This window comes from Pinus tabuliformis, chromosome 9, assembly GCF_031772625.1.
Source record: "Pinus tabuliformis cultivar Carrire ecotype Pingquan chromosome 9, CPIR1, whole genome shotgun sequence".
Classification (NCBI taxonomy): domain Eukaryota; kingdom Viridiplantae; phylum Streptophyta; class Pinopsida; order Pinales; family Pinaceae; genus Pinus; species Pinus tabuliformis.
The window spans coordinates 967,508,500-968,085,215 of NC_142307.1; the positions used below are offsets into that span (position 1 = coordinate 967,508,500).

A 576,716-nucleotide genomic window follows, 5' to 3' on the forward strand; every position below is an offset into this window, starting at 1 on the left:
AAACAAAGGATCATCTCAAGGAGCCGTAGGTCCATAAGTAGAAGGTTTGTTCTACTGTCCATAAACGCGGGGATTCTGTGCGAGGCTAGGGCATCACTATATGTGCTCTCATCATCAAAGAAAGAGTTCAATTTTGGGCTTTTTTAGAGGACATATTTGCTTAGAAAATAGAGACATCAAGAACGAAGTGTTTGGAGGGATAGAAGAGCCATAACCCTATCACACGTGCAAAGGGATAGATCACGGTTATGGTTGTGTTATAGTCCTATGTTATATTAATGATAGAGATTAATTCTAGGCCTAAAGAGTTCATATATTTGACTAGAAGTAAGCTCCAATCATAGCGAGGCAAGAGGAATGCTGCAAGAGAAAATAGCTCACTCCTACGTGATAAGACAATGACATTTTCAGGATTGCGGCTAGGGTTTCTGAGCAGTCCAACATATCACATTGTTTCAAGGAAAGTATTGAGGAGATCCACTAGGCTAGTGGACCATCTTGAGCAAGGGAAGCTTGGAGGAGGAAGAGGGAGGAAGGAGGAAGCCAGATCATCCATTCTTGGTAGCAGATCTAATCCATGTTGCAGCAAATCATAGGACAATAGTAAGAGAGGATTCTAGCCTTGATATTGGAGTCACTTAGTCAAAGGGTCTTTGTATTGGTCTTGGAAATTTTGTCAAAGAGAAGAAACTATAAGACTAATTACCGTGAGTTTTCCTCTCGGGCTTGGAGAGGTTTTTCCCTGGTTGTTGCCTATATCTTGTGTTATTGTTCCTTTGTGTATTATGCATGGTAGATGGTTGATGAAGTTAATGATCACTAACATATAAAAGATCTTGTTTGAATTGTCTAAAGAATGAAATTACTTCACAAGCAGTTATCAAGATAGAGAAATCATTAATATCTCAAGCCTCAAATATTTCTCAACATGTCGCTCCCTTGAATTTACTATGCATGTGTCTGGGACAACCTGGTCACTCTCAAGACAATTCTGTGTGAGGGACCAGGGACCGATACTTTCAAATCTATCTCTGAATCCCAAGTTGCTCCATAAGCCTATATGCCAATGTCTCTAGCTCTTTGGTCACTCTCATAGGCTTGTGTGCTAGCATCCAAGGACTAAAATTTCCAGTTATGTGCCAGTGTCCGAGATCCAGAAAACCCTAACCCAAAGCAAGCCTTTCGCCTGTGATTTTGGACCCTTGTGCAAATTCCTTTCATCGAACCTGTGCAAACCAAGACAAAAGAGAAGAGAAAATGTATCCAAATGATCTTGAGGTCTCTTCTATTTATAGGCTTTCCTGAGGGTCCACTTGGGTTTAAGGGTGACCCAAGCAGTTACTGATGTGGTTAGGGCCAACCCATTCCAAAATACATATATGAATAAAATAATTCATAACTCAACTTTCGCTTGACCAAATTGGGTGATCTTTAGGTCGATTTTGGTCCTCGCGAAAATAGGAATATAATGCAATGATTATCTTGGTCATTTGAGTTGTCCAAGGTGGAATTTGACTGCAGTTGCAAAAACTAACATAAGAGTCCAAAATCTCTTTTATTTTATTTTTGTCTTTATAGGGTGGTAGGGTGGGCCTAGCTAGGTGAATGAAGTCATCTTTAGGTTGGGGCCTGTAAACACTTCAGGGTGGTGTTCGGGCATCCTTTCAACTAACTATTGATAAAACCAAGGCGATGATGTTATGCTCTTGACCTGCGAGAAGATCCCAGAATACCAAGTATGCAAAAAAATATACCCAGAACACAGAACAATAAGAAATAACAACATGTATTTTATTATTCAAAAATGAAAGCAATGTTCACTTGCCTCTTTGAGGGGACAACCTCCAATACAGTTGGGCTCAATTAAAAAATAAGACACGATGCTCCTCAAGGGGAGTCTCTATCCTTTATATAGGATTCATACATGCAATACCATGGGTCAGTACCATGGTTCTTATTAATACCATCTATCTAATACCATGGCCCATTTGCAACTAACTGTGGTCCCTTATTTAAATGCGGGTCAACCACTTACAATTATTAATATGGGCTTTATTGACTCTTTAACTAACTATAACTATGACTCGACCCTATTACATAAATAAGGGGGTTAAGGTTGGGCCCTAACATGCCCTTCCCCATAAAAATATCCTTGTCCTCAAGGCTGAAGCTACGGAAATTGCTGAAGAACAATGGCTAGTTCCCAGGTCGCATCTTCTAGAGAGGTGTCTTTCCACTTGACAAGGACTTCCTTGATTGTGCGGCTGCGCAGGTTCCGTTCTCGCGTGTCAAGAACCTGTTCAGGTTGGAGCCAGATTGAACCTTCTTCATCCAATTCTGGTAGACTGGTTTGAATTCTGCAATGGTTCCCAACCACTTTCTTGAGGCATGAGACATGGAAGATGGGATGGATTTTTGCAGTGGGTGGCAAGGCTAGCTTGTAGGCTACTTCTTTGATGCGCTGAAGTATTTGATGCGCTCTGAACGATGTTGGTCTTCCTGTTGCTTCATGTGATTTTGAGCTTGATGGAGATTCTCTTTGAGGTGGGCCAGCATGGTTGCATGGTTCTGTAGGATTTGATCCACTGCTTGTACCTTCGAGCATCCCTAGATATAAGAAGTAGGTGAAGGAGGGAGTTGACCATAAACTGCTTCATATGGAGTCATTTTGGTGGTGGCATGATAGTTAGTATTATACCACCATTCAGCTAGAGGCAACCATTGTACCCATAGATGTTGCTTTCCTGAAGTGAAACACCTGAGGTAGGTCTCCAAACATTTGTTGACTGGTTCAGTTTGACCATCAGTTTAGGGATGATAGGAAGTACTGAGCTGTAGTTGGGTACCTTGTAGCATGAAGAGTTCCTGCCAAAAGTTACCGGTGAAGATCAAGTCATGATCAGACACAATGGAAGTGGGCATGCCATGCAATTTAAAGATCTGGTCCATGAAAGATTCAGCCACCAAAGCTAGTGTAAAAGGGTGGGGTAGGGCGCAAAAATGAGCATACTTAGAAAGTTTGTCCACAACCACTATGATGACTGACTTGTTGCCTAACTTCGAAAGAACCGTAATGAAATCCATAGAAACCTCCATCCAGATTGAGGTAGGGATGGGCAATGGTTGTAATGTGCCTGGGGATTTGACTGTTTCTCTATGTTGCACGGTTTCCCGAACCCAGGGGTGGGGTTCTCGAACCCGTCCCGGGTTCCTGTCCCCACGTTCTAGTTGTTGGAACGTGTACCTCTGAAAAGAACCCTGAAGAACCCGGTTCTTCTTGAAAGAACCCGAGACTTTGAAATCATAAACCGGGTTCTTTTGATACATCGGAAAGGATTGCAAAGTGTCGATGTAGATGTAATATTCCCAACTCAAATATACTCAATTTTCTCTTAAAATTTCTGAGTTTTTAATTGAGTTTCAATGAGTCTTAATTGAGGTATTTTATCAAATAGTTGAAGGACAACTGCTGTAGATGTTGGTTTTATATTTTCTCTCAAGTGACATGGACAGTGGTCATTGTAGCAATGGGAAAATGCTTCAAATAACTAGACAACTTATTTATAAACTCAGAATTAGACTTTCATTGTTGTTACAACTTAAAATGATGAAAATTTCTGAGCATAAACAACCATGCAATTAACTAGACACCAATAGATGTAGTGAAGGTCAAAACGGTGGAACTTGGTAGCATTACAACAATGTATAAATGGAATATCAGCCTTTAAATAATAGATCTTCAGCCATTAAAATCAGTCTTCTACAACAGAGATGGATCAGCAATAAACATAGCTTGTTCTTTGAAAAATCATTGTTTAACAAGGCAAAGTCTGATATTGTTTAAGATCAAATTTCCCAAATTTTACAATGCCATTGCGAAGGACACACCTGGAACATGCTCGATTTGATAAGAACTTAAACTTGCTGATTGTCAGAGCCTCTACAATTAACTTGATTTTTTGAGTAGACAAGTTGCTACAGGATTTGGCAAAAATCTTGAAATCTGGAGAGTAAATAAGGATACATAAATCGGGCTCTATTATCTCTTGATAGAGGATATTTGATAAGCCTTTAACCTCTGAAATCAATACGGCTAAATCATAAATATTTTAGTTTTCTTGTTTAAAGTTGAAAAATATACAAATTCATATATATTATAATTTATAAAATATAATATTTATATATTATATATATAAATTATAATATAACCCCGACGAACCCTCGTACCCTGTTTCAAAAAATGACATCCCCGTCCCCGTACCTGTCCCCGAACCCACGTTTCCTGGCAACATATCTGTTTCTCCTTTGTGGCATTGATACACATCACACTCAGCTACAAAAGTAAGAATGTCCTTTTTCATGCCTATCCAAAAGAATGAACGTTGAGTGTGAGCATAAGTCTTCTGAAAGCCTGAATGGCCTGTAGTGGGAGATGAGTGCAACTCTGCCAAAATGCGACTTTTAAGGGTGGATGTTGGTGATATCACTATTTTTTCCTTGTAGCGAAGAATCTCATCCTGCTAAGAGTAGCCCGCTGTGTAATTTGGATCCGCCTGCAATTTATTAATGAGTTGGGAGATAAAAGGATGTGAAAACCATTCCTTGCAAGCCTCTTCAATCCATTCTGGAATGGGAAGAGAGATTGCTAGCAAGGTGCTTTCCTCCTCAAATTGGTGTGATAAAGCATCCGCTACGACATTTTCTCGCCCTTTCTTGTAAATTATCTCATAATCATATCCCAACATTTTGGCTAGCCATTTATTTTGTTGTGGCGAGGATAGGCGTTGCTCCAAAAAATATTTAAGGCTTTGATGGTCTGTGTGGATTTGGAAACGCTGCCCCAATAAGTATGGTCGCCAGGTATCCACTGCATGTAAGATGGCCATCATCTCCTTCTCATAGGTAGATTGTCCCAGATTTGTCCCACTTAGTTGTTGGCTAGTGAAGGCCAAGGGTCGACCTTCCTGCATTAAGACAACCCCAATACCTGTACCTAAAGCATCACATTCAATCACAAAAGATTTGGTGAAGTCGGGTAGTGCCAATATGGGAGTGGAACACATGGCATGTTTGAGAGCTATAAATGCCTGTTGCACTTCATCATTCCAGAGGAATGAATTTTTCTTGAGAAGGTGAGTGAGGGGTCTAGCAATGTGACCATAATTGCGGAAAATTTTGCGATAATAGCCCGTGAGACCCAAAAATCCTCTCAAGCTCTTTAAGGTCTTTGGTTGAGGCCAATCCTGCATTGCCTGGATCTTTTTGGGATCCACCCTGACACCTTCATGCCCCACAATGTGGCCCAAATACTCAACTTCTTCCATGCCAAAAGAGCACTTGGACAATTTGACAAATAATTTATGCTTCCGGAGCAGTTGCAAGAGTAGATCTACATGCTGAAGATGTTTTTCCCAGGTGAGGCTGTAGATGAGGATGTCATCAAAGAAAACAAGGACAAATTTTTTGAGATATGGTTTGAGTAGGTGATTCATGAGGCTCTGAAAAGTGGATGGGGCATTACAGAGACCAAATGGCATGACCAGGAATTCATAATGGCCTTCATGAGTTCGGAAAGCAGTCTTTGGAATGTCTACTTCTTTGATGAAAATTTGGTGATAACCCGAGCGAAGGTCAAGCTTAAAGAATTGAGCCCCATTTAGTTCATCCAACAAATCATCAACAACCGGGATGCGAAATTTATCTTTGACCGTCAGCTTGTTGAGGGCCCTGAATTATGGACACATACACCATTCCCCATCTTTCTTGAGCACCATGACCACATGTGATGAATAAGGACTAATGTTAGGGCGAATGACACCCGCTTCTAGGAGTTCCTTGATGATTTTTTCAATTTCATTCTTTTGGGCAAAAGGATATCTATATGGGCACACATTTGGTGGTTGTGCCCCTGGGACCAAAGTAATGTTATGATCATGTTCCCCTCTCGAGGGTGGAAGCTCATGAGGCTTGTCAAAGACCTGCAGATGGTTGTTTAAGACCTGTTGCATCTCAGGATGAATATGAAGAGAAGTGGGTTCGAAGGCCTGGATGGCATTAAATTGGGCTATAACTCCATGGTGGCCCTTTTTTAACAATTTTTCCATCCTATGCGAGCTGATGATAGAAGGAGCACCTGCCTGGAGTCCGCGGAGGGTATGTGTGTGGTTATTCTGCTTGAAGCTCATATATAACTCCTGGAAATCCATTGTGATTGGGCCGAGTGTGCGGAGCCATTCAGCACCCAAGACAATGTCACACCCACCCATGTTGATGGCAAACATGTGGGTCTTTAGGTGATAATCCCCCATTTGAAGTTTGACATTTTCACAGTGGCCTTCACATTTCATTGTCCCCCCATCAGCAATCTGGACCTGGAAATTAGAGACTGCTCTAACAAAACAATGCACTGCTTCAGTGACTCTTTGATGGATAAAGTTATGCGTACTACCACTATCAATCAAGTCTACTACAAGGCTATGGTTAATAAAACCTCTGATTTTGAGAGTTTGGGGAGAAGAAATTCCTGCCAAAGCATGAAGCGAGATAACTGGTTCTTCAAGTGTAGTTGGGAGCTCATTGTCCGGTTGGTTGTCCTCGTCTTCCTCCTCTGGTCCCTCAAATGGTGGGGCTTCCTCAGATGAACTGTGATCAGTAGCATCAATTTGAAAGAATTTGGGTTCCTTGCATTTATGCCTCAGGGAGTATTTCACACCACAGTAGTAACACAATCTTTGCTTTCTTCTTTCCGCCATTTCCGCTCATGACACCTTTTGAACCTTAAGTGTTTGGGTAGTGCTCGGAGCCTGGGTGGGGCGTCCCTTGGCTATGAAATTTGGATGAGTCGACCGGGCCGCTAATGTGCATTCTACTTCACAAGCTATCTTGCAAGCTGCCACCCATGAGACTGGGTGTTGTAGTCGGACGTGGGCTTGTATGGTGTCTTTGAGACCTGATAAAACATTCCAAGTAGAATTCATCTGTTAGACCTCCTGTGCGGAAGGCTAATGCTTCAAAGGCTTTAATATATTCTTACACTGTGCCTGTTTGTCGGAGCTTAGTAAGACGACCCAAAAAGTTAGATTCATGGTCAAAGAGATTAGAAAGGGCTTTTGAGAATATCTGTCAAGTCAGTGGCATTGCATAGCAGCGTTGATGCCACTGCCACCATTGCCATCTTTCTTGGTCCAAGTAAAGGCTTCCCACACTTAGCTTAGTCGCATCATCTCTGATGTGATTCAATGTGAAATATTGCTCCATTTGTGCTAGCCATATGGCTGGATGAGAGCCATCAAATTTATACATGTCCAGCTTGGGTGGTCGAAGTTGGGACTGTTGGTGGTTTCCATAGAAATGAAGAGAATGGCTAGACTCACCCTCAAGGTTTTCATTAAAAGTATATTCCTCCGATTGTTCCCCCGACTTTCCCTTTGTGAGAGTGTCAGTTAAAGTCTGGATCTGCTTTGTTAATTCCTCCAACTTTTGTTCAAGGGTGTCGATCTTCTCATTGGCCATAGCTTGAGCTCTAGTTTGTACCATGCACTGATCCGGTGCACTTGTCGTTACTGTGAAAAAAAAATTGGGACCACCCGAAATTTTGGCACTGATAAGTGAATGGTACCACCTTGCTCAGCTCGTCGACCTTCGAAAGGAGTTTTACTCCTCGCTTAGGAATACTATAGTATCTGATTCCCAAAGAAGTTAATTCTACCCAATTTCCTGCAAGAATCACACCCAGGTATAGGAGCCACACAAATAGTCAGATCTGTCGGCAAAATCCTCAACTGTATAGTATGAGTTGGAATGTGGCAGTGATCGAACCCCTGCTGCTAGATCTAAATGGTGGATCTAATTGTTACGACTACTACAAAACCCAAACTGCTAGATCTGAATGGCAAATTTGATAAATCTTATTGGAGGATCTGATAGATCTGAATGGCATATCTGAGAGATCTGAATGGCAGAACTGATTGTTGCAGCTGCGACAGAACCCAACCTGCTAGATCTGATCTGGCAAAGATGATGCGTGATCTAGAGAGAGACAAGGGAACTATGGTCTCAAGGAGTGTCAGGTGCTACAGTTCGAAATATACGTAAAGTTCCGACAGTAGTACTCGGCCCAATCTTTCAGGGCACTAACCAAGGAGGATCAACCGTACCCTTAGCCGTACAACCTGACTACCCTATCGTATGCACGAGTAATCTCCCCGAGTGCTGTTCTCAGTGTACTGTAGTAGCAAGATGGCTGAAAGTTTATCTATGGCGAGGTTTCAAGAGAGCCTAGGGGGTTTCCGATATACCCAGTGGATACTTGGGAGACAGTCCATACGCAGTTCTGTCTAATGTGCTACTACTCGAAGGGGTACCCACGGGGGTTACAAGGGAGTCCAACAAGCGTTACCACCTCTTGTATTTCCCACGTGCATGCCTCCCCAAATCCATAGGTTTATGCGCTCAATGACAGATCCCGTGGTTTAAAGATGTCGGAACACATCTCTAGCCAAAAAAAAATTCTGCTAAAAATGGAGATCCCACCGGCCCTGGAAAGTGCTTTGATACCACTTGTTATGCTCTTGACCTGTGAGAAGATACCAAAATACCAAGTATGCAAAGAAATATACCCAGAACACAGAACAATAAGAAATAACAGCATGTATTTTATTATTCAGAAAGGAAAGCAATGTTCACTTGCCTCTTTGAGGGGGCAACCTCCAATAGAGCTAGGCTCAATTACAAAATAATACACGACACTCCTCAAGGGGAGTCTCTATCCTTTATATAGGATTCATACATGCAATACCATGGGTCAATACCATGGTTCTTATTAATACCATCTATCTAATACCATGGCCCATTTGCAACTAACGGTGGTCCCTTCTTTAAATGCAGGTCAACCACTTACAATTACTAATATGGGCTTTATTGACTCTCTAACTAACTATAACTATGACTCGACCCTATTACATAAATAAGGGGGTTAGGGTTGGACCCTAACAGTTGGGGTGTCCTTCCAATGGGAGATGGAGAATAATGTTTTTCTAGAATTCGAGGAAGTTGTAGCTTTCTTTTCAGTTGGGGTTGAAGATTAAAGAATTTATTAGAAAAGAATTCAGTGGTTTTTGACCCGGAGGGGGTTCTCCACCTACAAATATTGTGCTTTTGTCTCTATCTTTCTGCATTGTTGTTTACTGATATGCTGAATAATTATAATATTGTTGAATATTAACTAATGCCTTGAAAAGATTAATTAAGTGCTAATTGCTAAGAAATAATTATTCACCTGCCCCTCTCAATATTTCCAACAATCGGTATCAAAGTAGGTTCCTTCACTAGTAGTTTAACAACTAGAAGGAGATCATGTAGTACACCAAGGATATAGTTCCTTTGTTTAATAGAGATCACTATGCACTATGGAGAGGAATGATGCAGGTTCATTTGCTTGCACAAGGATATGAAGTTTGGTAAATAGTTAAACAGGGCTATACTCCAATACTAGATGAAGAAGGTAGGAAAAATGTCATATATGATACCAAAGCCAAGGACCTTATTATAAGTGGACTCCCTCAATTTGTCTACATTAATGTATTAGGTTGTAAAACTACTCAGGAATTATGGGACAAGCTTGAAAACATATATGAAGGAGACTCAAAGGTCAAGGAAGAAATACTTCAAATTTGCAGAGCTCAATTTGAACAACTATGGATGAAAGAAAGCGAGAACATTGCAGCTTACTTTCAAAGTGTAGATGAAGTAAAAAATGCCTTGGAAGGATTAGGAGAACCTGTAGATAAAAAATTCATAGTTCGAAAGGTCCTCAAAACTCTTCCTGCGAGATTTAATCCTAAGGTTTTTGTCTTAGAAGATAGATTAGATTTAATCAACTTGAATATGAACGAATTACACGGGATACTTACAGCTTGTGAAATGAGGATTGAAGAGTAAGATGGTTCATCTAATATAGAGACAACATTCATGACATCCAAGAAGATCAAGAAGGGAAAACAGGTATGTAAACCAAAATCTAGTAATTTCAAAGAAGAAGAAGAAGAATTTTCAGATAAAGAAAACAATGAAAGAGTATTAATTATGGCTAAGCATAACAAGAAGGAAGCACCTGATGAAGAAGAAGGTGAAGAAGAATAAATTATTGAAATTGAATTTTAAAATGAGTTTGTTAGAGTTTTAAAAGAACTCAAAGCAGAAAGGAAAAATGTCAATGCTCTGGAATTCAAATTGAGGGAATGAAAGAGCATGCCAAGAAACTCAACAAAAGGAATGAAGAAGAAATTATCAGTCTCAGAGTATAGTTAGAAGAAGTCAAAATAATTGAAGAATCACTCGGGAATGAGTTAAAAGAAAGCAATGAGGTAAGGGAAGAACTAGAAGCTGAAATAGTCTCCCTGTGAAAGGAAGCAAAAAGGGGAAATGTTCTGCAAAACTTTGCAAATAGCTCTAGAACCTTGGATGAGCCCATTAGCAATCAAAGGCCATATAGTGATAAGACTGGTCTAAAACCTACGCAAAAATTGTTAAAGGATCTATAAAGAAAAGACGCTTCCTAGCATAACCAAAAATTCAATATATGTAGGAAGGCTCTTGGAGAACAGTTTCATGAAGAAGATTTCTTCCCAAGTATCAGCCTGTCTTTCATGGATTTTGTTATTCTTGTGTAAATTTTGGACATAAAGCTATAAATTGTTATACTTGTGGTTGGAATGGAAACAACTTCAGAAGACCCTTTGGAAATGGTTATCTCAGAAGTTCGCAAGAAAATTTCGGGCAAAGTTACAATAGGTTTGATTACTTAAGAGATGAAGTAGAATGTTATAAATGCAATAATTTTGGACATTCAGCTAATTGCACAATTACTTCTCCCCCAAGAGAATCACAACTGAATCAAAAGAACCAAGTCTAGAAGAAGAAAATTGAAAGATGTACTCTTGCCCTAAAAGCTCAAAGTAAAAGGAATAATTGGTACGTCGACAATGGTTGATAAATACATATGACAGGAGATAGGAATAAATTTATATATTTTTAAGAAGGAAAAGATGGAACAAGATCTTTTGGTAATGAAAGATCTGCAAATGTTATAGGAACATGCACTGTCAAGCTTGGAAGCAAGGAGGTTATGGAAAAGGATGTGCTTCTTGTTGAAACTATTAACCACGGTCTGTTGAACATAGGTCAAATGTGTGATCAAGGACATATGGTGTTGTTCAACTCCAGGAAATGTGAAATAAAAAGAAAAAAATTCGGCCAATTGGTGGCTACTGCAACTATAACTCCAAATGACCTATACACTTTGGATGAGGTTGTTAAAGGTTGTTTCTTGGCAAAAGAAGATGAGAGTTGGCTCTGGCATAGAAAAATGGGGCATATAAAATTTGCCAACCTTGTTAGAATCAGAAAAATAAAAAATAAAATAAATAAATAAATAAATAAAATAAAATAAAAAATGAATCTATAAGAGAAATTCCACCTATTTCAAAACCAACCAGCACTATATGTGAACACTACAAGCATGGAAAACAAAGAAAAGTTGAATTCAAGATGAAAGAACACTCCACATCAAAACCATTGGAATTAATACATACTGATCTATGTGGACTAATGAAGGCTAAAGGACTGAATGGTGAATTATATTTTATGTTAATGATTGTTGATCATACCGGGATGACAGTAGTTAGCTTTTTAAAGAAAAAGTCAAAGCATTAGAATGTTTCAAGATCTACAAGGAAGTGGTTGAGAATGAAAATGATTTGAAAATTAAATGCTTAAGATCCGATAATGGTGGAGAATTTACTTCCAAAGAGTTTTAGTGTTTCTATGAAGAACATGGAATAAAAAGGAAATTCTCAATAACCAGGACACTGCAATAAAATGGAGTTGTCAAAAGGAAGAATATAATTGTACAAGAAATGGTCAGAACAATGTTGAATAATTCAAATTTGAATGACAAATTTTGGGTTCAAGAAGTTGACATAATAGTATATAATTTGAAAAGAGGTTTTCTTAGTAGTAGTTGTGATATGACCCCATACAAACTATGGAGAGGAAAGCCAACAAATGTCAAACATTTTAGGATATTTGGAAGCAAATGCTACATTAAAAGGGAAGATCATAAAATAAGAAAATTTGATTCTCAGGTTGATGATGGCATTTTTGTTGGATTTTCTTCCCAAAGAAATTCTTAAAGATGTTAAAATCAAAGGCTTAAGAGAATAGTTGAAAGCATCAATGTAACATTTAATGAATATTTTGGCTCAAAGTTGAGCAAGAAATCTCTTCTTCAAGAAAAACATATATACAAGAGATAGAACTAGAAAGGGTCAAAGAAGTCCTAGAGCAATCACAATCAAATAAGGAAACAACTACTAACCAAGAAGAGACAAGAGATGAACAAAAAGTTAAACAACAAGCACCCTCGAAGACCCCTAAAAAATGGTATCAAAAGAATCATCCTTCAAATCAGATCATTGGGGATCTCAATGAAGGTATAGGAACCAAAAGAAATCGATAAATTCATGTACCACAACAAGCCCATCTTGCTCTCCTAGCCACATTTGAGCCAAACAAATTTGAAGAAGCAAGTCAAGATGAATATTGGGTAGTTGTTGTGAATGAAGAATTGGATCAAATTGAGAAGAATGACACTTGGGAATTGGTCCAACGACCAAAAGATAAAAATGCCATTGGCACAAAATGGGTTTTCAATAACAAGATGAATGAGGATGGATAGGTTACCAGAAACAAAGCAAGGTTGGTTTGCAAAGGATATGCACAGGTTGAAGGAATTGATTTCAAAGATGCATTTTCTCCTATTGCCAAAATGGAAGCAATCAAGATGTACTTAGCTTATGCATGTTCAAGAAAGCTGAAAGTTTACCAATTGGACGTGAAATCAACATTTCTAAATGGAGAATTAGAAGAAGAGCTATACATAGAACAACCTGAGGGATTTTTTCTCACTAACAAGAAATATTATGTTTTCCGGTTAAAGAAGGCATTGTATGGTCTCAAACAGGCACCTAGAGCTTGGTACACTAACTTGACAGGTATTTGCAAAAACAAGGATTCAAGAAAGGAAGTATCAATAGCAACCTTTATGTAAGGGTTGAACACGATAGTATGACGATTATTGAGTATATGTGGATGATATAATGTTTGGAAGTGATGATGATAAGTTAAGTAAGAAGTTCGCAGTAGATATGCAAAGTGAGTTCAAAATGTCAATACTTGGTGAGTTGACATACTTTTTGGGACTTCAGATATCTCAGCAAAATAGGGGGATATTTATCTGCCTAACCAAATATATTAAGGAAATGATGAAAAGATTTAAGATGGAAGATTGCAAGCCAATTCACACTCCAATAGTGACAGGCCACAAGTTGAGCATCGATGATTCATCCAAAGATGCGGATCAAAGAACGTATAGATCTATGATTGATAGTATTCTATATGTAACAACTTCCAGGCCAGACGTGATTCAGGAAGTTGGAAAAGTAGCACCAAAAGAATCTCATGTCATTGTAGTGAAAATAATCTTTCGATATCTCAAGGGAACAACAGAATATGGTGTTGAAATATGTAACTAGGTTCGGTCGTCATTAAATATGAAATGTACTCTTGATTCTTGCATATGGTAAAAAGAAAGAAAATGATCATTATTATTTTTGTAGCATAGGTTTTAGGCTTAAGGTCATTTATTTATAGGTCAAGAACCCATTGAGTGCTTCAAGGGTTTGTCATTAAGTCAAGAAGCCAATTGAGTCATTGTCATATATGAAAGACCCCATTAGGCATGTTGTATTATGTAAAATAAATTTCTTTGAGTCATAAAATGTGTCGAAGTCCCTCCAAGGAAAGTCAACTTAAGCTAAGGACAAGTCGGCCTATAGGACAAGGATAAGTTGGCCTACAAGGTGACATGTTGACCTCATGAAAAGACTGTTCGACCTATATATAAGAGTACCATCCACTGCATTTGGTACACACACCTACACATAAGTTCAATCACAAGAAGACAAGAAAAAGAAGCTGAATTTACAACGAAGAGAAGGAGATTTAAAGGAAAAAAAATCCAAGATTTTTAAGGACTGTTTTGGGCTATATCTGTCCACATGTGCGAGATATAGGGCATCACCATTACTGTAGCAAGACTTAATTACATACCTGTCACAATGGAGCTGAAGTTTGGGAGCCAAAGGATCGAGGAAGCAAGCCGAGTTGCTATGGAAGTGGAATCACCCCAAGTGAAGGAGAAAAAGACTTAATTTCTTCCCTAATACAATCACACGTGCGAAATTGGAAAAGGTACAGGCAGGCCGAAAAGTGTAGTTTTGAAGTCGTGACTGAAATCTAAAGCAGAGGCTGAAAATCTAAAGTATGAAGCTAGTTTGACTTGGGTTGACTTGTGGAAGAGAAGCTCATCAAGGAAAGGTTGACTTGGTCTTGGAGGGGTCTTTGTTAAGGGTCATAGGTCTTGGAATTCGTCATTTGAAGTGGGTTTTCCTCTCAAGAGAAGATTCTTTGGCCCTGGCTAGCAACCTACATTTTGTGTCCTCTTGTCTCATTGATCTTCATTATTTGGTAGTTGTTTGATGATAAAAAAACATAATAATAATCAAGTGAAAGAAGAAGTTAAGAACAAGTACATCAAGTTAAGTAAAAATAACATCACAAGTAGTTACCAAAGTATGAGAAATCCCCTAATCTAGCTGTCCTAGATTTCTCAACATATGGATTATTGTATACCTAAAAGAAATGAGTCGACCATTGCCGCTTATACAGATACTGATTGGGTAGGAAGTGTTGATGATCGCAGAAGCACTAGTGGAGAAACCTTCTATCTAGGTGGTCGTCTCGTTTCATGGTTAAGTAAGAAGCAATCTTCTATCTCCTTATCCACAACGGAAGCAGAATAAATAACCACAACAACTTGTTGTACATAGGTCCCGTTACCCACCACCTGTGGCTAGTATCAATAGGAGAATTTTTTTTCCTAGATGGTCCTCAGCGGGCAGCCAACAACCCCTTGCAACCACCAGATAGCTCGATGTGTCACTATCTCCACCACTAGAGCTAGCCATATGTTCCCTCACCTATCTAATATGATTGTATGTTTAAAGGTGACCTTCCAACCCCGAAGGTATGGATTTTCATTTTGCAGTTGAGTATTATTGTTTATTTATCATGGACATCGTTGACCACTATGTGTCAACGATCCATAGCAATACACCCCTTTTTTTCGCAAAAGGGATTGCGCCTGATCGATGTGTCTGTGTCGTCCAGTTTTCATTATCAACCTGATTGTCATGTTATAATGTAAACCAATTTCGCATGTATATGATGTAAATAATCTCAACATATTTGTGTCATGTTGTTATGAAACCAGCTCACAAAAAGATAGAAAAGAGAGATCCACGACTTAGAATTCAACCTCTTCGAGGGGGCAACCTCCTTTACATTACATAAATGAACAATTCTTGGATGATACAAATGAAAATACCTCCTTTCTATATATAGGAGTCTAAGTGGTCCCAATACAATCAAAGCCTACATAACAATAATATTGTAGGGCACAACAATAACAATAGTGGGCTTCTATGTGGCACAATAGTAACAATATGGGCACTACATGGGTACATCAATATAAATAAGGGGTATAACTACAATAGTAATGGGGTAATCACTAGTATTATAGGGACCCAACATGCCCCTCTCCTTCAAAAAAGTGTTGTCCTCAACGCTTGAGTAGTTCAGGATACTTCTGCATAAAATTCTCATCCTCCCATGTGGAATCTTCAGTGGATAAGTTCTTCCACTTGATAAGGTACTCTGAAATTGATCGATTTCGTAGCTGTCGAGTTCTTGTTTCTATAACTGCTTCCGGTTCCAATATAATTTTTCCTTCTTCGTCAAGTTCTGGCAATATTGTTTGAACTGGGAGCTTGTCGCCTATAACCTTCTTTAAGCATGAAACATGGAAAACTGGGTGCAATCGAGAAGCTGCAGGAAGCTCCAATTTGTATGCCATAGTACCAATCTTTTGCAACACCTTGTACGGACCATAATACTTTGGTGATAATTTATTATCCTTCTTAGCTTGCTTGAGGGACATTTGCTTATATGGTTGTAGCCGTAGGAATACCCAATCACCTACATCAAAACTTCTTTCACTGCGATGTTGATCTGCCTGTTGTTTCATTCTATTCTGTGCCAACACAAGGTTATCCTTTAAGAGTTGGAGGACTTGTTGTTGATGTTCGATGTGATGTTCCACTGCCTGAACCTTAGAATTTTCTCTTAAATATGATGTGATGGATGGTGGTTGATACCCATAAAGTGCCATAAATGGGGTCATTTTTGTTGCTGTATGAAAGGAAGTGTTATACCACCATTCAGCCAGAGGCAACCATTTGACCCATTGTGTCTGTTTATCAGATACAAAGCAACGAAGGTATCCTTCCAAACATTTGTTTACTATCTCAGTTTGCCCATCAGATTGAGGATGATAAGATGAGCTATGAGCTAACTGAGTACCAAGACAAGAAAATAATTCTGTCCAAAAATTTCCAGTGAAAATGGGATCTCTGTCACTTACAATAATCTTTGGGTTTCCATGTAGCTTTTGAATTGTTTCCATAAATGCAGTAGAAACTGTACTGGCTTTAAATGGATGTGATAATGCACAAAAGTGTGCATACTTGGTAAGTCTGTCAACTACCACCATGATGACACTCTTTCCCTCAGACTTGGGTAAACCTGTGATAAAATCCATTGATACCTCCTCCCAACGTTGGCTTGGAATGGGTAAAGGTTGTAATAGACCCGGTGTCTTAATTGTTTCAACTTTATTTTGCTGGCAAACCAAACATTCTGCCACAAACTTTTGAATATCTGATTTAAGGCCATCCCAAAAAAATTCCTTCTTCACCCTGTGGTAAGTTTTTAAAAATCCTGAGTGCCCTCCTAAGGGAGAAGTGTGCAATTCCATAAGAATCTTTTGTTTTAGCTGGGAATTCTTACAGAGGTATAAGCGATCTTTGTACCATAACGAATCATTTTTCCAGCTAAATGTATCAGACGTACTGGAATCTGGTTGTAGCTTTCGAATAAGTGCCCATACTTCTTCGTCATTCTTCCATTCCTTCCTTGCTTCATTTATCCAATCTGGTTGGATGATAGAAATAGCGCACAACAATGCTTCCACATCCTCATCCTTCCTTGAGAGTGCATCTGCCACCACATTTTGCTTCCCCTTTTTGTAGATGATTTCAAAGTCATAACCCAACATCTTTGTGACCCACTTTTGTTGCTCTTCAGAGGATAATCTTTGTTCTAAAAAATATTTAAGGCTATCATGATCTGTTTTTACCTTGAAGTGTCTTCCCATTAGGTAGGGTCGCCATTTCTTAAGTGCATGGAGTATTGCCAACATTTCCTTCTCATAAATAGCTTTTCTTAAAAACTTTCCCTTGATTGGACGACTTTCAAAAGCAATGGGTCTTTCATCTTGCATTAGAACAGCACCAATTCCATTTCCTGAAGCATCACATTCCACAATAAAGGTTTTTGTGAAGTCCGGTGTAGCTAAGACCGGTGCTTGGCACATTGCCTCTTTAAGATGTTCAAAGGCCTTTGTTGCTTCCGGAGTCCATGAAAATGCATCTTTCTTCAATAATGTTGTTAGAGGTGCTGCTATTCTCCCATAATTCTTAACAAACTTGCGATAATACCCTGTCAACCCAAGAAATCCGCGCAGATGCTTTATGGATGTGGGGATTTTCCATTCCTTAATGGCTTTAATTTTGGTAGGGTCTACCTTAACTCCTTCATGAGATACAATATGACCCAAATATTCCACCTCCTGGACTCCAAAGAAACATTTGGATCTTTTGGCATATAATTGTTTCTCTTCCAATAGTTGTAGCACCCTGTCAACATGTTCAACATGATCCTTCCAAGACTTGCTGTAGATAAGTATATCATCAAAAAATACTAACACAAATTTTCTAAGGAATGGTTTGAAAATTGAATTCATCAAACCTTGAAATGTTGAAGGTGCATTGGTAAGGCCAAAAGGCATGACCAAAAATTCATAATGACCCTCATGAGTTCTAAATGCTGTTTTCGGAATGTCTTCAATCTTCATTCTGATTTGATGATATCCTGAACGAAGATCCAACTTGGTGAAGTAAATTGATCCATGCAATTCATCCAGTAATTCATCAATGACAGGAATGGGGAACTTATCTTTAATAGTGAGCTTGTTGAGCTCCCTATAATCCGGACACATGCGCCATGATCCATCCTTCTTGTGCACCAATACTACTGGAGCAGAGAAAGAACTTTGACTCGGTTGAATTATACCAGCCTCTAGCATTTCTGCAACCATACGTTCAATTTCACTTTTTTGGACATAGGGATATCTGTACGGCCTGATGTTTGGAGGAACACTTCCTGGAATCAGATGAATAGCATGATCATGATCACGCATAGGTGGGAGACCTTTGGGAGTCTCAAATACCTTGGAATGATTGTCCAGGACTTTTTGGAGATCTGGAGAAATAGATGATTCTAATGTGGAAACATCTAGCGAACATAATTGTGCAATTACACCCTTTGCTCCTTTTTTAGAAGCTTTGTCATACCATTAGAGCTGATTATCTTTCCTGGTTTCCCTGCAATACCCCTTAATTCAACTTCCTTTCCTTCCACAGAAAATTTCATGAAAAGTTCTTGAAAATTAAAAGCTATTGTACCCAAGGATTGTAGCCATTGGACTCCTAGTACAACATCAGCACCTCCCATTGGAATGGAAAGCATTGGGCTAGTCAATACATAATCTCCCATGGATAGCTTGATATTATGGCACTTTCCAGAGCAATTTATTGTTCCTCCATTTGCAATCATCACTTGACACTCTGGTGCTGGATATAGGAAGCAATTCAATTCTTTTGCTACCCTACAATGAATAAAATTGTGGGTGCTTCCTGAATCAATCAACACTATCACCTTTTTCTTCTTGATTTGTCCTTCTATCTTGATGGTTTGAGGAGTGGTAATTCCTGCCAATGCATTACAAGATATGGTCGGATTTATTTGTTCTTCATCTAGGCTTTGTTCCTGGAATATATCCTCTTCTTTTGACCTTTCTTGCTCCTTTTCTTCTTCCTCTTCACAATCTATGTAGAATAATTTCTTCTCAGCACACTTATGACCTTTTGTGTATTTGCTATCACAATTGTAACAAAGCCCTTTTGCTCTTTTTTCTTCCAATTGTTGTGGTGTCAACCTTGTAGGTTGTGGAAGACTATGGGCAACAACACTTCCATCTTTATAGTTGTGAATGGTATGCTTCCTAGTTGCCATAATTTTGCTTTCCATTTTTCTTGCTAACCTGAATGCCTTCTCTAATGAATCAGGTTCCCAAAGGCGCACATCATGTTGGATATTATCCTTTAAAGACCCTATGAACACATCAATCCTATGCTCCTCTGGAATATCTTTTATCCTTATGTTCAATTTTTGGAACTCCTCAATGTGCTCCATTATTGAACCCTTTTGTTTGAGATTATCAATTGGCTAAAAAAAGTGTTGCTTTTTGTATCCTCATAATGTGCTATCAATTCTTCCGTAAAAATTGCCCAAGTGATAAATTGTTTACGAGAACAAAGCCATTGATACCATACAAACTGATTTGGTTCCAAATATAAAGTTGCCATACGTACCTTTTGTGTGTTTTGCACATTATTGAGATCGAAGAATTGCTCCATCTGTAATATCCATGTGGCGGGATCCTTGCCATCAAACTTCCTCACATCGATTTTTGGAACATGGTGAGTCTTCGATCCAACATTAGAGTCTATGGAATCATGATTAACATTTCTTTTATTATCATCATGAGTTTCCTTTACTACCTTTTCACCATTAGTGACCCTTTCTTGTAGCAACTTCTTCAATTCATCCATCTTATCATCTATGCCATCAATTTTAGCGTCAATCTTAGCTTCCATGCCATCAATTTTAGCGTCAATCTTAGCTTCCATGCCATCCATCTTAGCTTCCATTCCCTTTATCTTAGATTCCACGCCATTTACCTTAGATTCCACGCCACTTATCTTAGCTTCTGTTAGCTTTTGTGAGCGTGACATTTGTTGCACTTGTTCTTGTAATTTTGATATATCATGTAGCATTTCTTCCTCTTCTTCATGAGTCATGCTAGAGCTTTCAGGTTCCTTACTAGGTGTTTGCATTTTCTTTCCTCGGGGCATCAGTTACCGATAATAATGCTTTACTATGCCCTTTGAATTCCGTTAAACCAAGCTTACACAAAAATTTAAAAAAAAAAACTACACACCTTTTTTCACTTTATAGAAGCCTGATATTGAATCTGATGTATCTCTGTGATTTCGGATCATCCAGTTCTGAAATTGCTATCTGAAGTAGCCTTCTGCGTCCTCTTTCCAATGCCACAAGTCTGAGCCAAATTGGATTCTCCAAGGAAGAGTTATGTGAAATCTCTCACAGTGACTTGCTTTTAGACTGGTTCAGTAGAGCGAACTTGTACGACGTGCCACGAGTCATTGTTTCAACATTTGAATCTGAAACTCACCCACAAGAAACTACAGTCCGTCTTCTTTGTGTACCTTTTTACGAAATTTCAATCCAATCCTCAGAGAGAGAGTTATGACGATTTTCCCCAGGTCACCTGTTTTGAATGTAATTCAGGAGTCTGCAAAAAGACCAACTTCCTCAGATAATATCTCCGAAAATATCGCGCGAAAAGTTCTGAAATTAGGACCCAAGGTTCAGCGCCAATTCTTCTCAAATGGGTTTTTTTTGCGACTTCTGAAACGTCACAGAAAAAAAGTTATAGCGAAAATGCCACGATGACCTGTTTGGAGCAGCGAAACCCTAGAATCCAAAGCTCTGATACCAAATGTTATGAAACCAGCTCACAAAAAGATAGAAAAGAGAGATCCACGACTTAGAATTCAGCCTCTTCGAGGGGGAAACCTCCTTTACATTACATAAATGAACAATTCTTGGATGATACAAATGAAAATACCTCCTTTCTATATATAGGAGTCTAAGTGGTCCCAATACAATCGAAGCCTACATAACAATAATATTGTAGGGCACAACAATAACAATAGTGGGCTTCTATGGGCACAATAGTAACAATATGGGCACTACATGGGTACATCAATATAAATAAGGGGTATAACTACAATAGTAATGGGGTAATCACTAGTATTATAGGGACCCAACACATGTATGTAATGGCCTAGGTAACCTACTTTTCTGATGACGATCTACATTCTGGGAGGTTTTTTGTCTCACCGATTCATTCTCGGATGGTCGGTAGAGTTTTCCTTCAGTCTTAACCCAAAGCCGGAATGGATTTTGTCACTGGAATCTTAAGCGAGTCCTACTGTTCTAGATTGAGCCTATGTAAAAGTGATTTGGGAATAATCCTAACTATTTGGTTAGGTTATTTTGTTACCAATTGCTTGGTCTGCTGGATTATATTTGTGTTACAGAAGTGGATAGTCTGTGAGGGTCCTTTTCAAATGGGTTTTTCCCCTTGTGATGTAAAAGATTATGAAAATCATGATGTAAAGTGTCTTGAGGGTTGGAAAAATAATTTATCTCCTCATAGGTTAATTAATTAAATTTTCTAGCCAAAAATTAATTAAAATCCTAAGCCAGAAATTTAATTAATTCTAGGTCTTAGGTAAATTTAAATTCTTCAAAGGCAAAATTTGTCGGTCCTTAAAAATCAAAATTTAAAAGGTCCCAAGACTAAGGTAAATTAATTATTTTGCTAAATTTTAAGCCTTTGATCCTTGGGGGTTAAGTCAAAGTCAAATTTTGAGGAAATTAACTCAAAATTTTTATTTTTGAATTAATTAAAATGCATTTAATTGAAATTTTGAATTTCCTCAAGAATTTAAAATTTCAACGGATGAGATTAAAAGAAATTTTAATCGTCATCAACGTTTGAGATTGCTTTGACGAGGATCACTCGAACTAGCAGTTGGAAGATTTATCTTTAAAAATGAGGTCATTTGTCAGTTGATCCATTCGACCTTTGAGTTGTGTGCGAAGCAAAAAGATCTTGTGTAATATTTTTTGAATAATAAAGAAAGTCTTTGGGATTAATCTTCGTCGATGTTGCTCTTCATGGAAATACTGTAAGATGTGTCTTTTTTCATGGGTAATTTTTTTTTTTAGCCATTGATAATAGTTTCTAAAGAGTGATTTGAGTACAGGTATCTTGCTCAATCGCTGGGGTTTAAGTGATAATCTAAATTTTGAATGTAATAGCAGGTATCTCTATTTATCTAAATTTTATTATCATTTTCTCGCTCTCTTTTGATGGCTGGATTGAGTTTTGCAGGAAAGTTTTGATTTTAAGATCATCAGCCGTTCAGGGAAGTTTTCAGTTGGAGCAGCCAACTCCCGAACTGTGTTTTCTGAAGATCCCAGCTTAATTTGATCCCGAGCTTAACATAAGATTTTTATTGGTTATGCATGAAGGATTTTGAGCTAAGCATCTCCTTTAAAATTTAAAAAAAAAAACAAACAAAAAACAAAAAAAATAAAACATTTTTTTGTGCGAAATTAGTGAATCTAATTGTTGAGAGCCCTAGATTGTCAGATCTGGGACCAGAATTGGACTCACACTCCTCAGATCTGATAGATCTGTTGTTCCTATTCATAGATCTGTAAATTATTTTTGAATTAATCAAAGTATTTCGGTAGAAATCACATAAGAGAATTTTTGGCCAACGCGTTTCGAATCAACGCGTTTCGAAACATGTTGGCCAAAAATTTCTCTTATGTGATTTCTACCGAAAGATTTTGCTTAATTTATTATGGATCACAGAAGCTTGAATACAGAAATTATTTTTGGTTTTCTGACTTGGGTTTTTCTAGGTTTTAGTTTTATCATTGTATATATTGTTTGGGTGTCTTCTTATTGTGGTGCAGTTACAAATCTGAGGAAAAAAATATGTGTAGAGTCCAGATCTAGGCCCTGGAGGGTAAGGTCTGGATCTCTGGGTTTTTATTTGCATAATTTTGTAGGGAGATTATTCAAAATATTTTGCAGTCCAAGGTTTTAATTTTTTTTTTTTAAATCTAGAGAAAAATTTTAAGGGTTTCATTAATAAATTTGAAGCAGAAGATATAACATCTTAATCTGGAAAATTTTGGGTTTTATTGGGCCACCATTTTCCATTTTGTCTGTTGCCTGGGGTTTTTGTTTTGCAATCTTGCTGAAGAAATTTCGAACATTTTTTAGGAGAGGCCCATAGCTGCAACTCTGCGTCTTTCCATTGCTGATCTTTCCTAGATCCGCAGCCCTCCATACCCTTTGAAAATCCCTTTATTTTATGCTCCATCATGTTAGCGCTTGAGATTTCACCCTAGGCTGAGGAAGGTAAACCTTCAAGGCAACATCAAACCATTTCACCTCGTAGCTAGCCCTACGGGGTATGAGAAGGCTCTCTCCGGTCAAACTCGGCAAATTTTCAATGGGGTGAGATGACCAATCAAAAGTAACACTGATATTAGGCTAGTAAACTGATGTAGGAAGGTTGATTTAAAGTTTTTTGAGGTTTTTAATGACGGGGTTTTTTTGGGCTGCATGGGCAAAATCACAGCTTCAAACAGAGAAATATAATGAACAACACAGGTTGACGACTAAGGCAAGGTAGGCAAGGAATTTAGCATCAAATCTAGATTTTTAAATGGGATGGCAAGACTGGTGAGGAGCTAAGGAGGGCAAATAATACTTTGAATCCTCCTTAAACAGAAGAAAACATTGAATATGAGCAAATTTATAGGAGGAGCATACAATACTATGAATTCCTACCTAAACACTTCTTTTGCTCAATTAGATATGATCATGAGGTGAATGAAACATAACAGTTTACATATGAGACAAAGGGAAAACTTATGCCAAATTAACATACCACATGAATCTCAGAAGTTAGAGCTGTGAAATTTTCATTAAAAATCCCTGCAGAAAACTGTACATTGAAAGCTCTGTTCCAGCACTCAGTACCCAGAAAATCTCCCTTCTCTCTACTACTCTAACCTCTTTTACAAATAAATTTTTAATATATGAAACAAAACACAGCTGGGGGGAAAAAACCATCGACCCCAAGACCCGGCCTTTCTTTTTATCATTACTAACAAAATAAACTTAAAAAAAAAACAATCAGCGCTTCCTGAAGAGAGAATAGCGCTCTGTCCACTGAAATCTGTTGATGATTTGGCTAATTTCGAGGCAAATCTGGTGCTAAAAATCTCATAAAATCATGACTGAGGATCGAAATTGGCAAATTCGTTTCTCTTGAATTCCTCTGATGGCCGACACATGGAACGCAGATCCGGTTGAAACATTAATTAAAGTCTGGGAATAGGAATCGAATCCTATTCTGTTGTCCTGGCACCGTTTGAATAGCGTTCATGAGCCAGCTGTCATTGTATTATTTCGGCCAACAAAATTTCCGCATGCCAATGCTGGTTCTAAGTTATCTCTGTGTTGAGACAAGTTCACCCTTTCCCAATCTTTATTAATGGAAACGGAACAGAATTCGGATCATTGGTTTGTATGTCTGTCGTTTTAGAAACACAGCTGGTGGATAAAGGCCACAATCTTAAGGCGATTCATGCTATCTGCATCTGGATAAGCATTTTTCCACATACTTCAGCACTTCCTCGTTTTCTCAGTTATTGTCAAAATCATATTATGATTCTGAATATCTTCTGAGTCGCCATTCTTCCAGAGCCGATCTTAATATGAATGACCTTGATAGAAGAAACTCACTTTAGTTCACTTTAATTATTCAAAATATCTCCCCATTTTTATTTTCTTAATATATTACTTTAGCAGATGAACCTGGGAATGCAGTTAGCATGACTCATTGAGCTCGAGATAATATCAAAAGCATCATCATTCAAACTCACTTCAACGGAACACATCAAAATCACCTTCTGCGCCCTGCTGGCGGCCTTCAATTTTTCCAATCCAATTTGCGACATTCATGTTGACTGGTCTTTCTTCCTTCAACTGAAGATGACTGACTTAAATTACGTCTTATAGAATTTGTTGGAGACCAATATGAACTTTGCACATCTGCCTCAACTTTTAATTTCTTACTCTAAAGATCAGGATCAACATTTTCTTGGTTTTTGTTGACGTCATCACTCCCATTATGTGATACCTCATTGTCTCTGTCGGTGTTCATTCTGTTTCGATCTGCCATGCTTGTAGTGGATAGTCCAACACTGTGGATTCTTTGATTGGAACAGGTCTCTCAGCATCTTACTGCTAGCATCCCAACGCATCATTAGGTCTCCATGCTCAGTGGAAGCTGCACCCCCCATCAGGTTGCAAAAAAGGTTCCCGAGTTGTTCAATAACCTCTTTTTTATTAGCACAACCATAAACAAGACTTAAAACCTTGTTTTGAAGTTCTCTTAGATGAGAGTTCCCCCGCTTATCTATCAAAATGACTTCCAACGAAGAATCACTTGCATTAACAGATTTCAGTGATGGCATTCGACTACATTCCCTTGAGTCACTCTTTGCGCCCCTTGTGTGTTGCATTCCTTGCCATGTATCAGAGTTTGCCCTCTTTTAAATTGACTACTCCAACACCGCCATCATTACGCCAATCACAGGCATCACTTAGCTTCAGAATTGGGACCTCGATTCATATTTTGGATCTTTAGTATTCAAAGCAATTTCAGAATGCAATTTTCAAAGAGGACAACTTTTACACTGATGTTAACTCTGTTCTTGTGATTTCCTTCTCTTTGGAGTTAATTTTTTCATTGCCAAACTCTTTTTCCTCTACATACGTGCTGCCTATCATCGCACCAAGAATTGGAAGCAAGGAATTTTCAAGAGCAATAGCTTGATCCAAATAGGACTTTGAAAACCATCGCTTCAATTGAAGCTGATTGTATATAATGCGGCCATTGTTCCATGCAGCATAGCTAAAGGGTGCTGCTAGGTCCTTGAGAAATGAATGCACTGCCTTTGCAATGGGAAACCCTCTAGCTTCGTTTTTCTGTCCCAATTCACCTTGTACAGTGACTATGCTGACAAGTTGAGGAATATCTTCTCCATCAAGAACCAATCTTCGTATATCAATAAGCCAGATTGAGAGGGATGTCAATGCAGCACCAACAGACATTCTGTGTACATCCAATGACCATACCAACTTAGTTTGTCGAAATGCTTCCAGGAAAACTCCTCGCTTCCTTGCCTCTTCATGTACTTTGGCAGCCCTTGCCTTTTGGCCAAACCACCATAATGTGTCCAAAAGCACATTGTAGAATGTCATTCCTGATGAAGGAGGGTCACACTGCTTATTTTGTAGGCAGGGGCTTACAATATGTCTGAATTATTCTTTTCAAGGTTCCTTTTTATTGTCTCCATAAACTATCCAAGCAAGATTACGAAGACCATAACGCATCATTGTCTCTATTTGCAAGTGTTGCATCTTTATAACCATCCGTGTACCATCTTTCAAAATACCACCATGAACTCGTGCAATTGATACTGCTGCAATTGGTATTTTCTTCACATAACTTTTTGCCTCTGATTGCTAATGATATTCTGAATTGTGCTTGTGCAGATAGGAGCTTTTGAAGTCGCTGCTGCCTTTTGAAGAGCTGAAGAACAAATTACATAATCTAGAACAACATATTAATGATTTCTTCTTCAAAACAGGGTTTTGAAGAAGAATCAATCTTTGACATGAGACGGAGTCTAACACATCACACTGCCCATCCGGATCCCCTTGCATGCATGTTGTTCCCTCATCCGCTGCCTTATTCCTCCACGCAGCCCCTCCAACGCACAGTCTTCCTCCTGCTGCCATTTTCCTTACCTCTGTCGCTCCTCCAAACCTGTGTTTTCTCCCACGTCACTTGAAAAGAGATTTGAGCTTAAACATTAAAAAAAATTAATGTGGCTTGTGGCCCATTAAAAATTCGATTTATTAACTTGTTGATTTGTTTTACTTCTTTATTTTTCACATTAAAGCAATTGCCTAAGGAATAATTGAAACACAAATTTAAATTTCCTTGGTGTTATTTGGTGATTAAATGCAATTTTCATGATTTTTCTATGGTCAAGGCACGATAAATGTGTTAAATCATATTCATTGTTAGAGAAAGTTAATTAATTCTAGATCTCAGTCATTAATGAAAATGATTTTAAATCTAGAATCTCTTACATATTGCAGTTTTGGGTGTTTACATTAATCATTCATGATTGCCACTATTCGTCACATATCGGAAAATTATTCTGGATAGCTTGTTTGATTTAGTCTATGGTTAATGAAAATATTAAAGGCACTAGTCTGTAGTCATTTTTATCTTGTGATTGTGTCTATCTATCTCAATTGACCGAGACTTATTCTAAATTCATCAAGTTGTTCATCTTTAAAATCTCCTAGATCTCATGTTCCACAAGCAACCCTCATCCATTCACCTTAGGGACTACCACCCTTGACTTGTCTAGGAGAGAATCTAAACGGAGTGAGTAAGGATTAAGAGTGGCAACCCTTACTCTGAGCGTTGTCACGCTGCCTCGACACTTTGTGCGACAACATACACTTTTGGGCATGGATTAATAGGGGGATTTGGCAGAAAGAGTGGGCATGGTTTGTATTCTTGTCTCGTCTGTCCAATTTGATGGTTAACCTTGTATCTTAGTCCTATGGGATCTCCTTTATTGGCTACTTCCTTTAGGGGTGGCACTACATGGGAAACTTCGATATTGGTTGCATGGTCCCGCTTCCCAACACCATACACACCACTCCCCTTCCCTCATTATAACCCCATTCACCATATTTTCCATCCGGGCCCACATTTTTCCATTAGATCCACAAGGAGTAAGCCTTCCCCTTCCCCTTCTAGAATTTTGCTATAGTTATTGAAGGACAAATTGGAGATTCTTTAATTCATTTTGATGTTTGGGTTAATGTTATTCTATTTTGGAACTTCTCTCTTGCAAATGTGATGGATGAATATACTTTTTCTATCATGTAAGTTTCTCTTTTAAGCGAAATTTTCATTATATGTCTAATGTATGGAATATTGCATCATGTGTTGCTTGTGCTCTAAATTATGTGAAAATATTGAATCACTTTGATAGTATTGATCTATTGCATGCATTATCCATTGGGAAAGAAAAGTGAATGTTCCTAGGGATTGTCTTTGAAAACCTAACCCTAAAACTCGATTATTTCCAAAGTCGAAGAATAAATCCTTGTTGTAGCTAGGTAGTCACTTCATTAAGGCATGTGAAGTTGCAATTAGGCTCCTTGATAGAACAAAACCCTAAATCAATCACATTCTTGACTCCATTCTCCCAATAGACTAGGAACTGGTCCTAGATCCTTGGTGAGCACATTAACTTAACGAAACATCATTCTTTCACATATTTTATTCTTCTTTTATTCATCCCCCAAGGATAAGGATATTTTCTAGGGCTTGGTGCAAAATATTGAGGAGGAGGAATTTTGGGTTTCTGTCCACACAAGTTTCTTCATTTATGTCTCCTCTAGGCATCCTCTAGTTTTTTAACAAATTCCGACAATGGAATTTGAAACAAATTGATGCCCTAGCTATCACACCAAGAGGGAACCCTTGAAGCTCCTTTGACTTGAGGATTTACTGAAGGTTTACACTTTGTATTTTTGTTGACGGTGCTGGACCTACTAACATTCAGGGGATCTCCCCGATATGAAGTCCCAACTAGACCTCAAATTGTTTGGAGTAGGAGTCTCAGCAGTGGATGGTAGTGTAATGCCTTGATCACGGTAGCCTGCTGAGGTAAGTATGATAACTTTGGGTGATGGAAAATGTGTGACCCTTTAGAGAGTCAAGTACGATGCATGAAGGTTCTAACACACGGAGGAGAAAAGGAAGTTTGCCCCTTAGAAGCCTGTAATAGTATGCAGCTTGAAAGGGACACACGAGTGGAATGACATCACAAACCAAAATGCAGAATAGTCCACAAATTACAGTGATGAGTTAATCCAACAACACGCATTCAACAAGATTCATACAATTGCATACAAAGTAGTTCATAAGCAAATGCATAAGTTAAAAAACATACATTGTTAAAGCATCGAGAATAGTCCAACTACATTAACAACATATACATGAAAGCATGTTGGCTCTGATATTATTATTATAAGTGAAAGTTGCATCCATACATACACCATTGACGACCACTAGCCCCAATAGTGGAACATTACAGTCAATAACACCTACTCCTCCAAAGAAGTATACTCACTCTACATTATGGAGAAGCCAAGGCTCTTCACAATACTCCCAAGCCTTTTCTAAGCCTAAGCCTAGCCAAAATCTTGGCTCCCAAAAGCCCTTTCTATGAATTATGAGGTTCTATTTATAACAAAGTGTGGGGTGACCCTTGGCATTCCCCTTTGTGACTCTTTGACTACCCTCATGGCTCTTCAACTTCTTTACAAGTAACTCATTACATAACATGATGATCTTTCACACTCCTCTAATGACACTTGGAATTTCACTTACAACATATTTACAAATAATATTACAGTTTCCACATGTACCCATGTGAGACAAAATAGAGTAGATACAACCTAATAAGACAAAACACTATGATTCTGAAGTTTGGGGAAAAACAACTCGGCAACCTCCACTCGATGCTTCTCGGTCACATATTGATGCCAAGCTTGGTATTGCATGATGGTGTCCCCAAAATTTTTGATGGCATCTTTCTGAAAGCGAACTCTTGCATCTAATGGCATCCGGGTATATGGTCTTGGAACCTGTATCCAACTCATTCTAAAGCATGTGCAACATGGTGTTGACCTTGATAGGACCACCGATGTACTTCTGCATGTTGTGTGCGTTCAGCTCCAAGCCCTCCCTAGTGGCATCTCGTCTTAGCTTCTCCATGTACTCATCGATCTCTATCCAGACTTGGTTCTTGGGTCTAGCATTAATGAGGGAACCGATTGATGGGATCATGTGCTTTATCACCATGACATCCAAAATATTGTAGAGCTGCACATATGAGGCATGTATGCTGCTGATGAATGGAGCGAGCTGCTTGTAGTTCTTGATCAACATCAAGACCTTTTCTTTCTCCATCTCTGCCTGTGGCTTCATCATCTTAACTAAATCAAGCGGAGCCCCTTTATACCGCATTTTCCACTCTTGTACATGGGCAATGGCAACATGTATGTTCTTGAGAGTTTGAACAAACACTTTGCTCCGCTGGTGTAGGCCATGCACATGGAAAAATTATTTATGCACGGTGACAAATCCGTCATAGAGATTCCACATGGTACCCTCAAGTGTTGATACTTCAGCGAGTATCGCTTTCCTCATCTCCCCCATTGCGGAAACTTCATTCTGCATTAATGCTCAAAGTTTTTCTACCTCTTTCTTGGAAGCCTGTAAGTTCTTTGCTAGTTGTTCATTCTCGGCCATCAAGTACTTAACATTTGAGCTTGTTGCTCCCGCATAGGCCAAGTTGGCTTCGGCAAGGGCAGTCAAATGCTTCCTTGTGTCTAACACTATCACCCTTTCCTTAATGAATGTAGGTGATGTGTGATCATCGAGAAAGCGCTTTCTCCACGTCTATACAATCTTCTTTTACAACTCATCAAATGATAGATTGTACACATCCATGACTGGATCATCATCAAGGAGAATAGTATCTCCTTACTCGCCTGGGATTGGTTCTGACATTGGAGGTGGCAGAGACTAAGATATGACCTCTGGTGCTCTTGGCATAAGGTCAGTGTCTTCATTTTGTGGCTCTTGTTCCATCTCCATGTGTGTCGCTTTGATCAGTTGCTCAATCTACTGAGCAATCTCCCAATCCTACATCTGTTAACCCTCCTCCTCAGCTGCTGGATGTTCCGAATCATCAACTTGTATGGGCACTGTTTGCTTTGTCATCGTGTCTTGCCTTTGTTATTCTTCATGTTTCTACTTCTCTTCTCTTTCCCTCTTCCTCAACTATTGTTCTTCCTTCAACTTCTTCTCTGTCTCATGCAGCTTCAGTTATGCTTCCTGCAACCTCTGTTTTTCTCTCTTCCTTCACTCTTCTCTCTTTATCCTTTGCTCCCTCTTTGCTTCCGCTGCCAAAGCTACCTCCTCCACAATAGGATCTGCCTTCATCTTGCAACTTTTCTTTGCCTCTATGTTCTCAACAATCTTCCTCTTTCCCTTGTCCTGCACTGGATTTCTACTTATTGTTGTTGTCGTTGTTGCTTCCTGAGCTGCTGTTGTCTGTAGAGCAGCCTTACAAGTTGTTTCTATACTAGTCAGCTCATGGAGTTTAGAGGCATTGTAACAGTTCCTCCAAGGGTCCTCCTTTAGCCAATGACATGCCCTATGGATCCATCAAAAATACACCCTTGCATAGTGTTCCTTGCAAATACCGTGGGGATCATACAAATTAAAGTCTTTGGTGCCGAACTCAAACTTCACTATCTCCCTAGCCTCGACATCTGCATCCTTCAAGCTCTTAATCGTGTATAATCCAATCCACAAAGGAAGAGAAGGCCATGGCACTTTCTTCTTCCTATGCAGTCCTATTGACAAACCTGTGGAGAGGTGATATGAGACCCCTTGCATGATCAACTTGTTAGTGGGAAACCTTGGTAGAACATGTGGAGGCTTCTCTCCGCCAAACACTCTAATGAAGGTGCCACCTAGTGAGGCATACCAATCTGCAATTTTTACAATTGTCTCCATTTCTTCTTGGGACATGCAGGGTGGATCTTGCTCAAAGATAAGCTTGTACAACAGGATGATAAAATGGTCAGTTAGCCTTGCCATCACTCCTTGATAGCTGCAGTCAGAAAGTGACTTGCAATAGATGTTGACGATAGTCTCTTTTGGCATCCATGTCCAACTCATGCCGGGGAATTGTTGTTGGGCACAAATTTCATCCAGTAAGTATGTAGACATGTAAAATCTTGCTTGTTCATTCTTGGGCGGATTCCGAGCGTTAGTCACATGGATTTTCAACTAATGAGCCAACAAATATGACCATTTGAATGGCTTCCCATCACTCACCAATTGGTCCAGTACGACTACCCACCCTTCAGAAAAGGTTTATGTGTTCTCTTAACCATATATTCTGTAGGCAAAGATTATCAAGAATTGATAATCCTTCTTGAGGTACTTTGTCATGTAAACATGAGTGGGCATCTGGCTAAACTTTGACGGCTTTCACCCAGTGCTTGACGATATCTCTAGTGTTCACAAAGCTATGGGTGGCATAGAAAAATGAGTCCATGCGCTTCACCAGTTGGGGTAAATGATACATCTACTAAAAGTTCTCTGCCATGAAGGTGGAAATCTCTCTCTTGTTGGCATTGCTCCATGTCATAGTCTGTTCATCTGTGTGTGAGACAATCTAGCTAATAATGTTCGCACATGGGAAGTCGGGGTACCTGCGTGCAACCTTGTATAAGCCTGACCCCTGGATATTAAGATAAAACTGCTGGTCCTCTAAGTCTTGAATTTCTCAGCAAAAGTATATTTGATTTGCTACCATGTCAGTGTTGAACCCTTCTCAATGAACAGTTGAGTATCTCCATAAATTGGTAGATCAACTGATATCTACTCAACTGCTTCTTTGGTACTGCTCTCAGTGGTTTCCTTTGATGCAACTCTCTTGGATGCCATGTTAACTGTAACTGCTAGAGAGATGCTCAACAACTGTTGTACTTATGGGACAGAGAGGACACTCATGGCAAGAAAATGTCAGCTTAAAAACCAAAGCAACTTCAAGACAAGATCAAGCAACAAGTCGGGATCATGATGGGAAGGATTGTACAATTATGGATGACAGAGGTCACTGGCTGACTGTGGGAATTGTGCATTGCGCAGTCCCAACAACTAGTTGAGAAGCTTGATGACTAGAACTGCACAATACACAGTTCAGTCTTGGGCCAAGGCTGGGAGAGACTGTGCATTATGCAGTCTTAGTGGCCATGCTGAGAGGCTAGCACCTCAAACTGCGTAGTGCATAGTTCGAGCCAGGCTAGGAAAGGCTCTGCACAATTCCAGAAGCCAAGGCAGAGGCCTTGAGCTCCCATATTGTGCAGTGCATGCAATGAAGTGTGATATCCGAGCAAGGGGACCCCAATCTGCCAAAGGGGAGTGTGAAAATCAAGAAGATCTGAAGGATGGTGTGATGCGGAGTGAAAATATGAATAAGTGTTAATGCATGCAGGTGAAACAAGTGCATGAATCAATCAAACTGAAGGAAAAGAAAGCATGTGAAGAGAGTCACCGCAACTACGACTGTTGGTGCAAAAACGGGAAACACATGCGACACTTGGGAAAAGCAATCTAAAACTCGAAACAACACTTCTACAAGCTAAATCATGTTAAAACGGCATCAGTCATTCAAAGAAACAAGTGAAGCAACACTCTCACAAGCTAAACAACAAAAAGCGACAAAAAAAGCGGCAAAAGACTAGAAAAGAAAAACTCATGCGGAAAAGTGACAACGATCGCATCGAAGTTTCTTTGATCTCCTCGAGAATGCCAGAGCTCCAAGATCATATGTGCAAATGAGCTCTAGCAGCATCGATTAAACAGATTTGGTCAAGTTAGGGTTTATGACGCACATGCCTAAAATCAAGGAAAAAGTGACACTTGGCGGCAGTTTCTAAAATAACTCGAGTGCCTCCTTTGGGTTGCTAAAAATAGATCCCTATTTTTTAGGGATGATTTTTTGCTTTTTTACTTTTTCAAGAAAAGCTACCATGCATTACTCAGGGAAAATTTGAGCAGTTTTGGAAAGGACCGAGCAACTCTCTAGCTAATGCACTAAGCAGTTTCAGGTTGGTTGTCATCCAGTACTACACATTTAATGAGCTCAAGGCTCACCAGTAGTCAGGATTGCACAATTCCCTAGAGCAAGGCGAGTTTCCCTCAAGAATTATGCAGTTCTCTAAGGCAAGCCCAAAACTATCAAAGGATCAAGTCAAGAGATCAACTTGTGGGTTAAAAAAATAACTAAGTGAGTAAAAACAATTCAAGAAGAAAATAACAAGTCTCAATCGAAGCACAAGTACCTAGATTAGTGCAAGATGAGTTGTTATGGTTTAGAAGGGGAGCTTAAAAAATGAATCATAGGAAAAATTTTGGAGGGTGGTTGTAGCTGCTACAACAAGTTCGTCATTCAAAACCTTTTCTCTTAACTATAGGTGATCATTGGAAGAGCCTTTACCACAGTATATCTCTCAATCCTTAGTCTCTTATAGTATTTATCTAAAGGGTTTTTTCGTGGAAAGTCACCCTAGCTTCTCCCTAAAGCTCACACATTAATTGAATCTTTCCACTGAATGAGTCATCCTTTCCTCACTTTGAACCCTAGTATAAACACATCAATTGCAAGTGAGGGATTTTGGAAGTTCTGATCTTAGGCATTCATCATTTTTGAATATTCTTAAACCCGAGGTCATCCTTCCCTCAAGCCTTTCTTGGAGAGCCCTTCTTTTGCTTCTAAAACAAGCAACCTATCATTTCAGCCTCTCCTTTGAATGGGAATTGGAAATCACATTGTGCATCATTATTGACCTCATCATTCTAGCGATTTCCCTAATACTAGGACTCCTCCCATTGGTGAAAGTCTATATTGAGTAGGGAGCTTTAGCTAAGGTGACAATGGGCTATTTCTCCATTGTTGCCACTTGACCTAGTAGTTTCTCTAGAAGAACCCCAACTAGAAACCCTGCTATTTTGAGTTGTGACATTCTAAAACCATTGTCAGGGACATGATATGCATGTCTTGTTTCCCTTATGACAACATTGATATATCATTCTTGGCAACTCCATTGGAAAAAATAAGCACTAATTCTTCATTGAACTTTAAGGTCAATGCTTATAGGGTGGAGCAAGCATTTCTCTAGGAATCTTTAAATTCACCTTGGCAAATCCTACATAATTTACATATATATCTCAATAGGATGTCTTTCTTTGATGATTTTCATGCTTTAGACATCACTAGCATCCCTAGGCATCCTAATCATGTCACGGGAAGGATGGTACATGGGGTGCTCATGTTTGATGGCGATCCACTCTTTGTAATTGTTCACGTAGAAAGATTTATTTTGCATGCTTGAAAGGAGAAAGTGGTCCACCATGATGTCCTTATACTATTGTCCATGATCTCTCTCCATGGCCATAACTCATGGTTGCAAAATCATGAACCTAGGAGTATCTCATTTATTGAGGAGTTCTTTGATGGATTTCTTAGACATTTTCAAGTATTCCCTGCATTAAACATTCAAGAGGAAGCCTTCATTGAGCATCATCATGACCTTGGGAATCTAGATGATGAGCAAGAAGGAGGGTCCTCCTTGGGTCCACATAACAAAAAAGGATGACGATAATTCTGAAAGCACATGTGATAGGGAGGGTGAGTCTGTAGAGAGTGAAGTTAAGGTTAACCCTACCTCTTCCAAGGATACTATCTCTGATGATCCACCCTTTGAAGACCTTGGAGAAGGTGATCCCATAACCCCTTCAAACATTGATATCAACAATTACTTACATATTAAAGAAGGAAAATGGGAGGTCCATGGGAATCATTTCGACAAGGACCCTATCTATGACATCGATGACGATGATATCGATAGGACCCTTGTCTTTCCTCGTAATCCTAGGGTTCTAATTGAGCTCCATGTGGACCCTTTCCTCAACCCTTCTTACATTATCACTAATAATGAGGGATCCTCCATCTCTCCAAAGTGTGGCCATCGTGGGAAAACTGCTTGTTGTGTTTCTCTATCTCACCAGCCTCCCTTTCCTACTAATCATGACCCTATGGTGGCTATAAAGCATGACATAAATGATAAGGACCGCGATAGAAGCGATATGCTTGACATTCCCATCCATCAAAAGTTTATGAGCTTGATTTTTGACATCTCTATCTTTTGGTTAGAAGAGAGGATCTCGTGGAGTAGATTACATACCATGATCCTCCATGTGTGGGAATTCTATTTTCCCACCTCTCACCCTGGTAACCCTCCATATGATTTTTCCTATCCTTGCTCTTGGATTTTTTGCATTAGTAATCATTGGGAAAAATGTTTTTATATTGATCTAACGATATCCTGGTTGCATTGGCTCTATGATTACACTTAGCATTTGTATATTATATGCATGTTAGGTTAGGAAGCATTGTGTGTTAATTTTCACATTAAAACTAACATCAAATGATATTATCATGCTAGATTAGTTGCATTTAGATTAAAATTATATTCAAAGTCAATTTTATTTCTTGTTGATTTTATGGCCTAATATTAAGCATGGGTGATCATAAGACACCACAAAAACATGTTTCCATGTGTGCTTGGTCTTTGATATGTGCAGATAATAGGTCATCAATCCCAAGAGATTGTTGGTGTCCTCATGACCTCCCAGTTCGAGTACTGTGTTCGTGCACTCCTCTAAGATATCATGTCCCAGTTGAAGCCAGATGTTACCCACCACCCGTGGGTAGTATCCATATGAGACCTTTTTTTTCCTAGATGGTCCTCAAGCGATAGCTAGCAACTCCTTGCAGCCACCATATAGCTCGATGTGCCACTATCTCTGCCACCCGAGCTAGCCATATGTGTTAATTTTTCTTAGGTTTATATTGTTCTTTATTTTGATAATTGCATTTCTTCATTAACACATTAGGTTTACCCCATAACATCATAACATTATTCATATTTACACCATTATTCATCATCATATGCAACTATATAGAAAGAACAATATCATCATCATCAATGCATCAAAACATAAAGGAACAATATAAGAAAAGTATTCACACACAGAGACATCAAGATTGGTCGGAGACCAAGGCAAAACCCACTATGGGAAAAACCCTTGCAAACTCTTCTTCTTAGATTGTCATCAAATGTTTTATCAAAAGAGAGTACAATAATCCATATCCTCTTTTATGCAAATAACCAGCGAAACAACTACAATGTCCATAAAATGAACCCAACAATGTATATGCTCAAACCTCTAATTCTGAAGACTCTAATTGAATGTCACTATCTACAGTCAACTGCCAAATCCTGTGGTCATTGAGTGGAATCTTTGGAAGGCTGAGATTTCATCTTTAAGGTCCCAGTTGCATGAAGGAGGTGACGTGTGAGCAACTATAGTTGTCCCAGTCGCTCCCTTAAGCCTGACATGCAAGCGACTGGGGTCAAATCTAGCTTGCGAAAACCCTAAACCATCAGTCGCATGGATGGAGAGTTGTACGTGTGACTGGAAGGTTCTAGTCGCACGGATGAGCTTCTGTGTGTGCAACTACAGTCGAATCCTTCATGTTTTGTGCCTGTGACTGGGGCCCAAAACCCTGAATCAGAGATGCAAGCTTCAAACCCTGTAATTTCACCTCAAAGCGAACCTAATCCTCTGCGAACGAGCCTCAAAACTGTGTGAACTAAGATAGAAGAGTGTCTCATCATTCTATACAAATGATGTTGAGGTCACTTGTATTTATAGCCTTTAAAGGTTGTCCACTTTGCTTTAAGGCCGACCTTATCAAATGTGCACATGTGGGATTTTCTTCATTAGTACACTTTCCCTTCTCTGATTTGAGTGATCTTTACATCAATTTTGGTCTTCTCGAAAAGAGGAATTCAATACAATCATTATCTCTATCAGGTGAGCTGTCCAAAGTGGAATTTGATTGTAGTTGCATATTTTTAACACTCCCTCTCAACTACGGGGAATACCACCTGCATCATGTCATGTGTATCTTTTCATCAAATCATATCCAATCTCAAGTATCTAATAATCACATATCATCATTGATCATCTCAATTACTCTCTTTCTCATTCTTGCTTATCTCTTGATTTTCCTTGCTTATATGCTGAACATTCTCAAATATAGAAGAATCAATGTGGAAAAAGTCGCAATTTAATCATAAAAACCCAATTTTTTGACCAAAACGATTAAATCGCACGACTTTTTGGTGACTTTTTGGCAAAGGAAAAAGTGGCGATTTTTTTGTTATACTCCCGATTTAATCAGGAGTTGACCAAAAAAGTCGGCCTCCCTTCCCAGGCCGCGGATAAAAAGCCCACAAAGGTGAAAATGGTCATTACTTTCGCCGTTTTCTCTCCCATTCGGCGCTATGGAGATACATAGGGTTTGTCATTGCATTAGAGGAGAATATTTGAGTTTTGAGGTGGAGATTGGATTGTAACAACTAACAACCACCTACAGCCATATACATTGACCAACAATCTGCTGTAGATTTCTCTTTTTATTGCTGGAGCCCGCTCTATTAGTGGTATGTTACTATAATGCAAGAAACCTGTGACACTTTTTTTGTGAATTTCTTGTGAATGATGTGAAGTTACCTATGCAACATTTCTGTGGCTGATGCGAGTTCCCTATGCTATATATTTCGTGATTGATGCAAGTCTTTTGTGGTACATCTTCAGTGGTTTCCCGAGATACATTTCCAATGGTTAATGCAAACTTCAAAGGCATATATTGATGTCATGCTCCCACATCTTATTTTTCTATAGATCATGTCGATATTTAGTGTTGTCATGGTAAATCTGCGGGTATATTTTTCTTAACAGAGCTTTAACATGATGTCTTTTTGTGGATAGAGGCTAAGTGGTAATATTATACAAATTTAGGAGCATCATCATGAATGAATTAGAACTCATGGAATGTTGTGCCTATAATTACTTTGTCTACCCAAGAATTGATGGTCCCATCACTACAATATCCTTTACATATCCCTCTAGGTCCACAGGCTTTGAAAGTAAAAGTGAGGGCCCAATCATTGCCAACAACAGTCCAACTAAGCATGTTAACAATGGGGAATGGAGGTATGAGATGAGATCTACAACTGCTAACTAAATAGTAAATACAATTTTCTACCTGGCGACTGTGAATAGTAGGTGTATAAGGGTGCTACACTTGTAAAATCTGTTGCTGAGTTTACTCATTAAGAGGAACTTTAAACCAGGTCCAAGCACTATTTGAGTTCCATCCACTTCACTTGTTGTAGCCATGCATATCCTTTTTTGCTTCCTCAAGCTGCTCAATATGAAATATGCTGGAACTTGAGTTCGCAATCTTTTCAACTCCAATGCCTGTTGGCACTAGAATTACATTAATGTGCACACTTCCTTTCTCAACTTTAGACTGCTCATCATTTTCAACTGCAAGTTCATCCTTATGAATGTCCAATTCTACTTGAATAAACTTCAAAATAGCTACTATGTATTGTAATTTGTTTCTGAGTGCAATATAAATTATATTTTGCTGAGTTGAAGGCTGAAGCAATTTAATTTGTTTCAATTTTTTTTGTGCCCAGGCTTAAATTCAAGTTCAAAGTTTAAAACAAAATGCCAAGGATTTTGGACGCTATGTGGGAATTTGGTGAACCTGATACTACACACACTGGGGGGATTAATAGAATGTATTTGAATTGCAAGTTGTGTGGCAAGAATATGTCTGGAGGTATCAACAGATTAAAATTCCATTTGGGGAAATTCCGAGGCAAAATGTTGACCTTTGCCCAAATACAACTCCATAAATCATCTAACGGTCCATTAAACCATTGATGGATAAAGAGGACGGAAAAGACACCAGGGCAGCACTAAAAATCCAACTTGTAGGGGCCTCAAGAGTGGGGGGAATTGAGAGTGGCAATGCTTCTTTAGCATCACGTTCCTCACCCATAGGTCCCAACCCCTCATCTATCTCATCTTTTTTTGTTCCTAGAACCATAGCTGGTGCACAACCTGGGATCAAATCAGCAATGAAAAAAAAGGAAAAGGCAAAAGCTGACAAGTTGGTCAGTAAGTGTCTTCTATGGAGTGATGTTCCTTTCAACATTGCCAAGACAAACCCATTCTACCAGCCTATGTTTGATGTTGTTGTTGTCGTTGGCTCGGGGTACAAAGCCCCCACTTTTGCAGAATTGAGAGGGCCTCTTCTTCAAGATGAAAAGACTGATTGCACTGCTAGATTGGCGGAGTTTAGGGCATCATGGGAACAAACTGGATGCACAATCATGTCAGATGGTTGGACTGACCAAAAGGGTAGGACACTTCTTAACTTCTTGGTTAGTTGTCCCAAGGGGACAATGTTTATGAAATCTGTTGATGCATATGCACACATTAAAGATGCACGTACATTATGTGAGTTGTTGGACATCTTCATTCAGGAAGTAGGCCCAAGCAATGTTGTCCAATTCATAATAGACAACGCTGAAAATTATGTTGCAGCTCGCAAGTTGCTTATGGAGAGGTATCCTAACTTGTTTTGGACACCTTGTGCTGCTCATTGCATTGACTTGATGTTGGAGGATATAGATAAGATTCTTATTGTGAGGGATATTGTTGAATCATCCAAGAGCATAACAAAAGTTATATATAATCATGCATCTGTGCTTAGCTTGATGAGAAAATACACCAAAAACAAAGAGTTGGTGTGTCCTGCCATTACACAATTTTCCACCACTTTCATATCTCTTCAATCTCTGTTGAATTCTATGTAGGATGTGAAGAGCATGTTTCTTTCAGCGGATTATTGTTCTTTATCTATTAGCCGCAAACCAGAGGGAGAGGGTATATGCAAACTAGTTTCATATGATCAAAGCTTTTGGGCAGGAGTAGAGGAGGTGTGTGCCATTTCAGAACCTTTGGTAATGGTTCTTCGGTTGGTTGATGGAGACAAGCCCGCAATGGGCTACTTGTATGAGGCCATGGATAGGGCCAAAGAAGCCATTCGTGCTTATTATGAAGATAAGGGAGACGAGGGGTTAGAGAAACAACAGGTCATATGGAGAGTGATTGATGAGCGATGGAACAATACCCTCCATTGCCCCATTCATGTTGCAGGTATCTACCTCAACCCTGCATTTTCTTACGCCTGTGGTTTCAGATTTGATGCCGAGGTGATGGATGGATTCTTCACTTGTGTCGAGAGGATGGTGTCATCTAAGCAAGAACGTGAAGATATTTCTAAAGAAATGGAGGTCTATAGGATGGGAGGTGGCACATTTGGTTTTAACATGGCTATTAAGAATAGGACAACCAAAATGCCAAGTAAGCTTCAGTTTGTTTCAAACTTTCAAGTTTATAATTTCAATGTTTTATTTTATGTTTCTCATTTTTCTTTTAACTTGTAGATGCTTGGTCGACAAGCTATGGTGCCAGAGTACCCCATCTCCAAAAGCTTGCCATTCGAGTGCTCATCCAAACATGCAATTCCTCTGGGTGTGAGCGCAACTGGAGTGTGTTTGACAAAATACACAGCAAAAAGCGCAACAAGTAAAAAGATTTCAAATTAAATTTTTTGAATTCATTTGATTATTTTTAATATTTAAACTTTCTAAGTACTAATTCACAATATATGACCCTAATACAGATTGGAGTCCTAACACCTCAATGACATGGTCTATGTCTACTACAATCTTCGATTATGGGTGAGACAGCTTCAGAAACCTACTGATTTGGAAGCCATCTCATTGGACAATATTGATACCACCTCTTCATGGAGAGTCGAGACTGAGAGTCCGATCATGGACTCAATCCCGAATTGGTTAGGTGTGGATCTAGAGGATGTAGCAATGCGGGGAGGGAGATCCAAAGGTAGAAGAGGAGGAGCAACATCAGGGTCAGGAGGCAGAGCTGGTTGAGGATGATGAGGAGGAGGTGACACCATCTAGGATGGGCAGCAACAACATAGGACATAGGCCACCTCTTCTATCGGCTTCTAGAGGACGATTGAGTCCATTTTTATCCCCAAGGGCAAGGCCTTCTTCCTCTAAAGGAAAAGGCAAAGTCGTTCCCTATTCTTGTAAAACGGGAAGAGGATCTCAGTGACTGATTACTTGATGACTTTTAGATGACTCATGATATACATTTATTATATTTTTTGTTGATATTTTGACTCTTGAGAGTTGAGACTCAGACAGAACTCAAAATTCAGGAGTTGATTCACATTTTTGATATGTGATGTAGCACTAGACTTCATATACATATTATATATTAGCTTTCTTTACATGTTTATGTGGAAATGCATTTATTTGATGTTGTGGATACTCTAGATGTTAAAAAAAAAAAAAAAAAATGAATAATTTTGTGTTTTTTTAATTTTGCCGACTTTTTCAAAAAACTCTTGACTTTGTCAAGTTTTTCAACTTTTCGACCCTTGCCAAATTAATCCTGACTTCGACTTTTTCCACATTAAGAAGAATAATTTGTCATCGGAGGGGAGCCTAAGCTACCACCCTATATTCATTGGGCTACTACCCTGAATCTCAGTCAGCGAGCTACTACCCGTAATCTCTACTAGCGAGCTACTGCCTGGAATCTCTATCAGCAGGCTACTACCTAGGCAATAACGGCAGGGAGTCAGATCTACGACCTGCATCATCATCAGAGAGAATATCATTAGGGAGCATATCTCAACCTGGAACCGCATTGGGGATCTATTACTCAACCCGAAATCTCATGGGGGAGCTACTACTACGACCCCATATCGAGCAATAGGTGATATAGGGGAGCTACTACTCAACCCATCCTATTGCCTACTGATCTTCCCAACAATGACCCTCAATAGTCATGTGGTAGAACACCTGCATCATAATCCAAGCTTGGACGAGATACCCAACTTACCAAGAGGTAAGGATCACACGCCTCCAAGCCTCTTCAACCTATTGGCTAGACGAGGATGGGCAATCCCTAAAAGCCCTGCTTGTGGGTATGATGCCAACTGGGGTATACTCTGCAAAGACAAAGATAGGATGAGTTACTACTCCAACCCTATGGGTAAAAGATAGGGGTGATACCATATTGTCCAGAGTTCCCTCAACCCCAGGAGCCCTCTGTCTCAATTCCACACCCTAGGATATCAAATAGGGGAGGAAGAGTTACCTCAATGTTCTTGATCAATCCTACTCTCTGTAGATCAGAAACATATCATCGTGCTCATATTTGGTAATCATCATGTCTCAATAGCAGTTATCTCCTGTTCATACATGATATCAAATCAAATATCATATTAGAACATAAATAATCATATATATCACAAAAATGATACCATAGTCATCCTCCCTCTCAAGGAGGTACCAACCAAAATCTTGATCTTTTTTGTAGATCAGCACTGACTCAATATATGAAGGTATCTCAGTCCAAACTATATTCGAGATTTTGTGTCAATCAATTCCCACTTTTTGTCATCATAATGTATCCATGTCATATCCAGATCTTGCTCAAACGACTCTCCAAGGAGCTTCTTCATCTTGCCACATGGCTAGTCATGCTAGCAACATTGTACTCAACCTCGGTCGTGCTATGGACCTCTCATCCAAGATATCATGACATATCTCATACTAAGGAAACATCCAAATGTGCTCATCTCATCAATAATGATCCTAATCATCATCAGTACACCCAAGTAGTCACATATCATAGGAGGATCGTCCCATGCAAGTAATTTTAAGGATGCTAGGAAACAACTCAATGTGAATGAAGTGGCTCAATCATGAATTGACTCAAGTTTTATGCACATCATGTATATATACAGATGGATGTTCAAAACAAAACATCAATGCTTCAATCAATTGTCGGTTGCCAAGTCAAGTTCAACAATATCTCTTCACAACTTCTTGAAATTCAATCGGAGTGTCCAAGGATTTTCATTTCCACTTTCCAATACTTCTTCAATAGCTTCGCAATATAGATTTTCTTTTCCCAACTTCAAAAATCAATTCATCATGCCATGATTCAGTATTTCGAGCTTCAGAAGCCATCTCCCTCTTACTTAGATCATCAGAGGCTCATTTCCTGTCAAGAGTAGACCATTAGTATATAAAACCAAATTCAAAATCAAAGTCGTACCTTGGAACACTTCTGAAGTAGAGGTTTGGATCAACACATCATCTTGGCTTCACCAGATAACTGTCAATGCAGACATATCTGGATCAAGGAGCTTGCTTCATATAGTGCTCTCTGCAAACATAATACTTTTCCAAACCAATATGCTCAGACTCACAATATTGTACAATCAAATCAACTAAGTCAACTTATCAAAGTTTAGATGCCAGATCAAAACCAATATCAAGATCATCATAATATCACAGTATCAGATTCTTTAGACCAGGTGACAAGTAGAGCTCTCATCAAGTCATGACTTCATCTATTATCATGCCAACAAGTTGTCATAAGAAATATCAATCCAAATTTCATCAAGTCATCCTCATGATCATAATATAAGTCACTAGATGCAAATGCATACACCAAGGATAAGTCATGCAAGTTCCAACCATTCATGGAGATAGCTTCATATTGAATCACAACTGTCAATACTTCAACCAATGTGCTAAGAATGATGAAGTCAATACAAAACCATTATCGAATACCAATATTAGTCATTGAAAAATTCATATATCATTTTCATCAAGGCAAACCATAAGTCATAAAATCAAATCATTTGTCATCAGGTCAAGTCCAAATTTTTCTATCATAGAGAGATTTATAGTCCAGAACATATCTCAACATCAAGTCAAATTTCTAAGTCATTATCAAGCATCATGTCAAAACTCCAAAAACTTATCATCTATATCAATGAACCAAATCATGTCAAACTCTTGTAGCACAAACTTAAACATAATGACATATTGGTATGCATGTATCGGTCACCTGCGAACACAAGTTCAGTATATATATTCATATTATAGAAAACATTCAAACTTTCTAGCTCACAGATCTTTTTGATGTTTCCTCCAGATCTGTAAGACTGACATCCTTCATGTGAACATCTAATCTCATGCACAAAACTTCATTTTTGTGTCCAACGGGCATAGTCGCACCCATAGGCCTTCTAAGCGAGTGGTTGGGAGGCTCCAGTTGCACCCTTGACCTCACTTACATGTGGATGAGAGGCTACAGTCGCACTTGTGAGCCTTCTTTCATGCGACTGAGGCTTAGAGAAAGGGAAAACTCTCCTTAAATCAGAACTGTGTTGCAGATCAACAATGATAATAGGAGAAGGGTTATTATGGAGAGGTTCTCCCTCTAAGTGGGAATCCACTTCAATCATCTTCATTCATGCTATCAAACTGTCTATAATACTTTCATACATCAATAGATTTGTTAGATCATAAAGTCAGACACATTCATCATGGTCATACATGTTAGCATTAGCTACTTCACCATTACATCATGACATCAATCTTTCATCAAGGGTTAGTGTCAAATAGATAATAAGAGCATATTTCAAGAATCATGATCATAACATTACTTCTTTGTCAAATAACTCAATCCAATAAGTTAGGGCATTCAATTTTACCATATGCCACAGTCACTAAGCACATCAAAACATAACCATGGTCAACAAAAGATCATGAATATCAATCTTATTGTTACACTTCTATCATCATGGCTACTATGTTTTTCACAAACAATATCAATAGTACCAAGTTACCATCTACTAGAATCAAGGCGCTAACCTTCTTTATGGGATCAAGGTATCCAAATTATAGATGTTAGCCAAACATCAAGTATGCCACTATTTCAAAGATCAACATTAAGTAGCTTCATAGAATCAAGAAGTTCATTATGTAAGATATTTGTTCAACATCAATTGCACCATTTCATCATAAGAACCATGAATCCAAATCACTTTCATATGCATGCATGAACCCATTAGGGGACTTTTGAGGTATAAAATGGGCCTCCTAAGGAAATTATAAAATGATAGTGGAAATAATAAAATAAGATTTAATTACATCATCAAATTTTAGAGGGAAAAAATAAAACTACTTTTTTCAACTCATATTTTCAACTTATCTCCCTATGGGTTTACTCAAATTTCGAGCGGAAGCACTCGTTGGATGCAGAATTTGATTCCTCATCCAAAGAGTACCAGTGTTTCATATTTTCGATAGACCTTGCTACACGAAAAATGAGAAATAAATGAAAACATGTGATTGCAATCATGTTTTTCATGTATTTTTCATTTTTTGTGTAGTAGGGTCCATCAAAAGTATGCAATATGGGTACTCTTTGGATAGGGAATTAAATTTTGCATCCAATGAGTACTCCCATTCAAAATTTGAGTAGAACCTTAGGGAGTTAAGTTGAAAATAAGAGTTGAAAAAGTAGTTTTATTATTTTATTATTTTTTAGTCTTTTTACTTTTCTACTCCAAAAATGGTGAATCATCCCCCATGGTTGACATCATCATCTTGAATCCTATTGGTTCTTATAAAGTTTATTTTGGTTGTACATTTTTCCTAGAAGGCCCATTTTAGACCTCAAAATTCCCCTAATACATTTGAGAATGAGACATTTTCATCATACCTTAGGGCTTACCTTGCCATAACATTGAAACAATATAACATGCATACCTTGTAGTATTCAAATACTTGTGCATCCTTTTATTTGACATAGGCAACATGTAGCACTTAGTCATCTTTTCACCAGGTGCCTCCTTACTTTTCCAACTCTAGCTTTTCTTTCTTGCATCTCAAATGATCCTCAAGAAGGATCCTCTTATTACATCTTATCAAGGAGGTTAGAAACATCCAAATCCTCAAACATGCATGCATGAAGTATAAGTAATGATCAAAACAATAATCAGATCTATAATTCTAAACAAGAGTAAAGACATTAAGGAGCATCATAATTCAAGAGTTACTTATCTTCATTGAGAGGTGATCCTCTCCCTCTTGAACCAACCTTCAAGAGCCATCATTGTCCATTGTCCATATAACAATGTTGCCTTCCATTAGGATATTTTTGAGGTCTAAAATGGGCCTCCTAAGGAAATTATAAAATAATAGTGGAGATAATAAAATAAGATTATATTACATCATCAAATTTTAGAGGGAAAAAATACAAAACTATTTTTTCAACTCGTATTTTCAACTTATCTTCATATGGGTTTACTCAAATTTTGAGTGGAAACACTCGTTGGATGCAAAACTTGATTCCTCATCCAAGGAGTACCCATGTTGCATACTTTTGATGGACCCCGCTATACGAAAAATGAGAAATACATGAAAAACGTGATTGCAATCACGTTTTTTCATGTATTTCTCATTTTTCGTGTAGTAGGGTCCATCGAAAGTATGCAACATGGGTACTCCTTGGATGAGGAATTAAATTTTGCATCCAATGAGTACTCCCATTCGAAATTTTAAAAACTTAGGGAGATAAGTTGAAAATACAAGTTGAATCATCCCCCATGGTTGACGTCATCATCTTGAATCCTATTGGTTCTTATAAAGTTTATTTTGGTTGTATATTTTTCTTAGGAGGCCCATTTTAGACCTCAAAAACCCCCTACTGAATATTTCAACCAACTTTATCAACAACCAGGTCTACTAGAGACTATCCCATCTACGGCTTCATCAAATATGTCACAAGTGCTTGAGCATCTTCACATTGACCATGCTAGATTTCATATCTCATATCTTTTCCATAAACCAGGGTTTCTCTCAAACCCTAACCTCATAATATCCATCAAACCCTAATATACAATTGCCTAATGTTATCTTCAAACCCTATAATTTTTTTAGGTCTCTTCCATCTTCTCTTGCTTCCATTAAAGGTATCTCAATGGGGGTGATCTCCATGAACTTTCTTCAGCCCAACTCTGATTCGATGTTAATTTTTCTTAGGGATATATTTTTCTTTGCTTTGATAGTTGCATTTCTTCATTAACACATTAGGTTCACCCCATAACATAGTAAAATTATTCATATTTACATCATTATTCATCTTCATATGCAACTATGTAGAAAGAACGATATCATCATCATCAATGCAACGAAACATAAAGGAATAATAAAAATAAAACATTCACACATAAAGACACCAGGATTGGTCAGAGACCGGGGCAAAACCCATTATGGGGAAAACCCTTGCAAACTCTTCTTCCTAGATTTTCATCAAATGATTCAGAAAAAAAAAAAAGAGTACAATAATCCCTATCTTCATTTATGGCACTAACCAGCAAAACAACTACAATATCCATGAAATGAACCCAACAATGTATATGCTCAAAACTCTGATTCTGAATATTGTAATGAATTGTCACTGTCTATAGTTAACTATCAAATCCTACGGTCGCTGAGCGGAATCTTCGAAAGGCTGATATTTCATCTTTAAGGACCCAATCGCATAGAGGAGGTGACATGTGAACGACCATAGCTTTCCCAGTCGCTCCCTTAAGCTTGGCATGCGAGCGACTGGGTTCAGATCTAGATTGCGGAAACTCTAAACCCTCAATTGCATGGATGGAGAGTTGTTCGTGCGACTGGAATGCGATTGGAGAGTTGTTCGTGCGACTGGAAGGCTCCAGTCGCATGAATGAGCTTCTGTGCATGCGACTACAGTCAAATCCTTCATGTTTTGTGCCTATGACTGGGGCCCAAAACCCTAAATCAGAGATGCGAGCGTCAAATCCTGCAATTTCACCTTAGAGAGAACCTAATGCTCTGCAGACGAGCCTCATACTTGTGCGAGACAAAAACAAGATATAAGAGTGTCTCATCATTGTATACAAATGACGTAGAGGGCACTTGTATATATATCCTTTAAAGGTGGTCCACTTTGCTTTAGACCCGACCTTATCAAATGTGCACATGTGGGCTTTTCCTCATAAGTACACTTTCCCTTCTCCGATTTGAGTGATCTTTAGGTCGATTTTGGTCTTCTCTAAAAGAGGAATTCAATACGATCATTATCTCTATCAGGTGACCTATCCAAAGTGGAATTTGACCGCAGTTGCATATTTTTAACCCTCCATATGATTGTTCCTATCCTTGCTCTTGGAATTGTTGCATAAGTAATCATTGAGCAAAATGTTTTTATATTGATCTAATGATGTCCTGGTTGCATTGGCTCTATTATTACACTTAGCATTTGTATATTATATGCATGTTAAGTTAGGATGCATTGCATGTTGATTTTCACATTATAACTAACATAAAATGATATTATCATACTAGATTAGTTGCATTTAGATTAAAATTGTATTTAGAGTAAATTTTATTTCTTGTTGATTTTATGGTCTAATATTAAGCATGGGTGATCATAAGACACCACAAAAACATGTTGCCCCATGTGCTTGGTCTTTGATATGTGCAGGTAATAGGTTTGCGGTCCCAAGAGATTTTTGGTGTTCTCATGACCTCCCAATTCGAGTATTGCATTCGTGCACTCTTCTAAGAGATCATGTGCTAGTTGGAGCCAGATGTTACCCACCACCCGTGGGTAGTATCCATAGGAGATTTTTTTTTCCTAGATGGTCCTCAGCCAGCAGCTAGCAGCCCCTTGTAGCCACCAGATAGCTCGATGTGCCACTATCTCCACCACCTGAGCTAACCATATGCTCCATCGCCCATCTTATATGATCGTATGTTTGAAGGTGGGCCTTCCAACCCCGAAGGTATGGCTTTCCATTGTGTAGTTGGGTATTCTTGTTTACTTATCATGGACACTTTTGGGCATGGATTAGTGGGGGGATTCGACGGAAATAGTGGGCTTTGTTTGTATTCTTTTCTCCTCCAAACAATTTGATGGTTAATCTTGTATTTTAGTCTTGTGGGATCTTCTTTATTGGCTCCTGCCTTTAGGGGTGGCACTACATGAAAAACCTTGATTTTGCTTGCGTGGTCCCACTTCCCAACACCATACACACCACTCCCCTCCCCTCATTATAACCCCATTCACAATATTTACCATCCAGGTCCACATTTGTCCATTGGGTCCACAAGGATTAAACCTTCCCTTCCCCTTGTCCACACTTTGGGTCGGATTGGAACGATGCCTCAGAGGTTGATGCAGCTAAAAGAAAAGAAAAAACATAATTTGGGCCACTCCCAACAAGAAATGTACCATAAAATGTAAAATATGGTCGGGACATACAAATTTAGCATGTGGACAAAAGCCAAACATGAACTCTACCCCTATCATCATGCCCATCACCCTAGTTCCTAGGGCCCCTTATATGGACCCCTTACACCATTAAGGAACCCATGATTATACCAACCCCTAGTGGGTGATGAATTGCCCCACCTTAAGGGGGTATTCACTGCTATATATTACATGGCATACTCTCATCCCTTAGAGCCTTGAGCAGTTACAAAAGAAAAAAAAAAAAAATCTATAAAAGGCAAAAGACATATAAAGAAGGGTGGAAAAATAATGGTCGGGTAACTCATGTACCATGATTGCTCCCTCCTACATTCATATACCCAAGTGTTGGCTTCCTTATTTGAGCTACCCTTGTACTATGGCATGTGGCTTGGAGCCTTCCCCTAATGCCCCACTCCATACCATCATTATTTCACATACCACTTGCCATTTGATGGATGTACCTTTGACATGTCACCCCCTTAGAGGCCAAAAGCACCTAATAGAATCCTTGGTTAAACTTCTTCTTGAGCTTCGAGACACTAGTATGTTCTGAAGCCCATTATGGAAGCACATGACACTATGAAGTGTCCACTTGGTTCCAAGAGTTGTAATCTCATTTACTCAATTACACTAATGTTTAATTGTACTGGAAGGTGACCATACACATTGGATCTTATACATGATTACATGTGGGTTTGGTCTCCCTATACGGGGACCAAGCCCTCCAGAGGGTCATATTGGCATTTGTAGGGTGAGTGTTGAGAGCCACGGTTCTCCACCATAACAGAGAGTAGATTGCCACTTCATGGGATCCTTTAGTTGCACTTATTGCTTGTTCGTGTTCCACCTATTGGACGATGATGATGCACCTAGACCACCTTGCCCAATCAGATCCACTCTTGCACCATACACTTGGCAATTGATCCAGGGCCCGAATGAGGATATGTCTCACCATAGGAGACAACGGGAGGGCTTTCATTGTTCTTTTAACCCTTACAGATGGGATATAGGTTCTTTGATCCATTTGGAGACCCATGAGGATGTTTGTGCCCCCATAGCCACTTGGGGGCACCACAAGTGATTTGCTTGAGTATCAAGGGGCCAACCCCTTTATCACTATGTTTGGAGCTCCTACATCCAATTTGGCACATGTTGGACTTCTCTAGGCCTTCCAACGACCCTCATAGCTATTGTATTATCATTTCGACCCTCCTGAGAAGCTTATTTTTAATGTTATGTAGCTATTTGGTGGGCTTGTCACTAATTAGGGTGTTATTTTGCATATTAGAGACACTTTTAAGGGTTTGCTAGGCTAATTAGAACCATTGAACTATTAGAGGCTCATATAAATACATGTGAGGCCTCATTTGTAACTCATCATCACTTGGATTCAGATCATTGTTTCTTCTGGAATTTCATTATAGCTATTGAAGGACGAATTGGAGATTCTTTAATGCATTTTGATGTTTGGGTTAATGTTATTCTATTTTGGAGCTTCTCTCTTGCAAATGTGATGGATGGATATACTTTTTCTGCCATGTAAGTTTCTCTTTTATGTGAAATTTTCATTATATGTTTAATGTATGGAATATTGCATCATGATGTTGCTTATGCTCTAAATTATGTGAAAATCTTGAATCACTTTGGTAGTCTCAATCTATTGCATGCATTATCCATTGGGAAAGAAAAAGTGAATGTTCCTAGAGGTTGTCTTTGAAAACCTAACCCTAAAACTCCATTATTTGATAAGTCGAAGTTTAAATCCTTGTTTTAGATGGGTAGTTGCTTCATTAGGGCATGTGAAGCTACAATTAGGCTCCTTGATAGAACAAAGCACTAAATCAATCTCATTCTCGACTCCATTCCCCATTAGACTAGGCACTGGTCCTAGATCCTTGGTGATCACATTAACTTAATGAAATATCATTCTTTCACCTCTTTTCTTCCTCTTGTCTTCATCCCCTAAGGATAAGAAGATTTTCTAGGGCTTTGTGTGAAATTTTAGGGAGGAGGAATTTTAGGATTTCATTCAAACAAGTTTCTTCATTTATGTCTCCTCTAGGCATCCACCAGTTTTGAATGAATTCTGAAAGTGGAATTTCAAATAAATTGATGCGCTAGCTATCACACCAAGAGGGAACCCTTTCAGCTCCTTTGACTTGGGGATTTCTTGAAGGTTTGCACTTTGTAGTTCATCATTCAAAACCTTTTATCTTAACTATAGGTGATCATTGGATGATCCTTTACCATGGTATTTCTCTCAAGGGGTTTTTCATGGAAAGTCACCCTAGCTTCTCCCAAAGCGCACACATTAATTGAATCTTTCCATTGAATGAACTATCCTTACCTCACTTTGAACCCTACTATAAACACATCAATCACAAGTGAGGGATTTTGGAAGTTTTGATCTTAGGCATTCATCATTTTTTAATATTCTTAAACCCAAGGTCATCATTCCCTCAAGCATTTTTTAGAGAACCCTTCTTTTGCTTCTAAAACAAACAACCTATTATTTGAGCCTCTCTTTTGAATGGGCATTGGAAATCACATTGTGCATCGTTATTGACCTCATCATTCTAGTGATTTCCCTAATACTAGGACTCCTCCCATCGGTGAAAGTCTGTATTAAGTAGGGAGCTTTAGTTGAGGTGACAATAGGTTATTGCTCCATTGTTGCCACTTGACCTAGTATTTTCTCTATAGGAACCCCTCTAGGACCCCTTCTAGTTTGAGCAGTAACAAGTCCTTTGGATGAAACAAACCTTGCAAGATCTTCAAGTGAAGTTTGATGAACCCAGTCCAATATTCTACGATAACACCAGTGCCATCAGTATCTCCAAGAATCCAACAATGCATTAAAAAACGAAACACATTTTGATCAAGTACCATTTTGTTAGAGAACAAGTTGTAGAGAAGAATATCAAAGTTGAATACATTGGGACAAAAGAACAAATCATTGACATCTTTACTAAACCTTTGTCACGTGAGACATTTGAGTAACTTCGCCTAAAATTTGGGATTCTCCCAAGTCCTCATTAGATTGTTTTTTATCTCGTCATGTAGATAGGGGGAGTTGAGGTAGGTTACATATACGCAGGAGAGGTAGGTTGTCAAGGGGAGTTACCCTTTTTCATTGATGTCAAAGGGGGAGAGAAAGCGTTAGGAAGGTTAGAAGCATGATGTTAGAGAGAGTTATGATCGGAAGGGGAGTGCTTGTGTTGCCATCAATGCCAAAGGGGGAGATTGTTGATAGGTGGTTGTCATTGATGTCAACCCAAGAAACACCAGGAGTTACCCCGATCTTCGTCGTCAAATTTGGCATGGAAATTTGTGGTTTCTTGTCTCCAAATAACTCTAGTTATATTCTCCTCGAAAAAATATTTCTGATGATATGTGTTACCCCACATAGTTCTTTACAGTTTGAAATATATTTTCATTTTAAGTTGAAGACCCGGTTTTGTCGGCTAAAACCCTGGGGTAGTGACATGACCCCTTGTCATTAATTTAAGGGTATGACCTGCTCATCCTAACAATGATGTCTCTACTTGAAAAATGAAGGTACTAAAGTGAAAATCTTCAAAAAATGCACTAAACCAATCATTGACTTCGCAACCTTACTAGGACCAAATGCACTAAGCTAATCATTGATTTCAAATTCTAGTGGAATTGAAAATATTTCTAAGCAAGATCGTTAACATAAATATTAAATAAAGTTATTAAGGGTAATTAATAAGTTTACTGAATGCATCATCTTAGGAAGCATATTAAGTTAGTTCTACCTCATAAAAAGTATCCCTCCTACCTTAACAACTATTATCTCTTCCCATAAGGTTCACGACCTCCCTTCCTTAGCACACAAGAGAAATAAATTAATGTTTTAATTTGATTAATTCCTATTGGAACCCTCTCTAATATCTAACGGTCACCTATAGAGCCCCTTTCAATCAAAAATTAGTCTATAAAAGAAACATTACATATCATTCTTAGTGATGCACAAAAAAATGAATATCAATTAAAGGACTAGCTCTGAAATATTTTCACTTACCTTGGGCTACTAACACATAATTGTATTGAGGATAAGGTCTAACATTGTGGGTTGTTTGGAGGTTCATTTCATTATAGGTAATTATGTTGTAGGCAGAGAAGGATTAAACGACCTCTTAGGATTGTTTGAGATGATTTCAAGGGTTTCAAAGATGTGGTAGAGGACAACCCTTATCTAGGGCACAACAAGAGGTCATCCTATTGCAGTTTTGAGATTCACTCTTATTGCATAAAGAAGTGAGTTAGTTTTGATTCTTTTTAGAGCTATTTTTGTGGAAGACTACTCTCATTTAAGAGTTGCAAGGTCAACAAATCGATCCTATGTTTTGAGGATTAAATCACATACCTATAAATCGGCATGGCTCCATGGAAGATTATGAAACATTGACACAAACTTCTACAGGTCTTGGATTTTAATGGGCAAATCACATTGATAGTTTGGTTCTTTGATTAGGCTTCAAGGATGAGCTTGTTTTATTAATTGAAGCATCTAATGTGGCTAGAATTTTTAGGTCCTCATTAGGACATATATTCAAGATCTAAAGAAGCAAATAATTAAGGCATATTTCTCGGTCATTTAAGAACCTGGAATTACCGTGAAGGCCAATTACAATACTACAGCGAAAATATCATCATGAAAGTATTACACACATTAAGAAACAATACTACCTGAAAGGATTTCTTCAAGGCATCAAATTGTCATCAAATATTGAGCAGACATAGTAGTATCATCTCTACAGTTGTAAAGGCACTCAGTGGTTACAACATCAAGATAGATACATCAGTTTCATCATCAAACAATGTCTAGGTAAGTCTTATTTTTGCAAATATTTAGAGTCAAGATTAGTGTAGTTTTTTATTATTGTTTGTTTTAGAGGTATCATTGTTTTGTTAGATTTTGGATAGTTAATCATTGTCAAAGTCTGGTTGGTATTATGTTGTAGCCTTTTTTATTCACCTCTAGGGTACATTTGCATATTGACACTCTTGATCTTTACATTGTTTTGAATGACAAGTACTATTGAGAAAAGGTGTCACAAGTTTTTTTCAAACGTTTAGTTTTGCACTAACTTTTTATCATAGAATTCACTTAATATTGTCTTTTGTAGGCTAAGTATTTTGGTGAAGGGGTTTTATGCTTTTATTTTCTCTTGGAAATTAGGATTTCGCTTGGGCTTTTTGACATTTGCAGGTTTCATTTGAGTTCAAGAATCCTCATCTACACTAGTGCAACAACATTGAACAGTGGTAAAATGGCACTAAGTGAACATCAATAGAGTGAAAAGTACAAGCAGCGAAGCAATGAACTCAAAACAAAAGCATTACAACAACAGTATCACACAGTTTTGAAATTGTCCTTTTGTTAATTGAAGTCAAATAGTGCAGATCATTACAATTGTAAAAGGTTTGTTTCATTGCCTAGAGTTGAAGAATGCAAATTTGTTTTGGGATAAGGGCTTGTATTGCAGATGAGTCAATGGTTCTAGGTTTTTTGAGTCAAGGGTAGTTGAGTCTAGAGTTGTTGTTCAGTCAAAACAAAATCATTGTATATCATTTTAAGTGGACCATTGTCCTTGGTACGGGAGTCTGCAATCTCTTTTATTTTATTAGTCTTTATAGGGTTGTAGGGTGGTGCTAGGTAGGTGAATGAAGTCACCTTCAGGTTGGGGCTTGTAAACACTTCAGGGTTGTAGGGTGGTGCTAGGGAAAGTTGTGGCTTGCTAGGGTGTTAGGACATCCTTTCAGTTGATTGTTGATAAAACCAGGGAATTAGGGGTCCTTCTAGTGGAAGTTGGAGAAGAATGTCTTTTTAGAATTCTAGGAAGTTGTACCTTTCTTTTCAGTTGAGGCTGAAGATTAAAAAATTTACTAGAAAAGCGTTCGGTGGTTTTTGACCCGAAGAGGGCTTTCCATCTAAAAATCTTGTGCTAAGAAATATTGATTCACCCCACCCCCTTTCCCCCTCAGTGTTTCCAACACTCTCTTGGCAAGGTTCTTCAAAACATTGTTGCTACCTGCAACTGTTCCTACAACTCCCTCTTAGAGCTATCACATGTGAAAATCTCATATCCAACTACCCTTCTCAAAGACCATTCTCATATACCATGATAGAATTTTGGGCACTAGACTCAATGCGCACACACACCAAATCTGGGAACAATCTCAAATTAAATAATTAACTGAAAGACACAAATGTGCGTAACCAAAAACAAATTGTGCACGACTTATAAAAACAACAATTAGATCATGCGCAGTGAACACAAAAGTTTTGCCCAATCAATAAATCTTAATTAAACCCTTCTCAGAACCTACTCGAGCTCCCTTACTGGGATAATGGAACTTGAGGAAATTACATATACAACAATTACCATGGATCTGATCCAATAGATAAGTCTTAGATCCATCCTCAATCTCGTTGATCTGGATCTCCTTTGTTGCTTCATGCTCTTTCCTCCTACCCAAAACAACTGGGTATATCACTCACAACAAACCTGCAATATTACTCATGCAAATCTCTTTCTTGATATAATTTCACTCTCAATGTCTCTTGCCCCTACATGTCCTTGCGCTTTCTTGCCAACAACAGACCCTCTTAGCCCTCTTTTCCAACAATAGGCCCTCTTGGTTCCCTCTGTTGTCAATAATCCCTCTCGGCTCTCTTTGCCAACAATAGGCCCTCTCTGTTGTCAACAAGTCTGTTAAAATTGGAAACTAGGGCCAAACTCCATGTGGGTCAACTTATTCATGGCTGATAATATTTTTATTAGATTCCTCTCGTCGAGAGGTGTAGGATTGATCTAAAGATCATCTGATTCCGATAAGTATTTATGGAGATATGAATTTATTTTGATTATGGAATAATTATCAAGTCGACCAGCAACTCATGTAGGCTCAAAAGCCCAACAGACGCATCTATTCATCATCAACATTTGTATATAAATACAAGAAGTCTTTTCCTCATTTGGACACTCACACTCATAACATCTCTCTCTCTCTCTCTCTCTCTCTCTCTCTCTCTCTCTCCTGCGCAAAAAAGAGGCTCTTTTCCTACTACACAGAAAGGGACTCTTCTCTCACATGTGTGAAAGGAAGGATGCAGAATTTAGGGCTGCAACTACAGATCGGAAGTTTGACCAGCGTTGACCATCTTTCTCTCTCTCAGAACTGCGTTGTAGGTGGAACTGACTCTCCTCAGAAGGCTGCATTTTTTGGTGAAGGAATCAAGCCGATCCGACAAACAATTTGCAAGATATTGTTTGCCCTAGTTTAGGGTTGATCTAGGGTTTGATGCCGCTAATGTAAATCAGATTTATGTACTATTTCTCTCTGCTGAATTATTGAAAATAAAGGAAGATTTGGTCAAAGGGTTTCCCCATATTGGGGTTTGTCCCTGGCTAGTCGCCACATCTTGTGTCTCTTGTCTTGGCTTGTTTTCTGTCGATCGTTCAATGTTCTATCTGCACTTTACATATTGTACATGTGACTGCTAATCTGTGGATAATAATAAGAAGAAGTAAACTTCTCTAAGCATAGAACATACCATAACTTAACATGGAATCGAAGCTGAGGTGAAGACAAAGCCTGAGAAAGAGCAAGAGCAAGCACCGAAGAGAAGATTGGCAAGGCTATCCTAAAAGAACTATGGGGTCCTCAACACTCTTCCCTACCGAAGACAAGCTCCGTGAGAAAGCTGACTATCACGGATGGAAGATGTCTCTCGATCTAACCTTAGAAGATCAAGGAGTGTTGGACCATGTGAGAGGCAATATTGCTGAGCCTCCGTCAAATGCACCCGCTGCTGCCAGGAACAAATGGAAAACCGGTGAAGTCAAAACAAAGAAGATCATCTGAGACTCTATCAACAAGCGCTTAGTGGCCTACATCTCCGACCTGAACACCTCCAAGGAAATCTACGATAGATTGGTGAGTTTATTTAAAGTTAATGATGCAAATCAAGTCTTGTTTCTTAGAAATACGCTGAAGGAAATTAAGAAGGGCAAAGATGAGAGTATGCAAGCATACTTCTTAAGAATCACCGAGATTAAGAACGATCTCCTATCTATTAGGGAGATTATCACTGATAGGGAAATGACACTCACGACTCTTGGAGGATTACCATCCGAATGGTATGTGTTCAGGACTACTCTTCTCAACATTAACACAATTCCTGGTTTCAAGGAATTAATGGCAAGATGCAATTCAAGAAGAAACAAGGATAGAAGAGCAAGAAATGCCCATGCCTAAAGGTCCTCCCGCTGCCTTTTCTTCTCATGCTAAGAAAAGAAATAATTCCAAGACTAAATCAAAAAGAAAGGCTAGACCTAAGGGTGGAAGAAAATGACGATGTTACATTTGCGATAAAGCAGGTCACTATGCAAGGGAATGCCCTGATAGAAGGAACTCTCACCAAGACGATGATCAAAATCCCTCTCATGGCAATCAAAGGAATGGAAAATCTAATAGTAGAGGTAAAAGGAGTGTTGGAAATCAAGGAAGAGGACAACCATTCAAGAAGGATAGAAATTCTAGGTATGAATCTAACATTGTTAACAATAAACAATATGAATATTATCTACCAGCTGCTCTATCTACCTCTGCTCCTCCGGACTCGCTGGGAAATTGGCTTATTGATAGTGGTGCCTCAAGGCACTTCATTGGTTACAAAGAGGTTCTCCATAATCTGATAGAGAAAGAAACTAACCTGGAAATTGTCCTTGGAGATAATATGAAAAATCACGTGAAAGGTGTAGGCAATGTCTCTCTTAAATTGAATCAAGGTAATATGATCCACTTACAGGATGTATTATATGTACCTGACCTCAAAAAGAACCTAGTGTCCATCTCGGGAATGGAAGACAAAGGCTACAAGGTGACCTTCAACAATGGCAAGGTACGTGTATGGAAAAACAATGTTAAAGATGCCTTCACTCTTGGGTTTTGAGTTGATTCATTATATCAGGTCAGTGGAAGTCCGCTAGGTGTCATGTCTTGTGACACATCTCTTCAGTCCGAACTTTGGCATCGAAGGTTTGCCCACCTTCATTACAAAGCTCTACCCGATGTAAGACAAATGGTGACAGGGATGCCCGAATTCCGAGTAGAGAAAGAAGGTGTATGTCCGGGATGTGCCGAAGGAAAGCTCAAAAGGGGACCATTCCCCTCAAGCCAAAGCAAGACCTCCGATATATTACAGTTGGTTCACTCAGACATATCTGGTATGATGCCTGTGAACTCCTTGGGAGGATATTCATATTATCTTACTTTTACAGATGACTATTCTCGAAAGACTTGGATATACTTCTTGAAAAATAAGGATGAAGTGTTCTCTTGGTTTCGACACTTCAAAGCCTTGATCGAGAATCAAACCGAAAAGAAGATCAAGATCTTAAGGACTGATAATGGGATTGAATATGAATCTAACGAGTTTCATGACTTTTGTAAAGAGGTTGGCATTAAGAGGGAGACTACTACACCATATACTCCTAAACAGAATGGCATGGCGGAAAAGAAGAAGCGTATGATTGTGGAAGCTAACTGTGCCATGCTCCATGATCAAAGACTTCCGAAGTTTCTATGGGTCGAAGCTGCAAACACCGCCGTATATGTACAAAACTGATGCCCTCATCAAGCATTGGGTTCCAAGACTCCTGAAGAAATGTTCACCGGTAAGAAACTTGACGTATCCCTTTTTAGAATTTTTTGAAGCCCTATATATTTTCATGTGCCGAAAGAGAAAAGGAATAAATTGGGTGCATCTGGAAAGAAAGGAATCTTCATGGGCTATGTTGAAAATACTAAGGGCTATAGAATCTATGTATTCGGTCAAAGGGAAGTCGTGATTTGTCATGATGTCACCTTTGACGAAGATATGGCTCTCAGCAAGGTGGACAATCTTCCTACATTGAGGAGCTCTCAAGAAGCTGACACCAGGGAACCGAAAGAAAAAGATAATGTAACGATGCCCAATGTGGATGAACCCATGGATCCTATTGATCCACCTGAGCCTTCCTCTTCTAGGAAGAGGCCCTCTTGGCTTAGGGGGCTACTCGATGATGCTGAAGGACACACTGCACCCCGAGGAACCTTCCGTGAAAGTAAGAAACCTAACAGGTATCAGGGATACCTGACCATCATGAGCACGATCATACAAAATGAGCCTTCATCATTCTCAGATGTCGTCAAGCATCAAGTATGGAAGGATGCTATGACTAAAGAATATGGGTCTATTATGAAGAATGACGTCTGGGAAGTAGTTCCCAGACCCCAAGACAAGACAGTTGTCACTTCTAAATGGCTTTACAAGATAAAGCATGCAACAAACGGAAGTACGGAAAAGTATAAGTCTTGTTTTGTCACATGTGGCTTCTCCCAGAAGGAAGGTATAGACTATGACGACATATTTGCACCTGTTACCAAATATACCACCATCCACTCGATCATAGCCCTTGCGGCTTCACAAGGATGGAACCTACATCAGATGGATGACAAGACCGTTTTCTTGCATGGTTCGATCAAAGAAGAGGTCTACGTGGAGCAAACCGAAGGATTTGAGATGTATGATCGAAAATCTCATGTATGCAGGTTGAAGAAGGCTCTCTATGGGCTGAAGCAAGCACCCCGAGCATGGTATGAGAGGATCGATAGCTACTTGATGAAGCTGGGATTCACCAGGAGTGAAGCCGATCCTAACCTTTATTTTAAGGTTGAAGATGACAAACCTCTCATACTGGTGCTGTATGTGGATGACCTTTTTCTAATAGGTGCAGACCCTCTCATTCACAAATGTAAGAGGGAGTTGGCTTCTGATTTTGAAATGAAGGACCTAGGACTGATGCACTATTTCCTAGGACTTGAACTTTGGCAGAAGCCAAGGGAAATTTTCCTATCTCAAGGAAAATATGTGGTGAAGATATTGGAAAGATTCGGTATGGTGGACTGCAAGCCTGTAACTACCCTGATGGAGCTTGACTATAAGAAGTTAAGCGGTAGTGTTGCTGGACCTGTTTTACGAAATGCCACCGAGTATCGTCAACTCGTCGAAGCATTAATGTTCTTAGTGAACTCCTGTCCAGATATATGCTTCGAAGTCAACACGTTGAGTCAACATATGGTTGAACCTCACCACATACATTGGATTGGTGCCAAGAATCTGTTGAGATATATTCGTGGCACAATTACTTATGGGTTAAGATACACTGCCGGAGATGTGAGACTACTTGGATACACTGATGCTGATTGGGCACGCAGTTTGGTGGATCGTAAGAGCACTTCCGGGTGTTGTTTCTCCTAGCGATCTGCTTCGATATCCTGGATGAGCAGGAAGCAGAAGTCGGTGGCTTTGACCACCACCGAGGCAGAGTATATTGCTGCTAGCATGGCCACTTGTGAGGCAATCTGGTTACGAAAGCTCTTCAGTGAGTTGTTTAGATTTACATTAGATACCACTGTGATCCTTTGTGATAACCAGAGTGGGATTCGTTTATTAGAGAATTCCGTATTTCATGACCGCTCCAAACATATTGATATCAGGTACCACTATATTTGAGATATGGTGCAGCGAGGAGCTATAAGGCTCCAACATATCGGTACAGATGAACTGGTTGCCGACATTTTGACAAAGCCCCTAGGAAAGGTCAATTTTTTTACTTTCCGAGAACGACTTGGTGTCATTCAAAAACCCTCTGATGAGGGTCCTGTATGATGTATTGAGCTCTGGGAGCTCCGGGGGGGCGCGGGGTACTTCTTGGAGTGACATATGATCACAAGGTGACTCACCATCTCCTGTTGGTGCACCTTGTATAGGGTAAAAGGATCAAACTTTCCCTGTGACACCCTGTGGCGACTATGTAGTAGGATGATTAGCTTTCCTGTGAGGTCTGGATGATGTGTTCTCCATGATGATTGTGTAGCAGGATGATTAGTTCTCCTGTGAGGCCTGGATGATGTGTTCTCCATGGTGATTGTGGAAGAGGATGATTCGCTCTCCTATGAGCCAGGATGATTAGTTCTCCGTGGCATCCACTGGACAGGATGATTAGTTCTCCGTGGCATCCACTGGACAGGATGATTCGCTCTCCTGTGAACAAGATGATTCGCTCTCTTGTGGAACAAGATGATTCGCTCTCTTGTGGGACTGGATGATTCACTCTCTTGTGGACGGGATGATTAGTTCTCATGTCGAGGCATACTACCCATGCAGTCTGGGACTCATAGGAAGTACCTCTCATTTGATCAATGAGAAGGGAAATGAGGATAAGGACCATAGTAGTACCGATGGACGCATCATTGTATCTACCGTACTCCCTATGCTAGGATGACCTTCATTGATCTGGGATCAATGATACTGGTCTAGGACCAGTGGTAGGAGTTGTACCCACTATGACATTGACTTCGGGTTGGTTGAGGACTAGTCTGGGACCAGTGGTACACACTCTGAGACTGACTTTGAGTCAATGGAGGATGGTATGTTACATCCTCTATCATTTCTTCTTCTTCATAATTCGGACAAAGCAGAGCAGAGCAAAGCAAAACAGAGCAGATCAGAACAAGGCAGAACAGAACAAAGCAGAGCAGACAGAATAGAGCAAAGCATAGCAGGGGTCAAGTTGTACAGGGTAGCGCATTTGATGGATCAATAGTAGCGACCGACAGACGAATTGCGAATGGAGTTCTCCCTAGTTGAGAGGGAGTGTTAAAATTGGCAACTAGGGCCAAATTCCATGTGGGTCATCTTATTCATGGCTGATAATATTTTTATTAGATTTCTCTCGTCGAGAGGTGTAGGATTGATCTAAAGATCATCCGATTTCGATAAGTATTTATGGAGATATGAATTTATTTTGATTAAGGAATAATTATCAAGCCGACCAGCAACTCATGTAGGCTCAAAAGCCCAACAGACACATCTATTCATCATCTACATTTGTATATAAATACAGGAGGTCTTTTCCTCATTTGGACACTCGCACTCATCACATCTCTCTCTCTCTGTGTCTCCTACGCAGAAAAGAGGCTCTTTTCCTACTACGCAGAAAGGGACTTTTCTCTCACACGTGTGGAAGGAAGGATGCAGAATTTAGGGCTACCACTGTAGATCGGAAGTTTGACCAGCGTTGACCATCTTTCTCTCTCTCGGAACTGTGTTGTAGGTGGAACTGACTCTCCTCAGAAGGCCGCATTATTTGGTGAAGGAATCAAGCCGATCCGACGGTCGATTTGCAAGATATTGTCTGCCCTAGTTGAGGGCTGATCTAGGGTTTGTTGTTGCTGATGTAAATCAGATTTATGTACTATTTCTCTCTGCTGAATTATTGAAGATAAAAGAAGATTTGATCAAAGGGTCTCCCCATATTGGGGTTTGTCCCTGGCTAGTCGCCACATCTTGTGTCTCTTGTCTTGGCTTGTTTTATGTCAATCGTTTAATGTTCTATCTGCACTATACTTACTGTACATGTGATTGCTAATCTATGGATAATAATAATAAAAAGAAGTAAACTACTCTAAGCATAGAACATACCATAATTTAACAAAGTCCTCTCAGCCTACTCAGCCTTCTCCTTCACAAGATGTTATCTTTTCGACCACATGAATGAATCACTCACCCTTGTACTTATATTTTCCAAAGGGTGCAATACCATGGGTCTATACCAATGGTTCATCAAAATACCATGGATCTATGGGTGCAAAGCCTCGTCACTTAGCCCACTTGCCCCACACATTAGAATACTCACGATGGTACCCAAAACATCAACAAGACATGAATTTCTAGTGGTGGCACATGGTTGCATGAAGAATTGTTTGAACACTCTACGAAACAATATATTGAGAGTTGTTTATGGAATGGCTGCTGAAGAATTTTAATATGTTGAAATTAACCCACAATTTGCCATTTTTATGACTTTGATACTAGAAGTAGTAAACACTCCCTATCTATTACTTCACTGACAGATGTATTTTTGCAATTGTATAAAACAATATATTGACTAATAAATGACTGATAAGATGAGTCTAATGACATTGCCTCAGCACATAAAAATGTATTTTTATCCTATTTAGTAATAAAAATGCATATTTTTCTCTGTGAGGGAAAAAAATAGCCTCATTGTTAAAATCTGAAAATTCTATGTAGAAATTTAAAAATTCTTTACAGAAACTTGAAAGTTTTTCGCAGAAAGTTGAATGTACTTTGCAAAAAATGAATGTACTTTGCAGAAAGTTGAATATACTATGCAAAAAATTGAATGGCACTGAATGTACTTTGCAAAAATCTTAATGTACTTTGCAGAAAATTGAATGTACTATGTTGTTACAATTACTTAAAATGCATATTTTTTCTTAAAACTTTTTAGATCAGCAATTGTAGATAAAACATAAACTTAAGGATCATATAAAAACATCCAAGCAAAAATATGAGACTTTGAGATTTTGATCCGACCAAGGCAAAACCCCTCAAGGGGGAAAACCCAAATGATTCTTCTTATATTAGATGTCTTCCATTGTTTAGGAGAGTACACAAAGAGAGAGAGAGAGAATGAGAATGAATAAACTCACCAATCTCTGATCAATTTGTAGCTGAAATGAATTTTCTCTTTTCTTGAAGATCTCCTCTTAATCATATCATGTCCTTCACACTTGCTCCAACTCTTCCCTTGCTCTTGCTCCTCACTAGGTCTCACACTTCTCTTGCACACACTCAACACTTGCTCTCCTTCACAATGAACATGCTACTCACAACTCTCACTTGCTATTTGCTTAAATAGATGAGAAAAGAGAGTTACAAAATTAATTCATGCATTGAGCCAATAATAGGAGAATCGAATTCCATGAGGGAGGAGATACTTAAGGAGAAGTGTAACTCATCCCAAGAATAGACAAAGAGGTAAACTTATTTTGAGGAGTTGCAATTGTAATTAGAGAGAGATAGAGTTACACTTAGAAATGAGAGAATGTTTGGTGAGAGTTACAAATCGAATTGAATGGGGGAGTTACAAGTGCATTTAATGAGGAGTTACATTTTTTCCATACATTGAATCAGTGAGGGAAAATTACATTCTCTTAAGTGTGGAGTTAATATTTTATTCCAAAAGAGAGGTTTGATTTGCCAAGTTAGAGATTCTCAATTTAATTTACTTATTCCATTAGATAATTCGTTTTTATTAATCTATTAAAGGTGAATGATTTTAAACTATTTTATAGATAATAGTATCATAACAATAATAATACTAGTAAGAATAAATATATTAATTCTTGACTTGTATAATCATTATTGATTTGATTTTAAAGTGGATTCCAGATGTCGAGATCATCCTTGATAATTTAGACATGACTTTCTATTTTTGGAAAGTCACTTCCAAATTGAGATGTGACTTACTATTTTTGAAAAGCCATATTAAAATTGTTAGGAATGAAATGTTATTATAGGTGGTTCAAACAGAACTAAAAGATATGATTTCTTCTAGGAGAAATGCATCCCTAAGTTGCCAAATTTTAATACTCCCTCTCGGCTAGGGAGGAATTTCTGTCTACATCAAAGATCTTTTCTTCGTCAAATCTCTTTCATTTATCTCATTTCAACTATGCACTGTAACATCTGTAACAATGAAGTCAATCAAAAGAAGATTCATCCACTTGACACAAATTGGGAAAGGAAATGATCATCACATGGACAAGACTCAAGTGACACACAATAATCAAACACAACAAAGTTTCATTAAATTTCAAGTGGTGCAACTTCTACATCCTAGACAAGTCACACAAACAAGTTTCACTACACCTATGGGCCAAATAGGTGGCTCTTCCCATGCCCCAAACTATGGGTCAGATGCATACTAAGGCCTACTCTTATGGCACACACTACACAAGAGGTCCCTCATCCTCGAGAGCTTTCTGACATCATTTCCTAATCCTATGAGCTCTAATAGCGGGGAAATGAAGCTCAGTATTCTCAATCAACTGTGACCGCTTCCCAGAAGGTCATGTTCATAAGTCCAAGCTTCTCTCTAAAAACCAAGAAATTTCCTTTTGGTAAAGGCTTGGTAAGAATGTCAACTATTTGATCATCAGTGGAAATGTAATGGATCCTCACTGCTCCTCTCTACACCATATCTCGAATATAGTGATACTTGATCTCAATATGGTTGGACTTGTAATGAAACACATGATTTTCTGCAAGATGAACCCCACTCTTATTGTCATAATATAAAACTGTTGTGTCTGGAACTTGCTCAAATAGTTATCCAAAAAGATTCATCAGCCAAACTACCTCACAGCTAGCCATGCTAGCAGCAATGTACTCAACCTCAGTTGTACTCAGTGCAAAAAACTTCTGATTTCTCTCGCAGATTTGCCACATAATTTCTTAAAGTTCATTTCCATAGGAGTATGCATGGACTTACATTCTACCGTAGCAAATCTTTCAAGAATCTTAACAACATATTTTCCTTGAGAAAGATGAATTTCACCAAGTCTTTGCCATACCTCTAGACTCAGAAAGTAATGCATCAAACCAAGGTCTTTCATTTCAAATTCAGAAATTAACTCCCTCTTACACTGGAGGATAAGAGGTTTTCCTCCTATCAAAAATAAATCATCTACATACAATACCAAAATCAAAGGTATACCTTGGACTGTGTCAAAGTATAGGTTTGGGTCTACACTGCTTCTTGTGAAACCAAGCTTTATCAGGTAGTTATCAATGCGAGCATACCAAGCTCTTGGATCTTGCTTCAACCCATATAAGGTTTTCTTCAATCTGCGTACATGAGTTCCGTTGTCATGCTCTTCAAAGCCTTATGGTTGTTCCACAAATTTCTCTTCCTTGAGGAAGCCATGCAAGAAAGCAATTTTCACATCCATTTGGTGAAGAGTCCATCTCTGGCTAGCAGCGAAGGTGGCAATAGATCGAATAGTTGTATATCGAGCTACAAGTGCAAAATTCTCATCATAACTTATTCCCTCTTTCTAAGAGAAACCTCTAGCTAAAAATCTAGCCTTATATTCTTTAATACTACCATCTGCACCATGTTTAAACCAATGTTTTAAAACTCCGACTTGGTCGAGGATCGACTCCCACTTGGTATCGACTCGGCCGGCTCGATTTCAATGACTCGATCATTGTAAAAAATACATTAAATATTTATTTGTTTATAAAAAAACATAATTTTAAAGATTTTCATTCATGTTTCCAAACACACAGCATTAGAATATAGATGGAAGACAGCATATGAATCTTAAAGCGCTGCTATATAGCCTTGTCTCTTCATATCTTAGCTTTTAGCTATGCACTTTTTGTGTATTATTATATTTCACAATTTCAGTCATTGGACCTTTTCCAGTTGAGAACATATTGTGTTACTTGAGGTTTTCTGAAAAAATATTTTTCAAGTTGTATTCACTTGTGTGATGAATTCATTAGGGCTTTGTCCAATTGAAAAAAGATGCAACATTTCATGTTTTCTTGAGGTTTTCCAATGTTGAATAATGATTTGTGGAAATTACAGAATACTTATTATACAAATACAGGCTTGGTTTTTGTGATTGAGTAAGCTCATGTATAATTTGTTGAATGGTTGGGAGAAGAAAAAAATTCCATCTTTAGCAACAGGACATAGTTCAAGTCTCAAGATCATCTTATGCATTACTTCTCCCCGTGTCTTAGTTTACAAACAAGGGGAGGCAGAAGACAAGAAACCTTTGGTCTCCAGCAAGGGAAGGCAAGGTCTGTAATCGTATTGTACATCTTCTACATATGAACCTCAATCTCCATCCCACAAAACAGATGTATGTGCTGAAAAGGATCTTTTCAAAAGGATGAGGTACACACACCTAAAGCATTAGTGACTTTCAAATTCTTGAATGGGAGACCAAAGCAAGGGAACTGTTGATGAAGCTAAGTCATACACCATGCCTGTGAATATTGAATTCATGCCCCAACCTCATTTGGTTTGGATTTGATAATGGACGGTGATGAAAAAGTTTGTCAGAACAAGTAAATACATGTAAATCAATTCTATTTGCAGAATCCATAGAGTTTTTATATTTATTTTCAGTTTTTGAGAGGTAAAATGAAAATCATAAACAGAGGTCACGAGACAGATATTTACATGTTGATACAAAAATGTCGAAAGGGTACATCTTCGCCCCCATTCCACCTGGCTAGTAAATTTCTTCTCTTCCCCTCCTTTCTTTCTACATTTCTACAGTTTTTCTGACCTTGATAAACTTTCCTTTATATAATAACCTTATAAAATTTTCTAACAGATGAAAAAAGACATCCAAGGACTGAGGAAGTTTGTATGTTGTCTAGGATTTCCATTCACGTTCTCTTTTCTGAGCTTCTTCCATATGCATTTCTAACATTTGAAGCTCATTTTTGTCTTGGAAGTGTGATTCTGCACTGAAGTCCCCCACACTCAGCATTTAATAAAAAAAAAATTAAAAATCACAGATTTTTTAGTGCATGGGCCGTTGTATGTAACCCGGTCGGGTTGATACGAACTCGGCCAAGCCAATCGGGTTAATACTGAGTCGGCCGAGTTGTTAGACAACTCGGCCGGCTCGATATTAACCTGGCCGACTGAACCGATTACTTGGCTGAGTTGATTTTTTTCAGCCCTGATTCGAACCAACTCGGCCGAGTTGGTTCCGAGCCAGCCGTTTTTTAAAACACTGGTTTAAACTTGAACAACCATTTGGAAGTGACAACAAACTTACCTTGAGGTTTAGCAGCCACTTCCCAAACATCATTATGGATGATGGACTCATATTCTTCAATCATGGCATCTTTCCAGACTTTTTATGTTGCAACTTCTTCAAAGGTGCATGGTTATGCCTGAATGATGTTGCTCATGGCAACAACATACCCTTGAAACTGACTTGGCTTCTTACTTTCTTTGAATGTTCCTCTTGGGGCAATGTGTTGTTCAACATCTTGCAAGGTAGCTCACAGCCATAGTGGTCTCTTTCTGGTAGAAGGATCATGAGGTAGAGGATCTAGAGGATCCATGGAACCCATTGGATTATTAGCAAGCTCATTCATAGGTTTCGATTCAAACTTAGATGCAAGCCCTTTTTCATTAACAATTTGTCTTTCAACAATGTCAGGAAGAAGAGATTCTATTGCTTTTCTAAGAGTTGCATCTTCATCAAATGTTACATCTCTGCTAAACTCTATAGTTCTTTGACCAAGTACATAAATTCTATAAGCTTTTGAATTATCACAATAACCAACAAACGTATCTTTCTTACCTAAAGCTTCCAGTTTGTTCATTTTTTCTTTTGGCACATGGAAGTACACAGGACAACAAAAGATTCTCAAATGACTCACTTCAATGATTTTACTAGTGAAGACTTCTTTAGGAGTCTTATTGTCTAAAACCTAATGAGGAGTTCTGTTTTGTACATAAACAACAGTATTTGCAGCTTCTCCCCATAGAAATTTTTGTAGATTTTGATCATGCACATCACTATGACTGCGTCCATAATGGTTCCATTCTTCCTTTCAGCCACACCATTTTGTTGTGGATTGTATGGAATAGTGATTTATTTCTTTATTCCAACATATTTGCAAAGATCATCAAAATCATTAGAGGTTAACTCTCCCCAATTAGCAAATCTTAAAGCTTTCATTGGCGTTCCAGTTTGATTTTCAATCAGAACCTTGAAATCTACGAACATGTCAAATGCTTCCCATTTCTTTTTCACAAAGAATATCCATGTCTTGCGAGAAAAATCATCAACAAAAATCATGAAATACAAATAGTCACCAAGAGAAGTAACAGGAATAGGTCCACATAAATCAAAAAGTATGAGTTGAAGTACCTAACTAGTTGTTGTTTTGTTTGAAGGGAATGGTCCATATGTTTTTCGCTTGCACATCTTGGGCAAACTCCTCCATGATCCATTCTAATCTCAAGCATTATAGAAACCATCTTCCTTACATGAGGTAAGGCTTTATAGTGTAGGTGAGCGAATCTTTTGTGCCATAGCTCACGTTGAAGATCCATATCATGGACCAATGCATGAATGGGTTTACCATTGACTTTGTAAATCCTTTCGCATCTTGATCCAAGGGTGAAGGCATCTCTCATACTTGAGTTCAAAGGTCAGATTAGAACTTTTTCATTAATAAAAGCAACTTTATTTCATTTATCTTCCAGAGAAAATATGGATACAAGATTCTTTTTCAATCCAGGTACATACACAACTTTTTGCAGAAAAATAGATTTGTTATCATCTAACTGAAATGAAACTGAACCATAACTTTAACCTAGTGAATAAAATTATCTCTAAAGATAACATTTAAATTAGCCTCACTCTCAACTAGATTTGAGAGTCTTTCTTTGTAACCAATAAAATGTTTGGAAGCATCATTATCAACTAATCAACTATCAAATGAATCTGCAAAAGAAGAACTACAAAGAACAAAAACAAGAAAAAATTTTGATTGAGCTTCTGTTGCGTTATTTCTATACCTTGGATTTCTTGTTTTTTTTTAAGATCACCTTTTATTTTATTTTTAGAAGTGTATTTTCTATAATCAAATTTGTTTTTGAATCTAAATGCTCTTTTTCTTTATTTATAGTCACAAGCATAGTGACCATGTTTTTGAAAGTTAAAACATCTATTTTTTTGACATGTCTAGATTCATTTTATTTCATTTGAAAACATATTTCTTTTTATTACATTTCTTTCTCTTGTCATAGGGTGAAAATGCACTTGGTTATTTTTCTTCATGATGTGAAATTCTCCCTCTAGAGATCATTATGACCTCTTCTTAGATACACTTTCCCATAACTCATCAAATGTAGGAATAGTGTTGATACTGTTGATGGTAGTGATAAAAGTCTCCCAAATAGGAGAAAAATCTCAAGACCATTTCTTTTTCCAACACAACTTCACCAATTGTTGACAGTGGATTCATGATTTTGGTCATTCTCAGGAAGCATGTTTGAATTGTATCTCCTATGTTCATCTTGATGTCCTTCAACTAATTCTTCAAGGCAATAATCTGGTTCAAGTTACTAATTGCAAACATGTCAATTTGTGTTAAAATTTTCAACTAGGGTCAAACTCCGTGTGGGTCATCTTATTTATGGCAGCTCATATTTTTTTTGGATCCCTCTCATCGAGAGGTGTAGGATTGATCTAAAGATCATCCGATTCCGATAAGTATTCATGGAGTTATGAATTTATTTGCGTTATAAAACAATTCGTCAAGGTCGGCCAGCGAACAAAAAAACCCCACATGTGCTCAACGTTTTAGTATAAATAGAGGTGGCCTTGAAGTCATTTCAACATACTTGAGATCTCTTCCTCTCTACTTGTATTTGGGTTTTAGTAGGAGGAAAGATCCTAAGGAATAACATTGCCCTAATCCAGAGGGCAGAAAGCTAGAACTGCCGGAAAAGTAGGAACTGCCAAAAACGTTGGAACTGCCGTAAAAGACGAAAAAGCCGAAACTTTCGGAACGCTGGAAAAGTCGAAACTGCCAGAAAATCTGGAACTGTCAGAAAAGCCAAAAATGCCAGAAAAGTCGGAACTGCCAGAAAAGTCGGAAACGCAGGAACTGCCGGAAAAGTCGGAAAAGCCAGAAAATTTGAAACTACCAGAAAAGACAGAAAAGTCGAAAATGCTGGAAAAGAAGAAAAGACGTAAAAGCCGGAAAAGTCGAAAATGTCGAAACTACCAGAACTACCGGAAAAGCCAGAACTATCGGGACTGCCAGAACTGCCGAGAACAACCAGAACTGTCGAAACTGTCGGGAACTGCCAGAACTTCTGAAACTGTCGGGAACAGTCGGAACAGTCGGGAACAGTCGGAACTGTCGGGAACTGTCAAAACAGCCAGAGCATCTGTCTCCGAAGGAGAGCAGTGTGTAAGGGACAACTAACTAACATTGGGACAGTTGTATGGTACTTAGCAGCAAATACACCAAGCATGCAATGTTACAACTAGCATGCAACAAAAAGCATGCTAAAGACAACAAACATGCTAGGGAAAACAAGCAAGCAAGGGAAAACAAGCGAGCAAAGTGCAGCCAACACATAGGTCAGGATGGCAACATGTTGCAGCAATGGCACACAATGCAGCACAGTGATGGGTAAAGTCATGTTTAATGAAGCGTGATGAGATGTAGCATAGTGATGATGGGTGCAACATGGTGCAACACGGTGAGGTGCAACATGATGACAAAATGCAACACAACGATAGGTGAAGGAGTCACCTTGGAGAATTAGTTGAAGCAACATGTCTTCAACTGATCTCATGTATCATCTTCTTAGAGATGATCTATGCTCTTATCTAGATAAGCCAAAGTGTTGACTTCTGTTGTAAACGTACTATCTCTCTCTCTCTCTCTCTCTGCTGAACTATTGAAGAACATATAAGAAGAATTGATCAAGGGTTTCCCCACATTGGGGTTTGTCCCTAGCTAGCGCCACATCTTGTGTCCTCTTGTTTTGGCTTGTCTTTTGCGATTTATGTTTATGTTATATCTGCACTTTACTTTAATGTTGATGTGATTTCTAATCTGGAAAAAATATGGAGCTAACTGTGAAAATTGAAAGAAATTGCTCTAAGCATAGAACATACCTAAAATTAACATGGTATCAGAGTTGAGGTGAAGACAATGCCCAAGCAAAAGTGAAAGAGCAATCACCGAAGATAGTTGGGAAAGGACAAAAGGATCAGTGGATTCCTCATCCCTCTTCAAATTCACCAAGGGTGAAGTCGAAGCAGAGAATATTATCAGAATGGCGCAGCAGAATATGGCCTACCTAAATATCACTTCATTGGAAGACCGGATCTCAGGGTGGAAGGAAAGGCAGATAACTAGTTCGGCCATTATGCAAAGGAGTGTCTGAATGGCAGGGACACATCACTTGATGATGATAACAATCATTCTAGGGACATCTTCAATGATCAAAGGAATGACAAGTAATGCAGGTCATCAAGGAAATGGACAACTCTTCATAGAAAGCAAGGAACCCCATGCATGAAGAATCAAATGTTGTTTCTGATAAGATAAAGAAGCGTTATCTTGTATTGGCCCTCTCCTTCAGATTCTTTGGGACTTTGGCTTATAGATTGTAATGCTTCAAGGCACTTCATCAGATAGATGGGTGCACTCTCTAATTTGGTAGAGATGGAAACAATCGTGGGATTATACTTGGAGTCGATGCCACCTATCCCGGAAAGGGTGTAGGGAATGTTAACTCTCAATTGAATAAGGGTAACTCGATTCATTTACAGAATCTCTTTTATGTACCTGATCGCAAGAAGAACCTGGTGTCCATCTCAGAAATGGAAGTCAAAGGTTTCAGGGTGGCATTCATCGATGGAAAGGTACGTGTTAAAAAATATAATTTTGAAAGATGCTTTTTCTCATGAGTTCAGGGTTGGCAATTTGTATCAAGTTGCAAGATGGTCCATTGGGGATCATGTCAATTGACATATCACATATATAACATCAGAGGTCTACCTATGGGGCCCTACTTGATGTGAGTCAAATGGTAATAGGGATGTCTGAATTCAAGTAGAGCATGAAGGTACATGTCTGAGATGTATCGAAGGAAAATCTTCTAAGGGGACCATTCCCCTCATGCAGCAGGTCCACATGTTTGGAACAACCCAAGTTTGAGATTCATGATCTAGAATCTCAAGTATACAAGTGGAAGAAAGCCCTCTATGGCTTGAAGCAAAACACCCCGGGTGTAGTATGAGAGGATTGATAGTTCTCTGATGAAGCTGAGATTCACTAGGAGTGAAACCGATCCAAACCATTACCCTAAAGTTGTGGATGATAGACCTCTCATACCGGCACCTTATGAGGACGACCTATTCCTGGTAGGTGCAGACCCTCTCATTTGTAGAAGTAAGAGGGAGTTGGATTCCGGATGTGGAATGATAAACTGCAAGCCTGTGACTACCTCGAGGATCTTAACTTTCAGAAGTTATATGGTAGTGATGTTGAACCAGATTTGGGAACTGCCTCTGAGTTTCATAAACTCATTCACGTTGATGTTCTTGGTGAACTTCCGTCCAGACATATGTTTTGCGGTTAGCATGGTGAGCTCATACTTGGTTGAGCCTCACTGTATTGGTGCCAAGAATCTTCTGAGATATCTTCAGGGCACAATCTCTCATGGATTGAGATACACTGCCGGAAATGTGAAACTGCATGATTATTCGAATGCTGACTGGGCAGGCAGTGTGAAGGATCACTAGAGCACTTCTCAGTGCTGGTTCTCTTTGGATTCTGCTTCGATATCATGGATGAGCAAGAAGCAGAAGTCGGTTGCTAATAAGCACTGCCGAGACCGAATACATAGCTACGAGTATGATCTTGTGTGAAGCTGCATGGTTGCGGAAACTCTTAAGTGAGTTGTTTGTACACATGATGAATACCACTATGATTCTCTGTGACAACCAGAGGGGGGATTCGATTATTGAGGAATCTCGTATTCAATGATTGCTCCAGCAGATAAACATCAGATACTGTCTTATCTGCGATATGGTAAGTCGATGAGTGAGGAGGCTCCATCGCATTGAGATTGATGTACAGGTCACAGATATTTTGTCAAAGCCCCGGGGAAAGGTCAAATATGTGACTTTCCCGAACGACTTGGAGTCGTTGAGAGACCTTCTTATAAGGGTCCTGCATGTTACATGCATTGAGCTCTGGGAGCTCTAGGGGGCTTGGGGTACTTACTGGAGCAACATATGACCACAGGGTGACTCACCCTCCCCTGGTGGTGCACAATGAACATGATGATTAGTTCTTCTATGGGCCGAGATGATTAGTTCCCTCGTGGCAACTGTGGAACAGGATGATTAGTTCTCCTATGGGCCAGGATGATTTGTTCTCTGTGGCGACTATGGAACATGATGATTAGTTCTCTTGTGGGTCAGGATGATTTGTTCTCCGTGGCGACTGTGGAACAGGATGATTAGTTCTCCTGTGGGCTAGGATGATTAGTTCTCCGTGGCATCCACTGACAGGATGATTCGTTCTCCTGTGGACAGGATGATTAGTTCTCATGTCGAGGCATCCTACCCATGCAGTCTAGGACTCATGGGAAGTACCTCTCATCTGATCAATGAGCAGGGAAATGAGGATAGGGACCATAGTAGTATTATCGATGGACGCATCGATGTATCTACCGTACTCCCTATGCTAGGATGACCCCCATTGATCTAGGATCAGTATGAGTGGTTTGAGACACTCTCTTGTGACATTGATCTGGGATCAATGAAACTGATATGAGATCAATATGAGTGGTTTGAGACACTCCTTGTGACATTGATCTGGGATCAATATGAGTGGTTTGAGACACTCTCTTCTGATATTGATTTGGGATCAATAAAACTGACTTTGGGTCAGTGAGAGTGATGTGACACACTCTTCAGATGAAACTAACTTCGGGTCAGTAGAGAATGGTATGAGACATTCTCGAACAATTCTTCTTCTTCATGGTTCAGTAGAGTAGAGCAAAGTAGAGCACAGCACAGCACAGCACAGCAGATCAAAGCAAAGCAGAGCATCGCAGAGCTCAGCAGAGCAATGCAGGGCACTAATGGCAGAGATAGTATAGTCGGACATATGGATCAACAGATGAAGTTCTCCCTAGTTGAGAGGGAGTGTTAAAATTGGCAACTAGAGCCAAACTCCTTGTGGGTCATCTTATTTATGGCAGTTGATATTTTTCTTAGATCCCTCTCATTGATAGGTGTAGGATTGATCTAAAGATCATCCGATTCCGATAAGTATTCATGGAGTTATGAATTTATTTGCGTTATAACACAATTCGTCAAGGTCGGCCAGCAACCAAATAAACCCCACATGTGCTTAACATTTTAGTATAAATAGAGGTGGCCTTCAAGTCATTTCAACACACTTGGGATCTCTTCCTCTCTCTACTTGTCTTTGGGTTTTAGTAGGAGAGATCCTAAGGAATAATGTTGCCCTGATCCAGAGGGCAGAAAGCCGGAACTGCCGAAAAAGCCAGAACTGCCAGAAAAGCTGAAACTTCCGGAACTACTGAAAAAGCCGAAACTGTTAGAACTGTCGGAAAAGCCAGAAATGCCGGAAAAGCTGGAACTACCAGAAAAGCTGGAAAAGCCGGAACTGCCGAAAAGCCGGGAAAAAGCCGGAAAAGTCGAAACTGCTAGAAAAGCCAGAAAAGCCAGAAATATCGGAAAAGCTGGAACTGCCGGAAATGTCGGAACTGCAAGAACTGCCATAAATTCCAGCACTGTAGGAACTACTGGAACTGGCGGAAAAGTCGGGACTGTCGGAACTACCAAGAACAGCCGGAACTATCAGAACTACCGAGAACATCCGGAATTGCCGAAACTGCAGAGAACAGCGAGAACTGCCGAAACAATTGGAGCATCTGTCTCCGAAGGAGAGCAGCATGCAAGGGACAGCTAACTAACATTGGGACAGTTGTATGGTACTTAGCAGCAAATACACCAAGCATGCAATGTTACAGCTAGCATGCAAGGGACAACTAGCATGCAACAACAAGCATGCTAAAGACAAGCGGCATGCTAGGGACAACCAAGAAGGTGCAGCCAACACATAGGTCAGGATGGCAACATGGTGCAGCAATGGCACATAATGCAGTACAGTGATGGGCACAGTCATGATTAATGAAGCATGATGAGATGCAGCATAGTGATGATGGGGGCAACATGATGCAGCGCGGTGAGGTGCAGCATGATGACGAAATGCAACACAATGATAGGTGAAGGAGTCACCTTGGAGAATTAGTTGAAGCAACATGTCTTCAACTAATCTCATGTATCATCTTCTTAGAGATGATCTATGCTCTTCTCTAGATAAGTCAAAGTGTTGACTTCTGTTGTAAATGTATTATATCTCTCTCTTTGTTGAACTATTGAAGAACATATAAAAAGAATTGATCAAGGGTTTCCCCACATTGGGGTTTGTCCCTGGCTAGCGCCACATCTTGTGTCCTCTTGTCTTGGCTTGTCTTCTGCTATTTATGTTTATGTTCTATCTGCAGTTTACCTTAATGCTGATGTGATTGCTAATCTGGAAAAGATATGGAGCTAACTATGAAAATTGAAATAACTTGCTCTAAGCAGAGAACATACCTAAAATTAACAGTTTGTCATAGATTTCTTTATCTTTTTTCAAACCATTAACATAAGTAATGAATTGATCACTAAGAAAATCAAGGATAATTTTTCTAGCTTTGATTTCATCATTTTTATGTTTGGATTTGACAACACTTGAATTCTCTAGTGGATCAACTATTGTGCCTTCAGCATACTCCAAAACTTTGTGTTCTTCAAGAGTGATATATAGTCTTGTTTTCCATGGACCAAAGTTTGAAGCATCATTCAACTTCTCCTCTACTTTGAAGTAGAAAAAGTCATCTTGATCAAAAAAATTGTGGCAACAAGTGGGGTCTCTTTGTCAAAAATTGAAAGTACTTTGAAAAAAAAATGAATGGAACTAAATGGACTTTGCAGAAAACTAAATGGAATTGAATGTACTTTGTAGAAAATGAATGCATTTTGCAGAAAACTGAATGTACTTTGCAGAAAATTGAATGTATTGTGTTGTTACAATTACTTAGAATGAAACTTTTTTCTTAAAACTTTTTAGATCAACAATTGTAGGTAGAACATAAACTTAAAGATCATATGAAAACAACGAAGCAAAAATATGAGACATCGAAATTTTGGTTCAATGACCAATGCAAAACTCCTCAAGGGGAAAAACCCAAATGATTCTTCATCTATTAGATTTCTTCAATTGTTTAACAGAGTATATACACATACGCACACACACACACACACACAGAGTGAATAAAGTCACCAATGTCTGATCAACTTGCAGTTGAAATGCACTTGCTCTTTGCTTGAAGATCTCCTCCTTCTCTTGATCAAATCATGTCATTCACACTTGCTCTTGCTCTTCACCGGGTCTCACACTTCTCTTGCACACACTCAACACTTGCTCTCCTTCACAATAAACATGCTACTAACAACTCTTACTTGTTCTTTTCCTAAATAGATGATAAATGAGAGGAGTTACAAAATGAATTCATACATTGAGCCAATAATAGGAGAATCGAATTCCACGAGGGAGGAGTTACTTGGAGAGATGTATAACTCATCCCAAAAATAGAGAGAGAGGTACACAAGTCATGAGAAATTACAATTCTAATTAGGGAGAGAAAAAGTTACAGTGAGACATGAGAGAATATTTGGTGAAAGTTACGAATCAAATTGAACGAGAGAGTTACATATGCATTTAATGAGGAGTTGCATTTTTGTCATACATTGAATTAGTGAGAGAGGGTTACATTCTCTTAAGTGTGAAATTACTATTTTATTCTAAGAGAGAGATTTGATTTGCCCAGTGAGAGATTCTCAATTTAATTTACTTATTCCATTAAAGAATTTTTTTATTAATCCATTAAAGGTGAATGACTTTAGAGTATTTTATAGATAATAGTATCATAATAATAATATACTAGTAAAGATAAAAATATTAATTCTTGACTTGTATAATTATGATTGATCTGATTTTAAAGTGGATTCCATATGTCAAGATCATCCGTGATAATTTAGACATGACTTTATATGTTTGAAAAGTCGCTTCCAAATTGAGATGTGAGTTACTATTTTTGGAAAGTCATATTAGAATTGTCAATAATGAAATTTTATTGTAGGTGGTTCAAATAGAATTGAAAGATATGATTCCTTCTAGGAGAAATTCATCCCTTAGCTGCCAAATTTTAACAATTTTAACTATTGACTATTCAAAAAACAAATGAGTATGTGCCATTTGATTTTTCATTAGCCATAGTATTATTATTACAGTTCAGCCTACTAACCCAAACAGATTTAAAAAAAAATAACAAAAAAAAAATTGCAGAGGAAAAAAGATTTCCTTTACTCAAGTAAGTGTTTTAATTCATGTGCTTATCTTGACAATGTAATATTATTTTCTTAAAAAAGATACATTTCAGTTCATTTGCCTTACTTTACAAAGCAGTATTATTTTTTTACTGAAGCATTCTAGCTATTGTTTTCTTACTAGTTCAGACGCTTTTCTTTTACATCCACACCACAAATTCCAACTGCTACCTATATAATTTTGACATGGTCATTCCACCCTTCCAACAAACACTTGCTCCTCAAACACTGTTTAAGTAAAAGTTAGATGAGAACAAACAAATAGAATGTCGCTAAATAGGACAAGGCCTCAGATAGGGGAAGAAGTCTAGAAATCTATACAATCTGTTACTGTTCATAACAACACACTTGTACTGTTGTATTTATCTTTTTCCTCCAAAAAGAAAACAGTATTCAAGGCAAAAGATTTCTTATGATTACATTGCAGTTGATTTGCAGTTGATGTAAAGAAATCTAGGTGGAATCTTATTCCATATATACCCTTCTATAAATATTCGAACACAAGTGATGGGCTTTATTACACAATTGAACTTGAGATAACACAAGAATGTCTAAAAATTCCTTACATAGAAAACAAATTTGAGATGCTTTGACCCTATGATGTGGGCCTCCAGTTCTCTCCAGCATACACAGCCTTATCACCAAGATCTTCTTCGATTCTAAGTAGCTGGACAGATACAAAAGAATATTCATTACCATTTAAGGCAATTATCCTAATAACAACCAACAATGATTTGAATGACGCAACTACGAAGAAAAAGCAATCACCATACCACTGCCAAGCACCATGGAAAACATTTATTTCCTAGATTAACATAAGTTGCACATTGAATGGACTAACCTGGTTGTACTTAGCAAGGCGCTCACTCCGACAAGGTGCTCCCGTTTTAATTTGTCCTGTGGCCAGCCCTACAGCTAGGTCTGCGATAAAGCAGTCTTCTGTTTCACCACTTCTATGAGATGCCATAACTCCCCAGTTTGCATCCTTTGCCATTTTAACTGCTTCGATGGCCTCTGTCACTGTCCCAATTTGATTAACCTGAATGCAGGAAATTTTGTCAAACACAATATCAAGTATTCAATGGACAAGAAACATGCAAATACTCCCAGATACCCTTGCAGAAAAATAAAGTGCATGTTTCCAGACTACCTTATAGCCTGAAGATGATATACCATCTATGAATTTTGTTTAGTGCGCCGGAAGTTATTACAAATAAGCTAAATTTTAAAATAAAAGGTTTTCTATATGCTGACCAGATCAATTCAGAAAAAGGATATCTCTAATGCAGTTGTAAACTCAGTCAACTAGGATTACCAAGGTTTGCATGGGTACGACAACAGCATCTTGCCTAGCGAGTTCTCTCCAGCTTGTTGCATTGATGGGGTAGTACCAACTCCCTAGCCCTATTGTTCTCTCAATTCACCTCCACCAGTAAATGGTTTTTCTCTCAGTTGCTTGTTGAGTCTGATCACCACATCTAGCAGATCACCAGGGTATTCCAGCTCTGTTCTCTTTAGAAAGTTGAGAAGGAAGACCACTTCATTATTAGGTGTCCAATATATTGTCTTTGGCATACATGTCACATTCTTCTACATATTTCTAGATATCTTTATTCATCTGTTTCCAATAAAATTATCGTCGAGCATTTGAAAAAGTCTATGTCCAATGATATTCTAGTAAGCTTTGAGAAACTCTACATGTCCAATAACTAGAGAATCATGGGATTCTTTTAAGACCTATAATTTAAACTTTGGAGATAAAATTAGGTAATTCTTTCCTTGTACCAAAGAAAGTCATTTTGCTTTCAAATTTTGGGTTTTGACCAAGTCATTGATTATGAAGTAAGATTCTGGATCCTTGAAATATCTGGCTTACATTTCATCTAACCAGTGAATGACCACAACTGATGCTGTATATGATACTAATTGTTAAACCCCAAATTGCGTACACAACTGAACAATTAAGTTCCAACTTGATTTCATCACACTAGTGTATTTACAGGTACATTTGGGGTTTCACACAGTTTAACACCTACAACGTGAGTTTTATCAGATTCTAAAGACCTGCTATTTTTTAATAGTTCTCTTACCTTCTAGGAGACAGAGTCATAAGGCCTGCATGACAGATTGAGTTACATATTCTTTGTCCTCTTGAGCTCACAACTCTAGTGAGCCTTTTTCCAGCAACATGCAAGGTACTCTATTAAACTGCTATTTTTAGCAGTGAACACTGCGAAGGTTTGCATGTCAAACAAAGCACATATCTGGGTTCCTTAGCTGAAATTTCAATTATAAGGCAATTTAATGCAAAACTGGAATTTCACCTCACAAGAAGGTTTCTCAAATCAGTCACTGTGAACTTCAGCTTTGGGGCTAATCTGAAATCTTAATTTATAGGAGAAAACAGCAACAATATTTCATCTAACTTCAACTCAACACACTAGGCATTGTTACCCACCAAAAGAGGGTAACCCATAGGAGATAAATTTTCTCCTTATTTCACAAACAGCAAGCCAGCAGCCCCATTATGGTCAGTGATCACACTATGCCAGAGTTCTCAACTTCTAACCTCATTGGATTTCATATGGAGAAAGTAAAATTTTAGATCTCACTCAAAATCCACCAAACTTGATAGTTTTCTAGTATTTCAAGATTGGGGGGATTGCAACGCTCCATTGGATTTTTTCATGTACGAGGGTATGGAACTAGTATTTAATCAAGAGCACCAAGCCCTCTATGTACCTTGATGTTAGTGGCATTGGTTATCGAACTCCTCTATCATGAGCCAACTAGAAAAAGTACCCATCACTCGAACAAAATCTTGACTTGACATGCTATAATTTTTCTATCTTACTTTATCGCTTAGAGGGTGATATTGATGACGAAGATCCCAATATCGGCAATGATTTTTATGATATGTAGGTATTTGTTGTAGCATGATTTTTTTTTGGATGCTAGAGGCCATGTGGAGCTTGTTTGTTGATGTATTTTCGGTTTAGAGATGGATTGCACTTGATACTATTTTGGTTCTTACATGCTATATAAATGAGAACTTTTGCTTATTTTTGTATAAATGGTTTCGATTCATATGGATGCACATTGCACATGAATATACATGTTTTCCTTTAAAATTTGAATATTTTATGTGTTTTTGGTTGATCGGTTTTTTGGTCTAGTTTTTTTACCGATTCCTAGTCGGGGGGGTCTACCAATTCGATGAAAGGTCCTGTTTTGACAACATTGTTTTAGACTTGCTACCCACCATCTGTGGGTGACACCCATAAGAGATTGTTTTCAACCGGCAGCGAGTAGCCCCTTGCAGCCCCTAGATAGCTCGATGTGCCACCATCTCCGCCACCTAAGCCAACCATTATGCACCCTCACCCATCTATCATGATTGTATGTTTGAAGGTGGGCCTTCCAACCCCAAAGGTATGGATTTCATTATGTAGTTGGGTATTTTTGCTTACTTATCATGGACACTTTTAGGCATGGATTAGTGGGGGATTTAGCAGAAAGAATGGGCTTGGTTTGTACTCTTGTCCCCTTGTCCAACTTGGTGGTTAACTTTGTATCCTAGTCCCGTGGGATCTCCTTTATTGGCTACTAGCTTTACGAGTGGCACTACATGGGAGGTTGCATGGTCCCATTTCCTGAGACCACATACATCACTCCTCTCTGCTCATTATAACCCATTTTCACATATTTCCCATCTGGGTCCACATTTGTCCATTGAGTCCACAAGGAGTTAGCCTCCCCCTCCCCTTGTCCACACTTTGGGTCGAGCCTGGAACGATGCCCCGGAGGTTGATGCAACTAAAAAGAAAGTAAAAAGCATAATTTGGCCACTCTCAACAAGAAATGTACCATAAAACGCAAAAGATGGCCAAGACATACAAATTTAGCACGTGGGCAAAGCCAGCATGGGCTCTACCCCTATCATAATGGCCATCACCCTGGTTCTTAGGGTCCCTCATATTGGCCCTTTGCATCATTAAGGAACCCATGATTGTCCCAACCCCTGGTAGGCGATGAAATGCTCAACCTTAAGGGGGTAATCACTGCTATATCTTACACATCATACTCTCATTCCCTGGACCCCCGAGCAGTTATAAAAGAAAAATCAATAAAAGGAAAAAGGCATATGAAGAAAGGTGGAAAAATGAAGGCTGGCGTAACTCATGTACCACAATTGCTCCCTCCTGCATCTATACATCCAAGTGTGTACCTCCTTCATCATAGTTACCTTTGTAGCATGATGTGGCTTGGAGACTTCTCCTAATACCCCACTTTGTTCCATCATTATATCACGACACCAACCATATGATGGACGTCCCATGGACTTGTCACTCCCTTAGAGGTTGAAACCACTTAATAGGGTCCTTGATTAACCTCCTTCTTGAACTTGGAAACACCTGTACACTCTAAAACCCATTATGGAAGGGCATGCCACTATGAAGTGCCCACTTGGTTCCATGACTTGTAAGCTCATTTGCTTAATTACACTAATGATTTGTTGTATTGGAAGGTGAAGAGACGCATTGGATCTTATGCAAGATTGCAGGTGGGTCTTCATCTTGGGGTTTGGTCTCCCTATATAGGGTCCAAGCCCTACAGAAGGTCATATTGACATTTATAGGGTGTGCATTGAGAGCCATGGGTCTCTACTATTGCAGAGAGCAGATAGCCATGGCATGGGATCCTTCAGCACCAATCATTGCTCGCCCGTGTTCCATTTATTTGATGATGATGATGTACCTAGACCGCCTTGCCCAGCTGGCTACACACTTGCACCACACACTTGCCAGTTGATCCAGGGCCTGGATGGAGTTTTGTCTCACCGTGAAACAAAGGGAGGGCTTGCATCATTGTTCCAGTCCTTGCAAATGGGATACATGCTTGTTCGATTCAGTTGGTGACCTACGAGGATTATTTTGTTCCCCCACAGCCACTTAGGGGCACCACGGGTTATTTGCTTGGAGATCAAGGGGCCATCCACTTCATCACTATTTTTGGAGCCCTTCTATTTATTTTGGCACATGTTGGACTTCATTTGGCCTTCCAACGGCCCTCTTAGCTACTTATCTATCATTTTGGCCCTCTTGAGAGGCTAATTATTCTTATTGTGGAGCTATTTGGTGGGCTTGTCACCAAAAGTATTCTTATTTTGCACATTATTTTATTTTAGGGGCATTATTAGTCCAAATTAGGCCATTCAAATTCCTTAGAGGATTGTATAAATAGAAGAGAGGCATTCTCTCTCATTCATCATCACTTGGATTTGGGATATATCTTTCTAAAGATTTTGGACCTGCAATTTGTGGAATGATTTGGATGATTAAATGCATTTTGATGTGTGGAATATTTTCGCTATCTCTCTTGGAGCTTCTATTTTGCAAATGTGATGGATGGATATACTCTCTTGTCATGTAAGTGCTCTTTTCATGCAAATTTCTTGATAATTTATGTCTAATGTATGGAACACTATGCTTTGATTTTGCTTGTGCCCTAAAAATTAATGCGAATTTATGAAACACTTGTAATCTTGGCTCGTTGTATATGTTATCCATCTTGGCAAGAAGAACAAATTTTCCTAGGTGTAGGGTACACCTTTTACTTTGAAACTCCATCAAATCTTGCATATCGAAGTATAAAAGTCTAAAGTTGTCATGTAGTTGCATCCATCATCAATGACGCTGCTTCTTTAGGCCTCCTTGAAGAGCAAAGTTCCCAAATCTTGATCGTTTTGACTCCAATCTTCCCAATAGCCAGGCACTAGTCATAGATCCTTGGTGATCACATTAACCTAAAATGAAATATCATTCTTTCACCTATTTTCTTCCTCTTTTCTTTGTCCTCTAAGGATAAGGAGACTTTCTAGGGCTTGGTGCGAAATTTAAGGGAGGAGGAATTTTAGGATTCTGTCCAAACAAGTTTCTTTGTTTATGTCTCCTTTAGGCATCCTCTAGATTTGAATGAATTCCGACGGTGGAATTTCAAATAAATTCATGCCCTAGCTATCACATCAAGAGGAAACCCTAAAGCTGCTTTGACTTGGGGATTTCTTGAAGGTTTGCACTTTGTAGTTCATCATTCAAAACCTTTTCTCTTAACTATAGTTGATCATTGGATGAGCCTTTACCACGGTATATCTCTCAACCCTTGGTCTCTTATAGTATTTCTCTCAAGGGGTTTTTTGTGGAAAGTCGCCCTAGCTTCTCCCAAAGCTCACACTTTAATTGAATCTTTCCATTGAATGAACCATCAATGCCTCACTTTGAACCCTAGCATGAACACATCAATCACAAGTGAGGGATTTTGGAAGTTTTGATCTTAGGCATTCATCACTACTGAATATTCCTAAGCCCGAGGTCATCCTTCATAGGTCTTTCTTGGGGAGCCTTTCAACTTTTCTTTAACCATTTGAACCATAAATTAAGTCTCTCCTTTGAATGGGCATTGGAAATCACAATATACCTTGCCATTAATCCTATCATTCATATCGACGCTCCTCCATACGAAGACTCCTCCCATCGGTGAAAGTCCGTAAAGAGCAAGGGACATCGACTGAGGTAACAGTGGGTCCTTATCCCGTTGGTGCCACTTGGTCTAGTAGTTGCCCCTTTGGAACCCCTCCTAGGACCCCTGCTAGATTGAGCGATTACATTTTTGGCGTTGTTGTTGGGGTCACGAGACGTGTGTCTGGTTCCTATACGACATCATTGACATATCATTCTTGGCGACTCCATTGGAAGAATGAAGGCCTAGTTCTTCATTGAACCTAAAGGTCAACGCTTGTAGGGTGAAGCCAACATCTCTCAAGGCATTTCAAGTTCACCTAGGTGACTCCATATCTAAGATTTTAAGTAAATTTGCATGGCAATAAATGGCTCATTGGAGAGGCATATTTTACATGTTTCAAAATGATGATACTCGATCCAATGATCATGATGTCATTATAAGCCAAGTGTAGCCTGATACATGCTTGTATGATTCAGTTGGTGACCCATGAGGATTATTTTGTTCCCCCATAGCCACTTAGGGGAACCACGAGTCATTTGCTTGGAGATCAAGGGGCCATCCCCTTCATCACTATTTTGGAGCCCTTCTATTCATTTTGGCACATGTTGGACTTCATTTGGCCTTCCAACAACCCTCTTAGCTACTTATCTATCATTTTGGCCCTCTTGAGAAGCAAATTATTCTTATTGTGGAGCTATTTGGTGGGCTTATCACCAAAAGTATTGTTATTTTTCACATTATTTTATTTTAGGGGCATTATTAGTCCAAATTAGGCCATTCAAATTCCTTAGAGGATTGTATAAATAGAAGAGAGGCATTCTCTCTCATTCATCATCACTTGGATTTGGGATATATCTTTCTAAAGATTTTGGACCTGCAATTTTTGGAATGATTTGGATGATTAAATGCATTTTGATGTGTGGAATATTTTCGCTATCTCTCTTGGAGCTTCTATTTTGCAAATGTGATGGATGGATATACTATTTGTCATGTAAGTGCTCTTTTCATGCAAATTTAATGATAATTTATGTCTAATGTATGGAACGCTATGCTTTGATTTTGCTTGTGCCCTAAAAATTAATGCGAATTTATGAAACACTTGTAATCTTGGCTCGTTGTATATGTTATTCATCTTGGCAAGAAGAACGAATTTTCCTAGGTGTAGGTTGTACACCTTTTACTTTGAAGCTCCATCAAATCTTGCATATCGAAGTATAAAAGTCTAAAGTTGTCATGTAGTTGCATCCATCATCAATGAAGTTGCTTCTTTAGGCCTCCTTGAAGAGCAAAGTTCCCAAATCTTGATCGTTTTGACTCCAATCTTCCCAATAGCCAAGCACTAGTCATAGATCCTTGGTGATCACATTAACTTAATGAAATATCATTCTTTCACCTCTTTTCTTCCTCTTTTCTTCGTCCTCTATGGATAAGGAGAATTTTTAGGGCTTGGTGCAAAATTTTAGGGAGGAGGAATTTAGGATTCTGTCCAAACAAGTTTCTTTGTTTATGTCTCCTTTAGGCATCCTCTAGATTTGAATGAATTCTGACGGTGGAATTTCAAATAAATTCATGCTCTAGCTATCACATCAAGAGGAAACCCTTGACGCTTCTTTGACTTGGGGATTTCTTGAAGATTTGCACTTTGTAATTCATCATTCAAAACCTTTTCTCTTAACTATAGTTGATCATTGGATGAGCCTTTACCACGGTATATCTCTCAACCCTTAGTCTCTTATAGTATTTCTCTCAAGGGGTTTTTTGTGGAAAGTCGCCCTAACTTCTCCTAAAGCTCACACTTTAATTGAATCTTTCCATTGAATGAACCATCATTGCCTCACTTTGAACCCTAGTATGAACACATCAATCACAAGTGAGGGATTTTGGAAGTTTTGATCTTAGGCATTCATCATTACTGAAAATTCCTAAGTCCAAGGTCATCCTTCATAGGTCTTTCTTGGGGAGCCGTTCAACTTTTCTTTCAGCATTTGAACCATAAATTGAGTCTCTCCTTTGAATGGGCATTGGAAATCACATTATACCTTGCCATTAATCCTATCATTCATACTGAGGCTCCTCCATACCAAGACTCCTCCCATTGGTGAAAGTCCGTAAAGAGCAAGGGACATCGACTGAGGTAACAGTGGGTCCTTGTCCCGTTGGTGCCACTTGGTCTAGTAGTTGCCCCTTTGGAACCCCTCCTAGGACCCCTACTAGATTGAGCAATAACATTTTTGGTGTTGTTGCTGGGGTCACGAGACGTGTGTCTAGTTCCTATACGACATCATTGATATATCATTCTTGGCAACTCCATTCGAAGAATGAAGGCCTAGTTCTTCATTGAACCTAAAGGTCAATGCTTGTAGGGTGAAGCCAGTGTCTCTCAAGGCATTTCAAATTCACCCAGGTGACTCCATATCTAAGATTTTATGAACATTTGCATGGCAATAAATGGCTCGTTGGAGAGGTGTATTTTACATGTTTCAAAATGATGATACTCAATCCAATGATCATGATGTCATTATAAGCCAAGAGGAGCCTGATGCCCCTCTTTATAAATCTCTTAGGGGCCATGAAATTGAAGAGCTTTCTAAAAGCCCTGAAAAGGGATTGTGGTTCTTCCCAAGAAACGATAATCATAGTTTTGTTCCTCCCTTGATGACCAGGATAATGTAAATATGGATGTTGATGAGGAATCTATCTCATTACGCTTGTTACCACTCAAACTAGCAAGGGACCTAAAATGAAAATGTTAAACCAAGGGCAATAAATGGAGTCTTAGCCCACTGTCACCTCAGCTAAGGCTCCCTACTATTTACAGACTTTCACCGATGGGAGGAGACCCGGTATATTATGGAGTCACCAATGAAGGATAAATCAATGGGTGGATGTGGAGTGACCCAAATGATCCCTTTCCAAAAGAGGTTGAAGGATAGAGCTTGCTTGCTTTCTAAACAAGGTACAATGTCTTCTAGGAGAAGGATGGGAAAATTTGAGGGTTAAGTTTAGGGAATATGACTTGTGAGAGAGTTTCGCAATCCATAAAATCCTTAGTGATATTAGTATCCCGGATGGTTCTTGAAGAATTGTCTTTTCAAGGGAACACGAACACACGAGACCAAGTGGATCCAACGTAGGTTATGAGGTAAGAGTTTAGCAACCAATGATGTTCTTAACCCAAACAAGGAGGGGAAAGGATCAAAGAAAGAATATTCACTTAGAGGTGTTGAATTGATCCTATGAGGCACTAGCCTTGGGGATACTAGGGCAAAGTTTGATCTCGGAATTAGTGGTTGGATTTTCTCACAACTCCACCATCGGAATGGCTTCAAAATTGGAGGAGGCCTTGGGGAGACACCAACGTAGGAGAGGCTAGAAGATCAAACTTTTTGGAGGGCTATCTTGTCGAGAAAACGATGCCCTACGTGACCCAACTTGGCTAGACCTAGGAAAAGGTGAAAAAGAATTTATTTTAGGTGACCATCTCTTGGTAGATCAGTGCCTTAGTCTTGGGAGAATGGAGTCTATGATAAATATGAATGAGGACCTTTGGTTCTTAGTCAAGGAGGCCTCAAGACTACTTCGCTAGCCTTTTAGGTCAAAGAGAAGCAATCTTGCAGCTTTTATACTTTGATGTGCAAAAGGTGATGGCTTATCAAGATAAATTCATTGATAGAATTACCCCTAGGAGATTTCATTCAAATTACATGGCCCATACATTGAGAGATGCTATATAGAGACAAAATTCCACAATTTAAGTAGTAAATGAATGCAACAATTAGCCTTAAAAATAGCAAAAATCTCAATCCAATGTATATGACAAAGTAAAACGAGAATAGCATTAAAAGCATGTACTTACATGTAATAGAACATATCTTACCATCCACAATTTGGCAATAGAGAAGCTCCAAGATAAGATAAACCAAATCCACACATCAAAATTCATCCATAAAGCTCCAATTCATCCTCCAAGAAAAAGTGTGAAATTCTCAAGAGAGAGAAGAGATCCAATCCAAAGTGATGATGAGAAAATGAACTCATCTCACTTGTATTTATACACTAATAAGGAATTCGAATTAGTCTACTTGGCCTACATAAGCCCCAAAAATAAAATAATATGCTAATATTCTAACTTTTGGTGACAAGCCCACCAAACTAGCTTACAAATGAAAGAATATGTCTCGTAAGAGGTCAAATGATGAATAATACATGTCGTAGAGCCCTCTAAGAGACCTGATGAGGTCCATTGGTGCCATAATGAAGAGTAAGACCCTAAAAGTGATGGACAAGGGGTTGGCCTCTTGTTTTCCAAACAATAAACACGTGGTGCTCCCAAGGGGTGTAGGGGCATAATAATAACCTCATGGGCCTCCAAATGGGTCGAAGATGCATGTAGATCATTTGCAAGGGCTCTGATGATGGTGTAGTGGATACCACATCATCCTACAAGTCCTAAGTCAGTTTCCAAGTGCATGGTACATCTGTGGGGCCAATTGGACAAAGGTGAACCAAGTGCATCTTCCTTGTCCAATGGAAGTATCTCGAGCATCTCTGACCATCCTCGAGGATCCATGGAGTGTTTTCTACTGTTGTGGAGGCCCATGGCTCTAAACACACACCCTACATGTGCAATCCTACATAAGATCCAATGCATCCCCTAGCCTTCCAATACATCAAGTCATTAGAGAAATCGAGTAAATGAGCTTACCAATCATGGACCACATGTGGGGACTCCATAATGGTCGGCCCTTCCATAATGGGCTTCAAGATGTGCCAGTGTCTCCTAACTCCAAATGGGGTTAACCAAGTATCCTATTAGGTGGTTTCTACTTCTAAAGGGGATAATATGTTCAAGGTACATCCTTCAAAAGGTGGTGGCATGTGACATATAGGTGATTGAAGTGGGGAATGAGAAGGCGCAGCCGTGGGCCACATGCTGGGGTACAAGGGTAACTCATAAAAGGGAAGCCCACACTTGGGTTTATAGTGTATAGGAGGGAACAATCGTCGTACATGAGGTGCCCCGCCCTTGATTTTTCCACCCTTCTTTATATGTCATTTTCCTTTATATGATTTTCTCTGATTAATTGCTCGGGCTCAAGGGGTAAGAGCATGATGCATAAGATATAGTAGTCAGTACCCCCTTTTAAGGTAGGGCAATTCATTTCCCACCAAGGGTTGGGACAATCAAGGGTTCCTATATGATGAAGGAGGCTCATAGAACCTGTAGGAGCTAGGGCGATGGCCATGATGATAGGGTAGAGCTCATGTATTGGCTTTTTCCTGTTGAAAAGTGTAACTAGGTTCGGTCTTCATAATGACATGTAATTATGATTTTATGTAATGAGATGTAAAGAAGAAAAATAAATTTATTGTATTGCTTGCTTCATGGGTTTCATGAGCAAGAGATTTTGTTTTTGAGTCAAGACTCCCATTGAGAGTCTTTAGGAATTATTTGTCATCTAGTCATAAAATGATAGAGTCATTGTCATGTAATGAAGTCATGTTACACTTTGTAAAAGGTCAATCTTGTCTATGTAAAGTATCCTCCAAGACCTTGTCACTTATCCTCTTCAAGTCGGCCTACAATGATGGAAGAACATGCTAGAAGAAGTCGGCCTAACTACTTGTGATCATGTCAGCTTAAAGGACATGAGATGTAGTGTATATATAGCCACACTCAGTGTCACCTAGAGGCAAGTAACTCAACAAGCATTCAGTGAAGAAGTATGAAAAAAAATGCTACAAAGAGAAGTGCGGAGAAGTGATAAGGAAAGATTCTTTTGGGCAAGCTGTCAGACCAGGAGGTAACTCCTCAAATCAATTCGTTGATATTCATTCAGGTTGGTCTTTATTATATACATGAGGGAGAGATTCTTCATTTCATCTCCCGGTGACTATTCATATTTTCTATTATTTATTTACATCAATTTCAGTTATTTACCCAATCCTGATGATTAGGTGTCAACATTCCCCCCCTTAATCTGAAGGGATGTTGGTGAGTCCAAGCATCATTCTGAATCTTTCAATCTTTTCTCTTCCAAGCGCTTTGGTGAAGATGTCTGCAATTTGCTCATTAGTGGAACAATGGCGGAGATGGATTGTTTTGGCCTCAACATGATGTCGAATCAGATGATATTTAGTGCTGATGTGCTTCGTTCGATCATGGAACTTTGGGTTCTTGGCCAACTTTATTGCCGAGGTATTGTCAATCATGAGCGGAGTCGATTGTACTTGTTTTACCTGCAAATCTTCAAGAATTTTCCTGAGCCACACAATTTCTTTTGTTGCCTCAGCTGCTGCCACATATTCTGCCTCTGTTGTGGAATCTGCTGGAACTGATTGTTTGTGTGATCTCCAAGAGACAGCTCCTGATCCAAGACTCATAGCATAACCTGAAGTAGATACCCCAATTTCTTTGTCTCCATCAAAGTCTGAATCAGAGTATCCAATCAAGCTGAAGTCGTCCACCTGTGTATACTTGATTCCAAAGTCTTGAGTTCCCTTCAAGTACTTTAGAACTCTTTTTGCAGCAGACCAATGTCCCTCACAAGGCTTTTGCATAAACCTGGCGAGGATTCCAACAACAAATGAAATGTCTAGTCTAGTAGTAGTTAGGTAGTTGAGACTTCCTACAAGTTGTCTATATTTTGTTGCATCCTCAAATTCTTTTCCTTCAATGGATGTGAACTTTATGTTTTGTTCCATTGGAGTAGTAAGAGGATTGCATTCGGTCATGCCAAAACTGTTCAACAGATCTCCAATGTACTTCTTTTGAGAAAGGAATATGAATTTCGGATGTTGAGTTACTTCAATACCAAGATAGTAATGAACATAGCCCAAATCAGTCATTTCAAAACCTTTCTTCAATTCCTTCTTTATGGATGCAATGTAGCTTTCATTGTTCCCAATCATCAAAAGATCATCTACATATACCACAAGATATACAACTGTTTTGCCAACTTTCTTGACAAATAAAGTTGCATCATCAAGATCATAATGTTTGAAATTGAGTTTTAGAAGATGCTCAATTAGTTTTTCATACCAAGCTCGCGGTGCTTGTTTGAGGTCATACAAGGATTTCACAAGTTTGCATACTTTATGTTCATGTCCTTTCACAGCAAATCCTTCAAGCTAGGACATAAAAACATTCTCTTTTAGATCTCCATTCAAGAAAGGAGTTTTTACATCCATTTGATGGACTTTCCAACCGTTCTGAGCTGCCAAGGCAAAGAGTGTTCGGATGGTAGCCCATTTTGCTGTGGATGCAAAAGCCTCCTCATAATCGACCCCTTCCTTCTGTGCAAAACCTTTTGCCACAACCCTGGCTTTGTGCTTGTCAAGTGAGCCATCAGCTTTATACTTATTCTTATAGACCCACTTGCAGCCAATTGGTTTGGTTCCTAATGGAGGATCACCCAGCTTCCAAGTGCCATTCTTTATCAGGGCATCATACTCCTTTTGCATCGCTTATTTCCATTCATCATGAGAAGTAGCTTCTTTAAAGGAAGTTGGTTCGAAATTTGTAGACAAATTCAATTCACAATCATAAGAAACATCCATATCAACAGGTGAATCAGAGTCATCTACATCACCTCCATTTTGCCGGTTTGAATTTCTAATTCCTATCTTTCCAACCTCATCAGAATGAACATTTTCAAGTGTCTTTGTCAGCCACTTTGGGGGACCTTTCTCAGATGGTCCAGACTGCTCCGTTGATTGAGTTGGGACTGAATCAAGATTGAGTCTCCCAATTCTATCAATCACATCACTTAAAGTATCATCCGTTGTTGGAAATTCATGCAGGGGAGAGAGTGCTTCAGAAGAAGATTCCATAGGTTGATCTAGTATAGGAATCCCCCCTTCAAGATGTGGAATCTGATTATCAAATTCTTGAAATGATTTTGCATTTGCGAATCTATCCAAGCGATCAAGTTGCCGCTCAACAACATTGTCAGTTTTGGATGTTTCAAGAAATATTACATCTCTAGATACAACAAACTTTTTATTAACATCATCATAGAGACGATATGCTTTGGAGGTGTTTGAATACCCCAGGAAGATACACTTACGACTTCTTGCACCAAGTTTGTTTCTATGTACCTTTGGTATCAAGGCATAATAGGTGGAACCAAAGACCCTGAGATGCTTTACCGAAGGAATGTGCCCATACCACATTTCATAGGGAGCCTTGTTTATGATAGCATTAGATGGACATCTATTCTTTATATATACAGCACATAGAATTGCATCAGCCCAAAACATCAATTTTACATTTTTGAAAAACATCATGGAGCGCACCATATTTAAGATTTTCCTATTCATTCTTTCAGCTACACCATTCTGTTGGGGATTATAAGGCACAGTTGTTTGATGTTTGATCCCATGTTGGCGAAAATAGTTTTCAAATTCATTTGAAGTATATTCTTTTCCATTATCAGTGCGAATAGAGCCAATATGAGATTGTGCATCATTTTCAATCCATGTATGAAAGTTCTTGAATGTTTGAAAAGCATCAGATTTGTTCTTCAATAAATAAACCCAACACATTCTAGTGTAGTCATCAATAAATGTCATCATATATTTATTTCCATTTGCAGAAGGAACAGGCATTGGACCACATAAATCTGAATGAATGAGTTCAAGTTTTCTATGTGCTCTTAAATGTGAATCATGAAAACATTGTTTGCTATGCTTTCCTAGAATGCAAGCATCACATTGCTTAAGTTTCCTAGGAATTGTAGGCAAACCAGTAACACCATTTTTCTTCAACAAGTGAAGGCTGTCATAGTTCAAATGTCCAAATCTAGCATGCCATAATAAACGTGATGGAAGTGTACCTTCTTCATAATGAGAAATGTTGTGCACGAGCAGAGGTACCCTGCAGCTTGAGAAGCCTTTCTTCTTCTATCCCCCTCATGACAAGTGAGTGGTCAGATGCTTTTCTCACCTCAAACTTGCCATCAAACATATGAATGGAGTGACCTTGCTGGCGGATGTGGAGTCTGGACCAAAGACAGCAAGTTTCTCTTCAACTGTGGGAGATATAGAACATGATGTAGAAGTCTGGAAGACCAGGCAACTTAAGCCTAATTGTGCCAAGCCCTGATGGCTTGAGTTTTGATTGGTCTGCAAAGTATACTACTCCATCAACATTGTCAGTAAATTCTTCAAAAAAAATCTTTTCTATGAGTCATGTGGCAAGCTGCTCCTGAATCAAGCAACCAATCATTTTTCCAAGAAGCAAGTGAAGCATTAAATAAGTCTTCATTCACTCCAATATTACATTGTGCCACAACATAATGAGCGGATTCAGGTGCTTTACCTTTGTTTGTGTCATTAGTTTTACCGTTGGGCTGGTTTCCTTGCTGCTCAATTTTGTCCCAAGGTAACTTGCTTGTGGAGGCATCATGTGATCCATTTCTTTTGCAGCGTATGCAGTGCAAATCTGCCTTTTCTCCTTGAGAGTGTTTGCCCCCCCTGCCTCTGAAATATCTTCCTCTTCCTCTTCGACCACCTCTTCCTCTGGAAGAATCTTGGGCAAGATTCTTTTCTTTATGAGCAAGGCACACAGCCTCTTTAGAAGATTCAGGGGTTGTCTTCTTTCCAAAAGCTTTCTCTCTTTCAGCGAATTTTTTCACAAGAGAGTCAAAGGTAATATCTTTGAGATTTCCATTTGCTTGCAATGACTCAAGATAATTGGAGTAAGTAGCATAGAGTGCCTTGAGAAAAGTGATGAGAGGAATATCCAATTCAACCTTAGTGGCTTTGATATCATGCATTATAGATTTTACTTCTGATGCAAGAGCAAGAGGATCATTGTTTTGAAATTCAAGAGTGAAGATTTTAATCATGAGTTGAACAACTTCAAGTGCAGATTGTGAGTCATAGAGCTCTTTCAGCTTTTGTAAGGCTTCGAAAGCAATTGAGAATGGCGAAATATGGCGACTCACCTCTTCACTTACAGATGCTGCAATTAATGCATAGGCTTTGCTGTTCTTATTTTCCCAAATGGCGAACTCCTTGTCTGAGGTAGGCTGTTCTGGCTCTTTGTCTTCGTCTCCAACACACACTCCTTTCCACAACTCATTGAAAATGAGGGTGTGTTTTATCTTTCGGGACCACTCAGGATAGTTCTCCTTGCCAGTGAGAACTACTCCCACAATAGATATGATTCAATGCATTGTAAAATCTGAGCGTTGTAAAAAACACTTCTGCTGGCAAGAAATGCACTTCTGGTGGTAACTTTGTAAAAAAAATTACAATTCAAAGGGGCATTGGTATGAGAGTACTATATTGAAACATAGTACTATAATGAAAAATGTAGTGTGTTCAAACTAGGCCGGGAGCTATCAGCCAATGCACCAAGATTCATTCAACCACAAGTCACAATCCAAGTCAATGAATAAGTGCCAAGCATCAAGCTCCAAACCACTATGGATAGAAGAGGCAGCGCGATTTTTTTTTTGAGTGCGGTATTACACCATGTACAGAAGATGTAATGACAAGAGAAAATACAACACTGAAAAAATACCATGTACAAAAGAGGCAGCGCGTTTTTTTTTTGAGTGCGGTATTACACCATGTACAGAAGATGTAATGACAAGAGAAAATACAACACTGAAAAAATACCATGTACAGAAGAGCATAGTGCGCATTCATATGATTGTTGGGTGGTATTAACCAAGCAGCGCAGTATTAACCAGCGTTATCAATAATACCGTGTTTGTGATGGTGCGGTCCTAGAGTCGTATGTCGTCGACATTCCAGAAGGCAACACATGCACCATGTCATCAGCTTCCGTGTTCTCGGGGGCGAGCACCGGCTCCACAACTACCACTCGGTGACCATTGTTGTGCGCTCTCTGATACGATTACTCCGACCCATGGTTTATTCCAGTTACAAAGCCATATAGAAGGAGCAGAGGTTTGGTTCGGCCAATAGAAGAGCCGAGGATCGATAGAACGACTCAACGGAGGCTCCTCCAGGCGATGGTAAGGCCAGAGAGAAAATCTTCAAAACGAAATGCGCGCAATGCCATACTGTTGACAAGGGTGCAGGTATCAAGCAGCGTAGCAGAGCAGCGTTATTAGACTATGTCAGAGGAGCGTGGGAGGTTACAATATTGGCAGAAAAATGTAGGACAAACTTCTGAAGAAATGGCAGAAGGGAGTTACAAAATGGAGCTGGAAGCCAAAAATGGCGCTAGCTCTGATACCATGTCAAACCAGGAGGTAACTCCTCAAATCAATTCATTGATATTCACTCAGGTTGGTCTTTATATATACATGAGGGAGAGATTGTTCATTTCATCTCCTGGTGACTATTCATATTTTCTATTATTTATTTACATCAATTTCAGTTATTTACCCAATCCTGATGATTAGGTGTCAACACAAGCAAAGGAGGATTCTTCTGGGTCAGCAAAGAAGAGATTCTTCTGGGTCAATGAAGGAGAGATTCTTCTGGGTCAACGAAGGAGAAAGTCTTTTGGGACAACGAAGGAGACTTACTTTTGGGGATTGCGAAGGGAGGTTTCTTCTAGGGTCAGCAAAGGAAGGGTTCTTCTAGGGTACTTGTTCTGGGTGACCGAGATAGAGATCTAGAGACTGAGTTTCTCTAGAGGAAATCGAGAAGAAGCAGTGTGAAGGATAGAGACCGAGTTTCTTTAGAAGGAGCCGAGGAGAGCAGTTCAAGATCTGGAAGAAAGTCGAGGAAGGGAAGAGGTAGAGTGGGAGGATACTTGAGTCAAGAGTTTTTTTCATGGTCTTGGTACTCATCAATTGAAGATCTAGAAGAAGAATTTTGATTAGGTTTTCCTCTCAAGAGGTGAAAGGTTTCAGACCTGGCTGACAAGCCTACATACTATGTCACTTGTCTTTTATTGTGCATATTGGTAATTGTCTTGATGAAAAGAATATAATAATAACATAACGAAGAAAAGGCTATAAGCTAAGAAGTAAAAGTATATCAAAAGAAATTATCAAGCAGAGAAACATTTTAACTATTCATGCCCTAGATTTCTCAACATTGCCCACATGCTAAATGTGTTTGTCCCGACCATCTTTTGCATTTTGTGATACATTTTCCTGTTGAATGTGGCCAAATATGCTTTTGTCTTTCTTTTTTTAGCTGCATCAACCTCTAGGCATCATTCCAAGCCTGACACAAGGTGCGGGCAAGGGAAGGGGCGAGCTAACCCTATGTGGACCCAGTGGAGGAATGTGGACCAAAGTGGGAGAAATGATGGATGGGGTAATAATGCATGGAAAGGGGGTATTATAAGCAGGTAAGGGAGCAGTACCACGCAACCAAAATCAGGGTTTCTCATGAAATACCATCCCTAAATCCAAATGTTCAATAAAAGAGATCCCATGGGACTAGAATCCAAGGTTAATATCCAAAAAGGGGTCTAGGGGACAAGAGCACAAACCTAACCCATTATTTCTGTCGAATCCCCCCATTAATCCATGCCTAGAAGTGTCCCTGATAAGCAAACTACAACACTCAATTACCAAATGACAAGGAATACCTTTACGTTCGGGAGGCCCATCTTGAAACATACAATCATGGCAGATGGGCGAGGGACCACATGGCTGGCTCAAGTAGCGAAGAAATGGCACAATGAGCTAGCTAGTGGTTGCAAGGGGCTACTGCCTGCCAATTGAGGACCATCTTGGAGAAAAAATTTCTCCTAGGGATATCACCCACAAAATAGTGGGTAACATCTGGCTCCAATTGGGACGTCATCTCTCAAAGAGGTGGGCGAAGCTACTCGAACAAGAGGTCATGAGAACTCCAACAATCTCTTGGTTACTGTAGACCTGTCACCTACACATATAATAGATGGAAAAACATGGGGTAGGATGTTTTCACGGCGTCTCATGATCGCACATGCTATATGTTGGGCCATAAACTCAATAGAAAATAAAACATGCATATATGCATCTATCTACCATGAGAAATATCATATGATGTTATTTCCAATGCAAAAATCATCATGCAATGCATCCTACTCTACCATGCATATGATACAATGTCAAGTCTCAAGGAAAGAGGTGATACGACTTAATTTGACGGGCTCAAGCCAAAGTTCATCATTAAGTTTAGCAATGTAGTAATAATCATCACCAACCTTTCCATGAATCCTGACAGGTATGGGATCTTTATCAACCAAGACTAAATCCCCAACCTTATATTCTTTCTTAGGCTTCCACTTTTTACTCGTTTGAAAGATTGGTCGTTTGAGGATACAGACTTCTTGAGTAGGGAGAATAGGGGAAAGTTTCTTGATCTCGCATGTCTCATAATAAGGTCCAGGCTTGATCACGTGAAGTAAGTAAGTAAGTTCCCTATAAAGGATAATAGAGGTGTCATCAGATTGTGGAATGGTTGCATATGATAATTCCATTTGAACATGCCCCCCAACGGTAGCTCCCCGTTTCATAGATAATAGCATCCACCACTCATCAGGAATATTAATAACAATAACATCCATGAGGAGGGATATCTCGGGATACCTAGCTAAAGAAATCTTAAGGTCTTTGATGGTACCTTCCACTTCCACGGGTTTGGAATTAAAACCACACACTTTTCTGTATGGTCGAGTGATGATGAGACCCAGTGGCTGCATAATAGTCAAAGGCATGATATTTGCGGAAGCCCCTGAGTCTAACATACAATTGTGTAAGAAGAGGTCATTGATAGCCAAAGTAAGCAAGAAAGGTTCATGCCCAGGGTTTCGGTCAAGAATATGAATGTTTTGCAATTCTTCAGGTAGTTCTTCTTCCTGAATTCCCAGGGACTTCTTAATTTGTTGTTGTTGCTCGGGAAGCTTAGCAATCTCCTTTAAAGGAATAGGTATAGTCATTCTTCCTACGACAACCCCTATGTCGATGTCAAGTTTAATTTCTTTCCCCTTTTCCTTCTTCTTGATGTATTGGACCCCTTTGAAGCTTCCCTGGCTATCAGAGTTAAGAATGGATTCTTCCTTTTCCTCTTTAAGGGTGACCTCACTAATGGGAGGATGTGTGTATGACCATCCCAGCAAAAAGTTGAAGATGCCAGATTCCACAAGGTTGGCTTGCTCGCCAGTTTGCTCATCCTCACTTTCCTCCCCTTCACTTTCCTCATCCTCAGATGAAGAGTCCAGCTCAACGGCATTAGTTGGAGCCAAAGTGTTTGGGATTTGAGAAGAGCTTGGCATATCTTCTTCACTTTGCTTTATGGAAAAGGTTTTTCCTTAGGGATATAACTAGATTTCTGGGTCCTTTCCAAGGCGATGATTTTGTTCATGATAACCCTGTCACGTGCATTTCCTTTTGTTGGCAGATCCTTCTTGGGAGGAATTTTGGGGATGAATCACTGACCTTCTCAAATTCAGGGAAAAGAGTGGTTCCAACAGGTGATGGAGTTTGCTCTCCCCTTTTCGCAGAAGCCCTAGTTAAAGGAGGAATGTTGTCGCCTTCAAGTAAACTATGGGTTTGGACAATGAGTGGAGTCGCCAAAGGAATGCTTTATAGATGTCGTCAATGAATCAACTCCTCAATGATTCACTAGGGATATAGACCTGCTTCCTCCCCGACAATGGCGCCAAATTGTTACCGCTCAAACTAGCAGGGGATACCTAAAGGGCAAATGCTAGACCAAGGGAAACAAATGGAGACTTAGCCCACTGTCACCTCAGCTGAGGCTCCCTACTATTTACCGACTTTCACCGATAGGAGGAGACCCTGTATATTATGGAGTCACCTTGGATACGCACCTAGATCCCTGGGTTGATGGTTAGTTAGTAAGCCTGATGGTACCTAGACTGGTTGAAAGCTTTAGTCCATCTTAGTCCCACCCAGATAGATTACCCTGGTCAGGAATCTAGTCTGTGGCATTGAGTGTGCCAGAACTCTTCATAGTTCATTTTGGAGATCTTCCATGTACCTTTATAGATATAGGTAATTATGAATACCTCCTTAGTTAAGAGGGAGAGTTGAAGAATGTAACTAGTGTTGATCTCCATAATTGTACTTGAGTTATAATGAAATGTATTTATCAAAAGAAAGAGAAAGAAATTGTATTATTAAATAAATTGACTTATTAAAGCATGGGTTTCATGCTTGGGTCATTTGCGTTTAGGTCAAAGCCTCCATTGAAAGCTTCTAGTGTTTATGTCAAGTGTCCTTGTCCATGTCATATTGTAAAGAACCCATCTTGGGATTTATTTGTCAAAGATGAAATTTATTTTATTGAAAAATAGGTCATTTAGGCCTCCTCCACCAAGTCGGCCTCGAAGAAGGACAAGTCGGCTTAAACTGGGCAGCAGAATCACTATATAAAGGCAGCAACTCAACCTCATTTGTCACTCACACACAAGAAGTTCGATCCGCAACTTCTAGGGCCAGAAAAAGTGTGAATTTCAAGGAAGAAGAGGAAGAAGGATAGCAAAGGAGAAGAAGGTCTCTCACAAGCATAAGAATGTCAAAATTCTCTCTTTTCCCACACATGCGAAGCTGTAAACTTGTTGGAGGGGCTGAAATTCTGCAGTTGTTGGGAAGGCCAAAATTTTGAAGCTGCTAGTGAAGTTGGGCCAAAATTTCTGGGTTGATGCTAGGTTGAAGCTGTTGGACAAGAAGAGACTATCGAAGGTTGTTGTATCTCATTGAAAGGCTGACTTGGTGGAGAAGGAAGGTTTGTTGGTTAAGGTCTTGGTTATCTCACTGTCATATGAATCTACTGAAGGAAGAGTTCTTCACTGGGTTTTCCCCTATATAAAGGTTTTGCTGTGGTTGTGCGCCTACATTTGGTGTCCTTAATTCTCATGTTTTGGTTTTGGTAATTGCTTGTTGAACTAAGATAAAAAGAAGAACATAAGAAAGATAATAATAATTTAAGGAAATCACAAATAATTATCAATAAGAGAAAATCTTTCTGCCTTTCTGATTTTCGAACAGACAGTTCAATCACTTTGGAGGACACTCGATCATCATCATCATCATACTTATCTTCTGCACATGAAGACGAAGTGAATGAAGAGCTTGCACTTGAGGAAATAATTTTGTGAGGAAAGACCGAAGCTCTGATCTAGTTGCAGACCAGAAATTTCAGGAGCAAGATTTCAGAAAGGACCAAAATTTCAGGAAGGACCAAAATTTCAGGAGCCAAAATTTCAGGAAGCTGACAAGTTTCTACGTTGACTTTTGACTTTGGAGGTGACTTCGAGCAGGGCTAGACATGGAGTTTTGGTGGCAGTTCTGGTTTTGGTCTTGGTCTTGGGTATCTCATTTTGATCTGATTCTATATGAAAAGAATTGTTGTTGGGTTTTGCCCCTTGTGGGGTTTTGCCCTGGCTTGGAGCCTAATTTTTGGTGTCCCTTGTCTCTTGTGCATTATGTTCTCTATATTTTGCTAATGTGTAATTGTTTGATGACATAAATAAACAAGTAAAAGCTAAGAAAAGAATGCATATCAGTCACAAGTAATTACCATGATAAGAAATTCTATCATCTATCTGAATTTCAACAATTTCTCCGTTCCCTGAAATTTTGAAACTACAGTTTTCTAAACTCACACCCATTCAGGAAACTGTAACCAATTCTCCATTTCATGCATTACCTTCATAAACTAAAAATTACAGTTCTAAACACATTTATTCTGATAGCATGGAGAGTCCATACTAAATTTTGATTTTTCACCCTATCATACCTACATACTTTCAGAAACATTATGAAAATATTAATAATGAAACAAATTGTAAGCATTCTTCTTTGGTATAACATATAATCTTCCATTAGGTAAAACCAATAACAATTCAGTAGCACACATTGGTCAGATTCCCAGAATACAGCCTACCTTGAGAAGTAGTGCATTGCAGGTGCCTTCCTTAATAGCCTTTGAGACTCTTTTAGGATTTGTCACCAGTAAATCATCTCCAACAACCTGCAATCCATGTAATCAGCTTCCAGACATGAAGAATATCACATACAAAATGTCTCTGACAGAATGTCTGACCAAATAACATACAAAGTATAAACTAACGGCAACACACCTGACAAATTCCAGTGCCAGTGAGAGTCTTTGTGTTTTCCCAATCGTCCTGATCAAAGGGATCTTCAATAGAGACAATTGGGTACTCTGTACGATACAAGAAATATTTCAAGATCATGATTGACTATGTTATGGATGGTATAATACTAAGCCTTTCTGACAGAAAACATAATCTCCAAGAGGGAAAAATATTTGGTACAAAGTTTTTAAAAGACATTGCTACTTATCATAGTCATATACAAGTTAAGATTTTTTTTCCCTACAGGGCTTCTGAGTTCTGAACTTCTTGAACCATATTACTATGATCGTTAGTATAATACATTTCTAACCAAGAGGAAAATTGATAATTGAATTCCTTACCAGAGCAAAGCTCTTTATACATCGCAATCATCTCCTCTCCTGTCCTGATATCTTCCCCAGAACTGTCTGGTGTTTTGAAGTCCAGGTCATATTTCTCATCTATAAGAAAAGGGTAAAATGACAAAGCACATTTCACGGATCAGCTAGTGTTTATGACAAAGAGACGATTCAGTTTCCCCTACCATAACATGATCCAAGAAGATAGCACCAATCACCATAAGATAAAATAATTCTTTAATATCTACAGGTGACTAAGAGAATAGGTCAATGCGAATAGAGAATACAACAAATCACAAACAAAAGGTGGGAATTCCTAGGCCACTCCAGAACACTAAGATAAAGAGATACTATAGGGTAAGAAAAGGTGACCTAACAAAGTAAAACCTAGAGAAGAGGGAGAGCCACTGCATTCCATTAGATACAGAGGCTGGAGGTTGAAATACAGAACCCAGGGCATATAAGCAGTTTAAACATTAATAATTCAACTCAAATACATGTTTTAACTCATTCAAATTACCAATACTTCTATGGTTTTCATCTACAACATTTTCAATGTTGTGTAAATATAGGAATCTTCTTTTACCTTTATAAAATTCGCTTGCAGCAACGTCCATCCCTATTTTTATTTTTCCTGTGTGACCAGCTCTCTCAATTGCTTCCCTGATGAGATCCAAGCCTTCTTTGCTACTGTTTTAAGCAAAAGGAAATATTAGCAAGAATATCATTAGTACCTCTACCTGTGAAGGTTATTAAAAGCTAGTAACTTATCATAAAATCCATCAAACCCAATCAGCCTTCCAAATAAGTATTATTATATGCATGGTAATTCCCTTCCCTTTTTCTCTCTACAGGCACATACATATTCAACTTAAGCCCTCAGGTAAATCTACAACACTATCTGGAGACTGCCAACAATGCACAGATACGATAAAAACACCATATATCTATATATATATATATATATATATATATATATATATATATATTGTCATGGCAGAGACCTCTTGCCTTGAGATGCTTGGAGCAAAGCCACCTTCGTCGCCAACATTACAAGCATCGATTCCATATTTTTCTTTTATTACTGCCTGAATCCAAAAACATGAAATGTTGAGCATAAAAACAATTTGTGTCAAACACCTAAAAGGTTACTCTTCCTGCTACTATAATTCAGAATTTCATGTTTCAGAACATGACCTCAGTTAAGACCACCATGTTTAACCAAAACCCAGTACCTATACAGGAAGCAGGAATGACACCAAGAAACAATTCACCTGTCAGTAGTGGAGACGTTTTGCACTAACTGTCTGGAAATAGTTATAGTTCAAATAGATCACAATTGTAAACGTAAAAGAGATGCAAAAAATTGGTTGATACAAAGAATACATCAGTGTTGCACAACTTGGCAAACTCACAGAAACCGCCTAGTCGGCAGAAGCTAAGTCCAAAGTATCAGAAATTTCAGAACAGAGAGAGAATCATACACCTTATAATAGCACCATCAAATTCATAATCAATTCAAATCATCATATGTCTTCTTACATCTATACAAGTGGAGAGGGAAAGACATTAGGTAGATCTTCCTATTTATCTATTATTAGTTCTAAAGTACTTTAATGTACTATGGATTTACGAAAAGTAAACGTTAATTACTAAAGAATGCCCATCATTGTTAATTACAGTAACATACTCTGTTAATGGCCATTCTCGAAAATATACCAAGCTTTTGTTATGAATAGAGACATGCCTCTTCACTACTAATTAGTTAATTAATCATTATTCATTATTGTCATTATTTGTATCATTTGTATTATTTTTATATATATTTTATTCATAACATAACTCGAAAATCTCAACAACATTGTTAGAATAAAGAGGAAGAGTTTTAAAAAATATATAATTTTAGAGCAGGGAAGGAGGGAAGGTTACTATGTTACACAAAACTGACCAGTCATCTATTAAGATAATCAATAAAATAATATATTATATAAGTAACCAAAATTGAAAAAGCAGACAAGAAATTAACGAAGGGAAAAGTTAATAAAGTAGAAGCATAAAAGTATGAAGGATCATGTCGCTGTTGGAGCTAGATGTTACCCACTACCTGTGGGTAGTGTATATAGGAGACTTTTTTCTCCTAGATGGTCCACACCTTGGATCTGGCCTGGAACGATACCGCGGAGGTTGATGCAGTTAAAAGGAAAATAAAAAGCATAATTTGGCCATTCAATAGGGAATGTACCACAAAATGAAAAAGATGGTTGAGACATACAAATTTAGCACGTGGGCAAAAGTCAAACATGAGCTCTACCACTTATCCATGGCCATCACCTTGGTATGGGCCCTAGATGAGCCCCCTCCATCATTAAGGAACCTATGATTGTCCCAACCCTTGGTGGGCAATGAACCACCCCACCTTAAGGGTGTATCCACTGCTATATATTAAACATCATGCTCTCATCCCCTAGAGCCCCGAGCAGTTATGAAGAAAAAACAATCAAAGGCAAAAAGCATATGAAGAAGGGCATAAAAACAAAGGCTGAGGTAACTCATGTACCACGATTTTCTCCCTCCTACACTCATATACCCAGGTGTGGGCTTCCCTCATTATAGCTACCCTTGCACCATGACATGTAGTCTGGATGTTTCCCTTGAACCCCACTCTGTTCCATTACTATATCATCTGCCATCTACCACTTGAGGGATGTACCATGGACATGTCACCCCTTTTAGAAGTTGAAGCCACCTAATAGGGTCCTTGGTTAACTCCCTTATTGAGCTTGGAGACACTTGTACATGCCAGAGCCCACTATGGAAGGGCATCCCACAATGAAGTGCCCCATTGATTCCATGACTTGTAAGCTCTTTTACTTGATTATTCTAATAATTCGTTGTACTAGAAGGCAAGGGGATGCATTGGATCTTATGCAAGATTACAAATGGGTTTCCATTTGGGGCTTAGTCTCCCTAACTGGGTCCTAGCTCTCAAGAGGGCCACATTGGCACTTGTAGGGTGAGCGTTGAGAGCCATGGGCCTCTACCATAGCAGAGATTACTGCATGGATCCCCAACAACGTTCATTGGTTGCTCGTGTTCCACCTTTTGGATGAGGATGATGCACCTAGTTCACCATGCCCAGTTGGCTCCACATTTGCACCATACACTTGGCAGATGTTCTAGGGTCCACAAGATGTCTCCCATTGCAGAGGGAGGGCTTTTATCATCATCCTAGCCCTTACAAATGGTCTACAAGCATTTTTGATCCACTTGGAGACCCATGAGGATGTCCTTGTGCCCCCACACCACACTTGGGAGCACCATAAGTTTTTGCTTGGAAAACAAGGGGCCAACCCCTTGTCCACTATGTTTGGAGTCCAATTCTTCATCATGGCACCCCTTGGACTTCATTAGGCCTCCTCAAAGGCCCAACAACTCACTTTGTTCATCATTCGACCCTCTTGAGAGGCTTCTTATTATGTTGTTGAGCTATTTGGTGGGCTTGTCACCAAAAGTATTGTTATTATGCACATTATTTTATTTTAGGGGCTCAATTAGACCAAATTAGCTAAATCGAACTCATTAAACATTGTATAAATAGATGAGAGGTGATTAATTCTCTCATCATCACTTGGATTGGATTGGTATCTCTTAAGATATTTTTGCACTTTTTGTTGGGTAAACTTTTTGAAGTTTTCTTGATGCACTATGATATCTGGATTTTCGCTATTTTCTTTGGAGCTTCTTTCTAATACGAAGTTGATGAATGGATATACTCTCTCTCTCATGTAAGTCGAATTTTGATGCTACTATTGTTATTTACTAGTTTATTGCATGTTATGGTTATCATTATTCTTGTATGGGTTAAAGTAAATGTGAAATTCTTTTGGGAACCTTGAATAAGTGATTTAATGCATACGTTGTACATGAAGAGAGTGGGTGAATGTTCCTAGAGGAACCTAATAGGTTTTAAGCCTCGAAACTTCAATTCTTTGGCAAAATTGAAGTATAAATCCCAATTGACCTAGTTGTTGCCCTTCGAGAGGCTAGTAAAGATCAATTAGGGCTCCTTAGCTCACAAAAATTATCGATCTATGTGTATATTGACTCCATTAAGCACAAGCAATAAGGCACTAATCCTCGTATCTCTTTGGTGGTCAAATTTACCCCTCTTTTCTTCACTTCACCAAATTTTAGGCCTAACCCTAGAGGGTCACCTAGGGCATCCAGTAAAATCTTTTGTAGCCATCCAAACACCTTGAAAATTGGTCCATAACTACATTGGGGTCTTCTCAAGGGGTCATCCAAATTGGAGCGCAATCCGACAATGGAATCCCGAGATATCACAAGCCCTAACTCGAGGATCATTTCTCTCCCTACGCTGATTTTGGGTTAGTGTCCTCATTTGGATCACAACATTCAAATTTCAAAAGAAAATTAGTCCTTTGATCCTATTCTCTTCCCTAATTAATTCAAGCCCCTCTTTGATCGATCAACTCCATACCCTTGACCTAGTTTGGGTCCACCTGGGTTCTCTGTGGTCTCGCAACTTTATAACTCAAATTCCACAAGGATTACATAGAATCCATTTCTCCATAAGGATCCTTAAGTCTAGGGAACCCCTTGCCAAGGCATATCCTCCAACCCTAGGCCAAGGTATCCTCATAACCCTTCTTAGAGAGCCCATCACCTTGCTTCTCAAGCAAGACATTTAATTGAGTCTCTCTTGTGAATAGGCTTTAGGAATCACTCCTTATTTGATCATTGATCCATTCATCATTGTGATTCCTCTTATACCGAGTCTCCTCCCATCAGTGAAAGTTTGTAAAGAGCAGAGAGCCTTAGCTAAACATTGGGCTTTCGTTCCATTGTTGCTCGTTGACCTAGTAGTTGCTCTATTGGATCCCCTCCTAGGACCCCTGCTAGTTTGAGTGGTAACATTTTTGGCGTCGTTACCGGGGAAACGTGTGTTTTGTTCCCCATACAACATTACTGATATATCATTTGGCGACTCCATTGGAAGAACGACGCCCTAGTTCTTCATTGTACTCTATGGTGAAGCAAGCATTTTTCTAGGCATCTTTCAATTCACCTTGGCAACTCCTACATAATTTACATGTATATCTCAATAGGATGTCTTTATTTGATGATTTTCTCGCTTTGAACATCACTAGCATCCTTGGGCACCCTAATCATGTCACAAGAAGGATGGTACGTGGGTACCCATATTTGATGGTGATCCACTCTCTGCAATTGATCATGTGGAAAGATTTATTGCGGATGCCTCAAAGGAGAAAGTGGTCCACTAAGATGTCCTTATACTATTGTTCATGAGCTCTCTCCATGGTCATAACTCATGGTTGCATAATCACGAACCTAGGAGCATCTCATCTATTGAGGAGTTTGTTGATGGCTTTCTTAGTCATTTTCAAGTATGCCTCAAATTAAGCATTCAAGAGGAAGCCTTCATCAAGCATCATCAAAACCTTGAAAATCTAAGTGATGAGCAGGAAGACAACTCCTGCTTGGGTCCACATGATGAAAACGATGATTTTGAGAATACATGTGTTGGGGAGGATGAGTCTATAGAAAGACAAGTTGAGGTTGACCTTACCTTTCTCAAGGATATTACTCCTGATGACTCTTGTTTGGAGAACCTTGGGGGAGGTAATCTCATTAGCCCCTTGGAAGTTGATATTGGATATTATTTTCATATTGAAAAAAATGGGAAACTGTTGGTCCTCAATTCGATTGTGCTCCCATCTATGATACTGATAGGAAGGATGATGTTAGGATTAGTCTTCCCTTTATTTATGATGACATGTCGATCAATACCCTTGGGAAGGAGGATCATTATTTTCCCTTGCATGAAAGAGGGCAATTGGAAATAATTGATTCTCCGTTTTGGGAAAACCCTATCTTTGATACTAATGATGAGGCCCTTGCTCCTACCTCCCTCCCTTGTGATTCTGGGAGTATATCCAAATCACTTGAGCCTTTAAAATATGATTTTTAGGAAAGGAGCCCCATTGAATACAATACCTCATCTTCCCCATCACCTTTCCTTCTTGTTCATCATTTTGAGTCATCCACAAGTGATTCCCTCACCCCTTTTCATATGATCTCAAGTGACCATGAGCCCTTCCCCCTTCTGAGTATAGTGTCAAGGAAGAGCCCCTCATTGAATATACTTTATCTCCTTGGACACACCCTCAGGATTATGATCACTCCATGACCTCCCCTCTCCAATGTGACCATCACCTTGAGCAACCTATTTGTTGCACTCCTTCCTTCCCTCACCCTCTGTTCCCCTCCCATCATGACCTTGTGGCATCCACAAAGCATAATATTATGAGCAATGATTGCGATAGGGAGTTCTTGAGAGTGATCATTCATTCCACTATTGTGTACTTAGAGGGAAAACCTCGCACTTCTAGATTGACTTATTTTCTTTCAAGGACTTCCTTTTACCTCGAGTGGAGATCATACTTTCCCACCTCCCACCCGCCTCATCCTCCATATGATTGTGTCCACATTCGCTTTGGGATTTGTTACATGAGTAATCATACTGGTAGGCATATGTATATTGATATGATGATATGTTGGTTGCACTGGCTTTATGATTACACTTAGTATTAGCCTTACTATATGCATGTTAGGGTAGGATGCATTGCATGTTGATTTTCGCATTAGAACTAACATCATATGATATTTTCATGATAGATTAGTTGCATCTAGATTAAAATTGCACTTTAATTTCTTGTTGATTTTTGTGGCCTAATACTAAGCATGGGTGATCATAAGACACCACAAAAACATGTTGTCTCGTGTGCTTGGTCTTTGATATGTGCAGGTAATAGGTCTATGGTACCAAGAGATTGTTGGTGTTCTCATGACCTCTCATTCGAGTAGCTTCGCACACTTCCTGAGAGCTCATGTCCCAGTTGGAGCCAGATGTTACCCACCACCTATGGGTAGTGTATATAGGAAAAATGTTTTCTCCTAGATGGTCTTCAGTCGACAACCAACAGCCCCTTGCAGCCCCCAGAGAGCTCGATGCGCCATTTTCTCCACCAACTGAGCCAACCATGGGGTCCCTTGCCCATCTGTTATGAATGTATGTTTAAAGGTGGACCTCCTAAGGTCGAGGTAGAGTGCTCTTATATATACCATTAGAGCAACCCTTATGACTTATCCTACTTAGGCAAACTTGTCCTAGAGGGAGTCTTTTGACACTTATTTGACTTACATAAATACTTTTTACATAACACAAGATGCCCAATGGAGTCTTTCATATATGACAATGACTCAATTGATTTCTTGACTTTGTGACAAACCCTAGAAGCACTCAATGGGTGCTTGACCTACAAATAAATTGACCTTGAGCATGAAACCCATGCTACAAAAATAATAATAATAATTTTTCTTTCCCTTTACAATATACAAGAATCAAGAGTACATTTCATATTTATGAAGACCAAACCTAGTTACCTATTTCAACAAGAAAGTGACCAGCAAAGGTGGAATTCTGTGAAGGAGGCTTGCTGAGTGTATATCTTGAAGTCTATTTTGTGAAGGACAATCAAACAATTGGTTTTGAAGGCTGATGTATACAATGAATTGAAGGAAAAATTGACTGAGTGGATGAAGTGTTTGGAGCTGATAAATGCAAGTGGTCTAAAGGATTTCACGATTGACCATTGTGAGCAGTTGTATGAAAGAAATCTGAATGAAGCCAAATCTATGTGTGAAGGAGGCAAAGGACAGCCAAGTAACAAGTGACAAAGGAGGATTGAAAGGATGAATTGTGAACGGCTACATTAGCAAGTAAGATTGTCTTTGTCATTGTTTTGGGAAAATTGAAGATCAAAAGGAGCTGACATCAAGCCCTAGTTGTATCCTATTGTATACTAGTCCTTAAGCAGGTTTCATAAAGGGCCATGATCCCTGGTATGGGAACACTATGTTTGTTGTATTGATGGACTAATAATAACATGTTTTGGGCCTACAAAATCTGTGTACTTATTGTTTCATTGTTATTATATTTCTGTTGTGCAACGTTGTTCGTGGTTGAGCACTTCTAGTGTGTTTGTGTGCTAACTCTAGCCATAGACCAGACCTAGGGTGTAAGGAAGATTCAACATGGAATCAGAGCTACTTTGAAGGGACAGTTGAATCAGAGCGTGCACAAGAAGCAGCCTAAGAGGGAGTTGGTTGATTTGTTGTTGAAGGACTAACAGCATGGCAAAGTTGATTGCTAGTCCGAGGTATGAGGACAGGTTGGATGGGCTATCCAGCTATAGTCCTTGGAAAGAAACGATCAAGCTGATCTTGTTGGTGAACAAGATACGGGAGTTTCTTGAAAAGGAGATTGCGAAGCCAACAACTCCTAAAGAGTTGGCTAAGTTTGAAGAGTTGGATGTGAAGGCCAAGCTGATCATCCTAGATGGAGTAAAGGATCACTTGATACCTCAACTTATCGTGAAGAACATTGCACATGATATGCGGAAGGCTCTTCAAGATTTGTTCTAGAATATGAATGAGAATCAGTTGATGGTATTGAGATAGAAGCTCAAAAGCACCAAGATGATGGAGGGCAAGAATGTGGCTTCGTTTCTCATGAGGGTTTCTCAAGTTCATGATAAGCTAGTTTCCATTGGAGATAACCTTCCAGAATTTGAATTAGTGAGAACTGCCTTGAAGGGATTCACCGAGGAATGGAAGCCATTTATCAAAGGAATAGTTGCTTGAGATATGTTGTCAAATTGGAACGGGTTACGGCACAACTTCATTCAAGAGGAACTACATGACAAGATCTTCATAAGAATAAGTCTGATGGAGAGAACACAAAGGACTTGAGTAAGGTGAAGTGTTTCACATGTGGCGAGCATGGTCATTATGCGAGTAAGTGTCTGCGTCAGAAGAAGGGAGATAATGAGAACAAGAAACAGATTGCAATGGCTGCTACATCTACAGCCGAGCAAGATGACTTTGCAAGAAGATTTGGGAGGACTTTTCTCTAGTCTCTCATTTCTTTGAGGGCACCATTGGTGAGAGTGCATGGTTCATTAATAGCGAAGCATCGAAGCATATGACAGGATTGCAGGAAGTATTCGAGAATCTAACCAAATGGGACTCTAAATTGCACAAGGAAGTTGGCGATAAGAGTCAAAAGACTGTCAAAGGGTCAAGTATGGTAGCATTCAAGATGGAATCACGAGGGCTACAACAAGTCCAAGATGTACTGTGGGTACCGGAGCTCAAGTGCAGCATGTTGTCTATCTCAGTGATTGAGGCTAAGGGGTTTGAAGTATTGTTCTAGGATGGAAAGGTGATGCTCAAGCCCAGAGGCTCTAACTCCATAAGAGCAGTTATTGGAGTTAGGGAGAGTGGTCTATACAAGTTGAAGGGCAAGCCTATAGATCAAGGGAAGAAGCAGGTTCCTAATATTTAGAGGGAGTCAAGTTTGAGTGAGTGTTTGCAAGTTCAGAGGGAGAATTTGCAACCCAACAAGAGCGCATGGTCACTGGGAATCAAGGAGACTTCTACAACTAGAAAGAAGGAACCTTGGAATGGCCTGAAGGCCTATCAAGAGAAAAGCAGTGAGAGGCTTTTGGTAGCAAGGACACTTCCAAAGAAAGTATTGTTAATTCTACAGGGTATGTTGCAGTGATGGATGCCAGAGATTGGGATTTTGTTTTTGACAAGTTATTTCTAAGGAATGGAAGTACCTCCCTCGCTAAGAGGGAGTGTTAAAAAGTGTAGCTTGGGAGGTACTCCCACAAGTCATGGGTACTTGACTTGTGAGGATTTGACCCACTTTGTGGGCAAAGTAACCAAGACAGTGCATTTTGAACCCAAAGTTGTGGGCTTAGAACCAAAAGAAATTGATAATTTATTCTAATTGTTTTGGAGGACACCTTAAATGGATCTAAGGGCTCCTAAGACAACTAATTAGAGAGCTATAAATATGAGAGACCAATGGAGAGGTCTCACATTATAGCATCTCATCCTTGTGTGAATACTAAGCCAAGAAGAGAGCCGCAGATCTTCAAGGAGAAGCAGAAGCAAGCAGAGGACGATTTGGGAGATCTGTTCTACGTTTGACAAAGGATTTTTTGTGCTTGAGAAGAGGCCGAGTCTATCCCAAGAACAAGGTTGAGTTACTTATCTGTGTGCTGGAAGAAGAGAGAGGCTGCCAAAGTATTATGTTTTCTGTCTGAGAAGGTTCCCTTGACAGAGTTTTGTTTGTGAAAGAAGAGAGGGCCAAAGCCCTAGAAAGAGGCCTAACAGCCTCAAATTTGCCCACTGTAGGAGGCTGAAAGGCCTCAGGTCTTGTGCAGGATCTCTGTGGGGAGGCCAAAGCCCTAGAGGAGGCAGACACAGGCCTCAGATCAGCAAACAAGTAGGGCCAAAGACATCTGTGTTGTTGACAGAAAATTGTGACAAGGCTGCAGCCTTTCTAAGGCTAGGCCGCAGACCTAGAAGGGGGGCGAGAGGCCTCAGAAGCCCTGAGAGCAGAGCCAAGGTGTCTGAGCCTGAAAAAGAGGCCAGCAAAGGTGGCATTCTGTGAAGGAAGCTTGCTGAGTGTATATCTTGAAGTCTGCTTGGTGAAGGGCAATCAAACAGCTCGTTTTGAAGGTTGATGTATACAGTGAATTGAAGGACAAATTGACTGCGAGTAGCTGAAGTGTTTGAAGCTGATAAATGCAAGTGGTCTGAAGGATTTGAGCATTGTCAGCAGCTGTATGATACAGATCTGAAAGGAGCCAAATCTCTGTGTGAAGAAGGCAAAGGGCAGCCAAGTGACAAAGGAGGATTGAAATGACTGATTGTGAAGGGCTACATCAGCAAGTAAGATTGTCTTTGTCATTGTTTTGGGCAGATTGAAGGTCAAAAAGAGCTGGCATCAAACCCAAGTTGTATACTGTTGTATGCTAGTCTTGTATCAGGTTTCATAAAGGGCCATGATCCCTGGCATGGGAGCCCTATGTTTGTTTTATCGATGGACTAATAATTACAAGTTTTTGGCCTACAAAATCTGTGTACTTTGTTGTTTCATTACCGTTATATTTCTGCTGTGCAAAGGTGTTCATGGTTGAGCACTTTTAATGTGTTTGCGTGCTAAGTCTAGCCATAGACCAGACCTACGGTGTAAGGAAAATTCAACAAAAGAGAAATATCAGAATTCATAAATGCACACACTTACAAAGTCATTTTCTAATGCCCTTTGGCAGCACCGAAATGATTTCCATAGAACTTAAAATTATTCCAGCCATGCCAAACAGTGCTTCAATTTGTACCCTATTATGAATGGCAGCAAAATTCATGGACTGGCAACAAGGTAGTTTAATATTCCATAGATTTTTGACATGAGATAAGATAAGTTAAGATAATTTTATCAACATCCGACAAATGACCATAAATAGGTCAATGGGGCAGCTCGGTACAAAAGTATTAACCTCAAAGCAAAACTTTGTACAAAGATTTAAAATACAAGAGAACCTCGATTAAAGAAATGACAAACAGAAGATAACATCAAGAGAAGATAATAGTATAATATTACAAGTACTGCATAAGAATTGTCTATCTGGAAACATTATAGAAAACTATAGGCTAAACTTGAATTGGAATAAGCCTATATATTATGACAAGTGGGAATCAATATATTGTACAGTGAGATCAAGTAAACAAACAAAATAAATGTGGAGGTGGAACATAAAAGGTGATTTTCAATAGTAGACATCTACCTTTAAGTGGTGGTATGTTTCACAACCCATTTGCATTGCTTCTCCAAAACTGCTTGCTCCAATAGGTAGAATCATGAACTCCTAAAAGACGAAGCAGACAAATTTAACAGAAGAATCACACAAGGAATGAAAAATGTGAGGTGACATCCAGATTGATTTTACATTAACATTAATATTTCTTTGAATATAATTTAGACTGTCTCACTTGAATAAAGATATTAAGAGTAAAGAAAAATATTGTATCCCTTTTGGCATAGAAATAAGTCAAATGAACTTTGTGATATTGCAAATGGAAACAAAAATTAACGTTGCTCTTTTCTAAGCAAAAACCTTGAACTCCCAACTATCATTTTACAACATCTATCTCTAAATATCAAGTTATGTATCTCATAATTTCTTGGATTTACCCAATCCAGAAGTTGCAATTTGAGAGAGGCATACATAATGTGACTTGTTAAAAGTTAAGAACTCCAAATACTGATGCAAAATTGTAGCACAAGCATGCTTGACCACAAATTGAGCAATATCAGTATACATTTGAAATAACCTCAAACATGTAGCATTTAGCAAGCATAGAAATTATGCTCAAGGAATTGAAACTAAAGCTATAACAGTTTTTTAACACATGTACAAATACATCATCAAATATGAAGTAGCCCTGAAGAATAAAAGTAACCATTGTATTTGAGTTTCCAATGTTTCCGCAATAATAATGATGATGCACTAATCTAATATCACAAGAAAATGTCAAAGATAAAAAGAATCAAATTTATAAAACCCTAATCTATTATGCCCTACATTTCTCAACAATTTTCAGAGAGTATTGAAGGAAGAGCAGGATGTAGAAATATACTTGGGAGCATAAGCATGATATGTCTTGGTGAAATAAGAAAGGCAGGACTCTTCCATATGGTTGTTTGATATATAGCAGCATAACAGATAGGCAGGACAAACGTTAATATTGATCATCATGGTCTCTTGATATGTCTTGGTCAGACTGGAAAGTCAGGACTCTTCAATATAGTTGTTTGATATTTAGTAGCATGACAAATGAGCAAGACAGATACTAATATTGATCAACATCCGATATGGTCTCTTGAAGAATGTAGGAAGGAAGTTATAACGACTTCAGAGGGAGCTAGAAGCACAGAGTGGTTTGAAGGATCTTACAATTTGAAATTTGAAGTAACTTCACTTGTTTTGGAAATTCTGATGATGAGCAAAGACATCATAATGCTTGGGAAATGATATGACTTCTAGGAAGAATACATGGCAGAATACAACTGAGCAGAACCATTAAGAACCACCTGAAGTAATTTTTTTAGGCACTCAATATCACACAAGAAATCCATATAGAACCATCAACACATTAAGAAGTATGATGTAAGAAACACAGAGGAGCAGACATCTGGGTCAACAAAATGGAAGGGATTTTTTAATCAAACCCCGCTTGATGGCTGAAAGAGAAAAGACAATCACAGCCTTCAATAATTTAGAAGGGGAAGCTTACGATTGGATTCTATGCTGGACAAGAAAATGTGATGCTCGTTCTTTTCATTGGCAAGATTTCACAACTAGCCTATTAAAGAGATTCCATGACGAACAAGACAATGACTTTTATAACAAATTTGTTCATCTTCAATAGAAGGGAAACATGAATGACTACCCACACGAATGGGAAGTTCTAGCCACATAACAAGATGTGTTCATGAAAAAGGTGAATGTTGAATGTATCGACACGAATGGAGCGGAAGGATGCATTTCGCTCCTGCATGGAGGTAGGTTATGGTTTTACTCTGCTCTCCCTGCATACTGAACACTCTGGCACCTTTCTTGCAATCACCATGGACCCTTCGTTCCTCCCTGTTTAACCCTCATAACTGGTAGTTAGCGCGGTTCCTGCCTTTGTCTCGCGATTTGTCGGTTGTCGGCGGCATGGAAGAGGACTTAGTGGACTATACAGAGGACTCGTTTGCCTCGATTCCCATCTGGACACCATGCCTCCACCGATCTTGGAAGAGTCATTGTCTATGTCCCCTGCAGCTCCTGGTGGTTACCCTCTGGCGGTTACCATGCTGTTTTCAATGGACCCTAACTCCTCGTGTCCGGTTGATCCCCTGCCTGATGTCTCCCCCCTAGCCAGATTCAGACTACCCTATTCCCTCCCCGACATCCCTACACTTTCTGGCCTCTTGCATTGGTTTTGACTCCCCTTCTTGCCCGTCGGGCTTCACCCCCTCTCCCTCCGCTGTTGACCCCCATCTACCCTCTTCCACAGTGTCAAATACCCTCCCCTCGGTTTTAACCCCTAGGCCTTCTATTGATCACCTAATTAGTCAACACTTGGTATCTGGACCACCCTCCTTTGGGTATTTTGAAGGGACGTCGTCCATCTTGGTGGACGGTGAACCTGATCAACAGGCGGACGAATAGGACTCCCATCCCGAACCCTCTTCAATCCCTCGGAATGGAAAGCTACCAAAGCAAGCGAGGAAGAATAAGTGTGTTAAGGCAAAGAATCAGGACGTTTCACTTTGCTTTGGTGAAGGGATCCCGATGGGGGAAGTAGTGGATACCGCAGACCGGGTTCTGGTAGGGCGAGTTCATGGCCGCACCTATTCGGCAGCCAAACTTCTACTATGGATCACAAAGATTTGGGGGCCTATTCTTTCTGAGCTACCATCTGTTACTACCCTTGCGCGAGGTTGGTTTGCTCTATGGTTTCATCGTTCAGACTACACATCGTGGGTTCTCTCTAAGTATTGGCATATAGAGCTCACCCCTATCCTACTCAAGCGATGGAGCCCTATGTTTGATCCAGAGCGAGAACAATTGGGAGCGGGCCCCCTTTGGGTGCGTCTTCCTGGTCTTCCACTTCATTTCTGGTCTGATGATATCTTCAAAAGAATTGGTAATGCGCTGGATACATACCTTAACCACGACAAATCCTACATCACCTCTAGTAATATGTCTCTGGCACACACACTGGTACAACTAGATACTAGGGTAGAATTGGAGGAACAAATAACCCTATATTGGAAACATATCACTCGTATTCAGATCCTGGATTATGAAGGAGTGCCTTTCAGATGCAGGTGTTGTCATAAGGTGGGGCACTTATATAATGATTGTCCCTTGGTTAAGCTCAAATCCCCTCTCGATGATCAAACAGAGGCTCAGGGGAACGTTCCCGGTGCACATGTAACAAGCACTCATGTTGGCTCAGCTCATCTGACTCCGGCATATGCTCGAGAGAAGAAGCGCGGCACCACTCCGATCCGACCTCCCTCGCCTCCTCTCACCAGGGCTCGGGCGACAGCTGTTGTTGCGCTTTCTTCAGGTAATCCTTTCCCTTTTTCTCATGTCAATTCTTTATCTTTTTCTGATGCTCTGCTGGTATCCGCATCTTCTCATTGCATATCTGCACTTACATCTGCCTCACCCCTTTGACCTGCCCCTTGGCTCGACCTTCTCCTACTTTTTCCATTACCCCTCCCTCTTTGTCGGATCCCCTCCCTCTGTCTACCCCTCTTTTGGAGGCATCAGACTCCTCCCGCCCCTCCCATTCCTACAACCTCAAATCCTTGGATCGAGCATCAGTGATGGATCCCTATGGTATTAGAATCATTTCCCCCCCTCCGCCTCCCAAACCTCCTCGGGGTCGTCCCTCCTCCGTGTCCAAAGCCAAGCAACAAGCTAGCTTAGACATTGTTGCAGGTCGTCAACTTGCCATCGACAGGGTTCTTAGAGCACAAAACACCCTTGAGCCCTCTCCCCCACGAAGTGCCTCTCCCTTAATTGTTGCAGGTTAGCTAGTCCTACTAAAAAACTAGCTTTCAGAAGACTCCTAGATGTTGAGCGGGTGGACGTCCTTTTTCTTCAGGAGACCCTTGGGCTTATTGATCAGATTATTCCTGCATTGGAATCTCTGGTATCTGGTTGGCATTTTCATGCTCTTGATGTACGAGGGAGATCAGGGGGAATTGCTATCGGATATAACCCGTGATCAGTTAAACTATCCAATACTTGGGGAGGTCATGGCTTCATTGGGGCTGACATATTCTCATCTGATTTGGGTTTGGATATTCGGTTGATTAATGTTTATGAACCCTGCCACAATAGGGCAGTATTCTGGGAACATCTCCTCAATTCAGGCCCTTTCCAAGCTGATAACATCATCTTGGGTGGTGACCTTAATTTCTCAATTGGACATGCTGAATCCTGGGGGCATAATGCCCAAATCGATCCCCTACCAGATACTTTCGAAGCCCTTCTTGAGGAACACAGGTTCATTGATACCCCATGGCTCGCCTCCAACACACTTGGAGGAACAGAAGGACAGGCAAGGCAATGTTGGCTCGCAGGTTGGATCGATTTATTATCAAGGAGAGATTCATTGGCAATATTCACAGTTATAGACAGTGGGTTGGTTCGGGAGGATTATCAGATCATTTCCCCATCTATCTTGAGATCAGTGGTGTTGATCATAAACCTAAAGCACCTTTCAAATTCAATGCTACTTGGTTGAAGGACCCGGACTATCATAGACTAGTCTCTAACTATTGGAAGGCTCATCCCCTGCCTTGGGTCGATCTATTTCGGAAGGATTCTCTAGCAACCTTACAAATCTCGAGGGATTATCTATGGGATGGGCTCACAGTAAGCGACTACAAGACGACAACACTCTTCTATCTGTTGAAGCTGAGATTGCAAGCCTTGAGGATGAATATGGTAGGGGATACATGTCTGATGATGCTAAGTCACACTTCATTTCCTTACAAATTGAACGGGACAGAATTTTAAAAAACAGGGAGGAATCTTGGAGGCTTCAGAGCAGAGCTATCTAGTCGAAAGAGGGTAACAACAACACAAAATTCTACCACAAGTATGCAAATGGGCGTCATGCTATCAACACCATCTGGCAAATGACAAATGAACAAGGTCAGAGAGTTCACTCCTTCCATCACTTGGCCTATTTAGGTTCATCTCATTTCAGAAATATTTACAGAGCACCGCGTGAAGCATCATTGGCAGATATTATTAAGGTTGCAGGATTATTTCCTCGGTTCATGGAACAAGAGGATGTTGTTGATCTTCTTAAACCTGTCTTAATGTGGGAGTTGGAAAATACTCTTAAATGGTTCAAGAAGGACAAGAGTCCTGGCCCTGATGGCTGGCCAATTGAATTCTATCTAGCTTTTTTTGAAATATTGGGGGAGGATCTGCTTCGTATCATTGAGGATTGTCGTACCTTTGGGCGCATGTATGAGGCTTTCAATTCCACTTTCATTGCTCTCATCCCGAAGTCTGATTGCCCTGAAACTTTCAATGATTTTCGACCAATATCCCTCTGTAGCTGCGTTTATAAAATCACTACCAAGATCATTGGCAATCGGCTTAGACCCATTCTCTCTGCTCATATCTCTCCTGAACAAATTGCCTTCCTTAATAATTGCCAGATGCATGATGCTATTGGTACAGCCCAAGAAGTTCTTCACTCCATCAAAACCAAGAAATTGAAAGGTATGATTCTCAAGATAGATTTGGCAAAGGCTTTTGATCGTACTAGTTGGCCATATCTGCATATGCTCCTAACTCACTTGGGGTTTCCTTTGGAGTTTATTCACTGGATTATGTGTTGCATTACAAAGGTTTCTTACAGTGTTCTCATCAACAGATCTGCATACCCCTTTTTTCATGTTGAAAGGGGACTTCAACAGGGTTGCCCCTCTCTCCTCTACTATTCCTGCTTATTATGGAAGGCCTTAGTCGCCTCATCTTAGAAGAACGCAAATCTGGTCGGATACAGGGCATTAAGATTACCAACAACTGTTTTATTACACATTTATTATTCGTTGATGATGTCCTTATTTTCCTTAATGGAGGTATTGGGGTCTGACCGATCTACACTCTGTTATGCTCCTTTTTTGCATAGCTACTGGAATGGAGTGTAATGCCCGAAAATCTACCATCACTACATCTGGATGCTCACCTAATGAGATTCAATATGCTCTTCATAGATTTCCATATTCTCTCCTTTCCTTGGATGATGGCCTTAAATATCTTGGATTCAGGCTTAAGCCCCTCCATTACAGGATCGCAGACTGGACTTGGTTGGTTGCTAAGATTGAGCGCAGACTCAATATTTGGCATCATAAGGACCTTTCCAGGGCTGGAAGGTTGGTGCTTATTGAATCTGTGTTGGAAGCAACTCCAGTGTACTGGATGTCGATGGCTTGGATTCCAAAGGGCATTCTCGCGCGAATACAACAGTTATGTTGCAGATTCTTATGGAAGGGTAGACAAGATGGTCATATCTATGCATGGGTTCATCGGGAGTTGATTGCCCTCCCGAAGAAATGGGGTGGTTGGGATTAAAAAATCTCGAGTACTTTTCCACTGCTCTGGCGACCAAAATGGGATGGCAGATCCTAACGACTCACAGTTTATGGATGGAAGTTGTTATTCACAAATACATTTGCCCCTTAATCCTCTTGATTGGATCCGGCTCCCAACCTAGCACAAGACTGACATCTCCACGATCTAAAAAGCGATACTCAATTCCATTCGTTATGTCTGCAATGGGCTGACCTAGAGGATCAAGTCGGGCACCTCTGTGCATGTTGGTTTGGACCCATGGATCGGATGTCGCAATGCTTATAACCTTCCACCAGAGCTGATCACTTTCCTATCCAATGGAGGTATCACTCATCTTAATCACATTGCTGATCCAAGGAATTCTAATATATTCACACAGCCATGGAAATCTGCAGCTCATCTAGGGTTACCTGAAATATGGCATCAAGACTAGGTCGCATATACTAATGCTCTTACAAAATCCCATGTCAGGATTATCGAGGGAGATGACAAACTGTTTTGGGCACTGGCGAAGCATGGACTATATACACCCAAAGATGGATACCCTGTCATTTCCTTTGCTCAAGACCACCAGTGATTGACTGGTGGTGGAATCTATTGTGGCAACTGAAAGGCCCCCCTTGCACTAGGCTCTTCATGTGGACTGTTCTTCGACATAAAGCACCCACCGGGGAAAATCTTATGAAACGATCCTTCCATGGACCTACATGGTGCTGCTTATGTCGGCTAGACTCGTAATCAATTGAACATTTCTTCCTCCACTGTCCCATTATTAAGGATTTTTGGGCCATGATTCTCACCTCCCTCTCATTAACCATCACCTAGCATGGCAATTCCATCAAGGAGGCTTGGCAATCTTGGTGGTCTTTGGTTAAACCACTAAAAGAAAGGAATCTCTCTTTACTGGTTTGTTGGGCTATTTGGCTTGCTCGGAATAAGCTTATTTTTTGTAATTCATTACCCATTTGGCCCCATGCATCTGCCTGTGCCTTATCTATTTACTCCTCTATTCATGGAATGGATAGACCTGTTTCCCAGCATATCATCTCTGCTGAAATCATTGACAAGAGCATCCCCTGGGCATCCTTTGATGAATCTGCACAAGCCATGGGATGTGGGGGGGGGAGTATTACTACATTTATCTGAGAACCATTTCTTCAAGATACAAATGGGGTTGGGTATGGGAACTAATAAGTTTGTGGAGTTGATCACCCTTAGACACCTCTTGTATTTTGCCTTAGAAAAGCACTGTAGGAACCTTTAGGTTTTTGGAGACTCCAAGATCATTATAAATTGGTTCAACGGCACATCAAATTGTTATGCGTACACTCTAATGCATATTTTGGATGGTGCACTTTGTTTAAGGGCCCATTTTGACTCCATTGTATGTCATCATATCTACAAGGAACATAATCAATTTTCCGACCAGCTTTCCAAGGAGGCTACGGTCAGGCCTCGGGGTACATTGTTGATACAGGAGCAGCAGGATAAGGACCACTACCAGTACTATCATCGGCCATTCATCGACATCAGAACATAGGGGCCGCGAGGGCCTGTTTACAGGATTATTTTGATCTTCTTGTACATATTTCTCATTGAACAGTTATTATGTCTATATTATCTTTCGATATGTAATTATGCACTCACTACCGGCATACCGTGAAGGGTTTTTTATGTACTCTAGAACTGAAGGGCGGCTCGCCCCATCTTACAGCATATGCTTCCTTAAGCATCTACAACATGTAATTTTCAAATATTAATGGAAATTACGATTTTTCCTTCAGGGAAAAAAAACAAGATGTGTTCACAGATGAACAATTGTTAAAAATGTACATATGTGGATTGAATGATTACATCCATAGTGCAATAAAGCTATGGAACCCTAAAACAATTGAGGAGGCTAGACATGCAGCAAAATTAAATGAACAAAAGGACAAGTTCAACAAGTCATCATTCACTAATGAAGATGAAAATTGGCATGAAGACTTGATAAGAAAGTGATAAACAAATGTAGATATTGTGGTGACAAATGGTCACTAGAACATAGATGCAACAATAAGAAATTATATTCTTATAAAGCAGAAAAAGAATTAGACACATCTAGCCATGAACCAAAGAGACGGACAAAGAAGAAGAACAATTATTGTAAGAGTGGGAAAAAGTGGTCACCAAGCCATAGATGTGAAGACATGTCCTTACGCTACTATAAATTGTGGTTGGAAGGCAAGTAGAAACATAGAAACCAGATAATAAAATCATAGTGACATATAATTCAGATTCATATCATGACGATACACCAACAACCAAATAGAAATGAAGACAACAAACTTCAAGAAAATATAATTACTCAAAAGGACTAGTTACAACCATCGATTACAAAATACGTGCCACCACATCTCAAAAAGGAAAGGATCCAATCTTTAGTAAAAAAGAAAGCAACTCTACACTTCCATCAACAACCATGATAGGGGAACCACACCCTAAGACCCTAAAGCTTAGAGGAGTCATAAAAGATATAAATGTCAAATACTCATAGATTAGCAATACTCCCAATTTTATATACATTGTTGCTACCAAACAACTAAACATTTTTGTGTACCCCACCAAAAACCTCATCATTACTGTAGTTTCCCAATTGAAGAAAATTTGGAACAAGCTCTTCACATGAAATTTATCTTACATTTAACAGAAGATTGCCATGTAAAAATAAGTAAATAAAAACTGCAATCTCATAACACAATGAACAGGAAATTCTCAGCTTTATTATATTAGAAGAATTGGGGTTTACATGCAAATACAACCCATATAGCTAAGATAATCTGGCCTCAAACAAATCTACAACAATGCCACAAATTGGCCTCCAAACAATTTAAAAACAATACACTGCAACCTGTGAACCCTGAATGGATTCACCAAGGGAAGAGATGGGTGCTCGCCCACTCTCACTGGATCACCTGAGGGTTTCCATCTATTGAGAAAAAAGGGCAATACAATTGATCTATTTCTCTTTACTATGATAATTGCTTGAGATATTATTTTCCTTCAGATTTGATAGATATTATTATTACCATGTAGTGTTATCATCAATCAGCTATCAAAACAAGAAAATCAACCATGCACAAGTACACAAGATATTGGCACCATGCCAAGGCAAAAACCTCTCCAAAACTTGAGAGGAAAAACCCTTGAACTCTTTCTTATAGAATCTTTATTGAGAAGTTACATGACCCAAAAAATGCCTTCAACATCAAATGACAATACCTCAAAATGTGTACCCAATCATGCTTGATCAATTCTGCAATGAATCATCATGACAGTCTGCACCAAAACAGTTCGGATAGGCTCTCCTAGCCTCGATCTATCCTTGCTTCACATGTAGATGTCTCATATGTTGTCAAGGTTACAAATAGGGCTTATCTTCAAGGCTTTCACAAGGTAATTATGTTGATTGTCACCACAGTGAAGGAAGAGGCCCGAGATTTCAGAACATATGTATGTATGTGGATGAAGTTAGGGCTCTCCTAGCCCTATGATACCCTCGCACTTTCCAACAGTAGTCTCCTTGTCTTGATTGCGGCCAAAACTGCCCTTCAAACCCTTCGCACAGTTCGGTAATGCAAGACCCTAACCCTGATCTGTATGTCGTGATGAGGAGTAGGCTCCATGGTGACTTCGCATGAGGGGACAGGCTTCCTCATCTGCTGCAGCTACCTTCCCTTTCCTCGATCTTAAGACTGCTACCCTTCAACGTGAGAGATCAAACTTGAATCGTGATTTGGAGAAGCCACACTTAGCTTATAAATAGGCTTGCCCTCTCATCTTATTGAGCCGGTGTGAATCCATAGCCTTTGAGCAGTTTTCTTGAGTAAATCTGTGGGTACACATTTGAGTATTTCTTTGATGATCTAGGACTTACATTCATTACATTTATAAATAATACATGGTTGTCTTCACTTATTACATGACTTGTCTTGAGCCCCTTTAATTAGAGCAAAATAATTCTTTTAATACAAAAATACATTAATGCATAATTTGACATAATGAAGACCGAACCTAGTTACACTATTTTCAACACCGTCGTGGAGCTATTGCTAGAGTAGAGAATTGGGTTCTCAACCTCTCATATAAGAAACAATACTCAAACCAAGATGTCCTCCAATGGACTCCTCCTCCTCTTTTATAGATCTGATGGACCCCTCTAGAATCTTCTATTTTATTATTATTTTAATCATGGAGCACTTTTCCCTCTTTTATTTTAATTAAAATATTATTTTTAATGCGGGAAAAAGGTAAATTGGCCACCATGTCTCCTCAGGTCATTGAAACTCCCATCCAAAAGTCCCATCATGTAGATCTTCTTGTTCCAATTCCAACGAGCTATTACACTGAGGTGTTCCATCAATTAATCTCCCTAGAATGCCACCTCGAGCATAATTAATTAAGTTATGCCCAATAATAATGTTGATTTTTGAAAGTTGTCGGAATGCAACGGAACGAAAGGAAAACTATGTTGATGATGGAATATGCCAAGTGAATGCCATCAAATCCCATAAAAACTCCTCAAAACTCCATCGGGACCCCTGATGACATAAACCTGCTCCACTGACCTGGCCATCCCCTGTCCTAGAAATCCACCCTGGTTGTACTATGAAGAAGAATAAAAATGGGGACATGACAGTTATGGTCGTTAATGGACAAAAGGTCAAAGAAATAGCAAAATGTCAAAAGCTTCCAATTCAGATACAAGCGCTGGAACTACAAACATAACTCTATGCTCTACCACTTGAGGAGATGCATATAGTGCTAGGTGCGAAACAGTGGATGTAGTGGGGAAGTTATACTACAAACCTTGAAGAACACTTCATGGAGTTTAATTGGCAAGGGCAACATTATAAACTATATGGTGTTAAACTTGTCACTCTCAAAAAAATGCAAATAAAACACATCAACCTCACCAACACTCAAAGCATGAACGACATCAAACCCATAAACACAAATAAAATCACCACAAAGACATGCCCAACTAGAAAAACTCTTGTTTCCTATGCTTTGAGGATAAAGCGTTCCTTGAGAGGGTGGCAACATTATAAAAATAATAATAGTTATATATAACAATAATTTAATGAATTAATGAAAAGTCAAGGGGCACGAACCCTTTCACCTCATGACCAATCAATGTTATAAGTATATCATCACGAGCGCGTTATGTTAGTTTTTTGTAGCATCGGATGTGCTCTAGCCATGAAAATTGGTGGAGAAGCTAAGGCACATGAGTTCTAAAGAACCCAAAAACTGTTTGGTGAAATTCCACCCGGATTGTATTTTATTAAAATAATTATTATTTTTAATGGGGTTCCTAAGTCTAAACTTAGGAAAATTAAAGTATTAATTGGTATTGATCAAAATATGGGTGAAAGTGTTCTAGAAAGCGGATCAAGTCAAGTTTTTAATCTTAGTCGTTGATTAGAAACTTAATCTCAGTCGTTGAAATCTCAACGAGAAAAGTATAAGAAGGAGGCTTGCGGTTCATTTACAAACACACACAGACCGAACGAATTGATCAGGAGTTCGATTTTTGGGGCTAGGAAGCTAAGAAATTCGAGCTGAGTGATCATTCTGCAGCAGAGGGGAAGGGATAGTTCGAGAATACTGGACAGAGAGGTAGAGAGCCTCTAGTGGAGGCAGTGCAGCATCTAGAGGGACTGACGTTGGGCCAGTCTAGGCCCACGCAGTCTTGACGCAGAGCCAGAAGGGCTAGAGCAGAAGTGAGGATGCCTGCAGGCAGAAAGTTGGAAACTGTCGGGGAGCTGTTGGAACAGCTGGGAGAGGTTAACGCAAAAGCTCCAAGAGGCAGAAGAGACAACACAGAGTTGACGCAGAGCTTGTAAGGCTGACGCAGGGACAGCAGAGAAACAGTCGAGGTTAGCCAATTCTGTTGCCGGATCAGCCAAAAACTATTGGGTGAAGTGAGGTAATCTCACTCAGTTTTCCGCCATTATATTTTTCTCTGTCACTGGATTGTCGAGAGGGCAACCAGCATTGTATTCAAAACTACTGCTTAATAATATAAAACCCTCAGAGCTGCTGCAGCGGTTTTCCCACATTGGGTTTTTCTGGGGACTATTTTGTCCAAAAATAACGGTGTCCTATGTATCTTGTTCTTTTCTCAGTTTCTTGTTTCATGTAATCAAATTAAATTGGTGTAGGCTGCAAAAGTAATTTACTTCAGTATCATTCATAAAATAGCTTGATAATGTATATTAAAATCAAGTAGGTGAAGTAAATTTAGTTTTGCTGCAGTAGGGGTTCCTTGAGGATAGGAATTTTCACATGGTATCAGAGGATTGATTTTGAAACAAGAAGAGGAGATCCAATGCTGAGCAGAGAGGCCAATCGCTGCATTTGGCAGCAATTCGAATCCCCTTGAAGGGATTCGACAGTCCTTGCTCGAAAAGCAGAGATTTCGAGGAAATCTCTCTCTAAGAGAGTCGACAGAGAGGTACGATTTCCAATTCGTGAGTTTGCAGAGGCAGAGGGAGTGACGTGGAGCCTTACTGCAGTGCTTGAAGGGCACAGTTTCTGTCGGAGCAAAAATCTGTCAGAAAAGAGCGAAGACACATAGAAGGGGAATTTTCTCCTCAGAGGACTTTTCTCGCCGAAAGTTTGAATTTTTCACTTGTCGGGCAGCAAATCAGTGTTGTGCAGTGACTAGAGGAGTCAATTCGACAGTTTGGGTGAGATGGCATCAGTTTGGATGCCTTCCCGGCAAATCCAGTTTCAGAGAATATCACTGACAAAGAGATCTGTGAGATTACCTCACACTATCACAGGAAATCTTAGTTGATCCAGCCCCTGAATGATTGCCCTTGGCTGCCTTTGCGCAATCTCTGCATCAGCCCAACGTCAAACCCTCTGGGGACAACGTCACTCCTCCAGCTGATCGATTTGTTGCCCAAGAAATTCAATTTCTGCCTCCTGGTCTCACACCCCGACTCCCAGCTTCTGCAATCGATTCCTTCAACAAATTTTCAGACTTCCTCTCGGCTTCTGCACTGCCTCTGTGTGGCTCTGCATCAGCCCCTCAAGCTCTGCGCTACCACTACTGGATCTCCCTCTGCCTTCTCTGCTGAGTATTCTCATACTATCCCTGCCCCTCACTATAAAAGATCACTATCGAAAATCTCTCTGGTAGCTGCTCTACTTCAGAAAATTGAACTTCTGATATCCCCTTTGTGTGTTCTCCAAGTGCGCCTCAAGCCTCTTCTTATATCTTTCTATTGGACAACCAATGTCCCAGATTAACTTCTAATCAGTGGCTTAGATCATTTTGGCTTGATCCTTGTCATCTTCTAGAAGTTACACCCACAATTTAGATTAATACCCATTAATTATTTTAATTTCCTAAGTTTAGACTTAGGGTCCCATTAAAAATAATTAATTATTTTAATAAAACTGTCTCCGGGTGGAATTTCCCAAAACGGTTTCTGGGTATTGGAGAATACATGTGTCTAAGCCTCCCTGCAAATTTTGAGACTTAGAGCACATCCGATTCTACCAGAAATCAACACTCCCTCTTAGTGAGGAATGTGCTCTAACAATGCAACCTGCTGAAGCATCACTCTGTTCTGTAACATCTCCTTCTGTGCTGTTGATGTCTGACATCCTGTCCACCAACTACAGTGCAAATGTTGCATATGTATTGTTGTTGACCCTACCATTGTCAACATTGCATCTGTATTGCAACTCCCTCCCAATTTTGCATCCGTGTTGTTGTTGGCACTGCCACTACCAATACTGCATCTGCCTTGCAACCTTCTCCAATCGCTGCTGCTACTGCATCAGCAACGGAAAGGCATCCCAAATTACTGAACAAGTGTTCAATATGATGCATCTTGTTGCTAGAGTCTGACTGTCGCTAGTCTCTACACTGACCCTCTAAAGCCTCTGCGATGTTGCTGACCTCTAAGACTCTATCTCCCTACGGGAAATCTCTCTACTCCCTCTTGGCAACTCACACAGTCCTCTTAAACTGGAAACTGGACAGCGAAGCTCTGCGCTAGGAATCTCTTCGCTGGAACTGCACCTGCATACTGCAACTGGGCAATTCACACTACCTGTGTCACTACAACTAGTTCTGCAACTATCTTCTGGAAACTGATTGCAACTAGCTATGCAACTATCATTTGAATGACTAGTTGCGTCTGCTGACACTGTGATCCTCCTGCCACTGATTTTGTTGGGCTCCAATAGCAAGGATACTCATCCATGTGAGAAATCTGCAGCAACTGGATATAATTTGCTACTCTTCCATGGATCCTGCCCATCCGTGGCCATCTCTGCAAAAATGTCGAATTGCCTCCTCTCTCCTTTGCGCAACACTAGGCTAGCCTACGCACTCCCTGCTGGAGTTAGTATATCAGCTCCCTCCGCTACTGCTCAACAAGTGAGAATTCAGACTCCTTGGCTGGAAGTTCTCTGAGGAAGAATTCCCCAAACAGTGTCTCTCTTATTCCTTCTGATGTCTTTCTATCGAGTAACTGCCTATAGAAAACTGCGTCACACCAGAAACCCCTCTTCGCTGAAGCTACTGCTGCGCTACTCCCTTGTCGCTGACAGATTTAAATCTGGAAATCCTACCTCTCTGTCAACTCACTCAGAGAGAGATTTACCACGAAAATCTTGCTTTCCTAGGCTGAACTGCATAATCCCTCCAGGGATTTGATTTGTTGCCTATGCAGCACTTCGACTACCCTTCTCCTTCACTGTTGGGCTCTTCCGACACTGCTCTCTTGTTTCACCTACAGCTCTGATACCATGTGAAAATTCCTAAACCGAAATCCCAACTACAACGACTAAGATATTTCTCCTATTTGTTAAATTCCTTTAAACAAACTACTTGCAGTTTCCTACAACAAATATCGAAATACTTACACTGCAGCCTTCACTTAATTAAATTATATGTGAAAACAAGAAATTGAGCAAGAAAGAGATACAACACACATCTACATAGTTATTTTTGGACAAATGTACCCAGAAAAACCCAATGTGTGAAAACCGATGCAGCAGCTCTAAGGGTTTTATTATTATGCAGTAGTAATTTCTGAATACAACTTCTAGATGCCTTCCCGGCAATCTAGTTTCAGAGAATATCACTGACAGAGAGATCTATGAGATTACCTCACACTATTAGTGGAAATCCTGGCTGATCCAGCGCCTGAATGACTGCCCTTGGCTGCCTCTATGCTGCCTTTGCACAGTCTCTGCATCAGCCCACCGTCAAACCCTCTGGGGACAACGTCACTCCTCCAGCAGATCGATTTAATGCCCAGGAGCTTTGATTTTTGCCTCCCAGTCTCACACCCCGGCTCCCAACTTCTGCAATCGATTCCTTCAGCAAATTTTCGGACTTCCTCTCGGCGTCTGCACTACCTCTATGTGGCTCTGCGTCAGCCCCTTTAGCTCTGCGCTACCACTACTGGATCTCCCTCTGCCTTCTCTGCTGAGTATTCTCCGATCGGGAAATATTTCCCTTCGGATACTATCCCTGCCCCTCACTGCAAAAGATCACTATCGAAAATCTCTCTGGCAGCTGCTCTGCTTCAGAAAATTGAACTTCTGATCTCCCCTTTGTGTGTTCTCCAAGTGCCCCTCAAGCCTCTTCTTATATCTTTCTGTTGGACAACCAACGACCCAGATTAACTTCTAATCAATGGCTTAGATCATTTTGGCTTGATCCTTGTCTTCTTCTAAAAGTTACACCCACAATTTAGATTAATACCCAATAATTATTTTAATTTCCTAAGTTTAGACTCAGAGTCCCATTAAAAATAATTAATTATTTTAATAAAGTTGTCTCCAGGTGGAATTTCCCAAAACAGTTTCTGGGTATTAGAGAATGAACGTGTCTAAGCCTCCCTGCAAATTTTGATACTTGAGCACATCCGATGCTACCATAAATCAACACAGAAGTCAGGAGTAGCACAAAAGCTTCAAAGGGTCAAAGACTAGTAGCAGTCAGATTCCAACATTCACATGGTATTATGTTGAACACAGTTAGTTCAGAAATTTTGGATGCTTTTCTGTCGTTGAGCAACAGCAATTGGAAAATGATGTAGTGCAGAGCTAGAAGTGGCTTTGTTAGCAACAGATGCAGAGGGAGTTGTAGTACTAATGCAACAGTGGCAGTGGCAGTATCATGGGCAGTAGTACAGTAGCAACAGCAACACAGTGTTGGTGGCAGCAACAATGCGGAAAGGAGATGCTTCAGAAACAGAGCAGCATGCAGTCGAACATTGTTGCTAGAGCACATTCTTCGCTAAGAGGGAGTGTTAGTTTTTGGTAGCATCGGATGTGCTCTAGCCATGAAAATTGGTGGAGAGGCTAAGGCACATGAGTTCTAAAAAACCCAAAAAACGTTTGGTGAAATTCTACCCGGATTGTATTTTATTAAAATAATTAATATTTTAATGGGGTTCCTAAGTCTAAACTTAGGAAAATTAAAGTATTAATGGGTATTAATCAAAATATTGGTGAGAATGTTCTAGAAAGCGGATCAAGTCAAGTTTTTTATCTTACCAGTTGATTACAAACTTAATCTTGGTCGTTGAAGTCTCAACGAGAAAAGTATAAGAAGGAGGATTGGGGTTCATTTACAAACACACACGGAGAGAACGAATTGATCTAATGTTGGATTTCTGGGGCTAGGAAGCTGAGAAATTCGAACTCAGTGATCATTCTGAGCAGAGTGGCAGGGATAGTTCAAGAATACTGGGAAGAGAGGCGAAGAACTACTAGTGGAGGCAGCGCATCATCTAGAGGGACTAACATTGGGCTAGTCTAGGCCCACGTAGTCTTGATGCAGAGCCAAAAGGGCCAGCGCAAAAGTGAGTCTGCCCTCACGCAGAAAGCCGTAAACTGTCGGGGAGCTGCCGGAACAGCTGGGAGAGGTTGACGTAGAAGCTCTAGGAGGCAGAAGAGACAGTGCAGCGCTGGCGCAGATCCTATAAGGCCGACACAGTGCCAGCGCAGATATAGTCGGGGTTAGCCAGTTCTGTTGCCGGATCAGCCGGAAACTGTCAGGTGAAGTGAGTTAATCTCACTCAGTTTTCCGCCATTATATTTTTCTCTGTCACTGGATTGTCGTGAGGGCAACCAGCATTGTATTTAGAACTACTGCTTAATAATATAAAAACCCTCAGAGCTGCTGCACCAGTTTTCCCGCATTGGGTTTTTCCGGGGACTATTTTGTCCAAAAATAACAGCGTCCTATGTGTCTTGGTCTTTGCTCAATTTCTTGTTTCATGTAATCAAATTAAATTGGTGTAGGCTGCAAAAGTAATTTACTTCGGTATTATTCAGAAAATAACTCAATAATGTATATTAAAATCAAGTAGGTGAAGTAAATTCAGTTTTGTTGCAGTAGGGGTTTGCTGAGGATAGGAATTTTCACATGTTATACCATCATTCTATCAATTATTTATCTATCAGCATATTTATTCAATTACAAATATATGGTCTTCAAATAACAATAAGAACTATTGTTACAAAATTGTCTACCAACTAGCTGCAGAAGAGGGACATTCCATCCAAGCATAGGCTCACTTCTGCACCAATTCTCTATGCAACAAAGGCCACTCCAATGTTGAGGCTATGAATCCACAAGCGAAAACTCTTCCTAAGGTTGGCTCTAATTCTCTTCTCACAACCCAATTCCCAAGTTCGCAATCAATAATTACACCTATAGCAATTCCCAATCCAAAGCCCTATTCCCCATCATTCTACACAGCCCAAGGAATGGAATCTCCTCCTCTGCTTAGCAATACCTTAATCTATCCCACTTCCCTCCAAGGATCCAACACAAGTTGGCGAAGAAATCTCACAATTGAGATTGCAGAGAATTACCAATTGCGGCAATTTCCTCAATGACATCCATTTCATTATGTGTAGCAAAAATCCTGACTTAATTCATGGCCACAGCTTTCCATAATTTGTTTTACAACATTCTCATGGTAGTTTTCTCAAGGATAATTCTCTCAATTTGCCCAAGCAAAGGACAATTCGCAAGGTAGTATGAACATCTAATAGTTTGTCTTGTTGATAATTTGAATGGTACCCAACATTCAAAACCCCCTCTCTAGCCTTCAACCTGATCAATAGCTTGCTTGCATGGCAAGAGATAAGCCTTTTAATTGCATGGCATGAAAGGCCATGTAACCTTACTAAGGCCCATGTACCTCCATCATGTGCTAATTTCCCCAAGGATTAATAAAATAATGATTAGCTAACAATCAAGAGACATATTAAGTTTTACAAAGACTTTCGGTTAAAACCCTTACTAAGGTCCTTTCCTTAGCCTACTTAAGTTCCCTTGTCTTTCCCCTCTTGTAGAGTCAGAGTACCCCTTCTTTTGTCCTTCTCTTCTATAGTCAATGATGTACTTTATTATCATTCAATGTTTAGTTATAAATTACATTCGTTGGGTTACAACCATTCACCATGTGCATACACAACAATGATCCATGGATCAAAAACAAGGTATTACAAACTATGTGTTTCCAACCTTTTCATTGGTTTCTAATATTTAACGTGGTTTACTTGATTGCCCAAAATCTGTTCCAGTAACATTTTTCTTTTGAAAAATGAATCTTATATATATAGAAAAATATTTACAAACAACAATATAAATGTGGAAGGGTATATAAAATGGACATCACAACCTCTTTTGTAAAGCAACTAAACTTGAAATAAAATCAAAACAAGTTGTGTGATCAAGAGAATGGGCATCTTTGATTAGCAAAGCACCCTTAGACAAGAGTTGATGCCATATCTTATCTCGCCACAAAGAGAAAAACGTAAATAACGAAATATGCTCTTTCTAGAAATCTAACTTACACCTAACTTTCCAAAGGACAAATAAAATGGGAATCCACAAACACTACCTAATATCAGACAAACAAGTACGAACAAGAAAACAACCATCTCCAAAAAATGTAGCACATAATTCAACCTGCCCTAAAGAAGTGCTAAATATTGATCCTCAACATAACTCCAACAATATTTGGCAAACTGACACACCCAAAAAATATGACGCACAATGTTTGAGTAGTGACAAACCAAACAAAGCCCAATTGAAAGCTCACTCTTAGCCAACTATTGGATGGGATCTCTTGATAGATCAACAACCTAGCAAACACCCTCAACTCATTGGAAAACCAAATAGACCACAGATTATGAAGCCAACACACCAATCTATCCTTCACATTAGTGGACACCCAACTCACACTAAGGACCAAGGATAACAAATGTTGTTGATAAAGCATCAAATACAAATCCCAAGAATCATACCAGAAAAGCAAGTGACCAAAACTACAATCCCAATCTCTTGAAGAAGGCCTTATCGCAACATTGAATATTCATTTTGAACAACTCAAACTCAAGAATAAAGCTCCTACACTCCATAATAGAAGGATGATCAAGGGAAAGCAACCCATGATCCTGAGCAAGAGAGCGACAATCCTTCCATCCCCAAAGACGAAGAATCTCACATATCACTCCAAAAGAAAGTGTCATTCTTTCTCAATCTGTGAGCTTCAAAATAAGGCATCTCTGCAAATCATGAATATTGAACTTGCTAACTCCAAATGGGCCAATTCACTAGTTCCCACCTTGCTCTACTACCCTCCCAATGCCAATAGCCTATACCTACAACAACCCTACAATCTAACTGAATACCCCAAAAAGTAAGGGAGTCTTAGTCCTCAAACAAGTGGAGAAGAGATAATAGCACACAATCCAAAAGACCCTTTAACATAGTCAGTGTGCTAAGCAATCATCATTTGGTACCAAAACAAATCGTGCCAAGGAGAGGAACCATATAAACATCGTGCCACCCCCTTAGTTGCAAAGGTACTGCCCTTAGTCATAACATCAACTAAACAAAGACCCCCCTTACTCAAAGGCATAGTAGAAACATCCAAAGCCACCAATGGAGGACCTGTTGAGAAAACAATAGGCTAGCAAATTAGGGTTGATTTCTCTTATTTGGTAATTGCTTGTCAATATTTGTTGGCTTCTTATATCTTTATTTATGTTCTATTCATCAAACAATTACCAAAAACATAAAACATGATGATCACAAAAGACAATGAACACAAAGATGTAGGCTCCAAGCCAAGGCAAAACCCCACAAAGGGGAAAAACCAAACCAAGTTCTCTACTTATAGAATCAGATCAAAGTGAGAAATCCAAGACCCAAGACTAATACAAGAATCCAACCTCCAAGATGCCAAGTCATGTTGGAAAATCTAGGTTATGAATAGTTAAAAGATTTCTCTACTTGATAATTGCTTGTGATATACTTTTGCTTCTTATCTTATAGTCTTTTCTTCGTTATGTTATTATTGTGTTCTTTTCATCAAGACAATTACCAATATGCACAATAAAAGACAAGTGACACAGTATGTAGGCTTGTCAGCCAGGGCCAAAACCTCTCACCTCTTTATAGGAAAACCCCATCAAAATTCTTCTTCTAGATCTTCAATTGACAAGTACCAAGTACATGACATAGACCATTGACTCTAGTATCCTCCCAAGGACCTTGTCACTAACCTTGATGCTCTGTCTCTTCCCTTCCTCAACCTTCTTCTTGATCTCCAACTACTCTCCTCAGCTCCTTCTAACTCAATCTCTATTCTTCACACTGCTGCTTCTCAGCTTCCTCTAGAGAATCTCAGTCTCTAGGCTTTCACTCGTCTCCTCTAGAGAAACTCGATGTCTAGATCTCTATCTCAGTCACCCAGAAGAATCCTTCTTTGCTGCTCCAGAAGAAACCTTCTTCGTTGCCCAGAAGAATCCTCCTTCGCTGCCCCAGAAGAATCTTCCTTCTTCGTTTCCCCCGAAGAAACTTCTCTTCACTGCCCCAGAGGAAACTTCCTTCTTCGTTGCCCCAGAAGAAACTTCCTTCTTCGCTTGCCCACAAGAAACCTCTTTCTCACTTCTTCGCACTTCTTTGTAGTCTTCTTCTTCTCACTTCTTCACTAAATGCTTGACGAGTTTCTTTCCTTCAAGTGAGGCCGAGTTAGGCTTTATATACACCTCATCTTATGTCCTTTAGGCCGACATGATCACTAGAGGTTAGGTCAACTTCTTCTAGCATCTTCTTTCATTGTTGTAGGTCGACTTGAAGAGGATAAAAGACAAGGTCTTGGGGGATACTTTACATAGACAAATTTGACCTTTCACAAAGTATAACATGACTTCATTACATGACAATGACTCTATCATTTTATGATTAGATGACAAATAATTCCTAAAGACTCAATGGGAGTCTTGACTCAAAAAGAAAGTCTCTTGCTCATGAAACCCATGAAGCAAGTCAATACAATAATTTTATTTTTCTTCTTTACATCTCATTACATAAAATCATAATAACATGTCATTATGAAGACCAAACCTGGTTACACTTTTCAACACTCCCTCTTAACTAGGGAGGTATTCATAATCGTACTTGGACTTTCCTAATCTGAATAATTTCTCATAAGAAGAATTCAGATTTGTAACTCATTTGTATAGCATCATATCAACCAGCATTGTTACAGAGCAAGGCCTTGACTAACAGCTCCTTATCTCCACAAGATCTAAGCTTAATGCTAGCGAGACCAATAATTTATAAACACTCTCATCATTGTCTCTCTCGGAACATCCCCTACCCGACTACTCAGGGTATGTTTCATGAGGACTATTCTTATCTTGGACTCCCCAACCCTCAAAGAATATCGGTCCTCCATGACTACTCTTCTGTTGGATGCCCTATCTCATCCTCAAAGAGCATCGAATGCCAAATGATTACCCAATCCTCCATTCTATCTTCCCAGGTGAAGAGTAGAATGACATGTCTATCTCTCCCTTCTCAAATAGGAAGGACATAGTCCAATAAAGGAATGTACTCATTCCTACCAAAAGGAATGTATCTAAGCTCCCTCTTGGCTTGGGAATTTCCAAGTTTCTTCCAAGTAAGAAACTTCTTTTCAGGCTCCCTCTTAACTAAGGACCTACAGCAGCTCCTCATGTGGAACAACCAGCTGCTTGAAGAACTCCTCTCTTCTTCGATGTCATAAATTTCTTTTGTCATGGAGTCTTCATCTTTTGGGTCTCCTTCATAGGGCACAAACCATCCATCAAAGTGATCCATCAGATTTCCATCTGGTTTTGCTTCATGTCATTCTGCTTTCATGTCATATTTTTCGGAAGGATATTACATCCCTCAATATGGTCCTCTTGGAAGTCGTCCACAGATCTTCCCTTTGGCAGTCCTACATAAGCTCATCCAGATATTAGTTCAAAAATAAGAGATGAACACTTAAATCAAAATTACCTTTGTGATGGTCTTTCATCATGACATCTTCCTGTAGGTATCATCATCCTGCATGCAGATTGACACATTTCCCAAAGATATTTATTGTCAAGGATCTCCATCTTTTTCCGACTCCTATCAGAGTCTTCATATCTTTCTGGGAGATATTCTAGTCAACTCTTAAGATTGAATGCCTTTTTCCTTTGTTGCATATTACCACGATCTCTTCCTTTCTTTTCACACTTCATTCCCAGGAGTTTCCAATCAGAGTTCCTCAATTGTAGTCAGCCTCCTCATGATTCATATAAGAACATATTATGTTGCTTTTATCTTGTGTGACTTATGCCTTTTCTGCAATCTATCGAAGGAGGAGATCCCTTCTTCACTTGATCATATTTCCCAAGATGGAAATAATGATTCATATTATCTACAACCATATGACATGACTTTCATAATAATCTATGTGAGCATACATACCTCATTTTTCTTTTCGGTCATCCAGACTTCCTGAAGCAGCTTAATTTGAACAAAAGATCTTTATTCTTTAGACCTACTTTCCTACTATGTCATCATACCATCCTCTCTTGAATCCCATGAGTTGAAATTCCTGACAAAACTCTTGCTTCCTTTCTAAGTCAGTGAATCTTTTGATAAGGATTCCATCAGAGAAACTTGAGGATCTTTCATATCCTCACTCGACAGATGTTTCTTTATTGACTATTGTATGATGATCTCAGTCGATGATGACCTCTACTTCTTTCTATAAGTATTACTTGAGATTTCAATTTGGTTTCCAAGAGAACTTATTCAATAGAATTTATTCCAGACATTCTTTTTGCTTCCCATGTCAAGAGCTCTTACTTCTAATGCTTCTATCATGATGTTATTTTCTAATCTAATGCATCCTATCTTATTTACATTGCTTCCTATCTATAAATTACAAGTGAAAAGTACCTTCTAGTGAAGAAGATCATCTCAGTCATAGTAGAGATATTTTACTTCTTCATTCTTACACTTCTTTGTCTCAAGTTCTTTCACTTCTTCGGTAATGTGGGCTTCTTCCCTATCCCTCTTGTCCTTACTACGTTTAGGACAATCTCTTCTATAGTGCCCAAGTCTTTGACATCCATAGCATCTTACCTTATCCATGTTCTTCCTTTTCTTTTGAGGACCGAACTTTCCCAATTTCTCTTTTCTTCTTGCCATAGGGGCATATGCTTGATTCTGCTCATTTGGTCCAACATCAACCTTTGCCTTCAATTTGGTTTCTTCGATCATAAAGAGTGACCATAGATCTTGAAATGGAGTAGTTTATTTCTTCCCATATAAACTTGACGTGAAGTTACCCCATTCTTCAGGTAGTGCCTTTCGTATCACTGTGGTCATCTCTCTATTAGACATGACTTCTCCCAGCTCTTGTAGTTGATTTCAAATTTTTCATATCCTCATAAAGTATGAGGCTATTCCGTCTTCCTTGGATATATTCAGTTTGTAGAGTTCTTGCCTTAATGAGATTACTTCTCTTGCAGTACTTACAGAAAACAACTCTACCAATTTGTCATATATAGCTTTTGCAGTCTCCAATTTTGATACATATGGGATTAGAGAGTCTTTTATAGATTCTATAAGAATCCTATGGGCTCTTATTTCTCCCTTCATGAATCTAGCATGTGCTTGAGTATCTTATTTTGGAGGCTGGGTAATTGATCCCTTGATGTGATCCATGACCACATTCTCAATAAGATTTAGGTCTGTCCTTTTCTTCCATGCAAGGAAATTTGCATCCCCAACCAATTTACTGCTTTCCTTGCAAAAATACATTTTGTTATTATTAGATATAGTCATGGACTTACTTGAGAGATTGATGCTTGCTTCCTCCTTAATCTTGATGCTAAAAGAGGATTTGCTTCTTGAGAGATTAATAAGAGAGAGCTTCATTCACGATCCTTCTTGAATGATTTAGCCTTCCTTCTTTCTTGAAGATGGTTTCAAGACTCTTGTTGGTATAGATTTCTTCGATCTAGGGTTTTTTTAGATCTTGATTTCTTGCTTCTTACTTTGATCCTCCTTTGAAGCTCGATTCTCGTGTGTCAACTTGCTTTGAATGCCCCTTCCTGACTTTAGCACCTAAGCTCTAATACCATGTTAATAAATCTAGGGCATGAATAGTGAAAAGATTTCTCTACTTGATAATTGCTTGAGATATACTTTTACTTCTTAGCTTATAGTCTTTTCTTCATTATGTTATTATTGTGTTCTTTTTATCAAGACAATTACCAATATCAATATAATAAAAGACAAGTGACACAGTGTTTAGGCTTGTCAGCTAGGGCCAAAGCCTCTCACCTCTTGAGAAGAAAACCTGATCACAATTCTTCTTCTAGATCTTCAATTGATGAGTACCAAGGCCATGACACAGACCTTTGACTCTAGTATCCTCCCAAGAACCTTGTCACTAACGTCGATGCTCTGCCTCTTCCCTTCCTCAACTTTCTTCGTGATCTCGAACTGCTCTCCTCAGCTCCTTCTATTGAAACTCGGTCTCTATTCTTCACACTGCTGCTTCTCAGCTTCCTCTAGAGAATCTCGTCTCCAGTCTTTCACTCGTCTCCTCTAGAGAAACTCGATCTCTAGATCTCTACCTCGATCACCCAGAAGAATCCTTCTTTGCTGCTCTAGAAGAAATCTTCTTCAATGCCCAGAAGAATGCTCCTTCGCTGCCCCGGAAGAAACTTCTCTTCGCTGCCCCAGAAGACACTTCTTTCTTCGCTTGCCCAAAAGAAACCACTTTCTCACTTCTTCGCACTTCTTTGTAGTCTTCTTCTTCTCACGTCTTCACTAAATGCTTGACAAGTTTCTTTCCTTCAAGTGAGGCCGAGTTAGGCTTCATATACACCTCAACTTATGTCCTTTAGGCCGACATGATTACTAGAGGTTAGGTCGACTTCTTCTAGCATGTTCTTTCATCATCGTAGGTCAACTTGAAGAGGATAAGTGACAAGGTCTTAGAGGATACTTTACATAGACAAATTTGACCTTTTACAAAGTGTAACATGACTTCATTACATGATAATGACACTATCATTTTATGACTAGATGACAAATAATTCCTAAAGACTCTCAATGGGAGTCTTGACTCAAAAATAAAATCTGTTGCTCATGAACCCCATGAAGCAAGTCAATACAATAATTTTATTTTTCTTCTTTACATCTCATTACATAAAATCATAATTACATGTCATTATAAAGATAGAACCTAGTTACACTTTTCAACAAGTCGAGCCCTCCAAATTCAACATCTTAGTCACAGGAAATAGCATCAATCTCAGTCATAGTAGCTTGCATCAATCTCAGCTCATATGCCATAGGGAACTCGCTTTTATCTCAGATTATCTGCCATAGAGAATTTGCATTTCTTTCAGACCATTTGCGATAGAGTACTCGTGTTTCTTTCAGACCATTTGCCACAGAGAACTCACATTTCCTTCAGACCATTTGCCACAGAGAACTCGCATTTCTTTCAGATATATGACCTCAGGAACTCGCAAGTCTTCACAATAATGTAGCCTCTAAATTTCGCATATTTTCACCTCAGAACTCATCACAGAAAAGCACCAAATTGCTTGCCATTTTGGTGGAGGATGTATGCCAATATATAGTTGTTCTCACATGCGAAAAGACACGTCTTTTGAGTGAGTCGACTTGTCATCCGAGAGGGCCAACTTGGTTTCTTGAGGTGAATTGACCCAAATTACATTTTTTTAAATTCATTTTTTTCCTTTTTCCTTACAAGAAGTCCAAGTAGGACATTGACTCAACAAATCCTAGAAGCATGAAGAACATGCTTGACTAATGAAATAATAATAATATAAATTTATTTTTCTTCTTTTTGCTTTTGCATGAAATACATATTGATACAAGTACAAAGATAATTATGAAGATCGAACCTAGTTACATATTTCAACAGGAACCTCTCTAGCCACCATACTTCCATAGGTATGATCATTGAATTGGATTGTTATTTCTTCTATTGGACACTAGCACCTCTATATACTTGATTTTGTAGAGTATTTTACATTTATAATCATAATGCCCTATGCTTTATTGATCATACACATTCATATTAGAATGATCTTAGGTCATTTGGAGTGACTAACCTCTAACCTTTGTTATCTTCTCTTATAACAAATTGCATCATTCAATATTAGATCAATTTCTTTCTTGAATGATCTTTTCCTATTGTTTTAATTTGTTTCTTCATAAAAAAATTGCTTCCACCTAGTTAGTTGTATATATTCAACATAAATAAAGTTATTTTAATAAAAAGAAATAAAAGAAGATTTTATTTCATTCATCAATGGGTAACTTGACCTCTAACTAGAAGGTAAACATTAAGAGATGAACATTTACCATTTGATGTTTTAGTCTCTCTTGCCCATTCAAGTTGCCAAGAACACCAAATCCACACTAACATCTTCACGGGTCAAAGAAAACCTAATTATTTGGGCACTATTTCCCACCACCAATGGGTGACCCCATAGTAGAAATTTTTCTCCTAGATTTGTCTTCAGCCAGCAACCAGCAGCCCCTGACAGTGACCAGTGTAGCCAATATATTGTGCCAGTTGATCTCTGCTCCCTGAGCCAATCATATATCCCCTACCCATCCGTCGAGAGCATATATTTGAAGGTGGGCCATCCAATCCTAAAGGTATGTCTTTCATTGTGCAATCAAGTGCTTATGCTTGTTTTTCCTTGGGCACATTGGGCATGGATTAGTGGGTGACTTGGAAGGAGAAAGGGTTTTGACTGCAGTCTTGTTCCATCACCTTAAATGGGGGGTTAATCCTCAATCCTAATCCTATGGATATCCCTTGTTAGCTTATAGCTTCAAGATGGGCACGACTTGGGAAACCCTGATCTTGGTAGCCCGGTCCCAGTTTCCCGTTCCACATTTTTCCTCCCATCCGCACATTACATGCCCTATTTCATCATCTTCCATCTTTGGGTCCACATGACCACTAGGTTCACAAGGCTCTGGTACGCCCCCCCCCCCCCCCCCCCCCTTGTCCACATGTACAGTTTGACCAGTTTCTGGTTGAAACAGGACAGTTTTTAAAAACTATGATCATAACACAAGACTGTTAACATTATAAAAAGAAACAACCAAACTTCATAACAATTATTCACCAAAGGTAAACTAGAAAATGAAATAAATGGACATCATAAAAAGACTGAAAATGCAACAAGAATTTATTAAGAAAATGACAAAGAAGGCATCCTATGCATATGGTCCACAGCTCTATGTGTGCTATCATTTATGCTCCTTTAACATACTTTCATCAATTTCGCTCGTCTTAGGAATTAGGTTGGGTAAAAGGTGCTAGAGCAACATAGTAGGCAATGGCCCAAAAAGCTGCCATCAAAGAGTTGAAAATTAAATAAGTGTTGATCTAACAACCACAGACAAATGGAAGAATCTCACCTTAACAAAAAAAGACTATACTGCATTTTGAGGAAATTTTGACAGCATCGGTAAACAACAATAGCTGTTTGTAAGATAAACAGAATACAACCAATACTGGAAAATGAAATACCTGAAAAGCCAATTTATTTCCAGCGTGTTTTCCACCATTTATTATGTTGAAGGCTGGGACAGGAAGAACAAAATTTGAATTTCCTGAAAGATCAGCAATATGCTGGTACAGTGGAATCTGCAAACATGCAGAACAAGAAGCATTTCATCTTTCCAAATGATACAAAAAAATCTAAAACTTGATGCACAAAAAGGGGTGAGAGTAAAACTTTACGGTGACTTAAGTGAAGTAAATTTACTCACATCTTTTGCTGCAGCTCCAGCTTTACAAACTGCCATGGATACAGCTAAAATTGCATTTGCTCCAAGCTCCCCCTGAAATACAGAGAAATTAAATATTTACATTGGCCAATATCAAATTTGACCAAAGCTAAATAAGCAGCTTCTGAATATTATATCAAAATTCAATGGATAACATTCAGAAAATTTAGATTCCTCTCCAACAATGTGGAAGCATTCAGGTCATACAAATAAAATGATATTAGAATTAAAAAATGTCTAAGGCTGCAAAATGAACCCGACAGATTACGTTATACAGGCACAGGAAAAGAAATAGACAAATGCAAAATAAGTTACAACTGATGAAATCAAACATTTTATTGGTATACAAAACAGCAGAGAATAAGAATGCTGAAAAATGGTGTAATTGACTTAAATGAAGCGATTGTATGATAACCAAAATATTCAGCAAAGAGGAAAAGTCACAGGAAAACTTGTCAATATGTCTGAGGTCAGCTGGTTAAAGCCTCAGGTTCTCATTGTCGGGACCCCAGTTCAAATCCCAAAGACACGATGAAAATGTAATTGGTACCATGTTAATGCAGGGATGGGGTTCACAGCTCCCCACAGATCAACAAAAGGATTACTTACAAGGGGAGGAGTTTTAAAACAAGGGGAAAAATCATAAGATTAAACCCTCACATTCTTGGTTTTTGTCAAAAATGCTAGAAATAATTGAATATTTGTGCATGATAAATTGAAAGCCAATTACTTGTTCAAATTCCAAAGTGATAGATGAAGTCAACATTTTATTGATTTACAAAACAACAGAAAACAGATGGAATGCAGCAAACCAATTTAAACCAACAGTTCATTTACTAATATCCAACATATGAAGGACAGTAGGCCCAAATCCATATAGGACCAATAATATATATCGAATATTGAACAACGTTGACGACTTCTCTATTTCACTGGGGTCGGTCATTGTTTCTTTATCAACCACTGATTCCTTGTTGGTAAGTTTCTCCAGCATATCTTGTTGGGACTTCTTTTCGCCTTTAACTTCTTAATTTGTATGATCAAGCTTTGAATATGATCCTTAACGCAAGAAAATTCTCCAACCTTATCAGTGACAACCTTGTCAAATTCTTTCTGGTGGTCCTGCCATTTTTGTATTGACTTTTGACTGTATTGAAAGATCACTTCAGATACATCCTTCAGGTCTTCTAATGAGGACGCTACTAAACATGACTTCATTATAATGTCCAGCAATGTTATCTTCTTTTTATAGGAGTGTCAAAAACCTTTTCTTCATGTTTAAGATGAAGCTACCTAGTGATTTCATCTAGGTTGAACCTAGAATTATGTCAATGTTTTTTCCAGACATAAGATATAACATTGAGTTGGGGTATGAAAATATAATCATTTAAAGACTTCTCTATTTCACTGGGGTCGGTCATTGTTTCTTTATCGATCACTGATTCCTTGTTGGTAAGTTTCTCCAGCATATCTTGTTAGGACTTATTCTCGCCTTTGAACTTCTTAATTTGTATGATCAAGCTTTGAATATGATCCTTAATGCAAGAAATTTCTTCGTCTTTATCAGTGACAACCTTGTCAAATTCCTTCTGGTGTTCCTGCCACTTTTGTATTGACTTCTGACTATATTGAAAGAACACTTCAGATACATTTTTCAGGTCTTCTAATGAGGATGCTACTAAGCATGACTTCATTATAATGTACAACAATGTTATCTTCTTCATTTTATAGGAGAAGGTCAAAAACCTTTTCTTCATGTTTAAGATGAACCTACCTAGTGATTTCATCTAGGTTGAACCTAGAATTATGTCAATGTTTACTCCAGATATAAGGAATAACATTGAATTGGGGTATGAAAATATAATCATCAACTCTCTAGTAAATTGTTTATTTTATAGCCCAATGGGTTAGCTCGAGTGATTAAGTGTCCTGAATTATAAGCAAGTCACAAGTTCAAGTCCTTAAGTTGGCTGTCTTTATGGATATGCATGGGTAAACCAAGAAAAAATTATTCTCCTATGATACAACTTGCTAGCCAGCAGCCCCGACCATGATCCATAAATAGCCAACCTCAAATGCCTCTCACCCATTCTCCAATCAATGCATTCATTTGTATAGCATACTCATCTGATGAGGTGTGTAATCTATTATGAGGTACATTAACCACTTTGCATGCAAGTGTTTTTATTTAATGTTTAAGGCATTCTAGTATGGATAATGGGTTGAAATTGGATCATAGACCATTGTGGTCATATACTTGTTCCCTTACTTCACCTTCATGGTTATTATTTGTTCTTAGTCCCGTGTTACCTTCCTTAGGGTATTTCCTTCACTATCTAGGAGGGGCACAAATAGGAGACTCTGATTATGGTAGTGTTCCATGTTATTCATACTTAACAATTATCATTATTATCCCATTTATTCCTTTATCCCATCTTTTTTTGACTAGATGTTGTCAGTTGCTCATGTTGGTTCCCTATTGACCTTGTCGTATGAGAAGAAGGGGTTGGAAATACTCGAGGTTGATGTAGTTGTAAGAAAAGAATAAGCGTAAAAAAAATATCAAAAATGCAAAAGAATAGCAAGGAATGTAAAGCAATCAAAATCCAATTATAGCTTGAGCTCTACCCCATTTTATATGGCCACCTGTCCATGAAAGTATCGACGTATTTCAGGCCTATAAAAAGAACTCTCAAAGAACATCCTAACCTCGATGAGGCAATAAATTGCCCATCATTAAAGGGGATTATATCATTATTATTACATGGTAAATCAATTAAGCTTGTTAAAGTAGCCAAATCAAATGAAAAAAAAGAGGCAAATAAGAAATCTTGTAAAAAGAAAGGTAAGTGAAGGTATTGAAAATAAGGGTACCAAGGAGGTGTTTCCTAGGCATTTCTCCTTTTGGCCTAGGGAGACACATTAATGACCCTTTTTTCTAGTGACATTATGAGTTTAATTAATGTCATGGAGCTTGTAACAAACAACGTTCATTTACGCTCTGATACCAATGTAACGAACAGAGTTCGCTCTATGCAATAATCTTCACAATACTTGGTACATGAAGACATCCATGGTAGATAAAAAGCATATATATTGAATAATGTATAAAAGAATTGATACAAGATATATGGTTGTTACAAATGAGGGCCCGCTTATATACCTAGGCAGGTGCCCCTTCATGAATGATCATGTCCCCTTAGACAAGCCTCTTCAGTACTAATCGTTATCATGATTATTATTATTATTTTTTATATTTATATTATTTTTATATAAATTATATTCATAACATTGCCTTCCTTTCAAAAATCTTTGTGCTTAAAGGTTATTGCTGACAAGGCATGTCATTTGTTCTTTGTCTTGTAATCTATTCGCATCTTTCAGAATTCTTCGAGTTGTCATCTTCAATGATGCAAGATGATAGGATCCTTGGAGAGATAAATAAAATTGTCACACTGAGAAGGGATCTAACCATCCTAAATCAATCTTCCGTGGAATCTTATGGCTACTGGAAACTTGAGATGAATTGTTATCACAAGACTGGATTATTGTGGAATTGATATTCTTTGGAATATAAGTCACTTGTTTCTCGTCTAAGTGATATGGATTTGTGGACTGATTGAGTTGTCTCCTCATGTGATTCGGATGTCGATAAGGAGTTATTGTGATCTGATCTCCCCTTAACTTGTTTGCGTTGTTTTCTTGATTTACTTTAAGTATCTGATTTCCTTTAGCTACAGAGGTTGCATGGTTAATCGTTGGATCTTCACTTGAAATCTTCGTCATTTGAACTGCAACATCTGAATATGTTTTTACTTCCACTAGTTTGTGATCCGTAAATTGTCGTGGATATTCCACTGGACAGTTTGTCACAATAGATCTGATAATAATATATTAAAACACTGAAATTTTACACTATTACAGTTTATTAAACTTTAAGATCTATGGATTTAACTATAATTAGTGCATGCATGCGAATATAAATTATGCAGAAAAGTAGAGAATGACAAAATAAGCTCACACACACATAAGACACAAGATATGCTCTCTAGGAAACCCTTTCAAGAGAAAACCCAGCTGGAAGGTGAGGCTGCTTCGCTCTCTTTCTCTATCTGGAAATATGGCTGCAGGTACAAAGAAGTAATGTCTATGGCCCGTGGGCTGCTACAGTGCACAGATCCTCTCTGTGTGCTCTACCTCCTATCTCTCCTGGCTATCTTTGCTCAGTTATGGAACAAAATTCTCTCGAAAGAATGGAATGTCTCTTCCTCCTAGTGGCTCGGTTATAACACCCGATAGCCTACTAGTGGTTAAGTTTGACTACATCAACTCTTAAATAGAGTTACAAAATAGAATCTTCTAAAGTCTTTTACATCACAAACATGTGGCTAGCCCCTTTTCCATGAATAATGGGGGCTGACGCGACATCCTCACGAACTATAGGTGTGAAAATAGAAAGGTCAACTTCTGAGTGGCATAACTTTTGCATACGGACTTCGATTGACGAGCTTTATTGCGCCGTTGGAAAGCTCTTCCTATGTAGAATAGCATGGAAAGATGGTGCGCTAAAGCAGCAAAGCTTTACCCCCAAAAAACATCGTTTGAGGCCTCAAAACGCTCCCAGAAGGTTTCAGACCTCGTTTCGCCAAACTGGGTCTCGCCGATAAAAACGCTCCCATGAGTTGATTCCTCCACTTTTTCCACTCCAAATGCATCAAGAATGATAACAAACAATATAATGATCCAATTCGGATCACACCTCCCCATTTTGGGAGGCTTTTGGGCCCCAAAATCTTTTAATGAATGAGGTGAGGAAATTTTTCCCCCACTTTCTCTCTGGTTTACCATTTAGCTTTGCCTGGAAGTTGTCCCTTCAACCCAATCTGCCAAAAGTCATGCTACCCTTGTCTTGTAGTTCTGGACCTCTTTTGCAAAACTGTATCTTCAGTCAACCATGCCTAAGCGTCTGGTGCCAAATCCTCCATAGAAGGTAGGACTTGTTCCTCTTCCTAATCTAGCATGGAAGGCTCATAGAGTTTCAAATTCTCTACATTCACAACTGAGTAAATGCGCATATATGGTGGTAAATTGAGTCGATAGGCATTATCAGCCACCTTTTCCAGTATCTCAAAGGAACCATACCTTAGAGCGTTGATTTTCTTACCAGGCCCCTACAGCCTCTCCTTGTTCAACTGTAGCCATACTCTGTCTCCCACTTTGAATGATTTCTTTGTTTTGTGTTGATCATGCCTGGCCTTATACTTCTCATGTGACTTCTGCAATGTTTCTTGTACTTGTATATGGATATGCCTAATCTTCTCTATAAATTTTTCAGCCCTCAAAGCATATCCTGTAAGATTTTTCCTCACTCCTCCTTGTTGCCCATATGCAATGTCCAAAGCTGAAGGTGGCAAATATCCAAAACAAGTCTCAAATGGGGACTTTCCTGTAGAAGTGTGGACTGCTCTGTTATAAGAATGTTATATATATACCAGATTTTCATCCCAGGTCTTTGGATGCTTCTGGTTGTATCCCCTCAGAAGTTGCACCAAAGTCCCGTTGACTACTTTTGTCTGTCCATCTGTCTATGGATGGAATGTTGTAGATCTCTTCAACTTTGTGTCCATCTTCTCCCACAATGTAGTCCAAAATGCACTGAGAAATCTTTTGTCCCTGTCTGAAATGATGCTCCTTGGTATCCCAAAGTTCACCCAGACCTATCCAAAGAACAAGTTTGTTGCTTCTTGTCCGCTAATGGTCTTTTTACAAGGCATCAGAACACACATCTCGCTGAACTTGTCAACTACCACAAACAAGTAGTCATGTCCCTTCCTGGTTGTCGGTAAACCTCCCACAAAGTCCATGGAAATGTTTTCCCAAGGACGAGCAGGTACGGATAAGGGATGATATAGACTTTGTTTCTTATTGCTAGGCTTGCTGGAACAACAAAGCGTGCATCCTCTTATGAACCTAGCTACCTTCTCTTGCATCTTGGGCCAACACACATACCTCTGTAAGTTAGCCACGAGTCTTCCCTACACCAACGTGCCCTGTAACCATGGAGGTGTGAGCCTCTCTAATCAGCTACAAACGCTCACCTTTAGGAACACAACTTATCTAGCCTGTAGAGTAACCCATACTGGAGATGATAGTCAATGGTGTTGTCGCCATCGTGCACATGACTCTGACTTTGCAACCGCTGATACACCTCCTTGAAGTCCTCATATTCTGAATATGCCTCTCTATATGCATCATGGGTGAATGGCTCCATGTGCATAAGAGTCCCAAAAGTGGTAATCTTTGATGTGGGTGGCCTTGAAAGCATATCGTCCAACTTGTTTGTGTTGCCCTTCTTATGCTTGATCACCAAATGAAACTATTGTAAAAGCCCCATCCACTTGTAATGCCTGGTCTGTTGCAGCTTACCGTGGGCCTGCAAGTACTATAACAGCTGGTGATTTGTGTGGATTCCTGTCTCCTTTCCCATCAGATAGTGCTTCCACTTCTTCACAGCTTGCACCATGGCATAGAGTTCCTTATCATAGGTAGGGTAGTTACGCACTGCCCCATGAAATACTTCAGAATGGTAGCAAACGGTCCTTCCTCCTTGCATCAAGACAACTCCCATAACATACCCACTCGCATCTATCTCCACTTCAAAGGGTCATTGCAAGTTTGGTAATGCCAGAACTGCTGCTTGATTGATCTTCTTCTTTAGCTCCTCAAAAGCCTTCTGCAAAACTTTTCCCCACTGGAAACTCTTGCCACGTTGTTATGTCGTGGAGCAGTGCTGCTACTGCTGAAAATGAGGCTATGAATTTCCACAGGTACTGTGTTGCCCCAATGAAACTCCTGACCTCAGAAACATTAGTAGGGACCAGCCATTTCATGATAGTCTCCATCTTGGAAGGATCTATTTTCAACTCTCCTCCACTGATCACATACCCCAGATACACCAAAGACTACTGCGCAAACTCACACTTCTTGAGATTTGCTAACAGCTTCTGCTTCTTCAATATTTCCAGCACTTGCATCAAATGTGAAATATGCTCCTCCCAGGTAGCACTATATACTAGTATATCATCTAGATATACTAGAACAAATGAATCTATAAAAGGGTGCAATATATCATTCATTAATCTCATAAGCATAGTTGGTGCATTACATAGGCCAAATGGCATAACTAACCACTCATACAAACCTTGCCTAGTTTTGAAGGCGGTCTTCCATTTATCTTCTTCTTTGACTCGAACCTAATGATATCCAGACTTCAAGTTTAGCTTGGTGAAATACTTTGCATGTTGCAATTGATCTAGCAGATCATTTATCCTGGGCAGGGGGTATCTATTCTTGAGCATGATTTTATTCAATGCTCTGTAATCTATACACATCCGCCAAGTCCCATCCTTCTTTGGAACAATGATGATGGGTAACCCACATGGTGATGTACCTGGTCGAATGACACCTTGTTCCAACAATTGTTGCAACTGTTTCTTCACCTCACTTGCTTCTATAATAGTCTGCCTATACAGCCAAATATGTGGCAATGGGGAGTCTGGCAATAGCTAGATCTCGTGCTCCACTTCTCTCTTAGGTGGTAAACCCTTAGGCTCTTGGAAAACATCCGTGTATGCCTGTAACAACTCCTCTAATTTTTGTTTTCGCTTCTTAGTACACCCCTCCAGGGATGCCTTGCCTCTTATTGACTCCTCTTCACACTGACTTTCTCTTAAAAACAATAATACTTCTTGCTGGAACTGATCAATTTCTTGGACTGGTTGGCACTTACCAGTCAAATTTTCGACTTGCCTTTGTGCGCATTGATGGTGAACGATTTTCCATCCTTGATGAGTCGGTACTGGTTAGCTCTCCTCATGAATATTGCATCATGCATGTGCATGTATGGACTCTCAAACACGACTCCACATACATCAAGGGGAACCACATCCAGATCTACTTCATCAATAAAATCAATACTGATAGCAAATCTAATTTTGCATTGTTTGGCTACCTTTAGCTATGCATCCTTATTTACCCATCCCAATGGATACTTGTTTGGATGATCACGAACTTCCAGCCCCAACTTCTTGACCATCTCTGCTGCAATGAGATTCGCCTGCGATCCTGAGTCAAACAGAGCATCAATCTTTGCCTATTTGACCTGTATCTTTATATGGAAGAGTTTGGTCATTTCTTCCTCTTCCTGTTGCTGAAGGCTACTCAGATTCACCTCCTTCTGCATTGATGTACAGGTGATCTTCTCATCCACATCAAAGTTGCTTTCAACTTCGTTGCTCGAATCATTGGCCATGAGATTCTTCTTCTTATTATCTTTTTTCTTGTTCTTCGGGTTTAGCTCTGTATGCAACTTCTAGCACTTCTCCTCTGTATGGCCATCAATGTTGCAGTGATTGCTAGGATCTTTGCACTAGTGTGTTGTGGTTGTCGTCTTTTTATCTGTTCCCCATTTTTGCTTCATCTTCCCCTCCTTAGAAGCTTCTTGTTGCTCCTTCTACTTCGATCCTCTTGATTGCGTTCTTTTAGACCTATGTTCTCCAGGTATTATGCCTGTACACAAGCCTCATCCACCAATTTGGGCTTGAACAACATCACTTTCTCACGCAGATGGCGGTGCAGACCCCCCAAATACTTGAGGAATACATCTGGGTTCTTTGGAGAGATACCCAGCATTATAGCCATCTTTTTGAATTATGTGGTGTGCTCCTGCACGCTTTGGCACAGCTTTTGCGTGAAGTAATGCCATCGAATCCACTGTTCCTCCACGTACCCAATGGGATAAAACTGTGACTTAATGAGGGCTTTGAAATCCTCCCACTCAGTCACTGGAGGTTCTCCCTCCAACCTTAGGGTTTCTGTGTGGCTCTCCCACCAAGTCAGTGCATGGCCCTCTAATTTCATCCACGCGAATGAGATTTTTTTTCCCTTCCTCGATCTAATGAATGCTGAAATAAACTTCCAGTTGGTGCAACCAGTGGTTTAGCTTCAGAGCATCGATCTCGCCGTGGTACAACTTCAAATCGATGTTTGCTTCCATTTTGAACAGGGATTGATTTACGGCACTGGAACTGGGTTGACCTTTTCCAGGTTCTTTCTTCGGCTGGTTCTCCATGTCTTCCTGATCTCCCAATCCCCCTTCTGATTTGTCCTTTGCATTTGAAGCCCCATCTTCTCCAAAGATTCCCAGCGCATTGCTTAGGGTTGCCATGAAGAGGTTTACATTAAAATTTATATCCGTGACTTGTAGTTCGAGCCGAGAAAAAATGACTTCTACAATATCACGAGGTTCGTTTTCATATTCGTCGGCCATGATTAGGGTTTTATGATTTTTGACCCCGCCGACCTAGATCCCCTGCAAATACCACAAATACCCAAAGAAACCTGCTTTGGTACCAAATGATCTGTAAACTGCCATGGATATTCCATTGGACAGTTCGTCACAACAGATCTGATAATAATATATTAAAATACTAAAATTTTACACTATTACAGCTTATTAAACTTTAAGATTTATGGATTTTTAACTATAGTTAGTGCATGGATGCGAATATAAATTATGCAGAAAAGCAGAAAATGACAAAATAATCTCACACACACATAAGACGCAAGATATGCTCTCTGGGAAACCATTTCGGGAGAAAACCCAGCTGGAACGTGAGGCCGCTTCGCTCTCTTTCTTTGTCTAAACATATGGCTGCAGGTGCAAAGAAGTAATGCATGTGGCCCATGGGCTGCTACAGTGCACAGATCCTCTCTATGTGTTCTACCTCCTATCTCTCCTTGCTATCTTTGCTCAGCTATGGAACAAAATGCTCTTGAAAGAATGGAATGCCTCTTCCTACTAGTGGCCTGGTTATAACACAGCTCGATAGCCTACTAGTGGTTAAGTTTGACTACATCAACTCTTAAATAGAGTTACAAAAATAGACTCTTCTAGAGTCTTTTACATCACAAATGTTGATTTTTTTAGTAGCTTGGGAGGTACTCCAAGCCCTAGGGTTCAGGTTTTGGTGGGTGGAGCACCACAAGAGTCACTTGTGGGCTTGGAAACCAAGGTTGGGGTTTTGCACCCATCGTGATTTGGGCCAAAACCATGGACATATTTCGACATGTGATGGATGAGGACGAATCCAACGCAATGAAAATCATCTGATTCCAAGTTGTAGAATTGGAGATATGAATTTTTGAAGTATATGGTTGGGATTACACATGAGGAGTCTAGGTCGACTTGATGTTAATAAGCCATGTGACAGTTGTACAAGTGCTAATTGGACGTCTTGAGGAGCCCTTCTATAGATGTATAAATAGAAGGTGAGGAGAGTGTCATTTCACCCATCCAAGTATGCAACACATCACAAAAGGAAGCTCGTTAAAGGAGAAAAAGAGACCTTTGTTTAGGCCGCAGCAAAAGCAGGAAACAAGTGTGGGAAGAAAATTGTTTTGGGCCTCTTTTGGTGACCGAATTGCAAGAAGAGAGGGTTGAGGTACAGGGGTAAAGGTTGGGATTGTTTGAGGGTGGTTTGTCCCCTAAACTAGGTTGTCGTAGGCCTGTGAGGGAAAATTTGAAGCAACCGCAGAGAATTGAAGGAGGGTCAAGGCTTGTTTGAGGGCTAGAACAGCCCAGATTTGTAGCAAACCTCCTCGGCCCCTCAAGGAAGGACAGTTGTAGTCAAGAGAAGCAATTATGGGCAGAAATAAAGGGTTGGAAAGGGGCTGCGGTTTTGCCCTAACCAGGCCAAGGTTGCAGCAAAAGAGCAGACCTCAAACAATGAGCTGAAGGTATGTACTTTGGTGCATTTTTGTAGGTGTTGAATCCGTGTTTTGGATCAGATGTTTAGAAGCATGTGGGAGCAATTTGGAGGGCTTATCTTGGTCGATGAAAGCCTATCCTAGGTGCAGATGTTGCAGTGGGTGTATTGGGCATCATTGGTTTGTTGGAGGGCAACGTGTTGATAGCCCAAAGTAGCCCTAGAGCAGCATACAAGGACGTTGGTTGTTGGGTGATTGGGTGAAGTTTGGAGCCTAATGTGCAACACTTTGATGGACAAAAGAGACTGCTAGATTGGTGGATTGGAGCTCAGGTATTGGCCATCCTAGAGAACAGATTGGATTAGCCCGTGTTCATTGTAGTAGACGTGACTTGCAGCAGTGATAAGAGGCAGCCCTCCTGGAGTCTCTAGGTGTTGTCCTTTTAAGGACTAAGGGGCAACTAGAAACTAGTACAGAAGCAAAGGACCGGAAGGACAAGATACAACATAGAGATTGCGCAACGTGATTGTCATTGTATCTTGTATACCATAGATTGTCGTATTATTCAAATTGGTTTGATATAACGAAGATTGGGTTGTACATTATTGTACAATATTTTGTTAAAAATTGTGTATACTTGTGCATATGTGATTTATTGCTATATATTTTCCGTTGTGCAAAGTAGTTCTTGTTGAGATTCTTCGTTTGGTAGCGTCAGAGATTCTAAGATTCTAACCTAGACCCAAGATTGTGGAAATTCAACAACAAACACGCGGCTAGCCCCTTTTCCATGAATAATGGGGGTTGACGTGGCATCCTCCCGAACTATAGGTGTGAAAACAGGAAGGTCAACTTCTGACTGGAATAACTTTTGCATACAGACTCTGATTGACGTGCTTCTTGCGTCGTTAGAAAGGTCTCTGTGTGTAGAATAGCATGAAAAGGAGTTGTGCTAAAGCGGAAAAATTTTACCCCAAAAAAACGTTGTTTGATGCCTCAAAACACTCCCAGAAGGTTTCAGACCCCGTTTTGCCATACTGGGTCCCGCCAATAAAAACGACCCCGTGAGTTTCTAGGCCTTACTACAATATATGTGCCATGGATTCTAAGAAGATTGAAGTTCGTGGGTTAATCAAGGACTTACAAGTTCATTTATCAGTTTACCCTGACATTATGATTGTTACAGACATTGTTGTTGTTGATGTGCCAGATGCTTGGGGTATGCTTTTATCTAGAAAATGGGCCTTTGATCTAGGAGGGAGTATTCAAATGAATTGGTCCTATGCTATGGTTCCTTCTCCTAAAGGTGATGGGTTTGTAAGACCTAATAGAGAGCCCAAGAGAAGATTCCATGTTGAAGATCCTAAGAGACCTCATAATGAGATAATTAAAGAACAATCTGACATTGGAATTATGCTATTCTATCTAATTCCATAGTTCTTTGTGATAATAAGGTTGATGAAAAGATTGGGGATCTCAAGGATAAAGTTTGGTACATGTATTTTGATGGTGCAATGGCTAGGCATGCTAAAGGTGCAGGAATAGTATTAAATTCTCCCCTTGGTCATATTTTCAAGTTTGTCTATCGATTGGAATTTGAAGCAACCAACAACGTTGTTGAATATGAAGCTTTGTTGTTGGGTCTTGAGTTGGCAAAGGCTTTAAGAGTTAAGTTGCTTAGCATCAAGGGGGATTCTGACTTAGTTATCATGAAAATTAAAAATAAATTTACATGTAAAAATCAAAGGTTAAGGAATTATCGAAATGTTGTATGGGATATTATGGAATACTTTGATGCCCTTGACCTTGAAGCTATCCCAAGAGAGAAGAATAGTTTGGCAGATGAGCTTGTCGTAGCTGCTTCTACTTGTAGTTATCTGGTGGGTTGATCAAGGATAAGATAAAAATGGAAGTTATATTGTAATGTTCTTAAGTAGGAATATTAGTGATATTTAAACAAATAAACAGTGTAACAGCATAAAATTAAAAATAGGCATTACACATCCATGGAGACACTGTAAATCTGGAACTACTGAGCCATATATTATAAATTCTGAGAGCAATGGGTACAATATAAATGTAATGGTGCACGTGGGCTTGTCTCAAGGACAAGTTGGACTAAACCCAGGTGATGGAATAGCTGAGATGATGGTCGTTCAGTTGTTGCACCACTTGCACTGCGCTGTCCCAGCAAAATTGTTGATCTGCTAACTTTGACCTACTGGAATGTGCCCAAAAACTGCCCAGAAAATTATATCCTTTTAGCCTTAGACTCCTTGGACAAAACCCAAAAGGGAATTTCTCTGGTTTTGACTTTGGATTTTCAGCCTCCTTGGAGCCTCTCCTCAACTGCTACAGCCAATTTCAACTCGCAAGAAATAGCCTGCCAATCCCTCTGAAAATACCCCTAGAACACTGGGTCCACCTATACTGACTACTGACCTATACTGACTAACTCCTTGCTTCCTGGATGACTGCTCTCCCAGCACCACGAGTTTGCTGCTATAATGGCCTCTGCGTTGACTGTTGCGCTGGTTTACCTAGCTTCTACTCCAACAGAGTTGCCCTTTCTATGTTGCCTTCTCAACTCTGGCTCTCCCAGCAAGCTGTGAATCCCTTTGCTGGTCTATTCCCGACTCTCCCAGCAAGTTGTGAATCCCCCGTGCTGATTTCTAACCCCTCCTGCGTGTTCTTCGGCTGCCCAGGAATACGCAGTTCCTCCCTCTGCTTATGACTGAAGTGTGTGACTGTACCAGACTCCCTGGAAACTCCTTTGTAAAAGCCTCCCTAGTGCTGGCACGAATGGTCCCTCAAAGAAGAGGTTGAATCTTCCCTACGAAAGACTCGTGGTTAAATAGCCGTTAGACTTGCTGAACAGCAGAGCATACAAAATGAGTTTGTTTGTCAAATAATCAAAATGCCTCCAAAATGAGAGTTGATCTCTCTTTATAACTCCTTGGCCCCCCTTAGCCTCATGTGGGCCCCTCCATCCACTAGCTCGAATTCCCTCCAACATATTCCTTGGCCAATTTCGAATTATGCATGTGGTGGCCCCCACATTCCACTTGCTACCAAAAATAATTTGAACTGCCTATAATTCCTAAGTTTCTGTGTGTGGGGTCCTTCTCCTAAACCAAAATTGTTGCCAAAATTGTGTTGTTGCATCCCGTGACTAATTCATTTGAGAAGGGACATGACAGTCCTCCCCTCCCAAATGTTGCTTGCCCTCAAGCAACCTCAAAGCCAGGTGCTCTAGTATGTGCTCACCCTCCCAGGTGGCATCCTCATCCGGTAAGTTCTTCCAGCGTACCAAGAACTCCCTGATGGTTCTGCTCCTCAGTTTTCTCTCCCTACTCTCCAATATGGCCTCTGGTTCCAGCACCAAATGGCCCTCATCATCCAATGGGGGTAGATCAGCTACTGCGGTCACCTGTTGTCCCAGCACCTTCTTCAGGCATGAGACATGAAACACGTTGTGGATCCTGCTCCCCGGAGGTAGTGCTAGCTCATAGGCCACCTCCCCAACCCGCCTGGTCACCTGGTAGGGCCCATAGAAGCGTGGTTGTAGCTTCTCGGCCCCCTTCTGTTTCAGTGTGGACTGTCTGTAAGGTTGCAACCGGAGGTACATTAGGTCCACCTCCGCAAAGTGCCTCTCTATGTTGTGCCGATCTACATACAATTTTTACTGATTTTGGGCTGTCACTAGATTATCCTTGAGAGCTTTGAGGATATCTTGGCTCTCTTGGACCCAGTCTTTGGCCTTTGGGGCCCAGCTATCTCCGAAAATAATATCAGCAAAAGTTAGAGCATCATAACCATAAAGGGCACGAAAAGGAGTCATACCAATAGACATGTGGTGCGTGGTGTTGTAGCAGAACTCGCCCAAGTGCAACCACCGAATCCACGTCCTCTGCTGACCTGTCACATAGTTCCTCAGGTACCCCTCCAACCACTGGTTGACCCTCTCTGTCTGGTCATCCGTCTGAGGGTGGTAACTGGTGCTAGGAGTAAGCTCCGTCCCAACCAACTTGAAAATCTCCTACCAAAAGCCACCCATGAATCTACTGTCTTTGTCGCTAACAATGTTCTTGGGCAGTCGATGTAACCTGAAAACCCCCCGGAAGAACAACTCAGCTACCTAGGTTGCTGTGAATCTAGTGGGAATGGCGAAGAAGTGGGCAAATTTGGTCAGCCTATCGACCACCACATATAAGCAATCCTTCCCCTGTACTGTGGGGAGCCCCGTGATGAAATCCATCGAGATACTTTCACATTTCCCCTCTGGAATGGGAAGTGGTTGTAATATCCCTACAAGGTGAGTCAGCTCCCCCTTGTTCCGCTAGCAAGCCTCACACTCCCTTACATGTTGCAGCACGTCCTCCTTGAGGCCTTTCCACGTGAACCTCTCCCAAACAGCAATGTAAGTCTTTCGAAACCCCTGGTGTCCGGACAATGGTGAATCGTGAGCTGCCTGGAGTACCCTCTCCCTCAACTGCGAATTGGGCACTAAGTTAATGCGCCCCTTGTAATAGATGACCTCATCCATCACATGGTAATGCTCATTTGCATGTGTCCCCTCTAGCACCTCGCAGGCCCTCCTGTCCTTAGAGTACTCAACCAACAGTTGAGCCTTCCAATCCTGGCAGATGCTCATAAGAAATAACCAAGTCGGCCTCCTAGATAGAGTATTGACCCCCACGTTGCTCTCCCCTTTTACATGAGGGGAGCATTAAACAGCAAGTTCCTTAACTATCTTAACAAGCACACACTTCCTGTTTTTGACAAGCTTCTTGAGGAAAAAAAGTTGGATTTGTTAAAAAATCTAGTGGAAAGCTCACCTTATACAACACCTTAGTATGCACGGCATCTTCTTCCGTTTGTTCTTCAACTTCTAAAGAAATACATGCCACAACATAAGACTAGGGAGGTCGCTAATCAATCCAAACAACTATTATAGAGATCAAACAATTCCACAGCTCGTGTGCTGTCTTCCAGACCTCTGACCCACTTGTCAACACGACGTCACCATCGTTGTCTTCATTCCACCAACAATTTCCCATCCGTTGCCGTGCTTCCCATCGCGTGCCTTGTCTGTTGTCCCAACAGTTGTTCCCTTGACGCGGCTTTCCCCTGTCTCTGTTGTCGGCCATTGCTCCACACTCGCTGTCGTCTCCCATCCACCATTCCATGTTGACAGCACCACCTTCCGCTCCTGACTGCCATTTTTTATCACCGCATCAAAACGCCAATTGTGTTTCCGCTTCTCTTGTCCATGCATCCATGACATTTCTATCCCGACATCCACAACAGTGCCTTTCGTCGTTCCCTTGCTTTCATGCTCAGTCTGGTTCGTGTCTCACTCCGGATCAAAAGTCGTGTTCGTAGTTTTGGTGACCACCGGGTCAATAGTCATGTTCGACGCTGTGAAGCTGCATCGAAGTTGTGAAGTTGCATCGAAGCTATGAAGCCACAAGGTCGAAGTTGTAAAGCTGCATGGTCGAAGCTATGAAGCTGCAAGGTCGAAGCTATGAAGTTGCCTTTGGGTCAAAGCTGTGAAGATGATTCTAAGTCGAAGTTGTGAAGCTGCTAGGTCGAAGCTGTTGAAATTGCATTCAGGTCGAAGTTGCAGAAACTGTTGTTGGGGTCAAAGTTGTTGGAGAAGTTGTTGGAAGGTCGAAGTTTGTTGCTAGAAGTCGTTCAACAAAGAAAAAGTTGACCTGGTCTTGGGGGGTCTTGGTCAAGGCTTATAGGTCTTGGAATTCGTCAATTGAATTTCTATAAGAAGAGAAGAATTCTGATCGGTTTTCCTCTCAGTTAGACAAGTTTTGGCCCTGGACAATTGCCTACATCTTCTATCCTATTGTCTCACTATTCTTTATGATCTGGTAGTTGCTTGATGATAAAGAACACTAATAATAATAAAGGAAAGAAGAAGTTAATCAAGTAAAGTAAAAATACATCACAAGCAGTTATCAAAGTAAGAGAAATCACCTAATCTAGTTGCCCTAGATTTCTCAACAGTATGTGGTGGGTTGATGAACAAATCTACTGTGAGTAAGTTGATTGTTGGAGGGCTAATATAAAATAAGCTAAAGGGGAAATCCACTGTGAGTAGCAGAGATATTAAGCGCTGATGCACATTGTATTTGACGGATTAAATACCTTGTTAGCAACTGATGGACAAAGGGGTATTTCTCTGTAATCTAAGGAGGCAAAGGACCTGCCAAGTGTCAAAGCAAATGTGGACTAAAAAGGATTGAAGGAGAAGGACTTCTCCAACAAGTAAGTTATGTATTTGTTCTTGTCTTGCCGTTAGACAGATTGCAGATGTGAAATAGCATATTGCAAGCCCTAATTTGTATACAATGTGTACTAGTTGTACTTGTGATCGAGGGCCATGATCCCTGGTATGGGAACCCTTGTTGAAAAATGTAACTAGGTTCGATCTTCATAATGACATGTGGAAATATGATTTTATGTAATTGATGAAAAGAAGAAAAATAAAATTATTATTAATACTTGTCTCATGGGTTTCATAAGCAAGGAAATTTATTTTTAGTGATGGCTCCAATTGTGAGCCTTTAGGATTTGTCATCTAGTCATACAAGTCAATTTGAGTCTATGTCATGTATGAAGGACCCTTCTTGGGCATATTATATTTGTATATGAGTCAATGAAAATGTCAAGTAGCCCTCCAAGACCAAGCACAAGCATTAACCTCAAGTCGGCTTCAAAGTGGAATTAATTATCTCCTCCAAACAGACATGTCGGCTCACCCTCTTCATGTCAGCTTATTTAAGGAGGAAACAACTATAAATAGGGTTGATCAGCATCACTTCTGAGACATAATTTCGGTGGAACAGTAATCTGAAATAGAAGTGTGAAAAGGGTAACAGGAAAAGCATCCCAACTTGCGAAGTAAAGAAGAAAAGCGAGGTTCTTAGGGTACTTTATGGGATTGTTTTAAGGGCAGAAAACCCCTATACGTGCTAGAAGTCTATTATAGCAGTGAAGGGCGAGAACAAGTCTATTGCAACAATGAAGGGCAAGAAGAAGTTTATTGCAACAATGAAGGTCGAGGAGAGGAGAAGTTTGTTACAGCAGCAAAAGCCAAGGAGAAGTGCAGTCCTCCTAGGGAGCCGAAGTGGAAGAAGGCTGAAGGTCTAAAGCAGAAGAAAGCCAAGGTTGAAGAAGAAGTCGAGAAGGAGGAAGGAGCAGAAGGTTGACTCTCGTTGATTAAGGATCTTGTGTCTTGGTCGTGGAGTGGCAGATAGGTCAAGGGTCTTGGTCTTGGTATTCGTTAATTGGAATATCTATAAGAAGAAGAATTTGTTCGAATTTTCCTCTCAAGCGGGAGAGGTTTGGCCTTGGCTGATAGCCTATATTCTGTGTCTCTTGTATCTTTATGGTTTATGCATTAGTAGTTGATTGATGAAGAAGAACACTAATAACCTAAGTAATAGAAGATCCTAATCTAAAGAAGTAAAAATAACTCACAAGCAGTTACTAATAGAAGAGAAATCACTTAACCTCTATGCCCTAGATTTCTCAACCCCATGATTCTTTTATTGATGGATTAATAAAATAATCGAGCTTTACGCTCAAATCACTGTGTACTAAATCGAAAGATTTCCACTGTGCAAGGTGCTAGAAAGTTGAGGGTTCGTAGTATGTTTGTGTGTGTGATTAGCCTATGGAAAAGTTCAACAAGAAAGGATTCCATGGCCAAGTGCCATGGTCAAAGGGACCAACTATGATGTAATACCTCATCCTGGGTGTATAGATGTGAGGAGGGAGAAATCGTGCATGCATGAGTTACCTCTGCCCTTGTTTTTCCACCCCTCTATATTGCCTTTTACTTATTCTTGAATTTTCCTTGTATAATGATCGTAGCAAGAGGAATGAGAGCTTGCTTTGCATGATGTATAGCGATTATTAGCCCCTTTAGGATGGGGCAACATTGACCCAAGAACTGGGTAATGGGCATATGATAGAGGTAGAGCTCATGCTTGGCTTTCGCCCACGTGCTAATTTATAAGTCCCAGGCATCTTTTGCATTTTAATTTTTCTTTTGTTTTTCTTGTCGCCATTATATGCTCTTTCTTTTTTTTAGCTGCATCAACCTCCCAAGATGCATTCCAAGGCCCTCCACAAGGTATGAGGATGTGTGGATGCCAAATCCCAATGAACCAATGGTCAGTTGACCCAAATAAGGGAGGTGGAATAAGGGCTTGTAATGTACGGAGGGAAGTGACAAGTATGGAAAATGGATACATGGGACACGTTATCTCAATCATGGATTCCCAAGTAACACCCCTTCCTAAAGTGATGGGCCATTAGGGATGGTCCCACTGGACTAGGACAAAAAATGAACCCCACATTTAAGGTGAGGGAACAAGACTACAGCCAAGATCCTTCTTTCTTTAAGTCACCCCATAATCCATGTCAAAATGCCCAAATTCAAACAAGCATAAGCATCTAATTACATAATGAATAAAGTACCTTTTGATCACATGCCCACCTTCCAACATGTGCTCTTGACAAATGGGCGAGGAAGCATATGACTATGCAGATGGCAAAGATATGAATAGCACATCACATCAGTTACAAGGTGGCTCTGAGGAGTGGCTAGCTACTAGATGGAAGAGATGAATAGGAGAAAAGTTTCTCCTAGGGGTCACACACTTTTGGTGGGTAACAAGGTTCATCCCTTCTTTCTTTCACCCTATCTTTGTTCTGCTATAGGAAATAAGCAACAATTGGACTCTTTACATGGGCCTATTGGTGATCAATGAGTGTGACAATGGACTTCATCCCACATAGCCAGCAAACATCCACCTCTAGGAGTTTTTATAGTCAAACTCACTCCACATAGAGTACTACCCATCAGACCCATATTGACAACAAAACTTCCATTAGGGGATTCTTCTCTTGGCTTGGGATCTTATAAGAGACAATGCTCCTCCTAGGATTGTATCGCCGAGCACCCTCATTCCTAGCACTCGTTGAATGATATCATCATGCTTTGCAAGTTTGCATTGCTCGCTTCATAGCGATAGACAAAGACAGTGGAACCTTCTCTCCCTCTTCCACTTCTACCATAATCTCCACTTATGACTTTGATGTTGAGCTAGGACCCCATGCCTCTTATGGTTCCACTCTTTTTCTTTACCTAGATCCTATTACTTTCTTTTATTGTCATTTGTATCAATTATTTTTAACATCTAGGAGTGTCTTGTAGTCTATTGAGTATTGACTGTACTCTTCAGCCTGACCTTTTCTTGGTCATTTGTTGGAGATCGAGATCAATAAAATTATCTTATCTTATCTATGGAAGCCCCTTGCTTGTCCCCTATGTCTATCTTCGTGGAAATCTTAGTAGACACAGCGATTCACTACACCACACCAATCAATAGCAACCAATTGCCTCACCACTACTGTGCTTTGAACAAATTGTATTAAGATTGATAAGCCTCCTTTGCCACAGAGGCTCTCATGGTACTTTGATAAGGCATAGGAAAATAAAGATACATTTTTCATATTTTTGAAATGAAAGGAATAATAAATTTCACTTCATATTTTCAGATGGCAGTGGAATATTTTTCATTTCAAGCCCCTTTGTTGGAAAGGAGTTATCTATGAGACTTCATATTTGAAAGGTTTAGCTTTTCCAGGGTGTAACTGCACAGGACAGTGCCATACAATAAAGAAATATGTTTTTAGAAACAACAAAATAAAGTAATGGATTCATGTTAAAATTATAGATTGCAACCATGCCTATGTATCTCGGTTCACTGGTGATGTCAAAAAAGTATTAAGCCAACCCCCACTACAAGTCCTGGACATTTTTTGCAGAATGGTTTCTCTTCGACTTGTCCACTAAGCAAAATAAAGTCCATGTTATGTGGAATAGACCCCAATCTCAAGGTTTGTATATTAAAGCAACTTTACAGAAAAAAAGACAGCTGCTTGTTCTAATCTGACTGATGATTAACCAGAACCCTTTTAATGTCCTGTGGAATGGACACATTCAAACTGCAATAATATTTATCCTGCTTTCCATAACTTCTTAAAGATTTAGAAATGCTCACTGTTATCAGTTTGGAAGAAAAAACCATTCGTCTCAGTCAGGATCACTTGGATTTCCTTGAATACTAGCCAAAATGAAACTCACAATGTGTGGATTTTAAAAATTTCAGCATTACACAAAGCATAAACTCACAGAGAAACAATTTTCCTAATCAGAAATGTGTAAAACTAAACTGAGCCACAGATAGAAATCAAAAAGCACTTGCACCTTATTTTTTGTATTATCCAATTCTATCATGGCTTTGTCGATCTCCATTTGTTTGGTTGGATCCATATCAACCAATATAGCAGAGATTTTCTCATTAATATTTGTCACAGCTTTTAAGACACCCTTTCCAAGGTACTTGCTTTCATCTCCATCACGTAACTCCACAGCCTCATATCTGAAGACCACAATAGTACATATAATGGAAGTACAAATATCACTATATATAAATGACCAAGATGCATGAACAGTTTCTCCACTGGTAAGTTAAAAAAAAGCAGTGACAACAACAATAATTGCAAAGAAAAGAGAAATTTTCTCCAGAAATTTTGAAACATTTAACTTGTCCAGATCTTGACATGCTGTTAAAATCGCTCATAGAACACAATGATTGATGTGAATGACTAATGATCGCAAAAATGAACAGACTATTGGACGTAAAACACCCTAGATTATTTTCCCACATATGCTGATTCAGTACATTGCATCCTTGTTTACTGCTACTTCTTCACAAAGGATGACTGACTAAAAGTAAACCATGTCTGTTTTAATGCTGACAACCCAAAGCTCATTGCATCCTTGTTTACTGCTGCTACTTCACAAAGGATGACTAATTAAAAGTAAAACACATTTGCTTTAATGCTGATAACCTGAAGCTAATCTACTGCTAAAGTTCATTACCCTTCTGACATTATCATGACAAACACGCAGCGCTACTTCTTTATGGATTGCACGTGTAAAACCAAAGGTCAGGGTTTTGACAAGCAAGGGGTACACCTTTTTCTAAAATTCACGTAATGATATTTGTTGTGTATGGCAAAGTCGATTGACATTGAATGCACACAAATCAGTATAGATAAACTGCACATAGGGACAAGGAATTCAGGGGGAAAAATAGGCTGAGTAGATGGAGCATTGCTCCTTGAATAAACACAACCTTCGCCAAACTTAATTAGTCCTCTTAGAAGAATAACAGCAATATGTATGGATTATTACTGACAATCACTGCATGTAAAGGTATCATTATTATAGGCAGCTACTGCATGGATAGCATGTAATGCATGACCAAGTGCAGTTAGGAGAAATCACAAGAAGTTCAAGGATAAGGAATACCTAAATTAACAGGAGACAAGTTCCAGCAACACCTTCCAACTCAGAAATTATCATATGCTCAGTAAAAAGTTTCTAACAGCAGTGACTGAGTTTTTTGGTGAAGCAATCAAGTTTTTAAATGACAGTGATTATGCTTTGAGGTTTGCAATCTCATTTCGGAGGACTATTCAACCCTGCAATTTGTCACATAAGCCTATCACCGATCACTTTTCATCTGTTGCCAGAAAACTACTTTCATAGGTCTGCACTATGCCTTTCCCATGCAATTTTCAATCCAGCAATCTGATTTTAAGTTCAGTCACATATCATAGACCCAACCTGAAATTTTATGCTCAGCAATGGAAAAATGATATCTTTTCAAAATTACCATATCCCAATAATTTGGAAACTATCATGCAATCCTAAAACTTAAGAAATCATCAGGACAAACACAAAGTTATCATGAGTCAGAGGCATATTATTGGAGGCACGCCCAAAAGAGGGGTCTATAGGAATCTGAAAACCTTTTTTGTTTAATTTTCTTCCGTTCTCTGCTGCAGGATCTGGAGAGCTTTAAAGTGAATTTTGGAGGGAAAAACAAGGATTTTCCACCATAAACATTTCTTCCATGGATTGGCAACAAATTTCCATTCCTTGCAATGTGTATAGTGTTTGTCTCTTGTTGCAGAATTTTCCTTAGAGATTTGCTGATTTTCTACGTAAGGTTTTTAACAAACATTCTATAGTGTTGAACTGTTATTAGTACTTTGCTCTTTTGTTTGAACAATCATCCATCAACATATCAGAGGATATGGATCGATTTAGGGAATAAGGAGAACATTTTGAGGTGACAAATTGGATAATGTTCAGTTGCAAGCTTTGTGGAAAGGAGATGAACAAAAGAATTAGTCATTTGAACCTTTGAAATGCCATCTTGGCAAAATCCCAGTCCATGAGACTGATCTATATACCATAGTATCCTCAAATACCCAGTGACAAGATCTTGAAGCTATTCAAGAATAAAGAAAAAGATATTATGCAGCTTGAACTTGCAGCTGCAGGAATAACAAGAAGTTGAACCACAGGCATTTTAGGGATGGAAGCAACGGAGAGTGATTCCACAGCTTCAACTTCCACAAGAACAACACCATTCTTTGTTTCCAAAAAGGTTACAGCAGTTAGGTGCTATCCTCCCTACCAAGAATGTTTGTCTTAAGCTTTCAAGGTTACTCTCAAAGTATTTACATCATGCTTGAAGGTGCTTCACGTGATGTGGAATGCATGTTGTTGCATTGACTATCCTTGGTTGTGCAATTGGGCTGAGTGTTCATGAAGGTCTGGTGGACTTGGAGGTGTACATGACTTAGAACGTAGCATTGTAGCGCTGGAGACCTTTACAGAGGAGAACTGGAACCTTCTTGTGGAGTTCTCACCTTGGGACCTTTGCTTGTTGGATGTGCATACATTTAAGCTTGACATGTGTCACACATAGTTGGAACACTTCACATGTGGACCTATCTAGTGATTAGTAATGTTGCTTGTTTTTGGACGTTTCCCACCTTATTCGTGTTGGCCTCCCTCACCTATTAGATACAAAAAAAACGGACAGAGTCTTTTCATTCAGCGTGTTAATCACATACTTCTCAAAAATGTGAGAGCTAGTGCAAAATTGTTTCTTTCATGTGTATATCTTCTTCATTGAAATTTACTCTCTTTGTCTTAGGTTCTAAGTTTCTTTAGGTGAAACAAGAGGAAGACAAGGGGTAGGGTTTTCCCTAAAAAGACAAAGGAAGCTAGGATTTGGATGAATCCCTACAGGAGCAGAGGGAGCACTTGTTCTTGTAGTTCTTGTGAGAGGAGAACGCTAGGATCTTTGGGAATTTGGAAACCCCAGTAATACATGGAGTGCTTGATGTGAACAAATGAAAAGGAGACTATCTTGTTTTCTCTTGTACACTTGTGGGATGCAAGTGTAGGTGCCAAAAAGGACTTGTAGGTGTGTAATACATGTTTGTTGTGGATCTTTGGTGGAGCAACCAGCTTTGGTTGGGAGTGATTCCTAGCTAGGGGGAGTTGGTAGCTAAGAATTTCTTATGTTTTCCCTAGTTAGAATTTGGAGAGCATAATTTTTACCAGCTTCTATTAAGTTGTTAGTGTGTAATTGTAACTCCACCTTTTGTGTGTGTGTATATAAAATATGCCAAACAGGTGACCGAGTTGAATTAGCTATCAAGCAAAAGTCAAGCAAACTAGCAATTAAAGGGTACTAGCCATTGGGATCATCTTGGACAGAGAAGTTAGAGAAGAGACAACAAACTAGCTGTTACAAAGTCAAAAAATCATCTCAAGTGCCAAATAAAACCATCTTTTAGTCAACTTGAACTACTATGGACCAAGTCGAGCTTCTAGGGGTCGCTGGAGTAGAATGTTGCAAGTCAAACAGGGCATTGGAGGTTTCTTGGACCATTTTCCAACTTTCGAACCACAAGCAAAGGGGGTGTGAGCCTTCCAAGGGAAATTATGGACTAATTCAACTCCTTTAGTCATCAAACTAATTGATGTGATGTAATGTCCCTTTTTCCAAGTATTGGGAATGGAGACTAACTCAATAGCCTAGCCATTCCCATAGGCTACAGATTAAAAAGTAATGATGTAATATCTGGGAATTAATTAATTAAAAAGTGACTAAGGAAAAAGAATATTATAAGTCACTTTAATAAAAGAAGAAAAAGACCCATGGTATTCGGATGACCCATGGTATTCTGATAGTCCATGACTATAAAAGGAGATGAGAGCTCACTCCTTAGGCATGCATTTGGATTATTGTTTTGTTATTGAGTTGAGCTCTTGGAGCTTGTTTGGGTGAGAACCCATATGAAAGAGGGTTAGTTTTCGTGGCAAGTGATCCCAAGGTTACTTGGGAGCGAGAGCGAAAACGAGGAGCAGGAGTGACATTTTCAGAAGCTCCTAGTTTGGGAGCGATTCCGGGAGCATATATATATATATATATATATATATATCTATATATATATATATATATATATATATATATATATGTATATATATATATATATATATATATATATATAGATGTCAACAAAAGCATGTAGAATGATGAATTAGATATAATAAAAATAAAAAAACATAGATTGAACCATATAACAACAATCATCTAGAAGTTATAATCTTTATCAACCACGTCCACAAGTTAGTAACGTAGTAACATACAACATATTGAGTTCATGATTCATCAATCTTAAAGTTTCAAGCTTTCAAAATTCAATATATAACATTTATCATCATTGATCACCAAAGTTGTACTTGTAAGCTAAGTGTAACCATTACAACAAATAATATCTAACATGAAATGAAATGTTATAAAATGAAATGAAATGAAACAATTTTCAGCTTTCACGAAGCATCATATTCATAATTCATTACTAATGAGTTATAATTGCCAACTTCAAACTTCAAACTTAAATTGTCATATATTGTTTACAAAAAAAAACATAATAAACATGAAAGAGTCCATAGTTATAAAAACTACTAGAAACTAGAAAAGACAAGTAAACCTATTATCTATTGCTAATGCTTGGGCCTCTTGCCGCCATGAGAAATGTCTAATTTTTTAGTCTTGTTGGAAAATCAGGATCTTTATCATTAATATCACCCTCTAAGCATCAATATCCAGAGGTATCTTTGTCATTACCTCTGGATCTGTATAGGGATCTTTGTCATTAATATCACCCTCTAAGCATTAACATAAGATAGAAAAAGCATAGCATGTCAAGTCAAGATTTTGTTTCGGTGATGAGTACATTTTTAGGAGGGTCATTATAGAGGAGTTCGACAACCAATGTCACTAACATCAAGTTACATAGAGGGATTGGTGCTCTTGATTAAATACAAGTTCCATACCCTAATACATGACAAAATCCAATGGAAACATTGCAATCTCCCCAATCCTAAAATCCTAAAAAACTGATAAGTCTGCTAGATTTTGAATGAAATCTAAAATTTTACTTTCTCCATATCCAATGAGATCGGAACCACTCTCAAACATCCTAAGTCATTTCATGGTAATGTTAAAAATTTAAGTAAAAGGATGAAAATGAAGATTAAGGAGAATGTCACTTTACTTTAATAATTTAACATTACCATGAATCGCACATCAATACTAGGGCCATAGGCTTGATCATTAGGTTGCCCCACTCAAAACTTATTTGTTTCTTTGAAAAAAATTGCATTTCAAATATTATTGCAAAAAAAAATTTGCAAAAAAGACTAAACACTCCTGAAAAACCAGGGACTGTTTTTTTTGCCGGGAGCGCTCTCCTGACTAGCTCCCGAGTCGCTCCCGCCCGGAGCATGAATTGGGAGTGGGGGCATGAACGGGGGGGGCGCTCCCCCACAACCCTGAGTGATCCACCCTAGTTGATCCAGTCAAAGGGGCTTCAATATTGAAACCATATACCCTAGCCACTAGAAAAACGAGGGATCAGATCAGATCCTGTAATGCTCCTGGCCAGCTTGTCAACTGCAATGTGTATAGTTCTCTTGCTTGTCTCCTTGTTGGGAATTTTGTTTTGGTGATTTGCATTGTTTAGGATTTTGTTGGAAATGTTGTGTGCATGCAAAATTTCTAATACCAAATGCAACAGAAGAAATAAAAGAACATGTAAACAAGAGCCAACTGAATTTTATTTCAAAGAATACGCTTATTGTACATGCCTAGCATAAACTTTAGTTGATTAAACATTTGTAACTTGAAGTTGCCACCCTGATCTAGAATCTATATGATTTATCAAGCAATACTCAGCCTTTATGGATTTAATACAACACCCAACAGCATGCATGGAATGGTCACTTGGCTGCTATCTCCTTCCTAACATCCTCAACTACAGGAATGGTTGAATCTTGTCTGCGCATTGGCACCTACAGCAATTGGTGTATCCCTTTTAATGGTTGGTGTTGGCACTTTCCAGCTGTTCAACCCTTTCCTCTCCTCGATCTAGCCCCCAAGCAGTAGACACTACTTCAATCTAACTATCACGGCCACTTCCAAGACCTAACGGCCCAGATTTGTGTAATATCCCTAAGGAAAATTAACTGTAAATATGTAAAGAAAAATAGACAAAAACACCATGAAACAATAACAAGCAATCAGACCACAAATTGACACCCAAAAACTGCATTGTGTACTCTTTTTATTACTGGAAAGAGGTGTACAAATAAGTGTTAGAATGAGTGCACCTGGGCTTGCTCTAGGCAAGCTAGCAAAGCCCAAAAGACAAGTGACATACCCTCCTCCAAATCCACTGCAATGTTGCCCAAGTACTGCATTGTAGATGCCCAGAAATGTGTTGTTGCCTGAAAGGATCTGCTAGTAGGGCCCTCTCCACTGCTCAGAAAATTCCGGGAAATTAACCCCAGCCTCTCCTCAATAAACCCAAAATAACCCACGAAGAGTCTGGCCAAAGCTTGACTGTTATGTAAAAATTAGTTAATATTATGTAAAAATTAGTTAGTTGTAGTTTATTAGGCAAAAGAGCATGATCAAAGATCATGCCCGTACACCAAGAGGCACCTAAGGCGGTATATAGCCCCTCACAAAAATGTAATCATCATTCAATTATTAATAAGATATTTTACATAATTCTATTTATTACTGAGTTTTATACTTCATCTGGTATCAGAGTAACACGAGTACCTGGGTTATCAGAGTCTCGTCTAGTTCAATCATACATCTCCAGACTTACCAGAAGAAGAAGCTTCTTGGGAGACTGATGCATTTTGTCAACAACATCCGTCGTTACATATGCTTTGAGGACAAAGCATTCTTTCGAGAGGAAGGCAATGTTATGTAAAAATTAGTTAATATTATGTAAAAATTAGTTAGTTGTAGTTTATTAGGCAAAAGGGCATGATCAAAGATCATGCCCATTCACCAAGAGGCACCTAAGGTAGTATATAGCCCGGGCCTCTCACAAAAATGTAATCATCATTCAATTATTAATAAGATATTTTACATAATTCTGTTTATTACTGAGTTTTATACTTCATTGACCCCAGAAATTCGACCCTCTTTGGCTTGAGTGGCTCTGTTGCTCGGCAAATCGACCCACCTGTAGAATCTACTGCTAAATGCTCCAAAAATGTCAGCAATCCCCGTTAGAAGGCTCCCCGACCTTCCCTCTGAGTTTCCACCTCAAACTCCACTCACTCCTCAACCTCCCGGAGTGTCTCTACCCAAGACTGTGCAGTCCCTGCTTTGTTGTAGCTTCCTCTCTGCTGTGGTATAGCCTCACTGTTGCTGGTATGATTTGGGACCAAGTAGAAATCCCTCCTTGGGCTACCACTCAAAGTCCACCGAAGCAAGGACTGGGATCTCCACTCAAAAACACTCGGTGTGCTGAACAGCACATGCAAACTTGGCTCACTGCTCAAGCGTGCTATGTCAAGAGACAAATTCTGAAATGATAGATGAATGAGCAAAATGAGAGTCCCTCCTTCCTTTTGTCAAATTGCCTCCAAGATTGCCCATGTGGGCCCACATCGAATTCCGCTCCAATGAGAGCATACTCTCCATGTGGGTCGAAATTCCCTTGTGGTGGCTCCCACGCTCCACCAAGGCCACAATCTTTCATCGAACTCTAATGTTGGAGTGCCTCCTATGCCAAAAATCGAATGTGGGTCCCCTAAGCCCACTTCTCCTAAGTGTAACCATGTAATAAACCAAAATTGAGCAAAATTGATATTTACTTAGTAAAATACTAAGTAGAAATATCACAATCCTCCCCACCAAAACATTGTTGTTGAATTTTCTAAGTCTATCCATTAGAAAATTAATTTGTATTCTGTTGGTTTATTTCTTCTACTTGTTTAAAAATTGAACAAGTTATTTAATACATTAAATACTGAAATAAACACAATACAGTCACAACATCTACAGATCATCAACTGAAAGAAAACAAGCACACAAGTGACACCGTTATTTTTGGACAAATGTCCCCGAAAAAACCCAATGCGGGAAAATCGGTGCAGCTATTCTGAGGGTTATATTATTATGCAGTCTATCTGAGTACAACAGGGTGCCTAATCCGGCTCACCCGACAGAGAAAAATACACGGCAACAATACCTCTATATTCGGAAACAGGTATTCAGAAAACCTGTCCCACGAAACCCTCTCCGGCACAACTGAAGCTCAGTGTTGGCCCTTCTGGCCTCTGCATCAACCTCTTGCTAACCTGTGTCAGCCCCAGGACCCTCTACGTCAGCCCTCTAAGGCACTACGCAGCCTCTGGGAGCCTTTGTGTCACTCCCTCTGCCCTCTGCGTGGATGACGCAGTCTCTCTAGGCTCTACGCTACCTCTGCTGGGCTCTGCATAGCCTGGACTGACTGCTACTCTCGCTCTCTCTGCTTCTGTGTTGGTCTCCCGGTATTGTCTCTACCTCTCTGCCTCATACTCACAACCCCTCGCTGTTGATCACTGATTCAACTTTTCTTAGCAACCCCGCTCTAGCAAAGTGAATCACTGATCACTCTGGTGTTTTCTCCAACTGACCCTCAAGCCTCTTCTTATACTTTTCTCGTTGGTCATTCAACAGCCGAGATTAAATCTCTAATCAATGGCTAAGATTAGATTTGTTTGATCCATGACTTTTGGAATCTTCTAACCCAGTTTTACATTAATACCCATTAATATTTTATTTTTCCTAAGTTTAGACTTAGGAACTCCATTAAAAATATTAATTATTTTAATATGTCCCAAACCAGGTACAATCTGTCCAAGCCATTGTTGGGACTTGGAGATTTCATGTGCTTTAGCCTCTCCACCAATTTTCATGGCTAGAGCACATCCGATGCTATGCCAAATCAACACTCCCTCTTAGCGAGGAATGTGCTCTAGTAATACTCCATAGTGAGCATTACTCTAATTATCCGGCACCAGTCCCTATGCTGATGCTAGGCCTCCCTGCCCAACATCCTCTGCACTGCTGCATCCTGTATTGCTACCCATGGCTCTGCCACTGCCACTGCTGCATCCGTACGACAGCTCCCTCTGCATCCGTGCTGTTGCTGGTCCATCCTCCCAACACTGCATCTGCACTGCATCCCCTCTCATCATGTTGCATCGTGCTACTGTACTGCAACTCAGTTATTGAGAAGTAGGTAACTGATCCACCCAACTTCTGACATCCCTGTCAGGCTAGAAACACTCCCGATGTTGAAGCTCCCTCTGTCGCTAACAAGTGATCCCTCTACTAACCTCCGCGTTGTTGCAACAACTTCCTGCATCTCGCACCGTTGCACACCTCTCTGTGCCATTCTGCACTGGTGCAACATTCTTGTGCCTCGCGCACTGTTGCAGCCTGCTAGCCTCGCGCTATCTCGGGACTCCTGCACTGTAGCACTCTCTGTTGCTCCATCCGCATTCGTCTCTACCGACATCCGCCAATCCTGCTACTCCTCTTCGAGGCTCCCGTAGCAAGGTATAATCCAAGAGGTTGGGTACCTCAAGGATCCTGCCCCTCATCGCTTGTAGTCCTCCTGACTACAGCTCGATGTCTCCCCACTTCTTCTCAAGTGGCACATGAGCACTCATGGCACAATCGTCATCCTCCTCGACTTCTTTCTCCGCCTTCACTGGCGTTGCCTTCGAGTCAGAAGCCTCTCCCTTACTCTTCTTCCTCGGACACTGGTTCACAAAATGACCCAGTTCCCCACAATGGAAGCACTTGACCTTGGAGAGGTCCTTCTCCTTCCGTTTCTCCTACTTTCCTGTACATGCTAGAGCCGCATCCTCTTCCTCTTCCTTCTTGATCCTAACCCCTTTGCCACTACTTCATGCCTTGGTCAGTTGTCTGATCTCTTCTTAACGAAGAGTCACCCACAATTCTTCCCAATCTGGAATACTCATCTTTCCCAGTATTTTTTGGACAAATACCTCCCAATCCTCGGACACTATGTTAATTGCGGTCCTCACCATTAATTCCTCATCCGGCGTGGCCCCTATGGAAGTTAGCTGGTCACGAATCTTCTTCAACCGACCGAGGAAGACATCTATCTGCTCTCCCTTCTGCATCTTGTATGCCCTTAGTTGATTCTCCAGGAGCATCTTCCTCTGCACGGAAGTATGCTAGTACAATGTCTTCAAGGTTTCCCATATCTCTTTTATCGTTTCCTTCTCGGCAATATGTGGTACCACACGATCCTTGATCCCATCAAGGATGATGCACTTAACCTTAGCCATTGCCTCCTCATACCTTTCATTAGCTACCGGGTCAACTGGGATAGTTATCACTCTCGAGACAAAGCCCTTGATGCGATGTCTATCTAGAATGGACAAGATCCTGGCCTTCCAGACCACAAAATTGGACGCTTTGTCCAACCTGTCCTAATCTCTCAGCCCATTCATGACCATCTCATTACTCTTCTATAGACTCCTCCGAGTCTCTCTACTTCCCTCCTGGAAGTCCTCTGTTCGACTCCTGCTGAGTCTCTCTACTTCTCGTCTGGAAGTTCTCTTCTGGACTCCCTCTGAGTCCTGATTTCCCTCTTGGAAATCCTTCTGCCAACATCAAGTTGCCCCTCTCCGATCGTCTGTGCAACTGAAACACTGATCTGAATTCCTTGGCTAGAAATCCGCCTCGGTAGCAACTCCCTCTACCTTGGTCTTGCCCTGTTAGGTACTATTCTGACCACAGTGCCCCACCAGCGTCGCTCTCGCAAACTACCCACAGCCTTCTATGCCCCAGCAACTGAAAGATTGAGCCACTTGGCTCTGCACAATCCCGACACCAGCAAATCAGCTCCCTCGGCCAATTGCGTCAGCCCTCCTGGCCTATGCGTGGCTCTGCGTGAGCCTGATTCTGCCTCTCTCAGCCTCTGTGTTGGCCTCTCTCTTGCCCAAACTGATGACGCAATCCCTCTGCATCACTCCTTCCTTTGTCGACTTCTGCAAGGATCAGCTCTGTCACTCGGGACCGCTGAATCTGCTGCAAATGCTCTACCCGCCTGATGCCTTCAGTTTTCCTTTGATCTGCAACCAAGCTCTGATACCATGTTGAATTTTCTAAGTCTATCCATTAGAAAATTAATCTGTATTCTGCTGGTTTATTTCTTCTACTTGCTTAAAAATCGAAAAAGTTATTTAATACATTAAATACCGAAATAAACACAATATAGTCACAACATCTACAGATCATCAACTAAAAGAAAACAAGCACACAAGTGACACCGTTATTTTTGGACAAATGTCCTCGGAAAAACCCAATGCGGGAAAACCGGTGCAACTATTTTGAGGGTTATATTATTATGCAGTCTATCTGAGTACAACAGGGTGCCTAATCCGGCTCACCCGACAGAGAAAAATACACAGCAGCAATACCTCTATATCCGGAAACAGGTATTCAGAAAACCTGTCGCACAAAACCCTCTCCGGCAAAACTGAAGCTCAGCACTGGCCCTTCTGGCCTCTGTGTCAACCTCCTGCCCCAACACCCTCTACGTCAGCCCTCCGAGGCACTACGCAACCTCTTGGAGCCTCTACGTCACTCCCTCTGCCCTCTGCATGGATGACGCGGCCTCTCTGGGCTCTACGCTACCTCTGTTGGGCTCTGCATAGCTTGGACTGACTACTGTTCTCGCTCTCTCTGCTTCTATGCTGGTCTCCCAATATTGTCTCTGCCTCTCTACCTCGTACTCACTGCCCCTCGTTGATGATCACTGATTCAACTTTGCTTAGCAACCCCACTCTAGCAAAATGAATGACTGATCACTCTGGTGTGTTCTCCAACCGACCCTCAAGCTTCTTCTTATACTTTTCTCGTCGGTCCTTCAACGTCCGAGATTAAATCTCTAATCAACGTCTAAGATTAGATTTGGTTTGATCCATGACTTTTGGAAACTTCTAACCCAATTTTATATTAATACCCATTAATATTTTATTTTTCCTAAGTTTAGACTTAGGAACTCCATTAAGAATATTAATTATTTTAATATCTCCTAAACTGGGTAAAATTTGTCCAAACCATTTCTAGGTCTTGGAGATCTCATGTGCTTTAGCCTCTCCACCAATTTTCATGGCGAGAGCACATCCGATGCTACCCCAAATCAACAATTGCTTGTCCTCAAGCAACTGCAATGAAGGATGTTGTAGTATTTTCTCCTCTTCCCAAGTGGCATCCTCATTCGGCAGATTCCTCCATCAGATCAAAAACTCCATGATGACCCTATTACGCAAATGCCTCTCCCTGGTATCCAAAATGGCCTCTGGTTCCAGCACCAAATGCCCCTCATCGTCCATAGGGGCTAACTCTGTTGCTGCTATAACCTGCTATCCCAGTGCCTTTTTCAGGCAAGACACATGAAAAATGTTGTGCACCCGGCTCCCCGATGGTAGCTCCAGCTCATATGCTACCTCCCCCACCCTCCGAGTAACACAATAAGGCCCATAGAAGTGAGGTTTGAGCTTCTCAGCCCCTTTTTGTTCAAGTGTAGACTATCGGTATGGTTTTAGCCTCAAAAACACCAAGTCCCCTAGTTCGAACTGTCTCTCAAGTTTGCCCCTGTCTTCATAAAGCTTTTGCTAGTTTTGGGCCATCTGCATGTTGTCTTTCAGAGCCCTCAAGATATCTTGGCTCTCCTGTATCCAGTCCTTTGCCCTTGGGGCCCTGTTGTCTCCAAACATAATGTCAACGAAAGGCAATGCGTCATAACCATACAGACCTCGAAATGGTGACATACCTATGGACATGTGGTGCATAGTGTTGTAGCAGTATTCACCCAAGTGTAGCCATCGTATCCATGCCCTCTGCTGACCTGTCACATAGTTACGCAAGTAGCCCTCCAGCCACTTGTTAACTATCTCCGTCTGCCCGTCTGTCTGAGGGTGGTAACTGGTACTCGAGCTGAGCTCAGTACCCACCAACCAGAATAACTCCTACCAAAATCCACCCATGAATCAGTTGTCCCGGTCACTGACAATGGTCTTTGGGAGACCATGTAGCTGAAACACCTCCCTGAAGAACAATTCAACCACCTGTGAGGCCGAGTACCGAGCTGGGATGGCAAAGAAGTGAGCATACTTCGTCAAGCGGTCCACCACTACGTAGATGCAATCTTTGCCCTATATTGTGGGTAAACTGGTAATGAAATCCATTGATATGCTCTCTCGGCTGCAAAAGGCCCGCGGGATGTCTCTGCTCTCCCTTGTTCCGTTGGCATGTGTCCCACTCCCGGATATGCCTCAAAACATCATCCTTGAGGCCCTTCCACGCAAAGCACTCTCTAATGGCTCGATATGTCTTCGTGAACCCTTGGTGCCCCACTAATGGTGAATCGTAGGCAGCTTGTAGAATATTCTCCCTCAGTGGGGCTTTAGGTACCAAGTAGATCACCTCGTTCATCACTCGATACCAGTCATCTGTCACCAACCCATCAAGGACCTCACACACGAATTGGTCCATGGAATACTCCACTAGTAACTATGCCCTCCAATCCAGGGCAATGCTCATCAAAGAAAGAGTGGATGGCCTCTTGGACAATGTATCAACCACTACGTTGTGCTTCCCTTTGAGATACTCAATGTCAAAGTCATATGCTTCGAGCTTCCTCACCCACTTCAGCTACCTCTCCTGCAACTATTTCTGCTCCAAGAAGAACTTGAGGCTATTGTGATCTGTCTTGACTTTAAACCTGTTCCCCACCAAACACTGCCTTAACTTGGCCAACACATGCATGATGGCCAGCATCTCCTTATCATAGATGGAGTACAGTAGCTAATGTGGCAGTAACTTCCGATTCTCAAAAGCTATAGGGTGCCCTCCTTGCATCAACATGGCCCCCACACCCACTCCTGATGCATCACACTCCAACACAAAATGCTGGGTGAAGTCAGGAAGTGCCAACACCAGACAGCTACTCATGACCTCCTTGAGGCGGTCAAATGCCTCCTGCACTGTAGTGGTCCACTCGAAAGCCCCTTTCTTCGTCAAGTCTGTGAGGGGTGCTGCTAATTGGGAGAAGCCCTTCACGAACTTCCTATAATAGGTGCAAATGCCTACGAAACCCCTCAGCTTGGTCACATTCTAGGGCTCTGGCCAATCCCGGATAGCCTTGATCTTCTCCTCATGTACTCTAACACCATCCACCCCAATGATGTGCCCTAGGTAGAGCATCTCAGTCAACCCAAACTCGCACTTGGACAGTTTAGCATAGAACTGTTGCTCCTCCAGAATGCGCAGTATTGTCTCAAGGTGTTGCAAATGCTCCTCCCAAGTCCGGCTATAAATCAGTATGTCATCAAAGAACACCAGCACAAACTTCCTCAACTACCCACGAAACACATGGTTCATGCATGACTGGAATGTAGTTGGTGCGTTGGTTAGCCCGAAGGGCATAACCAAAAACTCAAAGTGCCCATAATGGCACCAAAATGTTGTCTTCGAGACATCTTGGTCCCTCACCCGGATCTGGTGGTACCCCAGCCTCATATCAATCATTGAAAAGAAATTAGCTCCCCTCAACTCATCCATCAACTCATCTATGCGTGGGATGGGGTAGTGGTTCTTCAGTGTCTTCTTGTTGAGGGCCCAATAATCGATGCACATCCGTAAGGACCCATCCTTCTTCTTCACCAGCACAACTAATGAAGCAAAAGGGCTAGAGCTGGGCTTGATATGCCCAAGTGCCAATAGCTCATGAATGGCCCTCTATCTCATCCCGATATGCCTTGGGATGTCGATAAGGAGTGGTGATGACAGCCTGCACTCCCAGCTCCAGCTCGATAGTGTGTTCAAACCCCCGATCAGGTGGTTGACCCGGTGGTATGTCCCTAAACACAACTGGATACCTATCAAGAATAGCCTGTATCTCCGGATGTGGTGGCTTCGGTTTGCCCCCAGCCTCTGAGATCCTCAACTCAACAGCCCACTGAATGTCCCCATGTCTCAAGTCAACCTCCATCCTATGGGCCAAAACAGTTTGTGGTGGTATGAGTGCATTCCCCGAGGCAACACAGTCTTGCCATCTGGCCCTGCAAACTCCATCTCTAACTTCCTCCAGTTTGTTGTGACTCTACCAAGCACATAGAGCCACTGGACTCCCAACACCACGTTGGTGTCTAGTACATCTACTACAAAGAAATGATCTGTCATGGAGTAGTTCCCCATGGTCACTGTCAAAGCTAGCACATAGCGAGTGCACTACATGGTTCTGTCCCCAGGCACAAGAACTAAGAATTCGTCAAACTCCTCAGTGGCGATGCCTCTCCTCTGAACCAATTGAGCATCAATGAAATTGTGGGTAGCCCCACTGTCCACCAGAATTGATACACGTTTCCCCTGAACAGTGCCTCTAATCCTCAAATTCAAAAATTTGGGTACCCCAAAAGGTGCAAAGGAAACTCCCCCTGTTGGTGGTGGTGGTGGTGGTGGTCCTCCCTCCTGAGGTGTTGCACTATCATCTCCACCCATCTCAAAATAGGTCTCATCCTCTGCATCACTATCAGAGAAGACCTCGATGTAGTGGGCCTTGCTCGCTGCACATCCGTGGCTTGGTGCCCGCAGATCCTGACAAGTGAAGCACAATTTACTCCTCCTGAGGTCTCTTCGGGTCTCCTCATCCAGCTACCCACACCCATGATTGGCCCTCAATGGTGGATCCATGGTGTCTTTCCCCCTCTGTTGGAAACCCTATCTAGGGGGTAGTGGTGCTCGAGCCCTAGGTAGGGCATCCTGTAAATCTTGGGCTCTCCCTACCACATCCTGTAATGTAGTGGGCATGTTGGACCTCACTAACCCGCGCAATGGCTCTGCTAGCCCATCCACAAACATGTAGATCCTCCTAGACTCTGACAAGTTAGACACCATCACAAACAATCGTAGAAACTCTAAAATGTAGGCTTCTGCACTCCTGGTCTACTTGAGCCTTGTCAGCTCCCCAAAATACTCCTCCAGGTCTTTCCTCTCAAACCGCTCCAACACCCTCCTGGTGAAATCATCATAAACAGTCACCCCTACATGTCCCAACGTGGTCAACCCATGGAACCACCAGTCATGGGCTTCCCCCTCCAAATGCAACGTGGCAATCTTGATTGCCTCTCCTTCCGTCATTTGATTCAGCTAGAAATAGACATCCATCTTTTCGACCCATGCCTTGGCCGAGCTCTTGGAGGACCCATCGAAAGTTGGTAGAAATAACCTCCCCACGTTGCATTGCAAGTTTGTCCCCTGCATGTAGCCTCCTTCACTCTGTCCTTTCGGTCGATTGTTGCCCTTCAACTAGCAAAAATCCTTGAAAGTAATGGCCCTCCCAAAATCAAGTCCACAGGACTGATACTCAAAGAAATAGTCCCCATAAGGTGCCTCCTCCTGCTCTGGTTGCCCGCCAACTCCAGATTGCAGGAATGTAGGAATGATGGACATAGGGGGGGTGTGTTCGGAATCAATGGCATGTTAGCTTTGAGAGATGTGTGGTGTTGCAAGGTACAAGACCATTCTCCATAGTGGAAATCCCCTTGGACTCCCTTACCCTTGTTGCCATTGCCATTTCGCTGGCCCATTCCTTCAATGTTCTGGGACAAGTCCTGCACGGCCTTCAATAGGAGTTGGGAAAACTCTTTTTCCTCATCCCTTTTGTCTCCTCCATTGTCCCCCATGTTGACTTCTTCTACCTTAGGCTCTGTAGTCACAGAATCAAGGGTGATCTCTAACTGTCTTTATTTCCATATGTACCTTTGCCTTCGGTATGTCACGTTATGTTTATCCTCCAGCGTCATAGATTGCGCTGCTCCCACAGGTTGTGCCAAGTCTATGAGCTTTGATACCACTGTAATATCCCTAAGGAAAATTAACAGTAAATATGCAAAGCAAAATAGACAAAAACACCATGAAACAATAACAAGCAATCAGACCACAAGGCGACAGCCAAAAACTGTGTTGTGTATTCTTTTTATTAATGGAAAGAGGTGTACAAATAGGTGTTGGAATGAGTGCACCTGGGCTTGCTCTAGGCAAGCTAGCAAAGCCCAAAATACAAGTGAGACACCCTCCTCCAAAACTGCTGCTATGCTGCCCAAGTACTGCGTTGTAGATGCCCAGAAATGTGTTGCTGCTTGAAAGGATCTGTTGCTAGGGCCCTCTCCACTACTCAGAAAATTTCAAGAAATTAACCTCGACCTCTCCTCAATAAACCCAGAATAACCCACAAAGGGTTTCACCAAAGCTTGACCCCGGAAATTCGACCCTCTTTGGCTTGAGTGGCTCTACTACTTGGCAAATCGACCCACCTGTAGAATCTGCTGCTAAATGCTCCAAAAATGTCGACAATCCCTGTTAGAAGGCTCCCCAGGCCTTCCCTCCATGTTTCCACCTCAAACTCCACTCACTCCTCAACCTCTCGGAGTGTCTCTACCCAAGACTGTGTAGTCCCTGCTTTGCTATAGCTTCCTCTCTATTAAAGTATGGCCTCACTGTTGCTAGTATGATTTGGGACTAAGTAGAACTCCCTCCTTAAACTAGCACTCGAAGTCCATTGAAGCAAGGGTTGGGATCTTTGCTCGAAAACACCCGATGTGCTGAACAACACATGCAAACTTGGCTCACTGCTCAAGCGTACTATGTCAAGAGACAAATTTTGAAATGATAGATGAATGAGAAAAATGAGTCCCTCCTTCCTTTTGTCAAATTGCCTCTAAGATTGCCCATGTGGGCCCACATCAACTTCCTCTCACCATGTTGGGTCCCTATAATACTAGTGATTACCCCATTACTATTGTAGTTATACCCCTTATTTATATTGTTGTGCCCCTATTACCCCCATGTTGTTATTTATGTGCCCCATAGAATCCCTCTATTGTTATTTTTGTGGCTTTATATTATTATTGTTAGGTCGGCTGGATTATATTGTGACTCCTTAGACTCCTATATATAGAAAGGAGGTTTTGTCATTTGTATCATCCAAGAATTGTTCATTTATGTAATGTAAAGGAGGTTGCCCCCTCGAAGAGGCTGAATTCTAAGGCGTGGATCTCTCTTTTCTATCTTTTTGTGAGCTGGTTTCATAACATTTGGTATCAGAGCTTTGGATTCTAGGGTTTCGCTGCTCCAAACAGATCATCGTGGCATTTTCGCTATAACTTTTTTCTGTGACGTTTCAGAAGTCGCAAAAAAAATCCATTTGAGAAGAAATCGTGCTGAACCTTGGGTCCAAATTTCAGAGCTTTTTGCGCGATATTTGCGGAGATATGATCTAAGGAAGTTGGTCTTTTTGCAGACTCCTGAATTACATTCAAAACAGGTGACCTGGGGAAAATCGTCATAACTTTCTCTCTGGGGATCGGATTGAAATTTCGTAAGAAGGTACAGAAAGAGGACGGACTATAGTTTCTTGTATGCGTGTTTCAGATTCAAAGGTTGAAACAGTGACTCGTGGCACGTCGTACAAGTTCGCTCTACTGAACTAGTCTAAAAGCAAGTCACTGTGGGAGATTTCACATAACTCTTCCTTGGAGAATCCAATTTGGGTCAGACTTGTGGCATTGGAAAGAGGACACAGAAGGCTACTACAGGTCGCAATTTCAGAACTGGATGATCCGAAATTACAGAGATACATCAGATTCAATATCAGGCTTCTATAAAGTGAAAAAAAGGTGTGTAGTTTTTTTTTTAATTTTTGTGTAAGCTTGGTTTAACGGAATTCAAAGAGCATAGTAAAGCATTATTATCGGTAACTGATGCCCCGAGGAAAGAAAATGCAAACACCTAGTAAGGAACCTGAAAGCTCTAGCATGACTCATGAAGAAGAGGAAGAAATGCTACATGATATATCAAAATTACAAGAACAAGTGCAACAAATGTCACGCTCACAAAAGCTAACAGAAGCTAAGATAAGTGGCGTGGAATCTAAGATAAATGGCGTGGAATCTAAGATAAATGGCGTGGAAGCTAAGATGGACGATTTGAATATAGATTTGAAGACAGATTTGAAGAAAGACATGGCAAATTTGAAGACAGATTTGAAGACAGACATGGCAGATTTGAAGACAAATTTGACAAATTTTCTACAAGAGATACTTACTAATGGTGAAAAGGTTGTAAAGGAAACTCATGATGTGAACAAAAGTAATGTTAATCATGATTCCATAGATTCTAATGTTGGATCGAAGACCCACCATATTCCAAAAATGGATATGAGGAAGTTTGATGGCAAGGATCCCGCCACATGGATATTACAGATGGAGCAGTTCTTCGATCTCAATAATGTGCAAAACACACAAAAGGTACGTATGGCAACTGTATATTTGGAACCAAATCAGTTTGTATGGTATCAATGGCTTTGCTCTCGTAAAAAATTTATCACTTGGGCAATTTTTATGGAAGAATTGATAGCACATTATGAAGATACAAAAAGCAACACTTTTTTTAGCCAATTGATAAGTCTCAAACAAAAGGGTTCAGTAATGGAGCACATTGAGGAGTTTCAAAAATTGAACATAAGGGTAAAAGATATTCCAGAGGAGCATAGGATTGATGTGTTCATAGGGTCTTTAAAGGATAATATCCAACATGATGTTCGCCTTTGGGAACCTGATTCATTAGAGAAGGCATTCAGGTTAGCAAGAAAAATGGAAAGCAAAATTATGGCAACCAAGAAGCATACCACTCACAACTATAAAGACGGAAGTGTTGTTGCCCCTAGTCTTCCACAACCTATAAGGTTGACACCACAACAATTGGAAGAAAAAAGAGCAAAAGGGCTTTGTTACAGTTGTGATAGCAAATACACTAAAGGTCATAAGTGTGCTGAGAAGAAATTATTCTACATAGATTGTGAAGAGGAAGAAGAAAATGAGCAAGAAAGGTCAAAAGAAGAAGATATACTTCAGGAACAAAGCCTAGATGAAGAACAAATAAATCCGACCATATCTTGTAATGCATTGGCGGGAATTACCACTCCTCAAACCATCAAGATAGAAGGACAAATCAAGAAGAAAAAGGTAATAGTGTTGATTGATTCAGGGAGCACCCACAATTTTATTCATTGTAGGGTTCCAAAAGAATTGAATTGCTTCCTATATCCAACACCAGAGTGTCAAGTGATGATTGCAAATGGAGGAACAATAAATTGCTCTAGAAGGTGCCATAATATCAAGCTATCCATGGGAGAATATGTATTGACTAGCCCAATGCTTTCCATTCCAATGGGAGGTGCTGATGTTGTACTAGGAGTCCAATGGCTACAATCCTTGGGTACAATAGCTTTTAATTTTCAAGAACTTTTCATCAAATTTTCTACGGAAGGAAAGGAAGTTGAATTAAGGGGTATTGCAGGGAAACCAGGAAAGATAATCAGCTCTAATGGTATGACAAAGCTTCTAAAAAAGGAGCAAAGAGGTGTAATTGCACAATTATGTTCGCTAGATGTTTCCACATCAGAATCATCTATTTCTCCAGATCTCCAAAAAGTCCTGGACAATCATTCCAAGGTATTTGAGACTCCCAAAGGTCTCCCACCTATGCGTGATCATGATCATGCTATTCATCTGATTCCAGGAAGTGTTCCTCCAAACATCAGGCCGTACAGATATCCCTATGTCCAAAAAAGTGAAATTGAACGTATGGTTGCAGAAATGCTAGAGGCTGGTATAATTCAACCAAGTCAAAGTTCTTTCTCTGCTCCAGTAGTATTGGTGCACAAGAAGGATGGATCATGGTGCATGTGTCCGGATTATAGGGAGCTCAACAAGCTCACTATTAAAGATAAGTTCCCCATTCCTGTCATTGATGAATTACTGGATGAATTGCATGGATCAATTTACTTCACCAAGTTGGATCTTCGTTCGGGATATCATCAAATCAGAATGAAGATTGAAGACATTCCGAAAACGGCATTTAGAACTCATGAGGGTCATTATGAATTTTTGGTCATGCCTTTTGGCCTTACCAATGCACCTTCAACATTTCAAGGTTTGATGAATTCAATTTTCAAACCATTCCTTAGAAAATTTGTGTTAGTATTTTTTGATGATATACTAATCTACAGCAAGTCTTGGAAGGATCATGTTGAACATGTTGACAGGGTGCTACAACTATTGGAGGAGAAACAATTATATGCAAAAAGATCCAAATGTTTCTTTGGAGTCCAGGAGGTGGAATATTTGGGTCATATTGTATCTCATGAAGGAGTTAAGGTAGACCCTAGCAAAATTAAAGCCATTAAGGAATGGAAAATCCCCACATCCATAAAGCATCTGCGAGGATTTCTTGGGTTGACAGGGTATTATCGCAAGTTTGTTAAGAATTATGGGAGAATAGCAGCACCTCTAACAACATTATTGAAGAAAGATGCATTTTCATGGACTCCAGAAGCAACAAAGGCCTTTGAACATCTTAAAGAGGCAATGTGCCAAGCACCGGTCTTAGCTACACCGGACTTCACAAAAACCTTTATTGTGGAATGTGATGCTTCAGGAAATGGAATTGGTGCTGTTCTAATGCAAGATGAAAGACCCATTGCTTTTGAAAGTCGTCCAATCAAGGGAAAGTTTTTAAGAAAAGCTATTTATGAGAAGGAAATGTTGGCAATACTCCATGCACTTAAGAAATGGCGACCCTACCTAATGGGAAGACACTTCAAGGTAAAAACGGATCATGATAGCCTTAAATACTTTTTAGAACAAAGATTATCCTCTGAAGAGCAACAAAAGTGGGTCACAAAGATGTTGGGTTATGACTTTGAAATCATCTACAAAAAAGGGAAGCAAAATGTGGTGGCAGATGCACTCTCAAGAAAGGATGAGGATGTGGAAGCATTGTTGTGCGCCATTTCTATTATCCAACCAGATTGGATAAATGAAGCAAGGGAGGAATGGAAGAATGATGAAGAAGTGTGGGCACTTATTCGAAAGCTACAACAAGATTCCAGTACGTCTGATACATTTAGCTGGCAAAATGATTCATTATGGTACAAAGATCGCTTATACCTCTGTAAGAATTCCCAGCTAAAACAAAAGATTCTTATGGAATTGCACACTTCTCCCTTAGGAGGGCACTCAGGATTTTTAAAAACTTACCACAGGGTTAAGAAGGAATTTTTTTGGGATGGCCTTAAATCAGATATTCAAAAGTTTGTGGCAGAATGTTTGGTTTGCCAACAAAATAAAGTTGAAACAATTAAGACACCGGGTCTATTACAACCTTTATCCATTCCAAGCCAACGTTGGGAGGAGGTTTCAATGGATTTTATCACAGGTTTACCCAAGTCTGAGGGAAAGAGTGTCATCATGGTGGTAGTTGACAGACTTACCAAGTATGCACACTTTTGTGCATTATCACATCCATTTAAAGTCAGTACAGTTTCTACTGCATTTATGGAAACAATTCAAAAGCTACATGGAAACCCAAAGATTATTGTAAGTGACAGAGATCCCATTTTCACTGGAAATTTTTGGACAGAATTATTTTCTTGTCTTGGTACTCAGTTAGCTCATATCTCATCTTATCATCCTCAATCTGATGGGCAAACTGAGATAGTAAACAAATGTTTGGAAGGATATCTTCGTTGCTTTGTATCTGATAAACAGACACAATGGGTCAAATGGTTGCCTCTGGCTGAATGGTGGTATAACACTTCCTTCCATACAGCAACAAAAATGACCCCATTTATGGCACTTTATGGGTATCAACCACCATCCATCACATCATATTTAAGAGAAAATTCTAAGGTTCAGGCAGTGGAACATCACATCGAACATCAACAACAAGTCCTCCAACTCTTAAAGGATAACCTCGTGTTGGCACAAAATAGAATGAAACAACAGGCAGATCAACATCGCAGTGAAAGAAGTTTTGATGTAGGTGATTGGGTATTCCTACGGCTACAACCATATAAGCAAATGTCCCTAAAGCAAGCTAAGAAGGATAATAAATTATCACCAAAGTATTATGGTCCGTACAAGGTGTTGCAAAAGATTGGTACTATGGCATACAAATTGGAGCTTCCTGCAGCTTCTCGATTGCACCCAGTTTTCCATGTTTCATGTTTAAAGAAAGTTATAGGCGACAAGCTCCCAGTTCAAACAATATTGCCAGAACTTGACGAGGAAGGAAAAATTATATTGGAACCGAAAGCAGTCACAGAAACAAGAACTCGACAGCTACGAAATCGATCAATTTCAGAGTATCTTATCAAGTGGAAGAACTTATCCGCTGAAGATTCCACATGGGAGGATGAGAATTTTATGCAGAAGTATCCAGAACTACTCAAGCGATGAGGACAACACTTTTTTGAAGGAGAGGGGCATGTTGGGTCCCTATAATACTAGTGATTACCCCATTACTATTGTAGTTATACCCCTTATTTATATTGTTGTGCCCCTATTACCCCCATGTTGTTATTTCTGTGCCCCATAGAATCCCTCTATTGTTATTTTTGTGGCTTTATATTATTATTGTTAGGTCGGCTGGATTATATTGTGACTCCTTAGACTCCTATATATAAAAAGGAGGTTTTTTCATTTGTATCATCCAAGAATTGTTCATTTATGTAATGTAAAGGACGTTTCCCCCTCGAAGAGGCTGAATTCTAAGGCGTGGATCTCTCTTTTCTATCTTTTTGTGAGCTGGTTTCATAACACACCAATTCCGCTCCAATGAGAGCATACTCTCCATGTGGGCCAAAATTCCCTTGTGGTGGCCCCCACGCTCCACCAAGGCTGCAATCTTTCATTGAACTCTATTGTTGGAGTGCCTTCTATGCCAAAAATTGAATGTGGGTCCCCAGAGCCCACATCTCTAAGTGTAACCATGTAATAAACCAAAATTGAGCAAAATTGATATTTACTTAGTAAAATACTAAGTAGGAATATCACAATCTGACTGATACAATACACTATATTGACACGTGTGCTCCCAGCCTCGCATTATGGCTACTTTGTATTGATCCAAGCCATGATCTGTGCATAATAACCCCACTATCTTCTTTTCTGGACAGATGCGGCATTCACATGGAAGAAGTGAACACAAAAAGTGTTCAAATGTACAAGAATTGAGAAATACCAGAGTAACAAAAAACAAAGGACCCTTAGGGATCAAATCGATAGTTGTTGACCAAAAAAATGAGAAACTAATGAAATCCCAAATGTAGAACATGATCAGTACTCTTTTGCTCCAAAGACTAACCAAAACACAAAGATAAATACAACAAAGACATTATGCAAGTTGATAGAAAGAGAATACGAGTAATACCAAGAGGGACACTAATCAAAGATCGCAAGGATTTAGGAGAGCATCCTGGGATAGTGCCATAAATAGGTGTAAGAAGGAGCATTTCTAACCACTCGACTCAAGAATTCGATTCTATGTTTACGAGAGCGAAGGAGCAGGTCCAAAGTTCATACCTCATGAACTAAGAAGAAGTGAAGTGAAGCCGAGTTGAAGCAGCTTTCTGTGGAAGGGTTTGGCACATCTTTTGATTCTTGAAGGGTTTTTTGCATTGTTCTTGGGAAGGGTTTTTGGTACGTTTGAAGTCTGCTTTTCAACGTTGAGTACTGTTGTTTTGAAGGTTGAGTTTCAAGAGGCGAGTTCTATTATTTGAAGGTCAAGTTTCAAGGGACAAGTTATGTTGTTTGAAGACCGAGTTTCAAGGAACAATTTTTGTTGTTTGAAGACCGAGTTTAAAGGCACAAGTTTTGTTGTTTGAAGCCCGAGTTTTAGGAGGTAAGTCTTGTAGTTTGAAGGTCGAGTTTAAGGAATGAGTTATGCTATTTGAAGATCTAGTTCAGCCTTGATTTGAAGTTCATGTTCTTGTGTATTGAAGGTTGAGTTCAGGTTGGATCCTACAAGCATTGTAAGTTGATGCTTACCGAGGATTAGTGTCCTCATCTTCTTGACAGGTTGGAGCCTGGAATTTTTGTAAGTTGGTGCTTACAAAGGATTGGTGTCCTCGTAAGAGATTGTAATAAATTAAAGATTGTTTTCAAGTATCTCTTCTTCAAATTTTGATTTGCACTTTAATCCTTGTGTTCACACATTGTGGATGATTGATTATGTGATGTGAATTCAGTTTCAAGATTAACTGAGTGAAAATTTGTCAGAAGTAGCGAAATATTGATTCACCCTCCCTCTCAGTGTTTCCAACAATTAGGACAAGAGAAGTTCTTATTGATTCTTTAATTTCTCCCAGGATTTACTCCTCTTGTTGTCCCATACTGTTAAGTTATGGTATGTTCTATGCTTATAACAATTTACTTCTTTTTCTTATTATATTCCACCGATTAGCAATCACATGTACATAAAGTAAAGTGCAGATAGAACATTAAACGATCGACAGAAAACAAGCCAAGACAAGAGACACAAGATGTGGCGGCTAGCCAGGGACAAACTCCACAATGTGTGGGGAAACCCTTTGATCAAATCTTCTTTTATCTTCAATAATTCAGCAGAGAGGAATAGTACAATAAATCTGATTCATATCAGCAGTAGCAAACCCTAGATCAGTAGCATCAGCATTAGCGGCTTCATTATGAAACTAGGGCAGACCATATCTCACAAACTGACAGTCGGATTGACTTCATTCCACCACCAAAAGTTTCGGCTTCCAGAGGAGGTTCAGATGAACCTACAGCGCAGTTCAGATGAGGAGATCTTCTAGGCCATGCAAGTCAATCTTTACTTCTGTAGTTGTAGCTTCAGTTTCAGCAGTTTCCGGCTTCAAACTAGGGCAGTCGATATCTTGCAAACCGTTCGTCGGATTGACTTCATTCCACCACCAAAAGTTGTGGCTTTCAAAGGAGGTTCAGATGAACCTACAGTGCAGTTCCAAAGAGGAGATCTTCTAGGCCACGCAAGTCAATCTTTACTTCTGCAGTTGCAGCTTCAGTTTCAGCAGTTTCCGGCTTCAAATGTGTGAGAGAGAGAGACCCATTTCAGCGCAGTAGAGAAGAGACTCATATCTGCGCAGTAGAGAGAGAGAGAGATGTGATGAGATGAGTGAGTCCAAATGAGGAAAAGTCCTCTTATATTTATACACAACGTTGGTGGGTGAATAGATGCGACTGTTGGGCTTCTGAGCCTACATGAGTTGTAGGTCAGCTTGATAGTAATTCCATAATCAAAATAAATTCATATCTCCATGGATACTTATCGGAATCGGATGATCTTTATATCAATCCTACACCTCTCGACGAGAGGAATCTAATAAAAATATTATCAGCCATGAATAAGATGACCCACATGAAGTTTTGCCCTGGTTGCCAATTTTAACACTCCCTCTCAACCATGGAGAACTTCATCTGCAATTTGTCTATCGGTCGTTACTATTCATCCATCAAATGCACTGCCTTGTACAGCCTGACCCTTGCCCTGCTCTGCTCTATTTTGCCTGTTCTGCTTTGTCTTGTTCTGCCCTGCACTGATCTGTACTGTTTTGTTCTGTTCTGCTCTGCTCTTGCATTGTTCTGTTCTACTCTGCTTTTGTCCGAATTATGAAGAAGAAGAAATGATCGAGGATGTATCATACTGACTCAAAGTCAGTCTCAGAGTATGTACCACTGGTCCCAGACCAGTCTCAACCAACCCAAAGTCAGCGTCATAGTGAGTACAACTCCAATGGTCCCAGACCAATATCATCCTCCACTGACTCAAAGTCAGTCTCAGAGTATGTACCACTGATCCCAGACCAGTCTCAACCGACCCGAAGTCAGCGTCATAGTATGGTACAACTCCTACCACTGGTCCCAGACCAGTATCATTGATCCCAGATCAATGGAGGTCATCCTAGCGTAGGGAGTACGGTAGTTACAACGATGCGTCCATCGGTACTACTATGGTCCCTAACTTCATTTCCCTACTCATTGATCAGATGAGAGGTACTTCCCATGAGTCCCAGACTGCATGGGTAGGATGCCTCGACAGGAGAACTAATCAATCATGTCCTCACAAGAGAACATATCAATTCTGCTACAATTGCCATGGAGAACACATCAATCCAGGCCTCACAGGAGAACACATCAATCCTGCTACAATTGCCATGGAGAACACATCAATCCAGGCCTCACAGGAGAACACATCAATCCTGCTACAATTGCCATGGAGAACACATCAATCCAGGCCTCATGGGAGAACTAATCATCCTGCTACACAGGAGAGCGAATCATCCTGTTCCACAAGAGACCGAATCATCTTGTCCCACAAGAGAGCGAATCATCTTGTTCCAGTGTGCACCACCAGGGGAGGGTGAGTCACCCTGTGGTCATATGTTGCTCCAGTAGGAACCGCAAGCCCTCAGAGCTCCCAGAGCTCAATGTATGCAACATGCAGGACCCTTGTACCAAGGTTTCTTGCCGACTCCAAGTCGTTTGGGAAAATCACAGATTAGATCTTTCCTCGGGACTTTGACAAGGTGTATCAACCTGTACATCATCTTAATGTGATGGAGCTTCCTTGCTCATCGACTTACCATATCCCAGATGATGTCTACCTGCTGGAGCAATTGACGAATATGGGATTCCTCAATAATCGAATCCCACCTCTGGTTGTTATAGAGAATCACAGTGGTATCCAATGTAAATCCAAACAGCTCACTGAAGAGCTTCCGCAACCAGACTGCCTCACACGAGGTTATGCTAGCAACAATATATCCTGCTTCGGCAAAAGCCACCGACTTCTGTTTCCTACTCATCCAGGATATCGAAGCAGATCCCAAGGTGAAACATTACCCGGAAGTGCTCTTACGGTCCACCACACTGCCTGCCCAATCTGCATCTGTGTATCCAAATAGTCTCACATCTCTGGCAATGTATCTTAACCCATAAGTGATAGTGCCACGAAGATATCTCAGCAGATTCTTGGCACCAATCCAGTGTATGTGGTGGGGTTCAACCATATGCTGGCTCAACGTGTTGACTGCAAAGCATATATCTGGACGGGAGTTCACTAAGAACATTAATGCTCCGACGAGTTGCTGATACTCAGTAGCATTTCGTAAAACAGGTCCAACAGCACTACCGCTTAACTTCTTGAAGTCAAGCTCCATCGGAGTAGTTACAGGCTTGCAGTCCACCATTCCCAATCTTTCCAATATCTTCACCACATATTTTCCTTGAGATAGGAAAATTTCTCCTGGCTTTTGCCACACTTCAAGTCCTAGGAAGTAGTGCATCAGTCCTAGGTCTTTCATTTCAAATTCAGAGGCCAGCTCCCTCTTACATTTGTGAATGAGAGGGTCTGCACCTGTTAGAAAGAGGTCATCCACATACAACACCAGTATGAGAAGCTTGTCATCTTCAACCTTAAAGTAAAGGTTAGGATCGGCTTCACTCCTAGTGAATCCCAGCTTTATCAAGTAGCTATCGATCTTCTCATACCATGCTCGGGGTTCTTACTTCAGCCCATAGAGAGCTTTCTTCAACCTGCATACATGAGATTTTCGATCATAAATCTCAAATCCTTCGGGTTGCTCCATGTAGACCTCTTCTTTGATCGAGCCATGCAAGAACGCAGTCTTGACATCCATCTGATGTAGGTTCCATCCTTGTGAAGCGGCAAGGGCTATGATCGAGCGGATGGTCGTATATCTGGCAACAGGTGCAAATATCTCATCATAGTCTATACCTTCCTTTTGGGAGAAACCTCGAGCAACAAAACGAGCCTTATACTTTTCCGTGCTTCCATCTGCTGCATGCTTTATCTTGTAAAGCCATTTGGAAGTAACAACAGTCTTGTCCTGGGGTCTGGGAACTACTTCCCAAACATCATTCTTTATGATAGACTCATATTCTTCGGTCATAGCATCCTTCCATACTTGATGCTTGGCGGCATCTGAGAATGACGAAGGCTCATTTTATATGATCGTGCTCATGATGGTCAGGTATCCTTGATACCTATTAGGTTTCTTACTTTCACGAAAGGTTCCTTGGGGTGCAGCATGTCCTTCAGCATCATCAAGTAACCCCTTAAGCCATGAAGGCCTTTTCCTAGAAGAGGAAGGCTCATATGGAGGAGGATCAATCGAATCCATGGGTTCTTCTACATCAGGCATTGATTCATCATCCTTTTCTTTCGGTTCCCTGGTGTCGGCTTCTAGAGAACTCCTCAAAGTCGGAAGATTGATCACCTTGTTGAGAGCCATATCTTCATCAAAGGTGACATCATGACTAATTATGACTTCCCTTTGACCGGCTACATAGATTCTATAGCCTTTAGTATTTTCACCATAGCCCACGAAAATTCCCTTCTTTCCAGATGCTCCCAATTTATTTCTTTTCTCTTTCGGCACATGAAAGTATACAGGGCTTCCAAAAATTTTAAAATGAGAAACATTAGGTTTCTTACCGGTGAATTTTTCTTCAGGAGTCTTGGAACCCAATGCTTGATGAGGGCATCGATTTTGTACATATACGGCAGTGTTTGCAGCTTCAGCCCATAGAAACTTAGGAAGACTTTGATCATGTAGCATGGCCCGGACAGCTTCCATAATTGTGCAGTTCTTCCATCCCACCACACCATTCTACTCAGGAGTATGTGGTGTAGTACTCTCCCTCTTAATGCCAACCTCAGGTATGCCTGAGTGAACCAATTATAATATATCGGAGGTCTTGCTTTGGCTTGAGGGGAATGGTCCTCTTTTGAGCTTTCCTTTGGCACATCCCGGACATACACCTTCTTTCTCTACTTGGAATTCGGGCATCCCTGTTACCATCTGTCTTACATCGGGTAGAGCTTTGTAATGAAGGTGGGCAAACCTCTGATGCCAAAGTTCGGACTAAAGAGTTGTGTCACAAGACATGACACCTAGCGGACTTCCATCGACCTGATATAATGAATCAACACTAAACCCAAGAGTAAAGGTATCTTTAACATTATTTTTCCATATACATACCTTGCCATTGCTGAAGGTTACCTTGTAGCCTCTGTCTTCCATTGCCAAAATGGACACTAGGTTCCTTTTGAGGTCAGGTGCATTTAATACATCCTGGAATTTCTAGCCTTCTTGAATGCTTGTCCTCTTCCTTGATTCCCAGCTCTCCTCTTACCTTTGTTGTTGAATTTGTCATTCCTTTGATTGCCATCAGAGGGATTTCGATCATCGTCACGGTGAGAGTCCTTTCTATCAGGGCATTCCCTTGCATAGTGACCTGCTTTATTGCAAATGAAACATCGTCCTTTTCTTCCACCCTTAAATCCAGCCTTTCTTTTCGATTTAGACCCAGAATTATTTCTTTTCTTAGCATGAGAAGAAAAAACAGCCGGAGGAGCTTTAGGCATGGGCATTTCTTGCACTTCTTCCCTTGTTTCTTCTTGAATACATCTAGCCATTAATTCCTCGAAACTAGGAATTACATTATTGTTCAGAAGAGTAGTCTTGAACACATACCATTCAGATGGTAATCCTCCGAGTGTTGTGAGTGCCATTTCTCTGTCAGTAATGTTTTCCCCAATAGATAGGAGATCGTTCTTGATCTCGGTGATTCTTAAGAAGTATGCTTGCATACTTTCATCTTTACCCTTCTTGATTTCCCTCAACTTATTTCTAAGAAACAAAACTTGATTTGCATCATTAACTTTAAATAAACTCACCAGTCTGTCGTAGATTTCCTTGGAGGTGTCTAGATCAGAGATGTAGGCCACCAAGCGCTTGTCGATAGAGTCCCGGATGATCTTCTTTGTTTTGACTTCTCCATTTTTCCATTTGTTCCAGGCGGCGGCAGATGCATTTGATGAAGGCTCAACAATATTGCCTCTTACATGGTCCAGCACTCCTTCATCTTCAAGGGTTAGATCGATAGACATCTTCCATCCGTGATAGTCAGCTTTCTCACGGAGCTTGTCTTCGGCAAGAAAGAGTGTTGAGGACCCCATAGTTCTTTTAGGATAGCCTTGCCAATCGTCTCTTCGATGATTGCTCTTGCTCTTGCTCGGGCTTTGTCTTCACCTCAGCTTTGATACCATGTTAATTTATGGTATGTTCTATGCTTATAACAATTTACTTCTTTTTCTTATTATATTCCACCGATTAGCAATCACATGTACATAAAGTAAAGTGCAGATAGAACATTAAACGATCGATAGAAAACAAGCCAAGACAAGAGACACAAGATGTGGCGGCTAGCCAGGGACAAACCCCACAATGTGTGGGGTAACCCTTTGATCAAATCTTCTTTTATCTTCAATAATTCAGCAGAGAGAAATAGTACAATAAATCTTATTCATATCAGCAGTAGCAAACCCTAGATCAGTAGCATCAGCATTAGCGGCTTCATTATCAAACTAGGGCAGACCATATCTCACAAACCGACAGTCGGATTGACTTCATTCCACCACCAAAAGTTTTAGCTTCCAGAGGAGGTTCAGATGAACCTACAGCGCAGTTCAGATGAGGAGATCTTCTAGGCCACGCAAGTCAATCTTTACTTCTGCAGTTGCAGCTTCAGTTTCAGCAGTTTCCGGCTTCAAACTAGGGCAGTCGATATCTTGCAAACCGTTCGTCGGATTGACTTCATTCCACCACCAAAAGTTGCGGCTTTCAAAGGAGGTTCAGATGAACCTGCAGTGCAGTTCCAAAGAGGAGATCTTCTAGGCCACGCAAGTCAATCTTTACTTCTGCAGTTGCAGCGTTAGTTTCAGCAATTTCCGGCTTCAAATGTGTGAGAGAGAGAGACCCATTTTAGCGCAGTAGAGAAGAGACTCATATCTGCGCAGTAAAGAGAGAGAGAGATGTGATGAGATGAGTGAGTCCAAATGAGGAAAAGTCAAGATGACATTATGATATTTTTTGTAAACATTATATCACTGTGACAATGAAAATTTGAAGTTTGAAGTTGGGCCTTGGCAATTATAACTCATTGGTAATGATTGTGAATTATGAATATGATGCTTTGTGAAAGACTAAAGTTGTTTCATTTCATCTCATTATTCATGTTTCATTTTATAAATTTTTAACATTTCATATCATGTTAACAGTTAGAAGTTAGGACTTAGAAATATCTTCGATATTACTTCTTGTAATGGTTAAACTTGGCTTACAAGTACAACTTGTTACTTTGGTGATCAATGATGATAAATGTTATTGAATTTTCAATTCTGAAAGCTTGAAGTTGAAACTTTAATATTGAATTTGATGAATAATGATTTATAAGACTCAATATGTTGCAGTTGTAATATGTATTTTACTAACTTGTGGACATGGTTGATGACGATTATAATTTCTAGATGATTGATGTGATATGGTTCAATGATCAATTTATGTTTTTTTATGTTTTTTATGTCTATTTCATCATTCTACATGTTTTTGTTCACATATATGTATCAAAAATTAAAAAATATAAAAAATATATATATTTTTAAAAAATCGCTCCCCGATTCGCTCCCAAACCGGGAGCTTCTGAAAATGGTCGCTCCCGCTCTCGCTTCCGCTCCCGCTCCCCGCTACCGCTCCCGCTCCCAAGTAACATTGATGGGAACCTTTATATATGACATATCCATCTGAATGTTGCCTCCCAAGGCAGTAGCCCACTCCCTAGATAATAACATCCCCGAAGCATCTAAAAAATCAAATACGATCACATTCATAGATATTTTCCTTTCAGGATGCTCGTGCAAGGATACAAACAAATCCTCAATGATCCCACATACTTCAATGGCTTTGGAGTCAATCCCACACACATTCCTATATGGCCTTGTAATTTCCAACCCTAATTGCTTCATGATCCTCAAAGGCATTATGTTGGTTGATGCCCATGAGCCAAACATGCAATCATGGAGCAAGAAATCATTATCTCAACAGTTATGAAAAATGGGGGATGCATGTCATCGAACTTTCATGTCTATAAAACAATAGGAGGATCAATCTCATCGATATGAGGTTTTTCATGGTTCTCCTAGGGAAATTGTTGCTCGGTGTTTTCATCTTCTTCTATTTATTAATCTACACAAAGATGGCTTTGTAAATTTTCATTACAATAGGCATCCATTCTCCAAATCTCTAAATATGCTTCAGCATTTTTGGTGAAATCTATTGGAGAAACACAAGCCATCTCGAGCTTATTCTGTTCTTGTTTTATGAGGTCATATACCTTAATAGCACTATCTTAGCCTTGCATAGTTGTGGTAGGATCCTTATTTCTAGTGTGGTATGCAACTTCCCCTTCAAATCCCTGAAGGTACAACAAGAGAACCAACTCATCAAGGGTCGTTAATTTTCCAGGCATTATAGCTTCTTTTATTTTCACAAAAAAAAAATCATAGCAGCATTATAGCTTCTTTTATTTTCACAAAAAAAAATCATAGTGGCATTATAGCTATTAAATTATCTATAGTTTCGTGTCCACTTTTCCTAACCAAGAGAAAATATTTCTAGAGGTCCACAATGTTCCTTTCTTCAATCCATCTAAATGAGAAGGCATTTGAAAGATCACTCCATGAGTTTATACGACTGTCAGGAAGGGTTTCAAACCATTCCTTGGCATAGCCCTCTAGGTATAGAGCAATTCATTATCATATTATCTTCTATTTCACCATTTAGATGGGAGGAACAGGCTATTCCAAAGTCTCTTAAGTATTTCTTCAAATCATCATAATCATTTCCATGGAACAATGGTAACCATTTGTAGATTTTTCACATAGGATGCAAATATCCTAAGATTCTTTGCAAGTTAAGAGGAGACATAGTGTAATTCATCGAAGGTTTCATTTTTACTTCCATATTTAACTTATCAAGGACATAAATCTTAAGGGAACCACTCGCCCTTCTTTGATATGTGAGTATCACTCCAGGGTCTTCTTCCCTCATGAAAATGGAGTCACCATATGAGAATCGATATTGTTGTTTTATAAGCTATTTCCACCAATATTTTCTCTAAGCTTAGACTTTGGATTTCGAGAAGGTTGACTCAACTCCTCTCAGCAACAACACCAGAAATGTTGACGCAAAATCTAGCAAGCCTTGTGATGAGATTCACAAGGCAAGGGCCAAACCCTATAGCAACAATGAGGGAGATTGCCACTATCACCTCAGCAATCTTCCTCCAACTCTTTAGTGAAATTTCACCACAAGGGAGGCTTCCTAGTACTCACCTATAAGGGTACTCTATGTTTAGGTCTCAAGGTGATGAAAATATAGACTATGTGAAGACACTTTATGATGAACAAGGCTCAACTCTTCTTAATAAAGGAGCAGTGTATTGTGCACCTAGAATTGATTAAGACTTCCATAAACTAGGGTTTCTTGATATACAACAACAAAGAAATTTCTAGACATATAAAAGTCAAAGAAAGGGTTTGCTAGAATACTAGATCAACAAAGGAATAGAGCAAACCCTCAAAATAGGCCCTAAGTTGAAGCTGGGCTACAATTAGGGTTTCCAAGGCACGAAACTATCTAGAAAAGGATGACATCGCCCTCCTACAAGAAGATTTACAACTATAAAAGCTAGATTTTGTATTTAAAGGGAGCACGAAGATAAACCTTGAATTTTTATTCCACCAACATGCATCCAAATGCCCTACAATTCAGCCCTAGGAAAAGCCCTAGCGGCTCACCTTAAGGAGCTTCAAATAAAAAAAATTAAAACAAATAAAAATAAAATAAAAAATAATAATATTTACTTCTTGGAGGTTTTTGATCGACAGCAAATTTACCAACCACTAAACCTACTTTGGTAATGGAGTCTTAGGGAAAATTTTAAGAGATAAATGGCAAATGATTGAATTAAGAGGGTTAAATTAAGTTTTCCACTTTTATAAAACCTTAACTGTCATTTTTGTGAGGGGGGGAATTAAATAAGAGATGCACACTAGCAGTTCTCCTATGGATTTAAAGGAATAAATATTTAATATGCAAAACTTAACTAAGATTTGCCACAAATATTATGCCTTTAGTCATTAATCACAGAAAAACCCTAACATTAATTCAATTACATGTAAGTAATGAAAAATCAGAAATAAACTAAAAATTCTTCCATGAAAAGACCTTTTTTCAATCCCAAAAAGACATCTCCAATACACAAGCCATACACAAGCCAAACTCTGATAGCAAATGCTCCATAAAAATCACATCTCCACAAGTAGCAAATAAGACTAGCAAAATCGAGGCCTAGAAGAGAGGGCCCAAATCTCAAGTGTGATGATGAATAATGACAAGTGAGGGATACTGTATATATATGAGGTCTATCACTTTTGAATAATAAACTTACCTTGCTACTCCTATAACTTGTTTAATTTTGAGTGTTCATCAAGATATGGGGTTACAAGCCAACCCCATAGCTCAAAATAATAAAACTATGCCATAAAAGCCCACACATGTGGGTCGATATCCTCCATAAGCATGACGCCATGCCTTTTTTGGGCCATAAATGCTATGAAAGTGCATGGATGGGCTAGTGATATGCCCCACCATCATAATCTACTCCAATTCTTGAGGGGGAAACCTCAAGAAGTGCCTCAAAATGCCTCCAAGTGTCAAAACCATGCTTTGAGTGCCCTACATTACCTTCTCAAAGGCTAGAAGGGTGATGTGGCATTGTATCTCTCCAACATTGGGGCTCCAAGCGGTAGTACAAGCACTCCCTTGTCATCCTGGGGATGACCATCGTCATTTCGACTTCAGATCAAATCATACCCATCAAACAATGTCAAGGCCAGCCTGGGGGCACGCTTGGTCCGTTGGGTACATCTAGAATATTAATCACCAAGGAATAGAAGCTCAACGTTTCAGCATTTGGAGGTGCTCTAATGTGTCAATCATCTGTTGGAATCATCAAAGTGACCAACGTTCTGCTCTAAAGAGGCAATGTTGCATCTGCAAGGTCATCACTACTCCCTAAAATTGTAAAATGACCTGGGCATGATGTGTAGAGGAGACATGAAATGTTCCCTCAAGCCCTTTTCAGTTGTGTGAAGGACCAGCTAGCAAAAGCATCTCAAGATCAAGTGAAAGCCACCAATGCTTAGGAACAATGACCATAGATGCATCATAGCGGACCATACTTAATTGTCAAGGGCGTAATAATACCTCAAAATGGGATCACCTTCAAATATCTATGTAGACCAAGTCCCATAAAAGTGTTCCCTACCTTTGTTAGGGATGGCTAGATTGCCAACCCTATTAGGTGTTTCTATCCCCTAAAGGGAGGTGATCTGTTCAAGGTCGGCCCTTCAATTCATAGGTGTTTGTGATAATGATGGCAACAAAAGGGAAAAGATTCATGGCAAGGTGCCATGGTCATGGGACGAGCTGATGGAAGTCCATCAACTTGAGTGTATAAATGTATGGAGGGAGCAATCGTGGAAGCATGAGTTACCCCTTTCCTCGCCTTGCTTTTTCCACCCCTCTGGTGCGCCTTTTACTTCTTTTTTATCATACTTTTATAGGGAGCATAGTTGAATTGTCCAAGCTTGCTTTTAATGATATAGCATTTATTTACCCCTTAATGATGAATCAGCTTCTACCTCGTCAAGGTTGGGACATGCAAGGGTTCCTTTATGATATGATGAAGCATCAAGTGCTCATGAACTAAGTAATGGCTAATGCGGGGGCTAGAGCTCATGTTAGGCATTTTCCCACACGTTAAATAATGTCCCGACTATCTTTTGCATTTTAACTTTTTTTCATTTCCTTTCATTGTGGCCAGCTTATGCTTTTACCTTTCTTTTAGCCACAGTCACCTCCAAGGCAAAGTTTCTAGACCAAACATAAGAATGAGGATATGATGGTGCCAATCCCAAGGAACCAATGATAGCAAACTTGAAGGATGGATATGAAACCTGGGGAAAGGTGGAGAGTGGTAAGTATGGAAAATTTATGGACACGCTACTTCAATCCAAGTTTCCTAAGTAGTGCCCCTCCTAAAACACTAATGCCCCAAAGGAGGTCCCACTAGACTAGGGTCAAAAACTATAACCACTGAGTAAGGTTAGAGAACAGGGTTACGGTCAAGATCGGTCAATAATCAAGATCACCCCTTGATCCATGTTAGAATGCCCAAAACATTAAGTAAAAGCACACGATTGCAAAATTGTTAAAGTACCTATTGAATGATGATCCACCTTCCTTCAAGAGGAAGGCCAGATGGTCAAAGGTGTCTAGTCAATGCAAATGGCAGAGAAATATGGCATATCATCATATACTGAGCAATGTAGGGTTGTCAGTTGGATGGTTGTCCAAAGAAGGAGAAAAATTATTCTATGGTGTTACCCACTTTGTGCTGGATAATATGTCCAAAACAGCAAAATATCAACAAAATATCGACAAAAGTAAGAAATACAATAGTAATCATTTTTCTCCCTTTTTTAACATCTAAAGCAACAACATCAAATAAATGCATTGTCACATAAATATGAAAGCAAAACTATATATAAGATGTCTAGTGTTATTGTTGATTTTTGTAGCTCAAGCAGGTACTTCTACACAGGGCTTGTGTCTAGGTGTGCAGAAGTCACCCACATTGTCCTTAGAACACTTGCTCAAGTGTGAGCAAGTTACTAATGTAACTTAGCTTAAGTCTAACTAAGGAAAAAGCACATATTAGTATGTTGGCTTATTGAGCGAAAAGAAACTTAGGAAAAGTAAAGTAATTTACTTTAATAAGTTATAATCTTAGCCATTGATCACAAGTGAGGCGAGATCTAATCTCGGCCATTAATCACTTTGAGATTAGGGTCAAGGTTAGGGATTTTGCTCAATGTAAAGTTATAAAAGCAATGGTAGGGAGAGGGAGAAGACACTACAGCACCACAAGATTGAGAGACGTGTCTCAGTGAGCAGTGTTCTAGGTCTGAGGGAGTGCAGAGACGCTGGAGATCTAGATTTGTGGGAATGATCGAGCACTGATCCAAGGCAAATCTATTTGAAAGATCCAAGTTAATTATATTACGTATTTTCTCAAATGGGCCATTATCACAAAACGAGAGCCCATGTAAGTGTGGATTTTTTTAATGAAAAACATGTGGGGCACAAATCTGTTTGTGTCATTGTGATTGAAATCATTATCTTTGCTTCCACTAAATTTTATTGTGTTAGGAACCTAGTTGTGTATTTATTCAATAGATCAGCTTTCTGCTAGGAATTAAATACCTAGTGCTAGGTTTGCAAGAAAACTAACATGGTATCAAAGCTTGAACTCTGAACCAATCTCTGAATCGCATAAGCCGGATTTTTATTGGATCGCCGACGGTCGGGTCCAGTCGCAATCATACATAGGCAAGAATTTTTTTTTGCTAAAGAAACTAGAGCATACATTGGTAAGGATACGAAGAAGTGGCCAAATTTTGTTTTTTTGAAGAATTAAAAAAAAAAAAAGACAAAAAATAAGAGTGAGATTGGTAGCTAAGCGGGCTGCCAACCAAAGTGGTCGATATGTCAGTCGCCAGCCAAGCCACCCAGCCACATGCAAGAGAAGCATGTGCACAGACGCAACTGACAGAGGTCATAGATCCACAAGCGTATAGGAGAAGTTAAGCCCAACTCGATACGCAGACTGCGATGGTCGTGCAAGAGTGGAGGTTAAGAGTCGATGTATCAGGTTGACGAGCTGAGGAATCGCCAACAAACAAGCCAAAGAAGTTCTTCACAAAATTTTCATTAAGTTGTTCACAAAATTTTCATGAGCAGGAGACTCCTCGCATAAAGCCAATGAGCAGCTTGAGTTAGAGGTGCCACAGGGGCAATTTGTGTAGCCACCAAGACTGGACAAGGCTCAAGTTCAGCCACTCCAGGTAGTGCGCAAGATCAGTAAATAGGGTCGAATCATGCAGGGAAGGCAACCTACGGATAGAGTAGAGCCATCGCGAACAAGTCATGTGCAAGATTGTCAAGGTCGGTATAGGCCGATGCACGAGACAGGAGTGGTTGTGGAGTTCAGCAGAGATCGAGGACCTAAGTAGATGGTAAGTTGTTACAACACATGAAGGAAGCAGACACAACCACCACTGCTACAAGAGGTTGTAGGGATCAGTCGCTAGACGTAATAATTACCAACCAATAATGTGTTGTCAGGGACACGATTTAGCTAGACCATTGAGAACAGGTCATGTTGATTTAACACATTGGCGTGTGGGTTCAGCAATAAACAATCTAAGTGTATGCAGGATAGGTAGTCGGGGTTCAACACATGGAGTTCGTTGTGCACAGGTGTCGAACCAAAGAATAAGTGTGTTGGTCAAGTTGCGTCAACGTGTGGGTGCTACCGCAAGGACAAGGAAAGGCAAGGGTGTCAACAAGTGTTGTAGCTAACAAGCAGATCCACAGCCAGTCGAAGCCATCAAGAGTCACAGAGGTGGAGAGCAGTTTTCTTCTTCATCAAGAAAAATTATTTTTGCCTGGGTTTGATCAGTTGGACATAGATGGCTACTAGTCTCAGGTTTGAATATCGTTTGGATGGGTTGTCTAACTACAACATCTAGAAGGAGAGAATTTCATTAGTGTTAAAGGAGAACGAGATATGGGAGTTTGTATAACAAACTCAGATCCCTCCTACAGATGCAAGACTTTTGACCACCCATAAAAAGGACATGAAAGCCAAGAGGATTATCCTGGACGGAGTGAAGGATCACATTATTCCTCATATATCCAAGAAGAAAACCACCAGAGAAATGTGGGAGGCATTGACCAAGTTATACCAAAGTGATAACCAAGATCGAAAAATGGTGTTGAGAGAGAAACAAAGGAACACCAAGATGTCCAAGACTAAGACATTTTCTTCCTATCTCACCTAAATATCTCAAGTACGGGATGAACTTGTTGAAATAGGGAGAAAGTGTCAGAATCAGAACTGGTAAGGACAACCCTGAACAGGTTCATAGAGCGGCGGGGTAACTTCGTTAAATGAGTCATGGTATGAGAGAATCTTCAAACTTCGGATAGGTTGTGGGATGACTTCACCCAAGAGGAGACTCGTGAAGAGGCTCTACATGGAAACCAGGTAAAAGGCGAATGGGATCAAGAGAACGTTGCTCTTTCAGGTCATGCAAAGGGTAAGGGGTTTGCCAAACTGAGCAAATAAGAGGAAGGGTCCTCTCATGATGGGAAGAAGGACATGAGTGTGAGCAAAGTCAAGTGCTTTGCATGTCACAAGCCAAGACATTATGCGAGCCAGTATCCAAACAGAAAGAAAGACAAAGTGCAAGCACATGTTGCAACATCTGCATAGTTGAAGAGTTTGAGAAGAAGTTCTCATTAGTGGTTGCTTGTCTTTCTAGCACTAGTGTTAGAAGTGCCCAGTCTGTGGACATTAATGCATGGCTCATGGATAGTGAAGCATCTCGCCATATGACGAGAATGAGGGAAGTGTTCCTTAGTGTTTCAAGGACAGATACAAACATGCATGTGAAAGTTGGTATGAGTACCATAGATGCAGTAAAAGGGATTGAAACAGTGTTATTCCAATTAGAATCAGGAGGATCTGTAGCAGTGGCAGAGGTGTTATATGTGTCCCAAAGCTGAGGACAAATTTGTTCTCGGTCTCAGCTATGGAGGACGAAGGGTATGATATTGTGTTCCAGAGAGGACAAGTATTCATGTGTTCAGAGAGAGCTACCCAAGACACAACAATAAGGCTTGGTGTCAGAATGGGTAAATTATTCAGCCTACATGGCTAGCCTATAGGTAGATCCAAGGGGATCTGCGATCAAGGATCGATGTTAGTGACAAAGATTGAGCAGGAGGCTCTAAAGATTGAGTTGATGCTAGGAACTCATTTTTCTAATATGGAAGATAAGCAGGACGCCTCTTGTAGATCTGCCAAAACCAGTTGGTATGAGCTAACATTGATGGATGCTTAGGAGTAGGCTCCTAGGAGCATGGTTGGGAGAAACAGGTATTCAGTGTTAATTCCAAAACAGGTAGCAAGAAAGCCTTCCAATTCAGAGGGAGTAGCTATAGCAGCAGATGATGTGGTGGGATTGGAGATAGATCCAGGTGGAGGAAGTTCTTCCAAAAGTACCTCCCTCGCTAAGAGGGAGTGTTGATTTTTGTAGCTCGGGCAGGTACTTCTGCACAGGCCTTGTGTCTATGTGTGTAGAAGTCGCCCACATTCTCCTTGGAATACTTACTCAAGTGTAAGCAAGCTGCTAATGTAACCTAGCCTAAGTCTAATTTAGGAAAAAACACATAATAGTATGTTGGCTTATTGAGCTAAAAGAAACTTAGGGAAAGTAAAGTAATTTATTTTAGTAAGTTTTAATCCTAACCATTGATCTCAAGTGAGGCAAAATCGAATCTCACCATTAATCACTTTGAGATTAGTGTTAGGGTTAGGGATTTAGCTCAATGTAAAGTTGTAAAAGCAATGCTAGGGAGAGCGAGAGAACACTACAACAACACAAGATTGAGAGAGGCATCTCGGTAAGCAATGTGTTAGGTCCAAGGGAGTGCAAATAGGTTGGAGGTTTAAATCTACAGGAAAGATCAAGCACTAATCTAGGGAAAATCAACTAGATAAGATCTAGGTTTATCGTATTACGTATTTTGTCAAATGGGCCACTATCCCAGGACAAGAGCCCACGTAAGCTTTGTTTGTTTTAATGAAAAACTTCTTGGGCATTAATCTATGTGTCATTGTGATTGAGATTGTTGTAGTGCTTCAACGGAATTTTATTCTATTAGGAACCTAGTTGCATATTTATTTAGTAGATCGGCATTCTGCTAGGAATTAAATATTGGGTGCTAGGTTTGCACGAAAAATAATAGTTATATCACACATCAACACAGAATATTTTCCTAACTTCTAACTAGGCCACAAAATATCAACAAAAAATACAACAAATGTATCTCATCAGCGTATGTGATTTCCTCTACCCTTTACAGGCAAATGTAATGGCTTTAGAAATGGCTCCAAAAAACACAGTGATGGTCAAGGAAAATGGTGTCACCGTCATCCTTGGCTCAAGCAAAACCAGTCTCCTTCTGCTTTGCTCTCCAAACCCTTCTTTCCATATGCAAAATCAGCCAAAATGTTAGATTTTGGGCACTAGACTCAATGCACACACACCATATCTAGTAATGGTCTCCTATTAACTTTTCACAGCTAATGAACTGAAACACATTGATGTGTCTAACCCAAAACAAATTTAGCACAGTAGAACTTATAAAACCAGCAATTAGATCATTCATAGTAAATGTCAAATTCCTTAATTACAGTAACTGGAAATTAATCTTCTAACTTATGCAATTTATTTGTCTTCAGAAATTAATTCGGCAAATAACAATTAATTCACTATTGCAATCTTCACAACTAAATACAGGAATGGAGAAATAATGCACACATACAAAATTGACGACACCAAGATTTTTGGACAATGGTCCCCGGAAAAACCCCAATGTGGGAAAAACTAGTTCTACAGATGTGGGTTTATATTATTATTAATTCTTCAGCGAAATTGAGAAATACAATCAGCTTGCCTCTCACTGGCAAAGCTTCGACATACAATTTTCTCCATTGGCAAATAAATCTGGAAACTCAAGTTCCCTCTACAAAATCAAAGCAGCCTCCTCCAAGCCTACTTGCACCTCCTCTTGCTGCTCGCACTGGTGACTGGAAATGTGCACCACTGGCTCTAGGAAATTTGATCAACCTCCAAAAATTCATTCTGGCACTCCTGTTATTCATTGAAGTCACTCGCACCTCCTTCAATAACTAATCCCAGCACTGGAAATCGAACTTTAGCCTCTGCAACTTGCACTAGGTGAACTAGTAGTGCGCACTAGCTAATTCGCACCTTCTGGTATGGCCCCTCTGCAGATAAATTTAGCCTCCCTTCCTGTCACTGGAATGTTGGAAACTCTGTGGAGATATTCTCTGGAAATTCTCTTACAAATCTCTCTGTTGAAACACCATTGTTGGTGTCTCCCTTTGTGCCCTTGCTCTCACTCTAAATCGCATCAAGTCTCTATTGTGTCTTCTCCAAGGCCCCATTGACTTGCTCTTATAATCTCTCATTGAGCAACCAACGGCCATGATCTAATCACAATCAATGTCTAAGATCATCTTGACCCCATTGAGTGACTTTTCCAGAAGTCTCTAGAGAAAAATCGATTTTACTCAACTAATATAATTTAATTAACTAGTTTTCCTAAGTTAGGAAAAAATTAACAATTGGCTAATCAATCTAATTGAGGTGTTTCTTGTGAAACCTTTTCTGGGTATTGGAGAAAATGTATTCCTTAGCCTCATAAACACCATAGAGACTAGAACACTTGTTTGCTGCTACCAAAAACTAAGGCTCCCATACCAAGGAAAATGGCTCTCAAGGAAATTAGATATAAAGCGATTAACTTGAAGGTTGAAATTGATCCAACAGATGAAGCCCTAGATCCATCCTCAATCTGGTTGATTTGGATCTCCTTTGTTGCTTTGAGCTCTTTCCTTTGACCCAGTGCAACTGAGTATGTCACTCATAGCAAACCTACAATATTACTCATGCATATCTTTTGCTTACTTGAGAGAATCTCTCTCTCAATGTCTCGTGCCCCTGCACATCTTTGTGCTCTTGCTGATCTTCATAGGCTCTCTTGGCCAAACTCAACCCTCTCGGTTCCACAAGACACCAGGCCCTCAAGGGCTCTAAAGCCTACCTGGCCTTCTCCACAAGATGCTCTCTTGGCCCAACTCAACACTCTCGACTCCACAAGACACCAAACCCTCAAGGGCTCTAAGGCCTACCTAGCCTTCTCCTCCACACGATGCTCTCTTGCCAACCATCTTTCACAAGCCCTCTCAGCCCTGAAGGGGTTTGAAGCCTACTCGACCTTCTCCTCCACAAGATGCTCTCTTGCTTACCACAATAATGAATCACTCACCCTTGTACTTATACTTTTCCAAATGCTGCTATACCATTGGTCTATACCACGAGTTAATAAAATACCATGGATCATCAAAATACCATGGGTATATGGATGCAAAGCCCCATCACTTAGCCCACTTGCCTAAGACGTGAGAATACTCCCAATGCTACACAAAACATCAACACTCCCTCTTCGTGAGCGATGTATTCTTACAAGACCACCTGGAAGTAGCTCTACCTTCAAACTAGGAACATATTTCCACCCTTGATCAGCTACCACAGTTGCTCCATATGACACAGAAGAAATTCCTACTATATGACAGGGACCCTTCTTTGAAGACATCCTACTCCTCGAAGCCTGCCACTCCTAAGCATCCTACATGGACATCTTGTACCATGACTTCTTGAACCTAAAGGTTGCATTTCTCTAAGTTGTTGACTCCCTCTGATCCTGTTGACTCCCTCTTGAGCCTACTCACTCCCTTTGAAGCCTGACTCCCTCTGACTCCAAATTGCAAGCCTTCTCGGCCCTCAAGGTCTCTGCTTGACCTTCACCCTAAGTTTCTCACTTGGACCAAGAACTAGACCAAGGGACAGCAATGAGGCGTGGCCCACTGTCACCACAGCCACCCCCTACTACTTTGTGGACTTTCACCACTAGGGAGGCTTGCCTTTAGTTAGTAGGTAGATATGTTAATTTCAAGGGATAAGGTGACAAGGCAGGCTAATGGAGGACAACATTTCCTAAGTAGAAGGCTCAATAAGCATGATAAGGCAATTCACATCTCACAATGTGCCTAGTTAGGGCACAATGTGCCTAGTTAGGGCACAATGTGATCTAGGGCTTAATAAATAGCAAGCCAAATGGACACACCTAGAATCACAATGCCAAGAAAAGGCTTCTAAGCAATGAATACCTTCAATGTATGGAACAAGAAGCCTTCAACAAGCCCCAAGCTGAAGCCTAGGGAAAACTAGGGATTTCGTAGAGCAAAAGTTTGCCTAGGGCAAGAGACTTTGGCCTAAAAGTGGATGATTAGCCACTAAAAGGAGTTGATTTTGAGGCAATCAACTTCCTTCCAATATTGAATCCTCCCTCAAGCTAATAACTTGTGTCGTAGTTGAAATTTGTGCCCTAGCCCTAGCTAGCGGCTTACACTTTAGGGGCCAAAAATCAGATTGAGAGAGAAAAAATGAGTTTTAAGTAAATTTTTGTGGATGATCAACAAAGTGACCAAGGCTAGTGCCTAGTCCTTTGGATGATGGAGTTTATGGGAGGGTAAAATATGCTAAATCTTGGGAAGGATTAAGGGAATAATGAAACCCTAGGTCTCAAAACCCTAGCTATCCCTTTTATGAGGGCACAAAATCAATTGGGAGAGCTAGTTTAAAGATTCACCAATGGGATTGTTGTTCACATTCTATAAGTGAGTAATGCATACAATGTTATCATCTAGATTTCATACAATGATTTCAACAATAACTAACACAATAAAAACCCTAGATAATTAACCATTCCATACATTAGACACAAGAATAAAGATTTATCAAATCCAAGGTACACTTACAAGATAGAATGCATGAACAAGCCTTTATTGCTCCAAAATGACATCTCCAAGACCAAAGAAATAGCTCCAAATAGCAAAATACACCATACAGTCACATCTACACAAGATAACAAGAAGGCCGAAAACGTCCAAGAGGGACGAAAATAAGTCACAAGTGATGATGATATAATACAATGAGCCTATCCTCTATTTATATGAGGATTAGTACTAAATTCTAATAATTAGCCTAATAAAGTCCCCAAAACAAGTTTGACGCTAAAAAGTACTTGGCTTACAAGCCAACCCACCAACTTTATCAGAATATGCCCTAATTTTCCCAACGTGTGAGTTGTAAGCTCTCTCATGCTAACTTCATCAACAATAAATACTCCAAATGCCATGTCCAAGGGTGATGAGGTGTCCAAGAAGGTGTAGATGCCTATGAAATCCATGATTTGAGGGTTGGCTCTCAAATTCACCTCATTACTTCCTTTGGGGTCCCAAGATCCAGCTGGGGTGCCACAAAGTGGTCTCATTGGTCTCCAACTGTTAAATGAGGTCCCCTCTCCTCCAGCGTTGGGGATTCCTCAGGTGCAACAAGTCGTCCCTAGTCTATCAATGTCTAACCATCTTCATTCGGGATTTGAATCAGCGATTGCCCATCAAGTTGTGTCAAGGCCAACCTGGGAGCATGATGTGTCCAACTATGTCATTCGAAAGAATCCTCAAATATGAGTCAAAAGTCAACCAACGTCTTGGGTGCTAGAGGTGCTTTAGGACATGTGCCATTTGATCATATTGCGAGAAGGCTCCAAACTCTCAATGCTTCACTTGTTTGAGCCAATGTACTCCTCTGATGGGCCTGGGTACCTGTGGAGTAGGTGCCCAAGGCTTGGGCTATTGAACCACCTAACAAGAACAACATGGATTCTGGTGAAAGCAACCAGTAATTAGAGACCAAGATCAATAATGCATTTAAGTGAACCAAACTTTATGTTAAGGGCAATTTAATACTTCAAATAAGGAATCCTTTCAAAAATCAGGACCCTGATCTCGCAAGGGTTCTTTCTCCCTACGTAGGGGTGGCTAAAGATCAATCCTATTCGATGCTTCTACCCCCTAAAGGGAAGTAACTGTTCCTTGTTCCACCCTTCAATTGATAGGTGTTGATGAATAATAATGATGGTAATGGAGGGGAGAAGACTTCATGGCCAAGTGTCATGGTCAAAAAGACCAACTGATGGGGGTATCCACATCTTGAGTGTATAACTGTGAAGAGGGAGCATTCGTGGATGCATGAGATACCAACTCAGCCCTTCTTTTTTTACCCCTCTTGTGTGCCTTTTACTTCTTGATTTTTTCCTTGTATTACCACCCATAGCTCAAGGGTTATAGCTTGCTTTGTATGATGGATCAATTTTATTACCCCTTTGATGAGTCAGTTCATCGCTCATCAAGGTTGGGAAATGCAAGGGTTCTTGCTTTGATGTATTGGAGCATCATGTGCTCAAGAACCATGTGATGGCCATATGAGGTAGGTAGAGCTCATGCTAAGCTTTTTCCCACGTGCTAATCTTTATGTCCCAACCAGCTTTGCATTTTTATTTTTCTTTCTTTTATTTTGTTGTGGCCATGATATGCTCTTTCTATTTCTTTTAGTTGCATCAACCTCCCAAGGCAAAGTTTTCATGACCTACTCAAGGCATGTGAATATGTGGGTGTCAAATCCCCAAGAACCAACGACAAGTTGTGCCCAAAGAATGGAGGTGAAATATGGGTTTCTAATGTGGATGGGAAGTGTTAAGTATGATATAAGAAATATGGAACATGTTATCTCAATCATGGCTTCCCAAGTAGTGCCCCTCCTATAACCCAAAGGGCCTTAACCCCCCTCGTGAGGTGAGAGAACAAGAATACGGTCAAGGTCTATCAATCTTCCTGATCACCCCATTATGCATAGTAAATGCCCAAACACAAACAAGTATAAGCACATGATTGCAAAATGATCAAAGTACCTTTTGAATGGCAACCCACCTTCATTGAAGTGCTAATGTCGGATGGGTGAGCAGCATATGGTTGATGCAAATGGCGGAGGCACATGGCATATCTTCAACTAATGGTGGTTGGCAAGGGTTGTTGGCTAGTTGGTTGGTTGTCAATGTAGGAGAAAAGTTTTCTCCTATGAGGTTACCCATTTTAATGGGTAACACATAGTAAAGCCAAAGTTTCAGCCCCAAAACACAACTCTTATTAGTCCTTCAACAAGAATCTAGGGCTCCAATACCAAGGAAAATGGCCATCAAGGAAATTACATACATAACAATTAACTTGGATCTAATCCAATAGATCAAGCCCTAGATCCATCCTCAATCTGGCTAATCTAGATCTCCTTTGTTGCTTTGTGCTCTTTCCTTGGACTTAGCACAACGCAGTACCTCACACACAACAAATTTGCAATATTACTCATGGAGATCTCTTGCTTACTTGAGAGAATCTCTCTATCAATGTCTCATGCACCTGCACATCTTTGTGCTCTTGCTAAACTACACAGATTCTCTCAGCCCAACTCGACCCTCTCGGCTCCACAAGACGGCTCTCTCGCCAAAAACCTTCCACAAACCCTCTCAGCCCTCAAGGTGTCTGAGGCCTACTCGACCTTCTCCTCCACAAGATGCTCTCTTGCCAACCACCTTCCACAGGCCCTCTCGGCTCTAAAGGAGTCTGAGGCCTACTCGACCTTCTCCACAAAATGCTCTATTGCTTACCACAAGAATAAGTCACTCACCCTTATACTTTTCCAAGGGGTGCAATACCATGTGTCACGCCCCTACACCTACGGTAGTCTTCCAACCGCTTGTAGCAAGGTGCGGCACCACCGAACGCTTTCTTTTCACCAATACTCACATTCGTGGACTACGCCTACTTTCACATTAACATTACTTAGCTTGTGTTTCGCAACCAAGTAAACATGCAATTATCCTTTATACTTAATGAAGCCCATACTCATTCATTATCCATAGCAATTATAACATGAACATCAACAATTGCAACAAGTATAAAGAGGAGGGGCAACTCCCCGTAATGTGAGTCTGCCCGACAATATATTAAGAATATTAGTTTACAACATACAAGTGTGTCTTGCCAAACCAAGTCTCACACTTAGCCAAATATTACAAAGAGAGGCAAACCTGCCTTTTACAACAGTCTTGTTCACCTCTTGCACAAAGGACGATGCTCACCCGAGCCACCTAAAATCCCATGCCAAGTCTTACACCAAAACCTGCACTTTAGAACCACCTCGGGCACACCTTGCCCAACCTTCGCCTAAACCACCAAGTGCAAATCACCCTTGTGCGTTCTACAAGTCCTGCGCATGAGCTATGCGCTTTACCCCGGTAAAACTGGGCACTTAGACTTGCGTACTTCTTTTAGAGCGAAGTGCTTGAGTTGTTATGTTATGAGCTCCAACGCTCATACACTTATACCTTTTCTACGTGGGTTACATGTGGGTGGTAGCCCCTTGGCCGACCCCCAAAATAGTCACAACGCACCCATAAAGGTCTCTTCCCAAGTCGGCTTGCCCTCACCGCAAGCTCCCTTCCAATCGTTGTATAAAGCGCTCAACACTTCATCGCATTTCAAAAGTGTCGCACCATCGTTCACGGTTTCGTCGCATATGACTCGCACAAACGTCACATTTCTTCCGCACATTGTCGCACGCCTGTTCGTCGTGCGCCCGCGCGCCCGCCCGCACCCTCGTGCACGGCGACTTCGCCCGGCGCCCATCGCACCATCGCCCGGAGGCCTTACACCATGGGTCTATACCATGGGTTATCAGAATACCATGTGTCATCAAAATACCATGGATCTATGGGTGCAAAGCCCCATCACTTAGCCCACTTTCCCCACACGTGAGAATACTACTGATGCTACTCAAAACATCAACAAACAACCCCAAAAAAGCGACTTAGAGTGCCACAATCCGTGGGCAGACGATATTTTCAATCATCACACAATAATATCACAATATTTACAATATTATCGAGATAATATTGTCATCTGCAATGTCGCAACATTTACTAGAGATAACATCACCTAGTGGGAAAAATCAGAATTTCAAGATATTATCATGATGATGCCAACACTGCTGAAAATGACATATTGTGGAGTTACAAGGGATATTATTGAGGGCATGAGAATTCATATCCATGTCAATCCTTGAGAGTGAACCAAACCTCACCTAGATTGTTTTCTCAATAAACTATGTTATATTGATACCACCAAGGAAAGCAATAAAATTGGCCAAAATGAAAACAATATTCCCATTATTCATATGGATTCCTCAAAAATAAGATGAATTTTAGAAGCTATGATTATCATAAAGAATGAGGTTTTCAATATCAGGTTATAAGTATTTCTAGCAAATCAATATCTATATCCTAGATAAACCTAGAAATATATGGCACCTCAAATTTGCCAGAGGCTTGGGATACTGCTAGAATTTGAGACAACAGCCAAAATTAATTACTACAAAAGTACTTCCATGCACATTTTGAAGCCTCATGCAGCTTCTATCAATTTACAATGGAAAACAATCAATTGCATACATACACAATCGTGACATGATTCGGTTTCCTATTGTGGTAGATCAATAAAAATAGAAGCCCTTGATACTAACAAGATAGCATCTTCTTGTAATTAGGGGTCAGTTTTACAACTTCAGATGTAGAAAGATTCTATAAAATTAAGTCATAAATGAAACGTAAGAAATCATATAGATGTAAATAAAAATAAAATAAATTCATTGTATAAAAATAAATTTTAGAAGTGTCTGAATTAAAGGAGCCAACAAACTCTGAAGAGGCATTTCAAATTTTCATGTCACTTGAGAAGAAGTAAGTTAATACACATCGAAGAATGTTAACTTACATTCCAGTTGAGGCACCACTTGGTACAGATGCACGAAACATGCCTTTGTTAGTATACAGGTCAACTTCAACTGTAGGATTACCTCTGCTATCAATAATTTGTCGTGCCTTTAACTTTGTTATTGTGGAAGGAACAACTCTCATCATGTGATTAGACTGAAGAGAAACATCGTTTTTAAAATTGTCAATGCCAAAAGAGATGCCGTAATGAAAAAATAGGTGCAGAAGATGAGGAAATTTATGTGATTAACTCTATAAAGATAAGAAAATTACAAGTGTCTGCACCATAAATACTAGCTACAAGTATAGATAATATTATGTGATTCACTTCCCAAAAATAAGATAACGATTATACACATATAGCTATGGCACATAAACACGTAAAGAAACTTGATAAACACTAGAAAGCATATCCCAAGAATCTAATGATTCAAGATATAGGAAAGTGTGCCCATACATTTATTTACATTAAAAAAATGACAAAATTAGTCTAGGCTAATTAGTTAAACAACAGGGCAATACCTTATTCCTAAATCAATCAACCGATAATATTAATATCCATCTATTAGAAAGGTCTCAAATTATAATATCCTACGGTATTCCGTACTACTCAGGTGAGAGAAAGTTCAAATAATATACACCCAGCATAATGGAACTTAATTAAAAAATGCTCATAAATAAAGTAATACTTTATTACTACAGCATTACAAAACATTGTGTTGTAAATTGAATACTCCATATAATAATAAAAGTTTGAAGTAGAAATGGTTCAGAAATCCCTAACTTTAACGAGGGGAGATAATACAGGAAGATAAAGGCATATCCAAAATTTGATGCAGATCACAAGCAGAGGAAAGCAATTATGCTGTGAATTACACAATGGTTTTTGATGTGTTAAATAACAATGAAAATAAACAGCACAACCATCAAGTTTGATTCATGCATTCTATTTCTTTTTGTATCACATCATGATGTTCTATTATCTTCATTGCTCTCTATTTCTTCTAGTCCAAACAAAGGTTCTCTAGGAAACAAGTTATACTTTTTTGTACTCCCCTAAAGTGTTGGATTTTTTTGGGTAGCTGCGGGAGGTATTCCCAAGCTATACAAGTTGAAAGAAAGAAAAAATAAATTTTACATTAAAAGAAAGAATTTTATTTTATTTTAAATTTAATTTGCAAACAGGCATGCCTCTTGTTGAATTTTGTAGCTATGGTCAGTCTTCATCATTTATATTTTAGTCCTTGAAATATATAATGAAATTGTAAGACATGTTCTTCATGTCACTTTCATTGGTTAGCCCTTGAAAGAATTAATACATGACATGTTCTTCATGTCAGTATCAAAAGAGAAATTTGAAAATCAAATTTTTGGCTCCAAACTTGTCAAGTTGGCCCTCCTTCATCAGAGGGTTCACTAATCTAGAGAGGAAGCAAGTGTTTCATCAGGGACTCCAACTTATGGAATTCATGAGATAATGGTGTGACGACATGAAGCAGATCAAGGGATTGAAGATCTCTTCAATCAAGTAAGTCGTTGGAAGAAGCCTAGATGACCTCAAGGTAAAATGAGGTATGTATGCTTGTATTTATTATTATAATGTCATGTCATATGGTTGCAAGTAACAATGGATCATTACTTCTATCTTGAAAAGCATGATCAAGAGAAAAAGGATCTTCTAAAAGAATGCAGGAAGGCATAAGTCACACTAGAAGAAATCAACATAATATGTCCTCATATGAAGTACGAGGTAGTTGACTAAGAAACTCTGATTAAAAGCTCCGGGAAATGGAATGTGTGGGGAAGGAAGAGATCGTGAGATATGCAACCATGATGAAGGCAATCAACATCCAAAAGACCAAGAAGATTTCACTAGGAAATCTCCCAAAAAGATATAAAGACTCTAATGAAAGTCTGAGAAATATGAAGACCCTTGACAATGGATATCTTTGGGAGATATGTCAATAAGTGTGCAAGATGTTGATACCTACAAGAAGATGTCATGATGAAGAACCATATCATAAGGTATGATTTAATTTAATATGATGTTTTGATTTCTTGAATAATATCTGGATGAGTTCATGTAGGGCTACCAGAACAAGACTTGTAAGTACTTGTACAACTGATCCAAAATGGATTTTGGATAGACTCCTAAGTCTAAGTGTTCCTCACAAAGGAAAATGAAAGTCCAACGAAGTTCCTGGAAATAGCCCCATTGCAGAGGATCTTTTCCTTCTGAGTCTACTACAACTTGAATGGGCTAAAATGGACTTAGGATGCAGAAGTTATCGCATGCAGAAGATGCCCTTTGTTCTTTGGAAAAAGAGGCAAAAACCCCAAAAATGACAAAAAACCCTTAAAAAGGGAAATCGCATCAGAAAAAGGCAAGGGGACGGACTTACACGGAGGCAGAAGAAACCCCAACCTGCCGATCCAATCGATCAAATCAGAGGCAGACACATATGCGATATCGAGACCCTGGAATCGGCGATTGCGATCATGCGATATGCTGATCACCGATGATCGGATCGACAAATTGGCATCGGCGATGTATAGAACCCCTGGGCCGTGTGCGACGCGATATGTGATAAGCGATCGCGACTTGCAATCTCAGCCATCGGATCGCGAAAGAAACAGCCAGGATTGAATCGGCAATCAGCAATTGCCGGACCCGACGGATTTCATAAGCGCAGTCTATAAAATTTGAAATCCGGAAATTCGGATTTTCTGTGTATTAATGTTTTTCGGTGAAAAACCCAAAATACAAAGAAACGACGCCCGAAGCGATAAAACGGACCCGAAGGGGAATTCTAAGCCCGATTGCATAGAAATTGAGTTCCGTAAAGGCAGATTTCGGGCGAGCCTCAAGCGGTAAATGGTTTTGGGCTGGCTCTGCCCGATCCCACAGACTAATCGACACGTGGCTAGCAGAGGAGAGAGGAAAACCGCCTTTTCGGGCGGGTAACCTCCGTACTCCTAAGCCGCCCAAAATTGCATGATGACCATTGGATCAGAGATCACCCAGATCGACGGTGGAGATTGTGACAGTAGCCAAAGGCGGACTCGATACGATTATAGGGTGGATGCGATAAGTTTTCAAGTCCGATAAAAGGATTTTGTCGGGTTTTTCAGTGTTTCCCGTGTATTTGGGATTTTGCCCAATACACTAATGCGATGCGATTTAACACCTAATGGTGGACCCGATAGGGATTTAGGGGCGATTGAAGGGAGTTTCACGTCCGGGAAACGCGCCTGATAGTGTATTTTGCCAGAAATCTCTGTGTAATGGAATTTTCTCAGTTTTCGGATTTTCGCCTATGAAACGGCCCCGATTCCTTCTGTAACCGCTCCTGACCATCATGCCACGCTGCAGCAGGCGTTTTTACAGGCAATGATGCATTTTGAAGCGACAGAGCCACAGAGGGACAATGAATCACAGAGAAACGGCCAGGGAAGCCAAAAAGTCGGGAAGATGCCTCAAAAGAGCCAGAGAGCACGATTGAGAGCACGGAAAAGAAGAAGTCGAAAGGCAGAGCAAAAGGCAGAAGAAGGAGTCAAAAAACTACTACGCAGAGCAGCTGAGGGAGCCTTTGGGGTCACTTGAAGTTCAAGTGAAAAGCCAGAGAGCTGAAGGTTACAGAAAGCCAAAGAAGCCAGAGCTGAAGAGCTAGAGCCAGAGCCAAGAGCCGAGAGCCAGAGCCAGAGCCGAGAGCCGAGAGCTGAGAGCTTCAAGAGCCAAAGATAAAATGGTATTTAGACCAATTGTTTCTATGTAAAAACAATGGATTTGAACCAAGAGCTTGTAAAAAAAAAGACTTGCCATAATCCCAGAGAGCCTAGTTGAGTTGACTAGAGCTCAAGGAGATGTAGCCCAAGAGTTTTGGGTGAACTCCATGTTAAGTTGCGGTCTTATGTATTTGTTGTTGGCTCCATTGTTTTACTGTTATATGTCTTATATCATTTTAAGCAAATCAATTTACGCCACATAAACCGTTTAAAACCAAACACAAGCATACACCATATTTTCAAGCACCTATTTAATTCTGCATTGGTTAATCATTTGTGACTTGGGAATCTTTAAGCTTTGGAAGTGGGAGAGGTTCCTGTAAGTTAGATAAGAAGCCTAAGTACCCCATTTTTAGATTAACAACGAGCATTCATGTGATCGATGGAAACTCCTGAAAGAAGCATGGAGAGAAAAGAAGTAGCCATATGAAGAAAATTCCAGATGTATGCCAAGAAGGCCACTTTCCATGAAGAAAGAAATGACATGATGGAATAATAAGGAAACTGATCGATGATTGTTGCCCTACAAGGACGAAGCTCAACTAAATTTCATGACATCAAGGAGAGAAGTTGATCAAGCAGCTGAAGAACCCACAAAGAAGAAGTTGTTGATGTATAAAAGTGTCCCTAGCTAAGAGGGAGCTCTAACAAGTCCCTGAGCAAGAGGGAGTTTGAATTAGATCACCCCTAAGTACAAAGGAGTGACAATTGTGTTTTTCCATTTCATGTGTCATGCACTAGACCAGGACTAATAGCCGTCAGTCTAGATCAAGGCCATGAATGGAAATGTAGACACATGATAGACACAACATTCTTGTCTTCACTTGGGAAGAAAGAATGGGAGGATTGGATAATCATCTGGCATGCGATACTCTTTGAGGATGTGTAGGGCATCCAAGATAAGAGTAGGCAAGAGGATCGATATTCTATGAGGGTTGGGAACCCAAGATAAGAATAGTCCTAGAAGGTCATACTCAGTGAACACTCGGATGGGTATGTTCCTTGAGAGACAATGATGAAGGTGTCTATAATCATTGGTCTCACCAACATTGTGCGCTCTGATCTATTGAGAGATAGAGTTATTAGTCAAGGCCTTCCTATGTGACAATGTTGGTTATAATGATGCTATACAGATGGGTCACTAGTCCGACTCTTCTTATAAGATCTCTTCAGTATTGAGAATACCTATGTACCATTTACAATACCTCCCTAGTTAAGAGGGAGTGTTGAAGAAAGGAGTAACTAGGTTCGGTTTCCATAATGACTTATAATTATGATTTCATGTAAAGAAGAAACAAATGTATTTATTGTATTCCTTGCATCGTGGGTTTCATGAGCAAGAAGTGTTCTTCATAGGTCAAAGACTTCTTCTTGATGTCTTTAAGTTTTGTTGTCTTGTTATGAATATAATTAAGAAGTCATGAAGTCATGTTACAAATGTCAAAGTTACACTCCAAGGCACTGTCACTATCTCTTTTGCAATTGGCTAAAAGAAGGACAGTATTCTCCTTAAAGTAATATCGGCTTATCTCCAGGATCTCATGTCGGCCTAAATGACAAGCATAAGTCACTATATATATAGAGTGACCTCACCTCATAATCGTCAAGCAATTCGGACATCTCTGATCTGAAACAATATGAATCTCAGAGCGAAGAAGATAAGGGTATTCCAGTGAAGAAGGAAGGTGACTACATGTGCGTAAATATCTTAAGGGTTCTTGGGTTAATTTTGTCATCTAAGCGAAGGATCGAAGTTTGGTCTAAGACAGTGGCAGCTACAGTTAGGGCTATATCAAGCGTTGAATGGTTATAGAAAAAGACTGAAGACAGAGAGGCTATCTTGGACCGAAAGAAGAGATTAGTGAAGGTCGAGGATTGTGTCTAGGGTTGCAAAGGAAAAAGGAGACCGAGACTCTCCTAGTGACAGTGTAATAACAGTGCAAAGAAGGACTGAAGTGATACAGTGCGAAGGAGGAAGACTGTGAAGGCCGAAGAGTGCAAGAGATAGTGACAAGTGTCTTGAAGAAGAATTGAGTCAAGTATTTTGTCAAGGGTCTTGGTATTCGTCAATAAAAGAATCTATAAGAAGAGATTGAAGGGTTTTCCTCTCAAGAGGAGAGGTTTTGGCCCTGGCAGAAAGCCAACATCGTGTGTTCTTGTCTCTTTGTTTTGGTAGCTATTTGATGAAGTAAGAAATACACACACTAATGATATCAAGAAAAGATTGTGCTAATAAGCTAAAGATAAAATACCTCACAAATAGTTATCATGCTAAGAAGAATCACATAAACTACATTTGCCCTAGATTTTTCAATAGCACCATCGCAAAGTTTCCCCAACACCTTCGCAGAACAAAGTTGCCCCAACACCTTCGCAAAAACAGAATTGCGACCTCTAATTTGCAGAGTAACCCCAGTAACTTCGCACGTGTGGACAAAGACAAGCAAAAACTCGAATTTTCTTTCTTCCTTGGATTCTTCTCTCCCTTCGTTGGCCTTCGCACTTCTTCTTCTTCCTTTTTGTTCAGAAATCAAAAGATGAGAGTGCAAATGGGGTCAAATTCTCTTCCTTTTATGGCCATCCAAGAGGTTGAATTGGGCCTCTTCAAGGCCGACTTGACAAGGCAAGGCCAACTTGGTCTTGTGGGACAAAATGACTCTTTTTGACTCAAAATAATATTTTTCTTTTTGTTACAAATTGTCCAAATGGGACTTTGACACATGACAAAATTTCTTCTTGACTCAATAAACCCTAGAAGCATGAAGAACATGCTTTGACTAGAAAAATAATAATAATAATAATAAATTTATTTTTCTTCTTTTTGCTTTTTACAAGAAATACATATTGATACAAGTACAAAGATAATTATGAAGACCGAACCTAGTTACATTTTTCAATAGTAGAGCCGAATTTTTTGACAAGATATTCTAGGCAATAGGGCCATGTTTCTAGGCATATTTTGGTAGGTTGAATTTCGGCCTAGGCAGATCATACATGACCAAAGTTGTTGGGCAGCAGATTGACTTGTCAAGAGGCTTGATTGACCAGGATTGACCATAAGCTTTGTAGGTCAGTTTTCCATCATTACCAGAATTAGGTGTGTCTCTTGTTGAAATGAAGAATCTCTCTAAGAAAAGGTTGATGGGTTTCCCCCCAGTGGGTAATCTTAGGGCAAGTCTTATGTTCTCTTTGTGCACTTTGATCTATATTGTCCTTGTGCATTTATGGTTGAATTTCTGGAGTGTAATTGCTTAATGATAAATTGGAATTGCTAAAAGAAGATCTACATCATTAGAAGTAATTATCAGTATTTCATAAATTAGTGCTTGTATCTATTGCACTTGAAAAATCAACATGGAATCAGAGCTTTGGTGAAGGAAAGAATATTGAAATCACACTTGAAGAGCTTTGGTTAAAGAAGGAAGAGGCTTAGAAGATCACTTATGATTGTTTGTCTATATCTATGGGTTCCTCTATGAAGTCAAAAAACAAGCTTGAAGGGGCTTCAAATTTCAGGACATAGAAGACATGAATCAACCTCATTCTTGCAAAGAGTGATGTCTTGGGCATTGTGAAGGGGAAGGTTATTGAACCCTCAGATATTGAATGAAAATTAAAATATGAGGAAGATGATATTATAGCTAGAAGCATAATAATGGATTCTATCATGGATCACTTAATTCCATATGTTGCAAATATTGACTCGTCAAAGAAAATGTTTGATGCCCTAGTTGGATTATGTGCTATCAACAACATTTGTCAAGCAATGAGTATGAAGAATGAACTTTATGATGTTAAAATGTCAAGGAATGACACGGTGGCCTCATATTTCATGAGGATCTCTTAGCTAAGAGATCAACTTCAAGCAATTGATGAAATCATTTCTGAAAGGGAACTTGTGACTACAACACTTAATGGTTTACCTGACTCATGGGACTCATTTGCATCTAGTATATGTGGCAGAAAGGAAACTCCAAAGTTTGAAGAACTATGGACTGCATGTACTCAAGAAGAATGTAGGCTCATATCAAAAGGAAATATTCAAAGATCTAAATAAGGTGAATCTCAAGCATATGCAACACACTTCAAGAAGGTTGGAAGAAGAAAGAAGTTTGGCTTCCAAAGAAGAAATGAAGGAAGAAGACCTGAAAGTAGAAGACCTGCTCCTCAAGGAAAGAAATATATGTTGAAAGTTCAATGCTATCATTGTCACAAATTAGGTCACTATAGACATGATTGTCCTGAAAGATCAGATGATAGAAAGAGAAAAGGAAAGTAGCATGCTACCACAACAAATATTGAAGAACATCCAAAGAAACCCAAAAATGAAAATCCAAGTGACAAAGATCTCTTCTATTTTTCTGCTCTTACAGGTTCTATTGCAGATAGCGATGATTTATGGCTAGTAGATAGTCGTGCCTCAAGACACATGACAAGAGATCGTGACAACCTTACAAGTCTAATGGAAAGGAGACTATCTCAAAAGGTAGAGCTTGGAGACAATAACAATTATGCAGTCAAAGGTGTTGGGAAAACGTGCATTCAATTGGAATCAAGTGAAAACGTTGATCTTAGCAACATACTATATGTACCAAGTTTGAAAAAGAATTTCGTTTCTATTTCATGTTTGAAAGATAAAGGAGATAAGAGTAGCATTTGTTGATGGTAAAGTACTTGTGTGGCCGAAGGGCTCAAGTATAGATTCTACTAGAGTAATTGGAGTTCGTGAAGGAAGGGTGTATAGACTCTTGAAACTACCTACTCAAGCATCAGTACATAATAACATCAATCCACGTGAACTTTGGCCTAGAAGATATGTTCACCTTGACTATGGAGCTTTGCCAGCTTTAAATCAAATGGTTTTAGGTGTTCCAAAATTGCAGATAGAGCATGAAGAAGTGTGTAAAGGTTGTGCGCTTGGGAAGAATGTAAAGAAGCCTTTTCCAAGCAGCGAAAGTAGATCCAAGGAAATTTTGGATCTAGTTCATTCTAATGTATGTGGACCAATCCCAATGAAATCCCTTAGAGGCTCTTTGTACTATGTAACCTTTATTGATGACTTCTCTTGCAAGACATGGATTTACTTCATGTAGGCAAAGGATGAGATCTTCAACAAGTTTAAGGAATTTAAGGCAGAAGTGGAAAACTTGAAGGGAAAGAAAATCAAGATTCTGAGATCAAATAATCGAGGAGAATACACTTACAAGGAGCTCGTTTCCTTTTGAAAAGAAGTTGGGTTTAAGAGGGAATTCATAGTCCCTTATAATCCACAACAAAATGCAGTTGCTAAAATAAAGAACATAACCATTGAAGAATCTGTTAAGGCCATGATGCGTGATCAAGGCTTGCCTATGTTTTTATGGAGTGAAGCATCAATGACAGTAGTCTATATTCAAAATAGAAGCCTCATCGAATTTTAGAAGACAAGACCCTTGGTTACCTGAAGCTTCTACCTCCTAAAGGGAGGTAACTGTTGCTTGATCCACCCTTCAATTGATAGATGTTAGTGAATAATAATGATGATAATGGAGGGGAGAAGACTTCATGGCCAAGTGCCATGGTCAAAAAGGCCAACTGATGTGGGTGTCCACATCTTGAGTGTATCACTGTGAAGAGGGAGCATTCGTGGATGCATGAGATACCAACTCGGCCCTGCTTTTTCTACCCCTCTTGTGCACCTTTTACTTCTTCTTGATTTTTTCCTTGTATTACCACCCATAGTTCAAGGGTTAGAGCTTGCTTTATATGATAGAGCAGTTTTATTACCCCTTTAAGATGAGTCAGTTCATCGCTCATCAAGGTTGCAACATGCAAGGGTTCCTTCTTTAATGTATTGGAGCATCATGTGATCAAGAACCAAGTGATGGCCATATGAGTTAGGTAGAGCTCATGCTAGGCTTTTGCCCACGTGCTAATATTTATGTCCCAACCATCTTTGCATTTTTATTTTTCTTTCTTTTATTTTGTTGTGGCCATGATATGCTCTTTTTATTTCTTTTAGCTGCATCAACCTCCCAAGGCAAAGTTTCCAAGCCCTACTCAAGGTATGTGAACATGTGAGTGCCAAATCCCCAAGAACCAATGACAAGTTGTACCCAAAGAATGGAGGTGAAATATGGGCTTGTAATGTGGATGGAAGGTGTTAAGTATGATATAGGGAAGATGGAACACGTTATCTCAATCATGGCTTCCCAGGTAGTGCCCCTCCTATAACCCAAAGGGCCTTAAGGGAGGTCCCACTAGACTAGGGTCAAAGATTAACCCCCCTGGTGAGGTGAGAGAACAAGAATACGGTCAAGGTCTATCAATCTTCCAGATCACCCCATTATCCATACTAAATGCCCAAAAACAAACAAGTATAAGCACCCGATTGCAAAATGATCAAAGTACCTTTTGAATGGCAACCCACCTTCATCCAAGTGCTAATGTCGGATGGGTGAGAAGCACATGGTTGATGCAAGTGGCGGAGGCACATGGCATATCTTCAACCCCAAAACACAACTCTTATTAGTCCTTCAACAAGAATCTATGGCTCCCATACCAGGGAAAATGGCCCTCGAGGAAATTACATACATAGCAATTAACTTGGATACGATCCAATATATCAAGCCCTAGATACATCCTCCATCTGGCTACTCTGGATCTCCTTTGTTGCTCTGTGCTCTTTCCTTGGACCCAACACAACGTAGTACCTCACACACAACAAACTTGCAACATTACTCATGCAGATCTCTTGCTTACTTGAGAGAATCTCTCTACCAATGTCTTGTGCCCCTACATGTCTTTGTGCTTTTGCTAAACTCCACAGATTCTCTCAGCCCAACTCAACCCTTTCGGCCTCACAAGACGGCTCTCTCGCCAACAATCTTCCACGGGCCCTCTCAGCCCTCAAGGTGTCTAAGGCCTACTCAGCCTTCTCTTCCACAAGATTCTCTCTTCCTAACCACCTTCCACAGGCCCTCTCGGCTCTTAAGGAGTCTGAGGCCTACTCGACCTTCTCCACAAAATGCTTTGTTGCTTACCACAAGAATGAGTCACTCACCCTTATACTTTTCCAAGGGGTGAAATACCATGGGTCTATACCATGGATTATCAGAATACCATGTGTCATCAGAATACCATGGGTCTATGGGTGCAAAGCCCCATCACTTAGCCCACTTGATCCACATGTGAGAATGCTACTGATGCTACTCAAAACATCAACAAAAAACCCCCAAAAAAGTGACCTACAGTGCCACAATCCATGGGCAGACGATATTTTCAATCCTCACACAATAATATCACAATATTATCGAGATAATATTGCCATCTGAACTGTCGCAACATTTACTAGAGATAACATCAGCTAGTGGGAAAAATCAGAATTTCATGATGTTGGCAACACTATTGTAAATGACATATTGTGGGGTTAGAAGGGATATTATTGAGGGCATGAGAATTAATATCCATGTCAATCCTTGAGAGTGAACCAAACCTCACCTAGATTGTTTTCTCAATAAACTATGTTATATTGATACCACCAAGGAAAGCAATAAAATTGGCCAAAATGCCAAATAATATTCCCATTAATCATATGGATTCCTCAAAACTAAGATGAATTTTAGAAGCTATGATTATCATAAAGAATGAGGTTTCCAATATCAAGTTATAAGTATTTCTAGCAAATCAATATCTATATCCTAGATAAACCTAGAAAGATATGGCACCTCAAATTTATCAGGGGCTTGGGATACTGCTAGAATTTGAGACAACAACCAAAATTAATTACTACAAAAGTACTTCCATGCACATTTTGAAGCCTCATGCAGCTTCTATCAATTTACAATGGAAAATAATCAATTGCATACATACACAATCGTCAAATGATTCAGTTTCCTATTGTGGTAGATCAATAAAAATAGAAGCCCTCGACACTAACTAGATAGCATCTTCTTGTAATTAGGGGTCAGTTTTACAACTTCAGATGTAGAAAGATTCTATAAAATTAAGTCACAAATGAAACGTAAGAAACCATATAGATGTAAATAAAAATAAAATAAATTCATTGTATAAAAATAAATTTTAGAAGTGTCTGAATTAAAAGAGCCAACAAACTCTTAGAAGGCATTTCAAATTTTCATGTCACTTGAGAAGAAATAAGTTAATACACATCAAAGAATGTCAACTTACAATCTAGTTGATGCAGAACTTGGTATAGATGCACGAAACATGCCTTTGTTAGTATACAGCTCCACTTCAACTATAGGATTACCGAACAGAAACCAAGGGTTTGGCATTTGAGAATATTTGGTTGTCCAGTGTATATCCATGTACCCAAAGATAAGAGAAAGAAGCTAGAGCCTTCAGGAAAGAAAGGATACAGTGAGTCATCAAAGGCCTATAGAATCTATATTCCAAGACAACGATAAGTTGAAGTCAGGAGGGACATGACCTTTGATGAGAATGTTGCGTATTGGAAATCTAAAGAAGTTCTCGTGGACTCAGATGATGACAAAGAACCTGAAGCTCCTAAGGAAGAAGGTCCAGGTCCATCCAATTCTTTAGAACATCTCATAGATCACTAAGAAGAGCCAGAAGGGCCTAGCGATCCAATAGACCCAGTTGTTGTTCCTGGAATTAGAAAAAGTCCAGCTTGGCTTAGATCTACTTTGCAGGACATGCAGCACCATGTGGCACCTTTAGGGAAAGCAAGAGACCAAAGAGGTATTCTATATATGCAGCATTGATGACTAATATTATTGATTCTGAACCTTCCACCTATGAAGAAGCAGCTACCCAGTAAGTTTGGAAGGATGCGATGTTGGAGGAATACAAAACAATTATGAAGAATGATGTGTGGGAGATTGTCCCTAGACCTGAAGGGAAGTCAATGGTAACCTCCAAATGGGTATACAAGATCAAGAATGTAGTGGATGGCAGTATTGACAAATACAAGGCAAGATTTGTGGCTAGAGGGTTCTCCCAGAAAGAGGGGGAGGATTTTGATGAGACCTTTGCGCTGGTTTCCAGGTACACTACTGTTAAATCTATTGCTTCCTCTATGGGTTGGAATTTACAACAAATGGATGTAAAGATTGTTTTCCTCAATGGTGTGATTGAGGAAAAAGTGTACATAAAACAACCTCAAGGTTTTGAGGTTCATGGAAAAGAGTCTCACGTCTGCAAATTAAAGAAAGCCTTATATGGACTTAAGCAAGCCCCTAGAGCCTGGTATTCTTGAATTTACAACTACCTGACAAAACTCAGTTTCTCCAAAAGTGATGTTGATCGAAACCTATATATCAAGGTTGAGCATGAACATGTGATTTTAATATTGTATGTTGATGACTTATTTCTAACAGGTGTAGAGCATCTCATTATTCGGTGTAAGGGGGAGTTGGCTTTTGAATTCGATATGAAGGATCTTGGGTTGATGCACTACTATTTGGGGCTAGAAGTATGGCAAAAGCCTGCAAAAATATTCCTTGGTCAAGGAAAATATATTATCAATATCTTGCAGAAGTTTGGAATGATGGACTGTAAATCAATGGCAACTCCCATGGTAACTAATCTGAGGAAGTTGAGAGACTCTAAGTCAGATTTGGTAGATCCATCCATGTATCGGAAGCTAATTGGCTCATTGATGTATTTGATTGACACTGGGCCAAACATTTGCTTTGCAGTGAATACTCTTAGCTAGTTCCAAGTGGAACCAAGAACTGATCACTAGATTGCAACAAAGCATGTATTGAGATATTTGCATGGTACAGTTGATTATGGTTTGAGATATGTCTCAAACGATGATATATAGCAGCAAGGATATACAGATGCAAATTGGGCAAGAAGTGTTGAAGTTAGAAAGAGTACATCCAAAGGTTGATTCAGTTTGGGCTTCATTATGATTTCGTGGATGAGCAGGAAGCAGACATCTGTTGCACTCAGCACTGCCAAGGCAGAGTATATTGCAACCAGTTTAGCGAGTTGTGAAGCAATATGGCTTCAGAAGTTACTCGCATGACTATTTGATCAGGTGCTGAAACCAACTTTTATATATTGTGACAATCAAAGTTGTGTGAAGCTTACAAAAAATTCAGTTTTCCATGACAAGTTGAAGCACATCAAGATCAAGTACCACTTCATCCATGACATGGTGCAGAAGGGAGCAGTGAAGCTCCAGTACATCTCCATTGATGAGCAGATTGTTGATATTCTTACAAAGCCTCTATCCAAAGCGAAGTTTGTATACTTCAGGGACAAGCTTGGACTTGTTGAGAATGCCTCTCTCAGTGAGAGGGAGTGCTGATGAGATAGCATCATGGACTAACATTCTCCCTATGTCAAGTATATTGACTTGAATTAGGGAGATTGGTTTGGCAGAGTAGTCATTCTTCTTGTGTCAAGTATGTTGACTCGAATTAGGAAGAATGATCCTAGAGCATCAAGTTCGTTTAGTATCAGGCCCCGAATTACTCAAATAGAGTGTGGCCTTTGGAGATTCACGTGGTGTCAAAGATGTCGACCAGAATGATGTTGAACCAAGACTAGTTTGTATACCATGTGTCTAATAGACCGGAATTATGGCGACTAGTTGATGCTAAATGAGGTACCATGTGTCAAGAATACCAACCAGGATTATGGTGAGAATATACCATAGGTCAGAGGTACCGACCGAAATTATGGTAACTCGTTGATATTCTTGGTTTACCATGTGTCACAGTTATTGACCACATTATGGTAACAGGTTGATGCTATTGATTTATCACGTGTCAAAGTTGCTAACCAAATTATGGTATTTCAATATGTTATAACCTTTTCTTAGAGAAATTTGTCAACAAAAGAACATCTGTCTAGTCATTATGAATACCTCCCTAGCTAAGAGGGAGTGTTGAATTTTGTAGCTATGGTCGGTCTTCATAATTTATATTTTAGTCCTTGAAATATATAATGAAATTGTAAGACATGTTCTTCATGTCATTTTCATTGTTTATCCCTTGAAAGAATTAATATAAGACATGTTCTTCATGTCGATATCAAAAGAGAAAATTTCAAAATTTGAATTTTGAATTTTTGGCTCCAAACTTGTCAAGTTGGCCCTCCTTCAAGTCAAGTCGGCCCCAGTGAAGAGACACACATTCGGACAGGAAGAACACTATATATAGAGCACTCGACCTCCTCCACAAGGCACCATTCGACCTCACATATAAGAAGACATATTCTAGGCATCCAAGCAAAGGAGAAGGACGAAAAAGGACAAGAAGGAATAATATATCTCAAGCATATCTCTTTCTCTCTCTACTTCGCACATGTGACTTTCTGGGCAACAGGTCCAACTTCTGGGGAGCAGAGTCGAATTTCTGGGTAGGATATTATGGGTAGCAAGGCAGAGTTTCTGGGCATATTTTGGGAGGCCGAATTTTGCCCTAGGAAGATAAAGAGAGTCGAAGTTGTTGGCCAAAAGATTGACTTTCCAAGAGGGTTAATTAACCAGGTTTGACCATAAGCTTTGTAGGTCAGTTTAACCATCATAATGACTAGCAGAATTAGGTGTATCTCTTATTGAACTGAAGAAGCTCTAAGAAAAGGTTGTTGGGTTTTTCCCCCAAGTGGTTTTTCCCAGGGTAAATCTTGTGTTTTCTTTGTGCATTGTGATCTCTATTGTCCTTGTGCATTTATGATTGAATTTCTGAAGTGTAATTAGTTAATGATAAACTGGAATTGCTAAAAGAAGATCTACATCATTAGAAGTAATTATCAGTATTTCAGAAATTAGTGCTTGTATCTATTGCACTTGAAAAATCAACACCTATTGGACACCCTAAAATCACTATAAAAGGACACTTGAATTTTTCATTTTTATACTCACTCATCACTCACATTTTTCTCTCTCACACATGCGGGAAGCTATTTGAGGAAAAGGCCAAAGTTTCTAAGGAGTCGAATTTCTAAGACAGTCCATGTTTGACCAATGGAATTTTCCAACTGTAATTAGTTACATTAGCTTTCTAATACCCGACTACTAATTTAATAAAAATTATGTGATGAAGAAATTGAAAACTAAACTCCAAACACTTTTACTAAATATGTTGAGTATTCTAACAAATAATAGAAGCAGAAAATAAATTCATGAAGACACAAGCACACAATAAACAATACACCAGAAATTAACCAGGAAACCCCAACTAGGGAACACCTGCATGTTGAAGAATGTAACTAGGTTCCGTCTTCATAAATTGTATTTGAGTCATAATGAAATGTATTTATCAAAAGAAAGAAAAATAAATCTTTTTATTATTATTATGACTTCTTAAAGCATGGGTTTCATGCTTGGGTCATCATGTTATATGTCAAAGTCCCCATTGAGGACTTCTAGGTTTTGTCTTGAGTTATTGTGCATTTTATGAGACCCTTCTTAGGCTTTTGAATCATGTAAACATAATTTTTATTGAGTCAAATAAGTCATTTGTCACCTCCACACCAAGTCGGCCCTTTCCTGATCAAGTCGGCCTACATTAGGGTAATTCGACCCACATAAGAGGTTATTAATAAGTGTAGTTTGATTCATTTGGAGGACATCAATCATACAAGTTCAATATACAAGCTGAAGAAGCAAAAAAGTGCGAAGTTCCAAGAGAAAAGGAGAATTGCAGGAGAAGGACAAAGTTGAAGTTTTGGGCTATCTTCTCTCTCATTCGTACAAAGTTACTAGGCTACGAAGATCTATTGCTGGAGAGGTCGAAGTTTTGTTGCTGGAGAGGTCAAAGTTTCTGTTGTTGCTACTAGGTCGAAGTTTATGCTACTGCTACTAGGTCAAAGTATTGCTACTACTTCTAGGTCGAAGTTTCTGCTATTGTTACTAGGTCAAAGTGTTGTTGTTGCTACTAGGTTGAAGTTCTGCTACTGCAAGGTCATAGTTGTTGTTGGAAGGTCATCATCTATAGAAGGGAGGGTTACCTTGGTGATTGGAGGAGGTCTATGTCTAGGTCAAAGATTCTTAGATTATCTCATGAAACTAATGAAAGAAGAGTTGTTGATTGGGTTTTCCCTTAGATAGGGGTTTTTCCGTAACTGTCCGCCTACATGTGGTGTCTTTGATCTTTGTGTTATGGTTTTGGTAATTACTTGATGAAATAAGATCAAATAAGAACACAAGAAATTTAATAAGAATATAAGAATATCACAAGTAATTATCAACATAAGAAAATATTTTTGCCTTTCTGATTTCCCAACATGGTATCAAAGCTAAGGTGAAGAAGAAGGAAAAAGGCAACCTGAATATCTATTGAAAGAAGAATAAAGAGTTTTAATAAGTTGAATAAGGGTCATCAAGATCATATAAGGAGAGAAGCCTACCATCTTAAAGAACCATGTCTAACTCATTGAAGGGAGAAAACAAACTAGAAGGAGCCTCCAACTACAGGGCATGGAAAAAAAGGATAGATCTCATCCTCGAGAAAGTCTTGGATCTAGTCAAAGGAAACATAAAAAAGCCCACAAATGAATCAAGTGATGCAGAAAAGGAAAAGTTCAGAGAAACAGAGATATTGGCCATGACCCTAATGGTGGATGGAATAAAGGATAACCTCATCCCATATATTCCCAACATAGATTTTGCTCAAGAGATGTATGAGGCCTTATCCAAATTGTTCACAATCAAGAATCTTGGTCAAAATGCAAGTCTTAAGAATGAACTAAGGATAATGAAGATGACAAAAGATAACACTGTGGCATCCTTCTTTTAAGGATACCTAGAATCAGAGATGATCTCCAGGCAATAGATGAGATAGTACCTAAAAAAGAGCTTGTAATCACTGCACTTCAAGGGTTACCAACTTCATGGAGTGTCTGGGTTCAACAGTTGGAAGGAAACTCCTATATTCGAGCAATTATGGAATCCATTTAGTCAAGAAGAAGTTAGAATTTCATTAGTAAGCAACAAAGAGAATGAAGAGGAGAAAATTTCAAATACCTATTCCGCTCATCACAAGAATAAAGGAACCTTCAAGAAGTCTAAAGGGCCAAGAAAGAAGGTAGACCTATCCAAGATCGAATGCTACAATTGTCACAAGATGGGTCACTATAGAAGTGATCGTCCTGAGAATCCAAAGAATAAAAGGAGAGACAGAGATCAAGCAAACTTTGACAAAGAAGGTTCAACAAAGAAAAACAAGAAGGACGAATCTGAAGTCAAATACTTGTTTGCCAGGGACTCTTATTGGACTATATCCCATACATATCCTTCTACTCTAAGTTTTGATTGTTTTTTCCTTTATGCTTCGATTTCTAGTACTTATTGGTTTAAGATGCTTTGGGAAAACATTTTTGAATTGTTTTGCTAAAGTTATAGGTATCCCTCGAGATTGGATTAAGAGGGAGCCCTCACCATTTTTCAAAGACAAGTATCTTATTTCTTGTATTATCCTTTTATATTTGGTTTCCTTCTCTTATCTAGATGAGTTTGCACTAGATGCTAATAACATTTATTTTCGTATTTTTCTTGTTTAGAAAAGGCTTGCTAAATGCTCAAGGGCTATGGAGAATACCTCACAAGTCAAAGCATGATAGAAGTTCTATTGGAATTGATGTCCTACAAGGTTTGTCTAGAAAACAACTCAAAGGTATGTCTTAGACCATAAGCTTTGTTCTCTTCGTGATAAAGGTATATTCATTCATTCTAATAAATTTGCTTTACATTACTAACAGGTGTTATGTCTAGGACCTTTGAATCATAAAGATTCTTATCTGGGTGATTTATCATTAGATTGAATCTACCCTCATTAAAATCATCATGTTTGTGGAACCCTAAAGGATTCTTTGTAAAACCCTAACCTAAGGGTATGTCATTGCTAATGTGAAAACCCTAGTCTACTTAGGGTACTTCTAAAATCTAGAAAATACTATTCTTTTGATGTTTGGGGTTTTGACGGTAATGTCATGTTTGGAGTTTTAGTATTGTTATGGAAGCCCTAGTCCTTTAGGGTTGGATGGTAATGTCTATGTATTGAATTCCTAGACCTTGAGGCTTTGGTAAATTAGGGTTTATGAGCAAAACCCTTACAATCTCTACAGTAAGCTCCTAATAATGAAAGCCTAGGTGCATATTTGTCTGTCTAATCGAAACCCTAGCCTAATCAAGATTGTTATATGTCTAATGTATTGATATTTGTGTCTTGGGTTTACCTAATATATGTTGTTGTGATATGCTTGTGCATGATTATGTAATCCTAGATATGTACACCAATGTTACCAGACTCGGAATTGGCAATATATCGATGAGGCAAAAGAGCGAAGAGTTTTAGTCAAATCGGGAAAAAATCAGTGAATTCAATAAATAAAGATATACACATATATTGCATTAAAAATAATATTTTTCATTGTTATTCAATAAAGCCATGTCCAAACAATGGATAATATCAATAGATGTCCAAAATATGAATGAATAAGTATCTCATAAATGTTATGAGTCCAAACATGATTCAAAGTACTGAGTCCTGACTCCTAACCAGTGACTACATAGAACCAGAAGCGTCCGCTTCTAAAAGTTTACAAAATATTGCATACTAATAAGTAAAAAATCAATAACTAAGAGTCTAAGACTCTAAGAGTGAGAATTAGAAACAATTCCTCCCACTCCCTCGCTTGCTTGACTCTCTAAGTTCTCCAAGTCATGTAGGCTTAAAAGAGGAGCCTCCTCTAATTGGACCCAATCTGATGCATTTGTAGTTTGCAGATCTATCTCTTCAAGGTCAATTGGTGAATGATCCAAACTTGTCATTATCATGAGACATTGAAATGTGAATTAAAGTTTGAACTTTAAAGTTTAAACTTTAAAATGCAAATCAGATTATGAAACCTTCAAATTCAGGTCTCACTTGTATTTGCTTGTTGCGAAGTTGTAGATTGTAATGGACAAATACAAGGTCATTTAAGCGTTTTTGTGTCAATCGATTGCACTTCTTAGAATGTATTTTCTCAAACATGCTCCAATTGCACTCACAACCTGAAGCATTGCATGATTGGTTTAAGATTCGAATGGTGAATCTCTTCAAATCTGGCGTATCACTACCAAAGTTTTTCCACCAAAGACCTAGCAAGTGGCAAGTGTTTGTTAGTAAGTACTAAATAGTAAAAACTTAAAAAGAAAAAAAAAATTAATAAAACATTTAACATACAAAATAAAGTTTAAACAAATTTAATGAATTGATGAAGCCTCAAAGGGTACTTGACAACATCTTAGTCCTTTCTCGTATAGCACTAGTATAGGCAAATAATTTAGCTGGTGTCCTATAATCCTGTAGTTGGGCAAAGACACGGCTTTGAAATTCTGGATCAGGGAAGCACCTTTCAATGCATGTCATAAGTCCTCTGCCAACCTCCCCATCCTCATTAAATTTTCTCTTATCATAAAAATATTTTGGGTTTAAGAAGTACCCAGCAACATGTAAGGGGGAATGCAATTACCTATCCCAACGTGCATCAATAATATGCCAAAGAGGCAGATACTTTGCCTCCCCATCCCCATATCTTCTTTTGATGGCCTCCTTTGTGAGATCCATCGCCTCATAAATGTAACCAATAGCGGGTTTGTCACCATCAACCATCCTGAAAGTTCAAGCTTTCAAATTTAATGAAATACGAAACTTTGAAAATAAAAAGAAGCTAGAAATGAAATTTTAAAAATTAAAAAATTAAAAGACTTTAAGTACCTGAGAACTCTGACAAGGGACTCCGTCACAGCGATAATATCTTCGGCATCTTTCTAGAAACCATCATTAACCACAAGTGCAACAATTTCAATGCCTTCAAAAGCCTTGGAATGTTTATATGCCATCCACTCAGGTCCCAAAAACATCCTCTTCATATTTGTCTTTTGCTCAACCACAGATTGCAAAGATATGAAATTTGTTGCAAATCTAGTCAATGCAAGGTCAAACAATTTATTTATCTTCAATGTATATTCTCATGGTGTTTAGGACAATAATGTGGTTGTACAGGTATTTGGTTATGGATTTTGCCTTCTCCACAACCTCATGTATCCAATGAAAGCTTACCAATGTCCTCAAGCATTAAATATATGCAATGGGCAGCACAAGAGGTCCAAAAAATAGTGGGGCGCCTAATCTCAAACAGTCTACCAGTAGCTATATAATTCGCTGCATTGTCGGTGACAATTTGTACAACATGTTCTTCTCCCACTTCTTGAACGACTTCCTCCATCTTTTCACAAATAAGTTGGGCAATCTTAACCTTGTCTGAGGCATCCATTGATTTGAGAAATATTGTGCCTGTCGGACAAGATACAAGGAAACTTATTAAAGCTATATTCCTCTTATCTGTCCATCCATCACTCGTGATGGTGCAACCTGTTTCTACCCATGATGAATGAAACTCAGATAGCACAAGCATGACATCTTCAACACTCTCTAACAACAAATCTGTCCTAAGGCTCTCTAATGAAGGGGCTTTGAACCCTGGACTTGCAACAGCAACTGCATCAATCATAGCTTGCCAATAAGGACTTCTGGCATAGTGGAAATGTATGTCAGAATAGTACCAAAAGTTAGCAATGGCCTTCCTTGCCTCACTATGGATATTTTTTTTTTCCAACCAGTGCCATCCAAGGTAGGTTGGGAACTGATTTTTGTGCGAGGAGCAAAAAAAGTGTTTATGTTTCCACCTCTAGTGTTGAATGCAGGAGGATTTATTTGGCCTTGAATTTGACTTGGACTTGGAGGCATGTGTGGGAAACTTGGGAACGGCATTGAGGATTCAACAGAGGGAGATGACAAGGGGGTATTGGAAGAAGAATGGTCAACTCCAAGAGTTCCTATTTCTTTATTTTGCTTTGCTTTCTTGGCATTATGCTGACTCAACATATCAAGGGCCAAGATTGCTTGGTGTTTGACATTTTCGTCAACATTCTCGCAAAGACCTATATCATGGTCAGGTATCTGTGAAAGTTGTTATTTGAATCTATAAATGCCTCCACTACATTTTGCTTTGCAAAATTTACAAAGGAGCCTAGATTCTCCAGGAATCTTCTCACAATAAAGCTCAAGCAAAGTCCTTCTCCCTCGGCATTATTGTTGTTTGCCCTTGTGTTTAATTTGTGGCTCTTGTAGGCTTGTAATAGACAAGAAAAAATTAAAATACAAAATGATACAAAACGATTCATGATAATACCATATCATGATAATGCACCTATATCAAGGTCGATATATTAAATTCCAAATAATCAAGTTATCATTCTGCTTTAAATTCTAAGTTTCATGATTCATCAATTCAATTCTCTGAAAGGTTTTTTTAATTACTTCTATCATTTGATGAATGTGGTTTTTAACTATATGTATATCTCATATATTTTTCATGGGGTTCCATCCCCTATGTTGTCCACTGAAATTTGGGAGTTCTCTCTAGCCATATTTGAAATTTATCATATCCCTCATTCCCATCCCTAAACCTTGGTGGAATACAGTGAATTTTATTATAAGATAAAATCGTTACAAATTATTCTTAAGCCAGTACTGGTAAAAGAAGACTTTGAAAGCTACTCAGTAACTTTTTCAGCCACCAAAATGACCAATATTTTGCAGCTTACTGATAATACGAACAACCACAAAATAAAGTAAAGCCTTTATATGTAAAACAGTATTGCATGTTCCCCAATTTTAATTAAATGGTCAATATGCCAGAATATCAATTCATCCAATATGGCACATGTAATCTAATATGAATTCATTGCATTTGGGGGCAAAATTGCATGGCTTAAACTTAGATACCTTAGTCTTAACGTAGAAGCTGCAATTTTGATAAATATGGGTCCACAGTCCACTATAGTCTAAAAGTCATTATTGTTGTTTGATTTTGAAAAATATAGGCATGGTCACTGGTGGGAGTCATCGTTTTGATTTTTAACGTATTGTTGTCGCTTTTAGAGCATTCAGCATTGTCCATTGAAATTTGAAACAATTGTCACTCGTAACGTAGTCGCGGCAACCTAGCATGGGGTTGTGGCAACAAAACAATAATCAATAAAGTTATAAACATAAACGAGTTCACAGTCTAAGTAACATACTAACAGGTACGACGAAGAGGAAAGCCAACCTCTAGCTCCAGCACTAGTCTTTCTTCCAGTAGCATCAAGCCGACCTCCAGCGCCAGCACCAGTCTCATCAAGGCACTGAGTGATTGAGGGCGTAACGGTAAAATAGTTGTCAAGCCCTGAGTGAACAGTGGTCGGGAGGGGGTTTGTTGTTTTACTCAGCTCGCGGGTTATGCGGCAACAGTAAGAAGGTAAAATCGTAAAACAAATCACACCCTAACTTTTCAGAGTGATTGCTGAAATCGTCGACTCACGAGTCAAATTCGCGTTATCCACGAGTCAAACTCAGTGAACGCGAGTTTGACTCGCGAGACTTTGCTTGGATCTTATCGTCGCCGAGCTGATTTGGAATAGCGAGTGCTCGCGATTGATCGTCGATCCCTGTTTCACTGATGTGTTAGCCTAATTGTTAATGCTCACTGTTCTAGGGTTTGTAACTAAACCCTAGTAGAAGTCTGATATACAAGGATATGGTGTTATTGTTTCACATGTGTTGATAAAGTCAAGTGCTTACCAAGAATTGGTTATATTATTGAAACATCAAATTGTGTTGTGATTGGTTTGCATTAAATCCTAGCAGAATTCTAAAGTTTTTAGATGCATTGTAGAATTGCACTTGTTTGAATTGCTTCTAGGGATTGCAATATGTCATAAAAGAGTATGTCATATCTCTGAAAGGAAATATTGAGGCCCTACATATAATAAGATTGATGTCTTGATGATGTGATCTAACAAAAACCCGAGCAATAAGTTGAAGTATGGAAGTATAGTCTCTTGCTGATTTTGAACCTAACTAACTTTAGGTATTTGATGTCTAAAGTCTAATGTATGATTCTGATATAGTTATCTTCATGCTTCTATATATGTATTTGGTTGTACTTGTTGTTTGAGTTGTGCAGGTACATAATCTTCAAGATCTTGAAGACATTCATAAGTAAAGTTGATTTGACTGATAAGCATGATGAAGAAATCTATATGAATGATGATGATTCTCCGATGTTATGAAAAGAAGTTGATTTCCCCAAGTTAAGAGGGAGCCTGGATAGAAGAAATCTCCCTAAGTTGAGAGGGAGGGCATATTATAGTCATGACGGATATCTTGAAGAAGAAATTGGAGAATGCATATTGAGGTGTTGCTAAAAGAAGGAAAGCAATATCAGGTTGTAGAATATGTTGTTGCATGTGAAGTAGGAAAGGAAGTTGTATGGTCAAGAAATCTTCAGTCAAGATTTGTTTTCGAAGCCTCAAGTCCTACTGTAATAAATTGTGAGGCACCATCAAGATGTCTCAAGACCCTGAAGGTTTGTGTTTACTTATGCGTGTGAAAATTTGTTACTGATTGGGGTTGTGTTTGTACAGGTAAATCTCTCGAAATTTTGGAAGCATGCTTGATATTACCAATTTGTTTGATTGAGAGAGATTTGTTGAGGCAACGTGTGTAATACAAAATGCCTGGGAGGACATTTGGCAGGCCTATGTGTTGATGTCTAGTTCCCGACATTGGGAGGGTGGCGTTGGTCATAGAGATCTAACCTTGCATTACGCACCTAGTTCCCTAGGTTGATGGTTAGCAAGTAAGCCTGATGGTACCTAGAGTGGTCGAAAGCTTTAGTCCATCTTAGTCCCACCCGGATAGCTTGTCCTGGCCAAGAATCTAGTCTGTGGCACTATGTGTACCTAAACTCTTTGTAGTTCATGTGTTTTGAGATTTTCCATGTACTTGTATATATATGTGTAATTATGAATACCTCCCTAGTTAAGAGGGAGTGTTGAAGAATGTAACTAGGTTCAGTCTTCATAAATTGTATTTGAGTCATAATGAAATGTATTTATCAAAAGAAAGAACAAGAAATTATTATTATTATTATTGTTATTATGATTATGACTTATTAAAGCATGGGTTTCATGCTTGGGTCATCATGTTATAGGTCAAAGTCCCCATTGAGGACTTCTAGGTTGTCTTGAGTCATTAGAGCTAAGTTGCACCAAACACCGAAACGTTTAAAAGTTTCTGAAATGGATACTTTTAGAAACGTCACCTCCCAAAAATGGAAACATCGGCTAAAACATCATATATGTATATATAAATAAATAAGTGAATAACACATTATCTTGCAATAAAAAAGGGAATAAGACCCATATATGATAATTTAAAAGGAAAAACAAGTCTATATTAACTCTAATAGATGATTACATGATGGTCGAGTTTCGGCCAAGTTTCAGAGTTTCGACTACGAGTATGGCCCGAAACATCATGTTCTTTGAAGTTTCGTGCAACATAGCATTAGAGTCATTGTCCAGTTTATGAGACCCTTCTTGGGCTTTTGAACCATGTAAAAATAATTTTTATTGAGTCAAATAAGTCATTTGTCACCTCCACACCAAGTCGGCCCTTTCCTGATCAAGTCGGCCTACATTACGGTAATTCGACCCACAGAAGAGGCTATTAATAAGCGCAGTTTCATTCATTTGGAGGACATCAATCATACAAGTTCGATATACAAGTTGAAGAAGCAGAAAAGCATGAAGTTCCAAGAGAAGAAGGAGAATTGCAGGAGAAGGACAAAGTCGAATTTTTGTGCTATCTCTCTCTCTCATTTGTATGAAGTTACTGGGCTATCGCTGGGGTCGAAGATCTGCTGCTAGAGAGGTCAAAGTTTTGTTGCTGGAGAGGTCGAAGTTTCTGTTGTTGCTACTACGTCAAAGTTTCTTCTACTGCTACTAGGTCAAAGTATAGCTACTACTTCTAGGTCGAAGTTTTTGCTACTAGTACTAGGTCAAAGTGTTGTTGCTGCTACTAGGTCAAAGTTCTACTGCTGCAATGTCGAAGTTCTAGGTCGAAGTTGTTGTTGGAAGGTTATCATCTGTAGAAGAAAGGAGGGTTGACTTGGTGATTGGAGGAAGTTTGTCTAGGTCAAAGAGTCTTGGATTATCTTGTGAAACTATTGAAGGAAGAGTTGTTCACTGGGTTTTCCCGTAGATAGGGGTTTTTCCCTGGTTGTCTGCCTACATCTGGTGTCTTTGATCTTCGTGTTATGGTTTTGGTAATTGCTTGATGAAGTAAGATAAAAGCAAGAAAGTTAATAAGAATATAAGAATATCACAAGTAATTATCAACATAAGAAAAAAGTTATGCCTTTCTAATTTTCCAACACTACAAACTTGTGTGTTTTTATTAATCTGCTCAGCGAAGATCTCAAATAATTATTACAAATCAGAGGGAAAAATTTTCCGTCAATTAGTTGTTCCTAACACACTCATCTGCGGAAACCTTATCCAACTCAGCCTCCCTATCTATGCAGTTGTTACAGCTAACTCGACCCTCCTTGTCTGCATAGCTATTACAGGCTAACTCGGCCCTCCTCTCTACACAGCTATTATAGGATAACTCGCAGTTGTTACAAGCAAACACGACCCCTCTACACAAGCTAACTTGGCCCTAAAAGAGAAATACGATAACTGAAGAAATCATTGAGGCTATTCAGCCTCTCTCCTTGCCCTAATGTGTGTGCTTCATCTGGAAACCCTTCTTTGTTGAGCTGAAACACACAAGTCTCTAGTGCATATCATATGCTAAGTTTGCGCCCTTTCTCTCCTTATAAAGTTGACTTGGCCTTCCATCTTCCACGAACGACTAAAATCGATTCTATTTGACTATAAGAAAATTAGAATTTTTCTAAGTCAATATTAAGAAAAAGAAAATTGCACCTTAGCTTCGCTTATGGGTCCCTCTGCGAAATTTAGCACACTTATAAATTTAGCATAAACCTTTGATCTCTAACTCCAATTAACACTCCCTCTTAGAGAGGGAGGTGTTTTGTACTACACCCAATTTATCTTTGAAGTAGACAAAATTGTCCCTTGCCAATGCCTTGGTCAAGATATCTATTGTCTACTCCTTTGTATGCATGTACTGGAGTCTGACTTTACCCCTTTGAACATAATCTCTGATATGGTGGTACCTGATCTCAATGTCCTTAGAGCAATCATGAAACACTAGACTTTCAGAGAGCTTGATGTAGCTCTGGTTATCACAATTTATGACCGTGGTCTCCAACCTTTGACCGAACAACCCAACAAGTCACTTCCTCAACCAAACAGCCTTGCAAGCTATCAAGTTGGCAAGCACATACTCGGCCTCAGCTGAGCTCAGTGCCACATATCTCTGCCTCCTGATGAACCAGGGAACAACTGTTGATCCAACACTAAAAGCACAACTTGAAGTGCTCTTCCTGTCTGCCAAACCCCCTGCCAAATGTGCATCTGTGAAGCCTTTAAGGCTTACGCCATCAACCTGCCTATGAAACAACCCATAATCTATTGTGCCCCTAACATACCTCAATGCATGCTTGACAGCAAACCAATGCACTCTAGTTGGATCGACCATAAACCGGCTCAATTGGTTAATTGCAAAGCAAATGTCTAGTCGTGTGTTCACAAGATACATCAACGACCTTATGAGTTTCCTATAGAGACTAGCATCTACTCGCTCACCTCTAGTAGTGTCAACCATCCTCCAGTTTGTGACTAGAGGCGTGTTCATGGGCCAGAAATCCTGCATGTGGAACCTCTTGAGAATCTCCTACGTGTACCTTCCCTATCCCAAGAATATCTCCCCATCACCCTACAAAACCTCCAACCCAAGGAAATAGTGCATCAGCCCTATATCCTTCATCTCAAACTCCTCTGCAAGATCTCTCTTTCAGTCACAGATGAGCTCGTCCCCTGTAATGTCAAATCATCAACATATAACACAATAATGAGAGGTTGGCCCTCAACCACAATATAGTACAGGTTAGGGTCAACTTCACTCTTGGTGAAGCCCAATCTGAGAAGGTAGTTGTCTATCTGGGCATACGATGCCCTTGGTGCTTGCTTAAGCCCATAAATAACTCTATTCAACCTGCAAACATGTTTGTATCTGTTTAAAGTCTCAAATCCCTCAAATTGCCCAACATATATCTCTTCCTCAACAACTTTGTTAAGGAAGGCGGTCTTCACATCCATTTGGTGGATCTTCCACCCCATCTGCACTGCAATCGCCAATATGGTCCTAATGGACGAATACCGGGCCACTAGTACAAACGTCTCATCATAGTGTATCCCTTCGACCTGAGAAAAACCTTTGGCCACGAATCTAGCCTTACACTTCTCCAGACTCCCATTAGTGGCATGCTTAATCTTCTACACCCAACGTGAACTGACCACTGATTTTCCAAGTGGTCTAGGCAAATTTTCCCAGACATCATTCTGCATGATAGAGGAATACTCCACCATGGCATCTCGCCATACCTACAGAGAAGTTGCCTCCTTATAACAAGAGGAGTTTAAGTCTATCACCTCAGTCATAAGTGTCATGTACCCTGTATATCTTTGTGGTTGTTTACTTTGTCTGAAGGTGGAGTTAGGGGTTCCAACTCCCTCTTAAGCCTCCCTAATCAACTCATCTGCTCACCTCGCTCGTCCTCTCCCTGCACTGGGAGTCACTAGCTGAGTGGGCAACTCTAGCTCCACTCTCTCCTATTCCCGTGATTTCTCCTCAACTGTGTGTTGTTTGACATGCCCACCAACTGCCTGTGATGAAGCCTGAGGAGTTGGTTGAGCCTCCTGCTTGCAAGCCTATTGCTCCTCCTGTGTTGCACCCTGCTCACACTCTAAGCACTTCCTAAGAGCCCTCTCCTCCTGAAACTTCACATCATGCTTGATCATTGTCTTCCTGAGTGCTGGAATATACACCCTATACGCCTTAGATGTCTCATTGTAGCCCACGAAAATGCCCTTCTCTGTTGTGGGCTCCAGCTTCTTTTAGCTATCTGAAGACACATGGAAGTAAACAAGGCTACCAAAGATCTGGAAGTGAGACATGTCAGGCTTCTTGCCTGTGAAAGCCTCCTTTGGTGTGACTCTGCCTAGCACCCTGTGTGGACTCCTATTCTGCAAAAAGACTACAATGTTGCATGCCTCTGCCCAAAGAAACATATGTAGCCCCTGGTCATGCAACATAGCCCTGGCTACTCCAACAATGCTCTGATTCTTGCGCTCAGCCACCCCATTCTGCTGAGGGTTATGAGGTGTGGTGAGCTCTCTCCTAATGCCCTCCTTAGCACACAAGTCTCTGAAGGCGTTGGAGATGTACTCCCCACCATTGTTTGACCTCAGCGCCTTGATCCTCCTACCAGTTTGGTTCTCCACCAAGGCTTTGAACTCCACAAACTTCAAGAAGACCTGATCTTTCTTCTTCATGAAGAAGATCGAAGTCTTTCTTGACTGGTCATCAATGAAGGTGACATAATATCTATATCCCATCGGGGATAGAGAAAAAAATGGTCCGCATAGATCTGAATCTACCAAATCCAAGATGCTCTCGGCCCTGTTGTCTCTACTGGAAAAGGATGTCTTAGCATACTTGCCAAGTGTGCAGCCCTTGCACACGTCATCCCGATCTACATTGTACTGTGGTAACCCTGTGGCAATCTCCCTCGAAATCTTTAGCGCTCCATGGTGTAAGTGACCCATATGCCTATGACAAAGCTCCCCAAGGTCACATCTATGTGCACTGATCTCTTCGCTACTCAACGTCGCGACTGTCTCAAAATGTAACCTATAAAGGTTCTTCACCCTAACTCCAATATGCTTCATGGCTCCAGAGTTTAATGGTTTGAGGAATGTCTTTCCTCTTCTGAAGATAACCCCATGGGCCATAACCTTTGTTTTCCAAGGTTGAGACTGAAACAAGGTTTTTCAACCTTGGGACATAGACGACATCTTTAAGGCAAAGGAGGATTCCTGGACTCCCTCTCAAATTTGACAGTACCCATGCCCTGTGCTAAGTACCTGCCATCATCTCCCATCTCTATATGAAACTGCATCTCCTTCTCTGTCAATTGGTTGAAATATCCCTTGTTCTCAGTCATATGACAAGATGCTACACTGTCAATATACCATGTTAAATTGTGGGGCAGCTTCAAGAAGAATTTCCTTTGATTGCCAAAGGTGAAATTCAAAATTAATTGGCATAGATTTACATTTTGAAAATATGAATTAAAGTTACTAGGTGTCTCTCGCCCTTAATATTCAAAGTTTGCCTTGGAGGGAAAATCATTTTTTTTAAATTTGAAATTTAAAATCACTTTGAATGTGGCCTCATGTCGGCCTCCTCCAAGGGTCGTGTCCCTTCATCTACACCAATGACTATAAATACCAATTAGGGGTGATCCTCAAAAGGATATGCGAATTTTGATCTGAAAAATCTCGGATGGGTCTTGGGTAAGCATAAGCATAGTGAGTCTCGCATAAGCATAGTGATTCTCTCTCTCGGATGGCATGGCACTTCTGTCTTTTGGATGGCACAGTACCGTAACTTCGCATGGCTCAATATGTTGATTTCGGATGGCACAATTTGTTGACTTTGGATGGCACTGTATATTAGCATCTCATAATAGACCTTCACACATCACAGTTCTGACTCTTAAGAATTCATCTCTAGCTTTGTTTGGATATGGACCTCGCTCTTTGTTCTTTGTATGGCTATTGACTTCGCTCTTTGTTCTTAGTATGTCTATGGACCTCGCTCTTTGTTCTTCGTATGGCTATGGATATTGCTCTTATGGTTTGGCACTCTCTTATGGTTTGGCACTCTCTTATGATTTGGTACTCGCACTGTGGCACTTGGCATTACTATACATTCAGTTATGTTTGGCACTATGGTTGTATTATACAGTCAGTTGTGTTTGGCATCATTGTTGTATTATACAGTCAGTTACGTTTGGCACTTGGCTTTACAGTTGTATTATATGGTATCACAGTTATGTTGGCACTTAGCATCTCAGTGTCTCAGTATGGCAGCTATATTGGCATCACAGTGGTATACCATCTCAGTCGTATGGTTGATCTTTGCAGTACACATCTTGGCTTACAATAGCATGGTTGACCTCTTCTATGTGTATGGTGGCATCACAGTCGTGTGTATGAAAGCACAGTTGCTTCATTAACATAACAGTGGTATGTTTGGCATTTCAGTTCAGTGATTTGTATGACATCATTACATTCCAACAACTATGATCATATTTATATATAGCAACCCTAACATCAAGCATGGAAGGTCATCAATGGCAGTATTGAGTAGAAGCATCAACAATGAATCTTGTTCACAAACGAAGTTGTGAACAAGATGTATAGGTCCTACACAGCCTAATGTATTAATGAACATTTGTACTTTGTACCTCTTTGTTGAACATTCGATGATAATCTAATAGAAGAAGAAGAATTTGGAAGGGTTTTCCCCCTTGTGGGGTTTTTCCCTGATCTCTTACCAAAGTCATCGTGTCCCTATCTGTACATGCTTTTCTTCTTATGTTCCTTTTATTGGTCCGTTGCATGGTTGATGATATCATTGTTCTTTCCATATAATTGCTAATAATGTTTAAATGTTATGGGGTGAATGTAATATGAAAATCATGAAATGCAATTATCTAAAGCAAAGAACAATATAGCCCTAAGAGAAAATTAACATACCACACATTGTTGGCCACTGAGCTTGCCATCCAAGCTATGAGTGAAAACTCCTTTTCAAACTAAGAAGTGAACTCCAACTCTATTGATGCTGCCACATGATCCTTCTTGGATCCCTTCTTCCTGATTGGACACTTAGTGGAGTAGTGCCCAAACTGATGACAAGAGAAGCATTTCACTTTGTTGAGAACTTTCTTTTCCTTGCCTCTTGAACAGGCTTCAGCCCCTACTACATTTTTCTTGCCCTTGGCCTTGCCCCCTTTGCCAAGTAGGGCAAAGTTTTCCTCTTCCTCAGTCTTTGCATAAGACCCAAATTTAGCTTGCTTCCAAATCTCCTCTTGCACAAATCACTCAGTAACCTCTCCCATCCTAGTAGGTTTTCTCTACCACTGATAGCATCAGTAAAATTTTCCCATGACTTGCGAAATCCCAATAGCGCAAAACTGTTAAGGTCTTTGTCCAAGACTGTCTCCCCAACCCCGGCTAACCCGTCCTTCACTTGGGTGAATCTGTTCACATAAGAAATCATGGACTCAGAGTTAGTCATCTTGATATTTCTGAGTTTATCTCTGAGTCCCAGCTTCCTAAGATAGCTATCCTAGTGTTACTTGGGAGCGAGAGCGAAAACGAGAGCGGGAGTGACATTTTTAGAAGCTCCCAGTTTGGGAGCGAATCCCGTAGCGTTTTATATATATAGATATTTTATATTTTGATACATGTATGTCAACAAAAACATGTAGAATGATGAATTAGATATAAAAAAACATAGATTGAACCATATAACAACAATCATCTAGAAGTTATAATCTTCATCAACCACATCCACAAGTTAGTAACATAGTAACATACAACATACTGAGTCTCATCATTCATCAATCTTAAAGTTTCAAGCTTTCAAAATTCACTATATAACATTTATCCTCATTGATCACCAAAGTTGTACTTGTAAGCTAAGTGTAACCATTACAACAAATAATATCTAACATGAAATGAAATGTTATAAAATGAAATGAAATGAAACAACTTTCAACTTTCATGAAGCATCATATTCATAATTCATTACTAATGAGTTAAAATTACCAACTTCAAACTTAAATTGTCATTAATTGTTTAAAAATATATCATAATAAATATGAAAGAGTCAATAGTTATAAAAACTACTAGAAACTAGAAAAGACAAGTAAATCTATTATCTATTGCTTATGCTTGGGCCTCTTGCCACCACAAGAAATGTCTAAGTTTTTAGTCTTGTTGGAAAATTAGGATCTTTGACATTAATATCACCCTCTAAGCATTAATATCCAGAAGTATCTTTGTCATTACCTCTGTATCTGTATAGGGATCTTTGCCATTAATATCACCCTCTAAGCATTAACATAAGATAGAAAAGCATAGCATGTCAAGTCAAGATTTTGTTTGAGTGATGCATACATTTTTAGGAGGGTCATGATAGAGGAGTTCGACAACCAATGTCACTAACATCAAGGTACATAGAGGGATTGGTGCTCTTGATTAAATACGAGTTCCACACCCTAATACATGACAAAATTCAATGGAAAAATTGCAATCCCCCAATCCTGAAAAACTGACAAGTCTACTGGATTCTGAATGAAATCTAAAATTCTACTTTCTCCATATGAAATCCAATGAGGTCGGAACCACTCTCAAACATCCTGAGTCATTTCATGGTAATGTTAAAAATTTAAGTAAAAGGATGAAAATGAAGATTAAGGAGAATTTAACATTATCATCAATCGGATATCAATACTAGGGCCATAGGCTTGATCATTAAGCTACCCCACTCAAAACTTATTTGTTTCTTTGAAAAAAAATTGCATTTGGAACATTGCCGCAAAACAAAATTTGCAAAAAAAGCTAAACACTCCCGAAAAGGCAGGGAGCGTTTTTTTTAGGGCGCGCGCTCCCGAAAACGCTCCCTCCTCGAGAGAGTGGGGAGGGAGCGTTTTCGAGAGCGCGCTCCAGAGTCGCTCCCGCTAGGAGCGCGAATTGCGAGCTGGAGCGAGACCGGGGGGGGGCGCTCCCCCGCAACCCTGAGCTATCCACAGACCCTGAGTTGTCTTCTTCCCGGAAAGATGAGGTATGATGTGATCCTTGACTCCTTCAAGGATTATTCTTTTGGCCTTTGTGTCTCCGTTATGCTAGGCCAATTGTTGAGGATCTATCAAAGCGGTTGGTGGACTCTCCACAAATTCCCTGTTAGGAGAAAACTCTAGCGCAGATTATCTCTAGGTCACACAGCCAGAAACCAATTGTTGAGGATCTGTCGGAGCGGCTAGTGGACTGTCCACAAATTCCCAAACTCCTTGCTCCTCCAAAACTACACCAATCCTCTCCTTCCAAGAACATAAATTTTAAGCCCCATCAAGGTGATCCTCAAATCTCAACCCTAAATATGCCATCATGCTTGTTCAAATTGCTCAAAAAACCTTGTGCAAAGCCTGTTAGGAGAAAACTCTAGCGCAAATTATCTCTAGGTCACGCAGCCAGAAACCCTAGCGTGACCCTAAAGTGAACTGCATCCCCTTTCCTGTGTCTTTCAATAACTCCATAGGAAAATAACATGCTTTCTGGTCTTCAATCAGAGACTTGCTCTAATACCATGTTAGCTTTCTAATACCCGGTTGCTAATTTAATAAAAATTCTATGGTGAAGAAATAGAAAACTGAAATCCAAACACTTACTAAATATGTTGAGTATTCTAACAAATAATAGCAACGGAAAATAAACTCACAAAGACACAAGCACACAATAAATAATACACCAGAAATTACCCGGAAACCCCAATTGGGGAAAGCCTACCAACTTGTGTGTTTTTATTAATCTACTCAACGAAGATGTCAAATAATTATTACAAATCAGAGAGAAAAAATTTCCTTCAATTCGTTGCTCCAAAACACACTGATCAGCGCAACCCTTATCCAACTCGGCCTCCCTATCTGCACAACTGTTACAACTAACTCAGCTCTCCTTGTTTGCGCCATTGTTACAATCTAACTCGACCCTCCTATCTACGCAACTATTATAGGCTAACTCGCAGTTGTTACAAGCTAAAACATCTCCTCTGCACAAGCTAACTCGACCCTGAACGAGAAATGGCTAGTAGAAGAAATCGTTGAGGTTGTTCGGCCTCTCTTCCTGCCCTAATGCGATGATCTAGAAACCCTTCTTCCCTGAGTTGAAACACACACCTCTAGTGCATCATTATATGCTAAGTTTGTGCCCTTTCTCTCCTTATAACGTCGACTTGGCCTTCCATCTTCCACGAACGGTTGAGATCGATTCTATTTTTAACTATAGGAAAATTAGAATTTTCTAAGTACAAATTAAGAAAAAGTAAACTGCGCCTTAGCTTCACATGTGTGTCCCTCTGCCAAATTCAACGCACTTCTAAATTTAGTAGAACCCTTCCATCTCTAACTCCAATTAACAACTTAATGATGTTTTGAAGTGTGTTAAAGTAATATCGTATATCATGGAAAGTAATTATCACAGTAGATACCAGTCACCTCCATATTCTGACTAAACAAGCTCACTTGCAGCTTCTGAAGCCAAATAGCTTCGCATGTGGCCATGCTAGCTGCCATATACTCTGCTTCTACAAAGCTCAATGCCATAGACTTTTTCTTCTCGCTGGACCAAGAAACTATCGCTGATCCAATGCTAAACCAACACTCTAATGTGCTCTTTCGATCCACTAAACAATCTGCCAAATCTGCATCTGTGAAACCACACAACATGATACCATAACCTTGAGTATACCTTAACCCATACTCGACTGTGTCACGCAAATACCTGGGAATGTGCCTCGTTGTTGTCCCATGCACTCTCTTAGGTCCCACCATAAACTGATTGAGAGTGTTGACCACGAAGCAAATATCTAGCCTAGTTTTGACCAGATACATGAGGGAACCGATGAGTTGTCTATATAAGGTTGGGTCAACATCCTTGTCCTCTCACGCATCGATCTTCCTCCAATTCATAATCATAGGTGTAGACATACGCCTACAGTCCTGCATCCTGAACTTATTCAAAATCTTTGTAGTATATCTTCGTTGACCAAGGAAAATCTCCCCGTCCTTCTGCCATACTTCCAAGCCTAGAAAGTAATGCATCAGAGGAAGTAATTAATCAGTCCCAAATCCTTAAATCAAACTTTGTTGCTAGGTTTCTCTTGCAGTCTTCCATATGCCCTAATGACCCTGTCAGAAAGAAGTCATCCACATACAACACTAGGATGAGTGGCTCACCCTCTACCATCAAATAGTAAAGGTTGGGATCTACATCACTCTTGATAAATCCCATCTTCTACAAGTAGTTGTCTATCTGACCATACCATGCCCTGGGAGCCTGTTTGAGCTCGTATAGAGCTCTCTTCAACCTGCACACATGTGTGCCCCACTCATGTGTCTTAAAGCCCTCTGGTTGTTTGATGTATACCTCCTCCTCTATCTCCCCGTTCAAGAATGTTGTCTTGACGTCCATCTAGTGAATCTGCCATCCCATCTATGTTGCTAGAGATATGACAGACTGGATGGAAGTGTATCTGGAAACCAAGGCAAAGGTCTCCTCATAATCTATACCTTCCTTCTACACATACCCCTTTGCCACGAACCTAGACTTATACTTTTCCACGTTACCATTTGCAGCATACTTGATCTTATAGATCCACTGAGAGCCCACAAATGATTTGTCCACAGGCCTCAACACCACCTCCCAAACATCATTCGTCATGATAGAGTTATACTCCTCTACCATGGCATATTACCCACACCCGAGGTTATGTGGCCTCCTGATAGCTGGAAGGTTCAACAACTTGTACCACCAATGCTTGGTACCTATTTGGCTGTTTGGGTTCTCTCATGTTCGTCCTAAGAGCTCCTATGAACTCCTCTACATCTTTCAATGCCTGACGAACTTCCCTACTGGTTCGACCACTAGTGATGGGAGGATCAACCAACTCCTCATCTTGCCTCTACTGCTTCGTCTATTGCAAGCTTACGGATCTCCTGTACCTAAGGTCATGCTCGTAATGGTAACTGTACTAGATCCCCGTGACTGCCCTTGTTGTTGTCCCTACTGCTGGACCAATGGAGCTTCTGCTAGCTCATTCTGATCACCTGCTGGCATGTTGTGAGATTTCTTGAAGGCTTTGTCCTCCATGAATTTCACACCCCATCTCACGATAATCTTCTTGTTGCTAGGAATGTAGATCCTGTATGCCTTGGAGGTCTCGCTATACCCAACAAAGAACCCCTTCTCTGCAGTTTGATCCAATTTAGTGTGTTTCTCATTTGGTACATGGCAATAAGCTACACTGCCAAAGATCCTGAAGGGACTTACCTCTATTTTCTTCCCTGACAAAACTTCTTCTAGTGTTATCTTCCCCAATGCCATGTGAGGAACCCTGTTATGCTCTTAACCTGCAAAAAGATACCCAAATACAGAATATGCGAAGAAAGATACCCAGAACATAGAATAGTGAGAGACAATAGCAAATATTTTATTATTCAGAAAGCAATGTTCGCTGGCCTCTTCGAGGGGGCAACCTCCAATAGAGCAGAGCTCGATACAAAAAATAAGACACGATGCTCCTCGCGGGGAGTCTCTATCCTTTATATATGACTCATACATGCAATACCATGGATCAATACCATGGGTTTTATTAATACCATCTATCTAATACCATGGCCCATTTGCAACTAACTGTGGTCCCGTCATTAATTGCGGGTTAACCACTTACAATTATTAATATGGGCTTTATTGACTCTTTACTATGACTCGATCCCACTGCATAAATAAGGGGGTTAGGGTGGGACCCTAACAAACCCTGTTCTGTATATACACTATTGTGTTACATGCCTCTGCCCATAAGAACTTGGGCAAGTCTTGGTCATACAACATAGTCTTTATTGCCCCAACTATAGACATATTCTTCCACTCTGCTATTCTATTCTACTAAGGATTGTATGGAGTTGTCCACTCCCTCCTGAAGCCTTCCTTCACACAGAAACTCATGAAATCACTTTCTGTGTATTCACCTCCGTTATCTGAGCGAAGCATCTTGATCTTTTTCCCTGTTGCATTCTCTACTAGAGCCTTGTACTCCTTGAAGCAACTGAAGGCGTCATCCTTTGTCTTCAAGAAATAGATCCAAGTTTTCCTGGAATAGTCATCGATGAAGTTAACAAAGTACTCGTACACTCTGAGAGATCTAGTGGACATAGGGCCACAAATATCTGAGTGTATAAGTTGCAACACACCGTCTGGCCTGTTGTCACTTCTTGGGAGCGTTGCTTTCGCATACTTCCCAAGTATGCACCCCATGCACACATCATCATGTTTCGTGCCTTTTTCTGGAACACCTGTCACTGTCTCCCTGAGCCTCTTATGTGCTCCATGATGTAAATGCCCCTTTCTCTTATGCCATAACTCATTCAAGTTTGTCCCACTACTATAGTTATCACTGTTGTTGCCGCTAACTAGTGCCTTTGGAGAATCGAGCTGCAACTTATACAATCTTTTGCTACGAACCCCAATCTGCCTTACCTTTTTCCAGTCCTAGTGTTTAAGGAACACCTTCTTCCCTACAAAGTGGACATCATATCCCTTATCCTGTAGCTGGGATATTGAAATAAGATTCGTACAATTCGAGCACATGCAACACATCTGTAACATTCATAGTTGGCCCAAACTCCCTCGTAATCTCGATGGTATCTACTCCAACTGGAGTACATTTACTGTTGTTTCCCATCTGAATCGTAAAGTCCATTTTCTCCTCCATATATTTGGAGATGCATTCTCTAACTCATGTCATGTGAGTTGATGCTCCACTATCTATATACAAGACACCCTATGAAGTTGAGCTAAAGAGGCAAGCTATCTGAGCGAATTCATCTTCCAATCTAGAAGACAAATCCGTAGCCTCCTAAATGTTGAACGTCTACGGCTATACTGGAGAAGTCTGAGATATCTACTGAAGACATCTAGAGCATAACTATGTGCTTTTTTCTCTTCCACCCAACGTTGATATGCTACTGTGAAAACTGTTGCAAAATCAATTGTGCCCAGATTTGCTCAACGAATTGTTTGATCTTCTCTCCATAACTGCTTTTTGGCAACCACAATGCTTGCAAATCTCTACTTCTAAGGCTATTCAAACTTTTCCTCCACCTGGATCTGGAAATTGAACCCTCTGCCTCTGCAAATTCGCCCTCCCTGGTACTCTGCACAGATCTGAGAAATCCTTGCTCAGAACTCCCTCTGAACCTGCACAATTTCTCCTCCTCGCTACTGGGCCTCTGATCTGATCTTTAATGCTCTGGTACCATGTTAAAATTTCCTTAAACTGCAATGACTAGAATTTATTCTCCTAACTGATTAGAAGTTTATTAATTTTCGGATTAATACCGAATAAATCGCATTGCAATTCTTCACAAATGAATTTTGCGGAAGCTAAATAAAAATGTTGGAACTGAACATACTATTCGTTTGATTACGAGATTGTAGACCTAGCCGTCGTCTCAGTTCTGCGATTCTGGCCGCAGGCCAGCCTCGGCCCTCTGGTGTTTCTTTGGAGGGCTCTGCCTTTATCTCAGGTGACATCTTTACCTCAAGAAGTGCGGCGTCCTAAGGTTTCGCGGCGTTTCAAGGCGCTTCGCCCAAAAGATCTGCATGTTGGAGAGAGCAGTGTGCTTTTGGCTATCGGGTGTCTGCCTGCGTGGCCCTGCGGCTGTAGCGCTTCTTCGCTCAGTCCAGCAGCGCCTTTCTCATGGAGTCCAGCGGGGGCCCTGTCCCCCCCTCATCCCGCCTCCGGAGGTTTCTGCGTTCAAAGCAATGATTGCTGCAAGTTCGAAGCGCCCTCCCTCGGCTAGTCAGCAAAAATTTGTCAAGAAATTAGACTCTATCCCCACGGTTGCCCTTCCTGAAGAAGAAACTTGCAAAGTTGCTCTGAATCTAGCTGAGAGAGGGCTAATAGGCCAGTTTACGGGCCTCTGGCCTTCCCCCAAGTCGGTGGAGGACTGGACTCAAAGAAATTGGTCTCCCTTGATTAAAGAGGGGGTCAAAAGCTATTTTGTGGGCAAAGGATTCTTCGTATTCGTTTTCGAAAACCCGGATGATAGAAGCCTAATCTTCAGAAATGGTCCTTATTTTATGGGACCGCAAGGTCTGTATCTAAACAAATGGTCCCCTGATTTTGATCCCTCCCAGGACGTCCCCTCTGCTGTCCCGGTTTGGGTGTGACTTCCCCATCTGCCTCTTCACTGCTGGAACCAAAAAACTCTCCAGATCATTGGTAGTGCTCTAGGAAAATACATAGATCAAGCTGCAAGAAAAGACCAGTACTCATGTGCCCGAATCTGTGTAGAAGTTGATCTAGAAGAGGGTTTGCCTGAAGCAATTAAGCTCACTGTTGCTGGGTGGACTCACGTCCAGGAACTGGATTACGAACAGCTCCCTTTCAAATGCAGACACTGCCATGGCCATGGTCATTTTGCAAAGCACTGCAAGAAAAAGGCAGAGGAGCAGGCAGACAAAACAAACGAGGAACAATGGACAGTAGTCCAAAAAACTGCCCATCAAAAAAAGGGAAATGGCAAAGGGAACACGTCCGGAGCTCCAGGCAGTTCCAAGCTCAATCAAGAAAAGGATGCAACCCCGAACGACGCAGAAAAAGCCCAGACCAAACCTGCAAGCTCGATCCAGGAAAATCTGGAACACATAGAAGTCCCTCCTCCCAACAAAGATGGAGAAGAAGCTATACAGGTCGAGGCCTCACAAGGTAGCCCCTCCAACCCATCTTATGCTGAAGTAACAAGGAAAAAACCAGTAGATAGCTCGGGTTCTTCAGAGGACGAAACCTTCGAGCGTCCTTCCAAAAGAGCAGGCAGGAAATCTCGCAAAGAACTAAGGGAAGAGGAGGCTGAACGACTCAAAGTTCAAGGAAGCCAGTCCACCATAGAAATGTCCATTGGAAGAAACACCAAACCAAGGCCTTCTAAGGGAGGCCCTATCCCCCCCCTCAAGTAAATTATGAAGCTCACCTCTTGGAACTGCAGAGGATTGGGGAACGCCTCTAAAACTGAAGCAGTTATGGATCTCCTGAAAATAGAACCCTCAGACATTCTCATGCTCCAAGAGACGAAGATAGAAGGGCGAGCTCTTCTAGATATCAGCAAGTCAAAATGGAAGAAAAGCGCAGGCAAAGCAGTAAGTTCAAGGGGATCTTCCGGAGGGCTGGCAACTCTTTGGACAGAAGATTTATTTATGTTAAAAAAATCTCATGAAACCCAGCACTGGATCTTCACGGAGCTAACACACTGTGCAAGTAAGTTGACTATCTCTCTGTTTAATCTTTATGTCCCTATCATATACTCTGAAAAACGAGAATGTTGGAACTCCCTCTCAGCTTTTTTAGAACAACATAATCCAAGCAATATTATCATAGCAGGAGACCTCAATATAGTCTTGAAAACAAAAGAGAAGAGGGGTGGCTCCAGCAGCAGAGATCCTATGCTGGCCTTTGTGGAAGAACTCTCTCAGCAATGGGACCTTTTAGACTTCAATCCCGTCCGTGGTCTTTACACTTGGTCCAATAATAGATCTGGGCTGGATCATATTTCTGCTCGCCTGGATCGATTTCTGGTCCAAGGCTCCCTTATGATGAATAAAAAGATAATCAAGACCAAAATTCTACCTAAGCTGACCTCTGACCACAAGCCGATTCAGCTTCTCCTAGAAGATGAAGAAGATCTAGGCCCTCTTCCATTCCGCTTCAGCCCCTTATGGATTGAGAGAGAAGGCTTCACCGATACTGTGAAAGAAGCCTGGGCCAAAACCTTCTCAGGGTCCTCAAGTTTTGTTTGGGAGAAAAAACTTAAGGCCACAAAACATGCTCTGAAGGAGTGGATAAGGAAACCAGTCCCTACTCCAACCAGCATAAGAAAAGAAGTAGTGTATACTTTGGAGACCCTGCAAGCAGATATGGAAAGCAAAGAGATCACAACGGACCTTTTGGAACAAGAAATAAAGGCCCAATGCTCAACTTACCGATCCTTCCGAAAAGAAGAAGAATATTGGAGAATCAAATCCAGAAGTTTGTGGCTAAAAGCAGGGGATCGGAACACCTCCTTCTTCCACAGACAATATAGAGCTCGGCTGTCCAGGAATCACATCTCAAAAATAAAAACAACAGAGGGCCATGTCAGCAAAGGCTTCACCCAAGTCAAAGCTGTTGCGGATAGCCATTTCAGGAATTTATATAGTGAGGGAACTCAGGTCTTCGAGGAGGAAACAGCAGATTTCCTCTCTAACATTCCACATCTCATCAGATCTGAAGATAATGCTGCTCTTTCCAGCGAGGTAACAGAGGAGGAAATCATCAAAGTTATCTGGTCCATGGAATCAGACAAGGCTCCGGGCCCAGACGGATTCACAATTCATTTCTATAAAGCCTGCTGGAATATCATTAAAACTGATCTCCAAAAAATGATAAAGGGGTTCATGAGAAAAGCTAAGATCGGTGGAGGAACCAACTCCACTTATCTAGCCTTAATTCCCAAAGACTCCAATCCAGAAACATTTGCTAGATTCAGACCTATATCGCTTTGTAACGCATCTTACAAAATTCTGGCCAAATTGTTAGCAAACAGGATCAAGCCTCTGCTCAAAAGGCTGATCTCCAGTCCCCAAGGTGGTTTCGTGGAAGGCAGGCATATCCTCGATAATGTCATTCAAGTTCAGGAGACAATCCATTCCAGCAAACAGCGAAAAGAGAAAGGTATGTTGATAAAATTAGATATGGCGAACGCGTTTGACAGAGTTAATCGCTCTTTCCTCATTAAGGTTCTCCTCTCTTTCGGCTTCTCTCCCCATTTTGTCCAACTTATAAATGCCTGCATCGACAACCCGTGGATCGCCCCCCTTGTCAACGGCCCCGTGGATCGCCCCCCTTGTCAACGGCCGTCCCTCAAATTTTTTTCAAGCTCGGAGAGGCATCAGGCAGGGATGCCCTCTCTCTCCCTTCTTGTATATCTTAATGGCCGACTCCCTCAGTAGAAAACTCACAGCTAAAAGAATTGTTGGCTCCCTTCCTGGTCTCAAACCCTCCTCAGATGTCGATCCTCTGAACCATGCGCTCTTTGCAGATGATTCACTTCTCCTCGGAGGTGCATCCACCAGAATTGCCAAAGCCTTTGACTCAGTCCTAAAAAGCTACTGTAGAGTTTCAGGAGCACTTGTCAACGAGAGTAAGAGTGAAATCTACAGCTGGAACACAGGTCAACAAGAGCTCATAAGCATCTCGAACCTCCTGGGGTTCAGAGGACATGCTCACTGGGATCGGATCAAATACCTTGGACTCCCCATCACAAATGGATCTAACAGAAGGTCGCTCTGGACAGACATCATATGTAAAATCAAAGCAAAAATAGCAGCTTGGGGTGGCTTCTGGTTAACTAAAGGAGGCAAAGTTATTTTAATCAAGTCACTGTTGTCCGCGCTCCCAATTTATCAAGCTGCATTCTTACTAGCCCCCAGAAATGTTATGGATCAGATATCTAAACTTTTAAGAGATTTTTTATGGCAGGGAGGGAAAGGTAATGAAAGCAAAATGCACTTAGCTAATTGGGAACTGGTAAAAAGGCCAATCGCAGAGGGTGGCCTCCAAATCCGTGACCCCTCCCTCGTTAACCTTGCGTTGGGAGGAAAGCTCCTGTGGAAAATGGCACACGAGCCCAACCATCCGATCAGCACTACTCTGTTGTCAAAATACGCCCACAATTCGTCTTTCAGAAACCTGCATTTCGACCCCCCTGTCAACAGCTCGCAGGTCTGGAGTCTCTGCTGTAAAAGCAGTATCTTCTTTAAAAAATTACTGTACAGAGTGCCGAGCAATGGCAAGCGAACTAAATTGTGGCAGGACCGAATAATGGGGCGCGATCCTTTGGAGGGGAACGAGGATATTGCAGACATTAGAGATTGGTTGATACGTGCAGGCATAAACAGCTTATACGATCTCTCTGTTTGGGATCACCAGGGAGAATGGGCCGGATGGGACTTCCATGGCGTCCTTGCTTGGTTAACGCCCCAAAAAAATCTGCTTGCCGAGCTGTTGGAAGGCTCCACTCCTGAAAACTGATATATGAAAGACAGTTGGGCTTGGAGACAGTCAGGCACATACTCCACAGCAACAGGCTACAAAGCTCTTCAAGACCCAAAGAACAGCAGTGACTCTCCAGCCTTTTGGAAACTAGTCTGGGACAATCTAGCTCTTCCAAAAGTAAATTTCTTTTTCTGGACGCTGGTTCACAACAAACTTCTAACAGGAGACAATTTAGAGAAAAGGAACATTGCAGGGCCTCATAGGTGCGAGCTATGCAGAAGCAACCTTGAAACTACCCAACATTTATTCCTGGATTGCAATTTTGCTAAGGAAGTGTGGGGTCTCACTCTTTCGGATCTTCGGATTCCCGCTTTCCCTCAAAGCATTGTTGCTAATCTGTTCGCCTCTTGGAGCAATTTCTATCCTCATAGCATCCCCATCAAATCCTTCTGGCGTAAAGTTTGGACAGCTATTCCCAAATTTGTTTGTTGGCAGCTCTAGTTGGCTTGTAATGATCAGATCTTTAATGGACTTCGACATTCCCCTCTTCAGGTCGCAGTTAAAGCTAAAGCATTCCTCTTGGAAGCAGCCCAACAACAGTTTTTTAAAGAAGATTCATTGCTCCTTCCTGAAGAAAGGAGATGGCTTTGCCCCCTCGAGCCTTCTCCTCGAAAGTTCCTTCTCACTCCTCAAACAGCAAACCCAGAATGGCGTAAAAGAGACCCTGAGGATTCTTTCATAAACTGGTGGAGGTCCAAAAATCTTACCACAATCTTTTTCGATGGGGCCTCCAAAGGAAACCCCAAGAATGTTGGTGCTGGAGGGGTCATTTATTCTTCGGATGGGAGTTCAAGACACTGCTTCTGTTGGGGTTTAGGCCAGAAAACCAACAACCAAGCAGAGATTTTTGGTCTTCTCAAAGCTTGTCTTATAGCAAGAGAAAAGGGGGTCAAAGACCTCCAAGTCTTCGGAGATTCGGAGATTCTAATAAAAAAATTAAACACGGAGGACCTCTTCAGCAATGCTAGTCTCAACAAAATTCTGGGCAGATTGAAAAGAGTCCTTCAAGAATTCACCTCCTACAAGTTCTATCACATTCTCAGAAACCTGAATGGTGAAGCGGACCAGATGGCGAACAAAGGATGCTCTCTCATGAAAGGGCAGCTATTTATAAACGACGACAATTCCTTTCAAATTCCTTGAAAATGTTGTAACTTAAAAGCTGAATTTGCTGGCTGTTTTCTTTGTAACTGGGGCTGCCTTGGCAAAGACCCCTCCTATCTTTTTCAAATAAATAAAACTCATAACCGTTACAGTTAAAAAAAAAATGTTGGAACTGAGAAAATAGAAGCACACGCACAATAAAGATGACACCAATATTTTTGGACTAACATCCCCAGAAAAAACCCAAAGGGAAAACCAGTACAGCAGATGAGGATTTATTTTATTATTATGCAGCAGCAAAATTTGAGTACAATATTTTGGTTGCCTTACTGGCAATCCTCCAACAAATAATCTCGACAAAATATAATGGAGAAATTTTCTCCCTTCTGAGAAACAACTTGGCCTCCCTCTGCCTGCTTGAACCCCAATTGGAAACTCGTGTAGATTAGATGTGATTTCTCTTAACTTGATAACTGCTTGTGATGTTCTTTACTTCAACTTGTAGGATTTATAATTAGCTTCTTCTTCTCTTGATTATTATAATGTTCTTATCATCAAACAGCTACCAAAACATGAAGATCAATAGTACAAATGGACACAAGATGTAGGCTGCTAGCCAGGGCCAAAACCTCTCCTAGAGAGGAAAACCCACAAGAAATTCTTCTCTTCTTATAGAATCTTCAAATGACGAATTCCAAGACCTTTAGACCCAACACTGAGACCCCTCCAAGACCAAGTCAAAAAATTCCAATCCTTCAGCAATTCTTCTAGCAACTTCAGCAACTTCTGCAACTTTGACCCTAGCAACTTTCTATAACTTTGACCCCCAACAACAAATTTCGGCCTTCACTACAGGTTTGCAATTTTCGGCCCTTCTGCAGACATTGCAACTTCGCACGTGTGGGATAGAGAGGCTAATTTAAGCCTCCTTTCTTCTTCGCTTGGTTTGCTTCTTTTTTCTTAGTCAAGTGGATGATATGCCTTGCCTTTAGATCATAGATTTTGGCCTTCTTTTGGAGATCTGAAATTTCATCCTAATTGTTGCAGAAACCCTAACTTCTTCTTCGCACGTGTCAGAGAAAGGAGACAAAAGTTAGGGTTTAGACTTTGATTTCTTCTTCCTTAGATCTTCCTCCTTTTTTACTCTACTTCTAGTCTTCCTTCTTGCTTCAACGAACTTGCTTGATCGAACTTAATGGATATCCTTCAAATGAGGTCGAATTCTTCTTATATATAGGCTTCATTGGAGTATGAATTGCCCTTAATTAGGTCGACTTCTTCTTTGCAGGCTGACTTAGTCTTGGAGTGAGACTGACACATTTTGACTCAACTTAAATTCTTTTGACACGATACAACATGCCCAATAGGGTCTATTACATATGACAATGACTCTTTTGACTCCTTGGCTCTATGACAAAACCCTAGAAACACACAATGGGTGCTTTGACCTAGAGCATGAAACCCATGCTATAAAATAACAATAATAATTTTCTTTCTCTTTTACATAAAATATTATGAAGACCAAACCTAGTTACATATTTCAACAACTCGACCTACAAGAATTCGCACTGCCTGGCTAGGGAAATTCACACAACGTGCTAGCTGGCTTCCTTTGCTACTAGAAATAAATCGATCTGCTTTTCAAGTGATCTCCCGTCCCCCAACAACTGAAACGATCTCTTTCTGACACTTCAATTGGGTTTTCTGGCTGCTCGCACTGGTTTCTTAGCCTCTCTGCAGAAAATTCGGCCTCTCTAATACTGGCTCTCTGACACTGTGAAAATCCTCCCCCTGCCTCTCTGTTGTTACTCCCTCAATCACTGATGCTCTCATTCTCGAGATGGAACTCTAATTCCTGTTGAATCTCTACACTAGATAGCTCGATCTTCCTAAGGAACTTGCTCTCCCTCTTACTCAATGTGTCTTTCTCCACCCCCATCGACCTACTCTTATAATCTCTCATTGGATCACCAACGGCCATTGACTAAATCGTTATTAACGGCTAAGATATCTTAGACTCAGTCTGTGTGAGTCTCTAGAGCTTTCTCCATCTTTCTTAATTAATTACTGTTAATTAATCAATTTTCCTAAGTTAGACTTAGGAAATATTTAATTAGTGATCAATTAACTTAATTGAGTGGTCTCTAGGTGTTTTCTCTCAAAACCTTTTCTGGGTTTTGGAGATCTCGTGTTCTTTAGCCTCTCTGACCCAAGTCGAAACCAGAACACCTATCTGATGCTACCAAAAACTAGCATAAATAAGACATTTTTTTGGGGGTGTTTATGCTGGAGGAATCGACAACTGGATCAGGCTCATACTCGCATGACATGGGGTTGATTCTTACCACTACCACTATACTCGATTGGGCTTGTACTCGCATCACATAGGTGTTAAGTGCTCTAGCCTTGAAAATTGGTGGAGAGCCTAAGGCACATGAGTTCTAAAGAACCCAGAAACCGTTTGGTGAAATTCCACCCAAATTGTATTTTATTAAAATAATTAATATTTTTAATGGAGATCCTAAGTCTAAACTTAGGGAAATTAAAATATTAATGGGTATTAATCAAAATATGGGTGAGAATGATCTAGAAGGCGAATCAAGTCATGTTTTAATCTTAACCGTTGATTAGAGACTTAATCTCGATCGTTGAAGACTCAACAGGAAAAGTATAAAATGAAGGCTTGGGGTTCATTTGGACACAGAGAGATTGAGGAAATCGATTTGACCAAATCTTCACTATCAATAGTTTCCCCCACTGCTGCCAAGTCATCTCTAATCTGAGTGTTCCTGGTTAGGTATGATGCAACTGTGTTAGTTTCAAACATCTTGGCATCTCTCAGTTTCTCCTTCAACATCACCTTTTTGTTTTGATTTGTACTCTGGTATAACTTGGTTAAGGATGCCCACATCTCAAAGGCATTCTTCTTCCCCATCACGTGAGGTATAATATGATCTTTAATGGAGTCCAGGATTATTCTTTTGGCCTTCACGTTCTTCATATTAAACTCAACCGAGTATGGTATATAGGAAATGTGACAGTATTCTCCACAATGTCCCACGACTCCCACACCTCAAATAATAGAACAGTCCACTCCTTCCATGTGCTAAAATTTCTGCCTTGACCCACCTATCCTCGTAACATAACCCAGTAGTCATTCTTATCAAACGAACTAATAGTTAACTTTGTTGTCACTCTTCTTTTTATTCCCTCTGTAGTTGGTTAGCCTTGCTGCGCAAATCCTACATCCCTAAGATGATGATTTTTCTTATTGTCGTGGTCTAGGTTGTCGAACCATACGGCAACTTAGCTTCGATCTTCCATCAACCTAACCTCCCTGTCAGTCAATACCCCGAGCTGACGGCTTTTTCAACGCTGACTATAGCGATCTGCAGCGCATGTGGCCCTTTCCTAATGTTGGTTGGTCCCGACCAAAACTACTAGTAGTTATCGTCCAGCTCCTTTGCTAAGGCAGCCCTGATCGACCACTAGTTGTCAAACTTGTCTATCGCTTTTGTCGGCATTGCGCGCACGATGTCAGCCCACTGTGTCGATTAGCTAGGCCTATCTGTGTTAGCGCTACCTTTCGGCCCACAAATCTCCCACTCAGTGGCTCAGTGTCAAATAAGACCCGCCTCCACCTCTGTGTGCCACGATCCACTTCCTGGCCCAATTCCTTTGTTGCCTCATCGTGTTTGGCCCCCGACCCCCAAAACTTTGTCCAATGTCACTTTGTGTTGGTTGGATGGTCCGCTATTTGCTCGCTGACCTGGTAGATGCTAGTGGCTCGAGCCAGCGGCTGGCTCCCCCAACTGTTGGCCACCACCACAGGCCACTCCTAATTTTTTATTATAATTTTTTTCTTTTCTTTTTTAAAATAGGCCCCCTCTTTTCCTCCTTTTTTTTGAATCATACTCTGCTTTTTTAACTTCAACTCAAAAAATTTGCCCATTCAAAAAAAAAAAAAAAAAAAAATCTCTCGACCCCAAAAAAATGTTCTCGTTCGTATGATCCCAACCAACCTTCCTCTGGCACTCTGATATGAGCCTGCCACCTGTAATTCCAAGATTGATACAGAGTTGCGGCTTTGATACCATGTTAGAATTTCCTGAAGCCAGCACCCGGTAATCGGTTGCCAACAATTATTAACTGAACAAATACATAGCTAGTTTCCTAACCAAAATATTTAGCGAACGCAAAATTACTCGTTCTGAATCACATACACATAAACAGATTTCTGCCCAATAAACAGTTCTTCATTAATAAATTAATCACGGAACATACTCACTCTCTTGTCCTAGGATAATGGCCCAACTTAGAAAATACAAATTACAAAATTGATAACCAATCTCTCTACACTACCTTAGGCCTACCACTCGCTCACTAGGACGCCTCTCTCAATTTTGTGGTGTTGTTGTGTCTTAGCCTCAAAACTTAGGCTCAATTTATAACATTCCTAAGGTACGATTGACGGCCAAAATTAGCTCGGCAAGTTAACTGAAGATAAATGACTTTAGTTAACTATCCTATCTTTAGCTTTCTCTACTTTAACTCAAGTACAAGTCATAAATTTACCTTGCTTTACATGCACATCTCATGCATGTCACATGCAACACATTCGCATAAGTGCAACTCACTTGCACACTCTGCATGTAGCATGCAAGCTCCTAAAGAGGCACATCAAGGTTAGTCAAGACACAAGTCTAGAAGTACCTTCCAAGCTACAAAACTCAACACTCCCTCTTAGAAAGGGAGGTACTTCTAAAAGAACCTCCTCCACCTGGATCTGTCTCCAACACCATCACGTTATCCGTTGTTGTAGCGACTCTGTCTAAACTAGAAGGCTTCCTTGCTAACTACCTATGAATCTGATCTAAAGACACATTCCCTCCATCCATGCTCCAAGGATCCTGCTCCTAAGCTTCTAACAATGTCATATCATACCAGGCAAGGCTCTTGGCAATACCTAAAGAATCACTCTTCCTCGCCATCATCTCCCTCTCAACGATTGACACTGATCATGTATCCAAGATCCCCTTGAATATACTCACAAGTTGTCCTAGCAACGTTTATGATTGCCCCTATCTGATGCCAAGCACTACAACTGCATCCAAGGTCGTTCCCTCTAAATATGGAAGCACCTATCCATCCCAAAACAAAACTCTATATGCAGCATCCTCAAAGGCTAGCATGTGTACCATCAACCTTAAACAAACAACATCCTTGTCACCTCCATAAATCCTCCTGACTCAAGCTGAAATCTGACACATCCAACCCCCTTCACTACATGCATGGTACTTGTCCCACTAAACACACTACAGTCTGAGCTTGTCTCTAAAATATTGCGGAACACTAACCTCATCCCCATCATCTGACTAGATTCTCCATTGTCCACTAGCCATAACCCACCGTCCTCATACACAACAGTACCACTGTTAGAAACAAAGGCAACAAGAGAAAATTCTTCTTAAAATTTCTCCATAAAGTCATCAATCTCAGTTGATGTTGATGTAGAAAACTAATCTTCCTTTTGCTTCTTCTTCTTGTATAGACACTGGCTAGCATAGTGACCAGTCTTGTGACACGCAAAGCACTTCACTTTGCCCATGTCATTCACAAAAACGGATCCCCCACTTCCCTTTACTTTTGTTGTTTATAGCAAGACCAAAATTCTCCTCATCAACCTTACCATCATGTTGGCCTACAGTTTTAGAATGTCTCCTTGTTTCTTCCTGTATGAAATCATCCCAAAATCTATACCAACTAGGAAAATTCTCCCGTGCAACAATCCCATCAAAAAAGACATCCCATTTTTGGAGGAAAGCCACTCGAGGTTGAACTGACCAACACTTCACTATCAATAGTTTCCCCCACTATTGCCAAGTCATCTCTAATCCGAGTGATCCTAGTTAGGTATGATGCAACTGTGTCAGTTTCAGACATCTTGGCATTACCTAGTTTCTCCTTCAACACCATCTTTCTGTTTTGATTTGTATTCTGGTATAACTTGGTTAAGGATACCCACATCTCGAAGGCATTCTTCTTCCCCGTCACATGAGGTATAATATGTTCTTTAACAGATTCCAAGATTATTCTCTTGGCCTTCATGTTCTTATTAATCTCAACCAACTGAATATGGTTCATAGCAATTGTGATGGTCTTCTCCACGATGTCCCACAACTCCTGCTCCTCAAATAATAGAACAATCTACCCCTTCCATAAGCTAAAATTTCCTGCCCTATCCAACCTATCCTCGTAACGTAACCCAATAGTCATCCTTGTCAAACTGACCAACAATTAACTTTGCTATCACTCTTGTTTTTTGTTTCCCTCTATAGTAGGTTAGCCTTGTTGTGCGGATCCTACACCTCTTAGATGTTGATTTTGCCTACTGCCATGGTCTGGGTTGTCAACCCTTACGGCAACTCAACTTCAATCTACCGTCGCCCTGACCTCCCTGGCAGTCGCTACCCCGAGTCAACAACTTCTTCTGTGCTGACTGTTGTGATTTGCGGCCCTTGTGGCCCTTTTATAATGTTGGTCAATCCCGACCAAAAGTACTAGTAGTTATCGAGCAACTCCTTTGCTCCAATGGCCCTACTCGACCACTGGTTGTTCGACATTGTCTATCACTTTTGTCAGCCTTACGCGTGGGATTTCATCCCACTGTGTTGCTTGGTCGAGCCTATCTGTGTCTGCGCTACTTTTCAACCCATGGATCTCCCACTCAGCGGCTTTGCGTCGACTAACACCCACCTCCACCTTTGCGTGGTGCAATCCACTTCCTAGCCCAATTCCCTTCAGCATTCGCGTCCTTATCGTGCTTGGCCCCTCGACCCGCAAACCTCTTTTGAATGTTTCTTTGCGTTGCTTGGACAGTCAACTAGCTACCCTGGAGGCCACCACCACAAGCCCCTCCTAAAAAAATTATATTTTTTTTCTCTTTTTTTAGAAAGAAATGGACCCCCTTTTTACTCTCTTTTTCCTTTTTTTAGTCTAATTTTTTTTTTACAAATTACAAAAATAACCATAAATACAGAGATGCAACAGAAATAATACTTCATTTCATTAATGTAAAATACTAAAAAATGCTTACAAACAGAAATGGAAATAAACTAGCTCGGGCGATGGTAGCTTATCTCTGAGGAGAGATGTGGCGGCTACATGCCTCTAAATTGTCTTACAATGAGGCTCGAAGGCCTATTTATTGTTGAGAAACAATGGAAAATCCTAAACATCCAAAAACCTAACCCTAGGAGATGAAAAGCCAAACTATGGGCCCTGTTTTGGGTAAATTGGTACATCAACTTCCCTGGGTTGTAACTTTGGCATATGATCTCTGTTTGATGCGCACAATACCTCGTTAGAAAGATCTATCTGAGGACTACAACTTTGGGGTGAGCAACAACAATCCATGGACCCATGTTGCTCCCAGTTTTCCCAAAAACGTCATTTAGGGCCTCAAAACGACTCTGGAAGTTCAAGACCCAAAAAACTACCAAAAATAGTAAATTGTGCTACAAATAAGGAAACTGAAAAACTGAAAGAAACAATGGTGGAGGTCCAAGTGGAATAGGCAAGTGGCCACCAATATCCACCTGGATCATTCCTCCCCCCTTAGGAAGCAATGGTCCCCATTGCGTTGAGTTCCTCCATGAGATGAGGAAACTTTTGCTGAACTTGGTCCCTGGTGAGCTATTCTGCAACCTCTGTTGTGTCCAGTAATGGTGGGAAGCATGGTCGAGGGCGGTCCACATTGAACACTCGGTGCAAGCGAAGGAATGGAGAAACGTTGTTGCTCCAAAGCATTGTTTCCCACAGCCTTGGTAATGGTGTAAGGACCATATCGGAGTGGTCTGAGCTTCTGATGGGCTCTTGTAAGGCGTTCTTTCTGCAGGTGCAACCAGACTTTGTCGCCCACCTGAAACTTGTGTGGCACCCAATGTTGATCATGTCGCTGCTTGTACTTGGCATTTTCCACAATGGAGTGGCGATAGATCGGCCCATTGGGTAGAGGTGCTCCAGAAGTCAAATCGGACGAATGCTTGACCTGACAGTGCAATGGTACCCCTGTGGGTGAGGAGAAGATGTCCCTGTCTTCTTTCATGACCATATCCACCTGCTTCTGCTGCGTGGAGGAACCCTTCCTGGGGGCCATGGATGTGGCTACGATCTTCCCCTTACTTTGAGAGCGAACCAGACAGAAAATAAATTTCCTAGTCTGGGAGATGATCTTACTGCCTTTCTTAGTAGAGATCAAAGAAGTGGCGGTAGGTGGGGCTACCTCTGATATCTTGTATAATGTATTACACAAAGAAATAATAACAGCGCGAGGCCTTGACTCATACACAACATGTCGCTTCCACAAGTATGGTTGGCCTAATAATACATCACAAACATCAAGTGGTGCAACATCACACAATACCTCATCTGTGAAGGGCTTGATACTGTAGGGAAGGTGGCACTGCTGGCGGACTCGGAGATCTCGTCCTTGGTGAAGCCACCCGATGTTGTACGGTTGCGGGTGTGGTATGGTTGGTAGTCCCAGCCGCTTCACGACCTCTGTTGAAATGAGGTTCTTTTGGCTCCCACTGTCAACAATGAATTGCAGCGGCGAACCCTTCACCCACATCTATGAGTGGAAAAGATGCTCCCCCTCCTCTGGATCTTTGGGCTCATTCTTCTGGACCTTGGCGGTGGCAATAGTGGCGTTGGGCTCCGCATCAATGATTTGCTTCCCTTTGTCATTCCCCTTGTCGGGTTCTGACTCAGGGTTGGAACATGCATCTGATTCTGAAGCCTTCAACTCGGCCACCAACGATTGCTTGGTCTGACACTCACTTGTGTTATGAGTGGGGCTCTTATGGAACTCACACCACTTTCATGTGTCCTTCTTTGACTTCGTGGTGCTGTTCTTTTCTTGCGGCTTCGACGGGTTGCCTTGGGTCACCCCGCCTTGGCTTTGTCCTTTGTTCTTCGAATTTGCAGATCCAAAGTCTCGCTTCTTTTGTTTAAACTTCTGCTCGATCTTGACAGCATATCGGTATGTCGTGCCGAGCGAGGAGATGTTCAGGAACTCCATCTCGTCCTGGATGTACCTGTGTAGGCAGCCACGATATTTGAGTACCAAATGTAGCTCAGAATCCTTGATACCCAACTTTGTGCGAAGGGTATGAAAAATATTTGTGAACTCCGGCACATCTTGGTCCCTTCCCTGCTGCAGCGTGGTCCACTTTATGTATTTATCCTCATAGCTTTTGACAGGGTAGTACTGCTCCTTAATGGCATCCCAAAATGAATTCCAAGTGGGTGCGGCTGAAAACAGTGAGCCTGTACTTTCATCCTTCTGCTCGCAGTAGGTTTCCCACCAATCCTTGACGTGGGGGGCTGCTTTGAGAAGTACAAAAGTAATCTTTTCCCGGCTGGAAAAATCATGAACAGAAAAATAACCATCTAGCAGATTTAACCATTTATATATGGATCTCTGCGTCTATCTGACCCTCGAATATGGGGATTTCAAAGTTAACTTGTACCTTAAAGGGTGTGGCATTTCCAGCGTAGCTGTTGGAAGCAGATGTGTCGCCCCTGGGTAGCCGCTGAAGGATCTGGGCAAAGTTTTCCATCATCGTGTTCCTTTGTCGCTCGAGGGCTTCTTCGAGCAAGATTTTGGTAGGATCTCCTACCCCCTCGTCTTTCTTTTCATCCTCGATGGGAGGCCGTCAGGATTTGTGAGGCTGGTCTTGCAAAGGTTTGACCAATTCAAGCCCTAACTCCTTATATCTCGACCTTGTTGGGGACATGCGAAGAAAAATAGAGAAAGAGCAGACCGCTCTGATACCACTAATACAGATTTAAACATGAACACAACAAATTACAGAGATAACCATAAACACAGAGATGCAACAGAAATAGTACTTCATTTCATTAATGTAAAATATTGAAAAATGCTTACAAACAGAAATGGAAATAAACTAGCTCGAGCGATGGTAGCTTATCTTTGAGGAGAGATGTGGCGGCTACATGCCTCTAAACTATCTTACAATGAGGCTCGAAGGCCTATTTATTGTTAAGAAACAATGGAAAACCCTAAACATCCAAAAACCTAACCCTAGGAGATGAAGTGCCAAACTATGGACTCCGTTTTGGGTAAATTGGTACATCAACTTCCTGGGGTCGTAACTTTGGCATATGATCTCCGCTTGACACGCACAATACCTCGTTAGAAAGATCTATCCAAGGACTACAACTTTGAGATGAGCAACATCGGTCCACGAACCCATGTTGCTCCCAATTTTCCCAAAAAATGTCGTTTAGGGCCTCAAAACGGCTCTGGAAGTTCAGGACCCAAAAAATTGCCAAAAATAGTAAATTGTGCTACAAAAAAGGAAACTGAAAAACTAAAAGAAACAATGGTGGAGGTCCAAGTGGAATAGGCGGGTGGCCACCAATATCCACCTGGATCACACCCTTCTCTTGATCCAACGAGATCCTTCTTGAGGTAGATCTGCCAACTTGATGTGGCTGAACAGCAGCCCTAGTTTTTCCACGTATGGTAGGAGCCCTAGAGAATTAGGGTTATTTTCCTTCGCTAGAGAGATAGGCTTCTTCGCTTGACTTGGGAGGCCTTGTAGGTCTAGTTTCAAGCCCAAACAACACTAGTTCATGGACTATTTTGCCCTTGTTGTCATACCCACAGATTTGACCTCCTTTTCTTCGCACATGTGACTGTTTCTAGCCCTAGAAACAGTCCTCTTCTCTTCAATTTTCCTCCTCCTTCCTTCGCTACACTAGGAGACCTCTTCTTTGTCCTTCGTTGCCCTTTACTTTCCTCTTTTTCTTCGCAAATCGCAGAGATATGAGTGTGTTGTCATTGGAGGAGTGGACAGCGTCTATATATAGAGGATTGTCCCTCCTTTAGGCCAACTTGAAGGCTGACTTACTGTTTGTAGGCGACTTGCCTTTTATAATTCGGATTGCTTCTTTGGAGGCATCTTTGCTTTGGAGGAGACTGGACTTTGCTTGGAGGTGACTTCTTTGACTATAATATATAAGTGTACCTATAGTAACATGCCCTTAAGGTTTTCAACATTTTCTTTTGACTATTTGACTCATCTATAGCACTTTAATATGTACTAGACCTATTTCAATGAGCAAGAAATTCATTGACATATATTATAGTAATAATATTTCCTTTCTTGAATAAATACAAATATCAAAAGTACATTTATGAAGACCAAACCTAGTTACATTTCCTTCAACACTCCCTCTTAACTAGGGAAGTATTCATACAACATTAAAAGGTGTTTGGCTATGTTTCAATCTTGAAGAATTCACATAAGAGAAACTGGATTGGCAATCCATTTGTTATAGCATCATAGTAAGCAACATTGTTTCCACAGCAAGGCCTTGACTGACAGCTCTATCTATCAATAGATCAAAGCACAATGTTGGCGAGACCAATGACTTATAGACAACTTAGTCATTGTCTCTCAAGGTACATACCCACCCGGGTGTTCACTAAGTATGACCTTTTAGGAATATTCTTATCTTGGTTCCTAGCCCTCAAAGAATATCAGTCCTCTTGCCTACTCTTGTCTTGGATGCCCTACACATCCTCAAAGAGTATCAGATGCCAAATAATTACCCAATCCTCCAATTCCTTCTTCCCAAGTGAAGACAAGAATGTTGTGTCTATCACTTCCTCTCAATTGAGGAAGGCATGCCCAAGTATCCTCTGACAAGGTACTTGTCCAAGTTCCTTTATAATTAGGAACTTGTCCCTCTTAGCTAGGGACTTGTCCATTCATCAGCGACTTCTATTCCTAGGTCCTCCAGCTGCTTGATCTCCTTCCTTCCTTTGATGTCATGAAGTCTTTGTTCGAACTTCTTCTCGGAGGGCACCATCCATCGATCACTTTCCTTCCTAGTTTGTCATGCCCAATGTTTTTAAAACCGTTTTGAAAAACCGATAACCGGTCAAACCGGCCGGTTAGATAGCTGGCCGGTCCGAACCGGCCAAAAAAGTCCAACCTTGCATTCCGCCATATTTGAGGCCCTAACCGGTGAAAACCAGCCGGTTTAGGACGGAAGTTTGTATGTTCCGTCCTAAACCGGCCGGTTTATGGCATGCCCACCGATTCATGAAAAAAAGCGTTGGTGGTTTGTGGTTTAAGGTAAAGGCTCCAAGCTATAAGAGACCCCTCTCACTCTCATTTGTCTCACACAACTGATTTGGAGTGTTTGTGAGTTTGTTTGTGAGCTTGGAGAGTGTGGAGTTTTTGCTGAAGTAGTCATCTTGGAGTTGGAGTTGGAGCTATTTTGGAGATAGCGTGTAGCTGTCAGTGGAGTTGCCATCTTCAAGAGGAGGCTAAGGGAGCTAGTTTGCATTTCCAGGTAAGGATTTGCATTTGATAATTCCTCATTTGAGTCTGTTGTCCATGAATTTTTTTTTTATGTGTTATAAACTTCTCACTTCTATGATCTATCATGTATGCTATAAACTCTCTAGCTCTATGCTATCAAATTTTGTAGCTTGAGCCTTGCATGTGCATTTGTTTTCCTACATTTATCTTTGGTTTTCCATTTTGCTTAGCTGCAATTTTTTTTTTTAAATGGCAGATTTCTTTGCAAATTGTTATTATTTCAAGCAAACATGGCTCCAAAAGGAAAGGACAGTGCATGGGCTCATTGTGATGTAATTGATGGAAAAATGATATGCAAATTATGCCATAAATCTATTGGAGGTGGGGGTATTCTTAGGTTGAAACAACACTTGGCTGGGATAAGAGGCCAAGCAAAGCCATGTGATGCACCAAATGCACTGTTAGGTCCTATTAGGGCAGAATACATTTCCAAGCTTGAAAAATTTTATGAGGATAAGGCTAGGGAGAAGGCCATCCAAGATGACATTGCAAGGAAGATGGAATTAGTTGAAGCCATGAAAGAGAGTGGGTATGATGATTATGAGATTCAAGACTCCACTTCTATCCCTTCCACCAATGACCCCTTTCACTATGTTCATCCTTCTATTGGCCAACCGTCAAAAGGAACAAAGAGAACAAACATCCAAAGTTATTTCTCATCTTCTGCCAACATTGCCTCTTCTAATCCCACTTCCTCCCAGCCAAGTTCTCAACCCACTTTGGATCAACATTGGAAAAGACAATGCAAAGAAACTTCTCACCAATACATTGCTAGATGGTGGTATGATTCAGATATCCCATTTAATGCTGCTCGCTCACCTTATTACCAAGCTATGTGGGACTCTGTTATAGCTGCAGGAAAGGGCTTCAAAGGCCCTAGTATGCATGACTTGAGGGGAGCTCTTTTGCAAAAAGAGATATCTTCCATTGATGAGTATTTGGTTGAGAAAGAGGGATGGACCGTACGCGCAAGGGTTTGGGCTAGGTTAATCGGCGTACCATCGACCTAGGGCACGATACCTGCCTGGTTAGCCTACTCTCCGTCGCGGTCACTAGTCTGGAACCTGCTGCAGCAATCCCGTAGCTACCTTGTCTGTCTCTGTCGGTGCGGTTATCGTGTCAGTTATGGATGCCCCTGAGCTGGAAGCGGTGGATTATTCGGCGGATCCATCGCCGGATAAGGTAATCTTTGGTCAGCCCTGTTTTGGTTCCCGTTCGCAGTTTTTACCATCCTCTTCGTCAGCTGGTCCCGGGTTCCATACTCACCTCTCATCTGAAGTGCCCATTGTTTACCGGAACAGCCCTACCTCCGCCGGTGTTTATCCGTCTGCGCCGCTGCCCTTCGAGGTCCCGCCACTCTCGCCTGGGTCCTTACAGTTTTTGGCCTCTCACACTCCCCCATCTCCCTCTTTCGACCCATCAGCTCCGCCTCTTCTCTCGGTTCCTATCCCCCCGCCGTCTGTTAACCCTTCTTCTTTCCCATCTGCATCTGGGTCGCGCCGTTCAGGATGTTTTGAAACCCCCGCGGTCTCTTCGCGACCTGCTCCGCCCCCTGCGAGAGAAGGCATCACCAACCCTCTGGTTGATCATCCATCGGCCCCTCGATCTGGTAAGAGGAAGGTTCACTGTGTGCGTGCGACTTCTAGGGATATATCAATTAAATTTGACGAATCGAAGCCGTTGGGGGAATATATGGACATTGCGAACACGGTTCTGGTAGGGCACGTCAGGGGCAGAACGTATTCGCGTCAGCGGCTCATATCGTGGGTCAAGGAGATTTGGGGCGGTGTATTGTTTGATCTTCCTGAGGTCCACGTCCTTCCCAGAGGCTGGTTCTCTCTCAAATTTTCCAAGGAGAGTCAGACTGATTTGGTTCTGGGGCGCTATTGGCATATTGAAATGGCCCCTGTTCTTCTTAAGCGCTGGAACCCTCTCTTCGAACCAGAAAAGGAACAGCTTGGTGCGGGGCCGATTTGGGTTCGCCTTCCGGGACTCCCCCTTCCCTTTTGGGCCGAAGAAGTGTTTATACAGGTCGGCAATGCTCTCGGGACTTATTTAGACTATGACCGCACATTTGTGGAATCTGGAAGCCGATCACTGGCTCGGATTTTGGTTCACCTGGATACCCGAGAAGGTCTTGAGGAGCAAGTTACGCTGCAATGGGGCAGATGCATCAGGGTACAGCTCTTGGACTACGAAGGAGTCCCCTTTCGCTGCAGAAGATGTCATAAAGTTGGACATCTTGCCAAAGACTGCCCCCTCAACAAGAAAGCGGACGATACCCCGAGGCACACCCCGACCTCATCCAGGATGGCATCACCAAATCCTTCGAGGCCTCCTTCTGCTGGTCCCTCCCCCGCGACTTCAGCATTCATGGAAGCTTCTGGTATCGGGCGTTCATCGCCTCCTACCACTCGTGCTCGTTCGGCGGCTGAAGCGGAGAACACAATAGCGAGGCTGACAAACTATCCAAAGAGGCCTCGTCACTTCCCCGAGGCAATGGACAAATAGTGGAGCAGAATGGGTCGGAGGAACATCAGTTTTACCACCGGCCATATATAGATCAGAGGATGCAGCGGGACAACAGTCCCAACAGCTAAATAGTGAACAGAGAACATTATGAACTGCTGATATATTTATGAACAGAAACTTTTTGTAATAGTAAATAGGCTGTAAAGCACAGATCATGGATGTAACTAGAACTTTTTGTTATGATTCTGAGAACTACCTGAAAAGGTGAATTTTGTATGAACTATGACAGTAATGCCGCGGCATCTGCTTATGTAATTTTCAAAATATTAATGAAAGTTACTGATTTTCCCAGGGGAAAAAAAAGTATTTGGTTGATTTTAAAGATTCATGGCTCAAAACAGGTTGTTCCATTATGTCAGATGGATGGTCCGATGGAAAGAACCGCACTATCATTAATTTCCTTGTTTCTTGCCCTCAAGGAACCATGTTTTTGAAATCAGTTGATGCATCTGATAAGGTAAAGGATGCAATCCTTCTATTTGAGCTTTTGGATAATGTTATTCAGGAAGTTGGGGAGCAGCATGTTGTGCAGGTCATCACTGATAATGCCTCAAACTATGTTCTTGCTGGAAAGATGGTTGAGGCCAAATATAAGACCATATTTTGGACTCCATGTGCTGCACATTGCATAGACCTCATGCTTGAGGATATAGGCAAAGTGGAGTGGGTAAAAAACACTGTAGAGCATGCCAAGTGCATTACAAAATACATTTACAACCACTCATGGGTATTGAACCTAATGAGGAAACACACTGGAGGCAAAGAGCTTGTTACGCTTGCAATTACGAGATTTGCAACTCACTTCCTCATGTTGCAATGTCTCAATGGTCAACATAAAAACTTGCAGAAAATGTTTTCCTCTGATGAATGGTCTGAATCTCGGTGGGCTCGTAGACCAGATGGAAAAGACACCAAAAAGAAAGTGTTAGACACTTATTTTTGGAAAAGGTCTGTAGAGCTTGTGAAAATTACCGAGCCCCTTGTTAAGGTGCTAAGGTTGGTGGATGGGGAAAGATTGGCCATGGGCTACATTTATGAAGCTATGGATCAGGCAAAGGAGCAGATACGGGCAGCTTACAAGGACAGGTTAGCTAAATATGGCCGTATATGGGAGATCATTGATAACAGATGGAACAATCAACTCCATCGTCCTATACATGCAGCCGGGTATTTTTTGAACCCAAGGTATCACTATAAAAATCGGCTAGGAGATCAGCATGATGGGGAGGTCAGAGCTGGATTGATTGATTGCTTGGAGCGCATGGTCCCTAGCCATGTAGACCAGTTGGAAATACATAGACAGCTTACTATTTTCAATATGGCAAGTGGTACTTTTGGCAAAAACTTGGCAAAGATGGCAAGAGATGTGGACCAACCAAGTAAGCAATTCCAATTTCCATTTTGTTTTTCATTTCAAGTTAAAATTGTTTACGTTCTTGAATCTTTACAATTCAAATTATAAACTAAGTTACTAATTAATGTCTTTTTCTTTGCAACACATTGGTGGGAGTCATTTGGTGGCCAGTGTCCTCAATTGCAAAGGTTTGCAATTAGAGTCCTCAGTCAAATTTGCAGTGCTTCAGGCTGTGAGCGCAATTGGTCTGTTTTTGAGCGCATACACACGAAGAAGAGAAACCGTTTGGAACAAAAACGGTTAAATGATCTTGTTTTTGTGCAATACAACCTTCGACTGAGGAGGAACCAAATGATGAGCAAATCACCTGATCTAGATCCCATTGTGTTGGACGATATTGATCCAACATCAGAATGGGTGGAGGAGACTGAAGATCCTGTGTTTGAGGCTGATTTTGATATCGATATGGCTTTAGCGGGGGATGAGGCAGATGATGTGGCGGCATCAGAACCAGGATCAGTAGTAGCGTCAAGGAAAGGCAAGGAACCAATGGAAGGCACTAGTCGTGCAGGTCGACAAACTCGTGCTTCCATTAGGTCCACTTCTATTGTCATTGGTGGCATTGATACTGAGGTTGCAGATCAGGCTGAGGCATCCTCAGACTCTGAACCAGATGATGTCTATGTAGCTCCTGATGATGATCCTGTGTCTAGTAGTGGTGATGGACTTGATGATTGATCATGTGTACACTGTAGACTTGTAGTAGGCGGGCCAATGGCCTCATAGCTTGCAGCATTGTTTTTGGACTTTATAGGCCATTTAGAGCCTCATTTCTTATGTATTTTGCTATTTTGTCGATGATATGTATTGTACTCGGTGCCATTTTGATATATTCACCTTTACATGGTATATAAATGAGCAAACTTTGCATATTTTGTCTCTATTGGCTTGGAATCATGGTTTTACATCTTAAAAATAGTTTTATTTCATTAAAAATTAATTATTTAATGTATTTTTTTAAAACCAGTTCGTTTAGACCAAACCAGTCCCGGTTAGACCGGTTCCGGTCGGTAAACCGGTTCATTAGGTGGACCGGTCCGGTCACCAGTTACGGTTTTAAAAACATTGGTCATGCCATTGCTTCCTTCGTGGAAAGTGGCCTTCTTGTCATATATCAGGTTCTCTTGTCATCTGGTTATTCCTTGTCATCTTGTTTATGCTTCGGACTACTCTTCACATGGATGCTTCTTTGTACTTGCTTGTTCCCATGCTTTGATCTAGTAACCCTTCATGAATTTATCCTAATATTGCTTCAACATTAAATGGTGCTTTTGTTGGATGGCTTCTTCATCATGACATCTTTGTAGAGTAGAATCAATTATCTACACCTTTCATATCTCCAAGGCCTTCATAGGTGTCAAGGGTCCTTTGATCTTTTCCTTTCTTTGTCAGAGTTGTCATGCCTTCTTTCGGGAGATGTCTTCAATGGGTCTTGTCAGATAGTGATTCTTTGTGATCATGGAGTTCTTCACATGCTTGATCTCTTTCTTCGTTTGCTTCTTCTTGGATAGATTAGTCAACCACCTTATGCTCCTTGTGGGAGCACTTCTTCATTGCTTGCTTCTAGGACTAGTCAACATTCCTTCTTCACTTGCTTCTTACTCAGCAATCTTATACTCCTTATGTGAGTATTTTCTTTCCATTGACCTTCATTGCATTGTAGTACATGCCTTCGAGCATGTCATTGGTGAAAGAGATTTTTTTCATACTTGATCATGTCATAGAACTATTCCTATGACTCAATAATATACATATGATAACATGACTAAACTTTGATGCATACATTCCTCGTCTTGATTCTCCTTTGATCATCTTATCTTCAATTGATTGTCCATGGTGTGGCCCTTCTTGCTTCATCTTAGCTTGCCTACATATCATCCTTTTTCTTGAATCCCATGAATGGGACTCCCAATGAGACATATGCTTTTGAAGATTCCATTAGAGGATCTTGAAGATCCTTACCCTGCAAATGTTTCTTTCTTCTTGATGATGGAGGTCTTCTAAGATTCTTAATCATGATCAATTTTCTTTCAATGTGGATGAGGTCCTATACAAGGTGTGCTTCTTCTACATGAATATCTTGAGCTATATCTACCATGCTCCTATATTCTAGAAGATATTTCTAACCATGCATTTTGTTCTATTATAAATGCTCCTTCTACATGAGTGTTTTGAACTCTATGTACATCATGCTTCTAGATTCTATTCCTACATGCTCCTATACTACTCAAAACTTTCAAAGAAGACTTAAGTAAAGAGTTTGACTTAGTCATAGTAGAGATCTCGAGGATCTTCCTTCTTTTGCTTCTTTTCTTCTTCTTTCACCTCTTGAGTTATATGAGCTTCTTCTCTTTTTCTTTTGTTGTTGTTGTCCTTCTTTAATTTAGGAACATTCCTTTTGTAGTGTCCATATCCTTGGCATCCATAGCATTGGATTTTGGACATTTCTTTGTTGTTTGTTCTTCGTGGACCAAATTTGCCAAATTTTCCCTTTCTCTTGGCCATGGTAGAAAATGCTTGCTCCTTTGATCCCACATCTTCCTTGGCTTTGAGTTTGGTTTCCTCTATCTTGCATAGAGATCACATTTCACTTAGTGTGGTAGCTTCCTTCTTGGCATATATGTTGGATGTGAAGTTGCCCCAATCCCTAGTTAGAGCATTGAGTACTACAGTTGTCATTTCTTTGTAGGACATGACTTCCCCTAGCTCTTGAAGTTGATCCCTCATCTCAGAGATCTTCATGAAGTAGGGAGTTATTCCTTCCTTTGATATCTTCATCTTGTACAATTCATTCCTTAGAGATTTCACTTTCTCCAGTTGTGGTTACCGAGAATAGCTCTACTAGTTTATCATAGATTTCTTTTGATATTTCAAATTTGGAGACATAAGGAATGAGAGAGTCCTTGATAGATTCTATTAGAATCCTTTGAGCTCTTGTCTCATTCTTATTGTACTTAGCTAAGGCTTGGGTTTGTTCCTTAGCAAGGATAGTGATATTCCCTTTGATATGTTCTAGAAGTTCATTCTCCTTGAGAAGTAAATTAGATCTCTTCTTCCATGCAAGAAAGTTATTGGTCCCTACCAATCTGTCGCTTTCCTTGCAAAAAGACATTGATGTATATTCAGAAGGGGACATATATTTGATAGATTTTGAGATGTAGTAGACTTTATTTCTCCTTGAAGACTTGATGGCTTGTCTTCCTAGAATCTTGATGTTCTTCAAGTTGCCTTCTCCAAGTGGACTTGCTTGAGATTTGCTTGATGACTTGTAGATGATGTAGGTCCCTCTTTGATCTGCTCTTCTTTGTAGGTGGCTTTATGTAAGGCTCTTCTTCTTGGCTTGATGCTTTTGTAGATGTCCTTCCTTGATGAGTGTTCTTGAGATGCCCTTTCCTTGATGTGTCACCTTACCTCTGATACCATGTTGAAGAATCTAGGGCAATTAGGTGTAGTGCGATTCTTCTTGACTTGATAACAATTTGTGAAGTCTTATTACAATTTGTCTTGTTAGCTTAATCTTCTTGTTCTTCTAATTAATGCATGTGTGTGTGCTTCATCAAAATGCTACCAAAAACATAAGAACAAGAACACAAGATGTTAGCTCTCTGCCAGGGCCAAAACCTCTCTTCTCTTGAGAGGAAAACCCTTTAGTAAGTTTCTCTTATTGAAGCTTCTTATCGATCAATGCCAAACCCTAGACCCTTGACTAGAATGTCCTCCAAGCGCAAGTCAAGTCCTTTCTCCTTTCTGCACTATGTTCCCCGACACATGGACTTCCTCCTTCCGACACTTTTCTCCCCATCACTTCATCCTTTTACTTCACTACTTTGTCTAGAGATAGATCTTGACTATGTTAGCTTCTTGATGATATATTCTTCTGCATTTCTTCAAGATGTTCTTCACTTAAGGAGACATCGTTCTCTTGATCCAATGAGATCCTTCTTGAGGTAGGTTTGCAAACTTGATGTCACTGAACAACAGCCCTAGTTTTTCCACGTATGATAGGAACCCTAAAGAATTAGGGTTCTTTTCCTTCGCTACAGAAATTGGCTTCTTCGCTTGACTTGGGAGGTCTTGTAGGCCTATTTGAAGCCCAAACAACACTTCTTCATGGACTTCTTTGTCCCTGCTATCATACCTGCAGACTTGACCTCCTTTTCTTTGCACGTGTGACTGTTTCTAGCCCTAGAAATAGTCCTCTTCTCTTTGGTTTTCCTCCTCCTTCCTTTGTTGCACCAGGAGACCTCTTCTTCGTCCTTCGTTACCCTTTACTTGCCTCTTTTTATATAGAGGATTGTCCTACCTTTAGGCCGACTTGCCTTTTATAATTCAGATTGCTTCTTTGGAGGCGTCTTTGCTTTGGAGGAGACTTGACTTTGCTTGGAGGTGACTTCTTTGACTATAATACAGAAAGTATACCTATAGTAACATGCCCTTAAGGTCTTCAACATTTTCTTTTGACTATTTGACTCACCTATAGCACTTTAATATTTGTTAGGCCTATTTCAATGAGAAAGAAACTCATTGACATATATTATAAAAATAATATTTCTTTTCTAGAATAAATACAAATATCAAAAGTATATTTATGAAGACTGTACCTAGTTACATTTCCTTCAACATAGTCATCCTTGTCAAACTGACCAACAATTAACTTTGCTATCACTCTTCCTTTTTATTTCCATTATAATTAGTTAGCCTTGCTACGTAGATCCTACACCCCTTACCCGTTGATTCTGGTTGTTGTTGTGGTCTAGGCTATCGACCCTTACAGCAACTTAGCGTCAAACTACGGTCACCCTAACCTCCCTGTCAATCGCTACACCAAGATGAAGGCTTCTTCTGCACTAACCGTTGTGATCTGCAGCCCCTGTGGCCTTTTTCTATTGTTGATAGCTCCCGACCAAAACTATTGGTGGTTATTGACCAACTCCTTTGCTCTAGTGGCCTTGCTCGACGACTAGTTGTTCGACCATATCTATCGCTTTTTTTGGCCTTGCGCACACGATCTCAACCTATTGTATCGGTTGATCAGGCCTATCCATGTATGCACTGCCTTTCGGCCCACGAATCTCCCACTCAGCGACTCTGTGTCAACTAACGCCCGCCTCCACCTCTACATGGTGTGATCAGCTTCCTAGCCCAATTCCCTTCACGGCTTGATCATGCTAGGCTCCCTGGCCCCAAACCTTTGTCAAGTGGCGCTCTACGTTGGTTGGTTGGTCCGCTAGTTGTTGACCAGGCGGCGGCTGGTGGCTCAAGCTAGAAGCCTTGCCCAACTATCAACCACCACCACAGGCCCCTCCTAATTTTTCATTATATTATTTTTTCTTTTTTTTTAAATGGGCCCCCTTTTTTCTCTTTTTCCTTTATTTGAATCGTACTCTTTTTTCTTAATTTCAACTCAAAAGTTTGACCATTTAAAAAAATAAAAATCTCTCAGAATAAAAAAAAGTTCTTGTTCGTATGATCCTAACCAACCTAGCTCTGGCGATTTGATACAAACTGGACACTTGTAATTCTGAGATTTATTCAAAGTTGAGGCTCTAATACCATGTTAGAATTTCCCGAACCCAACACCCGATATTTGGTTCCCAACAATTATTAACTAAGTGAATACACGGCTAGGTTCCTAACCACAATGTCTACTGAAAGCAAAATTACTTTATCTGAATCACATACACAAATAGATTTATGCCCAATCAACAATTCTTCATTACTAAATTAATCACAAAACTTACTTGGGCTCCAGTTCTGGGATAATGGCCCACCTAAGAAAATACAAATTACAAAATTGATCACCAGCGTCTTTGCACTCTCTTGGACCCAGCACATGCTCACTGAGAAGCCTCTATCAATCTTGTGTTGTTGTTGAGTCTTAGCCTCAACACTTAGGCTCAATTTATAAATTTCCTAAGCTAAGATTGATGCCAAAAATTAGCTTGTCAAGTTAACTGAAGATAAGTGACTTTACTTTAGTTAACTATCGTATCTTTAGCTTTTTCTACTTTAACTCGAGTACAAGTCATAAATTTAGCTTGTTTTACATTCACATCTCACGCATGTCACATGCAACACATTTGTATGCTTGCAACTCACTTGCACACTCTATATGTCGCATGCAAGCTCCTAAAGAGGCACATCAAGGTCCTTCTAGTCAAGACACAAGACTAGAAGTACCTTCCGAGCTACAAAACTTAACACTAATAAACAGCATTCAACAATCAACAATAATAATTTATTGAATGGTTGTGAAATTAACATCCAATAGTCAACATTTTAGCAATAAACAATAGTCATTTCTTGAATAGTTGGGAGTGGCATATCCTTGATTTCCAAGAGCTTTATCACAAATCAAACCGATGTCTTTCCACGATACTGGAATCTAGTTTAGAATCTTACAATCACTGACACTACCAATCCAAGTATCATAACAAACAGCTTTGGACAGCAAAATAATAAATAGCATTAAATTAACACATGCTCAAATATAGACAACTTATTACAATTTTCAACTGCCCAAATTTGTTATATTAACAAATTGTAATACAACGGTCTAGGGCTCCCGTACCAAGGATAATGGCCCTCATACATCCACTGATACAAGTACATACAACTAGAGTTTGGTGTTAGTCCTTCGACAACCAATCTACCCTTAAAAAGATACAACCTGACCTACTTGCTAATGATGGCCACAAACAGCTCTTTTAGTCCACGTACCCTGAACACATCTACATGGTCCTTTAGCTCCGATCTGCAGCATCTCCAACTTGCCTCTATCAACGAACTAGCTCCTTCAAGTCATTGAACACGACTCTCCAATCTGCTATTTAGCTAATGATTAGTCCATCAACACATAGAGACTCTTGTTGACTATTGCTCCTCAGCTCATTTGGGACTTCTTGCCCACTTGTTGCTACTTAGTCCTTCAAAGACACAACTCTTAGGGACTTCTTCCCACTAGTGCCTTCCTATGCTGCTTGATGAAGACACACTTAGGGCATGGAGGGTTGCCACCTATCACTGTCAAAATTCCTTCTCCAACAATGAACTTGGGCTAATGTAATCTGCTCTCCTTGACCTCCTTCCTTTGTCCTTCAAGGATTAGTCCTGAGCTTACAAATCTTCACCCTTCTTACAATTGCCAAAGTCCTTCTTGTCAACTGATCTAGGGCTACTAAGACCATCCACTTGTTGCCCTCCTTAGAGCCTTAAGATGACCTTCCAATTCTGACCTAAACTAGAACTGCCATCCACTAGCAAACATCAACAAAAGGAGACCAACATACCTTATTTATCTGCTCCTCTTATCCTTGGCTCCTGTGCACTTCTGACAAACCTGGTTAGGGCTCACTTCAGCCCTAATTCCTTGTACCTTCACGTTTTTTCCTCCAAAACAGGCTCAAACTACTTGTTGTCCCTTCCTATGCATGTGGCCTAGGTTGGGTTGCCTCTTAGGCCTCTCGGCCTCCTCAAAAGAGAGATCCACACTTTTGCAAGAGCACAAAAGATATGTGGCTTGAATTAGGGATAAAACACACCTTAATACCTTCATTCTCCTTCAAGATCAAGCCTCTTCTCCTGCGCTGGTAATTTTGAGCATGTGGCCTAGAGTTCAGACTCCTCCCAAGCCTCTCAACCCTCCCCAAGACAGAACTTTACCATATGCAATTCCACAAAGAACCTACATCCCAATCTAAAGAAGAAACACCCTTTACCTGTGCACAAGATTTGCTCATAACACACCTCTTCTTCTGTTGCCAGCCCCTACAAAATTCAGCCTACCTGTCACAAAGAAAACACACCAAACTAGGGCTTCTCCTTTAGTTCACTAGGTCTCGTGTCTGTGGTTAGATCAGAAATATGCTCCTTGATGTTATGCTCCTTGGATGTGTGAAATAAGCCACAACACGTCTTCTATTTATATGTTTCCTTGAGTATTTTCTATCCCTTCCATGAGAGGTCCTTTTAACTAAGGCCAACTTGTACTCTAATACATTTTCACCCACATGAACACATAAAAATTAATATCTTCACTTTGACAAGGGATCTCATGGTGCTTGAAATTGCCCCTTGTTCTTGTAATGGTGCACTAGCATCTCCAAGTGCCATGTCACCAAATCTCATCATGGTTTTGGCCCCACACCTTTGGGTACAAAACCCCAAGCTTGGGTTCTTAGCCCACAAGTCTATTTTTGTTGCCAATTCCTCCAAGACCCCGAACTTTAGGGCTTGGAGTACCTCCAAAGCTACCAATTTCAACACTCCCTCTTAGCGAGGGAGGTACTTCCAAGACTAGGATGTAACTCATCATCATAACCGGCAACACTAGCCCATGTGGCGTCCATCACTGCTATAAACTTTGTAGAATGAACCACATTATATCGGTAGTGCCTCTGCCTCATCTCATCTAAACCTGAAGACCTCAACAATCTGAGTCTACACAACCTCTTTTGGCTCCCTCTGAGTCTACACAATCTCCTCTTGCTCAACTTGCTACTGATCTCGTGTCCTACAAGGTCAGTGCGGGCTACGGGCGAACACGGGCCATCACCTCACCGCAACCTAGTCCTGTAAGCACTCATCTTCCTGGGTCAAACAGAACTCGTGCACATCCCTCCAATCTTGGATATGTGACATCACAATCCAATGAGGAAACTAGCCTGCTAACATGTTATCCATCACATGAAGCAATATCGGTCATACCAATCTCGTCCATGCTAAAGCAATCCTCAAGTTGTCCCAACAATCCATGGAAAACCATAGGAAGTCTGTGATCAACAATCTGCCCTACAACAAACTGTTGTTCACCAAGCCACCAATCCACTAGAACTCCCAGTCAATCTCACTACCAAGCCAGTCAAGAGCACATCTCCATGCCTTCAGTTGAACCCTCTGCTCCATGATCTAAACAATCTCAGCTCCCTCTAAGTCGCTTCGTTGTGCACACTCTAATTCACTGGCCCTTCAAAGTAGCTCTGATACCATGTTGTTTTTCCACGATAATGGAATCTAAGTTAGAATCTTACAATCACTGATGCTACCAATCCAAGTATCACAACAAACTACTTTGCACAGTGGAACAATAAAGAGCAGTAGATCAACACGTGCACAATATAGACAACTTTTAACAATTTTCAACTTCCCAACTTTGTTATATTAACAAACTATAATACAATGGTCACCAGTGATAATGGCCCTCATACACCATTGATACAAGTACATACAACTAGGGTTTGGTGTCGGTCCTTCGACAACCAATCTACCTTGAACAAGATACAACCTGACCTACTTGTTGATGACAAATGGTGGCCACACACAGCCCTTTCAGTCCACGTTCCCTGTGTTGAAAAGTGTAACTAGGTTCAGTCTTCATAATGACATGTAATTATGTAATGAGATGTAAATAAGAAAAATACAATTATTATATTGACTTGCTTCATGGGTTTCATGAGCAAGGGATTTGTTTTTGAGTCAAGACTCCCATTCAGATTCTTTTGGATTTATTTATCATCTAGTCATAAAATGTAAGTCATTGTCATGTAAATGAAGTCATGTTACACTTTGTAAAAGGTCAATATTATCTATGTGAAGTGTCCTCCAAGAACTTGTCACCTAACCTCTTCAAGTCGGCCTACAAACGATGGAGAAACTACTAGAACAAGTCAGCCTAAACTCCAGCTGTCAAGATGGCCTAAAGGCCCAGTGAGGAGGTGTATATATAGGAGAACTCGGCCTCCATTCAAGGCAAGCAATTCGATCTGATTTCGGTCTAAGAGAAGTGCGAAGAAGGGTGCAAAAGAAAGTGTGAAGTAAAGGCAGTGAAAGGGTTTCCTCTAGGGTTACGAAAGTCACTCTTCTAGGGCAGCGAAGAAGGATCTTCTGGATCAACAAAAGAGGCAGTAGATAGGATTCTTCTGGGCATACAAAGAAGGATTCTTCTGGGACCTACGAAGTGGAGTTTCTTCTGGGATAGAGAAGGAAGGTATCTTCTGGGTGATCGAAGTAGAGGCCAAGTTCATCTATAGAAGACCTAGAGACAGAGATTCTCTAGGGAAGTTATGAAGGTGCAGTAGAAAAGATAGAGACCGAGTTTCTCTAGAAGGAGCAGGGGTGAAGCAATTCAAGGTCAAGAAGAAAGGCGAGGAAAGGAAGAGGCAGAGCATCAAGGTTAGTGACAAGGTTCTTGGGAGGACACTAGAGTCAAGGGTCTGTGTCATGGTCTTGGTACTTATCAATTGACGATCTAGAAGAAGAATTTCGATCAGGTTTTCCTCTCAAGAGGTGAGAGGTTTTGGCCCTGGCTAGAGAAGCCTACATAATGTGCCACTTGCCTTTTATATATATTAGTAATTGTCTTGATGAAAGAACACGTTAATAAGTTAACGAAGAAAAGACTATAAGATTAAGAAGTAAAAGTGGATCACAAGCAATTATCAAGCAGAGAAATTGTTAACTTTTAATGCCTTAGATTTCTCAACATGGTATCAGAGCTTAGGTATTGAAGACAAGAAGGGGCAATCAAAGCAAGTTGACACACAAGAATCGATCTTCAAAGAAAGCATCAAAGCAAGTCAAAGGCTATCAACGAGATCAAGATCTACATCAAAGAAACACTAGATCGAAGAAGGCAGGAAGAAAGACCAAAACCCTAGAAGCACTTCAGATATCATCACATCATCAAAGGAGTGAAAGCTCTTCAACTCAAGAAGGATCTTGAATCAAGCTCTCTCTCATCAATCACTCAAGAAGAAGGTCCTATATCAACATCAAGATTAAGGAGGAAGCAAGCAACAATCTTACAAGTAAGTCTATGACTATATTTGATAATATCAAAATGTCTTTTTGCAAGGAAAGCAATAAATTGGTTAGGTTGTAAATTTCGTTGCATGGAAGAAAAGGACTGATCTAAATCTTATCGAGAATGAGGTCATGGATCACATTAAGGGATCATTAACCCAACCTCCAAAAGAAGATACTCAAGGTCATGCTAGATACATGAAGGGGGAAGTGAGAGCCCAAAGGATCCTTATAGAATCTACAAACAAGTAGAGTTATTTTCCGTAAGTACCGTAGGAGAAGTAAATATCCTTAAGGCAAGAACTCTACAAACTGAAGATATCCAAGGAAGATGGAATAGCCTCATAATTCATGAGGATATCAGAAATTCGAGATCAACTACAAGAACTAGAAGAAGTTATGGCTGATAAAGATATGATCACAGTGGTACTAAATGCACTACCGGTAGAGTCGGGTAACTTCACTTCAAGTCTATATGGGAAAAAGAGACTACTCGATTTCAAGATCTATGGTCACTCTGTAAGATTGAAGAAACCAGACTGAAGGCAAAGATTGATGTCGGACCAAGTGAGCAAAATCAAGCATATGCTGCAATGACAAGAAGAAAGGGAAAATTTGGAAAGTTCGGTCCTCCAAAGAAAAGGAAGAACATGGATAACATAAGATGCTATGGGTGCCATGAACTTGGGCACTATAGAAGAGATTGTCCTAATCGTAGTAAGGACAAGAGGAATAGGGAAGAAGCACACATTACTAGAGAAGTGAAAGAACCTGAGTCAAAGCAGCCTAAGAATCAAGAAGTAAAAGATCTCTACTATGACTGAGATGATCCTCTTCTCTAGAAGGTACTTTCCACTTGTAAATTATAGATAGGGTGCAGTTTAAATAAGATAGGATGCATCAGATTGGAAAATAGCATGATAGAAGCATTAGAAGTAAAAACTCGTGACATGGGAAGCAGAAAGTATGTCTAGTACAAATCCTATTGATTACAAAGAATAGGAAGCTCTTAGTAAACCTCATTGATACTTATAAAAGGAAGCAGAAGTCATCATCAACTGGGACCATCATAGTCAATAAAGAAAACATTTGTCGGGTGAAGATATGAAACATCCTCGAGCTTCTTTGATGAAACTCTTATCAAAGGATTCACTAATTAGAAAGAAAAGCAAGGTTTTCATCAGTAGTTCCAACTTGCGGGATTCAAGGAAATGATGGTATGATCACATAACAGGAAAGCAGGTCTGAAGGATAAAGTCCTGTCGAATGAAGCTGCTACAAGAAGTCTGGATAACAGAAAGAAAAATGAGGTATGTATGCTTACATAGATAATTATGAAAGTCATGTCATATGGTTGTTGATAATATGGATCACTATTTCCATCCTGGGAAATATGATCAAGAAAAGAAAGGATCTCCTCCTCCGAAAGATTGCAGCAAAAGCATAAGTCACGCTAGATGAAATCAACATAATATATTCTCATATGAATCATGAGGAAGTTGACTACAATCAAGGAACTCTGATTGGAAGCTCCTGGGAATGAAATGTGTGATAAAAGAAAGGAAGAGATCGGGATAATATGCAACGAAGGAAGAAGGCATTCAACATCCGTAGTCCAAGAAGATTTGACTAGAATATCTCCTGGAAAGATATGGAGACTCTAATGGAAGTCGGAAAAAGATAGAGACCCTTGACAACAGATATCAGTGGGAGATGTGTCAATCTGCATGCAGGATGTTGATACTTACAAGAAAATGTCATGGTGAAAGATCATCACAAAGGTAATTATGATTTGAAGTGATTGATTATTTTTGAACTAACATCTGGTTGGGCTTATATAGAACTGTCGAAGGGAAGATCTATGAATGACTTCCAAATAGACCATATAGAAGGATGTAATGTCCTTCCGAAAATATGGCATGAAAGGAAAATGACATGAAGCAAAGCCAAATGGAAAATCTGATCGATCACTTTCTGATGAGTTGAGGAAATGACTAACTAATGGACAAAAGTGACGGATGATTTGTGCCCTGTGTAGAAGTTCCCAAAGATGAAGACTCCTTGACGAAGTAGAAATTCATGACATCAAAGGAAGGAGCTCTTCAAGCAGTTGGTTGTTTCGGGATCTCCACATAAGGAGTTGCGAGAGGTTCCTGGTTAAGAGGTAGCCTGAAAAGAAGTTTCTTACTTGGAAGAAACTTGGGAAATTCCTAAGCAGGAAGCTTAGGTACATTTCACTGTGATAGGAATGAGTATATTCCTTTAATGGAATATAACCTCCTGGTTTGAAAAGGAGAGATAGACATGTCATTCTGGTCTTGGGAAGACAAAATGGAGGATTGTGTAATCATTTGGCATCCGATACTCTTAGGGGATGAGATAGGGCATCCCATGAAAGAGTAGTCGTGGAGGACCAATATTCTTTGTGGGACTGGGGAGTCTAAGAAAAGAATAGTCCTTATGGAGCATATCCTAAGAGAACCCGAGTGGGGTATGTTCCAAGAGAGACAATGATGAGTGTGTCTATAAATCATTGGTCTCGCCAGCATTGTGCTCTGATCTTGTGGAGAGATAGAGTTGTTAGTCAAGGCCTTGCTATATAACAATGTTGGTTGATATGATGTTATACAAATGAGTTTCAAATCCTAACTCTTCTTATGAGAGATTCTTCAAATTGAGAAAGTCCAAGTACCATTATAAATTCCTCCCTAGTTAAGAGGGAGTGTTGAAAAGTGTAACTAGGTTCGGTCTTCATAATGACATGTAATTATGTAATGAGATGTAAATAATAAAAATGAAATTATTATATTGACTTGCTTCATGGGTTTCATGAGCAAGGGATTTTGTTTTTGAGTCAAGACTCCCATTGAGAGTCTTTAGGATTTATTTCTCATCTAGTCATAAAATGTAAGAGTCATTGTCATGTAAATCAAGTCATGTTACACTTTGTAAAAGGTGAATATTAACTATGTGAAGTGTCCTCCAAGAACTTGTCACCGAACTTCTTCAAGTCGGCCTACAAACGATGGAGACATTGCTAGAACAAGTCAACCTAAACTCCAGTTGTCAAGTCGGCCTAAAGACCCAGTGAGGAGGTGTATATATAGGAGAACTCGGCCTCCATTCAAGGCAAGTAATTCGATCTGATTTCAGTCTAAGAGAAGTGTGAAGTAAAGGCAGTGAAAAGGTTTCCTCTAGGGTTACGAAAGTTACTCTTCTGGGGCAGCGAAGAACAATATTCTGGATCAGCAAAAGAGGCAGTAGATAGGATTTTTCTGGGAACAGCGAAGTGGAGTTTCTTCTGGGATAGAGAAGGAAGGTTTCTTCTGGGTGATCGAAGTAGAGACCGAGTTCATCTATAGAAGACTTAGAGACAGAGATTCTCTAGGGAAGTTGTGAAGGTGCAGTAGAAAAGATAAAGACCGAGTTTCTCTAGAAGGAGCAGGGGTGAAGCAATTCAAGGTCAAGAAGAAAGGCGAGGAAAGGAAGAGGCAGAGCATCAAGGTTAGTGACAAGGTTCTTGGGAGGACACTAGAGTCAAGGGTCTGTGTCATGGTCTTGGTACTTATCAATTGAAGATCTAGAAGAAGAATTTTGATCGGGTTTTCCTCTCAAGAGGTGAGAGGTTTTGGCCCTGGCTGGAGAAGCCTACATACTGTGTCACTTGTCTTTTATATATATTGGTAATTGTCTTGATGAAAGAATAGGTTAATAAGCTAACAAAGAAAAGACTATAAGATTAAAAAGTAAAAGTGGATCACAAGCAATTATCAAGCAAAGAGTCGTTAACTTTGAATGCCCTAGATTTCTCAACACCCTGAACACATATGCTCGGTCCTCTAGCTCTGATCTGCAGGAACTCCAACCAGCCTCTATCAATGAACCATCTCATTTAGATCACTAAACATGGCTCTCCAATCTACTCTCTAGATGATCATTAGTCCATCAATGCATCAACACATAGAGACTCTTGTTGAATTGTTCGCAACTTCGTTTGTGAACAACTCTCAACTGCCCACTACTGCCCCTCAATTCCTTTAGGAATTCTTGCCCACTTGTTGCTCCTTAGTCTTTCAAGAACACAACTCTTAGGGACTTCTTCCCACTAGTGCCTTCCTATGTTGCCCTATGAAGACACATTTAGGGCATGGAGGGCTGCGACCTATCACAATCAAAAGTCCTCCAACAATGAACTTGGGCTAATGTAATCTACTCTCCTTGACCTGCTTCCTTTGTCCTTCAAGGATCAGCCTTGAGCTTACAAATCTTCACCCTTCTTACAGTTGCCAAAGTCCTTGTCAACTAATCTAGGGCTACTCAGACCATCCACTTGCTTCCCTCCTTACAGCCTTAGGATGACCTTTCAATTTTGTCCTAAACTACGACTGCCATCCACTAGCAAAACATCAACAAAAAGAGACCAATATACCTTATTTATCTGCTCCTCTTGTCTTTGGCTCCTGTGCACTTCTGACAAACCTAGTTAGGGCTCACGTCAACGCTAATTCCCTATTGTACCACTGCGTTTTATTCTCCAAAACAGGCTCAAACTACTCGTTGCTCCTTCATCTACATGTAACCTAGGTTGGGTTGTCTCCTAGGCCTCTCGGTTGTTGAAGAATGTAACTATTGTCAGCCTTCATAATTATATTTGAGTCATAATGTAATGTATTTGTCAAAAGAAAGAAAAATAAATTTTATTGTAAAAGAAATTGACTTATTAAAGCATGGGTTTCATGCTTGGGTCAATGATTAATAGGTCAAAGCCTCCATTGTAGGCTTCTAGGGTTTATGTCAAGAGTCCTTGTCCATGTCATCATGTAATAGACCCTTCTTGGGCTTTGTTTATCAAGAAAGAAATTTATTTTTATGTAAAATAAGTCATTTAGGCCTCCTCCAACAAGTCGGCCTCATTGGGAGGCAGAATCCACTATATAAAGGCAGCAACTCAACCTCATTTGGAGCACATTCACAACAAGTTTGATCTGCAGTTGTTGGAAGAAGAAAAGGGAGTGCAAAATTCTTGGAAGAAGGAGAAAAACCCTAGCGAAGAAGATTGGAAACCAATTTTCTCTCTCCTTTGACTCACGTGCGAAATTTTGAAGTTGTTGGAGGGCCGAAATTTTCACTTGAAGTTGGGTTGAAGCAATTTGACAAAAGTTGACTTCTGGTGTTTGGTTCATCATCTTGGAAGGTTGACTTGGTGGAGGAGGAAGGTCTTTTGGTCTGGTCTAAGGTCTTGGATTGTCTCAAGTTTGATTTGAATCTACTAGTGGAAGAGTTTGACTAGGTTTTCCCCTGCATAGGGGTTTTAGCCCTGGCTGAGTGCCTATATCTGGTGTCCTTGATCTTCATGTTTTTTTATTTTGATGATTGCTTGATGAGAAGAAGATAAAAGAAGAATATAAAGAAAGTAAATAAGAACATAAGTATATCACAAGTAATTGTCAAGACAAGAAAATATTTTTGCCTTTCTAGTTTTCTAACATAGTATTAGAGCTAAGGTAAAAGAAGAGAAAAAGGAAGCTTGAAGATCTATTGAAAGAAGGAAGGATCGAAAGAAAGGATTCAAGACAAGATCATAAGAAGAAGGGAAGAATCTACATCTACAAAATCTATGGCAACTTCAATGAAGACAGAAAATAAGTTAGAAGGAGCCACCAACTATAGAGCATGGAAGAAAAGGATGGATCTCATCCTTGCAAAACACAAAGTATTAGAATTTGTTCAAGGGAAAGTTCAAAAACCAACAGATGATGCAGGAAAAGAAAAGTACAGGGAAACTGACATCTTGGCCATGAATCTAATTGTAGATGGAGTGAAGGACAATCTAATCCCCTACATATCCAATATTGATTCTGCAAAGAAATGTATGAAGCTCTCTCCAAGTTATTCACCATCAAGAACATTGGACAAGTGGCTAGTCTCAAGAATGAACTAAGAACAATAAAAATGACAAAGGATGATATTGTATCTTCCTATTTTGTAAGGATCTCTCAAATAAGAGATGAACTCCAAGCCATTGATGAAATTGTACCAGAGAAAGAACTTGTGATTGTTGCACTATTAGGTTTACCAAAATCATGGAGCTCTTTTGCATCAGGTATTAGTAGTTGGAAGGACACACCATCCTTTGAACAAATGTGGAATGCTTGCAGTCAAGAAGAAGCCTGCATCTCATTAGCAAATAATAAGAAGGAAGAAGATGAGGACAACACCTCCAATGCATACTCTGCTAATCACAAGAAGAAGGGAGGATACAAGAAATTCAAAGGACCAAAGAAGAAGGTTGATCTATCAAAGATTGAATGCTACAATTGTCATAAGATGGGACATTACAAGAGTCAATGTCCTGAAAATCCAAGGAATAAAAAGAGAGAAAGAGAACATGCAACAGTTGTTGATGAAGCTCCACCCAAGAAGAACAAGGTTGAAGAATCTGAAGTCAAAGACTTATACTATTAAGTCTTTCCTTGCATATCCTTCTAGATTATTGTTTTAAGTTTTGTAAAGTTTTTCTTTTATGTTTTGATCTAATATGTCTTGTTAGAAGATTTTTGAATTATTTTGATAAGTTGAAGGTATCCCTCGGAAGTTTAAAGCAATGTAAATTAAGAGGGAGCCTCCATCATTTCACCAAAAAGATAAGTATATTGTTCTTTGTCTCCTCTTTCATGTTTGATTTCCTCCACACTTCAAGATTTATTTGTATTGCATACTCATAATCCTTTCTTTGTATTTTCCTTGGTAGGAAAGCTTGCAGGAATACACAAAGGTTATGGAGGAAACTTCAAGAAAAGACTTGTGTCATGAAAGTAGGCTTGTTGCTAAAGAAACTCTACAAGGTTTGTTAAAGAACAACTCAAGGTATGTTTGATTTGATTTAACTTGTTGCAAAAGAAGGTATGAATATTCTTCATTTTGAAATTTGCTTCATATTACTAACTCTCTCATGTCTAGGGTTTTGAATCATAAGGATTCTTGTTAGGGTGATTAATCACTAGATTGAATCTACCCTTATCATTTTATCTCTTGTCATTTTGTTTTGATAAAACCCTAACCTTAGGGTTCACTATAAAACCCTAGCCTTTCGATGCTTAGGGTATCCTAATGATGAAACCCTAATCTTCTTAGGGTTTATTGATAAAGTTTAGATCTCTTGTCAAAATCGTACTCTCTTAATGTTTTTGTAATGTTATGGTAGAACCCTAGCCTTTTAGGGTTTGTTATTAATGACTAGATACACTAGTTTTCTTAGGGTTTGGTAAATTAGAGTTTATGACAAAAACCCTTGTAATAGTCAATATAAAACCTAGAAATGGATCTCTGGGTGTATGTGCTTCCGTATAATTGAAACCCTAGCCTGATCAATTTTTGTGTATAACTAATTTTGGAGTTTCATGTTTGTATCTAGAGTTTACAATAAAACCCTATTATGAGACTTGTTGACCGCTACGTGTCAACTACCCATAGCAGTACACCCCTTTTTTCGCAAAAGGGGCAACACTGGATCGACGTGTCTGTGCCATTCGATTGTCATCATCAGCCCGATCATGTTATGTTGTAAACCCAGTCTGCATGTGTAAATTGTAAATGATCTTAGCAGATCTTAGTCATGTATGTAAATTGCTTAGGCAAACCTAATTTTCTAGTGATAATCTACGTTCTCGAAGGTTTTTTGTCTCACTGAACCATGATCGGCAGAGTTTTCCTTCAGCCTACCCCAAAGCCGGAATGGATTTTGTCATTAGAATCTTAGGGGAATCCTAGTGTGCTTCGAGTCGATGTAAAAGTAATTTGGAAATAACTCTAACTATTTGGTTAGGTTATTACAAATTGTTTGATCTGCTAAATTATAGTTGTGTCGCAGAACTAGGTGGTCTATGAGGGTCTATGTCAAATGGGTTTTCCCCCCTTAAGATGTAAAATTGTAAAAGTCATGATGTAAAGTGTCTTGAGGGCTAGAAAATGTTTTAATCCCCTCATAAGTCATAAGTCCTAGGTCCTAGGTGATTTTTCCAAAGGCTAAGTTCGAGGATCCAAAAAAAAAAACAATAAAAAAATAAAAGATATAAATAATAAAAAATTAAAAATAACTAAAAAAAATTAAAAAAAGTAAATTCAAAATAAATAAAAATTTAAAAAATAAAATAAAATAATAATAAGTCAAAGTTCTGAGAAAATAAATGCAAACTTTTAATTTTTTAATATATTAAAATGCATTTAAAATTTTGACGGATGAAATTAAAAGGGATTTTGATCCTCATCGACGGATGAGATTAAAAGGGATTTTGATCCTCATCGACGGTCGAGATTAGTTTGACATGGATCACTCGAACTAGCCGTTGGAAAATTTTCCTTTAAATAGGGTGTTAGGGGTCATTTGAGATGAGATTGGATCTGAGAGTCTGGTGCTAAAGAAAGCTCTCTTGTAGTCATTTTTTGTGCAATAAAGAAAGACTTTGGGGTTGAAATCTTGCTGGTGTTACTCTTCTGGAAGTGCTGTAAGATGATTTATTTTTCTGCATAATTTTATTTTCAGCCATTGATAATAGCTTGATGAAGATTGATTTAGGCACAGGTATCTTGTCTGATCTCTGGGGTTTGAATGATAGTTTAGATTCTGAAATATAATGGCAGGTATCTCCATTTGATCTAGATTTCACTATTGTTTTCTTCTTCTATGTTAATGGTTGATTTTAAGCTATGTAAGAAATCTTAGTTTTGAGTTTACCGGGCATTAGGGGAAGTTCTCAGCTGAACCAGCCAACTCCCAGATTGCGTTTTCTGAAAAAACCCAGCCAGTTTTGATCCCGGGCTTATCATTTGAAATTTTTTTTTTTGAATGCATTAAGGGTTTTCTGAAGTATCTCACATTAAGCTTAAAATTCTGAAAATATTACTGTGGATTATTGACAAATCTAGCTACTTAAGAGTCAAAAATCTGTGAATGCTATAATTTAACTGGTTCTTAGGGTTTTTAGGGTTTCATTTATTTTTACATTTTCAGGTTCTGGCTGTTTGTTTTCATTGTTTTCAGGTTGCAGGTACAGGTTTTCAATTTTTTTTGAAGAGGGTCAACAATCTACTTGTTGGGGTTTCATTTCTGCGGGAAAATTTTCGAAATTTTTTTAGAGAGCCCCCTAGATTGTTGCCAAGTTTCAACACTGTCATCTTTCAGCTCAGCTTTTTATTTATTAGCTCTTGCAGAAAAATCTGAAACAGAGAATTTAAATTTCTTTGATTTTGTGGAAAGTTTCAGGGGTTTTCCAGGGCAGTTTGTTTGCTGCTGCCTGGGGTCTTCAAATTTTTTTGGAAAAATTTCAAAATTTCTTTTCTTCAAGTGTCCAAACCCTTGGACCTATATTTCTCCAAATTTACGCTGGTTCCTATTCCATCGTGGCTCCCAAACCTGCGTGTTATCAATCAGAATCTGCGTCCAACTTGTCGACAGATCCTCATTCATCGCAATCTACTGCTAGAGCCTTACTCCACGCTGCCTGCTCCTCACTCCATTCTTCAGCTCCCTGCATACCTACGTGCTGTCTTCCAGCTATCCGAACTTCTTCATGCTATTCCCTTTCCATTGTGGCTCTCTGCGTCCCCATCCACTGAATCCTCACGCATCCGAAGTCTTCCCTGCTACTTGCGTCCATTGCTGCCATACGAGCCCTCTTCTTCCCTCATCGAGTTCCTGCACAAAACAACAACAAGCCTAACATTTACGATTTTCATCTTTTATTCACCACGTATGTGCTTAGTTTAGTTTCAGGTTAGCGTATTTTTTTTGGTATGTGTTAATATATAAAGATTTGAAATAAAAAAAATTTAGTTTAATATTTGTTTTTCTTTGGTTAGGCTTTTAGTTATGACCATTAGAATCTTTTTTCAAGTTTAGTTTCGTTTTGATTTTAACATAAATCAAAAATCTCATAAAAAATATAATATTAAAAAAATATATAAAAATATAAAATAGAAGTTCCTTTTAAGTTTTTTATTTAGGACCTGGCTTTAGAATTAGACTTTGAGTTTATTTAATTTAGGTTTTAAATTTAGATTTTGATCTTTTTTAGTTAGGTGTTAAGATTTTTAGTTTCCTATAGCTTAGATCTTAGTTTTAGATTTAGATTTAATTTTTAAAAGTTTCATTTAACAATATATATATATATATAAAATGGTATAAAAGGTTTCTTTTTCAGGTTTTTTTTAGATTTAAGTTTTATTTAGAATTTAGATTTTACATTGTTTCATTTTATGTATATAGATTAGGTGTTAGTTTTAGATTAGATTTTATTTAGATTTTAAGTTTTGTTTCATTTTAAATTAAAAATTTTAAAATCATAAAAAATATAAAATATAAAAAATCATAAAAAGTTTTAATGGGTTCATATTTTGTTTTAATTTGTTAGATTTATTTGATTTTAGGATTTAATTTTAATTTAGTTTAGTTTAGTTTAATTTTGTTTTTAAAAAATATAAAAATATTATAAAATAAAAATAAAATAAAAATAGAAAATTTTGAAAAAGCTTGAAAATTCATTTTTCGGCGTCTTTCGTGGTATCGATGTTCCATTTTTCTATAGTTAAATGCACTTAATGTTTATTTTAAGTTAGCTATGTGAAAATGGTAATTGGTCAGCATTTAAATTTTATGATCATTTAAAGCATCTGATTTTTCTTGAAATTTAATTGCTAGATCATCATTAAAGCGCGTTGAGTTTATTGAATAGCTTGTATCACTTGGGATATTCGATGATAAATGATTGTTTTACAAGGTTCATATTTCTGCAACATTTAATAAATAATCATTTAATCATTAACTCCATAAGGCACTGCTACATTAATTTCTAAAATCGAACAGGGGTTGTGTCTCCCAACCCAACTAGTCCACAGTTGGTCTTCATTCATCCCATAGGGTCTACCCCCCTTAGCCTCGGGAGACGGCTTAAACGGAGGGATCAGGGATCGGGGTGACAACCCCCGATCTGAGCATTGTCGTGACAATCTGAGCAACAACATTTTTTGGGGCTGTTGTCGGGGAAAGAGTTTTTCTGTCCCTGGCGTTTCAACGACATTCATCTTCTCATTTCTCATCATTCTTTCATCTTTCTCATCTCTCATTTGCGCTGGCAGATTCAACATTTTTTGGCATCATTTGGATCTTTTTCATCACCTTATCTTTCGTCAGATCAGCGACTACTCTTCAATTCATTTCTTGTTTGGGTGGCGACTCCATTTCTTTTATTTTTACCAAACAAGAAGCCTCTCTTATATCAACTTGTTTGTTGCTTTTTGGATCCTAGAATTAGATTCATTGTTCAAGTGGCGACTCCACTTCTTTCATCTCTTGATTTTCTTGAGCAGAGATCTCTTTCTATCATCCATTTGGTCCCTTGTTATTCATCATGGATTATTCGTTTAAACCATGTCATTTTACTGATGATCTCCATGAATTTTTGGAAGTGGCCATTTCTAAATTACCTTTGTTCTCAAGTGGCGATTCAGTCGCTGTTAAAAAGCATCTAGGCTTGTTTACCCGTATAATGATCATATATAGTAGACCCCCTCAGTATAATCATGAAGATGTCAAAATGCGTCTTTTTGTCCTTTCTTTAGAGGGTGATGCTTTAAATTGGTTTAACAATTGTCCTAAGGATTCTTTCACTTCTTTACAAGGCATTGTCAATGCTTTTAAAGATAGATATGGTAATCTAGATAGCTCGCCTTGTGCCGTTAAAATTGTGCAACAGAATGAAAGTAATCTTATGAAAGGTCCATCTGTCAATGAAAGATTTCAAGACAATTCTTCATATCAGAATGTGCCATCCACCTGTACCATTGCAGATCAAATCCATGATAGTGGAAAAGCAAGGACAAATTATAAAATCAGTGTCGACAATGAAAATGAAGATCAGAAGCAAATTATACAAGAACTAATGTGGCTGGTAAAAAATATGGAGATCAATCAAACTAATTACGCCAATGATGTGAGAACTTTATGCACCCACCTGGAAAAACATAATAAGGAGATGGAGATCATGCAAAATCAGCATGCTAAGGAAATTGAGGCCATGAAGACTAATCATGACACAGACATTAGTTTTATGCAAAGAAAGTTATCAGGCTTAGAGGAAAATATGATGACCATGAAAGCTAATCATGATAGGGAAATTAATTTTATGCAAAACAAGTTATTAACTATGGATGAAGAAATGACTATCATGACATTCGATCATAATAATCAGTTGGCTACCATGCAAGCAAATTATAAGAAAGAGATAAACTCTATGCAGCATTGCTTGATGAACATAAAGGAAAAGAATGATAAAGTAATAAAAGATATGGAAGACCATGCCAGGGAAATCAGTGCTATGAAAGTTGAACACTCTAGCTAGATAGATGCTATTACAATACAGGTACATAAATTTCAACAGCGGTTAGAGGATGAAAGAAACCAGGAAACATCAATAGATCCGGAGCCTCCTCATTTGCTGCAACAAGTTCCATCTTATTATGAGGAGGTCATTGGTTCGATTGAAAGGTGGTTAATTGAAGGTGATCTAGATAAAATTAAAAATGATAAAGATCAGATGCAAGATGAAGAAAGACATGTCACGCATATCTTACATACTTCATCTGACAGCTTTGAAGCAGAAAGTTCCATGTCATCAGTAATACAGCTTGCCACAAAGAAAAAGCGCAAGAGAAAGAAAATGAGAAGAAGATTTGATGCATCAGACGGTTGCGAGCAACTTGATTTTCAGATAAGGAAAAGTCCTACTATATGCAGAATTGGACATGGCACATCCGACAAGCAGCCGACAAATTTGCCTAAAAGCAAGCAAATGCTCAGTATACACTATATTGAACACATCTGATGCCATGGCGCATCCTCTGTATTTCTAACCCTACTCCTTGTTTTTCAACATTTTCATTTCTATTTTAATAAATGAAGAGCTTATATCTTTCCTGTGCTTAATGTTATATGATGATTTTTGGATGGACGCTACTTATGTCTTGTGGTGTGTTGCGTGGATGCAAATTCTGGATTCTCACATTCCTACAGTGCAGCAACGTGTCCCCAAGTAGAGCCAGATGTTGATCGCTACGTGTCAACTACCCATAGTAGTACACCCCCTTTTTCGCAAAAGGGACAGCACTGGATCGATGTGTCTATGCCATTCGATTGTCATCATCAACTCGATCATGTTATGTTGTAAACCCAGTCTGCATGTGTAAATTGTAAATGATCTTAGCAAATATGAGTCATGTATGTAAATTGCCTAGGCAAACCTAATTTTCTAGTGATAATCTACGTTCTGGAAGGTTTTTTGTCTCACCGATCCATGATCGGCAGAGTTTTCCTTCAGCCTAACCCCAAAGCCGGAATGGATTTTGTCATTAGAATCTTAGGGGAATCCTAGTGTGCTTCGAGTCTATGTAAAAGTAATTTGGAAATAACTCTAACTATTTGGTTAGGTTATTACAAATTGTTTGATCTGCTAGATTATAGTTGTGTCGCAGAACTAGGTGGTCTATGAGGGTCTATGTCAAATGGGTTTTCCCCCTTAAGATGTAAAATTGTAAAAGTCATGATGTAAAGTGTCTTGAGGGTTAGAAAATGTTTTAATCCCCTCATAAGTCCTAAGTCCTAGGTCCTAGGTGATTTTTCCAAAGGCTAAGTTCGAGGATCCAAAAATTAAAAATAAAAAATAGAAAACAATAAGAAATAAAAGATATAAATAATAAAAATAATAATAAAATTTAAAAAAAACAATTGCTTCTATTTTTTGGATCTGGTTCTGAATATTTCCTGCGCGTCGGGAAACCTGAGCTGTTGCGCTCGGCTCTGTTCCGCGTGGTCCGCTCCTGCGGATCCGCCTTGCCTCGTCCCTTCCTTGGTGGCTGTGCGTGGGTGTCCTCTTGCCTGCGTTTGCCCGCCCTTCTCTCTCCTTTTCCAGCTGCGGTTAGGGCTGGCTCCTCATGGAAGATCCGGACCCTCCTCCGGGATCTTCCTCCTCCCCTCCCCCATCCTCTGCAGCTGAGGCCTTCAGATCCTTGTTGGCCTCGCTCCCCAAGAAGAAAGCAGTGGAAGCCGCTAAGTTCGTCAAAAGGCTCGATGACATCCCTGAGATCGCCCTTCCTCCCGAAGGTCCAATCCAAGTAGCCCATTCATTGTCGGAACGTGCCCTAGTGGGTCAGTTTACAGGTCTCTGGGCTCTATTGATCCAGGGCAAGGTTACATCTTATTTTCTTGGAAGATGATACTTTCTTTTTGAATTCTCAGATAAAGAAGACAAAGATCTCATATTCAGAAATGGACCATATTTCATGGGACCTCAAGGGCTGTACCTGAACAAATGGACGCCAGATTTCGATCCGGCAATGGACGTGCCTTCAGCAGTCCCAGTATGGGTAAGACTCCCCAATCTTCCGGTCCATTGCTGGAACTGGGATTCCCTGAAGCACATCGGGAACACCCTTGGGAAATTCATTGATAGGGCCAACAATAGAGACCAGTATGACTGCGCCAGAATTTGCGTGGAGGTGGATCTGGAGGTTGGTCTTCCTGAAGCTGTCAAAATAAGGGTGGGCCCGTGGACACATATTCAGAAACTAGACTACGAGCAGCTGCCGTTCAAATGTCGGAAGTGCCAAGTCTATGGACATTTCGCCAGAGACTGCCCGTCCAAAGGGGCTGAAGATAAAGGGAAAGAGGAAGGATGGAATCAGGCGAAGAGATCCAGAACTACCTCCAGGAAGGCCGCTAATGCTAACACCAGAACACCCCAAACAGCGCCTGCTCAGAAGCAGCCCATGGAAAGTCAAGGAAACAGATATGAGATCCTGGGATCAGAAACCATAGTTTCCCAGGATACTGAAACCCCGAAAGAAGTCTCCCCGACTAAATCTAAAAGTGAACCAGAGATTCCCAAAGAAAAGACATCTAAAGACGAGGAGGAAACCCAGGAATCCGACGAGTCGGAGGAAGAAGGGGAAATAGGGGAATCGCAATCCACCCCCAGAAGATCTACAAGAGGCCGAATGTCAACAAAAGAAAAAAGGGAACAAGAAACATACAAAGATAAGCTCCAGGGCAGCCAGCCTACGCTAGAGAAACTCCTATCAAAAACGCCGAAGACGAAGAAGGCCCCAATCCAGAGCTCCAAAGGAGCTCTCCACAACAAAAATAAGTAATGAAGATTGTCTCCTGGAACTGTAGGGGTATGGGATCCAAAGCCAAGGAAGAGGCGATGAGAAGTCTGATAAGGCAGGAATCCCTGGACATCCTCCTCATCCAGGAGACTAAGATGGAGGAATCATCCTTCCTCCAAGCAAGTAGAAAGTTTTGGAAAAAAGATGGCGCGCATGCAACTTCGGCTCGGGGAGCTTCAGGAGGACTTGGGTCGCTCTGGAATCCACATAAGTTCTCCCTCATCTCTAAAACCCTAAATACTCATTGGATATTGTTAAAGTTGCAACATTTAGAATCTAATACAATTATGAGTCTAGTCAATGTATATGCTCCAAATAATGCAGGTGAAAAGAAATTATGTTGGGACTCCATAAAAAATTTGGCAGACCGGGAAGACTTGGAGAACATCATCATTGCAGGAGATTTCAATCTCACCCTCCTGCCTTCAGAAAAGAGAGGAGGCAGTATTGTCAGAGATCCAGCAAGAGAAACAGTAGAGGATCTCATGCAAGGCTGGGATCTGATCGATATCAAGCCAACCATTGGCAAGTTCACATGGTCAAACAAAAGGGCTGGGCCAGGACACATAGCGGCAAGATTGGACCGCTTCTTGGTTCAAAGCTCCTTCCTACTCATTGGGCTGGAAGCTAGATCGCGCATCCTGCACAGCAGTACATCAGACCACAAACCTATCAGCCTGGAGTTGCTGACTTCTCCGGATCTGGGGTCTATTCCATTCAGATTCTGCTCTCTCTGGATCAAGGAGGCAGACTTCATGGATAAGGTCAGAGACTGCTGGAAAACCCCAGTCAAGGGCTCTGCCTTCTTTGTATGGGAAGAAAAACTCAAAAGAGTGAAAGCCATGCTAAAAAAATGGGCCAGGACCTTGCCCAACCCAGCTGAGGAAAGGAAAAAAACTCATTCAGATCTAGAACGGCATCACCTCCACTTAGAAACAGCTGATATTTCAAATGAAGACCTAGAAAAGGAGGCCAAGCTTCAGCAAAACTTCCACAAAGCATGCCTGGCTGAAGAAGAGTACTGGAGACTCAAATCTAGAAGTCTTTGGCTTAAATCCGGAGACAGGAATACCTCCTTTTTTCACAAGCAAGCTCAAGCTAGGAAAGGCCGGAACTCTATCAAAGAAATAAAAGAAGAAAGCAGTGTTTTAAGGGACTTTGCTAGCATAAAAAAAGCAACCTCTGAGCATTTTGAGAATCTGTACAGAGAAGATATCAGAGCAGACCACAATCTCAGCCTCTTAGATGTTGTTCCTAAGATCATCTCACCCAAAATCAATCAGGCTCTGGAAAGCATAATCACGCCCAAAGAAGTCAAGGAGGCTCTATTCGCCATGGAACCGGATAAAGCCCCGGGCCCGGACGGTTTCACCCCAAGATTCTTACAAACATGTTGGCAGATTATTGAGAAGGAATTCATCAAAATGATCCAGAAATCACAGAACTGTCAGAAGATTGGAGGCTGCACTAATTCGGCATTCCTAGCCCTCATCCCTAAGGAAAAAGGGGCAAACACCTTCAGCAAATTCCGCCCAATTTCACTATGCAACATCGGGTATAAAGTGATCACAAATGTGATAGCAAACAGGCTGAAAAGTTTCCTCCCCAAAATCATTCCGGACAATCAAGGGGGATTCATCAAAGGCAGACAGCTAGTGGACAACTTCGTGCTGGTCCAGGAGGCAATTCATTCCAGTCAGCATCGTAAGGAAAGAGGTATGGTCATCAAACTCGACCTATCGAATGCATTTGATCGTGTTAATCATAAATTTCTATTTGATGTAATGCTTAAAATGGGATTCGGGAAAAGCTTTATAAAGTGGATAAAACCCGGTATTGCGGAGCCCTGGATTGCTCCTCTAGTGAATGGAAGGGCCGTTGAATTTTTCAAAGCCACTAGAGGACTGAGGCAGGGGTGCCCTCTTTCACCCCTCCTCTTCGTCATTCAAGCCTCTGTTCTTAGTTTTTATCTGAACAAAAAGCAGCAAGATCATGCTATCAACGGGCTATGCATTGCAAGAGGAGTGAAGCGCATCAATCATGCACTTTTCGCTGACGATACTCTTCTCCTGGGAGCTGCAACTCTTCAATCAGCCATCAACTTCAAAGCAGTTTTGGATGACTTCTGCAAAATCTCAGGCAGTGAGCTAAACAAGGGGAAATGCCAGATCTTTTGTTGGAATACTCCTGCTTCCACTGCTTCCTCCATAGCTAGATGTTTTGGATTCTCTGCCTCCATTAGTTGGTCCTCTTTCAAGTATCTTGGGCTGCCAGTCTTCAACAAGAAAGTGGCAAGCAAAGACTGGAATTCCCTCATAGATAAATTCAAATCGAAGATGAATTCCTGGGGTTCCTCTTGGCTTAACATCGCTGGCAAAGCTGTGCTCGTCAAAGCAGTCCTCAACAGCCTTCCGATCTTCAGATTTGCGGTCCTTCTGGCACCAGTGGGAACTATAAAAAAAATAGATGAATTTATCAGGGGATTTTTTTGGAGAGGAGGCAAGCACAATGATAAGAAATTCTCTCTAATCAGTTGGGATATAGTCACAAAACCTTATCTCGAAGGAGGATTAAATCTCAAAGATCTGTATGCCAAAAACCTTGCTATGGGAGCCAAACTTGCATGGAAAATTATCGCCAAGAATCCTAGTTGGGCTCAGATTGCACTATGGAAAAAGTACTTTAGAGGCCCAAGGCTCCGGTGTTTAGACCACCCCAATGAATCGACCAGATCGCACCTCAGCATTCTCCTTAGCAAAATCGCGCTGATGATAAACAATTGTGCCCATTGGGTTCCCGGTAATGGTAAGAAAACGCAGGTTTGGAAGGACAAAATAATGAATCGCCCCCCTTTGGTAGACGCAGGCAATTTTACAGCGCTCAAAAATTGGATGGAGGCAGCGCACATACACACGCTGTGGGATCTGTCGGATTGGACAGAGAATTACTGGACGGGCTGGAAGCGGTTGCCAGTGCCCAGCGATCTGGAAAATGAATGGACGAATTTCAAAGCCCACCTCCATGGATTGGCTCCCCTCCACGCCAACAGAAAGGACGCAAGAGGCTGGGAAAACAGTCGCTCTGGTTACACAATCAAACAGGGTTACTTCAAGGTTTTAGAGCGTCCAAACGTCCCTCCCAACCCAGCTCCCTGGGCTGGGATATGGAACTTCCCGTCCATTCCAAAAATCGACCATTTTTGTTGGATTCTTAGCCACCAAAAAATTCTTACCGAGGACATACTTCAAATCAGAGGATTTAAGGGACCATCCAGATGTGTTCTTTGCAAGTCAAATTCTGAAACTGCTCTCCATATAATGATCGATTGTAATTTCACTAAATCTGTTTGGCAGGATCTGCTGGACAATTGGCATTTTGATTTCAATTTCCCCACTTCAGTTCAAGAGCTGTTTGCAGGTTGGATGGCCAGATACCCAGGCGCTCAACCAAAGAACAAAAAGATCAGAGCAGCATGGAGTGCTTTGCCAAAATTCACTAGTTGGCAGATCTGGTTAGAAAGGAACAGGAGGATTTTTCGAGACAAAGCTCAGGATCACAGAATAGTAGCTAATACAGTGAAGTGCCAATTAAGTGAGTGGTTGGAAGGCATAGATGACGACTCAAACCTCAGTCAACATGACAGAGCGCTGGGAACGGCCTTCAAGATTAACTTCCATAAACCAAGAAGCCCGCCTCCAGATCTTGAAGTTTGGCAAATCAGGAAAAATGAGATCGAATTTCAGGAATGGCTGTCCAATCAATTAATTCCATCTCTTTTTTTTGATGGAGCAGCTAAAGGGAATCCAGGGAAAGCTGGGGCAGGTGGTCACATTATCATGCCAGGGAATATTTCTTCTCATAACTTTGCCTGGGGGCTTGGTCATACATCAAGCATGCAAGCCGAGGCTCTCGCCCTCTTGCAAGGGGTAATCTTCCTCAAGGAGCTGGGAATTCGAAAAGCAAACATTCTCGGAGATTCCCAAGTTATTATAAGAGTTGTGGTGACCAACTCCAACCCTTCTGATCTGCATCTAGCCAGGCTTCTCTCCAGAATCAAAAGCATCTCAAAATCACTTCGCTTGACATATTTTCATGTCCTAAGAGCAAATAACAAAGCAGCAGACGCCCAAGCAAATATTGTTGTCCATCTAGAAGCTGGAACTGTTCTCAGAAACAAGGATTCTCTGTGGTCTCCTATTCCATGAAAAATATGTTTTATTGTTTATTATTAAATCAGTTTGTCTGCACTTTCCATCTAGGACAATTAGCATTCAAAGTTTATTTTGAAAATTGTAAAAAGAGAAAAAGGATAAGAGAAAATGCCAATCCCCTCCTGGCAGATCAGCATGTTGGAAAGTGCTCCTCACTCTGTAACCGAATTTGTGGCCATTGGCCAAGCAGATAATGAAACACCATAACCGTTCTTGTTAAAAAAAATAATAATAATAATAAAATTTAAAAAAACTAAAAAATAAAATTTAAAAAATAAATTAAAAATAAATAATAAAAAATTTAAAAAATAAAATAAAATAATAATAAGTCAAAGTTTTGAGAAAATAAATGCAAAGTTTTAATTTTTTAATATATTAAAATGCATTTAAAATTTCGACGGATGAGATTAAAAGGGATTTTGATCCTCATCGACAATCGAGATTAGTTTGACATGGATCACTCGAACTAGCCGTTGGGAAATTTTCCTTTAAATAGGGTGTTAGGGGTCATTTCAGAGGAGATTGGATCTGAGAGTCTGGTGCTAAAGAAAGCTCTCTTGTAGTCATTTTTTGTGCAATAAAAAAAGACTTTGGGGCTGAAATCTTGCTGGTGTTACTCTTCTAGAAGTGCTATAAGATGATTTATTTTTCTGCATAATTTTATTTTCAGCCATTGATACTAACTTGATGAAGATTGATTTAGGCACAGGTATCTTGTCTGATCTCTGGGGTTTGAATGATAGTTTAGATTCTGAAATATAATGGCAAGTATCTCCATTTGATCTGGATTTCACTATTGTTTTCTCCCTCTATGTTAATGGTTGATTTTAAGCTGTGTAGGAAATCTTAGTTTTGAGTTTACCGGGCATTAGGGGAAGTTCTCGGCTGAACCAGCCAACTCCCAGATTGCGTTTTCTGAAAGAGCCCAGCCAATTTTGATTATGGACTTATCATTTGAATTTTTTTTTTTGAATGCATGAAGGGTTTTTTGAAGTATCTCACATTAAGCTTAAAATTCTAAAAATATTACTGTGGATTATTAACAAATTTGGCTGCTTAAGAGTTGAAAATCTGTGAACACTGTAATTTAACTGGTTCTTAGGGTTTTTAGGGTTTCATTTATTTTTACATTTTCGGGTTATGGCTGTTTGTTTTCATTGTTTTCAGGTTGCAGGTACAGGTTTTCAATTTTTTTGAAGAGGGTCAGCGATCTACTTGCTGGGGTTTCATTTCCACAGGAAAGTTTTCAAGATTTTTTTAGAGAGTCCGCTGGATTGCTGCCAAGTTTCAGCACTGTCATCTTTCAGCTCAGCTTTTTATTTATCAGCTCTTGTAGAAAAGTTTGAAACTGAGAATTTAAATTTCTTTGATTTTGTGTAAAGTTTCAGGAAGAGTCCAAACCCTTGGACCTGTATTTCTCTAGATTTACGTTGGTTCCTATTCCATCGTGGCTCCCGAACCTGCGTGTTATCAATCAGAATCTGCGTCCAACTTGCAGGCAGATCCTCATTCATCTCAATCTGCTGCTAGAGCCTTACTCCATGTTGCCTGCTCCCCACTCCATTCTTCAGCTCCCTGCATACCTACGTGTTGTCTTCCAATGATTCGAACTTCTTCACGCTATTCCCTTTCCGCTGTGGCTCTCTGCGTCCCCATCCACCGAATCCTCACACATCCGAAGTCTTCCCTGCTACTTGCGTCCATCGCTGCCATACGAGCCCTCTTCTTCCCTCATCGAGTTCCTGCACAAAACAACAAGCAGCCTAACATTTACGATTTTCATCTTTTATTCACCACGTATGTGCTTAGTTTAGTTTCAGGTTAGTGTATTTTTTTTGGTATGTGTTAATATATAAAGATTTGAAATAAAAAAATTTCGATTTTCATTTGAGTTGGTTTAGTTTAATATTTGTTTTTCTTTGGTTAGGCTTTTAGTTATGACCATTAGAATTTTTTTTTAAGTTTAGTTTCATTTTGATTTTAACATAAATCAAAAATCTCATAAAAATATATATATAAAAATATAAAATAGAAGTTCCTTTTAAGGTTTTTTTAGTTAGGACCTGGCTTTAGAATTAGACTTTGAGTTTATTTAATTTAGGTTTTAAATTTAGATTTTGATTCTTTTTTAGTTAGGTGTTAAGATTTTTAGTTTCCTATAGCTTAGATCTTAGTTTTAGATTTAGATTTAATTTTTAAAAGTTTCATTTAAAAATATATATATATATATAACGGCATAAAAGGTTTCTTTTTCAGGTTTTTTTTAGCTTTAAGTTTTATTTAGAATTTAGATTTTACATTGTTTCATTTTATGTATATAGATTAGGTGTTAGTTTTAGATTAGATTTTATTTAGATTTTAAGTTTTGTTTCATTTTAAATTAAAAATTTTAAAATCATAAAAAATATAAAATATAAAAAAATCATAAAAAGTTTTAATGGGTTCATATTTTATTTTAATTTGTTAGATTTATTTGATTTTAGGATTTAATTTTAATTTAGTTTAGTTTAGTTTAATTTTGTTTAAAAAAATATAAAAATATTATTATATATATATATATATTGAAAAAGCTTGAAAATTCATTTTTCGGCGTCTTTCGTGGTATCGATGTTCCATTTTTCTATAGTTAAATGCACTTAATGTTTATTTGAAGTTAGCTATGTCAAAGTGGTAGCTGGTCAGCATTTAAATTTTATGATCATTTAAAGCATCTGATTTTTCTTGAACTTTAATTGCTGGATCATCATTAAAGCGCGTTGAGTTTATTGAATAGCTTGAACCGCTTGGGATATTCGATAATAAATGATTGTTTTACAAGGTTCATATTTCTGCAACATTTAATAAATAATCATTTAATCATTAACTCCATAAGGCACTGGTACATTAATTTCTAAAATCAATCATGTGTTGTGTCTCCCAACCCAACTGATCCACAGTTGGTCTTCATTCATCCCATAGGGTCTACCCCCCTTAGCCTCAGGAGACGGCTTAAATGGAGGGATCGGGGATCAAGGTGACAGCCTCGGGTCTGAGCGTTGTCGTGACAATCTGAGCAACAACAAGACTGATATAAGTTTCCAGGAATAATAATGGAGCCCTAGAGATGAAATGTTGGTATGCTAACTTGATTGTTGATATTCATTATTTAGTTTTTGTAATCTAGAGTTTGTAACAAAACCCTAGTAGAGATTGATATTCTAAGGCATGGTAATGAAACCCTAGAAGTATAATGTTTACGATTATTGCTATGATTTAGTTTTGATGATGAAATTTAGGGTTTATGACAAAACCCTAGTAAATGTTGTTGCAAAAAGTCTAATGGATAAAGCTCTTGATTGATTATAAAACCCAACTAGGTTTAGGTCTTGAATGTCTAAAATATGATTTATTATGACATGCTTGACTTCATGTACACACATTTGTGTTTGGTTGTACTTGTTAAAAGTTTACAGGTACATAGTCTTTAGGATGATGAAAAATGCTTACCTCATATTTGATGATAATTTGATGATGATGTTGAGCATGTTGGAAAAAGGGAGCTATCAGAGCCTCGATGACATTAAAGTTCGATAGATGACCTTATTACCATGTGAAGGAATGATGAAGTTTGGAATATCTAAATTCTCTGATTAATTGTTGATGCAAAAGGAAGAACCTATATGACTAGAAGAATAAGATAGTTGATGGACTTGTCCCCTAGTTACTTGGATAAAGGAAAGTGTATATCTCCTTAGTTAAGAGGGAGCTTGAAGGGAAGTGAATGACTTGATGAAAAGGCCATAAGAATGTTTGAAATGGTTATTCATGATTGATAAAGTTGTATATTTTTGGAAGAAGTGTTGAGGTTGAGTTTGGTGTTGTGGAAAAAGATTCCGACTAGAAGTGTTTGATATGATGATGACCTAAGTAGCATCATTATATTTGAAGATCTCATAGGTTTGTGTTAACTTGTATCTATATCTGAAAGCTTATTGTTAATTGGGATGGTGATTGTATTGGATCTCTCCATAAGAAGATTGAACTTTTGAAGCATGCTTGGATTGGTGAGAGATGAAGCATCTTGGGGCTACAAAATGCTTCGGAGGACATCTGGCCAACTTGTGATGATGTATAGATCCCGAAGTAGGGAGAGTGGCATTGGTCTTGGAGCTCTGACCTTGGATACGCACCTAGATATCTAGGTTGGCATTAAAGCTAAAGCCTGATGGTACCTAGAGTGGCTAAAGCTTGAAACACACCTTAGTCCCACATGGTTAGATACTTTGGTCAGGTATCTAATTTGTAGCACTACATGTGCTATGACTCTTCATAGAGCATATCATTTTGAAATCTTCCATGCACCTCTATATATATGTAATTATGAATACCTCCCTAGTTAAAAGAGAGCGTTGAAGAATGTAACTAGTGTCGGTCTTCATAATTATATTTGAGTGTAATGTATTTGTCAAAAGAAAGAAAAAGAAATTTTATTGTAAAAGAAATTGACTTATTAAAGCATGGGTTTCATGCTTAGGTCAATGATTAATAGGTCAAAGCCTCCATTGCAGGCTTCTAGGGTTTATGTCAAGAGTCCTTGTCCATGTCATCATGTAATAGACCCTTCTTGGGCTTTGTTTATCAAAAAAGAAATTTATTTTTATGTAAAATAAGTCATTTAGGCCTCCTCCACCAAGTCGGCCTCATCAGGAGGAAGAATCCACTATATAAAGGCAACAACTTGACCTCATTTGTAGCACATTCACAAGAAGTTTGATCTACAATTGTTGGAAGAAGAAAAGAGAGTGCGAAATTCTTGGAAGAAGGAGAAAAACCCTAGCGAAGGAGAATAAACCATAGCGAAGAAGTTTGGAAACCATTTTTCTCTCTCCTTTTACTCACACGGGAGAAATTATGAAGTTACTAGAGGGCCAAAGTTGCAAGGCTGCAGTAGGGCCAAAATTCTAAAGTTGGGGCCCGAAATTTTGACTTGCAGTTGGGTTGAATCAGTTTGACAAAAGTTGACCTCTGGTGTTTGGTTCATCATCTTGGAAGGTTGACTTGGTGGAGGAAGGTTTTCTGGTCTGGTCTAAGGTTTTGGATTGTCTCAAGTTTGATTTGAATCTACTAGAGGAAGAGTTTGACCAGGTTTTCCCCTGCATAGGGATTTTAGCCATGGTTGAGTACCTTTATCTGGTGGCCTTGATCTTCATGTTTTTTATTTTGATGATTGCTTGATGAGAAGAATATAAAGAAAGTAAATAAGAATATAAGTATATCACAAGTAATTATCAAGACAAGAAAATCTTTCTGCCTTTCTGGTTTTCTAACATCAACCTCCTCAAAAGAAAGATCTACACTTTTGCAATAGCACAGAAGGTTTGCAGCCTGATTCAAGGACAAAACACACCTTAATACCTTCATTCTCCTTCAAGATCAAGCCTCTTTTCCTGTGTTGGTAATTCTGAGCATGTGGCCTAGAGTTTAGACTCTTCCTAGGCCTCTTGGCCCTCCCCAAGACAGAACTTTACCATCTGCAATTCCACAGAGAACCTGCGGGCCAATCTGAACAAGAAACACCTCTTACCTGTGCACAAGATCTGCCCAGAAAACACCTCTTCTTCTGTTGCCAGCTCCTACAAAACTCGGCCTACCTGTCACAAAGGAAAAGCACCAAACTAGGGCTTCTCCTTTACTTCGTTAGGTCTCTTGTGTCTGCGGCTAGATCAGAGGTATCCTCCTTGACGTTATGCTCCTTGGATGTGTGAGATAAGCCACAACATATGTTCTATTCATATGTTTCCTTGGGTGTTGTCTAGCCCTTCCAAGAGGGGTCCTTTCAACTAAGGCCGACCAGCGACTTGTACTCTAAGACATTTTCACCCACATGAACACAAAAAAATTAATATCTTCGCTTTGACAAGGGATCTCATGGTGCTTGAAGTTGCCCCTTATTCCTTTAAGGGTGCACTATCATCTACAAGTGTCATGTCATCAAATCTCATCATGGTTTTGGCCCCATACCTCTGGGTACAAAACCCCAAGCTTAGGTTATTAGCCCACAAGTCTGTTTGTGGTGCCAATTACTCCATGACCTCGAACCCTAGGGCTTGGAGTACCTCCCAAGCTACCAATTTCAACAACCCATACACTGCTAATATTTGCAATGTCATGCTCGTACCCAATAGATGCTCACAATAAAGCAAAGTATAACTTCTTACAATGGCATAGCACTAAAGATTGTAACTTCTCGTTGCAAATATTGTCTTCCAAGTGACACCCCAATCCATGTACTTTATATGATATCATGCTTTTGGCTAGGACAAGCTATTATTCCAACCACGCTTCAAGGTGCATCTTTGGGAAAGGGTGGGTTTCAGCATGCCTGATGAAAGGGTTAATAATGTAATTTTACCAAAATCAGTAATATTACATTAAAAATGTTAAATGACAATAAATTATTAGTTATTATGAATTGTCACAAATATCTCCTTTTGAAACTGCCACCAACAATTTCTTGTACCATTCATTTGTTAATTCTTTTACCATGGTAGTGTCCTCCAGTCATGGAGCACTTGGTACGGACCCACCTTGCAGTTGCAGCAGCAGTCCACACAGCCTTTGTTAGGGCACAGTCTACAGTCCTGTATGGTGCATTGATTACAAAAGACAGTTCTGTCACCTGTGTTATAGAGTGGCTGCTGTTCTAATTTTACCAGTTGATATTTAGCAGTTTGCTTTCCTAGCTTTAGAAAAAGTCATTTTTCCAGAATGAGTTGCTTTTCTGCTTTTGACTTGACTTTTTCAGATTTAGGGAAGTTCTGTTTTTAGGAAGTGTTGAAGCTTCAAGTGTGGACAAGTTGACTACCAAGCTTGATATTACCTTCGTCGTGGTGTCATGTGTTTCCACAAACAGAATTTCTGGTGATGGGTGGTATGTGGACAGTGGAGCTTCACAACATATGTCTAATGACAAGAAGAATTTCAGCTGGTTTCAAGAACAACAGAGAGGAATATGTGTGGAGTTGGGTGATGATGTCACATATCCTGTGAACGGATTAGGCACCATATTTTTCCATATGCCTCCAGGTGATCTTCTTGAGTTTAAATTATATCTTGTATGTGCCTGATTTAACAAAGGGTCTTTTCAATTTCTTGCTGGACAAATTTACAATGTTTGGCTGAGCTTGATTGTCAGCAAGTCACCATCAGAGACAATAGCCAAGGATCTGGTTAAGTTTTGGCCAAAGTGCGAGAACGTGGCCTTTACAGGTAACTCACAGATCCAGTTGAACAGGTATAGCAGGATGCCATAATTGCAAAGGGTTCCTCCAGCCTTCAGGAGACAATTATGAGACACAAAGGGAGTTGAGCCTTGACCTTGATGAGACTCTTACTCCAGTTGTCAGAGAATTATCCCAGGAAGAGGGAGTTTCCCTGGATGGGTTGATGAGTTTAGTGCAGATGTCAATTATTTATTTGATAGATCTAATACAAGGTTACTTGGGAGCGGAAGCGAAATCAGGGAGCGGGAGCGACATTTTCAGAAGCTCCCGGTTTGGGAGCGATTCCAGGAGCGTTTTTTACATAATATATATTTTTTTATATTTTTTATATTTTGATGCATATATGTCAACAAAAGCATGTAGAATGATGAATTGGATATAAAAAAACATAGATTGAACCATATAACAACAATCATCTAGAAGTTATAATCTTCATCAACCACATCCACAAGTTAGTAACATAGTAACATACAACATGTTGATTCTCATGATTGATCAATCTTAAAGTTTCAAGCTTTCAGAATTCAATATATAACATTTATCATCATTGATCACCAAAGTTGTACTTGTAAGCTAAGTGTAACCATTACAACAAATAATATCTAACATGAGATGAAATGTTATAAAATGAAATGAAATAAAACAACTTTCAACTTTCATGAAGCATGATATTCATAAATTCATTACTAATGAGCTATAATTGCAAACTTCAAACTTAAATTGTCATATATTGTTTACAAAAAATATCATAATAAATATGAAAGAGTCAATAGTTATAAAAACTATTAAAAACTAGAAAAGACAAGTAAATCTATTATCTATTGTTAATGCTTGGGCCCCTTGCCGCCACAAGAAATGTCTAAAAAATCAGAATCATTGTCATTAATATCAACCTATAAGCATTAATATCCAAAGGTATCTTTGTCATTACCTCTGGATCTGTATAGGGATCTTTGTCATTAATATCACCCTCTACGCATTAACATATGATAGAAAAAAGCATAGCATGTAAAGTCAAGATTTTGTTTGAGTGATGCGTACATTTTTAGGAGGGTCATGATAGAGGAGTTCGACAACCAATGTCACTAACATCAAGGTACATAGAGGGATTGGTGCTCATGATTAAATACGAGTTCCATACCCTAATACATGACAAAATCCAATTGAAACATTGCAATCCCCCCCCCCAAATCCTGAAATCCTGAAAAACTTAAAAGTCTGCTAGATTTGAATGAAATCTAAAATTCTACTTTCTCCATATGAAATCCAATGAGGTCGGAACCACTCTCACACATCGCGGGTCATTTCATGGTAATGTTAAAAATTTAAGTAAAAGGATGAAAATGAAGATTAAGGAGAATGTCACTTTTACAGTGAATCACATATCAATACTAGGGCCATAGACTTTATCATTAGGCTGCCCCACTCAAAACTTATTTGTTTCTTTGAAAAAAATTGCATTTGGAATATTATTGCAAAAACAAATTTGCAAAAAAGACTAAACGCTCCCGAAAAACCAGGGAGCGTTTTTCTTTACTGCCAGCGCGCTCCCGACTAGCGCCCGAATCACTCCCTCCCGAAGCGCGAATTGGGAGCGGGGGTGTGAGGGGGGGCGCTCCCCCGCAACCCTGATCTAATACACTTGTTTTGGCCCTCTATACAAGGGATTTCATTATTACAGGAAATCTAGAACAGTTCATGTTGTGGAGTGGGAAGAGTTTGACAAATGAAGTTGACACAAAGGACGAAGGAGGTCGACAGGTTCTTGATGCGGAATTCCTAGTACAAAAGGTTTTCACCTTGAAGATCCTGAAGAGAGCTCAGACTACAAAAGGAAGCAATAATCTAGTGTCATGTTTCTTCAAGTTTTGTTAAAATTGGCAACTAGGGCCAAACTCCATGTGGGTCACCTTATTCATGGCTGATAATATTTTTCCTAGATTCCTCTCGTCAAGAGGTGTAGGATTGATCTAAAGATCATCCGATTCTGATAAGTATTTATGGATATATGAATTTATTTTGATTATGGAATAATTATCAAGCCGACCAACAACTCATGTAGGCTCAGAAACCCAACATACGCATCTATTCATCATCAACATTTGTATATAAATACAGGAGGTCTTTTCCTCATTTGGACACACATCTCATCACATCTCTCTCTCTCTCCTGCATAGAAAAGAGGCTCTTCTCCTACTGCGCAGAAAGGGACTCTTCTCTCACACGTGTGGAAGGAAGGACGCAGAATTTAGGGTTGCAACTGCAGATCGGAAGTTTGACCAGCGTTGACCATCAGACTCTCTCTTAGAACTGCGTTGTAGGTGGAACTAACTCTCCTCAGAAGGCCGCATTTTTTGGTGAAGGAATCAAGCCAATCCGACAATCGGTTTGCAAGATATTGTTTGCCCTAGTTTAGGGCTGATCTAGGGTTTGCTGCTGCTGATGTAAATCAGATTTATGTACTATTTCTCTCTGCTGAATTATTGAAGATAAAGGAAGATTTGATCAAAGGGTTTCCCCATATTGGGGTTTGTCCCTGGCTAGCCGCCACATCTTGTGTCTCTTGTCTTGGCTTGTTTTTTGTCGATCGTTTAATGTTCTATCTGCACTTTACTTACTGTACATGTGATTGCTAATCTGTGGATAATAATAATAAAAAGAAGTAAACTACTCTAAGCATAGAACATACCATAACTTAACATGGAATCAGAGCTGAGGTGAAGACAAAGCCCGAGCAAGAGCAAGAGCAATCACCGAAGAGAAGATTGGCAAGGCTATCCTAAAAGAACTATGGGGTCCTCAACACTCTTCCCTGCCGAAGACAAGCTCCGTGAGAAAGTTGACTATCACGGATGGAAGATGTCTCTCGACCTAACCTTAGAAGATCAAGGAGTGTTGGACCATGTGAGAGGCAATATTGTTAAACCTCCATCAAATGCACCCGTTGCTGCCAGGAACAAATGGAAAACAGGCGAATTCAAAACAAAGAAGATCGTCCAGGACTCTATCGACAAGTGCTTGGTGGCCTACATCTCCAACCTTAACACCTCCAAGGAAATCTACGATAGACTGGTGAGTTTATTTAAAGTTAATGATGCAAATCAAGTTTTGTTTCTTAGAAATAAGCTGAAGGAAATTAAGAAGGGCAAAGATGAGAGTATGCAAGCATACTTCTTAAGAATCACCGAGATCAAGAACGATCTCCTATCTATTGGGAAGATTATTACTGATAGGGAAATGGCACTCATGACTCTTGGAGGATTACCATCTGAATGGTACATGTTCAAGAATACTCTTCTCAACAATAACGTAATTCCTGGTTTCGAGGAATTAATGGCAGGATGCATTCAAGAAGAAACAAGGATAGAAGAGCAAGAAATGCCCATGCCTAAAGGTCCTCCTATTGCCTTTTCTTCTCATGCTAAGAAAAGAAATAATTCCAAGACTAAATCAAAAAGAAAGGCTGGACCTAAGGGTGGAAGAAAAGGACGATGTTACATTTGCGATAAAGCAGGTCACTATGCAAGGGAGTGCCCTGATAGAAGGGATTCACACCGGGACGATGATCAAAATCCCTCTCATGGCAGTCAAAGGAATGGCAAATCTAATAGCAAAGGTAAAAGAAGTGCTGGAAACCAAGGAAGAGGACAATCATTCAAGAAGGCTAGAAATTCCAGGTATGAATCTAACATTGTTGACAATATGCAGGATGAATATTATCTACCAACTGCTCTATCTACCTCTGCTCCTTCGGACTCGCTAGGAATTTGGCTTATTGATAGTGGTGCCTCAAGGCACTTCACTGGTTACAAAGAAGTTCTCCATAATCTGATAGAGAAATAAACTAACCTGGAAATTGTCCTTGGAGATAATATGAAATATCTCGTGAAAAGTGTAGGAAATGTCTCTATTAAATTGAATCAAGGTAATACGATCCACTTACAGGATGTATTATATGTACTTGACCTCAAAAAGAACCTGGTGTCCATATCGGCAATGGAAGACAAAGGCTACGAGGTAACCTTCAGCGATGGCAAGGTACGTACGTCGTATATGGAAAAGCAATGTTAAAGATGCCTTCACTCTTGGGTTCGAGTTGATTCATTATATCAGGTTGGTGGAAGTCCACTAGGTGTCATGTCTTATGACACATCTCTTCAGCCCGAACTTTGGCATCAGAGGTTTGCCCACCTTCATTATAAAGCTCTACCCGATGTAAGACAAATGGTGACAAGGATGCCCGAATTCCGAGTAGAGAAAGAAGGTGTATGTCCAGGATGTGCCGAAGGAAAGCTCAAAAGGGGACCATTCCCCTCAAGCCAAAGCAAGACCTCCGATATATTACAGTTGGTTCACTCAGACATATCTGGTATGATGCCTGTGAACTCCTTGGGAGGATATTCATATTATCTTACTTTTACAAATGACTATTCTCGAAAGACTTGGACATACTTCTTGAAAAAGAAGGATGAAGTGTTCTCTTGGTTTCGACACTTCAAAGCCTTGATCGAGAATCAAAACAAAAAGATGATCAAGATCTTAAGGACTGATAATGGGACTGAATATGAATCTAACGAGTTTCATGACTTTTGTAAAGAGGTTGGCATTAAGAGGGAGACTACTACACCATATACTCCTGAATAGAATGGTGTGGCGGAAAGGAAGAACCGTACGATTGTGGAAGCTGTCTGTGCCATGCTCCATGATCAAAGACTTCCGAAGTTTCTATGGGCCGAAGTTGCAAACACCGCCGTATATGTACAAAACCAATGCCCTCATCAAGCATTGGGTTCCAAGACTCCTGAAGAAATGTTCACCGGTAAGAAACCTGACATATCTCATTTTAGAATTTTTGGAAGCCCTGTATATTTTCATGTGCCGAAAGAGAAAAGGAATAAATTGGGTGCATCTGGAAAGAAAGGAATCTTCGTGGGCTATGGTGAAAATACTAAGGGCTATAGAATCTATGTAGCCGGTCAAAGGGAAGTTGTGATTAGTCATGATGTCACCTTTGACGAAGATATGGCTCTCAGCAAGGTGAACAATCTTCCTACTTTAAGGAGCTCTCAAGAAGCTGACACCAGGGAACCAAAAGAAAAAGATGATGTAACAATGCCCGATGTGGATGAACCCATGGATCCTATTGATCCACCTGAGCCTTCCTCTTCTAGGAAGAGGTCCTCTTGGCTTAAGGGGCTACTCGATGATGCTGAAGGACACACTGCACCCCGAGGAACCTTCCGTGAAAGTAAGAAACCTAACAGGTATCAGGGATACCTGACCATCATGAGCACGATCATACAAAATGAGCCTTCATCATTCTCAGATGTCGTCAAGCATCAAGTATGGAAGGATGTTATGACCGAAGAATATGAGTCTATTATGAAGAATGATGTCTGGGAAGTAGTTCCCAGACCCTAGGACAAGATAGTTGTCACTTCTAAATGGCTTTACAAGATAAAGCATGCAACAGATGGAAGTACAGAAAAGTATAAGGCTCGTTTTGTCGCTCGTGGCTTCTCCCAGAAGGAAGGTATAGACTATGACGAGATATTTGCACCTGTTGCCAGATATACCACCATCCGCTCGATCATAGCCCTTGCGGCTTCACAAGGATGGAACCTACATCAGATGGATGTCAAGACCGCGTTCTTGCATGGTTCGATCAAAGAAGAGGTCTACGTGGAGCAACCCGAAGGATTTGAGATGTATGATCGAAAATCTCATGTATGCAGGTTGAAGAAGGCTCTCTATGGGCTGAAGCAAGCACCCCGAGCATGGTATGAGAGGATCGATAGCTACTTGATGAAGCTAGGATTCACTAGGAGTGAAGCCGATCCTAACCTTTACTTTAAAGTTGAAGATGACAAACGTCTCATACTGGTGTTATATGTGGATGACCTCTTTCTAACAGGTGCAAACCCTCTCATTCACAAATATAAGAGGGAGTTGGCTTCTAAATTTGAAATGAAGGACCTAGGATTGATGCACTATTTCCTACGACTTGAAGTGAAGCAGAAGCTAGGGGAAATTTTCCTATCTCAAGGAAAATATGTGGTGAAGATATTGGAAAGATTCGGTATGGTAGACTGCAAGCCTATAACTACCCCGATGGAGCTTGACTTCAAGAAGTTAAGCGGTAGTGTTGCTGGACCTGTTTTACGAAATGCTACCGAGTATCGGCAAGTCGTCGGAGCATTAATGTTCTTAGTGAACTCCCGTCCAGATATATGTTTTGCAGTCAACACATTAAGTCAACATATGGTTGAACCTCACCACATACATTATATTGGTGCCAAGAATCTGTTAAGATATCTTCGTGGCACAATTACATATGGGTTAAGATACACTGTCGGAGATGTGAGACTACTTAGATATACTGATGCAGATTGGGCAAGCAATGTGGTGAACCGTAAGAGCACTTCCGAGTGTCGTTTCTCCTTGGGATCTGCTTCGATATCCTGGATGAGCAGGAAGCAGAAGTCGATGGCTTTGAGCACCGCCGAAGCAGAGTATATTGCTGCTAGCATGGCCTCCTATGAGGCAGTCTGGTTGCGAAAGTTCTTCAGTGAGATGTTTGGATTTACATTGGATACCACCGTGATCCTATGTGACAACCAGAGTGGGATTCGTTTGTCAGAGAATCATGTATTTCATGATCGCTCCAAGCATATCGATATCAGGTACCACTATATTCGAGATATGGTGCAGCGAGGAGCAATAAGGCTCCAACATATCGTTACTGATGAACAGGTCGCTGACATTCTGACAAAGCCCCTAGGGAAGGTCAAATTCCTGACCTTCCAAGAGACGGGTCCTATATGATGTATTGAGCTCTGGGAGCTCGGGGGGGGGGTGCGGGGTACTTCTTGGAGCAACATATGACCACGGGGTGACTCACCATCCACTGGTGGTGTACGTGTATAGGGTAAAAGAATCAAAACTTTCACTATGACACCCTGTGGCGACTATGTAGCAGGATGATTAGTTCTCCTGTGAGGTCTGGATGATGTGTTCTCCATGACGATTGTGTAGCAGGATGATTAGTTCTCCTGTGAGGCCTGGATGATGTGTTCTCCATGGCGATTGTGGACAGGATGATTCGCTCTCCTGTGGACAGGATGATTCGCTCTCCTGTGGACAAGATGATTCGCTCTCTTGTGGGATAGGATGATTCGCTCTCCTGTGGACAGGATTGATTAGTTCTCCTGTCGAGGCATCCTACCCATGCAGTTTGGGACTCATGGGAAGTACCTCTCATCTGATCAATGAGCAGGGAAATGAGGATAAGGACCATAGTAGTACCGATGGACGCATCGCTATATCTACCGTACTCCCTGTGCTAGGATGACCTTCATTGATCTGGGATCAATGATACTGGTTTGGGACCAGCAATAGGAGTTGTACCCACTATGACACCGACTTCGGGTCAGTTGAGGACTGGTCTGGGGCCAGTGGTACACACTCTGAGACTGACTTTGAGTCAGTGGAGGATGGTATGATACATCCTCAATCATTTCTTCTTCTTCATAATTCGAGCAGAGCAGATCAGCACAAGGCAGAACAGAGCAGAGCAAGGCAGGGGTCAAGCTGTACAAGGCAGTGCATTTAATGGATGAATAGTAGCAACAGACAGACGAATTGCTGATGAAGTTCTCCCTAGTTGAGAGGGAGTGTTAAAATTGGAAACTAGGGCCAAACTCCATGTGGGTCACCTTATTCATGGTTGATAATATTTTTCCTAGATTCCTCTGGTCGAGAGGTGTAGGATTGATCTAAAGATCATCCGATTCCGATAAGTATTTATGGAGATATGAATTTATTTTGATTATGGAATAATTATCAAGCTGACCAGCAACTCATGTAGGCTCAGAAGCCCAACAAATGCATCTATTTATCATCAACATTTGTATATAAATAAAGGAGGTCTTTTCCTCATTTGGACACACATCTCATCACATCTCTCTCTCTCTCCTGCACAGAAAAGAGGCTCTTCTCCTACTGCACAGAAAGGGACTCTTCTCTCACACATGTGGAAGGAAGGACGCAGAATTTAGAGCTGCAACTGCAGATCGGAAGTTTGACCAGCGTTGACCATCAAACTCTCTCAGAACTGCGCTGTAGGTGGAACTGACTCTCCTCAAAAGGCCGCATTTTTTGGTGAAGGAATCAAGCCGATCCGACGGTCGGTTTGCAAGATATTGTCTGCCCTAGTTTAGAGCTGATCTAGGGTTTGTTGCTGCTGATGTAAATCAGATTTATGTACTATTCTCTGTTGAATTATTGAAAATAAAGGAAGATTTGATCAAAGGGTTTCCCCTTATTGGGGTTTGTCCCTGGCTAGCCGCCACATCTTGTGTCTCATCTTGGCTTGTTTTCTGTTGATCATTCAACGTTCTATCTGCACTTTACTTACTGTACATGTGATTGCTAATCTATGGATAATAATAATAAAAAGAAGTAAACTGCTCTAAGCATAGAACATACCATAACTTAACAAGTTTGCATGAGGTCAACGATTTGACCAAGCCCCTAATAGAGGGAAGGTTCAAGATGCGAAGGGAGCATCTTGTGTTTGGAAGAGAACACTTTCCTTGGTAAGAGTGAGTGTTAAATTTATACCTCACAAGTGTCCTCGAGCCATGGCACAATTGTTACATACCTGAGCACACCTTACAATTGCAGCAGCAGTCTGTACAGCTTCTTTTAAGGTGCAGTCGTCAGTCTTATATGGCACATTGATTATGAAAAACTTGTGTGTTATGGAGGGACTGCAGCTCTAATTTTAGTAGTCCACATTTAGTAGTTTGCTTTCTCAGTTCTAGAAAAATAAGTTTTTCCAAAATTAGTCAATTTTCTGCTTTTGAATTGACTTTTTCAGGTTTAGGGAAGTTCTTTTTCTGTTTTTAGGTTTCTTTTGTCTAGCTTTTAGATGAAGTGTGTGAGGAAAACTTATTATTGGAGAGAGGGCACAGTTCCCAAAGAGGTTATTCTTCTTGCTGGAGCACTCCATTAACAATAGATTCTTCATGAACATTGATGGCATTAATCCCACGGCCAGAAATAGATCAAGGGTCGGATCCTTTTAATGTAAACAATATAAAAGAGGACTTAGGGTAGGGTTTAAGTTGTCAGTTTGTTTTTAACTTCATTTCGTAGTGAAGAAGTAGGGTTTGTCTACAGCATTGTTATTCTGTCTTCTACCATAATAAACAGTGATGTGATTTAAGACAGGCATGTGAGAATTCTGTATATATTTTCTGCAGTATGTGTTTCAGTTTCTAGCATTCGAAGATGGCAGTTCTGATAGGTTGTAAAGCTTAAAGTTACCTAAGGTTTTAAGAGATTCTTTGAATACAAAATCTGTTACCATGGTCTAGAAAATCTGACATCAACAATTCAACAGGCACACAAAAGCTGAGTACCTTCGACTGTCAACCATAGTATTCAAAATCAGCCAGTTCGAACCGTAAACTAGTCAAACTGGCCGGTTCATTAGCCCAGGCCATTGAACCAGTTGAAAAACCAGGTTATCTGAGCATCCCCACTGTTTTTTTGGTATGACCGGCCATAAACCGGCCAATTCCGTCATAAACCAGCCGGTTTATTGCCAGGCCAACCGCAGACCCCACAGAATGCAGTTTTGTGAGTTTTGAAGTGACTTTGAGGGAAACTTGGGACTGTTTCTGTTGAGAAATCAATGCTTATAGGAATTAGGGTTTGATTCCTCTTTCTTGATAATTACTTGTGAGTTATGTTGTGTTAAAATGTGCAACTAAGGCCGAATTCCACTTTGGGCATCTCTTGATTTAAGATGATGTTTGGACAAAATTCCTCTTTTCAAGAAGACCAAAATCGACCATCGAAGCACTGAAATTGGAAAAGGAGAAATATGCTTTTGGTGTCAAGCCCATAAGTGCACATTTCATCAAGGTTGGCTTGGGGTCAAATTGGACAAATTGATCCCCCTCCAACACATATAAATAAGGGAACCTTCAACCTCATTTTGCACATTCATCACACAGCATTTCTTCTCTCTCCTTTGATTGGTTCATACAAGTCTGAGGCAGCCTATTCTTCTTCACATGTGCGAATTCTTGGACTGTTTTCACCACAGGTTGACTTCATCATTTGACTGGGTTTGACTGCTATTTTGTTCTGTTTTTGCTGCTGTTTGACCAGCAAGGAATGTCGAGTTTGACTGACTTTGACCGAGTTAAAAAGGAGGTGTCTTGATCGTTGACTGCTGACTGGTTAGGGCACGTTGACTGCTGTTGACTTTACAGAATTGCAGAACTTCATCAAGTTGATCAGATTGACATTGGTTTGGGTAATTTGCAAAAGTCAAGTCACATTGACTTTGACTTTCATCATTGTACTCTATTGGACATTCTCTCTCTGCCGAACATTTGATATTTGATAATAAGAAGGATTGATTAAGGGCTTTCCCCATCTTGGGGTTTTTCCCTGGCTTTAGCCAAATATTGGTGTTCTCTTGTCTTGACTTGTCTTCTGCATTTTATTATTTATGTTCTATCTACAGTTACTGTCAATGTGAATTAATGGTTTATGTTATTGCTATTGAAAATTGAAGTGGAATTGTCATTGGGCTAATAAAGGGACCTTGAAATAATTGTAAAACATACCATTGTTACCTAAAATTAACATGGTATCAGAGCTAAGGTGAGGACAAGCCCAAGCAAGAGAACAAGCAATCACCAAGATATTTGTTGACAAGGACTAGTCTCCATGGCTGCTACTTCATATTTCAAGACTAAGGATAAGCTCAATGACAAGTCAAATTATCATGTCTGGAAGATGACACTTGATTTGACCTTGAAGGAGCATGAAGTATTGGACTATGTGCAAGGGAAAGTGGTGAAGCCTCCTTCAAATGCACCCGCTGCTGCTAGAATGAAGTATTAAAAAGGTGAGGTCAAAGCTAAGAAAATTTTAATTGACTCCATTCAAAAGCATTTGGTTGCCTATGGTTCTGATTCGGCAAATTCTAAGGAAATGTATGATAAGTTGGTTGGGATGTTCAAAGTGAACAATGCAAATCAAATTCTCTTTCCCAAGAACAAGTTGAAGGATATTAAGATGGATAAAGGAGGGTTTACCAATCCTATTTTATGAGAATAACTCAAGTCAAAAATTATCTATCTATTGGAGAAGTTACTACTGACCGGGAACTCACTCTCAAGGATCTAAGAAGGGATTCAAAGGAAGAGGCAAAGGAAGATGTTACAATTGCAACAAGTTTGGCCACTATGCTAGAGAGTGTCCTCACAAGAAAAATCCTCCAAGAGATGACAACAACAACAACAATTACAAAAGCAATAACAATCAAAGAAACAACAGGTACAACAATAAAGGAAAAAGGAATGCTCCCGCTGCTCGAGAAGGAAATAATCGACCTCCCAAGAGGACAAGGAATGCCAGGTATGATGAAAATAATGTTGTAGAAAAACAAGATGAGTTCTATTTTATTTTTGCTCTATCTATTGCCTCTCCTCCGGATACTTTGGATCATTGGTTAATAGATAGTGGAGCCTCAAGGCATTTCACTGGATATAAGGAGGCCCTCTCAAAGCTAATTGAGAGGAAAAGTAATCTAAAGATTATTCTTGGAGATAATGCCACCTACCCTGTAAAAGGGATAGGAACTGTCACTCTTCACTTAAACTATGGTCAAACCATACATCTTCAAGAATTCTTGTATGTGCCCGACTTGAAGAAGAAATTGGTGTCTATTTCAGCAATGGAAGAAAAAGGCTTCAAGGTGGCTTTCATTGATGGAAAGGTACACATGTATGGCATAGAAACTTCAAAGATTCTTTTACTCTTGGGTTAGGGTTGATGGTCTTTATCAAGTTGGTGGAAGTCCGTTAGGAGCATTGACAAGCGATACCTTTATTCAATGTGAGCTATGGCACCGGAGATTTGCCCACTTACATTACAAAGCCTTACCTGGGGTAAGGAAGAGGGTCATGTTGAAATTTCTAAGTCTGACACCTCAAAAATTCCAAATGCATTATCTGGTTTATTGCACATACTTGTTTATTCCATTAGCAAGTTATTTATACATATAAATACTAAAAATAAACACAAATGCAGCCTTGACTCATATACAGATCAGCAACTAAAATACTAGACAACCACAAAAGGGACACCGTTATTTTTGGACAATCGTCCCCAGAAAAATCCAATGCAGGAAAACCGGTGCAGCAGTTTTGAGGGTTTTATTATTAAGCAAATTTCTTGAGTACAACTAGGGTACCAAACTAGCTCACCCAACAGAGATTTTTACACGCTAGTAATACCTCTTCTAAGAGACAAATATTCAGCAAGTCTGCCCCACGAAAATCCTTCTGGCGTTTCTCTAAGGCTCTGCGTCAACACTGCTAGCCTCAGCGTAGCTATAGAACCCTCTGCGTCAGCCTTCTGCCTCTCTACATCAGCTCTCTGGCCTTCTATGTCACCCACGCAAACCCCTCGACCTCTGTAGAGTCTCTAGCTGCCTCTGTGTGGCTCCTGTTGCCTCTACGTAGCCTCCTCAGTCACTGCGCTGGCCCTCTGGCACTATCTCTACCTCTCTGCTATGTACTCACTACCCCTCGCTGCAACAAATCACTTGTTCGAATTTTCTCAGCAAGCCCTGCTCCAGAAAATCAAACTAACTAATCAACTTGGTGTATCTCCAACTGACCCTCAAGCCTCCTCTTATACTTTTCCTGTTGATCTTCAACGGTCGAGATTAAGTCTCTAGTCAATGGCTAAGATTAGATTTGGCTTGATCCATGTCATTTAGAACATTCTCACCCAGTTTTATATTAATACCCATTAATATTTTAATTTTCCTAAGTTTAGACTTAGGAACTCCATTAAAAATATTAATTATTTTAATATCTCTCTAATCGAGTCGAATTTCCCCAAACCATTTTTAGGTCTTGGAGATATCATGTGCTTTAGTCTCTCCACCAATTTTCATGGCTAGAGCACATTCAATGCTACCACAAATCAACAGGTCATAGTGATGCCCTAGTTTCATATGAACCATGAAGGAGTCTCCCAAGGTTGTGTAGCTGGGAAACATACAAAGGGACCATTCACTTCTAGTGAAAGCGAGACAACTGATATTCTTCAATTGATCCATTCTAACTTGTTTGGTGCCTTGCCTGAAACTTCATTAGGAGGATACACATACTATGCAATCTTTGTGGATGACTTCTCACGCAAAACATGGATTTATTTCTTAAATAGGAGGATGAACATTGAAGTGTTCAAGTGGTTTTGTTCTTTCAAAGCATTGGTGGAGATTCGAGAATCAAACAGGAAAGAAGATCAAGACATTGAGGACTGACAATGGAATTGAATATGAATCTAATGAATTCAGTGACTTTTGCAGAGAGGTGGGCATTAAGAGGGAGACAATTGTTCTGTGCACTCCAGAGAAAAATGGCACTGCTAAAAGAAAGGATCGAACCATTACGGAAGCCACCCATGGCATGATCTATGAGCAAGGTCTACCGAAATTCTTGTGGGGAGAAGTTGTTGGAAATACTAAGGGGGGGGAGGAGGGGTGAATCAGTATTTCTTTTCAATTATTATTTTTATTGGTTAAAAACATTTATATTTGGAACACAGAAATAGATAACAGGAATAGATGCTTTTATTAATGTGATCTTTGCAATAAATCAAGTACATATATATATATATATATATATGGTTTCAATCAGTTGCCAAGCACCAACTTGGACTCTTTGTGAGGCTCCAACCTCCAGAGCACCAACTCTGTCTTGTCAAGGCACCAACCTTGAATTTAGGAGCACCAACCTCAAGGGCTCCAACCCTTTGTTGTAATTGTCTGGATCTGTTTGGTTGTAATTCTCTGCTCCCAACCCTGTTGGACCTATGACTTACTTCTATCCTCCTGTTCCTTCCACTTCTGCCAGAACTTTGGCTTCCCTTTTTTTCTTACAGTTCGCCAGCAACATTAAACTTTCCTTGTTCTCTGTTTTATATGCCTGATACGCCTGACCTTTGGCTTCCTCCTTGCTCGCTTGAGCTTCGGCTTCCTCAACGCTCGCTTGATCTTTCAGCTTCTTCTATGCTCACTCTTCGACTTCCTTTGTCTCTTCGAATTCATCAATACTCACAGATACTCACAGGACACGTTAATTAGGAAGAGAGGCCATCTTTATTATTATTCAAACAATAGACTTATTCTTTACAGCAATCACAACAATCATGGAGGTCTTTATAAGTCGTGCCCATAGTACAGCCGATGGCCGATAGCCGATTCCCCTGTTGGATGTGATATGATTATAAACTGTTTTTAATGAATCCATTGGGTCCACAGTAATATCGCAATCGCAGTTTATAGTGTGCCATCCCTTTATAACTTGCGATACATATCTTCCGACGCGGCGGACGCGATATTACAATAGGGCGTATTACAATGGAGCAGTGGGTCCGCAGTATTATCGCAATCGGAGTTTTAACGTGACAAGGCCTTAAACACTGCGATACATAACTCCCGATATGGCAGACGCGATATACCATTAGGGTGCGATATAATAGGAGTCCTCGTTCCGCACCATCGATTTCTTCTGTATTAGATCCGATGATCAACACTCAGTCCGATCAACACAATCCATCGGAAGCTTGCTGCACCGTAGATCTCTTCTCTCCAAATCTAACGATCCCGACTTAACCCGATCAACCCAAAATCGTCTGTTGATCCTTCCCCGTCAATCAACCTGCACTAGATCCAACGGCCTACATGCATTTCGGGTGGACCACTTGCACGAGAGTTACGCGCCCGAAATGAGCGGTTTTTCTCACTCCTCTAGTTGCTACGTGTCAACCATTGAATGGAATCGGACGCTCTCCTCTAAATACCACTTACCATTTTGCATCCACCTGAAAACCACTGCCACTATTACAAACCCGCCTTTTGGAATATAATCACGTGCATTAATCAATCACTTAAATAAAGCGCTTAATCGTTTAACCACGAGATTAACTATTAACTCCTCCGTTATGGCTCTTACTCTTAGCATATGCGATACTTCCAATAGTTTTTCCTTTGGCTTCCGATAGCTCTACTCCTCCGGATTCCTTTTCCGCTAGAACGAAAACTCATCTCCGTCGTTCATATTTTATATAATGCTCCTGGTCTGACAACTTCCAATATTCTCTGCTCTGATATGTTCCTCTTTGCTTCTTTTGATGAATTCTTTCTCTCGGTTCTTCTTGGGCATACATTACACGCGATACTCCCAATATGGCTCCTCCGATGTGGCTCCTCCTCAATCTTTCGCTCTTAAACTTACTTGGCTTTCCTGTTATCTATTTCTGTGTTCCAAATATAAATGTTTTTAACTGATAAAAATAATAATTGAAAAGAAACACTGATTCACCCCCCCAGTATTTCCAACAATTGGTATCAGAGCGGGCTTCTTCATATCAGCCTAACAGCTTGAAGAAGGATTCTTAGTCATGATGAGAAATCAAGAAGTGTCAGGAAGACCTCCTCTGTTCGATGGCACAAATTTTGGTTTCTGGAAAAAAAGAATGTCCTACTACTTAATGTCCCTTGGACCTGAAGTTTGGCATTCGATCTAAAATGAGTACATAGCTGCTTCCACTCTTCCAACACATCAAGACAAGAGGAAAGTCTATGTTGCAAATGCAAAAGCCTTAAACTCCATCACTAGTGGAATCACTGATTTTGAATTTACAAAAGTCATGAATTGTAACTCTGCCAAAGAAGTATGGGATAAGCTAATTCGCTTATACGACAGGGACTCCAAAGTCAAGAAGGCAAAGCTTCAAACCCATAGAAGGCAATTTGAAAGTCTGAAAATGGATGATGAAGAAGATATTGCATCATACTTTCTCCGAGTAGCTGAAGTGGTCAACTCTCTTAAAGGATTGGAAGAAAACATTGAAGAAAGCACCATTGCTCAAAAGATCTTAAGATCTCTCCCACATAGATTTGACTCCAAAGTAAGTGCCATAGAAGAAATGAAGGATCTAGATACTCTCAAGATGGATGAACTCCATGGAATCCTCATTGCCTATGAGATGAGAAAAGGTTGCCCAAGTTCCAAAGATGCAGCATTCAAGGCCTCAAAATCAAAAAAGGGGAAAGAAAGGAATGTCAGTAGTGATGACTCTGATGTTGAATCCGAATTGACGCAATTTGTACGAAGGCTGAAGAAAGGATCTAAGCTAAAAGGTAAATACCCTCTTATTTGTTTCAAATGTGGAAAAATAGGTCATTATGCTACAAAATGTCCTCATAAGCATGATAGTGATGATGAAGAAAATTCTAAAAGGATGGTATACAAAAAGAAAGGGTTCAATAAGAAGAATTTCCTCTCTAAGCAAGATGAGTCTGATGAAGATGAATTTGTAGTCATCAAAAAGAAATCAACTAACCAGTTCCCTCACCGCAAAGGAGGTAATGAAGAATCAAATGAAGAAAATGACCATGCTGGAAGCCAAGAAGTATTATTCATGGCATTCACAAATGATGATGACTCAGGGCTAGATGGAAATGTAGATGAATTGTTAATAAGTGCCATTGAAGAAAATGAGAAATTACGAAATAAAATCATTTCTCTCAAGGTAGAAAACAAGGAAACAAAAAGAAGGGAAGATCTCTTGAAAAATAAGCTAAAAGAAAAAGAAGAAGCTTGCGAAGAACATGAAGCCGAAATAGTATCTCTGAGGAAGGAATTGGAGCAAGTTAAAAAGGGTTGGAAAAGCTCTCAAATACTTGACACTATCCTAAATAATCAAAAACCTCAACATGACAAATCTGGAATAGGTTTTAAAGGAGAATCATCAAGTACTAAGAATAATGCAAAAAGCTATGCCGACGTACTTTCCAGCAACCCAAAAGAAGAAAGATTATTTCATCAAAGGCTCATCCCAGATCCAAAGAATGAAGAGAGAGTAACTCCAAGGAAGAATGTTGATTTGAATCATGGATGTTACAACAGATACAAAACAATATTTCATCAAAGGCCCATCTCAAATCCAAAGAATGAAGCGGGAATAACTCCAAGGAAGAATGTTGATTCAAATCATGGCTATTACAACAAGTACAAAACTATCTTTTTTGGGCATTGTTTCCATTGTAAAAATTTTGGTCATCAAGCTAGACATTGCATGGCTCGTAAGAATGACACACCAAAACTGAAGGATCAAATAAACAAACCATATGGCCCCAAAGGGCAAGGACAAATCAAGACCTACAACTCTTTTGATCCCTTGGCCAAATTTGATTTGATTTGCTCATTATGTAATAATAATGGACACATTGAACAAAATTGCCCACTCAAAAGAGGAAAAGCAAGAAGTGAGAATCCCAACACGGATAAATGTGGCCTAGCTCTATGTGCTCAAAATAATGAAAATCATTGGTTTGTGGATAGTGGGTGCTCCAGACACATGACAGGGGACAAAGGGAAGTTTGTCTCATTGAACAAAAAGGAAGGAAATGTATCCTTTGGAAGTGGATCTGCCAAAATTGCTGGAAAAGGAACTGTTACTCTTATTAATGGAAAAGGAAAAGCTCAAAATGCTTTGCTAGTAAACGAGCTCAAACACAACCTCCTGAGTGTTAGCCAAATCTGTGATCAAGGACATAATGTTGTCTTTAGCACCAAAGACTGTGAAATAAGGAACTCTTCCTCAGGGGAACTTGTGGCGAAAGGGGTTAGAACACCAGACAACATCTATATTCTGAACAAGATTCAAGAAGATAAATGCTACTTAAGTCAAACAGATGAAAGTTGGTTGTGGCACAAGTGACTTGAATGTACAAGCCTCGATAACTTGATCAATATCAGCAAGATAAAAGCAGTACGAGACATTCCAAAGTTATTCAAACCAAATCAAGGAGTATGTAACCCATGTCAACATGGAAAGCAAACTAGAACAAGTCACAAGACCAAGGAGTTCTCTACATCAAAGCCTTTGGAGATCATTCATGCTGATTTATGTGGACCAACTAGAACTCCAACACTCCAAGGAGAAAGGTACTTTGCTTTATTTGTTGATGACTATACTAGAATGATGTGGGTATATTTTATAAAATATAAATCCAAAGCATTTGAGTGTTTTAAGAATCTTAAAGCTCTTGTGGAAAATGAAAAGGACTCTAAGATTAAGTGTCTCAAAATAGATAGAGGGGGAGAATTCACATCAAAAGAATTTGATGAATTCTATAAAATACATGGAATTAAAAGAGAACTCTCTGCTGCCAGAACACCAAAGCAAAATGGGGTAGTTGAAAGAAGAAACCGAACAGTTCAAGAAATGGCAAGAACAATGTTAATAGCAGCTAACTTGCAGACAAAATTCTGGAAAGAAGCAGTCGGGACAGTTGTCTATACATTGAATCGAACTCAATTGAGACCAAATAATGAAAAGACTCCTTATGAATTATGGAAAGGAAGACCTGCGTCAGTAAAATACTTCAAGATTTTTGGAAGCAAGTGCTTCATAAAAACCAATGATGACTCACCGGGAAAATTTGATTCACAGGTTGACAAAGGGATCTTTCTTGGATATTCTATAAGAAGCAAAGCCTACAAGTGCTACAATAACCGACTACGGAAAATAGTGGAAAGCATTGATGTAAAAATTGATGAAGACCTTCTAGAAAAAGAAATTGAAGAACATGAAGTTGATCCTCTCATTGAAGAAGAAGAACCTGAAAAAGAAGAAAAAGACCAAGGAAAAAGAACCATCTCAAACCCCTTCAAAGATGAAATTTCTCCAAAAATATCACCCAGAAGAGCAAATTATTGGCAATATGGATGAAGGGATGCAAACCCGAAGAAGGATGACTAGTACACCAAAGAAGAATGATGTTGCTCTTCTATCCATGATAGAACCAGAAACATTTACTCAAGCAAGTAAGGATCCTCATTGGGTAAAAGCCATGGAAGAAGAAATGTCTCAAATTGAGAAGAATGAGACATGGGAGCTGGTACCTCGTCCAAAGGACAAAAACATAATAGGAACCAAGTGGGTGTTTAAAAACAAAATGAATGAAGATGGACAAATCATCATAAACAAGGCAAGGCTTGTTTGTAAAGGCTATTCACAAATTGAAGGAATTGACTTTGAAGAAACATTTGCACTAGTAGCTCGTGTGGAAGCTATTAAGATGTTCTTGGCATTTGCTTGCTCAAAAAGATTCAAAATCTATCAAATGGACGTAAAATCAGCATTTCTGAATGGGGAACTCAAGGAAGAAGTCTACATGGAGCAACCAGAAGGGTTTAATCTAACAGAAGAAAAAAACTTTGTTTGTAAGTTGAAAAAGGCATTATATGGGTTGAAACAAGCTCCTAGAGATTGGTACGCAAGATTGGATCACTATCTACAACAACAAGGCTTCAAGAAGGGGGTGGCAGGAAGTAATCTCTACATAAAGACGGATGAGGATAAGTTACTAGTCACACTTGTTTATGTTGATGATCTAATTTTTGCTAGTAATAATGATGAGATGAGCCATGAGTTTTCTCAAAATATGTCAAAAGAGTTCGAGATGTCAATGGTAGGAGAGTTATCTCACTTCCTTGGACTACAAGTATCTCAAACCACGACAGGCATGTTTATATCTCAAGCCAAATATCTTAAAGACGTGCTTAAACGATATGGAATGGAAGATTGTGCACCCATGAGCACACCTACGACCACAAGTTGCAAATTGAGCAAAAATGATGACTCCCCTCCAGTAGATGCAACTCATTACAGGTTAATAACTGGAGCCCTTCTGTACTTAACTGCTACGAGACCCGACATTATGCAAGCAGTAGGAACGGTGGGAAGATTTCAATCAGCTCCTAGTCAATCCCATTTGTTGGCTGTAAAAAGAATTCTCAGATACCTGAAAGGAACTCCTGATTTCGGTCTTTGGTACCCTAAGAGCTCAACTCTTACTGTGATTGCATACATTGATGCTGATTGGGCCAGAAGTGTCGATGATCGAAAAAGTACTAGTGGAAATGCATTCTTTCTAGGAGACTGTTTAGTATCTTGGCTCAGCAAAAAACAGACATCCATATCACTATCTACAGCTGAAGCCGAGTATATAGCTGTCGCGGATTGTTGTACTCAAATATTATGGATGAAGGAAGCTCTAAAAGATGTCAACATAGGTACAAATCAACCAATTACCATCTATTGTGATAACACAAGTGTGATCAGCCTCAGCAAAAATCCAGTGATGCACTCAAAGACCAAACATATACCAATCAAGTATCATTTCCTTCGTGAACAAGTAGCTGAACAAAACATCATCTTGGAATATATCAATACTAAGGAGCAGATAGCTGATATTTTCACAAAACCTCTTCCTCGAGAAGCATTTGAACATCTTCGTCAAAAGATGGGGGTTATCTCTTTAGCATCACTTAAGTTGATTCATAAAGATGTTGCAAGACAGGGGGAGCAGTTCGACAGGGGTAGTCCTCGTGCACTCCTTTGCCACTGATGTCAAACAGGGAGAGAAGAAGAATATTGCCATCAATAACAATCTAGATCAACAGAAGTTGCTAACACTGTTGTATATGTTCAAAATAGAAGCCCTCATCAACCCAAGAAGCCTATCCATAAACTAGTTGGCCATTGGTGCTGACCGAAACTCCCCTAGCGAATGTGCACGCTCAACTGCTAGGTCAACTGTACCATCCACATCGTAGTCAACCAACATACCTACGAAGTGATAGGTAGTCCCACCTGAATCCCATTGCCAGTCTAGGCTTCCAGTATCCCTAGCGCCTGGAAGCTCCTGTCGAACTACACCTGAGTCCACCACCATCTCCATAGCCCACTCCATAGGGTACCAACTCAAAATCTCTCGCCATCCAACCCCAAGAGAGGGATCGAATGCACGAACTCCAATACATAGAACCAGTGTTGTGAAAATAGCAATTTTTTCGACATGGCGATTTAATCAACAATTTTTTCATTTTGAAAAAATTGCCAAAAAATCGTAAAAATCACCAAAAAAATCGTAAAATCACCAAAAAATCACCAAGATTTTTTCCAAAATGAAAAAATCGCGATAGAAATCATTAAAATCGCAATAAATCGTAAAAATCACCAAAAAATCATCAAAAAATAGTGGATGCTTTAGATACTTAAAAATTTGAAAAAAAAATGATTTTTTTATATTTTTTTAATGTTGCCGATGTTTTGCCGATTTTTACCAAATTTTTCCCGATTTTTTCCCCTCATCGATTTAATCTCGATCGCAATGTCCACAACACCTCATAGAACAACCCTGACATGCAGATGTTGCACCTTGTGCAACTTTGATTGTCTCATCCTGTTATTTAAGTCAACACACGAGATTTGACTAGGTAGCTCTGTCTCCCTCTCTCCAATGGGCAAAGGTGACCCAATAATGCTGCTAACCTGGTCATCCCCTCTGGTATGTCTAGACAACTCTACCTCTCTCAATCCAATGCGTAGGGGTGGGCTGATAACACTAGAGATCTTGTTAATGCGCCTATGAAGCGAACTGTGCTGGAATCCCAACGTGTGGTCTCTATGTTGCCCCTCATCAATGGCTAGCCCAAAGGATGGTTGCACATCCTCCTCCATCATGGGCTCGACATGAGCCTCCAACTGCTCCTCCATAGACAACCCAACATGCAAGGCATGCTCATCAGTCAGTTGTAGGTGGTTGTCGTTCTGAAGCTCTATCATAGACCAGGATGCCTCATCAATGGATGTGTGCTCAACTGCCTCCTCCAATCTGTCTACTAGGGCTACAAAAGGGAACTCCAACAGTTGCGACTCCTACGTCACACTAGGTGTATCCTCGTGCTCCTCCTGCGTGCCATTAGCCTCATGCTCAACTGGCTGGAACATATCTAGATGAACTCCCTCCTCCATGGGTATGTTCTCTCTCATCTCGTCACTACCTCCCTCCCATCTTCGTCTCTGCAATATTACTACTAGCGTTTCATTCAACAATCATGCTCCTCTTATTTTCTTCATCTGCGGGTCAGCAACTACTGTTTCTTCTTGCTACCCTTGCTAACAACCACTCTTCGAGCTACCCCACCAGTGTCTCAATGCTCCTAGTAACATTTTCAAATTTCTCCTGTTGAGACATTTTTGGGCATACGTTCGATCTAGAGAATAATGCAAGACTAGTGTTTTAGCCTCTGGAATTCTAGTCCACAATAGCACTTGAGCATTTGTGTGATTTAGACCCACAGCTGGCCAAAATCATGCTCTGATACCACTATAACATTCCTAATGGAAATATATAATGTTAAACAAAGAAAACATAGCAGAAACACATACAAAAATTTACAGCACATTTAACAACCAGAAATCTCCATGAACTGCGTTGATTTGAGCCATTTTATTAATAAATAATAGGGTACAATGTGGTGTTGGAAAGAGTGCACCTGGGCTTGCACGAGGCAAGCTAGAAAAGCCCAAATGGAAAATATGAAATCCCTCTCTGATCTGCTGCTGCTCTCTCCTGGCACTGCGCTGAACTGCCCAGAAAATACACTACTGGCTGCAAAGAACTGCTGCTAGGGCCTCCTCAGATGCTCAGAAAATTCCGTGCAATTAACCTCGGGCTCTCCACCAATAACCCACAAAAAGCCACAAAGGAATGGGCCAAATGTTGACCTTGGGGCTCCTGTTTGACCCGTCATATCTTCCTAGAAAATTCTGCCATATTAATCATCTCCTCATTAAAACCATAAAAACCCAGAAAGCATTTTTCCTAGTTTTGACACCCCAAAATTGACCCCCAAATGCTTGGCCCTCCTCCACAAGCAGAAGATGTAACCTGTAGCAAATGTTGCTCCGCCAAAATGCTAGAAAAAGCCCCCACAACACTTCCCTAGACTCCACCTCAAGTTTCAGCCCCTAACTCTCTTCACTCCTCAACCTCCAAGCGTGCCTCCTCCAAGAATTGCGCAGTCCCTGTGTTGTTACTGTCGAACCTCTCCCTACTGCTAGTACAAACTCGTATAGGTATGACTCTCTTGTTGGGTTGGCACTCAAAGTCCATCGGAGCGAGGGTTGAGATTTCCGCTCGGAAACACTCATGTGCTAAACAACATTTGCAGACTTGGCTTCAGCTCAAGCATGCTATGTCAAAGATAATTTTCTCAAATGATCATGAATGCCCCAAATGAGTGCCTCTTGCTCTTTTTTCAAAGAGCCTCCAAAATGCCCATGTGGGCCCATCTCGACTTTCCCCCACCAACTTCACTCCAATGAGAGCGTCTTCCACATGTGGGTCATAATTCTCCATGGAGTGGCCCCCATGCTCCACTAGAGCCATAATATTTCCCTTCCTTCCTAATGTTGGGCCCCCACTTAATCCCAAAATTCATGTGGGACCTCTAAACCCACATCTCCTAAGTGCAAACATGAAATAAGACAAAATTGGGCAAGATTGATATTTCCCTTAGCAATATTGCTAAGTGGGAATATCACAAAGTACATCAAAGAGCCCACCAACTTCGATAGCTTGTAGGATTGACGAGACTAGAGTCAGAGCTTCTTAACTTCTTGAGATTTGTGATCATGGGAGTAGTCAGGGGCTTGGGATCCATCATACCGAACTTTTGTAACATATTGATTATGTACTTATGTTGACCAAGATATATCTCACTGACTTTCTACCAGACTTCCAAGCCTAAGTAATAGTGCATGCGTCCCAAATCTTTCATTTCAAATTATGATGCCAACATTTTCTTACATTCTAGAATTTTGTGTTCCACACCTATAATAAACAAATCATCCACATAGAGTAGTATAATGACTAGTTCATTTTTCACTATCTTGATGTAGAGGTTTGCATTGGCAAAACTTTTGACAAACCCAATCCTTAAGAGATATGCATCCATTCTTGCATACCAAGCCCTAGGAGCTTGCTTCAAGCCATATAGAGCTTTCTTGAGTCTGCAAACATGTGTATCCCTGCTATTTATCTCAAAGCCTTTTGGTTGTTCAATATATACTTCTTCATCAATGGTTCCATTTAGAAATGGTGTTTTGACATCCATTTGATGGATATTCCATCCCATAGTTGTATCTAGCGAAACCAATGTTGCACAAAGCGAGGACATTTTTTAGAAACGGGGACGCAAAAGCGTCATTTTCCAAAAATCTAGGAAGCAAAGTGTCTCAAAAGTGTCTACTATATATATATATTATTTTATTTTATTTTTCTTTGCATTTATATTCGAAACAAACATCCCAAATACCAAATTAGTTGTAGAAGACATGAAAACATGCATATTTTTACATAAATCAAAATAGATATGGCATCCATGATTCCATTGTACATCAATGATTAATTATTCGAGCATCAACCATTTATATTCTAGCAATTACAAACATACATCAAATTTATAAGCATATTATAGAACATAAAACATTTAAGCATATTATAAAACATAAAACATAGAGCATATTATCTAGCAAGTGAGAAATTGTTAGCATTTGTCATGTCCAAAATTCAAATAATAATGTTTACAAAATAGGCCACTTGGTCACTGCCAAGACAAAAAGGTTCAGATTCACAACATGCCTACAAGTTTAGCGATTAATCTATGACAAAAGTAGTAAATTGTGAATATATCTACTGATCTCTCCTCCTTCCACCACAAAGAGAACGTGGCGGTGGGCCTCCACGTGGTGGCAATGAAGAAGGTGCCTGTGGAAGTTGTGGGAGTGGTATTGAAACTGATGAAGACGAAGCCCCTGTTGTTGGTGTTGAACCATGGAACTTGGGAACCAAGGGACCAGATGGGGGTGGCATCTCAACTCGATCATCATCATCCTGGAATCATTCAAAAAATTCATACCAAAAAAAAATCACTAGTTAACAAAAAAATTAAAAACGAGAATTAGAGAAATGCTTTATAAGAAAAATTCATACCATAATGGACATACCTGGATAAGAGCATCCTCTAATTGCTCTAATCGCAACACTCCATCCTCCAAATTGGGCCCCTCTGAATTCTTGTCCCAAACCTTAAGGTCTTTATTAGTCTTTACATCATCACAGTAATGGGATAACAATAGCAAGTTGTAATGAACATAAACCAAGCTCTCTGCCCGGTCTAAACTCAACATGTTCCTTTTAACACTATGGATGAAAGAATAAGAACTCCAACACCTCTCTGCAGAAGAAGCGTTTACCACCTATGATAGCACCCGCAATGCCAAAGTCTGTAGAAGTGGAGTAGCACCTCCATGCATGTTCCACCAGACAAGAGAAGAAAAAGTTTCTCGATCTCTAATTGCATGCATGCTCCCAAATGGACCAGTGCTAAGCATATAGTTGCTCAACTGTCTCTGTACCATGGCAACCTCCACCTCATCAAGGACTAATAAACTCATGCTCGTCAATCTTTGTTGAAGCAGCTTTAGGATCGTGTTTCTCATCCTTATCCTTTTTCTTCAAAGGACATTGGGATGCATAGTGGCCCATCTTGCCACAACTGAAACATTTCACCTTCGAAATGTCCTTTCGCTTCGGCTTTTGCTGTCCCTTCGATGCTAGAGTTGCGTTCTCCTCCTCCTCCTTCATCTTTGTGCCACTCCCACTGCTGCCACTAAGGTTGACCTTCACTAGGTCCCTCCTTAACTCCTCCTATTGAAGAGTCGCCCACATCTCCTCCCATGAAGGTAGTTTTTCTCTGCCCAATATGCTTTGGACAAAAACTTGCCATTCATCCGAGACTCCATTCAAGGCTATCTTCACCATCGTGGTTGGCTGAGTTGTGGACCCCACTGCAGCAAGTTGGTCTCTAGTGTCCTAAAGATGTTGAAGATAGAGGTTCACCCCTTCTCCTTTCTGCATCAAATTCTGTTGCAACTTTTGCTCCAAGTACATCTTTCATTGTTCAGAAGAGCTTTCATATAGAGAAGACAAGGCTTCCCACATCTCTCGGACTGTATCCTTTCCCTGCAAGTGTGAGACCACATGATCTCGAACTCCATTGAGAATGAGCCTCTTTGCCTTTCCCTACTCGGCCTTGTACTTCTTCTTTTGATCGTTGTCAACAAGAACAGCTACAACACTATTAACGTAGGCCTCGAGATCATATTCCTACAAAACAGCTAAGATTCTGGTCTTCCATATGACATAGTTGGAAGCACCTTCCAACCTATCCTGATCTCTGAGCCCATGCGATGTCATCTCACCCAACTGTCAAACTGACTCCTCTAATCACTACTCAGGAGTGAGAAATTCGAACTTTCTGACGGAAAGTTCTCTGAGGAGAAAATTCCTCTTCTATGTGTCTTCATTCTTTTTCAGCGAATTTCTGCCCAGACAGAAACTGAGCCCTTTAAGCACTATGCTGAGGCTCTGCGTCACTCCCTCTGCCTCTGCAAACTCACGAACTGGAAATTGTACCTCTGTCGTTTCACTCAAAGAGAGATTTCCTCAAATCAGCTTCCCGGCAAGGACTGCACAATCCCTTCAAGGGGATTCGAATTGTTGCCAAGTGCAGCTTTCGGCCTCACGGCTCAGCACTAGATCTACTCTTCCTGTTTCAAAATCAATGCTTTGATACCATGTGAAAATTCCTACCCTAAAGGAACCCCTACTGTAGCAAATCTGAATCTACTTCACCTACTTGATTTTTTAAATTAAAATTCATCAAGTTATTCCTTTGAATACTGAAGCAAATTACTTCTACAGCCTACACTAATTAAATATTTGATCTCATGAAACAAAAAATAGAGCAAAGAACAAGATACATAGGACACACTTATTTTTGGACACAATAGTCCTCGGAAAAACCCAATGCGGGAAAACCGATGCAGCAGTTCTGAGGGTTTATTATTATGCAGGAGAAATATCTGAATACAAATCTAGGATGCTCATCTAGCAATCTTTTACAGAGAAAATACTGGCGGAAAATTTGAGTGAGTTTTACCTCACTTCACCCGGCAAAATTCCGGCTGATCCGGCACAAGACTGGCTAACCCCAGCTATTTCTGCATTGGCTCTGTGTCAGCCCTGCATCACCTTCTCTGCCCTCTACATCATCTCTCCCGGCGGATCCTGTTGTTCTAGCAGTTCTGGATTCTGCATAACAAGCAGCTTTTCTGCTCTGCGCTAGCCCTTCTGGCTCTGCGTCAGGACTGCGTGGGCCCATATTGGCCCAGCGTCAACTCTCTCAGCTACTGTGCTACCTCTCTACAAGCTCTATACGCCTCTCTGTCAATATTCTCCGGAAAGTCCTTCTCCTGGATTCTCATTGCCCCTCTGCTATTGAATGATCACTTAGTTCGAATTTCTCAGCTTCCTAGCCCCATAAATAGAACTCCAGATCAATTTTCTCTCTCTCTTTGTGTTCCCAAATGAACCCAAGCCTCCATTTTATACTTTTCCTGTTGAGTCTTCAACGGCCAAGATTAAGTCTCTAGTCAACGGCTAAGATTAAAGCATGACTTGATCCGCCTTCTAGATCATTCTCACCCATATTTTGATTAATACCATTAATATTTTAATTTCCTTAAGTTTAGGCTTAGGAACTCCATTAAAAATATTAATTATTTTAATAAAATACAATCCGGGTGGAATTTCACCAAACGGTTTCTGGGTTCTTTAGAACTCATGTGCCTTAGCCTCTCCACCAATTTTCAAGGCTAGAGCACTTCTGATGCTACCAAAAACTAACATAATTTACTCAATGCAATCATCTATTTTTTGTGAACCTCTTGATCTAGGTGTGGTTTTCTCCTGCTCCCCGCCCCAAGTGTTGGTGCTGAAAGCCATGATGGATGATAGTATTTAGGTGTCAAAACATATGCTAATGCATGCAACGGAACATTTAGCATTTCCCATCGGATTTCCACCTCTGCACGAATATAATTGTACAAGGTGATATCTCTAGGCTCAACAATGTCTTTAATCTGCCCCCACATGCTATCCATTTGCTCATACACCTCCCCAATTATTGGTCGATCTGAATCTCCAAACTTGATCATGTAATAAATTTGTTTGTGAATTGCAAAACATATTTAACCTGTGACCAAAAGTACATGTCAAGAATAGTATCCTTGGCTACATTAGCACCATCTCTATCAGTGTTAATTTCCTCCCATGATTCAATGGTAACCATATTAGTTAAAGCTTGTCTCACCTTCACTAGTCGCCTAAAGGTGAGGTAATAACTTGCAAATCTTGTTTTTGTAAGTTTAAGCAACTGCAACTTGGAGTAAGTGCCATAGAAGTAGTTTACCCTTGTATGCCCTATCATAAATCTAATGAGTTGTTTCCCTCTCCTGTAATGCTCATTAATCCACCCACATTCTTTATGCTTCACAATATCATGCATCAAAAGGTTCAATGTGTGAACCAGGCACCCAGACCAAAAGATGTGTGGATGAGTACGCTCAATAACTTTTCCCGTTGCCTTACACTTTGATGCATTATTTGTGATCACTTGAACCACATTATTTGAACTAACATCTCCGATTGATTGCAATAGAAGATCTGCAATGTTTTGGGAAGATGCACTGATGGAGAAGGAGTCGTGACATGTAATAAATACTACACCACTAGCAAAAACACCAAGAACATTTATCAAATGTTGGTTTCTAATATTTGTCCACCCATTTGATACAATGGATCCCCACAATCTACCCACTCATTTGTAAAACGTGTCAAAGCTCTTTGAACCTTTGCTTTTTCTCTTTCTAATAACATTGTTTTAGCTTTCTCATAGTTGGGGGACTTGTACGCTTTTGGGGCTTCATTGATGGCCTTTACCATTTCATGCCAATAGGGAGAGCAAAGCACATTGAATGGTACACCGCAAGCACAAAGAAATCGGACTATCTTTCCATCCACATCATCCCTCCCAGCAACATTCAGGAAATCCCCTATTGTTCTTTTACCTCCAGAGCTTGCAGAAGTACCATGAGGAGATGAGCTACCAAATCTAGAGGTTGCACTTGATTCAGACTGAGTTTTTTGTTTCTTGCTTTTTTGTTGTGCAACCTCCTCTATTTGGATGTATTTTCTACTCTGTTCAGCTAAAATGTTTGAGCAAATTTGTATCCTCACAGCACCCTTTTTATCATCACTGTCCATCACCCCACAAAGATGCCTCCTCACATGGGTATATGAACCACTAAATGGTTTTCCTCCATGACAACCATGAGGGCACAAAAATTTGTAGCTTCCACCACCCTTTCCCCCTTCAAGTTTGGTCACATAGTTCCACAAGGATGTTAATGCAGCTTTCCCCTCTAGTGTTTCAATGTTCCCTTCAAGTTCATACCCTTCCTCTTCAAACCCTTCCTCCTCACCATACATTGGGTCATTCATATGGGGACCACTATCCTCTTGTTCTTCTTCCCTTCTATTCCTACTCCCCCTTGCCATCATTAAAACCAAAAGTGGAATGATACATAGAAGCCAAAAGAACACCATCTAGGAATATGGATATAGGTGGTGGACAACCTACAATTAAATGAACAAGTAGAAAAAATGGGAAAGAGTAGGAGAGGAAGGAAAAAAATCCAAAAAACAACGACAAAAAAATGAGGGAATTTGGGGTTTGCACTTACCTCTTTAGCTCTTGTAGATGGAAGCCCTTCTTTACTCTTCAAAGCTCCTCCTCCTTCACTCCTCCAAGCTCTCCTCTCTTTCTCCTCTCCTCTCTTATCTAAGCTCCAAGCTCTCATAAAATAAAAGTGAGCAAATGAGAGATGAAAGAGTCTTTTTTAATCCCTTCACTCCTCACCCTAAACTGAGGTGGACCCACCCCCAACAAAGAAAAACAAAAAAATGAAAAAAAATTATTAAAAAAATGCCACTTTTTGGCCCATGTGGCGGAAAATGTCGGCTGCCCAGCAAAGCAGTCGCGATCCATATGGATCCAACCCAGAAAAGTCGCGGATCGTATGGTCGATCCGTCGTACAAAATGCGTTTCAGAAAAACTGAAACGCAGATCAGGCCGTATGATTCCGAAATGGCAGGAACAGTATTTTTCAGCCCGATCCGCGTTTCAGAGGGCAAATCGCCCATGGATCCGTACAGATCATGTTTCGGGCTTTTGATATGGGGGGGGAGGGGGGCATTTCCTACAACACTGAGCGAAACCAAAGAACTAATAGTAGTATATCTGGCAGTAGGAACAAAGATTTCTTCATATTCTATTCCTTCCTATTGTGAAGAACCCCTCGCAACAAATTTGGCTTTGTATTTGTCTATGCTTCCATCTACGGCATGCTTGATTTTGTAAATCCATTCGGAAGTGACAGCAGATTTGTCACTTGGTCTAGGAACGATTTCCCAAACCCCATTCTTCATGATGGATTGATATCATTCCTGCATTGCTTTCTTTGAAAGTTCCTTCAGTTGCTCCATGTCCTTCGACATCTTCAAGTGTTGCTTTTAACCAATTTGGCCTCTTCTTTGTTTCGGGAATGATTATAGGTTGAATAGGCTCACTTGGTCCTTCTTCTTCTTCTTCTTGGTTTGTAGTTGCCTTGTCATGATGCTCTTCTTCTTCAAATAGCGGTACATCTTCTTCATCAGATTTGATTGGTATATCCTTGGATCTTTTGTAGGCATGGTTTTCATCAAATATAACATCCCTGCTAACTTCAATTTGTCTTCCTTCTTTGATGTAGATTTTGTAAGCCTATGATAAAAAGCTACAACCAATGAAGATGCCTTTTATACTTGTAGAGTCAAACTTCCTTCACTTGTCTTTTGCAACACAGATGTATGCGGGACACCTAATGATTCAGAGACGGTCTATACATAGCTTCTTCCCTGTGAATGCTTCTTCCGATATCATATTATCAAGGATTCTATGAGGACTTCTATTTTGTATGTATATTGTTGTCAAGGCTGCTTTCCCCCATAGAAATTTTGGTAGATCTTGATTAAATATCATAGTCCTTATGCATTCTTCAATGGTTTTATTCTTCCTTTCTGCTACTCCATTATGTTCAGGGTTGTAGGGAACAATGAGCTCCCTCTTAATACATGCTTCTTTACAATATGCAATAAGTTCTTTTGAAGTATACTGCCCTCCATTGTTGGATCTCAAAGTCTTTATCTTTCTTTTAGTTAAGGTCTCAACTTTGGATCTAAATTCCCTAAACTTTTCAAATACTTGATCCTTTGTCTTGAGAAGGTAAAGCCATGTCTTTCTAGAGTGATCATCAATGAAGGTCACATATTAAATATGGCCTTAAGGAGATTTATTAGACATGGGCCCACATACATCAGAATGAATGAGGTCTAATATCTCCTTAGACCTTGTATCACTGCTTGTAAAAGGTTTCCTAGTATTTTTTCCCAAAGCACATCCCTTGCATATTCCTTCACGGTTTTCCTTGATGTTGGGGATGCCCTTTACCATTTGACTAAGAGAGGGTATTATCTTGTAATGAATATGCCCATATCTTTTATGCCAAAGTTCGATAGGATTGATTTCCATGTGAACTAGGGCTTGAGAAGATGGTGTTATAACTCTATATAATCTTCCTTCACGAACTCCAATAATTGCCTTTTCAATACTTGAATCCTTTCCCCAAACCAAAACTTTACCATCTACAAAAGCAACCATATCTCCTTTAAATGGAAAGCAAATTATTTTTCAAACTTGGGACATAGAGGATGTTGTTGAGGTGTAGTTTTTCTCCACTTTCCAACTTCAATGATGTAGATCCAAGGCCCTTGACTGCATAATTGTTGTTGTCTCCTAGCTCCACTGCATGTGATTATGGTTCTCTTAATAGAGTATGAAGTTGTCCACTTTCTCCCGTCATATGTCTTGAGGCTCCACTATCAATAATCCATGTGTTGTCATCATCAAGTGTACCTATAAGTGCAGCCAAGAATCCTTCACTCTTGACTCTCCTAGATAGATTGTAGATGATCCTTCCAATCCAACTTCCTGCAATTTTCACGATATTGAGTCCCATCTTCAACTTGCCATTGAGGGAGTAGCCTTACGTTCCAAGATTGCTTTTCCTTCCTTCAAATGATAGCCAACAAAGTGATCTTCAACTAGCCCTTCTTTCACCTTAGCTCTGATACCATGTTGAGAAATCAATGCTTATAGGAATTAGGGTTTGATTCCTCTTTCTTGATAATTACTTGTGAGTTATGTTGGCTTATTTTACTTCTTTATTAGTTTATCTTTCATCAAGCAATTACCAAATTAAATGTATATGAAGACCACAAGAACAAGAGACACAAGATGTAGGCACTCAACCAGGGCAAAACCCCTCCAAGGGGAAAACCCAGTCCAACTCTTCCACTAGTAGATTCAAATCAAGATGAGACAATCCAAGACCCTTTAGACCTAGACAAAGACCTCCTCCAATCACCAAGTTAGCCCTTCCTTCCAATAGATGATCCTTGTCAAAGTCTCCAAGTGACAGCTTCCCAGTAGCAGCTACAATCCAGAATTTCGACTCCAGCAACAGATTTTTGGCCCCCAGCTACAAATTTTTAGCCCCCAGCTACAAAATTTTGGACCTGCAGTAGATTCAAAATTTTGGCCCCAACAATAGCCCAAAAACTTCGCACGTGTGAGAGAGATTACCCAAAAACTCAATTTAGGTCTTCCAGCTTCTTCTATCCTTCTCCAACAACTTCGCTCTCTTTTTCTACTTCTTCTTCTTGTAGATCGAACTTGTTGAGTGAGTACGCCAAATAGGTTGAGTTGCCTCTCTATATATAACCTTTCTGTTGGGTCAAAATGCCCTAATTCAAGTTAACTTCACGAGGACAGGGCCGACTTGGTGTGGAGATGACAAATGACCTTTCTGATTCAAAAATATTTTTTTTACATGATACAAAAGCCCAAGAAGGGTCTAAAAAAAATGATAATGACACTATTGACTCAAGACAAAACCTAGAAGCCTTCAATGGAGGTTTTGACCTAGAAAACATTGACCCAAGCATGAAACCCATGCTTTAATAAGTCATTTTCTTTATTAATAAAATTTCTTTTGACAAATACAATTATGAAGACTGACACTAGTTACATTCTTCAATAATTTCCATCCAAAAACAACCGCTCCAAGAAAAGCATGTCTCCCCTCTCATTTGCCTCACACATCTCAACCCTAGCAACACTAGCAATCAATGGTAATGTTAAATTCTTAAAGTAAAAGTGCCATTTCCTTTATTTTTCATTTTCATCCTTTTACTTTAAGAATTTCCATCATTTCTTAAAGTAAAAGTGACATTTCCTTTATTTTTTCATTTTCACCCTTTATTTTTCCATTATTTTTCATTTTCATCCTTTTACTTAAATTTGTAACATTACCATGAAATGACTCGAGATGTTTGAGAGTGGTTTCGACCTCATTGGATTTCATATGGAGAAACTAGAATTTTAGATTTTGCTCAAAATTCAGCAGACTTAATGATTTTCAAGATTTCATAGTTTGCAATGTTTCCATTTGATTCTATCATGCATGAAGGTATGAGATTGCCATTTGCTCAAAAGCATAAAGCCCTTTAAGAACCTTGATGTTGATGGCATTGATTGTTGAACTTTGTTGATGTTGGTGGTATTGATTTTTGAACTCCTCTACCATGGCCTTAACAAGAATGTACCCTTCACTCAAAAGAAAATAATTGGTTAGGCATGCTAAGCATTTTCTACCACATTATAAGGTTGAGGAGATGAACCCTTTACTCAAACCAAAATCATTGGTTAGGCATGTTGAACTTTTTCAATTTTTATCATATTATAAGGTTAAGCAATTCAAGTCTGCAAACTTTGAGCTAGATGATGTTTATGTATCTCTTGTTGATGATCCCATTTCTAGTAGTGTTGAATCAATGATGAGTTTCATGAGTGATCATGTTGATCAGTGATTTGTAGTTTTGATGTCTAGTTTTGCTGCTACTACTACCACTACTACTGAGGTTGCAAAGGAGTTTTAGGAGTCCTCAAACTCTAAGCCAGATTATTTATGTAGCTCATGTTGATGATCCCATGTCTAGTAGTGGTGATGAGTTTGATCATGATGAGGAGTGATCATGTTGATCACTGATATGTAGACTTGTAGTAGGTCAGTGGCCCCATAGCTTGTAGCATTGTTTTTGGACTCTAGAGGCCATTTAGAGCCTCATTGATTATGTATTTTGTTGCTGATATGTATTGCACTCAGTGCCATTTTGATATATTCACCTTTACATGGTATATAGATGAGCAAACTTTGCATATTTTGTCTCTATTGGTTTGGAATCATGGTTTTAAATCTTAATTTTTAAAAATAGTTTTTTCATTAAAAACTAATTATTTCATTTATTTTTTTAAAGACCAGTTGCAGTTTGACCGGTTCCGGTTTGAAACCAGGTTTGATAGGTGGACCGGTCCAATCACTGGTTCAGGTTTTGAATACTATGTTGTCAACGAGATTGCTGGCAACAAGAAAACATTATGTTTGTTTTAAACCTTTGCATTTTCATAAAGGTTCTGTGTTTGTAATCCATAACACTCCAGAAAAATTTAATCACCCAATCGAAGGCAAAGTTAGCTCAGCGATCGGTATAATGATGTTTAAGCTCGACATAGCGACCCCTTTACTGGTCATTAATGTCATATCTGTAAGGCCCTAATGGTCTTCCATTATGTGGTGGTTAGAAAGTGTCCTTAGAGGTCAGCATTAATATGGTGGTTAGACAGTGGCTCAGTGGTCCATAATTATTGCGGCAAATAGCCTAAAGGCTAGATCTAATGAGCTAATCACTATGTAAAGGGATCATATACCCCATTGTAAACACGTTGTAAAATCATGTAATAAAAGCAATTGTTCACAGTAGAATTTTCGCTGTGAGGGTTTTCTCTGCTATAATTCTGGGGTCGTAATTTTATGTGATAATGTGCGATACGTGATGGGGCTTTTGTTCCATGTTTCTAATGTCGGCAAACTGCAAATGCATTGAATTTGATCAATATGGGAATCCACTTGAAGCAATTTACTTCAGTAAGTTAGACGATTCGGATGAGGAATGGAAATTTGAACCAAAATATCCGACGGTAACTTATAACAGATGAGGTTTAAGCCAGCTTGACCTGGTCTGGGAATCAACACTGGGGCAGTCAAAATAACTAAGATAAACCTAATCTAAAATCACGCACAGCAATTGATGGTCGCGTTATCACAGGTTTATCATAAACAGATGAAACTGGTACAAATTGCCCTGACGTCAAGAAGTTACCCACATAAACATATCAAAGACTAATTAATGCATCCATTGACAACTACGTTATATACATTGTAGATATGTAACCTATTATTAACCATCTTGGGGGACCGTCTCGAACCCTGAATTACACATATCATGAACTGTGCTATAGCTCAAAGCTTCTTCGCGGATTCATGAAAAAAAAGGAAAATGAACGGTTATTGTTGTGGAGTGGAATGAAAAATGAGAAGCAAGATGAGAAGTTAAGGAAACTTCGCTTACAATGTAGAGGACTGGATCAGGGGCCTTTGCCCTGACAGCAGCATTGACAGCTTCCTCGATCTTGCGAGATAATTTGTGCTTCTCCAAATACTCCTGGACCTGCATCTTGTGATTGCTAGAGTTCGGTCCAAAGGAAAATGTATGCAAATGTAAAGATGAATGTGGTAAATGAATCGATAATCGATCAAAGAAGGAGCGCTGCACAAACTGTATATGGCTTCCAGCGAAAAAGTTGGCCTTGCATTTAGTTCTTACACGGTTAAAAATTTATGCAGAACCAAGAGCATTGCTTTTGCTTTTTCCAAAGTATATGTAAAACTTAACGCATAAGCTATTTATGGAAATAAGAATTTGGACACCAAGGACCAAGGTCCCTCGAGGTAATATGGAGTATATTCTAATGCATTGGTTTTTTCGCAGTGATAAGAAGGGATAGAATTTGATGGGTAATTCATGGTTGATTGGATGGTCAAATATAATTTCAAAAAATTTAGGAAATGTTAAGAATTTTTTTTGTGAAATTGTTAAGACCAGTGGGAAGTGTGAAAATCATTAAATTTAAAGAGTGAGTTTTGTTTTGAAATTCTAACTTGGAAATGAAATGAAAATGAAATGATATTTTAACGAGACTAAAAACAGTTTATGGGACCATCAGTTCCTTACTTTTTGTCTTTTGCAATTTAATCATTTTCTTATTCAAATTGATGATGAGCTTGCCCAACCTTCCAACAAACCCCTCGCTAAAAAGACAATGCCAAGAAACCTATGCTAACATATTCTCATAACTTTATGTAATGTCTTTGAATGCATCACATTCCAAAATGAAATATTTTTCCGAGTCCACTGCCCCAAACGTGCAAAATATACACACTCGTTCTTCCCAAGCTTCTTTACGCCTTTTCCACCATCATGTTCACACCAAAGTTCATGTGAGTTGGTTCTTAATCGAGCAATAAGAACCTTTGCCCTCCATGGAATGCTAGCTCCAATGAACTATTTTTGCTGTGGTTGAGCCGAATAATTGTTATTTCTTGGAGAGCCAAAATTCTTATTGCTCAATTAAGGACTAATTCTCATCAACTTTGTTGTGAAACAGGGCGCTGGAAAAGGCCAAAAGAAGTGTGAGAGTAATGAGTATGTATTTTTTGTTCTTCCCGAAAAATGGAAACAAAAAAAACATTTCATTTTAGAATGTGAGGCTTTCAAAGACAAGAGGGAAAGTTATGCAGATATTTTGGCAATTAGCTCTCGAGATAATATATTTAGCGAGAGGTTTGTCGAGAAGCTGGGAGCATTTATTGTGAGGCTTCACAGGAAAATTATCGAATACATCAACCAAATGAAGAAGCAATTTGTCCCATAGACTATCTTTAGCCTCGTGAACATTAAAATAATTTATTTCTTTCTTCTTTCTACTTAAATTCAAATTTTTATTAGTGACATGTTGAGCTTTGATGCTCTTCTGAATATTGTTGTATTGGCTTGAGTATAATTGCAGTGAGCTTGATAATAATAATATAATTTTAAAGTGACATTTAAGTTATCCATTAGATTGGTGTATATGACTTTTTTTTAATTTAAATTTATATTTTTTTATGGAGAAAAATATATTATTAATTACATGTATAGGATGGGTTATTTTAGAATAGGGCTTCAAAATTTTAATTTAATTATCAATAATTACATTGATAGGTGTGTCTATTTTGGAATAGATTTTCACAAGTTTAATTTAATTAAAATAATTAATAGGTGGATGGTAGGGATTTAACTTTTACGGAATATTCATGGAATATTTTTAGTAATAGTCATGGATAAAGGGTTGAGATTCGATTCAAAGGTAGTTATGTCATATTTGTTTTGAATTTAATTTTAAAAAGGTTATAAAATCAAATTAAACTAAAATATATATAAAATTGATAAAGTCATGTATTGACCTATGGTATTGTAACAAAGTCTATTTAGAGGTTAAGAATCTCCATGATAAAGTGGGGGTGAATATTTGTGGTTAAGAATCTTGTTACATGTTTTTTGAAATATATATTTGTGTGTGTGTGTGTGTTTAACTCATATATTAATTATTTTTATAACTATTAATCACATTAATAATTTAAATCCCTGATCAAGGTGGAGAACGAGGGCGAGCAAGTTGTTAGGGGCGAGACCACCACCCCACCACCTCATGCAACATTTAAGAGGGGTGTGGTGTGGTCTGCCCCCCACATACAGACACATGCAAAATCCCTATCCAACGATTATGGATATGGCAAGCTTCTTCATTGTCTCATACTTTGATTTCAAATTGGTGTTGCATCGAGTTAAATTGTGTGATTTAATTCCCTCCCTGGTGTAGGTAGGAACTTGTCCAAAGTTTTATTGCGTCGAGGGACTATTGAAAGGAAATTCTCTTTTTCTTAGAGTTGATTCCTCCGTTTTTTTCTGGATTTAGATTAGTCTGCTCCAAGCACAGTTGCGAGGGTTTGCTCAGTGCGTTATTTGATTTTGGAATTACCTAACCTGTGGCTAGGTACTCATTACACAAGTGGAATCAAGAGCTCATGAGAGTTGTCAGTGGTGCTAATGGATTCTGTTTATTGGCTACATTAGTGGACCATTTTTTTTCTTTCTACTGCAGTAGTTGTGCTTTTAGTTGTTCACCTCCTCTCAACCCCTAGACCTCTGTGTGTTGATTCTTTGGTAGTACTCTTTTTGACTTCTAGCTTTGCACCAGTTTCTTTTATAGATGGATTCAACACTGATAGGTGGCCTGTAGCTAGTGAATTTTGGCTCCAAGATCTGTGGTATGTTGAATTTGGTCTAAACTCTTGGGTTGTTTTCTTTTCTTGCCTTCCCTCTTGACTCGTTACCTTAACTCATCTCACAAACCTCCCATCAGTTCTCTCCTTTGTAATTTGTAGGGTATACCCTGCTTCCATTTCTTTCCCCATGTATTCTGGTTATTGATCTTTGTTCCTGCCATCATTTCATTTTGAGCTACATGTCGTGGTAGTGCATGCGCAACTACCAAGCAAGGGAGGTCATAGACCTTAGGGTAGAACATGTGCCCAACCACAAGCATAGGTGGTTGTATACATGTATCAAGTTTTGTGCCCTTTGACATCTGTGTTGAGATTCGTCACGTTAAGTCTTTTTTTGCTAATGAGCGTTGAGTATTCTCTAAATCAAACATCATTAAAGATGTTGTCCACTGGGTTCCTGACCTTGGCCATGCCAGGGGAAGACAAAAGTAGAATCTCAATTCAATTACCCTTCACTGGCAACTAAAAACTCTTATTGGAGGTGTTCTGAAGGAAACACAAGAGGAGCAATATGACATATTTTCTACCCTTAATCATATCAAGTGTGCCCAGAGGTTCCAATGTTATTGCTTAGAGAGAATGGATGTTAGGCTAACTCATCTAGAGAGCCATCTTCAATGCAATAGAAAACTTCCAATTCCTTCACACTCCAGTGTTAGAGATCTTGCTCCCATGATGTCCTTGAAATCTTGATTTTTTGTTATGTACTTCAATGATATTTTTCTCTATAGTTATTTAGTGGTTAGACTAGTTTACTTTCAACGTTGTTTTAGTATTGGTATGACTATCTCCTCGGAAGGCAGTTAATATATCTAGTTTACCTTGTGGTAGATTGAGACTACATTTGGTGAATTCAGAAAAAACATGGACATTTGGTAGATGTATTTTGGTATTTTGATATTCTAGGGCAATACAAGCTTACATTTACAAAAAAAAACATTAATAATTTAAAATAAAGTTATAATTAGAGAGCAACGAGTTTTGAGTCAGCGAAGCAACAGGAGTGCACAACTAGGGTCTCTTAGTCATTGCAACTTCTCCCTACTAGTTTGTTGTGTTGTAGTATGCCATCCAACCCATTGTTCATGGCAAATTTGGTGTTGTTGTTGCATAGTCGGGGCTTTGGTCTTGGTTTTCATCTTCCCCAAGCTCGCTACATGTGCAATCTTTTGGTTTTCATCTGTTAATGCTTCTAAGTTGGTGGTGTTTGCTGGGATATTCCTAATTGAATCAAATTAGTTTTTGTGCCAAGAATTTAGAGCTTAGTCTCTTTCCTAGGTTGTTGAGTGCATTGTTTGTTCAATGGATGATTCTAACCCCAGCGTGAAAGGGCATGGCTCTCTACCCCATGGTTTAGGGAGTCTCTAAAGCATATTTGTAAAGAGGGGGGATATAATTCCTTCTCCTTCTCCTGATTTGGGGTTTGATTCTTTTGTGAAGGGGAATGTTAATGCCCTTAAGGAAAGAGGGTTGATTAGTAAGTTCATTGACCTTTGGTGTAGATATAGTTCTATTTTAGAATGGACCTCTAACAATTGGGATAATCACAATCCCGATGGTATTTTCTATTGTGGAAATAGATATTTTGCCTTTATTTTTTACAACAATGATGATAGAGATATGATCAACAAATATGGGCCATATTTCATTGGCTCTAGAGGAATGTTTCTCACCCACTGGTCTTTGGATTTCAACCCCAACATGGAAATCTATTTTTGCACATGTTTGGAAAAGATTGATGTATATTCCCCTTCTTTGCTAGGGCAAAGGTATTTTCAAAGCTCTAGGAGACAAACTGGGTTGATATGTTGCCAATTCTCAAACCAAGGAAAGTAACTTCTCTTATGCCAGAACTTGTGTTGAAAAGGATTTTTCAAAAGGATTCCCCAAGGCAATTTAGCTTGATTTGGATGGATGGTCCCATATCCAAGCTCTAAATTATGAGTAAGTTCCTTTTAAATGCAACTTTTTCTATGAGTATGGGCATTTTGCAAAGAATTGTCCAAATGTTCTAGCATCTCAGCCTCTGTTGTCTTCTTAAAATAATGAGAAGTTAGGAGCATTCAAACCTATTTCAAAGAAACAGAAAAAACCATTAGTCTAAGAGGCCTCTTCCCAGCAAGCCTAGATCTGATTAACGTTCTCCTTTTAGTAATATATATTAAGTTTTTAAGTCCTCAGAGGCAATAAAAGCCCAAGTTGATTAGTTAGATCTAGATCAACTGCATTTAGTGAACATAACTTCCCCCACTGAGGAAGAGGCTTCATCTAAGGATATTGATAAAAGCCTTCTTAAAAAAAATTAAAAAATAAAATAAAATAAAAAAATTAAGAAGACTCTTCATCCAGGGATATTGAAAATAACCTTCTTCCAGAAAAAAGGAAGAAGAGGAGGTCCATCTCTTCTTTTCTTCTCCTTACTTTTCATTTTTCTTTTAAATAATCAGTGTTCCTCCCCTCCATTAACAAGAGGTATGAAAGATTGGAGCAACAAATCTTCAAAATCTGGTGCCAAACATTCATTTGCCTCTCGTGGTTCTAGCAAGGTGTTGGGTTCACTCAAATCGTAGAAACATTTTGTTTTTGTATCATTTTGTGCAAGCAATTTGTAAGAATCTACTCTTGTTCTCAAGAATTAGTAGGTTCAAATTTTACAAGATCGAGCATTGGATTCCCCCCACTTCTCCTTTTGTTGGGAGGAGAATGGTTTTTTTTCCCTCCTATTTTTAGAATCTTTGCGGAAATTTTCCTTGTGGTATGTCATTCTAATGTACTTCAACTGCATGTTTTGTCGACAATTTTATTAACACAGATTTCCTATTATGGTTATAATAAAGAAGTTATCTTTAGTTAATGTTTATGATTTATTTAATCTTGGCAACGTGAGATGTATCATGAGGTAAGTGTCTTCATGTCTGTCATGGATTGTTGCTTGTTGATGTTTACCGACCATTTGATTTATATGGTTGCATTAGTTATTAGGTGGATAGTAGGGATTTAACTTTCAAGGAACATTCTAGAGTATTTTTAGTAGTAGTCATATATCAAAGGTTGAGATTTATCTCAAATACCCTTTCTACTCTTTTAAAGAAATTGATTAATTAAAAAACGGTCATATGAACAAGTGTCATATAAACACAAGTTATGTGTTTTTGGGCATGAGGTATTAGTAACCCATGATATTCATCCATGATATTGTAACGAAACCTATTTAAAGGTTAAAAAACTCCATGGTAAAGGATGAAACTTCATAGTTAAGAATCTTGTTAGGTGATTTTTTAAATATACATGTTTAACTCATATATTAATTCTTTTTATAATTAACAATAATAATTATAATTTATAATAAATAATTTAGTTAATTTTGATGTTTTTTTCAATCTTGTCAATGTGAGATGTTTCATGAGGTAAGTTTTTATATGTTTATCTGTGTTTACCAAGCATTTAATCTATATGGTTGCACTAGATATTATGCTCGTTCAGAAGACGTTTAAGCATCATATGATATGAACTTTTTCTTGTAACCATCATCAAGATTCAACTATTTTTTTTTATTCAACTGCATTTTTCATTGTTGAAATTGTGTTATTGAATTGATAAATCGATTAATGCCTTAAAAATGCCCATTACACTAAGATTATGCAATCTCAATTTTAACAATTCTTTTAAATTTGTAATCAATTTTGAATAAAAATGATTCAAAAAATATAAGAAAAAAATCAAAATGATAACATATTTTGACTACGGTGACATATTTAATTATAGGTTAAATTATGATTTTGGTGATAAATTAGGGGTTGTTTAATTATACGTAATTTTAGGTTAAATTATGACTTGGGTGATAAATTAGGGGTTGTTTAATTATATGGGTAAAGTTTCTTCAATTTGTGAAATTTGACAATAAAGGAAGTTACAACTTATTTGACCCATAATTTTGTTTTTTGTTTTTAATGACTTATGTTAATTTAATATTTGTAAAATATTTGGGCTGTCATTTTTCCATGCATAAAACTTAGAGTATGGTGGAACTTTGATCACGTTTGAAATTTAAATTAGGCCTTTGCCATAGTTTTGGAATTAAAAGTTATCGAGATGGATCTCGCAGAGCTCTCTTGAACCCTAGCCGTCTCCCTCTACGCTCTATTCCTAGTGTGGTTGCTAATCCCATGCTAGTCAGTAGTTGTGTTCTATTTACTACCATGGGAAGATACCTTGGGATATTCTTGTTACCAATTTGTGTTTAGAGAAATATTTTGTCATCATCCCATCATGACAGATCTGAGGCTTTGAGTTAGGCAATGTCATCTCACAGATTGTAGGTGTTGTTTTTAGGTTTCTATCTATCAGTCCCTCAATGCAAATTTGAAGTTTCTCTTTGTTGTTTTGGAGATTTGATAATGGGCATCCCTTCTTTTGTGGGAAATCCCTTCTCTTAAAGTAGCAAGTGTGCCAAACAGTCAGATGCAATTCCCAAACTAGACTTGGGATCTTTTGTACCACCTAAAAATATCAATATCTTGAAGGACAGAGGATTAATAGGTAAACTTGCAGGGCTTTGGCCTAGTCCTAAAACTGATTTTGAATGAACTACTATGAATTGGGGTGATCATAATCCCATTGCAATGTTTTATTATGGTAGAAGGTTTTTTTTCTTTTATTTTTGAAAACACGGAATCTAGAAATTATATCTTCATATCTTGCCCTTACTTCATGGGCTCAAAAGGAATGTTCTTATCACACTAAACCCTTGATTTCAATCTAAGCATGGAAATATCTCTAGCCCCTTTCTAGGTTAGAATTCCACATCTCCCCATGTTCTTCTCATGTAAGTACACCTTCATAACAAACAGAAATAAGTTGGGTTGTTATATAACCCATGAAGAGTCTACAGGTGGTATTTCACATGTGCTAGAATATGTGTGAAATAGATTTGATCAGGGATTTCTTAAGATGCTCCAACCTGATCTAGAGGGATGGATCCATATTCAATCTCTTGATTATGAGTGTGTTCCTTTTAGATTAAACTATTTCCATGAGTATAGGGACTTTGCTAAAAGTTGTTTGGTCATCAAAGCTTCTTCATCAATTTCTAAGACGAATTGAACTCCCCGTAATAATGATGAGCAAGTCTTCAAGCAAGTTTCAAAAAAGAGAAAGAATCAGGTTCCAAGGGGGTCTTAGTTTGCTTTCAAGCCTCCACCTTTGTCTAAGCCAAAATCTCACTACAATGACAAATTTGGAGTTTTTCAATCTTGGAAGGAAGATGGAGATGTTTAGGATCTCTAGCCATCATCTGGTCATGCTCAATTAGAGAATACAAACTCTCCAAAATTGGATGCAATTCCCATCCACGATTCTCCAAAAACTTCTCAAAGCAAAGCATCGATGGTAGAAAAAGAAACCATACCTACAAAAAGGAGAAAAAGAAGGAAGGTGATATTGCACCTACAAAAAAGGTTGAAGGTGATAATGCCCCATTCTCTCCATCCTTTTCAAAAGTGTTAATGAAAAAATCATATCACTCCCCTCCTTTGAAAAGAGGTAGGAAGGACCATAAAGAAAGAAATTATAACTTCCAATGATCTCTAAACTCTTTTAGTTTACCGAGGGTCTAATTTGATTAATTCTTGATTATTCTTTGTTTTCATATCATTTTGTGTAAAGGGCTTGAGGATGTAATCCCATGTCCTGTCAATTAGTATGTGTTGTCATTTTTATCAAAATTTGCAAGTCTTTTGGCGTACTTACACATATAGGCACAATAGTTTAGATATCAAAGAAGCCACCCTTTTTTCAGCCAATGGGCATTCCAAGGACAATCATGCATGTTAGTCAATTACCTAGAATAACCTCTCTTTTGTTGTAATTGTTGCAACCACAATACATATTTTTATAAATATAAAGTTCTTATTCTAGTTAAAAAATAAAATAAAATAGGCTTTTGTCAAATCCATCCTCAAAAACATATCTCTTTTACTACAAAATTAACTTACTTTTTGAACTAGTAAGATATTACATTTATGTCTCATGAACAAGTTTTCAAAGGTTGAAGATGCATTCTCACAATCTCAAAATTTGAGAATTTTGCTAGAAGCATCATCTATTGTCGCTACACTATTTTGGTATTTGGGAATCTTCCTAGTAAATGGTGTTGAGCAAGTTGCCCCTGGTTGCTCATATGGTTATCATTGATGTCAATTGCATACAAGTTCAAGGGGAGATTTTTTAGCGAAGTGTCGTCATTGATGTCAAATGTTATTCATTGATGTCAAGTTCAGTGGGAGCTTGGTAAGTGTGTTGATGTGTGTTGCTGCCTAGCTAGATGTCAAGGATGAAGGTTATATCTTTGAAGGAAATTTCTCTCCAGTGCCTTAGCTTAAATCAGAAAGCTAAGTTTCCATTGGATATTCCTCTTGGATACCTTTCCAATGATATATGGCACTTGTTATAAATCCCAAGGATTGAGGAGAAAAGGTGTTTTAAAGTTTGGCAGGGTTCCAACTTCTCTAGGTTCCAATGCACTGTTAATACACTTGGTAGTTAGCCTAATTTAGGTTTGGTAATCACAACTTCATGTTATGTCATGGCCCCAACCTACCGTAAATTTTGGACAAACAAATCTCACCCACATACCTAGGGCTGTGATTAATTACGGACAAGCAAGATTAAAGTTAAGCTCATTAAGGATTAGTGTTAATTTGTGGCCTTTGTATTATGGTCTTGGCTGATTTACAAAGGGCACACATAACAAATGGATTGGGGAAAGGATGTTGTAACAACAATTGATTGGTAGACAAAGATGATGTGGCACTCAAGTGACATGGAAATAGGTTGTAGTGATGTGGCCAAAGTGATGATGTGGCACCCCATAAGTGTGACACATTGCAGGTGGTTTTAGGCTTTTTGTGTAGCCAATTTGCCTATTTTTGTGTGACACATGGCAGGATGATGTCACCATGATGAGGTAGAGGAAGAGTGACCTAAGACCATGAGAACATGGCATAGTTGACATGGCATGTCACATGGTAGAACCTCGGGAATTGTGCTAGGGTTTGTCTTTTATAGTGTTAAATAAATCAACACTTAAGTTAAGTTAATCAATATTAACTCTATTCCCCGACATGTGGTTAGCGACGATTTATGAAGTTTGGTTATTAGAATGGGCCATAGGACTCGGGAACAAGATGACAAAGTTAGTCAACATAGATAGAAAGTTTTATAGCAAATGACAGGAATCACAAATGCACAACCTTGACCAACTCCATAGGCAGGGAGAAAGAATGAGTTAGGGTTCAGGGAATGGGACAATAATCTCGTCAGTAGTTGATAGGAATATCACAATATTTGATGGATTCTCTGGTTGTGTGACCCCAAATGGTTTATGTCCTGGCTTAAGAAGGTGGTTCTAGCTAGTGGTTATATGCACATGGATCCAAGAGCTAATCGTCAAGGGCTACGAAATAAAAATCAACAATTGGGCTCCAAATTATTTTGAAAACTAAAGGACCGCAGTGGATTGGGTGCATAGGCACCAAAATGAAATAAAAGAATTTACGGAATTGTTGGGACCCAAGTGTGACTCAGAGTGCATGTTAATAATGCGGATGTAATGGAGGGAAAAGTAGGTGGGGGATTTATTTTAAAAATATTCGCCATTCCTCTCATTTAATATATTTTATTGAGTTTGATTTTAGGATTGAAGGGGTTGGAATTTGAATTTGTCTCTTGCGGGAGCTTTGCATATGAGGGTTTGTGTTTTGGGAAGTTTTAGTGTTCTTGGATAAACACCTAATCCCTTTAGACTAGTAGCTTAATCTAGAAACAACAGTGCAAAGCATTCTCTACCTTTTCTAGAAACAATAGATAAAATAAGAGAACAAAGAACCTACTTGTAGCTTCCGCTTGTTCCTTATCTCCCTTGACCGATTTTGTTGCTCCTTCCCGTACTTAAGCCGCTTGAGAAGTACCTACACATAGACAGAAACAAGAACCCATCAAAGCATAATGATCTATTGATTAAACATAGAATGGAATCAAGTACATGATAAGCATATGAAAGCATCAAAAAGACAATACAAGCATATGGACAAAGCTTTGAACACTTTATTAGTGAAAGGAAGAGTTAAAACCCAATTTGCCTGATTCAACATCACTCCTCCAGTTCAATCCCATCCTCTCCTCACAACAAGAAAAACACTTTGACATCATTACAATACTTGCAATCAACTAAAATCTCATATCAACAACATCTCCCTACCATTCAATAATTTCCAGCCCCTGATCACTTAGATGAGTGGTCTTTTTATAGGTGAATGAAGGAAGTTATGCCATCAATGGTGATAATGAATGCCCTCCTATATTTAGAAATCAGTTCCATGGAAGAAGGGATAAGGGGATTGATGTTCCTTAACTCCCTTCCTCATCCAAATGCGAGCTCAAAGGAGTGGGTAGTTTTGAGAAACTTCTAGAGGCATCCAATGGATAAGGAATCTTTCAAAACCTCACGGAAATTCACTCAAATTCGCCCAACGCAGGCTAAAGAGGGACCAAGTGCGCTACATAGCACCTTGACAGTGTATGGTTTTCATTGCAGTGCACCCTAATGAAGGTCTACCTGCGCTGATCTTCTTAGAGGCAGTTTCTGGATGATTTCAGTGAGGGAACTTCTTGGGAAGTGAGTCATTATGATGTTTAACTTCTTCAGGGCATGTAACAACTGCATTAGGGGTTGATGGGCCCTAATAGTATCGATCTGTAAGTTGGGGTTGATGTGCCCAAATGGCTATGTAACAGTTGCCCCCTAAAGAATGAAGTCGTAAATATATATGTCGAGTGAAATGCTTTATCACGAGGAGAGGAGGTTTCGAAACGGAAGGTGACCTGCATCAATTGCAATACATATATCATGATAATTTGATTTTTCTCATGAACTAGCTGAGGGAAGGCATACCCATGCTTAGCTTATAAACTTTCATTACATGTACAAATATAGTCGTCTACAGATATAGACCCATGAACAGTTGACTATGAATGTAAGGCCATTGTACATTTGATTTAGTACTCCTGAAAATATCATAGCCCGGATGGATGAAACTAGATCCATGGTCTTCAATCTCGTTCAATCTTTTTGCTCAAGTACAAGTTTAACCATGTGAATAGATGTTTTGAAGTCGAACATGGAAAGATATCATCTAATTACCAACCAATGATGTAAGCCATTAACAGACACGAGAGGAATCACCGATAATGATAATGACCCTCAAGGTAATACAGTACATTTCACATTTTGATGTCGAACACCATACAAAGTCTTTCGGTCGAAGGCCAGTGATGTCAACCTATCGCCAAAAGCGAGAAACTTGTCATTGATGTATGCAAGATTCAAGGTACTGAAGGGGTGTTTCTAAGTCAACTTCTTGGATGATGTGCTGATGTCGACAAGAAGTGACTCGTCGCAGGAGGGCCTTGATGTATCCCACATCTACGACACGAAATGAGGTAAATGATTTTGGAGATGAAAAATCGACTGACGACAAAAGGTTCAGGAATGGCGATCATGAAAATGAAGGTTTACGGTATTGCAAAGGATGAAGTTTGAACTAAATGACTTCTCTTGAACATGTCGATGACACTAAGATGAATTGGTAGTATTGACCCAAAACAAAGTAATGGATGGTATGGTAGACCAACAGTGTGATAACCATCAAGCTAAATGACCCAACCCACATAGTCACGGTAATGAGGTGAAAGTGTCATGTTCAAGAGCGACTTGCTACCATAAAGTGTTTTTGGCCTTTTCCATTTTCCCCAGTCATTGTTGACCAGTACCTCTTTATTTTTATCAAGCTTGAAGAGGGTAACATATGCTTGTTGTATAATTTCACCCTTCGAGCGAATCCATCGCTATTTGATGCTTTAATGAGTCTAGCGAAGGTGAAACTCGGCCTTGTCTTGATGGACAAGTTTGTCGCTATTTGATGTTTTTAATGAGTTTAACGACAAATACAACTCGGTCCTTTTCATGTTAAGAGAGTTTGAAAAAGGATGAAAAGGAAACTCCACAAGTTCTTTTTCGTAAATTAATCTCTCAAACCTGAAAAAGCTTAAAATAATACAAGAGAGATATCATTTCCAATCCGTTAACGAGCTAGAAAGGACAAGCGCTCGACAATCTTTTCATGTTTAGAGAATCTGAAAAGAGCTTAAAGAGGACTCCATTTTGAGGAACAAGTGGTGTCTAGGGTAGCAACTGGTTCCGGTGATGTTGGAACTTCTCAAAATATGTTGATTTATGTGAAGAGGTTGGCTAATAAGACCACTCATCGCAACTATTCCTCAAAAAAAGGTAAAACAACCAAGTGAAAGTGTATGATCGGCCAAAGGGATGGTGGCGATGGGATGAAAAAAACCAAGGCTCATCTAACGAAAAAGGCTGATAGAATGGCAATCACAATGGTTAAAATGGAAATGGGTTCATTTTTACACAAGATTGAACCATAGGGAACTATGCTTGGATTCAGTTTCATGTTTAGACAAGCTTGAAACGAAGAACTATGCTTGAATTGAGTTTCATGTTTACACAAAATGAGAAAACTATGCTTGAGATTGGTTTACATGCCCCCCAGCATGATGAAAGGGAGAGTCTCCTATAACTAGATGGAAGTCACTGCAGTGAAGCAAGATGGTTATCCAACACCTTTTTGGCTTCGTCCAGATAGGGACAAAGGTGAATGGGGTGATTGCCTTCACATAACCTACAGGGAAACTTAAATTTATCACTAGGTGCATGCCCCCTAAGCTTCATTACATTCACTTAAGTAGACTACTCGTGGCTATCAGGTGGATGGAATGAAGGTTCATTTATGAGATCAATTGAAAGACTTGACTGGGATTTTATGAGATCTACTCGAAGACTCGACTTGGAACTTTGCTCCAGGGGACCTTGTTTCATTTTTTAAAGAGCCTGACACAAGACAAGGAACTCTGCTCTGATTCCTTGTTTCATTTTTTAACGAGGTTGACACAAGACCAGGAACTATCCTCATATTCCGTTGTTTCTTTTTTTTACCGAGGTTGACACAAGACTAGGAACTATCCTCGTAGGCCTGTTTCATTTTTTTAATGAGGTTGACACAGTAAAAGAACTATCCTCATTTCCTTGTTTCTTTTTTTTTAACGAGGTTGACATAAGACAAGGAACTCTCCTCATTGACCTGTTCCTTGATCACGACTCATAAGAGGTCATGAAGGAGAGATTTGGTTCCAATGCCCCCAATACATGATGTACAACATCACTGAATTGATCGTCAGTTGATGTATGTATGGAACGGGTCGCCAAATAATTAACCCGTGGCGGGGATTATACCATTGGTACAAAAAGACCATGTAGGGAAGATGGTTGACTGGAAGCCATATTTGGATCGGGAAATGAAAGCTGGTCAACAGTGACAATTCTGCCTTCATGTGGGAAACAAATCACTCGAAAGAGTGTTGAAACAATAGCTCCCATGTCATAAACATAGTCACACCCAAGAAGTAAATTGTAATCTAAAGGGCCTGGGACTACCATCACATTCAAATAAACGTTTTTTCCTCCCAAAGTAATAGGTAACCGAGGGAGGATCCCTAATGGTTGACTGGTTCCTCTGTTAAAAGCTAACAGATTTTGGGTAACTGGCACAAGCGGCGGCGAACCGAGCGCTTGCCAAGCAGTTGAGGAAAGGATACTCACAGATGCACCTTCATTTATAATAGTGCCTGATACAATTATATTACAAACTTATACTATGATCTGGAAAAGCACATAGGAAGGAAGACAGAATCCTGCCAGTTGATTCCAATCAAAGGAAGTGACTAGACTACTTGGAGGGGGTACCGTAGAAACGGAGAATTAACCCCTTGAGTTACGAGAGCGGGGGGATTTTCCTCCTGTCTTGATGGAACAAGAGGACTGCCCTCAAGCTCATTAGAATCTGAAGAAACAAAAAGAACTTGAGTGGTATCATATTCACTCTCTCAGGAAAGGTACGACTAGATGAAGGTGAAATCAGGTCAACTGTTACCTCGACCTGTTGATTTGGGTCGGGTATAGACTCATAGGATTCACTTTCAGAGAGAGTGGGTTTGACCGACGGTTGATTTTGGTCAGTCAATTCATCAACTAGTGAAGGATTTAGGGAGAGTTTCCTGTAACCAGATGGAAGTCGCTGCGGTGAAGCAGGACGATTATCCAACACTTTTTGGTTTCATCCAGATAGGGACAAAGGTGAATGGGGTGATTCCCTTCACATAACCCACAGGTAAACTTCACTTTACCCTTCTTTCCATGAACTTTACTATCACTAGTTGATGGTGTGTCACCAGCATGATCTCCAAAATTTGATGACACATGATGATGTGAACGAGAAGACCATTCTTCTAAGATCTGAGGAATATCAGGACAATTTCGAAGAAGATGGTCTCCTGCACAAAGTTTGCATGGATATCGAACTTTGTGAGGCTTGACGGATGATTTCTCATAAGATGTTGCATTGAAAGCAATGGTTGCTTGGTTGCCCCTCTGCTGAATTTACTTCTTCTTCTTCTTAGCCACCTGTTTAATAGTGCCAATACTTTCACCAGGTGAAGAGGAAGAAGGGGAGGAAGAAACAACCGAGGAAGAAGGCGAAGGGTCAACTTTAAGATCAACTGGAGGTTGATTTTGTCTAGTTGGAGGTGTACTCAATTGCAGAGAAATCATGACATTTTGAACCAAGGAGGTTGAAAACAACCATACTGGCAAGCCAATGGTAAATCCCGGAAGGGACAATGTAGCCATATATGGATCACCAATATTTCCAAAAGCAGGAAAAGGACTAGGATTCCCATCAAAAGGAATTCCTTGATCAATGGACTCCGAATTTGTTGCCATATGTTTCAACCTAAGATCAACTAAGGAGTGAGTGTGGAGGATGTTATCTGCGGTCAATTAATTTTATTTTAATCAAAGTAACATAACAAAAGAAAAGAGGGATAATCTAGGCCAAAGGTTTACCAAGCAACTATGAACTGCAGAATACCTCCTGGTGAACCAAGAAGTACGGGCAGGCAATCTCCCTGAATTTTGTGTTCGGTGTATCGCAGTGTACAAGGCGGCCGACTCGGTTACCTAAGGATGGATAGAAACCTAGAGTTTTCCTCCCATATATACCCGAAGGTACATGGAGGCCCAATCCGTATAAGTGTTGTCTAATGCAAAATTACACAATGAGAGCATTCCCATATACTTTACGTACTGTAACATTGCCCTATATACCCGAAGGTATGTGGATGAGCTATGATATACTCACATACGTGGAATGGCGTATCACACTCGGGATGTATTGCAGACAAGTTAGCGACAACTGCTTTGTTTTACGACGCCGGAACAAGTCTCTAACCTAGACCTCTAAATGTTTTTCATTAGGTGACAATGCTCCATTAGGTAAATTCAAATAATTAATTTGATCTTCTTTAGAATTTGCCTTTCAAGGTTCACCAGGTGATGTATGTTTGTAGTTCCTAAAATGCAACTAATATGATAAGCATTCTTTCCATTCAATTTAACAATGAAAATCCTTACCTAGTAGTGATAGAGCAATCAGATTTTTGACAAAGAGTAAAGAGCACATCTAATGCAATTTCCCTACACTATTCCTATCAACACACACAAACTTTTTTAGTGCAACATGAATGTATTTCTTTTCGATTTCCCTTAATGTGAATGAACAAAAAGGAAAACTAATGCACAATCGATCAATAAACTTTTTTCATAAAAATGACGATTTTGCGACAATTTCTTTTCAAGGAAAGGAAGACTTTACGACACTTTCATTTTCAAAGAAATGAGGAATTACAACACTTTCAACGAAAAGACTAATCATATGCACACATCAATCAATCGATCTTTCATGAATGAAGACTTTACGACAATTCAATTTTCGAAGGAAAAGACGATTTTACAACACTTTCTTTCGACAAAGATCAATCGACTAAAAAAACTAACTTTTGACTATAGATTGAAAATGACAAAGTAAATACATAAGAAACATTTATCAATCCTAGTCTAAGTAGGGCCAGCGAAGGAGATGAAAAACTATTTTCAGAGACAAGACATCACTGACATTCAACAAATCATTCAAACAGGAGAAAATTAGCAAAAAACTTCAGCTCCTAGATGGGAAACTGACCCTCAAGGGATCAACGCAGGCTACAGTGAGAGATAGTGCATTGAATCGCACTGAATCTATGCAGGAAGTTCACTACAGCGCACTGTGTCCTTCATTAGACTGCACTGGTGACAGTAAGCCATTTTGAAGGCAATTTTGACACAGTTTCGACTCAATTTTCAATGAAATAAGACTGAAATTCAATCAACGACCACAAGTACAGTATGTAGAAATGTCTTAAGAGGCTGATAAGCTACTAAGATGGATGATCGTTCCCCAATATGGTCACCAATTTGTTTTGGGAAGTTTTAGTGTTCTTGGATAAACGCCTAATCCCTCTAGACTAGTAGCTTAATCTAGAAACAACAGTACAAAGCATTCTCTACCTTTTCTATAAACAATAGATAAAATAAGAGAACAGAGAACCTACTTGTAGCTTCCGCTTGTTCCTTATCTCCCTTGACCGATTCTATTGCTCCTTCCCGTACTTAAGCCGCTTGAGAAGTACCTGCACACAGACAGAAACAAGAACCCATCAAAGCATATGATAATGATCTATTGATTAAACATAGCATGGAATCAAGTACATGATAAGCATATGAAAGCATCAAAAGACAATACAAGCATATGGAAAAATCTTTGAACACTTTATTAGTGAAAGGAAGAGTTACAACCCAATTTGCTTGATTCAGCATCACTCCTCCAGTTCAATCCCATCCTCTCCTCACAAAAAGCAAAACACTTTGACATCATTACAATACTTGCAATCAACTCAAATATCATATCAACAACATCTCCCTACCATTCAATAATTTCTAGCCCCTGATCACTTAGGCGAGTGGTCTTTTTATAGGTGAATGAAGGAAGTTATGCCATCAATGGTGACAATGAATGCCCTCCTATATTTAGAAATCAGTTCCATGGAAGAAGGGATAAGAGGATTGATGCTCCTTAACTCCCTTCCTCATTCAATTGCGAGCTCAATGGAGTGGGTAGTTTTGAGAAACTTCTAGAGGCATCCAATGGATAAGGAATATTTCAAACCCTCACGGAAATTCACTCAAATTCGCCCAGCACAGGCTAAAGAGGGACCAAGTGCACTGCATAGCACCCTGACAGTGTATGGTTTGCATTGCAGTGCACCCTAATGAAGGTCTACTTGCGATGATCTTCTTAGAGGTAGTTTTTGGATGTTTTCAGTGATGGAACTTCTTGGGAAGTGAGGCATTTTGATGTTTAACTTCTTTAGGGCATGTAACAACTGCATTAGGGGTTGATGGGCCCTAATAGTATCGATCTGTAAGTTGGGGTTGGTGTGCCCAAATGGATATGTAACAGTTTGGGGTTGAGAAGAGTTTTGGAGGCAAATTGTCTCCCTACTACCATGGCAAGGAGGTCCTAGTTATTATGTAAATTTTCACTTATGTTAATGGAGAGAATCCAGGTTCCCGTCCCTTTTTATTTGGAGTAGTTTGTGTAGTGTAGTTTGTTGCTCGTGCACTTTGCTATGCCATATTTATGGAATTATTTCTTTATGTTTTGTTAGTTATCCTGACCAGAGAGTTTCTTCCCAACAAATTTCACTAGCCAAGAAATGCTTGGTTTCCCTCTCCATTTAGGTGGAAACAGCGGTGGAGAGAAGCTTAGGCAAATGAAATCGTGGTTAGATGGAGGTTATGGGCATGGCTAGCTTGTAACTTCAGGAAGGGCACAAAATCATTGACTTCTTGGCTAGTTTTTTTTTGGGTTCCTGGTGGTTGGAAGGAAAGAATGGTTGCATCTCTTTCCGCATGACTGAACTCTTCAACTCAACCTTCTCCACCACCTCAAAGTTCTTCTTCAATGCATGCTCCTCCTCCTCCATCTTCTTTTGCTATGTTGTGTCCTTCACAAGAAAATATAAGGAAAAAAGTCGAAGATGAGATTGGAAATTTGCATTTGAAGAATCAAGTTACAATGGCGAAAGAAGAAATAACTTTAATAATGGTGGTTACATTGCCCAACGCAGAGCCTTATTTGCTACCAGCGGTAACTCAATTATCATCATTATTGGAAAATGTAAGGTCTATTCATGTTTAGATAAATGCTTGTGTTGCTCTTACCGCAATCATGAATACAAGTCTCCATCATTATAAAGTTGTTGCAAAGACACCGCGTCCAATGGAAAGAATTTTGCAATACCTTGAAAATTAGGATGGTGATTGTTGAACTTCAAAATTACCCTCTCCTTGATAGATTTTCTTACCTTTTTCCCTTGCTTTTCCATAAGATTACAGATCCCAATCAATGATAAATGATAGGTTTTGTCTTAAGGAAGGAATTATATGATTGGCATGTTATATTTTTATGTTTTTGATATTTGAATAATTTTTTGCAAATTAGCTACATAACGCAGCCTATTCTGCAGCTAACTATGTATTCCATAGCTACTTCCATGGTCTGGCAGGTTCCAGGTGTCAAATGAAGAATCTGGCCATGGGCACCTCTAGAATCGTCTCCACATGGATTCTATCGTATTCACTCAGCCCAGATCGACAAGGAAGCAAGCTCAAGATCGTAGTCAAAGGTGGAGTCAAATGTATGATACCCAGAAGCAGTGGGACCCTTCATCTGCTTTTTCGTGGTTAATTAATAAATCTAACAGTTCTGTTGCAAGCATTAACGCGGATCAACCACCTCTGTTAATGGTTATGTTGCAAACATCTCACTCGAATTTAAGCCACCTGTAGTTGATCAGATGTTTACACAGTTCTGTTGTAATACGTATGAGCCACCTGTAGCTAATTTTCCTTAAAGACAGTTATGATTATTTCCTTTTAAATACTGGTTGTACAGAACCGAGGGGGGTTCGAAGAATTTTATGTATTAAGTTCAGACTTTCAGCTCTATATTTTGGACTTCATTCTTTTCTATAATATAAGTCGTGTGTTGACCAATGATCGTTTAAGAGAGCATTTTTAATTAGTTAGCAGCTCAACCAAGTTCGTTGTAGAGGGCCCCTGCACTGAAGGAGGTTTTCTTTCCATTTGTTTTCTGTTTAGTTTTAATTTCACTACTTTGCTTTTAGTAGTTTTTCTAACTTAGGTTGATTTATTTTAGTTTTGATCAATAGCATAATGTTAAAACTCAATTGTGTAGTCTTGTTCTTCCGAAACATTTCATGAAAGAAAACAGAGTAAGGTTGAAGTAATAAGAACGCACTGTTGTCTAGCTTACTCACTGTCTTGTTATTTATTTCCTAGGACAAATTTGTCAATCCATTGTGTTAATGAATGTTTTTGAACACCATTTCAAGTTGATACCCATCCTAAACTAAATGGTTAAACATCCACTTCACACAATGGTTGAAATCAATCAGTTACCTTCTACATGTTTCATTTAGTTCTCTAGATCATAAAGTACAAAAAGTTGCTTGTATCCCATCTCAAGAAGGTTATCTTTCAAAATTGAAGGCTAGAGTAACTAGAAGTACTTCAGTTGATTTCATTCTCTGTGTTTATTTCAACATGCATTACAACTTCACCCTTAATTTTAAGAAATAGATTCATGACTTAGGATTAATTATGGGATAGGATAGATGCTCTGTTTTTCCTTTCTTTAAATTAGGTTTTGAATAGCTTCGGCTCTTGGTTCACCTTTAGGAAGTTAGATTAACTTAGAAACATTTTTCTTCTTTTAAAAAAAGAATCCATTAGATTCACTTAAGTTTCTCATGGTTCAAATTGTACATCATTAGGAATCAAAGAACAGAAATCCCCAAAACAATATAAAATACAAAACAACGAAGTAAGAAAGGTTAACTAAGCACACATAGTGCACTACACTTCAACAGCGTACAAACCTCAGTTGATAATTTATGCAAGCAATTTAGGACACTAAATTGACTAAACATTTTGGAGCTGTTGCCGGGGAAGTGTAATTAGGTAACCTTATCTCTTACATTAAAAAAAAAATTGATATGCGTAGAGAAAGAGACTCTAGGGGTAGATTTATAGCTAGAGGCAGGATTTCAATTCCTACAACACCACCTACTCCATCAAGACTAATAAGAGATACACCTCCATCTCAAGTTCATACTCCTAGCCATAGACCTCCTAAAGTCTTAAGGTCAGAAATTCAATGAAGAGGATCTCCTACTTCATCTACTGAGACGGTCCTAGAGGAGGAGAATTGTGGATCTCCAACAGAAGGAGCAGCCTTTTTCACCTCCACAGGGGAACATATTTTAGTTGAATAATTAAGAATACCCAATGAAGTAGAAGAAGTAGAACCTCTCTACCACATACCATTGATAGAGGAACCAGAGGAAGAGAAATTAACCTTGCAGGTTGAATCTTATATTGACTCTGAAGAAACTATAATGGTAGAAGAAGGAGAGGATGGAGAATTTACACTATTTGGAGGAGGAAGAGGTAGAGGAAATAATGGAGAAGGTAGAGGAAATGATGGAGAAGGCAGAGGAAATAATGGAGGAGGTAGAGGAAATAGGGAAGTTGATAATTCTTTTGGATTCCCTATAGTTGATGAACAAACAAATGCCACAATGAAAAATATCTCACCTTATGTCCTCCCAAATTTCCATGGGTTAAAAAGTGAAGATCCTGAAACATTTTTATTTGAATCTGAAGTCTTGTGCAGAACTTATGATTATTTAAAAGACTCAAAAACTTAAGTTGTTTCCTTCAACGTTGAAAGGAGCTGCTTTAAAGTGGTTCATGGGGTTGGTCACTTAGTCCATTAGAACATGGAATGACATGAAGAAAGTGTTTTTGGATAGGTGTTTGGATTATTGCATGCCTATCAATCACAAGGATGAAGTGTTCAAAATGATGCAAAGAGAGGATGAAAATTTAGAGGATTTAATCGAGAGATTCAACTACAATTTAAAAAGAGCAAAGATGGATAACTTAGGTGAAGATACCTTAAAAGATCTTCTATTAAAAGTCATTAGAGATGAGTGGATAAATATCCTTAACATGATGGGGAAGGGAAATATTTCTCAACTCCCATTAAGTGACATAGGGGAATTATGTGTTCATCTCTCAAGAGGAAAATCCAAAACTGGGAAAGGTCCAAGAGATCCTTCTCTTGTTAGAGTGAATAAATCTACAACTAGATCAATGAGTAGGGCATAAATTGGAAACATGCTTGATGAATTTAAAATAGATATCCTAGGGAGCCTTAGTGAACAAATAGACACCCTTAAGTTACAAAACAAGCAGAAAACCGAGACTGATGCTCTAGCTATTTTCTGTCCCAGATGCAGAAAGAAGCACGCTTTAAGAGAATGCGCTTTAGATGCAAAAGTCATATAGACTTGTGTGATTTGTTCAAAAAACCATGAGACCAGAAGTTGTCCTTCAATCCTTGGTCTTAAGGCTGTTTTTCAAGAAGAAAAAATTTCAAATCCAACAGAGTCTCTTTGCTTTGTCTCTAGAAGACCTTGGCAAGGGCAGAAAAATTAGAGTTTTAACAACCAAATGTATATGCAGCCCCCTCCAAATTGGAATTCTTAGCAGCAAACTTGGCCTCAATCTCAACCTTGGGCTCAAGGAATACAAAATCCTTATGGAGGATTCTCTCAATACTATCAATATCCTCCATCATATTAGAATTATCCTCCCCCACAAATTTTGCAACAAAATCAGCAGCCACAACTTCAAAATCAGAATCCTCAACTTTCACTACCATTCCCAAAACAAATTCCACAAAAAATCCAACAACCTCAACTTCAAAACCAAAATCCTCAACTCTTACTACCATTTCAACAGAGACCAAATCATCTACCTGCCCAACCATTACCAAACTCCAACAATAAAAATCCTCAGAATACCTACATGGTAGAAGGACAACAACTTCCAACTTATATGATCACTCCTCTAGATCTCAATGATGTTCAACTAAGATCTGGTAGGATATTAGAAAAAGAAAAGCCTTCTGTAATTATTCAGGAACAAGACAATTCTGAGGAAGATTCTCTATAGCCCAATAAAAGTTTTGAAGGAACATCTCTCCAAAACCAAAATACTGAAAATGAAAAACAGAAAGAACCAATAAACTCAACTCCTATCATTGAGCAACCAGTGTCTACTTCTGCACCTCCTTTTCCCGAAAGATTACAAGTTGATAGAGGGCTAGAAAAGCAGATTATGTTGCCTAATTATGATTTTCTAGATGAATTGAAAAATGTCTGTATCAAAATCTCTTTGTTACAAGCTGTTAAGGAGATTCCAATTATAGCTAAAACAATAAAGGAGTTGAGCATAAAGAAACCAAGAAGGAAACAAAATAAATAAAAAGAATTCAACTGGTAGGAAAAATAGCAGACATAATGATGGGAAAAATTGCCATACAAAAATATGTAGATCCAGGAAGTCCAATTGTAAAAACACATATCAATGGAGTTGAAATTCTCAATACGTTGATTGATTTAGGAGCAGCAATAAATATTATGAGAAAACAAACCATGGAACAACTCAAGCTTCCTAATCTTCTTTACACACCTACATTACTGCAATTAGTAGATAGATTTGTAATCAAACCAGATGGTGTGTTAGAAGATATTTCAGTGTCATTAGACTCTTGGGAGTACCCTGTTGATTTTATGATCCTAACCCCAAAGAGAAATCTAGGGAGACATCCACTTATGCTAGGAAGACCTTGGCTGGCCACTGCTGATGCATTCATTAACTATAGATCTAGTGATATGTATATTTCTGATGGTAATTCAACTAAGAAATTCACTCTATATCCTCCAGCAAGAACAATCACATAAATAGATGACAAAGAATGGATTGATGATGAAAATGACATTCAACCTCTCTTTACTATTTCAGACATTAGTGAAGATAGTCAAATCTTGAATACAATGGAAAATTTTGAATCATCTCCAAAATATGAACATGATCAATTTCTAGAAAAATCCAATATTGAATGTCATCTAGGCAGATGTCTCTTTATTCTATGGAAGAATTTGGTAGCTCTACAGTTGAAATCTTTCCAGGGAGAACATTGAACATAAACAATAACTTGGAGAAATTACAACGGGAAAAGCTAATCAAAACATTACAACAACATTTTGTTGAATATGCATGGGAATATATTGACATGAAAGGAATTAGTCCTAAGACTTGTATACATCACATCTACATTGAGGAAAATTGTAAACCTATCAGACAACCTCAAAGAAGAATGAATCCAAATCTTAGGGAAATTGTGAAAGAAGTGTTGCAAAAACTGTTGAATGTAAACTTCATTTACCCAATTTCAGACAGCCAATGGGTTCCCCTCTAGTGATTGTGCCCAAAAAGAATGGTAAATGGAGGGTATGCATTGATTATCGAGAATTGAATAAAGCTACCATTAAAGATCATTTTCCTTTTCCCTTTATAGATCAAGTGTTAGATACATTAGCAAGTAAGAAGTATTTCTCATTCTTGGATGGTTTTAGTGATTATAAACAAATTCAGGTGGCACCTGAAGATCAAGATAAAACCACATTTACTTGTCCATGGGGAACCTATGCCTACCGAGTACTTACTTTTGGATTGTGTAATGCACCTGCAACATTCCAAAGAGTAGTACTGGGAATTTTTTTCTGATCTAATACATGATTGTGTAGAGGTATATATGGATGATTTTACAGTCTATGGGAATACATTTGAAGAAGCTTTAGAAAAATTGGAAAAGGTTCTTAAAAGATGTAAGGAAGCAAACCTTTCACTAAGCTATGAAAAATGTTTTATGATGTTTACAGAAGGGATTGTTTTAAGACATCACATTTCAGGAGATGGAATTAAAGTTGATAAATCTAAAGTTGAAGTCATCTCTAAATTATCAATTCCAAATTGTCAAAAGGATGTTAGAAGTTTTCTAGGATTTACAGGATACTATAGAAAATTTATAGGAAATTTCACTAAAATAGCATCCCCACTCTTCAAATTACTCTCCAAGGATTGTGAATTCAGTTGGAATCCTGATTTCCAGTTAGCATTTGAGACTTTAAAAGAATTTTTTTTTGAATCACCCTTCTTGAGAGGTCCAAATTGGAAACTACCTTTTCACATTTCAACAGATGCTTCAGATACAACTCTGGGAGCTGTATTAGGACAAAAAGATTTGATTCCCTATGCCATCTACTATTCAAGTAAGAATTTGACTCCCACCGTGTTAAATTATACTGTAACTGAAAAGGAATTTTTAACTGTTGTTCATGCTATCAATAAGTTCAGACATTACACAACGGGCTATGAAACCTTTGTTCATACAAACCACTCTGAAATTAGATGCTTAATGAATAAACCTATTACTGATGGCAGAGTTACAAGATGGCTATTACTCTTGCAAGAGTTCAACATTACTGTGCTAGATAGGCCTGGAAAACAAAACACAGTTGCTGATTTCTTGTCCAGAATTCAAAATATCAAAGATGACCCTCTGGTTGAAGATAAGTTTCCAGATGAATATCTTTTTGCAGTGACTACTCAGACCCCTTGGTTTACAGATATTGCCAATTACTTAGTCACAGGGAAATTGCCTTTACATTTGTTCCTAGAGAGAAAAGAAAAATCATTCAAATAAGTTCAAGATACTCATGGATCACTAATGAATTGTATAAAACAAGTCCATATCTCATGATTAGAATATGAGTTAGGGAAGATGAAATGCCTGAGATTCTTAAGGCATGTCATGATGACTGTGTGGTGGACATTGCTAACAAGAGGACAGCCTATAAAATCCCTTATTCAGGATATTATTGGCCATCCATCTTCAAAGATGCCAAAGAATATGTCAAGAGGCGTGATAGTTGCCAAAGGGCAGGAAAATCTGCTTCTTCAAATGAAATTCCACTACAAATTCAAGTACTCATTGAACCTTTTGAAAAATGGGCCTTGGATTTTGTTGGTCCAATTAATCCCCCATCAAAGCAAAAGAAGTATATATTGGTATGCAATGATTATGTCACTAAATGGGTAGAGCCTAAAGCATTACCTTTTGCTAATGAAAAATATGTAGTTAATTTTCTTTTTGAGGACATCTTCACTCGTTTTGGTGTTCCAAGAGAAATAGTGACAGATCAAGGATCTCAATTTACATCTAAAATGGTGGAAAGACTTGTAGAAGAATACAAGATAAAACATAGGAAGTCTACTCCTTACCATCCACAAGAAAACGATCAATTTGAATCTACCAATAAGGTGATAGAAGGAATTCTCACTAAGACTGTACATCTACATAGAAGAGATTGGGCAGAAAGGCTTCGTGAAGCCTTATGGGCCTACAGAACTACATGGAGGAACACAACAGGACATACTCCCTATGAGATTTTTTATGGGAAGCAAGTCCTGTTCCCTATAGAGTTTCAAATCAAAACCTTCAAGATGGTAGTCCAATTGGGACTGGATTTATCAGAAGCATAGAAACATAGATTAGAGCAACTCAATGAGCTTGATGAAATCAGGCAAGATGTAGTTCAAAGAACCAATATAGTCCAATAATAAAGGGCTAAATGGCATGATAAATATATCAAGGAGAAGAAGTTTCAAGCAGGAGATTGGGCACTTTGTTCGATTCAAAATTTAAAGATTTTCAAGGGAAGTCTTAGACTCATTGGCTTGGGCCATATGAGATTGAAGAAGTCTTTAACAATGGAGCAGTGAGAATAAGGACAATAGATGAGAAAAAGGTACCTCTTCTTGTGAATGGTCATCGGTTGAAAATATATCAGAAGCCAATTTCAAGGGAGGATTTTATTAAGATTTTCCATAATAACTCTGAAATGAAGCTAGTGAAGAATAATTCTTCTTCTCCACTAACTTAGTCTTTATTTTTTGTGAAAAAAAAAATTATAAAAAAAATATAATAAATTGTATAATTTTGAAAACCAATCATTGATTGGCATACTTATACAGAAAATACAGGGTGAAAATCAGAGATTTCTGACATCCTATATTTTTTATTTCCTTTCTGTAATAAGTTGTGACAAAAAGCTACGTTCATTTGCAGTTCATAATCTGCAAATTCATAGTTGCATTCCATCTCATTCTCTTTTCATTTTATTTTACAGTTCCATTTCATCTCATTATCATATTTCACTTACATTTTTTTTTACAGTTTTTCTCCATCTCACCCTATTTTCCATTTTATTTTACATTTCATTCCATTTCACTGTCATAACCCAATTCCATTTCATTTTTACACTCATATTACATAGCCATACTTCACTTTTCCTCCTTTTCATATTCTGCAGCTGATTCCATTCTGTAGCTAATTTGATTCTATAGCTACAACTTATTTATCAGCTCTGGCATAATTGTACAACTCACAAATAAATCATGAATGCAGGAAATTGGAGAATCCAGTTTTGGAGACCAAACATGCTAAAAGGTACCTACGGATCAACACCAAAAGAATCATCAAATAGAAAGGTTAAGTTCTAAAGGTAAAATGCAAAATTTATTTCAAACAACAAGTTAAAAACATAAGGCATCTATAATATGGATAATCGTATGTCTCCTTAACAAATCATCATTTGATTTGATTTCCATCTATATCGTACTGCATATCCGCCACATCCTCCATACTCTGTGCCTAACGGTCCATAATAACTTCATCATACCACATCTCCACCACATCCTCCATACTTTGTACCTAACGGTCCATAATAACTCCATCAATGATTGTTAACGGTCATGGTTACGATGTGACCAACATGTCAACGTCTCTCCAAACCCTCACCATCTACTTATTTCACACAAACCCGTAGTTATTTTTCACCATACTCGCAGTGAATCCATTTCATAGACCAGGAGAGTAATTCTGAAGGTTAAGAAATTTTGCGAAACAGAAGACATCGGATTCATTGTTAGGTCAGAGCCAATAGGAGCAAAATATATGGAAGGATATCCACAACTCAAGGAAATGTTGCAGAAGGCTGGATGGCTCAAATTCATTGAAAAATTTGACGGTTTTCATAAAGAGATCACAAAATCTTTTGCGAGATTTTTTGATGGTACAAAAGTAGAAATTGGGGACATTAAGTTTGTAGTAACAGAATCCTTCATAACAAAGGCTACAGAACTTCCAAGACATGGTGAAAGATGGTTCAAAAATAAAGAATTCCAAAATGAATCATGGAAAGTAATCCTCAGGAACACAGGTATGGATGTCTCTGTGTTTAGAAAAGGAATTCCTATTTCAGCTCTTAAATGTAAATGGAGAAGCATGCTTTTGATATTACAGAAATTTATTACCTGTGAGGGAAGATTCAGGTGCATGTATGTCTACCATATACGTTTATTGATGAATTTTCTAGAAAATGGAGAAATCAATCTTCCTTTCTTCCTGCTAAACAGTTTGAGACGAATGGCTTCAAATGTGCAGAAGAGAATAGAATTCATAGACACAACCATGTACCATCGTGGGTTGGTAAAGATACTGATTGAGTTTCATTTGAAAAGCATAGGAGATACCTGGGAAAATTTCCTGATAAGAAACCATTTCCAAGAGGCACCAGAGTCACCTGAAGAAGGTAATGTCATAAGGAGTAGGAGAAAGAAGACCTGTATAACCATTAAAGCAAACCTGAGTCCTCAACACAGAAAAATGATGAAGAGCTAATCTCTGAAAAACTGACAGAGATCAAGAAGGAAATCAAGCAAAAAGGGAAGATGAAAAAGAAAGTTGGTGAAACTAGTAGAAACAAACCTGAATCTTCATTACAAAAAGATGATGAAAAATTAATCTCTGAAGAATTGACAGAGATTAGGAAGCAAATCAAGAGAAAAGAAAATATAAGAAAGGAGAAAAAGGGTACAAAGGAGGAGAATGTAAGTCCTCTACGACTTCAAATGAGCTCTAGACTTCGAGGTATGGTAAAGAAGACATCATCAGAGGGGACAGAGTTCATAAATTTAGAAGAAGAAACCCTAGTACCATCTCCTGATAATGTTTCCTCTACACACAGTCCTCAAAATTCTCCTGAACATTATTTCAAAGGCAGCCCCAGCAGAAGATCTCCAGGCATAGACCCAGTGCAGTGACAAATATATGACTATATAGAATCACTGGAGAAGAAAAATGCCTCAATGGATCCAAAGCCTTCTGTCAATCCACAAGAACCTCTAATTGGTGCTCTCAAACAGGAAATTCATGAATTAGAGATATTGAATAGACATATCATACAGGAGAATGAAACCTTGAAGGAACAAAATAAACTGGACAAAGAAATTCATGACAATACTATTCTGCATTTAGGACTGTGGTACAAGAAGAACAGAAAATTGAAAAGGAAGAATAAGATTTTGAACAGAACAATCATCAATCTCAAGTACAAGCTTCTTATGAAAAAGCCCAGGATGACAGTCACCTCAAGGAAGAACAAAAGAAGAAAATTAGATGTGCTAGCAGAGGTGTTTGAGCAAATGCAATAGGAAAAAGGAATTCATATTTTTGACAAATTGCATGAGGACATGCAATGATTTTGCAGTGGGGGTATGTTGAACCTCAGAATTACCCTCTCCTTGACAGCTTTTCTTACCTTTTTCCCTTGCTTTTCCATAAAATTACAGATCCCAATCAATGATAAATGATAGGTTTTGTCTTAAGGAAGTCACTAAATGATTGACATGTATATATATATATATATATATATATATATATATATATTTTTTATATATTTTTGCTATTTTAATAATTTTTTTCAAATTATCTACAGAACGCAGCCTATTCTGCAGCTAATTGTGTATTCTATAGCTACTTCCATGGTCTGGCAGGTTCCAGGTGTCAAATGAAGAATCCGACCACATGGGCATCTCTAGAATCATCTCCACACGGATTCTATCTTATTCACTCAGCCCAGATCGACAAGGAAGCAAGCTCAAGATCATAGTCAAAGATGGAGTCAAATGTATGATACCCGGAAGCAGTAGGACTCTTCATTTGCTTTTTTGTGGTTAATCAATAAATCTAACAGTTATGTTGCAAGCATTAACTCGGATCAACCACCTATGTTAACAGTTCTGTTGCAAACATCTCGCTCGAATTTAAGCCACCTATAGCTGATCAAACGTTTACACAGTTCTGTTGTAATACGTATGAGCCACCTGTAGCTAATTTTCCTCAAAGACAATTATGATTATTTCCTTTTAAATATTGGTTGTACAGAACCAAGGGGGGTTCGGAGAATTTTATGTATTAAGTTCAAACTTTCAGCTCTGTATTTTGGATTTCGTTCTTTTCTATAATATAAGTCGTGTGTTGACCAATGATCGTTTAAGAGAGCATTTTTGATTAGTTAGTAGCTCAACCAAGTCAGTTGCAAAGGGCCCCTACACTAAAGGAGGTTTTCTTTCCATTCATTTTCTGTTTAGTTTTAATTTCACTACTTTGCTTTTAGTAGTTTTTCTAACTTAGGTTGATTTATTTTAGTTTTGATCAATAGCATAATGTTAAAAATCAATTGTGCAGTGTTGTTCTTCCGAAACATTTCATGAAAGAAAACAGAGTAAGGTTGAAGTAATAAGAACGCACTGTTGTCTAGCTTACTCACTGTCTTGTTATTTATTTCCTAGGACAAATTTGTCAATCCATTGTGTTAATGAATGTTTTTGAACACCATTTCAAGTTGATACCCATCCTAAACTAAATGGTTAAACATCCACTTCACACAATGGTTGAAATCAATCAGTTACCTTCTGCATGTTTCATTTAGTTGTCTATATCATAAAGTACAGAAAGTTGCTTGTATCCCATCTCAAGAAGGTTATCTTTCAAAATTGAAGGCTAGAGTAACTAGAAGTACTTCAGTTGATTTCATTCTCTGTATTTATTTCAACATGCATTACAACTTCACCCTTAATTTTAAGAAATAGATTCATGACTTAGGATTAATGATGAGATAGGATAGATGCTCTGTTTTTCCTTTCTTTAAATTAGGTTTTGACTAGCTTCAACTCTTGGTTCACCTTTAGGAAGTTAGATTAACTTAGGAACATTTTTCTTCTTTAAAAAAAAAAAATCCATTAGATTCACTTAAGTTTCTCATAGTTCAGATTGTACATCATTAGGAATCAAAGAACAGAAACCCCCAAAACAATATAAAATACAAAACAACGAAGTAAGAAAGGTTAACTAAGCACATATAGTGCACTACACTTCATCAGCTTACAAACCTCGATTGATAATTTATGCAAGCAATTTAGGACACTAAATTGACTAAACAGAGATAAAGGGCTTCACATTAATGTTGTAGTTGTAGTAATTGTTTTGGCACAACATGGTGAGGGATAGTGGGTTATAAAAGCAACATAAGTTGATGTGAAGCTTCTTTCTTTACTAGAGTGCGCAGATGATGCAAAGTTAGAGGAAGAGATAATTGACGCATTATGTACCCTCATTGTTCACCAAGAAATGAGGTCTCATTTTGTAATGAAGGTTGTTGTTTCGAGACTGACAGCGAAGTTGAGGATGGACTTTTCAGAAATGTGCATTGGGATGTTGTTAAACCTTGGCATGCGTAAGTGGGGGGTTGTAAACGTGTATAGTGCATAGAGTGAGATTGCATTGTCAGGCCTCTATTTTGTCCGGTTTTATACCACTTTTTGCTCTGAAATACCTCATGCTTTAGTTTAGTTACTATTGTCCTTTTGTGCATTATAAAGTGAATATTTACTATTTGGCATGTTTCCCTAGTTTTAACAAAATTTAACATTAAAATCATCATTAACTATAATTTGTGTGTTTACAGGTCTAAAATCCTAGTCAATTATGTTTTTGTTCATGTGCCAACGAGCCTTGATCTTGTACTCACCTTCCTATAGCATGCATCGAGTTCCTGCACTAGTTTTTTGTGTTTGCAGGTCTAAAATCCTGGTCAATTATCTTTTTATGCATGTGCCAACGAGTCTTGATCTTGCACTCACCTTCCTATACCATGCATCGAGTTCCTACACCAGTTTTTGGATTCCTGCACTAAATTTAAAAGGTTGAGATGGCCAACTAGCGAGTTAAATATCTGATTTCTTTGTTCAAAACTAAGACTTTACAGCCAAATTGTTAGGGCACTTCTGGAACCAGTTTCTTTTGTCCAAGATCGAAATCTGGTTAATCCATTGAGGGAAAATGGTTGAGATACTATCACATCCAACTTCTTTTGTTTGGAATCATGACTCTATCGAATCTATTTTTGGTAAACAAGTGGATTTGATTCGACTGTTCATTTGTAATAGACCGGCCTGTTAGAGCCATTTCTGTGTATTAAATCATATATAAAGTTGAGCTCTAGCTTTGAGCTCGGGGGGGGGGGGGGGTGTGAATATTACTGGGAGTGATTATTACTCATCCTTTTGTTGGTTTAGCTCAGGAGGGTCAACCCCTCTTCTAAGAGTTGGACTCTTCCTCTCCTCGATGTAATAAAGATGGTTTTAGTCAATAGAAATGCTTCAATACCAAGTTTTTATCCTTGTTCTTTATATGCATGAATGGTTATCTCTCTTATGTGACTTAAGTATTCAAGAAATGGTGCGAGCTGGTCTAGTTGGGTGCACCAGTCCAGCTTGACATCCCTTTGGTATGTCATCTACAGATTTGTTATTGGTGTGCTTTATATTTTAGTTGTTGTGTGTGGATAGCAAGATTGTCGTGGTGGATTGATATAAATATTTGTAAATATATTTCTCACTACTTTGATTTTCTTTTCATGATGTTCTCATGAGTTAATTTCTCATATTTTAAGAACCTAGAGCGATAGTGCAAGGTTTGTTCTACATGCTTGATTTTCTTTTAACTATATGACCTGGGTGATATAATATGATATCTGTGCCTTGTTTAATAATTGATCGAGTAGGGTTTCAACTTGGTGGGCTTGGTTTCCTCTAAATGTTGGTTTTATTTCTAGCTCATGCCTTTTGTGACCACATTCGAACGCTTTTAAGTCCTTGTTCATTATTTTCCTTAAAAAACAACCCAAATTTGTTCTTGCCAACATTTTAATATGCTGACTTGGTTCATATTTACAATGAGTATCATTATTTCTTTTTCATTCGAACTTTCAGATCTAGACTTTGATTGAGATCATACTAGGTAGTAATATTTGTGGTCATTACCTTTGTCAACTTGTTCATGTGAGATTTCATTGGTGCTCATATTTTCGGACAAAAGGACATCTTAATGATGGAACACTAAGTTTTAGAATCTCGCGTTTATGGAAGAAGTTTGATATTACCTGTGTGCATTGAAAACTTATTTGAGAAACTATTATTTATGATTTGGGGTATGTTTGATTTGGGATACCCATTTCTTTTATAGCACTTCTCTTGACTCTGCGATTGGATTGTCGAGCTAGAGTTATTGTAAACTACTAGTGCAGGAACTACACTGAATGCAGTAACCTGCATATTAGGGGACTTCGAGACCCATTTGTTTGTATGATGATGGTTTGATGTTTTAATGCCAGAATTCCTAATTTGATTCCATCTACTCATTTGCATGTATAGTACCATTACAAACTTTGTCTTTTGAAGAACATTTGTATGGATTGTGTTGAGATTGATAATAGTGTGATTGAGGAGTATAATGTTTGAATGCACATTAATTTCTTTTTGGTTAAATGGGATTGTAGATGATTTTCTTGATGAAGTTTGAAAGCATATTTGATTGTTCTGAAATTTCTATTTCCATTTATAGCAAGAGATTTGTTTTATTTCATTATGCAGGGTGGTAAAAAGCAGGAACATGTAGAAGTTGTTTAAGGATTGAAGAGTTTTGTTGGATCTCTTTTTAGATTGTTTGAAAACTTTTGGCTTGTGCAATTTTTTATTATTGGTCTTCTTGGCAAGTGTAGGAAGTAATTTATAGGTTGAAGGTTGAATGGTAGTGTAGGGCTTTCTATTAAATAAACTACCAATATTTGAAGGTTTGATAAACAAGTGCAGGATTAGTGTTTGCTGAGTTAAGGGTTTTAATTATGACGAATGCTTTCAGGTGTAGAATTGATTAGTGTTTACAGGAATCTATAAAGAGGGTGATGTGCAAGTTAGACTAGAATTTGATTTGCAGGTTGCTAGGGTCTCTCTCCGACATTTCCAGTGCTACGCCTCCAAGTTTACGAACCCCTAGACTGAAAATTAAATGTTAGTTTGTTTGTTACAACCAACATGCACATTGTAAGAATGTTGTGATAGTGTGTGGAAGAGGAATGACGCACATGGTGAGGCACATGGCACATGTATTTCTCATGAAAGGACAAATATTTGAATTCAAAACTTTTGTAGCGATTTGTGCCTGGGGAGCCCCAACCTAGAACGTGAAGAACCCATAAATTTTAACTTTGGTTGCAATGACCTGTTTTCATTTCATTTTATTGTTATTATTATGTTTTTATGTTATAACACAAGTCAACTCACGAAGAACGCATGCAAACATAAAAACAAAATTGAAATCTGGGATAGAGCATATGGGAAATCTTGATTAAGATCCCCATTGGTGTGGTTAATTGGTCCTGCACAAATTGGTTGGCACACTGCATTTCAGGTGTCCTAGAATAGTATAAGGTGTGGAGAGGAAATAAACTTTTGTAATCAAAGACTCCAACCCAGCATAAACAAAGAAATCCAATAGCACCGGCAAGTGCCATAAGGTGAAGAATTTGAGCAGGTACAACGAACATGGGTAGTGGAAGAAGGGATAACAACAAAAATTTGAATGCAAGTTACAGTAGTTAGTTGTGGGGCCTTGTGAGTAGAGGTTGGGATGTCCATGGGAGTAGATGAGAGATGGGGTCTTGTGAAAAAGAGGTTGGGATGCCCATGTGAAAAGGACAAGGTGCGCTAAGAGGGAGCACAAAATAGAGTAAAGATTAGGGAGTAGCCTACAGTTCCACAACCAGAGGTGGATTGGGATTGCGCAATGACAACACAGGCGAGCATGGATGTCAACTATACATGACTTAGGGACAAGCCAACAAATTGTGCCAGGGGATTGTTGGGACTTTGAGTGTGAATCCTAGCACATGTAAAGAATGCACATGTAAAGAAAATGAAATGTAAATAAAATGCATACGAGAGGTGAATTTCTAATTGATCCAGAGCTCGAAATTTGCTCAAAATTCAAAGTTATCAGATCAGTGTGGAACCTGAATGACTGTGTAGTTCTCGTCGTCCTGAATCTGGCGCAACTCATTTCGCACAAAATAGACTGTATGCTTCCAGAAACACGTTTTGTCTTTTTTCTCAAACAGGAAAATTTGGTGAAAAAATGAGCATCATTGCACAATTAGTAGTCCGTATTGCTGACGTGGTAGGGTGATTGGGATGCTGACATGGCAGGGTGACTGTGCATATGATTGGACTCCGTCAAATCACGTGTTGACACGTGGTAGTCCTAGTGGCAGAAAATATGTCATGTTTTGATTGGTTGCAGGGTGGCCAATCATAGGCTGCCACGTGGCATAGCCAGGGGCCACCACGTGGCAACCCGAGGGCCACCAAAATTGGGTGAGGTCTGAGCAGCAGCAGGCGGGGTCGAACCCGCGATCTCCAAGGTCTAAGCACAAGATTTTAACCAACACTCCATAGTTTATGAGAAGAGTCTTCAGCGAAAATCACATCAAAATTCGCTGAAGACTCTTCTCATAAACTTGTTATGGATCACAAAAGCCTTAATTCGACAATTACTCCATACTTTGTTTCTTAACATGTATAGTATTCAACATACATTTAACGTTGAATGGCAGAATTGTTTTGGGAAGGGGCTATCCCACAGGGCTAGCCCCTGGTTACACGGCGGCCCACAAGACCGAGGTAAGTGGTTATCGCACCCTAACCGCCCTTACACCACCAGCTAACCATGCCCTCCGACGCGCCATGTGAACGTGCCTGATCGCCGTGACTGCCAAGCAAAGACTGTCAAGCTGAGGAGTTAAGGGGCCAGCCCTAGATCCCATGGGGACCATATGACCCAAGGCCGAAACCAAGGGTGGAAGAAAAGAGTGCCATTTAGAAAAGGGGCCGGCCCTTGGGCATATGCAACCACCAAATGACTGCGGGTGGAGCGGAGAGTTTGGGGCATGACCAACGCGAGGTGGGGGCAGTTAGCCCTAACCCCCGGAACGTGGCCCCCCATGTTGCCATAATTTTCAAAGTTAAGGCTGTGGATGTCATTAAAATGCTCCGACAATTTTGCCCAGAGTTTGGTGGAATTGGCGCCCCATTAGCGAATTTTGGGGCGAAATTGTAGGACCATTGTCGGATTTTGGGGAAATTGTAGAGCGACTAGCAGAAAGGCTAGGGAAGCTCATACCTTCTTCAATTTTTGGTATTTTCAGGAGCAAGAAGAGGCTAGACATGCATTTTTGGGTCTTCTGAAGCCAATGGAACAAGTTTCAGAGCCATTGGAGCACTTCTGAAGAGACTTTTTGTAGGTGTTAGTCTATGGGTGTTAGGATCAACTAGTGGGTTGAATAAGTTTTTGAAGGCTTTTGAGAATGGAGAGGACCTTGTAGGGGTTTTCTAGCCTTCATATGTTTTCTACAACAACTGAGACATCTATGGTGTAGCTCATGTTTCTCTTTTCTCATTATGTCTTTGAGGAAAGTTCTCTTTTAGTACTTCAAGTGAATTGTTGTACTTGTTATGCTCATTTTTAGATGGAGTATGGGGTCTTGATTTGAGAACCCTTTTCTTGTTGATTGTTTCATGACTGACTGTAGGTTGTCATGTTTTTAGAGTGAGATTTCTTTGCAGGATAATGTTTCCTTGAAGGGGAAACTATCCACTCTTTTGGTCAGCACACTTTATGTACTCTTTATCACTGAAGTATTTTGAGCATAATGAGATTGGGTCAAGCCATTGGAAGCTGGACCAAGGAGATGTAGCCCAGGAGGGGTGAACTCCTTTATCAATTGTTGAGTGTATTATTGTTATGTTGTTGTTCAATGTTTTTTTTAATTCATGTTTTAAGCTCATGAATTACATATAAAGACATAAAAACTCATGTAAAACTTGCAATTTACCTCATAATCCTCAAGCACTTTGTTTACTATTTTGAATTGGAATTTAGCACAACAAACACTAACTTTCCCATTCAGGTTACTAATGGAGGGAAAAGTAGGTGGGGGATTTATTTTAAAATATTCTCCCATCCTCTGATTTAATATATTCTATTGAGTTTGATTTTAGGGTTGAGGAAGTTACCGTTCAAGTTTGTATCTTGTGGGAGCTTTGCATACGAGGGTTTTGGGACTAAGAAGAGTTTTGGGGTAGCATCGCCTCCCTGCCACCATGGCAGGGATGGCCTGGCTATTATGTAAGTTTTCACTTATGTTAATGGAGATAATCTGGGTTTCAATCCCTTTTTACTTGCAGTAGTCTATGTAGTGCAATTTGTTGTTCAAGCATTTTGCTATGTTATATTTTTGCAATTATTTATTTTTATTTTGTTGGCTCTCCTAGCTAGAAAGTTTTTTTCAACAAGCATTATGTTGAGGTTTGGTGTGTTGCATCATAGATTAAACAAATACGCTAATGACCTGCACTGCTAGAAAAGAATCGGCATGCAGTCTTGATTGGTGATGGGAGGTATTTACATAGTCAAATAGTGTGGTTGTTGATACAGTCGATAAAATAAAAATAAATAAATAATAAATAAAACCTATGGGAAAAACCATGGATTGATACCCATGGTATTCAAAGCATCGAGGCTATAAAATAGAAAGAGGTCGATGTAAGATAGTTGATTGATTTGATGAAAAAATGAGACGATGTGAGAGAGAGCAATGTTAGAGGGGGTTGTGCCGATGAAAAATAGAGGCAGAATAAGTGGAACAATTGGTTGCTACAAATCACAACAAAACAATGAGGGTCAAGAGGGCCCGAAGAGAGGAGAGAAGGCTGAGTTGGAAAGAAGAGCCCAAAGTAAGAATTGAAAGAAGATCAAAGATCTAAGATGTTATTGATTGATTGAAATGGAGTAGCTATGAGTGTTGTTATTAGATCTAAAATTTCTAGAGAAAAGTAGCTAAGCATATTTGAAAAGCTATGGTCATATCTAGGCGTGAGGGAAGAGTTTCAAAACAAAGAATGATTTAAAATTAGAAGTTTCAACAGTTTCTATGTAGCGAAGTTGAAGATCTAGTTGATTAAGAGCTAAATTAGTAAAAGCAACAATAATAAATCTAAAATAGTAAGGTGCTTGAGTACCTATGGATCCGAGTTTGAAAAAGGATGAAAAATGGATTTATTAGGTTCAATAGGCTGGTGCCTACACATTAGGGAGTTGCTTCCTTAAGTTGGGTGCCAATAAAACAATTGGAGGTTGGTGCCTCTTGCAAGTGGGTGCTTGCAAATTATTAATTTGTTGTTTCCTTTAGGTTGGAGCCTATAAAAGATCAAAGTTTGGGTACTTCCTTCAAGTGGGTGCTTGTAAAATCACGGACTTGGTGCTTATTTTAGGTTGGAGCAAGTGAAAGATCAAGGAATGGGTGCTTGTAAAATTAGGGACAATCTAACCGCTAGAAGGTAGATTTCAAGGATCGTGGCAAACTAATATTGGATTTCACCATATGGAGTTCCATTATTGAATGGATTAAGCTATGCAATGTGGAAGGTTAGAACGAAGATCTATTTGAAGGCCCTTGGTGTGGATGTATGGTTGTCTATAGAAGATGGAAAGAAAAATAAGCACAATACAAAATTCAAGGAGGTTATCTTGAGCGGACTATCCATTTCAAACTTTGAAAAAGTGAGACATTGTAAGACTAATAAAGAAATGCTAGATAAATTGCAATCTATATATGAAGAAGGAAATCAAAAGGCACCAGTGAGGATTGAAGACCATGGCTGCTTAAGCAATGAATTATATCATGAATAAGAGTCTCTTGTCATAAATTTTAAAGTTTGTGATCATTAAAAGAACAATGCAAGTTCAAAGGAAAAAGATGGAGGTGAAGAAGATACCAAGGAGATGTAATCTACAAGTAAGTTGTTGTTTTGTTGTAACTGTAAAGAAATAGGTCATCTTGCTCTTAAATCTTCAATTACAAGTTTTGAAAATAGTTTTAATGAAGAGAGCTAGAATTTGAGAGAACCCCCCATGAGAAAAATAATAAAAGGTCTCATGATTGTTCATTTAAAGAAGATAATGGGTGTACTTCTAGTAATGACGAAGAAGGAATACTATTCATGTATATGGAAGAGACCTTGGATTGAGAAAAAGAAGAATACCTGGATAAAGAGATATCTCTTAGAAGGAAACTTATCTCTGCTCTAGAGGAGATTGAAAAGCACACAATAGTAATGGAGAGATAGAAATAATTGTTGTAGGATTATAAGAAGAAGGATCGGGATTTTGATGAACTAAAGAAAACCATTACTATCCTGAAGACACAACAAAAAGAGGTCAAAAGAATTAATGAGGTGATGACACATCAACTGATTGAACTAAAAGTTAATTGTGAGAATCTAGAAGCTAAGATTGTTTCATTAAGAAATAAATAAGAAAATTTAATGATCAGTTAAATCAAGATCAGAAGAGCACATAAATTTTGGCTGGAATTCTTTGCAGTCAAAGATCTCCTTTTTTTAAGACTTGTCTAGACTGTGTGATCCAGGAGGATCTTGTTAGATCAGTTACACAGGTTTAGTTTCGTCGTCAGCATTCAGTGTTCGGTGTCTTCAGTTTCGACAATGATGTTTATGATTCAGGTTGTCCGGTGTTGGTTTTAGTTCCTCAGTGATGTCAATAGTTAATATGGTTTTGTACCTAGTTGTCGACATGTGGTTGTCGGCAGTTCTGCCAGGATTTGGTCGTCGACATGGGTTTGTCATCCGTCTTGCAGGGTTTGGTTGTCGATTTTGGTCCATGGATATCGTCAAATGGGTTTGAATGTCACTTTGTGACAATTGGTTGTAAATGGGATTTTTTGACAAACTTATGCTAAAACCTAATGATTAAAACCTATCCCTTAAAATCTATAGTAAAAAATATGTAATTTAAAACCTAAAACCTAAACCTAAGTTCTAAACCTTTACAATACAAATCAAATACCTTTCCCTAAGTCCTAAATCCTCTCGAGTCATTTCAATACAATTCAATGTAATAAACCATAATACATTACAAATGAAAATAATATAAAACACAGTCTCCTAAACCACAGCGGTTAGCCGCGTCGGAACCGTGTCATGTGAATGGATAAGCTACCGTAAGAGGTGGTCAGAGGTTACATTAAATTGCGGGTCGCTAATCGATGGTCATAACTACAGCGGGACCGCAGTGTGTGAACATTGAGCAGTCACCGCCGTGTAGACCACGCGAAGATATCAATCATAATCGTGGGAGTTAGCAGTGCTATGGGAACACCGGGTTAGCCGCAACTGCCAACCGTCACAACAAATGGTCAGTAGAACCGTCGGAGCCCTAACCGTGGGGTAAATCACATGTGCACATGTGTTTTCATCCCCCTCCACCCGGTTAGCAAACAACTAACGATTTTCAGGTTAATATAAAGTTGAAAAGTGGGTTTTTTGGAAATAAGTTGTTTAATACACCCAAGACCTGGTAACAAATCAACTAGGTGTCTTTTATGACATAATTGCAGCCCCTACTTTCAGTGTTCATGTCAATCTTTGCTGGGGAGACCTCGAATGTACCTGAAACCCTATAAATTCACCTCTTTGTTCATGAAGAAGATTAGTGGTTTTGAACCTTTGTGTGTAGATTGTGGAGGTTATAGGCAGTTTTTGTTTTCAGTGTAACAGGAGCATCGGGGGTCAGAATTGGGAACCAAGATAGGCGTTGGAAAGCTAATTCAGAGAGATTTCTTGTGATGGTGACTAGAAGTGCTTGCGTGCACAATCAATCTGGTTAATTTGTTGTGTAATCGACCTCCTCGGAATTCAATCCTAATAAAGCGGTCACCCATCTTGAAAGCGGACCCAAAGACGTAGTCCATCAGGGATGAACTTCGTAATCAATCTTGTTGTCTGGTATCACTCTGTATTTGCTGTTTTTCACTTATGCTTTACATATTTCTTATGTTTATCATCTGTCGTAAAGTCTTTCTTCTCAAGCAGTTCTCACGGTTTAAGCACTTAAAATTAACATTCAGTTCACTGTTGGCATTAATAAATTCTACTTCAGTTTAACATATGATCGTTTCAGATCATATAATTTGGCATCAAAGCAGGTTACGTTTGTAGAATTTCTCAGTGAATGTTAACTAGGTCAAAGTCACAACGTGGAGAAGGAATCCTTGAGGAGATTGATCTAGAGATTGGAAAGCGAAGAGTCATTCATAAGTCGACCATGACAAGATCTGATGCAGGTGAAAATCCAGAAACTAAGATGAGTGATGAACAGTTTCAGCAAGCATTCTTGAGTATGTAGCAAATGTTGGGAGAACTATACGAGGATAAGAAGGCAAGAGATGCAGCTTATTCTTCAAAGACATCGAAGAAGGACAAAGGTAAAGGCACAGCTGATAAACCTCCTTCACCTCCTTCACCTCCATCATCATCTTCTTCTTCCAGTGCAGAATCTGAAACATAAAAGAAACCTAAGAAAACATCTCTTTTGAAACTTGATGTAAAATTTAAGTTACCTATTTATGATGGCGAAATGAATCTTGAAAAGCTAGATAACTGGATTAATCAGTTAGAAGTGTATTGTCGTACTCAGAACATTTTTGACGATAAAATGAAAATTCAGTTAGCTACACTTAGAATGGGGGGAACAACGTTAATCTGGTGGGAAAGTAAAACTCAAATAGATGTAAAGAGGAAAGGTAAAATTATCTCTTCATGGTCTAAGTTTTTAAAAGCTCTTAGGAAACAATTCTATCCTTTAGGATACATGCAGCAAGCTGTTATTGATTGGCAACATTTGAGGCAAGGTAGAGGGCAAAGTGTTTAGGAGTTTATTCAGGAGTTAAGAAAGAAAGCATTGGCGCTTAGTATTTCACTGGATACACGTGAAACTTTATTAAAATACATTGGCAGTTTACATTCATATTTGCAGTATACATTATTGATGTTTAATCGTCATGATTTTGATGAAGTGTGTGCTCAAGCCATACATATTGAATCAAATGGCAGACCATTCATGTTTTCACCGCAATCATCCAAAGAGTTGGAAATCAAGGATTCCAATGACAGTAAAGGGAAGAACAATTCGAAGAGAAATAAATTAGCGATAGCTCAGAAGGAAAGACCTACTTGTTCTCATTGCCAGAGAATCGGTCATGATGAATCTAAGTGTTGGAAACTTCATCCTGAACTTAAGCCCAAAAAGTTCCTTAAAGAGAAGGATGAAAAGAAAGCAATTGCAATAGTCCAGCAAGATCTAGGTTCCGATTTAGGTGATGAAAGGAGGATAACTGCCATAGTTACGACAGGTAAAACTTCTGACACTGGTTCAAGTTTGAATACTATTGCATCTTCATCAAACATAAATCCTTCAAATGAGGATAAAAGAGTTGAATTATTTAACATAAGGATAACTTCTAAGCACACAAAGATAGATACAATGTTTGAGAGTGGATCACAAGAAAATTTAATATCTGAATATTTAGTTAAGAACTTGGGTATAGAGACACGGAATCATCGAAGACCTTACCGATTAGGATGGCTAAATAAATCAACTTAGATAAAAGTCACAAACAGTTTCGATTAAGATTTGCAATTACAACTAATTACATTGATGAAGTGTAATTAGATGTGGTTCCAGTAGACATATGTGGAATTGTCTTAGGAAGTCCTTATCTTTATGATCGTGATGCAGTATTTTACAGGAGAGAGAATAAATATCACCTTAAGAAAGATGGGGTTGAATTTTTTGTCAGGGCACATCAAAGTAAAAATCACTTGAATCTAGTTGTTGCTAATAAGATGAAGCGATTAATAAGTTCAAATAAGAGGTTTGTAATCATGTGTGTAAAGCAACAACATAAGAATCAACATGATGTTTATTCAGGTTATGAGTCTCATATTAAGGATAGTTTGATCAAAGAGGTAGAAACTTTTCTAGTTCTATTTAAAGAAACCAAACATCTTACTCATAAGCAGGGAATACAACATGAGTTACAGTTTATGTCCAAATCTCCTCTTCCTAATGTTAGAATGAATCAATTCAGTCCAAGTTTGGAAGTTATAAGTTACAGGTATGCAAGTCAGTATTGGGGGAAGTCAGTGTTACATTTCTCTTGTATTGTGTCAACATTTCATGTTTCAAACAGTTTGGAAGCCTCTTTTCAAGTGGAGAGGAATCCTATTTGTTTTCATATCAAAGCCTTTTCTAAAGTAGTGTCAAAGTATCCAATACATCTAAGGGAAATTTATGCAATAGGGGAAAGTGCTAATCAATGGAAGCATCATTTAATGAATGAAGAAACATTGATTCAAATAAATCATCCGACATTTCAATACTTTCAAAATCAAACTAAGTTGCAACATTTTTCACCTTATAGTTTGATGAGTTTATTGCAGCAAATTCACTTAGTAATCAGGAATTAGGAAAGTATATGAAGTCAAGCAGCTGGTTTGATATGAAAAATGTCTTTGATTTCTCTGTCATTCCGCAATATAGATTGTTAATACATGTCAATAGTATTGAACAATATCCTGTAGAGACTATTTTCAAAGATGTTTATGAATCACTAATTCATGGTACTTTGTGGAAAGAAGTCAATTTCCATGTTCATAATAGGTTGTTTGACCATCTTCGCAAGTTATGCATACTGCAGATGGATGGAACAGTTCACAGATTCAAAGTGTGCCATGATCAACATCATCAGGGTCATCACTTTCAGGTGATTGATCAAATGTATTGGTACATCTTCCAGACAAGGTGAAGAGTTAGGGAGCTCTACCCTCCTCGACTATCTGTTTAAGTCAAACTTTTGTGGTCCAAAAGCTTTCAAGTGGAGAGGATTGATCCAAGAGGATCTTGTCAGATCAGTTACACAAGCTTAGTTTCGTCGTTAGCATTCAATGTCTCGTGTCTTCAACTTCGATAGTGATGTTTATGGTTCAGGTTGTCCGGTGTTGGTTTGAGTTCCCCGGTGATGTCAATAGTTGATATGGTTTTGTACCTAGTTGCCGACAGTTCCGCCAAGATTTGGTCGTCGACATGGGTTTGCCGTCCGTCTTGTAGGGTTTGGCTGTCGATTTTGGTCCATGGTTATCGTCATATGGGTTTGAATGTCACTTTGTGACAATTGGTTGTAAATGGGTTTTTTTGACACTAAAGTCTAAACCTAAGTCATTCTACAAACCTATGTTAAAACCTAATGACTAAAACCTAGCCCTAAAAAGCTATGGTAAAAAGCATGTAATTCAAAAACTAAACACCTAAACCTAAGTTCTAAACCCTTACAATACAAATCAAATACCTTTCCCCAAGTCCTAAACCCTCTCGGGTCATTTCAATACAATTCAATGTAATAAATCATAATACATTACAAATGAAAATAATATAAAACACAGTCCCCTAAACCACAGCGGTTAGCCACGTTGGAACCGTGTCATGTGAATGGATAAGCTACGGTAAGAGGTAGTCAGAGGTTACATTAAACCGCGGGTCATAACCGCAGTGGGACCGCAGTGTGTGAACACCGAGCAGTCACCGCCGTGTAGACCGCGCAGAGATATCAACCATAACCGCGGGAGTTAGCAGTGCTATGTGAACGTCGGGTTAGCCACAACCGCCAACTGTCATGGAAAACGGTTAGCGAAATCGTCAGAGCCCTAACTGCGGGGTAAATCGCCTGTGCACATGTGTTGTCACCCTCCTCTGCCCGGTTAGCAAACGATTAATGGTTTTCAGTTAATATAAGGTTGAAAAGTGGGTTTTTTTGGAAATAGATTGTTTTATACACCTAAGACCTTGTAACAAATCAACTAGGTGTCTTTTATGACATAATTGCAGCCCTTACTTTTAGTGTTCATGCAAATCTTGGCTGGGGAGACCTCAAATGTACCTAAAACCCTATGAATTCACCTCTTTGTTCATGAAGAAGATTAGTGGTTTTGAAGCTTTGTGTGCAGATTCAGGAGGTTATAGGCAGTTTTTGTTTTCAGTGTAACAAGAGCATCGGGAGTCAGAATTGGGAACCGAGACAGGAATTGGAAATCTAATTCAGAGAGCTTTCTTGTGCTAGTGACCAGAAGTGCCTGCATGCACAATCAGTCTGGTTAATTTGTTGTGTAATCGACCTCCTTAGAATTCAATCCTAATAAAGCGGTCGCCCATCTTGAAAGCAGACCCGAAGACGTAGTCCATCAGGGAGAAACTCCGAAATCAATCTTACTGTCTAGTATCGCTGTGTATTTGCTGTTTTTAACTTATCTTTTACATCTTGCTTATGTTTATCATCTGTCATAAAGTCTTTCTTCTCACGCAGTTCTCACGGTTTAAGCACTTAAAATTAACTTTCAGTTCACTGTTGGCATTAATAAATTCTACTTCAGTTTAACATATGACCATTTCAGATCACTGTGAAGGGGATCAAGCACTAATAAAGCTAAAGGAAGTGGTTGACATTAGCAGCAAAAAGGAAATGAACAAAAACAAACAAAAGTGGATAACAACCAAAAGGAGCAACAAAAAGAAAGAGAGGCAAAGGACAACATTATGAGACAATGACAATAAGGAAAAGAGAGCAATAGAAATATATATCAACAACAACAAAGGAAAGTTCATAACAATGATTTTATCAACTACAAAGAACACATGAAGAACCAACAAAGATTTCATCCCCCTCAAGGATAAAGTTATCAAGGATTCAAAAGCTTTCTTTCTCAAAGGCATAATACTATTAGGTATCAAAGTTTTTTCAATGACCATTATTTTTATTGCAATAATTTTGGACACAAAGCAAAGATTGTAAATATTATGCAAGAAATCGAAATATGTTGAGTAGTAGCAAGAAGAGAACATATAAGATCTCAAGGAATGGATATCTAAGTAATAATAGAAGTTATGATAAGAATGCTTTCAAGAATCAAATTTTCTTCGCCCCCTTTTTAGATCTTGTTGAGTGCTATAGATGTAATAATTATGGGGCTAAAGAAACTGAGTGTAGATATGGTAAGATAAGATCTACCTCTCAGAAAGAGAAAATAGAAGAAGGAAGTAAGACTGTGAAAGAAAATATGCATAAAAAGGTAGAAAAGTATGAATTTGTACTTCGTGCTCAAAGTCATGGAAGCCAACAACATATTAATAATGAAGATAAGAAGAATGCAAACAAAGGAAGCATGGTAATGGCACCAAAAAATAATCCAAGATATGATTTCTCTCATAAAGAAAATTAGAGTGAAGGTAAAGGAATGAATGCCTGAAGAAGGCTCTCCTCGTGCGATTATGAAAAGAAGATATGGAAAAGAAATGAAGAACAACAATATAAGTGTGATCTAGTATTATGTGCTAAAGAAACAAATTATCAGTGATAGATTAATAGTCGATGCTCTCATCATATGATTAGAGATAAAAGTAGATTTCTATTTTTGAAAAAAGTCAGGGGTGGCAATGCTACTCCTCGAGATGATACATTAGCCAAAGTGGTAGGAAAAGGTAAAGTTAGCCTTGACGATAAAAATACTAATGTTGAGAATGTCTTACTTGTTAAAGGATTAAAACACAACAACCTAAGCGTAAGTCAAATGGTTGACAATGGATATGCAATAATTTTCAATTCAAGAGGATGTAGAATTAGAAAAGAAGACTGTGGATAATTAATAGAAAAAGGAATATGAACCCGAGACAATGTATATTTGTTGAAAGGAATAAAATACAACAATAAGAGATTGAAGGCAAACTCTTCTTCACATTAACAATAAAAGGAGCAATACCCAACTGTAGTCCATTACTATAAGTTATATACATAATGTGCATTGTCAGATAAATAGAGAAAGAAGCCAACATAAGCTCAGGGGTAGCTACATAATCAACAATAGTATGCATTACCAACTGGTTTCAAAAGGATTTGATTACTCGAGCAAAAAATGAAATGAAAGGTTTGCAAATATTATGTGTTTTGTTTGATTGCATTTGAATAAGTAGCTGATATAATTACTCTAAAGAATCATTTTCATAAGCAAGAAATTGGTATCCAATTGGTATAATGTTAAGGCATGAGACAACTTTGGCACTTGCAACCTCCATTAATGTGTATTGGCTCATTTGTACATGAATAGTATTTTGGTTTATGGAGCAACCTTGAGTCTGGATTGGTAAAGAAGTACATCTCCTTTGATTGGTATCATAACATAAGACTTAGATCGACAGGAGAAGCACAATTTTAGGGGGAGTGTGAGCATACAACAACAGTGGAAAAGTGAGCAAAAATTGAAGATGGAAGTTGTTTTTAGCCCAAGGAAAAATCATCAACAATTTTTTATATCATATGGGGGGGAATGTCAGAGAGAGAGTATCCAGGCCCTTTTCATTGATGTCAAGGGGGGAGAATGAACAAACATTGGCATGAGAAAAAAGTAGTAGCCTGCTAGAAGGAGTGTTTCCAGGTAATATAATTTCCATCAACGACTCAACAATGTTTAGTAGTGTTGCCATCAATTCCAAAGGGGGAGATGTTGAGCAAGGTGGCCTTGGTTGCTTAGCTGGTTGTCATTGATGTCAGATGCATACAAATTTTGGGGGATATTGTTGGAATTTGTTGAGCAAAGTGTTGTCATTGATGTCATGGAATGTCAAGTTTAGGGGGAGCCTAGTAAGTGTGATGATGTGTGTTGCTGCCTAGCTAGAAGAAAGGATGAAGGTTATATCTTTGAAGTAAATTTATCTTCAGATCCTCAGTGTAAATGAGAAAACTAAGTGTTTAGTTGGATATTCCCCTTAGAGACCATTCCAACGATATATGGAACTTGTTCTAACTCTCAAGGATTGAGGAGAAAAGGCATTTTAAAGTTTGGCAGGGTTCCAACTTCTCTAGGTTCCAACACATTGTTAATGTTCCTGGTGATTAGCCTAATTAAGGTTATGTTAATCATAAATTAGTGTCAAGCCTCGACCTTGACCCTGCAGGCTCGACTAGTTGTAAAGTTTGGACAATCAGAACTCACCCATAGAATCAACTGTGCGATGATGCGATAGTTATTAGTTACAGACAAGCAAGATTAAAGTTAAGCTAATCAAGGGTTAACATTAATACATGGCCCCGACGTTGTAGCCCTGATTGATTTACAAAGGGTAGACACAACAAATGGACCGAGGATGGGATGATGTGACAATTCGTGATGTGGCAACAATGATAGGTGGCAACAATTGATTGTTAGACAAAGATGACGTGGTGCTCAAGTGACATGGTGATAAGTGGCACTAATGTGGCACCTCATAAGAATGACACATTGTTGGGGCAAAGTGATTGCCTGTCATTTAATTTGTCAACCCGGGGGTTTCGTAAACTTGTGAAGCATGCGTGCACTGTATGTGCTAGAAATTGTCTTTCAGTTTAGATCAATCTAACTACAAAATAATGAAAACCAATTCATCTAATCTATGAAATCAAATAATGAAAATGAAATTCAACTAACCTGTAAAATCAAGTAACGAAAAGAAAGAAAACAAATTCAAAAGAAAATATAACGCGCGTAATCACACTTGCAAGAATTGGAATTTTATCTAAGAAAGCATTTCAAAGCATGTAAGAAAAAAAACTAACGTATACTTTGTTACTCCAACTTTCAATTATGAAGTGTTACCTTCTTGAGATGATGTGTAAGCAACTATCTATACTTTAACTTCTAATGTCCTAGAAAAGTAAGTAAAGTGTGCAGAAAATAACTCAGTAATTTCATGTATTAAATATTCAACCATTCAATCTTGAAATATGATTAAATCAATTTCTTAGAATGACCTTTAGGAATATCAGTTAATGCAATTAAACGAGGATCTTAAAAGCAAATGTAAAAGCACAAAAAAGTAAAGTTCAATGATTGCATAGGTTGAACATTCAATCACCCAATTTGAAGTCACCTTCTTGGCCTGGTTTTTTATTCAATTATACAATGAATTAATAGTTTGATCTAAGAAAGTAAATAACAGAACATGAAAGGAAACTAAATAACTATGAGCTCTTGCCTCAAACTTATTCCAATTGGAAAATAAATAAATCTTTCCTATTGAAATGTTTTTGGAAAAGCAAAGATTACACAGTCATTCTAAAACTAATACTAAGAAAGCAAATGAACTTTAATCTATAAAAGCAATTAAATCTCACACATTTTAGGTATCTGATCTAAAAGTGTGAGAGATGGTAAATCGAGATGCTCCATATGTAAGCAAAACCAAGTCAAAATGAAGGAACATTCATGAGTAAGGTGCCACAATCTAATTCTGTATTCAAAGCTTGAGCATAACTCCAATTTTACACATGAAAATGATAGGAGAAAACTTCCCCTATTTATACAAAAAGATGAGAAGCTATCTCATTAATGAGAGTCCATGAATCTCTCCCCATATCTCTAGAGTTACAATCAAAATAGGAAATGATAAGGCACATGTCTTCTTAGAGTTTCAATACAAATAGGAAATGAGACACATATCCTCATGATCCCATGATCTTCTCCACTCAAATTCGAATTTGGTTTTGGGAGGCCACATAAGGGTATTTTAGAAGCTTCCTTTTGACCTACACATGTCAACAATCTCATCCCACTTGTTAGGTATAAGCATATGCACATTATTTTCTAATTTTTAACCATAAATTCACTTAAAAATGCTAAGAATTAATAAAGTTTGGAAAAACATAAATGTGACTCAATAATGATAATGATAAGGTAAATGTAATGAAATGGAGGTAAATGCAATGAAATAGAGGTGGAGTGAAGGTGACAATATAGAAATATAAGTGAAAATGTGATGGAAGTGAACGACAATTTCAAGGCCCAACACACATGGTAAGTGGTTTTGGTATTTTTGGGTAGCCAAGTGGCCTATTTTTGAGTGACACATGGCGCCACCCAAAGGATCCCTCATGGAAGGATGATATCAGTAGGACGAGGCAGAGGAAGAGTCACCGGGGACTATGAGGATGTGACATGACACATGGTAGAAGATGACATGGAAGATAATGTGGTAAAACCTTGGGAATTGCACTAGGGGTTGATTTTATAGTGTTAAATAAACGAAGGCTTAAGTTAAGTTAATTAGGATTAACTCTAATCCTCCACGTATGGCCAACAACGATTTATGAAGGTTGGTTATTATAATGGGACACATGAATTGGGAATGGGACAACAAATTTAGTCAACAAACAATTGAAAGTTTGATAACAAATAAAACAAAACTCAAGTACGTCACCTCGACCAACTCTAAGACGTATGGATAAAGAATGAGCCTAGAACCTGGGGAATAGGATGGCAATATTGTCTGCAGTTAATGGGAATATCACAAAGCATTTGACAGATTCCTTGGCTACATGATCCTGAATGGTTTATGTTATGGCTTAAGAAGGCGGTTCTAACTAATGGTTATATTGACATGGATCCGGGAGCTAGTCGTTAAGGGCTAGGAATTAGAAATCGACAATTAGGTGCCAAATTCATTTGAGAAATAAGGGACCACAGTGGCTTGGGTGCACATGTGCCAAAATGCAGTAAAATAGTTTAAGGTGTTAGGTTGAGGAGTATTGTGCTACATCGTAGATTAAAGTAAGGCACTTATTGCTTACGCTGCAGGAAAAAGAACTGCCCTGTGTCTTGATTGGTGATGGGAGGTATTGACATAGTCAAAAAAAAGGAAAAGAAAGAAGGGAAAAATCATGCATTGATACCCATGGTATTCAAGGGGTTGACGCTATAAAAGAGAAAAATGTCGATGTAAGATAGTTGACTGCTTTTATGAAAAAACTTAGATGATGTGAGAGAGAGAACTATGCGAAGGGGTCATGTTGATGTAAAATAGAGACTGAACCAGTGGAATTATTGTTTGTTGCAAAGCACAACAAAACAATGAGGGCCGAGAGGACTTGGAGAGAGGAGAGAAGGTTGAGTTGGGCATAAGAGCCCAAAACATGAATTGAAAGGATATCAAAGATATGATATGTTGTTGATTGATGGAAATGGAGCAAATATGAGTGTTGTTATCATATCTGAAATTGCAAAGTAGAGTAGGTAAGAAGATCTGAAAAGTTGTGGTTCGATCTAGTTGTGAGGGAAGAGTTGCAGAATAGAGAATGATATAAAAATAGAAGTGTTAACAATATGTATGTACTGAAGTTGAAGATTTAATTGATTAGGAGCTGAAGCAACAAGATCAACCATAATAAATCTAAAAGAGTAAGGTGATCGAGTACCTGTGGACCTGAATTTGAAAATGGATGAAAAACGAATCTGTTAAGTTCAGCAGGTTGGTGAACTCACATCAAGGAATACGTGCTTCCTTCAGGTAGGTGCCTATGAAACAATTGGGGGTTGGTGCCTTTTGCAAGAGGGTGTTTGCAAATTAGGGAGTTGGTGCTTCCTTTAGGTGGATGGTTATAAAATATTGGGCAATTGGTGCTTCCTTCAGGTTGGAGTTTGTAAAAGGTTAGGTAGTGGGTGCTTCCTTCAAGTGGGTACTTTTAAAATTAGGGATTTGTTGCTTCCTTCAAGTTGGATCCTGTAAACGATCACGAAGTGGGTACTTCCTTCAAGTGGGAACTTATAAAATCAGGGAGTGGGTTCTTCCTTCGAGTGCGTACTTGTAAAATCAGGGAGTGGATGCTTCCTTATGGTTGGTGCTAGTAAAAGTTGTTGTAACAATAGGTTGTAGCCTACAACAAGATTCATATATGAGTTTTGTAGCTTTCTCCCTTTATGAGTTTCCACATACATCTAGATTCTTTATGTGTCTCATATGTGTATGTTATTTATAGTGATGTTGTATGATTCATGTGTTGCTTACATGGTTAATTGTTGAATGTGTTGCTTATATATATTATATATAAATTACACTTTAAGCAATGTTCAAACCATATCATTCAACTGGAGGATCAACTTAAGGAAACTTTCCATGCTGAGTGGGGAACCTGTGCTTATCAAAAAATTCCTTTTGGTTTAATCAATGCAGGTTCTACTTTTCGACGAGGAGTATATGCATTTTTAAAAGGGTTGATTGATAAGATCGTGGTAGTATACCTAGATGATGTAACCATTTATTCAAAAGATAGAGTATATCGCATTCCACATCTTATTGATTTCCCTTAACTCTAAGATGAGCATTTTTGGATTGAAAGAACGAAAGTATTTTCGTAACATTGTATCAAAATAAAGGATATATATTGATCTAGAGCATGTAAAAGTTTCATGTAAAAGTTATGTCCCATTTGCCTCTACCTTACAATCAAAAGGAAATGTAGAAAGTTCATGCTCAATTTCAATGAAACTATAAAACCGCTATATAATATGATTCAAGAGACACAAATTTTAGATGAGAAAAGAAGAGAAGTAACCTTTTGATAAAATTAAAGTTGCTATTCATCAAACTTCTATTTTACATACTCTTGATTTTAACCAAGATTTATTTCTCTATACTTTTGCTTCTGACCAATCACTTGTAGTTGTTTTGACTTAGAAGGATAATGATAATATTGAAGGTCCTATTTCTTTGATGTGTACCAACTTACAAGGAGTAGAGCTTAATTACCCCACAATCAATATGTAGGCCTGTGCCATCTAAATATTTGCTAAACATTTTAGATCATATATTATCAAGAACCAAACGAAATTCATAATGCTTCATTATGAGTTGTGCTCACTTTTTACTTTGCAAGGTCTAGGAGACTGAAGAGGGAATTTGATGACCATGATATATGAATTCGACCATAGGATTGAACCTACTCATAAAGTGAGAGGTCAAGGACTATGCAAGTTGGTTACTAAGTCCCAGGATTTTGTAGATAAAGATGAGAAAGGATGGGAGAATGAATTGTTATTTGTTCCAAGGACATACTTTTCATTTTGGAAATTGGTGACTCTTGGTATTCTAATTTAGCTTGTTTCTCACATCACAGTGTATACCCCAACCATATGGATTCCAAGGAAAAGAGGAAATTATGATTAAATATTACTTAGTACCTATTAATTAACTTTTATTTATTTTGGAAGAATTAGAATGGAGTGCGATTGATATGTTTAGAGAAAGATGTTGCTAAGAAATTACTAAAATGTCTTCATTATGGTAATGCAGGAGGCCATTTTGCAAGAGAAATGAGTTCTCATAAAATTTTAAGGGCATGATATTACTAGCTAATCTTATTCCAATATGCACATGCCTATGTTAGGAAATGTAAGGTTCTTCAGTTGAGCGCAAATAGAGAAAAGAAAGGGTCTATCCCATTGCAACATGTTACTATTTGTAGACCTTTTGAGTAGTGGGGAAGGTGTTATAAAGAAATTGGATGTCATTCATCCAAACTTCACAGACACATTTTTTTTGGAAACATATTATTTTACTTCATGTTCTAAAGCCATTTTCCTAACCTAAGTTAATGAGAAAGTCATTATTCAATATTTACAACAACAACTAATCATGAGGTTTCAGGGACCTTCTAAGATTATTTTTTATAATGCTTCTTACTTATCCTATACTTTATTCACTCGACTTGCATTGGACAAAGGGACTATTTTGAGATATTCCATGAATTATTATCCTAAGGGAAATGTGATAGTAGATTCAACTAATAATAGCTTAATTTTCATCCCAAAAGAGATCGTTGTTGAATCTCATATAAACTAGCATAATGCTCCACACATTACACTCTAAGATAATAGAGTGACCCCCAAGGAAGTTTTGGGTACTTCTTCATATTTTTTGGTATATGTGATACGATCTTGGAGGGGACCAAGATCTAGGAGACTTGAACACTAAACACTACATTGGGAGAGGAAAACAACAACACAATATTCAAGATACACACACTGAATACATAATAATGATAACCATTAACCATTTAGGAAAACATTTATTAAATGAAAGAAGTTTTTCTTTTGGCCGATACATTGTGGAGGACCAATTTGTGCTTTTACAAAGTGAAGCTTGTTATTTATAGCCTTTTAAAAGTTGCAATACCATGGGTAGATACCATAGGTGGATACTATGGGTAAATACCATGGGTGGATGTCGCTTTCCATTGAGATCAATTCTCCCCCCTTAGGAAGCAATGGTCCCCATTGTGTGAAATTCCCTCCAGGGAAGCTTTTGTTGAATAGGAGCATAATTATGGGTTTGTGGATGACCCGAAACCAAGTTTTGTGGAAGAAAATGGTTTTGTGTGGTTGACCCATACCTGTGGGTTTCTGGATGGCCCTTAACCATCATGAACGAAGATCAGAGTATAGATATACCTGTAATGCTTGTGGGCCAACTGTGATGATGACAATATGCGACCTAGCAAATGGACTTCGGTGGCAAGGGTTTTGTGTGGTTGAACCATAACCGTGATGAACGAAGATCCGAGGATAGAGATACCCTGTAATTCTTATGGGCCAACTATGATGTTGAAAATATGTGGCCTAGAAAATGGACTTCAGTGGTAAGGGTTTTGTGTGGTTTAACCATAAACATCCTGATATAGTTCGCTTTTCGATCTGCTTGGTAGAGACCTGGTAGATTATATTTGTAAATTATCACCATCCAATGAGATGTTGTAAAGGCTTCATCCAAGTACTCAAGTCTCACATTTGTGATTCCCATTGTTTTTCTTTTATAGACCCACCATGACATTACCTTGGCATCATTAGGGGTATTTTATCATAGCCAAAAATATGCTTCAAGATAGTTGACAGAGATAGTCTAATCACTATGGTCACCCCTAGTTGTTAAATGCATGACTAGAAGGGTAGAATATCAAACTTCAACGTTCCACGTCTGGCTTACCAACATGTAATCATCAAGAAGAATGATGCCTAAAGAATCATTACCAGACTACCTAATCTAATCCTTGAAGTAACACTTGTCACAATCTTGGAATGTGTGGCTATTGAGGGAGAGTTTAGAGATGCATCAAACTGAAAGACTTTTGTGCAAATTCTTAAGCTCAAAATAGGTAAGTCTCATTCCTGTATATGCTTCAAATATTGTGCAAATCCAATAAATATAATGAGCATTGACAAACCAATTTCCACGCATTTACCAACCCCAGGAAAACCACGCTCAAATAATCCAAGTCCAACCAAATCTATAGCTGGCGTCATGCCAAGTGGACTGAAAAACCTAGAAACAATAACCCAAAGTTAGTTGTAACCAAGGATGATATACAAGGTTAATGAAGCAATCAATGCTCCTTAGATAGCTCACATGGTATGAAGAAATATCTCATGATCATCTGGAATACTCTCGAGGGATGAATAATTTATAATAGATGTTATTGGTATGATAAATGAAAATGAACCACCAACAACTATTGGCAAACGTGTTCCAAATAATGACTACATAAGCGCATTCATCCCAACAACAACTAACAATGTTTGTATTTGTACGATAAATGCAAATGAACCACCAACGACTATTGGAAAACTTGTTCCAAATAATGACTGCAAAAGTGTATTTATCACAACAACAAATAAAAATGTTTGTATTACTCGCACCTTGTCATGATCATTTCCTCCCATCGCTGGAACAAGAAAAGTTGGAACCATGACTGTAGTTCCCAACATCAAAATGTAGTGTTGAAAACCCAAAATAATTGTCTCCGACCAAGGGGGTTAGAGTCTATGCAGTATTCCAGGCCTGGCAGTTGTTCCATTGGTGGATGAGTGATGTCCTCGGGCTTGGGTGCGACCATTTCACTTCCTTGATGTTTCCTCGCCTTCTTCAAAGCAAACTAAGGGTAAAACGACCTCAATTCTAAGAAGCCCAACACTGTCCAAGGGATATAATCAACCAAAATTCCAGAGACCCAAGTCCAAAAGCTTCCAAGTACCAACTTCAGATCCAGGAATGCAATGTATGCCTTATCCAGTCTTCAAAAGAAGCCACACCCAGATCAAAAACCGATATGAAGCTTAGAGATCTAGATCAAAAGGCGGCCTAAAAGGGCCTAAAGTAGACACACCCAAATTAATAAATGTTACAAAATTCAACTTCTTTAGATTTTTTTTCTTCATCCCAATTGATAAAATGCCCAAGCTGAGAGAAGAGATGTTGAACAAAGAGAATCCAACTTCTAGAAAGCCACCAAAATTTCCTCCAACTTCTGTCTATTAAATGCAAACCCAGTAAGCCAAGCCCAATCTCCTCTAGCAAGAAATGGAATAATAAGTTAAGAAAAGGGGAAAATCCACTGTCGTGGTTGTGAAATATATATGATATGGTCTAAAGAAGTGGTGATGAATGAATACAAGATAATACTTTGAAAGTGATTTGAATCAATGAAAAAGTATGGATGAATGAATAAAAGACAATACTTGGAAAGTGATTCAACTCAATGCAGGAGTATGGATGAATGAAGTACGAACTAATAGAAGATGGGGCCTTTTGGATTGATGAAGCAAATGGAGAGGAAATGGGGTATTTTAGATAGGTAGCAAAGCAAAATCTTGAGATGGAAATATAATATGAAAAAGGGTACAGCCAAGAGAAAAATGCAAAGAAATTGGCAGGTAGTCTTTACCAAGGGAATATAGGAAGGAAATGGCAAGCAAAATATGTGAAGGTTGTGGGGATAAGGAAGAAAAAGACACCAAAAGGAGGAGGATCTATGCAAGAAGACAAGATGATGGTGGAAACAACTATCAATCAGAGATACTCTTGACCCTCAATTCCATTTCATGAATACATTTTTTTAAAGCTTGGCAGGTCCTCTTTTTTCCATTCATTTATAAGAAAATTTACACCACATAGATTGGCTAGGTGGCCTCAACTTGTCCATTGGGAAACCAATTCTGTTGGCCACCTATCCACATTGTATGCCATCCAAAAACAAAAAAGTTTTAGTCTTTCTATCCAAGCTATATAAGTCTCTATTTCATGACCATACTCTTGATTTCTACCTATACATATTCCTGCATAAGGAAAAGTAAAATCTATCTGCATATAAAACAAAATTGAACAAAGGAGATTATCTAGTCATTCTTCTCCTCCAAGGCCGATTCCACAGGCACAGGGTCTTTGACATTCGATCCTGACATCTCAGAAAAGTTCCAAGATGCATGGGATATGCTTTTCAATTCTGCCAAGCTTGATATCTTGCTTATGGAGTTGAAACTGAACTTTCTGGAATTCTTGTTTGTAGCTCGGCATGCCTTGGAGAGAAACAACCATGCCTACCGAGATCTACTCCATGGCCTTTCCCAATAGGCTTTTCATCAGCCAATAAAGGTATAAGATCTTCTTAAATTGTGTTATCCTGCCTCTAGTGGTACTAGGGTCTGGGACAAGGGTCCTCCAGTCATCCATGTCCTCCTCAGTCTCACTGCCCTACTTAACTTCCGCTTCCCATTCCTCTAAAATTTTCTGAATACCTTCATCAATGCCCTCGCGATATGCCTCGGCAGCCTCACTGATAAGCCTTTCCACTGATTTTCTACCCCTGTGAGGCTCAGATGTGCTCAGTTCCTTTTCGTTTCTGGGCACCTGGGCCTGTCTGCTACGACCACAACTTTTCACAGGTCGAGCCATGACGAAGATGCCCCAAACCTGTTTAGAGCAGCAATTCATTAACCAAAAATAATTCAACATGATATAACAATTCTCCGTCCCTGGGTTAGATTACCACTGATAATTGCCCCATCTTGCTCCTCCCCTTTCCCTTTGGTATCGGTGCCAAGGCCTTCGTGGTCATAGGTCCATTCCCCAGGAGGGGCCGACCTACTGCAACCAACAATGGGACCTCGTCACCACACCCATCTCCTCATAGCCACAGACTGTTCTCTTCCCTTCGCCAATTCCAAGTTGGTGAGTGTTGTCGCTTGCCAGCATTAGGCCAGCCATGGTTTGCAGACCCCTTCCCCTTTGCCCAAGACATTAGCGTATAGCCTATGATATTTTCATGCCCGACTTCCCACCCGTGATTCCTAGAAGTTCCCTCTTTGCATTTGTTTTTATCTACTTCCAAGTAGTTGTATTGTCGTCGACAGCAGGGGACTGCACCTAGGAAGTAACTTAACTGACACTCGCACCAAGATTGCGACCTCTACCCACAAAACCCCTATAGGAACCCCCACCTAGACCTCAGCCCACAGTTCCCAAGATCCCCATGCGGGACAGTAAGAGTTCGAACCAGAGGGAAATTATAGCAATACCTGACAGTAGCAGAACAGAGACGCAGGAGCAAGCCAACACAACCAAGCGCCACCCCCAATTCCACCAATGATTCTCAACTTCCCAATTATCCATGCTGATTTTCCCCCGCTCCCTCCAGCAGAAACCCAATCAGGTCAACCTTGCATTGGAAGAGAGATACCAAAAAACATACTCATTGATATTTGCAGGCCATAGACAAGATTGAAGTTGAGGATGGTGTCGTTAGACCCATCCAGTGCACCAACTCCCTCATCTGTGAACAAACTCACCAACATCATCCACTTGCCTACCCTTTATCAAGTTAAAACCTTCTCCTCCACCACCCTCGCTGCCACCTTTCCTACCTCATGTGCATGCAATCATGCCAAGGGCCACCACACCCATCGTGTCATGCCCCTACATTGGCGGTACTCTTCCAACTGCCTTATAGCGAGGTGCGTCACCACCGACCACTTTCTTTTCACCAATACTTATGACCGTGGACTACGCCTAACTTTCGATACTTAGTTTATTTCTTCTTTACCAAGTATTATGTTTTCCTTTATACACAGTGAAACCATTAACATTCACCATAAACAACATTAACACATAAATGCACAACAGTATAAAGGGAGGGGCAACTCCCTGTAATGAGTCTGCCCACAATATCAATATATATATAAGTTCAATCTTGGGAAACCCCAAATTTACACTTAGCCAATTTTACAACATCGGCAAACTCGGTTGCCCAGCTCGTCGGCATGCCTGAACGGTCGCCGCATGACTTGCCCAACTCGTCGTTTACCCTTGAACGCGTTCGTTCAGCTCGTCGTGCCGTTTTCCCAACTTGGGCGCCCTCCCCGTGTCACCGTGCACGCCTACCCGACACATCCGCACATCGATCGCCTTCGTTCACAACCTGTTGCACTTTGTTTCGTTTCACCTCCGTGTTGTTTTCCCAACTCAGGTGCCTACCCGTGTCACTGTGCACGCCTACCCGGCCACATCTCCACACATGCCAGTTGCACCTCACTGTTTCACAAACCAACACTTCCATCGTTCAGTGGGCACACCTCTGTGTCACCCTACATGAACCGTCATTCAGCCCTGAACGATCCTCCCGAACGACTCCTGAACAGCGCCCTGAACAGTCGTTCAACTCCGCACGATCCTCCCGAATGACTCCTGAACGACGCCTTGAACGGTCTGCACAAATGCCCTCCGACGCCCTATTCGGTTCACCCAGCATGCTGCTCGTGCGCCCTATCATGCCCTACGGCGCCCTGCGGTGCCCTGTGGCCTGCACGAGTCCACCCTGTTTTGAGTAGGTGCTACGGCCTTCACCGCTTGCACCACGCGTTCGACCCAATCTACCAACGTCGCACTACTCCTTGAATGTTCGTTGGATTTTCTTGATCGAATGCGATGTTCCAACTCCATGGAACCTCCACTCATATATATGGTCACCACGCCATCCAAACGCCTAGCCGACCTTCACACTTCATCTTTTCGATGAGTCGGCTCGCCCCCAACTTGCCTCATCCACACGTCGGCCGGTTGGCTAGGCGCCCCCACCCGGGACCACCTCACGCTATAAACCAATTGACTCCCATACTTAGTCGCATTTTGTCCACCTTCGCTCGCACGTCTCCACTTGCAGCTCGTGGCCCTTACATTCTCCCCCACTTGAAATCATTGTTGTCCTCGGCAATCTCTCATCCCAACAACCATCCATCACCAAGATACCCATACCAAGGCATATAATCCACCGATATGTCATACATTAGAAAGTCTCCTCAATCCATGATCATCAACCACACCTGCTGCAATCTCCACATGCTGCTCCCACTGTGAAAGGCTGGCCCCTCCATCTCAAGCTACATGCTCACTGCAACATATTGTGTCGACCTCATCATGTATCGTCATCATGTGAACTGCTGCCATGATACTCCAACACAATGCTAACACATCTCTGCATACTGTCGACTCCCATGATTCAAACTAGTTGGGTGATCAGTCCAACTGTCACGCTCAAATCATAAGAATGCACATCCTTATGCCATCATCAGTCATTTCTCAGACTCTTGTCACCACATCAACTTGATCAAGAATCCATCTCCATCTAAGTAAGCCATGCCCAGGTCCATGAAGTAATCTCCATCTCGTCTGCAACATGCTGCCCATGATGTTTGGTATTAATGTGCTGCATGAAATCAGTCGCATCTATCCCAACATCATCATCCATATGTGTAAAATCCATCTTCTCAAAGTGAAGATATCCTTTCATCAAACTCAACTCTCAATGTGCCACATCCAGGTCCACGAAGCAACCTCCATCATCCCTGCAATGTGACATCCCTCAAGTCTGCCATAGAAACAAGTATACACCTATCTCATCTCCCATGTGTCAAAAGTGGTTAAGTCTCGGCTCAACCCATGCCCAAGTGTTGCCACCAAGGCATCATCATCGCTGTAACTCCATCACTCCAAAGTGTCTCATATCGATCCTCCTCATCAAGTCACTCTTTCAAGCACACCCATACATGTACTCAAAAGTATGCACCCCATCTTGCATCAAAGTCCCTGACCTCATCTCCTCAATGCATCAGATCCTCCAAGTCCACCATATATGAAGTCCCCAAAAGTCACAACCTCATGTCATCATGAGCTCCATGAGTCATCTCCAACCAAAATCCAACAAGCATACATGTCTCAGCCCACAGGTCTCTGCAAGATGCCTCAGCTCTCCATGTAGTAGGAATGCTCCATAGTCTGCTCACAAATCCAACTAGTCCATGGCCTTGTTGTACAAGAGTGCACAACATCTCCATCGGTTCATAAGTAAAAAATCCCCATGTCACATCAACAAATCTACCTGCAAATCATCCCTGCCTTGGAACTCCTCATTGGATGCCCACAAGTGACACCTCTACAAGTGCTCTTACATAATGTCCCTTCATAAGAATGCCATGCTCCATGTCTCAAGTTGCCCATGTTGTCCAACTAAGTAGACCCATCACAACAATCGGTCATCCTCATCCAAGCCTGCAAATCTCGATCTAGTGAACTCGGTCACCCAACCATATCATCATCTCGTCATATGAGTCTCTTCCACCATGGCTCCCCCACTGAAGGTTCCACCAAGACTTCCTCTTGGTCTCGGCCATGATAAGTTCACCCAAGTATCATCATACCCAAGTGTGTGCCCTCCTCCAACCTGTTCATGAGTCATGCCGGGCACTTAGCCAATTTCTCCATATGGCTAAAGCATGACCCATTCCTTCGTAATGATCATCATGTTCCTCCCTTGTCACGGGCCCTTGTACCTTCTAGCATAAGGTCACAAACAACCCCAACAAGTCCTGCAACAACCAATGGTCCTTGCTTCTCCATACAAGGTCTCATCGTAGACATCCATGGTAAGATTCTCCCTTGCATCGGCAAATTGATTTTGCTCTTTCCTGCATATGGTTCATCTACCAAATGCTCAACCGAAACACAAGCATAAGTAGTACTTACTTCATCATGAGGCTCCTCCATGTGATTTTCCTCATCCACCAATGTCTGCAAATCGCACGATCCTGGTTCAACCTGAACAATTTCAAGTTCACCCTCCACCATTGTCTCATCTGCAACATCCTCAAACATCACGACTTCCTCTTCTTCGTCATCGCAATCTGCAGCTACATCTTGCTCCATTGCCCAACCAAGTCAAAGAAGTTCGTTTTCAACATTCCTTTCCAAGACTTCAAGTTTATCTCGAATCCGTGGGTTCTCTTCTTTCATCTGCTTCAACCTGTATAAGTTAAGCAAGAGCTTCCCTTCACATTCTTCCAAACCTACCATGCCTTGTCGTTCAGCTTGGCCCAAGCACTATGCTTTACCCCTGCTAAACCTGTCACGAAGTATTACACTTCCTTTTTCAAACCTGAATCACCTTTCAGATTTCTTCACCAGCTCTGATACCACCTGTCACGCCCTTACATTGGCGGTACTCTTCCAACTGCAATATAGCGAGGTGTGGCACCACCGACCACTTTCTTTTCACCAATACCTATGACTGTGGACTACGCCTAACTTTCGATACTTAGTTTATTTCATCTTTACCAAGTATTAAGTTTTCCTTTATACACAGTGAAACCATTAACATTCACCACAAATAGCATTAACACATAAATGCACAACAATATAAAGGGAGGGGCAACTCCCTGCAATGAGTCTGCCCACAATATCAATATATATAAGTTCAATCTTTGGAAACCCCAAATTTACACTTAGCCAATTTTACAACATCGACAAACTCGGTTGCCCAGCTTGTCGGCATGCCTGAACGGTCGCTGCATGACTTGCCCAACCCGTCGTTTACCCCTAAACGCATTCGTTCAGCTCATCGTGCCGTTTTCCCAACTTGGGCACCCTCCCCGTGTCACCGTGCACGCCTACCCGGCACTTCCGCACGTCGGTCGCCTTCGTTCACAACCCATCGCACTTCATTTTGTTTCACCTTGTGTCATTTACCCAACTCGGTTGCCCACCCGTGTCACCATGCACGCCTGCCCGGTTGCACCTCCACACACGTCGGTCGCACTTCACCGTTTCGCAAACCAACACTTCCACCATTCGGCGGGCACACCTTTGTGTCACCCTACACGAACCGTTGTTTAGCCCTGAACGATCCTCCCGAACGACATCTGAACGGTGCCTTGAACGGTCATTTAGCTCTGAACGATCCTCCCGAGCGACTCCTAAACGACGCCTTGAACGGTCTGCACGAACGCCCTCCGTCGCCCTGTTCAGTTCACTCGACACGCTGCCCGTGCACCCTGGCATGCCCTGCGGCCTGCACGAGTCCACCCGGTTCGGCGTAGGTGCTACGACCTTCACTGCCTGCACCACGCCTTCGACCCAATCTACCAACTTCGCACTACTCCTTAAATGCTCGTTGGATTTGCTTGATTGAATGTGATGCTCCAACTCCATGGAACCTCCATTCATATATACGGTCACCATGCCTTCCAAACACCTGGCCAACCTTCGCACTTCATCTTTTCGACGAGTCAACTCGCCCCCAACTCACCTCATCTACACATCGGCCGATTGGCTGAGCGCCCCCACCGGGGACCACCTCACGCTATAAACCAATCGACTCCCATACTTAGTCGCATTTTGTCCACCTTCGCTCGCACTTCTCCACCTGCAGCTCGTGGCCCTTACACATCACCTTGAGCGTGTGGGTGGCGGTGGTACAGTACCCAGGTGTACTCGGCATATTCTCCGTTAGCTGGCCCAATCACCGGCTCACACCCCGATCAGGGTTTTTATTTTATTTATTATTTCTATTATATATATATATATATATATATATATATATATATATATTATATATAGATATATATATAATTTTTTTTATTTTTATTTTTATTTTTGTTAATTAATTAATTAATTAATTTTAATTTTATTTTATTTTTATTTTTATTTTATTATTATTTATTATTAATTTTATTATATATATATTTAATTTAATTTAATTTATTATTTATTTATATTTTATTTTATTTATATTTATATTTATTTATTATTATTATTATTATTATTTTTTTTTTTTCAGGCACAAAACATAAAATCTCATATAAACAAAAAAACACAACAAAATAATGATGTCACGCACTCCTCCAATAACCATGTAGGAGTATTCTTATTTTTGTAGATTTGATTGAATCTGAGAGACCAAACCACTCTTTCAGATCCAGATCTATCGACTCCTTTCACACTAGAGATCTAAGCTGCTTGAAGAATATAAAAACCTTGGCGTCGATCCTAGCGCTGGACGCAGTCTTTGTTAATCAATTATAATTTTATGTTAAGCAAGCCGAAGACAATAGGGGAGAGTTCCATCTTCTTGCTGTACTGTTGTAGGAGTGATGGACGCAGACACCTCTTTCTAGCAATGGCTGAGGCACCAAGAAGAAACTTAAAATATAAAATTTTCAATAACCTTGAGTGATTGGGCCAGCTAACATACCTTATTTGTTTGATATTAAAAATAAGATGAGTCAATAGTGAACAAGTAGAGGTTAGAAGGTATTTATAGTTCCTTTTGTATGTGATTTGGGAAAACAAAGTTTGTTTGTTTTTGTTTTTGTTTTTTGTTTGTTTTTCATTTTGTTTTGGTGGTGGTCATGTTTGAGAATCAAACAAGTCGTGAGTTTAGAGATCATGATCCATATGCTGACAAATGTACTTATTCTTTTAGGATGGGGAAGCTCTAAATCATAGGTTTCTAATTTACGCCTTCACTCACGAATATTATGCTTAGAAGTTCAGTGAGTACCTCACTTAAACTTCTCCTTGAATAATTAAAAAAAGGAAAATATAATAGGGAGAAAGAGCTCAATAAAACATATTTGTTAACGAGGATATGCATATATATATCCATATGGGCTATGGATGCTCATTGGTAGTGAAGCAAGGTTCGTGATATCTCGATGACTCTATCAGGGTTATAAATGTAGATAAACACCAAAGGGTGATAGGTTACTTAGAGATTACAAAATAAATGCCCTCTTACTAGATGCTTGTTTTGATTTGGTTCTTTCTTAAAGTATAGGTCCTTGGTTAAATGTGCTTATGTTTGACAATCAGATAGAACCCCGTGTTAAGGTAAATAATGAATTTTAAATCACATATAAATAGATCTATGGATAGGTTTTGGTTTATGATTTTGTACTATATTTAATTTCACTTGCAATGGATTTAGTTTTTGCTTGAAGATCTAGTTAGAGAATTTAGGTTCGTCCAGTGAATCACCATTTGTTGAGTACACAACATACTCTATTTTTTTTTAATTTTTTTTAATTTTTTGGTACTACTTTCCTTTTAGTGCATTAGTATTTTCATGCATTTTAAGAAACTTTTCCTTTCATAGACTTCATGGATTTTAATTAACAATTTTATGTATCCTTTATTTTAGCAAAAAAAAAACATCTTACATTATGAAAATTATAAAAAAGTAATATTGCAAGGAAAAAGAAAAATAACCAAATATATGTAGAAAAGAGGTAAATAGTTACAATTATTTTGCAAATCGTCAATGCCTATTGGGGGCTTAGGCAAAAGTATTGAAGTTTTAGTGTTTCTTTGGGTGTCGACGCTAAAAGGTACACTCTTAGAGATTACCGATAAGCTTGTCAATAAGCTATCCAGAGTGTGTTAAAAGGTTCAATGGAAGGAACTTTTCTATGAATGTTGATAGCCAAAGGTCTATGTTTTGATCAAGAATTGATAGCTTTTTAGATGTCTAAGCTTTCTTTCAAACACCGATAATAAGAGACACAGGGTTTTGAATAATGTTGATAGTCAGTTGTTCACATTTTTTTGTTGAGACCCCATAATATTTGAAATGTTTAGAGTTTGGATGAATGCCGATAGTTTTGTGGATGTCCAAGTCCAATTTTGAATGTAAATAATTTTTTTAGCGATTCATCATTTTTATTTTGAAAACTAATGAGCCTTGGGGATCCATAAAAGGGTTTGGTTGAGTTTCTCACCAGGACTGGATAAGAAAAACAAAGCACACTGATCACTTTTAGGGGTGTGCAAAAATCTATCACGAGAAAGGTTGTTCTAAGCTTCAATAGTTAATTGAGGATCATGAAAAAGTGTCATTGAGATAATATTTCTCCAAGCATCAAAATAATATTCCCAAAATATTATTATCAAAGGTTTCATAAAAGGTGTTTAAATGAAAATTTATGAAGGGTTTCGATGCACCTTTCCATGAAGTTCTATTAAGCAAAGTAAAGTGCGCCAAAGGTGAAGCTTTTCAAAAGCACTGAAAAAGATAGAAAGTGACCTTTTTTCCCATCACCTACCAACAAATCTTGTCTTTAATGTAGATTTAGTGTTTGGAGGCACCTAGATTTAGCTCTTTGGCCTTTAAATTCAAAGTCAAATGATGGATTTTCACTTCGCTTTGTTTTCTACATACTTAGTGTTTGTGGTTGCTTGTGATTTGGAACTATGTTGCTCAATATATTAGCTATAATAATTTGTATTCATTCTTGTTTTCTCTCTTCTAATCTCTATTAAGTTAATTGGATTCAATTATGTTAATATTGATTTTTTGCAGGTTTTAATAACTCTACATCATCATCCACTAGTTCAATTGAATTACATGTAGAGTATTGCTTAGATGTGATTTTTTTATGCTAATTATGTTATTGGATGGTCTCATTGTAGGAAAATACCACCAAGGAGAGATTTTGTTCAACAATCCCTAAAGAACTGAAAGGAAAAGGGAAGGAGACAAGCAAGCTTCAAGTCCAATTCCCATGGAGGGTGCAAAGCTAGCAAGAAGTGTAGAGCTAGTAATTGAACTACCATTGACAAAGGTGTTTGTGATGCCTCCAATGTACAAATATATTGATCTAGTCACGAGGACATACGTTCCTTTAAAGAGGTGGAAAGATTTTTTCATGAAATTAAAAAATGAAGATTACCCTAAATAAACACGACATAGTGACCCTACTAACACAAAGATTGATGATATAACATTCCTAAATGTTCGAAGATCTTGGTTGCATTCAAATGTAGCAAGGGCATCTATGTTTCCTTGCATGGAATTGATTGAATGGATCATTAACCATGCTGGCTTCAAAGATGATACTTCGATATATCTAGAATACAATTTAGTTTCGTATATGGTACAAATTAGAGGGATCTCCTATTTTTGGTGGATGTCTTATGCTTTTTGGTTTTATAAATATTGATTAGCCTGATGGTATTGATGATTGGGAATTTACAATAGCTTATTTTTTCAACTCTCGTTTTAGACCCGCCACTTGGGATTTTAATAAATAAAATATCCTTTCTCTTTCTTTAGAAAAACCATAATATCAAGCATAAATTCACAATATTAAAGTAACCCTTTATCTTTGATAGATCCTTTGAGTCTATATTCTAACAATAGAATTCAAACACCCTCTTGTGTGATAGAGTATTATTCAGCTGACAAAGGGACCCATTTAGCATCAACATAACAAACACATTCAATTTCATATGCACTTTATTTGGAATATTCTTCAAGAACACAATTTTGAAGTGTTCCATTATTGTATAAATGATTAAGTTGTTGACATTTCTCAAAGCCCCTCATAGAAGTGAAGTTCTACAATATTTGGTCCATGTGAGGAGTTGAAGAGGTTGTCACTAAGTGGGAGATACTCTATTGTCCCCTTCCTTTTCCTTTTTTTACTTTCTAAATCTTTTAATCTCGTCCTACTAACACTAAGAGCTAGTTAAGGTCAAGATAGTGTAATGCAATGTTAGGTTAAAGTGTGATTTTGATGTGTTTCTTTAGAGTGCCTTTGTACTTTACTAATCAAATAGTCATTATCATGTCCTATACATGAGTGATCCAATGGCTCAATTTCCTCCTTGATATTAATGACACTTAATCCAAGGCTTAACACCAAACTAGTCCATGATATCTACCTAAAAAGAAAGGATTATCATTTGTTGATGATTGATGGGAAAAATACTTATATAACCTATTCTTTTGAATTAATTAATTTCCCTAAGTGGAAAGATTAGCTAGGGTCATGGTGTGTTTCATTCATTAAGGGTTTTAATCATGTAAACATTATTATATTGATTTAATTATATGTGAGTACTTTTCCTAAATTGTTTGACCTTTGTTGATCTACCTTGTTTTTAGAACAATTTCCATGTAGTTTTGTAATGTTTTCGTGAAAGTTGCAGTTATTGTTCTTGTTTTAAAGGTATAGGAAAGTGTGAAAAAATGGGCATGCTTTCTGAGTTAATCCACCACCACTATGATGCTGTTTTTCACTTTAGACTTTGTTAGACCCATGACAAAATCAATTAATACCTCTTCCCAAAGTTGACTTTGTGTGGATAATAGTTATTGAAGACTTTGCATATACAATACAAGAGTGTATTATTGAAGTACCAACAACATCGATACATTTTAGCTCAACTGAGGCAAAACAAAAAAAACAAGGCAACTATAATCCAAAAAACATGTGCTCAGATGGAGACATATTTCATTGCCAAAAGCATCATGCATATCAAAACATTTAAGCCAATCTGTTCATAGGAGAAGGATAGATACAAAGAGAATTTTGTAGTAAACAACAAAAAAAGCCTAAAAACATCATAACAAGGTCTAAAAAGCCCACATATAATCAACATGATAAACCCTAGACCCCACATGGTTATCTCTGATCAAGCTTACAAAGAGAGACGACAATGATGGACCTAAGCTTCTGACAACAATCGTTGAAACAACAATATGGTAAAAAAACAACAAAAACCCATCCATAGATTAGCCTCAAGAACCACACACAGACACATGTAGAAGGAAATGGCGATGACGAAACAAACAATGACAACAAGCATACCATCAGAAAAATCCACAATGATCGAAGCAATGAACATCCCCAAACCGCACCTGAAGAAAAAAAGTAACAACTGATAGCAACTCAGAGGGAAATGACAATGACAACAAATGACGTTCACAATTGGTAGTCAAAAGCTAGGGCACAAGCAACTTCCATGACAGAACGAAATACCACCAAAACCCACACAATGGACCAAGTTGGAAGATCGACGAGCACCACACTAGCAAGGTGAAGGTGGCAGAGGCATAAGATATTAAGTATCCAACGAAAGCACAATAAGCTGAACCAGGGTTTCTCAGTGGTCGTTGAGGTCTTGACATATGTGGCAAAGTAGTCATAATTAAAAAAGAAAAGGAAGAAGGAAGAAAATAGATAAAAGGAACTTATGCACATGGGTTATGAGTAATTACAGGCATCCACCACATGGTAAAAATAAAAATCCACCATAAAGTATTATGAGTATCCATCGTAAAGTATTACGAGCATCTAAATGCTATATTTCAATTCACTGCAATGTAAAAAATTCCACCACAATATGCACCTAGGTATGAGTAATTACGAGCATCCATCATAAGGTCAAAACAAAATCTTCCATAGAGTATTGTGAACATTCCATGCAAAGTTAAAGAAATCCATTGCTGAGTATTACAAGCATCCAAATGATATATTTTAGTCCATCGTAGTAAAAAAATCCACTATAGAGTATTATAAGCATCTACTGCAGAATAAAAAATCCATCGTAGAGTGTTACAAGCATCCATGTTGGTCATTTTGACCATAATATTGATTAGCAATTCAATGCTAAGGAAGTGAGTTGCTACAAGATTTATTTTGATTAACAAATAGTTTTGGATATACAAGCTTAGTTTAAGATTTTATTTACTTCCAATTATAACAATTTTTTAGATTATTCTATATACATGTGATGCTCTTATAAATAATAGTTAAAATATTTCCTATATTTTGTAAAAAGCATATGAGCTTCTCCAAAAATATGGATTATTTTCTTTAATGATAGGAACTTTTATGAAAATATTCACTATTGAATTATGATTAAACTAATAGTGTCAACCCATCAACCAAAGTTGAGTCAATATCAACAAATAAAAATAAAGATAAATAATAAACAAAAATTGGAACTAAGAAAATGAAAAGAAAGAAAAATAATAACACAATTTTTAATTTGTATTTGAAGTAAATTATCACCAAATGGTGATTGGTAAAAGTATATCTTTAAACTTTGACCATTCATTGGGGGTGTTTCAATCTCCCCCTCTCGCAATGATTTTAAAATACATATTGAAGAGCCAAGTTTGTCATAAATTTTAAATGGTCCTAACCAACGGTGTTGAAATTTAGTGTATTTTTTTTCCTTCACGATCTTGGTCCCATTTCAAAACAAAATATCCAATTTGAAAATATTTATTATCAACTAATATTTATCAAACTTCCTTTCATTATCTATTCATACTCATCGAAGTTAGTTTTGGTTTTCTTTCATTCTTCTTCTAACTTCATTAATGTAACAATTATTATTTGCATATTAATGCATGAAATCTTCTCTAGTAAATTGAGCTAATTGTAGAGAAGGAAGAAAAACATTAGGATGAAAAATAGCTTCCTTGTTGTAAACAAGCAAGTATCGTGAATTTCTAATGTGTTTTTACATCTTACCCTATCTTTTTCTAATGTGTTTTTACATGTTACCCTATCTTCCCGTAATGTATTATGATGTTGCTTATGCCAATTTCTTGGATGTTCATGAATAATCTTTTAAAGGATTCAAAATTCAGATTAATTTTTTATTGGTTTATTCTACTAATCCAATTCTTTGAGGATAATAGTTTACATAACATTTAACTGTGATTCCTTTTTCAATAGCATATTCAATTTATTTCAAATATGAAAATAAGGATGCATTATCTAAAACCAATGAATTTGGGATATTTAACTTGAAAATTATGAATTGATTAAGGAAATAGATAAACCAATCTTCTTTAACTTTCTTTAAAGAAATAGCTTTAGTACATCTTGTAAAGTAATCTATTGTAGTTAAAATACACTTGTGAAGCTATGAAGAATTAGGATTAATCTCTCTGTTTATATCTAAATCCACTACTTAAAATGATCTTTCACTTCAATCGGTTGTAATGGAAAAGCGTGGTTCTTTTCTCTTCTTAAATATTTCTAATAGAGTTTGCATTTCCTTGCATAAGAACAAGCATTTCTAAAGAAGGTAGCAAAATAATAACAATCTCTAAGAACGTTGTGTTCAATTGTTTCTCCACCAAAATGTCCTCTAGCTAGTCCATCATGTAATTTAGCCATTACTTTATTTGCACCAAAATTTTCAAGGCATCTTAGTAAAACATTATCATAATTTTTCTAAACAATACTTCATTTATATGATGATATTTAGAAAATTTTAATCTTAATGCTCTTTTATTTTTATGTTCCAAGTATTGAGGAGAAGTACCATGTGTTAAATAATATTTAATTTCGTAATACCATGAATTAGTTGAACCGGAATATATAAAACGTCAAGATTACTTACCTTCAATTCATTTTCCAAACTTCTTCATTGCTTATCTAGGAAACTTTTGATTCTATTGCCAACTTATATAGACCTTGTCCTATTACAATATTCATTGGCTTGATTTCAAGATCATTTTCTTGGAGTGTGTTGTCGTTGCGATCAACACCCTCCAAAATTTTGCCTACACTTGAATTTTGGAGCCTATTGAGGATCTTGTAATCTGTCGCCCCATAGTCCCTTCATGGTTGGTTAATGTTTTGTAAAGTGTTTAAGTCTCTTTCACAAACTCTAAGTGTCAAAGTCACTTTCTTACACATGTTCAACCTTTGATGAATTCACAAGCACACCCATCTTTCATAAGTTTAGATAAGCATTGCGCAACTCTTGAAAGTAAGGCTTGCGCAATCACTTTTGACAGTATCTGTGCAATCCATAAACACTATACTATGCAACCCATGTCGACAGTCAGTGACCACTCTGCATCGACATCCCCCCTCTCACTTTGGTTGCAATTGTACTTCTATTTCAGTGAGTTTTTCTAATTATCGCTTTTGCACACCTTTGCTTTCACAATGTCGCTTTCACATTATCCACTGCCATTTTTGCTTGCTTTCATTTTAATAGGTGGAATTTTCATGTTATCTTTGCTTTGGCATTTTTCGCCTTCAATTTCTTTATCTCTTGCAAGTGTTATTTTCAGTTTTTCTTACTGTCACAAGTTTCACTTCTAACTATTTCCATTCTTGTATGTGTCGCACCTTTTCACATCAATATAGGTAGTTCTAGCACACTCTCTTGCATTATATAGTTCTCTGTATAATGAGAATATGCACTAAACACATTTCTATAACTTATCGCACTTTCTGGTCAAAATCGACGCTTTTGTCGCAACTTGTATTTTAAGTGTCGCAATGTGGTGTTTCAACGGTCACACTTAGAAATAAGTGTCACTTTTCTATCATTTCAAGATATGATTGTTGTTCATGAGTCATGTGAATTACCTGGATTGTATTGATGGCATTCATGTGTGTGATCCATGCTCGAGTATTGTTCATATGCTTTTCCCATTCTTAGTCTACTAGTCTCACAGTTAGCCATTTTGGAGCTCTTCTTGGTCCTCCTGCCCAATGCAAGTTGTGAACATATGTAATCTTCTCCAGGTGATGAGCACAACCTATTCATGATCCTCACTGATGATATCACCTTCCCAAACCTATGCATTGAGTCTTTTTCAAGGTCAACTCCTAGGCTTGCACATTTAGTTCTTTTAAAGCATGGTCACTAACCTTTGTTACATGCACTAACTCACTGCATTGAGATTTGAGAAATTTTTCTTTGTATAGTGCATGGAGCATTTTTGGTGACCCTTTGCAAAAGTAAACTACAAAAATACAAGGTCTCCTCCCTTCACATCACAATGAACACTCCCTGGGCAAAGTGACTTGTCTTCTGCTGCTTGCCTTAGCCAATTGCGTAATATCCTCTTCTAGTGAGCCTTCCTGAGTGCAAGTCGCATTTATAGTGGACAAACAACCACTGCAGAAGCGAATTGCGCTAGCATAGGAACCTTCCCCTCAAGCACTGCACATGTTGCAGTTATAGTGCCTAGTCTTGCCTTCTCTGCTGATTTGAGTCCCTCACTGTGTTTTTCCTTGTTTTGCTTGCCTTCCTATCACATGTTGTAGTTCTAGTGAACAATGGAGCATTTCCTAGATCATTGCTGGAGAAAACTATGCTCTCCCTTAAGTTTGTCTCTCAATCATAGTGCATGTCACATTTTTAGTCAACAGGCTATCAACCCTTATCTACTAGACTCCCTCAATGTGCAATCATTGAGTCCTACCTTGCCTCCCATGTCGTAGTTCTAGTCCATAGTTAGGGTGTCCCTCATTCACTATGAAGCTCAACTATGCTATCACTATATCCTCCCTTCTTGAGCCCTTTGCAATGCGCAGTTTCATTCAACAAGCTCATCACATTGTCTCTTGCACTTGCCCATTGCGTTGGACCCTAGAGAGCCCATCCTCATAGTGCATGCCACCGTTCTAGTGTGCAGTGGTGCCTTCCTTCAACCATTGCTGAGCTCAACTGTGCCATCCTCAACAGGCCTTGCTCTTTTAGTCCTTTCACAGGCTCATCACAATCAACTTATTCCATGATCATGGTAGAGATATGATACATGGTTTTAAGATTGATTTTTCTTTGTCATGAGTGAACTTCATTGGTAGGCATACCACCTCAATAAGGTAAAGAGATGTTTAAGGAAGATGTCTAGGAGAAGGAATAGAGAAGCACTTGCAAAGAATAAACACAAAGAAGAACCATTATGGATACATGGAGAGATCTTGGACCAAGAAAAAAATAATACGTTTTGTGATGACTTAGAAGATCCCGATACTGATCCAAGACCCTTTGGAGGGTGAAAATGAAGAACAAGAAGATATTTCAAGAAGATTGAAGATAAAGTAGCAATAAAAGTAGCTTGACATTGCCACATCATCATGAAGTTCCATGTCATCAATGCCAAGTTATGGCTTGTACAAGTGTCATCACAATGTCATACGTGCCAATGTTACTTTCCACATGATGTGGAATGTACTTATGTATTATCAAAAGAAAAATGAAAAAATGTAAATGTGTGGAAGTCTAACAGTGACATGTGGTCCTAAGAGTCAATTGAAGTTCAAAGGTCATTTAGGAGTCCAAGAGTCATGAGGGTAGCTCAAGAGTCATAAGGGGAGATGACAGCTCATTCCTCTTGTTATAAAATCAACCTCATAACTCAAGCAACAAGTTTTTTGGAGGCTCAGGCTTTGGAGAGCTAGCTTTGGCTTCTCTAGCTTGGCATAAGAGAGAATATCATTCCTTGGAGAAGCAAGAAGTGACTTAGTGTTCAACTACTGGAGCTAGTGGCTCACCATTGTAACCATGTACTTGGATATTTCACTTAATATTTGAATCTCATTGAGCCAACACATTTTCATGCATGTATCGTGAATATTGTAAGACTATTGTTTGGGTGTTCATGGTATATGTTATTTTCAGATGTACTAAACAAATTGAACTACTTCATTGGATTTGGTTATTATCTTGTTGAATTTGTGTTGTACTTACTTTAATTATCATTATGTATATGTGAACTATTTCGCTAGATAACTAATGAATATTTCTTTGCTCTCGTGTGCCTCTCTTAAGATAATACTATTACTTTCCTCCTAGAGACTCACTCTTGTCTCCCCTCTCATGAAGGTCTCCTTTTACACATTGGAATTGATGTTTCACATTGTCAACTTACTTGTTTATTTAAAGGTTATGATTATAATCTCTTATGATACCCATTGAAACCAAGATAAACCTTGAATTATGGTGGTCGGGTTGATACTTCGAATGGGGCTCCTACTCCAAACGGCGTGAGGTCTAATTGAGACTTCGGGACTTCACATTGGGGAGACCCCCTGTATGTTGGTGGTATCCAAAACCATAAACAGAGCGTTGTCATCCAATTACCCCTTTTATCCTCTAATTCTTTATGTACAAGTAAATATTGGATAAAGGGACGTGGTATAATGATTTTTGTGAATTTAAAAGGTATGCCAAAAAATGGTTAACTACATTGAATGCGACATAAGTCTATTTGTATATTTCAAGACATTTTAACTATGCTCCTTGTATTCTTGAACTGATAAAATATATTTGTACTTCAAATCACTCTGAATTTTTAAATTAAGGTAATTGCATAGGAAGAGTTAGATGTAAAGCTATATAGTATAAAATCTTTTCAAAATTTGGATTTATTAAAGTAGGTGTTTGAGCTATTGCTTCTTTGATGATTTTAAATGATTCTCTCTTTATCTTTCCATTTAAGTGAAACGTTCTTCTTAATCATATCTTACATAGGATTTTCTATTTCAACAAAGCTAGGGACAAATCTTCTCATAAAATTTATCTTTCCTAAAATGATTGCATAGATTTCTTATTATTAGGAAAAGAAATTTGAGAAATAACTTTAGTCCTTTTGGGATTTATTATTATTTAGAATTTTGAAACAATGAAGCCTAAAAGTTTACCTCGAGTTACAACAAAAACCATTTTCTTTGGATTTAAATAAATTCCATAACTTTTATATCAATCAAAATTTTGTTTGAAATAAATGATATGTTCATTTCTACTTCATGATTAAATTATAATATCATCCAAATAAACAAACACCGCTTTGTTTATCAATCCCCTAATGAAATCTCCATTATTCTTTGAATTGTGGCCCCTACATTAATTTATCCAAAAGACATTTTACTATATGCATATGTTCCCCACTTGGTTCCAAAGGTGCTTTTATTTGATCTAACTTTGATACTGGAATCCGATTATCATAGAAAACCATATAAAATAGGAAATATTTCAAAATTAGATACACAAGGTAAAATTTGTTCTATTAGTGGAACAAGGTAATTATCTTTATCCACAACTTTGTTTAGATTATTAAAATCAATACAAACTCTAATATCCTCGTTTTTCGTTCTTATAGGAAATAAGTTTAGCACCTAGTAGGAAAGCTTGACAAAAAAAAAGTAATCATAGCTTTGAATAATCTATTCATTTGTTTGTTAATTCGAAGCTCTAAATTTGGGCCAATCTTCCTTAAATTTTCTTGCACAAGATTTATATATTTCTTAATCAAAATAACATGATATATGAATTTAATATCATAAACTTTTAAGTCACTATAAGTCCATAGAAATATGTCTTTTACTCCTTGACAAGTTTAATAAAAGCACTACATTTAGAGGAAGACCAATTGATTCCCAAATCAATATTTCAAGGATTTTGTTTGGTTCGTAAATTTATTGCCTCATATTGCATAGATAAATTGTTGGTTTCACAATTTGTCACCCCTTTGAACTTGTCTGGCATATTATAGTATTTCTCTAAATGAACCATTGATTTAGGAATGCCATTCTATGAATCAGGTTCAATTTTAAAGAAGACTCATTAATTTCTTTATCATGTTATTTTCAATCAATAATATAGACTCTGAAAGCATCTTCCTATTTGAATGTTTAGCCTTCAACAATTCCCCTTAAATTTTGGGGAAAATAAAGGGGGTCCCCATTAAATTTTGAAATTATTGTCTTTTTTCATGTCACTCATCTTATGTTTATTAAGGGTTCTATGGTATTTTCTTTTTCAATCTATTGATTCTTTTTAAGTTTTGAAGTGCTTTATGATTGATTTTGGTTCATGAAGTGATGACTTGATTCCTTGGAATGAAACTTTGAAAATATGATTAGTACATTATGCCTTATTTGTAATTTTAAAATTATGACTTATTTGTAATTTTAAATAATTCAATTAAGGCTTATATATATGGAACTCAATCAACATCTTAAAATAATATCTCTAAAAGATTGGAGCCAAGTCAATGATTTTTGACTTGAGCAAAACATCATTTTTAGAAAGCTCTTAGTTTAGTTAGAAAATGATTTTTTATTATTTTTTCTCTTGAAATACTTTGCTTTTGGTTTTTCAATATTCATGAACTTAATTTAATTTACAAAAGCCTAATAAAGTGTGAATTATACTTACTATTTAAATAAAGAAAATACTTTGTGTTTCAATCATCATGCTTGTTATTTTTCATAATTTTATTTATCAAATTTAGTACTTTGATACTTTGTTAAAAATGTGTTCTCTTATTATTGATTATTTGGTTTTATAAATGTAGATATGATAACAAGTGTTACATAGTAGCTAGTATTTGCCGCTAGTTTAAATATAGCTAAATTAAAGTAAAAAACAATAAAGAACTAAAATTGCATATACCCATCCATGGGGTCTTGGATAGATGGTGATCAAGTTATCTAGTAAAGCACTCCTTGATGTGAAGTCACTAATTCAATTCCCCATCCTGATTCGGGTGATATATTGGACATAATGAAGATATAGTCCCACCAAGATTACATTTTTTTTTTTACATATGCCTCGTCTTGAAACAACAAGACAATTAATTGAGTATGAGAGATATTAATTTATACAAATAAATGTAAATTTTTTTATTATTAATATATTTATTTTTAAAATAATAAAAAATTTATAAATTTTGTTTTTTTTCAATTTCTATAATCTATTATAACTCTAATTTCATTAAATTGTCTATTCAAAATAAATCATATTTTGAATACTAGGATAAAATGTTTATTAAGAAATTAAGAGAAGTGTTATGTAGTTAAAAAATAATACTAATTAGAAAACTAGATTAAATTAAAAATAAAATTAATCATTTAACAACTTCTCATTCTAATATATATATATATATATAAAATAATAAACATAACTAAAAATATTTTGTTCAATAGCTCAAATTTAATTAAATAATTTTATATATAATTATATTTTTAAATTAATAAATCTTTTATGTATGATTAAAGCATATTTTGAATGCAAAAATAAAATGTCTATTAAGAAATTAAGTGAATTGCTAGGTAGATAAAAAATAATGCTTTCTCATATCTATTTAAGAAATATTAAAAATATATTTTTTCCTTTCCGAAAAAATTAATAAAATTAATATTTCTAATTAGAAAATAGATTTAAATTAAAAATAAAATTTATAGTCTAACACCATTTTATTTTAGAAATTAAAATAATACCTATTATGATGCTTTTGTTACTTCAATATTTTTGTGGAGGATGTTGCACAAACATACATTTCTATATGTGTAAAAACTAAATATTACAATTTAAAAAAAAAATATAAAAAGTTGTTTAAAAGTTTGTATGTTATTAGGGTTAAAAGACAAAAGGTGTCTTTTCACATATTTTGTACAAGATATTTGAAAAACATTTTCCATCGTAATTTTTGAAATCCAAAACTCAGTTCACTCATTGACATTTTGTAAAAAAGTTTCAAAAAACAATCTCTAAGAAATTATAAACCTGGGAGTTTTGAGAAAATGTAACAAACCAAAAATAAGTTAAACAATAATACTAATTAAAAACAAATTTACAAAATATTGTGTATATCAATTTTCCATTGTTTTAATTTGTATCTCTTTGGAATTTTATTTAAAAAATTAAAATAATACAAGTTTTGAAGCTACTATGGTTTTAGTATTATTATGGCAAAAAGCTAATCAAGAGTCGTGCACACAAACTAATTCATTTATGAATTTTAAAATATGTAAAAAAATATGGTAGAAATCTAAATAACAATCATGCAAAAAACTAATCCTAATCCATTTATGGAGAGGACATTACACAAACATTCATTTTCAAATATGTAAGACTTTCAATACAAAGTAAAAAATTAAAACAATACCAATTTCAAGTTTGTGTTCTTTTCAATTTGATTATGGTAAAATTCTCACATGTAAAAAAGGTAATACCAAGTTGAACTTTGTGTTGTTTCAGTATTAACATGGTAAAAAACTAATATCTAAAAAATTAGATATTTTGCAACTCTAAAAAATTGAAAAAACACGTTTAAAATTTTTGTATATTGCTAGACTTACAATAAGAAATAAAAAAATTAGGATAATACCAATTTTGAAGTAAAACTTTTGTTTATTGTTAGATTTACAATGCAAAATAAAAAATCAAGGTAATACCAGTGTTTAAATTTGTATTCGTTTCAATATTATTATGGTAAACATCTAATCAATGTTCATGAATAAAAACTAAAAACATGTTTAAAGCTTGTGTATCATTAAATTTAAATACAAAATGCTCCTCTTAGCTCTTTAGCATTTTGTAAAAAAAATATTTTAAAATAACTTTGCATTTTAAAACTTAAAAGACAATTAAACTAAACACTTAGTAAAAAAAAATTAAAAACACTTTCCAGGAAATGATAAACCTCACTATTTTGAGAAAATGTAGCAAACGAATAACTTGTCAATTTGTCAAAATCTACTAAAATCCCATCTACATTGTGCATTCTGGCTGCTCTTAGAAAAGATGATAAAAAATGCGTTGAAAACTATAATTTACATAAAAACTTGTTATCTGCCTTAGAAAAAGATTATAAAAAATACAGTTAGCTATAAAACAACTCTAAAACTCAATGTTTATCTCAGATACATTCGATATCACCAATCAAATATTAAGCTTTCATTGTTTCTCAATACATGCTTTGATTCCCCGATCAGGGTGCACGATAGTTCATAGTCGCTCTTGGGACTCTTGTTAACAATGATATTGTAGGTTTTAACCCCGTACAGAAATTACCTGCATTCGAATTCTAAAAATAGAAAATAAACAATGGCAAGAGCATAACACATTATACAAATATATACAGAGATTTCCCCTGGACCCCAAAACTGGGACTACCAGATTGATTTTTCGTTATATTCCTTTCAATGTTACAATACATATATATATACATGCCGAAGCATCCATAAACCCCAATCCATTAACCCTAGATTAGAACATAACCATAGTTCCCTTGACCAGATCTACAAAATACCATGAAACTAAAACCATAGCGTCCAAAACTATGTGGGAAATCCATGCACAAAACCATAGGTAGGTCCACCCACCTAATATAGGGTCTAAAAAAAATTTCCCCGGGGCGGTCCCTCTGACCCCCCCGTTTCACTAATGGGGCTAGTCGTGGAAAGAATATAACACAACCCAACATTCTCCCACTTGTTTTCTTTCCACAGGGGGCCACAGGAGAGTTTAGTCATTGATCCATCCTTGCAACGCCCATTGTTTCTCTACACCAAGAGAACTTATCAAAACTCACAGATTTTGTCAATGCATCTGTAGTATTATTCAAAGTGTACACCTTTACCAACAACACCTTTTTGTCTTCTACCATATCCCTCACAAAGTGATACTTAACATCAATGTGCTTTGTGTTTGAATGATAAGCAAGGTTCTTTGCCAAGAAAATTGCACTTTGGTTGTCACAGCCTATCCTTATAGCTCGTTGTACTAACCCCATACTTGAACACAATCTCTACAACCAAACAACTTCCTTGCTTGCATGAGTGGCTGCCATGTGTTCTGCCTCTGTAGTTGACAATGCCACTACTGGGGCTAATCATGTAAAGAATATAACACAACCCAACATATATGATGGGAGGCAGAGCGAATGTTATGAAACCAGCTCACAAAAAGATAGAAAAGATAGATCAACACCTTATAACTTAGCCTCTTCGAGGGGGCAACATTTACATTACACAAATGAACAATTCTTAGATGATACAAATGACAAGACCTCCTTTCTATATATAGGAGTCTAAGGAGTCATAATATAATCAGAGCCGACATAACAATAATAATGTAAGGGCACAATAATAACAATAGTGGGCTTCTATGGGGCACAATAGTAACAATATGGGGACTACATGGGTACAACAATATAATAAGGGGGCTGTACTAATAACAATAAGGGGTTACACTAGTAGTATAGGGGCCTAACATGCCCCTCTCCTTCAAAAAGTGTTGTCCTCAATGCTTGAGTAGTTCTTGATGCTTCTGTAGAATATTCTTGTCCTCCCATGTGGAATCTTCAGCGGGTAAGTTCTTCCACTTGATGAGATACTCTGAAATTGATCGATTTCGTAGCTGTCGGGTTCTTGTTTTTGTGACTGCTCCAGGTTCCAAAATGATTTTTCCTTCCTCTTCAAGTTTTGACAATATTGTTTGAATTGGGATCTTCTGCAACTTTTGAATGAGTGGCCACACTTCTTCGTCCTTCTTCCATTCATCCCTTCGTTTATCCAATTTGGTTGGATAATAGAAATAGCAAAAAACAATGCTTCCACATCCTCATCCTTTCTTGAGAGTGCATCTGCAACAAAATTTTGCTTCCCTTTTCTATAGATGATGTCAAACTCATAACCTAATATATTTGTGACCCATTTTTTTTGTTCTTCTATAGATAATATTTGTTCTAAAAAGTATTTAAGACTATCATGATCCATTTTTACCTTGAAGTGTCTTCCCATTGGGTAAGGTTGCCATTTCTTAAGTGCATGTAGTATTGCCAACGTTTCCTTCTCATAAATAGCTTGCTTGAGATGTAGCTGTAAAAATACCCAATCACCTACATCAAAACATTTTTCATTGCGATGTTGATCTACTAGTGGTTTCATTCGATTCTGCACCAAAGTGGCATTATCCTTTAAAAGTTGGAGAACTTGTCGTTGATGCTCAATGTGATCTTTCACTGCTTGAACCTTTTTCTTCTTGATATGTCCTTCTAGCTTTAGGGTTTGAGGAGTGGTAATTTCTTCCAATGCTTTACAAGATATGGTCGGATTCATTTCTTGATGCTCGATGTGATCTTTCACTTCTTGAACATTTTTCTTCTTGATATGTCCTTCTATCTTGATAATTTGAGGAGTGGTAATTCCAGCCAATGCATTACAAGATATGGTTGGATTCATTTCTTCTTTCTCGATGTGATCTTTCACTTCTTGAACCTTTTTCTTCTTGATATGTCCTTCTATCTTGAGAGTTTGAGGAGTGGTAATTCTTGCCAATGCTTTATAAGATATGGTCGGATTCATTTATTCTTTCTCTGGGGTTGGTTCCTGGTGTATATACTCTTCTTTTGATGTTTCTTGATCCTTTTCTTCCTTCTCTTCATAATCTATGTAAAATAATTTATTCTCAGCACACTTATGACCTTTAGTGCATTTGCTATCACAATTGTAACAAGGCCCTTTTTCTCTTTTTTCTTCCAATTGTTGTGGTGTCACCCTTGTAGGTTGTGGAAGGCTAGGAGAAGAAAAACGTCCATAATTATAGTCGTGAGTGGTTGGATTCCTTGTTTCCATAATTTCGCTTTCAATTTTTCTTGCCCACTTGAATGCCTTCTCCAATGAATCAGGTTCCCAGAGATGAAGCTCATGTTGAATGTTATCCTTTAAAATACCTATGAAGACATCAATCCTTTGCTTCTGTGGAATATCATTTACCCTTATATTCAATTTTTGAAAGTCCTCAATGTGTTCTTCCATTGAACACTTTTGTTTGAGATTTATCAATTGGCTAAACAAGGTGTTTTCTCTTTGTATCCTCATAATGTGCTATCATTTCCTCTGTGAAAATTGACCACGTAACAAGTGGTTTACGAGAACAAAGCCCTTAATATCATAAAAATTGATCTGTTTCTAAATATAAAGATGTAATACATACCTTTTGTAACAGTGGTACACCCTGTAGATCAAAATATTTCTCCATCTATAGTATCCAATTTACCGGATCATTGCCATCAAACTTCCTCATCTCACTTTTTCTTGATTTTAGGAGCTCGATCTTGAAATGACTGTAACTATGTAATTTCAGATCTTCCAGTTCTGAAATCACAACCTACTGTATCCCTTTGTGTCCTCTTTCCAATGCCACCAATCTGATCCAAATTGGATTCTCCAAGGAAAGGTTATGCCAAATCTCCCATGGTGACCTGATTATAGACTAATTCAGTAGAGTGAACTTGTACGATGTGACACGTGTCACTGTTTCAACCTTTGGATCTAAAAAGTGCACATAAGAAACTACAGTCCGTCCTATTTCTGTAACTTCTTACGAAATTTCAATCTAATGCTTAGAGAGAAAGTTATGACGATTTTCCCTAGGTCACCTGTTTGGAATGTAATTTGGGGGTCTTCAAAAACCCTAACTTCCTTAGACTATATCTACGAAAATATAGCGAGACAGGATCTGAAATTCAGAGCTAAGGTTCAGACCGATTTTGTTTCAAATGGGTTTTTTTCTTAGCTTTTGAAACTTCGTAGAGAAATAGTTATAGCGAAAATCCCACGATGACTTGTTTGGAGCAGCGAAACCCTAGAATCCACAGCTCTGATACCAAATGTTATGAAACCAACTCACAAAAAGATAGAAAAGATCAATCAACGCCTTATAACTTAGCCTCTTCGAGGGGGAAACCTCCTTTACAATACACAAATGAATAATTCTTGATGATACAAATGACAAGACCTCCTTTCTATATATAGGAGTCTAAGGAGTCATAATATAATAAGAGCCGACATAACAATAATAATGTAAGGACACAATAATAACAATAGTGGGCTTCTATGGGGCACAATAGTAACAATATGGGGACTACATGGATACAACAATATAATAAGGGGGCTATACTAATAACATTAAGGGGTTACACTAGTAGTATAGGGGCCTAACAGCGAAAGGGCGGCTCCTGTCGGAACCTTGCATGTGTGAACATGATGGAGGGGTGGCAGATAGCGTGGGGGAGTTTAAGGTGGGAGTAAATTGACATAGGGCTCATAACATTCACTTTCACTCTATTTTTCACCTTTATCCTCATTTTGTCACCTCATTCCATCACATTATCACTACATAAACCTACATTATCATTACTACATGAGTTCACATTTACATTTTCCAAAGTTATTAATTTTATGTATTTAGAGTGAATTTATGATTAAAAGTTAGAGAAATAACATGTATTTGCTTATACCTAAAAGTGTCATGAGTTTGATGACATGTGTAGATCATTTTGAAGCTTCCAAGGCACCCTTATGTGGCCTCCCAAGATCATATTCGAATTTCAACTCAAGAGGTGCACCATATTCCAAGGAGAAAGATCATGGAGATCTTGATGTGTCATGGGATTTGTATCTAGTATTTAGGGATAAGTTGAGACAAGTATGGATCTAGTAGATATTTAAGGGATCTACATTTATTGAGTAGATATCCCTAATTCATGTATAAATAAGAGGAACATCCTTCAAAGGAGGGTGAACAGTTATCAATTATTCATTAGCATTAGATTTATGATTGTTCATTCAGCATGAATAATATCATTTTCTCCCAATCATGAGTTATGAGTGTTGTTTGATTCTTAAGGTGTGATAGTTGTTCATGTGTGCTCATTGAGGAATGGAAGGATTCCCATACCAAGATAAGTACACTTTGTTGTAGAGTAATGTTCATAGTTGTGAATATACTAGTTTTAATTTTGTATGTTCAACTTATTTCTTTGCTGCAAATACTTGTAGATAATTCCAGTATGAATTCATGTTATCGCCATGTTTTGTTGTGTGAAGATTGATCTCCTTTCAGTAGCTAGTTTTTATGTGAGAAGGACAACGAGGAACTCCTAAGTTAGGAGCCTCTTCTCCATGAGCTAGACTGAATTGAAACAAGATTTACTTTCTTATATGCTTTCCTAGATTACATTTATGTGTAGATTGATTTCCTTTCAATAGCTAGTTTTTATGTGAGTAGGACAACCAAGTCCTCCTAAGTTAGGGGACTCTTCTCCATGAGCTAAGAACTGAACTGAAAACAATATTTACTTGCTTTCATTTATATGCTTTCTTTCCTGCTTTCTTAGATGTTTGGCAATGTTATTATAGAAAGATTGTAGAAGGACAACCAGGACTCTTGAACAAGAGACTCTTCTCTATCTTCTAAAGTAAACTAATTCCATTGATCAAACATTTTTATACTTTCATAAAATAGATCTGAATATTTTCTTTTCAAAATAGTTTAGATTTGTAATATGCATTTCCATTCTAAACAAACTTCCTACACCAGTTTCATTTGAGGTCCCATATATTTTGGTTTGCTTCCAAGTTTATGAAACCCCCTGGTTGACAAATTAAATGACAAGGATTTAGCATACAATTAAATCGTCCTACATTTTGGCGCCGTTGCTGGGGAAGCAAACTTAGATGTAAGCTAGTTAGGAGGATTGTTTAGGAAGCATTTTCATTTAGGATCATTTTTATTTAGGGTTAATTGCATTTAGGCATTTTCATTTAAGTTTATTCTCATATAAAAAAACATAGAAATAGAACACAAATAAAAAACCCCCATTTACTTAAAAAAAACAAAAACACAATAAAAATCCATATGTATATATGGAAGAACGATGAGTATAAGTTTGGAACAACTCACTCAGATCCTAGCAAGTGTCAGGATCTCCTCTTCTTGCGAAGAAGAGATCTTGACAGCAGCCAAAAGCTTAACTACTCCTCTAGAAGAAAACAATGAATTAACATTCGAAGAATCCTGTACATCTAATGATGAACAATTATTCGAACAGGAGATTGAGGAGGACAAAGAGAAGTTGCAGCATGATCTGAATAAGAGTGGAAATCACACCTATGAAAGCCTTATCAAAATGTGGTTTCGATGGTTTCAAGCGAGTACCACGTTAGATCAATTTTGGTTTTATTTCATTAAATCATACTCACAAAAATTAGAATTGATCATCCTTGTATATTTTCATTTTAAAATTGCGAAATTGAAAATGAATATATTTTTACTACTATTGCGTGAATGACTACACTGGAAATATAATTACACGTAATGGTTTGTAATTTTTAATTAGCATAGAGTAGGTAGGATGATATTTTCAATCTCGAATAAGTATGCTCTCCCCCTACGTCTTTGGACGATCCTGAGGATCAAAAAGTAGGTTGTCTATAATTGTTTTCAGGGTTTGCAATATTCTTGTCTCCATTTGCTAAAAAGATTTCATCCTAAATCAATAAAAAAATTCTAGATTATTTTAGGGTTAGAATAAAATTTGAATTCTTTTTAAAAGTTTTTGATTTAAAAAAAAAAAAACAAAACAAAAAAAACTAGAATAAAATTCAAATTCTTTTTAAAGATTTTAATTAAAAAAAAGAAATTAAAAAGAAATTTAGCAATGAAATTCAATTTCTTTTTAAAGATTTTTAAAACAACATAAAAATAAATAAATAAAATCATTAGGAATAAATTTAATTTCTTTTTAATTTGCAACATAAAATTTAAAAAAATTAGGAGTAAAATTTAATTGTTTTTTTAAATTTTAGTTAAAAAAAAACAATACAAAATAAATTTCATTTTTTAAATTTTTAGTTCTTAATAACAATACAAAACAATAAATTTTCAAATGGTGGAGTAACATAAGGCACTTTTGGGATTCTTAACATTTGTGTTTTGCAGGGAATTAAAAAAAAAAATTCGGTTCCCGCTCTGCAACCTGCGAGATCCGCTTTTCGCGCGTTCTGATCTTGTGCACGTGCCCGCTCTCTGCGAGTCCCGATCCCTGTGGACGTGTTCGCCGGGAGCTTTGCTTCAAAGCTGCGGTCGGGCTGGCTGGAGCTGCTGCCCTCCATGGAGGAGTTGACTCCTCCTCAGGGGTCTTCCTCCCCTCCTCCGTCTTCTGCCGCTGAGGCCTTCAGAACCTTGCTGGCCTCTCTGCCAAAGAAGAAATCAGTGGAAGCTGCGAAGTTTGTGAAAAGACTGGAAGATATCCCCGAGATTGCCCTTCCGCCTGAAGGTCCGATTCAAGTAGCCTTGTCCCTGGCAGATCGTGCCCTGGTCGGTCAGTTCACAGGACTATGGCCCTCCCCGAAATCAACTGAGAACTGGGTTGCAAGGAACTGGGCTCCGCTGATAAAAAACAAGGTAACCTCTTACTTCCTCGGAAGAGGATATTTTTTATTTGAATTCTCTGCAAAAGAAGACAAAGATCTCATTTTCAGGAATGGCCCCTACTTCATGGGCCCCCAAGGCCTGTATTTAAACAAATGGATGCCAGACTTCGATCCGGCGGTGGATGTGCCTACAGCGGTCCCGGTATGGGTAAGACTCCCCAATCTACCCGTCCACTGCTGGAACTGGGACTCTCTGAAGCATATAGGAAACTCTCTCGGGAAATTCATTGACAAGGCCAACAACAAAGATCAGTATGACTATGCCAGGATTTGTGTGGAGGTAGATCTGGAGGTCGGACTACCAGAAGCCGTCAAAATAGTTGTAGGTCCTTGGACCCATGTTCAGAAGCTGGACTATGAACAACTGCCATTTAAATGCCGGAAGTGTCATGTCTACGGACACTTTGCCAGAGACTGCCCGTCCAAAGGGGTGGAAGAAAAAGGGAAAGAAGATGGGTGGAATCAAGCAAAGCGTCCCAAAACTTCACACAAGAAGAATGTAAATGCAAATTCGAAAGCTCCCCAAGCAGGCCCGGTTCAGAAGCCATCCATGGAACGCCAAGGAAATAAATTTGAGATACTTGGATCTGAAATAGTGATCACGCAGGAGACAGAAATCCCTAAGGAGGCCCCTCCATCCAAAGCCTCCCCCTCCAAAAGCGTACCAGAGAGATCCAAGGAGAGGTTATCAGAGGAAGAAGAGGAAACCCAAGAGTCCGAGGAATCAGAGGAAGAAGGGGAAATAGGTGAATCTCAGTCTTCCCCCAGAAGATCTACAAGAGGACGCATGTCAGCAAAGGAAAAAAGAGAACAAGAAACCTATAAGGACAAGCTTCAGGGCAGCCAGCCAACTCTAGAGAAACTCCTAGCAAAAACCCCGAAGATGAAGAAGATCCAAACCCAGAGCTCCAAGGGAGCTCACCACAACAAAAGTAAATAATGAAAATAGTCTCCTGGAACTGTAGGGGAATGGGCACCAAAGCCAAGGAAGAAGCAATGAACAGTTTAATAAGATTGGAAGCCCCGACATCCTTCTCATCTAGGAGACTAAATTGGAGGATTCAACCTTCCTCCAGGCAAGCAAAAATTTTTGGAAGAAAGAAGGAGCGCATGCAACCTCCGCCCGTGGAGCTTCGGGAGGACTTGGGTCGCTCTGGAATCCCAATAAGTTCTCATTAATCTCTGAGTCCCTGAACACCCATTGGATTTTTTTAAAAATGCAGCACTTAGAATCTAAGGAAATTATTTGCCTGTTCAATGTTTATGCTCCTAACAATGCAGGTGAGAAAAAACTATGTTGGGACTCTATAAAAAACTTTGCAGATCTAGAAAACTTGGAGAACACAATCATAGCCAGAGACCTCAACCTCACCCTCCTCTCGTCAGAAAAAAGAGGAGGCAGCATCGTCAGGGATCCGACAAGAGAATTAGTGGAAGACCTCATGCAAGATTGGGATTTGATAGACATTAAGCCGACCACGGGTAACTTCACTTGGTCAAATAAGAGAGTTGGCCCGGGATACATAGCGGCAAGACTAGACAGATTTTTGGTACAAAGTTCCTTCCTTCTTCTTGGATTAGAAGCTAGAATGCGAATTCTCCAAAGCAGCGTTTCAGATCACAAGCCCATCAACCTTGAGCTGTTGACCCCCAAGGATTTGGGGCCTATACCTTTCAGATTCAGCTCCCTTTGGATCAAAGAGAAAGACTTTATGGAAAAGATCAGAGACTGTTGGAAAGAGCCAGTCAAGGGATCCGCTTTTTTTGTGTGGGAGGAAAAACTAAGAAGAGTTAAAGGCATGCTGAAAAATTGGGCTAAGACCCTGCCCAATCCTGCTGCTGAAAGGAAAAAAATACAAAGTGCTTTAGAAAGACAACATCTCCATCTTGAAGCAGCTGATATCACTAAAGATGAGTTGGAAAAGGAGGCCAAACTTCAACAAAGCTTCCACAAGGCCTGTCTGGCAGAAGAAGAATACTGGAGGCTCAAGTCCAGGAGCCTCTGGCTCAAATATGGAGACAGAAACTCCTCCTTTTTCCATAAACAAGCCCAAGCCAGGAAAGGCCGCAACTCCATCACTGAAATAAAAGAAGACAACTGCGTTTTGAAGGATTTTACCAACATAAAAAAGGCAGCCTCAGAGGAATTTGAGTAGTTGTATAAAGAAGTTTCAGGACTTGATCTAAACACTACCCTGTTGGACGCTGTCCCTAACATGATCACCTCCAAAATGAACCAGGTACTTGAAGGCAAAATCACGCAAAAGGAAGTCAAGGAGGCTCTCTTCGCAATGGACCCCGATAAAGCTCCGGGACCGGACGATTTCACGCCCAGATTCCTCTAGACCTGTTGGCAGATTGTAGAGAAGGAGTTCTACAAAATGATACAGAAATCCCAAGACTGTCAGAAGATTGGAGGCTGTACAAATTCAGCCTTTCTTGCCCTCATTCCCAAAGAGAAAGGAGCAAATTCTTTTAGCAGATTTCGCCCAATTTCCTTATGCAATATTGGGTACAAAGTCATAACCAAAGTGATAGCTAACAGGTTGAAAAGATTTCTTCCCAAAATTATCCCAGACAATCAAGGTGGATTTATCCATGGCAGGCAACTGGTGGACAATTTCGTGCTGGTTCAAGAGGCGATTCATTCCAGCCTGCACCGAAAGGAAAAAGGTATGGTTATTAAATTAGATCTTGCAAATTCTTTTGACCGTGTTAGACATAGTTTTTTGTTTGAGGTGCTGCAAAAAATGGGGTTCGGTCAAAACTTCATCAAGTGGATTAGAGCATGTATCTCGGAACCTTGGATTGCCCCCTTAGTGAACGGAAGGGCAGCTGACTTCTTCAAAGCCTCTAGAGGGCTGAGGCAGGGGTGCCCCCTTTCTCCACTCCTATTCGTTCTTTAGGCCTCTGTTCTCAGCTTCATTCTTCAAAGAAAGTAGCAAGAACAAGACATCTCTGGCCTGTGCATAGCTAGAGGGGTTAAAAGCATCAATCATGCCCTCTTCGCGGATGATACTCTTCTGCTGGGGGCTGCAACTCCTCTTTCAACAACCAAATTCAAAGAAGTTCTGGAAGATTATTGTAAAGTCTCGGGCAGTGTTCTAAACAACGCCAAATGCCATATCTACTGTTGGAATATTCCTGCTTCAACTGCAAGCTCCATTGCTAGATGCCTCGGTTTTGCAGTCTCAACTTCTTGGTCCTCATTTAAATATCTGGGACTGCCCATCTTCCATAAAAGGGCCTTGAGTAAAGATTGGTATCCTCAGTTAGACAAATTTAAAACTAAAATGCAGGCCTGGGGGTCCTCCTGGCTCAATATAGCTGGAAAATCAGTCCTCATTAAAGCAGTGCTCAGCAGCCTTCCTCTATTCAAATTCTCGGTTCTATTGGCGCCTGTGGGAATCATCAAAAAGATGGAGGAACTAATCAGAATGTTTTTCTGGAAAGGAGGCAAGCAAAACGAGAAGAAAATTTCCCTAGTTAATTGGGAAACAGTCACCAGACCAACTCAGGAGGGAGGCCTGAACTTCAAAGATCTCAGTGTCCAAAACTTAGCCATGGGAGCCAAATTGATTTGGAAAATCATAGCTCCAAATCCTGGTTGGGTGCAAGTTGCGTTGTGGAGGAAGTACTTCAGAGGACCGAGACTTAGATGTCTGGATCAGCCCAAGAACCACTTCAATTCTCCTTTCAGCAGGTTCATCAGCAGAACTAGTCCATTGATAAGGAATAATTCCTTCTGGATTCCAGGCAATGGAAAACGCATTCATCTCTGGAACGACAACATCTTAAATAGACCTCCGCTGGCAGAATCGAAAGGCATGCCTGAGTTGCAGCGCTGGATGTCAGAGGCCAGCATAAACTCATTGTGGGATCTCTCAATTTGGAAAGACGATGTGTGGTCGGGTTGGAAACAGCTCCCAGTCCCACCCGACTTACGCCCTGACCTGGAAACGTTAATCACGCAGTTACATGGGCTGGCTCCAATTCAAGTAAGCAAGCAGGACGTGAGAGGCTGGGGATCAAATCGAGCAGGTTATTCTGTAGCCCAGGGCTATGTCAAATGCCTTGAGAGGCCCCACGTGCCTCCCAATCCTGCCCCCTGGGTTGGCATATGGAAAATTCCTTCAATTCCTAAGGTAGATCACTTCTGCTGGCTTCTCTGCCACCAGAAAATTCTGACTGAAGACAGGCTTCAGAAAAGGGGCTTCTACGGGCCTTCTAGATGCTCTCTTTGTAAGGAAAACTCAGAATCCGCCTTCCACCTCATGATTGAGTGCAAGTTCGCAGCCTCCATATGGCAAGAGCTGCTTGTCTCCTGGAAGTATAAATTCACTTTCCCCTCCTCAGTCTCGGAACTATTTGCAGGCTGGATGGCCAGATACCCAGGCTCATCTCCAAAAAATAAAACAATCAGGTCAGCGTGGAGTGCTCTGCCTAAATTCATCAGCTGGCAAGTCTGGCTGGAAAGGAACCGAAGGATTTTTCGAAATAAGGAACAGGACTTCAAAATAGTGGCCAACTCAGTAAAATATCAGCTAGTTGAGTGGCTGGAAGACAAAGGAGACGACACAAATTTAAGCCAGCAGGACATAGAGCTGGGAACTGCTCTCAATTTCAAATTTCCAAAAGCGAACAACTCTCCTCCTCCTTGCAAAGAATGGCAAGTCAGGAAAAATGAAGCTGATTTTAAAATCTGGATGTCCAATCAAACTCTTCCATCCCTCTTCTTCGATGGGGCTGCCAAAGGGAATCCAGGTACTGCTGGAGCAGGAGGTCTCATCATAAATCCAGATGAAACAGCTGTGCACAGATTTGCTTGGGGATTAGGCCACTCCTCAAGTATTCAAGCTGAAGCGATGGCCCTTTTCCAAGGAATCAAATTCCTCAAAGAGCTGGGCTACAAGGAGGCAAATGTCTTCGGAGACTCCCAGGTGATCATCCAAGCAGTGGCGACCAACTCCAATCCAGCGGACCTGCAGCTTGCAAGGATAATTTCAAGGATCAAAGACATGGCAAAGTCCCTGAATCTGAAATACTTCCATGTTTTGAGAACAAATAACAAAGAAGCAGATAACGAGGCAAACAAGGCAGTCCATTTAGATGCTGGTTCTTTTCTCAGAGACAATGTAATCCTTTGGGATCCAATCCCTTAAAGTGCCATGTTCTTTTGCTTCCTTCTGCATCAGTTTGTTTGTATTTTTCAGCTCGGGAAATTAGCAGCAGAAGTACACTTTATTAAATGTAAAAAGAGGAGCCTGCTAAGAGTAGGCGTTATATTCCTCTGGCTGAAAAGTCACGCAGAACTCTACCTCTTCTTTTGTAACCGAATTTGTGGCTCTTTGCCACTCAGTTAATGAAGTCCCATAACCGTTTTTGTCAAAAAAAAAAAAAAAAACAATACAAACCCATAAATAAATAAATAAAATCTTTTTAAAGTTATTATTATTTTAAAATTAAGAATAGGATTTAATTTTTTGTATACCCTACAAAATAAAACAATTTTATTAAAAAACAAAAAACAATTTTATTTAAAAAAAACATAAAAATAAAAAACTAGACATCCATAGCAAAGACGTACAGTAAGAGTAAGAAGAAAATGAAGAGAATTAGCAGTCGGATCGACTCGGAGTTCGGAGGACGGAATATATGTTCCTCTGCTCCAAGTAGAGAAGTTCATTATACGCTTAGTCGCCATTGCTTTCCAAACTTGTGCTCCTCGCGACCCTTTGTAATTCACACCGTGTTCTTGATTTGAATATGATCCACCCGAATCACACCCTGTTTCTGGATTTGAATACGACCGACCGAATTAATCTCAGAATTGAGACGCTGAGGGAGATTTGAGGCAGCTCGTGTGACCATTCTAGGGCAACTCACACATCTGTTTTGAGGCAGAGTATGATGCAGTTTTGAGGCAAGGTATGACACAGTTCTGAGGTAGAGTATGACGCATTTCTGAGGCATAATATGGCATATTTCTGAGACAGAATGAGGGCCATCCCTAAGGCATGCTTCTTACTCAAATTTATTACTAGCTGCTTAGTGGAGTGAGTGGGGACAAACAATGTTTTCAACTGCCCACAATTTTTCACGCATCCACTAAAACTTAATCAGAGAAAAATCCTCAAAATTCATGTAAAGCCGATTTCACCCGATTTCCTGTGATCTCCTGCCGATTTCATGCGATTTCCAGAATCTCGATTGCCTAGTCCAGCATTACGAGGGAGGCATTGTGTTTTGTTTTGAATTTCTTGAGTCTTAAGCTGAACAAATATCAAAGGCATGCAGAACCATCGGATTCTGCTCAACATCAAGTTGCTAGGCAGATGCAGGCAGTTGTATTGATGTATAATTATTATCAACCGAAAAAATTAACTACATATTGAATTTCTTAACTACCTCAATTACTGCAGATTTGTTGTAGCTTCATGTGCAAAACTTGTAGCGTATATGGGAATCATGAAGGGTTCTAATCAAGCATCTTGTAGTTACCCTCAGCATCATGTTACACCCACTGACAGAATGCGTAGAAATAAAATTCCAGTGGGCTGTGATAGATTTTAATAAGAGATCCTCATCTGTCAGCGCATAATGCATTATCATTATCCTTTGCGAGCTCACAACAGGCTAGAAGGATTTATCCATCTCGAGTTCTTTGTCCTTACCCTAAAGAGAGCCATGATATTACGTTTGTTGGTGGGTCAACATGCCCAATCACTGCCGATAGTAGAAATGGATTATTGATGCACCATTTCGAAATTCACAGGAGTCATTTCAAATGAAGATCCATGGATGCGCCCCTCAATATTGTCCAGATCAGATACTTTACGCAGATGATACCCAGCAAGCATGCAGGCATTATCCCACATGGATCATCAGACTTCCGGTCTGATACAGCTCTTGATAATCCAGATCTGGGTCCTTTCCTGCTTAAGGTGGCCAGAGACCTGATTATATCTGGTGACAATCCTTATGAGGCTCTGGAATGTGCTTCAAGGGCTGTAGAATCTTTCGACAGATGCTCTGATGGGAAGCCTAGCATTGAGTTCGTGATGAGTTTACATATACTGGCAACAATTCATTGCAGTTTGGAGCAGTTTGAGGAGGCCATTCCTGTATTGGAACGCTCCATCAGAGTCCCTGTGATGGATGATGAGCTTGAATATGCTCTTGCGGCATTTGCAGGCAATATGCAGCTGGGTGACACCTATGCCATGTTGGGAAGGATAGGGGATTCACTGAATTGTTATCACAAGGGGATGGAGATTCAGAAAAAGGTGTTGGGAGACATGGATTCGAGGTTTGGGGAAACTTGCAGGAATGTGCCAGAAGCCCATGTGCAGGCAATGCAGCTTTCGGAGGCTGAGAAGTTCTGGCAACGTGCTCTGGAGATCCATAAGATGCATGGTGGTCTGGCTTCGGTCGCTTTCCTTCTGCACGCTACGGTTATGCCGCATATATCGACGGTATATAATTTTTAATTTTTAATTTTTTTTTAATAAGTTTTAGTTAAAAAAAACAATAATATATATATATATATATAAATCGAAAATCAAAACAAACAAAAAAAAATCCTAAAAACAAAACAAATAAAAAAACCAAAACAATTAAAAAAAATAAAATTGCAAATGGACATTTCATAACTTTTGAAAACAATTTATGCTAACTTGCTTTATTGGAGTTATTTCAAAGGAAGGTAAAAATTTCATTTCATTTCATTTTATTTTGGTTGCTAAACATTCGTACTCATTCTTGCATTTTATATCTTAAAAAAAAAACTCTCATAGTTTTCATGCAGGATTTGTACTGAGCTTTTACAGGTGCGCGACAAGTCCATGCAGATGTGATCCCCATAAATCACAACAAAACATGCATCATTAAAGCTTGAAGGAGCTAATTTTTAATTACATATGTCATGACATTTCCCGCTACACAGAAATCTTTTGTGTCATGATATGTTTACCCACACTTCTCCTTCAAAGCCTCATCAATCATCCATACTAGAGCCCACTAATTCATAGCCTTATCCATCATGACTTCATACATGTCTACTTTTTTGAGTCACATACATATTTGCATTCTTTTCAGTTCATCTTTTTGCCTTATGAATAAACCATCAATCTCTCTACATTGCCTTATTTTCCTTGTCATAAAAACTGTCTGACGATAACATCTTGTATCTATAGTGCTACCAATCATTTTGTACGAACTCATGTTGACTGATGTGGGATTCCATAAGGACCAGCTTTCAACAAGTCTTGACCCATCGATCTCAGCACCTTATTTGGGATGAGGACTAGAGTCATTATTAGTACCTTGAGGCTTGCATGCCTTAATGGCAAGTCTTCTCGCCAACGAACAATGGGAATACATTAATTTCCCTTTTTTGTTGGATCTTGCAAGTGGCTCAACATCAGCTCATCTATTTGCACTTCGCAAGATGTACTTAGGTACCTTGGCACTGATTGACATTAATGGTGAGCTTTCCTCGCATTGGTTAACGACATTCATCAATGGCCGGTAATCCATTGACTCCTTTCCATGTTCGACATCAACACATTTATTCACATGGAAAGAATTGTGCCACGATATGGGACGACATGAAGACTGTATGATTCAATAGCAGATTCAACAATATTTTGTACTTTGGAACATATTGTATCAGTAATAAAGGATCAACATTCACGACTTCATCTATCATGTATGCAACCAAGACACAAATCACATTCTTGTATTCTTCACTTCATGATTCAGCAACAGAAGCTACATTTTTCTACATATACACAGTTTGTCCACTTAGGTAAGTAAAGGTATGTTCTTTTCTAGATTTTTATCATATAATTCCTTTAATACTGAAATTATAATTTTTGGAAAATGCTTCACCATGTTCATGTTCATATCTCATATTCACATTACGTGATATATATCACATTCATATTCCATTATCACCTTTCATATGTCATATATGTCCTTTATACACATGTCATCCTAACCAACATACTTTTCCAAACAACTACTATTGCATTATGATTCAAACGTTACATGTTTTGCAAATAATGATCGAAGAATGAATGGTTGATTAAATGTTTGTTTGTTTTTTTGTTTTGTTTTTTTTTTTTAACTGAAATGGTTATGTTTTATTTATGAGAAAAATCAGGTTGGGCCAAGCCAATCAACCATTTACAGAGAGCAGAAATTTCATTACATCATCTTCAAGGGATTAATGCCTTAACCGGGATCTCAGCATTTATGCTTAGCATTCCAGTATCCAGCGTACATCCTATGTTTGCCAAGCTGTCCTCTTCCTTGTTTGAGCTCCGGAGAATATGGAAAAATTGTGTCAAGGGAATTTCTTGTAAGATTATCTTCAATCTTTTTAGCTGCTTGTTTAGCCCCAGATCCTTTAGATCTTTCTCAGTGTTGAGAGCTTTTATCAGAACTTCTGAATCTCCAAAGACTAGGATTTCTCTTATGTCTTTCTCTCTAACCAATTGGTAGGCTTTCAATAAGCCAAGGATTTCAGCTTGGTTGTTGGTTTTCTGTCCGAGCCCCCAGCTGAACCTGTCTTCTTTGATCCCATTCGGAAAATAGATCACTCCTCTAGCACCTGCTTTTCCTGGGTTACCTTTAGAAGCGCCATCGAAGAAAATTGTGCACTTACCCATGGTTCTCCACCATTGTTGGAAGCTATCATCCGGATCCCGAATTTGCCATCTTTCCTTTTGAGTTGGACAGGAGAGAATTTGGTTTCTGTCTCTGCAGGAAAAAGCTTCCAGCCATGACCTTTCTTCATTTAGGAGAGTTTTATCCTCTTTAAAGGGGAATTGATTTAAGGTTTCGATTAGGAGGCCCTTTGCTCTTGCAACCACCTTATCTGGGGTCCACTTAGTGTTGTTAAAAATGAGATCATTCCTGGCAAGCCACAACTTCCAACAAGCATACTTTGGAATTGTTATCCACACTCGATACCAGAGATTCTTGCTGCTGATTCTATAATGATAGCTGTCCTTCCACGAAGAGAATAAAGAGACTATCGAGGTCTGTGGAGGAAAAGGAAGATTTAGGCCTTGAAGAAAGAAGAACCATGCCTTCTTCGCGAACTCGCACTTGACAAACAAGCGTTATGTGGTTTCAAAAGCACATTTGCAGTGAATGCACCGATGGGGGCCTGCGATGTTCCTTTTGTTTAAGTTCTCGCTAGTCAGAATTTTCATGTGCATTACTGTCTAGAAGAAAGAGTTAATTTTTAGGATGCTGAAGCTATCCCAAACCTGTTTCCAAAAGGAAGCTGGGTGGATTGAATCCTTCCTAGATTGCATATGGAAGTATCCTTGGGTAGCTAAATAAGATCCAAATTTGCCCCATCCCCAGGAGTCATTCTCATCTTTGTGGACTGGAGCGAAATCAATGAGAGCTTCAATAAGAGTTTCAAACTACAATTCAAGCAATCTGGAATTCTTAGGAACTTCCAACTCTGCCAATTCCCATTGTTATCCCAGTCCGAGATATCTTCTAACTTCCGAATTCCTTTCTCGATAAGCCAGGCTCTTATCTCATCCATTTCTTTTACTTCTGCTAAAGGAGGGTGGCCCATTATTCTATTGCTCCATAGCTTAGTGTTTCTGCCATTTCCAGGTATGTAATAAAGGAAGGTTATGAAAAATTCAATTCCTCGACTACACAAGGTCCAAGACAAGGAACCTTTTGGCGTTTTCTTTGTGTTCAAATGCTTCAACGATTGGTTATTAAGATATTTAAGTTTAATAATCTGACTAACCAGATGGTTGGGTTCTGTATGAAGCTGCCACAAAATTTTACAACCCATCACTATGTTTGCATGTGTGGGATCTCTGATCTGCAACCCTCCTTCCACGAGGGGTCTTTTCATCGTTTCCCAATTGACGAGGTGAAACCTTTTGTTATTTCCTCTTCCTCTGTTCCACAAAAATTCCCACACTAACCTTGTTATCTGATCTGTAATTGCTTTAGGTGCCAGCATGAGAGAGGCTTGGAATGTGGGCAGTGCCGATAGCACTGATTTAATTAGAACTAATTTGCCTGCTGTTGTGAGCCAATATCCTCCCCAGACTGCAATTTTTTTTTTTGAATTTGGCTATGATTTCCTCCCACAACTTATTCCTGTTAGAGCCTAGTGTTAATGGGAGTCTTAAGTATTTTATCTTCTCCCAAGATGCAAACCCAACGAAGCCAAGAAGGTTTGCAATTCTGTCTATAGTATCTTGCTGTATTCCAACCATATATAGAGCTTTTCCTTTCATTTATCATAGCACTAGAGATACTGCAAAATTTATTGAGAATGACTTTGAAAGAATTTTCCATTCGAAGAGATGCTCCTTCAAGCATTAAGGAATCATCTGCGAACAAAGCATGATTCACAGGATCCACTCCTTTTACTATTCGAATCCCAAGAATGCTGCCAACATATTTTTTGTAAGATAACCTTCTGCTTAGAGTATCTGCCATCAGAATGTAGATGAAAGGGGATAGTGCACATCCTTTCCTAAGATCCCTGGTTGCTTGAAAGTAATTGGCTAGCCTTCCATTTACTAGTGGCACGATCCATACCTTCCCTGTGCAAGCTTTGATAAGATTTATGAACTCCTAGCTAAAACCAAAGGAGTGAAGAACCCTGTACAAGAAAAAAACGATTAACTCTATCAAAAGCATTAGACATGTCCAGTTTAATCAGCATACCTTGTTCTTTTCGAGAATGGCTGGAGTGCAGAGCCTCTTGGACTTGAATTACATTGTCCAAGATGTGCCTTCCTTTCACGAACCCTCCTTGAGCAGGAGAAATAAGTTTTTGCAGCAGTGATTTGATTCGATTAGCCAGCAACTTAGCTAGAATCTTATAGGAGGCATTGCAAAGCGAAATGGGTCTATATCTTTCAAAGGACCCAGGATTCACTTCCTTGGGGATCGGAGCGAGAAATGTGGAGTTGATTCCTCCTCCAACCTTAGCTTTTCTCTAAAAGCCTTGAATCATTCTCAGAAGGTCTAATTTTATTATATCCCAACAAAGTCTGTAGAAATGAATTGAAAAACCATCTGCCCCTGGTGCTTTATCTGGCTCCATGGACCACACTATTTTTGAGATTTCCTCTTTCGAGAAAGGTTTCAACAGGGTGTTGTTATCTTCTGTATTAACCAGAATTGGGATGTATACGAGAAAATCATTTATATCCTCATCACACCGATCCCCTTCTGCGCTGAGTAATTTCTGAAAATGACTACTTGTTGCTTCTTTAATCTGCTCAGTCCCTTTGCACATCTGCCCACTAGAAGCGGCTATTTATGCAATATGATTGCGCGAGAGACGGGCTCTTTATTGTCTATGAAAATAGGTTGTGTTTCTATCTCTAGCTTTTAACCACAAGCTGCGAGATTTGATTTGCCAGTATTCTTCTTCTCTCTGAAAGGAGCTATATGATCTCCTTTGAGCAATTTTTTCTTTGTCTAACTCCGAAGAGGAGACTTCTATCTTTTCCATATCAAATTGGAATCTTCCAGCTGTTGGACAACTTCCTTCCTCTGGTTGGTTGGAGTTTTTATTGCCTTTTTTATCCAATCCTTCAAGGCATACTTCACATTTTTTAGATTTTGCTCCCATATGAAGCTTTGGGATCCTGTAACTTCTTTATACCAGGCTATTTGGACTATTTCAAGGAGCCCATCTCTTTTAGCCCAAAGAGGGCTGAATTTGAAAGGAAGAGGTCCTAAGTCTTCTTCCTCTTTCAAAGCGAGGAGGATTGGCTTATGGTCCGAGGTTAACTTTGGTAGAATTTTGGAAAAGACTATTCTTCTGTCCAAAAAGATTGAGATGTGAATAAAAAATCTATCTAACCTGGCTGAAATGTGATTCTCCCCTATTCTATTGTTAGTCCAAGTGAATTCTCCTCTCACAGGTTTAAAATCAGCCAGATCCTATTGTTGGGCAAGATTTTCCACAAAGGAAAGCATGGAGTCTCTAGCATAAATTCCACCTCTTTTTCTTTTGGGTCCATTATGATATTCAAATCTCCTCCTATGACAATATTCTTTGGGCCGTGGAGATCTAAAAAATCCGACAGGGACTTCCAACACTCTCTCTTTTTAGCATAGTTTACTGGGACATACATATTGAATAATGCTAGACTAAGATTACTTGTGGTGTGTCGAAGTTCAGTGAAGATACAATGTTGTGTTTCATGGGATCTTTCTAGAGAGAAGGTTTTTCCAGACCAAAGGGTTCTTATTCCTCCAGCTGTGCCCCTCGCACTCACTGCCTTCCCATTATCGAGTTTCCATTTTGAACTGCTTGTATGAAGAAGGGAATCCCCTTCTATTTTGGTCTCTTGGAGCATGAGAATATTTTTGGATTCCATTTTCAAAAGATATTTTATTGCTTTTGCCTTTCCAGGATTCCCCAAACCCCTGCAGTTCCAAGAGACCAGTTGCATTACTTACTACTCGTTGGAGCGAGACCACCTCCCTTGGTCGGCCTGGTTCTAGTATTCCTCCTTGAAGACATCTCAATGGTGGCTTGACTCCTTAGGGTTTTTAGCCTTTCTGCTTCTTCTTCTCTAGTTTCCTTGAGGGTTTTCCTTCCGGTTCTTTTCGAAGGCCTCTCAAAGGTCTCATCCTTCGATGAGCCTGAATTTTCTGTGGTCTTTTTTTTTTTTGATTTCTGCATAAGAAGGAGAGGGATTATTGCCTAGGACCGAACTTGAGGGGATTGTTTCAACATTACCTGATTTCGAAGAGGTGGTGTCATTTGGCTGGAAGAACCCTTCCCGATCTTCTTATGGAGATTTTGGAGGAGTTTTGAGATGATCAAAGGAATTTTTGCCCACCTCAGTGTTGTTAGGTTCCTTGCTCCTTGAATTTGCAGGATTTCCATTGCTTTGCCCTGATTTTTTCCCAGTCTCTTTGCCTTTTGATTTGTTGTTCTGCCTGTTGTTTGCTGGTTTCTTGACTTGATTCCATTGTTCTCCTTTCTCTTTCTCTGTTACTTCCTCATTCTTTTTCTTGCAATACCTTGCAAAGTGCCCATACTCGTGGCAATGTCGGCATTTGAAGGGAAGGTGCTCCTAGTCAAGCTCTTGGATGTGAGTCCAATCAACAATAGTAAGTTTGATGGCCTCAGGTAAACCAACTTCCAGATTGACTTCTACACATATTTTGGCACAGGAGTATTGATATTTTCTCGTCGCTTGATCTATGTATTTACCAAGGGCATTGCCTATGTATTGCAATGACCTCTGATTCCAACAACGGAGGGGGAGATGAGGTAGTCGCACCCACATTGGAACAACTATGGGTACATCTTGAGCCGGATCAAAATCTGGAGACCATTTGTTCAAATAGAGGCCTTGAGGGCCCATAAAATATGGCCCATTCCTAAAGATTAGACTTCTGTCCTCGGCATCGTCAAATACAAAAACAAAGAAACCTTTCCCAACAAAATGACTTTTGATTCCTTTCGAAACCAGCGGGATCCATTTTCGATTTACCCAATCTTCTACCGCTTTCGGGGATGGCTAGAGCCTTGTGAACTGACCAATGAGTCCCCTCTCTACTAGATTCAAAGCCAATCTACATGTTTCTTCCACCGACAGAGCCACCATAGGTATACTGTCCAATTTTTTAACAAATTTTTGCTGGGCTCCAGTAATCGGCCTTTTTCTAGCTGCTGCAACAAGTTTCTTGAAAGCTTCTACTTCAAGAGGCGAGGGAGGAGTGATCTCAGAGCCGCCTCCTGGATCCATTGTGACTGAGATCCACTCTTGGCTGTATACTTGCGCGGGCTAGGGCAGACCATGCACTCTTAGACCACAAACCAACGAGACATAAAAAAATGTTGATTAAATGTTTTCAAAGTCTTTTGATGCAACACAAAAGCAACAAAAGTGTTGTTACACAACAACCAATACTAATCAAATTTTGTTTGTCACACAAGAACCAACCAAAATAATATGTTGCAATCGAATGTATTTAAGAAAGAACACTTTGCAAAAAAAACAAAGTCATCAAAAAAATTATGCGAAGTTAAAAAATCGATATCAACGAAAGTCCATATACAAGCAAGACAATTCAAAAACAATAAATCATGATTAAGTGAATCAATGCAATAGATTGCATGAGGACATGCAATAACTTAAGTTGGGGGGTATGTTGGGCCACCAAATTAACATTCACTTTCACTCTATTTTTCACCTTTATCCTCATTTTGTCACCTCATTCCATCATATTATCATTACATAAACCTACATTATCATTACTACATGAGTTCACATTTACATTTTCCAAAGTTGTTAATTTTATGTATTTAGAGTGAATTTATGATTAAAATTTAGACAAATAACATGTATTTTCTTATACATAAAAGTGGCTTGAGTTTGATGACATGTGTAGATCATTTGGAAGCTTCCAAGGAACCCTTATGTGGCCTCCCAAGATCAAATTCGAATTTCAACTCAAGAGGTGGAGCATATTCCAAGGAGAAAGATCATGGAGATCTTGATGTGTCATGGGATTTGCATCTAGTATTTAAGGATAAGTTGAGACAAGTATGGATCTAGTATATATTTAAGGGATCTACATTTATTGAGTTGCTATCCCTAATTCATGTATAAATAAGAGGAACATCCTTCAAAGGAGGGTGAACAGTTATCAGTTATTCATTAACATCAGATTTATGATTGTTCATTCAGCATGAATAATATCATTTTCTCCAAATCATGAGTTATGAGTGTTGTTTGATTCTTAAGGTGTGATAGTTGTTCATGTGTTCTCATTGAGGAATGGAAGGATCCCCATACCAAGATAAGTACACTTTGTTGTAGAGTAATGTTCATAGTTGTGAATATACTAGTTTTAATTCTGGATGTTCATCTTATTTCTTTGTTGTAAATACTTGTAGATAATTTCAGTATGAATTCATGTTATGGCCATGTTTTGTTGTGTGAAGATTGATCTCCTTTCAGTAGCTAGTTTTTATGTGAGAAGGACAACGAGGAACTCCTAAGTTAGGAGCCTCTTCTCCATGAGCTAGATTGGACTGAAACAAGATTTACTTTCTTATATGTTTTCCTAGATTACATTTATGTGAAGATTGATTTCCTTTCAGTAGCTAGTCTTTATGTGAGAAGGACAACTAGGTCCTCCTAAGTTAGGAGACTCTTCTCCATGAGCTAAGAACTGAACTGAAAAAAATATTTACTTTCTTTCATTTACATGCTTTCTTTCCTGCTTTCTTAGATGTTTGGAAATGTTATTATAGAAAGATTGTGGAAGGGAAACCGAGACTCTCGAACAAGAGACTCTTCTCTATCTTCTAAAGTAAACTAATTCCATTGATCAAGAATTTTTATACTTTCATAAAATAGATTTGAATCCTTTCTTTTCAAAATAGTTTAGATTTGTAATATGCATTTCCATTCTAAACAAACTTCCTACACCAGTTTCATCTGAGGTCCCATATATTTTGGTTTGCTTCTAAGTTTACGAAACCCCTGGGTTGGAAAATTAAATGATAGGGATTTAGCATACAATTAAATCACCCTATAAACTGTTGCATGCATGGTAGTCGAACCCTCCTGAAATTGGATTACTGAGGGACCTGGAATTGCCTGCTCGGCATGAGAGCATGTTTTTGTGGCTAATTTTTATATTGCATATGTTGTTTCTATGCAGGTGTATGTCTTATATGGTATTTTATTGCTTTGAATAGGAATGTATGGAACAATTTGGGTCAGTTGTCTTTTATGGAAGGATTGTCCACCCAATGGAAATGGCTGTCTTTGTGATTAGATGGACTGACTCACGAAAGTCTATTTTATTTCATCGTCTCTAGTTTTATATCATTTTGGTGTGTTTATCTATGGGAATTGGCTTGAGGATCCAATTTGTAGCGCTTCCCTTCTATGGAGACAGACCAACCCTGGTTTCTATCTGTCAAGTGATATGTCTAAGCACGAGGTGCTAGTTATTGGCAACGAGCGACGTTGATGGTTGGCCCTCTCAACCTATTATGCTTTTGCATGGCCCGAGCCTAATGTAATTTGCTTCCTACTCTTTTCCTCTGTATATGTGTCAAGTCTTATTAGTTTGGGGTTCCGCTCAGCCTGCACGCCACTAGTCTTTTCCCAGCCTGTGGCTTGGTCGATTTGGGTGGAAGGGCACATTGTATTAGATTGGTGGTTGAAAGATATGGCTTGGCCTTCTTAGGATGTTGGTTCGTCGGGAATTGGGGGTCAGGGTCGCATTCATAAGGCTGGGAATAAAGGTGCACAGGTCTCCTCCTTGTCGCAGCCACTGAGACAGTGGTAGAAAGTATGATTCCAAACTTATTAATGCAACGACCCAAGATTATAATATAGGTACTTCTTCTCAGATAAAGCAACTGATTATGCCATGGGAGACAGATCTCAACCAACGGGCTGAGAATGAAGTGAAATTTGAGGATTTGCGTTTACTAGTTCCTGAACTCGGCCATACTTGGGGTTGGCTCACTCAATATAAATAGACAATGCACCTTTACTGGATGATGAAGAGTATTGTGGCCTGAGCTATTATGAATTCTACAGGTTCCATTAAGTCTGACCCCAGTTTCCAAGAAATTCAAAAAGAATTTCAACTTGTCCAATTTCAAATACAACAACAGAATGTTCATCTTGATCGTATTGAAAAGCACATTTTGTGCATTCCTCAATCAGAATTACCAGGTTTTAGTGCTAAGGACCCAACTCTGGTGGAGTCCTCTGATGAGTAGTAGCGAGCAAATTCTTTTTGTTTATTTTGATGATGTATATGTCGATTAGTAGTAATTATGCTAGCATGTTAAGAGTGAAATGGTTTATAGACATTCAGTCCTATAAGGCTTTGTGTTAGACTTAAGATTCTCAGATTTTGGATGGCATACAATGTGTTCTGATGGCCAACAGACCTGGTTTCCCATTGGGCAGGTTGAGGCCACAAAACACCTTTCATGGATGTAACCTGTTTTTTTGTAAATGAATGAATGAAAGGTCTTACCAAGCTTAAAAAAAAATACATGCTTGATTAAACTATTCCATGCTTATTGTGAAATTGAAAATAAAATCCATCAGCATATAAAATGAATACTTACTATTGAATAAAAACAATGATAGACAAGAAGAGACGTTCTCATCCAAATCATCTCAACACCATTAGATAATTCATTTATTTCATCCAAAATTATTTTTAAGACAAAGATACTTCCCATTCATTATTTAAATAATGGTTATTTTAAGTGATAACTTCTAAATCTGTACAATATTTTTACAAAAATTCCACACACCGTGGAATCAACACACAAAATTGGTGTAACTAATGGGATTTTGGCAACATAGAAATGAGTGGGCGCAAGGGTCGTTTTCATTGCATGGGATGTTACTGCACGTGGGGTGATAGTCATGAAAATTTTTGTCATCATTGTGAAATTTTTTAACCTATGTTAGAGTCTCGGGATATGCAAATAATAAGAAAATAATGATTAATTGAAATCTAAAAATAAAATTACAAATTACAAATATTGCCAACTTTAACTTCACAAGTTGTCATTTTCCAAATCTCTAATATTTGAGTGCACACAATAATGACAAGATGTCTTTAAGATTTGTGTCAAATGAAGAATGAGATGTGTATATATAAGACAATGAGAGAAAATTACAATCATTTTTTTTTTAGATTTTTTTTTTTTTTTACTTATCTAATTATATTTATTGAAATAGAAGTTTTATTGTAGAGCTGTTGCTTATAGGGAAATAAAATTACAGTAAAGTGAAGGAAAAAAATAAAGTCAATTTAAAAATTAACAAGAAAAACAAACTATGATTAATGGATTTGGAATTGAAAATAGAGAAGAAGAAAAAGAAAAGAGAAAAGACCATAGAAAAAGACAAAAAAGGTAGAAGTCAAACTAAAAATTAATTAGACTAAAAAAAATTATTGGAAAAAGTTTTTTTAATTATTTTTTCCTCTTTAAAATTTGTCATATTAAATTGAAATATGGAGAAAAAACTATAATTCATGAAAATGGAAATAATAGAAAAAAAGCTGAATAAAAATAAAATAAAACTAAAAACAAAAGAAATAGTAACTAGTAGAAAAATGGCAGTTACTAAACAACATCGACCTCAACCAATCACCTTACAAATAAATAAATTTAAATAACAATAAAAATAACAAAAAATGAATTCCCAATGTTAAAGTATGATAAGCTACAATTTTTTTTAGTACAAACAATTTTCTAATTATTTTTAGAAAATAAAAATTAAAATCCTAAAATATTTTGGTGCTCACTCAAACTATCATACATTTTTGACTTTTTTTGGTGATATTTTCTCGTTGATTTTGTCCAAAGTGTAGCAAAGGTTTTTTGGAATGGTAAGTGTGAGTTTTGTAATCAGCACACTCTAAGTGCCCTAGAGGTTTTTGAGGGTGCTCAATCCATTTATGCATTGGAAAACACATTTATCTCCTTGCTAAGTATTTAACCCTAAATATTAAGCCCCTTGTTGGTAATTCTGACTCTTTTGTTCAAGACTCTTCCTCTTTTATCAATGAAATTAAAGGTTTGAAGCTCAAAACCCAATGATATTTTGGTCAATTTTGATGTGGCCTCTCTTTTTACTAAGATTCCCATCAATGAAGCCATTAACATCATTAATAACATTACCGACCCTAATACCGCAAAGTTAGCTAACATTTGCTTAAAATCCTCTTTCTTCAGCTTCCAAGATGAAATTGATGAGCATACATGTGGAGATGTTATGTGCTCCTTTCTCTCGACCCCTATTGTGGAAAATAATTTTATGGAATATTTTAAGTCTAAAACACTTGATTCTTCCCATTTTCACCATAAGATGTGGAAAAGGTTTGTTAATGATCCTTGCATCATCTGGCCCCATGGTTATGACAAGCTATGTTTAAGCAACATCTTATTAATCAACCAGTGTTTATTAAATTCACCATAGAGATCGAAGTTGATCCAAATGGAAAGTGGTATCTGCCCATGGTATTTACCCATGGTATTGTAACTGCCCATGATATTTACCCATAGTATTGTAATGCAAAAAGACTATAAATATTGAGCCTCACTTCGTAACATGACATAATGATCGAGGACAATGGAGGGTGCAACACTAGTATGGTGGAAATCAAAGACCCAAGAGGATATTAAAAACACGGTGAGATCTCAATTTCTTGGAATGATTTAATTGTTGCAATCAAAAGGCAATTCTACCCTATAGCTTATATGAAAAAACCCATCATGAATTGGTAGAACTTTAGACAACGTAAAGGTCAAAATATGCAAGATTACACCCAAGAATTCAGAAAAAGGTCTTTGATGTTAGGTGTAGATTTGCAATCACAGGACACATTTTTGAAGTACATAGGGGGTTTACACAATTACCTTAGGCATACTATCTTAATGTTTAATCCCAATAATCTAGATGATTTGTCTGTGCAAGCCACTCATCTTGAGACAAGAGGGAAAAACACCCCAGAAGAAGGTAGTAAAAAGCCATTTTTGGGTAAAGAGAAAGAAAGGGGTTTCAAGGGAAAGAAAAATGCATCCATTAAAAAGGAAGAAGAGAAAACAATATGTAAACATTGTGCCAGAGAGGGTCACGATGAAGTTCATTGTTGGAAGCTTCATCCTGAAATGAAACCAAAGAAATTCAACAACAAAGGAAAAGAAAAGACAACTGTTGTCATTCAAGAGGATTTGGGATCCGATTCGGGTGATGAAACTAAAATTACAGCCATGGGTATAAAAGGAAAAGAATCCATTTCTAGCACTCGTATATCAAATTGTCACACTAGCATTCCAAATGAAGAAACAAGGATTGAATTATTTCATTTGAGGGCAATCTCAAAACATACAAAAACCGACACACTTTTTGATAGTGGGTCTCAAGCTAATTTTATATCTGATGACTTAGTCAAGAAACTTAATCTTGAAACCATTTTACATCCCAAGCCATATCCATTGGGTTGGATATGCAAGGACACAAACTTACAAGTTACAAGAAAATGTATTCTTCGGCTTGCAATCACAACAAATTTCATTGACGAAGTTGAATTAGATGTTGTACTACTTGATATATCAGGAATTGTTTTGGGTAATACTTACCTTTATGATAGAAAATAAATCTTCCATCGTCATGAAAACAAGTACCACTTGTTCAAGAATGGTGTGGAGTATATTGTGAGAGCTCATTGCAAGTAACTAAATATTTCATTAGTTAATGCAGGGCAAATAAAAAGACTAGTATTCAAGCAAGAATTTAGTGCTTCTTATGATCAAACCCAATGTTGATATTAATTATGAAGCGTTTGATGGTTGTAATTCAAATTTGAAAACTAATTTGGTTGATGTTGCTAACCATGATGATGAGGTGTTTCAGAAAGAAAACGGATTTACTTCCAAGAGGAGAATCCAACATGAAACACCATTGCAACAAAAGTGTATTCTTTCTAACATTGACATGCATTGAATGTCAAGAAAGGAAAGTGGAGAAATAACAAAACAAATCCAAGGATTGTTGAACAAAAGGATCATCTGACGTTCTCCTTTACCATGTGGTGCACCTCTTGTTTTGATGCCCAAGAAGAATGGTAAGAATTTCATTGAATGGGATTCAAGAAGTGGTTTTCATCAAAGTAGAGTTGTTGAAGGAGACATATGGAAGACGACATTCAAAACCAAGCAAGGTTTGTTTGAATGACTTGTTATGCTTTTGGGTCTTTGTCATGCTCCTACTACTTTCATGCATATGAAGCAAGATGTATTGAAGCCATTTCTAGACATGATAGTCTACTTGGATGACATTTTCATTTTCAGAAAATTTCATTATGAACATGTCTTGTATGAGAAAGAAAAACTTGATATCTTATGTCAAGAACATTTTTTTTTTATTGAAGATGTCAAAATATATGTTGGATAAAACTTCTTTGATGTACTTGGGCCATGATATTGGAGAAGATGAGCTGAAGTTAGATTTCTCCAATATTGATTCCATTGTGGATTTGTCAAAGCTCAAGATAGTCATTTGGATAAGAGGTTTTTTGGGAGCAACCCAATGTTGTAGGAAAGATTTTGTTATTTTTTCTTCTATTGTAGCTCATTTGCATTCTTTGGCAGTTGTGCAAAAGGTCTTCGAGTGGGGAGGCAAACAACAAGAGGCATTTGATGCTTTAAGAGAAAAGATCAAGTTAGCCTTTATACTTGCTCTTCTAAACTTGAAAATGTCATTTAAGTTTCAGGTTGACGTATGTGACTATGCCATGGGCGCAGTTTTTATGCAATGTCGTAAGCTCATTTATTTTCATTAAGAAATTTTCATTGGTGAAGTGTTTAAGTTGTAGTGACAAAGGCACTTTCATTGGATGGGTTTTCTTTTACTATTCCACTCGGTCAAAAGGTATAAGAAAGGTATAAGCGACAAGTTAGTTGATGTATTCTCTAGGCCTATAGTTTGTATAACTACTTTCCTTAAGCTTCATGTTGTTTTACATGAAAGTTATGTTCAGAAAAAATGAATACTTTCAATATGTATATTCAAGCTTGAGTCAAAGGAATCAAGTAGAGGAATTTGTTTACAATTTACAACATCATGTGTTGTATCATCTTGGTAAGAAGGATGTTTCTATTGATAGCAACATGGACAAATCCAAAGAGTTCATTGAACGACTCCAAATGGTACATCAAACAATGCAAGATCAACTTGAAAAGGGTAAAGGCAATTACAAAACAAGGCATGACAAGCATCGTCAAGATCACAAGTTCCAAGTCAGTGATAAATGGATTGAGATTGGAAAGGTGAGGGAACTGTACCCTCACCTGTTAGACAACTAAAAGTGATCTTTTGGGGTCCAAAAGGCTTCCAGTGGGGAGGAGTGATCAGGTGTTCAAAATTATGCTAAAAAATCAAAGTCGTTAGAATGGTGTGGAACTTGAATGGCCACATAGTTCTCGTCATCCTGAATCTGACACAACTCGTTTTGCATGAAACGAACACCGTAAGCTCCCAGAAACGCGATCTGTTCATTTCCACAAATATGCAAATTTGGTGTAGGAGCTGACAGGGATGTTGACTGGGCATCTGTACATCCCAGTCAGCAAAAAGAATATTCCTTGGAATATTCCATGGAATATCCTTAGAATATTCCTTGCAGGTGGCAAATCAAAAGGTGATAAGTGTCATAATTTCATTGGTCTACGTGTTTTGGGTTTGGATCAATAAGGAGGTGACACATGGCTAAACCGGAGTCCGCCACGTGTCCTCCTAATGGTCGATCAAAATTTTATTGGCAAGACAGTTCGGAGTTCGAGCTCGACCCCGCAACCTCCCACACAACAGAACAAAGGACTAACCACTCTGCCTACGCATTGTTTCTTAACTAACATATCGCAGGCGAGTCGGTGATTAAAGAATTGGCCCCCAAGCATACTGGGTTGTGATGCGATATCGCAGCGTACCGGGTTGCGATGCGATATCGCAATCGCAGATCGCACATTGTAGCATATATATATATATATATATATTTTACCTCTGACTCTACCGATTGCGATATAACTTAGATGCAATACAGATTATGTTGCAGTTGATAGTTTTGTTAGGTTCGTCGCTTATCGCAATCACACATCGCCCACAACCGCATTCACAAACCATAAGACCCGCTGATTCTCACTGAATGAAATTTGTGATGGAGCTATTGGAACCATCACCTTAACCACCGGACCTAATCACCTTGCATGTGACCACTCAGCCTTAACCTTGAGATACGCAGGGAGGTTGGCGGGACCGCCAATTTCGGCGGAACTGCTAGAATTAACTCCAGATAATGAATTTAACTAGCATTTAGCCAGATTTGGAGGAGGAAATTGTGGAAAGATTGGCAGAAGTCATAACTAAGGTAGTTTTCGACCAAATGAGGAGCATAAAGAGGCTGGCGTACCATTTTTGAACATCTGGACTCATTGGAGTAGGTTTTCAGAAGCATTGGAGCATTGTAAACACATCTTTTTACGCTTTTGAGGATAATAGAGAGGCCTGAGCCATTGGAAGATGGACCAAGGAGATGTAACCCAAGAGGGGTGAAATTCTTTATCATGTTCCCGTTGTAATGTGTTTTTGATGATGTTTTGTAGTTTATGATGTTGTTCAGTCTCTTATTTATGTTAAATTTCTCATAAAATTAACATAAAAACTCATCATTTCACATGCAAAAATTCATGAATCCTTAAGCACAATGAAAGCATTTTGTTTCCAATCCGAGGAGGGTCTTAGCACATCAATATAATATTATAAATAAGATCATCCAAAAACTCACTGTTATGGGTCAACCATGCAAAACCCTTGTCTTCAACAACACTTGATTTTTGGTCATCCAAAAACCCACAGTTATGCTCTTATTCAACAAAGGCTTCCCACTAAGGGAACTTCACACAATGGGGACCATTGCTTCCTGGGGGGAGGAAGGATCCAATTGGAAAGTGGTATTTACCCATGGTATTGTAACTGCCCATGGTATTGTAACACAAAAAAGGCTATAAATACTGAGCCTCACTTCGTAACAACACAGATTGATTGAGGACAATGTAGCGGTAAATGATTCCTCCATTTAATAAAGAGTAATTTTTTTCATATGTTTCAAGGCATTCACTGTGTGTTTTTGATTTTGAGGCATTCACTGTGTGTTTTCGGTTCACTATTTGGAGTAAATCAGCATGTTTTCTCTCCACATTCATGGCTCCTAGATCTTAGCCTGCTAAGATCCAGGTCAAAAGACAATGGTAGTATTCCCTTTCTTGATGTACTAATTACCATGAAGGAGGATGGTTCCATCTCTCATCAATTTTTCTGAAAAAAAGACTCACACGAAGCCGTATATCCATGCCAATTCCCATCATCATCTGACCTAGAAATTTGGTGTTTTAAATACCCTTGCTACCAGATCCCTTGGGAGTTTTGATGATTGACATTTTGATGAAGAGAAAGCTCATACATTAGATTATTTCATGAATAATGGTTATAGAAAACATCAAGGCCTTAAAGCCTTCCATAAAGTGTAAAATGTGTCGAGAGCAAAGATTGATCCCAACAATTCTGTTACCATCGTGCATCTTCCTTTTATTCAAGCAACTACTGACAAGTTGGCTCGTATTCTAAAGAAATATAACATCTCTGTGACCTTCAAGCCTCTTAGCACTATTCGTTCTTCCCTCAATTCTGTCAAAGACCAGGTTGAACTCTCAAGCACCAAAGGGGTTTACTTGATCCCCTTTTTTTGTGGGAAGCCCTATATAGGAGAGACAAACCATTCTATTAAGTTTAGGATTTTGGAACACTTTGCCGACATTAGGCATAATTGTTCTCGTTCCTCAACTCTTGCTGAAGATGTCACAAATACTAAGCATCACATATGTATCAAGGAAGATTGTGTCCTTATTAATATTTCTCACTATCATCACAAAAATTTCAGGGAGGCCATTGAGAAAGAGAATGGGACCAACAATTTAAACATGGATGATGGTTGGTAAATTAGTGGAAGTTATATCCCTGCTCTCTCCTTGAAGTTTATTTCTTCTTGGTTTCCTTCCCCTTTCCTCCTCTCCCCTTGGTTTTTGTTTTCTCTCCTTTATTTTAGGTTGGTTTTCTCTTTTTGTGCTCTTTCTTCCTTTTTCCATTATTTTGTTTTTAGACATTTATTTCTTGGTTAGGTTTTAGTTCTTAGCCCTTATTGGTTAGTTTTTATTAATTGTTTTTTATTCCTTAATAACTAATTATATATTTTTCTAAATATTATGACATAATTTTTATATATAATTCAATTAGATTTAATTAATTGTTTTTCAATTTTTATTTTTTCATTTCATTTTTTTGTAAGTCGACATTTTTCTATTAATTCAAGAAAAGAGTACGTCGTGCATAGAGCAGGTGCCATAAAACTAAGATCTCCCTCCTACCAGATTTGTTGGCAATTAAGTAATAAAAGACAACTGATAATATCTAGATAAAACTAGAAGACTTCATATCAAGGGCTCAACAGACACAAAACTTAGCATAAACCAGAATGTATCATACTCGCTTCATTCCACATTATCATCATTAGGGGCTTGAGCAACGTTACCTTCCGTCAGTCGGATGATGGAAGGCATCATGAATATGTGACTCCATATGGGCCATCCACCATTTAAAACCATCCATATGATCTTGCAACCACTGTTGATTGCGACACAATGATGCTTGCCGATCCAAAATGCGTCCTTAGTTGTGCAGAATGTTTGTAAAAAACTAATAATTTTGCTGCAGTCGTTTTGGCAGTCTCGAGCTTATTGGTCCACCGAAGCTTGGACTAGGCGGATCTAGGCTTATATAGAGTCAAAAGGGGGTGGAAAGTCAACTCTTCTAGGGATGTCATCATGTGGCAAGTCCATCTCACCTTCATATGCTGGTGAATCCACTGGAATTCTATCTCCCCTGCCTTGTTGGCCACCACGACGACGAGGATGACCACGTTGCCGCAACATAATTGGATCACCAATATATCTACCCTAGCCCATAGTAATTGAGCCCACCAACAGTGGAAAAATCGGTCATCTTGGACAACCCTACCTAGGCTTATCAATAGTAGAGAGCACCACCACTATAGGCTAAGAATTGCTGCTAGGTTGAAGCTGCCACAAAGCTCCTACCTCAGGAACCGAATGGGAAAGGGCTGTAGTCACTTGGTTGAAAAAGAAAAAAATGAAAGGGGGTCTCAAAACCCTGGCATTCTAAGTAATCCAACAACCAGACTCTTGAGTGGGTAATTTTCTCCCCCCTCCTGTCCCTGGCCAGATAAGTCTTTGAAGTGCCCAACCCGACTCTTGCCCACACCTCTTAAGAAGTATAACACTACGCTCCCATAAAAACAATAGAGAAGGGAAGCTTACCCATTGAAACCTTGACACCATGCACAACAGATCAATTCAAGTGGCCTTAGGGGAGAAGCGGGCCACACAATGAGAGAAATCCACAAAATCCACCTGGAATAGGGACCTATGTGACAGATTACCTAAGAGAAACCTGTGAAGTCCAAATCGACCTCCCAAACATTGCACAGACTTACAGGCTGACAAAAGCCTTGCAAAGGGATGGTACCATGATACAACAATTTCCAACCACACAAAGACTTTGCCAATTACTTGAACCTGGGTCCCAAATTATAATCCAGTCATCAATAAGCACCTGCACTCTATCGTTCTCAGACCTTTGGGTCACTATGAATGACACACACCTACTAGTGAAACGACTAGGGGTTTTGAGGAGTCCACTCGTAGAATTGGAACCAACACCTTTGCTGTCTGCACCAAATTTTATTTCCCAACTGTTACTACTGATTATTGAGACCAACATCATCAAAAATATACATGTAGCACTCTCGAGAATGTTCATCGGGTAGCCTCCTGACGCTCGCTCCTCAGCACGTTTATGCATTAATATTATCGCGTGGGGGATTATCATTCCCACCTACCTCTGTACACTCCTCGTTTCTCAGCCCCAACAGGGACATTTTATTTTTATCTTTGTCTTAGTTTAAATTTATTATTTATTAACACCTTATTATTTATTATTAATTTCCCTTCGCCCTATTATATTTATTTACTCCTAGTTTGGTTTTATTATTAACCATAAATGTTATTATTAACCTTATTATTTGTTGAAAAATGCAGCAATAAACTCTCAATTTGATTTTGCCCTGATTAAATTGAGAAAATTTGAATTTCCACTTCAGCAGACAACTTGGATGTTGTTAACTTGTGTGACATGGCTTGTGTCACCCAATTTACTCAATAAAGTTGAGTTGGAGGAGTTAAAGTTTAGTTAAGCATGTGTGATTTCTAATTTGTAGTAATCAAGATCAATTATCTCTCGTTGTTTTTAGTTAAACTAGTTCCAACTTTTGGAGGAACTAGTGGAAGTTTAGTTAAGCAGTGGGACTTCAATCAAACTTAGTGGTGATAACCCAAAATAACTAGTGCATGTAGAGAATTCAAGTTACCTAGTTGAGGTGGAGATTCCAAGGTAGTGTAACATCAGTTGTAGACTAGTCTTGAGTGTACAGGTGTTGCATGTAGTGAAATGATCAACCTAAGGAATTGGGTAATTAAATTTGAGGAATTTCCTAAATAATAGGGGCCTAATTCGTCAAGGAACAACGATAAGAAATTGGAGCTCAAGCAGAGGCAATTTTTGACTAATTCTGGGTCAGAGGCCTTCAATGAGCAAAGAGATAAGTTATGCACTTGCAGGGTGTGCTCATTTGAGAAAAGCAATTGTGATACATCTCTATTCACTTTTTTTATGCAAGCAAGCATTGAGGTTTTTAGTAGATTTCTTTCCCCAAATAAAAATACTTGTTACATTTGTGTTATTTTTTTCTTGCGTGTCTGAGATTTTTGTTCTAAATTGTGACTTAATGTCCGTAGAATAGTAGAGTAGGTTTGTGTCTTGTGATTTTGATTAAAACTTCATGAGAAGTTGCAAATATACAACTTAATTTCTACATGGTATTGGAGCTAGATTCACATTAGACCAAGAAATTCGAAGTTGTTTCTCAAAGGTTCGAATTTTAATATCAGTGTAGCAAGATTCTTCAGAGTTGAGAAGATGGTCTTAAATGGACTAAGGCTAGAGTATGCCTTGGAAAGCACCTCAAATTTTGTTGCATGGAAGGACCACATGGAGGTAGTATTGGATGACAATGGATTACTTGAATATGTCAAGACAAATATTCCAAGACCACCAACAACTGATGTCCAAGACCTTGCATAGTGGAAGTAAGATGTATCCAAGGTGAGGAGAATAATCTTGGATGGAGTACAAGATCATATTGTCTCAAATCTCCATAGAAAAGAAACTTCGTTCACGATGTGAAAAGCACTGACAAAATTGTTCGAGAAATGTAGTGACCACATGAAGTTGGCGCTCAAGGATAAACTTCGAAGTATCAAGATGTAAAAAAATGACACTATAACACAATATCTGAGCAAGTATAGTATACCAAGGGGGGATAATATAGGGTATAGAGGGAGGTACCCAAAGGAATAATGTAATAATGGGATGGGGCATAGTTATAAGGTAAGCCCGTGGTATTAGATATATGGTATTGAGAGAACCATGGTAATGACCCATGGTATTGTATGTATGAATCATATATAAAGGCTAAAGACTCCCCATTGAGAATGTCAAGGAATATTGTATGGACAAGCATATGGCTTGTGGAGTGTTCTCCTTCCTTAAGGAATGATTGTATGGTGTTGCCCTACCTCAAGGGTTTGATCAATAAAGAGAAGTTTATCTGAAGTTCTTATCTTATATTGTGTTATTTATTGGGCATATTCGGTATTTTTATTATATTTTCAGGCCAGATCTATTACAAAACCTTTGAGGTAAGGAAACACCATACAATCACTCCTTAAGGAAAGAGAACACTCCACAAGCCATATGCTTTTCCATACAATATTCCTTGACATTCTCAATGGGGAGTCTCTGGCCTCTATATATGATTCATACATACAATACCATGGGTCATTACCATGGTTCTCTCAATACCATATATCTAATACCACGGGCTTACCTTATAACTATGACCCATCCCATTATTACATTATTCCCTTGGGTACCTCCCTCTATACCCCATACTATCCCCCCAGGTATACTATAGGTTTGATCAATAAAGAGAAGTTTATCTAAAGTTCTTATCTTATATTGTGTTATTTCTTGGGCATATTTGGTATTTTTATTATATTTTCATGTCAGATCTATTACAAGTGATATCAAAGCACTTTCTTGGGCAAAGCAGAGATTTTGATTTTTGATTTTATTTATTTAATTAATTTATTATTATTATTATTTTTTTGCAGCAATTTTTTGGGTGGCGAGTTCGCAGATAATATCTATAACTTCTGGTGCAAAATTTGAATAAACAAATTGCAAATCTAGATTCTTTGCAAAAAAAACCCAATTTCAAAAAACAAATCGGCCGAATCGAAGTTCGAATGAGGGAGATATCGCTGATTTAAAAAACAACTGTGTTGCAGAAATGTTTTGACAAAAATTCATGGACGAAAAATTTCTAGTTAATTTTTATCATTTTTGTGGGGAATTTTGAGAAACTAATTGCAGATCTGAGATCCTCTTCAAGAATTACCCAATTTCTAAAAAAAATCGGTTGAATCAGACTCTGGATGAGGGAGATATTGTTGATTTAAAATCAGCGCTTTTTCAGAAATTTTTGTTACGGCGAGACAGTCGCATCGCAAATATGAAATTTCAGTGTCGAGATCGGGATTTCTATCACATGGGAAGATGCAGAATGGCTGTTCCATTTCCGAAAATAGTTGATAATAAGGATTCTGAGCAATATTGATTGAATTGTGGCCATTTTAAATTTTCGCCAAGTAAGTGATTTTTTTTCAAAACCCTCTTCATGGCTTCTAGCAAGAATTTTTTTACAGGGAACGATAAGGGTCTTACTATTGAAGAATTGCTAGAAAGACAAAAGTCATTATGGCCAAAAGGATGGAAAGGTTTCGTAGTGACTCATTTTAAAGATGAGGCGGCCACATGGTGGGAATCACTTAACAGAGTGAAGTGTTTAAACCTGCCCGATGAAGAATTTGAAAAATTATTGTTAGACAAATGGTCTCATGCTGGAAAACAAGATAATGAGAAACATGTGGGTTATTTTCTACTGGTATATCCTTATTATAGGTTCATGGATGTATTCAGAAGGAGAATATTGTGTCTATAAATCCCAGTTGCAAGAATTTTTTTTATAAATGTTAATTTGACAAATAGATTGCAAGTACCAACCAAACAAATGGAGCACACACAGGTTAATAATGAGGATGTTCAAGTTTATAAAGATTTGAAGATTTCTATGGACAAGTATGTATTGCATTCTGATTTTTATGCTTTAGATATGGCTAATGTGGATGTTGTTTTGGAATACCCTTGGATGGAATCTGTTGTTACTATTAATATTAATGTGCAGAAGAAATTCCTGAAGCTTTGGTATAAAAAGAAGAAAATTACATTACAGGATATTTCCATCAATAAACGGGTAGACTCTGAGGAGGCTGAAGCAAAAGATGTTATTGGTACTGACACATCGGATGAGGAATCTGTGGTTGAAGTAATATTGGAAGTTAAGAAACAACCGCACCACAACATGTACCAGATACCAATTAGGCTCCATTAGGTGGTGAATTAAAGAAAGATACACCATTGGTTAAAAATTCAGCATAACACCACCCACATCACCCAGCAAGAAAAGAACTAACAAGATGGAAACAAATTAGCTACAAGGACAACAACCCTTGCACGAAAGAAGAGCGGTGTGAAGATCCAACCACAACACATCAACACAGAGGAACCACTAGGATCAACTACCATCTCAAGTGAGCGAGGCACTGACTAGATCGAGTAATCACTTGTCTCTGTGATGGCTAGATGCACGTGCATGGTACCAGTGGACTAGTCTTTTGAGTAGATATTATTTGTGTTTATCTTATGTTTCGGGGACGAAACATGCTTAGGGGGGGTGAATGTAGTATACCTAGGGGGGATAGTATGGGGTGTAGAGGGAGGTACCCAAGGGAATAATGTAATAATGTGATGGGCCATAGTTATAAGGTAAGCCCATGGTATTAGATATATGGTATTGAGAGAACCATGGTAATGAACCATGGTATTATATGCATGAATCATATATAGAGGCTAGAGACTCCCCATTGAGAATGTCAAGGAATATTGTATGGACAAGCATATGGCTTGTGGAGTGTTCTTCGTCCTTAAGGAGTGATTGTATGGTGTTGCCCTACGTCAAGGGTTTGATCAATAAAGAGAATTTTATTTTAAGTTCTTATCTTATATTGTGTTATTTCTTGGGCATAGTCAATGTTTTTATTATATTTTTAGGTCAGATCTATTACAACAAGTTCACACAATGTCATGATGAACTGGGTAGGGTCAGTGTTGTTGTCCCTAAAGATGACTTAGCAAGCCTAGCCCTTCTGGGCCTTCCCAAGAGATGGTATATCTATCAAGATTCAGTGAACATGAGGGAGAAACTACTGAATTGGAAGCGTTTATGGTTTGAATTGGTACAAGAGGAAATAAGGCAGAATACTAGAGATGGGACTTCATCCAAGGGTGAGGATGAAAAAATATTTGCATTAGATAGAAAGGAAAATAAGGGAAAAAGGGAAGAAATACCAATCCAAACTACAATCCAGTCAAAGGGGAAAGAAGAAAGATTTGTCAAAAATTAAATGCTTCCATTGTCATGAATTTAGGCACTATTCCATGAAGTGTCCACACAAGAAGACAAGAAAAAAGACATTAGGAGGAGTAGAAGATGAACCTTTGTCTTCACAGTTCGAGCTTGAATTTACCCTCATTGCATGCATGGTCAACACAATGATGGGGAGTGTGTGGTACTTCGACTGAGGTGCATCATTCCACATGACAGCGTGTATAGACTTTTTCAGTGACCTGGAAGAAAAAATATTTGCAGATGCACATCGAGATGGGGGACAACGAAAGGTATAAAGTGATCAAGATTGGTACAATCACCTTTCAGTTTGAGTCAAGCTCGCCCCTGAGGCTCAAGGATGTCATGTTCATTCTGGGCCTAAATAAAAATATCATCTCTATTGCAATTTTGGAACACCGTGACTATGATGTGATCTTCAACAAAGGAAAGGAATTCCTGAGAAACATATCCATGAGATAGGTGAAGTAGATCAATGCATTGAGGACAAAGGCACAAAAGGTGCAGAATCACAATATCAGTGAAATTTGGCATAGAAGACTTGGACATTTGCATGATGGCACTTTGAAGACCATGCAACAAATAACCACAGGCCTCCCCAAAGGATTACTTGAGTGGCACGATGTATGCAAAGGATGTACTTTGGGGCAATACATGTTATCCCCCACAATGTCCCAGGCTGAGAGGAATCGATAGAGGTAACCACAGACCAAGCTTTTAGTTTGGTAGCTAGCCCTACCAAACTAGAGAGGGCTCTCTCTATGAAATCACAACCAACAGATGACTGAGATGTAAAGGATTTTAGGCTAGATAGTTAGGCTTAGGTGAGTATTGGGAAATTTAGGGTTTTTGATGCTGGATAAGGGAGAAAAACCAAGTAGCTAGGTTAGAGGGTCAAAGGATTACAACAAAAAAGATATGAAGGAGCAAGGTAGTAGTACTTTTGTGATGGATCTTAGGTTTTGTCGGTGTAGTATGGTGTTCAGAAGAAGCATAAATGTCTTAATGAGCATGAAACATGAATTCATTAAGCAAGAGAGAAAGTAACACATAATAATTTTCCATCAAAACAGAGCTTAGTGAAAAGAATTCTGTTTATAAATTGTAAGGAAAACTATTGAAGAGTTGATGAATGGAAAGAGAAGATAAATATCATTCATATAAAGTAATAACAAAGGAAAAACAACATCAAAAACTTACTGCACAAGAATTCCTAAATAATAGCTGCAAACTGTGTCCTTTGATTTCCAAAAATGTCAAATATAGGCTACAATAGTTCTCTCCTCAAATGTCCAACCCCTGGAAAATGATTCTTTCCCATCTCATATAGGAAAATACAACATATGACATCTCATCAGGTCGAAAATTCTATTCAAGGTTCATCATAAATGGCTTTGATGAGTCCTCACCTAAAAACTAGGATAGTTGAGACAGTTTCCACAATTTAGGCTAAAGTTTAGGAGAGCATATCTCCTCATTAATTACAAATTTCCTCATAAAGTGAGGCAAAAACCAACTAAGAAACCTAAAGTAAAATTAATAGATCACAATATCTCAAATTTTCCACCATTCAATGCTCAAAAAGTTACTAGACCAGATGGGTTGCACCAGGACTAGAAGGGTCGCACCAGCCAACAAAAAGGTAGCACTAGCATGCACCAAAACATGAATTTTTTGCAGAAGGGTCGTGCCCGTTGAGAGCTGATTTTGGCAGACTTTTAGGAGTCCATTCTGCATTCTAAAAGCTGGGTCAAGTAGCCCCATGTGTCTACTTTCCAATGAGACATCAAGCTCCAAAAAATACCCATGGGAAGGCCTCCAAAACTTGATTTTTCCAACCTTACTCAAAAGCGTCGCGCCAGTCCAGATTTAGTGGCAAAGGCATGAAAAAGGTGAGGTTTTTTTAGTTTCTGATCAAAATAGGAAGCTTTCATGCAAAACTAAGCTGAGATTTGGCATGTACTCAGCCAAAATCTGTAATCGATTTTTCTTCTCCTGCCACCAGGCTAAGAATAACTCTATCAAACACTGGGAAATATTGATGGAATTGGCTGCCAAACTGCAAAACCATTTCTTCACATCTCCACAAAAAATCTAGGCTATGATTCTCATCTTTGCATCCTCCTCATCAACCTCTTCAAGGTCAATAAATTCAATCAGTTTGTTAACATGTTGTGTTGTGATCTTTGATGTTCCATAAAAAAGAGGGAGTCTTTGAACATAGTTTTGAGGTAGGGCAGCAACTTGACCAGGTAATAGTAAAGGAGAAAATTGTGCCATGACTACTGGAGGAGGTAGTAGATGTACTACAATTGTGTAGGTATTGCAATAGTCTGTGTTGATGGAGATGATGACACTAGCAGAGATAGTGGTAAACTAACAATGATAGATGATGTAGCTGATGTGTTTGGAGATGAAGTAGAGGATGAAGCAGTAGCCAGGTTTTCAAGATGATATTGATTTAAGCTTTCTCGGTAGTGATTTGAAGTTGGTCTAATAGGATTTGAAGTTTATAAAAATTTAACCACAACTCGTGATCAGTTTTGGAAAAGAGATATTTAGCAGAAGGGAGGTAGGAATCAAACCTAATAGGGTCAAAAACCACTTTCGAAAGGGAAGACTCAGATTTAGATCGAAACAAAGATTGCTCAAACTGAATATCAAAATAAATATCTTCAACAGTCAATAATTGATCAGGTAGAGATGTAGTTTTTACCAATTTTCTAGGTTCATTTTCAGGAATAGGAGTTTTGAGTTTCTTAAGCAACTTCTCTAGATCATCAACAATAGTAGGTGGATTTGGGTCAGGATTTGACCTTGTGTATCTTTTAGGAGCCATAGTTTTTACACCTTGAATTTGATGTGATTTCTTAAATCAACCTTTTGGATACTGGAAGTTGTCAACCAAAAAACCAATCTTGAAAGAACTAATAGAAATAATTCCCATGAATTATATAATAGTCGTTTCCCCGACAATGGCGCCAAAAAAAATTACTAAAACAGTAAAACAAATTCAAAATGGCTGATTTTTTTAACATAACCCTCAAATCTCACTGTATATCTCCCAAATCATAACACTTGTGCATAAACTGAAGGAGGTTTTTGTTCTTTGGTCTGTGATTGACAAAACCGTCTTTCACTTTTGTAAAATTCATGTCCATTACTTCAAAAATTTATTTTTAAGTAAAATTGTCCCTGTGTGCAACAAATGACCTCAAAAGACCCATGAGATTTTCTGATGATACTTTTGATGATGACCATGACCTTAGGCTTGTGATGAGAGTAGCATATACATTATACATTTAGAAATTGACTCAAGACCCTTTTCCAACCAAGAGAGATGTCAAATTTAATTTGAAAATATTATAATTTGACCTAAGACCATAACCAATAGTGAAAAGAGTAATTTTGATCACTGGTGACTGACATGACTGACAAGCACTAACAATACACAAAATCCACATTCCACAATCGGGGAAACAAAGCACATGCAGTCCTAGAAAGGATTCACTCTAATGTCTGATGACTTCTCATGGAAGTGTTGGATCTTCTTCATGTGGAAGAAAGATGAGACATTCTCCAAGTTCATAGAATTGAATGCACTGGTTGAGAAAGAAACCTACAAGAAGGTGAAGGCTCTTAGGAGCGATAATGGAGGTGACTACGTGTCGAATTAATTTAAAAATTTCTATGCAAAAGAAGGCATTCGATGAGATTTAACAACACCCAACACCAGACAATAGAATAGGGTGGCTGAGAGAAAGAACCATAGCATTGTGGGAGCAACAAGGGCTATGTTGCATGATTAAGGCCTACCTATAAATTTGCGAGTTGAGGCATACAACACAAAAATTCTATTTGTAGAACTTGAATCCTCATCAGATTCTCGACACGATTACATCGAAGGAGGCTTTCTTGGGGAGAAAGCCAAATGTGTTGCACTTCAGGATTTTGGGAGCCTCTGTTTATTGCCATGTCTCCAAAGAATCAAGGAAGAAGCTAGAGCTAAAAATAGAATTGGGGGTATTTGTGGGTTACATAGAAACTCCCCACAACTACCGTGTGTACTTTCCATCCTTATAATTACAGTTGTGTGAAGGTATGTAAAATTTGATGAGGAGAAAGCGATGTGGTGCTCTCTTGAGAGGGAGCTTCAGATCCCACTAGAATAGGAGATTTTAGTTCCAACGAAGGAGCCACAAGAATTTGTGGAGCAACCATAAATTTAGCAGTAGAGAGTGGAGACATGCACTCAAGCAGAACCATTCAAAGAAGGAAGGAAAATGACTAGGGAAGATGAGAGACTTGTGTAGGATACAAAGGAGAATGTGGATGCTCCTTCAAATCAATGTAGGCAGAGAAGGTCACCAAATTGGTACACTGGGTACATGGCTCTAATGATTGAGCTCGTAGATACCAAGCCTTTCGAGGAAGTAGTAGGGCAACATGTATGGGTTGATGAAATGGTGGAGGAATACAAATCCATTTTAAAGAACAATGTTTGGGAAGTGGTCCCAAGACCAACAAACAAATTAATTATGGGTTCGAGATGGATATTCAAGGTAAAGCATGCAACAGACGAAAGCATAGAAATGTACAAGGCTAGATTTTTGGCCAAGGGGTACCCTCAAGTTGAGGGGATTGAATATGAGGAGACCTTTGCTCCCGTAGAAAGGTACTCATCCATTAGATCAATTATTGCTTTCGCTGCATATAAGTGGTTGGAGATCCACTAGATGGATGTAATAAACAATATTCCTTAATGGATTTATTGAGGAGGAGGTGTATATCAAGAAAATACAAGGGTTCGAGACTTTTGATCATAAGTCTCATGCGTGCAGATTCAAGCGAGTGTTATACAGTCTCAAGCAAGCACCCTGTGCTTGGTACACTAGGATCGATCTCACCGGTTTGGGATTCACCAAAAGTGAAGTGGATGAAAACCTCTATAACATCTTGGTAGAAGGTAAATTGTTGATTATTGTCTTATATGTTGATGATTTGATTTTAATTGGCGATGAGCAACTGATCAGATCTTGCAAGGAGGACCTTGCAAGAGAGTTTGAAATGAAGGACATGGGTCTCATGCACTAATTCTCGAGTTGAAAATATGACAAGGTGATTAGGAATTGTTTGTTTCTCAGGACAAGTATGCAAATGAGATACTTCAGAGGTTCCACATGGACAGTTGCAAACCCATGGAGACACCTTTAGTGGCCAACTAGAGGAAAGAGGATGCCACTTCAGGTGAGGAAGCAAATGTTACTGTTTACCAGAAGTTGGTTGGTTCACTAATGTATCTTGTGAACACACAACCAGATATGTGCTATGCAGTCAACCAACTGAACCAAGCTATGGTTTGGCCAACCAAATATTTTTGGAAGGAAGCTAAGCATGTTCTATGGTACCTTAGAGGCACTACCCAGTTTGGACTATGGTACAGACGAATAGAGGGAGTGAAGCTATGTGGCTTCACAAATGTATATTACATGGGGAATCCATCAGACTGAAAGAGTACATCAGGTGGAAATTTCAGTGTTGGGTCCGCAGTGTAGAATTTCCCGCCGTAGATCACCTGATAATGCAATGTACTAAAGCAATATACTAGATATACTTCTACAAATAAACTTGCAGAAGCTTAATCAATTTTGAGCACGATCAATTTAGAACACATATAACAAAGAATGAGAATTCAATCACACATGAACACAGAAGAATAACCTGGGGAAATCCTAAGCTAAAAACCCCTCTAATTGTATTATCAAACAAATGGAAACATATCAGAGATTACACAAAGCTTTAGCTCAAAAGCTATCCAGCTCTCAGTACAATCCATCAACACAGCTCATAGACTGAATAGACACAACATATGCCTTCCTTCAATCCTCCAAGCCTTCTATTTCCTTGCACAGTTTCTCTTGGGGTCCAGAAGCTGCCAGCTGTGTGAAATTACCTCACACACACTCTCTGACCTCTGATCTAACTGCGCAATCCTCAAGGAATGAATTCCGTCTGAATGCAAGAGATATCCTCATGGGAATATTCCTGCAACTGATAGTACACTGTCCCATCATCTATTTTGAACTGGGTCTCTGACTGAACTGACATGCATGAGTTATTTATGAGAGAATATTAAGTTATTAAGTACACTAGTTACATGCATGCATGCATTAACTAGCTGAACTCACAATTAGTTCCTCCAACTGTTGGAACTAATCTAACTGGACTTAACTCAGTTAACTGAGCTAACTAATTGCAACTCAAAATTACAACTCAACCTTATCTCCTTAATTGATGGATAACTTTTTCAATCAAAGGGATAACTGTTGCATGTCTCCACATAGACTTCATGTTTGATTTTCTCCAACTAATTAACTCAAGATGAATTAATTAATTATTTTTCAAACAGCTGCTAAGATCAAATTCGAATTTTAATTCTCAATTTTAGTTCAGGGACTAACTAAAATTGGAATGTATCCCTAAATTCTATTTATAGCAATGCTACTTTTAGCACTTCTATATTTAGCATTTCTTGTTGCTATTTTCAACACTCCCTCTCAACAAGAAAGGGATTATCAGTCACCCCAATCCTGTTTCTGTGGAACTCGAACTTGCATTTTGATAATGCCTTAGTCAAAATATCTGCATCCTGTTCCTTGGTCGAAACATACAATAACAACATGATCCTCTTCACCACACAGTCTTGAAGATGATGATACCGGATATCGATGTGCTTGGACCTGTCATTAAATACTGGATTCTCAGAGAGTTTGATACAACTCTGATTATCGCAATAGATCACTGTTGGATCCATCCTCTGACCAAACAATCCAACTAGAATCTTTCGCATCCAAATGGACTCACATGCTGCCTGACTGGCAGCATGTATTCAGCCTCTGCTGAGCTAAGTGCACCCAACATCTATTTCCAGCTGTACCAAGAAACTGCAGTTGAACCAAGGTTGAAGATTCCTCTTGAAGTGCTCTTTTGGTCTGATGGACTCCCTGCCTAATCTGCATCTGTGAAGCCCTGAAGCTTCACTCCCTCTGTCTGTTTGTACCACAATCCATACTGAGATGTGCCTCTAAGGTATCTCAACACATGCTTCGCTACCTTCCAAAACAGCTTGGTAGGCTGAACCATAGCTTGACTCAGCTGGTTCACCACAAAGAACAAATCTGGTCGTGTGTTCACTAGATACATCAATGAACCCACAAGCTACTGATAAACAGTAGTAGATACTACCTCACCTAAAGTAGCATCCTCCTTCCTCCAGTTACGAGCTAGAGGAGTCTGTGTGGGCTTGCACTTCTCCATGTGGAATCGCCTGAGTATCTCATTGGAATACTTTCCTTGAGATACAAACGCTTCTCCATCCTTCTGCCACACTTCCATGCCTAGGAAGTAGTGCATAAGGCCCATTTCCTTCATATCAAACTCTCTTGCAAGATCCTCCTTGCAATACTTGATCAACTGATCATCACCTATCAATATCAGATCATCCACATAAAGAACAATGATCAATGGCTTACCTTCTACCATGATGTGGTAAAGGTTTGCATCTGCTTCACTCTTGGTGAATCACAACCTAGTGAAATAGTTGTCGATCCTGGTGTACCAATCATGAGGTGCTTGCTTCAGCCAGTACAAAGCTCTCTTGAGTCGGAACACATGCATCTCATGATCGAAGGTCTCAAATCCTTCCGGTTTCTCAATGTACATCTCTTTCTCAATCGTGCCATTAAGGAACACAGTCTTTACATCCATATGATGTATCTTCCAACCCGTTTGAGCTGATAGTGCCAACATTGATTTTATAGATGAGTACCTTGCTACAGGAGCAAAGGTCTCATCATAGTCGATACCCTCGACCTGTGAGAAACCATGGGCAACAAACCTTGCCTTATGTTTCTCAACACTGCCATCAACTGCTTGCTTTACCTTGTAAAGCCATCAGGAACTAACCACTGACTTGTCCTCCAGTCTTGGGACAACATCCCAAACATAGTTCCGAATGGAGTCGTACTCCTCCACCATTGCATCAACCCAGACTGGTTGTTGCACAACTTCCTCAAAAGAAGAAGGTTCGGTCTCTACGCACTCCCCAACTAGGGTCATGTAACCAATGTACCGCTCGGGTGACCTCCTCTGTCTGTGCTAAGAGGATGTCTGTCCCACATTCTCTCTCACATCCAACATCAACCTGTTAGCTTCCCTTGAGAGTTTCCACCCATCTCTGGAAGACTCTGCATGAGTGGATGTCTCCATTCCTGGATCCTCTGCATGTGGCTACTCCGCATCAGTCTAAGGCTCCTCCTCCTTAGGAACTAAAAGTTCCTCCTCTGCATGCAACTTGAGCTCCCTCTCAAGTGATACTCGCATGGCTTTCTGTTCGTCGAATTTCAGATCTCTACGTACCACTGTCCTTTGACTGGTAGGCAGGAACACTTGATAGCTGTGGGGTTTATTAGTGTACCCCACAAGTATCCCTAACTCATCTTTTGGATCTAGCTTCTTCTTGGCATCTTTGGTCACATGGAAATAAACCGATGATCCAAAAATCCTGAAGTGACTCACATCTGGTCTCTTCTCGGAAAAGGCCTCCATTGGAGTCTTCATCCCTAGTATACGGTGCGGGCTTCTATTCTGCAAGTATACTGCTGTATTGCATGCCTCAGCCCACAAATGCAGTGGTAGACCTTGGTCATGCAACATCGCCCGAGTTGCTCCCACAATCGATCTGTTCTTCCTTTCGGCCACCCCATTCTGCTGTGGGTTATGGGGTGCTGTCAACTCCCGTTTAATTCCTTCTGCTGCATAGAAGTCTTTAAACTATTGGGAGATATACTCTCCACCATTGTCGTTTCGCAAGGCCCTTATTTTCTTTCCAGATTCTTTCTTTGCCAAGGTTTTGAACTCACAAAACCTTGAGAAGGTTTGATCCTTCTTCTGCATAAAGTAGATCCAACATCTACGAGAAAAATCATCAATAAAAATAACATAGTACCTTTGTTTAGCGGTGGAGGCTGTCGAGAATGGTCCACACACAACTCTATGAACTCGCTCCAGGATTTCTTCGGCTCGATTGTCTTGATCCTGAAAGGAAGATTTTGCATACTTACCTAAGGTACAACCTTTGCATGTATCCGTCTACTCCAGTTGTTGCTTGGGAAGTCCGGTAGAAATCTGCTGCATGATCTTCAAGGCCCCATGGTGCAAGTGGCCCAATCTTCTATGCCATAGCTCGCCAACATCTTGGCTTTGCACCAACTCTGCCTTGGAAATCAATGTAGCACAGTCGTCTACCTCCATCTTGTAGAGATTCTTAACTTGAATCCCAATCCTCTTGGTCTGTCCAGTGTCGATATGCCTCATGAATGCCTTTCCTTTACTAAAGACTACATCATAGCCTTTATCTTCCAACATAGCGACAGACACAAGATTCTTCTTCAGACTAGGCGCATACTTTACATCAGCCAGGGTGAGAGGAGCTCCATGCTCCCTTTGAAACACAACCATACCTTCACCTAAAACATGGTACTTTCCATTATCACCCATCTCGATCTGCATCTGGAGATCCTTCTCCTCCAAGGTATCGAAAAGATTCTTGTTGCTGGTCATGTGGAATGAAGCTCCACTGTCCAGATACCAAACACTCCCCACCATCGATGAAACCATACATGTGATGAGGGTGAAATCCAATTCGAACTGTGAGGCTAGTGCCTCACCATCTGATCCCTTTAAGGATCCCTTCTTAGATTTCTTCTATGGACAATTCGTAGCATAATGGCCCACCGCATGACAATGAAAGCATTGCACTTTCGATTTGTCAATCTTCTTCCCACCATGGGAAGAACTGGATTTGGAATGGGATGCCTTCCCTTTCCCTTTTCTAGCCTTACTCGCTAAGGCTAGATTTTCTTCATCATCTTGCTTTGATGAAGATCCATCTCTGGTGCTTCTTCTTATCTTCTCCTGCATCAGATCCAACCAAAGTCGTTCCCAATTTGGCAGTTTCTCTCTTCCATTTACCGAGTCTTGGTAATTATGCTAGCTCTTAGAAAGACCAAGGAGAGCAAGACTCACCATGTCATCATCAGCTACCATGATTCCTACACTTCCAAGCTCATCCCTGCAGGTGGTGAGCTTGTTCAGATATGTAGAGATCGTGTCGCCCTTTTCACACTTGATTTTCTGAAGCTCGTCTTTCAGTGCCAGCTTCCTCTGATCGCTACTATTCTGATATAAATCCTTCAATTTTTTCCACATTGAAAACGGTGTCTCCTTCCCATGGAGACTCGAGACAATGTGGTCTCGAATTCTCTCCAGAAGAATCCTCCTCGCTCTAGCCACACATTTCTTCCATTCTGCCAATTCTTGGGCATTAGTAGCTGCTGGCTTGGGGACTTCTTGATCAATGAATTCCTTCAAGCATTTTCCTCTAATACTGCTTCCATGCGATCCTTCCAGGCTATATAATTCAAGCTGCCATCCAGGGCATACTCGAGTCTCAAAACGTTGAACGCCATTGGGGAAATTTGAGATGTGATAAGAATTCGATTTCTATAATCAGGAACTTCAAACTTCAAACTTCTCCCTTCTATGTATATTGTTCTCTGCTTTGATGACCTTTGCTCTGATACCATGTAGAATTTCCCACTGTAGATCACTTGCTAATGCAATGTACTAAAGCAATATACTAGATCTACTTCTACAAATAAACTTGCGGAAGCTTAATAAGTTTTGAGCACGATCAATTTAGAACACATATAACAGAGAATGAGAATCCAATCACACATGAACACAAAAGCATAACCTGAGGACAACCTCAGCTAAAATCCCCTCTAATTGTATTATCAAACAAGTGGAAACATATAAGAGATTATAAAATGCTTTAGCTCAAAAGCTATCCAGCTCTCAGTACAATCCCTCAACACAACTCATAGAATGAATAGACACAACATATGCCTTCCTTCAATCCTCCAAGCCTCCTATTTCCTTGCGCAATTTCTCTTGGGGTCCAGAAACTACCACCTGTGTGAAATTACCTCACACACACTCTCTGACTTCTGATCTAACTGCGCAATCCTCAAGGAATGAATTCCTTCTGCATGCAAGAGATATCCTCATGGGAATATTCCTGCAACTAATAGTACACTGTCCCATCATCTGATCTCAACTGGGTCTCTGACTGAAATGACATGCATGAGTTATTTATAGAGAATATTCATTTATCTGAAGTACACTAGTTACATGCATGCATGCATTAACTAACTGAACTCACAATTAGTTCCTCCAACTGTTGGAACTAATCTAATTGGACTTAACTCAGTTAACTGAGCTAACTAATTACAACCCAAAATTACAACTCGACCTTATCTCCTTAATTGATGGATAACTTCCTCAATCAAAGGGATAACTGTTTCATGTCTCCACATAGACTTCATGTTTGATTTTCTCCAACTAATTAACTCAAGATGAATTAATTAATTATTTTTTAAACAACTGCTAAGATCAAATTCGAATTTTAATTCTCAATTTTAGTTCAGGGACTAACTAAAATTGGTATGTATCCCGAAATGCTATTTATAGCAATGCTAATTTTAGCACTTCTATATTTAGCATTTCTTGTTGCTTTTTTCAACACGCAGCGGTTTCTTGGTACAACAGGAAGCAAAAATCTATGGCACTAAGATTGATAGAAGCAAAATACATGGCTGCCAGTCAAGCAACATGTGAGGCGATCTGGATGAGAAAGATACTTGTTGGATTGTTTGGTCAGATGATGGATCCAACTGTGGTCTAATTTGATAATGAGAGTTGCATCAAGCTCTCCGAAAATCTTGTTTTTCATGATCGATCCAAGCATATAGAGTGTGCAAAGGAAGATAATGTTGTTGTAGTACATGTCGACAGAGGAACAAGATGGTGAAATTTTGACAAAGACCTTGTCAAGACGAAAGTTGAAGTTCCACAGATGCAAGATGGGGATGGTTGATAAGCCATTTCTTGCTGAGAGGGAGTGTTGAAAATGAAGCAAGAAATTCGCAATTTGATTTTGCCTTGATTAAATTGAGAAAATTCAAGCTTCCACATTAGAAAACAACTTGGATGATGTTAACTTGTGTGGCATGGCTTGTGTCACCCAATTTACTCAATAAATTCGAGTTGGAGGAGTTAGAGTTCAGTTAATTATGTGTGATTGCTAATTTATAGCAATTAAGGTCAGTTATCTCAGGTTGTTTTCAGTTAAACTAGTTCCAACTTTTGGAGGAACTAGTGGAAGGTCAGTTAAGCAGTGGAACTTTAGTTAAGCTCAGTGATCATCTAGTTAACTGATCAATTAGCCCAAAATAGCTAGTGCATACAGAGAATTCAAGTTACCCAGTTGAGGTGGAGATTCCAAGGCAGTGTAACATCAGTTGTAGACTAGTATTGAGTATACATGTGTTGCATGCAATCAAATGATCCGCTTAAGGAATTGCACAATTCAATTTGAGGAATTTCCTAAATAATAGAGGCCTACTTCCTCAAGGAACAACACAAGGAAATAGGATTTCAAGTAGAGGCAATTTTTGACTAAGTCTGGGTCAGAGGCCTTCAGTGAGCAGAGAGATAGGTTATGCACTTGCAAGGTGTTCTCAATTGAGCAAGAAATTGTAATACATCTCTATTCATTTGATTAATGCAAGCATACATTAGGGTTTTTAGTAGATTTCTTTCCCTAGATAAAAATACTTGTTGCTTGTTTTATTTCTTCTTGCATGTCTGAGGTTTTTGTTCTAAATTGTGAATTAATGTCCGTAGAGCGGTAGAGTAGGTTTTGTGTTATGATTTTGATTAGAACTTCATGAGCAGTTGCAAATATAAAACCTAATTTCTACCTATACCTGTAGTAGTCTCAAGAATGTTCGTCGGGTAGCCTCCTGACACTTTCTCCTCAACATGTTTATGCATTAAGATTATCGCGTGGGGGATTATCATTCCCACCTGCCTCTGTATGCTCCTCGTTTCTCACCACAACATGGACATTTTATTTTTATCTTTGACTTAGTATAAATTTATTATTTATTATTTCTTAACACCTTATTTTTATTTTTATTATTTTCCCTTTGTCCTATTATATTTATTTACTCCAAGTATGGTTTTATTATTAACCGTAAATGTTATTATTAACCTTATTATACCTGTTAAAGACATCAACTTGGGTCAAAATGCTTTGACTCTTAATTAATTTGCAAAGTTTTAGAAACTATTTCCAAAGTTTATTAAAGTTTTGGTGAAATTAAATATTAAACTCTTTTTGCTAGAAATATCGGTATATGACTAATTTTATGAGGTTTAAAGTCAATTTTAATTAATTAATTTTTTATTTTTTATTATTTTTATTAATTTTATTTTTATTATATATATATATATATATATATATATATATATATTTATTTATTTTTGCAGAATTAAAAATTGTTTAAAAAATTAATTAAAAAACCTCTAATTGCGAAGTGTCTCTTAAATTAATTAATCCAAAAAGAAATTTTCAAATATATGGATTTTTTCATAATTAATATTTTCTTTTCCATTTTTTTTTAATATATGATTTTTTCCATGATTAATAATTTTTTTTTTTTTTTTTTTTAATATATGGATTTTACCATAATTAATATTTTCTTTCCATTTACTATTAGACTTATTTTTAACAACACATATTTATTAACCTATAATCATTCCTTGCTTGCTTTCTATTAATAGTTGTATTCTTTCTAATAACAATGGTTTTTTTTTAATAGTAATGTTTTTTCACATTTTTCCATTAATATATCTTATTAATCATAATATATATATATTTTTAATTGTGTAATTATGTAATTGTTGCCGACTCTTTTTCCTTAAAATTCTATTATCATGTACCAATAGATTATTAGTAATTTGATTCCCCCTCCACCAAGGCTCCCTTGGTGCTTAAATCATGCACTTAATATAACTAACTTATATGATCACATTTAGCCCATAAGGGTTCTCTACTTTTTGCATAAGAGGGAGGTCCTAAGTAGCAACGCTGCATATTACACTTGTTTATATTAATACCCTATACAATCAATTAATTAGATTTAATGAATTGCTTTTCGATTTTTATTTATTTCTTTTTATTTTTAACTTTGATAGCCCCAAGGGTTTACTCAATTGGTTGGGGTCCCATTGCTAAAGCACCTTGCCATTGGGAGGTCACAAGTTCTATTCTCCTTCACACCCTTGGGATTAGGCACTGGTTAGTTTAGCTAGGGGTATGGTCCTTGTAAGTGGACCTACCCGTATTTTACAAAGGAAATTTTTTTTGACTTAGTATAAATTTATTTATTTACACCTTATTTTTTTATTATTAATTTGTCCCTATGAGTTATTATATATTTTTGTTCTCCTAATCTGGTTTTTTTTATTAATCATAAATGTTATTATTAACCTCATTAAAATAATTTATATTAAAACTTAGTCCTTTATATTTGATTTTAATTTCTTTTAACTTTTATTAATATTATTAGATTATTACAAAGATACCCTATTCTATCTGTTGTTCTAATTTTTATTATTTTTCTCTCCTGACGATTATTTCCATTGACTTTTGACTTTTAATCCTACCATTGATTCTTCACGACTCCTCATTTATTCCCTTGGTTGGATCGAGTTTTCATCAACTATTTTTCTGAGAATGAACCACATTGGTTGGTTTGAAATTTGTCGACAATTAAAATAGTGATATGATAGATCCAGAAGACAAATTTCAAATTAAATCTACTCACAGAAGCCTCCATTTAGACATTTCAAACAATTTTTTGTTTGTTTGTTTGTTTGTCAAGTGGTCTGTGATCCTCTAGGCTTGACTTATGGCTTGAGAAGTCGCAACCCAGGGGAATCTAAGCCTTCAAAGTCACCCGAGGATCACACCCGGCCTGGGCCACACCAACCCTCTTATGACTGGATTTTTTTAGCATGTTTCCTCCCCCTAGCACAGGGCACAACCGCGCCCTATGAGGTTTGATCCTAGGTCACCTTGTTGACGAGGCCCATCCTCAACTAGTTGTGCTAGTGGTACTCGACACATTTCAAACAATTAAAATATATGATTTCGGAAAAAATTCCATCGTCGGATTCTAGTATAAAAAGTAAGAACTTCTTATTGTTACATTACTCCTATATTTTGGTAGTTATAGTAGATATTGTTCTAATTAATTTTCAAAAATAAAAACTAAAATCTTAAAAAAATGGAAAAAAAAAGATTTTGCAAATCTTTAAGATATATTTTGGTTGTTATAATAGATATTTTTCTAATCACTTTCAAAAAATAAAACTAAAATCCTAAAGAAAAGGAATTAAATAAATACTAATATGTTTGTCCATTATTTTAGAAAACTCCAAAATGTAGAATAGTAAGACTACGACTTTGTTTTATATTAATTAGTGATTTATTAACTATGGTATTTTGTTACTTATTTTTTTCCTATAATTAATGAATTTGTTTTTATTTTGAAACATATTTCGAGCATCAAGGATAATAAAGGAAGTATGGTTTCAAAGCTAGAACCCTTACAAAATTCATCGTGTTCAACAGTGACACTATTTTCACCAGTCTAAAAAATAGAGATATTATGCCTATGACATTTTGATCGACTATCTGAAATATGTGTCTACCATAATCTCTATAGAAACCTCCTAATACCAACTTATATTTGTAAACCATTACAAAATTTCAAAACAACATAATTTATTTGACATTTGACTTCCCCCCCCAACAACTTCTGCCTATTGCTCAATATCGTTGTCTCCAACCTTTTTCTCCCACTCCAGTGGTCTTTTTGTCCTTTTCTTTGTTGGATCCTCATTGGTCTTTGATTTTGCTATGTTATCCTTTACTTTAGTGCTGATCTTTTCCTCCACCTTTGCCAATCTTATTTCTAGGGTAGTTAACTCATTTTGAACTTCTAACTACCTTTTTTCAAACTTCCTCTACAAAATTCATATTTATTTTCCAATAATTCCAGGTGTGTTCATTTCTCCATTTCCTCCAGATCATACCTCTTTGTCAAAGCTTTCATTAGACCTTCCATTACATCCAAAAGTCACTCCAAAAGAGGATTCATCTTCTCTTGCGCTTGAGTGAGAGACATATTATCAGTTTATGCCATTGATGCTCCTCGATGTGATGTCACAATTCATATCACACTGATAATTGTAATTTTCCCCGTCTCTCTGTCCAAGTCTAGCGTCAAAGAGGAATTTCAATTCCTTTGGTGAGTGATGCCAAGGAGTATAAATCCACCTCAACCTATGAAACACCATCCCTTTTCCATTAATTGCATTTATTCCAAATCCATATCATTAACACTAAAAATTTCTTGGATTGAATGTCGTGAGTGACAAACAATGAAGAGGAAAAGAAAATTTAGAGCCATTATAGATTGAAATAATTGATTGAACGCCTGCATCCACCAATATCTAGCTATTGATATTTGAGCTTGCTTTCACTTGTTTATTCCTAGCACTACATTGATACACCAATTTTTAATTCCTTTGCAACTGGAGCACTCCTCCATGTCCATAAATGAGCCACCATGCAATCCTTGAAGATGCTAAGAATATTACTCTCGTCAAGCTACTTGTTGTCTAATCGCATTGGGTTGTCCCCATTTTAATCCTTGAACATTTTCCTCCACTATGAGAGCCATGAACTTATTTCTTGTAGAGTAGGTAGTGTTCCATATTTTTCATGGTATAGGTAGGTAAGTTGTTGTGTTGTGATCCTTTTCCATATTCCTTTTTCCAATGAAGTTCCTTTGTTTGACAATGAATCATCTTATGAATTCGAGTGCCTATAAACATGATAAAATTCTATGTATTCAAAATGTTAAATTCGCAAAACAATCCTTTAAAGGATGGGAGGAAGAGTGGTATTATATTTTTCCCTAGCTTTTTGAACTTGTCAACTTATGAGCATTGAGTTTCCAAACACCAATATCTTGAGGGTTCTACTTGATATTTCCAATTCTAGTCCTTTCCATAACACTAAATATTCATCTTGGTTATTGGTCGAGAAGCCCAATCCCCTGACAAATTGAATGTATTTTGTTCATTGAAGTGAAAGATTACCCCTCCCTCTCTCGCCACCCCTGTTAAGGTGAAGGATTTTTATCAGCTAGAATATCTTCAATTAAGTTATAAAGCTTGAATTTAGAAATAAAGAAAGGATTGATAATACAGTGATTAAAATTGTATACCTTTTTAATATGCGGCTCCCTCAAATTAATTTAATGAATATCCAATTACTTTTTGGGTGAAAATAAAAGGTTTGGGATTTATTTTTATTTTTATTTTTTAATTTTATTAAAAAAAGAGCTATTACTTTAAAGTTGCGAGGTTGGAAATTCTTGAATCCATACTTATGAAATATTGTTAAAAAGAGGAAAAGAATTGAAGACTTGAAGGAGCTTGAACTTGGAGAGGGAGAGCCTTACACTATCATGAGATTTTCTTTTGAAACTATAGTTGAAGGTTGCAATCTAGAATTGAGATGTGTGCACTAATGTCAAGGATAGAGGAAGGATTGATGACCTAGAAAGGAAGTATTGGTTGAAGAATTTAATATTGAATTTTGTATACTATTATCTAAATTTAATAAATAATTCGAAATCCTATGATTAGTGAAATGACATTCTTGGTAATGATGTGTGGACCATCCTCACATTGTATTGTAAATGTATTATAATATTCACTTCTAAGATTAGGAACTATTTTAAACCTTTGAATTGAATTATCTTTATTTTTTTCCCTTTTCAATGATTATATTTAGATATTGAAATGTTAATGTAATCTTCTATAAGTTATGTTATACATTGCACCTAAAAATTGCTCAAGCAGTGAACTATTTATTGTCTAAAGTAGTTTATCTTCCTCTCACAACTTACAGTTAAAGTGTTTATGCTCCCAATTGGGATACTATGAACTACTTTTTTATCCAATTGGGATAGTTATATTTAGAATATAAGGTAGATTTAGATAGATTGGTTAGTTATATTTTTGTTATTAGATTAGATTGCATTGAGGTTTAGAAAAGCATATTTGAAGTCTCCTTTCGAGGAGAAATTCATTCAGTGGCAACGAGGCCCACATACCATTGGACATCACCACACCAAATGAGCATAAGCCTAATTGGGCAGAAGAAGGAGGGCCAGATGACACACCGAATCTATGGAGCTATTCATTTTAATGCTTTCTTATTATTAATGGATCCTTCCCACACCCTATTTGGAGATGTGTTTTTGAATGTGTATCATGTATCACTCCTTTAAAGATAGTTATACTCTTTTCGAAAGTTAAGCTTGATAGTGAAAGTGAAACATCTACATCTAAAAATGCTTTTCAATTTATTCAAAATTGCATTTTTCATAATATGGTTCATGAAGGTGTCGGTTGTTCACTCTTATTTTTGAAGGCTAGACTAAGAGTTAGTGTGATGCATTGCTAGATGATTTTATTCATACATTAGAACAATTTAGAGATGAGTTTTTATTTGATTTTGAGAATTATGATTGTAATAAATTGTAGAATGAATTGAATAATATTAGGATAAAATCAGATGAATCATTTGAATTTTTTTTTCAGCAAGGATTATACATCTTTGTTACAAATTTCCTTTAAATGACGTGCTTTCTATTATTGAATGGTTTTAATATATTATTTCACTTTCTAATAAAAAATATCAACTAATCATTGATAAATCTAAATCATGTATTAATAACCATTTGTATGATGATTTGGATTTACACGAAAATCCCAATGATTTGGAAGTTGTAGGTGAACAATATTGTTTTGAAACTTTCTTCACTCTAATAGTTGTGAATAAGAGGGAACATGATATTTCAAGTAAAGAACATATAACTTCTGATAATCCTTTAGATGAGGAAGAAAGCTCTTGTGTAGACAATGTGGTTTTAGTTATCCGTGAACAGAGGAAAGAAAACTGTGGGGTAGTGATGAAGAAAGTTGTTATATTCTAGAAAAATATAACCACCACCTCGGGAATGAAAAAGATCAGATATAAAATTTGTGTTCATAACATCAAAAAATATTCTCTTAATTTGAATGAAGAGATTCCAAAGCAACATTTTGAGAAATCCATCATTGATTATTCTATTGATTTTCCTTTAAAGTCAATTCTTGAACTTCTCATTTCGACAATTGTCATGATTTCCTCTGACCTTTATATGTTTACAATGAAAATAATCATGTAGAGCATATCATGGATGTTGATTAATTAAATCTAGGAGAATAAATAAATACACAATATTCAAAATTGGAATTAGACATAGATATCCTAATAGAAGAAAAGTTGCCTTTCGAAAATGTTGTTTTTGAAGAGATGTTTTCCATTTTATTTCATCTTCCACTTATTATTCTTTGTACACTAATATGTTCGATGGTTCTATTACACGAGTAATCATTTCAAAAACTTTTTGACCTTCATTCTACATGGAAAAATTCCAATAAGGTATAAGATGATAAGAGTTTGTATATAACAGATGAAAATAATGAAACTTTTGCTTTTAAGGCTTATCATTTTTCTAAATGGAAAGAAATAATTACAATAGAAAACTTATTTTGAAAACAATCTTCCACTGATCCAAATGCATATATGATTAGTAAGGAGTCTTGTGGTACTAGTAATCAACTAGTTAAGATTGAAGGTTTAGATGAAATAAATGATGTTAATGGTTTTTTACCCTATAACTAACAAAATACCTTATACAATGGTGGAAGATAGCCTAAACACATTGTTTGATCTTATGAATTCATCACGAGTTGGTTATTTAGAGCATGATTCTAAAGATACTTATCAAGAAAATGAAGAACTTTGTTTTCAACTGATGGTTTATCAATTTGTCATTATCTTGCTTCAATATATGAAATAAATAATATGAATAGTCTCAATATTCTTCCACAAGACATTCTTCATAGCATTTTAACACACGATTCTCTTCAAGTATACCACTCATCTATAGATTCCTTCGAATATTTCTACAATAATCATTGTATATATCATGATAATATATAAACTCAATTAGAGAAATCTTCTCATGTAAAATTTCCTTAAATAATAATAGTTTTATCTTACACATGTTGGATATAGAAGTAGATATTCTTGTTTTTTCTACCTTTAGTTTGCTATAATCCAATTTTTATTGATCATTTGTGATGAACATGTGATTGCAGGTTTGGAGTTACATGAATTCCTGCATTGGTATTATGATTTTAGGTAGTTCATTGTAGTTTATGTTTAGGAGTAGATTATTTAGTTGTTTCATTTTGTTTCTTGTATAGTTATATTATATTATTTTATTTTTCTTGTTAAAAATGAAAGAGTTATGAAATTCCACGTCAATTTCAAGCAAAACATGAACCATCATCAAAATATATTTAGGGGATATTATCTTTATCCTTCCTCTCTCTTGGTTACTAATTATTTTGCTCACAAAAACATTGGTTAAACATTTTATTTTCCAGTCCTAACCTAGCATTTTGATTTTCCATTGACATTATTTAAGGATTTGGTTTTGAAATGATTAGTACAATTAATATTTTACAAAATTAGGAAGAAAAAATAGTTTAAGGGAGTAAAATGAAATAAAATATTTGGTTACACTTCACTATTATATTTTTCAAAATCTCCTTTAGGGTGTAATCAAATAATGAGGTTCTCATGTTTTTAAAATTGATGTCATAACTATACAATTAGTTTACAATTTATTTTCTATTTTGTAAAAACTGTGCGCTTGAGCTGATCAACCTTGCTCTCGTCGACCTTTGAACCATTTTTGAACCTACATTTATGTCCCCTCCAGAGACCTGTCCAAGGGGAGGCCATCCCATTCCCCCTCCTCTACCTCTCCCACCTGATCCTACAAACTCTGCAGTCCTCTCATTGATAACCTCTCTCGGCCCTCCGCATTAACATCCTGCCATGTCAAAGTTTGTAAAACGATTATAATCCATTCTAGAAATTGATTTGGCCCCGATAGTTCCTTGAAAGGAATCTCTCTACCTTGTCAAATGAGGAGTGGTTGGGAAGTTCACTGGTCTGTGGCTCCCAAAGTCTGTTCAGAAATGGATTGAGCACAACTATTTTGCTAAGATGAAGGGACAAATATTAGCTTGTTTCTACGTAATAGGGTATTACACCTTCTACTTCGAATCAAAAGTAGACAAAGACCTTATATTTAGAAATGGGCCACACTCCATGGATTCGAGAGGACTCTATCTAAACAAATGGACCCATGACTTTGATTTAGAGCTTGGTATCCCCAATGTAGTCCTGGTTCGGATCTGCCTTCCCCATCTCCCTCTTCATTGTTGGGGAGATAAATTTGTAAAAATAATAGGGAACACAATAAAAAAACATATAGATCAAAGTGAACCAAAGGATAACATGCATGCATGTGCAAGGATCTGTGTGGAAATTGACTTAGGAAAGGGTATCCCTAATGTTGTTAAGATCAATATTGACGATCGGTATCATATTTGACAACTTGAATATCAGTAATTTCCTTTCAAATGTAAGGTATATCATAAGTATGGCCATTTAACAAATATATGTCCTAAACAACCTCTAGTTGAATCACCAGAAAATAAAGAATAACAATGGGAAACTTTCGAGTGTAAACCAAATAACTCCAAGAAAAATCCGATCTCTAATGAACAGGTCCACTCAGGATCCAATCCTTTTTCATCTTAATCTCCTATTCATTATCCCATACCCTCCATCCCCAAAGACCCTCCAAGATCCACTGATCCATGCTCCTCCAAATCCTTTGAAATTCTGATCAACATGCCTTTTGAACCCAATGTCATCCACAACACCTCTCAAGATATGGAAGAGGGTGAAGTTCTTGAAAACAACCCTCCCTTACCTCATTTAAACACAAATATTCAATTTGCATCTTATGAATTATATAGAGATAGTACGACTGTTATAGACATTTTTGTGCCTTGCAGCTATAAGCATGAAATGTCCATAATCTAAGGGATCCAAAGTCCCTAAACATGTTGTTCCTACCCCTAGAGGAACAAGGCTAACAAACCACAGCAATTCACAGAAGTTCTCCACCAGAAACTGCTCAAAAACAAGTCAATTCAGGATCAATTCAGAGGCTCCACTAGCTGTCTGCGCTGAAATGCAAAGTCTGCACTGGCTACCTACACTGCAACGCAGGTAGAAGCACTACCAGGGTGCGCTGAGCGGGAATTGACAAATGGCAAGTTCATTCAACAAGGTGTCAAGACCCTGGAAGCTTCCAGAATCTTCCTCAATGACACTTGCCTCAGTGAATTCGACTAGTGATGAGTAAGAGGTTCTCAATCTCCAAGTGGAAGCAAGAACCTCCAAGTGGAAGCAAGAAGTGACAGAGGGAGAGGACACTAGTCAGATCTCAAGCTGACTCATCCTCTCTCCAAACATCTATATATGGATCTCTCTTCCATGAGGTTAGAGGCTGGAATTTTGTTATTGCAAAGAATTGCTGTTGGTTTGAGATTGGAATCATTGGGTGCTTAATGCTTTGAAGGAAGGTAAAGATAGGAATTTCATTTGCTGGGAAGGAGATGCTGGATTGGAGCCTTCTTTGTTGTATCTCTTCCTGAACCTTGTTATTCATCAATAAAGCTATCTTGGTTTCTCCTATATGCTGATGTGTCTTTGATGTATGATTGCATTAGTATGTTTAGTTTATTTCTAATCCTGAACTAGTTATGAATATGAATCTATGTCTTGTGTAGTGTTCTCTTCTTGTGATCTTGAAGGAACCTGTTGAAGCTGGGCGAGCGAGAGGGCAAGTAGCTGGGAACTATCAAAGAGAAGAGAAACCGGATCGAGGGACAAATGAAAGACATCGGTTAGTCCATCCATCTCTCTTCATTCTTAATTCATAAAGGAAGAATACTAGAATAGCTGTCTCTGTTTGTTGCTAAGGCACTGTCACACCTTAGGTGGATAGGATCGTCCTGCATAGGCATTTTTCCCCACAACAAATTGGCGACTCCGCTGGGGAAGATCTGTTTAGTCATTTTATTTGTGTCTCTATCATTGTTTGTTTCATAGACTCAACAGCAACAATCGAACTGCATCTGCTATTCTCAGATGAAAAGTAGACAGCTGCTGCTTTGATCCAATCACTGGATTTGTCTATGATCTGAACAATGGACTCACAAATGATTTGATGATCCTTTGTGATAGATCTTAGCCCTTCCTCAAAGCATCCCTTTGATTGTACCTTGCTTGTTGCTTTTATTTGGCCTGAAGCCGTAGATTAATCAGCAAACAGTGACCCAGAACCCAGTGAGAAACTCTCGTTTCTCCTTCAGCGCAGACCCTGTGAAGAGGTTCTGCATTTCAACGCAGGTCCCGTGAAGGCTACCTGCGCTGAATGTCAAAACCCCTGTGTTGAGGGTGCGTTGATCCAGTTAGGCCTTGTGCAGCTGGGGTTCTCTGCTCTGTTTTGCCTTGTTTTGATCTCTGATTTTTGCAGCCTGTAACCAGAATAGGTACCTGTCTGATAACTCCTTTTCTATGCTTAAATTCCGCCTCCTTTTGTACAAAAGACTGTGAGTGTTTTTATGTGTTTGTGGCGTCATTTGCAGTTTTCCTTTGCAAGAGTGAAATAGTCATCCTGTAGCCCTTGATTCAGATCTGTTGATTGTGATCTTAGGAGAGAGTTCATTGGCTGTTTGCAGTTGATTATACATTTACTTTTGCTTTTGGTTTCAGTTTGTCTCTTTTAAGTGTCAAAACAAGTATTCATTTCGAAAATCGTTAAGTGTTGTAATCTCTTCTACCCTTTCTGATTTCGAAAAAAGTAAACTTGTTTGTATTTTTCATTTAAAAGCAAATTCAAAGTTGTACAAAAAGCTTTCTTTTTAGGCATCAATATTAAGAAAGCGGAAAACAAATACCTGCATTGTGCATTTGCATCTTGATAGTTTGCATGCTTGATTTAGGAAAAGTGCATTAGAGTGTGCTGATTGCTCTTTGAGAAAAGATGGTGTCTTTCTTTTCCCTTTGTAGCTAGGATTTTCATAGTTGAAAAGATATAAAGCTTGCTTATCATCTTTAGACTGCATTTAGGAATTGTATCATACATCTCGTGGTGAACCTCAAAAGGCAAACTTCTAAAAATATCAACCTAAAATAAATTGAATGAACTTAACAACGCTTTGTAACTTAACGCACAACATAGAGGTCTAGGCTAGAGACGTGTTCCGGCGCCGTAAAGCCTGGTGACTGTCGATCTCGCTGATGGTGGGTGATTCCTCCTGAGGGACGATAGCGCCAGTACGGATTGTGCTCCCACGTACCGTCGCGTATATATTGGGAGACCCCTATAGGCATAAAACCTTTATCCTTAGGAAGCCGTGTCGGCCGCCCTACTGATCGCAATGCACTGAACACAACATTCAGGAAGATTGACCGCTCGTACCCTAAAAAGTATTCAGCGGTTTTGCGAAAAGTTTGGCACACCCTCTACCTAGAACTCCAGAGCAGTTACTTTTGGCCTTTTTCAGACTCTATAACGGAAAAAGTCCATCCGAGCATTTGTCACTTCGGGCTCGTTAAAACATCGAAGGAGACTAGAGTCATCTTTAGCTTTTTCTCGACTCTTTAAAAGTGAAAAAGCAAGTTGTGTCTAAAGCGTCGTTAAAATTTATTTTAAACGGAACAATCACCCCTTCTTCCTGCGTTGATCTTTAGGTTGAGAAAATGGAGCACACCAACCAAGGAATTCCCCTTGGTGGAAATCCTAGTCCCTTCTCCTCTTGGGGAGATGTTGGTGCGCCACACATGGCCACATTGTCGCTTCCAGGACTGACAATTGGCTTGACGGTCTGGCTCTTCTCAACCAATGTCGTTCAGAACACCATTATTCCTGAACAGTCGAATCAACAGTTAGACCAGACCAGAGTCCCCCACCAGCCTTCCACTTCATCTAATTCTTCCTCTCCTCCTTCCTCTTCGCTTGACGGAACTGGTAAAACAAAAAACCAAGTTCCTAAGGAGAAGAAGGAAAAGAAGAAGAAAGAGAAGAAGAAGAAGGAGCCAAAAGCGACTGGGGGCAAACAAGTGTCATCTGACAAAAATCCACACACAGCACTGACTAGGCCTAAATCGCCATGTGTCATATGCAAGGGAGACCACTTCCACAGAGATTGTCCCTGCATCCCTCGGATACTAAGGGACTGGTCTCCCCGTTTTCACAATTCGGTGGCGTCAACCTCTGATAGCCATGTTGACAGCACACCGTCAACTAGTGAAAGTGAAGCCACAGGACAGAGAGGGAAAGCTAGATTTCCCTGCAAACTGTGTGAAGGCGACCATGCCATCCACCGTTGTCCCTTCTTAGACAAGGCTAAAAGAGTTTTGGAAGATCGCCCGATTTTACGAGTGCAACTTCCTCCTGGATATCAAAAACTCCTGCCAAGTCCTTCACTAGTTGAGAACCCGGCTGGCCCGCTCAGGTGGTCAGCCGAAGCACCTATCATTGAAGATGAACCGTCTGATTCCATACCTGACGAAAGTCAAAAGGTTGAGGCGGCAGTTGACCCGGTTTTGCCTTCAGAGGCTCTATCTTCGAATGATACCATCACAGAGGAGAATAAAGACGACACCGTCCAAATTCTCTTCATCAACACAGACTTCGACGAACAAGGGGGCAATTTGCCCATTCCTTTATCGCAGGAAGGAACTTCGTCAGAGTCATACCCGGCCGTCTATTCGGTCCCACCACCAAGCAACCTAGTTGTCTCGTTCGACTGGAACCAACTAGGCAGACCCCGTTTGCCAGCAAGCATACCATTCAGAATTATCGTCCAAATATACAGAATGGTAATGGCTGGCACCATCATTGATGAGGGGGCATCTGTGAGTATCCTTTCCTCTATTGCTTGGAAAGCGCTTGGTTCGCCAGCGCTTTTGCCTGAAATGAGAAATCCGACAGGCTTTGATAAAGGAACCAGTCGACCTTTAGGGATCCTCCCCAATGTGCCCATAACATTGAAAGGGAAGACCGTTCAAATGAACGTGATGGTCGTTCAAGGACCCTTGGATTATAACCTACTCCTTGGACGAGACTATATATATTGCATGGGAGCCATCGTCTCCTCACTCTTTAGAGTAATGTGTTTTCCGCACGAAGGAAGAGTGGTCAAGCTCGTGGACCAGCTTTCATTTCCCAGATCACGCATCGCAAATAGTCACATACCATCCCTAAATGGTCTCTTCACGCAAGAAATGTCTCAACCCACGGTCCGTCCTCCTGATGAGCGCGAGTAATCCGGGAGGATATGACTGGAACCCAGGGGGCATGCGTCCTGGTCTGCTTCGGCAGGAAAACTTTGGGTATAGGGTAGGTTTCCGCGGGAGAATATGACTAGTCTGTACCCCGCCCATGCTGGAAGAGGGTTATTCTAGAATAAGATTCTCTTGTCAAAGCTACGTGTTTGGCACTAAGGTCATTCACCTTTGTCTATCTCGGTAGACACTGCCGAAGAAGTGTTTTGTTTGAAAGATTAATGAAATGATCTTTGGGTAGCCTGAAAGAGGTAGGCCTTTCCTGCTTAAACAAATGTTTTGGCGGACAAAGTAAGGGTAACCTTGAAATCATATTTTATACCTAGGGGCATGCAAACCTTTTGGAGTGCAAGCAAGGGGCGGCTATTTATTTTTTAAATTTTTAGGTCCTCCCTTTAAACCTGTAGGTCTAACCCTTTAAACTCGTAGGATTAGTCGTTTCCGAACTTGCATAACGAAAGGATCCGGAGCAAAGCTTTGTAAGATGAAGCTCCATAAAAATAGCATCTTCAATGAGACATTCTTATCATATGACTGGGTTATCGAGCATTTTTAGCACACAGTTCATGCTCGTTAAAAAATAAACGCAAGATCCGAGCAGTTTTAGCACATAGTTCATGCTCGTTAAAAAATAAACATAAGACCGAGCAAGTGTTTCAATCCGCGTTTAAGCTCGTTAAAAATAAACTACCCGGTAAATAACCACTGCGAACGTAAATTATCAGCCATTAAAGCCTTGGTCGTGTTTGCACCGTCACCTCCACTTTTCCATTGGCCGATCATTCACCTCCATTTGATTGTTTACCCATTTTGAGGAACAGCTGCGAAGAGTGATTTCACTTAGCCATCCTTGTGACACTGCCGTGATTGGAAAATTCCAACCCGTACCTGGAATCCGCTGCTAACCCATTTTATCACTCGTTCCTCAAAAGACGAGTCTTCTTTAAGCTCTTTTCATCTTACTCGTAAAACATGAAAAGATTGCCGAGTTTTGGCCTTCCAGCTCGTTAAAGCGACCGAAAGTGCTATCCCTCCTCTAGATTTTAATCTTTTTGGACCTGAGGGATTATTGCACAAAAAGATCGAGCGCTTGTTTTGTTTGGCTCGTTAAAACTATCGAAAACTCATCCCTTCTATATTGTTTTATACTTTTTCGGACTTAAGGGATTAGATGATGAAAAAGGACTTTCGGAGTTGACTTTACGTACCTTTTCAGACTCTCTAAAAATGAAAAGGACCGAGTTATCTTTGTCGTTAGACTCGTTAAAAGCATTAAATAGCGACAAACTTGTCTTTAGACGAGAACGAGTTTCACTATCGCTAGGCTCGTTAAAACATAGCGATGGGCTTGCCCGAAGGGCAAGTTATAGAACAAGCATATGTTATCCTCCTCAAGCTTGACAAAAATAAAGAGGTACTGGTCAGCAATGACTGGGGAAAAATTGGGAGAAACTCAAGAAAACTTTGATGGTAGCAAGTCGTTCTTGAACTTGACACTTTTCCTCCGTACCACAATCGGGTTGGGTTGTTTCATTCACCGGTCACATCACCATGGTCTCGCCATACCATCCATATTTGGGGTAATGCTACCGATCCATCGCATAAGTGTCGCCATATGTTCAAGAGAAGTCGTTCAGAGAAGTCAACCGTGTCCCATCCACTGCCGTACATTATCCTTCATCCTTTCATGACCGCCACCCTGAATCATATGTCATCAGATCGTTTTCACCTCCATCAAAATCATTTGCTCCGTTCCGTGTCACTGATGTGGGATTCATTAAGGCCCTCCTTTGACGGATCGCTTCTTGTCAACATCAGCTCATTATCCAAGAAGTTGATCTAGGAACAACCCCTTCAGTACTTTGAAGCTTGCATGCCTCAATGGCAAGTTTCTCACTTCCGGCGACAGGTATACATCAATGACCTTCGACCGAAAGATTTTGCGTGGTGTTCGACGCCAAGTCCTTTATTCACACCATGTGAATTGTACTGCAGTACCTTGAGGGTCATTATCATTATCGGTGATTCCTCTCGCGCTTGTTAACGATTTACCTCATTGACCGGTAATCAAGCGATGTCTTTCCATGTTCGACTTCAGAACTTTTCTCACATGGATCGACTTATACTTAGAGTGAAGATCGAACGAGTTTGAAGACCCCGGATCTAGTTTCATCCATCCGGGCTGCGATATATATTCAGAAAAAATAAAGACATTGACATGTACATCATTGCAGCAGATAATCATCCTACCCCAAAGGATGATAATTTCATCAAAATTATCAGTCTACCATCAGACGATTGTCTGTTCTATGTACAGAAAAATGAATTTATAAAGCTGAGCATGGGAATGCCCGCCTCAGCTAGATCATGAAAGCAGTATGAAAAATAATGTATTGTATTGTATCTTATTACAAGTCTCCTCCCAGCAATGAATGAACTTCGGATCCTCCTATAAAGCATTTCACCTGATAAACGACCTCATACTTTAGGGGGCAACTGTTATAGACATTTTTGTGCCTTGCAGCTATACGCATGAAATGTCCATAATCTAAGGGATCCAAAGTCCCTAAACATGTTGTTCCTACCCCTAGAGGAACAAGGCTAACAAACCACAGCAATTCACAGAAGTTTTCCACCAGAAACTGCTCAAAAACAAGTCAATTCAGGATCAATTCAGAGGCTCCACTAGCTGTCTGCGCTGAAATGCAAAGTCTGCACTGGCTACCTGCACTGCAACGCAGGTAGAAGCACTACCAGGGTGCGCTGAGCGGGAATTGACAAATGGCAAGTTCATTCAACAAGGTGTCAAGACCCTGGAAGCTTCCAGAATCTTCCTCAATGACACTTGCCTCAGTGAATTCGACTAGTGATGAGTAAGAGGTTCTCAATCTCCAAGTGGAAGCAAGAACCTCCAAGTGGAAGCAAGAACTGATAGAGGGAGAGGACACTAGTCAGATCTCAAGCTGACTCATCCTCTCTCCAAACATCTATATATGGATCTCTCCTCCATGAGGTCAGAGGCTGGAATTTTGTTATTGCAAAGAATTGCTGTTGGTTTGAGATTGGAATCATTGGGTGCTTAATGCTTTGAAGGAAGGTAAAGATAGGAATTTCATTTGCTGGGAAGGAGATGCTGGATTGGAGCCTTCTTGGTTGTATCTCTTCCTGAACCTTGTTATTCATCAATAAAGCTATTTTGGTTTCTCCTATATGCTGATGTGTCTTTGATGTATGATTGCATTAGTATGTTTAGTTTATTTCTAATCCTGAACTAGTTATGAATATGAATCTATGTCTTGTGTAGTGTTCTCTTCTTGTGATCTTGCAGGAACCTGTTGAAGCTGGGCGAGCGAGAGGGCAAGTAGCTGGGAACTCTCAAAGAGAAGAGAAACCGGATCGAGGGACAAACGGAAGACACCGGTTAGTCCATCCATCTCTCTTCATTCTTAATTCATAAAGGAAGAATACTAGAATAGCTGTCTCTGTTTGTTGCTAAGGCACTGTCACACCTTAGGTGGATAGGATCGTCCTGCATAGGCATTTTTCCCCACAACAACGACCCCCCCTCGAATCCATGAAGAAATCATAAGGCATCATGAATTAATGCATGAAGATATAACTCTTTCCCAATCATATATAATTCTCACCCCAACTCTAACCGCTCAATCCGTTATTGATATTTTGAACCGAACTAAGACTAAGAGTACTTGACACCTCCAAAGGGAATTATCAAAAGCTCTGGCAAGAAATATAATAAGGAAGTTCAAGACAAGGAAGCTAAAAAGGACATAACATTGGGTATCCAACAACCCATGGATCAATTTCTAAGAAAAGGATGAGCATCAAAAGAAATTTAGAGATAGGAAAGGAGAGTTAAGGGCTTTGCCATCCCCTCCCAAGTTAAATGATGATAATGGTCTCCTAGAACTATAGAGGGCTAAGATGAGAACCAAAGATGAGTGCAATAAGGGATATAGTTAGAGTAGAAAAAACTACCATCCTTCTCATTCATGAGACCAAGTTAACAGAGGAAGAAATGACATCTAAAATCAAGAAATTTGGTAAATATCTGAGAGGAATAGCAATTAGTGCTAGAGTTGCATCATGTGTTATATGAATGATATAGAACCGCAAAATCCTAGACATAGAAAACATATATCGGGTTTGACATTAGATGAAGACAAATTTCATAAAAGAATATGGAAATGATTTCATAGTCTATAATGTTTATGGTTTGGCCCATTACATAGACAAGGATCAGTGTTGGCATTCCATGAACTCTAAACTAGAAGAAGAAGAAGGAAGCCATTTATCTATCCGCATAGGAGATCTAAATATGGTGATGAACAAAAAGAAAACATAGGTGGTTGTTATCTCCCTCACCGATTGAGAGACATGCTAGAAAACATTATGGTTGAACACATCTTCATAGACATCAAACCTAGAATGACAAATTCACATGGAACAAGAAGTGCCTGGGTCCAGGAAACATACAGGAATGTCTGGATAGGTTCATCATCCACACTGATCTAATAGAAAACTCCTCCACTACATCCTCAAAAATATTATCCACAATAATCTCAAACCATAAACCTGTAAGTATCACCTTTGAAGAAAAAGGCAACCTTGGCCCTCTTCCTTTTAGATACAATCCTCTATGGTCCTTGAGTAAGGAAGTATCATAGTTGGTTGAACAAGCATGGCACACCAAAATCGATGGATCCCCAAGATTTACATGGGAGTCAAAACTAAAGTTGGTCAAATCTACACCCAAACTATGGGCAAAGAACAACTATGGAGAGCCTTCACAAGAAAAGAAATCCATTCAAAGGGATTTGGAGATAGTGCAATCTAGTATGGAGAATGAAGCAGAAACAAAGGAACCCCAACTGAAAGAAAAAGTAATATACTAGAATATCTACTAGATAAACAAGAAGGAGGAAGAGATTGGATAATCACATCTAGAAGCCTTTGACTCTAGGCATGAGATAAAAACATTGATTTCTTTCATAACCAAACAAAAGCACAAAGAAATAAAAATAATGTCCAATACATTTATAAAGAAGGAAGAATTATAGTAGAAGAGGTGGAGGAGATAAAAAAGGAAGCCTATTAACATTTTAAAAAGCCTCTGACAACTAACCAAGAGCTATTTGATTTTGAAGAGTTTTTACGTACAATTCCAAAAAAATAACTAAAGAAAAAAATATAATATTCAACCTGTTAGCGCTTGAAATTTCACCTCAGGCTGAGAAAGGTAAACCTCAAGGCAACATCAAACCATTTAGCCTCGTAGCTAGCCCTACGGGGCAGGAGAAGGCTCTCTCCGGTCAATCTCGGCAGATCTTCGATGGGATGAGATGACCAACAAGGTAACACTGATATTAGGCTAGTAAACTGATTTAAAAAGGTTGATTTGGGGTTTTTTGGGTTTTTGGTGGCAAATTGAGGAATTGCAATTTTGGGTGCGGGGATTTGACACAGTTTCTGCAGGGGGTTCTTTGGGGCGAGATAGGAGACCGTATTGATGCTTTTGATTGAGGTGAATGGATGGAAAAGACCGGTGAGGAGCTAAGGAGAGCAAATAATACTTTGAATTCTCCTTAAACAACAGAAAACATAGAAATTAAACAAATTTAAAAGCAGAGCATGGCAAGCATGAATTCTTACTTTAACACTTCATTTGTTTAATGTGCAGAAGTAAAGAAAGGAAATGAATCACATAACAAAGCTTACAAGAACATTGAGAAACACACCATCAACACATGAGTCCACAAGAATCCCAAAGATGACTACAAAACCCTGGTCTTCCTTAGCGAAAAATTGCAGAGATACAGTGAAATAATACAATGATAGCTTCTCCCTCAAGAGTCCAACCATGAAAATGAGCAAGAAAGTACATAATATAGATGATCTAACCTCTTTCCCTGCCTCCATGGGTTGAGCTCACTATCCTAGGAGCTGTTTCAACCACTTCTAAACTAAGCACTACAAACTAGGCAGTCAAAACAACTTGCCTCTATAAACTTGGAAACCAATTCATACATTTAATTTTTACCCTTTTCATAAATGAATCTTCTAGAAGAGTTACAAAAGGGTAAAAGTGTCTAAAAAGTGTCACAATTACATCAAAGAGGACCATCATTAACCTCAAAAAGTCAAAAAGAGTCAAATCTGCGTTTTCTGGGCTGTACAATGCATTTCTGGACAAAACTGCCTGACGGGTCGCGCCCCCCTGCCTGACGGGTCGCGCCCCTTTGGAGCCCTGTTTGAGGCACTTTCAGGTGGCCAAATTGAGCAAAAGTGGGCTTGTTGGAAAGGTCTGTGAGTCTACTTTCCAACCCAACTGGAATTTTTGAATTTGGAGGTCATTTGCCCTGTCAAAACTTAATTCTCCCAAGACTGGTTTCTGCAACTCAAAAAAGGGGCAGAAAGTCAAATTTTGCATGTATTTTGACCTTCTGGAGGCCCAAAACTCCATAAAAACTCAAGTCCATCCATAGGCATATGTAACTTTGCATGAAAAATCTAGAAATGCTGAGTTTTTGCAAAAAGGAGTTGCCATGACAAAGGGTCTCACCGGGGGTGAGACCCGTTAAAGAGCCAAAACCTGTAAATTACCAAAAATTGCCAAAATTACCCAAAATTCTCAGAATTTTTTGGGATTTGTGCTGTGGCTAGGCTATTGAGTGCCATGATCCTTGAGTGAAGCCTCAGCCAAGATACAGAGGGGATTTGGCTTCTTTCTACATTTTAGAGCCTCGGTCAACCGCCTTTGAAACATTTTCATTTTGGCCTTGCACACATGCATCCTCGCCCAATAATGATTTTTCATATTCCTCAGCAACTTTTTCTCTTGGTTGGCCTTAGCCAACAGCCTCTCTAAGTGTGCATTCACCTGGATGAGCATAGACTCTCGGTCAGCAAGCAATGGATCACCGGGTCTTCTTCGGTTCAAGACTCGGTCACTACGAATCCTCCATAGCTCATCAAGTACTTTCTCCTCCTCCAACTGTTTGTTGCGCTGTTCCAGGTAGGTGATGGTCCACTGGGCACCCTCAAATCTCCTCTGCAAAGCATCATTTTCAGCTCTGAGGTGCTGAATGATCTCCTTTGCCTCCTGGCTAGGAGAACTAGTCTCAAGATCAACAAACTCAACATCGGGAACTCCTGATGGACCCTCATCAATCATGGGCTCTTTGCCCCTCTCTGGTACCTATGCTGGTGAAGAAAGCGAGGCCCCTTCCACCTGATGTGGAGATAACACTCGCTGAGCTGATGATGAAGGCGAGACCCCTTCCACCTGCTGTGGAGATAGTACTTGCGTGGCTGCTGCAAATAAGGCCCTTGGGCCTTTCTGATAGGTGACCAGAGGTGAGGAGCTGACATGTCGAGTGACCGAAATATCAGGCTGCTGAGATGGTCCTCCCTCCTCCTGAATGACCTCAGGATGTGGCTGAGGTGGTGCTGTGAAAAACTCACGAGAGATGAACTCCTCCCATGAGATGCCCTGCTGAGTCAACTGATGCAAGACTATGAGCTGAATCAAACCATAATGACATAGGCTCCTGTACTGCTGGGCCGAGGTCTTCCTCTACAACATGGGCACCATCTTCTGAATGTTCTGAAAGAAGAAAACTGGGATGTTCATCATCCTCACTCGGGTGAAGTGCATCAAGAGGCGAATGTGATATGAGTACACCTGTGAAAATCTGCCCTCACAGGTAAAATAGTGCATAATAAGCCTCATGATGGGAGCATACTCGCTCCGGAGAAATCTGAATGGAAAAACGCCCGCCAAATGTCTCATGAATGGTGGCCGGAAATAAGGCTCAAAGTGAACAGTATCTAGCATCTTGTGCTTAGGCCACACCTCACCAACATTAGGTATCCCTGTAGCATGTGAGATCACCTCGGGTGTCAATGTAAAGTCCACCCCTGCAAGGTTGACATGTCCATCATGCAAATGTAAAACAAAGAGACGGGCCAACTCTCTGTGATGTTGAATCCGAGAGATCCTCTCACAAAACTGATAACAAGACATGTACTGAAAACAAGTGACTGCCATAGGACAAGCCTGTAATTCTGCCAAAGAGGTGGGCTCCTCTCGCTTATGATGTCCACCCTTACCACCCTTACGAGGCCTCCTCTGTACCTCAACCTCTGTAGATGATGAATGGTCATCACTTTGCTCATAAGTTTCGGTTTCTGACATATTTTAGGAGCAAAGTGGACAAACTGTACTACTATCTCTGCCTGTAAAAAGTGCTGAATTCTATGCTATTTCAAGGGGAAAAAGACATGAGGGAAAAAGACAAGGAATTGGGAATATATAAATATAACAGGGAATTTTTAAGGAAAATGTTGCAAACCATTATGCATATAGGAGTACATATTTATAATCAGGGATATTGGAAAATCATTTGCAAAAATCATTGCATATGGGAAAAACATGTATGATAGTGAACATGGGAATATGGATACATGTATTAATAGGGGAGATAGGGAAACATATGCACAAAACTGCTGACATATTCACCAACATTTTCTTTTATTTACACATGCATATGGTGGAGGGAAATTAGGGTTTGAATTTTTGATGCTTTGGGAAAGGGGTAGGGTTTGCATTTTAGTGATTAGGGAGAGGGGAGGGTTTGCATTTCATTTACAAAATAGTATGGGGAAAAAGAGATATACATATAAGTGTGAGTGAAAGGGGAAGGAGGGAAACAAATACAAAGGAGAAACACCTTGAAACAACACAAACCCTAGCACATTTTACCCATTAACATTGCAGTCATATGAAGAGGTTTCACTTGCAAAATTTTGATCATTAAACATGTTCATGATATCCACCATTCATAACCAGCAACCATTCCATGTTTAGAACACCTACCTCAAACGATTTGATGGCTTGGAGGGCGTTTGAGCGAATTTGTTTGGAGTTTGCAGAGATACAGTTCAACGAGTCGCGCACCACGCCCAACGGGTCGCGCCCCTCTGACGGGTCACGCCCGTTGTTTTTCTGCACTGGAAACAACCCTCTGACAGGTCGCACGCAACTGACGGGTCACGCACCTGTCCTGACAGGTCGCGCACCAGTCTAACGCCCGAAATCACTCTGTTTTTTCTCCTTTCTCTCAATTACTCTTTCAAACCTCTCTTGCAAGCGTCTAGGATGCACAATGAGAGTGATAGGAGGGAATTTGGGTTTTATAAGTTTCATTTGAAAAAATTTCATTCACAAACCCACTTTCTAATGTTTTCTTTTTGACACTTTATAACACTGACTTTTTGGTTTCTTTTGTCCTGAATTTGACTCATTGAGTGCTTTGACTTGATTCTTTTTGCAGGTAGATCATCTGAGGGATCTTGGCAAGGGGAACAAGGTTGCATTTTGTCCGCTGAAGACCTTTGAAATTTCATCACTTATTTACAAAAAGTTGAAAAATGACCTTGGCTTTAAAAACAGAGTTTTTAAATCCAAGGTGAAGATTAGCTGTACCAGATAAGAAATCTTGAAGAAACACTTTTACAATCATCCCTCTGGCTTGCTGAATACTCATTGATTTTTCAGACACATGACCCTGTAAACATATTTGACCAAATCCCTAGACCTAGAAAATTGACCTCAAGACAAGACAAGACAAGCTTGAAAGAGCTAAATGACTGAAATGACCTGAACCAGCAATGCCAAGAGGGGTACAACACACCAGCTCCTCCATCAGGGTTATGGCATGCCTAACGGGATGCAAAAAATTGACACTGACGAGACACCTACTTATGCAAATGCAAAGAGCTTTGATCGCTGATGGAGGGCTTCAAGACCGACACTAACACAACCAACAAATCACAGAAGAAGAGATACAAAAGGTAGTTTGGAATCTGCACCCCCACAAAGCCCTAGGGATGGATGGATTCTCAAAATCCTTCTACAAAACCTTTTGGAGGGTTATTAAAAGGACCTCATCAAAATGATCTAATATTCCTAAAATAAGCTCAAAATTGGAAAAGGGGTAAATTATACTTTTATTTCCTTAATCCCCAAAGAGTCCAAGCCCACATCTTTCAATCGTTTTAGACCAATATATTTATGTAACTCCTCTTAGAAGGTCCTAACAAAAGTTCTCGCTAATTGCCTCAAATATTTTCTTCCAAGTTTGATATTTGAAAGCCAGGGAGGCTTCATCAAGCATAGACTGATAGTGGACAAAATCCTTCTCATCCAAGAAGCAATTCACTCCACGTTACACAATATTTTTTCACATTCCCAACTATGTACCTGAAATGTTTTCCTTTGTGCCACTGCTATCACAAATGTTGTAAAGCGATAAAAGCTGTGTAAACTCATTCACCATGAATTTTATGCTCAACACATCCCTAAAGAGATGGATAACTAATGCGTTGAAGTAATTATGGAAAAATGTATGAAAAACCCTAATTTTCAAGACCAACGCTACTTTAGTAGGTAAATTTGTGTTGGTAACCTTTTGTCTAACTAGTGACTAGCGCTGGAAGCACATTTTTGATAGGAAAATCCATGCTGATCCTATTTAGGCAGTTTCTCCAAAAATGGAGCGGAAGATTCTCTTACTAGAAGCCTCGAGAATGAAGAGCTGGTAGTTGTTGGATGAAGATATGGTCGAGTACTCCCATTTAGAGCCTTTGATCCTACCATTGGGATAAGGACCTTCTTCCCCCTTTGGTTGATCTCTAACCTCCTCTCCATCACTATAAATATGTTCTTCACTTTCTTCAATGGGTTGGTCATTGTTGGTTGCCATTCTTTTGGTCAATTGTGCTTAGATGCTGCCATTTTGGTGAGAGAGGAAAGGGGAGCTTGTTAAGTTTGGCTTGGACTTGGAACCATCCTAAAGGAGGCCTTTAACATCAAGGCACCAGTTATATGCTTCCCTCTTTAATTTAATCATTAATACAAAGCATATTTTACTTCCCATAAGCTTGTCTATGATGGTTTACTTAGTACAATACTCCTTGATCTATTGTACAACTTACATTAGAATGCATAAGATATGATCTCTTTTGTTGTTGTCTTTTGATCTCTCTTACAAGTATTTAGACACAAGGAATAGAAAGGAGCGAGCATAGGAGCTAAGGGATCAGGATCATCATTAAAGGTTGAGCACATAGGAGAGAGGTAGGCCATCTCCCTTTCTCATTTGTCATTCTGATCTAGGTTAATGAAGTTTTCTTGTTTTGTTATGGTTGTTACTAGACCCACAGATTGGGCTAGAGGGATCACTTATATCCATAGAAGGGATTGCCTGGTTAACAAATTGACGACTCCACTGGGAAGCCTACACCCTTTCCATCGTGCTTTTGTTTTTTTTCCTTCTCGTTAAGTTTGGCCAACCGTTAAAAGACCCTATCTTTGGATTGCTTTTCAGTCTGTACTCTAAATTGCTGGTGTCTTAGGGTATCAGGTCTAGAGATTCTTCCTGAGTATTTCTTGTTTTTCCTAAAATTACCATGCCTAGTGTGCTAAAAAACTTGTCTTCCACTGTTTACCCGCGCTGAAGACCAACATGGGTTTTGCTATGAAAAGTAGTGCTGCCAGCATGGGTTTTGCTATCAAAAGTAGCACTGATAACCCTGTCAACATGGGTTTGTCTATATAAAGTAGCGCTGGTCCTTAAATGTGAGAATTTTTAGGGTTTCTAATGAAAAATCTAGTGTGTCCTAGTCTCTGAGGTCATTTCCCTGCTCTGTGTGCAACAAATTTTGTCTGTTTTCTTTCAATTTCTTTGTGGTGTGCAAAAGTCAATCTCGTCGTTTAAGTGGTAAAAGTGAAATTTTGATTGAGTTTTTCATGTTTTGAGTCAATTAAAATCATTGTTTGCTGCTTGTATGATTTGGAAAATACCGATCTATTGTTGATTGAGCATTATTAGTTCTTTTGCAATCATAAAAGAAATTGATCTTGGATTTATTTAGTTTTCATTTCAAAAATTTACTTTTCGTAAAAGTGCATTAGATTAGTTGCATTGAAAAGTTTTTTTTTAGACTTATCATTGAAAATAGATCAGATTTTTCGGTGATTGAAAGCTAAAGAGTGCATTAGTTGCATTAAATCGTTTAAAGCAAAAAGAAAAGCATAATTCATATAAGTGCATCTTAGTAAAAGTGAAAATCATTTTACTTTTGAAAAGTTTCACTTGGGAAGTGAAAAGTAAAAAATTAGTTAAGGGAACTTTGTTTGCTGCATTATTGCTTGTTGCATCATTGTTTGAAATCTCTCCCCTTACTAGTTTAGCTTTCATCGAATTGAAAAATAATATTTTTTCTCACATAGCTGCATCTTAGGTGTTCAAGTGACATCGCTTTGAGCCATAAATTTGAAACATAATTCAAGATAAACTTAAAATTTACCTCAATTAACCTAAGGAACATTTTTCATTAATGAAAAACATTTATAGGTCTGGGCTAGAGACATGTTTTGACATCGTTAAACGTAGGAGTTGTCATTATTTTCCAGCATTGTACCCCGGGGGTGAAATCCCATTCCATGTATGTAAGTGTATATGACTATTCTCCAGTAATTTTGGGTATATCAGAGCTGCTCCATGCATGATAAGTATATGGGAACACTCTCATCGAACGATTACGCATTAGACAACACTAATACAGACTGCACTCCCACGTACTATCACGTATATATTGGGAGTCCCCTATAGGTTACTATGAGTCCATAAGTAATCGAATTAGCCGCCTTGTAGACATGATACACTAAACACAACATTCGGGGAGATTGTTTGTCGTACGTCAAGTCCTTGGTTTTTCCAAGGTGTATATAGCGGTTCACGGATACTTGGTAAACCCTTTTGACTAGTTATCCCTTTTTTATTTTGTTTTGTTAATTTCTAAAATCAGTTAATTGATTGCGGAAAAACATCCTTCCTGTGGAAATACTCCTTAGTAAATCTTAGGTTGAGACTAATGGAATAGTTCTTGAGTCTACCAATCAAGGAAACCCCTCTAACGGGAATCCTAGTCCTTTTCCTTCTTTTGGAAATGTTGGTGCTCCTTATATGGAAACACTGTCCCTTCCTGGGTTTACCATTGGTTTGCCAGTTTGGTTATTTTTGACCCCTATGGTTCCGAATGTCCAAACTTCTCCTCAACCAATATCTCCTCGACCTGAGCAGTATCAGCCTCCGGTTGATCTTAAAGTTTAATCTTTACCTTCTTCGCCTGTTTGATCATCTTCCTCTTCTTCCTCTTTGTTTGGTGAAAGCCTACAAGCTATTAACGAGGTGGATAAGAAGAAGAAGAAAAGGAATATTAAGAAGAAGAAAAATAAGCAAAGGGCAACCAAGAAGTCATTACTACCGATGCATATGATGTTGAAAAATATTCCAATCAGCCTCGAAAAGTGAAATTCCGTTGCATGTTATGTACATGTGACCACCTTCTTCGAGAATGTCCTGATATTTCCAATATATTAGAAGTTTGGTCCATAGGTTCACCTCGACCTTTGTCATCAACCTCTGGTGATCATGCTGGTGATAAATCTTCAACTAGTGACAACAAAACCCATGGGAAAAATGGAAAAGTCAAATTTCCCTATAGGTCATGTAAAGGGAATCATCCTATTCAACTTTTTCCTTGTATGGATGAAGCCTCAAAAGTGTTGGATAACCTTACCGCTTCTCGACCTCATCTTCCAATTAGTTATCAGAAGATTTCCCTTTACCCTCCACTAGTTGATCAAGTAATTGATCATAACTCATCTCTGGTCAATCCCACTCTCTCTGAAAGTGAATCCCATGAGTCTATTTTTGACCAACCATTGGTCGAAAAAATGGTTGACCCGATTCCACTTTCAGTTGATCATATCTATCTTGTAGAGAGTGAAGTTCATACCGCTTATGTTCTTCTGGTTTCTTAAGATTCAAAATCATTAGAGGGAAATCCTCTTGTTCTCACAGTATAGGGGGGTGATCCTCCTATTCCCACAGTATAGGGGGTGATCCTCCTATTCCCATGGTATAGGGGAGGGGATATCCCTATTCCCTTAACACAAGAGGGAATTCCTCCCATTTTGATGGCATCCTCTTCAAGTAGTTTAGTCACTTTCGTTGATTGGAGTTGACTAGTAGGATAACGTCTTCCTTCCTATGTTCCCTTTCAAATCACGGTACAGGCTTATAATATACCTGTACCTGGCATAATCATAGATGAAGAATCATCTGTTAGAATTTTTTCCTCAACTAGTTTGAAAGCTTTAGGCTCTTTGCAGCTTGTGCCCGTTGCCCATAATCTGTTAGCTTTTAACAGAGGAACCAGCCAACCGTTAGGGATCCTTCCCAAGTTGCCTATTACTTTAGGAGGAAAAATTGTCTACCTCAATGTGATGGTTGTCTAAGGCCCTTTGTATTTTAATTTACTCATTGGTCGTGACTATGTTTTGTCATGGGAGCTCTTGTCTCTTCTCTCTTTCGTGTCATATGTTTTTTCGCATGAAGGAAGAATTGTGGCCATTGATCAAATTTAGTTTGATGGTCATAATATGGCTCCCGATCAACCATCTTCCCTAAATGGTCCATTTATGCAAGTGGTATCACCCCCGCCACAGGTTAATTATGTGGCCACCTATTCTATGCCTGCATTTATTGATGATCTAGTTAGTGATATAATGCGTCATGTACTGGGGCCATTGGAACCTGATATTTCCATTAGATCCCTTGACATGTATCCCTTCCAGAGAATTTTTCTCCCATCTGATGGTTGTCCAAGTCACTTTGGATTTTAATTGATTCCTTGGCCGTGACTATGTTTATGTCATGGGAGCTCTTGTCTCTTCTCTCTTTCGTGTCATATGTTTTTCGCATGAAGGAAGAATTGTGGCCATTGATCAGATTTAGTTTGTTGGTCCTAATATGGCTCCCAATCAACCATCTTCCATAAATGGTCCATCTATGCAAGTGGTATCACTCCCACCACAGGTTAATTATGTGGCCACCTATTCCATGCCCACATCTATTGATGATCTAGTCAGTGATATAATGCATCATGTACTGGGGGCATTGGAACCTGATCTTTCCATTAGATCCCTTGAAATGTATCCAATCCAAAGCATTGTTCTCCCTATGAGGATAGTTCTTTTACTATGTCAACCTTGTTAAAAAATGAAATAGGTCACCATGAGGATAGTTCTTTTACTATGTTAACCTCTTTAAAAAATGAAATAGGTGTCATGAGGATAGTTATTTTACTATGTCAACCTCATTAAAAAATGAAATAGGTTCCCATGAGGTTAGTTATTTTAGCATTTCAACCTCGTTAAAAAATGAAATAGGTTCCCATGAGGATAGTTCGTTTACTATGTCAACCTCGTTAAAAAATAAAATAGGTTCCCATGAAGATAGTTCTTTTACCATGTCAACCTCATTAAAAAATGAAATAAGTCTCCATGAGCAGAGTTCTTTTACTTGTGTCAAGCTCATTAAAAAATGAAACAAGGTGTCATGAGCATGTTTCTTTTCATGTGTTAAGCTCATTAAAAAATGAAACAAATCCCCTTCCAATTCGAGTCTTTGATTAGATCTCGTAAAATCCCAGTCAAATCTTTCACTTGATCTCGTAAGTGAACCTTCATTCCATCCACCTGTTAGTATCCAGTAGTCTACTTAGGTGAATTAAATGAAGCTTGGGGGGCATGTACCTAGAATTGAGTCATTATGTTGTGGGCATGCAAACTCATCTCAAGCATAATCTATCTTTGTTTCAAGCTTGTGTAAAAATGAAACCATTCTCAAGAATTGTTTGTTTCTGTTTCAAGGTTGTGTAAAAATGAAACCAAATCCAAGCAAAATTTTTCCTCATGTTTCAAGCATGTGAAAAAATGAAGCCATCTTCAAGTATAGTCAAGCATAGTTTTCCACGTTTCAAGCTTTGAAACCATTCCCACTTTACCTCTTGTGATTTCCATTTTTATCAGCCTGTTTTTGCTAGATGAGCATTGGTTTTTTCATTCCATTGTCACCATATCTTTGGCCGAGCATACACTTTCACTTGGTTGTTTTACCCTTGCCTGAGGAACATCTACCACGAGTGGTCTTATTAGCTAGCCTCTTGGTCTTTACATGTTTTGAGCAGTTCCATCATGACCGGAACCAGTTGCTATCCATTTATACCACTCATTCCTCAAGGTGGAGTCCTCTTTCAACTCTTTTCAGCCTCAAAATATGAAAATATTGTCGAGCACTTGTCTTTTCGAACTCGTTAAAGTAAATGAAAAGATGTCTACTCAGTATAAGTTTAACCCTTTTTCGAACTGAGATAGGCTAATGTACGAAAAAGGTATAACTTAGTCACACGTGGCTAAGAGGTTCTCTCGAATATTGTTTTCTACCTTTTCGGATTCGAGAGACTATCTACGAAAAGGGACCTCCGGAGTTTCCTTTTTTCCTCTTTTTCAAACTCTCTAAACATGAAAAAGATGTCAAGTTACCCCTCTATCGGACTCGTAAAACTTAAACGACACAGGACTTGTCACCATGATGAGACCAAGCTACTCCTTCTTAGGTCTTGTTAAACTATTGGGATGGATTCATCCGAAGGATGAACTTATAAGACAAGAATATGGTATCCTCTTCAATCTTGGGATCAAAACTAAAGAGTTACTTGCTAGAAATAGTGGGGAAAAATGGAAGTAAACATATATCCTATATTTTGTATAAAGGCAACATGTCTCTCTTGAACATGACACTTATCTGTATCTCATGTCGAGTTTGGGTTATCCTCATTTCGTCACTTGTCTTATTGGGTTTTTGGAAATTCGTTTGCCTCTCATTTGATTACATTATCACCATGACCTTTAATCCTATTTTTGAGTCAAATGTTGCCAAAATCTAGAGTCGTGTCATTGATATGTTCAAGAGAAGCTCCGTTTGCAAATTCAAACCTCTTATACCCCATTTTACCTTCTCTCCTACAATCCTGAATCACTCTCACCAAATGTACAAAGTCCTTTGTTTCATGTCAATGATGTGGGAAACATTATGGCCCTCCTTCGACAGATCACATTTCGTCGACTTCAACTCATTATCCAGGAAGATATCTAGAAACTCCCTTGCAGTACCTTGGAGCTTGCATGCCTCAATGGAAAGTTATTCGCATTTGACGATAGGTTCACATCATTTGCCTTCGATCAGATGATTTTATGAGTGTTCAACTTCATCTTCCTTATTCACACTTGTGGATTGTGCTGTTGTACCTTGAGAACCATTGTCACTATTGGTGGTTTCTCTCGTACTTGTTAATGGTTTACATCATTGAATGATAACTAGGTGGTTTCTACCATGTTCGACTCCGACACATTGATTCATATGGTTAGATTCATACTTCAATCGAGATAGAGGTGAAGAACCTATACCTCATCTGTTAAAATATAGGTTGCAAGGAGTTATTGAGTATTCATGATTGTATACATGATCCTTTTCATACGAATGGTTGCGTCCATGCCATGGATCCTTAGACACGATCCTTTTCATATGGATGGCTACGCTCATGCTGTGGATCCATAGACATGATCCTTTTCAGACGAATGGCTGCGTCCATACCGTGGATTCATGTATTATGTTTTGATGCATATTCAGATGTATCATCAGGCATATGTATATATCAGAGATGTCATATATTATATCATGTTTAATTTGCAGGTCTCTTGATGGTGGTATTCCAAGTTCCTTGCCTTAACGGATAAAGAAATTCAACCATCACTTCCTATTATTCTTTCATGCTTTAGGGGGCATCACTTACACACTATTTTGTCACATTCCCAACTCTATACCCAAAGTGTCTTCCTTTGTGCCACTACTGTCACAAATGAACTAAAGCGATAAAAGTTGTGTAAACTCATTCACCATGAATTATATGCTCAACACATCCTTGAAGAGATGCGAAACTAATGTCTTGAAGTAATTTTGGAAAAACTTGTGGGAAAACCTAATTTGCAAGACCAACACTACTTTTAGTAGGCAAATCCGTGCTGGTAACCTTTTGTCTAACTAGTGACTAGCGCTGGCAGCACAAATTTTGATAGGAAAATCTGCGCTGATCCTCTTTAGGCTGTTTCTCCAAAAGTGGAGCAGAAGCTTCTCTTGCTAGAAGCCTCGAGAATGACAAGATGATAGTTGTTGGATGAAGATATGGTTGAGTACTCCCATTTAGAGCCTTTGATCCTACCTTTAGGGATATTATCTTTGGGATAAGGACCTTCTTCCCCCTTTGGTGGATCTCTAACCTCCTCTCCATCACTATAAATCTGTTCTTCACTTTCCTCAATGGGTTGGTCATTTCTGGTTGCCATTCTTCTGCTCAATTATGCTTAGATGCTGCCATTTTGGTGAGAGAGGAAAGGGGAGCTTGTTAAGTTTGGCTTGGAATTGGAACCATCCTGAAGGAGGCCTTCAACATTAAGGCATTGATTGTATGCTTCCCTCTTTGATTTAATCGTTAATACAAAGCATGTTTTACTTCCCATAAGCTTGTCTATGATGGTCTGCTTAGTAAAATACTTCTTGATTCGTTGTATAAGTTACATTGGAATGCATATGCTATGATCTCTCTTGAAGGTATTCAGATGTAAGGAATAGCAAGGAGTGAGCCTGGGAGCTAAGGGATCAGGATCATCATCAAAGGTCGAGCACATAGGAGAGAGGTAGGCCATATCCCTTTCTCATTTGTCATTTTGATCTAGGTTAGGGAAGTTTTCTTGTTTTGTCACAGTGGTTACTAGAACCACAAATTGGGCTAGAGGGATCACTTCTATCCGTAGAAGGGATTTTTTGGTTAAGACTCCAACCTTGCAAGAGAAGAAAATGCTTCATCCTTAAACTAGACATGGGAAACATTTTTGACATAGTAAGACTCTATGCTTCCCTCTTTGATTTAATCATTAATACAAAGCATGTTTTACTTCCCATAAGCTTTTCTATGATGGTTTGCTTAGTAAAATACTCCTTTATTCATTGTATAACTTACATTGGAATGCATATGCTATGATATCTCTTGTTGTTTTCTTTTGATCTCTCTTTAAGGTATTCAGATGCAAAGAATAGGGAGGAGTGAGCCTGGGAGGATCATGATCATCATCAAAGGTCGAGCGCATAGGAGAGAGGTAGGCCATCTCCCTTTCTCATTTGTCATTATGATCTAGGTTAGGTAAGTTTTCTTGTTTTTTCACGGTTGTTACTAGACCCACACATTGGGCTAGAGGGATCACTTCTATCCGTAGAAGGGATTTTATGGTTATGACTCCAACCTTGCAAGAGAAGACAATGCTTCATCCTTAAACTAGACATGGAAAACACTTTTGGCATCGTAAGACACTCCTTTCTTTTCATGGTCTTGCAACGATTTGGCTTTGCTAATGAATTCAAAGGCTTAATCAAAGCTTGTATGTGCAAACCATGGTAAACAATTTTAGTAAATGAAGGCTAGGCCAATTATTCCAAAGCACTTAAGGCATAAGGAAAAGATGTCCACTTTCACCCTTACTCTACGTCATCATGGTATACACCCCCAACAAAATATTGGAATCTGAAAGGCAAAGGGGAATGATCATTGACATTTAGTTCAATAGAGAAGCCAAAGGCCTAAAACACTCCTAGTTTGCATATGATACCCTCATGATTAGAGGAGCCTCTCCTACAGTGGCAACAAGGATAAAATCCACTATGGATATCTTTCTAGAAGCATCAAGAGAACTTCTCAACAAGATAAAAAGAAACATCTACAGTTGGAACACCCTCCAAGAGTTCTTAAAAGAATCTCCCAAATCTTTGAAATACCATATAAAATAGATTGGATACACTGCAATTTTTTAGGAATGCCTATCTTTAAGAAGACAGTAAAAATAGAGGTTTGGACCGATATATTAGACAACACGAAAGACAAAATGAAAAATTAGTGGACTTAATGGCTCAATCTAGCATGCCACACCATTCTAATCAAATAAAATTTGGCTACTCTTCCTCTTTATCAATACACTATCCTCCAAGCTCCAAAAGGAATTATAAAGTATAATCCTTTTTAGAAAGTTTCTTTGGCAAGGATGAAGGAAGAAGACCAAAAAATTCCACCTCCTTAGCTGAGGTAAGGTTATAGCTCCTTACAATAGAGGAGGGATTAACATAAGGCAACTTGCTCTTATGAATACTTCCTTGGGAGTGCAAATTCTTTGGATACTCATATCGGAAGGAGAATCTTAGTGGAAATGAGTCCTTGAAGGTAAATACCTCTCCACCCCTCACAATCACCTCCATAAATATCCTTTCCCCAACCGTATTTTTTCATCCGTATGGAAGCTTTTTAAAAATCCCTCCCCCTCACCCAATCCCACAAATCTCACATCCCTGGAAATGGAGCTGATATAAACTTTTGGGATAATGGAATCCTGAGAAATATTGCCTTGTTCTCCATACTAGCCCTTCAACCTCTCAGATCTTAGTGTGTAACTAGAGGCATCTCTCATTTTTAGCAAATTTCCCACTAGGAGCAGGGTGATTCTTCCTGGAAGGCTTGGAAACCCCCCCACCACCCTTCCAACAACTCTATCTAATATTTGGAGTTTACTAGTTAAAAATTTAAAGGGAACTGCTCCTATCTCTATCAATTAGGAAGATGGCTTCAAGTGGAAACTTTCAATGAAAGAATACACTGTTAAGAGAGGTTACAAGGAATTACAAGAAGATCAAATTCAACAACCAGAATGGCCCTACTAGAAAATAGTCGGGAAGTGTGAAAGCTTTCCCAAAATCAAACTCTTCATATGGACTCTTCTAAGGGGAAAAATCTTGATCTCTAAAAACATAAGGAAGCACAACACTCAAGGCCCCTCAAGATACCCCCTTTGTATGAAATCCAAAGAAACTATACAACACATATTTATCCTATTCCCTTTTTACCTATCTTACTATAATACATTGCTTTATCCTCTTCCTATCCCTTTGAACTTTAATCTCCCTTTACCCAAGTTTTTAGCTCAATGAAACACAGGCTATCCTTTTTCCCTCTCCCAGAAAAATATTATAAAATGGTTTTGGAATACACTCCCATCAACCCTCTGTTGGAAAATATGGCTCACAAAAAACAAAAATTATAACACCCTCCTCCCACATCTACCCAAGCAATCGACCAGCCGGGGTAAACATGTGATGAGAAGCCACTATGATAAGACTCAACCTCCTAGTTAACCTTAAGGAAATGGAGTCGAAAAAAACAAGACCTTATAGACCTCCCTCAGGTGCTTCAAGACCCCTAGGAGCTAATCCACCACGGTGCCCAACCCTTGAGTTAACCTAGAATTTCAATGAACTAAACCCAAAGTCATTCCCATGAAAAGGTATACATGCGACTGGAACCCTATAGTCGCTCCCACAATGCCTACAAGGGAGAGGCTGCAATCTTTTTCAGCCAGTTTTGTGCCAGAGACTACGAGATTTAAGCCACATTTTCAGGGCTAGTCTCTAAACCAATGCCTAGAAATTGATGAGACTTTCCAAGAAAATAAATGACACCAAGGAAAAGCATATAACACAAAACTTGATCAAAGGCTTGACCTAACCAAGCCTAACCATGACAAACATTTTGTCAAACACTTAGTAAATATGCAACCTATAGGTGTAAATAACAGATCTGAGCATAGGGGTCTCATACTTATCTGAGATTCACCATGAAGTATTGTTTCCTTATCACTTTAAATACCATTCCATCCATTAGGTCATAAATACATTATTCATTCATTTAAAAGTAAAAACATGATGAGAGCTATACATAGATGTTGTCATAAAACATATACATAAGCAACATAATAGGGACCAAAATATCAATGAAATCACAACCATATACACCACATATAATCCATCACAATACTCATAACAATACTAAGAGAAATAACCTTTCATTAATGATGTAAAATCCAAACCTGGGATGGGACTTCCACATTCCACCCGATAGTAGAATGGCTCGTCCAAATCTCTCTTCAGCCATTCACCCTCGTGCCATATTCCAAGCATGAATGTGGGATCTCATATAACACATCAATAAAAAACCATCTAGGGCTTCTAGAGGCCATCCACCTCAACCCATCAAATAGTGATTCCACCTCACAGTAGGACATCACCAAAACCATCATCTAATTGGTCTCTATCCTAGCCTTCCAGGGCTCGAGAGCATTTGTTCCAACATGGCTCCCAAGATGAGTAACTCAAACCACGACTGTTGTTGGGCTCTATAGAATTTGTCCAACCAAGGCTCCAGGACTAGTAAGTCAACCCACAACTGCTGTTAGGCTTCCAGAGTGTTTGTCCAACCAAGGCTTCCAGGACTAGTAACTCAACCCAACAAGGGCTTCCAGAGCATTTGTCTAACCAAGGATTCTAGGACTAATACTCAACCCAAGTTGTTACAGGGCTTTCAAAGCATTTTCTCAACTAAGGCTACAGGACTAGTAACTCAACCCAAGCTGTTATAGGGCTTCCAGAGCGTTTGTCTAACCAAGGATTCCAGGAACTAATAACTCAACCCAAGCTACGGAAACATGAGAAACAACAAAAAAAAAATCAAGGAAATAAACCCATAATCTCCATGGCTATCCAGGAAATGGCAAGGCTAGGCAAATCCATTGTCAATCTAAGCAATCCTCCACGCCAGTGATAGATCATAACCTTGAAACCATTTGCATGTGCCATGCATGCCAAAACTAGTGAGGAAAACATACATGCAACTCGGTACTTGCAAGCAGAACTATTGTAGTTGCTGATCCCGATCCCCTCTTGTGCTTTCCTACTCTTAGTTTACCTTCTTGATCCAAAAATCCAAGTATGTCACACCCTCCAAGAGTGCTTCAAGAAAAATCTAGGTATCCAAGAGTATAAGAGAGAGAGAATAGAAGAGAGCTCCACCAAAAGCTGTCAAAATCTTACCAACTGATCCTCAAAATCCTTTTTATAAATGAGGAATCTATTTTCTTCATTTTCCTCCTCACATGCAACCTATGACCTTTCAACTCTTTTTATCCTAATTTCCATTATTTTTATAAATAAATGCAAATTAATGCCTCATGCCTTTCCAAAACCTTATCCATTGCCTTTGCCAATTCCCTTGGCCATAATAAACCAAATCAATGCCCACTAGGATGTTTCTCCCACCATTCAACTTGGAGTACGTGTCCCATCGACTGTGGCCTTATATATTTTTTACATGGATTTTTAACCATGGCTGTTACAAAATCCCCCCGTAGGGGAACACCGTCCTTGGTGTTCAATGACACCTATAAGTAACAAGACTGTTGGAAACAAAACATACTGCCCATAACACATCTCATTGCGGTATTTACAATGACCACTGCTGAAACATTACAATAATATAGTTTAATGGAGCTTTGTAACATAACTCATTATGATATTTACAATAACCACATTTGCACATACACATTTGCTTCAACCAACAAATGACCATACTGTCTGTGGAGCTTTATAACACAGCTCAATACATTATTTACAATAATACACACATATACCCATATGCACATTTGCTCAACCAACAAATAAAAGGAAACGATGCTCGTATCAATCAACAAGGGAATCCAAAGGCTCACACCTCCACCCTCAGAGTAATACCAGGATTCACCTCCTTCATAGGAAGTCCAGAATTCACTGTAAAGTCAAATATTCATCCAACGTCCAACACTATAATCCTGCGTTGCTTGTCCTCTTCGTGAACAATTACTGGCTCATTGTTCTAGGGTGCACTCCCAATGTGCATCTGATTCCACCTGGAAATGCTAATGACAAAAACAATTCCATCCGCGACCTTCCCTTCTCTAAAATATAGTCCTTCAGGAAAAACGGTCATCCCCTTCTATGCAGTCACTCACCTTCCAAGTTTCGCTAGCATCCCCATCTCGGGCAGTCCATCCCTTTGCAAGGCTTCCTTTCATCGGAAGATACAAAAACCAAGGCATACCCCTACATTAAAATCATCATACTGGTCATAGCATGCTCATGGAAATCAATGGTCACTATTGGGTACTAGTGTCCCACAATGGCCCTGCTCCTGAAGTTCTTTACTAGCATACTGCTGCATTTTCCAATTCCTTTTTCTGTTTCTAATTCTTGCAGTCGATTTCAGACACACAACCAAGCATGTCCATGCATACCTGTTCCAAGCACATAATTTACATTAGATTCAAAATAAATTGAAATAACTTCAAATCATGCCTCATTGGTAGCTCGTCAATAAGGTACATTTGCAATTCTATTTGCTATTTGTCACAACAAGTCAAACTAACATCTTTGACCAAACCATCATGTATAACATATCACATGAGGTTAGCTTGAAACACAACCATCATAGATCAAAATCATAAATTACATGTAACCATCATAAACTAGAATCATAGATCACATGTAATCATCGTAGACTGGAATCATAAATCACATGCATAAAAAAACTGAATAAAATATTGATACTTATCCTTTAATCAATCCTTGGCTTCTACCTTTGTCTTTATGCCATACACACTCCAGATCGGTTATTGCACCTGACAAACACCAAGTGCCTTTTCCTCAACTATGTGCACACACAGTGTACATCCCACACATACAACCACACACGACATGGCACACCGTTTAATACATGCATCTACACTTGACATACAACACATACACCTACACCCAATGTACAACACAACACAATACAAATTCCTATGTCCAGTGTACGACACAAAACAACATGTACATGTACAAAATGTACACCACAAGACATACATTCCATACACAACGTGCGACACCACAAAATGCATACACATACACCTGGTTTACAACACAACTTATACATCTATACCCGATGTACAAAGGCACACAATACATGTACCCACACAGAGTACAACACAATTAATACACATGTCACGATACAGTGACTACCCAATGCACATACATAGTACCACATGTACACAACACAAAATGTACAACATGCACATAATATCATAAGTACACCAGTAGCAAATGTACCACATGTACACAGTACCAAATGTATACGCAACCACCTGCAAAATGTGTGCACAACATCACATGTAGATGACACCACCTGCAAAACGTGTATACAATGCGACATGTACACTGCACCACCTGTACAATGTGTACACAACTCCACATGTGCGACATATACACAACACCACCTACACACAACGCCACTTGTACAACATGTACACAACACCACATGCACACAATCCCACTTGTACAATCATGCACAAAACATTGTATGTACATAGCACCACATGTACAACATGCATGCAACACCACATGTACATAGCACTACATATCCAACATGTACATAGCATCATCTATACACAGCATCACACATTCAACATGACCAGAGCACCATATGCACACAACACTATTTGTACCACCTTTTACATAATCATCGCATAACAACATGTCCACACACTATATACATACAACACTGCATGTACATAACATCACAGATGCAACATGTACAATGTATACAACATATGTGCAACAATAGTGCCTCACATCCAAAAGCACACTGTCTCTACCAAGAAACCTTGCTTCCAGTGTCTTATCCATGCTTGTCCCAACATGTCGCAGACCACACTGCTTTCATTTTGTTGATAAATCCCTTAGTGTTACCTTTCATAACATAAACATAGGAGTAATACAAGCATAAAATATCAATTCATATCCATATGACACCGACCTCATATATTTTTCATGGCTACTCTTCCCAATTGATTCCTCATAAGTCCAGGAACCTCTTTATGCCATTTTCATGCTTAAGCAATCATTCCTCCACAAGAATGATTCCTGATGACCCTGTCGGAAAGTGACACAGATACATAGATACATACAGATATACAAGAATTAGCATAAACAATCACAATCCTTTCAGGCAACGATATGCATACATACACATACACATATACAAATACATATACATACATATAGATAAACATCAACATAAAATAATAATGATCTAGTTAGTCAACGACATACATATATACATGTATACACATATAGACATCATCATAATCATGATCCCAACATAATTACATAAGGTCAAGGATAATATAACTTCCTTATTTGTGCATAACATGCACAACATTTAGAACAATTGTTCCCAACATAGCCAAGGCACCTGACACATCAAATCCATTTACTTTACCCTCCTTGGTTACCTTTCTCATGACTGTCCTATCATCGTCAACTTACCACAATGGACCCAATCAATACAACCAACTGACATAGTCTTTACCTTCCACTGTGCTTATTCATGCATTAAGCTTCATCTGTGTCTTACATTACCTGTCAGGTACTACATAGCTCTCCCCAAGTTCCATCAACTTTCCTCTTTCCCAACCAATTCCCAAGACACTCAAAACAATAAAGGAAAGACCAAGAAGAAAACAAGAGAAAAACCATGGAAAACCAACAACATATGGCACCACAAAAAAAGTGGCATAGCTATTCACTATACACAATTAAAATCGCCATTCAAGTGCGAAAATCAAAAAAGACCAAAAGCACAAGACTAATAACAAAACACCATGATGCAATTCCCATGGTTCCCAAGGAAAGATCAACTCGAGCCTTCTTTAGAATTTCATGGCAGTTTACTTGCCATGCAATCCCCTGCATCATATTTCCATAAACACATAATTTCCAGTGCATAAATAAACATAATGACATACTAGTTACCTTACCTTGTGTTATAGACATTTTTGGGCCCTACAACCCCAAGCATGAAATGTCCATAAACCAAGGGCTCCTAAGTCCCTAAAAGTGTTGTTCTAACCCCTAAAGGAACAAGGTCAATAGATTATAGCTTCTCCCAGAAGTTCTCCATGAAAAACTGCTCAGAATTGGTCAAAACAGGATCATTTCAGCTGCTCCACTGGCCAAGTGCGTTGCATCTCACCTAAATACACTGTGAGGGTGCGTTGCATTTCAAAAATCCCTTCTGTGGGGTGCGATGGGCGAGAAATGACAAATGGCAGTGTCATTCTGCGAGGTGGAGAGGCAATGGAAGCTTCCAAAATCTTCTCCTGTGACACTTGCCTCACTGAATTCGACCAAGGATGAGTAAGAGACCATCAATCTCCAAGTGGAAGCAAGAACTATCAGAGAGAAGACACTAATCAAACCATGAGCTGACTCATCTCCATTACAGACATCTATATATGGATCTCTCATCCCAGAGATCCAGAGGCTGGAATTTTGCATATTGTAAGGAATTGCTGTTGGTTTCTTGAGACAAACATCAGAATGTTGGGTGATCTAAGCTTTGTTTGAGGTGAAGAGGGGCTTCTTTGCTGGGAGGTTGATGCTGGGTCAGAACAACTGGTTGTAACTCCTCTTGGCTCTTTCTTGTTTATCAATAAAATCTATTCAAGTTTTCCTCCATGCTCTTGTATCATTGATGCTTGCTACATTTGTATGGTCAATTTACATCTGATCCTAGATTGTTTATGATTATAGATCCATGTCTTTGTATAGTGTTATGCTTCTGTGATCTTACAGGTACTTTGCGAAGCTGGGCGTGCAAGGGAGCAGGTAGCTAAAGACTATTAAAGAAGAGGGGAATCAAATCAAGAGATTAGCGCAAGATAGAGGTTGGTCTTTCTGTTCCTCTCTATCTATAATTCATAAAGGAAAAACCAAAGTAGCTTTTCTCTGTTTGTTTCTAAGGCAGCTATCACACCTTAGTGGTATAGAGAAGTTCTATATAGACACTTTTCCCTGTAAAAAAATGGCGACTCCGATGGGGAGATAATTAGTTTGTTTGTTTATCATTCTTTGTTGTCTGTTTCATAAACTTACAGGTAGCATTCAAACTGCATTTTCCATAGCAAATGCAAAGTAGATAACTGCTACTTCAATCCATCTACTGGATCTGTTTATGATTTAAACAACTGATTCACAAACTATCTGATTGCCTTTGTGATAGCTCTTAGATCCTCCTTAGATCTACCCCTAATTGTTGCATTACTGATTGCTTTTTTCTCGGCCAAAACCCAAGAACTGAACTGTAAATTGTGACCCGGAACCTAAATAGAGTCTCGTTTCTGGCCTAGCGCAAGTACTGTTCAGAGAGTCTGAACTTCAGTGCACTTCCCGAGTGGACAAGCTGCGCTGCATTTCAAATTCTCTGTGTTACAGGTGCGCTGATCAGACTAGGCTCTGTGCAGTTTTGGTTTCTGTGATTCATTCTTTCCAGTTCTATTCCTGAATTTTGCTGCCTGTGATCAGTATATGTCTGTTTGAAACCCCTTTTCCTTGCTATTATTCCGCCTCCTTTGTACAAAAGAACTGTAGATGTTTTTGTGTGTTTGTTGAGTCATTTACAGTTCTCTTTTGCAAAAGTAGCATAATCGTACTGTCATCCTTTGATTTGAAACTGTCGCAAGTGTCAATTTCAATTGTAGGAAAGAGTTTGATTGCTGTTGATGGTCGATTATCCTGTTACTATTGCTTTTGGTCTGAATTTGTAATTTTCTAGTGTCAAGGACAAGTATTCATTTCAAAATCGTAAGGTGTTGTGATCGTCTCCATTTTTGATTTTGAAAAGAAACTTGTTGATATTTGTCGCTTGAAAAGAAATTCAGATTTGTGCATCAACTTTCTTTTTAGCATTCATATACTAAGAAAGTCGAAAACATATACATGCATGTGCATTTGCATATAGACAGTCTGATTGGCTTGATTTAGGAAAGTGCATTTAGAGTGTGCTCTTTGCTCTTTGTGAAAAGATTCTGTCTTTCTTTTCCTTAGTAGCTAGGATTTTCATTGCACAAAGAAGATAAAGAGTTTGTTTATCATCTTAGATTGCATTTTAGGAATTACATCTACATCTCGCGGTGAACCTGAAAGGCAAACTTCATAAACAAGATCAGATTAAAATAAATTCAATGAACCTAATAACGCTTTGGAACTTAACGCACAACATTTAGAAGTCTAGGCTAGAGACGTATTCCGGCGTCGTAAAGCCTGGTAACTGTTGTTCTCACTGATGGTTGGGTGATTCCTCCACTTTGAGACGCTAAGTGCCAGTACAGACTTGTGCTCCCACATACCGTCAAGTATATTTTGGGAGACCCCAATAGGCTTAATCCTTTATCCATAGGAAGCCGTGTCTGCCGCCCTATCGATCGCAATGCACTGAACACAGCATTCGGGAAGATTGACTGCCGTACCATAAAAAGTATTCTGCATTTTTGCGATTGGTTTGGTAATCCCTCTACCTAGATTTCCAGAGCAGTCCCTTTCGTTCCTTTTCAGACTCCTTAACGGAAAAGGTCCATCTGAGCACTTGTCACTTTAGGCTCATTAAAAATCGAAGGAGACTAGGGTCATCTTTTGTTTTTTCTCGACTCTTAAAAATTGAAAAAACAAGTTGTGTCAAAGCGTCTAAAATTTATTTTAAATGGAATACTCATTACCCATTTCCTACGTTGATCTTGGGTTGAGAAAATGGAATCCACCAACCAAGGAATTCCCTTTGGAGGAAATCCTAGTCCCTTCTCCTCTTGGGGAGATGTTGGTGCACCCCATATGGCCACATTGTCGCTTCCAGGACTGACAATTGGTTTGCCTGTATGGCTCTTCTCAACCTCTGTCGTTCAGAACACCACAATTCCTGAACAATCGAATAAGCAACTAGACGAATCCAGAGTTACCCACCAACCTTCTACTTCCTCTAATTCTTCCTCTCCTCCTTCCTCTTCGCTTGATGGGGCTGGTAAAGCCAAAAGTCAAGTACCTAACAAGAAGAAGGAAAAGAAGAAGAAAGAGAAAAAGAAGAAGGAGCCAAAAGCGAATGGGGGCAAACGAGTGTCGTCTAGCGAAAATCCACACACTGCACCGACCACGCCTAAATCGCCATGTGTCATTTGCAAAGGAGACCACTATCACAAAGATTGTCCTTGCATCCCTCGAATCTTAAGGGACTGGTCTCCTCGTTTGCACAACCCGGTGTCGTCAACCTCTGATGGTCATGTTGAAAACACACCGTCAACTAGTGAAAGTGAAGCCCCGGGACAAAAAGGAAAATATAGATTTCCTTGTAAACTGTGTGAAGGCGATCATGCCGTCCACCGTTGTCCCTTCTTAGATGAAGCTAAAAGAGTTTTGGACAATCGTCCAGTTTCACCGTTACGACTTCCTCCTGGATATAAAAAACTCTTACCGAGTCCATCACTAGTTGAAAATCCGGCTGGCCCGCTCAGGTGGTCGGCTGAAGCATCTATTATTGAAGATAAACCATCTAAACCCATACCAGACGAAAGTCAAAAGGTCAAGGCGGCATTTGACCCGGTCTTGCCTTCAGAGGTTCCATCTTCAGATGATACAGTCACTGAAAAGAACAAGGATGACACTGTCCAAATTCTTTTCATAAGCACAGACTCCAACGAACATGGGGGCAATTTACCCGTTCCTTTACCACAGGAAGGAAGTTCGTCAGAGTCGTACCCGGCCGTCTATTCGGTCCCACCTCTAAGCAACCTAGTTGTCTCCTTCGACTGGAATCAACTAGGCAGACCCCGTTTACCAGCTAGTGTACCATTCTGAATCATTGTTCAAATATATAGAATGATTATAGTTGGTACCATCATAGATGAGGGGGATTCTGTGAGTATCCTTTCCTCAACTGCTTGGAAAGCGCTTGGTTCGCCATCGCTTTTTCCTGAGATGAGAAATCTAATAGGTTTTGATAAAGGAACCAGTCGACCGTTAGGGATCCTTCCCAATGTGCCCATAACATTGAGAGGGAAAACCGTTCACATGAACGTAATGGTAGTCCAAGGACCCCTGGATTACAATCTACTCCTTGGACGAGACTATATTTATTGCATGGGAGCAATTGTATCCTCACTCTTTAGAGTAATGTGTTTTCCGCATGAAGGAAGAGTGGTCAAGCTCGTAGACCAGCTTTCATTTCCCGGATCATACAGAGCAAATAGTCATATACCATCCCTGAATGGTCTTTTCATGCAAGAAATGTCTCAATCTCCAGCTCGTCCACCCGATGAGTGCGAGTGATTCGGGGGGACATGACTGAAACCCAGGGGGCATGCACCCTGGTCTACTTCGACAGGAAAACTTCGGGTATAGGGTAGGTTTCCGCGAGAGAATATGACTAGTCTGTACTCTTGTTCGTGATTGGAAGAGGGGGTTATTCTAGAACAAGGTTCTCTTGTCAAAGTTATGTGAGTGGAGTAGCCTCCTTCACTCACCTTTGTCTATTTCGGTAGACATCGCCGAAGAAGTTTTTTGTTTGCGCTGTGAATAGAACGATCTTTGGGTAACCTGTAAGAGGTAGGCCTCTCTCGGTAAAACAAATGTTTTAACAGACTAAAGAAGGGGTAACCTTGAAACTCTGTTTTATACCTGGGGGCATGCAAACCTTTTGGCTTGCAAGCGAAGAGCGACTATTTTTTTTTTTTTAAATTTGTAGGTCCTCTAACCCTTTAAACTCGTAGGATTGGTCGTTTCCTAACTTGCATAAAGAAAGGATGTGGGGCAAAAATCTAAACGTTGCCGTTTTTATATGAGACTTTCTTATCACATGATTGGATTAATTGAGCAATGTTACCACAAGGTTCAAGCTCGTTAAAAAATAAACCCGCATCGAGTAGTTTTAGCACATAGTTCAAGCTCGTTAGAAAATAAACATAAGCCATGAGCAAATGTTTCCCCCCGCGTTTAAGCTCGTTAAAAAATGAACTATTCCCCGGTAAATAACCATCGTGAATGTAGTACTTCAACCATTAAAGCCTTGGTCGTGCTTGCACCATCACCTCCACTTTTACATTGGCCGATCATTCACCTCCATTTGATTGTTTACCCATTTTGAGGAACAGCTGCGAAAAGTGATTTCACTAGCCATCCTTGTAACACTGCCGTGATTGGAAAATTCCAAACCTTACCTAGAATCAGTTGCTACCCATTTTATCACTCGTTCCTCAAAAGACGAGTATCCTTTAAGCTCTTTTCAACTGACTCGTAAAATATGAAAAGATTGCCGAGCCATTGGCCTCTCCAGCTCGTTAAAGGGACAGGAAGTGCTATCCCTCCTCTAAATTTTAATCTTTTTGGACCTGAGGGATTATTACACAAAAGATCGAGCGCTTGTTTTGTTCGGCTCGTTAAAAGTATCAAAAATTCATCCCTTTTGTATTGTTTTATACTTTTTCGGACTTAAGGGATTAGATGACGAAAAAGGAATTTTGGAGTTACCTTTACGTTCCTTTTCAGACTCTCTAAAATTGAAAAGGACCGAGTTATCTTTGTCGTTGAACTCGTTAAAAAGATTAATAGCGACAAACTTGTCTATAGACGAGAATGAGTTTCACTATCGCTAGGCTCGTCAAAACATAGCGATGGGTTTGCTTGAAGGGCAAATTATAGAACAAGCATACGTTATCCTCCTCAAGCTTGACAAAAATAAAGAGGTACTGGTTTGCAATGACTGGGGAAAAATTGGGAAGAAAACTTGAAGAAACTTTGTTGGTAGCAAGTCGCTCTTGAACATGACACTTCCACTCCGTGTCCGAGTCGGGTTGGGTTGTTTCATTCACCGGCCACATCACCATGGTCCCATCATACCATCCACATTTGGGGTTAATGCTACCAATCCATCACAACAGTGTCGCCGATATGTTCAAGAGAAGTCATTCAGAGAATTCACCTGTGTCTCACCCACTACCATACATTTATACTCCATACTTTCATGACCGCCACCCTGAACCTTATATCACCAGATCGTTTTCACCTCCATTAAAGTGATTTGCTCCGTTCCATGTCATTGATGTGGGATTCATTAAGGCCCTCCTGTGACGGACCACTTCTTGTCGACATCAACTCATTATCCAAGAAGTTGATCTAGGAACACCCCATTCAGTACTTTGAAGCTTGCATGCCTCAATGGCAAGTTTCTCACTTCCGGTGACAGGTTTACATCAATGGCCTTCGACCGAAAGATTTTGCGTGGTGTTCGACGCCAAGTCCTTTATTCACACCATGTGAATTGTACTGCAGTACCTTGAGGGTCATTATCATTATTGGTGATTCCTCTCGCGCCTGTTAACAGCTTACATCATTGGCTGGTAATCAGGCGATGTCTTTCCATGTTCGACTCCAGAACAGCTTTCACATGGATCGACTTGTACTTCGAGTGAAGATCGAACGAGATTGAAGACCCCGGATCTAGTTTCATCCATCCGGGCTACGATATATATTCAGGGAAATAAAGACATCAAATGTACATCATTGCCGCACAGATAATCATCTAATCAAAAGGATGATGGCTCTATCAGAATCATCAGTCTACACTCAGACGATTGTCTGTCCTATGTACATGAAAATGAATTTATAAAGCTGAGCATGGGAATGCCCGCCTCAACTAGATCATGAAAATATTATGAAGATAATGTATTGTATTGTATCTTATTACAGGTCTCCTCCCAGCATTGAAAGAACTTCGGATCCTCATAATAAAGCATTTCACCTGACACGAAAAGATTAACGACCTCATGCTTTAGGGGGCAACTGTTATAGACATTTTTGGGCCCTACAACCCCAAGCATGAAATGTCCATAAACCAAGGGCTCCTAAGTCCCTAAAAGTGTTGTTCCTAACCCCTAAAGGAACAAGGTCAACAGATTATAGCTTCTCCCAGAAGTTCTCCATGAAAAACTGCTCAGAATTGGTCAAAACAGGATCATTTCAGCTGCTCCACTGGCCAAGTGTGTTGCATCTCACCTAAATACACTGTGAAGGTGCGTTTCCTTTCAAAAATCCCTTCTGTAGGGTGCGATGGGCGAGAAATGACAAATGGCAGTGTCATTTCGCGAGGTGGAGAGGCAATGGAAGCTTCCAGAATCTTCTCTTATGACACTTGCCTCACTGAATTCGACCAAGGATGAGTAAGAGACCATCAATCTCCAAGTGGAAGCAAGAACTATCAGAGGGAAGACACTAATCAAACCATGAGCTGACTCATCTCCATTACAAACATCTATATATGGATCCCTCATCCCAGAGATCCAGAGGCTGGAATTTTGCATATTGTAAGGAATTGTTGTTGGTTTCTTGAGGCAAACATCAGAATGTTGGGTGATATAAGCTTTGTTTGAGGTGAAGAGGGGCTTCTTTTCTGGGACGTTGATGCTGGGTCAGAACAACTGGTTGTAACTCCTCTTGGCTCTTTGTTGTTTATCAATAAAAGCTATTCAAGTTTTCCTCCATGCTCTTGTATCATTGATGCTTGCTACATTTGTATGGTCAATTTACATCTGATCCTAGATTGTTTATGATTATAGATCCATGTCTTTGTATAGTGCTATGCTTCTGTGATCTTACAGGTACTTTGCGAAGCTGGGCGTGCAAGGGAGCATGTAGCTAAAGACTATCAAAGAAGAGGGGAATCAAATCGGGAGATTAGCGCAAGACAGAGGTTGGTATTTCTATTCCTCTCTATCTATAATTCATAAAGGAAAAACAAAAGTAGCTTTTCTCTGTTTGTTTCTAAGGCAGCTGTCACACCTTAGTGGGATAGAGCAGTTCTATATAAACACTTTTCCCTGTAACACCTTGTTGTGCCAAACACGTTGCTTGCAACTGAACACATCCACTCCATCACTCAAGGGACTCCAATTACCTTGATAAATCCACCTGCAATTAGAGACTGGCTAATACATCTATCAAGTACATGTTCATGACTATAACACATATCCACATAATGTCTAACAAAATTAGGGTTAAGAAGACTTCGTGTATGTGAGGCACTCATTTGTTTGGAATTAGGGTTTCCAAACACAACCAAAGGAATTCTTGTCAAATTCCTTTATTTACCCTTTTTACCTTGTTGCAATCGAGGCTTACTATGTACTGTCACATAACCCAACTGTTAGTTATATAAATATATCATATATTACCTTGTCATACTAAAACCAAGCATGTTTCCTGCAATCATTTACCCATGTCAATCACACATTCCAAATATAAGGAGACAATCATATATATCAATTTGAAATCAACCTTTACAAACAATCATGTCATAATCCACAGTTAACTCATAGTCATTAGACATAATGCTACAACTTTCACCTACTATACTCAAGTACATATCAATTGTCTCAACACATATGTGTTAGTACAATCATCTCAAAGCAAGATCATTGGAACACATACTCATATTATGCAACTCATTAAAAATTCAACCAACTTGCAAACATACCATGCTAAATAAATCAACTAGATGACATGATAGTCACCAAAAACTCAACATCAAATAGACGACATAATCAAGAATGAAGCACCAAGTATACTACATAAGCAAACTCATACCTTAGTGTACCTCAGGGGAGGCTATCTTGTCTGCACAATCAATCAAGTTAGCAAGATATAACTTTACAACATGTCAACTCAAACATAAATAAGATCATGATATCCATAACACTAACTAACTAACACGTTCACATCATAAACTCATAATCATTTATTGTTCATGCATAACAACCACGTGTGAAAAGTCATCACAAATATGTCGGCTCATACCCGAATATCGTAACCATAACCATCTACATAGCCGAAATCAATTTAGCATGATACATATAATGTCAAAATATTAATGTTATAACCCTAATCGTCAAGTTAACTAACATATAACAACAATCAATTAACATATAACATGCTCATCAACAACATATGGCCTAATCATAAGCTAACTTTCATATAACAACAAGAAGTTAACCTATGTCATACTCATCAACAACATATAACATGATCATCAAGTTATCTAACATAAAACAAAAATAGAAATGCATACAACCACATGTTACTATCATTCATGACACATGTGCATGAGACTATACTAATCAACTATCAACTATCATGTATGTAACCATAACATCAAAAACATGTACAAAAACCTGATGTATATAAAACTAATATGAAAATAATTAACTTACATACCCTCATGCCAAACATACAATACCTGTATGACGATTTGCTATTGCCTCGAGGTCCAATGCTACAACTTCACTATGATGATTTGCATCTCCTGCTTTATCTCAGCCAACACATTAGGATGATAACATACCAATATCACCATGATGACCTAAATTTAATACCATGACTTCACAAGGCATGTTTGACCTACTATTCGTGCATAACTATAACAAAGACCATACATCCATAACAATTGCATATAGACATATAACACAGCAGTGAAAAACCATATACACACCATTCTAGCTATGGTACAGTCATCAATGCATGACCATATCAACTACACAAACCATGACCTCATGCATGACAACAACAACCACCTCACGTGCATTTGATAACATGTGAACACTGACATGCATAACAATGCATAATCAACCATACACACATGAAGACATACTCACTGACAACACCTTCAACCTTCACATGGCGACATCACTACAACCATAATCAAAACCATGCAAATGCAAGAAGCACATGGACTACATGCATAAGGAACACATATGCAACAAACATGAAAGCATGATCAACACACAACCCAAGGAGAAAGAAACCATGCTCTGATGCCACTCTGTAACATCCTCCTCCCACGTCTATCCAAGCAACTGGCCATCTGGGGTAAACATGTGACGAGAAGCCACTATGATAAGACTCAACCTTCCAGTTAACTTTAATGAAATGGAGTCAACAAAACAAGACGTTGTAGACCTCCCTTAGGTGCTTCAGGACCCCCAGGAGATAATCCCCTACTCCAGGTGCCAAACCCTTGAGTTAACCTAGAATTTCAATGAAGTAAACCCAAAGTTTCTCCCATGACAAGGCATGCATGTGATTGGATTTTAAAACCCTATAATCGCTCCCATAATGCCTACAAGGGAGACATTGCAGTCTTTTTCAGCCAGTTCTATGCCAAAGACTACAGGATTTAAGCAACTTTTTCAGGGCTAGTCTCCAAACCAATGCCTAGAACTTGATGAGACTTTCCAAGACATTAAATCAAACCAAGTAAAATTATCTAACACAAAACTTAATCAAGGGCTTGACCTAACCAAGCCTAACCATGATAGACATTTTGTCAATCACTTAGTAAATATGCAACCTACAGGTGTGAATAATAAATCTGAGCATAAGGGTCTCATACTTATCTGAGATTTTGCATGAAGCATTGTTTCCTTATCACTTTAACTACCATTCCATCCATTAGGTCATAGATACATTGTTCATTCATTTAAAAGAAATAACATGATGAGAGCCATATATAATTGCTGTCATAAAACATATACATAACCAACATAATAGGGACACAAATATCAATGAAATCATAGGCATATACACCACATATAATCCATGATAATACCCATATAAATACTAGGAGAAATAACCTCTCATTAATGATACAATATCCAAACCTGGGATGGGACTTCCACGTTCCACTGGACCATAAAATGGTTGAGAAAAATATCTTTTCAACCATTCACCCCTTGCCATATTCCAAGCATGAATGTTGGATCTCATAGAATACATCAATAAAAAATCATCTAGGGATTCTAGAGGCCATCCACCTGAACTCATCAAACAATGATTCCACCTCACGGCCTGACATCACCGAAACCATCATTTGATTGATCTCTATCCTAGATTTCCAGGGCTTAAGATTGTTTGTTCCAACCCAACTCCCAAGACTAGTAACTCAACCCATGACTACTGTCGAGCTCTAGAGCATTTGTCCAACCAAGGCTCCAGGACTAGTAACTCAACCCACAACTACTACTGGGCTTCCAGAGTGTTTCCCCAACCAAGGCTTCCAGGACTAGTAACTCAACCCACCAAGGGATTCAGGAGTGTTTGTCCAACCAAGGCTTCCAGGGCTAATAACTCAACCCAAGTTATTATGGGGCTTCCAGAGCATTTTTCCAACCAAGGCTATGGGACTAGTAACTCAACCCAAGCCATTATAGCGCTTCGAGAGCGTTTGTCCAACCAAGGTTTCCAGGAACTAATAACTCAATCCAAGCTAAGGAAACATGAGAACCAACCAAAAAAAAGCAAGTAAATAGACCCACAATCTCCATGGCTATCCAAGAAATGGCAAGGTTAGTCAAATCCAGTGTCAATCTAGGAAATCCCCATGCTAGTGACGAACCATAACCAAGAAACCACATGCATGTGCCATGCAAGCCAAAACTAGTGAGGAAAACATACATGCAACTTGGTACCTGCAAGCAGAATTGTTGTAGCTGTTGATCCCGATGCCCTCTTGCACTTTCCTTCTCTTCCTTTGCCTTATTTCTCCAAAAATATAAGTATTCCACACCCTCCAAGAGTGCTCCAAGAAAACTCTAAGTATGAGGGAATAGAAGAGAGCTCCACCAAAGCCTATCAAAAGCTTACCAAATGATCCTTAGAAGCCTTTTTATGAATGAGGCCTCTATTTTTTTCATTATCCGTTATATTCCTTCATTTTCCTCCTCACATGCAACTTGTGACCTTTTGTTGTTGGGAAAAGTATCTACTCAGAATGCCCCTATCCCACTCTAAGGTGTGACAGTGCCTTAGCAACAAACAAGGAAAACTACTTTCGTATTCTTCTTTATGAAATGTAAACGAAGAGGAAGGATGAACTAACCTGTGTCTTGCGCTAGTTTGTTGATCCAATCGCTCTCCTCTTCGACAGCTTCCACCTACCTGCTCCCTTACTTGCCCAGCTTCACCAAGTTCCTGCAAGATCACAGAAGAGGAAAACTACACAAAGACATAGATTTACATTCATAAATAGCTTAGGATCGGATTTAAGCTAAACATGCAAATATAACAAAACATCATTGATACACAAGCATGTAGGAGAAACTCAAATAGTTTTATTGATATAATAGGAAGATCCAGGAGAAGATACAACCAAGTGAGTCCCGATCCAGCATCTATCTCCCAGCAAAGGAATCCCTTCCTCACCTCCAACAAAGCATAAATCACCCAATGCACTAATCTCAATCTCAAAACCAACAATAATTCTCTGCAAAGTACAAAATTCCAGCCTCTGGATCTCTGGGATGAGGGATCCATATATAGATGTAAGTAGAGAGGATGAGTCAGCTTATGTTTTGACTTGTGGCTTCTCTCTGTCAGTTCTTGCTTCCACTTGGAGGCTGAGAGCCTCTTACTCATCCTTGGTCGAACTCAGTGAGGCAAGTGTCATTGAGGAAGATTCTGGAAGCTTCCATGGTCTGTCCACCTCGCGGAATGACATTGCCATTTGGCATTTCCCGCTCAGCGCACCCTGGTAGTGCATTTAGGTGCGTTGCAACGCACCTAGCTAGTGTACTTGGGTGCTATGCAACGCAGGTAGCTAGTGGAGCAGCTGAAATGATCCTGATTTGACTGGTTCCGAGTAGTTTTTGGTGGAGAACTTCTGGGAGAAGCTGTCATTGGTTGACCTTGTTCCTCTAGGGGTAGGAACAACACTTTTAGGGACTTTGGATCCCTTGGATTATGGACATTTCATGCTCAGAGCTATAAGGCACAAAAATGTCTATAACAGTTGCCCCCTAAAGTATGAGGCCGTTTATCGGGTGAAATGCTTTATTAGGAGGATCCGAAGTTCTTTCAATGCTGGGAGGAGACCTGTAATAAGATACAATACAATACATTATTTTCATACTGTTTTCATGATCTAGCTGAGGCGGGCATTCCCATGCTCAGCTTTATAAATTCATTTTTATGTACATAGGACAAACAATCGTCTGATGGTAGACTGATGATTCTGATGAAGTCATCATCCTTTTGGTAGGATGATCATCTGTGCTGCAATGCCGTACATTTCAATGTTTTTATTTTTCCTGAATATATATCGCAGCCCAGATGGATGAAACTAGATCCGAGGTCTTCAATCTCGTCCGATCTTCACTTGAAGTACAAGTCGATCCATGTGAGAAATGTTTTGAAGTCGAACATGGAAAGACATTGCTTGATTACCAGTCAATGGTGTAAACTGTTAACAAGCGCGAGAGGAATCACCGATAAGGATGATGACCCTCAAGGTACTGCAGTACAATTCACGTGGTGTGAATAAAGGACTTGGCGTCGAACACCACGCAAAATATTTCGGTCAAAGGTCATTGATGTATACCTGTCGCCGGAAGTGAGAAACCTGCCATTGAGGCATGCAAGCTTCAAAGTACTGAATGGGGTGTTCCTAGATCAACTTCTTGGATAATGAGCTAATGTCGACAAGAAGCGATCCGTCAAAGGAGGGCCTTGATGAATCCCACATCAATGACATGGAATGGAGCAAATGATTTTGATGGAGGTGAAAACGATCTGATGATATATGGTTCAGGATGGCAGTCATGAAGGAATGAGGTATAATGTATGGTAGTGGATGGGACACGGGTGACTTCTCTGGATGACTTCCCTTGAACATGTCGGCGACACTTATGTGATGGATCGGTAGCATTTACCCCAAATGTGGATGGTATGGCGAGACCATGGTGATGTGACCGGTGAATGAAACAACCCAACCCGACTCAGGCACGGAGTGGAAGTGTCATGTTCAAGAGCGACTTGCTACCAATAAAGATTCTTTGAGTTTCTTCCCAATTTTTCCCCAGTCATTGCTGACCAGTACCTTTTTATTTTTGTCAAGCTTGAGGAGGATAACATATGCTTGTTCTATAATTTGCCCTTCGGGCAAACCCATCGCTATGTTTTAATGAGCCTAGCGATAGTGAAACTCGTTCTTGTCTAAAGACAAGTTTGTCGCTATTAATGTTTTTAACGAGTTTAACGACAAAGATAACTCGGTCCTTTTCATTTTTAGAGAGTCTGAAAAGGTACGTAAAGGTAACTTCGAAATTCCTTTTTCGTCATCTAATCCCTTAAGTCCGAAAAAGTATAAAACAATACAGAAGGGATGAATTTTCGATAGTTTTAACGAGCCGAACAAAACAAGCGCTCGATCTTTTTGTGCAATAATCCATCAGGTCCAAAAAGATTAAAATCTAGAGGAGGGATAGCACTTCCGGTCGCTTTAACGAGCTGGAAGGCCAAAACTCGGCAATCTTTTCATATTTTACGAGTCAGATGAAAAGAGCTTAAAGAAGACTCGTCTTTTGAGGAACGAGTGATAAAATGGGTAGCAGCTAATTCCAGGTAAGGGTTGGAATTTTCCAATCACGGCAGTGTCACAAGGATGGCTAGTGAAATCACTCTTCGCAGCTGTTCCTCAAAATGGGTAAACAATCAAATGGAGGTGAATGATCGGCCAACGGAAAAGTGGAGGTGACGGTGCAAACACGACCAAGGCTTTAATGGCTGATAACGTTACATTCACGGTGGTTATTTACCGGAGGATAGTTCATTTTTTAACGAGCTTAAATGCGGATTGAAACACTTGCTCGGTCTTATGTTTATTTTTTAACGAGCATGAACTATGTGCTAAAACTGCTCGATAATCCAGTCATATGATAAGAATGTCTCATATAAAACGACAACATTTAGATTTTTGCCCCACATCCTTTCTTTATGCAAGTTAGGAAACGACTAATCCTACGAGTTTAAAGGGTTAGCCTACGGGTTTAAAGGGAGGACCTAAAAATTTAAAAAATAAATAGCCGCCCCTTGCTTGCACTCCAAAAGGTTCGCATGCCCCCAGGTATAAAATACGATTTCAAGGTTACCCCTCAATTTGCAGACAAAACATTTGTTCTATCAGGAAAGGCCTACCTCTTTCAGGTTACCAAAGATTGTCTCATTCGCGTTACAAATGAAACATTTCCTCGGCGATGTCTACCGAGATAAACAAAGGTGAGTGACAACGAGCGCCACACACATAACTTTGACAAGAGAATCTTATTCTAGAATAACCCTCTTCCAGCATGGGCAGGGTACAGACTAGTCATATTCTCCCGCGGAAACCTACCCTATACCTGAAGTTTTCCTGCCGAAGCAGACCAGGATGCATGCCCCCTGGGGTCCAGTCATATCCCTCCGAATTACTTGCACTCATCGGGAGGATGGACCATGGGTTGAGACATTTCTTGCGTGAAGAGACCATTTAGGGACGGTATATGACTATTTGCGATGCGTGATCCGGGAAATGAAAGCTGGTCCACGAGCTTGACCACTCTTCCTTCGTGCGGAAAACACATTACTCTAAAGAGTGAGGAGACGATGGCTCCCATGCAATAAATATAGTCTCGTCCAAGGAGTAGGTTATAATCCAAGGGTCCTTGAACGACCATTACGTTCATTTGAACTGTATTCCCTTTCAATGTTATGGGCACATTGGGGAGGATCCCTAAAGGTCGACTGGTTCCTTTATCAAAACCTGTCAGATTTATCATCTCAGGAAAAAGCGATGGCGAACCAAGCGCTTTCCAAGCAATAGAGGAAAGGATACTCAAAGAAGCCCCCTCATCTATGATGGTACCAGCCATGACCATTCTATATATTTGGACGATAATTCTGAATGGTATGCTTGCTGGTAAACGGGGTCTGCCTAGTTGATTCCAGTCGAAGGAGACAACTAGGTTGCTTGGAGGTGGGACCGAGTAGACGGTCGGGTACGACTCTGACGAACTTCCTTCCTGCGATAAAGGAATGGGTAGGTTGCCCCCGTGTTCGTCGGAGTCTGTGTTGATGAAGAGAATTTAGACAGTGTCATCCTTGTTCTCTCCAGTGACTGTGTCATTCGAAGATAAAACCTCTGAAGGCAAGACCGGGTCAACTGCCGCCTCGACCTTTTGAATTTCGTCGGGTATGGATTCAACTGGTTCATCTTCAATGACAGGCGCTTCAGCTGACCACTTGAGCGGGCCAGCTGGATTCTCAACTAACGAAGGACTCGGCAAGAGTTTTTTATATCCAGGAGGAAGTCGTAACGGTGAAACCGGACGATCATCCAAAACTCTTTTAGCTTCGTCTAAGAAGGGACAACGGTGGATGGCGTGATCGCCTTCGCACAGTTTACAGGGAGATCTAGCTCTCCCTTTTTGTCCTGGGACTTCACTTTCGCTAGTTGACGGTGTGCTTTCAACATGGCTATCAGAGGTTGACGCCACCGGATTGTGCAAACGGGGAGACCAGTCCCTTAGTATCCGAGGGATGCAAGGACAATCTCTGTGAAAGTGGTCTCCCTTGCAAATGACACATGGCGATTTAGGCCTGGTCAGTGCAGTGTGTGGATTTTCGTTAGACGACACTCGTTTGCCCCCATTCGCTTTTAGCTCCTTCTTCTTCTTCTCTTTCTTCTTCTTTTCCTTCTTCTCCTTAGGAACTTGACTTTTGGCTTTGCCAGCCCCATCAAGCGAAGAGGAAGGAGGAGAGGAAGAATTAGAGGAAGTAGAACGTTGGTGGGTAACTCTGGACTGGTCTAACTGCTGATTCGATTGTTCAGGAATAGTGGTGTTCTGAACGACATTGGTTGAGAAGAGCCAGACTGGCAAGCCAATTGTCAGTCCTGGAAGCGACAATGTGGCCATATGGGGTGCACCAACATCTCCCCAAGAGGAGAAGGGACTAGGATTTCCACCAAGGGGAATTCCTTGGTTGGTAGACTCCATTTTCTCAACCTAAGATCAACGTAGGAAAAGGGTATGAATATTCCGTTTAAAATAAATTTTAAGACGCTTTGGACACAACTTGTTTTTTCAATTTTAAAGAGTCGAGAAAAAACAAAAGATGACTCTAGTCTCCTTCGATTTTTAATGAGCCTGAAGTGACAAGTGCTCAGATGGACCTTTTCTGTTAAGGAGTCTGAAAAGGAACGAAAGGGACTGCTCTAGAGATCTAGGTAGAGGGTGTGCCAAACCAATCACAAAACTGCAGAATACGTTTTACGGTACGGCAGTCAATCTTCCCGAATGCTGTGTTCGGTGCATTGCGATCAGTAGGGCGGCCGACACGGCTTCCTATGGATAAAAGGTTTTAAGCCTATAGGGGTCTCCCAATATATACTCGACGGTACGTGGGAGCACAATCCGTACTGGCACTTATTGTCTCACAGTGGAGGAATCACCCAACCATCAATGAGGACAACAGTTACCAGGCTTTACGACGCCGGAACATGTCTCTAGCCTAGACCTCTATGTTGTGCGTTAAGTTCCAATGCGTTGTTAGATTCATTCAATTTATTTTAAGTTGATCTTTCTTAGAAGTTTTCCTTTTTGGATCACCACGAGATGTAGATGTAATTCCTAAATGCAATCTAAAGATGATAAGCAAGCTTTTATCTCTTTTCAACAATGAAAATCCTAGCTACAAGGGGAAAAGAAAGACACAATCTTTTCTCAAAGAGCAAAGAGCACACTGTAAATGCACTTTTCCTAAATCAAACCATACAAACTATATGCAAATGCACAAATGCATGTATTTGTTTTCACTTTCTTAATATTGATGCCTAAAAAGAAAGTTGATGTACAAATTTGAATTTGCTTTCAAGTAAAAACACAAACAAGCTTCTTTTTCGAAATCAAAAAGGTAGAGAAGATTACGACACTTTATGATTTTGAAATAAACACTCGTTTCGACACTAGAAAGAGACAAATTCAAACCAAAGGTAAAAGTAAAAAGTATAATCAACTGTCAACAGCAAAGAAACTTTCTCCTAAGATCAAAATCGACACTTACGACAGATCTAAATCTAAGGACGACAGTATGACTATTTTACTTTTCAATGGAAAACTGTAAATGATGTAACAAACACACAAAGAACACCTACAGTCTTTTTGTACAAAGGAGGCGGAATTAAGGCAAAGAAAAGGGGTTTTCAGATAGGTACACACACTGATAACAGGCTGCAAAAATCAGAGATAAAACTGAACAAAATGAAGCAAAGAACCTCAGCTGCACAGGGCAAAGGCTGATCAGCGCACCTGTTGCACAGAGAAACTGAATTGCAGCGCAGGTAGCCCTCTCGGGACCTGCGTTGAAATGCAGAACCTCTTCACAGAGCTTGCGCTGGGGCAGAAACGAGACTTCTATCTGGGTTCTGGGTCACGGTTTGCAGTTTAATCTATGGATTTTGGCCGAGTAAAAGCAATCAGTAAGGTACAATTAGAGGGATGATTTAAAGGAGGACTAAGAGCTATCACAAAGGGCAATTAGAGCATTTGTGGATCAGCTGTTCAAATCATAAACAAATCCAGTGGGTGGATTGAAGTAGCAGCTACTTTGCATTTGATAATGACAAATACAGTTCGATTGCTACTTCTGTGTTTATGAAGCAAACATCAAGAGAAACACAAACAAACTAACTAGACACGATCCCCAGTGGAGTCGCCATTTTGTTGTTGAGAAAAGTATCTACTCAGAACGCCCCTATCCCACTCTAAGGTGTGACAGTGCCTTAGCAACAAACAAGGAAAACTACTTTCGTATTCTTCTTTATGAAATGTAAACGAAGAGGAAGGATGAACTAACCTGTGTCTTGCGCTAGTTTGTTGATCCAATCGCTCTCCTCTTCGACAGCTTCCACCTACCTGCTCCCTTACTTGCCCAGCTTCACCAAGTTCCTGCAAGATCACAGAAGAGGAAAACTACACAAAGACATAGATTTACATTCATAAATAGCTTAGGATCAGATTTAAGCTAAACATGCAAATATAACAAAACATCATTGATACACAAGCATGTAGGAGAAACTCAAATAGTTTTATTGATATAATAGGAAGATCCAGGAGAAGATACAACCAAGTGAGTCCCGATCCAGCATCTATCTCCCAGCAAAGGAATCCCTTCCTCACCTCCAACAAAGCATAAATCACCCAATGCACTAATCTCAATATCAAAACCAACAGCAATTCTCTGCAAAGTACAAAATTCCAGCCTCTGGATCTCTGGGATGAGGGATCCATATATAGATGTAAGCAGAGAGGATGAGTCAGCTTATGTTTTGACTTGTGGCTTCTCTCTGTCAGTTCTTGCTTCCACTTGGAGGCTGAGAGCCTCTTACTCATCCTTGGTCGAACTCAGTGAGGCAAGTGTCATTGAGGAAGATTCTGGAAGCTTCCATGGTCTGTCCACCTCGCGGAATGACACTGCCATTTGGCATTTCCCGCTCAACGCACCCTGGTAGTGCATTTAGGTGCGTTGCAATGCACCTAGCTAGTGTACTTGGGTGCTATGCAACGCAGGTAGCTAGTGGAGCAGTTGAAATGATCCTGATTTGACTGGTTCTGAGTAGTTTTTGGTGGAGAACTTCTGGGAGAAGCTGTCATTGGTTGACCTTGTTCCTCTAGGGGTAGGAACAACACTTTTAGGGACTTTGGATCCCTTGGATTATGGACATTTCATGCTCAGAGCTGTAAGGCACAAAAATGTCTATAACACCTTTCACCTCCTTTTTCTCTTAATGTCCATTATTTTCATAAAAAAATGCCAATTAATGCCTCATGCCTTTCCAAAACCTTAGCCATTTCCTTTTCCAATTCCCTTAGCCATAATAAACCGAATCAACACCCAGTAGGATGTTTCTCCCGCCATTCAACTTGGAATATGTGTCCCATCGATCGTGGCCTTATATATTTTTTACATGGGTTTTTAACGAGGGCTATTACAGAATCCTCCCCCTTGGGGGAACACCATCCTCGGTGTTCAGTGACACCTATAACCAATGAGACTGCTGAAAACAAAACATACTGCCCATGGAGCTTTATAACACAACTCATTTTCAAATTTACAATGACAACTATTGAAACATGACAATCATACCACTTTAGAGCTTTATAACATAGCTCATTACACTATTTACAATAACCACATATACACATACACATTTCCTTCAACCAAAAAATAACCATACTGTCTATGGAGCTTTATAACACAACTCGATACACATATACACATATGCACATTTGCTCAACCAACAAATAAAAGGATACAATGCCTGTATCAATCAACAAGGGAATCTAGAGGTTCACACCTCCACCCTCAAAGTGATACTAGGATTCACCTCCTTCCCAGGAAGTCCATCATCCACTAGAAAGTCAAATCTACATCCAATTTCCAATGCTATAATCCTACGCCACTTTTCCTCTCAATGAAAAATTACCGGCTCATTATTCTAGGGTGCACTCCCAATGTGCATCTAATTCCATCTGGCAATGCTAATGACCAAAACAAATCCATCTGTGCATTTCCCTTCTCTACTATACAGTCCCTCGGGAAATATGGCCATCCCCTTCCGTGCAGTCACTCACCTTCCAAGTTCCACTGGCACCATCTTGGGCAGTCCATCCCTTGGCAAGGCTTCCTTGCATCAGAAGATACAAAAACCAAGGCATACCCCTACCTTAAAATAATCATAGCAGTCATAGCATGCTCATGGAAATCAGTGGTCACTATTGGGTACCAATGTCCCACAATGGCCCTGCTCTTGAAGTTATTTATGGGCATACTGCTGCATTTTCCAATTCCTTTTGCTGTTTCTAATTCTTGCAGTCAATTTCAACCACACAATTGAGCATATTCATGCATTCCTGTTCCAAGCACATAATTTCCATTAGATTCAAAATAATTTGAAATAACTCCAAATCATACCTCATTGGTAGCTCGTCAATAAGGTACATTTGCAATTTTGATCGCTTCCTGTCACAACAAGTCAAAATAACATCTTTGACCAAATCATCATGTATAACATATCACATGAGGTTAGCTCTAAACACAACCATCATAGATCAAAATCATAAATCACATGTAACCATCATAAATCAAAATCATAGATCACATGTAATCATCGTAGTATGGAATCATAAATCACATACATAATAAAACTGAATAAAATATTGATGCTTATCCTTTGATCAATCCTTGGTTTCAACCTTTGTCTTTATTTCGTATGCACTCCAGATTGGTTGCCGCACCCGACAAACACCAAGTTCCTTCTCCTCAACCACGTGCACACACACTTAGTGTACATCCCATACATACAACCACACACGACATACCACACCATGCAATACATGCATCTACACATGACGTACAACACATACACCTACACCCAATGTACAACACAACACGATACATACTCCTACATCTGGTGTACGACACAAGACAACACGTATATGTACACAATGTACATCATAAGACATATATTCTGCACACAACGTGCGACACAAAAAAATGCATACACTTACACCCAATATACAAGATAACTGATACATCTATACCTGATGTACAACACCACACAATACATGTACCCACACTGAGTACAACACAATGAATACACATGTCATGATACGATGACTACACAATACACATGCATAGTACCACATGTACACAACACAAAATGTACAACATGCACATAATACTACACGTGCACCAGTACCATATGTATCACATATACATAGTACCACCTATGTACCACAACCACCTGCACAACATGTGCACAACATCACATGTAGATGACACTACCTGCACAATGTGTATACAATGCCACATGTACACTGCACCACCTGTACAACGTGTACACAATACCACATGTACATAGTACCACCTACACGACATGCGCACGACACCACCTATACACAACGCCACATGCATGACATGTACACAACGCCACCTTCACACATTGCCACTTGTACAACATGTACACAACACTACATGCACACAACACCACTTGTACAATCATGCACACAACACCATATGTACATAGCACCACATATACAACATGCACACAACACCACATGTACATAGCATCATTTGTACACAACACCACATATCCAACATGCACATAGCACCATATGCACACAACACTATTTGTACCACCTTGTACATAATCATTGTATAAAAACATGTACACAATATATACATACAACACTGCATTCATACAACATAGATGCAACATGTACAACATATACAACATATGCACAAAAATAGTACCTCACATCCAAAGGTACACTGTCTCTACCAAGAAACCTTGCTTCTAGTGTCTTATCAATGCTTCTCCCAACATGTCGCAGACACTGCTTTCATTTCGCTGATAATCCCTCAACATTACTTGTCCTAACATAAACATCGGCATAATACAAGCATAAAATATCAATTCATATCCACATGATACCGACCTCATATATTTGTCATGACTACTTCTCCCAATTGATTCCTCATAAGACCAAGAACCTCTTCATGTCATTTGCTTGCGTAAGTAATTATTCCTCCACAAGAACAATTCCTGATGACCTTGTCAGATAGTGACATAGATACATATATACATACACATATACAAGCATTAGTATAAACAATCACAATCTTGTCAGGCAATGATATGCATACATACACATACACACATATAAACATAAACATAAACATAAAATAATAATGATCTAGTTAGTCAACGACATACATATACATGTATACGCATATAAACATCAACATAATCATAATCCCAACATAATCACATAAGGTCGAGGTTAATAAACCTTCCTTATTTGTGCACAACATGCACAACATTTAGAATAATTGTTCCCAACATAGCCAAGGCACCTGACACCTCAGATCCATTTATTTTACCCTTCTTGGTTACCTTTCTCATGACTGTCCTGTCATCATCCATTTACCACAATGGACCCAATCAATCCAACTGACTGTCATAGTCTTTACCTTCTGCTGTGCTTAATCATGCACTGAGCTTCATCCGTGTCTTACATTACCTGTCGGGTACCACGCAACTCTCCCCAAGCTCCATCAACTTTCCTCTTTCCCAACCAATTCCCCAGATACTCAAAACAATAAAGGAATTACCTAGAAGAAAAAGCATGGAAAACCAACAAAAATATGACACCACAAAGTGGAATAACTATGCACCAAACAATCAAAATCAACATTCAAGTGCAACAATTGCAAAATACCAAAAGCACAAGACTAACAACAAACACATGACACAATCCCCATGGCTCCCGAGGAAATCTCAACACGAGCCTTCTTCAGAATTTCATGTTAGTTTCCTTTCCATGCAATCCCCTTCATCATATTTCCATAAACACATAATTGTTAGTGCATAAATAAACATAATGACATACTAGTTACCTTACCTTGTTGTGCCAAACACGTTGCTTGCAACTGAGCACATCCATGCCATCTCTCAAGGGACTCCAATTCCCTTGACATATCCACCTACAACTAGAGTCTGGCTAATATATCTGTCAAGTACATGTTCATGACTATAGCACATATCCACATAATGTCAGACAAAATCAAGGTTAAGAAGACTTCCTATATGTGAGGCACTCATTCATTTGGAATGAGGGTTACCAAATGTAGCCAAAGGAATTCTTGTCCAATTTCTTTCTTTACCCTTTTTACCTTGTTGCAATTGAGGTTTACTATGTACTATCACATCACCCAACTGTTAGTTATATAAACATATCAACTATAACCTTGTCATACTAATACCAAGCATGTTTCTAGCAACCGTTTACCCATGTCAATCACATGTTCCAAATATCAAGACAATCATATATATCAATTTGAAATCGACCTTTACAAACAATCATGTCATAATCCATAGTCAGCTCATTGTCATTAGACATAATGCTACAACTGTCACCTACTATACTCAAGTACATTTCAACTATCTAAACACATATGTATTAGTATAATCATCTCAAAATAAGATCATTGGAACACATACTCGTATTATGCAACTCATCAAACATTCAACCAACTTGCAAACATACCATGTTAAATAAATCAACTAGATGACATGGTAGACACCAAACACTCAACATCAAATAGACAACATAATCAAGAATGAAGCACCAAGTATACTACATAATCAAAATCATACCTTATTTACCTCAGGGGCGGCTATTTTGTCTGCACAATCAATCAAGTTAGCAAGATATAACTTTACAACATGTCAACTCAAACATAGATAAGATCATGATATCCATAACACTAACTACCTAACACGTTCACATCATAAACTCATAAGCATTTATCGTTCATGCATAACAATCATGTGTGCAAAGTGATAAAAAATATGTTGGCTTATACCTAAATATCTGTTATAGTGGCTACAACCACCCTCAAAAATTTTTCCTTAGCTTCATTTTGGAGCCTCCCTACCAACCATCCTCAGCATCATGTCTTGCACTGTCAAGTACACAAGCTTCAGTGGTTTTCTATCCGATTTCTAGCTTGTGCATGATAGCTTGTTGCATTCCCCTCAGAGGTTGTTTCTCCGGACTTGGTCCAGCTGCACACTCATCATCTCCCTCAAGAAATTGCGCAATTCTGGAGGGGAACCAACCTTCCCTCTAGAAATTGGGCAATTTTGTCTGGCAGCCTGTCAGGCTCCAGAATTGCACAAATCTTCCTGTCAACCTTCACTGGAAAAATTGCAATCAATCCCAGCAGGATTGCTCCACCCAGAAATTGCGTAATCCTTTTGGGAAACCATCCCAACTCCCTCCCAAAAATGCGCAAATATTCTCTTCAGTCAAGTGGGTTGTTGCATGTGCCATTGGGTTGACTAGTTCCACCCGGGATTGAGAAAAATTGACTTGCATGCATGGGCTGATTTTTCCTAAAATAGAAAAAGAAACACGCAAAAATAATCCCTAGATTTTAGGGAGCTATTTTTAGTAGCTAGAGGTTACATGCAAAGATCATTTTAGATATTTTCTCCAAGTGTCGCTTTTCCTAGATTTGTTGCATGCAGTTCATGAGCCTCAAACTTATTTATTTGACGCTTCAGAGCTCACTTATTCACATTGATCTTAGAGCTCTGACATCCCACATCACATCTAGGAGTCTTCGACACAACCAACTCGGCTATTTATGGGTAAGTCCTTTTAACTTTCCGTTTGCATCATTTCTGTCGCTTTTTGTGTTTTGGCTTGTGTGAGTGTTTTTTGCTTGATTTCTGTGAATGCTTATTGTTTTTTGCATGCATATTAGTTTATACTGACACTATTTTAGTTTTTTTTATCATCTCACTGCTGTCGCATGCATGACACTATTTTGCACAAACGACCGCTGATTTAGAGGCTCACTTCACACACATGCATGTTGTTTTGTTTCCTGAATCTTTCATTCACTGTTTGCATGCACGATCATTCACTCCTGCCTACACTCAATATCACCATGCATTCACATTCACATTTGATTTCAGTTGCCCATCGGTGGGTTTGGGTAGCCTTGGCCTGGAATTTTCCTCACCAAGACAACATTGCACAATCCTGAGAAGGAAGGCTCTACCTTCCTCTCAGAAAATGCGCATTTCTGCCTAGTGACTATCCTCCAATCTTGCATTGCGAATTCTGAGAGGCAGTGAATGTTGGCCCAGAAAATTGGGCAATGCAATCACTGGGCTTGCAACCATTACCAGCAGAAATTATGCATTACGCAATTCCATCAGCCAACCAGCCTTCGGACAACCCAGACTGCCTTTTGCGCAGTTTTGGCAGCCAGTCTCCCAGCATCCGAGGAAAAATTGCGCAATCCTTGCCAGTCAATCCCCAGGTATGTTGCATGTCATTCCTCAAGTTTTATTTGGTTTTAGCTGACATATTTCTTGCCATGCATGTCATTATGTCTCCAGATCTAGCTGGTGTTCATTCGCCTCTCAACGGTCCAGGATCAATGGCCTCCAAGAGAGAAGGATCAAAGGACACTGACGAAAGTGCAATTGGAGCATCAGTTGAGCAAGTGTCTACAAGTCTATTGATATATGAAGACACCAAACTAATTGTAGACAAGGAAATCAAGCTGAGATGGCAAGAGGTCAATGATGCATTTGCAGGAACATTTGGGGAATATTTTGAAGACCTCAACGTCTATGTGAACATCCACAAGTCTGGCTTGTACTAGATTGCATGCAGGTTTCCCGTGCTCCCATGCACGGACATGATACATTGGATCGTATCGCAGACTGACCCCGAGATGATGACTTTGAGAAGTGTCGGTGGGATGGAGGTTGTGACCTTCAGGGCACAGGATTATGAACAGATGTATCATATGTCGAAGCCCGTGATCACCATGGACACACCCTTCAGCATACCCAATAACAATACCAACTCCAGAGATATCTTGAAGAACTGGGTGAAGGAGCCGACCAAATTTAGGATGACACCCAACCAGGTCTACAAGACAAACATACTGCGGAAGGTGTATCAATACTTGGTAACCTTTGAATGTTGATTGTATGGCCAAGAGAGCATGAAAACCTTCCCACAGAGTTGGGTGATCGCATTGGACCAGCTAGCCAGAGAAGGCAAAGCATGCAACTAGTCTGACATGTTGGCTCACCAGCTGAAGGAACAGGTAGAAAGAGCTCGAAAGCCACCCAAAGGTATGCAAGAAGAAATCTACATGTCTGCTTACATCTTAGATGCAATCTATTCCAGTCAGGAGTTCTCGGGCTTGAAGTGGGCATGGACATCGACAGAGACCTTTGTGAACACTTATTGTAAGATGTTGTCCGAATGCAACTTTAGAGGAGTTATCACACAACTGTCCGATCATTTTGTCACCCCGGTGTACAAGATGATATTTGAACATGATCCACCCTACATGTCGAAGGCAGCAATGGAGGTACTGATTGATATAGCAGATTGGTATGCCTCACCGTTCAACACCTTCATACAGATGTATAGCACGGATAAGCCTCCACATGTTCTACCAAAGTTTTCCTTGGACAAACTCGTCATGCAGGAAGTATCATATCACATCTCGACAAGATTGTCAATTAGGCTACACTGGAAGAAGAAGGAACCTTGGCCTACTCTTCCTTTGCAGATCGGGTTATATGAGATATAAACTTTCAAGCATGCAGATGTCGAAGCAGAGGAGATTAAGAAATATCCATTTGATGCCCGATGTTACAATCCGTATGGCCCACATTGTCTTGTGAAAGACCACTGCACGAGAGTAAAATTTACTTAGATCCATGGGGCATGTCATTAGGTGGAGGAGGACCCATGGAGATGTTGTCGCAACTTCTCCAAACCCAATGAACTGGTCGGCCTTGCTGTGGAATGGTTAGCGAAGCAGCATCCTGGAGAGAATGAGAGGAAGCAACAACAAAGGTAAACATACCAGTGCGCAACAAGGGCAAGAGGAAGGTTGTTGATAACATGGAGGAGGAACAAAGCTACAAGTTCCAAGTAGACCCACTTATGCAGAAAGTAGCTTTGGCAATAGAGGCGAAGAGGCAACAACGCGATAAGAGGAACACGCAAAGGCAGAGAGAAAAACAGAGAATGGAGGAAACAGAGAAGGAGTTGCATGCGTTGAAGGAGCAACTTCGGAAGGAACAAGAGTTGCGCAGATATGAGAAGGAAGCACAACAAGAACATGTACAATAGGGGGCACAACATGTACAGACAGATGAAATTGCACCCATACAGGTAGTCGACTCATCCGAATAGTTGGCATTAGGCAGACAGGGTGAGCCATCGCAGGAGAAAGACTTTGCTCAAGAGATTGAACGAGCACTTCAGCAGATGGATACGAACATGGAGCAACAGGAGTTAGGGAAAGAAATCGACCTCATGCCTCACCACCGAGAGGTCGATCCTCCAACTTCACTGGATCCAGAAGCGGAGCAAGTCCCAAGCGACCAAGGAGACACTTAGATCCTTGGAGATAATTCAGAGGAGGAGATGCAAAACATCTCATTCAATGAGTCCCAACATAGAGTTGTGCAATCTCGTAGAGTGTCAACTCCATATGATCATACATCTCCTGCGCAGTTTGAGGAACGAGTGACCATGTTTGATGTGCACAAACATCCAACAACATTGGCCGATGCTACCAGAGCATATGCCGAAGCCACTAGCTCAAGTGTTCTCTTCTCGATAGCTGAGAATGAGTGAATGGTTAAGGAGCTACATATGACCAAGAAGGGAGGAGAATTGGTTACAACATCCGCCTGAGCAGAGTTGAAGAAGGAAATACTGGATGAAGTATTGTCCCTTGACACAGTCATGTGGGTGTTGTATTCCAATTTTGGTACCATGCATAAGGCAGTTGTCCATCTCAACGGTTGGCAGTAGCGATGTGCTAGGAGAGCACATATCTTGTCAAACGTGCATGCTGCTGTTGGTTACATGCAAACATGGACAATGAAAAACAAGGGAGCCCTGCTACACTTGCATAAGATGAAACCCAGAGCGGTCAAGTTGAAGGTACACATCCGGAGTCAAATCTGGAACTATGAAGATCTCTCGCAGCTCATCATTAGTCTACAGGCTTCCCATGCACATGTATTTAGGAGTATGGATGTTGTTGTATGTGCACATGTGATCCCATCTATTGGAAAACTCACCAAGGCGAAGACAAAGGCACAGGTCCGACTGGAGCTTGACTCGTACTTTGACGAGTTGATGCGCATAACCACCAGCGCAGACTTGGCGATTAGTGCAGACACCATGCACAAGTATGTTGCTAGTTCGGCTACATTGAAGACAATGATGCACATGCTATTAGACAAGTTGGACATAGGAGCCCGAGTAGTGTACCTGGATGCTACGGAGGAAAGAGTTCATTTCTTGAAAAATGTCACCTTAGAGTACATGGACACCATCGCAGACTACCGAGCTTGGCATCAGTTCACTACTGTCGACCACCATGAGGATGTTGAAGAGCTGGTCTTCCAATAGTTTTCCCAGTCATAGTGATGTCTTGCATGGCTTACTCAAGCTTATTTTGTCTCACATGGGTACATATGCAAATTGTATGTAATGTCTTGTCAAGTGTAAGTTCAAGTGTCGATAATTGGATGTAACATTCATAGGGTAGATGAAGAGTCATGAGGGTAGATGGACTGTCACAAAGGGGAATGTCAAGGGTCACCCCACCCTTTGCTATATATGGTCCCTCATAACTCATTGTTGAGGCTTTTGGTTAGCCAAGCTTCCAATAGGAGTATCTAAGAGAAAGCTTGGACAATATTGTAATGAGCCTTAGCTTCTCCACTGCGCAGAGCTAATATATCTCTTTGGAGGAGCAGGCGGTTGTGGTTGTAACCTTCCGCTATCGAAGCTAGTGGTTAGACATGGATGTATTGTATGACTAGAACTTACACTTCTTAATATAACAGAGCCAACACGTTTCATGCATATGTTGTATTGTATTCTAGCTATCTTCTTTACTCTAAATGACATATGTATTTGTTTGCTTATGCATGCATGTATGGACTATTCTGTATAATTATGCATGAATCTTACTGAAATGTGTTGATTAGTTTAACCATCACTTTTGATTGCTTGCTATCTTACTTTCCAGCTTGTGATGCATCTTCACTTGTGTGTTCCCTTCCAAGCCACGTACTATTACAGGTCTCTAAGGGGCGCACTCACCCCACTTTCCATGTGCTAGAACCGTTCATGCACCTTCCTTGACTCCCCACAACTGCCACACCCTTGCTACCAAACAGGAACATCTTACTTGCCTTTGTGTGAAACCGCGGTCAAGGTGATACCGTACGATCCACTACTGGGACTCCTACACCAAACGGTCTAAGGTCTAACCGGGACTTCTTATCGGGGAGATCCCCTAACATGTTGGCGGGTCCAACACCATCAACATTTCTAGTGCTAGAAGGAGGGCCAGATGAAAAGTTGTGTCCTATCATCCTATTTTGAACCTTTGCACATTTATCATGGATTATGTTACACTCCTCCCTCCATGATGTCCTTCACATGCCGAACCTCTCCACATCACGAGGGAGTTCAAAGATCTCTTGTCTGAATTCATGTATGATGGTGAAGGCGAAGTGGATTGGCTTGTGTTCATACATGACTTCCTTGCCATGCTTGACGATGTTCTAATGAACATGCCAGTCTGCTGCTTGCACACGCACTTCGCAAATCACCACGACGATGGTGCTGCAGCCTACAGTTGACATCGTGCACTCACTTGAGCATTTCTGTGATCTCATTGAAGATACTTTCCATCATTTTGATCCAGACCATCTTGACCAAACACTGTTACAAAAACAAAAGGCCCCGCATGAATCACCTAATGATTTTTGGCAGCGCTTCCATGTTTTGCAGTTTGAATGTCGGAGAAGCCAGGTGAAATTCTAGTATCTCATTGTCAGGTTCGAGTATTGTCTTATCAAGTCTATCAATCCCAAAAGGAAATATGAGCGCAAGCCTCTCTTAGCATACTTCAGCGATGGAGTTGCACAATCACAGGTGGACATGGTCACTGTCACAAGTGACTGTTCACTGACCCCTCATCAAACAACTCCACCACTGGAGAGTGATGCAAGAGAATAAGCACACACATCTGTTCAACTGTCACTTCTTCCCAACATCACTTCACTTAATTTTCGCGCATATTTGATTGTGAGTCCATCGACTTGTCACATGCATTTTGTACCACAACCTCTGTCTTCATACTCGAATGATCCCTCGGATGATATTGTATTGTGTTCTTCCATTCCGGAATCTACACTTGTTGTGAATTAGGATCAAGCCATCGACAGAGTTGGTGTTGCACAACCAACATGCGCTCTCATTTATGAAGAGTATGACTGGGAGCTTGAGTATTAACACTCGGTGAAGGATGAATCCTTTCTGTCTGTGCCTCCTCCGTTCTTCCCTAACCTCTTTGGTGAACCTGCCATCCATGATTTCGCATGTGTATCTCCATCTATGGATGCACCCATTGTTGATCACTCGCAGGACACACTGGATGTCAGTCCATCATCCAACAATGGAGAGGATAAGTTATTCATTGAAAATCCACTTGAATTTTCATCTGCCTTTTTCGGAAACACAGAGGGTGAATTTGTCCACTTCTCATTTACCCCTCTATTTGATTCATCAAATCATGAGGATGCTGATGAAATCATTGATTTTACTGATCGTAGCTGTCGTGATTTATTTGCTCCCATATTTGATCACGATGATGATTCTATCACAGTTGATTTTTCGAAGCCACCAGTTTATGATGATCTATTTGTTGACGAAGTCGAAACCCCCAAGACTATCGAGGCACTTCAGATTGAGCTGATGGTTATGTCAGGCCCACGCCGTCCTGAGGTTGGTTTCACTTCCAATCAGGCAATTGTTGAAACACCCAAGGCTCCTCATCACCTATTTGTATGCATTGAAGAGCAATCTCACACACATATCATACTTCCTGCACTCAAACTACACGATCCCATCACTCATGCATTGGAGGAATCTTACATTGCAAGCACACGTGCATGATGGAAGTTGTCTTTGTTTCTTTCGTTTGCTTGCATGTCACAGTTAAGAGTATGCGTACACTTAACATCTACACGTAGTGTTTCACAACACCATGACAAGTCCACAGACTGCATGTCATGTACTTGCACTCACTTATGTTCTGTGGATACATTGAAACACGAAATGTGTTTTTCTTCATTGTTATATCTTTTTTGTTTGTTGGTTCACACAACCGGGTTGCTCGTGAACCATGCCTTCACCAACATGGTTCAACCAATGCTCTGGTGGCTGCATTGGAAGTATCACTTCACGTGATTAGGCTCATGCACCATTAGCTTAGGAGTATGAGTAGTGTTTGCTTTTGGTTGTTTTCTTGCATGCTTACTTTCTTTGCATGTCTATTTGTATGCTTGCTTGTTTTCTTACCTGATTTGATTTTGCACTTACTTCTGCTTGTGCTTTGTTTTATGTTTGTTTGCTTGTTTTCTGCTTGTAGGTTAGTTTCGCATGAAATCGTGTGTGACTCTTGAAACAAGCTGGGTAAAGTGCAAGAGGACTTGTACATCTATCAACATTTGGTTATCTGTCGTCTGCTCTCTTATGTAAGAATTTGTTATCTTCAGTCCGTGATACGTCGATGAAAAATACTTACTATTCGAAGTGAACTTTGATGAAAACACAACGCTTTCACACTAACTAGTGTCACCTACTCTAGTCGATTGTTTTTGGGTTAACCTTTGGAAGCTCAGTCAAGTATAGTAAGGTGAGGGGGAAAACCTTAACAGGCATGTCAGAGGTATATAATAAACTACTTCTCTGAAGGAATAACCTCTTCTACTCTCAATAATTCGGGATTCCTCTTCCACCTCTGAAATGAATAAGTTTTATGCATAGTTATGAAAAATAAAAAAATGAAAAGTGAAAAAATTAAAAATTAAAAATGAATAAGGTGAAAGAAGAGAGAGGCTTCTTATGCAGAGAGGTGATGCAAGTAAATCCTTTGGGGTACTGACCAGGCTTGCTGGTAGTGGAGCGATGCTTGTGTTCCTGCGTGACTTTGTCAGGGTACTATCCAGGCTTGCTGGCAGTAGAACAACACCAGAGATGAAACTAAGACTCTGACGACTATATTGCTTGTGAAAAAATATCCCCCTCAACCCCAATTGAAACAAATATGTTGTCTTGGCTTGGAATGTGTGTCAACCGACCAAGGGCTTGGCAGATGCTACATCTTACAATCAAGCAAGTGTGGAAACCAAGATGAATTGAGAATTGAACAATACTTTCGGAGGTGTTAGACTTGCTTTTCACAAACAAGGCATTCAGAGAGTTGGAGTTCTACCAGTGTGTCACCAAGTGTTGTAGCGGCTACAACCACCCTCCAAAATTTTGCCTTATCTTCATTTTGGAGCCTCCCTACCAACCATCCTTGGAGCATGTCTTGCACTTTCAAGTACACAAGATTTCCAGCTTGTGCATGATAGCTTATTGCATTCCCCTCACAGGCTGTTTCTTTGGAATTGGTCTAGTTGCATGCTGAAAAACTCCCTTAAGAAATTGTGCAATTCTGGATGGGAGCCAAACTTCCCTCCAGTAATTGCGTAATTTTGTCTGGCAGCCTCCTGGGCTCCAGAATTGTGCAAATATGCCTATCAACCTTCATTAGAAAAATTGTGCAATCTATCCCAGTAGGACTGCTCAGCCTAGAAATTGCACAATTCTGGGTAGAAGTCAGCTGCTCAAACCATAAATTACGCAATCCTTCTAGGCAGCAAGCCAAGCTCCCTCCTAGAAATGCGTAAATCTTCCCTTCAGTCAAGTGGGCGGTTGCATGTGGTATTGGGTTGACCGGTTCAACCCGGGACTGAGAAAACTTAGCCCGCGTGCATGGGCTGCCTTTTCACGAAATAGCAAAAAGAAACATGCAAAAAGCATCCCTAGATTTTAGGGAGCTATTTTTAGCAGCTGGAGGTTACATGCAAAGATCGTTTTAGAATATTTCCTCCAAGTGGCACTTTTTCCTAGATTTATGGCATGCACATCATGAGCCTCAAACTTATTTATTTGACGCTTCAGAGCTCACTTATTCACATTGATCTTGGAGATCTGACATCCCACAAAACATCTAGGAGTCTTCGACACATCCAGATCGACTATTTATAGGAAAGTCCTTTTAACTTGTCTTTTGTAGAATTTCTATTGCTTTTTGTGTTTTGGCTTGTGTGAGTATTGTTTTCTTGATTTCTGTGAACACTGGTTGATGTTTGCATGCATATTAGCTTGTACTAGCACCGTTTCAGTTTTCATTAGCATCTCACTATTATCGCATGCATGGCATTGTTTTGCACCAACAGTTGCTAATTCAGTGACTTGCTTCACACACATGTATGTTGTTACGTTTCCTAAATATTTAATCACTGTTTGCATGCATGATCATTCACTCCTGCTTACACTCAGTATCGCCATGCATTCACATTCACATTTTCTTTCAGTTGCCCATCGACAGGTCTGGGCAGCCTTGGCCCGAACTTTGCCTCACCAACAAAGTATTGCGCAACCCTGAGAGGGAAGGCTCTTCCTTCCTCTTAGAAAATGCACATTTCTGCCCAGTGACTGTCCTCCAGTCTTACATTGTGCAATTCTAGAGGTAGTGACTGCTAGCCCAGAAATTTGCGCAATGGAGTCATTGGGCCTGCAACCATTGCCAACAAAAATTGGGCATTGCACAATTCCAGTAGGCAACAAGCCAGTCTGGATTGCGCATTGCACAATTCTAGCAGCCAACCAACCTCTAGACAACCCAAACTGCCTTTTTCACAGTTTTGGAAGCTAGTCTCCAAGCCTCCCAAGAAAATTTCATAATCCTTACCAATCAATCCCCAGGTATGTTGCATGTCATTCCTCAAGTTTCCTTTGGTTTTAGCTGACAAATTTCTTGTCATGCATGTCGCTATGTGTTATAGACATTTTTGGGCACTGTAAACCCAAGCATAAAATGTCCATAAACCAAGGGCTCCTAAGTCCCTAAAAGTGTTGTTCCAACCCCTAAAAGAACAAGGTCAACTGATTACAGCTTCTCCCAGAAGTTCTCCATGAAAAACTACTCAGAACTGGTCAAAACTGGATCATTTCACCTGCTCCATAGGCAAAGTACATTGCTTCTCACCTAAATACACACAGTGGGTGCGTTTCATTTCAAAAATCCCTTCTATGGGGTGCGATGGGCGAGAAGAGACAAATGGCAGTGTCAATCCGCGAGGTGGAGAAGCATGGAATCTTCCAGAAACTTCTCTTGTGACACTTGCCTCTCTAAATTCGACCAGGGATGAGTAAGAGATCATCAATCTCCAAGTGGAAGCAAGAACTATCAGAGGGAAGACACTAATCAAATCACAAGCTGACTCATCTCCCTTACAGACATCTATATATGGATCCCTCATCCCAGAGATCCAGAGGCGGGAATTTTGCATCTTGTAAGGAATGGCTGTTGGTTTCTTGAGGTAACATCATAGTGTTGGGTGATCTAAGCTTTTCATGAGGTGAAGAAGGGCTTACTTGCTGAGAGGATGATGCTGGGTCAGAACAATTGGTTGTAACTCTCTTGGCTCTTTCTTGATTATCAATAAATCTATTCAAGTTTTCCTCCATACTCTTGTGTGATTTATGTTTTTATGCATTTGTATGGTCAATTTACATCTGATCCTAGATTGTTTATGATAATAGATCCATGTTCTCGTATAGTGTTATGCTGCTTTGATTCTGCAGGTACTCTGTGAAGCTGGGTATACAAGAAAACAAGTAGCAAAGGACTATCAGAAGAGAGAGGAATCAAGCAAGGAACCAAGCGCAAGATAGAGGTTGGTCTCCTTTATTCTTCTCTCATCTATCTTTCATAAAGGAAAATGAAAGTAGTTTTACTTTGTTTGTTTCTAAGGTAGCTACCAGCCTTAGTGGGATTAGCAGTTCTGCATAGACACTTTTCCCTGTAACAAAATGCCGACTCCACTGGGGAGAGAATAGATTGATTGTTTATCAACATTTGTTTACTTTATAAAGTTACAGACGGAGCCTGAAGTCAAGCCAGCTAGCCTTTGAACTGCATTTGCTATGCAAATTCAAAGTAGATCAACGCTACTTCAGTCAATCTCCGGGTTTTGTTTATGAATTAAAAAACTGATTTAAAAGCTTTTTAATTGCCCTCATGGTGGCTCTAGTAACCTCCCTAGATCTACCCCTGTGATTGATTTACTGATTACCACTTGCTCGGCCAAAATCCCTGAACTGAACTGCAAAATGTGACCTGGAACCCAATCAAAGTCTCGTCCCTGGTCCAGCGCACTGTCTGTTCTGTGAATCTCAAATTCAACGCACTTCCCGAGTGTAGTAGGTGCGTTGCATTTCAAATTCACTGTGTTACAGGTGCGCTGATCAGACTAGGCATTGTTCCTAAACTTTGGTTTCTGTGTTCACTCTTTTCAGATCTATTCAAGAGTTTTGCTGCCTGTGGTCAGTACACCTCTATTTGAAACCCGTTTCCTTGCTGTTATTCCGCCTCCATTGTGCAAAGAACTGTAAATGTTTTTATGTATTTGTTGAGTCATTTTCAGTTCTCCTTTACAAAAAAGTAACGTAATTGTACTGTTGTTTCTTGATTTGAAAGTGTCACAAGTGTCGTTTTCAGTCATAGAAGAGAATCTGATTGTTCTTGATAGTCGATTACCCTGTTACTATTGTATTTGATCTGAATTAGTAGTTTTTCTAGTGTCGAAAGCAAGTTTTCATTTCCAAATCGCAAAGTGTTGTTATTGTCTTCATTTTGATTTTGAAAAGAAACTTGTTAGTAATTGTCGCTTTGAAAAATAATTCAGATTTGCGCATTAGCTTTCTTTTTATCATTCACATATTAAGAAGGCTGAAAACAAATACATGCATGTGCATTTGCATTTAGACTGTTTGATTGGTTTGATTTAGGACGGTGCATATAGTGTGTGCTCTTTGCTCTTTGTTGAAAGAATAAAGTCTCTATTTCCTTAGTAGCTAGGATTTTCATTGCACAAAGAAGATAAAACGACTGTTTATCATCTTAGATTGCATTTTAGGAATTGTACATCTACATCACGCGGTGAACCTGAAAGGAAAATTTCTTAAGCAAGATCAACTATAAAATAAATTTAATGAATCTAACAATGCTTTGGAACCTAACGCACAACATCTAGAAGTCTAGGCTAGAGACGTATTCCGGCGTAAAGCCTAGTAACTGTTGTTTTCACTGTTGGTTGGGTGATTCCTCCACTTTGAGACGATAAGTGCTAGTACAAACTTGTGCTCCCACGTACCGTCGAGTATATTTTTGGAGACCACAATAGGCTTTATCCTTTATCCATAGGAAGCCGTGTCTGCCTCCCTATCGATCGCAATGCACTGAACACAGCATTCGGGAAGATTGACTACCGTACCGTAAAAAGTATTATGCAGTTTTGTGATTGATTTGGTAATCCCTCTACCTAGATTTCCAGAGCAGTCCCTTTCGTTCCTTTTCATACTCCTTAACGGAAAAGGTCCATCTGAGCACTTGTCACTTCAGGCTCATTAAAAATCGAAGGCGACTAGAGTCATCTTTTGTTTTTTCTTGAATCTTAAAAATTGAAAAAATAAGTTGTGTCAAAGCGTCTAAAATTCATCTAATTCAGAAACATATTTCCCCTTTATTTTTGGTTGATCGAGTAATCCGCAATTGTGGAAGAAATTCAATTGAAACCCCGTTGTTCCCAGAGGCTTACGAGTCAACCGTCTTTGTCTCCGGAATCGAAACTATTACGGACAAAGCGAACTCGTTTAACCGGTTCTAAATCTCCTGGTAAAGTTAGAACAAGTGTTCCAAAAACATCAGAGACTCTGGTTACTCCAAACATTTATGGTATCCCTGCCTTTACAGAAGAAGTTCAACAGCCACCGAAGGACAGTAGCTCTGATCCTAGTTTGAAGGTAAACACTTGTGTTACTGAACCAATTTCATCTACAACCGGTTCAGAGGTGTTATTCCCCAAACATCTGTCGCTGCAGATTCCATACCTTCTTAGGCACCAAAAATATTTTACGGACCTAACGGTCTACCTCTTCCACCTGGTCTGATTGTTATAGAAGAGATTGTGTAGGATCCTCCGTCTAGTGCTCCATCGCAATTTGGAGTCGGGATCACTCTGTATCCTTCTTCATCAGAAATTAGTCTACCGCCATCAGAAGCTCCTGTAGAATCGCTAGGTAATCTTTTGGATAGACTAGAAATGTCTGAACATCCGGCGACATCTAGGACTGTGTCGTTCGACACAGCGACGACAGAACTTCCTGCTGTCACTCCAACAATGTTTGCCGGTATACCATCTGTCCCAACTAGCTCTCAATTGCTAGAAGGGGCCCACTCACGGGCTATTTCGACAGTATGGTCCGTTCCTGTTTGTGAATCCGGAATAGTATCCGGGAACTCTTATGTTGAGTCTCAACAAATTGATCCTTCAGGATGTCAATTTGGGTAGTCCGGTCCTCAAGGGCAAACCATTCCTTTAAGTACCGGATTACCGCTGTATGGGGGGCAGTATACCCTTTCATTGTCTCCTCCGAGAGGTCAGCCATACGGGAGTTCACAACAAAATTCAGGTTATGCTGGAATTACATCTAGTGGTTGGGTACCGATACTACCTCAACAACCAAGAGTTGTATATTCAATGCAACAATGTTTACCTATGTCAAATATACCAACTACGCCAGCTATTGTGACGGTGTCGCAAGTACAAGCGCTGCCTGTTGTATGCCAACCTCAAGTTTCTCAGGTTGTAATGCAACAACCTCTTGACCCTGCGACTCAACCACAATCGCCGACTGGTGGAATGACACAGGCCCAAATGGGTACAATTACCCCTCATCTTGGTCAAACAGTTAGTATCGGGCAATAGCACATGGCTTCACAACCATGGCTGGTGCAATACCAACAACCGCAATTCCAACAAGTATACCAAGGATCTGAGCAACAAATCTTTGCAAATAGTGGGCAGCCGTATATTCAAAACGGTCAAAATCAACCATTCTATAATGGTTATGCCCACCAACCTTACCAAAGCTACCAACATCAAATGCGTTATGTTGGTATGCAAAGACCAACTGCTCAGGCGATTCCATTTTATCCTGGGTATGCTTCACCTAACCTGAATCAACAGTTACCCTTCGTGGCGACTTTAGAGTTACCGGATCTAAATCGGTTAACAAACGATCCAATCGCTTACGCCCCTTGGTGGCCAGCGATTCCGCATAAATTTCCATAAGATATTCCTAAATTTAATGGAAATCCGGGTGAAGATCTGTCGAATCATGTGATGACCTTTCATCTGTGGTGTTCATCAAACACCCTAAACGATGATTCGATTAGGCTTCGCCTTTTTCGGAGGACGTTAATTGGTTCGGCAGCAAAATGGTATATCGAATTGCCCAGAGCTTTGTTTGACAACTTCAGTACCCTAGCCACAACCTTTTTAACCCATTTTCAGTTACCGATAAGGTACGAAACGGGAACAGAACTTCTTAACAATTTTAAACAAACAACGACCACTCACATATCTGATCATATTCATGAGTGGCGACGTTGTTGTAGAATGGTAAAAACGTATGTTCCTGATCAAATTTTAGCTGAATGGTTTATTAAGTCTTTGTTACCTTCCATTACAGAAGATGTGGAAAAAGGGGGAGTCATCATCGAAGAGCAAGTTATTGCTCGTGCGCAATATTTAGACTTGATTTACACTCAGTTTGGCACGCTCTACGATAAAATACCTGACGCTCCCAGACCGGAATTCTCGGTCCCTCCTCCTCCTAAATCAAACAATGACTCTCATGCCGGCGATGGCGTGATTGGCACGAAAGACACGAAATCGATAAAGGCTACATCTAAAAAGGCCCGTAATATTTCCGGTCAAAATGAAAAAGAAGAACTTCTTGCCTCGGAAGTAAATGCTGTCTCGACAGATAAAGGCAAAGAAACCAAGCAACCAGGAGGCAAGAAGAAAAACAAAGGGAAGAAGAAGAAATAGGAGGAATCATCACCTGAAAAATCTTCTACAAACCCTTATGGAAATAGGAAACCAAATCATCCATGCTTTATATGCGATGAGGATCATTGGACATCAGATTGTCTGTATAAAGCTGAGCTTAAAAAATTCTTCAAGAATACAAAGGCCTCAACAGTATTAACTGATCCATTTCCGAATCCAGGAACAAATCTAGTTGACAGTGAAATGCTTCCCCGTCTCAAGTGCTGATGTTGTCGGTTTCCAAACAACAAAATGATGCTTTGATATCGACAAGGAACAAAGATTACAGGAATCCATTGCCGTTGAACAACAAGGATAAAGATCAACCTAGTAGTTCGACAACAACTTCGATAGAAGTTGCACCACCCATCATTCTTGAGCTAACAATAAAACCGCCAAAGGGAGTAGTACACAATTCGACATTTAATCCTCATGCTAGAGCAGCACAACATTATAATATAGTGGAAGATCTGGCCCAATCGCCATCCGATATGTCGACACTTGAGGTACTGCAAAATTGCCCATCCCAAAAGCAGGCTTTATTATCAGCAATCGGTGGGATAGACCCAAAGGATTCCAATCTTGTGTCCTTTAATCATAAAGGATACGATCCTCAGTTACCAGCTCAACTAGCTTTCCTCATACAAGTGAAAGCCCTCAACAAAAATGTTCATTGAACAATTATTGATGAGGGGGCATCTACATGTATTATGTCGATGAGTTGCTGGAAAACTTTAGGATCTCCGACCTTGTCGCGATCTTCGATGACATTAAAAGCATTCGACGGATGAACATATACCCCATATGGTATTCTAAGTAACTTGCAAGTTGAACTAGGGGGGAAAACAGTAGAAATAGATGTTGAAGTAATCGACGGAAACCTCGATTACAACATCCTACTGGGAAGACCATGGATATATGCTATGGCTGTTGTTGTGTCGACCTATTTTAGGAAGATTGCATTTCCCTTTCAAGGAGGGATTACAATCGTCGATCAAAAAACCTTCCTCCCCAATGGTTCTCAAGTTACGGGAAGCATTCCAATGATCCATGGAAGCCCCCATTCGCTTCAAAATATCAGAGTAGGCCTACTAAAAGACCCTATATTAATGGGAACTTTTGCCCTTCCACCTCCAATAAATCTGGTGGAAGTGGCATCGGTAGGAACCTGCAATATGATATCTTCGATTGAAAAGATCTCATAAAACGATATAAACATGGATCATACGCGGGTATTGCCTCCAAGCCCAATGGAAATATTGTGGCAATCAATGTTCTTAGCATGGGAGGCAAACCCAAATCAATGCTCATCAAGTGTTTGGATAGATAGGTCTAAGGAATATGGCACCCCTTCAGATCCTTGGTCGAGAGTGCATTACACCGACGAAGGAATTGTTCAATCAATGGTAATTGAAGGGGCACCATGGGAAGATTACCACCATCGTTCCCTTCTTCCGGATTGTGAAGAAGATACTCCTGGTGACCTTCATCATCCTTCAGTTTTTGATTTCCTATCAAATACTGTAAACATGGTGGATTCTGAGCGAAACTTGTCCAACATTGAAGAGACTATAGCCATAAATATCTCGACCAAAACAGATGTTGTAGAGAATATTTATGTTGGCAAATGTTGTTCTCCTTCAGAACTGGAAATATATAACGCTCTTCTTCGTGAATTAAGAGATGTCTTTGCTTGGTCATATAATGAAATGCCAGGCATTGACTCGAGTATTGTTGAACACGAAGTCAAGATGTATCCAGATGTCAAACTAGTACGACAACGGCTACGGCAGGTGCACCCCAAGAAAGCCGCTGCCATTAAGGTAGAAGTTGAAAAACTTCTCCATGCTGGTTTCATTTACCCAGTTCCTTTAACCGATTGGGTATCGAACATTGTGCCTATTATGAAAAAACAAGGAACGATTAGAGTGTGCGTCGATTATAGGGATGTAAATCAAGCTTGTCCAAAAGACAACTACCCTACACCCTTCATTGACCAGATAATTGATGAATGCGCCAGATGTGAAATCTTTTCATTTATGGATGGATTCTCTAGGTATAATAAAATAAATATCCACCCACAGGACCAGTCAAAGACTGCATTTATTTGTCCGTGGGGCACATTCGCATATCGAAAATTACCCTTTGGTTTAAAGAACGCAGGGGCAACATTTCAGAGGGCAATGAATTATGCCTTCCATGACATCAAAAACATCGTACAACCATATCTCGACGACCTTCCGGCTCATTCGCGAAGCGGACTGATCATCTGCAACATTTGAGAGCGACATTTCTACGTTGCCGACACTACAAGATACGACTAAATACACACAAATGTGTGTTCTATGTCAGTTCTGGTTATTTACTTGGCTTTGTAGTCTCAAAAGACGGGATTCGTCTTGACCCAAATAAGGTTCAGGCAATCATTAATTTGCCTCCACCTTCGAATTTGCTTCAGATTCAGAAACTCCAAGGGAAAGCAAACTTTCTGAGGAGGTTCATTCCAAATTACGTCGAACTTGCTAAAGGCTATACACGTCTATTGAAAAAAGAAGTGCCCTTTGTCGGGGATCAGGTTGTGCAAGCTTCCTTTGATGCTTTAAAAGAATCCCTAATGAAAGAATCATTAATGTATGCTCCCGATTATCAAAAAGACTTTAACCTGTATCTGGCTGCAGCGGATACAACCATCGCAATGGTTTTAGTTCAAGAAGACAACGGAATTGAACATCCTATATATTATTTGAGTAAGAACTTAAATGATATAGAAAGCAAATATTGTTATGTTGAAAAGCTAGCGCTCACAGCTGTTCAAGCGATACAAAGATTTCGACACTATGTCCTCTTTCGAAAAACTACTATTCTGTCAGATTGCAACCCCATGACTTATATATTGTCGTGACAGTTGCTGGGGGGAAAATATTCAAAATGGATAGAAATTCTACAAGAGTTTGATCTGGAATTTGTAAATCCAAGTCAAAGAAAGCCCTGGTTTTCGCAGAATTATTATGCGATCTCCCATCGTCATCCAACGATGAAACATCCGAAGAGAACAAGGATGACACTGTCCAAATTGTTTTCGTAAACACAGACTCTGATGAACATGGGGGAAATTTACCCATTCCTTTACTGCAGGAAGGAAGTTCGTCAGAGTCGTATCCGACCGTCTATTCGGTCCCACCTCCAAGCAACCTAGTTGTTTTCTTCGACTAGAATCAGCTAGGCAGACCCCGTTTACCGGCTAGTGTACCATTCCGAATCATTGCTCAAGTATATAGAATGGTTATGGTCGGTACCATCATAGATGAAGGGGCTTCTGTGAGTATCCTTTCCTCAACTGCTTGGAAAGAGCTTGGTTCGCCATCGCTTTTGCCTGAGATGAGAAATCTAACAGGCTTCGACAAAGGAACCAGTCGACCATTAGGGATCCTTCCCGATGTGCCCATAACATTGAGAGGGAAAACCGTTCAAATGAACGTAATGGTAGTCCAAGGACCCCTTGATTATAATCTAGTCCTTGGATGAGACTATATTTATTGCATGGGAGCCATTGTCTCATCACTCTTTAGAGTAATGTGTTTTCCGCACGAAGGAAGAGTGGTCAAGCTCGTAGACCAGCTTTCATTTCCCGGTTCACACATGGAAAATAGTCATATACCATCCCTGAATGGTCTTTTCATGCAAGGAATGTCTCATCAATCCCCAGTACGTCCACCTGATGAGCGCGAGTGATTTGGAGGACATGACTGAAACCCAGGGGGCATGCACCCTGGTCTGCTTCGGCAGGAAAACTTCAGGTATAGAATAGGTTTCCGTGAGAGATATATGACTAGTCTGACACTCCCATCCATGGTTGGAAAAGGGGGTTAGACTGGAATAGGATTCCCTCGTCAAAGTTATGTGGGTAGAGGCACCTGCGCCGCTCACCTTTGTCTATTTCGGTAGGCATCGCCGAAGAAGTGTTTTGTTTGCGGTGCAGATAGAACAATCTTTGGTAACCTGAAAGAGGTAAACCTTTCCCGATGAAACAAATGTTTTGTCGGTAGGTTGAGAGGTGACCTTGAAACTCTATTTTATACCTGGGGGCATGCAAACCTTTTGGCATGCAAGCGAAGAATGACCATTTATTTTTTTAAATTTGTAGGTCCTCTAACCCTTTAAACTCGTAGGATTGGTCGTTTCCTAACTTGCATAAAGAAAGGATGTGGGGCAAAATTTTGAAAAATTGCTGTTTTTATATATGAGACATCCCTTTTATGCGAATAGATTAATCGAGCAGTTTTAACACGGACTTCATGCTCGTTAAAAAATAAACATAAGCAATGAGCAAATGTTTTCCCCAGTGTTTAAGCTCAATAAAAAATGAACCAATTTCCAGTAAATAACCGTCGTGAATGTAGTACTTCAGCCTTTAAAGCCTTGGTCGTGTTCTCATCATCACCTCCACCCTGTATTGGCCGATCATTCACCTCCATTTGATTGTTTACCCCTTTTGAGGAATAACTGCGAAGAGTGATCCTGTTAGCCATCCTTGTAACACTGCCGTGATTGGAAGATTCCAAACCTTACCTGGAATCAGCTGCTACCCAAATTTATCACTCGTTCCTGAAAGACAAGTCTCCTTTAAGCTCTTTTCAACTGACTCGTAAAATATGAAAATATTTCTGAGCCATTGGCCTCTCCAGCTCGTTAAAGTGACTGGAAGTGCTATCCCTCCTTTAGATTTTAATCTTTTTGGACCTGAGGGATTATTACACAAAAATATCGAGTGTTTGTTTTGTTCGGTTCGTTAAACGTATCAAAGATTCATCCCTTCTGTATTGTTTTATGCTTTTTCGTTAAACTCGTTAAAACCTAATAGCGACAAACTTGTCCATAACAGACAAGAACTAGTTTCACTATCGCTAGGCTCGTTAAAACATAGCGATGGGTTTGCTCGAAGGGAAAATTATAGAACAAGCATATGTTATCCTCCTCAAGCTTGAAAAAAATAAAGAGGTACTGGTCAGCAATGACTGGGGAAAAATTGGGAAGAAAACTTGAAGAAACTTTGTTGGTAGCAAGTCGCTCTTGAACATGACACTTTCACTCCGCATCCAAGTCGGGTTGGGTTGTTTCATTCACTGGTCACATCACCATGGTCACATCACACCATCCACATTTGGGGGTAATGCTACCAATCCATCATGTCAATGTCGCCGATATGTTCAAGAGAAGTCACTCGGAGAATTCACCTGTGTCTCACCCGCTGCAATACATTTACGCTCCATTCTTTCATGACCACCACCCTGAACCTTATATCACCAGAATGTTTTCACCTCCATTAAAATCATTTGCTCTGCTCCGTGTCATTGATGTGGGATTCATTAAGGCCCTCCTATGACGGACCGCTTCTTGTCGACATCAGCTCATTATCCAAGAAGTCAATCTAGGCACACCCATTTCAGTACTTTGAAGCTTGCATGCCCCAATGGCAAGTTTCTCACTTCCGGTGACAGGTTTACATCGATGGCCTTCGACCGAAAGATTTTGCGTGGTGTTCGATGCCAAGTCCCTTATTCACACCACGTGAATTGTACTGCAGTACCTTGAGGATCATTATCATTATCGGTGATTCCTCTCGCACCTGTTAACAACTTACATCATTGGTTGGTAATCAGGCGATGTCTTTCCATGTTCAACTCCAGAACATCTCTCACATGGATCGACTTGTACTTTGAGTGAAGATTGAACGAGATTGAAGACCCCGGATCTAGTTTCATCCATCCAGGCTGCGATATATATTCAGGAAATAAAGACATCAAATGTACATCGTTGCTGCACAGATAATCATCCAATCTAAGGGATGATGGCTCTACCAGAATCATCAGTCTACACTCAGACGATTGTCTGTCCTATGTACATGAAAATGAATTTATAAAGCTGAGCATGGGAATGCTCGCCTCAGCTAGATCATGAAAATATTATGAAGATAATGTATTGCATTGTATCTTATTACAGGTCTCCTTCCATCTTGAAAGAACTTCAGATGCTCATGATAAAGCATTTCACCCGACATCAAAAAAAGATTAACGACCTCATGCTTTAGGGGGCAACTGTTATAGACATTTTTGGGCACTGCAACCCCAAGCACAAAATTTCCATAAACCAAGGGCTTCTAAGTCCCTAAAAGTGTTGTTCCAACCCCTAAAAGAACAAGGTCAACTGATTACAGCTTCTCCCAGAAGTTCTCCATGAAAAACTACTCAAAACTGGTCAAAACTGGATCATTTCACCTGCTCCATAGGCAAAGTGCGTTGCATCACACCTAAGTCCAATCTAGACAAGAAGTCAGCAACAACATTTTCCTTACCTGGCTTGTCAACAATCGTCAAATCAAATTGCTGCAACAAAAGTAACTATCTAATGATACAAGCATTGACACAGGCTTATTCATTAAAAATTTAATCACAACATGATTAGTGTGTACAAATGTTTGATAACCAATGATGTAGTGTCTGAACTTGTTTAGGGAATGGACTACAGCCAGGAACTCTTTCTCGGTTACAGTATAGTTCATTTCTGCGTTGGACAGGTTTTTGCTGACGAAGTATATGGCATATGGGATTTTCTCCTCAACTTGTCCTAAGGCCGCCCCTATGGCTTTGTTCGAGGCATCAGTGTGGATGTGGAAAGGTAGGGCCCAGTTTGGACCTCTCAAGATCGGGGCTGACACTAGCTTATCTTTCAACTCATCTAGTGCCCCTTGACAGTTGTCAGTCCATTTAAACTCAACATCTTTCCCTAAGAGTCCAAACAAAGGCGAGGCTAGCTTACTGAAGTCTTTAATGAATCTTCGATAATATCCTGCTAAGCCTAGGAAACTCCGAACATCTCTTACCTTTTGAGGAGGTGGGACCTTTTGGATGATAGCAATCTTATTAGGGTCCACCTGTAATCCTTGCCAAGAAATGGTATGACCTAGCACGGTCCCTTCAGTCATCAGGAATTCACATTTTTTGGGACTAAGGGACAGGTTCATCTCAATGCACTTGGTTAGAACTTTTCCCATATTAGTCAATGCTTCTTGGAAGTTGGACCCATAAAGAGTAAAGTCATCCATATAGATTTCTATTGAATCATGGAACAACTCAGAAAAGATGCTCAAGACTGCTCTCTGGAAAGTGGTAGGAGCATTGCATAGCCCAAAGGGAAGGACACGGTAGGCAAAGGTACCCCAAGGGCAAGTGAAGCTGGTTTTATCTTGGTCTTCCAGGCTGATTTGGATCTGGTTATACCCGTTGAACCCATCTAGGAAAGAGAAGAACTTCTTCCCTGCTAGTCCTTCCAACACCTGATCTATGAAAGGCAAAGGGAAATGCTCTTTCTTCGTGGCTTTGTTAAGTTCTTGGTAATCTACACAGATTCTCCACTTCGCGTTCTTTTTGGGCACCAGCACTAGAGGCGAGACCCACTCACTATCGAAGATAGGATAGATGAATCCCGCATCCAATAATTTTTGCAATTCTTCTTTGACAATGTCCTTAAGGGCTGGATTCATTCTCCTCTGAGGCTGCCTGATCGGTTTACAATCCTCTTTAATGTAGATGTGATGGGTATAGACCAAAGGATGGACTCCTTTCATCTCCTTATAGCTCCAAGCGAAAGCATCTAAATGATTGTTCAGTAAGCTACACAGCTCCTTCTCCTAGGAAGGAGATAGGGAGGAGCTGATCTCTAAAGTTCTTTCGGGACCAAACTCCACATTCTTAACTCTGGGAGAGGTTGGATCAGTCACACAGAGGTCCACTAAGGTGCTGGCATGGGTATCCTCCACCAATTCCTCTAAGGACAGTGCACTGGGAGCTGGATTTTGAATCAAAGTCTCAATCAAATCATCCTCGGTTTGAGGACCTCCCCTAGTGGTTTCTACCCTGCACAATGGTGCAGAGTAGAACTCATCCTGATCTCCTTCTTCCAACCAGAGTGGTAAGTCATGTTCTAGTAGAGATTGGGCAAGAGGATATAGGACCAGCTGCTTGGACATAGGCCCATTCTTGATGGTCATGCTTCCAGCTCGGCAACTGATGTAAGCATCCGCAGTGGCTAACCAAGGCCTTCCCAAAATGAGGGGGTATCCAGTGAGATTTTCCTTTGGCTGAAGGACCAAGAAGTCCGTAGGGTAGTCCCAAGAGTCAACAGAGACCAAGACATCTTCCACAATCCCTTCGGGAGTCACGGTGGAGCGATCTGCCAACTGCAGGATTGTCGAGGTCTTCCTTAAGGAATTTTGAAGGTTGAGTTTAAGCATGGTGTCCCTGGTCATCACATTAATGGCAGCCCCTAGATCAATCAAGGTATGGGGAATTATGGTGCCATTGATGTGGACATCAACTATAGGACTCCCAGGGTCCAAATACTTTGGATAGATTACTTGCCCCAACATTAGATCAGACAGTTGTCCGATGATATTGATAGTCAAGGCATCTCTCTTTCGCTTGCTTGGGTGCCTGAAACACTTCTCCTTAATCAATTTGTTGTATATAGGTACATCTTTGATGGCCTGGAGAAGTGGTATTTTCACACACAACTGTTTCAATTCTCCTAGAAGTTCAGTCTCCTCTGGGTTTGGTTGCGTGGTTACTGTTAGTCGCTCAGGAAAGGGTGGAATGGCTTTGGGTTCACTTTCCTATTTCTCTTCCTCATCCTCTGGAGGAGGAGGTTGGCGATCTGGAAGGGTCTTCTCGGATTGCAGGTTGATCTCATGGATCTCCACAGCATAGGTAGGACATGTTGTCTCCCCAGTTTATACCTGCTGGGCCTGTCGGTTGTTGGGGTTCGGGTTCGGTTGAGCAGGCATCTAGGGTTGTCTTGGAGGAGCAGGAGGTAATGGTTGTGGTTGAGACGGTGGTGGAGGCAGAATGGCGGGAGGAGAGTTGTATTGGGGCCTCCACCCCGGTTGAGGTGCATTCCACTGAGGCTGTGGCTGGACATGTGAGTGAAACGAATGAGCAGTGGGTTGAGTATGGTACTGAGGTGGATAAGACCACGGAGGAGGTGCAGACCAGGAAGGATGAGCAGGGGGACCCCAAGAAGGCATGTGAGAAGATTGGTTGGGGCTATAATAAGCTTGGGATGGCCCTTGCATCCCCTGCTGGTAAGGTCTAGGTCCATGCGGCCTCCTTTGGTTTAGGAAGTAGAGAGGTTTAGTGGGTGTCTCAGTCCCTTGGTACATGGCTTTGAATCCAGGTAAGGTTGGGCATTGGTTTGTGGGGTGGTTCTCCTCATAAACGAAACATACCTCTACTGAGTGCAATGGACAATCGTTCTTAGGGTGCTTCCTCGTACATCTGGGACAAAAAATGGCTAAAGCCCTCTCAGCTTCCTCTTTCTTTTGTTGGATTCAGAAAGCATCAAGTTGTATGGTAATGGTCTGTCTCATCTCACTTTTGAGGTCTTCCATCTGATTAGCAAACTCATGCTTGGAGAAGGTAGTACTAGCTGAAAGTGGATTCCCCCTACCTCCTTTCCGGGCTGCCCTAGAGTGGTTTCTAAACACAGTCTTTATGTCCTCATAAGGTAGTTGGTAAATGTCTCCTCCAGCTAGCATGTGAAGGGTATCTAGAAGGTCTTCAGGGACTCCTCGGAGTAGAACCAGCTTTAGAGATTCAGGGTCAAATGTGCACCTGGCCCATTTATAGCTAAGTTGGAACCTTTCCTCGTAGTCCTCTAAAGACTCATCATTCCCCATGGTCATCCGAAAGATTTCTCCCTTGGTTTCCTTTGACCTAAAGTAATCCCGGTATTTGTTGTTAAAGGCTTGCTGCATCTGAGCCCAAGTAGTGATATTGTTTCTAGGTAACCCCATGAACCAGCGTAATGCTGCATCCTTGAGTAGAGGGAAAGAGTTTCAACTTTTGCTCATCTTCTATATAGTCATAAGTTTGACAAAGGATAGCAAACTCAAATAGGAAGGTATCAGGGTCTTCAGTGGTCAATCCATGGAAATGAGGTAAGGCTGAGGGACTTATGTTCTTCATTTTCATGTCCCCGTTGGTCTCTCGGATGGGGAAGGTACCTTCTATTCTCTTGTCATCGTCTCTACCATTTTTGTTGTCAACCATGGTCTCAAAAGGAATGTTTTCTTGCTCTTCTTCTGTTATAGGATCTTCGTATATCTCAGGAGGTTCACCTATAGGTTCTTCTGGATCACTGCCACCAAAGAAGAGAGAAGGGTGACTCAGTGAAGTGGTGGGGGTGTTGGGTAGGAATTTTCCGGTATTATCTCTGTTCCTATGAGGCATGAAAGGATTTTTTTCTTTTTTTTTTCCTCTGCTTGTACCTGCAAAACTGAAACAGATGGAATTGCAACTAACTAAAATCTATCTTGCAGAAATGAAAATGCAGAATTGAAATGAAAGCAGGAAAGGACTAATCTACTTTGCTGAAATCAAATTGCTAGAATGAAATGCTAGACTACGCTTGCAGAATTGAAATTCTATTCTATGCTTGCAGAATTGAAATTGCGGAATTGAAAGGCTAATCTATGAAAGCAGGAAATGTCTAATTTACTTTTGCAGAAATGAAATTGCAGAATGGAACTGAAATAAACTACTTAGCAGAAGGTTAGAGTAGGAAAATAGAAGAAAAGCAGCAATCACAAATACTCTGACGCTTCCCCGGCAACGACGCCAAAAAGAGTGGTGAGCTCCAGTATTGCAGCAATAATGCTGCAACTCCTAGGACTCCCTTCTTTACTTTTATCAACCCGGTAGTTCGTAACAAACTTGGAAGCGACGGTGCTGTATGCACAAGTACTAGCTCTTGCCGCAGCTGTCACTTGGTCAGCTGGCACAAGTCCTCTAAGGGCTTAAGCCAACTTCTATGAGCTCCGAGAAGAAGCTTTTTAATTGATGGAAGAAAGCTAACTCAAAGAAGGCTGATCTACTTGCAGAAAGAAACTGAAAAGCTGAAAGGAAACGTAAACCCTAGCAAACCCTAATTTTACCAGCTATCCCTACCGATGCAAGAAAGAGGATGCAAGCTACTGAAAGAACGGCCATTGACTTCTAGGAAGGTAAATACATGTATCTAAGCTACTTCTACAGTAACATCTGAAAAAAACATCTTTTTGTATTTTTGGATAAGTTGCCAGAATTATCATGCATGCGATTTGACTATTTTGACTGTGCAGAGGTGGATTGGCAAAAGGAAATGCTTGGATGAGGTCGGGAAGCTTCAGAGAGGGCCTAATGGGTCCCTAACACCCTTCCAGAGAGTTTCACAGAGTTTGGCCATCAAGAAACCTCATTCGTGATCTTCTACAGGAAGTCTGCAAGGGTTCTACAGGATGTCTGTGACTTTCTATAGGATGTTCAGAAATGGGATTTTGGAGGATGGATGGATGGAGAAAGATGAAGGAGTGGGTATGGAGGTAGGATAAGGGTTGGAGGTGGTCCAGGACTTGATGGATGGAGTTGAGGACATATGTAGATGGCTGGATTTGTTCAAGGAGGACTGAAGCAAGGATGCACAAAAACTAGGGTTATGTGAGCAAATGGAAAATGTAAGGCTAGAAGCTGAGCTAAGGGATGGAGCAAATGGGTTTGATGAAGTATGGGCAGGTAGAGAAGTGGTACAGGTGCTTTGCTAGTCATTTTTCCAACTAAACCAACGAAGACTTGTAAAATCAAAGACCTAGTTACATTGACCTAATCTGATCTAGATTTCAATAAAGAGAATGAACAGAAGTTTGAACTGCAATGAAACCATGTATGCTAACTCATGCAACTAAGCAAGCAAAATTTTGAACTTGTAACCAACATCTACACATGAAAATCAAACACTAGCGATTGCATGACAAAGCAAAATCAGTGTTTTTGTGGGCAGCAAGGTCACCCTGATCCCAGCTCCTGATCCCACTGAGGGAGAGGTGAAACCAGAGATGTTTGATGGCCTTTGAAGCTTTTCCCTGTTAACAACCTATCAACTAAATTTGAGCATCAAAAGTCTTTCTAACCATTAATAGTGATCTAGTTAATCAGCAAGATTTAATCTACTTAACAGAAATAATTTTGCAAATGCATGCAGAAAAAATAACAATACATAAAGGAGGCCTTAGCACTCCGGTTGGGCCCAACCACAAGAGCTTCAGGCTCCTATAAAGAACTCAGATATGATGCCAAGTAAAGCTGCTTCTCATTACTCAAAAATAATCATCACAAGAAAGTTGTATAGCAGTAGCTAAGAAAAATGATATGAAAAAGGACAGCACTATAGTGCAAATACCAACAGTTCCAAAAGTAAACTACGAAGGTTGAGGCCTTCTTATTTATACAATACGAGGGGGCTAACAGCCCTCCTAGATTCAAGGGACTTGGCTGTTCCAACTGCTAGTAGACAACCACTCTTCCCAAAGCTGCTTGGCTGCCTTTAGAACTCGTTTTGGTGGCCTGTTGAGCTCGGAGTTGAGGGTGGAGATTTCGAGGAAGGGCCATTTAATGCCACAGAAAACCTCCCTACGAATCCTCACCTCAAGCTTAGTTGTCACCTGGGCCATAATTGCTTGGTTTTTGCTCCAAAATTTGTCCAAAAAACTTGAAATGACCACGTATTAGCCTCCTTGGTAGAGTGACCACCCTTATTCGTTCAAATAACATAAACATACTAGAAAAACATGCATAATCTAAAAAATGGAGGATTGAACAAGGACAATTAGGAAAAATGAGCCCAATAAGTTACCCAATTCGGGGCTCATCAGTTGTCCTGGGATTCTCTACACTATCACTCTCTCTGCCGCTCCATCCGAATCTGTCTCTACCCAATCAATCAGTTCCTGCTACTACACATTGGGGCTCCCGTAGCAAGGTCTCATCCAAGAGGTTGGGTACCTCAAGGATCCTACCCCTCCTCCTTGGGACGATCAATCCACATCACCCCACCTCCTACCTGGAGGTATGGCTGCATGCGATCCCTCAGCCCACCTGGCTCGAAGTTCCCCCCTACTGGAGGTATCTACATGAGTAGATGTCTCTACTCGATCTCCTCTCAACTTCCCTTGTTGTGGCTGCTCCACAACCTCCTAAAGCTACTGCACCAATCGTGGCTCCTCCACAATCGTCTCAGACTTCTTCTGGCTCTGCATGTTGAGAGGTAATATACGCTCTCTCTCAACCACCAAGTCTCCATCAGTTGCCTTGTTGCTCAAGGCTTTGCATGCATCTTGAACCTCAAGAGCATACAGGTTCTTGACCCGTGAACCAATCTGCTTCACCTGTCTAGTGATGATGTGTCTAGGGAAAACCTTTCCCTTATTGAAGACTACATCATAGCCTCTATCTTCCAGCACCGTGATCGACACCAAGTTTCTCTTCAATCCTGGTACATACTTGACATCGGTCAAGGTAAGGCGAGCTCCATGCTCCCTCTAAAAAATAACTGTGCCTACACCTGAGACACTATACTTCTCATCATTACCCATCCCTATGAGTATCTGGAGATCTTTCTCCTCCAAAGTACTGAACAAACTTTTGTCACCGGTCATGTGGAAAGAAGCTCCACTGTCAAGAAACCAACCACTTCCCACCATGGATGAAACCATGCATGCGAAGAGTGTGAAGTCCAACTCAAACTGTGAAGCAAGTGAGGCTGCCTCACCTTCAGATCCTTCCTCGTATCCCTTCTTGGACTTCTTCTTTGGGCAATTAGTAGCATAATGGCCCAACTCATGACAATGAAAGCATCTCACCTTCGACTTGTCAACCTTCTTCCCATCATTGGAAGAACATGATTCGGAAAGAGAAACCTTCCCCTTCCCCTTCTTCGCCTTACTCGCTAAGGCACAGTTCTCCTCATCATGCATAGATGAAGAACTGTCTCGGGTGCGCCGTGTAATCTCCTCTTGCACAAGATCCGCCCAAAGTCTCTCCCATCCTGGCAATTTCTCCCTTCCATTCACCGAGTCCTGGTAGCTATGCCAACTCTTAGGAAGGCCAAGGAGTGCTAGAATCACCATATCCTCATCCTCAACAGTTACCCCCACACTTCCCAACTCATCCCAGCATTGGGTGAACTTCGTGAGATACTGGGGCATACTGTCTCCATTCTCACACCTAATGTTTCTGAGTTTATCCTTGAGCGCCAACTTCCTCTGGTCGCTCTTGCTTTGGAATAATTCTATCAACGTTTTCCACATCAAATATGGAGAAGCCTTTCCATGGAGGTTGGACACAATGTGATCCCTCACGCCCTCCAACAGAATCCTTCGACACTTTGCTGTCTTCTTTTGCCAATCCCCGACTTGAGCAACATCAGTAGGTTTTGGGACATCCGCATCTATGAACTCCTTCAACCCATTATCATCTAACACCACCTCCATCCTTCCCTTCCATGCAATATAGTTCGAGCTACCCTCAAGGGCATACTCCAATCGCAATCCATTGAAAGACAATTCAACTTTGACACCAAGAAAACACTGCTGCAAATTCGAATTCCACCAACTCAAAAAAACTCAACCGCTTCTGATCTAAAATTCGTGAGAACAAGGTATTTCTCGTATAGAGATCGACTGTATGGGCATTCACTGAATATCTCACCTTCCAAAAGAAGGATGAATCCAGAGGCTACCTGGCCCGATCACAGACTCTACCTGAAGAAATAAAATGTAAACACTTTCTGAATAATAAATCTGATGATCAATCCTCGCTTTGATATCCTGTAGAACTTTTCTACAAATCAAAGAGATCTAATACCATGTAGAAATTTTGAATAATAAACACATATTCAACAGAGATTATCCTGATTATGCACTATTGTGGAATACATGCACAATACATAAGCTCCTTTACGTTGAGCATCAATTTAACAGCATTAAAAACAATAAAACATCAATAGCATGCACACATTAACACAGTATGTATCCCGAGGAAAGCTTACAGCTGAAAACCCCACACTATCTGTATATTAATGATTGAGAACATGTAACATTACATAGTACAATACTCCTCACAAGTATCCAGCACTATCTCCACATGTTACACACAATACAGCTCAGATTTGATCTCCAAATCTCCCCCGCTGCTTCGCCTGCCTCCACTGCACAATCCTGCAAGAGAATGAATTGAATCCAGACTCGTTCCAAGTTCTATTACGTTGGAGAATCACTCACACTAGAAATCACGTGAGCACAGGCTATATCACCGGGCATATGCAATTCTCATGGGCATACTCAATCCTTTGATTGTGCAAGATCTCATGCACAACTATAGTCACAACTGATAGCAATCTCAACCTCTAACACTGTCTCCACTGAACTGTACATGCACTGAGTTAACTGATGTATTCTTCAATTGCATTATGAGTTAATAATTAGTGAATTAATTAATAACTAATTCACACAACTCATCACTTAGTCTATTGGCCAGTTAGACTAAATACAACTAGTTCAACTAAGTCAAATTGAACACAACTCCATCAACTCCACATCCAACTCCACAGAACTCAACCACATGAGTTCTAACTGATGTCCTGCATGCAATAACTCAACTGACCCACAAAGAAAGCGTATTTCCTTCTGACAGCTGCATGTGCCACATCTGTAGCTCAAACTGAAGTGCTCCAAGAGGATAAGATAAAGTTTATAGTCCAAATATTATTATGAGACAATAATATTTGACTTTTCTATTTTTGACTAGCAGTCTAAAAATAGACTCTGATCACTCCTGCTGTGATCCAAAAATAGAAGTCCATCTATTTTTCCCAACATGACCAATCATCCATAAACAACATCCTGCAACTCATATACCATGATCCATATGTCTAAAAATAGACATAGTCTAAAAATAGACTTTGCGCCATAATTTGCCTGTGGGCCCACTTAGTGAAGGCGACTCCTTTTCACTAAGCTCCATCATCTTGTTGCATTCTCAACAAGCATTTCTTGTTGCACACTTTTCAACACTGGTCTAGCCCCTTTATTAGTGTGAGTTTTAATTCTTGTTATAGTTTGATGGTGTGTTCATTTAATTTTAATGTGTGTAGAGAATGGTTTTAGGAGTCATCTTATTTTATGAATAAGAGTGATACTGTGACAGAGTGGTTTTATTCTGCATTGTGTGTTTATTTCCTGAGAATGTGAACAAGGTTTGAGAGTGTAACAGTGAAAGTGTTGAGTTGTTGAGAGTGTGATTACAAGGATTTAGTTTGACATTCATTAACACTAGTCATCATTTTCCCTTGCATATATTTTTTGTAATAGCCTTGCAATAAAAAAACCTACTTGGATTGACAATTAATCTGAAGAGTTGGAATTATAGCTCTAAATTAAAAGGATAATTGTTCTACCCAACAACAATCTTAAGCAAAACCTATACACAATTTTGACATAATGCAAGTTGAAGAAAAACTTGGAATGTTATATGCAATATGAAGAAGAATGTTTTAAGGGTTAAAGTAAACATATAATAATTTAAAAGTGTGAAA

At 39.4% G+C, this 576,716-nt stretch overlaps 1 protein-coding gene and 2 pseudogenes across 1 annotated transcript; 2 read left to right on the forward strand and 1 right to left on the reverse strand.

Moving 5' to 3' along the window:
* Nucleotides 1–79,139: 79,139 nt before the first annotated feature.
* On the reverse strand, nucleotides 79,140–348,955 carry ENOC (cytosolic enolase). The gene is made up of 13 exons (XM_089437891.1): nucleotides 348,638–348,955; nucleotides 214,624–214,778; nucleotides 164,281–164,455; nucleotides 143,199–143,270; nucleotides 142,957–143,073; nucleotides 114,632–114,712; nucleotides 103,896–103,972; nucleotides 103,471–103,574; nucleotides 102,888–102,986; nucleotides 102,529–102,614; nucleotides 102,333–102,419; nucleotides 79,813–80,010; nucleotides 79,140–79,638 (listed from the first exon to the last, which is right to left on the reverse strand). The coding sequence occupies exons 1-13, from the start codon at nucleotides 348,740–348,742 to the stop codon at nucleotides 79,567–79,569; spliced, it is 1,428 nt and encodes a 475-aa protein (XP_089294017.1). The 5' UTR covers nucleotides 348,743–348,955; the 3' UTR covers nucleotides 79,140–79,566.
* Nucleotides 348,956–367,409: 18,454 nt separating this feature from the next.
* On the forward strand, nucleotides 367,410–380,189 carry LOC149151950 (uncharacterized; annotated as a pseudogene).
* A 61,846-nt stretch (nucleotides 380,190–442,035) lies between these two features.
* On the forward strand, nucleotides 442,036–442,728 carry LOC149151951 (protein KINESIN LIGHT CHAIN-RELATED 1 pseudogene; annotated as a pseudogene).
* The last annotated feature ends 133,988 nt before the right edge of the window (nucleotides 442,729–576,716 follow it).

Coding starts and splice junctions, on each gene's coding strand:
- ENOC (XM_089437891.1), bottom strand. CDS start 348,742: ATGCAGGTCCAGGAGTATTTGGAGAAGCACAAATTATCTCGCAAGATC. Junction 102,987..103,470: donor TGCAAGCGAATTTTATAAAG/GTAAAAGAAGAT, acceptor CTTTTCTTATAG/ATGAGAAATATGACCTGGAC. Junction 102,615..102,887: donor GTATAAAGAGCTTTGCTCTG/GTAAGGAATTCA, acceptor TGTATCGTACAG/AGTACCCAATTGTCTCTATT.